At 41.7% G+C, this 576,716-nt stretch overlaps 5 protein-coding genes across 13 annotated transcripts; 3 read left to right on the forward strand and 2 right to left on the reverse strand.

The window, feature by feature from the left end:
• Positions 1–853: 853 nt before the first annotated feature.
• Positions 854–7,850, forward strand: SRP19 (signal recognition particle 19). Its single transcript, XM_072140663.1, has 6 exons — positions 854–963; positions 2,377–2,453; positions 2,664–2,739; positions 3,335–3,406; positions 3,483–3,594; positions 4,738–7,850. Exons 2-6 carry the CDS (start codon positions 2,416–2,418, stop codon positions 4,866–4,868), a joined length of 429 nt encoding a protein of 142 aa, XP_071996764.1. The 5' UTR covers positions 854–963; positions 2,377–2,415; the 3' UTR covers positions 4,869–7,850.
• A 3,600-nt stretch (positions 7,851–11,450) lies between these two features.
• REEP5 (receptor accessory protein 5) lies at positions 11,451–28,375 on the reverse strand. 2 transcript variants are annotated; one of them, XM_072140677.1, is made up of 5 exons: positions 28,084–28,375; positions 23,705–23,798; positions 14,893–15,031; positions 13,987–14,155; positions 11,451–11,865 (listed from the first exon to the last, which is right to left on the reverse strand). In XM_072140677.1, exons 1-5 carry the CDS (start codon positions 28,199–28,201, stop codon positions 11,816–11,818), a joined length of 570 nt encoding a protein of 189 aa, XP_071996778.1. In that variant the 5' UTR covers positions 28,202–28,375; the 3' UTR covers positions 11,451–11,815. The 2 variants fall into 2 exon arrangements, with proteins under 2 accessions (XP_071996778.1, XP_071996787.1); XM_072140686.1 differs by lacking the exon at positions 28,084–28,375 and adding an exon at positions 24,036–24,095.
• A 32,068-nt stretch (positions 28,376–60,443) lies between these two features.
• On the forward strand, positions 60,444–84,245 carry DCP2 (decapping mRNA 2). Its single transcript, XM_072140697.1, has 11 exons — positions 60,444–60,727; positions 68,678–68,829; positions 69,187–69,314; positions 69,782–69,880; positions 70,709–70,861; positions 71,186–71,298; positions 71,842–71,949; positions 73,193–73,259; positions 76,429–76,548; positions 76,733–76,784; positions 77,200–84,245. Exons 1-11 carry the CDS (start codon positions 60,675–60,677, stop codon positions 77,331–77,333), a joined length of 1,179 nt encoding a protein of 392 aa, XP_071996798.1. The 5' UTR covers positions 60,444–60,674; the 3' UTR covers positions 77,334–84,245.
• A 4,588-nt stretch (positions 84,246–88,833) lies between these two features.
• On the reverse strand, positions 88,834–307,456 carry MCC (MCC regulator of WNT signaling pathway). 4 transcript variants are annotated; one of them, XM_072140768.1, is made up of 19 exons: positions 307,377–307,456; positions 240,691–240,929; positions 239,405–239,613; positions 163,033–163,146; positions 154,763–154,905; positions 152,196–152,338; positions 141,230–141,393; positions 140,158–140,364; positions 124,535–124,681; positions 124,203–124,292; positions 123,971–124,119; positions 115,507–115,647; positions 113,407–113,507; positions 110,460–110,643; positions 101,450–101,684; positions 96,856–97,062; positions 96,455–96,546; positions 90,431–90,553; positions 88,834–90,045 (listed from the first exon to the last, which is right to left on the reverse strand). In XM_072140768.1, exons 2-19 carry the CDS (start codon positions 240,914–240,916, stop codon positions 89,865–89,867), a joined length of 2,856 nt encoding a protein of 951 aa, XP_071996869.1. In that variant the 5' UTR covers positions 240,917–240,929; positions 307,377–307,456; the 3' UTR covers positions 88,834–89,864. The 4 variants fall into 4 exon arrangements, with proteins under 4 accessions (XP_071996869.1, XP_071996859.1, XP_071996878.1 ...); XM_072140758.1 differs by lacking the exon at positions 307,377–307,456 and adding an exon at positions 265,911–266,228; XM_072140777.1 differs by lacking the exons at positions 239,405–239,613; positions 240,691–240,929; positions 307,377–307,456 and adding an exon at positions 222,619–222,912.
• YTHDC2 (YTH N6-methyladenosine RNA binding protein C2) lies at positions 298,247–348,467 on the forward strand. 5 transcript variants are annotated; one of them, XM_072140719.1, is made up of 32 exons: positions 298,249–298,328; positions 299,709–299,797; positions 301,629–301,796; positions 302,899–302,989; positions 304,648–304,844; positions 307,063–307,262; positions 307,383–307,549; positions 308,280–308,382; positions 315,389–315,545; positions 316,089–316,196; positions 317,485–317,630; positions 317,722–317,857; positions 318,262–318,388; positions 320,182–320,247; positions 322,260–322,438; positions 323,486–323,582; positions 323,904–323,991; positions 326,482–326,562; positions 328,757–328,839; positions 332,960–333,065; positions 334,068–334,187; positions 335,532–335,804; positions 335,934–336,060; positions 337,605–337,810; positions 338,288–338,483; positions 339,781–339,890; positions 340,007–340,299; positions 340,399–340,576; positions 342,068–342,271; positions 342,360–342,542; positions 342,876–342,990; positions 346,213–348,467. In XM_072140719.1, exons 3-31 carry the CDS (start codon positions 301,634–301,636, stop codon positions 342,954–342,956), a joined length of 4,266 nt encoding a protein of 1,421 aa, XP_071996820.1. In that variant the 5' UTR covers positions 298,249–298,328; positions 299,709–299,797; positions 301,629–301,633; the 3' UTR covers positions 342,957–342,990; positions 346,213–348,467. The 5 variants fall into 5 exon arrangements, with proteins under 5 accessions (XP_071996812.1, XP_071996845.1, XP_071996820.1 ...); XM_072140711.1 differs by lacking the exon at positions 299,709–299,797 and having other exon boundaries at positions 298,247–298,328; XM_072140744.1 differs by lacking the exon at positions 299,709–299,797 and having other exon boundaries at positions 298,247–298,328; positions 340,402–340,576.
• The last annotated feature ends 228,249 nt before the right edge of the window (positions 348,468–576,716 follow it).

The raw sequence follows: 576,716 nt of genomic DNA on the forward strand, positions 1-576,716 counted from the left end.
ATGTGTTTCGAAAAAACGGATGCGCTTTCGAAAACGCTTGCGTTTTTTAACGGACTGCTTAAAACGGCCTAAAAACTAGTTCAAAAAGCCACATGTGCCACCACCCTAAGGATCTGTCTCATCGTAATGCGACGCTAGGATTCATAACGCACAGAGGGCGGGGCTCGGGCTGATTGCATATGCGATTCCCGGGAAACGCATGCGATTGATAACCTGATCGCATGCGTTTCTCTACAGTCATTGCTGTAATTATAATCATCACATTTTGGAGTATCAATGTTTTTTGTTGATGGCAGTGTTGTGCATATGATGGCAGTGTTCTAGTGGCACCTGCACCCCTTACAAAAAATCCACCAAATGTCGATCAATGGAGATTACATTCTGAATAAATCATGTGATCCTACATTGTTCTCTCAGTCTGATCTCCGGTGTATGTGCTACTCAATCCAAACACTGCGCACAGAGACTGATTCGTCTCGTACAGAACCGCTGAGGCTGCATTCACAGGCTCCAGTTGAATTGCATGTAGAAACGCAATTCAACCGCATATGCGATGAGGACTAGCTATATCTGTTCCAATTAAATTGCGTTAAAAAAAGGGATTTCAACCGGAACGTGAATGCAGCCTTATGCATACGACGGTCACCTGTGGCAGCAAAGTGAGAGAGAGGAATATACAGAGGTAGAGAGGGACAATGCGGAGGGGAAACATAGAAGGGGGGGCATTCAAATTGAGACGTGAGCAGCGAGTTCCATAATGGATAGTATCGTCGCTAGGACCCAGCGACCAGTTTCCGAAAAGGCCACGCCCACCAAGTACCTGAGAATATCCAATCCACGGCGAAGGTTTACTCTTTAGCCATATCGAGGCGTGAGACGCAGGCGGCCAATCATCGGTATGTGATGTATTTCCGCTTCCTGTCTAGATCCCCGGAAGCGCCAGTCAGCAGCTGCGGAGGAGAGGTATGGCTGAGTGTACTGGGGGAGATTGCGGGTTACTGCTTCTAGGAGAAAAGCGCAGCCGCCTGCTCCTGTTCACACTGGTCCAACAGCCGCATTAGCTTCTCCTTACTGTACTCATATGACTGCAGGAGCCAGACCAATAGACAGCGGCTAGTGTGATACTACAGCTCCCAGCATGCCCTGCACCTAAATGTTGTCGTGTAGTAACAGCTGGAGAGCGCTGATTAATTAGAGAACATAAGGGGACAAGCTAGTTCCATCACTCTTCTGCCTTCCATTGCCTCTGCAGAACCGCAAACTGGTTATGTACTGCAAGTAACTTGTTCCTGGTGTTAACTACTTGCTGCACACCCGGCAGAGTACATGCACACCCGGCAGTGTACATGAGCCATAGGATACATGGCAGATGTTTGTACTGTGTACAGAAATCTCTCTAATTGTTTTATCTTCACCAACTTTTATAACAAATCTGCATGTGACAAGCGTCTTGAGCAGAATGTGATCTGGACAAGGTGTTCAGCCTTGGAGCACAGATCTGTACAGCAGTATTGATGCACATAGCAGAGCTCTGCTTTTATGTAATGAAGTGTAATGTTGGCCACTAAATTGACCTGTGTACCACATCTGTAGCTTCTCTAAGACGCTGGCTGTGTTCTCTATTGAACGCATGCCACAAACATGGATGGTAGAGACATTACAGGCATCCTGTATCTGTGCGGTAAGTTTTAATAGCCCCCAAAAGCCATACACATTTTTTTTTTAAATCCTGGACAACCCCTTTAATATGGAAGCTATGCTAGCTTCCATATTAAAGGGGTTGTCCAGGATTTAAAAAAAAATGTGTATGGCTTTTGGGGGCTATTAAAACAATAAACATCTTATACTCCCCTCCTACAGTGTTTACCCCACCACTGCAGTCTGCCTGCTACAGCATTCATTTTAGAGATGGGCATTCTGGCTCTTCTCAGTGAATGTATAAAAAGGGACTGGTCAGGGGGAGATGCAGAGAGATGGGAGATTCCTGGTCCAACCCTCTTTACTGTAATCTGACGGAAACGGCTGACTGGATCAGCTCCCAGGTGGAAGGTGGCTCCCATCATTCACTGAAAAGAGTCGCCAACGACCCATCAGTAATTTGTCTGTTTGTAGCCAGTGGCCGGCAGTGGTTGAGAGGCACTGCAAGGTTGTGTAAACAGAGACATGACGAATGACGATGCGAGTAAACGAGAGCGCCGGAGGAGGTACAAATAAGTTTGTTGTTTTTATACCCCCATCTCATATATATATTTTTGTATGTATTGTTTTGTTTTTTAATCTCAGACAACCCACTCTGAAATGGGTTCTTGGCTTATGATAGTACTTCTGTGTCCATATACCAGACAACACCCATGATTTGATACGGTTTCATTGCAGGTTTGTTACTGTAATATGCAACTGTGACAAGACTCGGCCATGGCAGACCTGAAGAAGCTACATACAGATCCTTCTAGGTAACTTGGTGTAAAGGATATTTATTAGGTTATACTCAGACACTTATGTAATAATGTTGCAATTGCTAAGCTGTCTTATACTACCAAACACTGCCTGGTCCATAGTAGATCCCTGAATGTAGCAGGCAGGCTATTGCCTCTACTTTGAGTGTTTGGTTACAGCAGTGATGAAAACCACCAACATACTCACCTGTTTCTTTTCCTCTCCAGATTCATCTGCATTTACCCTGCTTATATCAATTGTAAGAAGTCTATTGCTGATGGAAGGAGGATACCTGTTGAAAAGGTCGGTATGCCCACAGTACCATGCGGGGATATTTTAATAAGAGTCTATAACAATAGTTTGTGGGTATATAATTAATTGTATAACAACAAACGCTAATAGGCAAATATCTGAGTAACTTACTGGGTGTCATTTTCCAGTACTGGGTAGGACCTTCTTACATAAATTTTTTATACCCCATTTTCTAGCAGGAACAATTCCTGGGTTGTGATGTTTTGATTATCATGTTAATGAAGTCTTTTTTTGTAAAACATGGAAAACATTTCTTATACCCACCCCAATACTCATATTATGATCAACTCCAGTCTTGTACTGCTGTGCTGTGGTTGGTCTGTGGGAAGGCAGACTACGCTCTTTCCTTTCTCTTTGTCGAAGATTTCTCTGTTACAAATCATTTTCTTCCTTTTTTCTGTGGCCAGTCATCAGATGTGGTCAACTGCACCTCGTCCCTACATCTGCAGGGTTTCTGTGTTTTCAATTATTGGTTACTTGAATCTTGTTATAAAATGTTGATGTATCGCTAGGCTATCTGACCCCTTTCACTCATATTTTCTTGAGGGCAAATGTGTAAACCATTATTAAACCTTTGTGATTTTAGGCTGTACAGAATCCTACATGTGTGGAAATTGCAGAAGTTTGTCGAGCCCACAAGCTAAATGCCATTATCGAGGTGATGCATTGTTTTGTGGTTTGTTTTTGTTTTGAGAAGGAATCTTTCTTGGTTACAAATACATTTCTGTACTTAGGGGGATAAGATGTACACACGTGAATGGAACCGGGATATACAGTACAGGGGACGAGTACGCGTGCAGCTGAAGAACGAAGACGGGTCGCCCTGCGTGGATAAACTCTCATCAAGTAATAAGAAGTTTTTGTACCTGAAAGGTCCCTAACAATAGCAGACATATTACACGAGCATTTTCCAAGCATGCGTCTGACGTGCGGTCCTTGCATTGGACACTCTCCTATTGTATTCAATGGATTTTATACTCCAGTGCAGTGTATTTTTCAATGATCCATCAAAAACGCAACAGAATCTGTGAGGAAACATATTAAGCTCGCAGAGAAAAACATCAGATTGAACAGTTTCTTCTATGCTCTTGTTTAAGGGCCCATAATCTGATCCATCCTTTTTATCTCCAAGGGCTTGTGCCAAGCCAATTCAGATTAATAATCAAATTCAGATAGAAACCGACACTGAAATTTGTGCAGCAAATCCACTGTGTGAGAATTCACCCTTATGGCTGCTGGAACCTATTGCTGGTTTGACCAGGGAAATTTGTTGCGGTGTCAATATTTTATATTTAACTACAACTGGTTTATATTCTAGAGCAGTGTTCCCCAAACATCGGTCCGCAGCCCAATACCGGGCCGCGGAACACCTGGTACTGGGCTGCAGCAGACCTCTGTAAAAAAAAAAAAAAAAAAAATACTCCCCTTCCTCAATCCCTGCAGCAGTCTTCTCTTCCTTTACTTAATTTCCACGTTAATGCACTGCTCTGTTGACGGTGAGTGTCATGATGTCATCACATCCTATCTACCGACAATAGAGTTCGGCTGGGACAGGCGATAATAAAAGCAGAGGGTGGGGGTAGCTAAAGGAAAGGGGACATGGGTGGAAAACATGATGCAGGAAAGGAGACATGGGAGTGGGCATGCTGCAGGAAAGTGGATTTTGGAGGGGGCATGCTACAGGAACGGGGACAATATTAGTGGGGGTGCTTCTTCAGGAAATATAAGCTAGACACACAGGGAGTTATGTTGGGGCATGCAGACATACATTTTTGGCCATGAAACTGACACCAGACTGCATCATTCCCCCCCCCCCCCCCCCCCCCGCCGCCCACTGGTCCCTGGAGAAAATCTATCTTTACAGCCGGTCCCTGGGCAAAAAGGTTGGGGACCACTGTTCTAGGGAAATGGGGAGAAGTACAGAATGTGAATTGGGCGGCTGTATCAGTACGTAATGTCACAGCCCTTTTTTCTTTCTATTTATATAAGGGAAAGCAGTGATGCTTCGTGTCGCAGAAGATATTCCCAAACTAAAAACTAGGACACAGAAATCCGGAGGTGGAGACCAAACTGTACAGGTCGGAGAAGGAAGTAAGAAAAGCAAGAAAAAGAAGAAGTGAAGGACTTGATTGAACATGAAGCAGAGATCTGGACCATGAAGCTCAATAACCAGAACCCTTTAGTCGTAAAAAGAATTATCTCCAGACTTGTCCCCTCAGTGAAGTTCTTGTTTAGTTCTGAGTAAGAAGATACTTAGTATTTCATCATTAACTCCAATGTAACAGGTAACTTCTGAAAGATTCGTAGGGAGGTGGAGGTCAAAATATTTTATTTAATTCCCTGTAACAGAAGGGCATGTACAGGGGAATTTAGTTGTCCCAAAATATCAGAAACCCCAGCACTGTATCATAAAGAATAGATACATGGATTTATTTTTTTTGTGGCCAACCTTGTGGGTTCAAAGCCTTTAGTGAGTCTTGTGTTGGGTGCTGGGGCTTTGTTGTGCCATTATCATGACATCACATGGTTTGTTTGAATAAAATAAGTTAACTGTATCTAAATGTTGTCTTATTCACATCTGTGCTAATGCTGTGCCCTTATGTTATTTTCTAATAGCAAATGTGGTACAGTAACACCCATACATGGAACCAGAACAGGAGACTTTCCATTCACCTTTTATATTCGGTTTCTGTTCTGCTTTTCCGTAATGGCAGAAAATGACTGAATCCTGTAGCACAGATTTGAACAAAGCCTAGTGATCCAACTCTGTTGTGAGGTTTTTATTTATTAATTTTTAACAAGTGACACATAAATAGATCTAAAATATGGCAGATACTTTAACCCCTTCATGGCCAGGCCATGTGAACATACAGTAGCTTTCAGCGTGACGGTTTGCAGAGCAGCTGTATATTTGTCTTTCTTACTCCAGTGATCCTCAGGATCCAAAATCTTAACCCCTTGGCACATTAGGAAATGCAGTCTGTTGCAGCATCCCGATGAACATGTGCATCTCGGTGATCCCCCGGGCTCAGTAGCAGAGCCCGTGTGATCGCTGCGGGAGCTTGGCTGTATGTGAAAAACTGGGTTCCCGCAGTAACAGCTGGGGTCACGTACTCACGGCACGTTGGGTACTTTCTGCATGATCTAACAAAGTGCAAAGCAGAATGCATAGGCTGACTAAGGTAATATACTGCAATACACCGGTATTGCAGTATATTACATTGAACAAATGATCAAATGGGACAAAGTAGAACAGTAAAAAGAAAGTTAAAAAAAACAAGTGTAAATAAATGAATAAAGATCCCCTAGCCTATTGCCTCATCACATATAAAAATTACATTCTACAATAACAGAGGTCCATTGCTGACGAGCTCTGTGACAGGCAGTTTTACACAGACCCATCTGTCACAGCAATGTAATAGGCAATGTGCCGACTGGCTATCATTTTGATTGGGTTAGTTCCGATCCACTAACCACAATGAAGTCACAGGTGGGCGTTACATCTGTGCTGACAGGCTATGATCTCTCTGTTGGATGAGAGAAGTTGGAGTGGTCGGAGCCTGTTATTCTACTGTCTGCCACTCATATTGAAATACTCCTCAAATTCCCTGATAACTCCCCTTTGTTTCATCAAATCCTGACCCCTTCATCTCCCATTTTATAAGGGAGAGTTTTTCTTTTAGATTTTGGAAAAACAAAATCCAATTAATGGTCAAGCAAACCAACATGTGGAATGTGGGTCTTTTGGCCAATCTAAAAAATATACTGCTGGCGAAAACAGAGCATTGCAAAATGAGGGTCTGCTTTGCGCTTGAAGTTTAAAGACAAAAAAGAGGAGAGGATGTTGACAATAATCCATGACGCCAACTGTACTGTCACCCTGTGTGGCACCTCCACTCCCATCCATAAGACTGTATGTATACATGATTATGATAAATTTGAGGAAGTTAATTTAAATCTACCACACAGCCCGGAAGTGTAAATTATTGAAAAATCCCAACCTTCATTCTGATATTTGTCCATTTTTTTATCACCTAACAAAAAAAAATAATAATAATAATAATTATACCCCCAGATAAATACATAATAATTTTAATATCTGCACATTTATCGATGCCAGTGGTGCCATAAAATGAATTATGGGGGGTTCTAATGTATATGCCTTTAAAAAAAAAAAAAAAAACTTTACAAATGTAGTGGTCCCAAACTTTTAAGCCTTCTCAGATCCTAAAAAAAAAAAAAAAAGAGGAACACTAACGAAATGACACAAAGATAAATCAGACACATGGTAAATGTTGCATATAAATGTGTTTGGGAAATAAAATGATTTATCTGAAAGGTAGAACATTTAAAATTTTGAGAATTGTTACTTTTTAAAAAAAATGTTGCCAACTTTTAGCTTTTTTTTTTAATCAAAAAAATAGAACACATATTGGCAGATATATTGTCCTTCATGTTAGTGGAATGTATCACTAAAAAAAAATCCCCAAATCACCTAGATAGTAGAAAATATTAACAGAGATAGGAAAGCACAGATCTGGTTAGGAGATTTTCCTAATTGAATACAGTGATATATGTGCGCTCACCTCTCATCGTGTCACAACCTACTTATCTTGCACGATCCTTTGGTTCATCCACAGGGAAGCCCTTGGGGACCCGATCCCTATATATACGGAGGGTCAATAGGAGTATCCAAAATTTGTTTGGGCATATAGCCCATAAAAAATATTTAGTGCCCGACCGTGGGTTTAACTATTTATTTCCATTAAAAAATTAATGAATAAAATATCACTTAAAATGATAAAAATCAATGTGGAGACATGTTTCAAACCCAGTCCATAAAAATCACCTAGAAAAGTTACTGTAAGTGTTCCAAATGTATTGTCCTTCTAATTCATGTGGTTCACTGGAAGATGTAATCCATGTACTTGCTTGTTCATAAAGTCACCTTCTTGAGATTGTGATACCTTTTAATGGCTGACTGAAATGTGTTACAAGCAAGCTTTTGGGACGTCTATGGTCCCTTCATCAGGCATGGTATGACAGGCTTTCTGAAGCGACACAGACCTTAGCCAACACAGTGATCAGCTGCACTATACTGCCGGTCAAAAAAGTCAACCTTTCTCAGACGTTCCTAAAAGCAACGAGGAATTACTTAATTGCATCTATAGAGGAGATGATTGACTGCTATAGTAGAATGGAGTCTGTCACATCTGTAACTACAACCCTACACAGGACCGATTTATAATAGAGCTTTTGAAGCTGAAGAGATTACTATGATGCCCTCTAGTGGCAGGTAAAAGAGTTACATATTTACATACTCAATTCACACTGTAAAGCTTGTGGAACTACTTCTCAAAATCACTGGTGGTTCCAGCAGGAACAAACCAAACACTTATCTCCTTTACAGTTGCAGATATTGGGGGAAAGGAAGATTTTACTAATGGAATTCAAATCAGCAGATTTATCTCTTACAGAAATAAGTGTGCCTGGAAAGTGCTTAAAAAAAAAAAAAAAAAACACATCGCCTGCCCCAGTAGTCATTAGTTATATCTGAACTACCAGAGTACAGAGGAAGGAGTATTTTTTAACCCATTCTGCTCCTAAAATAAGTACAATGATGTATACCTTTAAATACAAATAACCTGCTCAACCTTCGCTTATTCCTCCATATTTAAAATGGAACTTGCAGTTGATTCTGTGTTTAGATTCCTAATTGCTTCGGCTTCCACTCTATTATTTATAAGTGCTATTAAATATTTACAAGTCTCAGAAACGTCATGTGCGGTTTATCTCAGACCTGGAGTTTACCAGATGCAAAGTTCAACTAAAATGGGAACTGTAGGGCCGGTGGCACACGTGGCATTTTGAGCCCGTTTTTGGGCCGTTTTTTAAGCAGTCTGTTGAAAACGCATCTGTATTTGACCAGTTTTACCAATTATCTTAATTAAAAGGGGTCAAAAACGGATGCGTTAAAAACGGCCCAAAAGCAGGTTTAAAACGCCACATGTGCCGCCGGCCTAAGAGCTTGTCAAGTTCCATTACAAAACTGCTTAAGGGTCATAACAAATGACCAAGTTTAGGTCAGCAGACACATGACTAAAACATACCACTGTGTGCTAGCTGTATTTCAAAGACTAAACTCCAAGCATCATAGAACAGATACAAAGAGCCACCACAAAACCTCCAGACAACAGCGCCATACTGTTACAATTAGGGTGCTGTCACATGGTGCATTCTTGTACAGTACTTAAACCCATGCGTTGGGCTGGTTTTAATCCATTTCGCAGCTGCTTACACTTTCAAAAATGAAGAAAAACAGATTCAAACCAGTCAAACGCATGGTAACCATACAAAAATGTTTAAAAACGGTCCAAAAACCCACTATGTGTTCACTGCTGGAAGGAAGGGTTTAAATCCCCAGTACTGTGTTTGGTCTGTGACTTACAGACTGCACAGGGATGTACGTTTTAGAGTTCAGAACATATTTTGGACTGATTTACCATCCCAAACCCAGCATAAGCAGCATTTGTGTTGCGTTATGGAGGGGCTTGCCTTAAGGCAGATGTGTTATCACTGAAACGCTTGTGATAGGGAACAAGATAAGCAAAATATCTGGCACTCACTACCAATCACAAGCGTTTCGGTAGTATCTTGTGATCAGGTCCCTCTTTTCCAGTCTTTGCATTGAATAGTGCAACCCAGATGCTACATGTGTAATACCACCTGCCTAAAGGTCAGCTCCTGCTTCATAGGAGTTTCAGGTTAGGTCACCATTGTAGCCCATCGCATTTCTCTGTGGAGATCTCTGCATCCTAATTGACCATGGCACCTATAAGGGGGCAGTAAAGATTATGTTTTTTTTTTTGTTTTTTTTTCAGCCCGACACAAAGTTGGAACTTTGTGTTAAAATGGTTCATAAAATGACCTATTTATGGATCCCATACCTGCCCTTGTTTACAGGTCAGTCTAAATGGAGCAGCCGTGACGTGGTTGTGATCAGAGCTGTGGAGTCGGTAAGCCAAACCTCCAACTCAGACTCATTCGGTCTCCAGCTCCACAAAAATGGTCTCTGCCTCCACAGTCCTGTTTTCCTAGTTACTCTAGCACTGCTTAAGATAAATGTGACCATTCCTTCCAAGTGTCTTATTCCTCCAATGTATAGCAGAGGAGCTTCACCACTGAGCAGGTACATAAAGTGCAGCACACACTCCTCAACTTAAAGGGGTGCACAGGCTGCACCATTAGGCCATATGAAGCCTGTCAAGCAAGGAGTAGCGGTCCACACCCTGCTGACAGTCCAGAATCCAATGAACACTTCCATTACTAATGTAGCACAACTAATGAAACCGTTCAGTGGTGCAGGAGACTGGGTAGCAGTGAGTGCAGCGTTGAAGTTCTCATTACTACTGGAAGTAATGTACGATTATTACCCAGGAGTGGTAAGTACTAGTCAGCTGTACCGTACTGCACCCGAGTCTTCTTCTGCTCCTAGTGCAGTTCTGCTCTGGGTCCAGATGCCAGCACATACAACCAGAACGGGACACAGCAGAGCAGCACATGGAGGAGAGAAGTGTGTGGTGCAGGGAGGAGAGGAGCCAGGAAAGGAGAGGATTTATTTTAGTCTGCACTGGGGGTCTCTAGTATAATTGTCTGCTCTGGGGGTCTCGAGTATTACGGTAGTAGTTTTATGCTCTGGGAGTCTCCAGTATTTTAAGCCTGCTATGTGGTCTCCAGTACTGTTATGGTCTGCTCTGAATGCAGTATTTGGTTTCTGAGTGGTATTTATAAATCCCACAGTCCATCAATAATTTGTGGGGTGGTATTTTGTACTATACTTTTTGGTGCATCTAGGGTGCTGGTTACTGATGTAGCCCCTCAAAGTTGAGCCAATAAATGTTGCTCACCCCTGCCCTACATCCTTAGGTTAGCTGGAGTCCTCACGAGTACAAAAGAAAAAAAAAAAAGTGTTTTTGTGATGCACACTATTCCCTATAGGAGCTGCCAAACAGTCACAGATGGATCCCACATCTAGCAATTAGTAAAAAATAAAACAGTCTGACCGGAGCTCCTTGTGTGTCCTTTTATATATCCTTTGATAAATCACTCCTTTCCAAACTATGTTCCAAATTCTTCAGTACACTTCCACACAAACGGTATTTGGATGGGAATAGATCGCTATTCAGACAGTTTTAAGCTGCGTTTTCTTGCATCCTGTAGCCAAATAGTGTACAGCTACTATAGAAGAGATTAAGCAGCAGATAGGGTAGTATGTTCAAATATATGGAATTTATTTTATTAAAACATACTCACAAAATAGAATAAAATCATGCGCATATAAAATCCACCATGTGGACGCCAGACTCGCTAGTTCGCCCGACCCAGGGTTTCGCTACCACGGCTTCTTCCGGGGCCCCGGAATTTTACATGCGCATGATTTTATTCTATTTTGTGAGTATGTTTTAATAAAATGGAGTCCTCACTAGCTGTTCTATTCCTGATCTTAAAAGTTTACACACGTTCATAAATTTGTGTGCATCAACAATCTGATGCCTTCAGAGAATTTTTCATTATATAACAGAACATATTCTTTAGCATCTGTGATTGAAAGGAGTTATCCAAATGCACATTGTGAGAGCTTCCCAACACACTAGAACCTATAGTCATCATAAACAGATCAATAACAACATGACAATAGGGGGTTCAGCATGGTGACTGTTTATTCGGGTCCATTAAATGCAGGACATAGTACATGTAAAGCCTTTCCACACTGACTGTATAGAAGCTTTGGACACTTGATGGCTTTTAAATAAAAACGCTGACCTCCTCTACAGACAACAGCAAAATAGTACAACTACTTCAACACATTCTTGTCTTCATATCAAAAAAACAGGTTTCCAAGGCAACAATATTAATGCCCCTCAGCACCAGTGATGTCTGAAACACAGAGCCCCCCCAGTCTTGGGTCAGACAAGTGTTCCAGGCCCCCCTGGTGTAAGGAGAAGTACAAATTATACCACTGTCCCGTGTAACACAGGTGCCCAGAGGGACGACTCCTTATACACGATTATGAGCTCTTCTTCTCATCACCAAGCAAATTCACTGCGGCCCGTTTAGCTAGAAGAGAGAAGAAATAATTGGAGACTGTGACCTGAATTTTCCACAGCAAGACATCTTTATACCATGTGACCCAATCCTATATAAATGCAATATGTAAAATGAAAACACGGACCTGGTGCATAGGACATATCAGCATTGATACGCGCTACGGAATTTAATGGCGCTATATAAATATTATTATTGTGCCAAGAGAACCATTGCAGGTCTGTTTACTTGACAATTAGTTACCACTTTGTGTTACATACAAGTCATTTAACCTTTATACATTTACTTATACATTTTTCTGTTTTCTATGTACATTTGCAAACTATAAAGCCCCCTTTAATAACCCACTTGCACCATATGATCACATGGGGGATCATAGATGCCTCCTCTGTCCACCAGGATGAAGGGCAGTATGAGAAATGAGCCCGAAGGGCTCCAGCCTCCATAGGGGTTAATGGAGCTTGGATACCCTCCAGCTCATTTGCATACAGTCTTTCATCCTGGTGGTAGATGTCCTTAAAGAGAACCCGTCAGGCAAAATAACCCCCTAAACTAAATATATTTTCACAAACTGCCATTAGAGAGCATTGCCTCTATCCCTTCATTGTCTCTCTACATGCCTGTAAACCTAAGCAATGAGGTCCTAGAGCTGTATGCAAATGACCTGTGAAATGTCCAATGAAGCATTAGCATATTCAAGCTGTCCACCTTATTCATGAGTGGGAGGTACAGCCACACCCCCAGTGCTTGACTGACAGCCTGTATAATGATGTGCTTCCTTGTGCTGGCGCCCCCTGCAGCCTGTGTGTGTGTATAGGAGAGATACAACAGCTCCAGGCTGCAGCCATGTTATAGCAGAACATTTCAGGTGTATTAGGAGGATACAGCATGTCAGCAGATGCAGCACACACACTAGCAATGCTTTACTATACATTACACACAGATATGAGCAGGGGGAGGAGAGGAAAGGGGAGTGAACAGGGGTGACATCACTGCCTCTGACCATGTGACTAGCCTCATTTACATAATAAAGAATAGATTATTTTATAATGATTAATGTATGAAATAACTAGATAAAGGCTGGGATGGATCCTTGTGAGCTGCTCCAACAGGTAGTAGTGACAGGACAAGTGAACCAGACCTGATGACAGGTGTCCTTTAATGTGCTGTGATCACTGATCCCCAGATATTTAACCTCTTAAAGCAAGGGCATAACTAGGAAATAAAGGGCTCAGCCTGCTACCACTGTAGTTAGAGGCTCTAGTCTCTGACTAGAGCCTCTATCTCAGTAGCAGTTAGCCAACCCTGTATTGCACCTCTTAAAGAGGACCTCCACCACCTTTACACACCACCAGCTCTGTGCTTCCTTTAACAGGCATTGTTTCACAGATTTTCTTTCTCTGTAGTCCTGAGTCCCAACTCGATCAATGTCTTCACTTTTGGTTCTGTGAAATGGGCAGTATCAGAATGTCAGCTCCAACCCAGGACCACCCATATGACCATAGAGCGTAAACAGCATAGTTGTAGAACCCAATATGCTATTTAGACTAGTGTTCAGGCCTGACAAAGCCCATACGACCATTACGTTAAAAAAGGAATGATACTGATCACTCTGGAATTAGAAAGAACATTTTATCTGCAGTACACTTGTGCTTATTGAAGGATGTTGGAGTTGATGAAGGTGGTGAAAGGTCCTCCTTAGATATACAGCTGCGCTGTTACCTTATATACTCGAGTATAAGCCTAGTTTTTCAGCACAAAAAATTAGCTGAAAAACCCAAACTCGGCTTATACTCGAGTCAAAAAAATAAATCTCTAAACTCATCTTTCCTGCGACCCCTGTATATCTTCTGTGCGATCTGTCCGTCAGCGGCGGCAGGCTATATACACTGGGGCAGGGTCTGGCAGGCTATATACTGGGGAGGCTGTGACCAATGCATTTCCCACCCTCGGCTTATACTCGAGTCAATAGGTTTTCTCAGTATTTTGTGGTAAAATTAGGGGCCTCGGCTTATACTCGAGTATATACGGTATCATTATCAGCAGCAGACAGGTTATTTGAGAACAGCATTATATTGGAGATTTAGAAGATATAGCACAATCTGCAGGAAAACAGAGCATACAAATGAATACCTTCTTTTCCAATGGAGTCCGCAGTCTCTGAAGCTTTGTCTTTAATGTCCTTCACCAGGTGATCCATCTGTTTCTCGTGTTTCAGAAAGAAGGGACGAATAATTTTCTTGTAGAGCAGCTCCGCACCATTGGAAGGGCTGGGGGCCATACACCACAAGAGGAATCCACACTACAAGAAATAACAAGAGATCATACACTGCAGCAAAGAGTATACAGTGTGGGGTAAGTGCTGACTTCTGATGTCTTTCTTGAAACTGCATTAGAAACCCTCAGAAGCTGAACAAGATGATCCATGCGCTCACTGCTGCAGTGACAGAAACTAACAAAAACCACAACTACTACAAGCCTAACCGATGCTTCAGCCCAGTACAGCGTAACAAGGCTTTCATCTCCTGTTCTCCAGCACAAAACGACAAGTAGGAGTTAATTAGTTGTAATTTAAAAGGAGTTTTGCTACAAACTATCTCCACATGATGTTTTAATATACAGGCAGTCCCCGGGTTACATACAAGATAGGGTCCGGAGGTTTTTTTATTTAAGTCGAAACTGTATATTTTATAATTGTAGATCCAGACTAAAAAATTTTTGGCCCCAGTGACAATTGGAGTTTAAACATTTTGTTTGCTGTAACGGGACCAAAAATTATCAATAAAGCTTCATTACAGACACTTGTGATTATTGCAATCTGGGACTATAGTAAAGCATCCAGAGAGCTTCACCAGACCTAACTTGCCTTTGTGGGAAAACCCCATTGTACCGTTTGGAGAGCAAAACATGCCCATTGTCATTCCATGCCGATATACATAAAATATAAATAGAATGATACAGGCAGTGTGCACTCACAATAGTAGATACATTACAGCCACAGCAGTCATCCCATAAGGGTCATAATATGCCTCCACCCACCTTGATCATGTAGTAGAAGGGAAACCAGGACAAAAAGATATCAGAGAAAAACTCAATGATGCTGAACACTCCATACACCACCCAGTAGGTCAGCCACTGGGTGTCATCGTCCTTGTTGGGACTTTCAATTGCCTTAATTCTGTCAGGAAGAAAAAAAAAAAAAAAGATTTTTAGAATTCCTAAAACACAATCCAATAGAGAAAGGGAGTTTCTCCATTATGAAAAAGGACACCAAAATTGCATTTCTAGGTGCAAGGGTTCAGGAGAAATAACCAACCCCATTACTTATTTACAATTTTACTTAGTTTTATTGCTGTTTTGGCTCCTATAGCTCAGTGTTGGTCAGTGTAATATTCCAGAGTGTGGGCGGGGACTCTCTAAGCAGACACTTCATGATTCCTCTGTACTATGAGATGCAGTGGGCTGACAATGTGCTTAGATTATCATGGTACAGGTTTATCTACAACTTTATTTAGCTTTTGAACATTCACTAGTATGTGACACATAGAAAAAGTGATGAGAGATGATAAGACTGCCATTATGTTTTATATCATACTGTAGCTACGTCTCAGCTATAACACTTGGTCAGCTCTGCTACGCCTCCTTCCCCTGCTATAAAGATCTTATTTGTAGTTTGTAGAGCAAGTCTCTGCACGCTGCTTGCCGGCAGGAAGTGTCTGTGTGCGAGCTGATCTTGTAATGCAGGGGGTGGGGCAGGAGGCAGAGAGACACTGCAGTGTGCAGACAAGAGAAGATATTCAAGATAAGAATCTGTCCGTTTTATGGTCGGATCCCAGGACTGATAAAGACAGGTTGGAATTATATCTGTGAAATCCTGTATTTTCGTTAAAAACAGTGAATTAGAGAATTTGTGAATCTTGTCTTTGTATGAATACCCCTTTGTCGAGGACCACCTGTTTTTATAAAATATTTTTGTAAAAATTTCTTAACATTTTACGGCTTATTAAAATGGGGAAAAATTACAAAGTATATTTTTTTTGCTTTAGGTTTTCTGCTAATTATATTAGAATAATTTTAGAACTTTTTTTAAATCATGTTTTAGTCTCACATGTCATGAAAAAAAGCGAAGTAAAAGAACAGAACTGCAAAAATTGACCTGGACATTCAGCAGCAATCCTTGGTCACAAATGGTTTAAACATAAAATGTTTTATTAATGATAATAAAATTAACAAGCTTACTTCTTTTTCCATTCCCCTGGCAACCAGGGCTACACTTCTAATGAAGAATCATGCTTTTCAGTACCCGGCCTCATGAAGCATAAACTGAGCAGATTTCTAACTTTCTAATACATATCCAGTCATTATGAGATCAAAGCTCCCGCGTGGCTGTTGTGTAGCCTACAGATCAAACAGCAATGGGGCCATTATAACAAATTGTTACTACAAATAATCTAACAGCAGCACTGCCCTGAGCCATCATATTTGAATTGTGCGTGTGTCCCATAAACCAGACACGCACACACACATCTAATTTTTGACGAAACCAACCTTATTCTGGGTCTGACTGGCCACCGGTGGGCCCTGACACCTGCCTCTTTGGCAGGGGCCTCCAGCGACAGACTTTTCCCTGCTTGCGTTGTACTTTGACCTGAAAAGCGCGGGTGCATGATGATATAATGGGACTGCTGCGCTTTCTGTTAGTCCCGACAGCTGAAGAAGCCAGAATAGAGGAAGCAGGAGCATGCATAGTCAAGTGCAGGGTTTTTTCCCAACATCCCCACCAATGCCCTGACATATGGTCACCTCTGCAGCCACTATATATAAACCAAGAGCCCTGGAAGAGAGGGGAGGAGAACGTGATCCTTTATTTCACTGCTTCTCCATCAGTGCCTAGAAATTCCCTCATCTCAGATTCCTGCAATATAGGGAAAATTTCTATGTACCAGTAGTGTGGGCCCCCAAAATCAATTTCACTATTGAGCCCCAGGGATCCCAGTCCCGCGTGGAGCCTATCCAATTGTTATTCCAGTTACCAAGGAACAGGCAATAGAAACACCCTATAACAGTGGTGGCAAACCTATGGCACGGGTGCCAGAGGCGGCACTCAGAGCCCTTTCTGTGGGCACCCAGGCCATCACCCCAGCACACCGGACAGGACTCAAATAAACTTCTTGCAGTTCCAAGCAACTTAAAAGATGCTGCTTTCAGTCATATATTTAAGTGATACTTCACTACTTGGGTTTGTAGGAAGAGGGAGAATGAGTAGACAGGGATGAATTATCTTTTGAGGATCCCCTGCAGGCCCCACAATTCTCTGTGTACAGAGGGACACTGGAAATAAGCTAAAATGAAGCAAATTTTCCATCTTGTCCTTAGGAGTCCAATATGATTGAACCTTATTGAAGAACAGGGAGCAATAAGTTACTGCTTTAATTTTTGGTTGGCACCTCACAATAAATAAGGGGGGTTTTAGGTTGCATTTTGGGCACTCGGCCGCTAAAAGGTTCGCCATCACTGCTCTATAACCTGCACCATAGTGGCATGGTCCATTATATCACTCAGCCTGGAATTTGGCACAGTGATCTGTGAATAGCCATAGCTCGGGACGGAGGAGAAGGAGGCGGGATCATCCCATGCTACCTACTCATAGCTTGCCCTGCCCTGGGCTGAGCCCTCTCCACAGCCAGTAAGCGTTATTACAGCCTCAAAAAGATGGCGGTGCCGCCATCTTGCCTATGATCGTCGCTCCCCGTGACGTCATCGAGGAGCGGTGATCCGTCTCCATGGTAGCCTCGGGTCTTCCAAGGACCCGAGGCTATTTTGTTTTAACCCCTTCATTACAATGTGCTGATAGCACATTGTAATGAATGAGGAGGAAAATGCCCATATACTGCCATACTGTAGTATGGCAGTATATGATAGGATCGATCAGACAACCTAGGGTTAAAGTACCCTAGGGAGTCCGAAAAATAGTAAGAAGAAAAATAAGTTTAAAAAAAAATTATAATTAAAAAAACCCCTAAAAATTCAAATCCCCCCTCTTTCCCTAGAACTGACATAAATATAAATAAACAGTAAAAATCATAAACAGATTAGGTATCAACGCGTCCTAAAATGCCCGATCAAATTATGATAACGCTTTTTCAATGCGTTTAACCCTGTAACGGAAAATAGCGCCCAAAGTCGATAATGGCACTTTTTTGCCATTTTGAAAAACATAAAAAAAAAAAAAAAAAAAATCTATAAAAAGTGATCAAAAGGTCGTACAGTCCTAAAAATGATATCATTGAAAATATTATCAAATGTCGCGAAAAATTACACCACCCACAGCTCCGTACAACAAAGTATAAAAAAGTTATAAGCGCCAGAAGATGTCAAAATAAAAAATAAATTTTGTACAGGAGGTTTTAATTTTTGTAAATGTATGAAAACATTATAAAACCTCTATAAATTTAGTATCCCCGTAACCGTACCGACCCAGAGAATAAAGTAGACAAGTCATTTGGGGCGCACAGTAAAAGCCGTAATATCCAAGCCCACAAGAAAACGGCGGAAATGTGTTTTCTCACCATTTTCACTGCATTTGGAATTTTTTTCCCGCTTCCCAGTACACGGCATGGAATATGCAATACCATCACTATGAAGTGCAATTTGTTACGCAGAAAACAAGCCGTCACACAGCTCTTTACGTGTAAAAATAAAAAAAAGTTCTAGATTTTTGAAGGTGGGGAGTGAAAAATGGAAATGAAAAACCAGGAAAGGGCCCGGTCCTTAACCGGTTAATACTGTGAGACAGGGGGGAGGCTGGAGGACAAGGGGCTAAAGGAGGAGGCCACAATATGAGGGAGCTAGAGAACAGGGTTCATCCATTTGCGGAGGGGTGGTGGTACGAGTAGAGATAGTATGTATAAGTTTGGGGAGCTAAATAAAAAGTGAAAAGCTAAATGTGAAGGAAAAAATACATTTAAAAGAGGGATTTTTTGCAGACTTGCATTAAGGTGTATTATACAGGTCCATAGGGGGTTGGCTGCAGTAAGGGGGCCTTATACTATGTGGGGGCCTTCAAGGTTGATATTATAGTATGTTTGTGGTTGGGTCAATAGGCGTGGTTAAGAAAAAAGGCAACCAAAAGTTGGGAAGTATGAAATAGTAAAGATAAAAGATGGTGCAAGGTTCTGGCATGTGGACTGAATACATTTTTGTCTATGCAATAGTGATTATATATAAAGTGATTTTTGTGAAACCCATGAAGACTGTATGCAAATTAGCCTGAGGGGCTTCAGGCTCCATAGGTGTTAATGGAGCCTGGAGCCCCTCGGGCTCATTTGCATACAGTCCATACTCCTGGGGGGGGGTGGGGAGGGGGAAGAGGCCCTCTTAGGACCTCTTCATGCTCCGTGCACCTCTCTGCTAGTCCTAGAATGACTCCATACAAAACTGAGCCACATGCAGTGTGCACAAGACCTTATGGTTTACAAATCAAACATCTTCTGGTTGAAAAACTGGTTTAGTAGTTGCAAAATACATATTCGCCTCAGAATAATCAACACACCTAAAAACTGCTGTAACCTTATGACAGGTTTGTTGTTCCTGACTAACATCGGCCTAGTCTATTGTTCCAGCTGTGTGATGTACATGTGGCCACAGACTGAGGAGGAGGAGAAATGTCCTATACTACAATCACAGAAGTCTTTCTGGCTGGGGTTCTCTCTCCGCTGTAACTTGTAAATGGGTTGTCATTTCCTCAGATTAAAAAGCATGACTCAGCATTTCAGAATGTAAAATCCATTGTATGCGCGCCCCTTGTGTAACACCAATCGCATGACCGAGCATCAGCCCCATGTAGAGAACAAAAAGAAAATGCAAACTAAAAGCAACTTAACTATTCAGATACCACACACAGAGGTGGCAGGTACCAGTCTTTAGATGATATAAGAAAAGGTCTGTCTCTAGCCTCTTTGTAGTCAAATTGTTAAAAATTCACACCAAGTTCATATGAGGTTATTAATGACAGACTAAAACTTCACCAGAGTAGTTGTAGGGGAGTTCTGTCATGGGATAATACCTAACTGTATAGTTCCATGTTTGGGCTGAGTGGTGTCCACCATGAGAATAGATGTGACACGAGCTTTAGGATGGCGCCACAGCCTGATAAATGTAACCTTGCATTTGTAACCCTGTATAGCAGAGCGGTGCCTGGGAGCCCTAACCTTGTACTGTCCGGGGTCTCTGATTTCTGTGGGCCGTGTACAAGAAACTGAAAACCCTAGTGTGGTAATTTCAGGAAGTTCCTCAGATCTTGTGCCAGTTTCCTGTGGTCATATTGTCATATGGCACGTATTATACACTAGGTTATATATCCAGCAAACACAGGGTGACTGCAGTAAACTAGAAACCATTTCTTTTAAGTACAAGTAATGATTTTAATATGGTTTTGCATTATCACTTTAGCCATTGACCAAGCAGAGACGAGCCTAGTTAGCACGCTCATCACTAGTAGTATTACTAGTATTGTACTCGTGCACATACCTAGCACTACATTTACAAGTTACCCCTGATCCCGGGGGGCTTTTACCACTACTCTGTATCAGCTGGATGGAAGTAGGGCAGGGTCTATATGGATGTATAGAGATCCATAGAGTGTAAATGTAAAGATAACCATATATAATGGAGATGCAGAAGAACATTTCAGAAGATTGTAAATGTTATTGTGTATTGTTGTCCAATGTGAAAAAGGGTTCATTCATGCCCTATATTAAAGCTTAGGGAACTCTATAGGGCAATGGTGGCAAACCTATGGCACGGGTGCCAGAGGTGGCACTCAGAGCCCTTTCTGTGGGCACTCAGGCCATCACCACAGGACAGAGTTCACCAAACAGGACCGAATCCACCAAATCTTCCCAGGCAACTTAAGAGATGCTGCACTCAGCACTATTTTAAAGTGACACTTCATTGGCTGATTGGAACTGCAATATCTTTGTAGGTCATCCTGCTGGACCCAACATTCTTCCTGTACTGAGAGACCCTGCAGAGAAGCTATCTTACTTTCAACTGTATTGGTAGCCTTAGGAGGAAGAACATGTAGCAATAAGTTACTGCTTAAAATGCCATGTCGGCACTTCATGGTAAATAAGTCGATTTTGGTTGTAGTTTGGGTACTCAGTCTCTAAAAGGTTCACCATCACTGCTATAGGGGGTCTCCTGCTCTGTTCTTTTAGTCCTTTTCCCATCACAAACATGAAATGATCTTGTGCTTTAGGTGCCATGTTATATTATTTTATTTTCCCCTGCAGCAGTACAGTTACACAATGGGAATCCCACATTTTATTAGAAGCCATAAATGCAGGAAGACACAGGTGATTCCTTTTTATGACACTTGTGTATGACACATCCTCATTTAAGGGTGCAGTCACACATTGAGCTTTTCCAGATGCAGTTTTTTAAAGTCAAAAGCAGGTGTGGATGATAATGATCAAGAAGATATCACAGATAGAAGCTTCACTTCTGGTTTGGACATAAAAAAAAATGCATCTAAAAAACTGACAGTGTGAACACTCCTTTAAGCAAGCGACGAGGCAGTGGAGGGATTTGCCTGTTCTATATAATCCCTTCATTGCATCATTAATGCTAAGGGGTTATTCATGAACACAAATAATTAAAATACATGTGTGCCTACGGGTACACAAATCCATCACATGTAATAGTAAAACAGTAAAATGGAAGGTATAGTACAGATATTCATATATTTGATATTCGTCTCGTACGTGATGCAAAGTAACTGATGTAGACCATTGTGAATGATAACATTAGCAGAAGTTGATGAGATGAGAACAGAAAATCCCTATTCATGGAAGTCAGATAGAACAGACACAGCATTGTTCTCTATGCAAAGAGGCGACCTGGAGAGTCCTAGACCGTCACCTCGCCTAGGGAAATGTTCTTAGATACTGGGACACATATACAACTTCATTATGAAAGCCGAACAGAGGAGGCGGGTGACTAGAGCTTATTTTTAGCTCCTTAAAGGGTGTTGTAAAGTTGGTGATATGGATGTACAATAAGAAAGGTCATCAATATAAGAAAAGTGGGGGTGCAACACTGGAACCCCCCCCCCCCCTTCCCCCAGTACTAGAACAAGAAAAAAAAACAGAGCTGGAAGTAAAGCTCCGCTCCCTGTGCAGTGATCTCTCCGGGGAACTGCAACTATTTAGGCAACAATTTCATCTTACAGATAACCCCAACCTGGTAACAACCCCCCCCCCCCCCCCGTGTTGTTGACTTATTTATTTGGAGAGGGAGGTTAGATGTGCAACTTTACTCAGAAGATCCATGTGACTGCAGTTAACCCCTGTTCACACAGTTAATATAATAAGACAGATGTATTCATCACAATACAGTAAGCCAAGTTTCTGCAAGACGTCAAAACACGCTATATAAGGGTTTAAGCCCAACTAGGACATGATAGCGCAAAATAAATAGATACACTTCAATTGCTGGTACACCAATAAGCACCTGTCTCATGCAGGGCCTAATAGTCACACAAAAGGCATCTTTAGGGCCCCTGGCTACCATGAAAACCTATAGGCATCCTGTGACTGCTTTGCAGAAAGCCAAGAATCTCATATCTATTAGACGTATAAAGGAATTATTTACTCTGTGGAGGTACCATTAGTTGCCCTGGTTAGAGCCATAACCCTATTGATGATCGCTGATGATTAGGTCTTTCATATATTGAGGAGTATATATACCGTATATACTCGTGTATAAGCCAATTTTATCAGCACAAAAAAAAAAAATGTGCTGAAAAACCTAACCTCGGCTTATACACGAGTCAATAAAAAAATAATAATAATTTATATACTCTCCCTCTGGCGGGCCTAATGCTCAGCGCGGCTCCCCTTCTTCCGGAGGGTGAGTATATAAGGTTTTTTTTTTTCTTTTTAAAGTGCTGGGCAGGCAGGCTGCATACTACAGGGGGCTGGGCAGGCAGGCTGCATACTACAGGGGGCTGGGCAGGCAGCATACTCGGTTCAGCTTATGCTTGAGTATATATGGTATTTAAAAGTTAGAAAAAAATGTATTCAATTTCATCCTGCTATGGGGGTAGATTAGTATGTGGAGTAATATCTGATGTGTTTTAACAGTTTCGCAAATATACTTATAGATTATACATTTTGAGCATATTAAAAAAGTGTTGCATCATTAATAATATTATACCTATACAAAACAAACAAATATACCTATATCGGTAGACTTGCTATCTATACATATACAGCAGCAACCATAGTCTCACGTGACCTCTACGAGTTGCACAACAGGAGAATCAAGTTCTGTCCATTTCTCAATCACTGGATCTCACTAATACAGTGACCGTTATGAATTCCTATTGCTATATGATATGTCTAGACATCAATGTGTGTCAGCACTCTCTGCTGTCCTGTAAACAGCTATACTGTGAAATACAATGAACTGAGATGCAAAATGTAACAATTGAAGAAAATAAATAAACCACTAGCTATAATATCTAGTATCCAGTGGTACTCATAGTAAGGCTCTGTTCACACAATGTGCTTGAATTGCACATCAGGAGCAAATCCTCCACAAACCCACATGCGTTTAGACCTCAATACTTGCGACACAGCAAGTAACACATGATATGTCCTTTAAGAAGACAAAATATTTGTTGCCATTTAACAAACGACACTATATCTGAAAGTGGATAGGATTTTTTTCTACCTCTGTAATAACGTATAAGAGATAGATCAGATATTCTGAATTGATATATAATGAAATCCGAGTAGAAGAGCTTCATATGAAACAATCTGCAGTTATTATACTAATAGACACTTACGAGATGTATGCCGGATAGCCAAATCCAATCAAGTTGCACAGCAGCGATGCCCCATAACCGAACACCAAATACACTCCCAGGAAGCCAATGACCGCTGTGCAGGAAAGAAGAAGAAAGCCATCCAATTAATTGGTATATACAGAGCAGAATAGAAATCTCATTTCCTCAAGATGTGTGTGCGCTGTATGGAAACAATCTGGAAAGTGTAGTCATAGTCAAACTTTGAGCGTTTCGGATTAAAACTATAGGCAGAGTCTCACTTACAGCAGATGAATGTGCAATGATCAGAGCTTCTGCAGACATATGGAAGCCTTACAGTTCGTCCGCTTACCTGCCGCAAGGAACCGAATCATCTTCTTAGTGTTTGGCTGCAGCTTCCTACAGTGCACGTCAACGCCACGACTGCCAAGTCTACCTCCTCTCTCCCCTCCTACACATGCAAATGACATTCATTCCCATACCCACCGCTTCAGCTGTCACTGAGTGATTACTACACGGTCTACTCTCATTTTACACCGACAACAGCTTTTTATACCACCACATATTGAAGGAGCAACTGCTATGGGGTATGCATTGTATTATATAACTACTACTGGGACAACACATTTACATTTTACAGAACAGATGCATAGTGACTTTTCTATTCAATGGCTATATACACACACACACACACACACACACGGGGTGCCCACTACATATTATATATACACACACACACACACACACGTGTACCCACTACATACATACATACACATATATATACACACATATATATACACACACACACACATGTATACTCCTCAGTATTGAAGTTCTGGGTTTAAACTTAACCAAGAAAAATATCAATACCCTCATTGATGCCCTATATTGCTGACTCTTGGATTTTCCTGGACCTGTAAACTGAGCCAGAAGTGTCATAGAAGTCACTGGTACTTTGGTACTGGTATTCAAAGTTTCACCCTTAGCCCCACAGATCGGTATGAAACTTCTGGCTCAACATACAGGACGAGGAAATGCTGGAAGTCAGCAATACTGGACATCAAAGAGAGACTTGGGGGTCACCTGTTCTGCCCACTTTGAGGGGAGAAGGGGGGGGGGGGAGCGCACAGTTGGTCCTCCTGTAAGCAGAAACTAAATGCAATACATGTTTTAATTGAGAAATCTCATTGAAAGCAGCAGATACTGCATCTTTATGGTTACAAACTGGTGAAGTACTGTATTTTATGGATGTACGAATCAGTCTGCAAGTTTAAGTGGTAACTTTGAGCTGCAGAACTTGTAGATATCTGTAGGCAAATCAGGTCCGCCCCTAGTGCACCTACAGACCGATTTGCACAAATACTCATGCAGTCTATTACCATATGGATTTTTAATCCATTCTATTACCAACTTTGAAAATACAGCTAAAAATTATCTTTAATTCAGCAGAACTTCCTTAATTTTTTCAGTTTTTTGATAGTTAACCAAATTTTTATTACAAATCAAATCCAAGCTGTGAAAAAAAAATGCAGCACAAAATGATTTACGCTGCAGGTATAAAATCTGCTGCAGCTCAATTACTGCTGCAGAACTTAACCTTGGCTAAGGTTGAAATCTGCTGCAGCATTTTTATAAACTTTATTGTGAGAAAACTCAAAACTAGCAGCACAATATGTCCGGACATATAGTTACAAGTCGCCAGGTAGCCAGTGACTGATTCAAGCAAATGTTCATGGTCCTCATGAATTGATAATTTACAGTATATATGAGTGTGATGCTGAACACACATCTATCTATAGATATACACGTGTGAGAAAGACAATTATATCCTTCAATGAAATGCAATAAAAAAACACAGTAATAATTAACAAGACCAGATGTGAGAAATTCCATTTCCAGTGTTTTTATCATCTCATGACTCGGCACGGATGAGGTTTGTCATGCAGATCACATGCCCAGTCTACATTACATTAAAGAATTATTAAGATCCTGTGCCCTAAAGTTCTCTCCACCGGGATTTGTTATTCAAATTTTGCGCGATGCCGGACTTAGAGTCAACATTAAAATAGAAGGGTAATTTGCATAATATGGAGCATCAGAAGACGCCCGACTAGTCATCTTCTACAGGGGAATATTATCTTTATGCAACATAAAGTTGTAGATATTCCCAAACTCAGTTTTTCACGGATGGAATGAGGATAGCCTCGGATACTTTTCAAATGTAGCTGTTCTACACCATTTCTCCCCATGGAGCTGAACCGCACTTATGGAAATGGAATGGCTCACATGGAGGGGGAATTGATCATTAAGGAGGATTCACTTCCCAGTTCTTTGAGACAATCTTGGGAGCTTGTTGTACGTTAGATTTATCATAGGGCTTGGTAAATGTTATATTTGAGGTATTGATGCCTGCTCACTAGGGGCTTATTCAAACAGGCGTGCCCACTGTGTGTCCGCAAAAAACGCGCATGTGTGATGTCCGTATTGTATCCACATCCATGGATGTTTCTAATCTACTTTTTGCCACAGTTGGTTGCCTAGCAACCGTTGAAAAATAACAGATGTCATGCGTGTGCCATTTTTTTTGTGGATCCATTGACTTCTATGGAGGTCTGTGGATCTGCACATCCGTGAAAAAAAGAAAACGATGTGTGAACGGACCCATAGGAATCAATGGATCATTAAGCAAACCGCAAAAAAATATGGATAACTTGCAGACCTCAAAAACACTCATCTGAATGAGACCTAAGGCTTTGTTGTTTTTCTTGCAACTTTTTCCAGGAGCAGTGGAAAATTTGTGCTTTTGTTGCGCCTAAGCCATCCTCCCTTCAAAGTTCACCTTGGTTGTGCTTTCTGCAGCGTTTCCTTAAGGTAGTTTAGAGGACATCACCACCAGGATGAAAGACTATATACAAATAAGCCTTAGGGGCATTAACACTGCATACAGTCCTTCATCCTGGTGGTAAACGCCCTTTAAGGTAGTGGCGGCAGATTATGCACACATTTTCTCCTCTACCATGCGGTGTGTGAACTTTGAAGATTTTGTAAGGCCTTATACACATAGTCTTATATGTGGCCGCACAAGTTGTGGATGGCTCAAAGTCCCAATGGCCTGGTCATGTGCGGTGAGCACGCCACGTCTCACTACTCCAGAGCCCAAATGCTCAGCTCAAATGGAGAAAGAAGGGGTGAGCAGTACAACCCCCCCCCAAAATGTTCTGCAAACTTTCCCTGTTTGTGGCCCATTCAGGATGTGGTCTTACTGTAATAGAAGGGGAATAAGATGTACAAACACACCAACAATATTTTTATCTGTGTGCTGTTCTTTGACGTATTTCTATGGGCTCATACACACAGCTGTGGTTTCCATGGCCCCGTGTATGAGCTGCCTACTCAGAGCAGGTCCTATTCTTGCTGGGGCAGTCTTCTCTACTGTCCTCAGGGCGTAAGTGGACCTCACACACAGAAGAAACACTACAGTGTACAAACAATGGACCACAAATCCTTTGTTTGCGGCCAGAGAATACACACATTTGTGTGCAGGTAGAGTAACAGGATTTCCTTCCTATCACAGAGATCAGAGGTCTTCTTTTGTAAAATGCAAACATATTGTTGGTATCTGTATTATAAATCTGACTTGTTTGGTCCTTATATGTATAAAGATCTTTTCATAACAAACAATGGATTCCAGACGGTAAGCAGAGACCATCACAACTTGTAGAATACCAGCGGATGTAATAAGGCACTGCTTTCTATCCACTAGGTCCTTTATAATAGGATTGTTTCATTAATAAAATCCTTGCCCAACATTATAAAGTGTATGTCAGACATAAGAGAGCGCTCCCACACCTGAGGGCCATTCATTACACGGCGGGAGCTGCCCCTGCCATATGTTACCGGCAGCTCATGTACCACATGGAGTAGCAGCAGGTGTTACAGGTTACTCCATAGTCAGGGGAACAGCAGCACCTGGAGTAGTCACCGCCACATCTTACACACAATGTAACGTCATGATCACGATAGTCAGACACAATTGCATACAATGTAACGCCATGATCGTGATAGTCACATATTACACACACAATGTAACATCATGATGATGATAGTCAGACATATTACACAATAGAGCAGACATATCATGTATAGAGAGGGCCTATCTGTAACATAAGATGTCTGACACTATACAAGGAGAGATCTGACAGGTTTGTATCATTCATGTAACATAAAGGACAAATCCTAAATTGTGCCCTCATACAGAACACTCCCCATCACTGGCAGCCGCTATACTGTGTGCCCCTGTGTGTATGGGGGGTACAAAGAGGCTGATAACAGAGAGCACAGGCATCAGCTGATCTGGCAGAGGTGGCAGCACAGGGCAGGGCAGGCTATGCTCGGCTCACCCAGGGCTATGTAGCGCCGGTTCACTCCGGTCTTGGCCTCTATCTTCTCCAGGAGGTCGGTGGCGACATTTTTATGGCTGAGGAACTTGTCAAAGCCGTCCTTGAGTGCTGCAGCCATGCTGTGCCGTGTCAGAGCTCCGTGTGATGGCTGATGTGTGACACACGCAGCACTGATGAGGAGGAGGAGGAGGAGGATGGGAGGGAGGAGCCAGCATTCAGGCCAAGTGAGGGAGACACGACCCGGCGGCTGGCAGCCGGCCCGGCCCTGCTCCTTTCTCCATTTCCAGCACTGCAACCACACCCAGAGCTCAGTGCACTGACTGCAGAGCTCAACCCGGGTGTCACTAGTCACCCTGCCCCTTATAACCAATCATATGGCAGATTACTTCTGTTACCCGCTGCTAGAACAATAAAAGTCGGGATAGGATTGAATGATATGTTCACACGAATGTGGACGGGGTGACCCTCTGCCATTTGCTCCATAGAACCAAGAGAGAATGTGACATCTCCCCACTAGTCAATTGAATATTAACTGATTTCAATAATATATATGATTGAAATAATTCATTGTGTAGAAATCATCAATCTGGTAACAATGTCCCTGTAAAGGGAACCTGTCAGCAGAATTTTAGCTAATAAACCACTATCGGTTTGTTGTCAAGCAGCCGAACACTTCCCAGATAATTGTTCTTTCATGGTCCAGGGTGATGACATTATCCAGAAACTTTACTTTGAAGTGAGATGTAAATTGGTTGTATAAAGTAAAGGATTCAGAGATTTTTACACTGGAATCAGGCTTTCTCTTCCTTAGAAAGCCCCTTCACTGTAATTGAAGGTCCTACATCTAGAGGCCTCACTAACCACATCTCCTGAAGTCCAATGCATGACCTCAGTCACAGAGGAGGAGACGCTCAGGGCTCCCACCTTGACTTCAGTGTTAAACTCTCCACCTCCTTGACTTTGTAAAACTAATTTACAGCTAATTTCAAAGTTGTTTTTCTGGATAATGCCACCAAACAGGAACATGAAAGAAACAAAAACTAGAAGGTGTTTCACTCCTTGACAATATTCTGGTAATGGTTTATTAGGTCAATTGCTGATGACAGGTTCCCTTTAAAGTAGATGCTCCACTTCTCCCCAACTTTAGGGCTCTTTCACATTTTTCATATTGTATTGTATTTTCATCTTTTTCAGGGGTGCGTATCACATAAGGCAATAGAAGTCTATGGGTCCGCAAATTTTTTTTTCTTCTCACTGATAAGGCTGAAAAACCATGTGTGATGTTTTCAAAGCAATGTTATACCTTATATTGTTTTGCACACAGAGACAAAACAGATGCATCACAGAGATAAAACGGAGACAAAACACAATGGAGACAAAATACCACAGATGCACAACTGAATCTGAACATCAACACCAATGGGAAAGAAAGTTAAATGTCCCATCCTGATAAACCACGGACACTTACTCAGGCACTGTCACTGTGATAATCTTCTTATATTTGTTATCCATGGCCTTCTTCCTTCTAAAATCAACTTTAAAATGATGCTAATGAGCAGGGGCGGACTGGCCATTGTACCCACCGGGAATTTTCTCGGTGGGCCGGTAGGTCCTGGGCCGGTCCGGAGCTGGTGCGGGGCTGGTCCGCACTACCTAAAACTTTTAACATAATCTATAGTACCTGCATCGTACGATGCAGGTACTATTGATTATTACAGAGACGCAGCGCAGCACCGCTGCTTCTGCGTCTGTGTATACACTCAGCTACACAGGTCGCGCAACTGACGTCATTGCGCGACCTGTGTAGCGTAGAGGAGGCTGGCACCTACCAGCTGTCAGATGTCCGGCCTCCTGTATCTCCGCGCCTCCACACCAAGCCGCGGAGCAGTGACATCACTATCCCGCGCCTCTACACCAAGCTGCTGAAGACCGAGGACAGGAAGACACCTGCGCCAAAGAGGTGAGTATTATGTTTTTGTTTTTTTTTAATTACAGAATGGGGGACATTAATTATATATCTGGGAATGGCAGGGGTCATTAATTATATGTCTGGGGTGGGGGTGGATTATTGTATATATGGTGCTGGCAGGGGGCATAAATTATATGTCTTGGGGTGGGGGGGCATTATTCCATATCTGGGAATGGCAGGGGGCATAAATTATATGTTTGGGTTGGGGGGGGGGGATTATAGTATATTAGTATATATGGGGCTGGCAGTGGGCATAAATTATATGTCTGGGGGGGCATTATTCTATATCTGGGAATGGCAGGGGACATTAATTATATGTCTGGGGTGGGGGGGGCATTATTCTATATCTGGGAATGGCAGGGGGCATAAATTATATGTCTGGGGGGGGGGGGGGGCATTATTCTATACCTGGGAATGGCAGGGAGCATTAATTATATGTCTGGGGTGGGGGGTGGATTATTGTATATATGGGGCTGGCAGGGGGCATAAATTATATGTCTTGGGGGGGGGCATTATTCTATATCTGGGAATGGCAGGGGGCATTAATTATATGTCTGGGGGGGGGGGGCATTATTCTATACCTGGGAAAGGCAGGGAGCATTAATTATATGTCTGGTGTGGGGGGGGGGGGGCATTATTCTATATCTGGGAATGGCAGGGGGCATTAATTATATGTCTGGGGTGGGGGGTGGATTATTGTATATATGGTGCTGGCAGGGGGCATAAATTATATGTCTTGGGGGGGGCATTATTCTATATCTGGGAATGGCAGGGGGCATTAATTATATGTCTGGGGTGGGGGGGGGGCATTATTCCATATCTGGCAATGGCAGGGGGCATAAATTATATGTCTGGGATGGGGGGGGGGATTATAGTATATTAGTATATATGGGGCTGGCAGTGGGCATAAATTATACGTCTGGGGGGGCATTATTCTATATCTGGGAATGGCAGGGGGCATTAATTATATGCCTGGGGTGGGGGGTAAATTATTGTATATATGGGGCTGGCAGGGGCATAAATTATATGTCTTGGGGGGGGGGCATTATTCTATATCTGGGAATGGCAGGGGGCATTAAGTATCTGTCTGGGGTGGGGGGGGCATTATTCTATATCTGGGAATGGCAGGGGGCATAAATTATATGTCTGGGGTGGGGGGGGATTATAGTATATTAGTATATATGGGGCTGGCAGTGGGCATAAATTATATGTCTGGGGGGGCATTATTCTATATCTGGGAATGGCAGGGGACATTAATTATATGTCTGGGGTGGGAGGGGGGCATTATTGTATATATGGGGCAGGCAGGGGGCATTAATTATATGTCTGGGGCGGGCTGGGCACATTATTCTATGTCTAGGGCAGGCAGGGGGCATTTATTATATGTCTGGGGTAGGCTGGTGCCATTATTTTTATGCCTGGGTCATAGTAGGAGCTCTATCCATACTGGGGTGGCGTGGTGGGGCGGTTAAGGGGGTTAAAGGAGATAAAGAAGAAATAAATTATCCTTACCATTACAGTGTGTTACATTATGGGGCACTATTTGTGTGGTACTAATATTTCAGGGGGCTCTATTACAGTATTTGGGGCACAGTATTGGTGGTAGCAGAAGAAGGGACAATGGGAAAGTGCAGAACATAAGACGTCTGTGTGGTAAACTCTGCAGGAAAGCTGTGTACCTGGAGGAAGAGACAAGGTGATGGTGGAACTAATGGAGAAGATGAGGAACGAGTACAATCCGAGGAGACGTCACCTGAGGTCACTGGATGCAAAAGGTGAGGATCTCATGTGTTTTCTGTAGTTGTATATGGTAAATACTGATTTTTTTTCATGTTCGCTTCTGTGTATATATGTTGTATTATAGTAGTTATATTCCTGTACATAGGGGGCAGTATTATAGTAGTTATATTCTTGTACATAGGGGGCAGTATTATAGTAGTTATAGTCTTGTACATAGGGGGCAGTATTACAGTAGTTATATTCCTGTACATAGGGGGCGGTATTGTAGTAGTTATATTCTTGTACATAGGGGGCAGTATTATAGGAGTTATATTCTTGTACATAGGGGCAGTATTATAGTAGTTATATTCCTGTACATAGGGGGCAGTATTATAGTAGTTATATTCCTGTACATAGGGGACAGTATTATAGTAGTTATATTCTTGTACATAGGGGGCGGTATTGTAGTAGTTATATTCTTGTACATAGGGGCAGTATTATAGTGGTTATATTCCTGTACATAGGGGGCAGTATTATAGTAGTTATATTCCTGTACATAGGGGGCAGTATTATAGTAGTTATATTCCTATACATAGGGGACAGTATTATAGTAGTTATATTCTTGTACATAGGGGGCAGTATTATAGTAGTTATATTCTTGTACATAGGGGGCAGTATTACAGTAGTTATATTCCTGTACATAGGGGGCGGTATTGTAGTAGTTATATTCTTGTACATAGGGGGCAGTATTATAGGAGTTATATTCTTGTACATAGAGGGCAGTATTAAAGTAGTTATATTCTTGTACATAGGGGCAGTATTATAGTAGTTATATTCCTGTACATAGGGGGCAGTATTATAGTAGTTATATTCCTGTACATAGGGGGCAGTATTAAAGTAGTTGGCTTGTATATGGGAGAAGTTATTGTAGTAGTTTTATTTTGTATATAGAAGGCAGGATTGAATGTATTATTCTAAATGTGTTATTGCAGCATTATTCCTGTACATAGGAGGCAGTATCAATATATTCTTTCTTTGAATATATAAGGCTTACCGGGTCGTGTGTTTGCATCATTTACTGATCGACTAGTCACATTCTTTGCACATTAGATTCACTTACTAGCAAAAGGTGTTCTTGTTTTGCATTAAGGCCATCTACCAACAATTTGTCAGTTATAACCCCACCCACATTGTCTGACCACACCCACTTGTTTTGACTCTGCCCATAAAATGGGGCCACTTTTATATTTTTTTCCAGGGCCATTTTAAATTCCCAGTCCGCCCCTGCTAATGAGCCAAAAGTGCTCTGTTGGACATTACGAGAGTCCCTCCATTCTCTGGAGGCTGTTTCACCCCACCACCCTCCTCCCTCTGCCTGAAATAATCTTATTGCAGTAGAAGAAGGTGGGTGGGGAAGTGCTCCTGCACAGTGTAACAGCCTGTGAAGCTACAGCACAGAAGGGCTCTTGTAACACCCACAGGACCCTTTCTGGCTCATTGGAATAATTTTAAAAGTTGATTTTAGAAGAAAGGAGGGCATGGAGATGAAAATATAAGAAGATTACCACAGTCACAGTGCTGATATTTTTCAATCAATTTATTTGTATATTGCCAGGATGAATAACAAAGGAGTGGCACAAGACACAGTTCGAAGAAAACCATCCCATTTCTCTTGGATGCCAACAGTGCTTCTCTCAGGATTATATTGTATGTGCCATCCTCCCTCTATGTCCACAGAGCTGACTATATCTACATATAACAGATGCTTAGTCTATATATCAGTACCTCCTGCTTTGTTCTATGTCACTTTCATAGCACATAAAGGGTTTCTCTGCTGCAGCCGTGCCACATCATAGCTTGACATAGAGACAGGACATAAAACATTTTTGAAGTATTCACTTTCTATGTGTAGACCGAGTTCTTTTACACTGTTAGTGCTTGGCATAAACGTGGTGTGGGTGGGCGGCACAGTAGAAAAAGGGTTCAACCCAGTGGGTGCAAGCTACAGCGAGTCCGATCCTAGACCGCTATATACAGCATATAACAAAGGAAGTAGCAGCACTCCGTTCCAGTTCAAGGTAGTTTATTCACCAAGTGAGGGTATAGCGACGTTTCAGCTAACTCATTGTAGCCATTTTCAAGCAGTGGTACAGGTGTTACATGGCGGGTTTAAATCCCCCGCAGGATGTGACGTCAGCAATGACGTATAACCACAATGCCTGTTGTTGCATTCTCACCGAGGGTATTCGGAATGTCCGTGACAGCCTTATGAGTACCAAGGCATCCGCCCGATAGGTGTCGTGCTGGAGGTGTTCAACCCTGATGGACATTGGGAGCTTGTTTCACCAACCAAACTATCGACCCTGGAGCGGTTATGTCCTTGAGACACTTGTTCCTTTGGTCCCACTGGCAGTATATCAAAGGGACATACTTACCTGGTCCCCTCAATGTATGCACATCAGGTGGAGTCCCTGTCACTCTGTTCCCTCTTCCAAGATGGCCGGTACCATACCGCAGCGATATCCTCGCGAGAGGTGAGACTCTGTATGTGGACGCGAATCTGCCAACGGACACGAGCAATCGCCAAATCCTGACAGTCGCGTCCGGAGCAACTCCTCGCCGGCAGGTACAAAGACGGTCATTCTTCTGGGGGCAAATAAACTGAGTGCATAAGGTTGAAGACTCCGAGGCGCCTCACATTTTCCTTTCTCCATGCTAAGCTTGGGAGGTTACCAAGCAACGCTTAGACACGCGCAGACCACCTATTGAGGTCACGGGAGCTGGAACGCCGTGGTGTTGAGTGTCATTGTTTATCACAAATTGTACACATTAGCATCAGTTCACCATATTTATTGTCACAATTATATATTATATTTTGCGATATTGCACAATTCTATATGCATATGTATTTGTATATTGTTATACGTCATTGCTGACGTCACATCCTGCAGGGGATTTAAACCCGCCATGTAACACCTGTACCACTGCTTGAAAATGGCTACAATGAGTTAGCTGAAACGTCGCTATACCCTCACTTGGTGTTGGTGAATAAACTACCTTGAACTGGAACGGAGTGCTGCTACTTCCTTTGTTAGTGCTTGGCAGATGTTGTACGGTGTATCTGAGGGACTATTTATAATACATGCTATTGTTCTTGTAATATTTCACAATGAAATAATCCTGAAAAACCCATTTAATTTCAGAATAATTAACGGCTGTAAAAAAGTCTAATAAACTTTACTCTGTGTTTCAGCTTGTCAGAATTAACAAGATCTTGACTGACGTTATATGACAACATTCATGTTTACTAGGAACTGACAACCTGTCTTTATCTAAGCTGAGGAGAATGAATGGCACTCACCTGCCCTTGTCTTCTTCATTCTTCTTTTATTAAGACATGGACATGGCGTCAATACCGTCTGAGTGCCATTCATTCTCCGCAGCTTACCGTACTTATTATTGGACACTTTTACCATACAGATAGAGCACAACCCTTCAGTCTCAAGGACCACTGTTCTGAACGTTACATTGCTGCCTCCACAGCAATTAGCAGCAATTTGCCACCTTATTCCTTCTTGATTTGTCTTCCTCTAGGGCTTTATTTAGACCTAAAACACTCAGTTCTATAGATGGGGCATTTCAGTAAGATATTTTATTACTGCCATTCAAATTAATACACCCGAGGAAATACTTAATTAAAAATTATGTTTAAAAAGCATTGCCCTTATCCCTAAATTGTTGCTTTCCATGGCTACAATGTATCAGTTTGTAAACTTATATGCAACTCACAACTCACAGTCCAATTATATTAAAGGGGTATTTCCACAAAAACAAGTTTCTTAAATGTATTTAGGATAACAAAATAACACATTGGGGGTCATTTACTAAGGGCCCGAATCAAGTTTTTCCATCGCCGTACCCGAATATTTCCTATTTGCGCCAATTTTCCCTGAATTGCCCCCGGATTTTGCCGCACGCGATTGGATTGTGGCGCATCTGTGCCGGCATGCACGCGACGTTTATCGGGGGCGTGGCCGGAAGAAAACCCGACGGATTCGGAAAAACCGCCGTATAAAAAAAAAAGTGTCGCTTGACACGCGCTTACCTGCACCCAGGGTAGGACGGTGAACTTCAGTGAACTCCACTGGAATTCAGTGCAGCAGCGACACCTGGTGGACATCGGGTGCACTACCTTAGTGAATCGCCGGAAGACCCGAATCCTGCACAGAGAACGTGCCACTGGATCACGACAGGACCGGGTAAGTAAATCTGCCCCACTCTCTAATTCACTCTTATTAACAAAAATACAGCATTTCACAGATATAATTCCAACCTGTCTCTATCAGTCCTGGTGTACACAATTTTGGTTGCCCGGTTGTACGTTCGCCGCAATGGAGAGGAGGAGTGATGACCCCTCCCCTCTTCATAGCGATGCATGCACATGGTGCCGTAACACAGGGAAAGATAGAACATTTCCTATCTTTTCTACGTGTACGGAGCGGTACATTGCTGCACCATATTGCTCTGTTAGCCCATCGCCAGCCTATGGGGGACGTATGTACGGCCACAAGCTTGATACTGTATATACGTCCCCCAATGGTCGTGTGAATGTAGCCTGACACTGACTTCCTGCTTGCGGCTCGTGAGGAGAGTAAAGCTACAGAAAGATAAGATCTTCATCCAAGGGAGGCACAACAGATATGTGTTATAGGTTAGATACAGTAGAGCTGTGTATGTTGGCTGCTACAGGGCCTGCAAGGTCCAGGGGCCCGTGGTGCGTGGGCAAATCATGATGTACCCTGGGCTTTGGTGCAAATTCTTTACATTGCTGCTGCTCGGCAGAGAGTAGGAGGCGCCCAGGCCCTGCACCAGTCCCGTTGAATAGCAGGCCTGGCAGTTCTTCCCTTGGAGAGGAGGAGGGAGCATTGTAGTGGGGCTGCCGCAGTGACGACCTAGTTTCGCAGCGCATCAATTCATTGTTCGTTTTCCTCAGCGCCCTGTCTGCCTGCCGTCTGGTCATGTGTCAGCTATGACACGTGGAGCGCTGCGCAGATGAAGAGCGCCAACGAAGAGCCAGAGAGGATGCACGTTCTGGTAAGTTATGGTGTATCTGTGTCTGCATGTGCTGTTTATATATTGTATGTGTGTATTTATGTATGTACTGTATATGTGTAAATGATGGTGTGTATATACGATATGTATGTGTGTATAAGATGTATGTGGGTGTTTATGTATATGCTATGTGTGTATATGATGTATGTACACTCACCGGCCACTTTATTAGGTACACCATGCTAGTAACGGGTTGGACCCCCTTTTGCCTTCAGAACTGCCTCAATTCTTCGTGGCATAGATTCAACAAGGTGCTGGAAGCATTCCTCAGAGATTTTGGTCCATATTGACATGATGGCATCACACAGTTGCCGCAGATTTGTCGGCTGCACATCCATGATGCGAATCTCCCTTTCCACCACAGCCCAAAGATGCTCTATTGGATTGAGATCTGGTGACTGTGGAGGCCATTTGAGTACAGTGAACTCATTGTCATGTTCAAGAAACCAGCTTTATGACATGGCGCATTATCCTGCTGAAAGTAGCCATCAGGTGTTGGGTACATTGTGGTCATAAAGGGATGGGCATGGTCAGCAACAATACTCAGGTAGGCTGTGGCGTTGCAACGACGCTCAATTGGTACCAAGGGGCCCAAAGAGTGCCAAGAAAATATTCCCCACACCATGACACCACCACCACCACCAGCCTGAACCGTTGATACAAGGCAGGATGGATCCATGCTTTCATGTTGTTGACGCCAAATTCTGACCCTACCATCCGAATGTCGCAGCAGAAATCGAGACTCATCAGACCAGGCAACGTTTTTCCAATCTTCTACTGTCCAATTTAGATGAGCTTGTGCAAATTGTAGCCTCAGTTTCCTGTTCTTAGCTGAAAGCAGTGGCACCCGGTGTGGTCTTCTGCTGCTGTAGCCCATCTGCCTCAAAGTTCGAAGTACTGTGCGTTCAGAGATGCTCTTCTGCCTACCTTGGTTGTAACGGCTGGCAATTTGAGTCACTGTTGCCTTTCTATCAACTCGATCCAGTCTGCCCATTCTCTTCTGACCTCTGGCATCAACAAGGCATTTCCGCCCACAGAACTGCCGCTCACTGGATGTTTTTTCTTTTTCGGACCATTCTCTGTAAACCCTAGAGATGGTTGTGCGTGAAAATCCCAGTAGATCAGCAGTTTTTGAAATACTCAGACCAGCCCTTCTGGCACCAACAACCATGCCACGTTCAAAGGCACTCAAATCACCTTTCTTCCCCATAATGATGTCTATATACTATATGTATATGTGTATATTCTGTATGTATTTCTATAGGATGTGCTGCTCACCACTCCCCTCTCCATAGAGCAACACAGCAAAACATGTCCTCTATTAGGCTGTGAACGGTCACAGTGATTTAAAACATCAGTGGGGACTGGCTGCAGATTGCATCACTACTGTGTAGAGTGCGCCGGATTATTGAAGGCGCACCCTGAATGCGCTTAAATTGTGTGCACCAACTTTTGTCAGACTTTTGACATAAATGTGGCGCCTGTTGCAAATTGGCTCCGGAACGCCCCTTTACGTGCACAGTTTTGTTTTGTGGCAAGCAATGTGCGCGTGTATTTCTGTGTAAACTACACCTGAAAACCTCTCGCAGCCAGTTTAACTCGAGTATAACCCGAGACCCCTAATTTTACCACCAAAACTGGAAAAACCTGTTGACTCGAGTATAAGCCGAGGGTGGGAAATGCGTTGGTCACAGCACAGCAGTATATAGTCAGACAGCTCCCATGTAGTATACAGCCAGCCAGCCCCTAGTAGTATGAAGCCAGCCTGCCCCCTGTAGTATCCAGCCAGCCTGCTCCCTGTAGTAAACAGCCAGCCTGCCCCCTGTAGTATAAAGCAGCCCAGCCTGCCCCCTGTAGTATACAGCCAGCGCAGCCTGCCCACTCTGTAGTATACAGCCAGCGCAACCTGCCCACTCTGTAGTATACAGCCAGCGCAGCCTGCCCACTCTGTAGTATACAGCCAGCTAAGCCTACCCACTCTGTAGTATACAGCCAGCCCAGCCTGCTCCCTGTAGTTTTCAGCCAGCCCAGCCTGCCCCCTGTAGTATACAGCGGCCATGTTATCTTCCTGGCTGGAGCATACTGTGACTTCATCAGTGTCCACATCTTCAGGGCCGCTGGAGGGTAAGTATATAAGTTTTTTTTTTTAATTGACTCGTGTAAAAGCCGAGGTGAGGTTTTTCAGTACATTTTTTTGTGCTGAAAAACTTGGCTTATACATGAGTATATACTGTACATAAATGTGTGTGTATGAGTTTATACAGGAGCGCGGATCAGACGGACCGTAGAGTGGGACACTTTAATAAAAAAAAAAAAAAGCCCAGAGCCAAAAGGCTATGGGAACCTGTCATTATGTGAACATCTGAAACCCAGATGACAGGTTCCTTTTAAATATAGAAATCAAAACAAGACAATACAGTAAATAATAGTTACTGTCAATTGGTGCACACATTATTTATAATGAAACTTGGTCAGAGGAATTTGATTATGAGTGTCCATTGCATATCTGATTCTATGAAGCGAGCCTGCTCAGAATAATCTCTGCTTATAAAACACTTTGAAGTCATATTGTTTTGTCAGGCACCCCACCATGTGTAAATGTTGGCCTCTGCCCAGTGGCAATATCCGCATTTCTATGCCTTTGTTCACAGGTTACATAGATTTCACTCCTAGTATTACCTGTATCACATGTCTTGGCTGCAGATCTTCAGATCTTCTCATTCAAATGTACATCTTTAACATATAACTTTTAATCAGGACTTTATTACATCAATTTTTTTTCTAAATGTATTATTTACCCCCTTGATGGCTGATTCGCTGTATTCTTCTGCACTCTCCTCTGCTTGGCACTGCCCAGTAGCAAGTGCAGAAAAAAGGCCGCCATCTCCCATAAACTAAAAAGCCTTTGTTTTCTATACATAAAATACATTGGCCCACATATATTAAGCAATCTTTGGCAGAATTATGGCGTAGATTGCACATAAATACATGTTGGGATAAGCTAGTGACATCATTTGCCGTTTTTCTGGGTGTTTTTGGAACTGCAAAAATGGATGAAATACGAAGGACTGTTTTTGCAGACATATGACTCAAACATATCACACGCTGACCACAAAAGCTGACCACAGATAGGTTTGTGGCTTGAACCCCTTACTTCCAGGCTTGGATTCTCCTGTGGCATGCATTTCCATGTAGATTAAATCCTAATATGCTGGTCAAGACAATGGGATGAAAGTTTTATCAAGGCTGGACACAACTCCAGTCAGTCTTTTTATGTTTCCTGTTACAACCACTCCTGGCACTCAAATACATCATTGGACAGAACTGTAAAAAGCAGCTGACAAATAGTGATAAAATCTGTAGAGGTGCAGGGACTGTATATAAACAATTGCAGACACTATTATACACATAGAAAATAGCTACATATTACCCAGAGGCGTAACTACAGCGGTAGCAGCAATAGCAGCTACTATGGGGCCCACAATATCATGGGGGCCCCGGCATCTGGGGTATTTGGTGTGCATATGTTGTATGTGTGTATTTGTGATATGTATATGCTATATGTCTGTGTATATGGTGTGTATACACTGTATGTATATTTTTGCAAGGTATGGGGGCCCCATTCATAAGTTTGCGATGGGACCCTACCTCTCCTAGTTACACCACTGATATTACCTCATAGTATAAGATAGTTGTAATTATATTTTCTATACCTTTGTTTCCAAACATTCTGCACTGTCTCAATATTGTATATTATTAATTATAGCACATCATTCATTTGTTAATAAATCGAGTGTTACTGATATAATTATAACCCTACATTGCATCTCTTCATATTGTCAGCCACACCATAGCGAGTGCCATGTCATATCCAGTGTCACAGAGATCAAACTTCAGTCTGATTTCCCGTCATCAACTGGATGATGTATCAGAAGGGGGCCGCTAAAGCTTCCAGTTTAAATGTCAATTCGTATTTGAATTTTCAATCCCCGATGACAAGATGATGTATGGAGGAAGTGGCACTTTGGAATAGGGGCTTTACTTTTTATTTGTGGCAATATATTTGGCAGAAGCTGAGGTAGTAACAAAAGTATCTTATAACCTATAAAAGTATCCCAGTGGTTCCCAAGTTGTAGTTCCCATCACATTATCATATGGAAGCCAGACAGATCAAGTGAATCAAAGGGAAAATGAAAATGCACAATTCACATTTCTCTTAATGAATGTTTATATCAATGGTTAAAGGACCTATCACCTATAAAAAGGCACTAGGAGCTGCTTTTACAGCTCCCTAGCCCTACCTCAGTAATAGCAGCGTTAAACCGGTATCTTTATCAGAACATACCGATAAGCTTGCAAACACTGGATCACATAGACTGCTTACAGCAATCTGGCGTATTCATGAGGGGGGCGGTCTGAGGCGCTTCCCTCTCCTTAGTTTCTCCCCGGGACCACCCCTCCCACACCATATGCCAGACTTCATGCTACAGTCACCGCCTCCTCGGACCGCCCCCTCATGAATACTTCGGGCTGCTGTAAGCTTGGTCCGGCGTTTGGAGGGCTATGTAGTGCGGTTCAACGCGGTTATAACTGGGAAAGGGCTAGGGAGCTGCTCAATTTAGTAAGCAACTCCTTGCGTTATTATTTCGGGTGACACGTCCTCTTTAAAATTCACATTGAAAATTTGTAAGAAAGAAAACATTGGCCCAAATTTACTAAAAACAGCGGAAACTGTGTAGTCTGCAGGGGGTACCAGATTCAGGATTTCTAGAGCCCATCTCTATGAATCTGGCACTCTCTGCGCTGCTCCAACAGAGTGCACCTTTAGCATGGGCTGTGCGACACACTTCTGTCAGCCTTTGCATGATAAATCTGGCGCACAGTCCGACTGAGCACCAGAACGCCCTTTTCAGTGCATAAATTTGTGTTGCATGAAAAATACACTTCTTAAATACATGTGCAAGCAGTTCGTACCTAAAAGTCATGGAGCTTCACTTGTCATCGTACTAAGTACATTTCTTAATCTTTTAAGAAATGACTATTTAAATAGACTTTTTAGAATTTAAAAGGGTTTTTACATCTGGGATGTGCATGGCCTTTGTACAGGACATGTCCAGTTGATGTAGATTCCACCTCTGAGGTCCACAATAATGTTTTCTCTTAATAATATGTTGTCGTGGCATCTGAGACTCCTAAAATATGTTTGGTATTTTTAATGCAATCCATGCATAACTTCAAGTTAACATGACATTAAAAAGCAAACATTTACATAGTGTGTCCTTATGATCTAGATTCAGAAATAATAAGTAACTGTTATATTTAGTACAGGACAGACAGTCAGCAATTCTGCCGCAGCATTATAACTAATTGGCGGGAGCCATGCCAGCTAAGTAAGGCTAATGTAGAAACATTGCAGCAGCTGTTGTGTGGCAAATGGCATCGGTAAATTCACATACATTGGAAAATCAAAAACATATCAGTACACAATTAAAATTGTGTATTTTCTTTTAAATTTGTAACCAGGAGTTGATCCAAAAAGATAATACCATTATGTGTCCTGTATGCTAATGCTGTCATTATACTCTTTATGATAAACTTATCATAAAAACTGCCTCAAACAACTGAACCTGTTTGAAATCTGCAGATGTACACGCAGCAAAATAATACATTTTACGAGACACCACAAGAAACACCACAGGAAAGCCCTAGTCCTGCTGCCCAGGAGTCACATGATCCGTGGCTTCCAAATTCCAAAGCAATTTCACCTCTTTCTTATGAGTTTTTACTTTTCAGTCATAAAAAGCCTTTATTCTTTGTGTAAATGACTTCAGCTCATCTGCGGACACAGCGCATCACTAGTCTCTCGCAAGGCTCTGCTGGGATTTAGGTCCACTCTTCTTTCAGTCTCTTCAGAAAAATAAGACTCAGAGAATATTTCCATGACAGAGACTCTCCTCACAGCACTGATTTGGAGACAGGACAGTTCAACAGCAACCCAACAAAAAGATCTACCTGGACCCCCAAATTTGGAACCAACTCAACACTGAATACATACACTCACCGGCCACTTTATTAGGTACACTTGTCCAACTGCTCGCTAACACTTAATTTCTAATCAGCCAATCACATGGCGGCAACTCAGTGCATTTAGGCATGTAGACATGGTCAAGACAATCTCCTGCAGTTCAAACCGAGCATCAGTATGGGGAAGAAAGGTGATTTGAGTGCCTTTGAACGTGGCACGGTTGTTGGTGCCAGAAGGGCTGGTCTGAGTATTTCAGAAACTGCTGATCTACTGAGATTTTCACGAACAACCATCTCTAGGGTTTACAGAGAATGGTCCGAAAAAGAAAGGGGTGGTGGTGTCATGGTGTGGGGAATATTTTCTTGGCACTCTTTGGGCCCCTTGGTACCAATTGAGCATCGTTGCAACGCCACAGCCTACCTGAGTATTGTTGCTGACCATGTCCATCCCTTTATGGCCACAATGTACCCAACATCTGATGGCTACTTTCAGCAGGATAATGCGCCATGTCATAAAGCTGGAATCATCTCAGACTGGTTTCTTGAACATGACAATGAGTTCACTGTACTCAAATGGCCTCCACAGTCACCAAATCTCTATCCAATAGAGCATCTTTGGGATGTGGTTGAACGGGAGATTCGCATCATGGATGTGCAGCCGACAAATCTGCGGCAACTGTGTGATGCCATCATGTCAATATGGACCAAAATCTCTGAGGAATGCTTCCAGCACCTTGTTGAATCTATGCCACGAAGAATTGAGGCAGTTCTGAAGGCAAAAGGGGGTCCAACCCGTTACTAGCATGGTGTACCTAATAAAGTGGCCGGTGAGTGTACATTGACCACTTCAGATAAAAGTTAAAACTAAAATCCTGGGGAAAAGAAAGAAACAAGTCAAAAACCTATCCCTGCAGGAACAAAGGGCTATTATATTATTGAAAGCAAACCCAGATATCATCATAAAACCTGCAGACAAAGGGGGTGCAATAGTCATAATGAATACTTCTGACTATATCAAGGAAGCAAACAGACAGCTGTCCAACCCCATTTATTATAGCAAACTTTAAAGTGACCCCCACAGAGGCCTATAAGAAGCAACTAATTCATATGACCAAGAAGTTTTCAACTGAGATGCCACACAAGGTCCACCTTCTCATCCCAGAGGATCCCAGGCCAGGCTGCTTCTATATGCTCCCCAAGATACACAAAGATGGTAATCCAGGAAAGCCTATTATTTCTGGCATTGGCACCTTGACGGAAAGTATCTCAGGTTGGGTGGAAAATCTCCTTAAACCCCTGGTCAGAAGTTCCTCTAGCTACATCCAGGACACTACTGACCTTTTAAATAAACTCAAGACTGTAGGCCCACTTCCTGATTGTATGATTCTGGCCACAATGGATGTGAAATCTCTATACACTAACATCCCCCATAAAGATGGAATAGCAGCATGCCGAGCACACATGGTGAAGCATTAACTGGTCTCAGAACTCATACAATTTGTGCTCAAGCACAACTATTTCTTATTTGGAGAGGATCTGTACCTACAGTGTATGGGAACATCAATGGGCTAAAGGTGTGCACCACAGTATGCCAATCTTTTTATGGCTGAACTGGAAGGTGGTTACTTATCCACATGCACCACAAAACCCATGATCTACCTCCGTTATATTGATGATATTCTGATCATCTGGACTGCAGGTGAGGAGGCCCTAATTCAATTCCATGAGGGCTACAAGAACTTTCACCCCACCATCAATATGAAACCAAGCTATTCAGACAAGGAGTTACACTTTCTGGATACCACCATACAGATTAAAGACAGCCGCTTAACCACAACAATATTCAATAAACCTACAGACAGAACGGTCTACCTGAGAAATAACCACTTTCACCCCAAACATACCAGACAGTCTATAATATACAGCCAGGCCATATGCTACAACCATATCTGTTCAGACAAAAAAGACCTGGAAAAACACCTCCTGGAGCTCAGGTCTGAATTTCTCCAGTTGGGCTACAGACTAAAAGTGACTGATAACCAAATAAGTAAAGCAGCAGCCATCAACAGAAATGATTTACTCACATATAAGGAGAACCAACAGGATGCCAGGGTACCCCTAGTCACTTACAGCCCACAATCCTACGTCACATTGCCAAGGAACTCCAAATGATTCTACATAAAGACACAAGACTAAAAGAAATATTCCCAGTCCCTCCTCTCCTGTCATTCTGGCAACCACTAAACCTGAGTGTCCGGAGTGCCCTGAGACCCCCATCAGAAAATGGTACCTCACCCTGCCTGCAAAGCAGGTGTAAAACGTGCCAGCACATTCGCACGGGTGACCAGGAACCTGTACCTCAATCAAAGCAGGTACATCAGATCAGGGTGACCTTTTCCTGCAGGTCCTCTAATGTGGTCTACCTTATTATGTGTCAGCAGTGTCCAACCACAGGCCTTTATGTTGGGGAAACATGCCAGAGACTCCATCAGCCCATGAACTCGCACCAATCGGTTATTAAAAATGAAAGGAAAGATCTCCCAGTGGCTGCACATTTCTCCAGAGTGACCACATCATGGAAGATTTGCAGATTACTATTTTAATGGGACATTTTAAGACACAGAGGGAAAGGAAAGAATGGGAGTATAAATTAATGAGGAGATTCAACACCTTACAAAGTGGTCTTAACATTCATGCCAGCTACATGACCTCCTACCTCTGACCTGGAGGCCACAAGCAGATAAGAGCCAGTGCTCTTGTGTCTCGCCTCACAGGTTTTTAATGTTTTTATTGCCCTCCCGTTGTAAATAAGATATCCCTGTATTTATCAATCTGTTGTTTTAGAGGTATTTTTAAAAAATATCCTTTGATGATCACTGTTTAGTGTGTATAAAATGCTGTGAATGTTCTGCTTCATGCATAACATCATGTCTGATGAAGAGAACTAGTATTCCAGAAAGCTCACCATCAAATATACTCAGTTAGCCTCAAAAAGGTATCGCTTAATTTCTTCACTCTTCTTCTTTCAGTCTCTTCCACAGTTTTGTGACTGTTATGGGTTTCTTGGCCATAACTTTGTCAGCAAGGATTTTCCAGAGGATTTCTATTGGGTTTAGATCAGGACTCTTGGCTGGTCATTTCATTGTTTCAGTGTTTTCGGTTTCAATTAACTGCATTACTGCTTTTTGCAGTGTCACAGGGGGCATTGTCCTGCATGAAAATTTCTGGCTGATTTAGTGATGAGCGCAAGGAAGGAACCACTTGTTGTTGTTGAAGGTTCTGATACTCACTATGCGAAGTAGCAGATTGAGAGGTCCAACTCCTGCTCCAGAAAATGTTAACCAGTTTGTGAAAGACACCAAAAGAGAACCAAATAAAAGAAACTTGCTTTAATTACTGAAATGAACTGTGGGCCACTTCTCATCTGCCTATACATCAAAGGTGAGTCTAGCCTTTTGATTCTTTCTGCTAATGACAGGTTTGGTCACTGCAGTGTGGTCCTTCAGTCCAAATGCTCCTAAATGTGTAGACACTGTACAAAGAGACAGATCCTTGCCCTGATCAGTGCTGAACTGGTAATAAATCCCAGCTGCTATGTTGAAATGATTACCCATGGAGATTCTCTGTATTATCCTGTCCTCTCCTTATTCTTCTTGGGTGACATGCATGAGTTTGTGGTGTTGTAAGATGCAATATTCTAGAAATCAAAGACTTGGAATGACCAACTTCTGATGTGGTCACCGCTTTGGCCTTCATCTGGACAACCTGCTGCAAGGGGATTTCTGTCACTTTGGAACGGCACAGCATTTTTGCAAAGTCAGTCAAAACTGGAAAGTTTGGGTGCATTCACACATTACAGTTAAAACTGCATTGCCATCAATTTTGAAGTGGTTGTAGGTGCAGTTTTGTTAATTTAAGATTTGAATAACATGAACAGAACAGGGAGTTTCATGTTAATGCGAAATCTGTTCAATAAATGTAATTTACCTGTTCAGTTCATGTCTTTCACCTTTTAAAATATGAACATGCACCTAAAACCACTTCAAAACTGATTATGATGCAGTTTTAACTGCAACGTGTGAACGCACCCTTAGGCTGCCATTTAAATAGGGTTTACCAGATAATTAAGGAAATTAGCATCAGGTGCCAGACTAACACCAATAACTTGCAGGTATCTGAAAGTGTTCTTTTATTTTGACCAGTGTTCTTTTACAATTATCTCATTTACATTTGTATTCTGCGCTTTATAATATATACACTATATGAAATAAGCTTAAAATACTGTTATTTAATGCAAGTTAGAATATGTGCATATAGGACTACACAATGGCCTACATTTACTAAAAACAGTGCAAACTGTACTATGTACGCCAGATTCATGAGGTTCTTGTGGTGCCCGTTCCTTATGATGCTGGTGTCCTCTGCACTGCTTCGGCAAAGTGCGCTACCTTTTTTGGTGTGCCTTTAACATGGGGCGTGAAACACATTTCTGTCGGACTTTGCATGATAAATGTGGCACACGGTCCGACTGAGCACCGAAACGCCCTTTTCAGAAATTTGTGTTGCATGAAGAATAGTGCATCCGCGCCACAAAAGGGTTGTGTGGGTAGGCGCATGACCCTTAGGCCCCTTTCACACTCGCGTTTTTCACGCTCGTTTTCTGTGCATGCTTTTGACGTGCAGAACTTGCATTGCACTCTGACCCATTGTAATCAATGGGTCTTTTCAGACTTGCATTTTTTTTCACGCACACACGCACGTTTTTTTAACGTGCGTTTAAATCTCGACATGCTCTACTTTTGCAAGTCACGCGCGTGAAAAACGCACCATACAAGTCTGTGGAGATGCATCAAAAACGCATTGCACTCTGAGACACTTGCAAGTGCAATGCAAGTGCAATGCGTTTTTCACGCATCAATTGCCATAGAAAAGATAGAGCTCGGTCCTGAGTCCATTTCACACGCATTTTCTGCGCGTGAAAAACGCATTGAAATTGCATTGAAACCGCACGTGAAAAACTGAGACACTGAACAAACTCTAACCAAAAACTGATTGAACTCTGATGCAAAATGTCAGTTTTTCACTGACCAAACCCTGATCGCACCCTGATCAAACTCTGACGTGAAATGCAACGCAAGTGTAGAAGGGGCCTTAGTAAATGTGGGCCAATCACTACACAATGACCTTGACATTAAAGAAATTGTGTGTTGTTCTCTAATTTTGATCTCCAGTGTATGATCATAGCAAATATTGATGTTTTAATTTATACCATTTTGGAGGACTCTATAATGATTTTTTACACTTTTTATTCAAATGATGATATGGGTGGCAAAATGGAGAAAAAACTGTTTGTACATTTAAATTTTGTACATGGTTTATGATATTTGTTATATATTTTGAGAGACTCATTTTGGCAATACCTAACATGTTTATGGTTTGTTTATTTAAATATATGTTCTAGAGAATGAGGGTGATTTGAAATTAAAATTTTCAAATATTTTAACCGTTTTTTAACTTATTTATTTTACTACTTGCTCTTACAATATATAGTTATTGTATACAGCAGTTTAACAGTTAACCTGTGGTAGGTTGTAATAGCAAATGCCAAATGACATAGCTCTCTGATTGGTGCCCCCTATGACTTTATCAGTCATTATCCACATGGTCCTTGCTATGGTAAGGTGCATTTTGCTGTAATTTGCATTAGTGTCCCTCCTGAAATGACATACAATATCACTGATCATATTATAGAAGGAAATGTATATAATATAAACTGTTATTTCTTCTATTTTAATCTCTTTGCTTTCCTACCTAAATTCATCAGTCACAGTATAACTTGATTAGATTACACAATAAACATTTCCTCTCTACTTGGTAACACAAGTGTTGATGGCTCTTGGAGATTAACACATCCCACACATACAATACTTTTTAGAATGCCTGAAGGTTACAGCTGGTACAGACAATCCCTGCGAGGGCTAGTGTAGTGAGAAAGACACATTATATCTATCAAGATTTATATGTGTGGTTTACTCACATCTATTTAATTTATCCCTTCTTATGTTATCAAATTTAAATAACCATGGAATACTTTAGAAGAAGAATGACATACAACTGGGCATATGGAAGGGTCATACAAGGTAAAACAGTAAAGGCATTGAGTATAGTCTGGTTATACCAGCAGCATTTTACCAATGTATAACAACATCCTGGATCATGGATAGGTGTCAGCCTACTGCAAATTTAGGAAGCAATAAGTATCAAGCTATTTAGATTTTATAAGGCCTGGTCCTTTTGGAGATGCACTATTTGTCTTTATTAAACCTCAGTATATTGCACCCAATACGGCTCTTAAAATGTAAAAAGGACCTTTCTTCACCTGTACGCCCTCCCTCCTATTATTCCATATGACTGTTTGTTCTGTGTAATGTAATATTATATCTGTATATGTCCCCCATGATTTGTAAAGCGCTACGGAATTTGATGGCGCTATATAAATAAAGATTTGCAACATCCCCCACCGGGGCCTAGCCTTCTCTTGGGGCCTGGGGACAGCCGGGGCCCAGAATACCGGAGTGGCTGGCGGTTGCGGCCTAGGCACGCTAGTGTCACGGTGCTTGGTATGGGGACCGGAGGGCTGTACTACAGCCTGGTAGGTCTCCAGCAGGTGGTGTTGGCAAGAAATGATATAGAGGGAGAGGCTGATGTACTGGTTCTCCCTGGTGCAGCCTGTAGTATGTGTCCCTGGTAGATAGATGGGGCGCCCTTGATGGTGATACAGCCGTAGCAGGGACCAAGTGGAGGCAATGTTGTGCATAAAAGTAACTTACAGTTCTTTATTCGAACCAACGGAAACAACACGCCAAACGCTTCTGTACAAGTGCAGTACTGGAGTGATCTTGGAGAAGAACCTCAGGAGTTGTGTCACCAGCCTGGATGCAGGGGCAGGCTGGGATGTAGCTGTGTCCAATGGTGAAAGCTGCAGCTTTGTCCTGTGTCACTCTGTGTGTAGTAGCTGAGCTGAGGCATAGCAGGCCTGTGAGCAGAGCATGTGCTCTGAGCTCCTCCTGTGGTGAGAGCTGGGCCTGAGAGAACTAACTCCTCCCCGAAGGGTTTAGTTACTCCCTAGTCAGGTGGTCTCCTCCTCCAATCACACTCCAGTTACAATAGTGGAACATCATTGGATGATAACATTAACATTCCTTCCTTACTGGGTAGTAAAAGGGCTTATTCGCAACTACTCCTCTGCCATGCGCATTGGCAGGGACGTTGCAGGAACCATAACTGATTTAATGAGCCATTCGCAGTTTCACCGTAAAGAACAGTCAGTACTTAGACATGCATGGCTTAATCTTTAAAACAAGCATATGCTACTGGATAGATTCTAGTCTAGTTTTGAAATTTTTCTGTGTACAGAGCAGTATGAGGCCTTTTTTCAGAATAATAAATTGTACTTCCTAGTGACGATATTTAAGAATCCATGCTGTGTCATGGGAAGTTGGAAAAAAAATATCAAATGTGGTGAAATGGACGAAAAAATGTATATGTGACATGTTCTGTTGGGCACTGTTTTAGGTCCATCGCTGCGCGCTCCAAATGACTCCGCAGTTTGGGTTGGAACAATCCCAGAGATGCCAAACTTATATAGGTTTTAGTAGTTTTAAAAAAATGTAAATCTTTTGTGCAAAAAAGTCTTGGTTTTGCCATCTTCTGACACCACTAAATTTTACACACCTCGGTGTACGGACCATATTTTGAGAGACGACATGACAAAAAAGTAGCAGCACTATTTTGCATTACAAGGTTCAGTCCTGGTAATAACCTTTTTTATATTTTGGTAGATGTGCAGTGCTTACAAACAAAGCGGTTATATTACAAAAAGGGTATCCAGCTGCAACAGATGCATAGTGGCGCTATCATATGATAAATAATCCCCTATATGTCTATAAGTATATATAATTAGATTTATTATATATTTATTATATTACTGTCAAGGCTCGGGGTCAGTGAACCCTCTGAACCAACGCGGACGATGACACAAGCCTACACCTGGGACCGGAATCTAAGAGTCACCCTGTTTTCACCAGAGCCCACCGCAAAGCAGGTTGGTCTTGCTGCGGCGTGGTACCACCAGGTCGTTCCACAAGCGTGACTTGACTGCGGTGGCGGCCAAGGTCGAGCAGGCAGGCAATCTCATGGTCGGGGACAGGCAGCAGAGGTTCAAGGTCAGAGATGAAGCAAGCCTTGGCCCTTTAATAAATGTTCTTTTGCTCCACTTGCTGTGTGGGATTTTAAAAAAAAAATGCCCAAAAAAAGTCTCAAAATGCATAAAAGGTCCCATCACATACGCCAGCAGGGACTGTGGTAACTTTGCAACTTTTCATGGGACATTTTGCAAAAGTCCCAAGTCATGAATGTTTAACAATGATAATAAACATCTCATCTCCTCCTACTCGAGGAGAAATGATAAGTTAAAGCGATTAACTTTTTATCAGGAAAAATGAGCCTCATGTAAATGCTTGGTTTTATAGTAGTACTAACAGCTCAATGGGAGCAATACAGGAGACCAACTAGAGATAACACTTGTTGTAAGACAATATGATTATTATACAAACTGAGTGGGGCTTAGGGGGGTTGGAATGAAGGGGTGGGAGGGGAAGGGTTTGGGGGGGTGCAAGACAGTCAGCGACAGTTGACCAGGGATCAACCCCTCTGGGGGCGGGTCGTCTTCTCAATGAAAGTTGGAGAGGTCGGGGGAGCGATGAAAGTCAAGCCATGGCCCCCAGATCTGGAGATGTTTTTCAACTGGGGAATGTAAGTCAGCAGTGAACTCCTCCATCCTCTGGAGGGACAGTATCTCTTGCAAGAGATCCATAGCGGAGGGGGTCCTCCTAGTCTTCCATAGTCTTGGGACCAGGGCCCGTGCTGCAATGAGAAAGAAGCCCAGCAATGGGCACTTAGTAGTGGGAGACCTGGTGGGTATCATGGAGAAGAGTAGGCAGGACGGGTCATTTTGCAAACTGACACCCATAAGGATCAGTCTAACCATCTGCCAGAAGGGCTGGAGTATCGGGCATTCCCACCATATATGTGTCATAGTGCCAGGTGCCTGCCTGCATCTCCAGCACTCAGCTGGACAGGATTGGTAGATTGCGTGGAGTCGGGTCAGGACCCAATACCATCTTGAAATAATTTTATAATTAGTATCTTGGGCCCTGTTGGAGATGGAGAGTTTGTGACATAGCTCAAAAGATTTATCCTAATCTTCTGTACTATAGGTCGTGTTTAGTTCCCTATGCCAGGCTTCCGCATATGGTGGCATGTTCTCTGCCCATTTTTCTAAGTATAAGGCATAGATTGCAAAGATTGGCCTTGGTGTTGGGGCAACGCACATCTGCTCAAAGGGAGTGGCCTCTCTATGGAGTTTCATGTCTGATTTAATGGTCTGATAAAAGTGCAGCAGTTGTGTATATTCCCATCGGGAGCGACTTGACAATTGTTGGAGTGGTAGCAAGTGGTAGAGAGATCCACGTCTCGTAGTATAGTTTTAAAGATAAGTGCGTTGTCCTTTCTTAAAAGGTCAAGGAAGGCAGTGGCCTCCCCTGGAGGATAATCTGGGTTGTCAGTGATTGGTGTAAGTGGGCCGTTGCAGTCAAAGAGACGGTAATCTTTGGGGGTTTTACGCAAGGTTCTTAAGATTTGTTCTGTGACGAATGGTAGTTTAATAAGGTGGTGTTCGTGGGTGATGTAGGTGTTTGTCCAGGGGAGGGATTGTAGAGGGGACAGCAATTGGGCTGCCTCTAACCCTATCCAGAGCTCGCCTGTCTTGTGATGGTACAAGTCGAGGATACAAGCTAAGACTGATGCATAGTAATACCCCTTACAATCGGGGAGACCTAGACCACCTTGTTATTTCCTTTGAAATAGCGTGCTCTTTGCTATTCTTGGGGGAGAGGCAGACCAGAGAAAGCGGCTCAAGATACTAGACAGGTTGCTAAAGAAAGATGACTTGAGTGTCAGGGGAATAGTTTGAAAAAGATATAACAGCCCGGGGAGGACAGTTATCTTTATACAGTTTGACCTGCCTATCCAGGAGATTTCTTTGGTTTTCCATTTAGAAAGGTCTGCCTGAAGAGTGCGAAGGAACTTGCCATAGTTAAGGGGGAAAATTTGTCTGCCGGATGTAAGTGCCCAGATAGGTAATGGCCTCGGTTTGCCAGGTGAACGGAAAGCGGTCCCTGATTGATTTGACTAGAGCCGGTTGTAGACTTATACTCTGTATAGACTGTAGGTTTAGACTAGGTTATAGACTATTGCTACTGACTTTGACATGTTAAATTTCATGATTGCTAAAATGTCTGAAGGTTGAGAGAGAGGTCATGATGTGGGGAATAGAGGAGGACGGGTCTTTGACGTATAGTAAGACATCATCAGGGAAAGCTGAGCACTTGTGATGTCTTCCCCCAATTTGAATGCCCTTTATACCCGTATTGGTCCTGATCGCTATAAGGAGGTGTTCGATAACTAGTGCATAAAAGAGCGGGTAGAGATGGCACCTCTGCCTTGTTCCATTATTGATAGTGAATTGTGGGGATAGAGTACCATTCACTCTAACCTGGGCCTGTGGGTGATCATATAGAGCTTTGATTTGTGTTAACATTAAGGGGCCCAATCCTAGTTGTGATAAGGTGGCTTCGAGAAACCCCCAGTCCACCCGGTCAAAAGCCTTCTGCGCATCCAGAGAAAGTAGCAATGTGGGGATATTGGCTTTTTTAGCATAGTTTATGAGGGAGAAGTTCTTCAGTGTATTATCCCTGGCCTCTCTGGAGGGGATGAACCCCACCTGATCTGGGTGAACAAAGGGTCCCAAGAGTGGCGCCAGGTGATAGATCTTTGCATCTATGTTAGACTGTAGCTAGGGCAGAGTTGGGGATCCTTCCCCTCCTTGGGTATAACTGTGATGTGGGCTCTAAGTAAAGGGGGAGGAAAAGAAATGCTGTCGGATATCGAGTTAAACGCTTTAAGACGACAAGACAAGACGACCCGTCAGGTCCCGGGCTCTTGCCCGAGGGAAGTTTTTTAATGACATGTGCTAACTCTTCTGCTGTGAATGGGGCTTCTAGGGCTGTGCTATCTGAGGAGGATAGGGACGGTAGCGCAGTTGCTTTGATATATTTAGTTAGTGATTGTGGGGGGGTGGGAGCTGGGAATCCGGTAGTAAGAGGTGAAAGCGTCCGCAATGTCTTCCGTTATATGAACCTGTTCCCCCGCTGAGTTTTTGATCGCAGCTATGTACAACGATGCCTTCTTATCCAATGCGACTTTGTTTAGACAGTTTTATGCCAAAAAAAAACAATGATAAATAACCCCCACATAAATGTATATAATGTATATGTACTACATGTACTGTAATTGTGCAAATTTGATGTGTATATACTATGTGTTTTTATGACTTATATATATTGTATGTGTGTATAAATGTATGGAATTGTACATACTGTGTACAAATATGTCTATATTTTTTTAAGGGGAAGGGAGGCCCATGGAGAAATCTGCTATGGGGCCCAGCCTCTCCTAGTTAAGCCCCTGGGCCTTTGATACAGTAAGAGCATAGACCTGGATGGAGTTATTAAAAGTATGTGGCTGAAATATGAATTATTCCGCATATTTCTTAGATGTGTATTGCCAGATGAGGGTTTCGAAATGTGACACCGGATATATAGGACATCACCTTTTGCTTACTTCTAATGGAGGTTGAGAGAATCATCTGGCCATTAATATTTATAAAAAGATCTGGATCTTGGATATACTGGTTTTATTGCCCAAGTATCCTGGCCTGTTTTTTTAAATAGAGGATTTTACTTTAATAATTACTTACTCATAATTTTACTTTCCCTACTTTTATCACAACACTATCTTCGGGCTGTCTTCTTGAGTCAAGGACCACTCTAGTGACAATAGCGAGACTCAATAACATTGGTATCAAAACTAATAGTGATAATTGCTTGAGAACATAAAAAAACAACTGCTCTGGAATCAGTGGGAAAGCCCTTATTAAAGGATGCAAGCACCAGCTCAGGGTATGGCCAAAGCTGCTTCGGCGCACCAAGCGCGCGACCTTGCGCGCGGCTCTGCTTCACTTCCTATGTAGATGCGCGCATGGTCACGTGTTTGGTGCGCCTAAACAGCTCCGGCCATAAAGATTAAAAAGTGTTTTAAACCACGATGCAGCGGTTTGGGACACTAACAAAAGTAAACTCTGGCACCAGCTCACCCTGAGCTGGTGCTCGGTATTTCCATCTTACACCTTCCATATCATGTGGTAGGTTTCCTTTAAAGAGAAAAAAGCAGGACAGATTCCTGAGGAACCCCAATGGCAAGATGAATGAGGAGACTGGTTACATAATAAGTAAACCAAGATATAGCAGTGATCCTAAAGCCAAAAAAGTGTGGCGTCCTCAGGAGGATGGGATTCAGGGTGAAATGCTGCAGAGAGATCCTAGAGAAGGAGAATAGTTATCAGTAGATGTATCTGTCAGGAAAGCTTCTGATACTTGATGGCAGATACTAGATAAGATATCAAGGAATCCGTTTGCTGCCTGGGTTACACAACTGAGGTCATAGTTGTCTGCAGTTTAGGACACAAAGGTTGTAGAAATCTAAAAAATGTTTTAGATGATTGAATATGAGAAGTAAAATCGGTTTGTTTGGTGCGGGAAAGGGATTCTCCTGATGCTGATCTCAGGGCCAGTTTATCTCTGTGTTTTTAAAGGTGATATAAAGGTTTTTTTTCTAAATTTTAAGGCATTTTTGATTTAAGTTTTGGAAAATATAAAAAATTTTAAAATATTTTTTATATTTACCATTGCTGGCCACTAGATGGAGCAACATTTATGTATCATTGCACCATACAGAGTTTTAATGTCATCATTGAGGAGAGAATCCTGCCTTTATTCTCCTGAAAGTGGGAGAACATGTCACTTGATAGCATTAACCCCTTCATGACTGCCATACGGCTACATACGTCCTATCTGCACATGCTTCCTGCAGAAAGGATGTTTATACAATAAAATACAACTTTATTGATCCCCTAAGGGGAACATTTTGTACATAGTGTTCAGGCAATTGTTACACAGTAAGACACGGGTTTAACGATACAAATAAATACTTTGAGAGGCGCATTCTTACATGTTGCTAGTTCCTTGGTTGTATAAAAACAGTTACAGGACATTGCACAACAGAGCACAATACAGGTTACATGACATATGGGGACATATGGGGAAGCAATTACGGTACAAAAATATACCAGTCACAATAACACAGACACAGACTAGACAGACATGTGTAGGGGATGATTTTATAAACATCATGACAGTGGCCAAGTTCAAACAGCTACATCTCCTGAACCCTGGCACCTAGAAACACAATTTTGGTGTTATATTACTGTATATACTCGAGTATAAGCCGAGACCCCTAATTTTACCATAGAAAACTGGGAAAACCTATTGACTCGAGTATAAGCCGGGGGTGTAGTATACAGCCAGCCAGCCCCCATGTAGGATACAGCCAGCCAGCCCCCATGTAGGATACAGCCAGCCCCCGTGTAGTAGTATACAGCCAGCCAGCCCCACGTAGTATACAGCCAGCCCTCATGTAGTATACAGCCAGCCCAAAGTAGTATACAGCCTGCCCCTTGCAGTATACAGCCTGCCCCCATGTAGCATACAGCCTGCCCCCATGTAGCCTACAGCCTGCCCCCATGTTGTATACAGCCTGCCCGCAGTAGCATACAGCCTGCCCCCATGTAGCATAATGCCTGCCCCATGTAGTATACAGCCTGCCCCCATGCAGTATACAGCCTGCCCCCATGCAGTATACAGCCTGCCCCCATGCAGTATACAGCCTGCCCCCATGCAGTATACAGCCTGCCCCCATGCAGTATACAGCCTGCCCCCATGCAGTATACAGCCTGCCCCCGTGTAGCATACAGCATGCCCCCGTGTAGCATACAGCCTGCCCCCGTGTAGCATACAGCCTGCCCCCATGTAACATACAGCCTGCCCCGTGTAGGATACAGCCTGCCCCGTGTAGGATACAGCCTGCCCCCGTGTAGCATACAGCCTGCCCCCCGTGTAGCATACAGCCTACCTCCATGTAGCATACAGCCTGCCCCCATGTAGCATACAGCCTGCCCCCATGTAGCATACAGCCTGCCCCCATGTAGCATACAGCCTGCCCCCATGCAGTATACAGCCTGGCCCCATGCAGTATACAGCCTGCCCCCATGCAGTATACAGCCTGCCCCCATGCAGTTTACAGCCTGCCCCTTGCAGCATACAGCCTGCCCCTTTGCAGCATACAGCCTGCCCCGTGTAGCATACAGCCTCCCCCCTTGTAGCATACAGCCTGCCCCCATGTAGCATGCAGCCTGACCCCATGTAGCATGCAGCCTGCCCCCATGTAGTATACAGCCTGCCCCCATGTAGCATACAGCCTGCCCCATGTAGTATACAACCTGCCCCCATGCAGTATACAGCCTTCCCCATGTAGTATACAGCCTGCCCCCTGCAGTATACAGCCTGCCCCATGTAGTATACAGCCTGCCCCCATGCAGTATACAGCCTGCCCCTTGCAGCATACAGCCTGCCCCCGTGTAGGATACAGCCTGCCTTCGTGTAGCATACAAATAAAAAAAATAAACTTCATACTCTGGTCGTAGTGTGCGACAGCCGGCAGATCGCATGGACGCGACTCTGCCGGCTAGAGAAGATAGAAGACAGAAGAGGAAACACAGGGAGCCGCCGGGAGCCGCCAGGTGCCGCGAGGAACATTGGGGACACCGGAGGGTGAGTATTAAATTTTTTTTTATCATTGACTCGTGTATAAGCCGAGGTGAGGTTTTTCAGCACATTTTTTGTGCTGAAAAACTCGGCTTATACACAAGTATATACGGTAAACAGAATCTCCCCAATAAAGATATCAGGGTTGTGTATGGATGCTTTACGCAGCCAGGGATATTTACTAGATTTGTAGTAAAAATATTTTATTTTATATACAGCTTTCTATTTCCATTTATAACTTTAAGGCTACATTCACACTGCTGTATGGCGGACATATGTACGGCCTATATACGTCCACACTAGACGGCAATGGGTGCAAGGGGTCCTACGGGAGTGGTACGGCGCTCCGCACCCTGTGAAAAGATAGGACATGTCCTACCTTCTCTGGGCATACAGCGCCGAGTGCCATAGTCGTCTATATAGAGGGAGGCGGCATGTGCCCACCGTAGTACGGGACAGCAGGCAACGGCAGTGTGAATGTAGCCTAAGAGTAGATATCTCCAGTTCTGTGAAGCATCCATACACAATCCATATATCATTTTACTGGGGAGATTCTCCTGTTTAATATGACACCAGAATTTCTAGGTGCCAGGATTCGGGAGATATAGGCGTTTGAAGTGCCCTCCTCCTGCCTGTCAGCTGAAGGGAGAATGTAGAAGCAGCTGCAGGAAAGACTTAACTTACAGTTTGCAGAAGTTAATGCACCCGCTGCATCTATATCTGAACTTGGGGAAAGGGTGATGGAATGATATATAGCATATTTTGGTCAAAGTTTATTCAATATTACGAATTTAAAAAACTTTAATCGAAAAAATTTGAAAAAAACAACTTTTTTTCACATTTGCAGTCATTTATTGGCTAATTTTATAAAGAAAAAAAATATGTAATTTATAAAACTATCCCGTCAAGTAAGAGTCTCACAAAGTAAAAAATGTTTTGATATTTAAAGCGTTTCCAAAGATATAGTCATTTAACTCTTTAAGGACCGGGCCCTTTTTTGTTTTTTCATTTCCATTTTTCACTCCCCACAATCAAAAATCTATAACTTTTTTTGTATACGTAAAGAGCTCTGTGACGGCTTGTTTTCTGCGTAACAAATTGCACTTCATAGTGAAGGTACCTCTTCCATGCCATGTACTGTGAATTGGGGAAAAAATTGGTGAAAAAACGCATTTGCACCGTTTTCTGTTGGGCCTGGATTTTACAGCTTTCACTGTGCGCCACAAATGACATGCCTACTGTATTCTTTGGGTTGGTATGATCATGGGGATAACAAATTTGTATAGGTTTTATAATGTTATCATACAGTTACAAAAATTAAAACCTCCTGTACAAATTTTTTTTTTTTAGATTTTGCCATCTTCTGACGCTAATAACTTTTTCATACTTTGGTGTAGGAGGTGTGGATGGTGTCATTTTTTGCGACTTTTGATAAAGTTTTCAATGCTACCATTTTTAGGACTGTGCGACGTTCTGATCACTTTTTATAGAATTTTTTATATTTTTCAAGATGGCAAAAAAGTGCCATTTTCAAATTCGGACGCTATTTTCCATTACTGGGTTAAACTCACTGAAAAAGTGACATTATTTTTTGATAAGTCGGGCATTTTTGGACGCGGCGATACCTAATGTGTTTATGATTTTTACAGTTTATTTATATTTATATAAGTTCTAGGGTAAGGGGGGTGATTTGAATTTTTAGTTTTTTTTAATTATAATTTTTTTAAAACTTTTTTTTGGTTTTACTATTTTTCACACTCCCTAGGTTACTTTAACCCTTGGTTGTCTGATTGATGCTATAATATAATGCCATACTACAATATGGCAGTATAAGGAGATTTTCCTCCTCATTCATTACAATGTGCAATTAGCACATAGTAATGAATGGGTTAAATCCAGACAGCCCCTTTGGAAGACTCCACCGGCAGCTTTAACGGCAGCGATGTGCGGGTGTTACCAGTATGTCTTTGCTGCGATAATCTTCTAATATTTGTTATCCATGGCCTCCCTCCTTCTAACATCAACTAAAATTATGCTTAGTCTTAGGGGCTGTGGTGGGTAATGAAGTATCACAGGCTGTAACAATGAGCAGAGCAGGCTATCCATCAGCCTGTATAATCTAGCAGCAAGACAGACAGGGGTAAGTGAGACATGTTCTGCTCATTGCAACAGCCTTTGAAAAGCCATTACTGAGGGGCTCCGGATGCACCCACTAGAGCCTTTCAGACTCATTAGCATTATGTTAAAAGTTACTGTATAACCTGTGTGCACTATATAAATTAAGGAATGAATTATTACTGTTAAAAGTTTATTTTTTAGAAGGAACGAGGCCACCACGGCTCCGGGTTTATTTTGATGGGAGAATTAATTTTTTCCCAGTCATTGAGGACGTCCAGGTCTCAATAGAAATGACTCAGTTTTGTGTCTCTTGCAGGCAGTATATGCTCCTCAGTTCGGACTTGCCTTCCATGACGTTTTCTGTGGCAGTGCGGAGCCGCAGCCCGAGTCTGAACATGAGCCGCAACTTAGAGAGCGAGTACCTCTGAGGGAGGTGTGGTGATATTTATAGTGTAACCTTCTGCGGCCACACCTCCAACAAGCCCGTTGTCCAATCGGTTTTCTCCTTGTTGCCAGGGGCAGCGATGGGTTTTACTGGATGCTGATTTGTTATTGGTAGTCAATTTCCTTCACGTCACCGCTGGTTGTTTCGTTGATTGGTGGAGCTGCTTCCCGCTGACTTGTGACGCGCTGCGCAGCCTATCCCCGCGCGGCTGGCGGCGGAGGTGACGCACTGTGTGGACTGATGCTGGAGAGCGGCTCCTGTTGTTATTGTTGTTGTTTCGTTTCCTCCGGTGGCCCCGCCCCGTGTCTCCCGCTGCTCGCAGGCTCCCGGGTCCCGCTGTCTCCGGGATGTGCCTGTGCCCAACATGGAAAGTAAGCGCGTGGAGGTTCCCCATGGAGTCCTGGACGACCTGTGCAGGTAACGGCGCTCCTCCTGCCCTGTCCCTGCGGTTGTCGCTGTGTGTATAGGCTGCAGCTACCTTTTCCATTGCCAGTTTTTTTTTTCTGAAAATTGTGCAAATTATTTTGCGGAATTGTAAGAAAAAGTTCTGACACAAGTGCTGGGCATAGAGGTACAGAGACCTGGTGCTGATCTATTGCAGTGCTTGGTAAGGTCCTGACCTGGTGCTGATCTATTGCAGTGCATGGTAAGGTCCTGACCTGGTGCTGATCTATTGCAGTGCATGGTAAGGTCCTGACCTGGTGCTGATCTATTGCAGTGCATGGTAAGGTCCTGACCTGGTGCTGATCCATTGCAGTGCATGGTAAGGTCCTGACCTGGTGCTGATCTATTGCAGTGCATGGTAGGGTCCTGACCTGGTGCTGATCTATTGCAGTGCATGGTAAGGTCCTGACCTGGTGCTAATCTATTGCAGTTCTTGGTAAGGTCCTGACCTGGTGCTGATCTATTGCAGTTCTTGGTAAGGTCCTGACCTGGTGCTGATCTATTGCAGTTCTTGGTAAGGTCCTGACCTGGTGCTGATCTATTGCAGTTCTTGGTAAGATCCTGACCTGGTGCTGATCTATTGCAGTGCATGGTAAGGTCCTGACCTTGTCCCAGATGATGTCAGATGAGAGGGGCAGGTAGGACTAGACCTGTCTATACACCGGCATATGCCCAGAAATATATGGAAAGTAGAAATGAGGAGGTTTGGTTCCCCCTGGCCAATCCGCAATGGATGGCAGGTTGCCGGGGGCGTCTGAACCCAAACATGAGCGCTTCTGCCAGGGTCATTTGGACGCTCTGCAGGGCGTGTCATCCGTATTTGCAAATCCACAAAAATAAAAATGCAGTTACTTGTCCCAACCACAGGAAGGGTCATATGACTGTGTTACCTGTAAACTGATCCACAAATACAGACAGCACGTGGATGACGCACACGTGGCCTCCGTATCGTTCACATTTCCACAGACGTCTATGAGAAGGGCCGGAGCTGCCAGCGATGACATGAATAGGATCCGCTCTGAGTTTTCTACAGTCTTCACATGGATTACTGCAAAACATATGCATGGGCCCATTGGAATGAATGTGTCAGTGTGCTGGCCGCAAACAGCAAAAAGGACAGCACAAGACGTAAACTACACTGATGTATTCCTCTGGTGAACTGATGTGAACAAGACTAGAAGGGAACCTGTCATCAGCAATTTGCCTAATAAACCACTACCAGAATATTGTTAAAGGGGTTGTCCACTTTCAACAAATATTTGATATGATTTGTGTAAGGAAAAGTTATACTATTTTCCAATATACTTTCTGTATCAATTCCTCACAGTTTTCTAGATCTCTGCTTGCTGTCCTGCTATAAAAGCTTCTATTTTTACTTTGGATATAATCTGTCCATGTGGTGTGATGGAGTTACACGAGCTGTTATTATCACACATCTCCTATTACTCTCTGATAATAATGGTTTGTGCGCATGCATGTCCATCACATCACGGGGACAGATTTTTATCCACTTAAGATAAACAAAGAAGCTTTCTATAGAATGACAGCAAGCAGAGATCTCGTTTACTGTAAGGAATTGATACAAAAAGTATATTGGAAAATTGTATACCTTTTCCGAATACAAACCATATCAAATATTTGCTGAAAGTGGACAACCCCTTTAAGTGGCATAACACGTCTTGTGACATCATCCAGAAAATCATCTTTGAAATAAGCTGTAAATTGGTTGTATAAAGTCAAGGAGGAAGAGAGTTTAAAGGGAACCTGTCACGTCCGATCAGCTAAATAAACCCCGTACAGTACCTTAGAGCAGTGATTTTCAACCTGTGTGCCGCGGCACACTAGTGTGCCGCGACACAAGGTTGAGTGTGCCGCAGGGGAAAGTTGCCCGAACTAGGCTGCCCCGGTTTTCTGCCCCATACTTACCTCCAAGTCCCACGTCGGCGATCCGCCCGTCTTCTGTAGCTCCTGTACCGCGCGGCCCATGTCACGTGACTGACGTGACCTGACGTCAGGTCGCGTAAGTCACGTGACCAGAGGCGCGCGGTGCAGAAGCTACAGAAGGTGAGCGGATCGCCATTAGGAGTGAAGGTACGCGGAAGAAGACATCAAGGGTAAGTATATAGGGTTATTATTTGTATAAGGAAGGTAGCTAGGGTTTTTTTTTTTATTAGTAAAGGTAGGCTGGGGCTTTTTATTTGTTAAGGGGGGCCTCTAGGGCCTTTTAATTAGTAAAGGGGGGCCTCTAGGGCCTTTTAATTAGTAAAGGGGGGCCTCTAGGGCCTTTTAATTAGTAAAGGGGGGGCCTCTAGGGCCTTTTAATTAGTAAAGGGGGGGGCTCTAGGGCCTTTTAATTAGTAAAGGGGGGCTCTAGGGCCTTTTAAATAGTAAAGGGAGGCCGCTACGGGCTCTTAATTTGTAATGGGAGACCGCTAGGGGCATTTTATTAGTAAAGGGAGGCAGCTAGGGCCTTTTTATTAGTAAAGGGAGGCCGCTAGGGGCTCTTGATTAGTAAAGGGAGGCCGCCAGGGGCTTTTTATTAGTAAAGGGAGGCAGCTAGGGGCTTTTTATTAGTAAAGGGAGGCCGCCAGGGGCTTTTTATTAGTAAAGGGAGGCAGCTAGGGCCTTTTTATTAGTAAAGGGAGGCTGCTAGGGCCTTTTTATTAGTAAAGGGAGGCTGCTAGGGGCTTTTTATTAGTAAAGGGAGGCCGCTAGGGCCTTTTTATTAGTAAAGGGAGGCAGCCAGGGGCTTTTTATTAGTAAAGGGAGGCCGCTAGGGGCTTTTTATTAGTAAAGGGGGGCATCTAGGGGCTTTTTATTAGTAAAGGGAGGCATCTAGGGGCTTTTTATTAGTAAAGGGAGGCAGCTAGGGGCTTTTTATTAGTAAAGGGAGGCAGCTAGGGGCTTTTTATTAGTAAAGGGAGGCAGCCAGGGGCTTTTTATTAGTAAAGGGAGGCAGCCAGGGGCTTTTTATTAGTAAAGGGAGGCAGCTAGGGCCTTTTTATTAGTAAAGGGAGGCAGCCAGGGGCTTTTTATTAGTAAAGGGAGGCAGCCAGGGGCTTTTTATTAGTAAAGGGAGGCAGCCAGGGGCTTTTTATTAGTAAAGGGAGGCAGCCAGGGGCTTTTTATTAGTAAAGGGAGGCAGCCAGGGGCTTTTTATTAGTAAAGGGAGGCAGCCAGGGGCTTTTTATTAGTAAAGGGAGGCAGCTAGGGCCTTTTTATTAGTAAAGGGAGGCAGCCAGGGGCTTTTTATTAGTAAATGGAGGCCGCCAGGGGCTTTTTATTAGTAAATGGAGGCAGCTAGGGCCTTTTTATTAGTAAAGGGAGGCAGCTAGGGCCTTTTTATTAGTAAAGGGAGGCAGCTAGGGCCTTTTTATTAGTAAAGGGAGGCAGCTAGGGCCTTTTTATTAGTAAAGGGAGGCAGCTAGGGCCTTTTTATTAGTAAAGGGAGGCAGCTAGGGCCTTTTTATTAGTAAAGGGAGGCAGCTAGGGCCTTTTTATTAGTAAAGGGAGGCAGCTAGGGGCATTTTATTAGTAAAGGGAGGCAGCTAGGGCCTTTTTATTAGTAAAGGGAGGCCGCTAGGGGCTCTTGATTAGTAAAGGGAGGCCGCCAGGGGCTTTTTATTAGTAAAGGGAGGCAGCTAGGGGCTTTTTATTAGTAAAGGGAGGCCGCCAGGGGCTTTTTATTAGTAAAGGGAGGCAGCTAGGGCCTTTTTATTAGTAAAGGGAGGCTGCTAGGGCCTTTTTATTAGTAAAGGGAGGCAGCTAGGGGCTTTTTATTAGTAAAGGGAGGCCGCTAGGGCCTTTTTATTAGTAAAGGGAGGCAGCCAGGGGCTTTTTATTAGTAAAGGGAGGCCGCTAGGGGCTTTTTATTAGTAAAGGGGGGCATCTAGGGGCTTTTTATTAGTAAAGGGAGGCATCTAGGGGCTTTTTATTAGTAAAGGGAGGCATCTAGGGGCTTTTTATTAGTAAAGGGAGGCAGCTAGGGGCTTTTTATTAGTAAAGGGAGGCAGCTAGGGGCTTTTTATTAGTAAAGGGAGGCAGCCAGGGGCTTTTTATTAGTAAAGGGAGGCAGCCAGGGGCTTTTTATTAGTAAAGGGAGGCTGCTAGGGCCTTTTTATTAGTAAAGGGAGGCCGCTAGGGCCTTTTTATTAGTAAAGGGAGGCCGCCAGGGCCTTTTTATTAGTAAAGGGAGGCAGCCAGGGGCTTTTTATTAGTAAAGGGAGGCCGCTAGGGGCTTTTTATTAGTAAAGGGGGGCATCTAGGGGCTTTTTATTAGTAAAGGGAGGCATCTAGGGGCTTTTTATTAGTAAAGGGAGGCAGCTAGGGGCTTTTTATTAGTAAAGGGAGGCAGCTAGGGGCTTTTTATTAGTAAAGGGAGGCAGCCAGGGGCTTTTTATTAGTAAAGGGAGGCAGCTAGGGCCTTTTTATTAGTAAAGGGAGGCAGCCAGGGGCTTTTTATTAGTAAAGGGAGGCAGCCAGGGGCTTTTTATTAGTAAAGGGAGGCAGCCAGGGGCTTTTTATTAGTAAAGGGAGGCAGCCAGGGGCTTTTTATTAGTAAAGGGAGGCAGCCAGGGGCTTTTTATTAGTAAAGGGAGGCAGCCAGGGGCTTTTTATTAGTAAAGGGAGGCAGCTAGGGCCTTTTTATTAGTAAAGGGAGGCAGCCAGGGGCTTTTTATTAGTAAATGGAGGCCGCCAGGGCCTTTTTATTAGTAAAGGGAGGCAGCCAGGGCCTTTTTATTAGTAAAGGGAGGCAGCTAGGGCCTTTTTATTAGTAAAGGGAGGCAGCTAGGGCCTTTTTATTAGTAAAGGGAGGCAGCTAGGGCCTTTTTATTAGTAAAGGGAGGCAGCTAGGGCCTTTTTATTAGTAAAGGGAGGCAGCTAGGGCCTTTTTATTAGTAAAGGGAGGCAGCTAGGGCCTTTTTATTAGTAAAGGGAGGCAGCTAGGGCCTTTTTATTAGTAAAGGGAGGCCGCCAGGGGCTTTTTATTAGTAAAGGGAGGCCGCCAGGGGCTTTTTATTAGTAAAGGGAGGCCGCCAGGGGCTTTTTATTAGTAAAGGGAGGCCGCCAGGGGCTTTTTATTAGTAAAGGGAGGCCGCCAGGGGCTTTTTATTAGTAAAGGGAGGCCGCCAGGGGCTTTTTATTAGTAAAGGGAGGCCGCCAGGGGCTTTTTATTAGTAAAGGGAGGCCGCCAGGGGCTTTTTATTAGTAAAGGGAGGCCGCCAGGGGCTTTTTATTAGTAAAGGGAGGCCGCCAGGGGCTTTTTATTAGTAAAGGGAGGCCGCCAGGGGCTTTTTATTAGTAAAGGGAGGCCGCCAGGGGCTTTTTATTAGTAAAGGGAGGCCGCCAGGGGCTTTTTATTAGTAAAGGGAGGCCGCCAGGGGCTTTTTATTAGTAAAGGGAGGCCGCCAGGGGCTTTTTATTAGTAAAGGGAGGCCGCCAGGGGCTTTTTATTAGTAAAGGGAGGCCGCCAGGGGCTTTTTATTAGTAAAGGGAGGCCGCCAGGGGCTTTTTATTAGTAAAGGGAGGCCGCCAGGGGCTTTTTATTAGTAAAGGGAGGCCGCCAGGGGCTTTTTATTAGTAAAGGGAGGCCGCCAGGGGCTTTTTATTAGTAAAGGGAGGCCGCCAGGGGCTTTTTATTAGTAAAGGGAGGCCGCCAGGGGCTTTTTATTAGTAAAGGGAGGCCGCCAGGGGCTTTTTATTAGTAAAGGGAGGCCGCCAGGGGCTTTTTATTAGTAAAGGGAGGCCGCCAGGGGCTTTTTATTAGTAAAGGGAGGCCGCCAGGGGCTTTTTATTAGTAAAGGGAGGCCGCCAGGGGCTTTTTATTAGTAAAGGGAGGCAGCCAGGGGCTTTTTATTAGTAAAGGGAGGCAGCCAGGGCCTTTTTATTAGTAAAGGGAGGCCTTTTATGACTGTTTTAGTGTCATTTTGTGCTATTTTGGTTGGTGGTGTGCCCCAGGATTTTCTAAGTATAAAAAGTGTGCCGCAGCTCAAAAAAGGTTGAAAATCACTGCCTTAGAGCACACTGTAGAGTCATCGCAAGAATCCTGTTACTCTGCGTTGCTGTTGTGTGATAAAAACAACTTTTATTTTTCTTGTTTATTTCGGCAGTCAAGGAGGCGGGACAGCTTTCCAGGGCACTCGAGCTCTGCCCGCCTCCTCAGGACTGCTCTCGCTTGAACCACGAATAAAAACACTGCCCCCAGCACTACCTCACTACACTCGGTTTCCAACTTCCTCGCGTTCTCAGTCAGCTTGTTAGCCTGGCATCTGCTGGCTAGCTCTCAATCACACCAGCGCCATGCACATCACAGACGCATGCGTGGTGCGCCTATGCCAGACTAACAGGCGGACTGTGCATGCAGGGATGTTTGAAACCGAATGTAGTGACTTACAAGCGGGGGCAGTGTTTTGATTTGTGAGTTCAAGCGAGAGCAGCCATGAGGAGGCCGGCAGTGGCTCGGAAAGCTGTCCCACAGAAATGTACAAGAAGAATAAAAGTTGTTTTTATCACACAACAGCAACGCAGAGTAACAGGATTAGGATCATTGCGATGACTCTACAGTGTGCTGATCGGAGGTGACAGGTTCCCTTTAAAGGGAAGCTGTCATCAAAACCTGGTCTAAAAAACTACTACTAGTATGTAGTAGCAGCTTTTCACCTTACAGAACATGTTTCTTTCATAGCCCAGCATTGTTCCAACAACCAGAAAATCAACTTTGAAGTCAAATGTAAACTGGTAGTATAAAGTCAAGGAGGCTGAGAGTTTAACAGTGAAGTCAATGTCTCCCTGCCTCAGAACACCTCCTCCCATGACTTACATCATGCACCAGACTTCAGGAGATCTGGTTAGTGATTTCTCTGGGTGCAGGACCATCAGTTACAGTGAAGGGGGCTTTCTGAGACCGGGTTAAACTCTCCTCCTCCTTGACTTTATACAAAAAAATTACATTCACTTCAAAGTTGATTTTCTGGATGATACCACAACCCTGGGCCATGAAAGAAACATGGATCTGGAAGGTGTTCAGCTGCTTCACAACATACTGGTTCATTAGGTATGTTTCTGCTGACAGATTCCCTTTAATGTTGATTGCATTTAGTGGATGAATAAGATAACCAAAACTGAATCAGCAAAAGCCAAAAATACCAAAAGAAAGAGGTGACAAGGTATCAATAATAAATAAAAAAAATCCTTTATTGCAATTCTACACAAATTATGCACATATATGTCCCATAAATTGGAAAATCAAATCCATAGGGGAAACAAGTAGCCCCAGATGGAAATAGGGCATCCACAGATGGTCACTGACAAAGCATCAGTGCGAAACACGCGTCGGGGTGTACTATTTGGCCTCCCTTTGGCTGTCCTGTGTCTGCCCTTCACCATACTTTTGGGTAAGTGTGCTATAGATATATGGAATTTTTAACTCCGGAAGGTACCTCCGGTTCATCTTATTTTTTGTCTCATTGTACTATTGCCACTTTACCCCTATTGGTCTTACTGTTGGACCGAATATTTTCTTAAATTTTGGGCATATTTTCACTCTGGGGCATATAGAAGGGGGGGTTATACGTACTCTGTAGATGCCCTATTTCCATCTGGGGCTACCTGTTTCCCCTATGTATTTGATTTTCCTGTTTATGGGACATATATGTGCATACATTTGAGTAGAATTTCAATAAAGGATATATATATATATATTTATTGATAACTTTGCGGCTCTTTCTTTTGGTATTATTGGATGAATAGGAGTCTGAATCTCCACCTCAGTCATCAGGGTCCTCCAGAACCAGGCACATTGTCTAGTGGGAAAGGTAGTTGATATGAAACTTGTGGAAAGTCCCTGTAATGTAATGTGATTGGCTCTTTGAATATGCTCTTTACTCCTCTGTGTTAATACTAACAATGTGTTTCTTTTGACAGCCGATTTATCCTACACATTCCCAGTGAGGAAAGAGATAACGCCATCCGAGTCTGCTTCCAGATCGAGCTGGCCCACTGGTTTTACTTGGACTTCTGCATGCAGAACTTTCCAGGCCTGCCTCAGTGTGGGATAAGGGACTTTGCTAAAGCAGATATCCTTTTTTTAAAAGGGTTATTCATCTGTGTATTGTTATAAGTTGCAGGATTTTATTAGTAGGAAATGTGCACCAGACATATATGGATGTGATTTGCATCTTTATTCACTTACTGCAACTTGGGACTGATGCAAACTTGTACCTTCTAGTTTTGGAATGGACGGCCCACTGCTGCAGTATATGTAATGGATCAGCGCACTGGGGTGTCAGTTTAAGGGACCATGTGACGATCTGTTAGAACATGTCCCAGTCCTGCTTCAAAATCTTTTATGTGAACATACCCAGATTCTAGTTTAGCTGCCACGGTTTTCCATAGTTTTATCTTTTTTATATTTTCCTTTACAATCCGTGTACTTTTCCAGCATTGCCCATTTTTACTTCCCAATGGTGAAGATGTTCAAAGGGTCTTGGATGAATGGAAGGAATATAAGATGGGAGTACCCACCTATGGTGCCATTATTCTGGATGAGACACTTGAAAATGTGAGTCGTCTTGGAAGAGGTAGAAGCTGGGCGCATTGTGTGCCCCCTTCCTCCTGTGTGACGTATCTGATAGTGATATGTCATGGATCACTATGATAACACAGGAACAATTTATGACTATGAAAACGAAAACCCGTAAAGCTATGGTCAGCTATTTTCCAAGGGATTTTCATTTATGCATTAGCACACTGCTACTGGCGTTTGTTTTATTCTTTCATTTCAGTCAACATTATTCAGGGTGCTTGCCCTATGTCAGGGCTGATAGGGTTAGGGGTGAGCATCCTGCAGCAGTGCTCTCTACAGATGGCACATGGGTGTCTCTGGTTTTGCAGGTGTAAGATCACCAGTATAATTTTTGCATATAGCATTACATAAAAAAAACTTGATCCACTGCTTTGTGACTATATGATTCCACTTAATATATGTTGCTAACGTAGTCTGAGCCTAACTCTACCACTTCTTTCCAGGTGCTACTTGTCCAAGGTTATTTAGCAAAGTCTGGATGGGGTTTTCCAAAAGGAAAAGTGAATAAAGAAGAAGCCCCTCATGATTGTGCAGCAAGAGAGGTGAAGCAATGTTTCTCATTTACTTTATTAGCTAGGTATAAGGATCTGATGGGTTTGGACAATGTCCTACAATGAGGTACATTTTACATATAGTATGCCAATGCATAACCTACCACTACCAGTATTCATTTGCCATGACCCCAGCATTGTACCTTCAAGGTGCATGACATAAAGGAGACAATTCACTTCTCTATAAGCTTTATATAAATGAAGTGAATTTACCAAACTTTTTTACATTTTTTTTCCGCTAGTCGGTCCAATACGGGTTGCTAGATCACTGAGAAGGGAGGGGGAAGATGAATAAAGGGCTGAGTTGGCGAAAGGCCAAAAGTCACTTTTAATCTCAATGAAGTGCTATAGTCATATCAGTTCTGGTGAACTCTCCTCTGTAATCTGTGGTGCTCATATATGGTTGGGTGGGGTTAAGGAGTAGAATTTCGTTATACAGTATATGGGAGACATTGTAGAAGCTAGTCTTCAACCAGTAGCGCAAGGAAAACTTAGAGATAGGACTTCTGCACACATGTTGTTTTTTTTCTTATTTTGTGTACAAGCTGTTGTTTCCATGGTTAGCACAAGTCCCCATGTATTTCTATGTGACCATGCACACTGCCCTCTATGTGACGTCTGCTTGAGCCCTAAAACCCACAGCAGCTTCAATTTCAATCTGTGTCTGTGGCTCGAGCAATCTTTCTACTGTCATCAGTGCCCACAACCTCAGCTCCTTCTGCTCTGTAACATGTTGTATGTGGATTACACTCCATTGTCACAGAGACAGGGTTCTGTGGGTGTATGTATGTATATATAAATATAAATGTTAACTTTCAGGTGCTTGAAGAGACCGGCTTCGATATTAAGGATCGTATGTGCAATAATGATTACATTGAGCTGAGGATCAATGACCAGTTAGCTCGTCTTTACATTATTCCTGGAGTTCCAAAAGACACAAAATTTAATCCAAAAACCCGAAAAGAAATCCGAGTAAGTATACTCTGCTCATGTGAACATATATTTTCTGTGCCACCTCAAAGGGAGAGCACACCTTCATAAATCTCATGTCTTTTTGTTCTTTTCTTAGTTATACTTGTGGGATATTCACACTCCCATTTTGGATTTTTTTTTTTTTTTAAATGTAAAACATTTGGAAAAGGATGTTCTCTGCACCTCGTTTTCCATGGATACACTGGACTTTGAATGATCTCTGACAAAACAGAAAAAACTAGTACATGCCTTAGTTGTTTTATGTGAACATACAGACATAAACACATAATAAACTAATGTTGGCTTTTTCTTCTCTTTTATTAGAACATTGAGTGGTTTCCAATTGAAAAGCTGCCCTGCCATAAAAATGATATGACTCCAAAGTCAAAGCTAGGATTGGCTCCAAACAAGTTTTTCATGGTCATACCTTTTATAAGGTAAGTACATTGAGAAGTCAGTAAGTGTTTGTAAGGACAGTTTTTCACTGCAGTGGCTGTTCTGTGAACTATGGACTGTGCATGGTCTTTTTCATTATGTGCATCATTATGATATATAATGTACAGATTCCCTGCTTCCCTACTAGTTATTTTGATAACAGCTGGGAAGAAGGCACTCCATCATATATCACTATGAGTCCCATGCACTGCCGTAATTCATTGGTAAAGAAGGTTGAGTGAACTGTAGTCTAACCCCCCACAGATCTTCTGAAACTAGTGTCCTGCTTTCTGAGGAGTGGTGGCGGTGCATGTCATCAATGATGTTAGTGGTCTCTGCTGATAATACATTGTTTATAGGGAATATTCGGCTGCCAACTTCTGATACCTGGGGTAAAATTAGTCAAGTTGCAATTTCCCCACTGACAGTAAACACATACGTTCGGGACAGTGCAACTAAGGAAAAGTCTATTTAATTTCCTCTCGGTAACATTTTTTCTGATGGTGATGTCAAGTGTTTCATCTGTCTCCCCCTCTTGTCATCAGGCCATTACGGGATTGGCTGCAAAAGAAGCTGGGCGACTCATCGGATAGTGATAATGGAGTGCTCTCTACTGGAACTACACCATCAAAACCCGTTGTGGAGAAAATCAAGTAAGAGGATTGAGTATGTAAGAGATGCCTACATGTCTGTCGCTATTGGTTCCTATGGGGACATGAACACCAGCCTCCTCACAACTCAGTTCCTAATGGAGGACATAACGTCTTCTACAATTAATACAGTGGGGGAGATTCATGAATCTCTCCAGTGTATCCTCCTAATGTGGTGGTCCTTTGGAGAGGTTTCTTTATATATGATTGGGGCACTAGTGGTCTTTCTTTCCATAATTAAATAGGAATCTCTTCATAGATATTGTGAGATATTGACGTGAAAACTAATAAAAAATGTAAATATTATGTTTCAGCATCTGTATATATATATATGGGCTTACTGTTGCCCAAAATTCAGTATTGTAGTGCAAGTAAAGTATAAAAACTAACTGCACTAAGCAAAGATCAGCAATTTTCTTATTAACTCTAAGGCCCCTTCCACACTTGCGTTGCAGATCACGTCAGAGTTTGATCAGGGTGCGATCAGTTTTTGGTCAGTGAAAAACGCACATTTTGCATCAGAGTGCAATCAGTTTTCAGTCAGAGTTTGTTCAGTGTCTCAGTTTTTCACGCACGTTTTTGATGCAATTTCAATGCAATTTCAATGCGTTTTTCACGCGCAAAAAATGCGTGTGAAAAACGCAAGTGTGAAAGGGGCCTAAGTATCTATCTGCAGGTGTTTAGCTACTAGCAGAGGCTTTACCTTGTTCCCCCAGGCTACTCTACAAGCTACAATTTTCCATGCTTTCTGGTCACCATGGGAAACCGTATAGGACAGCTAGAGACGAGGGGAGGGGCTGTAGTGGAGGATTGCAAGAAAATAGGACCTTGGGTGATGTCACAAGCATGTGACTCATCACGAGCTTCAGCTTATCCACTTACAAACATGCTGTCCTGATTCATATGAATGTCCTGAATGCTCGGGCTTCAGTACCCTCAGTTGATGTCAGAACCAGGAAGTGCCGCCCACTTCAGGAGAACCTGAAAGGATTTTAACAGCCTCATATATCCAATAGCCCTATATCTCAGGCTAGGAAGAAGCCAGCAGCATGATACTCACCAGCTGTGCTAAAACAATTTTTTTGGTCAGTAAGTTTACAGTTACGCTATAAGTAGTCTTTTACTAAATCTGATTGAGTTGTGGAGTAGTGGATGTCCTGTTTGAATCTCTGATGCCTCAGCTTCTTTAGTCTGTGTGTGTAAAAGAGTGTAAGTTAATATTAATTATTATAACAATTCCTCATAGGTCCAGAATGCGCTGTATGCCTCAGTTTTCTGAGCTTTCTCCAGGAGAACAGTGGCCAAAGCCTAAGGTACTGTAAAATCATCTACATAGTCAGTCGTGCTGATTAGTTAATGTTAGGATAGGAGGCTCATATATTTTAATACAGATGGCCTGTATGTGCAATATTTTACCTATGGGAAGTGGATACAGTGAGAAAAGGTGGCTGAGCTTATAGATCAGCGGCACACTACAGTGCTTGTTCCATGGAGAGAGCACTGCGCAGGTATTGGTCTCCTAAGAGAAAGCGTGAACCTTCCCTTTATTCATTTCTGCTAAGGATACAGTATGATATTATTAACCGGTAATCTGCCATTACATTATTAGGAATAGTGATTTTTGTTCTTTAGTTACCGTATATACTCGAGTATAAGCCGACCCGAGTATAAGCCGAGACCCCTAATTTTACCACCAAAAACTGGAAAAACCTATTGACTCGAGTATAAGCCGAGGGTGTAGTATACAGCCAGCCTGCCCCCTGTAGTATACAGCCAGCCTGCCCCCTGTAGTAAACAGCCAGCCTGCCCCCTGTAGTAAACAGCCAGCCTGCCCCCTGTAGTAAACAGCCAGCCTGCCCCCTGTAGTAAACAGCCAGCCTGCCCCCTGTAGTAAACAGCCAGCCTGCCCCCTGTAGTATACAGCCAGCCTGCCCCCTGTAGTATACAGCCAGCCTGCCCCCTGTAGTATACAGCCAGCCTGCCCCCTGTAGTATACAGCCAGCCTGCCCCCTGTAGTATACAGCCAGCCTGCCCCCTGTAGTATACAGCCAGCCTGCCCCCTGTAGTATACAGCCAGCCTGCCCCCTGTAGTATACAGCCAGCCTGCCCCCTGTAGTATACAGCCAGCCTGCCCCCTGTAGTATACAGCCAGCCTGCCCCCTGTAGTATACAGCCAGCCTGCCCCCTGTAGTATACAGCCAGCCTGCCCCCTGTAGTATACAGCCAGCCTGCCCCCTGTAGTATACAGCCAGCCTGCCCCCTGTAGTATACAGCCAGCCTGCCCCCTGTAGTATACAGCCAGCCTGCCCCCTGTAGTACCTAGCCTGCCCCCTGTAGTATACAGCCAGCCTGTTCCAATAGTAGTATACAGCCAGCCTGTTCCAATAGTAGTATACAGCCAGCCTGCCCCAATAGTAGTATACAGCCAGCCTGCCCCAATAGTAGTATACAGCCAGCCTGCCCCAATAGTAGTATACAGCCAGCCTGCCCCAATAGTAGTATACAGCCAGCCTGCCCCAATAGTAGTATACAGCCAGCCTGCCCCAATAGTAGTATACAGCCAGCCTGCCCCAATAGTAGTATACAGCCAGCCTGCCCCAATAGTAGTATACAGCCTGCCCCCAGTATGCCAAGTGAATAAAAAAACAAACTTAATACTCACCCTCCGACGATACTCACCTTTGATGCTCGGCACGGCTCCCGGTCCTCGGCGGTGGCTCCCGGTCCTGGCAGCGGCTTCCGAACCTCGGTGGCAGCTCCTCTCTTCTTTCTTCACCGGCGGCTCCCGGTCTCTTTGCTTACTTCACTAGCCGGCAGTCGCGTCCATGCGATCTGCGGCCGGGCGCACACTATGATGCGGCAGTGTCGCCGCCGATGATGTCATCAGCGGCGACAGCGCCGCATCTTAGTGTGCGCCCGTCGGCAGATCGCATGGACGCAACTGCCGGCTAGCGACGTAAGCAAAGAGCCAGGGAGCCGCCAGTGAAGAAAGAAGAGAGGAGCTGAGCCGCTGCCGAGAATCGGGAGCTGCCGCCGAGGATCCAGACACCGGAGGGTGAATATTATTATTATTTTTTTCTTAGTTGACTCGTGTATAAGCCGAGGTGAGGTTTTTCAGCACATTTTTTGTGCTGAAAATCTCGGCATATATACATGAGTATATACGGTATGTTATCCTGTATTGGATTTGCGTTATTCCCTGACATCTTCATCATTTTTAGATTGAAATATTATGGGGTCTTTATGTTTTCATTAATTATTAAAATGTTTTTTTTCCTTGATGCAAAAAAGAATGAATGAATGAATGGATGATTGATTGGTATCACTAGTGCCATAATTAAAATATTATTTTAGTCATCACATATTGTAAAATGCCAACAAAAGAATTAAAAAAATGATCAAGTTGTATCTATGATCCGCACATAGTAACAGCTGCTGGGAAATTTTTACATTGTCACTTTTATTGCTGAGTCAATTTCTTAATTTTTTTGTTTATCAGAAGTGTCTGGCTGCCATAAGCAACTAGTTTTGCTCTCAATCAGAGCTCAGCGTTCATTTTCCAACAGCAGTTTTATAAAATGGAAGCTGGGCTCTGATAGGTTACCATGAGAAACGAGAACAATTCCTCTCTCAAACACTTCTGATAATTTGCCCCCATAGTATTGAAGCGAAGCTAACTAAAAACATTAAAAGGGTTGGCCACTCTATTACATAAGTTGCCCATGTGCCTTTATTGCCTTAAAGGGGTATTCCCACAAAGACAAGTTTCTTTAAAACACTCAGGATAAGAAATTCTCTAATTCAGTGTTATTAACAAAAATACAGCATTTCACAGATATAAAAATAACACTCCTCACACAAAATACAAGGTCTAATATAATTACAATAAAAAAAAAAGTTTTCTGTAGAAATGGAAATTGGGAAAGAAAAAATGCCTGGACGTGTTGGGTCCTTAGGCCGGCGGCACACGTGATGTTTTGAACCTGTTTTTGGGCCTTTTTTAAGCAGTCCGTTAAAAACCGCATGCGTTTTTGAGTGGCTTTACCAATTATCTTCCAAAAATGCATGCATTTTAACGGACTGCTTAAAAAACGGTCCAAAAACGGGTTCAGAGCACCACGTGTGCCGCCGGCCTTAAGGGAAATCAGCTCTCAAAATCCATTATGATAAACTAGAGACCTTTACCTAAAGATCCAGACACTGTAACTTCTAAAATTCTGTGCTATGGGGGCGTTATATTGCCCCTCTGCTGTAGCCTGTCTCGCCCCGCCTCTGCTCCCTAGGCACTTCCAGGAGGGCTGCTTCCATCTTATTCATTTTGGATCTACAAGTTAGTGCTCCTGGTTTATCCTGCATGTTTTTGATGGTAGATTTCCCATAAGATGTGATGTGATCAAGAAACCATATGTGTTCTGAACATTGCTGCAGTGTAGCCGACTTATATTAAAGCGTGAGTGTTTTTTTTTTTTTTCTGGGCGTTAGAATCAAAATCTTAAGAGCAATGGTAAGAAGCAACATCAAGATCCTCCGAACCAAAATCAGAAGAAGAAAGCAAACGGAGTCCACAATGCACAAGTAAAGCAGCAGCAGATCAGTATTCTGGTAAGGACCCCCTAAGGAATTAGAAACACAGGGTCTCTTTTGGGTGCACATGATATAAAATTGTGTATATTGTATAGATAATAAATAAACACATTTTATAAATAATTATAATGAAGGGTAACACTAGTCTGTAAGGCAACGATGTGCAGTGACTTTGCTAAGGTTTTTTTTTACTTCTTTATAGAAACCCGAGAAGAAGCTTACCCCCAGGAGGCTCACTGACACTTTTGATGTGGGTTCGTATCTTTCCTAAATCTTGTATTTGATTATAGTTGTTTATTAAAGGGGTTGTCCGGGCTTTATAATCTCCTTTCTCTGGAGCAGCTTCTTGCGACCCATCAGTACCAGTCTCTGTATGTCTACAAAGGCTCAGTGGGGATGTCATGCCAATAGCTGAGCGCGCACCACAACCTGCAGCTTTTTATACACCTCATCTGCTGCAGAACCTCTTTATGACTAGTGAACACTTGAGTGACCATTTAGATGGCACTCATTCCCAGTACATGTGATCTGGGAGGGAGCAGAGATACATGTGGTTGTAGAATTCTCTCTGCACTACATTGACTTGTATTCTCTATAGCAAATCCTGTGTAGCTTCTGTTTACTTGTGGCATCAAACATTCAGCTTTTTGTTGTGTTTCTATTCCCCAGACTCTGAAGGACAGCAGAATGACCACGCAGGTGATGAAGCTTGCAATGGGACCCTAGAGTGCTCCTTCTCTTCCAAAGCCTTCCTGGGATTCCGATTTGACATGGATGCCATCATGAAATCCTTGGATTTCTGATCCACCAGCAACTGCACAAGGATCATGTATGCTGCGGTGCTGCAGCCAAGAACTTGTGAAATCAAGCCTTACCTTCCTCAGGTTCTTACAAGGATGTGCAGGGATTTACTGGGGGGCAGGAGAAGGTCTGTCCTGTGGACAGGACGTGGTTCTGTTCATTCTATATAATTATGGTGGGGGAGGGTCTTTCTTTCTTGCACTGTTTTTGCAATATCATTTTTTTTACACACAAGTACCTTTTCAGTGTTGAGCTCTCCTGTCAGCGGGCATTGCCTGGATGTAGTTTGTCCTTTAGTCCCTGAGATAGATGTGACACTTGGTTTACTATTTAGCTCTTACATGGTGTAGCTTGAATGTACTCTGGATGCAATGTCGCTGGTGACTTCAGCCTTGTTGCACACCACTTGTTGGGGATCTGTATTTTTTGTTGCCTTGTATTATATGCACTGCACATTACCCCAAATGAACCCTTTCATGGCTGGAGTGGGCTCATGATATCTGCATTATGTGCCCATCGATGTCTGTCATTGTGAATACCACCTACTGTAGCCTGTCTGTAGGTATACAAACCCAGTGACTGGGGAGGACAGAAGTTATATTCACGCTAATGTGAAAAGACATGAGCTTTCCTCCAGCCTCTATCATTCATTTATAGGGTGAATAAGATTTTCTTAGGAATGTATTTCTGGGGGATCATATACCTGCTGCTGGCTTCATGTCATTTGTTTTGGTGTTGCTTACTGTATTATCATGTAGTCTTTACCTCCCCCCTGGCACCTCAATGTTTGCTTTGTGTAATATTTTCAGCCATTGTTACAGTTGTGCCACTGTCCTGCTGTTGTGTCGCTCCGTCAGATGAAGGGCAGAAAAGGTCACATATCTTTGGGATGGCAATGCCACTTTTCCAGCAATCAGATTACAGTCATGATAGGTATTGCATATCAATGCCCAGGGATCACATCAGCTGGGGCCTTCAACTGTGCACACAATGTTTTATACCTACCCCTACCTGGTACTCTGCAAAGCTATTCCTCCACTGTAGTGATGCCCATGCTGTGTAGATTGTATGATTGTATCTTCCAAGCGCTAGGACACAGTGCAGGTATACATGACATATCCCTTGGAAGCAGGACTCAATAGAGCATGTGCGAGATTTCTGCAAAAATTGTTGATTCAAGACCTGAAGGCTCCATGGACATGACTGGGTGCTTCACTGATCCATAACCCGGGCTGAAGCACATAGACTGGGTGAAGATGGGAGTAGCAAGTGCTCCTCACCCCTCCCCTCTCCATAGACAGCCAGGAGGCTGCGCTGCAGTACGGACAGGAATGCTCTGTTTTGTGAAGTGCAGTCTCCAGGCTCGGTCACAGTGGTGACGTTTTATTCACAAATCTGCATATGGTGCCTAATATTAATGAAATATGCAAAACCAATCCAGTTGCTGTAGGTGCATGGCCTGGATGGAGATGTAGGAACAGGTGACCCATTTCCTAGGTAAAATATTAAATGGCCTCTACAAAGATTCTGGTTCAGTATCATGTATGGCCTGAGCAGAGGGCGATTCTAGGGAGAGGGGCATCTAAGCTGTGCTCATTGTACAGTTTTATTTCTGGGTTCTAATCTTTTATATAGATGAAATGAAAAGGCACCTTGTAATTTTAGCCTAATGTCTATTGTGTTTTCCTGGATTATTGGTGGCAATTAAGAGGTTTTCATTCTGGTTGCCGCGCTTATGTATATATGGACTGTTGAGAGCTCGGTTAATATTGGTATATATGTGAGCGCAGATTAGAAAGCAGGACTTGCTGATGGGGCACTGAACTTTCCATATATATTTTATATACTCCCATTGATGCCTCTCATAAAAGCTTCATAGAGGTGAGTCTGTATGAGGCACATTTCATACGTTTAGAGTACACAATAATAGGATTGTGTGAGCGTTGGCGCTGTTGCTTAGTTTCCCATAGCAGCCACGTGGCTTACATGTCATATTCTGGTCTTGGGAAATAAAAGGTGCAATTGTATTGTAGATTACAATGTCTAAGGTTATGACCAGGCAGAGCCTAAATGTACAAACCCTGTGGTGTTTCTTTGTGGGGCTTTGTATCCAGACTTTACATGAAAAACCTCAGTATATGATTTCTTTTCTGAGCACTGAAATGTGAGTTATGTTACTATGGCTAATGGGACACATGGGTCTTTATAAAACCTGCATTCTTATAGTGGCAGGAGAAAGAAAGGAAATATATATATTTTTTCCTGTTTATCACGACTCTTTGCTTAGTTTTGTTGTATTTACGTGCAGCATATATGCACGTGTGTGAACTATTGGGAGAACAAGCACAATTGTGTAATACTTCAATACTGAGGGAATCTTCTCTTGCTAATGACTTGTTTTGGGTGTTTTTATTTTACTGTCTCCCCCATTCCCACCCCTCCCCCAATAGTGAAAGGTTCATTTTAAGGTTTTTGAGGATCAGAATAATGGGGCACATTTACTTACCTGCTCGCTGGAATTCACAGAAAGTGCATTGTCCGACCATAATGCACTGTGCCGCGATTCACTAAGATCGTGCGTCCGATATCCTGCATGTGTCGCTTTCCACGCTCGGGTTTACCGGAGTTCACCATCTTTTTAGTGGTGCATGTAAGTGCATTGTCTTGCAACGCAATTGAAAAGTTAAATCCCGCTCTCAGTCCAAATCAGTCAGAGCATTGGACGGCACATGCTCTAGATCGTGTCGCATGGAAACCAGCACACCCACTACTCAACATTGAAGATAGGGCAGAGTCCGAAAAAAGTGTGCTGCAAAGCCCTTAATAAATGTGCCCCAATGCCATGGTATTCAGATGCTATCAGCTTTATGCGGGGAGGGTGAGGGGGGGTAGTATGGACAACTCAAAAAATGTATTGATTTTGATGGCCTTTGAAAAAGAGAACGCCCTTTTCTTTTCGATCTTGCCATAATCTTTTTATTCTACCTCGGTTTATACAGTTGAATTGCGTTTCAAAACGCCACGTGTGACTGCAGAACATTCTGTGACACTGATATCAGCACATGAAATAAAATGGGGTAAACTGCAGCTTGAGAGGTAATAGACGCTGCGGATTACTTGCAGACTTGGGCTTCCCACGCACTTCCACATGAGTAGCCATGAGCTGCACGTTGGCTGCAGAAGGAGGTGGGGAGCGCTCCTCACCCCTCCCCTCTTCATAGTGGACTGAGCAACCGCACCACAAATTGGGCACAATGAGGACCCGCCCTGTCTCATCTGCATTGCTGAGCGATCTGACGTTTTTGTGGCTGCCTCACAGCCGCCATGTGCATGGAGCCTTAGTCGCTTAAAAATTTTCAGAATAATTCAGTAACATTAAAGTGAATGTGATTTGATAAAAGTAATGTAAACAATGCATTTTATTTCTCCACCAAAATTATTGCTCAATGCGGAAAGTAAAATAATGATGGTGCCACTTTTTGCACACATTTTTTTCTTATGCACATAGATGCTAGATGCAGCTTTTAGGCGTGACAATCCGCGGTGTATGCAGAGAGCCTAAACATGAAGGTAATGGATTAATGTGGGATTTGTTATGGGGGAGGGAGGGGGTTCTTCTTAAGTGACCCTGTTATGTTGTGAATGGGATCACATTGACAAATCTTTCTCCCTCCATAGTTACTACTTTTATTTGATATATGTAGATTTCCTGTTTCCATTCAGGGACCTGGAAGCAGTTTGTGGAGTTCTGGCTTCTATCCTTGGAACCCATGTAAGTCTATAGTAAGAGACTAATGATGTGCAGCTCAGATTTCTTTAGGGTTAGGACCAGATCCCACCTGCATCAGGGGTTTCTATTACAATCTCCGTTGTAGAAGAGAGTAACAGAAACTGTGAGCAGAAGGTCTTCCGTTTCTCATAGACATCAATGTACTGAAAGTTTCCATCTGTTATTTGTAGTGGAAACAGGTTTTTTTTTTTTATTATTCCTTTTTATAGTAAGTACAGTGTGAACCCGACCTTAGTGGAAGTCCAGTAACCTTTCCACCTACTTCTAGTGGTTCGGTACCATAGGGTTTCTGCTGTGGAATTGCGGGTGGGAAATTTGCACTGATGTAAGATTTAACATATCAACATAATATGGGGAAAAGCTCTTCTTATAGTATTTCCTGTACTGCATGACGATTTGGCATGTGGGATCACTTTGTTGCACTGTATATCTGTACTCATGTGGTGAGCATCCTCCTCCATTTCCCAGTTACCTGATACGAGGTTTCTCCTGGTATTATGGGCCCAGGCCGCCTCTGGCTGGAGGATGTTAGGAGTCAGGCTTGTGGCATACACTTACACTGAGTGCTAGCTCCTGTGACGCTGAATGTTCACTTGCAGGGCAGCTGGAATGATCAGCAGAAGGAACTGCTATTGGAGCCAGTTGTTGTCCCCTTACTATAGGTTTTCTACATACAATAAAATGCAGCATTACCTTTCAGAGATGTGATCTGTACAGTTTGTTCTGGCAGCTGTAGGTATCTTGAGTGTTTCTCTATAAATACTTTTACGTAGCGATACTGTGAAATACCTTTACCCCATGTACTGAACCCCCTCTATACATTTCTGTATAAATACTTCTATGTGAAGCTGCTCTGCACAGAAAGCAGCAGATAATCCCAAGTGTGGCCTTCAGTTTACTGCGGAGGAAACCTGTCAGGCACTTCAAGCCCCTCAAACTGAGGGTCTTACCTTATTTTCTGTAACGAGTCCTTCTGCATGATGTGGATTATATTATTACACATACACACTGCATTGTGAGTCAGACAGGTGTAATACCCCCTTCCTCCCCTGTCCCTGCACAAGCCATCACACCCTTTCTGTGCTGCATCTCAGCAGGAGGAAGGGTCTGGAGCCTGAATCGGGAAAGCTCAAACAGACCAACACACTACTATACATGAGGTAGGACCTTTACTATGGGAAACTAGATGTGTTGGACAGGTTCTCTGACAGAGGTTTTACAGGCTAAACATATCTATAGACAAGCCCTTAAAGGAAACCCTGCCATTGGGTTTTTACCATAAACCTAATGACAGGTTCCCACAGAAGTCTTCATACTGTATATGTTTACCTGTATTTATACTGTATGTGTTTAATGTATAAATCGGATCTAGTGTGATGGGGCTCAGCTTCCTTTGGAATTCTCTTCAGCAAGTCACACACAGCCGATGGTGGAGGGAGGGGGGTGAAGGAGCTGAGCCCAGTGACTCGGCTGAAGAGAAAACACACCCAGGCAAGGTGTCAGCTACTTTTTTGTTTTAAGAGTGATTTTAGCTGCTCTATGGATTTCAATACAAAAAAAAAATTCATGGGGCACAATATGAAGACTGATGTGGGAACCTGTCATTTAGTTTAATGGAGAAAACCTGATGACAGTTTCTGTTTTAGGTCCAACGCCCAGCACCCCCTCAGCAGCTGATACAGAGAATGGAACAGACAGAAGTGTAGTGGCTGAAGGGAGTTACTGCAGTGTAACGCACCACTGCTTCTTGTTCCATCTCTTGTGTATTATCTGCTGGATACAGCTGGTCAGCGCTGGGGGATGTGGAGAGGGGCTGGAGAGGTCATGAAAACTGAAAGCCTGAGAAAAACCCTTAGGCCATTACATTACATTAAATTGATGTTACTGTGAAATCTTCACAAAAAATCCTACATAAAGTCATATTGATATGTAAAGCGCTACGGAATTTGATGGCGCTATATAATAAAGATTATTATTATATTGGCCCAAATCTATTATTCTGGCTGCACAAGAGTTTCATTGGACTTTGCACTGAAAAGAACGTCTTGCACGTGTGTATATATAAAGTGTCACACACTTAATACAAAGACTCAACAGAATTGTGTTGCATGCTCTTTGTTGCATACTTCCGAGCAGTGCAGCTTGCGCCAGTATTCAATAATCTGGCGCACCCTACACATGGGTGTATTCCTCACTTTTGATAAATCTGGGCCACTGACTTGCGATCTGGAAATAAAACTCTGCAGGACATCACATTTCTGCAGCGTGAAAGTCTATTGACAAATGAAAGATCTACATCAAACTATTTATGCAAGTAACATTAAATTTGTGACAAAAATACATGTGAAGATAGCCTTAAAGGAAATCTACCATTTGATTTCATGCATTATGAACCAAACATACCTTCAGAATGCTCTTGAGTGGTTTTGCTGAAAAAACTATTATGACATTCAGGACCTTGGGAAAGCTGTATTGCATGCTTCTTACAGTACATAAACACATTTAAACAAGCTGTCTGCACTGTCTATACAAGACTTATCAACCTCAGCTGGATGACTCAAACACAGCAGCTGTGAGATGGTGCAGTGATTGATTACTTCTGCCTGTCAGTGATTACATCATTCTCCTGAGCAGTGAAAGAGGAGAAGAGCTGAGCCAAGCAAAGGAGTGACATGCAGATGCATTATCCTGAATTTTATAGTTGTTTTTTCAGCAAAACCGCTCCGGGATAAAACAAGATATGTTTCTGCATTCATGTAGCTACAGCATTTTCAAGGTATGTTTGGTTCATAATGCATGAAATCGAATGGTAGATTTCCTTTAAAGTTTCTGAGTTTATGTTTGGTTTATGAACAGTAAGGCATAAAAATAGCAAGTAGCACTTGATCTATTAATCTGAACTAAGCCTTACAATGGGTTGATTCGAGGCAAATGAAAGCAATGTGGATTTTCTATTGTGTTTTAGTTTGACTCACGCAGTGACCCTCTTCTATGCCTCTTTATTGTATTTGTCTTGTTGTAAGCTTTATACATGTGGCATTGGCCTTCTGAGGTTTTATTGCTATTGATTTGTCTCCTTGTATACGGTCTGTCTAGGAATAACACATTACTAAACAGCAATAAACCAAACTTGTAAAAATAGTCTCCGACTTGTGCCTTTTTATCTAATAGTGGATTGTGACAGAGCATTATAGATGTCTGGTATCTATATCAGTGTCTGGACTCCAAATGCCTTACTTCACACACAAATGGCAGCAAAACCAAAATTGCCCTCTACGGGAGGAGCCTATTTCTGGCAGCTGTATATTCTGCTATTCAGTACAGCATAATACAGCAGCTGTAGTATGCTATGGTTACTAGCAGGGTAAGTACAAACAGCCTCAAACAAACACAAAACAGATTCCCCCATTTTAACAAAAAAATTAAATGTAAATGTCAGAAACCAAGAACTGCTTAAAGCAGGTATTTACCGCTAATCATATGCGTTAGATTGATCATCAGCTAGTATGACCACCCCTATTAAAAGCTGAAGTTTAGTATATGTTTCTTGTGTTGTGCCAAGGAGGAAAGACAGCAACAGTGGGAAAACACACACAATTGTTTTTCAGATATTGTCACTTAATATGGAATATACTTGGCCTCACCTGGAATATGCTGTCCAGTTCTGTGCACCGGTCCATAAAAAGGATGCTCTGGAGCTGGATAGGGTTCAACATAGAGCCACAAAAATGATAAGAGGTATGGAGGGTCTCACGTATGCGGAAAGATTAAAACAACTAGATTTATTTAGTCTGGAAAAAGAGACGACTATGAGGGGACATGATTAATTTATATAAATATATGAATGGTCCATACAAAAAATATGGTGGTAAATTGTTTCAGATAAAATCAAATCAAAAGACGAGGGGGCACTGTCTACATCTGGAGAAATCAAGGTTTAATCACCAGAGGCGACAGGGCTTTTTTACTATGAGAACGGTCAATCTGTGGAATAGCCTGCCTCAGGCACTGGTCACAGCAGGGACAGCAGAGAGCTTCAAGAAGGGTCTAGATGCCTTTTTACACCTTAACAACATTGATGGTTATGTTATATAGAATTGTTTCCCCTTAATCCCTTCCTCATCCAATCCCTTCCCTTCCTTGGTTGAACTTGGTTGGACAAGTGTCTTTTTTCATCCGTATAAACTATGATACTATGAATTTGGCAAACTTTGCATAAATTAACAGCATTAATTAGCAGTTGAAAGCAAAACAAATCAAAACAGACTATGATGCAATTGAGTTGTAGTTCTATGTGCAGTTTCTTAATTTGAAGGAGGGGGGGGGGCAGTTCCAAGACTGCAGAATTCAAGAGAAAATAAAACTTTTCAAAAATATTTAAATGAAACAGAGGCGCCCAGACTTGCTTCACCTGAGCACCTCATGGCTCCACCATTCACTAATTATGCCCGCCCCCCACCACTTATTATTCACCCCTCTGCCCCCCCTCCACTCCGTAGACAGCTGGTGATATCTGCAAATCTCACCGGTGTTGCCGGTGGATGTTTGCTGCAATATGCAGAAACACTCAGCGTGTATGGAGAGAGCTAAGCCTGTGCCTCCAAACACCTGCAGCTGTCGTGTGACGTAGTAATAAGTCACACGTCGTGACACGCTGCTATCTTTCTGTCATGCTTCCGGGTAACCTTAGGAATCCTCACTGTTGATGGCAGGAAAAAAAACCAAAATAGGACCTTGAGTGATGTCACAAGCATGTCGTCCAATTACAAATATGCTGTCCTGATTCGTTTGAATACCCTCAGTCCTCTGGCCTCAGTGCCCTGAGCTGATTTCACAACCAGGAAGTGCCACCCACTTCAGGAGAAGCTGAATATGATTTTATAAGAAGGGCTGATTAAAATATGAAAGTTAGTGACAAAAAATAGTTTAGCACAGCTGGAGAGAGCCTTTGACAACAACTCCAACCATACCCATATCATGCTGCTGGTTTCTCTTAGGGCTGATAGATATATGAGGCTGTAAGCTATCTGTAAAATCCTTTCAGCTTCTCAAGTGGGTGGGACTTGCTGGTTGGACATCAGCTCAAGGCAGTAAGGCCAGAGCCCTGAGGGCATCCACATAAACCTGCAGGAACAGCCCAGCCAATCAGGGACACACAATCAGTGTTATTGCTTGTACAGAGATCTAGTGCAAGGGAAGACACAGAGCTGACAGCGCAGAGCACTGGAGCTCTGCATCATGGTAAGAAATGAACATACTGTAATCTTCTACACCACAAAGAAAAAGATATATTCAACATGTCCAACTACACTATGAAACACCAATAAAAACATGAACACATGGCAATATCACTGTATATATACAGTGGGTACAGAAACTATTCAGAGCCCTTTAACTTTTTCTGTGGCACTTTCTCTGCCACAAAATTTGTTGCCAGGGCCTACTTAATCATCCTGGAGCTGACCCTGCATATATACACACACATAGTGAAACCACGTGTCTGAGAAGACCACAACCCAAAAGGTTTTTTTAATTCAATGTCTGATTTCTTTGCCATGTTACTCTATGGAAGATGCTTATTACAAAAAATCACACTCTCCAGCACTTGCTACATCTGACACACACACACCTCCCTCCCCAAGAACTTATCTGCTTGTAGCTCTCCTCTTGCTGCTGCTGATGTTTGCTGGCAGGAAGTCAGTGTGCTCTCATCCTGGAATGCAGGGGGGGAGGGGTCTCGAGGCAGAGAATATCTCAGCTCCACAGCGCAGACAGAAAAGCAAGATGTCTGCCGACATTAAAGTCAGAAGATACAGGGTTGGAAACCAGAGGCAACTGAAATCATCTACCATCAGGGAATCAGATGGTAGATGTCCTTTAAAGAGATGGTTGTTTCATGGATAATAGACACTTACCGTCGCTATAGAGACTGAAGCTGCAAAAATTATGTTTCCTATTCAAATAATGTTGGGAAATTTCATAAATCTTGTACAGTCTAATAACATTCCAGTAATAAGAATATCGCCCGCTTTCTTTTAAAAAAGGAAACTGCAATTTTTTGGTGTTGAATAAACAAAGAATTCAGAGGGTTTTTTTCCACATATGAAGTATTTATTCTGAATATAAGAACATTTGTAAAATAAACGTATTATAAATTGCTCTGTATAAATAAATGAAGTTTATTTTTATTATCTTTTTTTTTTACATTTTTCTTATCAAATTAAAATAAAATGTCAGGATCTGACAGAAGCAGGAGTTTTCTGGGAAGGTAATGAGACCATGGTGGGGAGTAGACAAGACTGGTTACAAAAAACACGCAAAATGTGACTGTCGGAGGATACATTCTCACACTCAATGGAGTGGAAAACTGGTAGAAAAATAGCACATTACAGAAGTCATTGTAAGCAGAAATCCATGCAGTTCCCCGTAGTAGAAAAAGTTGACTGGCCCAGAATTCATGTAGAGAAGCAGAGAAAACATTGACATCTCTTAGATGTACCATGGACAGAAAAGCCATTTCAGGACAAGGTCAGGAAAACTATAGTGACAGGGCATTAATGTAGAGGGCAGGTGGTGGTGCCAGAGTGACAGCCGGCACACTGGGGCAGATTTACTAATACAGTCTAAATATGCACCAAATGTTTCACATTGCATTATGCTGGAAGAAACAAACTGATGGCACACTTGGTGCCAAAATCTTTAGCCCCACTTTTTGCCCCTCAATTGACATCAAAGACCAACAACGAGTATAAAACGTGTGAATCCCGGGCTGTGTGGATTTTATGGGCTAAACACTGCTGAGGACAGGACTCCAAGCATCATAGTTATACAAGATGGATTCCCCGCTTCACTGCGGAACACAAGCTACAAACTGAGAATATGATTAGTGGCACTGTACTGACAATACGTTTACCGTACAGCACTGTACTGACAATACGATTACCGTACGGCGTTGTACTGACAATACGTTTACCGCGCGGTACTGACAATACATTTACCGCGCTGTACTGACAATACGATAACCGTACGGCACTGTACTGACAATACGATAACCGTACGGCGCTGTACTGACAATACGATAACCGTACGGCGCTGTACTGACAATACGATAACCGTACGGCGCTGTACTGACAATACGATAACCGTACGGCGCTGTACTGACAATACGATAACCGTACGGCGCTGTACTGACAATGTGATTACTGTACGGCGCTGTACTGACAATGCGATTACAGCACGGTGCTGTACTGACAATATTACTGTACGGTGCTGTACTGACAATATTACTGTACGGCGCTGTACTGACAATATGATTACTGTCCACCGTTGATGTCTAGAGGTTTTGTGGAGGCTCAATGCATTTTATATCATGGTGGGTGCTATCACAGTATTCTGTACGTGAAATCCGTCCATCAAACGATCTTGGATTAGCATATTTATGTGTTTTTAGTTATATGTGAGGCAGAGCGTGTACATTTTTTGACACAAATTAAGCTGACTTTAGTGCATTTTGCTTTGTAAATGTTTCTCAGTATTCCCATTAAAGTTACAGCTGGAAAGGTCTGCACCTGGAAATATCACTTTACTGAATCTATTAAGACTGGTGATTATTTTGCTTCCAGTTACTTGTTTCCCAGCAAATGACATACCGAGACATAAAAATGTCATATGTCCTGAGATATTCTTATCCACACAGACTGACCAGTAACTTCATCTCCCATAAAAGCACTGCCCTCTTACTACACACTGGCTTAGGACAGGGTCACCTATGGGTGCAGTTATTCCCCACTGTAGTTACACCTATGACGCTATACAGTTCCGGAGTGGAGTCAATGGCTTAGGGACGGAATGTGCAGTTTACGCATTGATCATAAACATTATTCTGCATCTGTAAAACTTACTAAAACAAGGACCTTGACAAATAACTTTTAAAGTGCATCTTAATTTTACAGATGAGCGCTCCTCCACACAGAACAGGTCTCCCATTTCCACACAACTCCCAACCCATAATAAGCAACTAACAAGAAGAGAAAAAGTAAAACACTGAACGCTGTGGTCCGCACTAACCTTGACACAACGGTGGACAATGTATATATACGAGTTCTTAGCAGAAGATATCCCCAAACAACGTCCTCCTGTTCCACCTCTGACCTCTAGTAAGGGTTGCCTGCATTTGCTTTTTAGAGCAGACTATGATTATAATGTAAGTGGTTGACTTACACTTCGGCCGGCACAATATTCTGAATATATTAAAAAGCAACACATAGAAAAATAGGCTATGAATCTATTTTGACAGCTCCAGGAAGAAAGAAATCAAAGCACTTTGACTCACAGTGTACTAAGAAAATCAGCCTCAGCGTCAGTCTATATGAATGTATTAAAGCTGTAGGGTGAGCACCCGTGTGGCTGAGCCGATGCAGCGTTTCAATGTATTGGTTGAAGACACTGGAGAATCTTCTCCCCAGTAACTGAATGTTATAGTTTTTGCTGGTAGGGACTGCACCAAGTCCACAAGAGTAACAGAAAAGTTTTCATACTCCTTATGTGAAGAAGCAAAGGTGCACTTCTGCTCAGGAGGGGTCAATTCTTTTTGCATCCCACGCGTCTCCTCTTATGGCAGTGCACATGCGTTTGGCACACACCAATGTCTTACAAACAGAAGAGATGTGAGCCGTCACCAGGAGGACGCCCATGTCCAGCAGTAGTTGTATAGTCCCCCCCAGCTGAATGTATTGCGGGCCGATCACAGTGATGTCTCATTGGTGTGAGGTCTGGAGTTTTCCTCCTCTAGTAAAGCTATCCGCTGCTTCAGCATCCGCACCTGCGTCTCGTGTCTCTCCACCATCGCCATCATCTGGGACTCCAGCTTCTTCAGTTTATTCTGATGTTTCTTCTTTGCCTTTTCATAAGCTGCCACCAGGTTGCTGCTCAGGAAAACACACGATAAATATTATAGGATGTTACAGGTAATACCAGGAAACTAGGGAGGTTTTGTTATTTATGGTCATGCAGCATCTGTCATAATGAACGTATACTCTGATTTGCATGTGTCGTGTATTGGATGAGGAGGAGCTGAGCAAACTGATATCTAGATTAACATATAGATTCAATAGAACTTGTCATTTAAATCACAGATCCCTCTGGACTATGGAGTCCAGTGGGCGGTCCTAATCAGAGGCTGACTGCTATCTATACACATGCTTATACATTGAACCCTGCCCTTTATCAAGTGTCACCGCCCACTGGAAAGAACAAGCAGAGATCTCAACCCATTTTATGGATGAGATGTTAACAGCAGTTGTTACTCACCTATTCGCTCTCTTCAGGTCGTTGACAAACTCCGCCGACTGCTGATGCCGGATCTCACTGCTCTTTGTGAGCCTTTCTAGGGCGCTCACCAGCTCTTGTGCCCGAGACTTCAGCTTCTTTTCCCTACAGGAAACATAACATTTGTGAGAGGTCCTGTGCACCATCCGATGATAATGTCCTGTTGGCATTGACATATTATATACATGACGTGACTGAGCTGTGTGATCATACCTACAGCAGGGGCTAGACCAGACAAATATACGCAGCACTGAGGGCACATGGTTTTAGAATCATGTTTTGTAGAAGTAAATCTATGTCATATACAATATGGCCAGTAGATGTCGCTGTTTGCTGCCTAATAATCTCAGTATAAGCTGTGAGATGGTCCTAGTGTGAATGTCCAGATCATAAAATATCATCAAACTTCATTAAGTTTTAAAATAAAATAGTAATAATCTCACCTTATTGATTCTGGCCCTTCCCACATTAACATTAGCCTATAACACCTTCGGATTAAGGTGATCCGGCAGTCACCAGAGTCAGAAGAGGAGGCAGAATTAATAAGGATAGTATATGGTGAAGACTGGCCACTATTCTAATTTAATAATACAAGGACAGACAACCATTGGTGTGAATCTGCAATATATCCAGACACACAGAAGCCTCCGACATAAGTGACAATCCTCCTGCAATAACCCAGGGGGGATCCCACAGTTTATGGGGTAATCAGATTCCCTTCGATTCCCTCAGACTAAGGGTCAGAGCATGGTGAACCTGTCTGGCCTTCTGACCGTCTGCAAGGACATTAGAGATCTGTATATAAAGATCTGTGCACTGCAGCTTCAAGCTCTAGGTATAATGTAATATAAACATCGTAGTAATAAAAAACTAAAAGCCGTATCCAGCACGTCTCTACAATTCCTATAAATAACTAAAATTAAAACTTGGTTGAAAGGATCTATCTTGTCTGCTGCAGCCCCAGTATTCAGGACGTGAAAGTGTTTACATTATTCCATCCCGATGATGGTTATTTCATGATACCTCAGAATGTTATTAGCCTATAATAAAATATGCCAATAACATATTAGGTTTTATAGGCCTGGGAGACCACAGGCTGTGACCCGGGAGGTGAGGCCCCGTGCCATCATCATAGCAGATGTGTAGAGGGCACAGCATGCAGACACTGGCATCATATTAATCACATACATTATGGCGGCAGCATGTGGGAGAGTTCATTACATTTATAGACACCATTTATTGTGTTCCACTACAAGACACATAAACAGCATTTGCTCAATGCAGACGGCTGCTGTGGTGATGCGTGAGCTGACAGATGCACTGTTATCATTGCTCCAGATCATGATAGGAGGTAGAAGAGACAATTAAGTTCATGTTTCAGTGTGTAAATCCCCCCAGTAGAGGCACAGCATGTAATGAGATCAGGATCGCACTATATAAGAGCCCCCAATTACCGTCATTCTTCCAATAATTTACATATAGTGTTAGTATGTTCCACACCCCTATATACAGAAGATATTCTACATAGGGTGCGGTGTCCTCAGCATCATTTCACTGGCTTCACTATATGTAGACAGCCTAAGTATGTCATTGGGGAAGATAATAAAATGTAGCCCTGCTCCCATACTACTACAGTACAGATACATCATACATCAGGGGTGCATAGCTGCATTCTGTGTCTTGCAAGTTTGTGTCTTGGGGCTGTCAGAGTCAGGTGTTCATGGGTGCAGCGACAGGTGATCATCATTGTAGTTCATGGGACCACAGGCTATAGATAATGCTGCCCCTACAAGCGAGTGATCCTAAATCTACAAAGTGTCTACTCCTATGAGCTGTTCTGTCCCAATATGCATATATATGGCCGGTAAATATATCCATAGTACACATATGGGGTAATAAGTATCCTTAACGTCTTCTTACATATTTTGGGGGAACAGCTTGAGATGCTATAAGAATCAGACATAAAATAGTCAGCAATGCAAGATGTGAATGAAGGTGTAAAGACATTATCATATGTTAGACTGCCAGCACAAGCCAGTAATGTCATCTTCTATTCATTCAAGAGGAAGAACATTCAGTGATGGAGAAAAATACAAATTACATTGCCTTCAGAGAACATGAAATAGTATTTTCAGTCTCCAAAGTGCAAAAGCTTCAAATCTATAACAGTATTTGTCAGTATAACACCACCGGAGCAGAGGAAAAGGGGGAGACATACCCTGCACATAAACTACTGCTATGTAGACACTGGTGACAATTAAAAAAAATAGATTTTCAAAAATTGGACAAGAATTGGTCACAGAAGACAATGATAATATTTTATTTTTTGGTTTGGGTGGATGAACACCGGAACACAGAAGTTCCAGAAGTAGAACATCAGAGGAAGATTCCAGTCATCTTAATGTATGTGGCATCATATAGGCGAATATATAGGTATACAAATGCTGCCTAAATCCACAGGTGGCCTTAACCTCTTCCTAGTAACACTACATGGGACACGCTTTTATTAAAGAATCATGTCTGGGACTTATCAGCATGTGAAGCATTTTATACATAACCATAATTATTAATCATAAGCATTTGTCAAACCTTTTGCTCTGTTAGAGAAGCAGCGCCTCTCTGTTACATTATGGAAGCAGAGGCACTCCATGAACCCACTGGATGGCCAAATTTACTCTGTGACTATTAATGTACTGTTGATGGCCATTCTAATGTTATTATTTTATCCATGTCCATCTATCAGGACATATGTGACCTTTGCTTCCTATGGTTTATTTTGTACCTAACTACATTTGGGATTGCAGACCTTTCTTGCGTTAATGGTCACAAACTTTTCACCAGATTTTGCATAAATCAGGAGCACAAGAGACATGTAAAAGATGTGTAATATATCTTATATATTTCACAGTAGAGCCGAGATTACGAACACTGCATGTGGATCTGAGGGTGCAAGGCTTTCACACACAGTCTTCAAGTATCCACAGAAAAGTCCGTAGGCACAGCACCATGAGTGCTGCTTCTACTGACTATAGTTCCTCTTACATTGACTATCATTTTCAATCCTTTTCTTGCCAATATGCTTTGGACTATTTCTGGGGATGCTAGACAGAACATCCCTGAAAAGTCATATTACATGGAATCTCTATGGAGAGGAGAGGGGGAGCAGTGAGCCACAGGGGCAGTGTCCCTTCCCAGCTGCTTAAAGTGCAAAGCAAACTCATAGACAGACATTGCTAGCAGTGATTATAGTTGCTAAAGCTCCCAGACTATTTCTAGGGGGATTGAATAAGATAGTGGATTTGCCATGCTTCGTCACTCAGAGACTTGAGGTTCTCTATTTAAATTTTTTTTAAATATGAAAATCCATTTAAGCATTTTACTCCTGGTTTGACTATAAAAGCGTAAATTTATTGCCTTCACATTGAAGTGTTGTTTGCAGACTTTTGCAATAATTCTTACCACCAGTCCACGGTCATTTAAGCAGAAACAGATGTGACTGTGGGTAGATTTCATGATGGTACAGGGGCCAGAAAAGCAACAACCCAGCGCTAGGCTCAGCTAGGATTCAGCTTTCGACAATGATGGACTATAAATAAACTAAGGACACTGTAGAAATACACATGTAGCTACGAGCTCTGCCTATAGTCATGAATTATGACACTTCACTCACACGATTTGATAAAAAGCCAGGATTTTCAATGTGGCAAATCCTCGCAGCGTGTAGCAGACATCATAAAGCCGTGACATAGAAGACAAGTGTAAACATCTCTATATGACTTGCCAGCTCCTCGCAGAGCAGAACGGCAGAAGCAGATGTTGCGCTTCCACTGGAGACTCTTGTCATCTCGCTGTTCATTGCATTACCTCACACGTGTAATAGACAATGCAGAGGTAGATGCGATATGATTAAAGGCTCTGTCCCATGTAATACAACTGCTGTCAGCACTGGCCAATCTCTCTGATGTGTCCACATAATAACCATAAATGCAACAGCAAATCCATGAGATAAAGCGCCAGCACAGAACATGTGCATTACTAGTTATAAGTTATGATGAGCAACACAGATTTCATGAAATCTGATTCCCTGTTTCATATGCAACCACAGTTCTTCATGATCCTGCCGTCCATACTCCTCAATAAGCCTGAAGGTCTTAGGAAACATGGTATAAGGACTGCAGATCAGTGGCTGAGCCTCGTGGTGGATCTGACAGCAATGTTAGTATAGGACTATGATCACATGATGAGCCTTAAGATGAGCTTTATCAGATATTTTAACTAATGCGAGAACTCAACACGTATTCTCGTATGTATTGCAGGTGTATACACGTATACTCAAATGTATTGCAGGTGCACCAAATCCGCACAGGATCTGCACAAATGATCCGACAAATACCCACAGGCCAATGTATAGTAATGTACCAGATTAGGAGCATTTCCAGAGTATAGTATTTTTGTAATGTGGACAATAGGAATATGTATGTTGTGTTGCCCAGGACGTCTAATGTCACCTTCAAGGTATTTTCAAATTTAGCTGAAAAAGACTGTCTAGCCGGAATTTATTTTAAAGATATCTACCATCAAAATTAAGCATGATAAACCAGAGGCAGTTACTCCTAGATCCAGACACTGTGACTCTGACAGTCTTACATATGTTATCCATGGCCTCCTTCCTTCTAAAATGAACTGTTATACATATGCTAATGAGTCTGAAGGACTCTATAGGTCAGCGATGGTAAACCTTTTACAGACCGAGTGCCCAAACTACAACCAAAATCCAATTATTTACCGTGAAGTGCCAACATGGCATTTTATACAGTAACTTATTGCTACCCGTTCTTCCACATCTTTCAATTGTATCGGCCATCTGAGGCCACCAATACAGTTGACTGTAGCCTCCCTCCAGGGTCTCTCTGTACAAGAATACTGGTGGTTCTAGAAGGAGGACTTCCAAAGATAAAGCACTTCTGTCAACACCTTCATACTTTCCCTGCAGTGCCAAACAGCTAATAAAGTGTTGCTTTAAATCAGCGCTGGGACTGCAGGAAGTTTCAGTGTTTGGTGATCTCTGTCCTTGGACGATGGCCTGAGTGCCCAAAGAAAAGGCTCTGGGTGCCACCTCTGGCACCCGTGCCATAGGTTCGCCAACACTGCTATAGGTGTTACCGGATCCGCACCATGTTGCAGATTCACATGCTGTTATATTGTGCAGGGGCACTTTCCCCTCCCATTGTGTGCTGAAAACTCCTCTGTAGAAGTGAGATTACATCATGCAGAGGAAGGGGGAGTGCTGAGGGAGCAGGGCAAGATAGTGTGACAGCCTGTGAAGCTGCAGCTCCTCTATCACCCCCTGTAGCACTCATTAGCATAATTTTAAACGTTGATTTTAGAAGGAAGGAGGCCATGGATAACAAATTATAAGAAGATTAGTAAGATGATGATTTATCATGCTTGATTTTGTTAATATTTCCTTTTAAAAGCGCTCATGATGGGTTAAAAATGCAGAGTAGGTAACACCAAACTCCTCCTCAATCGCCACACTTCGGGCGCCTTTTTCCTAATCCCACTGGAGATAGAAAATTACTATTCAGAGGACCACTGAATCTGTGTATTGCAAAGGAGGAAAGTAAAGACCAGTGAGGCGCATAAAGCACTGCAATGGTAATATTGGAGATGAAAAAGTTAAAAGGGTTACTCCCTGTCCATAGGGTAGAGGATATCCACCGTGCCCCAAATGAATAGAGAAGCAAACACAGGTGCAACCAGCTGCTCTTTATTGGGGTATAACAGACCCCCATTCTCTTTTCTTTAGGGGGCCCACTACTGCAACCCTTACCAATCAGCATGTTATTCCCTCCTGAAACTCCCCTCTAAGTAACCCCCAAATAAACTATTCTAAATCCCTTCACCAGACAGACAACCCATTCAACATTTACTTCCTGCACAACTGAAATACTTCAATAGCAGACACATCCACAACTAGTCTAGTATAACTATGCCGGCTCTTACCTTTTCAGTGCACTTGTGAGCTCTGTTGCTAGTTCAGCATCATTATATGTTCTCAGATCAGACAGTGACAAAGATGTTCCATCTATGGAGTCCTAAGGGATAAATATGGAACAGCGTTTCCGTTTACATTGATCCCTATTTAGGTACTACAATCAAATCATGACATTTCTAGAGCTTACATGTATGAAATAACATATGTGATAGTACTGTAGTGCATTGGTCTCATGTAAAACATTATACACCGCAGTATTCTATAGATCCTGGAGATGTATACCAGTATCGAGCTGTAGTGTCCATTGTGTTGTGCCAGTCTTATCATGTATTTATGTACATTTGTGGTTAATTAAGATAAAAATTTCCTTTTTCTTGGAAATATCCTAAAAGTTAAGCTGATGCCCCACCTTTGCCATCTTGTCCTTGCCACTGCTGCTGGTAGAGCTGAGTGAGCGCATTCTCTGCTCCTTCTGCTCTTCCACTTCAGACTTGAGGTGCTCGATGTGCACAAGGTAGGCCTGTTCCTGGGCATCTCGAGTGCTCAGTTTAAGCTCCATGGCTTTCTTCTCTTTCTCCAGAAGGTATAACTGCGCTTTCAGCTCAGCCATTTCTTCCTGACAACAAAAGACAAGCACAAGGTGATCGCATGGGTCACAGCAATAAGTGAACAATCTGTACATTGATGGAAGGAGTTTAGTAATCTGCCATATGAGTTACAGTGAGACAAGGGCTTGCCACTCCATTTGTCACATGTAATAGCAGGAGAATCTGAATCTGCAATGTCTTCTTGCACTTTACGTGCATGTCATTCAATCTCTGTCGTCAGACATGTGCAGCGTCAATGAGCATCATTACAGACATACAAATCCATAGAGTAAATGTACGCTTCAGTAACCTACCATGGAAAGGTTAATAGGGAGCTTAGTCATGATCTGCTAGAAGGGCCCCCTGCCATAAAATAAAATAACTCTCTCTTGGCTCCACAAATTTCCATTGAAACGAGGAATAGTTCTAGGGTTACACGGCTAACCTTACTAAATGGTGCCACAGTATACACAAATCTGTGCAGTCTGTGGATACGGACACGTATGTTGGGCCCAAGAACGGCACACGTTACAGAGGGCGGAAGTCATTGCGTTACGTTAAAACACAATACAAGGACAGGCTGCAGTGCCGACACTGTACCAGCGATGCAGTCCGGCTGTAAGATGAGAAGTTCTTGTATATTATTTTGATATAATGCAAGGAATTCTGTCCGCTGCACAGTGTGTGGACCGTAGATACAGGTCCATGTGTCTGCCGGGCCCCACGTTCCTGTACATGAGCATATTTAAGCTTAAGACTTACTATACACAAGGTTAACATATACCCATTATATTATGACTCAACCTAATGCTCCTCTTCTATCTATTATGATGGACCATGTTAACTAAATGTATCCTTGAAGAATCGAGGTCTCCGTGAATGGATGCATTTGTGTAAAGCTTCTTTTTAGTAGTAGACATGACATATTAATTAATAAGGAAGCCGCAGGCCTACCTATATATAAAGTGCTATATCTGAAGTGCCTCTATTTATGTCTCTCTATTCATTCTTCTTCCATCTATCTGGTGAGCGAGAGCCTCTTTCTCCATTTGTCAGGGCTCCAAGTGCTTTCATTATAATCCCCGGGGAGCAAGGAGATCACAGGCTGCTCCTTAGCCATTGTCACACTGTCGCTTAGTGGATATTTTTTTCCAGGCCTTAGAGGTAAAGTAATGACACTTGGCCTACCTGCTACTATGGCCGTCCCTTCCCCCTCATTTTAGGCAGCGCTACTATATACACTTTACACTATATACATTTCCCAGCTATGATCTTCATTGCACTAATGAAGAAGGACTCAAACAATGTGTGAGTGGCGTATGTTCTACATCTATCGCTAAATTACAATCTGTCCTCAGAAGACGACGCGTGGACATTTATTAAATGCTATTGAATAAACATCACTTCCACGATGCGCTCATAATGAAGACTCTATTAGATAGGGGAGGTTTCTACAACAAATGCGCTCAGGAAGTATCACAGCTGCTGTAAATATTCAATTCATGTTAGAGAGGAGGAAGGAATCCCCGAGATGCATTGTACGTTTTACATTGTATTATACCACCGTCGTATATGGACAATGGATTATATACCACAGGTGCAGTGACAATAAATAGTTGATTATATTTACTATTGCATTTCCTTTTCCATTTATGTGTTAGTAATTTAGTATCTTATTTGTATTCTTTCCTAAGCACACCGTGACCCGGAGCTCCTCTGTCCATATTTATATGGCATGAATTCAGTTTGTCAAGTTTGATTATATTCTTTATACTATTACATATAATTATGATCGCATACTGCATAGTGGGTCTTGTGTGTGGAGCCACAGAAAAGGGCTCAGATTTCTGATGGCAGCATGTGCTATAATTCAGCACCGTTTACGAGAAATCCACAATCTCTTCCAACCCCATCTGCTGCTCTACTAATATAACAGTCATGATACCCTGCCAGATAAGAAGCCAGAACCATCTAAACCTCCTCACAGCCACAATAGAAATCCCACTGGACCTTGGCGGAAAGGTGTAAAATAAACAGCTACATAAAAGTATTGTTTTGTCCCAGTTTACGGTATATTAATTTGACTAAATGGGCATCATTACGTTTTTGTTTATATCTGTACTATCCCTGCTCAGATTTTAGGATCTATAGTACCTACAAATGTGTGCTTGGCATCACATAAAAGAAAAGAATTGCATCTTTCACATCAAATCAGGCTTCTGGTTCTGAAACATATATGACCAGAGATACAGCCAGTTAAATACATAATTGGGATCTGTATCTCCCATTCTGTAGCTCTCAGAACCACAAGCCTGATGCGAATAAAAAGTTGAGATTATTAACTTTAATATGATACCTGTAACACATTTCTAGGTACTATAGACCCCAAGACAGGGAATGCTGAAGTGATACTGCCCTCCCGCCTCTAAAAGTGAACCATTGCAGGACATAAATGACTCTTTTCTGCTCATTTACATATAGCTATGGAGGAGCTATAAACGGCAAGATTTAACATAGAAGGATTTCTGGAAATATCATACCCTACCTGAGGGCGCTGCTAGTTTAGTGATGTAAAAGCAGGTGACACATCGTCTTTAAAGAATCAGTCAGCTCATAGCGGTTCTTCCTTTAATGGTTATTAGTTATTACTGTCATTAGTATTCAAAGCACAATATACAGAATCTAATCATACTATGTGTAAACCATATCCTCAATGCTTTCATAGCATTGCAGGAAGAAGTTTTGTGCACACTTTATCAATCGAAATGCGTAGAGAAAACATGACATTCCCCTGCATTCCTAAAATAAAGTACCGAACGGCCCCATATTGTTGGTATTCTGGAAAGGCTTTGTCTGCAAACATTAAGACAGTCAAGCACTGAATAAAACTGATCACTGCATCACTGACAAATGCAGACATCACCAGCTGCCATTCAGGAGAGATACTGGTGAGTAATACCGCGTCTTTACAGCTTCTATAGCAGTGTCAGACCTGATGGATCAAAAACTGTGGGCTTTATAAAGAGCCGACAGGAACATTATCAATCTGACGGAACAGCTACATTGGGGACTAATACAGGTGATGCACTTCACATTATAATGAACTAGATACCACTGGTTTTCCTGCCGTTATTCATAGAAGACGTGTTGGAAAGGTCAGCGGCAACTCAGATATACCTGCTATATACACGTCCCAGCAAAGATCTCTAGCCAATATATCACCTTCATTTGTGTTTCAACCTGTTAGGCTCTGCAAGCAATGGGCATGTCCAGTCTACAGGTTCCTATGGCTGCAACAAACTCATTTATTAATCAAGAAAAACAGAAATATCACATGGTCATAAGTATTCAGTCCCAACTGGTGGACGGCTGCAGTGATAGGCGACTTTCTCCCATCTCCCTACTGCATCTCTGGAGCTGAGCCACAGTGATATTGGGGTTCTTCTTTACCTCTTTCACCAATGCTCTTTTCTCATGATTACTTAGTTTGGCTGCATGGTCAGGTCGAGGAGGAGTTGTGGTTGCCCTAAACGTCTTCCATTTCAGGATTATGATGGCAACTGTGCTCTTAGGAACCATGAGTGCTGCAGAAATTATTTTGTAAACTTGGCCAGATCTGTGCCTTGTCACAATTCTGTCTCTGAGCTCCTTGGGCAATTCCTTAGACCTCATGATTGTCATTGTTCTGCCATGCACCGTGAGGTCTTATATAGACAGGTGTTTACCTTTCCTAAATCAAGTCCAATCAGTTGGACTGGACTTGATCCAACAGCTGGACTCCATTGAAGTCCATACTGCAAAAGGAGGATCAGAAGGAAGTGGACAACATGAGTGTGTCACAGTACAGCAATGGGTCTGAATACTTCTGACCAATTGATTTTAACAAATTAGCAAAGGACGCCCCATGCCCGGAAGAAAGATAGAATGTGTCCTATCTTTCCCAGTAATATGGCGCTATGGGCCATACATCACTATGGAGTGGGGCGGGGTGAACAGTGTCTGGGCACAATGTCATGTGAATGTAGCCTTACATAGTCATGTACAGAAAATCTAAAAGCAGATAATAAAATAAACTGTTTGTAAATAGCCAAAATGTAGGAAATAATTTCCCTTAAGCTGTGGCTGATCATCTACTTATGTCCATAGGATTCCCCCACGGTCCCCCATTTTTTATCTACTGTTCTCAACAAGCAAATCCTTATGAAAAATGTATAATTCTTGTATAAAGATTAATGTGATTGTGATTACTATTAACGCAATGGCCCTACAAATAGTCTCACAATAGTCTCAAATGATATAAAGTTACTAGAAGAGTGCACAGTGCCAGTCACCAGGAAAGCAGATGTTGGTTGTGTTAGTGATAATGCTCTTAAATGATAGGGACAGTATATAAGAATACATAGATCTTCACATTACCTTCATGGCCATCAGCTCTTGCATCAAGACTGCGTTCTCCAAATCCAGTCTCTGGCTGTCTCCCCGTGGCTTTACATCGTAACTCAGAGGATCAATATGGATGCTTTCCAGTTCCAGCATCGTAAGTTTAACTGCTGCCCGATCATTCTTCAGCTGCTGAATGTAATCCTTCAACCTCTGCTCGTCCTCCTTTGTAAACTCTGTGTCACAGCTACTGGCCGTAGAACTTGTGGTGCTGAAAAGACGAAATATAAAACAGGAAAGTGTAAGGGACCCTCAACTGTAACTCCTATACCATAAATGCTTGGTGGCTAAATCCTAGGTGGTGATGCAACAACACAGTCTATTATCACTTAAAGGACATCTGCCACCAGTCTATGGCGGTAGAGTGTCCTATTTAGACTGCTTGTTCAATCTAGGGATGGGGGTCCATTTTTAGAGGTTATCGGGCACCTTTATTAACGATCTATGAACTTGTAAAGCAGCTTTCATTTCATAATTCAAATTTCATTATTCATTAAAATAAAGTTGCCCGGAAACATGATAAAACGGTCCCCTATCCCCAGACTGAACGAGCAGTCTAAATAGGACGTTCTACCACCAATAAAGTGGTGGCAGATTTTCTTTAAACATGCGGCTCCATATTGTTCTATAAAGTTGAATTCATGTAGATTTATGGAGATGTATTCACTTGTACTCTCATACAACATATTTCATTTGGAAACGTCTGTACACAGAACAGAAATATTCTTACACCCTCTGTATACTGTGGTAAAGGCTCTGGCTAGTATATAGGGACTTTTTCAGGTATTGCACATCAAAGCGTAAAGTGTACCTTAACCTTTAAAGTGTTTTTTTTTTTCATTTAAGAAATGAATAGCGCAGATGCTACCTTATATTTTGTAATATACTTCATTAAGTAAAGCAGCTTTCCTAAACCTTTCGCCGTCAGTAAACCAGAGTATCTAAAAGCATTCAGAGCTCTGTCCATCTCAAACAGAATTGGACTTTCCAGGGAAAACTTAAACCTAACCTCCAGTCAGGCCCGGCGCAGCACCCGGCCGACCTGGGAAAGTGCCAGGGCCCCGGGGAGCTGGAGGGGCCCACTTGAGCGCCTGGATCAATTGTACCAGTGTTGCTATAAGACACTGGTACAAATAATCACCATCCGGATCAATTACTTTTCGGGTGCGTGGCGTTTGGTTAGTGTGTCCGCAGGGGGGTCACTGTGTCCTCAGAGGGAGGGGGGCAGCGTGTCCGCAGGGGGAGGGGGATAGAGTGGCCACTGGAGGGCGGCCCACGAATGGGCCCACTAAAACTCTGTAGCTCAGGGGCCCACTAGAACCTGAAGCCGGCTCTGCCACCAGCGCTCCTTTTCGCCCCGTGGCTCCGGCTTCTTCTGTCCTCTGCTTCCTGGCAGTGCGGGCAGAGGCATGTCTCTCTGCCCGCACTGATGGAAAGCTGAGGAAGCTTCCCTCTGCTTCATATGAAAGACTCGGTTCGACTCATACTCTAGTATTATATATATATATATATGTGTGTCACAAAGTTGCATGATGGTGGTACAGGCTGTCAACTGTTAATTAAGGCAAATGCAATCACCAGATTGTCTTCTTTCAAAATGTATGGGTTTTAGGTGGGTCTTTGCTATACTTTGCATGTTGTGATAAAATTTCTAGCTGAAAAGTTTTCAGTTGATTTTCAGTTGAATTGATTTTACAATGATTTATATAAATCACCATATGGCTATGAGGCATCTATTAACTTTATGCATGTTTATCCTATTACATTTAGGAAATGAGAAGCAAATTACTTTTAGTTTGAGGCATATTTTTTATTTCAAAGTAAGTTTTTATGCATTTTTATACAACTTTACAATTTGAATCAAGATTGCATGAAGGTGCCTATGTCAATAAACTCCTTAATGCAATTTAGAAAATGGGACAAGTGTCTGATTTAAGAAAATATATGGGTTTATGGGTTGAGGAAACTTCTTAATTCTGCAATTCCGGTTTAATTTGTACGAGTAAAAATTGCTCTGGCCAATAATGCGACAAAGTTAAAACATGGCTGGGAGGGAAAGAGTTAATAAAAAATAAAGTCATATGCAAATCAGAAAACAAGTACTGACAATAATATACAGATGGAAAGAAGAAAATATATCAAATATATCACCTGGCAATGATATACTACACATCCCTTGCCTTACCACATGTACCCTGGGCACTTCTGCATTAGCAGAACGGTCAATATAAACTTTTGCTGACTAAAATCCATAAAACTGCAGAAAATTTCAGATGTGCTGGAATGCTAGACAGCCTGGCCATCCCTCAGAAAGAGAACTGCAGATGTGTCGCTGTAAAACACCGAGCCCTGTCAGCGTTTCCTCTAAAGGAGAAAACCAAATGACAAAGCAGAAGGACCTGTAGATAAGATTCATACACAAAGTAGTTCCCGGGTTACGTAGGTTTGTTCTTAAGTTGAATTTGTATGCAAGTCGGAACTATATATTTTATAAGGCTAGATTCACACTACCGTTGCCTGCCGTAACGTACCACGGTGGGCACACAGCAGCGCGTGGGGAGAGGAGGAGGAGGGGGAGAGCGCTGCTCACCCCCGCCCCTCTCCCTAGGAGGCAAACGACGCCGTATACCGTGAAAAGATAGGACATTTTCACAGCATATGGAGCAGTATGGTGCCGCACCGTACTGCTCTCGAAGTGCACCGTGCGCCCATTGCCATCTATGTCGGCCGTATATATGTCCCCCATGCGGCAGTGTGAATGAGGCCCAACTCCAGACAAATTTTTTTTGGTCTCTGTGACAATTGGAGTTTAAAAATGTTGGGTTCTCATAAGAACCAGGATTACCACTAAAGCTTCATTACAGACACCTGTGATAACTGTTACAGCTGTTTATTTAGCCCAAGGCTAAACTACGGTAAATGAGCAACATCTAGGCTTCCGTTTGTTACCAGGGGTCGTCTGTAAGTTGGGTGTTCGGGGAGCGCTTGTATCCTCATCACAATCTTTACAATAATGAGAGCTCCAACCTGGTTTCACCCTTAAAATTAAGGTGAAATTTTCTTCCACATCTCATAACATGCTTCTTATTCTGCAATACTTTTACACTTCTTCACCCCAAATTGTGCAGCTTCAATAAGTCTTTAATCTGTAATACTCCCATTGCTCCAGTCTTTCCTTACCCGACCACACTGTTCTGTAACCTTCTCACTTTGGGATATCACTTTACCTGGATACATTGTTATCTATCTACTGCACCTTTTCTCCGCATGCTAATCCAGGACATATTCCACACGTGATCCATAAACCCATTAATTCTAATCTATGCATTACCTTTATTTTGTGAAGAACAACAAAAACAGGATTATAGAAAGAAGAAGCCTTCTAGTCCACTGCCCAATAATATAAATGCTTGGACAGACTAATGTTCGCTTTGGAATTAGAACTCCTTAATAATAATTTCATTTTACATTTTGGAAATTGTTCCCTGCCCTAATTATTAAAGTGTTCACATCCACCCTCCCCTCCCCCACAGATGCCAGTAAAGCCCCTGACACAAGGCTGGAGAAAAAGCAACTTCTGCTCAGCTCCGAGCTAGGCCAATGGCTGTCAATCTGTCAGCAAAGAGAGCCGAGAAGCATGCGGAGAATAGAATTAACAAAGCCCAGAATCACAGGGAGAATCTAACACTGCGACATGCAGACCTCTGATGTCTAACCCCTTCACTGCTGGGTATGCCATACCTTGCCAAGCCGCAGGCCTCTGGAGCACATATCAGCAGAATGGTTTTATACCCTGCGGGATAGCAGCTTTGTCTGCTACATGTTCCCTCTGACTGCAGTTATTCTACTTAAATACTCATCCAGAATGGAACGCTCTGCTCCAGATCTTAATCTTCTAGCTGTGTCCGACTGGTACTGAGCCCAGCTAAAAATAGGGTTTTGTCACAAATTAGTTACAAATTGTCTACGTGAATGGCTGTTTGTAGAGCGGTGCTCTGACAATACTTCATTCTAGGTTTACCATATATACCAGAGTATAAGCCAAAATTTTCAGAACAAAAATGTGCGGAAAAAAAACAAGAAAAACTTATACTCAAGTTAAAAAAAAAAGAAAGTCAAGTACTCCCCTTTCCAATGACCTCGCAGGTCTTCTCTCCTTCCATCCAGCAGGGGCAGGCCCGTGTGACTTTGCGGCGGCACACACAAAATGATGGCAGCAGCGGCTGACATCAGAGCCTGAACGCTGCAACATAGCACAGACCTGCTACAGAAGAAGAGAAGACCTTGGGGGAGGGGGGGGGGGCCATCAGAATGGTGACTTATTTTGTATGTTAGGCATACTGGGGCTGTCTATATACTGGGGGGCAGGCTGGCTCGCTATATACTGGGGGGGGGCAGGCTAGTTATATACTAGAGGTTGGCAGGCTATATACTATGGGGCTGATTGTCTGGCTATATACTGGGGGAAGGCTGGCTATATACTTGGGGGATGTGGCTGGTTATATACTAGGAGCTGGCAGGCTATATACTATGGAATGGTTGGCTGACTACATACTGGGGGAACATACTGGCTCGCTATTTACTGGGGGGCAGGATGGCTCGCTATATACTGAGGTTTTGCTATATACTTGGGGCAGGGGCTTGCTGGCTATATACTGGGGGGCAGCCTGGCTATATACTTGAGGTAGGGGGCTGGTTATATACTAGAAGCTGGCAGGCTATATACTATAGGGCTGGTTGGCTGGCTATATACTGGGGGAGGGGGCTGTCAGGGCTGGTAATATACTAGGAGCTGGCAGGTTATATACTATGAGGCTGGTTGGCTGGCTATATACTGGGGGGGGGGGGCTGGCCTGCTATATACTGGGGGCAGGCTGGCTATATACTAGGAGCTGGCAGGCTATATACTATGAGGCTGGTTGGCTGGCTTTATACTGGAGGCAGGGGTCTGAATGGCTTCATACTGGGGGGAGGCTATGACCAATGGGTTTCCCATTTTAGGCTTATACTTGAGTCAATAGGTTTTCCCAGTATTTTTGTGGTAAAATTAGGAGCCCCGGCTTATATTCAGGCCAGCTTATACTCAAGTATATGTGGTACTCATAAAATTAGGTTTAGAAATTCTGGCTACTACAGATTTTACATAGAACTCCATACAACTATCCCCCGAGAATGATCCCTTCCTCATGTGGGGCACCTTTAATTGCTCTCATCTGTTGCTGTATTATATTACATGGAGCCAGGATTGTTTGGACCATTACCTCTCTTTAATACAGATATTATAAACTACTCCCATCCTAGCATTCTTACTGAATGCTATCCAACATATAAAATTCCATATACTTTATCCAAAGGGACTGTGAAATGCTTGGTTAAGAGCTCATGCACACTAAAGTGTGCCCACACAGCCGTAGCCATATGGGCACACGTCGGGCGCGTTGGAGAGGAGAAGCGTGCACTGCTCGCATCTCCTCTCTCCATAGAGAATAGAGCCGCATAGAGCAGGCTCTATCTTTTTTGCGGCCACGGCACGGTATGATGAGCACATGCTGTACTCACAGTACCAAGCCCGGACGCCATAGACAACTATGGGGAACGTATAAGCGGCCGTATGTACGGCCCCTATACGTTAGGGTGCATAGAAAGGGAATGCTCCTTAATGTTATATATAACCATATAGGTTTTGTTTGTCTGCTTTGAAAATTTTACATGGGTAAGGTGCTATCTCCACTGATTGATATCTTCCTTTAGTCACATGCACTTTTTTCCCCACAATAACAGAGACTTCTAGGTTTCCATAGCTACCCTAAATCCTCATCAAAATGCATTGTATTTTCATAAACAAGAAGTCCTGATAAAGTAGCTAGACCAAATAAAAAAAAATAAAAGCAATTCCAAAATACTGATCTATGAACGGGGATTTCTCAAGGTAACCTTTGCTTATTGAACTAGGAAATTAGATAGTCGTCACTGACAGAAGAGCGCACCAAGAATAACAATCTATTATCAATATTTCCATTGTATAAACTGTGAATGAATGAAGCTCATAGAATGACTTTTATATATTCTGGGAGGACCAATCGTCATCAGTAAGTAGGTAATATGTGTGCTGTATATCAGTTACCCCAAGAAGTAAGACACAATACTATGATGTTAACAGATACAAAGCATATTGTATTGTGGCCTTAAGAAGAATTTGGAGGACTATGCTGGTTGAGAAAGGGTTACAACAACAGCCTATATTTCTCTATATGCATTGCATTAGAAACCAGCTTCATGGATCTCAGGAGGACGGCTAATCATCTGCCGGTTGAGGGTTAGGTCATCCATTAACATGTCTGCCTGGAATGTTGAATGATCTCAGTTATCAGCCAGGGAATAACATCCCATCATGTCTTGTATTAAGTTGCACTGTTACTCCAGCATTAATCAGCAACCCCTGAGCTATTAACAAGAGGACTGTCTAATGCTTCCATTTGGCATGAAGTTGGTATTATAATATATAGATAATGAATGTTTTCCAACTGAAGTTTGTAGAAATTGGATACAGAAGGTATTTCAGGACACACTCTCTGTAACTCACATAAGACTGCACCTTCTTCTATTAAGTGCCGTATATACTTGAGTAGAAGTTGACCCAGGGATAATCCAAAGTCCCTACTTTTGCCACAAATAACTGGAAAAAAAATGCCCCACGCAGCCAGCCTCCCCCAATGATGATGAAATGCCCCATGCAGCCGCTTCCCCCTCCCCCCGTTACCGATGAAATGCCCTGCAGCCCCTTGGCGTATAAACTTACATAATCACCTCCTGACACTCCCTGTTGCTCCTCTTCTTTCTTTTCTTTGCATGTAATAGCAGGCAGAGACGCGTCCATGATTTTGACGTCATCAGTGGCGACAGCACCGCATCATAGGGTGAGCCCTTCATAGGGTGACCACCTGGACGCGCCATTGCCTGCTGTTACACGCAAAGAGAAGAAAGAAGAGGAACCGCGCGGTGCATCGGGAAGGACCCACAAGGTGAGTATGTAAGTTTATTTTTTATACACTGGCGTATTAGGAGATTTGGGGTTTTTCAGCACATTTTTTGTGCTGAAAAACTTGGCATATACACAAGTATATACTGTAATTAAATAATATTCCTGAATATCCCTGAATGTTCTGTTGTATTTCTGTATCTGGCTATATCGGTTATATCAATTTTAATGAATATATATAACATAATACAGGAAAAAACATAAAATCAACTTATTAGAATAATTTGGTCTATGTTTTTCAGTGAATGCTGAAAATGTTCCCAAATTAACCGGAAGTCATCCATAAAGCACAAAACACTATACCTATAGACCACAATGTAATAGACAGAAAACATAAGATTCTCATTAACTAATTATCTCACTGATAATGCACTACAGAGATTGGATCTGTGACTATGAAGGCAATAAAAATGGTATTGTGATTTATTCCAGAAATAGAACTTTATTGAGTTTTCTGTTAAATACACAATTTCTTCATTACTTGTTTAAATGTAAAGATCTTTGGCCACCTGAAGAGGTACAGCAGTCAGACACACAAAGCCATGAGGGCATTTCCTTGCCTCAACCTTTAATAGGTTCATATTTTAACTGTTCTCTCTTGAATTGATTTTTGCTGGGATATTCTGGTTCTCACAACTTCATATAGTGCAGTGAAGAACATAGCTCCGTCCATAGTATATTGGCCGTCCAGTAGCGATGCAGAGGTAACTTTCTTTGATCTATGACTGTAGTGTATAAAAGCTGTGGATAGGTACACCATAGTTTAAGGGGGTTGGAAATACCCTCTAACCGTTTATGTGGGGAATACAGCAATACGGCGTTTGCAGTCCAACACCAGTGACCTCAGCTACTGGTGACCTATCCTATTGATCGGTCATTGATAGAATAGAAGGGAGCTGGAAAAGTTATCCCAAAAAGAAAAAGCCCCATTAAAGATTAATACAAGTTAAAAAATGGTTATGTAAGCGAAAATGAAAAAGATAACATGGTCATTAAAGCACAAAACTGTCCGAGTAGTAAGAGGATATTTATGTGTTGTTGACCTGTTATATGGAGCAGATTTTTATGGTAGGACATGCATGGTGCCTGGCTTATCAGGAGAAATAGCTATTTCTGGACTTGGACTGTGCATTAGATAAGAGGTAAGATTTATCAGCCTTTGTAGACCAAGTGAACAAGGGGGCTATGCCCATGGGTGGAATGGACCAAAAACTGGTGCAGGTTATAGCACAATTCTACACCAGACAGAACCAGTCATAAAACTGTCCCACCACATGCTGACCATGCATCAGGGCATGTTAAATCCACCCCATCGCACCTCTATTTTTGGCATGGAAAAATTCACTCTTCGTAAATGCATAATTTTTTTTTGTACTGTAAACAGATTCTTTGAAGCACCAACCAGACTTTTTCAGAAAGAAACTCTGCTTAAAGGACATCTACCACCAGGATGAAGGATTGTAAACCAAGCACACTACTAGTGTGCGCCCCCTCTGGCAGGATCTGCTCTTCATTTAGCTTCTTATGTCCTAGTTTTTGTTTTTTTTTTATAGAAAAAAAGGCTTTTAAAATTATGCAAATAAGCCTGAGGGGCTCCAGGCTTCCTCATGCTCATTTGCATAATTTTTAAAACCCCCTTTTCTTAACAACAAGGGCATAAGAAGCTAAAAGAGCAGCAGATCCTGCCAGTGGACGTACCAGTAAGTCTGTATGTTTGGTTTACAATCCTTGATCTGGTGATAGATTTCCTTTGGGAAGAAAGCCAGCCGCCTTGAAGAATTCTTTTAAAACTCCAGAGGAGAATTATGGCTGAGGTATCAGTCAGCTGAAATGTTGAAATATTCTATTTTCCCCAAGTGCAAATTGAAAAGTTATTCACTCACAAACACATCATTTAGATTAACTAGAAAAAATGTGTACATTAAGACTAATTAACCTTTACATTACCTTGTATGGCTATTTGAGGACAGACTTTCCCATGGTTGGACACTACACCCAGTGACCGCAAAGGCACCCCCGCAGCTGCCGTCCAGCTTCATCAGGAGAGCTTTTGCAGCGTTCTCAGCAGTTTTCCTGCAATCGTGTGCTCTCTTCAGCATCTGTGTGATGTTCTCATCCCCGCTCTGTTCAGCTTCATCATAAAATCAGATATAATCGTTAGATAAATCACCCGATGGCCATCCATAGATGATCATATTACATTGTATGAAAGATCCTTTTATTGCAGAACTAACGGAAACTGGCAGGCAATAAAACTAGATAATCTATGATTCACTAGTACATTACATTTACCTGGTTTTTCTTTATGGTGAAAAGAAAAAAAGCAAATACAATTTGCTCCTAAAATGTGTTCAGTATTTAGGCGCAGGATATTTTACGGTGGATGAATATAATTGTATTGTGAATGCATCACTAGTGAAATGCCACTTCAATTTGCATTTTACAAAGACGATCAAAAGGAAAATAATTCAGATACATTATTGTTACAGAGATAAGTTTGGGATTAAGAAATGACATGGTTGGTATCTTATAATGTTTGCTGCAGGCTTTGTTCTCTGTAGTCACCAATTCAAGGTCTTAAACTACATTCCCACAGGGAGTTTTGCTTCTGATGCCAAATTCCCATTGATAATGTGTGGGAAATATTTCTGGACACAACTAAACTATTTATTACAGTCATTTATGTCATTTTTGTCAATAGATATGGCAGATGGGCAAGTAATGATTTATCAGTAATATTGAGGCCACCATGAATGCTGGTTTAAATCCTGAAATTTGACAAATCTCTCACGCAAATCTTTATAACAAAAGTTTGCTCTGCTTAGTACAGTAAAATTGAACATGTCACCAGATTTTATATAACTAAACTCTTAGCCCCCTAATAGTTTACTTATTTAAAAAATCTCCATAGTCATGCGAAAATGAGAGAAGAGTCATTTATTGCTTGAGATGAGTCATTTTAGAAGCTGTATGGGTAGTATCAGTATAGGTGCCCCCCTCTTCAGTACAATAGTACCTAGAGATACATGCTAGAACCAGAGATACAGGCAGTAGCTACACTGGGGATCAAAATTAGAGACCACACAATTTCCTAATTTTTTATTTATATGCAAATTTATTTGGATCCGATGGGAAACATCATGTTACTTAATAAACCCAAAGTGTGTGGAAGATAGTGGATGAGGTGTCATGGTTTAGGGAACGTTTTCTGCAGCAGACTGGACCTCTCATACAGATACATGGCAGAGTGAATGCAAGTGTGTATCAGAACCTTCTTCAACAACATGTGGTTCCTTCCTTGCATTCTTCACTCAATCAGTCCAGAGTCCTGATCTAAACCCAACAGAAAACCTCTAGAAAATCCTTGTTGACAAAGTTATGGGCAAAAAGCCCACAACAGTCACAGAACTGTGGAAGAGACTGGAAGAAGAGTGGTCCAGGATCTGACCAGAGCAGTGTGATATGCAAATTAGCCTGTGGTGCTCTCCACCGTATTATCAATTATGCTCGCACCGGGACCTTGCCTGCCGCGCTCTGAGTGCCGGGGAGATTTGAAAAGAGCCGATGACATCACCAGCTCTCAGTATACGGCTGACATCATATTACAGTGGAGAGCATTATATTACAGTGCAGAGCACCACAGGCTAATTTGCATATCTTATAAACTTTTTACAGAAATGCGGCCATGCAAAGATGAATGTTGGGACTCATGGGGACGGGATATGGAGGTATGCAATAGTCATCTAGCATCAGGTAATCTTCTGGTAGATGTCCTTTAATTTTGTAAAACACTGTTGAAGTGGCATGGTGGACCCCTTACAAAAAAAAAAAAATCCATCAAATGTTGATCAATGGTGATTACATTATTTCTGAAGAAAATCAAGTGATCATACATTGCTCTCTAATTTTGATCTCCAGTGTAGATCTACACCTGCCTCTATTTCTGGTAGTGTAGCTCACAGAACCACAAGCTGCAATCTGGAAGATGAGATTATTATATTTAACATGACAGCCTGGTTCTAGGTACTATACAACTGAAGGGGCATCTGAAGAGACCTTTCTACTCCACTTATCTTAGGCAATAAATGACTCTTCATCTAGTTTGCAGACTTGGAAAGTGATTTTTTTTTATAGGTAAATGGACGAGATTTCACATAAACGAGGCAATGCTAGAAATTATATTTCATACTCTTTCCAAGTGGGCTGGTAGCTGGGTGGGGTAAAAGCTTGTGACAGTCTCCCATTACTGGAATCTCTAACTAGGTTTATACTGCCCCATTTAAAGGCACCAAAAATTGTAACAAATATCCCAAGTACAGTAATGGGTAACTTTTATAATTCATTGATTACATTTCAGAAAGTCAAAATTAATGTTCTGCAAAGGAAACCCTGTTTGGAGTTCCCTCTATTCTGCGTTTGCTTTCTGAGTGCTTGTTTTCATGACCTGTTGGCTTCTCATACAGTTGCTGATTGACAGCTTTCTCCCCAAGCATAATGTGGAAAGAAAGCTGTCAATCATCTGCGGAAGGACCCAGCAAAACCTGAATGCCAGCGATTTGCTTCTACTACTTCAAATAAAGTCTGATTTTATGAGCTGCATAAAAAAGTGATCAGGTCACTACTTTATGTTGCATAACAAAGGTAGTAAACTGGAGACAGATATCCTTTAAATAAGGCATCATGAAAAACAGTGTAAGACCAACTGTACATAAAAAGTGCACACAATATTTATAGATCTGGATATGGCTATAAAACCTAACAGATGTATATGGAAATCAATTTACAACCAAGCAGAAGCTGTACAATTGACCATAAATTTCATTGCATGCAGGGGCATATTTAGATGTGTTATTTGACATAGGTTATGATATTTGTGAGCGAGAATTATACTTACCTACAGTTCCGACTCCAGCAGCTCTGAACTGTCCCAGAATGAGAGACTGTTCACTCTCTGCGAGCGCCAGCAGTAATTCATATGCCTCGATACACTGCTCACTAAACCATAGGAAGAAGGGAAATACCAAATCAATAGTTTATATCAGCTACTGTACATCATATTAGGACAAGCAAGGAAGGGCTTGACATCTCTAAAAGGTAGCTCTTAAGTCTCTGACCCATTGCTGACCTTAAATCTCAGCTGCATTGTAAAAGCTGATGGGCATTACACGCAATCTGTGATTAAACTTGAGAATAAAGCGGATATAGAAGGAAAAAATACCTATAAAGGAAAGGATTAGCTTGTCTACAACGTCCGGGAAAATAAACTGCAAAATCCCTGTGATACAGGCCACTAACTTTAAGTATCAGCAAACATGACTTTTAGATACCAGCTGTGGCATCATTTTGTTCTTGGATTATTATACACTCTAAAGGCAAATGGAAATATTCGGGGACCATGACGATTTATTATAGGAGAAAAAGCAAATAAAATATATAAAAAGACAAGTTCAATTAAAAGATTTAAAATTCAGTTAATAGCATCTCAGCTCTTAATCCAAAGCTTCCCGAATAGAGGTTATAGAGTTTGTGGGTACAGATCCATGGAAGACAATGAGACTTCTACGAGAGCGTAATAGCTACTAACAGGGGTAATGTCATATTACCATCAACAATGTGACACTGTACTTAAAATATATATTTAAAAAAAACCCTACTAAATAACTAAAGTTACCGTACATACAAGAGATCAACTAAAATCTAAGTTTGTGAACGAGTTCTTGTTGTTTAATTAGGAGCTATCAGACCTTTACAAAACACTGTCAAATTTACAGGAACGCTACCATTAGAATTCACCATAATAAACCGGCAGCTTGCTTCTTCTGGGCAACCTGCTGCAGACGCTGTGATGATTTTTTTTATGGCCTTCCTTAATTTTTTTTTACTTTTTTTTTTTAGCTCTGCCTTCTCCTGCCACAGTCACCGTCCGGCTTCTTTCAAATACATGCACAGTCTACCAGTATCCTGCTCTGCTGATCCCCCTGCTATTTAGTGTGTGGTGGTGCAATAGATTAGGAGAAGCCGCCAGATCTACAGATAGACTGCACCGGGGCAGGAGGAAAGAGCCGAGCAGTGATGCAAACAGGAGGTGGCAGAGTGGATCAAGTGGGGTGTGTAAGGAGTGCTCTGGAAGGGGGTTTAACAGCCTGTGATGCCATGGCGACACCCCCGAGGCACTTCTAGCTCATTAGCATATTTGTAAAAGTTAATTTAAGGAGACCATCAAGAAGCAAAATAAACAAAGAGGCTACATCATGGTGCCCACCGGATAAGGTTGTGGAACTGGTTTATCTTGGAAAATTTTTTTTTTTTTAAATAAAATGAAATTTAAAAAAAAATATATATATAAAAAAAATAGAAAAAACAGTACTGACCAATCCAATCCCCCACAATCCGTAACGGATACTCTAGTGGTACTCTGCATTTAATTCACAAGCGTCCGTAGAGTGACTGCTGTAATCAATCAATGGTCATGTGCCAAACTAATGACCTCATGGCTCCTCATTGCCGAATGATGAGGTCAGTTCAATGGCACTTAAATAAAGAGGCCACTATTTTTTGTAACACACATAGAAAAAAAATATATTGCATTTCCTAGGTGTGAGAAGATTACAGTGGTGTTTCTAACTTTTCTAGCAGTTGTTAATTCTCCACAGACTTTATAATCCTGTTAAACTACATATTATTCCCAATAACAACCATTCTGAATTCCTAACAGGTACAAAGTTACTGCAGCTTACATCTGATTTGCATACTAAATGTTATAAGGATATATTAACATAAAGTAGATTTTTGCTGAGACTAAAAGCAGCTCTAATCAGATCTAGACAAGGTTATTTTTCTGTTAAAACGATTTCTAGGGGGAAAAAAGGCATAAAAGAGCTGTATAATCCGCCACTTGTGCATATACTTGTGATGCGCATTACAGGCCAAGACAACCCACTGTGTACTCTGGATTATTGTGCAGGGATTTGGGAAGAGCGCCCCTGGTCCTCACCTGTACTGTAGCGCCAGCCTCAGGGCGGTTGCGTTCGATTCATACTTCCCCACCAGCATGCTCATTCGTTCGGCATTGCTCTTGCACTCTTCCAGCGTTATTGTCAACAAATCATTCTGGGATTTTAAGTGCTCAATTCGGCTGCAGAGAAAAGATCAATATTTTTACCCTGCCATGTAAATCACAGCTTGTTTTTCTACTTTTCCAGAAGACCGCATTGTAGTGAAAGCAATAAATACAGCAGCGTATGCTGAACTTCAGATCAATAAGCACTTAGGTGCAATAATCATAATTATACTGGCCGATTTTTTGGGGGAGCACGGTTCCGCATAACCTCTGGAAAACGACTGTATTCCTATTGTGGATTTTCTCCTTTCCTATAGTACTGGCATCAGTTTAACAATGTGCTATGATTAATAATGAATGATTTAGTTTGTATTCTTTAGTATCACTGCTACAGGACTTTGGAATGACCCATCTACAAACAATAAGGACCGAATAATATGCAGTACAATAGTTCTTACATTCCATCTACAGACATCCAGGCAGATGGTTAAAAATAAATCTGTTTTCACAAGTACACTGACCCCAAATCTAATGTGGATCTAACAGATAATGTTTTAAAGGGTTATTCAGCAAGCATGATAATAAAATAAAGGATTGTACAATTTGGCACATAGAGCATACAATAAATTATTGTGTGGGTATACAAAAGAATACACTTTAATTCGCATAAACAGAACCCTCCAGTGTCATCTACAGCAATCACTTTTTCTAAGCGTCAGATACTAGTGAATGTCCACTAGCTAAATAAAAGTGCAGTTAAACCCTGTACCCTGTTAATTTAAGCACATTTTCAGCACACAGCATCTTACAGTACTTACAGGGATCATAATGTGTCTACTTAGAGAGTCCCTGCCCACACTCTAGTATATTACCATCATTGACTTATAAGAGCTAAAACAGCAATAAAACTGAGTACAATTGTAGAGTAAGGGGGTTCATAATTATCTTTATTGTGTAAAAATTACTAGGGGATTACAATTTGAGAACTTTCTTTCATGGAACCCCTTTAAGCAATAGGTAATTTTCTGATGACACACAGACTTTAATTTTCATCTTATAAGCAACAAGATTGCACTTTTTATTTGTAGCTTTTCCTACAACATTGTATAAACTGAAGCTGCCATCGACAATAGCAGACGGCAAACAGAAAGGAACATGATGCCATTATCGAAGCAAAGTCCATACCTGCCAACATTACATTCTCTTGTATAACTGGCATAGGTTGGAGCATGCCTTAATTTGTCCCAATGTTCCAAATAAGAAATCTGGCATATTCCTCCAATCAGGAGTATGTGCCTGAGCTGCTTTTGTACATCAGCACAACTCTGTATGTATTGACCCACAAATAATGCAATGGCGACACACACAAAGAGAGTCATTAGCTCTCTTCTGAGGATAAGCCTCTAAATCTTCTCATTTCTTCTCACCTGTAACCCAGATGGTAGGAGTGATATGGTTCTCGCTCACAGATTAAGAGCAGATTTATTGCTGCTCAAGAGAGCTTTTCGGATGTTCTCTACCTGTATATTACTGATTGCCAGACATAATAGCTTGTTGCAAGCAGTTCCATCTGGAATGCGTGCAAAGGATTCCAAAGAAGCAGCTCTCTGGGAATAAAGGCACAATGTTTTCTCCCCTTTACAGTTTCATGTTCTTTCTAGTAAATGTAAGTGATATTACTCCTAATACAGAAGGCAACAATCCTACCCGGCAATCACTGATCGTATATCTTCAGCATAAGGCGAGATCTGCGCTTACTAAATGTCACTTGAGAGTTATTTTTTCAAACAAACACAATTCTGCCTGACATGCTTTCCAATATCTGCAATTTATTAAAATGCATTTGCCAGACTAGAAATAATGAAGAATTTCTTTCTCTCAAGGAAGTAATTGGCAACAGGTTGGGGAAATTTATTCAGGCAATTTCTCCAGTGTACTGCCGACCTTCTTGAGGCTTCCTGCCACTTATTATGGCACCAATGCTAGTTGTTGTTCTTGTCAGGCAAAGATATGCAGCTTTTAAACCAAAGTAAGTGTTCTTGATAAAATGTGGCAGTGGTCCCTAGTAGGTCTTTTTGGAGATCACATGGTCTTGTTTGATTCCTTATACATTAAATAATAGATATTGTTCCCAATTGTACTATACACATAAGCCCTTAGCTGAGCATGCATGTCCGCTAAACAGAGATTGAGTAATGAGCCTCTGCTGTCTTACCTCCTCGATTACAGGATTATGCACATTATATAGGCACAGTCAGGATGGATTAACATCCACTGCAGCCAATATCAGCTAAACATATGGCCATCTCAGCACATCATGTATAAAACACTCAGACCCCTTTTATACCAAAAGTTTTTGCTGTCTGTTTTTTGATACCTGTATTTGCAGGTAACTTAGGTTTCCACTTTGTGTTATGGATTCATATTCATTGACATTTTTTTTCCTAGTGCTGTGCTTACGTGGCTGTAATCTTGGTGTGTCTAGTGCCTTTCCATTGAAGTTTAGGTTTCTCACATTTTTCTGGACTGCATTAAAGGGGCTTTCCACGAAACAAGTTAGGCCCTGTCCACAGGATAAGGCCTAACAACTTGCTGATCGATGGGGGTCTCAGTGATGGAACCCCGACAGATCACTATAACGAGGGGTTTGATAGGTACCCAGGTACCTCCGTCAGACACCTCATCGCACCCTGAGACTAATGGAGCAAAAGGCCGCACATGACCGTTCTGCTCCATTCATCTAACGGAGATTGCAGAGCGCCGCCTATGAGGAAGGATAAAACAAACTAAAATGGGTGAAAAACAGTGTAAAAACAGACCTAAAAGCCCTTGTTTGCAGAGGAGGCCCATTTGCCTGGTCAGAGAATCACAAGATTTCTGAAAAATTCCATCAGAAGTGAACAGGAGTTTCAGAAATGCCATACTATAGAATACAGAGATAAAATGGATGTTACAGAAACAATGTATGTGCAACACCCTCGCCGATGCAATGGCGAGGTAGTGCTTGCGAATACGTCCCACCTGTAGGTAACACCACATTACACTACATGGTCCTTATAGGATCGAGGGGAAATTGCAGTGGTTAATCCTGCCTGGCAAGGCAGATGTTAATATGTGATGTAATTTCTATTATCCAATGATATGTGTTGCATCCTGTCTCTGTGCACTGAGAGGTAATTGGAGGAGCAGCCACCACCTGACCAAGGGAAGGTAATAAAACCTCTGGCCAGGAATGTTCTAGAGAAGTCTCTCCCCAGAGAGAGAAGAGAGCAGTCTCTCCCAGAAGGGAGAAGAGACCGGTCCTAGTCAGGCCCTCTGGGTCTGTAGGACAAAAGCAGAGAGTAGTTAGCTGAGCAGCAGCTCAGAGTCTCTAGCATACCAGACCAGTGCAGGAAGAGCCTAGCCCCTGCCTGAAGTGGAAGATTAGACTAGAGCTGGTGTAGTGAGGAAAGGGGTATCATCCTACCTTCAAGGGTGATACCTGAAGAGATCCAGGACCGAGCTGAAGCATCCTCTAGGACACAGCTGCCTCCCAGCCTGCCCTCCACATCCAGGCTGGTGAACTACATCCTGTGGCTCCCTCCAAATACCTCTCCAGTACTCCACCTGTTAAAGACACGTTTTCTGCAGTTCCTGCCGGTTGCAATAAACGAACTGTAAGTTGTTTTCTTCAACCTCTGTCTCCGTCTGGTCCCTGCTACTACAACTACCCTCATCACCGGCACCCTGTCCATCACCCAGAGACTCACACTCGGGACATTAAGGGGTTGCCCCAGGGAGACCCGCTCTAGCAGCCTCTCCCTCATCTTTTCTTGCCAACACCACCCTGCTGGAGACCTGCCAGGCTGTAGGACAGCCCTCCGGATCCCCCGTACCAAGCACCGTGACAATAGCGTGCTTAGGCCGCAACCGCCAGCCACTCCGGTACCGCGGGCCCCGGCTGTCACCAGGCCGCACCTCAAAGGGCTAGGCCCCGGTGGGGGATGTTGCAAGTGGCGTCACGAACAGGATTGATACTTCTGTGCCTTATTACGGCATTAAAGACTTTCCTTTATTAAAAAAAAAACAAAAAAAACTGTGCTGCCTAACCCTGCTGCCATCCGGGTTTAGGCCCAAGACTTTGTGTGTTTCTGGACTGAACTGTGTTAATGCTGCCACGTGCTGTCGAGCACCGCTCCAGCACTCGAGAGGTTAATCCTTGCAAGAACTGTGTCAGCTCTGCTACATCCGGCGCTGCCGCGCCTAAAGATTTTTACCTCAGAAACTGTGGCGCAGCAAATAATTCCAGCCCGCCAAAACCTTCACTGGCGGGAAACCCAGATGACGCATCAAGCTCCACCCACGCGCGAAGGGCGCGAACCCCGCCTCCTGTGGCGCAGGAAAAATTAGAGCCCGCCACAGCTCTTGGCGGGAAGGACTTGGACTCCTCCCACTGGCTCGAGGCGGACTTCCTGCCCTGCCTCAGAGAAGCGCCAGAACTGGAGTGGACTTTGGACAGCGAGGACAACGCCATGTGGGGTCCTCCGCCTTTCCCTCCTGTGGAGCGTCCGGAGTTTTACGAGGTCCTAGAGACTATGGTGGTGGTCTCTGCGCAGCCTGTCCGAAGACCCTCCGCTAGACATCGGCTGCACCGAGGATTGACTCGGGCCTTCGTCACCAGGACATGTTACCAAACGGTGACGCAGTACCAAATCCCACCCGGGCGGTTCCTCGTCCCTATCCCGGCTACCATCCCGGTACCGCGGGTCCACGTGGAGGCGCCACGTGGGGAGGCCCCGACTCCTGCTGAGCCAACGCCTGGGCCTGGTGTTGTCGCTCCACCTACTCCTGCTGCGCGGCCTGCTAGCCCCGCTGTGGTGGTTCCTGACCCTCCGGTGGTTCCTGTTCCGGCACCTACCTGTCGCCCAAGGAGATCCGAGCCTGAACCGGAGCCACGAGCCCCAGCACCGAAACCTCCGCAGCCTCAAGGCCGAGGTGAGGCCGCCCGCCGGCGACTCCGAGACGCTGTCTCGGACCAGCGACGCCGAGAGAAGGAGGCCCAGCGGTATATGGCCGGCCGATCTACAGCTGGAGCTTGGGTCGAGAAGAATCGCACCACCGGCATGGTCCGGTTCTTCGACAAGCGGAAGGGCTATGGCTTCGCCACCCAGGACTACACCGGACGGGAAGTATTTATACCCCGCCGGTCTGTCAAGAGGCCTGATCTGCCAGAGAGCCTGCACAACCTGAAGCCGGGAGAGTGTATCGAGTTCTCCTTGCAGGAAGGACCTCGAGGACCCTGGGCGGCTGGTGTGATGCGGATCCCCGACTCCGATGAGGACCGTTACTTCCCGCAGGATGACTGGTATGAGGACGACGAGTGGCCGGAGTCTCCGAACACCTCTTCTTCCTCGGCTGCAAGTCCCCGGGCGGTGACCCACGTGAATGCCCCATCCACAGTAATTGTGAGTACGGGTCCCATTGCCATCCATGGGCCGGGCATGATACAGGGCGCCACCCCCACCGGTTCCCCTGCCGGGAGCATTGCCAGGTCCCGCGGCTCTTCTGTGGGAGAAGACATCCCGGCTAGCGAACCTTGTCCGGAGGTTCCATCTAGGCCCACATCTCCCCTGACTGGTTACCAATGGGGTGATGACCCGGCCCCGGAAGAACCGGAGCTGGAAGGGGCTGCGGCGCTGCCGCAGGGCCCTGTTTATTTCTTCCTGGACCCCTCCGTGGTCCCTGGCTCAGTTGAGCCCCCGGCTGGAACAGCCGACACCCCGGGCGACAGCGCTCCTCTCCCTGAAGGTCCAGAGGATGTTGCTGCACCTGCAGTACCCACTACTGCCACTGGGTGTCCCCAGCCGGCACCTACTCCCGCTGAGGATGGACAGGATTCCCTGCAGGAGCTGGATCCTGTCTTTGCTGAACCCAGCGATACTGACTAATCCCTGAAGGGCTGTCGCCCTCTCCAGGTACTATGTACATATTGTATATTTATCTCCATTTACCCCAAAGAGCCAGAGACTTTCCTGAGACTCTTACCCTTATTTATCTCAGTCAAGAGATCATGTGCTATGATAGCACCCTTCCTCTGCCACAGCAGAGATTCTTTCTTCAAAGGACTCTGTCCCTCTACACAAAGAGGAGACCCTTTGCTTCTTTCATTGCACTTTTCCCCACCTCAAGGGCTGTACCCAGAAGATGGACTTTGTCAGTAGAGACCTTCTGTGAGACTTTTGCCAGATACTCCAGGGAAAAGTTGCTATTGCTATTGACTACTATTTTGCACTTAATGCCTTCCTTTTAGGTATGGACATTCTGCTTGCACTTTTTATGCCTTTCCTTTGCAGGAAAAGAGACATTTGCTACCGTGCTACTCTGAGTAGCCTATCTATCTGTAACGTTATGTTATAAGATGTGTACCCATTGGGCTGCTAAGCCAATGTGATTTTGCTAACCTGTTGCACACTGTCATATCTGCCAGTAGTCTGCATTAACCCTTTCATAGGCTTTTCAGGTTGTAGTGTGGCTGTGTCGGACCGTCTTTCTATGTAAAACACTGACCGCTACCTGATCCCTCAAACTGAGGTTTGCACATGGGGGTAGTCCGTAAACTGCGGGTCTTTAGGGGACCGGGGGTGTTACACAGTTAGCACCTGGATGCCACTCATACATGGGTAAGGTTGTCAGTCAGGAGGTACTCGTGTCGCATATGCTCATGCAATGCAGATAGACACCATATAATTGCCGCCAGGGAAGAAGTGTTGATAAAACAAATATACAGGCCTTGGTGCAAGGAGTGGATTACAGGACATGACACCACACCTTTCCTACTGTACAGTTCGGTTTAATGGCGTCAGCGACCAACTGTCATACAGCTATATTTTTGTCTTAGTCCGACACCAACCCAGGTGCCTGTCTCCAGGACCATGGGCGGTTTGTCCCTACACCTCACATAGCCTGCACTTCCTAGAAGTGCCCTTGGCCCCCTCTGTGCCCCAAAACATCTATAGTCGAGCCGAGGGCGGCTCTTTCAATTGCCCCCGGGGTATGCAACACCCTCGCCGATGCAATGGCGAGGTAGTGCTTGCGAATACGTCCCACCTGTAGGTAACACCACATTACACTACATGGTCCTTATAGGATCGAGGGGAAATTGCAGTGGTTAATCCTGCCTGGCAAGGCAGATGTTAATATGTGATGTAATTTCTATTATCCAATGATATGTGTTGCATCCTGTCTCTGTGCACTGAGAGGTAATTGGAGGAGCAGCCACCACCTGACCAAGGGAAGGTAATAAAACCTCTGGCCAGGAATGTTCTAGAGAAGTCTCTCCCCAGAGAGAGAAGAGAGCAGTCTCTCCCAGAAGGGAGAAGAGACCGGTCCTAGTCAGGCCCTCTGGGTCTGTAGGACAAAAGCAGAGAGTAGTTAGCTGAGCAGCAGCTCAGAGTCTCTAGCATACCAGACCAGTGCAGGAAGAGCCTAGCCCCTGCCTGAAGTGGAAGATTAGACTAGAGCTAGTGTAGTGAGGAAAGGGGTATCATCCTACCTTCAAGGGTGATACCTGAAGAGATCCAGGACCGAGCTGAAGCATCCTCTAGGACACAGCTGCCTCCCAGCCTGCCCTCCACATCCAGGCTGGTGAACTACATCCTGTGGCTCCCTCCAAATACCTCTCCAGTACTCCACCTGTTAAAGACACGTTTTCTGCAGTTCCTGCCGGTTGCAATAAACGAACTGTAAGTTGTTTTCTTCAACCTCTGTCTCCGTCTGGTCCCTGCTACTACAACTACCCTCATCACCGGCACCCTGTCCATCACCCAGAGACTCACACTCGGGACATTAAGGGGTTGCCCCAGGGAGACCCGCTCTAGCAGCCTCTCCCTCATCTTTTCTTGCCAACACCACCCTGCTGGAGACCTGCCAGGCTGTAGGACAGCCCTCCGGATCCCCCGTACCAAGCACCGTGACAATAGCGTGCTTAGGCCGCAACCGCCAGCCACTCCGGTACCGCGGGCCCCGGCTGTCACCAGGCCGCACCTCAAAGGGCTAGGCCCCGGTGGGGGATGTTGCATATGTCTGTGATAAATAGCGCAAAAGTACAGAACCTCTCAATCTAGAGCATAAGGATGGCTATTTCCAGTAGAGCCATAAAGGGCTAAAAAGGAATTGCCCCTGTAAGCTTATGTCACAAATGTAAATGTAAATTGCCACACAGTAATATTTCTATTAGAATACCAAGACCAAGGCAGCAGTCCACTCCACTTTTAAGTATTGTGTTTTTATGCTCATTATGTTATTTTCTCATGCAGAAGTCTTAATATAAAAGTAAATTATATATGTATGTATTACATAACCTTTTGGGTCCCCAAATTTCCAGCTATGATTGATTTTACTTATAAATGGATGCTCTTACCTATTTAATCTTTCAGTCTCGACTTCAAACTCTCTGATTTTGCTCTCGGATATTGCAGAACCATGGGAGTAAAGTGTCTGGAAGATCTCTTGGATATTAGAGCAATCTTGTAAGGAATGTGCCAGGTGTTCAGCCACGCTACTTGATACCTATAACATATAGCAAGGTTTCATAGAATGAAGTGTCCCATTCAAATGACCATCTTTACAGCACATGGTCGCTATATACTCACCCCAATACTGCTGATTTCTGAACCAAGCACAGGCCTTTCTGATGAGGAAGACTCTGACCTGGTCTTTGACAATTTTACACGCTCCGCAATCTACAATAAACATGTATTCAGAAGTTATAAATATTATGCTAAGGTATGGTTATGGTATTTCTTTCAAATAAGACTAAATGTAACTAATAATGTGAAGCATTTTTTTATTTTTGAAATTATTAGTGCATGTGACAATAGTAAACTTTTTATTATCTGTGTGATCACAAGGGAGTTTTTAAAAGTTAAAGTGAAAACATTATATTAAGTACATAGTTCAGACATTTTTCTGGTATTATTCTCACCTTAGCTATGGGAATGTCATTACTGCTGCTGCTTGTGCTCAGCTCCCCGGTGCTTGGGTTCACTGGTCTACTTGCTGAAGTGAGCCGACCAGGACTGGACGGACCTGTCGCCTGTACACTTTGTAGTCGTGTCTGTAGCTCCCGCACCTAAGATACAAAATTATATTTAATCATAATACATTCGCAAGATGTCCCTTATTCCTAATGTAGCACAGCAGAGTCTTCCCACCAGTTATTTCTATTTTTAGGACAGCACTTGGAGCTACGTAACAAATAATAATCATCTCTCTATTGCTTTCCATCAACAAGGTCTAGTAACTTGATGGAAGAACAAAAAAGCTGAAAATAGTGCTGAAAGGAAAATATTTCTCATGGGCACTGGAGTAAATAACCGTACTTCAGATACATCAATAAATTCAATAAATATATTCATATGAAGCTACAGCGATTCTAAACAAATGGAAGAAGTTTCAGTGTGCCAGTTTCGCACTTTACAGCATGTATCCCACTTTCACCACTTATAAAGTACAAAAAGTTCATGAAAAGTGGGTGTGTGGGTGGATAGAATGATCCATAAAATTTAATTCACCTGTAGAGGTAAGAAAAGAAGTCCAAATTGGTGAATAACAATGTTAAAGTTTTAATAGAATTATATGTAAAAAAGGGAAGGGATATGAAAAATATCGGTATATTGATATGGATAAAGTCATAGGATTACCATCCGTCTATGTGGATACTGTAACCCTGCAGGTCATAGTTGGGTATAGGGAAAACACTTATGCTAGTAAGGGAAAAACAACAGTAGTGGAAGGGACAGTGGATAGTAGGGTTCAAACTATCCAAAACTGTACTTCAGGTTTGCACCATGAAATCACCTATGGCAACCTGGCCAGAAAATGTAGAATTTTGGAGTCATAAAATAAAACAGTTTAGAAAAGAATTTTGAGCTTGTGTGTGTCAACACACAAGCAAAAAAATATTGCAAGGACTTGAATGTACTGACCACTATTGTGTGATAGACACTATTTTATAGAGACGGCTACAGCTCTGAAGATGCACCATGCACAGGGTATATGCTAAATCCCAGGATCCATAAAACCCAATTTCTAGAGAAATATATATTATAAAGAATCATTTTAAAACTGTATCATCTTTCTGCCATCTCAATGGAAGTTCTGCGTTCCATTTTCCATTACTTCCTATGTATATTTACAGTCGATACACCCAACAACTAATATATCACCATCATCTCTTAAAGGACATCTACCATCAGGATCAAGGATTGTAAACCTAGCACACTGACTAAGCATACTGGTGTGTGCCCTCTATGGCAAGATCTGCTCTTCCTTAAGCTTCGTGTGCCCTTGTTTTTAAGAAAAAAAAAGTCTGAAAAATGTATGCAAATGAGTCTGAGTGGCTCCAAGCTCCATTAACACCTATGGAGCTTGGAGTCCATCAGGCTCATTTGCATAATTTTAAAAGCATTTTTTGTATACACCATGGAATAAGAAGCTAAAAGAAGAGCGGATCCTGCCAGAGTGGGGAACACACCAGTATGCTTAGTCAGTGTGCGTGGTTTACAACCCTTGATCCTGGGGGGTAGAGGTCCTTTAATATTTGTTATACTGTAGTCTCACCTTTTTCATTCTGTATTTCTATAGAAATGATGCGCTTGAACATGTGTCTAGCGTGGCTGTCTACAAGTGTGGCTCTGGAGGGTTATGTAAGGATAGTATAATAGACACTTCTGTTGTGATAGGGTTTCTCATTACATTTTATATATTCCCCATATTTTGCTTTCGGTATAACTCCCAGTGTAGCACTATCTATAACAATAAAACTGCTTTATATATTATGTATAGATTTGTCTGCTTGTCTTTGCCCATTAATATTATTTTATTTTTCCAGACCCCAGCAGACACTATATTTACTGTGCAAACCAATGAATAATTAAGAGATGGAACATAATAAGGGAATATGATTGCATTTGTAAGCACGTGTTTACCGAGGACAGAAAAGCAGAATCCACTCTGAATGACTGTGTTGCAGATACCCACTGACACAATACAGATAAGAAGATAGAAACAAAAGACTGACAAAGTCCCCCCCCCCCCCCCCCCAAGCTATTAGCCAGGCCTCAGCCTCGGATTAGAATTACAGCCCCTAACTTTGCACTTGTGTGTACCTTCACCTCTCATCAGTCACATGAGCCCCTGTGATAAGAGACTGGCAGGCAACCAGAAATCCCAGCCCGAGGAGCTGTGATTGATGACAAGCTGAATTTACTCTAATCTCATAAGTGATGGATCACAGCCAAGAAACAGAAAAGGGAGTCTTAAAAAGATGCCAATAGACAGGTGGAATAAACCCTGGTCTTCTAGTAGTTCAAAGCCAAAATATAAAAGCGTGCAACCAATATCCTTAATTATCATCCCTGCTTAATACATTTTATATAAGATGTATTGATTGATCCTACAAGGATATGTGAACCATTGCAATATTTGTTTTTATCTCTGTTGTGCTATTTGGTGTTTTTTTTGTTGTCTGTTTGTTAATCTATCCTCCCATTTAAAAGACTTCACCCCCAGTAGCGTATGTGTGAATAAGCTCATACAAACCAACATTTAAATATCTTCCATTTAAACTTCCAAACTTATTTTTTGAATAAATAAATGAATAAAAAATAACCAGCAAAGACTCCCTCACTGAATTGATCAGGGGCGTAATCTTATATTTAAATTTAATCTTAATTTTATATCTGTTGTTGTAAACTATAGCTCTGCTCACAACTGGGATGTGGTTTTTAGTAATTGGAATCTCTGATGAAATTCTGGATACATTACAAGTCAGACACCAACTGTTTCTGTTGGACCTAAGTGACCCATATATTTACGAGGAGAAAAGTGATGTTTGCTTTGAAAGATAGAAACAGAATATTTAGCTGCGGTGGTCTCGGTCACCCCTCCCCTCTCCATAGACCGTTACGTTACGGGACCTCTGTAAATGGCAGCCTCTCAGTTTAGTGGAGGTAGAAAAGAGCCAGATAAGTGAAGGAATTTTTTCTTTCATAACATACAAAATAGTTTCCTATAAATCAAACAATAAACTTCAGTGTGCAGCAAGCAAGGACAGTCCACTCTAGAAGCGCATCTTCCCGAAGTCAAAACGTTCTTTTTTTTTTTTTTTTGTTACAAAAGGTAAATAAAAGGTGTATAAAAACAACGCGTTCTGGCATTGGTCTAATGCCTTCATCAGGTTAAAAACCAATAGAAATACAAGTGTTTTGATCAAGCACTTCCTCGAGAAGAAGACACCATCTATTATATGCTTATATAACTTACATCAGAAGGTGAGCATGTTACTATCTCATTTCCACTATTTATCACCTGCACTTGAGTCTCCTGTACTTTGTGTTGCCCTATATCCTCTAGTCCGTTTTTTCTACTATAAATCACTTGTATTAATGATGCCAACTTTGTTGAAAAATAAGTGATCATTTAAGAAAACCACAATTTTAGAAAGAAAAAAATAAGGAAAACAGAATAAAATGTTGACTTTACAAAATGTAATAAAATTATGTTGTTACATACATAAACCAAAGAAATCAAGACGGCCAAAAGTCAAGTGACTGTTGGCATACTAATGCAAATATTCTTGACATATTTATTTACATGGAAATGTATTAACTTTCAGTCCTCTATAAGTTACATGAATGTTCTACTCATTTGTTCTATTTCTGCTGCCTTATTACTCTGATTCTAGACATCAATTAAATATATATTATTGCATGATCCTTCAGCAAAACTTCTTCAAAGATATTCTTGAGTCCAATTACTGCCGAAACCTTCTTTTAGGTGGCCCCAATGATCAATTAAAGAAGTTTTCTTGGTATCCTGCTAATGTTATGTGCAGATTGATAAATTCCTTATAACATCTGGCTCCCAGGTTTGCAACTCTGATGTAATATTGTCTTCTTATCTGTGCTCCTATTCCCCCATCTAAACTTATAACAATGTAAAAGAACAAGAATGCATCCTTTCTTTAAAATGTCTGGGGTGGTTCTTGCCAAGGTTGGCTTCATTAGATAGTCCGTTACATACAATTTAGACTATACACATGTGTCTGGATGAACTACTCACAATGCCAATCTTAATTGCCTGATCCTTGCTTCCCCTTCTTTGGCACCACCAAAAAAGGTCAGCTACTCATAGTTTTGGCCAATTTTAATGAGCATTGATACTTTAAGCTTCATTATTGGGGTCCACACTGATGTCAGTTATACAACTGATTTGGTCCTTCCTTATTTTTCTAACAAAAACAATGCAGACATGAAGAATTACAGCATGTACTAGTACATTTGTACCTTTTTCTAGGTATTCTTTTTAGTAAAAGTTATCTGCATAAATGTGAATTTAGCCCATCATTTGTTTGGCATATACCCTCACAGTGAGTCCAAGAAGAAAAACTCAAAGTGATAACTTCTTATTACAGAACAGTTGAAATAGTTTGGTTTAGATAAGATTTTAATAATTTCTTCCTTACTGTACAAGTCAATCATTACATACATATTTCATACCAATTGAGAACCAGTCTTTCTATCACATAATCCTGCAGAGGGTTCTGCATTCATGAAAAAGCAATCAGCCTCTCCGTATAGCATTTAATTATTCTTGCAGGCAGTGCTGCAGGTTTTGTCCTGGCTGGAGGATCACATTTCTTTAAACTGTGACCAAGTGTTTCTGTCAGCTGTATTTCATTAAAGTATCTGCCCAATTCTTTCCTACCTTCAAGTGTCTCTTGCCTCAGGACGTGTTCACACGGGAGACTCTCTCCATAAAGCAGATGTTTAAAATCTTGCATTGTAGGTGATCGCGACTTGACCCCATAGTTTCAATGTAAAACCTTATAAAACAGGCATCTATCGTTCTATTTGTTATTAAAGGAAACCTACCACTTGAAGTGGCAGGTTTCAGAAGAAAACACCGAGCACCAGCTCAGGCTGAGCTGGTGCCAGAGCTTATTTTTGTTAGTGTTTTAAACCGCGGTATCGCGGTTTAAAACACTTTTTAAACTGTATAGCCGGCGCAGGGAGGTACGCACTTGGCGCTTACCATGCGCACAACCGTGCACGCGGCTACATAGGAAGTGAAGGAGAGCCGCGCACATGGTAAGCGCCGAGCGCGTACCTCCCTGCGCCGGCTATACAGATTAAAAAGTGTTTTAAACCGCGGTTTAAAACACTAACAAAAATAAGCTCCGGCAGCTGGTGCTCGGTGTTTTCTTCTGAAACCTGCCACTTCAAGTGGTAGGTTTCCTTTAAAATTTATAAAATCTTGAAGTACAAAAGTTTGATATTTCGAAACATTCCACTTACGTACAAAAACCATAAATATATTGAGGGAGGGTGAAAACTCTGGTGATACTTACAATAAAGCAGCTCCCTATGTGGCATGATGTAGTAAATTGCTAACACACTTAGTCTCTTCTAAAAGGAATAGACTCCCAACTATTGACAACTCTGTTTCGGGAATCATTGTCTGTCATCGGTAAAGTGTGAACTGTTTGGGCTAGATGCAGTAGGGGCATGTGATGTCAGAAGGTTTCCTAAAAGTCAAGCATTGATGAACAGGCAGATTCCTAACTCAACATAGCACTAGTAGCATAGGGTTCCTTTTTCCAATTCTGGAAAACTTACATCCAAATTCCTAACCCAAAATCCTTACTGGAGTATGCATAGCCTTTGAGATTCTGGATGCCCATAAAGATTATTTGCAAAGGCAAAGTCTCAAGTTTGCATTCTGTGCTTTTTCAATAAATTTTGGTCCAACTCTTGAAGTTACTTATTTAGTGAGTAGAAAGTGTCTCTTAGGCCCATACACAAGGAGGCGCACAGAGTCATTGGGGACGATTAATCACAATTACTAGAGAAACAACAATAATTGCAATCATTTCCCGCTTTACAACACCTCCACAAGAAGTGGGCATGGAGGGGTATGAAGGGGGCATGGACAGCGTAGTGGGGCATCGTGGGATGTTCCCTTCATAAGTGAAAATTTGCAAGCTGTGGCGCAACTCTACGCCAAGCGAGAGCATTCGGATGTATCCGGTGGTGCCGAAGGGTGGAGGCTTCATCAGCGCTGGTGCATGATAAATGTGTCCTGTTGCGACTATTGGGTGTCATATACCGCTACTTATAAAATCCAAAGGCCAATAGAGTACAGTAAGCACAAATATACTTCTACAAACTCTGCAGGGTTGTATGAAACCCAATACAGCAACATTCAAGAGAGATTTTTATGATTTGTATTTTTATTTCTATTTAAGACACATATTTAATAGTATTAATCAGTTCTGTAACCGCAACAAAAGATGACCCAAAGAATGAAAAGATGAACTAGAATAAAAGTGCTGGACTGTATATTTAAATGGAGGCTGGTTTCACCTGTTGCAACAGTGGTACTGCGTGAAGCCGGCCTCATAATCTGAAAATACTCTTGTGTGGTTCCTATCCATGGCTGCAATGTTGCAAATTCAGTTTGTAAACTTATATACAACTCAACTGATGCAAGTCCATCACACTAAATGAGTCTAATGAAGCCTTGCATATTTAGTGGTTACTTGTATTGCCCTGCCTCCTTGTTCCTGATTGGAAGGTCTCATTGCTACAGAACATGCTGCTTTGTGGAGCTGTGAGAGATCTGTTACATCATTGGCCACTTCATGTTATGTGATGTCATCATAGTGATGTCATCTAACGTCCAGTTACATTTGCACATGGGGTAAACGTTGCAAACGTAAATGGGTTAAGGACCTAAGATGACATAACTTTGGCCACATGACATGCTGAGAAGAGCCATAGGACATGGGGGGGGGGGGGTGATGGGAGTGGCTGACCAAGCAGGACACAATCCCCTCTGATGTTAGTAATATAAGATAAGGTTGATTTATGCAGATAAGCTGCAAACAATTGTTGGGGCTCTATGAGAACCTGCCACTAGCTGTATTTGTGAATATGTGGTGAAAGGTTCCTATTAAGTCCACATCATGTCAATTACTGATTTACTATACTGATTACTGAATTCTTTAGTGGGGAAATTTATTATAATAGTAACAATTGATAAATGTATGAAGTACAACAGTATACCCTTAAAGAGGTTTTCCCATTGTAGCAAGTTAGGTCCTATCCGCAGGATATTGCCTTACTTGCTGATCAGTGGTGGTCTCAGTGATGGGACCCCAAAGGATCACAAGAGCAGGGGTCCAATGAACTCTGGCGCATCCCAAGATGACTGGAGCAGCTGGTTGCACATTTGCATGCTGCCCCCTTCATCTCTATGGAGCTGATGGAGATCAACGATTATGGTGCGCGGTTATCTCCATCACCTCCATAGAGATGGACAGGGAAGCCCGCACACATGCGACCAGTTGCTCCAGTAATTTTGGGGTGTGAGGAAGGTACATTGGCCACTGTTCTAGTGATCCATGATGGTTCCATCACTGAGACCCCAATGAACAGCAAGTTAGTCCTTACCCACAGAATAGTGCCTAAATTGCTATTATGGGACAACCCCTTTAACACTGTTCAAAATCTATGGAAGAAACCAAGGGTTATAGTTCCCCATCTCAAGACCTTTAAACCAGGAGACTAGTGGGAATGCCAGCTAGAATGTAAGAAGGAACATGAATATTGTTTTGGAGCATGGGTTAGCCATGGAAGACACGGTCGTGTGTTTGTAGCCTAAACACTTGACTCCTCTGTCACATACATTTGGATTATTAGATGCTCACATTTCCTGCCTGACAAACTGTGTATTTAGAAGCTGAAAAGACATGTCAAGATATGTCCCTATGTCCCTCTCCTTTGAGCCTTTTGAAAATACTATTGAGATTTACACTAATATTTGCAGAGATAATACATAAGATATTACACAAAACATTTTAGAAGGTTAATATGAATGCGCAAACTATAATTATTAAAAGGAAACTCAAAAAGCCTACGTGTTCATTTATTTTCTAGTGCCAGCAGGTGACGTACTAGCGAAAATGTGTCACTCTCAACATTGTAATATTCTTAATTTAACATCAAATGGCTTCAAAATATGCATAAGTCATTTATTCACCATCCACAACATGGTGACAGTGATGAAGGTGTGCAATAGGAAATGAACTTTAGTCAATTAGGAGACTCCTCAGGGTGTTAAACATTACTGGATGTGTCAGCATATCCCAATGCCACCTTACCTGCAGCCTGTATGAAGGAAAGCGGCTGTCACTAAATCACTGTCTCCGTGAATCACCGCTCCCACTGAGGAGGCCGACTGGCACAGAAAATATATGCAGCTAAAAATGGCTAATTAACAAAACTCCCATGTTTCCAAAATGTTCTAGTTTGGTGGATTTGAACATCAAAGAGAAAAGCGCCCGCATGAGAAAAGCACTTAATGAGAACAGTTATATTCTCATTCATATCAAAGATCTTAATCATAATCTTTCCACCATCGCACTGTGCCGATCATTATTCATATAGGCAATGCACCATCATCAAGTAGTTACACTTATAATTCTATGTCCTAATGCAGCCAGAAAACACAAGCACAAGAAATCCTCATTATGGAGTCTTATGTCTGCACAAAAGAAAGTGCAGTCAGGAAAAAGAGTGTGAAGTCTACGTGTAATAATAATCAGCCCAGTACTCAAGTGTTAGGACTGTGAGACATGTAGTCTGTGAAGGCTCTGCATGTCTTGAATATTTCTCCTGTATTTCTTATGGTAGGAGTCTGCTATGTGGCTTAATAAATAAGGCTACATTCATTTTGTGTTCAGTGTTTACATTATGTTAACATTCAGTTTATACAGCCTACATGTAAATAGCAGGTCAATACAATGCATAACATACTGTGAACAATGCATAGCACTTAGTGTTCTTCACATGGATTTCTGTTTCAACACATAGGAGATCAGGACAGGCCCCTCCATGTTCCTATTAAATTGTGATTCAAAACTAAACGCGTGAATAAAGCTCAAGGCTGCGGTCACACGTTGCGTTTTATTTGTGTTTAAAGCACAAAAAAACACACGTTTTTAAACAGCTGAAGAGGGTTTATTTAACATAATTTTTTTTAAAAAGTACCGGTATTCTGAAAACTTATATTTTTGTAACTTTCTTCATACACTAAAAAACTAAGACGACTTGTGGAGAATCTTTCATGCTGAACAACTCTTTTTATTCTAACAAACAAATCCTTGTAGATTGCTGGGGATTCACAGGAAATGATTACCTCTGTTACTAATGAGCCGTGAGAAACCCAGAATCAGTATCATGCACATGGCTTCTTAGCCACTGCTCCTAATACCATCGCAATCTGTTAACGGAATACATTAAACACCTAATTTAATTACATCTGCAAGAATAGAAGAACCTACTGAGAGCACTTTGTATGATTACAAACACAAGTGAAGGGAACAGGTCTATTGATCCGAACAGCTCCCAATTTACTACCGCACTGCTGATGGATGGAGCCTTAAAGGGATTGTCTGACTAGATGGAAAAACAAGGTAGAGGTAACATATGGTACAAGCTGAAAACAAATAAACCTTTACTAACCTTTCAGATGTGTCCCGTCCAGATGCTAAATAATTTTGGTTAGTATTCAGGTCACTGCTGCAGAAGTCATCTGTACGTAAACGCCACATCAATGACTGGTCCCCTCAGTGACGTCCTATTTATTTATAGGTCACTGCTGGTGAATCTCCGGACTGTCTATTCTGATTTTATATCACCTCTTAGGGGGATTAGTGTATGACAAGAAAATTAGAGCATATTGCCACATCTCTCTCCTATAAAGAAATGTCTCCAACAAATAGTAAATGTGGCACACAACAAGTATACCGGCTTTATAGATTAAACTATACCACAATTTCATTACTAAGTACCCCAGAATTTCTTAAAAGGGAATCTGACCATCAAAATCAAGCATGGGACAACCTACTCACTGTGACTATGGTAATCTACATATATTTGTTATCCATGGTCTCCTTCCTTCTAAAATCAACTTTTAAAATTATATTAATGAGCCATAAGTGCTATTTAGAGGTGTGGAGTGGGGGGAGGTTGTACCTGGGCTCCTCCATGTTGTAGCATGATGGGCTCTGTGAGGAGAATGTCTCTCCATGTGTACGCTAAAGACCATGTAGATGCATACAAATATTAGCATAGCTTTCACACCAACTAATTTGACAAGATAGTCTTATACTACACAAAATTTATCACTTTTGATCCAGCAACCCCTGTGTTTTCACATACCAAGTACTCATTTACTTTTTAATGAAAAGGAAATCTAGCCCCAGGATCAATGACTGTAAACCAAGCACACTTATGTACTGGTGTGTGCCCCCACCCCCCAGTGGAAGGATCTGCTCTTCTTTTAGCTTTGATTTCTTTTTACAAAAAAGGTTTAGAAATTATGCAAATTTGTCTGAGTTGCTCCAGGCTCAATTAACAACTATGAAGCACAGAGCCCCTCAGCTCATTTGCATAAATGTTAAAGCTTTTTTTTTATTGTAAATACAAGGGTATAAGAACCTAAAACCAACATGTAAGTGTCCTTGGTTTACAATCCTGGATCCAGGTGTTAGATGTTATTTAAAGGGAACCTGTCACCAGGGACCTCATTTTCACTAAAGACAGATCGTAAAAGCTTGTCACATCTGCAGTGCAAATATCCCTCTCTGCCTTTTCTAAGCATTTGCATTACAATATAATTGTATGTTATAACTTATAACTCTTCCATCCTGACAAAATCCTGGGGTAGTCACAGGGGCTGGGCTTTGGTTTGGATGCATTTCAAAAAAACAACATGTGACTTGTCTAAGCTGCAGGCTGCCTCCATCGTTGTGCTCCTGTACAGCTTGCCCCCCCCCCCCCGCTGACGTCAGGCTAACCAGGCTGTGACCTCTGAGAAGGAGCAGGAGGTGGACCTGTACAGGAGCACAAAGGTGGGGGCTAAGATCTGTGGAGTGAGTAACACAGACAAGCCACATGTTTTTTGAAATTTATCCAAGCCCTACCCTTGTGACTACCCCAGGATTTAGTCAGGGTGCAAGAGTAAGTAATAACACAAAATTATATTGTAATGGAAATGCTTAGAGAAGGCAGAAAGGCATATTTGCACTACAGGTGTAATAAGCTTCTGCAACCTGTCTTTAGTGAAAATGAGGTCCCTGGTGACAGGTTCCCTTTAAGGTTCAGAGCTTATATAATACTAATTATAACTAACACCACACCATGCCCATCTCATAACACTGACATCCCAGACTATATTGCTCCTCGGCATCTTATTTTATCCTACAGTCAAGACAAACACATAAAGATCCCACTATATACATATTTTATGTATCCAATAAATAAATCAAACTAAAACCGAACTACTGGGCAAAAGTAATCCACTAGATTCTACCTGAGAGAAGTCAGGAAGGATAAAAAGCAATCTCAGTTGTAGGAGTGAGCGGGATATAAGGAATTGTCTAATATCATTAGAAATGCATGGTTATAAAGCATTCAATATTTAGTATTTTAATATGAATGTACAATTAGACTTCCTAGACTTTTGGGAGACATACCGTATTCTCAAAAGCCATTGGTCAGAGTTTTTAATCTTTTGGTTTAGTGCCTCTTCATCCTAGCAGATTGAGAGGTCTCACCAAGGGAGAGGATATCACATTTTCTAATAAGCTTATGGTCTACTAATAAAAGTGGGTAATAATCGCTTTCATGAGAAAGGATAAAAATTGAACTTATCTAATGTGAATCCTAATATTTAGGAGGAATTGATAAAACTGATCTAGAGCAGTGGCGAAAGACCTATGCCAAGGATGCCAGAGGTGGCACTCGGAGCACAAAGTTCTCCAGACAGGGCTCATGGTCTCCTCCCTGGCAGTAACATATACAGGTCTGCCAATGGTGTCACTGGACAAGGTAGAGGTGGTGTGGAGCGGGTAGGATTATCATTGGAGAGCCTGCTAGGCAATCTTCCCGTGCAACTGGACCCTAGAGACATTATAGAACGATAATATGAATTTCTACTCCTCCTTTCAATGGTATATGCGTTTTTTGGGGACGCCACTACGATTGTGAGCTGTGGCGGAGCACGGAGCAATAAGTTACTGCTTGAATTGTGATGTAGGCAATTTGTGATAATTAAAAGGGTTTTGGGAGAAGTTTGGCCACTTGGTTCCCATAGCTGCTCTAGTGGATATTCAACTGGCAACTTTTCAATAAATGTTCACTTTTATATTATAGGGGTAATCCGAGATTAGCAATAAATTAGTGACAAGCTACGGCGGGATTTAAAAAAAAAAAAATTAACGCATGGGATCAGCCGACTACCTTTGCCAGCCGGAAGCTCCCCGAGCGCAGCTTCTGTGCCCCTGTAAACAAACACAGACACGGATCCGACTGACATTGGCGTGGGACATCAGCAGCACCGGAGAAGGTGCGTACTCGTCTATGGTTTTTAAAAAGCCCGCCCCAGTACAGCCCTAAATTATTGCTAATCTCAGATAACCTCTAAAATTTGAATAGTATTTCACATAAGGATCCATTACTAAAATTTAAGTTTCTGCCACAAATCTGGATGGAGAGAAGCCCCATTGTCATACAAGATTGCTGAATAGTTTAACTAAAGCACAAGACTAGTTGTAGTAATAGTTTACCTTAAATCAGAATAATACTTAAAATACACAAATATTAAAAATCAAAAATTGCACAAATATAAAAAATGTAACATGACATTTAATAAATAGCCGTTTGTCCAATACATTTCCCGTGCCAGCCATATGAGCAAATAACCTAGGTAGTTTTTATAGTGGAACCTAAATAAGGATGTATAAATCCGGACTAACTGGTTCTTATGGCAAACATTCCTACTTTTCCTTTCTCCTGGTTTTCATTAATAATCCCTACTGCGTTATCCCATAGTGGCGAATCTCCTAACGCCGTCTGACACCCTTAATGAGATGCTTGAGGAAGAGGATGAGGTGTTAAGATGGAGAGAATATCTCAGAGGAAAGTGAACCATAAAGAAGGAGAGGGCGATAGGCTGGAACAAGCATCGCTGCCAAGGTATAAATGACCTGATGTAATACAGACAACCACAAGAGTCTGTCTGCTGCAGAGCACCAATCACACCTACTGTAGCACAATGCAATGAAGCGTTCTGCATTCAGGCAGCAAATTAAGTGATGGCAGCCAAGGGGCAATCAATATCCTGAGCAGGGACAGAGCCTGTTACCAGAGCTGGCAGCCCATGTTACAAGCAGCTGGAGAATTGGACAATTTTCTGATCACTTGTACAAGCAAACTCATGAGCCATATATTTAAGCATCAAAGTGAAAATTGTTGCTTTTCTCATTTATTGATGTAACATAGCAGGCTGTGGTATGACTGGGAAGAGGATATGCCCACAGCGGATGTGTCTATGACTTGGACTCCTGCTACAGATCCACATGCACATTAGTCCCATCATAATTCTGATCTTGTATGAATGGTAACAGCACGGAATACACCGCTAAATATAAGTGCAAATTACTCTGAAAGAGCATAACTTCAAGACATGAATAAATCTAACCTGTATCTTCATGGAGATTACGAGTCTCTAAGTTAATTATCCCATTCAACTACCAGCCCCATACAGGGTATCAAAAAGTCTTTTCTAGAACTCCTACTTTTATGTGAAATGTTGCCCGCTTTCCTAAAAAAAACAAACAAACCCTTCCAAGTCAAGTTAAAATGAAGTGAGAAAAGTCATATTTTGCCTCAGATGAGTCAAGTTTAGAGGCTGCGAAGGGAGTGTCACTTCAGACGCACATATCCTTGTTACTATAGTACCTAGAAACATGCTTTTGTGTCATATTAAAGAAAAGAATTTAATCTTTCAGACTGCATCCAAATTGTAGCTCTGTGATCTACAGAACCAGAGATACATTAAAGAAATAGGCAGGAGCTGGGTTTTTAGCTGCAGCTTGTATTAACAACTATGTTCTCTATTCTCTATCTCTAGTGCAATTCTAGGTGCTACAGAAACAGAGATAAGGGAGTCTGAAGTGACACTGTCACTTCAGAAGCAAAAAGTGACTAATCTCAGGCAAAACTATGACTTTTCTCTTCTCATTTTCATATCACTTTGGAATTATTAATTTTTTTGTAAACAAGTGCGATTTCACATATTTCATACCGTACCTAGGGGTGCTTGTGCTACAATTGGGTAAAATCTTTAACATTTTTCTTGTGCAGTGGGATAAAAAAATAATTGCTCCGGGGCTCAAAACCCATTTTAGCCGGTCATACAAGTAAATGACAGACTTTTTAAAACACACTGGTGAAGGAAAAGTTGTTAAAGGGGTTGTACACTATCAGCAAATATTTGATATGGTTTGTGTAAGGAAAAGCTATCCAATTTTCCAATAAACTTTCAGTATCAATTTCTTATATGTTTTCTAGATCTCTGCTTGCTGTCCTGCTATAGAAAGCTTCTTTGTTTACTTCCATTGGATAGAAATCTGTCCATGTGATGTGATGGACATGAATGTGCACAAGCTGTTATTATCACAGAGAGTAATAGGAGCTGTTTGATAATAATGGCTCCTGGACCTACCTTTCTATCCACTGGAAGTAAAAATAGAAGCTTTCTATAGCAGGACAGCAAGCAGAGATCTAGAAAAAACAGTGAGGAATTGATACAGAAAGCATATTGGAAAATTGTATAACTTTTCCTTACACAAACAATATCAATTATTTGTTGAAAGTGGACAACCCCTTTAATTGTTTTGCATTTGTGTTTCTAGAAATCGGGACTCTCGCTTTGCTAATTATTCAGAAATCCGGTTCAAAATCTTAACCTATATAACCCCCTCTATGTAATCTACTCTCCAGCAATAATGCCATGGTGAATATTTGAATCAGAGACCATGTGGTGTCCCGAGTCACGGACCAACCACAGTGTCCAGGACAGGGCTCCCTGCATCATAGAGATATATGATACAAAGAGTCCAGTTCTTCCCCTGGTCCGTGGGGAAGCAGGGACTCTTGTATCATACTTCCCTATTAAAGCCATCTATAAAATAAAAAGGAAAAAAAAGGAAAAAATAAAGAAAAAACAGTATTTAAGCCTCATCATGTAAATATACATTTACAAAGATACCTCAGTACCCCAGGCTTTCGTCACTGTACTGTACAATAGTATAGAAATGTGCATGACGACAAAGAGGTCACAAAAACTACATTTTACTGCACGTGTATATACTTTTTGGCATGTTTCTGAAAACACAATGAATGTTATTTTAATAAATTGTGAGCTATTGTTTCTGACTTTTGTTGACTTGGATTCAAAAAGTTGAAATTAAACCAAACAAAATCTTAAAAAAAAAATATAAAAGAGAAATTAACATGGGAATATGATTCCATTATGTAACAGCATGTGGCAATAATTTTACGATCCACTTGACAGAAACCACAACCCCATATAGGACAGCAGGATGAATCGCGAGTATCTGACACTACGGAAATGTGGCTTCTATTAAGATTCTGTAAATCTGTAGATGGCAAGTTCATCTTTAAGCAGTCTTACCCTTCGACGTAGTCTATCCCTTTCTTCACGGATGGCGTTCATAGTAGACTTGGTCCTATTGAGATCTTCCTCTTTGCTACAGAGCATAGCAGTGAGACTTTCATTCTCTTCCCGCAGGCCAGCCAGCTCTTTCTCCCACCGCGACCTTTCTTCTGCCAAATTAGGGTATAATTCCCGACCAAGGACACCTTCTATTTCTTCTACAGTCTGCCATAAAAAACAATTGTTCTAGGAGGTTATATAATGTACATATACTGTACCCATCTACACATTTTAAAGGGAACCCATCACCAGGTTTTACCCCATTAAACTACTAGCCTACTAGTAGGGTATGAAATGACTTTCTAAATTCCTGCTTTTATGCAAAATCTGACACGTTTCACGTGAGATGAGTGAAGTTTGTTTAGCAGTTACAGCGGGTAGCTTCACTGAAGAAGCCACAATATTTGGTTTTATAGTATATTAAAAAAAAAAGCTTTTTGACTCATATTAAAGATGAGAATTTTCTTTCAGATCCCATCAAAGTTACCATTCTCAAAACTACAGAACCAAGAAACAGTTAAAAAATAGATGGGAACTGGATCTTTATCTGCAACTTGAATTTTCAACTATGGTTCTTTATATCACAGAACCAAAAGCCTGGTGTGATCTGAAACACGAGACCCTTATCTTGAATATGACACATTATAGGGTAATATCCACAGACCTAATTTGATGAGGACCCCACAGATCACGAGAAGGAGGGCTCCTATGGGGTCCCAGGTACCTTAGTCGGACCCCTCGTCAATTCTGCAGATTAATGGAGGAGACGGCTGCGCATGACGGTTCTGCTCCATTCATCTCCATGGAGGAAATTTTTTTTTTATATGTAAACTATTTCACATAAAAATTATGGAATTCTAGAAAGGACATTTCGAACTGTAGTAAAGGGTGCAAGTAGTTTAGTGGGGTAAAACCTGGTGACAAGTTATTTTTAAGGGTAAACATTGGCCCCTGATAAAAGAACACATTTACTGTAAGACACTAGAACATATTATAGCAGTGCAACAAATAATAAATATATAAATATTACCTTGATGGCCAGGTCACAGTGCTCGCTGGCTGATGTGAGTTGCTCGATGTGTCTATCAACTTCTGCCACCGACAAATTGCAGCTGCTCTTTTTTCTCCCACAGACAACATTTTCCAGGCCCGTCAGTACTCTCTGCAGCTCGGAGTTCAGGTCACTGCAAGTCTCTACATCAAGACCAAAAAAATAAATAATAAATAGAACAGAAGAAACCAAACCATGCAAAGCCAAATGCAACTGCGACTTGGAGCTATAGAGAACGAGTCTTAAAAATATTGAATTAACTCAATAGTGCAGGTGGTAGGGAACTAAACAGTGGGGCAAAAAAGGATTTAGTCAGCCACCAAACTCCACTGTGATGAAGACCAAAGAGCTGTTGAAGGATACCTGCTTGTTGTCAAGAAATCACCTGGGAGCAATAATTAGAAAATTAGAAGACGTACAAAACCTCTGATAATCTCCATCGATCAGAGGCTCTACACAAGATTTCACCCTGTGGGGTCAAAATGATCAAAAGAACGGCGAGCAAAAATCCCAGGACCACACAGGGCCCTAGTGAATGACCTGCAGAAAGCTGGGACCAACGTAACCGAGGCTACTGTAAGTAACACGCCACACCAACAGGAACTCAGATCTTGCAGTGCCGTCCGCTTTACAGTGTGACCGCGCGAAATGAAGATACAGTGCGCATGCGCCAGTGCTTTCAAGAGTGATGTCACCGGCTCTCTGGAGCGAGGAGAAGGTTCAAGCACGCAAGGCGCATGCATAGTTGTGCTAGTGATCAAGCGCCTAGTGTCAGGGGAACAAGAGCGCTGAATGGGTCATTTGCCTATTGTATAAATCTATTTTTGGACGAAACTGACAATCTCCAGTTTCAGCTTACCTAGCCCTCAGGTATGTTTGTGTCAGAATGACCATTTTCAAATTGTAGATTTCCTTTAACCCCTTAAAAATGGAAACACAAAGAGAAAGGGCTCGTTGTGTGTGTAACAAATTGGACTCCATGCTGTGTACTGGGAAAAAAATTCAAATGCCGTCAAATTGGCAGAAGAACGCATTTGCGTCATTTTCATGTTGGCATGCTTCTTTATGGTTTTCACTGTACACTTTAAATGACATGTTTCCTTTATTCCTTACACCATTAACGACCTTGTGTAGACACACATGTAAAATAATGACTTCTCTCAAACACCTTACTGATCCCCCTCCGCTCCTATTCCAATACCTCCCCAGTACCCTGCCAGACTGAACTGTGTGGGTTTGTTTCGGCTCAAAAAAAAAAGAAATCTACCTTTCATCAGACAACCCCTAGGCATAGTAAAGGGTACTCAGAGTATGTCTTTAATAAATGGGACTGGATACCATTGAGAGATGTAGTGCTGGGCCGTGTTATTAATTCAATCTCACTTTAAAAGTATGAAATAATTCCCGATGGCGTCACAAATGAAAACATCAATGTAATGTTATTCTTCAGCGTCCTCCTGCCGCTTGCTGAATTCCAATGTTCCATTTCACAGAATGGATTTCTGTAACATTTCTCTTAGGACAATGCTTTTTACATAGTAGGTCTTTAGCCAATACATGACATTCACATAGAAGGTAGAGGTCTTACTTTGTAAGAGATCATTGAAAATGCTGAGTGCGTTCATCTATCCCAGAAGGGACACCGGATCCTGATTTATTACATCAAACTCCACTTTCTGACTTTAGTGGTAAAGGAGGCTCCAATTCAAGGTGTTTTATCTCTGAACCAATGTGATGAGTACAAATAAAACACAACAATAAAAAGTCTGGTCTGCTAAAACAGAACAAAAGGTACTTGTCGAAAATACAATAGTAATAATCGATGAGCCTAACAAACACTATATGACATTATTATTGGTGGTTAAAGGAATTTGAGATTGATAGGTCCAACAACCTCTGTCCAGCTGGGCATCACTTCTCCATTGCCAGAGATGTCATGTACATAACAAGTGAATGGGGCTGAGCTGCAATACAAGGTACATCCACTATACTATGGATGGCAGTGTCCTTGGTAGAAAATTGTACCCCTCACCTGAACACTGCGGTCTCTTTCAATGGAACTCCTTAAATATATGTATTTGAGCTTTTCATAAATGGGGGAAACACAGTAAAACAAATGATTTGGAAATTCAACGCCTCCAGTCCACTGCGAAAATAACTACACAGGTTATCAAATGCACGAAAGTCCATAGCAAGCAGAGGTGGAACGCTTTGTGTGTAATTTAAACAAAAGATGATGATCAAAATAGCATGCCTGTAGAAGAATATAAATATTCATACACATGCAAGTGTTTTCTGGCCCAAATATCTGATAAAATTATGCAGAAACAGGCCAAGCCCTTTATGACTGCACAAGTCAGTCATAACACTTTACTGGGATTCACTAATTTTTAGTTATCCACCCAAAATGACATATTATCAGCAACTACCCAAAAAATAATTAGCTTCTTTTAATGCAGAAAGGTTGTGGCGTAGAGTAAAAGTTGGGATCAGCAGAAAAGTATAGACTCCACCTACAGCCTCAAAATATAAGATACAGGCAGTCCCCGGGTTATGTACAAGGTTTGTTCTTAAGTTAAATTTTTATGTAAGTTGGAACTGTATATTTTATCATTGTAACTCCAGCCAAATTTTTTTGGTCTCTGTGACAATTGAATTTTAAAAATGTTGGCTTGTCATTAGAACCAGGATTAACAATAAAGCTTAATTGCAGACACCTGTTATAACTGTTATAGCTGTTTATTGTAGCCTAGGTTTAAAGTCCAGTAAATTACCAATTACCTGAGGTCCGTTTGTAACTAGGGGTCATCGGTAAGTCGGGTGTTCTTAAGTAGGGGACCGTCTGTACTTCATATTATTGATAATTTAAAGCTATTGTATTAAATGGATATCTTGTAGTGACTTACTTTTAGGAACTTATTAAGGAGTCTTATATTAAGTTTTAGTTGTAATATGGAAGTCATCTTTAACCCCTTAAGGAGGGAGGAAAAAAAAAGAAAAATCCATAACTTTTTCATTTTTCTATGTACAGAGCTGTGTGAGGGCTTATTTTCTGCATAACAAATTTTACTTCTCAGTGACGTTATTTATTATGCCATGTACTGGGAAGCTGGAAAAAAAAAATTCTGAATGTGGTGAAATTGGTCAGCGTCACATTCTTGTGGGCTCAATTTTAAGACTTTCACTGTGCGCTCCAAATGATATGTCTACTTTATTCGTTGGTTCAGTATGAACGCGGTGGTACCAAATCAATACAAAAATTAAGCAAATGTCTATGAAAAAAAAAAATGTTTCGCCATCTTCTGAGCCAGTCATTTTTTCATACTTTAAGTGTACCGGTACGTTTTCATTGCTACCATTTTGAGTACTGTGTGAAATTTTGATCACTTTATTATATTTTTTGTGTGATGTAAAATGGTGTAAAAAAAGAGTTTCGGACATTTGGGTGCAATTTTCCATTATGGGGTTCAATAACCGTCAATAGGCTGTTTTACATTTTGACAACAAAGATGGCGTCGGCAATGTGCCGCGGTCTTTTAAATGCCGAAGGCGACATCGGAAGGGTTAATACCTGCAATCGGTGCTAGCGCCGATTGCAGGTATTAGCAGTGGGTGTTTGCTGCAGTATGTTAGAAGGACAGTAACATCCTAAGAGAATCAACCTGATCATTGCCCCAGCAGGGAATGTGAGAAACCGGTGGGTTGAGTAACAGCAAGTTATATGGGACTATTCTAAGCTTTGGATAAAAGAAAAGCAATCTTTTAAAGCAAATATAAACTGGACCTTAACATAATATATAATATCACTACTGCTTACTTAAAACAAAAGTAATCTTCAATGCTGGCCGTCATTTTAATTAAAATTTCCAAAACCAACATTTGAAAGATGAAGTTGACATTGTTTTCAACCCAATGAATAACTTTTGATGTATTGTGTCATTGTTACAGAAGTAGATTCCACTCACAGTTTATGAACTAGAAAAGAACAAAAGGTAATAAAGCTCTTTAAGAAAATTCCCACTGCAGATATCCTGGCCATGAGAGCGAGCCGAGCTGTTAAACTGACCTTGAAGCGCTTAGACGCTTACAAGCAAACGTTACAATTTACTACAGTACAAGTCTTCACCCAAAAGATGCCTCTAGGGAAGAAGAGAATCACTCACAATACGCCAGCACAGAGGATAACGCGGCTCCTGTGGAATATTTTCCCTGCCTTTTTAATATCATCCCAGTAATAAATTAGCGCATGTAACGCTTCAGAATGCTTGTCTGCCATTTGGCGTTGCACATTGTGTTACAAAAAGTCACAAAAGAGTAAAATAGTTACATACATAACTAATTCATGATGTATGCATTGCCCTATAAACAGCAAGGATTATTTATCACCCTGAAAAATACTATGCTAAGGACACAAAAGGCAAGATCTGTGTAATAAACGTCAGCAAAACGGATGGGTAGTATGGGCTGCACATGGTAAGTGCTAAGAGTTCAGGGGAATATAGTAAAATACTGTGCAGCTGTTTTACTTATAATTCCCTGAGCACCTTTTTTTGTAGCTTTATAGCTTTTCCATATGGTACCATAAAACAAAGAGGCGAATTGTAAACAGGAATTAGACATTATGATTAGGAGATGCGTAAAACGAGCTAAGGCCATGGACACGTACTGGATCTGTGCCGATAAACATATAAAAGACGAGGTTTTCTTTTTATTATTATACAAACTATAAAAATCATCTGAAAAATTGTTGATCTGGATTCCAACTGCACTTTGCCCGTCATGTATGTTCAGCTCAGAAAACTCGTCTGCTACAAGTTCACATAATACATCAGAGTAAATGAACTGTATGTAAATAAAATAAAAATGTACTGATAACATGAGTGCTTGTAATAATGGATACACATCAGCAACACTATCTGCAATTTTATTCCCATGAACACAATGTAACAAAGTATCAACTGTGATAAATATTTCAACATTCTGTTTTGGAATAATTGCTCTTTATTGCAAGCTAAACCAAAGTGGGTAACTTAATGCAAACCTATGTTTTCTCTTACCCTTCTCAAATTCCCACCACGACAAGACAGACATCTGTGCTGTCTCTTGTGCCCTTTGCATTCCTGCTGTACTATGCACGATACTACTAAGCCTTCCCTACGCAACATGTATAATGCAAAGCCCTGCACACAGCATCAGCCGGGCTGTCATCACTCTCTTCCATCTGCTCCACTTTCATCTGAAGCCGGGTGGCCCAAACCAACATCATAACCTCACACGTACTCGACCCATAGCATGACAGGACTTGTGTTCTAGCTAATTATACATTTACCTTTCACTGACAAGAAAGAACAGATCAAAGTTGAAGATGTTCCTGACAAGGAATGCCAGGTGAAGAGGCAACCAACCAGAAGAGTAGACAAGGCATGGATAATGTATATGTTGTGCTAATCGCTTATAACTAATAACCATAGATCATGATAATATAAATCTTTGTTTACATGAATGCTTAGGCTTCACTGGGTGCCCTCACCTTATAATGTATAAAAACCTATGGTCTTCAGTAGGGCATGATCAGACCACGCTTACAGTCAAACAACAAGTTTAAAGGGAAAATAATTGGCAGAAAATAATAATGCGACACGGCTTGTCAATCTTTTACATCAAGGGGATTCACAAGCCATGGTATGGTGACACTTGCTGGGTCATTGCCCTTGACAGACACAAATTGACATGAATTTAACTTAAAGGAGGTCTCCTGAACTCAAAACATTCAGGTTACATTCACATGATATGCATGACAGATTAGGGGATGCTGACACCAGTCCCCTACAATGTTCAGAAACAGAAAAAGTGGCTGAAATTGTAAGAGAGTCTAAAATCACCCCCACCACTATGTAACCACTGATACAAAGCCCCTCATACAGATTCTTAACATACCATGCATGTACAAGACTTCCTGCAGGTCATGGCAGTAGGTTCTTCATGGTTGTATAGACACTATATATAAATTCTGATGGCAGATTTATTTTATTATATTTTCTGTACTTCATTGTTGGGGGCAACAAGGCTGTATGGACCTTAGCAATGTCTTGGAGATGTTCAATGACGTTTACAGGAGAGGTTTTGAGACAAGCTCTATGACCTACACAGAGCTCAAATAATAGGCGATTTTCCGGTTACAAAAAAAATATTTTTTGTTATACATTACATAAAAAAGCCAGGGAGAAAACATATTCCAAAAAGTCTTTTGTGAAAAATGCCTTCACCTATTATTGTATTTCTTTTACTTGTTTTACATATCTTTTTATTGTTATATATTTATTTATAACAAGGCAAGTATGGGACACAATGTGGTGAATTTATCAAGAATGGTGCTTGAAACACTAGTCTTAACCCCCCCCCCCCAATGCTCCAGCACCGGTATCTACAAAGGGGCCCTGATCGTGAAGGGAATCAAAGATCTACAGGGAGATTGTGCGTTGGTTGTTGGGAAGATCGCATGAAGATAGGGGATTTTGGGAGAAGAGTGGGTATGGAGAGGGGAAAGGGGGGTCCTAGGTGCACTTCAGCCCAAATTTGCATAATTGATAGACAGATTTGTGAGCCTTCTTCTGTTAAAATAAAGGTATGCCAGCACGAATTATAAGTGGCTCTACCTGACCATTTCGTTCATATGATGGGGATACAGCAGCTGACAGATTCCCTTTAAGAGTTTGTCCTCCGCACTACAGGTCTATTTCCACTTTGCTGCTAATGTAAATGGAGCAGATTTTCTGCCAATAATTTCATGGTGAAATAATATATACTTGTTCTAATCTGTGAGGTCTTTGTAGACAGCACTGCCCCTTCATAGAAATCTAAAGACGAGCCACGACTACATCCACCCCTGAACAGCAATAGTTGATGGCCTCCATGAGTGTGTACGTGGGGACTGATTTATAAGGGAGGTTTGGAAGCAAGGTCATGGTGGTTTGGGCACCAATACTAGGGACATTTAGCACAAGTAATGGGAATGCCGATTTTGTCATCATCTAGCTGATGGCTTGATGAACGGTTTAGGTAAGCCAGCTGCTGAGGTTTATAGCGCACAGCCAGCCATTCCCCAAAGGACTGAGGCTTTAATGCGAGAGGCTTCAAGATTTTGATGATGGTTTAAATAAATTGTAATGTATCAGGTTTTGCTTGGTGGTTGCAAAATGAAGAAAAGCTGCAGCGTGACTTTCATCCTTCAGAAAGCACAGCATATATTTGATATGGGCTTGAGGTTTTTGGGCATATACTGTGAAGTAGACGCTCATAGCACAGTGAGGTTTAGGAGATTTAACTGAATAAATATTACGAGAACTTTTGGTGATGCAATTTTTGCTAAATCGTCAGCTAAGCAGTTAAAACAAATCTTAATTTATGACGACTTTATGATAAAGAAATAAGAACTATACTTTAAAATCTGCTAAAGAATCACTGCTTTCATTGTCCAATCACGAGCCAAAAGATTTTTTTTTCGACCACTTGGGGCTTGTAATTTACTACATTCTTTCTACACTACAACCAAAATATGCAGCAAATAACCTTGACCCCATAACCACTCAAATCATTGCAGTCTCATCTCAATGAGAACTCATGTTTGGTCACGTAATCCTCAGGAGTTGCTATATATCTAGAGGAAACAGGATAGTAATGTGGTATAATTCTGCGACTGCTTACACATGAGCAGCGGCTACAAGACTTCACACATTTCAGCACTCTCAGATACTCCCACAACTACGACTGAGGCCTTGTATGTGTTGTCCCTGTGCTAGCCACACAAGCTAATACGCACTATGTCTCCGTCTCCCACTATATGTCAATGTAGCTTTCCTAAAGTATACACTGAGGTACACAAAATATGTGATGTGACTAACATGATGTTATTTCCACAGTAGTGGAAACCAGTCAAATGAATGTGGTTTCTGTAGCAATTATAATCTGGGTTTTATTTGGATTGACTATGTTCAGTGCAGAGTCACTCATAGCCATGGCTAGTTGTTAACGAAATCTACCATTTGATTTCATGCATAATGAACCAAACATACCTTGAGAATGCTGTAGCTACACTGATGCAGAAATATATCTTGTTTAATCTCAGAGCTGAGTGGTTTTGCTGAAAAATCTATTATAACATACAGGACCTTGGGAAAGCTGGGTTGGATTCAACCTGTGGTTCATAAACACATTACACATAGCTTCCTGAACTGTCTAGATAGCATTAATTAGCCTGAGCTGGATCACTCATACACAGCAGCAGGGGATGGTGCAGCGATTGATTACTTCTGCCTATCAGGCACAACATTGTGATTATGTAATTCTCTGAAGCAGTGCATACTAATTGTGAGAGGAGAAGCACCGAGCCCCAGCACAGAAGCAACAGAGCTTCATTATCATAATTTTATAATAGTTTTTTCAGCAAAACCATTCAGTTCAGGGATTAAATAAGATCAGTGTATCTGCAGCATTCTGAAGGTATGCTCATAATACATTAAATGGTAGATTTCCATTAGGAGCGTTAATGTGCAATATGTCCTGGTCGGGAGGAACACGCCTGAATCTACACTTTGGATCCGCTCACCTCTAGTTGTAAGGCCAGGCATTTTGGCCAGTTTCTCCAGAGATTTAGCTTCCCATATTTTCAAAAGCATGGTTTTCTTGAAAGGTTTGTCAATGGCAATTAAAATATTCCTAAAGTGGATTATGGAAGATTGTGATCCCAGAGAGACAAGTAAGGTTTTAGTATGTTAAGGTAACATGTTATATGAGTGGTAGGATCCAGAATGACAAGTGTGATTTGAAACAATAAGATTCATTTTTACTAAAAGAAAAAAAATTACACATATTTGTTTATTAAAGCATCACGTAATAATAGTACAATGTGACAAATAGTTCAATATGTGACAGTAATATAAAACTTCTGCACATATGCTCAGCATACTTCTATTAGACAAAAGCAGAAACTTACTTTCCACAATGGAAAGAGAAGATGTTTTGCAAAGAATAGCAATCTTCTTATTAGCAATGATGGATGACAATGGTACTTTATATACGGTATTTAGCTGTTCCATATGTCATTCAAGGGCAAGAAGAGATTGTTTTAGGAATATTCATCCTGCACATTTGTGAAGTCTAGCAGTGCCTTTGTATTGTGCTGGAAGTAAACCCTACACTCTTTAAGGTATGACCTTACTCTTCTGGTACAAATGGAAGGAAGTGTCAATGGATATAATCAAGTGTAAATGTTGCCTGGGATTGTACCATTGCTCACCTGAGGAAGGGAGATCTGCTGCAGTGTAAGTGAATGAGCTGCAGACTTAACATTTGCGCCACAAGTTGAGTTTTGTGCAGATTCTGCATATGACATTTGTAAAACCGCATATTTTTCTGCTGCTATATACATCAGGTACAAGTCTTCTAAGTGCATATCCTTTCTATGGACAATCATGCTTGCAAATCACCAGCATACAGGATCAAATACAGACAGCGTGTGTTCTGCTTTAATTCCTTAATTTCACTTTTACTGACCAAGTCCCAGGGACTGCAGTCTCCTAGTGCGGGGGAGACTCTAAACTATTAAGGCTACATTCACTCCTCTTTTCTTTGATACTCCCAGTGTATACATGCACTGAAAGTATACGTAGACATATCCTTTTTGCCTCTGCCTGCACAGTATACATGGCATACTTTGGAAATTCTGGGTAGATAGACACAGTAACCTGTGTCTTTTTATCCTGTCCCCTCCTAACGAGCAACGTATTTGCTCAGCGGCCTTAACAGCCTATGGGGGACAGATGCCACAGTTTACATCCATTCCTGGCCTCCACTGAGCTTATGTCCAGGGAGTTTTCCAGTGATATAACCGTCCATATAAAGACAGTGACATCGCTGGTGGAAACACCTGAACATCAGCAGACATCAGGAGACATACGCCCGATGCATCATTCCACCGGAGGGCTTAAACCCCTATATGAACATAGCCCAACTAGGAAACACGTTACTTTGGGTTCAGCAGTGAATACACTGTCATCTCTGCCAACTTGGCTCAATATCATAAATAGCATATTGATTTTTCAATTATGGTAACCTACTGCAGGATGAATAGGTTTCCTGCCGTTAAAAATGATTGCTCCTCAGAATTAATTCTTCCTGGGTATTTGGCTTGGAAGAAATTACTTATATATTTTTCTGTATGAAAAAAGCTTGGCAATTTGACAAAATGTTTCTTTCTGAATGTCTAAACCATCAAACATGTCCTACACCTGTTCTTCTAAGTATGCAGAATTCCCTCGTAATCTGATCAAGGTCATTAGAATGCAGGGAAGCGTAAAATTAAAAAAAAAATCCCCTTAGCAGTATTTTGACCGTGGGACTGTAGCTCATAGATAAAAGCCTAGAGGGCTGGGTGCAGCTTGGAATCTCTTCCTCCGATGCCAAATACTTTGCCTTGTAATGATTAATATTCATCAGAAGGTCTGAAGGAAGCGCTAAACTTCAACCCCAGAAAATGTCCCAACTAAAAATACACGGATAGTAGGATCATACTAGTATAGCTTTATTACAATTATAGGTTAGCTGAGGTGCCTTAAAGCAATGCTACCTAAAGCATTGAATTCTGGCTACAGGAAATAATTCTACTTTATCATCTGGTGAGAAGGGAATGCTGGGAGATCTCAGTTCAGTATCAGGCAGAAATGTGAACACAACCATGTATGCCACGGAGTTTTAACACTAGAGTTGTAATTGTAGAAATTGTTATACTTAATTTGTAATAGACATTTAAAGGAAATCAAGCATCACATCCAGAAATATTTCCAATATCACTAAATAACACACTCTGCATATTACCTTCTGCAATCCCTACTTTCTCAGTTGACATATCTTTGTCTATATAATTTATCCTAAAATACCTATTACTCACCCATATCCACTGTGACCATTGTGGACTGATTCTCCTGCACGGATACAGAGTTCTGGTCCTGGTCCATGCTGCGAGTGTCATCATTGGCTTCTAGCTGGCTGTGACTGTGTTCTGACCGCAGTTCTGAATATTCATCTTCTTCCCTGTAAAAAAAGAAAAAGAGAGAGCAAAAAAGACAATATTTAAAGAGTAACTGTAAAGGTTTTTTTCCCCACAAATCATTAGCTCTTAGGATATAAAACAACTTGGCCAATAATCTTTGTTACAAACATGCAGCAGTTTCTTTGCTATAGCCCTCAGATCATCTCATTGCTGCAGGAGCTGCTTCCTCTGCCTGTGCCGACAAGCCCTAGAGTTTGTAGAATAAACAAAAGCTACAGACTCCTGGGAGTGGCTGCTGCTCCCTGCTCAGAGAGGAGGTGGTCATGTGGGGACCATGTGAGCTCTGATGTGTGTATGTGGCATAGCTTGATGTGTGCTAGAAATGGGAATTATGGCTCTTCTTAGTGAGCTGGCTCATTAGGCTATTACAAGGGAGCCGCAATCCAGCCAGTCAACCCCCTCCACACCACTTTTAACCCAATTGCATTGGTGGATTTACTTGTGGGAAAGTAAATGGATTTAGTGTTAAATTACTTTGATAAAGAACACAAGACATCATGGGATCTGTGGGCAAGCTAACTGGTCTCAGCTTGAGGGCATAGACTGACAGACATTAGTCTCCGCCCACGTCACCTATGGTGAGAAAGATTTTTGTCAAACACTTTTAGAACAGAAAATGCCATGACTTTGTAAAGAAAAGGACAAGCAGCACAAAGTAAACAATGTTCTGTTTGTTTTTAAAGGGGGAATAACATATAACAATTTGGTAAAATCATTGTAACTTTACAGTTACCCTTTAATGGGGAATACCTTCTTCAAGGCGAGCCATTGATTGTCAAGGATACAATTGAGATTGAATGTATTATTTGCAATTACAAAACATGTGGAGTAGATGGGTTATAGATGAAAATTTTACAAAAATCACAATAATTTTTTGTTTCATTTACTTTCATAAATAGATTAAATTACATTATCATTTGTTTTTCAAATGATAGAACTCCACAGGATCCAGCACAGTAGTCATTTGTCAGTCCAATAGGTTTATAAAATACACGTTTTGGGCTACTTCAAGCTTTTAGTTGTAGTGTTTGCATTTACCTTCTATTTTTGTATTGGTTATTGTCTTGTTAAGTGTGTAACAGAAATGCCTGATGTGGCGTATAAATATTTTTTCAACGTGGCAGGTTGATCAGTGTGATAGATACACGGACAGGTAATACAACTGATAACAATGTGTCATCCTTGTATGAGATGTTACACCCTTCCTTTTAATATCTACATATAAATATTAAACGGGAAGCATTGAGCAGGTTTGACCATGGTAAATATATATATACGCACCACAGTCGGCACCACTGCCGCTGAGATAATATAATATTACACCAGTTGTACAAAAAAAAAAAACTGATTTTTTAATACCATCAGCTTAGTTTTAGTGATACAAGTAAAATTTCCCCTGCACTTCTGCTTTTATTTCACATTAGCTGCTGCACAACCTCTTAAATCATATCAGTTGAATATTTAAAAGTCATATTTTAGTATTTATATAATTGGAGTCTCATTACGCCCACCACATAGAATGATAGGAAATCGAGCAGTTAATTACACACTTGAGGTTTGTATAGGGAGTGGTCGATGCTTATTATACTTGGGCACAGACAAATTATCATATCTAATTTTGTGCATTTCCTTTCCCACATTATCAGAGAGGAGTTGCCATGTCATACACCCGGGTTTCTGTATAGATAAGCAGACAATTGGTGTGTCTGTCCGCCTCAGTTTATGTTATGGATGAAGTTTTACACTCCCTCTATTTTGCTCTTGAGTTTTGTAGTAACTACAAATTAGGAATGATAAAAATAACATTTGAAAGAAATGTAAACAATCGGACAAGTAACACCGGAGTAAACTCCCTAAAAATTACCTTCATGCTTAGAAGCCTTTCTTACTTGTACAATCCCTGCACTATAAACAATGGCGCTCTATAGAGCACAGTAATGATATACATTGCACTGTTAGTCATACTGGGAATGCTTAGAAAATAGGACATGCCCTGCTGCTACCTGTGCACAAACAACTTCTACTGTACTAAGTTACTTCATACCAAATTAAAATTTGGTAGAGAGGATGATCGATGTGGTCAGACCACTTATACACATGGACATTTAGCTAAGCCAAGCAGGCAAGTGTAAACTTATGTCAAACACCACTGACCACGGCTTATGGTTGATGATAACAAAGGAAAGGGCGGATGACAATACTTCCTTTCTTGATGGACCACCGATGGCTCCATGTACACAACCATTGTTTTCTGCCGTGTGCTAGCCATTATTTATGGTTAGCACATAACAATTTTAAAAATAAGTAGGGAATATTAATAAATTTAAATCCAAGGCAGTTCTATAGAATTTATAATGGGACGATTCTTCAACACTAAACAAAAAGAACGGGTACATGAAAAATACCTTATTGTTGTCCCTTGTAGGCGGTCGATCTTCTTGTTCAACTCTGCAATAATGCTGTGCAGCTCCGTGATTCTCTCCTCATATCGTAACGTCGTCCTCTCTTGTACATCCTCATGTTCCCTCATCAGATGGGACTGTTCACACTAGTAAAAGGAAGCACAAAGTTAACACAGTAAGACACACAGGGGTCGAGTCATCAGTATTGTAATATATACTTGACATTACTTTTCAATATTTTTTTTCCTGATGCAAAACAAATCATTCAGAAAAAGGATTATTAGTAGCTTAAAGGTTTTTCAGAAATGAAACATTAATGGACTAATATCAGAAAAACTCATCAAAAGTCAGACTTTTGTGAGCGTGGGGATTGGGAAATGGCACACAGATTAGATTATTGGCAAAAAAGCCAAAAACTACTGTATGAATGGGTAGTAGCCAAAAGCCGGGGATACTACAGGAATAAATAAAAGCCATCAATGTTTAATGACAATCCCTTTGAAGATTTCTATTAATACAGACGGCACAATAACAGAAACCATGACAGGAAATCTGGCAGCAGTTTTGACCAAACTAAGCCGTAGACAGTGTTAGCTTTTGGTGCAGGACACCTGTGTAAATCAAACATTTGTGTGTGTTGTTAGTAGCAACAGGACTGTGAAAAATGCATTCAAATTGTAGGATTGCAACTGGACTTGGGAGTACTGGGCTGCACGGATGTGCGATATCTCTTCACTGTACAGTTCAGGGAAAAGATACCACATATCAATGCACCAGAATGCTCCCAGTCCAGCTACAATCCTGGAAAGTAAATGTATTTATGTATTTTTCACAGTCCTGCTGTTATCACATATTGTTACATAGCTCTCCAAGGCTGCTACCAAACACCAATCAGTTTTACATGGCCAAAAACACTGACCGGTTCCCTTCAAAGAGTTTATAGAAGACTAGAAGCAATGGAATTGTTGCAGGTTTTGCTCCAGGTATTTCCAGAAAATAGCTAATCCTGCCAGGGGATGTCACTGCCAGTTATTGCCATTATCACACAGCAAATTCCTGTATAAATAGCTGTATATGTAATAAATGGATAGCTTTTGTCCATGTAATCCTCACCCACTGCCTTGGCTCATACAAAGTGGGTAGCACTATCTAAGAAGTCCAGATGCCTCAAGAAGGTATATGGTTAAGAGTAACCTTCAGAAAACATTTCCTTTAAAACCCTCTATTCAGACATTAAACCTAAAAGCGCGGCTAAGAACTTACAAAGTCTCAGCATGCGTTAAAAAGATGTGCTGTAGTCTGGAGTCTGACAGATCTCTTCACAACAGGGTTATATCTTATGCAAAGATAAATGAAAGTGACAGGTTTGCAAAATGCTGCCTTAATATTTCCTTGCTGTAAAACGTCTGGTAAGATTTCATCAGCGTCTACAGAAGATAATGCGCTTGTTTATTAAGTAAGCGGTATTAACGCTGTCTAATACAACTAGGTACTACGTCCATGCTTACAGATGGGCAGCCATTAATAATTCATCGATCCCCACAGTCACTAATTGTTTCAATGGAGGAACCAATATTCCCATTAGGAATTCTAAACCGCGTCTCTCCATTAGTTAAATAGAAGTAGTTCAGGAAAAATAACATGACAAAATACCCTGCTGTGTCACAGAGGCTGAGCCCGAATCCTCTACCTGTATGACCTGACCATATGAGTCATAAAGGCTTCCCCTGGAATTAAACGCCCTTAGGCTGCATTCACACTACTATATGAGGGACGTATGTATGGCCGCATTCATTTAACTTCCTGTAGATTTGCACTTTTTAAACGGATTTATATGATTGTTATACGTGTTTTGTCCTATGTCACATCTAATAAAGCATGATGCATGGCCACTTTAGTGATCACGGAATAATGTGTGTTGGTGATTTAGTCACATATGGCTCTGTGTAGATCCCTTTGTGGTTGATGTACGTTCTTGTGACCGAGAAGGAACACCATAGTTGGAAGGAGGGGGGTGATTTATTTTGGCTCTACTGGGGCACAAGCGTTCATACAGTCTCAATTCTTGGCGCAATACGGTGGCAATGCCAGGTACAAAGCTACCTTCATACTTCCAAGCCTGATGTCATCCTTATAGCAAACACCAACAAAACCAATCAAACTGGAACGCAGGAAGCAGAAATGTAGCAAAAACAATTAAAACTTCTTTATTATGCTGAAAGAATAAAGCAAACAAAAACAAACACGGGATAAAGATATGCAAGGTCTGTACAAAAACATCTCCAGGGGCTTCTCAAGAAATAACGTGAACTTAATGATTCATTTGTACAAAGTAAATTAGTTTTTCAGAAACTCATAAAAACAAAGACAATTACACTTCCAGTTTATATCACTTTAAGGAAAAATCAACAGATGTTAAAAACATAAACCATTGTAAAATAAGGTTTCTGGAAATTAGTATAACAATCTAAGTCATAGAAATGAAGTGTTAATGCACATGGCAGTGCCATATAGCCACACAGTGGCACACTGACCATACTACAGATAGGAAGAACACACCATGTACCACTAGCAGGTACCATATTATTTTCTATTAGCTCCCAGCCTATAGACCTTGTATTTAGGACCCATGTAATACAAATACTAAAATTGACTGTATACATGAAAACAATAAGCCAGGCCAAGTAGTTTTACTGATTTTTGAATTTTTTTTTATGAAGACTAAGATTTACTGTTATTTTTATATTACAAAAGAATACTTTTAACTTTTTCATTGCCAGTGACCGCTACACAAGGTTTTCCCATTAGTGGTTGTATTACCACAGACAAAATAATAATAATAATAATAATAATAATGTTGTGCGTTACATGTATTATGTAAAACACAATGCACAATGAATTTCTACAACATTTCAATTGGATTCCCCTCTGTGGGTGAAAGTTCCAGACAAGTCAAGTCCTCCTATGTCTGCTTATTACTATACAAAGAACACTCAAAGAAGAATGGTGACCTAAAGATTAATAGAGACAAGACATCCTTTGACTTCACAAGTGGCAGTAAAAACCCAACTTGCTGCAGGTCGTGTTTCTGTAATAATTTATAGCGATGTGGCTTGACAGCTCCAGAAGATGAATGTTGCACTTTTTCTGCTATGGCCTTGTACACCTTATAAAAACTCAACTTATCGGCCATTATTAAACCTCAGCAGTCAGTCTCTTTCTGTCGGAGAAGAGATTTATCACTGTATACACCCACACATGTGATGATTGCAATTGGAAACAGCAGGTATTCTATCCTAACACCGAGCTGTACATAAACATCCATAGCAATAATTTCCCTGTTACAGGAAATTGAAGCTTGGGGAAGTAAATACGTGCACCAGCAGCCAAACACTAATCTGAAGTCAGGAGGATAAATATTTTTATACTCAAGACACAGGAAAAGTTTACAGTACAACCGATTTAACAAAAAATTTGGCAAATTTTAGAAGACCATCAGGTCCTAGAATTACACAAAACAACAGAAAGACCCTAAAAATTTTTTAAAAAAAATACAGAGTTAAGTGTCAAAAACTTTCAAACACAAATATTTTAATCTGGAACAGAAAGCTGGGTAGACTACGTGCTAGTTACCTGCCCCTAGACCAAACATCTGAATCTCAGAATAGGAGCAGACAGAAATAATGGGTTCCCTATGGTAATAAAATTAGTAAAAAATAAAATACATAGTTTTACGTTGCTTCTACATTAGATGAGAAAGAACAACATCCATATTCTTCTTTGCAACTTCACAACATAGTTTCTGGCAGTAGTTGCAGCTCATAGAAGTTTATGAGGATCTGTGTGTAGTCACGTAGTGAATACTAAGCAGGGCTGTGACTGGCAGACACAAAAGGATGATGAACAGAAATAAAACAAGGAGATGTGAATAAATATAGTGCCCAGTAAGGCAGGGGTACAAATCACTTGGCTATGGAATTAATCATTTTTGGGCTTCAAAAAAACAACAAAAATATCCTCAACACAGCTCACCTGCTCCTTGTATCTGATAAATCTTCCAGATGGCCACAAACAATCCCACTATGCAAAGGGAAGAAAGCCAGTCTGGATTGCAGTGAAATACTCCTTGGAATGAAATTGCCCAATGTTTTTTTTTTTTTTTTTTATCAGTCATCAAGATTTGTTAGCTCACAAAATAAAGATTTAACCACAGTATCGGGAATCTTTAGTTCCATGGAATTTGGTTTTCCTGTCCACAATGGTTGAGGGTGTTTTCATACTGTAAACCGCTGGTTAAAATAAACCTGTCCGCTTTCTCTCTCACCAATTCTCATATCACTAGTTTTGGAGCAGCTCACAAGGATTCCATACCTGCCTTTATTTTGATAATCCTTATATTAATTAACTCAAACAAACAAATTAACTCAAATTAGCTTTGACTAATGTGTTCCTTTAAATCACTTTTTGTTGATTATGGAAATGAGCCTCAGCACTGAGGTGAGGAAGTTTGGCCAGGCAAAGACTGTTCCCTGTTACCCCTCCAATCTCATCCACACTGCTCATTTCTCAGCTTCGGGGAGGACACTGATTGGACTTACATCAGGTCATGTGCATACAGCTTTATGAACTTTTTGCTCAAGTTCACAGGCATGACAAGGGACACATACGGAATACTTTCTAATGGCAGTTTATGAAAATAAATTTAGCTTAGGGGGTTAATTTGACTGACAGGTAGCTTTTAAATTTGTGCAAAAAGAGTATTTATGAAAAGGGTCTAAATACTGGCCAAGAGGCAAGGATTTAATGTAATGTCTTGGTTTAGCCTGTTTGACTGTAAGGCACATTCTTGATTTTTAATTGAACAAAACTTCGCTCAAACTAATGTAATGTCTTGGGACACTACAGCCTACCGCCAAATACAAGGAGGTTTTGATGGGACAATCAAGAATAGAAGGCGGCTAAAAAAACTTCAGATCCTACCCTCATTTGGGCACAAGACAAACAGATAACACCACATAATTGTCTATTAGTTAAAGGAAACCTACCACTTAGTTCGAAGACACATATACATGGCACCAGTTCAGGGTGAGCTTTTGCCGGAGCATATTTTCATTAGTAGAATAAACCGCTGTATCACTAAGTTATATTAACAGTTATCTCTGTGCACTGCACTAGGGCACGGCGCACCATGCGCGCACCCGTGTGTCCGCCGGATTCTGAAGTGCTAGACAGCCGGTGACGTCACCGAGCTCTTCGGCACACGTACGCCTGCGCAACTTAGCACGGCCTGTTTCCCCATACGAAGTTGCGCAGGCGCACGTGTGCCGGAGAGCTCCGTTACGCCTGCGACTCTCCAGCACTTCAGAATATGGTGCACGCATGGGCGCGCACATGGTGCGCCGTGTCCTGGTGCGGTGCGCCAAGATAAATGTTGATATAACTTACACCATGTGTGTAAGAACTACCACTTTTAAGTGGTAGGTTTCCTTTAAGAATGTAAAGAGTGTGTATACCTACGGAGGTTATGGATATTATTCAGACCCCTTTGCTCATTAATGTTCTGCACCCCATCTTGACAAAATAACGTAGATATTTTTGATAATTTATTAAACAAAAAAAAAACTGAAATATCACAGTCATACGTAGTCAGACCCTTTGCTATGACACTCATATTAAACTCACATGCTGTCCATTCTGCTGATCCTCCTTGAGATGGTTCCTTAATTGTAGTCCAGCTGTGTTTAATTAAATTGATTATACTTGATTAGGAAAGGAACACAACTGTCTATATTAGACCTCACAGCTCACTGTGCATGTCAGAGCACATGAGAATCATGAGGTCTAAGGAACTGCTCAAAGAGCAGAGACAGAATTGTGGCAAGGCACATATTCAACAGAATTTCTGCAGCAGTCTAGGTTCCTCAAAGCACAGTGGCCTCCATAATGCCTTCTGTTTTTTTTCTGTCAGGATGGGGTGTACATTGATGACCAAAAAATATATATTTTTTTATCTTATCAATTGGCTGCAATGAAACAAAGAGTGAAAATTTTTAAAGAAGTCCGAATGCTTTCCATACCCAAAGTACGTATCAATAGTCGGAAATGATAATCCCTGTTCCCATCATGACATTTCACAATGTTGCTAAAGTAAAAGGTTTGTAAAAAAAACAGCAGCACCCATGTCCAGAATAAAATTCAATACATTTTTATTGCACCACTACATGTTTTGACTCATTTTAGTTACTATATTACTACAGGTCACCTGAATTTTGTTCTGGAGACAAGACCTGAACTTTTGGAGTCTTGTATGAAAGTAATTTTTATCATGAGATTTGAAAGATTCACAACAAAGATGCTTCCAAGTTCTCTTATCTCTATACCAGTGTTGGCGAACCTTTTAGAGATCAAGTGCCCAAAATGAGACCCAAAAAAACCTAGCTTTTCACAAAGTGCCAACATGGCAATTTAGGCAGTAACAAACTTATTTCTACCAAAAATTTTGGGGCTTCAATCCGACCGTGTCCACACCTTTTCACTCTCTTCGGACAGGACCAATCAGCACAGGATGGGTCACTTTCAAATAGCAGGGCACTACTCGGACTGCCTGAGACTGCAGGAAGATGCCATGTCTGGCAAACTCCGTATCTGGGAGACAGCCCGTGTGCCCACAGAGAGGCCTCCGAATGCCATCTCTGGCACTAGTGCCATAGGTTCGCCACCACTGCTCTATACAATGTGATTACATGGGGTGCGAGAAAGTAAGATCTACACAAGATGTGCAAGTAGACTTGCTATTTCAAGATTGCAATAATTCTTGGGCAGGGATGAATAATCTGAATGTGTTGTAATGCCAGCATATCAGACACAATGGGAGGCTTTAAGTAACCTTTTATACAGGACACACCTTCCTGCTTAGAAACTATTTCGCAAACCAATCTTACAAGATTTTCCTTAGAATGACAAATCTTACAAAACTCCATAGGATGGAGACTGCGGTAACATCTGCAGCCTATTAACTCTTTATAATTGACACTTACCAATGGGGCTACACCCATTACTGGAGAATAACTTACAATACCACAGAGATAACAACACTGATCATCCGATTCTCAGTCAGCTTCCCATAGAGTGCAGCCAATGGGCAATTTTTACATTGCTGTTCCCTAGTTGTTATATATATGTTGTAGCACTGAACAAAGTAGTCACAAAAATATAACAAATTTGAATAAAACAGGAGACTGGCGAATATGACATGTCTAAATATAGCATGTGAAAGACTTGTCACACTTTGCACACAAGGCTTCCCACATAAATTTTTTTTTTTTTACTTTGGTCAAAAGATTTATGCTGCCTGCCACTGCTAAAACTAGTATCTCTACAAAGTGTCTAAAACACAATAGTAGTCTGTTGTACTGTAGAGTGCAGCAAGTTTTAGCTTTCCTACTGTATCCTATTAGGAAGCTTGCCGTATAACTCCTCTTTAGTCCCAGTGGAATCACGTTTGGGTTGAAAACATAATCCATAACACACAGAGGGACATTTATATAAGGTGTCCTTACCTCCCCTGGTTAGGTTTTCGACTAGGTATCTGAAATGAGGTACATATTTAATATTTCGGTTCCTGGGGCAATTTTATATCCCGATTGCCAGTTTCTATTCCGCTATTGGTAGAAAAATCCATCTCACCTTTCCTCCTGTACCATGCGTGCCCAACAAGGCACAGGCAACCTTTCTGCTAAGGTATGAAAATCCAACAAAATGTAATCGCGCTCCAGCCAGATTTCAGACATGGTGCAAACTTTATTCTGGTGACATTACCAATAAAATTCCATATGAAGGCACCAAAAAGTCAACATATTTCAAGTGGAGTACCCGCTCTTAATCATGACTGCAAGTCATTTCAGTCAATTTCGTTCCATTCTGCAAGACAATTTTTCTTTTGGTCTACTTTCTGTCAATTTTTAGCTCCCAAAAATGGGAAAGGACAGATATGAATGGAGGTTCCACACCATAGAAAACAACGCCCCTTTTTGGAGCAGAGACAAATGATGCGGAAAATCACATTTTTTCTGGTGCCGACCACTAATAAATGGGAAAGGAGAAAAGGTGGTGGGAGCGTCACAAGAAAAGCTGAAATCCCACAGTAAATGTACCCCACTATAAATCTGGTGGTGAATATTTTCTTTTTTTTTTTTTTTTTTTTTTTAATATAAATACTTTCTATAAAACCCACAGATCCCATTATAACATGATGGATTCTTAATACAACGTACCTGAGATTTGGCAAGCTTTTTCTCTAAAAGGTCCCTCTCCCGCTCCGTCTGCTGAAGGCGCTTATTTAGCTCCACTATGTCTCCTTTTAAGGAAGCCAGGGCTGCTAGATGGAGCTGCAAAACCAAAGAAACAAGGGTTTTGAGAAACCAGCAAACAAGTTACATTCTTCAATTTTTCTAATGCACAATACATTTTATTGCATAAACCTAAAGGAAATGTGCAATGAGAAAAACACTTTATGTGTAGACTACATTTTTTAAAACAATTTTTAATGATTTGTTATTTTAATTTTATTTTCATGTCAGCATTTATATACTGTACATAAAACAATTCTGACATATTCATAACAGCTACCCTGCTTCAGTACAGGCTAAAAATTCTTGTTCTGTTGAGATCACTTCTCAGGAATAAAATGAAAAAAAAAAAACTACAATACAAATCTGCTATGATAACAGGCAAGGAATAAAATTAGAAACCCCCCCTTTCCACTTTCTCCACAACAGGTTAACTTTCCAAAGCTAACAAACTGGCTGCAAAACACGCATTGGAGAGCACAGTGTGACCTAGAACTCTCCTTTTCAACATGGCCAATGGTCAGTATGAGCGATTCCTTATTGGATTGCAGTGTTGCCTCTAGGTGCTACCCGGATAATGGTAATCCCGGTAATTTATACTGCTGCATAAAAATTGGAGTGTAGTATAAATCTCTCAATACCAATATTCTAGTTTCTCAAGTTTTGTACATTGTATAACAGGTTCACTTTAACCTCCCCCCTACAGCCCCACCCAAACAGGTCATGATGCATTTCCTAAACACATAAATAGAATAATAATATGTTTATTTAAAAATATCACTTTTATTGATTCGCAATAAAAAAATAAACAAGAATGGACACTAAAGTTTAGGGGGGTACATTTACAAAGCCGTATGCCCGCCACATACCGCTGTGCGCTGGAGAGAACAGCGGTGCACAGGGGAGAGATTGAGCATGCCGTCCGGCGGCCATTGCAGTCTATGGTGGATGTATATGCTGCCGTCAGAACGTGCCATTAGAATAACGTATATATGAGGATCTGACCTCAGGTTTTTCTTTGCAAATTAATTAAAAAAAATAGCTTTTTTCCAGCACTCTAAGCCAGTATGAATGCTAAGTTTTTTTTCTGAAAATAAGCTTCAGGGTTTTCCATGATACACGCGTTAATGTAAATGCGGATTGTACAACCTTTCACTGTTTAACTTAAGGACAAAAACTCACAGATGCAGAAAAGAAGCACAAAAGTAGAGATTTCATATTCAGTTTATGGCTGTTCTATTCTAGGACACTCCTCGCAGCTGATAAACTAGTAATAGCAATATCACTGTGGGTGACCGATTTTGGAAGCTTCCCAATATCAAAAAGCCACTTAAGATGCTTGGCAGAGTTTTGAGTGTGTGAATGGCAAAGATGCCACCAGCTATGTTACAGGGCTGTGAACCAGGAAATTTGATGTTTGCTGGCCGGCTAAGAGTCACCTTGAGATTTTGCCAATATGTTACAGTATAGCATTTACATATTCACATTAATGATCTAAGTTCTAGTACAAAGTCATATCTTCTTATGTATTATAATATCTATCAAAGAAATCACAATTCTTTGCCATTTTGCAGGAGTGTTTACATGATTTATAAAACAGAGTAGTGGATGTTTTCTGGCTGGTTTATAGTTGCCATTCTGTATGAGTAGCGAGGCGGACTCCACGTACCCCTCGCTTAAATCATGCTAAAGCACTAAGTGATCAGAATCAATCAATGTAACAGCATCCCTCGAAATGCAATCCCATTCCGCTTTTACATCCAATATTGTTACTGTATTACCCAGGGATCTGAATAAGGCATTGCAGGTTATACATACAACAGTGATTTGTCTTCACATAAATCACTGCACAGAATGAAGCTTTGATCTCCAGTCTATTTAATACTCCTGATGTATTTCACAAAATTCCACCCCCACCCCCCAACCTCTAAAACCAAAAATAGAATAATGAATCTATATCAATCAACTTTTTTCTTTGGTATCTTGGGCAAAGTATATTAAAGTAAAAACTAAACTTGTAATAATTACATTTATAAGCCAAAAGATAAAATACATCTATGTCCTAAAATAATTAAGCTTTCTAATTAATTTTATTAGATTGTTGCACTTTCTATCCAAATACAGCAGTCATAGTAGGGTACAGATAATAATTTTCTATTCCTAAAGGAAGTCTCCTAAGAGAAATCAAAGAAAATAAAACAGATATATGGCATGTACAGCATACAAGAGGAGTGCAAACAGAAGATATATCACAGCATTTTACAGCAAGGTGGAAAGCAATCAGTGCATTTTTATGACACTGAGGAGACAAAGACATTATAGAAGTCCCTTCCACTCAAATGGAGTCTACCACCTTCACAAAGTGTTATAATCTGCTGGCAGCATGTTGTAGAAAATGTCCCATTTCCAACATATATTTATTATTTTGATCCATGATGCCATTTCCAAAATATTTCTAGATATGCAGCAGGTGCACTAGGGGTGTGCCCTCAGCAACCACAGCAGTGCTATACCTACCTAATCTACTTCCTCCCCTTCTATTATCGCCCCTTCCCTCTCACAAGACAAAGCTCCTGCTTATTTAAAGGAGAGGCCATCTCCAGGTGCTCGGAAAAAAACCTTGATGCACCACCTACCTTATTAGCATACGGACTGGGGAGGTGATCGACTCCGTTTGAAGTGGGATGAAGTGATTGAGATTAATTGGTAATGATTTTATAAGTGCTCATCTCTCCCCACCAGGTGGTTTCTGAGAATCTGAATTTTCGTAATAATACTTCATTCATCCCAAATCAGAAGATGAATATTGCACATACAACTCCAGATTAATACAACAATAAATTAACCAGAACATTAACAGACAAGACATCATTCATATATCACTTAAAATTCATAGAACATTTATCTACTAAAAGTTCTTTCACAATAATTTACCTAATCATACCATAATTCGTAAACCTAATTTTTTAAGTGTTTACCCTTTGTTGTTGCCATTTTATTTCGGTGAGACATCTATACTTGCGTTAAAGTACTATAATTACATTAAAGCTGGGGTCCACAGAATAGTGGATAATAAACCAATTGGTGAGGGTCCGACTGCTGGGACCACAACCAAGCATGAGAATGGGTCTCCGAGAAATCCAGCAAACGGTGGCCTCATTCAATTGTAAGGGAGTTTCGGAGATAGTTGACTCCGACAGCACCAACAATTTCATGGAGCAGCATGACGCATGCTCAACCAGTCACTCCATCAAGTAGTTACAAGGAGACCCCCATTATACAGGATCGCTGGGAGTCCTGTTCTTGTGATTGGTGCAAGTCAGTCTTTAAGTAGATGAATTCCAAAAGGGTCCTATTTTGGAATTGTAAATTTCCATACTTTTCAAGGGGTAAATACAGAAAAGTTATACAGCAGATTCTGTTGCATATGTTTTTATGTTTCGGAAGCTTTGTTTTTATGATTTACCACCAAACATAAACGGATTTCTATACAGTTTTCCATTAGCCAGTTTCTTTATGTGTGTATGAATCAGTAATGGGGCCAGCTGCAAAAGTCCTCATTTCTATGATAGTTCCAGCTTTCCGCTTCCTATACTTGGATTCCATCCACTATTTAACTGGCCCTGTGCAAATTAGGTTTGCAGTTGTCTTATTGCCCGGTTGGAGGTGAAGGGGTTGATTGAACAGAAAAATCCTGTCCTGCTGCAGGAATAAATCCCACTTATTCTGATTGCAGGAGCTTCTTCCTTCGGGAACAACAAGATTATCAAAATAAATGTCTTTTCTGATTGCTTCGCATGGCCATTATAAGATAAGTGTCTTGTACGCGGGACCAGCGCTGGTCATCTTAGCTATTCAAGTTCAACTTGATAGATTATACAATGAATTTATATAGAGGTAAGAGAAAAATCCTTAGTTCTCAAGTCACAGTGGGAATTCACAGATGAATTCTATCAGCTGAGATTCTACCTAAAGGCCACCACTTGGAGAGCACACCTGCCATCACACCGGATGATTTATAGGACCTTCTCATGATCAGTGTAGTGTTAAATAATCCTACGTGTGCACCAAATAGGGTGAAATGAAATTGTTTTCTATTAAAGTGTCTGCAGGAAGTAAACTGCTGCAAACTTACATATGACAGATCTGTGGTGCTTATAGGTTTCCCTTAGGGCACATTCACACATGGTTTGTATGGTGCAGATTTCAAAGGGAGCCTGTCACCAGGGACCTCATTTTCACTAAAGACTGATTGCAAAAGACCATTACACCTGCAATGCAAATATGTATTTCTGCTTTCTCCAAGCATTTGCAATACAATATATTTGTGGTGTAACTCACCCTGCAATCAGACAGAATCCTCTGTGTAGTCCCAGGGGTTGGGCTTTGGTTTAGCTTTATTTAAAAAAACAACATGTGGACTTGTCTGTGCTGCAGACTGCTCAGCTCTCTTCCCCACCACCTTTGTGCCCCTGTACAGCCCCCTCCCTCCCCACTGGTGTCACCAAGCAGTGACCTCTCTGAAGGAGCAGGAGGGAGGAGTTGTACAGGAGCACAGAGGTTAGGGACACAAGCTGAGCAGTCTGCAGCACAGACAAGTCACATGGTTTTTTTAAATTCATCCAAACCAAAGCCCAACCCCTGGGACTACACAGAAGATTCTGTCAGGGTGCATGGTAAGTTATAACACCCAATTATACAGTAATGAAAATGCTTAGAGAAGGCAGAAAGGCATATGTTCAATGCAGATGTACTGGGCTTCTGTAACCTGTCTTTATTGGAAATGAAGTCCCTGGTGACAATTTGCATGAAGTCTGTTGAGTTTTTAATGACAATATATCATAAAACCACCTGAAGTACAGCTCTGAGTGTCTCCCTATGATGGCACCATATCCAATGGATGTTATGACATAGAAGAAATGCAGTCAGGCATAATTAAATTCTTCAAGGGCTTTATACAATCTTTTCACTTTCCACAGGTGAGAAATGTCTGATCGGTAGAAGTATGACCTCCTCATACTTCGAGGACAGGATTCGAGTCACCCCCACTTGAATAGAGTAGTGGTCAAGCATCACAGCTCTATTCATCTCTATGGGACTGCTAAAGAAAAGCCAAGCATAGCCTTCCTGTAAATACATCAGTCTACACAAATGATGGGAGGCAGGGTTGGATTCCCCACTTACCAAACTCTTATGCCTATATTATAGATAGCCAATAAGAGAAATTCTGGGGCAAGAACAAGTTTTATAGCCTGGGATGGTAAAGGTGTAGAGTTACTTGGCTGCGATAACACGGCCCAGCCATGACACCAGCAGGATGCTTGGTCCAGCAATCTTCTTGTCATGCAGTGCCGTAGAAAGACGTCACGTCAGAATAAGATCGATGTGGTAGTCATTAAAGGGTTAAAGTAACAAAGCCTTTGAAGCATTTTTCATTTCCTAAATGAATAGAACAGGTGATAATCATCAACTCTGTAATAAACTTTATTAAGTAGCTTCTCTGTGCCTTGTTTCTGCTTTTTCTCCTGTAGTGAGCGGTCTATCTGAAAGACTTCTGTCTGTCCACTTCAGGCAGATAAAACTAAAGACAACTCTTTCCATAAATAGAGAATATTTCCCTTGATGATCCAGCTCAGTAAGGAGATTAGAATATACATGGACCTCCTGTAAAACAGGTTTCTTTATCTCTAAGCGGTCAGTGGATACAGGACAGAAAGCCGATTCAGACAAACTGCTCAAATAAGGAAGGCACTGGAAAAAGGACACAGGAACTTATTTATTTACTAAATTATATTACACAGTTTACTGTTATCATCAGCACTACTAATTTATAGAATTTAGTTTAGTTACAGTTTAATGGTTTTATTTCCAAACCATACTTCCAATCTGGGATATCTGTAAGCTTCTATGAAGGGAACAATAACATCATGAGGAGCTGCTTGATGTGACTGAACAGAACATAATCTGCAGTTATCCTGTATTCATGTTTGATAACAGATTCCAGACAATTTCTAGAATGGTCATTTCTGCCATTTAGTCTACTGAAGATTGCTTTGAGTTAATACAGAACACAGTGCGATGTCTTGGTTTATAGTATAGTCAAAGTGATAACATCCAGCGCTGGTAATGATTAAAACCATATTGATTCCTCCATTAAGTGACATGTTTGCATTCTCTGACATCCTAATGTTTTATTGTGGGTCACTGTGTTGTGAAAATATAAAAGAGAAGGTGATTTTATAATGCAGTCGGTGAAATGAGGCGTCTCTGGCCATTTCCCTGACAGCAGCGGAAACAATAACTTGAAATTGCAGTCATCTAGACTGTAAATTGCTTGAGAAAAGAAGACGACGTGAAGAGAGTAGGGACCATTCTTTTGGATTGTGCTAAGAGTTTAAGAATAGGAACCTGTCAAAATTGAGTCCTCCTCAATTCAATTAGCCACATGTTATAGATATAAGGTGATGAAGAGATCACTGTTCAGATCAGATTATCCACACAAGCACCCGTCCAGGCAGGGTGCAGTTAGCATTGAAATAATAATTCCTTTATTTATATAGCGCACACAGATTACGCAGTGCTACACAGTGCTTTCCAAATCAGTCCCTGTGCCCAATGGGGATCATAATCTAATCAACCTACCAGCATGTTTTGGAGTGTGGGAGGAAACCGGAGGAAACCCACGCAAACACGAAGAGAACATACAGATGTTGATCCTGGGACATTAACCCAGGTCCCCAGCGCTACAAGGCTGTAATGCTAACCACTAAGCCACATAGAGAAATGTTACTCCACAACATGGCACGGTAGTTCAATAGCATAAAAATCTTGCCATCCTGGATTGCATAGGGCAGTGATGGTGAACCTTTTAGAAACCGAGTGCTCAAACTATAACCAAAATCCACTTATTTACCATGAAGTGCCAACATTGCATTTTAAGCAGTAACTTATTGCTACCTGCTCTTCAACATCTATCAATCGTATCGGCCCCTTGATGCCACTCATACAGTTAAAAGAAGGAGGGCAAATTCAGACTCTCATTGTAGCTTCTCACCAGGGTCTCTCTGTACAGGAAGAATGTAGGGTCCAGTTGGATGACCTACAAAGATACTGCAGTTCTATCAATACTTTCTCACTTTTACCACAGTTCCAAACAGGCAATGAAGTGTCGTTTTAAAATAGCACTGAGAGCAACATCTCTTAAATTGCCTGGGACCGCAGGAAGATTTGGTGAATTTGACCCCAAGACAAAGCTCACCAAACAGGACCAAAGGCCTGAGTGCCCACAGAAATGGCTCCGAGTGCCACCTCTGGCACCCGTGCCATAGGTTCGCCACCACTGGCATAGGGTAACCAGACACCTATGCAGCATGCATATACACACACTGGACAAGCTTTAATACATACTGATCTACAGGGTGAGTCAAAAGGCCAAGGTCCGCGAAAGGGAAACAACCTATCTTAATACCCCAGCTAATAAGGTAGGGGGGCGGGTGTTTCATGTAGGCAATATCCAAAACATCCCCACCATCTTCAAAGCTGCCACATTTGATCAAAGATGAAGTTTTTCCAATGGGAAGGTGGTCATGTACCATATCAAGTATCATGGTCTCAGAAATAAAATTTTTAACCCACAGATCCAGCGAGTTCATTAAGATTGTATCCAATGATCTGTGTCCCATGGAAAACACATTGAACACATCAAACAGCTTTGTATTACAGGGGACTTTATGGTTGTTTTTGTCCCTTTCTGTGTTGAGAACTTCTGAATCAAAATTGTAAATCTGATTGTGGGAATCAATTTCTGACACAATTCTGGCTACTTTGATATGACAAAATTACCATTGGAAAAACTTTATAGAAAAAGCCCACATGCTGGACCTAAACAATAGGCTCCCTACCCATCACTTGCTGGGGTAGTCCAGTAATCACTGTCCCTTCAACTTCTAAAATGAAAGGGTTTTCTGAGACATTGGACCGATCCTGTATTTATGCCTATTTATGTTTATTTGATAAGATGTCCATAGACAGTAACCGATGCTCAGAGACCATGTAGCATCTTCCAGCTTTGTACAGTTTTTTGTTTATAACACTATCCCCTCTTTACAGTAGACTGAATACAACTGTGTCACACAAACTGCTCCTTGTGCACTGGTTCAACATGGGGGGTCTCCTGCAATGACTTCTGACCTTCACACTAAAATAGGATCAGAGTCACTGCTGCTGCCCTATAGGTCAATGGGGGCAATCTATTTAGTATTACACTTTCTACATGAAACCTCAGGACACCAGGGCTACCATTTCCCTCAGTGTTACAGATAATACACAAGGCTTCATGTATTGTAATTTCCCCTCTAGCAAAATATGTATTTTTTAACCAACCAGTGAATGAAACAAGAGCTCCGTCCGGAAATCAATTTCATCTATTTGATTCCATTAAAAGCGGCAACTATTGATTTCATGTCTGCAGTTTATCCGCTAAATGTATTAATAGCACAAGTGGAAGAACAAATAGACTTAAAGTAATTACATCTCTTTAGTCAAACTGATTTCTTTAATTACATTTTGTTTCCTCTCTTTTTCTTATTCTGGGACTCAGCAAAACATTTAAATCACAAAGAGTGAGCAAACAACTGGACATTATTTATAATACAGGTAGCAGCCATACATTACACTGAATGAGTACAGTGGCCCAGGGGGCACATCCCGAACATACTGCATTGTATCAGCAGTTTTTGGCTACAAATTATGTTTGTCTGTTCCTATTTTACATTCCTTTGCTGCATTTTTGGACCTTAAAGGGGTTGGACACTTTCCCTCAAGTTTTTCTGTAATGTGTGTCTAAGTGTGGGGGGCAGGATATTAGGTATCAGCCAGACATTCCTGTCCATAAAATGACCGCATGTGGTCTCTATCTGTCCGGGAACAATCAACCTTCAAGGACCCTATGATAGTTTTCATGATTAGAAGATTAAGATCCTGGCAGGGCGATTGTTCATGGACAGTTCGAGATCACATGACCATCCACATGCTACTATTTTATGCTCAGAAAAGTCTGGCTGATGAGGTAAAAGATAGGAGGCTTCACTTTTCATATCAATAAAGTGGATCAGAACTTTCAATATATGCAAATTACCCAATATCCCCCCATACATACATACTTACACCACATTACATAAGACATGAGGTAAAGATTCCAACCCCATTAAAGATTACATTTAAGTGTTCTGGACAGCCTCTGACCTTAATAAATGATGCAGATGAGGCTTACTGATGCTTGTGTAATATAACTTAGAAGGCCTTGGTCAAAGTTAGGCTTAGTTCACACATGTGTCAGGACTTTCCGTTACACTTTCTGTTTTAGGAGAGTGTAGGGGATACAAATGGTGGAAGGTTTCCTATAGTTTGATGAACCTCCAGTTACACGTCCTTTAACGGAAGCTGCTAAACGCAGGTGTGAAGTAAGACCTATTCATTTCTGTCTGCGGATGTGACTATCCTGACTCCATGGATCCATTATTCTTCCCACACTAAGGCAAACTCTGCCAGTTTTCAGAGCTATGTCCATAAAGGGATGAAGATTAGCAAAATACATTTTGTAGGTTCTATGGGTCACTCCAACTTTCTAATGATTATCACTTTACAAACATAATTTTAGGTGAGAGGCTGTGGTGGTTGCCCAAAATTATTGAAAAGTACAGACCTTTCTAAGATGCAGGCCTCCTCTTGGCTTCAAAAACTGCATCACCTGCATCTTTGCCATTATTTGGACTATTCCCATCTCCAGGCACATTATTACATTCTCAGACTACATCCCCTCGTGTCTACAGATAAATGACTGCCACAGAAAATGAAAGTTTCCCTCCAGAATTCACCAGAAGGGGGTAGATGCCAGTTTGTCTTCTATACTTTCTTATGAAAATGGAATCAGTAGAAAGTAAAATACATCCTTGAGAATTGAGGAATTAATCAAGGCTCTGATTAGCTGTCAGGAGGAGAACGTGTGAGTGCTGAGCACAGGCCATCATGTCCTGCTAGGGTTATTACTCATTTCCCTGCAGATTTTCATCAACATATAAATAACCCTTATTTTCATCTAGCGGGAAATCTTTCATATGGGTCTGTGTTAAACGGCAATGTATTATAGGTGAGAGGAAAACCTGTTTTATCAAGTGTAACATATTGGTAACGGTTTCACCTTACACCCAAATTTTGTAAACTCATTAATTTAAAATGCATTTCATGATCTCAAAATGAGAGGAAAGCAACAAACCTAAAAGAAATTTACCTTCAAAATCCATCATGATAAACCAGGGACACTTACTGATAGATCCATGTCTGCGGTGATCTTCTTCTATAAGATGGAACTAACAGGGCTCGTTCAGACGGCCGTTTTTAACATCAGTATGCTTTAACGGTTTTTTTGCAGATAGTATACTGACCCATTTATTTCTATGGGTGTCTTCACATGTCATTATTTTCACAGAATTCGGACCTCCATAGAAGTCAATGGATCCGAAAAGAAAACGGACTGCACATGGATCACATTCCTATGCAGTCCATTTTTTCTCAAAAGTTGCTAAGCAACCAGCTGGGCAGAAAATACATTTGAAAACCATCCTTTTTTTTGTGGTTGTGAAAAAACAAAACAAAAAACAGATGACATACACAGATGAAAAAATTGGATTCTGATACAATATGGACTGAACACAGATATCATATGTCTATGTTTTTTGCAGACTCGCCCTTATACAGTCTCACCCTTCCTCCTGCTCCCATAACACTTGTGCAGTGATCAGGAAGATATGAGGGGGAAGAGGAGGACGACACAGTGTAACAGCCTGTAAAGCCAGATCAGAGCGGGGCTAGGGCAGTGGTGGCGAACCTATGGCACAGGTGCCAGAGGTGGCACTCTGAGCCATTTCTGTGGGCACTCAGACCATCACCCCAGGACAGAGTTCACCAAATAGGACCAAATCCACCGAGTCCCAGGCAACTTAAGAGATTCTGCTCTCAGCGCTATTTTAAAGTGACATTTCATTGGCTGTTAGGAACTGCGGGAAAAGTGAGAAGGTGTTGACAGAACGGCAATATCTTTGGAGGTCCTCCTGCTGGACCCAACATTCTTCCTGTTCAAAGAGACCCTGGAGAGAAACTGAATTTGCCCTCCGTATTTCAACTGTATTGGTTGCCTCAGGTGGCCGATACAATTGAAAGATGTGGAAGAACAGGTAGCAATAAGTTACTGTATAAAATGCCTTGTTGGCACTTCACGGTAAATAAGTGGATTTTGGTTGTAGTTTGGGCACTCTGTCTCCAAAACGTTTGCCATCACTGGGCTAGGGTAACAACCCAGGTTCATGAGCAGAATTATAAAAGTGGATTTTAGAAGGAAGGAAGCCATGGATAAATATAAGAAGATTATCACAGTCACGGATTTGTAAGTAGTAAGTGTCCCTGGTTTATCATGCTTGATTTTTTTTAATGAAACCGTAAAAAGGCATATTCTAATGTAAAAACAACATGCTACTATCCAGAAGGCCAAACCACTGGTGGCCAGGAGCTTGGACTAACACAAATGTGTGGGACCATGGGGTTGAGTGTGCTGCATCAAATCCTTTATGGCACAAAGATACAACATACCGTATTAAGAGGGTCAGTTGATGTGAATGCCCATTTTTATTAATTGCAGAACTGAAGCAATACAGTTCTCTACTTGTATGAAAACAGTTTTTAAACTGTGCCAGCAGGTGCACGTTTACCATATGTGCCGGGATATCTCAGGTACATATGTTATTTGGCCCCCGTTTTACCATTGGAGGCTAAGAATGTGGTTTTAGCCTCCATCTGCTCTTTTGGCCTATTTAGAAAGGGACAGAACAAATAACTCTCTAAAACATATGTTTACATGTATTTTTAAGCAAGCAACATTTACACAATTTAAAGCAACATAGAATGTGTTTTGGATATATTCTTTGAAGAAGAAAAAAAAGTTGTTATATTCTTTCAATTTGCGGACCACCAATCACTGTCTCATTCTAAAATTACATATTCCCCTTTTACCATAACATTCACTTAAGTATCCCACAGAAAACAAACAAAACTTGAAAGGTTTTTCCATATCTAAATCTGACCTAAAGGAACAATAAACACCATATATTCACGAGGGGAAAAAAAACAGGATTCTTTCCCTTTATCTTCTCTTGCTCCTTTTTGGCTCATGTAATAATTAAAATGTTGACACTTATGAAGAAATCTGCTTTTTGTGCCCGAGAAGCTCAGCCTTACTCCCTGTTTCTCATAGTCATGTGACAGGTTGTAAGATAACCGTCAGGAGTGTCCCCTCGACCTGAAACTGATCATCAACAAATTAACTGTCCGGGTACAGCATCACAAGCCACCAATGGGTGGTACAGTCCAATCTGACCCTTCTCCACCCTCCAGATTTCTTATAGGTCATTTCAATAAAGCGTTCAAGGTTTGTAACATATACCAGTTTTGTGAAACATATGCGAGACAAAGCGGAAAACTCACTGGTCTGTATAAGCCCCAAGACACATTAGTCCTATACTATCTTTACCCCATACTCATGGGTAGTGTTAGAAGATGCGCTAATAATAAAGAAAAAAAGAAAAGGGTTGAGAGGCTAACACCTCCAAAACCATGACCACAAGGCAAGTTTCGCATCAATATTTGCACAAGCAAGAGATTTCAGGTCAGGTTATTACTACGTCACAATGATGTACTTACCATTTCTGGTAGTAAGATGCTCTACAATGTCTCATCTTATGTTATTTTCCACAGATGCAGGGGTTGTATATATTTACAAAGAGCTTTGGATGGCTTGGCCTCAACATTATGACTGCTCTTCTGCTGGCTGTATAATTGTGGTATTAAATAATAAAGATCTTCTTACTTGTAGTTCTGAGAATGCCAGAGGGTCACGTTTCACAAGCAAACAGAATCGAGTCGGCATTCATCCTGCGGTAAGACCACAGTAGAAGTGCGGAGCAAGAAAAGGGAACAGCTCAGATAAACAATTTATTACTTTCATCCAAAGGAAATCTGCACTCATTGAATTGAGCTACTGATGTTTTCTGCTCCAAACACAAATCTTATCAAAGAGACAGCACTCATTTTTCTGCTTCTCATTTATGTCTCCATTTAGGGAAATGCAGCTAATATCTGCACTGTTCTACCTAGAGATTTGTGCAATGCCGAACACACTACTGTGGGTAGATGACATTAAGGGTAGACCAGGCGTTAGCACCATTGGTGAAGAACGAAGATATGGGGTGCTCTTACCCCTGGTGTACTGAGAAACTAATCTACATGAGGCTCAAAACTGATTTTATGTATAAAATAACATTGACGGAAGCTTAGAAAGTGCTCCAAAATGCAAATTTTTGGAGCTGGAATACCAGTGGATGAAATGCTGAGTATTTGTCCGCAGCAGACATTCCAACTGCAGCAGAAACCATCTGCTGGACTCTGGATTGCACTGAAGATTTTCAGCAATTTTCCTGCGGTAGGGGGCAGAGCTCAAGCTTTGCAAAGGTAAAATTCCAAGCCCAGAATCCACAGCAGAAATAGTTTTCCACTTCAGGTTTTTTCAAAGTACGTAGATGGGATTTTATTCATAAAAACCATCCACTACGCTGTTAATGTTATTCGCAGCAGGTTCACCACTGGAAAATTCAAACATTTTTAAAGCAGAGAAAATGCCATAAGTTAACAAAGAACCAACATTCCTCTATCCCACTGTCTTGACCTTTGCTACTTCGGTGGTACCTGCTGGTGTCCATAAGACCAACCATTGTCCAAAGTCTTATACGCTTGAAAAGGCAGAAGACACGCCTTTGCTTCTATTTCCATGTCAAAACATCACTTTCAAATATGCAAATTAGGTTCAAGTGCTTTTGGGGGCATAAGCAGAGCACCTCAGTGCTCCAGCTCCACCGAAATAACAATGCCCCCTGCTACACTACACTCACCTTCTCATTTCCTAATAATAATAATAATTTTATCTATATAGAAGTATCAGTACTTTACATCTCATAGGGTACATATATAATATTACATTACAGAGCATAAACATTCATATGGAACAATAGGAACCTTCTCCCTTTACGTCAATCCTGGGTCCAGCAAGATGCAAAACAATGAAGCCACAATTGAAGAATTTTAAAATGAAGTTTCGACATAGAAGGAGCCGCTGGACAATATAATTTTCCAATATACTTTCTGTATCAATTCCCCACTGTTTTCTATATATCTGCATGCTGTCATTCAACAGGTAGCTTAATTGAATACTTCCTGTGGATAGAAATCAGTCCGTGGTCATGTGATGTCACAGGTGCAAAACTCGTTATATCACAAGGCTCTGATTACTCTATGGGATACCAACGAATCCTGCACCTGTGTGACCTCACCTCACCACGGACAGATTTCTATCCTCTGGAAACAACTAGGCTTCGTAGAGGATGACAGCAAGCAGAGGTGTAGAGATTTTCTATCAGAAAAAAGTAAATTGTGTATTTTTCATTATACAAACTATCAATTAATTACAGAAAATGGACAACCACTTTCAGTCTTATGTGACCAAATAATATGTGTTGAATAAAGAGCACAGAGGGTTAGGTCAATGTCCAGGAAATATTTTACTGTAAAGAAAACTTTCTGAACAACTGCTATTTGATTCCATCCTTCATCTGCAATCAGTTCTATATGATCTCAGCAATTCTTAGCCCTGAAGCCTCAGGTATTATAATAAGGATGACTTAAATTTTTTATATTTTGCACTCTTAACCTTCTGCCAAGCACCCTGTTGGCTAGAAATCCAGTTGCTGTGTCCCATAGCCTGCAGCAACAAACCTCACATTAACATTAAAGCTGCTGAGGACTTATTAAGATAAAGTGATGAAGGAAAACCATGCTGGGAATGCTTGCCTCAATTTGGAGGCCCTGCGGCAAAAACACAGGGGGAACCATCAAGTCAGGACCCATCTGGTAAATGGCGAAGAAGTGCCAAACAAAGTCATAGGGACAGTAGTGGGAATACAGAAGCCATTTTTTCATAGCCAAGTCTTTACAGCCTAAAGTAATGGACTACCCAATTTACATGGCCTAGTCCCATCCAGTCCCAGTTGGCAGCAGTACACATGGGTTTTCATGACCTGACTATGGTTCCCGAGGCACAACTAAGGAGATACTTTAATATATTTCCACACATGTGAAAATGCAGAATACTAATATCTCTAGTAATGCTGCTAAATGATTCTTCACCATTTTAATACAGTTACTTGCTAAATTAGGACAATCGGATGCATCAAATGTTTCCTTCAAGAGAAACTTATTTGTAAATATTAATCACAAGCATATTTATAACTAGGTTCAGAGCCATACCGCTGAGGTTTTAATGGGTAATTGAGGTGCTGCAAGTAATGATACATCTTGCACGGCCAAGAATTCTGAACGCTAGTGCAATGGTGTTGAGCCCCAAAGTGGCTGCAACCATAACAATCAACCCAAACTTGATCGATTTCTAGTCACCCCACCTTGTGGGTCACTTCTCTTTGGTCAAGAGTCTAAAGTCACCATAGAGAACTTGTCTACAGCTTCTTAAATCAATGTCAGCCCTAAGGAGGTATATAGTAGGGAACGGCACACTGAGGGGAATTACAAGGAGGACACAACCACTTGATGATGTCCAAATGCCATAATGGGGCAAGTTCTTGCATCAGGATATTTTACCATTATTGGAGTCAAATCAATTATTATTGTTTATAGTCTCATGATATAAGCTTATCATTTTTTGTGCACACATTGTACTTGTGTCAACGTAGGGTTAACTACAAGGTACTCGCTTTGTGTATAATGCATATAATGCACAGTCACAGATAGGATCAGATACATTGCATGACTTGTGTACACAATCTTTCCCCCGCATAGTCAGCTGCTGAATTTGATATTCAAGAAATTATCAGCACCACATGTTGCCTTCCCATTGCTGTTCTAATTTCAGACATGAACAGAATGTGATGAGCGCAATCTAAATAATTGCATACATTTTCCGTATAGTAATAAGTAAACATGGCCTGTTATATAGCGAGACATAATCTGATGCCATATAATGGTTTCACAGGCTTTCAGAGAAGCATGACGCATAAAATGTCTAATACACAAGATTGCAGATGTTAATTATTTATGCTGTACCATCGTCTTTATGCCAAGTTCTCTAGCTCAGCATAGGAGAGGTTACATCTGGCATTATCTTCTGAATATTCCTCTGAATGGGACATCATGCATGGGGCAACTTGGTCCTAATGTCTCGACCATAACACTATAGTTCATGGTATACGGCAATGCTCTCTATACTTATCACATTTTATGACATTTTCTTTGAATATGTCATAAGTATTTTCGAAGGGGCCCCCCTGAAGTCCCATCTTGTGACTTTTGTGAATACAGAGTTGGCCACACATGTGCCTCTCATACCAGGTCACTGGCCTAGTTTCCGAGTTTTCTTCTAGATCATGTCACACCTAACCATAGGCAGTGTTCGGGATTGTTTTCTTGGATCTACTGAAGCGTGAGGAAATAAAATAGCAAACATAACTCAACAGCGTGCGGTACAGTTTTTTGGAAGAATGTTCAATTGGTTATATTTGCAATGTTCCGTCTGGATCCACTGACAATACTAAACTTATTAGGGATGAATGATGTTCCTCTGTGGTCAAAGGATCTTATATTTTAATACTCTATGAAGAACAAGTTGTATGTCTAATATTGTTCTCCCTGAACGTATCACAAGTGAAAGTCTACAGGAGCGCTGCTCAGACGCTGGTCTATAGGTACCCCAAAATATGGGAGAAAGGAAGTAATCTTTTATGGTAACCCTGTATATTTAATAAAACTACATTTCACCAAGAATACATTTAGAGGACTATTGTGATGAAAGACCATTAGAATAGATCAATTGCACCTAAAGACAACAAGCGCCTCCTTAATTACTCACGAAAATGGAGTAGGGGATTCCTAGTTTTAGAATCATGCCTAAAAATGTCTGTGTGATATGACTTTCACCAATGATGGCTATGCTAGGAGATCTGTGATCGGCTCCTAGTCAATGTCCACGGATCCAGGATATTACCTTACCAATCCCAATAGAGGCTTTGATGTGAGGTCTTCTATTATATGCTAGTTCATCCTGAGCACATTTATCACTAGATCTTTATATGCCTCCAATTTTCTCCAATGAACAATGTAAAGAATATTTCTTCTTATTTCAGTTTACTCTTGTGAGAGCTTTTAATGCATATTAAATAAACAAATTGGCTATAAATTATTACAGGTCCAGAGAGGAATATGAAACACTGAGGCATAAATCATACTAGAGTTCCTCTATCCCATCATTAGATGAAACACTGCCAACCAGCCAAATTAATTCTCCATAAAATATATCCTATTTATAGAGATCGGCTAGGACATCGTGCCCCCAGCCACAAAGCAAATGTAAATAACACAAAGGGATCGCATGGAGAAATTAATTGCATGAAACACATTAGGATAATCTTCTTAGCTACTGGAACTTCTGTGGGACAAGGACAAACGGAGAAGGTTGGGTACACATAGGCCAGAGATCATCTGGAGACAGCAGCGCATCCTCATTTCTGCAGCACAGATACACATTTAGTAAATACAAAAGGTTATCGCCACCTGGATGAGTAGACAAATATAAAAAGAAACAAAAAAGACAGAAGTGATGAGGAGCACAGCACAAATATCATATGACACTCTGTCCTTTTCTCCTCAAAGTAAAAAATTGATGATGAGACGCATGATGTTAAAAATAATGTACATATAATAATGCAACACATAATGTACATATACAAATATGTGATACTCTAGTGCGGGTAATTCTGGTTGCCATAGCTAGTCTCAGCATCTCTATAATCAAGGCTCTTGCTAAAATTCAGTGCTATATTGGTACCACACAAGCACTACCATGAAACACAAGCATGTTCAATCAGGCCCATGTACTCATAAATCCAGGCACCAAGACTTTGGTAATATTCTTGGTAATTATTTGTGATGCAAGGATTGCTTTTCTTTTAAAATTATTCAAATGGATGGCTTCACAGGCTGTTACAATGTCTCACCCTCCTCTCTGCTCCATCAGTACTTCACCCTTCCCTCTGCCTAATGTAATCTATCAGCAGCAGAGGATGTTTCAGGCTTATAATGCTTGATTTTCATGGTAGATTATTAAAGAAATCTGTTGGCGTGAGCTTTTTCAACTTATTTAAACAGTTTAGATAAAGGACTTGATAATGTGTCTAATGACATAACTCTGGGCTGAATAATTCACAAATGAAACATTCTCTCGGTATAAGTTAAGCATTGGCATCCTGTCCATATCCATCTGCTCTGTACATAACTTGAGATCCACTGCTCACTGCAGGAGGAAGAAGGAGCAGAAAATAGGCAAATAGAAGATGCTTGACATAATGAAGTATATTGCAAAGTTTAACATAAATCACCTAGTTATTAATTTCTGATATGAAAAAAATGTTTCAAATGTTTATTTATACTCTAATACTAAAGCAATGTATATAACACAGCAAGATCCCTTTCACAATTCAGGAGAAAAAAAAATTATTGGGAGAAAGTCTATCTATGATGCCATCCTCTCCAAAAAAAGAAAATAAATTTACATAAAACACTCCAAATTAAGAAAGGCATAGCTCTGTGAACTCTCCAGAAAATCAGCAGTGGAGTCACCCTGTATGGACTTAGCCTTAAATGTACTCAGGATAACAAAATAACACAGTCTCTAATTCAATGTCGTTAACAAAAATACAGCATTTCACAAATATTAATTCCAACCCGTCTCTATCAGTTCTGGTGTACACAATTGCAGTTGCCCCTGGTTTCCAACGCGGTATCTTCTCTAGGGTAGGCATCTTGCCTGATGCTTCACCCTCTGCTTCTCTGCCTCTAGTCCCCCCTTCCCTGCATTCCAGGATGAGCTCACACACACTGACATCCTGCCGGCAAACACATCACATCATGTGGATAACTACAAGCTACAGGCAGATAAGTTCTAACTGTAAAATTGTAAAGTGATGGGTTAAAAATGATCTTTATTGTGTAAACATCACTAGTGGGTTGAAACTTGAGAATTTTCTTTCGTGGGCAAACCCCTTTAAAATGTTCTAAAAGAAATTAAACTAAATACATTAACAAAATGTACATTTTTTCATATGAACCTAAACCATCTTCCATCCATTCTTCACTTCATTTAGTTTTCAATCAACACTTAAAGGACATGGAATTCCTATTGTTTCATCTTATGTTATAACCCTGTACTGTCTTACTTTGTCTGTATATGTACCCAAGATACGTGAAGAGGCACAGAATATTATGGTTCTATACACATATATATATAATTATTATTTCCATATTATATTATTTCCTTAACCGTACATAGAAGATGACGCCAGGCACACGTATAGACCTGTTTTTCACTGTTCTGCCATCTAGTAATTATTTCAGTCAATGTAGTGAATAAGCGTTGAACATCTGGGTGTAAACAAGTTACCAACATTTTGTCTCTACTTTGAATTCACCAGATTCGACTTGTGGCCACAGGGCATTGATTACTAGTAATAAAGACCGTATTAAAAGCTCGGCCAGCCACTAAATCTCTGGCACACATAACGCCAGGATACAGTCCCTGCACCTCGTCTCTGTAGTGATATCACAGCATTCAGCTCGTCCCCCTAGAAGGTAATTTGTAATTAATATGGGTGGCAGGAGAGTCACTACCCAAACTAAAAATGGAAATGAGAATCAAGAACAGTAACACCGTTTAAAGCTACATAGCAACACATTTTTGCATAATGTTCAAAGTGGGAAATGCAGACACCAATTTTTTTTTTTTTTAAAGATTGGATGAAACCTATATATTTATCATGGAAACTAATACATTTGTGTAATCATCTTTTTCTTTAGACTGTGGTCTGATAATTTCTAGTCTGAGGATAGAAACTGCCCAGACTCTAGCCATACGTCTATGTAAAAGTCATAGAATATCAAATCAATCAGTCTGTAATTAGTCATGTGTAAAAAATGGCTACTGCGTCCATTACATTAGATTTTCAGGCCAATTTTCAGGAACATTCCCAGTATCCCAGCATTCCTAAATGATATGTTCTCGCCCATTATGATCCATGCCTGCTTTTGGCTTGAAAAATCTGAACGAGTGAACACGGCCTGTGGAATCGTAAGGGATTCACAATAGTTCCCATTTAACCCCTTCAGACTGCCATGTGGCCGTATATGTACTAAAAGCACAGGTCAGATGGCTATATCTTTTGTACCGTGATACCTAGCAATACATATAATATCACACCAGGATTGGCGTTTCAAGGGGCCACAGAACCGGAGGTATAAACTGGCAAAGTAACAGTAAGCTGAAGTTAGACTAGAGAAGGAACTGCAGGAAAAGTATATGCATCCTCTTAATATGTAGCTAAACCTGGTGCAGGGTCATGGATTGACACTGAACATTTATTTTTGAGGGAAAACATTTTTTTTTAAAACCTATATTTTTCTCAAATTTATTAAATCGGTCTAATAATTCAATAAACAAAAACACAATTAAACTATCCTATCAAATCTCATACGTCATGTGTAAAACAGAGTAATGTTGTGATATGTAAAGGTAATCCTAATATATCATCATTTAACCCCTTAAGGACGCAGGGTTTTTCGGCCGATTTCTCGCTCTCCAACTTCAAAAATCCATAACTTTTTCATTTTTACGTGTACAGACCTGTGTGAGGGCTTATTTTGTGCGTAACAAATTTTACTTTCCCGTGATGTTATTTATTTTAACATGCCGTGTACTGCGTAGCTGAAAAAAAATTCCAAATGTGGAAAAATTGAAAAAAAACGTCACGTGCGTCACGTTCTTGTGGGCTCAGTTTTTACGACTTTCACTCTTCGCTCCAAATAACACGCCTACTTTATTCTTTGGTTCGGTGCGATCGCGGTGATACCAAATTTATATAGGTTTTATTGTGTTTTAATACATTTTCAAAAATTAAACGAATGTGTACAAAAAAGAAAAAAAAAATTTTGCCATCTTCTGACGCTAATAACTTTTTCATACTTTGGCGCACGGAGATGTGTGAGGTGTCATTTTTTGCGAAATGAGGCGACGTTTTCATTGCTTCCATTTTGAGGTCTGTGCGATATTTTGATCATTTTTTATTTCATTTTTTATGTTATGTAAAAAGGTGTAAAAGTCGCATTTTGGACATTTGGGCGCCATTTCCCGCCTCGGAGGTCACCGCCGGCCGTAACCGTTTTTATATTTTGATAGATCGGGCATTTTGGGACGCGGCGATACCTAATATGTCTGTGATTTTTACTGTTTGTTATGTTTTATATCCATTCTAGGGAAAGGGGGGTGATTTGAACTTTTAATATTTTATTAATTTTTTTTATTTTTTAAACTTTTTTTTTTCACTATCTTTTAGACCATCTAGGGTACATTAACCCTAGATGGTCAGATCGCTGCTACCATATACTGCAATACTTCTGTATTGCAATATATGGCATTTTTGCAGCACATTCATTACAATGAGCCACTGGCTCATTGTAACGAATCTGCAGCTGCCAGATAGCCTCGTGTCAAAAGAAGACACGAGGCTACCATGGCAACTGATCGCCGCCCCCCGATGACGTTCGGGGGCGTGGCGATCGAAAAAAAGATGGCGGCGCCCGCGCGCCGCCGTCTTTTAAATGCCGCCGGCGACTTTGCCGGCGGCAACGGGGGGGTTAATAGCCGCGACCGCGGTTATTAGCGGTGGGGGTTTTATGCATTTTGCAAAAACCCCCACCTTTGTATGAAAAGGACTCAGCTCGTGAGCCCTCTTCATACATCCCTTATACCTCTGCGCCGTAGAGCTACGGCGCAGAGCGTTAAGGGGTTAAAGAACAGCACATGTTGACCTGGACCCTTGGTCTATAATGGGTTAAGTATGAACTAAGAGAGGTCAATGACTAAGCAAGCGCCCCCCCCCCCCCCAACACCAACTAGGCATTTTTTCTGTAAAGACTACTGCAAATAATATATTTTTTACTGCACAAAAGCAAGCAAAGAAAATAAATAGGAAGTTTAAAGAGAACCTGTCATCAGGACCCATTTTTAAAACCCCCAGTCCCCACAGAGCATAGTACATAAACTGCCAAGAGTTTTTGTACTAAAATTTGGTTTTACAGAAAAAAAGATATGTAATATAGTAGTTTTCATTGCCATGTCCCCTGGGAGTGGCTATAGAGGAGCAGTCCCCCCTCCCACCCTTGGGAAACCGCTCCTCCATGTGTCTTTTTCAAATATATGAATAACTCCCAACACTCGGGATTGGCTGTAGAGGAGCAGGGGGCGTCGCTAAGCCAAGTGATGGGCATTTTCATATATTTGAAAAGGACACAAGGAGGAGGCCATAGGCTTCTGCAGTTCCTATACCGACCAATCAATGCAAGAGATAAAGTAAAGTTTACACTTGTGTTACTCTTAAAACAGAAGGTGAATGGACAATGTACAATAAATTACCTTCTGGCCTCTTACACACTGACACAGTGGACACATTGCGCTTGCAGTGTGTGCTAGCTGGAGCATCAGGAACTGTACTCAGCATATCCATTCAGTGCCAGTTTGTAGCATTCAGGCAGAACGTTCCAGTAAGCACACACTGCGAGCACGATGAGTGTTGGACAAATCACGCTCACTCGTGTGAATAGGGCCTAATAGTGGGGAAGCCCAGATTTGTCCCTCTGGCTTTACACTATAGCAATCTATCAGCACAGGTTGTCTTAGAATGTGTGATAATAACGTGTATGCCTGCGTTTTACATAATGATTTATCAGGGAGTAAAAACACAAGCACATTATTTAATACTCATTTCCAATTTAACCTAAAAGGTAACCGGTCATCAGCAATTGGCCCAATAAACCAGCACCATTATATTGTCAAACAACGCAGCACCTTCTAGTTTTTGTTTCTTTCATGTCCCAGGGTGGTGACATCATCCAGAAAATCAATTTTGAAGTGAAATGTAAGTGGGTGGTATAAAGTCAAAGAGGAGGAGAGTTTAACACTGAAATCAAGTTGGGAAGCTCTGATCGCCTCCTCCTCTGTGATTGACATCATGGAACGGACTCCAGGAGATCTGTTAGTGATGTCTCTGGATGCAGGACCTTCAATTACAGTGAAAGGGGCTTTCTGAGGAAGTGAGAGCATTAACCTAGACTTTATACAACCAGTTTACATCTCACTTTAAAATAAATTTTCTGGATGATGCCACCACACTGGGTCATGAAAGATACACAATCTGCTTGGCAACATACTGGTAGCGGTTTATTAGGTCAATAACTGCGGACAGGTTCCCGTTAAAGCGTCACCTTCTTTTGAAGTAATTTTTATATTGCGTTGGGGGAGGGACGTGGTAAACATTTTCTTACTATACTTAATTTACAAAATCCTTCCTCCCATAGAGATTTGTATTCCTGCCAGTACAGTGTGTGTCTATGGAGGCGCCATTAGCACACATCTAATCTCCCTGTGTTTGGTTAAACAGCTCTAAGAAGGGAGGATCAACCCCTTCACTTTCAGCTTGATCTTTGAAAATACTGCTTATAGCATACTACAGCCAGGGAGAGAGCAGAAAGGGTCAACCCTCACTCAGAGCTGTGTAACAAACAGGGGAGGAGAGAGGGAGACTTCTTTTCAATCTGGTAGCCAGGTTTGCCACAGCAAAGTAAAAGTAACATTGTAACCAAGGGGCACATTGCAGTTTCTTTACAAACTAAAGAGAATTTCTTAATGAAGTAGTAGTCTTTTTAGTTTAGGAACATATTTAAAAAAAAAAAAAAGTTAAGCAACAGACGAAAGCAAATGGCACTTGAATAAGCACAAGCATCAGAGATATTTTATATGATCCTCCACAAAGCGTTTATATATGCAGCGGCGCTCCCCGCTTGTCATGTAGTTTCGGCTGCTAGTCATTTTTCAGCTCCTGTTGTTTTACTTCTAGAGATTCGTTTGCCCGTAGGCAGAGAAAACCTTCTGGTAATAAACTCCAGTCGTTTGTTCAAAATCCCAGAAGATCACATTTGATATGAAGACAGAAAAACTAAAGAAAAAAACCCTGTATGCAACATAGGGCGTCTGCTGAACTGAATGAACCTGGTGAATATCATTACCTGCTCAGGAAAAAAACAGCACAAAATGACATGGCACATAAAGAGAAAAACAACTATAGAAAAGCCACTCCACACTTCACTCCTGACTCTCAGCAGGGGGATCAGTTCTCCTATTATTACTCTTAATATCGGTTATTATAGAACCAGTGATAACATCACATCACGCCAAGGTTTATTATGCTCCAGGGGTAACATCCTTTTAGCAGAGGCAGAAATGCTTTGGGGCAGAAACATTTGGGGTTTATGACTTCTAATTTTATGCTATTAGACAACAAAAACATATCATAGACAGAGGGACAGGTTGACCCTCTTATTTATATGGGGTGTCTCAGCCCTCCCCTCGCCACAGATGTCAGGAGGTAGAACAGTTTTACATGTTATATTTCAACAGATCCGTCCCATTGCTTTTAAGAGTAGCTAAGATGCCACCAGCCGGGTCAAGAAGAACTAAGGTGACTATACACACAACACAAACTCTGGTGCAACCCAACATCTAATCCATATTGAGGTGTCACAACTCTTCCTAAAGTTGCCTTGACCTAAGAGGCCAAAATCATTGGCCTCCTACTTACACCCCTGCTAACAAGCCTAACTTGCTGATCGGTTGGGGTCACAGTGATGAGACCCCCATAGATTATGAGTATGGGGGTCCAATGGGGTCTGAGGTACCTAGTCTGCGCGGCCATCTGCTTTACTGATCTCAGGAAGCGACAAGGGGTCCGACGGAGGTACTAAGTACCTCATCAGATCCCCCATGTTCTCAGACCTTGAATGTATTCGATTACCAGAACCCTTTTTGCTATAGCCTCATGGGCTGTTACACTGTCTCACCCTTCCCCTGCTCCATGTAATCTCACACCATGGGAGTGGGAAGTGCTCCTCCCCCCCAGTGTAAGCCTATGAAGACAGAGTATGGAGGGGCTTTGGTAACACCCCCCAGAACCCTTTTGGCTCATTAGCAGAATTTGAAGCGAAAGTAGATTTTAGAAGGAAGCAGTCCATGGATAACAAACAAAAGAAGATTACTACAGTCACGGTGCCTGGATCTATGAGTAAGTGCTGCTCGTTTATCATGCTTGATGCTAGATTTGCTTTATATCTTATCTAGCTCCCCTCCAGAATATTCTCAAGCAATATATAACAGGAGCCATAATAAGGTTGATACACTGGTATAACGACAACGGTTTCTTTCCATACGTTTGACTTTTGTTGGAAATAGCTCAACTTATATCTTCCCCACATCTCATTCAGACTGTGTAACTAGCCCAGGGAGACAGAACTGATAAGAAAACATCCCTTCCAATCACCCATAGGAGTTATAACAAAGCTTTGCTGTGGCTTCCATGACCTGAACATGCCCGTTTCTTTGTCATGTCATCTTCTTATCAGGATAAATTGCTTGGTGTGGGTTCCCATGGAAGAACAGAAGCTTATTAAAACGTACAACCTGACAGCGGTTCATGTGCACTGCAGAGCGGTGTGTAGTCTCTACGGTGGATTATTTCCAGACAACATTATATGAAAATGAAATATCCTAAGAAAATCCATTCTCGAAGAGCGGACATGAAGAATTGTAGGGAAAGGATTATGACGACAGGTCATAGTTTTGGACTAAATCTCTAGATCTGACCTTCTATAACCCATTCACATTACCCATTTATTACAAACACGTCACACAACAAACAGATGACATGTTGAGGATGCACAAGAGCTCAAGGATCTGCACATGGGAGACACTTATGGACTTCTGTGCAGCGGTCTCAACACTTTGCTCGCTGAAGCTGGAATAAAGCTCAACGCATTAACCAACAAACAATCTGGTAGACAATCTTTACTGTACAAAACACAAACTTCTTAAAGGGTGCATTTAGACAGTCACCCGGACTTTATCCCGGATGAGCACATGGCCGGGAGGAGTGAGCACTCTTCATTATTGGATGCAAGCTAGCGCTTACACGCACATGTAAAATATATAGTTATGGGCCCAATTCCATAAGCATTGCAGAAATCCCAAAAGTTTTCCCACAGATCACCTAAGGCCACAACGTGTGTAGTTATATGAGATGTAAATAACAGTCCCATGGACAGTTGTCTACATCGGTGTGTCATCCGCAGGTGAGATAAAATGACTGCCAGGGAAGCAAAAACAAGCAAGAATAGGAACGAGGGGGGAGGGTAACCTGTAAACTTTATTTTCCTACTTGATCTTATGTGCTAGAAACTATATGTGCTGATAATTTTTAGATAGGGCTCTACAGTATTTTTACAGAGCTCAAGCAAGCACAAGCGCTTACATTTAGTAGAAGGTATGTTTTGCCAATAATCAGGAATCAAGCAAATATCTTCATGTATAAAATACATTTGGAATGTCTCCGCTACTTGACTAAAGACAAGTCACAGTTGGTGACATTCGTTCTCCACACAATGACTGATTCTGCTGCCTGTTACAAAAGAAAATTGACCAAAATAGGTTGATCTTTACATTGGACAGGCCCTGACCCTCCGCTTATTCCCATCACACGTGTTATACGTCATTCAGTTAGCAAAGGGATCAATTATCTCTATGTTAAGCCCTTTCCTTCTATCACCATATGGTGCATGTAACAGGTCAAATAGGGACAAACAAGTGTGCGCCTCACCTAATGGCTGGATACAGTGCAGAATGAACGCACTTGTTACTCTGTAGCATTTAAAGTAAGATACCCAGTTTCCCCGAAAAAAAAAAAAAAAAAATCTTTTAATAACTTTTGCTCCCAAAACACACTAGGTCTTATTTTCAGGGGGTGTTCTATTTTTTCCATGAAGAAAAATTTATATTTATTGTTGAACAAAAAAATTTACATTATTAACTCACTGTAGTCGTGTCATCACAAACATCAACGTAACCAGCCGATCAAGAATTTCTCGAGACTCTTTTACCATGTACAATAATCTCATTATTGTGCGACCGCATTATTTATGAACTAAAAGCAATATTTTTAATTTAAAGACCATCATATCATCAACTTTTATAACATCCTTATAACTCTCCAAACTCTGAATTCCATCAAGAATTTATGAAAAAAAGTAACATTTATTCTGTGACAGTCATATCATCATCTTATGGAATGTCCTTATAACTCTCCAAATCACAAATTTCATGTGGAATTTCTTGTGACTCAATTTCCATTACAATCATTGGCCATAATCTCTCATGTGCTAACACTTTCTTGCAATGAGCCCTACTTGTCCAGATATCCTGTTCACAGCGAATTTGCAACACAACAGTCTGTGCTTTTATCTCTTGAATTCTTTGCTCATGTCACAATCTTTTGCAGTATCTGAATGATCTAATGCTAAAGTATGGTGTGCTGGGAGCTGTAGCAATAACTACAACTAAGTCTTATTTTAAGTGGGGGGTCTTATATTTCTAAGGGTACATTTAGACAGCCGTCTGTGGGCAGCCCGGTGGCAGTACGGTGCATGCTCTATCTTTCCGTGTGTGTGCGGGCCGTGCAACTTTTTCCGCTATGGAGGGGGGAGGGGTCACCTCCTCCTCCTTGCCAACGCACAATGGCATGCCCACCCGGCTGCGGACTGTGTGTATGTTACCTTAGCTTGAGTAAAATTTCACAAGATCTTATTTTCATGGGGGTGGGTGTCTTATCGAGGGAAACAGGGTATCATCAGAATCAAGCATGATAAAGAAGGGGCCTCCTTTCTTCTAAAATCAACTTTTACATACAGGCTGTTACTCTGTAAGGAGCATATCCCTCTCCCACTGTGTGCTGAAACTTCCTCTGCTGCTTTGAGATTACATCAGCCAAAGGGAGGGGAGGTATTGAGAGAGCAGGGGACAAGAGGAGACTGTGTACAGGGACCTAACTACAGCAGTAGCAGCCACTTTGGGGCCCATTGTATTAGGGGGCCCTGACATTCTGCCTTGCAGCGCTAGAGTCCTGGGTTTGCGTCCCATCCAGGTCAACATCTACAAAGAGTTTGTATGTTCTCTCCGTGTTTGTGTGGGTTTTCTCCGGGTCCTCCAGTTTCCTCCTACACTCCAAAAACATACTGGTAGAATATGAGCCCCATGGGGACAGGGACCAATTTGGCATGCTTTGTGCAGCAGTGCTGCGTAATCTGTGTGCGCTATATAAAGAATTATTTTTATCCGACCCGACACTTTAAAGAATGGAGAATGTGTACCATTTTATACATATTACGCTTCACATTGTACTGTATAATACGTACATGTCAGAGAACATAATCCACAGTATACAGCTACAGACAGCGGTAGATCTGTTTAAGTGTATAAATGTATATATCAGTACATAAATGTGTGCACATCAGTGTATAAATGTGTAAGCATACAAATATGTATATTTTCTGAGGGGTTAGGGGAGCTCCATTGAGAGTTCTGCCATGGGGCCCTGCCTCTTATACCACTGACAGTGTAACAGCCTGTGATCCTGACTATCAGGATTGGTTTTATAAGTGGTGCTGGTTTACCATCCTTGATTTTGATAGCAAACTTTTCACAAATCAATAGTATTAGCAAATATAAAAAACTCAGGAAAATTCAGGAACGAGTCATTGGTTGCTAGATTAAAACTAGTAGTTTGTTTTTTTTTCACAAAAGAACCTCAATGCTAAATGCATTGTCTAATAAATATGATGTATATTGCAAGCCTTATCTTATGCTGCAGATCAGTGGGGATGTCAATAATAAAGTTTCTCTTTTTTTTTAGCGATTACGATAATTTATATGCCGAGTTACTGACATGATCCTGTCACAACAAAAAAACACATCAAAATTAACCCCTTGTTTTCATTAGTACCAAGATCCCGCTACCATCTCCAAGGCCCCATTAGAACATGGAACAGAGGAATCGCATCCTACCAGACTGCACAGAGCTCAGAGATACAGACGCCTTTAGTCCGGCGGTACATCACTGTGGTTGGTTTGTTAAAAACAGACCGTGCACTGGCCAGATTTCAAGAACCCATCACAGCACTAAGGTCGTGATATACAATGACATTTTGGCGCTGCTGTTCAACAGGGAATCCGTGCATCGTAAAACTCTATGATGCTCAGAGTCCTTTTCCAGAAACTGTCGTCGGTCTGTGAAATCTAGGTAGCGCACGGTCTAATTTTCTAAGAAATAACACAATGGTGGGTCGCCAACAATTATAGTATTTGCATTGCTTCAATAAGATTCTTACATAGCAACTCAGTAGGTTCAATAACGGAAAACCATTCCAAATAATAATTACTTTAAAATACCTTATCAATTACCAAATACACATATATTACAATATAATAAAACATGTATAAAAAATTCATTAATAAAATATTGCAAAAAAACAGATCATTAAAAGTCCATTACCATCTGAAAAACATGTTTTTATTAGGGGAATTTCTAAAAATATATATTTGCAAATGGAAGCAATGAAATCATTTTAATGAGGCCTAGGACGCTTCACTTATTTCAGGTCCGTTGTTGTTCCAGGTAAATTCAATACCATTACTTTTACAAGACAATAAATTGCACCTACTCAAAGTACCAGAGCTACATGACATGACAGTAAATGACACATAAAATCTGAACCTTTGCATGTCATTATGAAGATTGCTCCCAGATTATAGGATAATAAACATATGGTGACGGAAAATACCATTCCCTAATAAACTAAACCGAAAAGGTCATTTCCAGGAGGCGAAACCTCAGGCGTGTAATAAACCTGCAAATTACTGACATAACTCCATTCCTGTGTATAGATACACAACAAAACTATCATTCTATACTAACAGCCTAATGACCAATAACATAGTATTTACATACAGTCCAGTGAGTATCTGAAATATACATGCCCAAATCATCTCTAGTTACTGTATATACTCAAGAATAAGCAGACCAGAGTATAAGCAGAGGTAACCAATTTTAAAACACAAAAAACTGGGAAAACCTTTTGACTCAAGTATAAGCCTAGGGTGGGAAATGCATTGGTCACAGCCTTCAGCCAGTATATAGCTCACCAGCTCCTTGTCCCCCAAAATGATTATTCTATTTTTACTCGAGTATAACCAGAGTTTTGTTTTTCCAGCATATCTTTTGGAGAGATGGAGGGAAGAAGGAAGGATGGCTAGATGGATAGATAGGAAATAGATCAATAGAGAAAAAGCTAAATTGAACTTCTTCAAGATGCAGTGATACATCCTCAAATGAGCCCCCGCATTGAGAAGACAAGCCCCTTATCCAGATAAGATTCTGGATTACACTTTTGCGGGACAATTCATAACAGGCAGAAGATACAATTCTCTATGAACCATGCTCATGAAGAAATCACAAACAAAATTCTAAACCACAGGAAGACAAAATCTTACAAATCCTACAACATCTTGTAGATAATATAACAACCAGTGAGGTCCCAATGACCCAATCACCCAACGGGCAGTGGGTAACGCTAGAACATCCTCTATAAATGTACGTGTTCTGATAAAGGTATACTGGCGACTATATAATGTCTCAGGCACAGCAGTCACATGTGTCTGCAGTAGGGGTGTTGTACATCACTCACCGCAATATTTTATACAAAAGTAATTAAACATAAAAAGTTAATTTAAAACATGTGCAATACTTAATAAACTAGAAATTGAGCCAGAATTTTCCACTGTATTTTTTATTTAAACAGAAACCCACTAAAAAGCTATAAAAAAACTAGATAATTAAACACACACATATCCTATTTTCTTACATTGCTGCTGACACTCTGCTCTCTACTACAGAGGTTCTGGTCATGGTAACTTTCCATGGCTGTGACTATATATGAATATACCTGATATTTAACACTTACCTTGGGCTTCATGTAGGTCTGAATTAATCCTTATATTCAAAAACTGTTTCCCCAAGATCATAAACACAATGTTTTCCCAAATATTGTGCAGCTCTCCAGCCGGAGCGAGAAGACGCTGACAGAACTTTCTCCCTGTGCTTTGCTCCTCTGTACACTTCTAGTCTGGGTGACGCTGAATGAAGCAATCCGTTTTTAACACAGACACCCAACAGCCAACTTCCTAAAAGGAAATCTGAGAAGTCCCACCCTGAATCTTAATAATGGCAGCCTAACCTTACATACTGTCAACAGCATATATAGTCTGTGCTGCGGGAAACCAGTGCATCTGAGTCACTGCCTCCTTTCTGTCCTAGTAAAAGAGGGTGACAGCTGCTCCCGGGGATGGAATCACTGCGCTTACTGGTAAGTATATACACAATACAAACAAAAGGGAAAGCAGTGAAAGTCAGGTTCACAATAATTGTCTAATACCTGGAGATAAACTATCCTCTCTTCAGTTGACCACCAATAATAAGCCTGTGAGCCCTCTCCATACATTGGGAGCCGACGTGTGACGTACCATTGGTAAGGGGTTAAGTAATGCAAGGAAAATACAGCAAAGATTGTAGTGTTCATTCAAGGCCATTCTAATAATCTCGCTGCTTTTATAGGTCTATTGTCGGCTCACTCTGCCATAAAGTCCTGACTGCTGGAGGCTGCAGTGATAGTTGACTTTGTGGGACTTTCTCCCATCTCCCTACTGCACCTCTGGAGCTCAGCCACAGTGATCTTGAGGTTCCTCTTTACCTCACCAAGGCTCTACTCCCATGGTTGTTTAGTTTGGTTGGACTGCCAAGTCGAGTAAGAGTTGTGATCATCCCAAACTTCTTCCATTTAGGGATTATGGAGGCCACTGTGGTCCTAGAGCCTAGACTGCTGCAGAAATTATTTTGTAATCTTTGCAAGATCTGTGCCTTGCCACAATTCTCTCATTCTCTTGAGTTCCTTGGGCAGTTCCTTAGACCTATTGTTTCTCATGTGCTCTGACATGCACTGTCTGCATGCAGGTCTGATATAGACTTTACTAATCAAGTCCAATCAGTTTAATTAAACACAAGTGGACTCCAATGATGGAGTAGAACCATCACAAAGAGGATCAGAAGGAAATAGACAGCATGTAAGTTAAATATAATTGTCACAGCAAAGGGTCTGAATACTTATGACCATGTGATATTATCTTGTTTACCGTATTTTCTGCCCTATAGGGCGCACCGGACTATAAGGCGCATTAGTCCGATGCGCCTTATATATGTAATAATTACATATATAAGGCGCATCGGACTATAAGGCGCGGGGTCCGGCGGCCGGGGGCGTGGCGGAGGTCCGGGGGCGTGGCGGAGACCCGACGTGACGCGGCGACGTGACGCGGCGACGAGACGCGACGCCGAACGCGGGAAAGGTGAGCGGAGAAGGTGAGGGGGAGGCGGAGAAGGTGAGGGGGAGGTGGAGGAGGGCAGCGGACCATACTTACATAGGTCCCCGCTACCGGAGACAGCAGATCTCCCGCTGGAGATCTCCGGTAGCGGGGACCTATGTAAGTATGGTCCGCTGCCCTGTGCCCAGCGCCATACATAGGGCGCACCGGACTATAAGGCGCACTTTGGATTTCCACGGAAATCCAATGCTTTTAAGTGCGCCTTATAGTCCGGAAAATACGGTAATATGTTAGCAAAAATATCTACATTTACCTTTTCTTTTCTGTCAAGAGGGTATAAAGAGACAACATTAATGATCAAAAAATAACTTTTTAGAACCCTCCAATTGGCTGCAATAAACAAAGAATGAAAAAGTAAAGTTCATGCTCCTCGGCTAACAATACTCCCTTCTGCAAAAAATGTTAGTGTGACCTCTGGTTTCACCACAACGCTGGCCATACTGGATGTATGACATATTTTACTGGAGTACCACATACCTGCGGCTGATAAATCCCCCCTACAAAAGTATGACCTGCAGTGTGCAGATTTTATTTTTCTCCTCCTCTCCATGAGCTGACCCATCAGCACGGATATCTGAGGCTTTTCTGCTTTTTAATGGCTCTGCTCCTAATGTTAATAGGCCCTGTCCCCTCCCGTAACATCACACCCACCACAAGTAAACAACTTCAGCCAAAACATTGTGATAATCACATCACCTGCCCAGGCAGTTGTGTTGTGGACATGTGACCAGCAGCCATCTTCATTCATGTGCCTACTACACTGGGACAAAGTTGCAGGAGTGATTATAAGGCAGTAGCAATTAAATTTTTCATTATCGTTTTTGTCCACAACATTTTTCTGCTAAAATGAGCAAAATTTTAGATAACCCATTACATTTTAGCTTATATCTTGAAAACCCATTTGAATATTAATTATACCCCTTTAAAAGGGAACCTGCCATCAGGTATGTAATTTTTACATGATGAGCTGACGTAAGCAGAGGAGGGGGAGGGGGCGAGGCTGTGATAAATGAGTGAGGATAAGAGGAGGAGTATTAAGTAGAAGACAGAAAGTCTCTGGTTGGTAGAATCTCATTACAGAACAGAAGTAAGAGTTAATCATTAGACTCATGTCCTTTTCTCCAAGTTGTGTACAGGACTTCAGATACACTGCTCACCAAAGGAGAAAGCAGGAGCAGAAAAATGGGCAGAGAAGCTGCTTTCCTTAAAGGGATATTCCCATGAAGACAACTTTCTTATATTTCTGTCTCTTTGCTCTGTGCCTGTAGCCATGCCCCCTGCACGGAGCTCATAGTGTGACAGTGTTAGGGCGCAGTCACATGGTTTGTTTTAGTTGTGTTTTGAAACGCAATACAAAAGCTGAAGAGGGGCGATTCATCCAATTATATTACTGTTAACATTTGTGTTTACAAAACGCTGTGTAAATGTGATGTTAACACATGTGCTAACAATGCATTTACAAAACGCAAATGTAAATAAATTGTTAATGCATGTGTTATCACATTTACATTGCGGATTGTAAACAAACATGTTAACAGCAATGTAATTAAGCAAATCACCTCTCCTCAGCTGTTGTAATGCATTTCAAAATGCAATGAAAACGCAACCAAAATGCACCATGTGACTGCGCACTAAAAGTCTGACAGCCTCTGTATAATCTTAAGCATCTCATCTCTGATCTGTCTTATCTCTCCTTCTATGTGTCAGTGTGTTAAGTACAATGTCAGTAGCCAGATAAAAGTTCATATATACCTGTACCCTGGTAATCTAACCACATTGTCACCCCACAGAACTAGCTGGATTGTAATGTGTCTGCATAGAGAGTCCACACTCTGGGATTTTGTACTGAGCAGCCCATGAAGTGATAGGAGCTAAAACAGCAATAAAACTGAGTAACACTGTAAAGTAAAAGGTTAAAATGATCTTTATTGTGTTAACATCACTAGGAGATTGAGATGTTAGAATTGTCTTTTGTAGGAAAACCCCTTTAATGATGTGTATCATCATCCGGCTCTATTCATTTCTGAAATAAAATCAATTTGCTTTAAATCTTTAGTTATATATTAAGACAAACGAGCCACGGGCCCTTTCCAATGACCACAATAGTTTGTTTCCCTGTATATGGAGTAGGTTTAGCAGGAGAGCTCCTACTACTATTTACATTGTGGACAGCAGAGCACGAGGCTGAGGTCAGGACATAACAGCAGAATCTGGCCACAAGTCAATAATCCAGAGGAAAGAAAAAAAATTGTGACAATAGTAACTCCGGACAAAGAAGTATGTCTGGCATTTCCCAGTTTACTTCCCTCTTCCTTAGCACTAAAGAAAAATGTCAGGGAGGAAAAAGCATTTTAGTATCAGATTCATATGGAAGGCAACGTGAGCTCAATCCAATCCCTCTCATCACACAGAGACATCACAGAGTTACAGCTCAGTCCATTAGTCCATAGTTATAAGCATACAGTAAAATGTAGCAGTGTAAGAACAGGATAACACACGGGTCCCTACTCCTTTGTAAGATGTCTTTATTTCGTTATTTGTAGTGTTATATTCATAAATACATGAAAATTTGCCTCCTGACTCCAGAAATTGATATACCGTAAAAAAAAAATTAAAATTCCCTAAACTCTAATTTAGTGCTCAGACATAATATGGAATCATTTAGCATCTTCCTCATCAGGGGAACTAGTGTACAGGCGTTCCATGACTTAAGGAGACTCAATTTACAGATGACCCCTAGTTACAGACGGACGTCTCTGCCCACTATGACCTCTGGATGCTTTCTTTCAGGCCCAGGCTGCAATGATCAGCCGTAAGGGTTCTGGAATTACAATTTATTGATAATCTTTGTTTCCATGACCGCACAGAATTTTGAAAATCCAATTGTCAGACCCCTCGTTTTTGTTATCTGTGGGGGTCTCATCACGAGACCCCACTGATCAGCAAATTAGGCCCTATCCTGTTGATATGGCCTAACTTTTGTTTGTAGTAGAACCCCTTTAAGACAAATAGAAAACTACATAAAATTTGGAACAAGTGGGAGGAGTACCCGGACGGTTAGAAGAAACGCTCTAATACGTTTTCTCAACGCATCAGCAATGCAAGTTACTAAACATTGCCTGCACTGCGCCTGCATTACCAGCATTTCTGGCAGAATGATATAATACATTATAGTGAAAATGGCTTTTGCTGACACCAGTAATTCCTGAAATCGTCCATTAGCCTGGCAGTATATTGGCCAAGGGCTGGTTTCATGTTCATGATCACACGAGCTGCATATTACAGGAACTGCAAGACATTGACCACTCCTGTAAGTGTGACCTGTATCAATTTCGATAATTCTGACAGATACTATTACATGTAAGAAAAGTACAATGATATTATTGCATCCAATAATTTATACACATCACAGGAAAGTACAAAAGACATCTCCAAGCACAATGTCATTGATCGAGTTATCGCTCGTTTGCTACATAATCTGATGATGCTAAAGGATTCTCTTAATCCTTAGATAAATACCAGAAATACCTAAAACACAATAAGCCAATTTTTATGCAAATTGGCTTATTGGTGCATCATAGGCGGGCCCGTGTCTGCTGGTGCACCTGTTTAACTCATCGCATTCTGCCCAGTCCCACCCAGCAGTAGCCCCTACTGTGCCTTTACACAATGGATAACATACTCAGAAGATAAAACATGTATAGACAAGTATATTGAGGACATCTGCAGCCATAATTCTTCTCCTGGTACCCCAGGAAGATAATTTACATAAAGTTAAAAGAAGATTTTTTTTCTAAAACAAACAAAACACCCAAAAAACACAAACTATAAACAGGAAGGGTACCTCATTACAAGTTCTAGTGTCAAAAGTACCTGGAGAAAAAGTTTATTAGCTGGAACTGATATAGAGATATATATATATACACACACATATACATACATTACACAAAAAGGCACACCCCAACATCCCTGTGACTTGTGTCTAAAAAGAGTGAGGAGGGAAGAGACGTTGAAGGTGCTGTCAGAGACACAAGCCAGGACATTCAGCCGCAGACCATCAATTCCTCAATGGCTGAATCATACAGATAGCTGGTGGAATCAGCGCTGCTTGGCACCATTAATCTTCTGGAAATTAACTACGCTTGCAGCCGTTCTGACAGCAATATTAAGGTTTTCTTCTTCTGGATGCTTTATAACAAATCAATTAATCAATTCTAGGTGGCGCCAAGGACACAGGGGAACACAATCATTTACTGGGTAAATGCGGTGGGACAACAATGACCCCGTCCTCTGTACACAACATAAAACAAATCCCCGGGTAATGCATCCAGATGCGTCTGCCACATTCAATGTTAGATTTCCTTCAATAGATGTTGTTGCATAGACTTTGTATGTATTTAATATAAAGTACAGTATAACTAAACTGTGGGGGAGCGTTATCAGTGCATCGTATGCTGGAGCATGATGAAACACCACCCCTCCGGGGCTGCCGGATGAGTCTGGATGTTTTCACTTTCTTTGTGGTCCCCTGGTACAAGAAGGACATTCATTAGCAGAAGTGGGTCTCATGCACCCCCTGGAAATTTTACGTTAAAAGGCCTGAGAAAGTGCTTGTTAGCACAAAATGGCCCATGGCCTCAGCGTTCTACCCCAATGTGCTGATAAAGGATAAAAGACAACTCTAGTAAGTGCCGCTTCTTCTCTGCATCGATATCCACAGTATGCAGTATGTCTGATGAGCACCACCACCACCTCCCAAAAGTACCACCCATGTTTAACCAATCTAAGGTCTGGCCAGTGCAATTCTCTTCGTGCTTGTTCCCTTGTAGGCCCTCGGCTGAGGTTGGTGCCCTGTCCATCACAAAACTAGCACTGGCACAAAGAAACAAAATAACAGAAATAACAATACAGATGTGAAACTAACCCAATATAATAGAGAATGTAAATGCTGTATTTCCACTGAATGCAATCTGCGATGAGATGTTCATGACCAATTGATTTTAAAAAAGGGGTCAATGTTGGATCATTGGCAAGGTTCTCCTATTCAGACCCAGCATCTAATAAGAAAGTTCTGACAAGTTGTTGGTCAACTCTGCACACATTTACAGAATCAGCTCTCTGAGCAAACATCAGATGATGTATCATTTCTGGACATGATCAGGTCCCATCAGATCACCCTTCAGCTATTTTTGTACATTATCTTCATCAAGCACTAATGGTATAATCTGAACAAGAAAGTAGCGATTCCTTTAAGAGAACATCTGCAATTATTACCAAATTGGACCTTGAAGATCCTGCTCTCAATGATCAGAAAGATCAGGAAAAACTCACTGCAGACAAAAAAATCACAAAAAAAAAAAAAAAAATTCTGTAAACTGTTGTGAAGTACGTTTTCTTTGGGTTACATTTACATATATACATGTGAATGCAGTTTACCGAAAGATTTAAAGTAAACCTGTCATGAGGAGTCTATCAGAAGTAGATGTAATGGTAGATCCCTCCTGCCTGCCTCTGCCCTAATTTGCTATTTAATAAACCTGGAACATAACCCAACTTGTTAAAAACTTTATTTTAGTAATGTGTAAATTAACCGCAGAGCCTCTGCAATTAATTTACATATTAGTTTTTAACACATTGGGTTATGTTCCAGGATTATTAAATTACAGATTAGGGACGAGGCAGCAGGAGTAATCCACTATCAGATCTACTTCTGATAGTAGATTCCGCAGGGTAGGTTTCCTTTAATCAAAACCTCTGTTGCATTAATAACTTTTAAGAGAAACTGCCGTTTAAATGAATTTTGGTTAGATAATTACAGATGCAGAAACATATATCTTGTTGCAGAAACAATTATAAAATTCAGGACCTTGGGGAAGTTGGGTGCCTACATAAACACGTTACACGCGGCGGCGTGCGACAGAGGACAGGAGCGACAGAGCCTCATTATCATAATTTAATAATTGTTTCTTCAGCAAAACAACCCAGATTAAACAAGGTATGTTTCTGCATCAGCATACCTATAGCATTCTCAAGGTACTTTTGGTTTATAATGCATAAAGGCAAATTGTGTCTATTAGCTCACATCTAATCTCCCTGTGTTTGGTGAAACTGCTCTGAGAAAGGAGGATTAACCCCTTTACTTTTAGCTTGATCTTTAAAAAAAAAAAAACTTCTAATAGCATACTACAGCCAGGATAGGAGAATGAGACTAGTCTTCAATCTGGTAGACAGGTTTGCCATAGCAATGTAGAAGTAACATTGTAACTGAGGGGCCCCTTGCAGTCTGTTTCTTTAAAAACTAAGCAGAATTTCTTAATGAAGTATATTGGAAAATATCAGAAGGAGAGGACACTTTTTTTTTCTTTTAGGTTAGGTGTTCTTCTGGGAGGGGCTGTATACTGGGGGGGGGGGGGGTAGGGGGCTGCCGGACACATACTGGGTGGAGGCTGGGACCAATACATTTCCCACCCTAGGCTTATAGTTGAGTCAATAGGTTTTTCAAGTTTTTTGTGTTAAAACTAGATACCTCAGCTTATACTTGGGTCGGCTTATACTCGATTATATATATATATATATATATATATATATATATATATATATATATATATATATATATATATAGTTATATATATACTCGAGTATAGTATATACTCGAGTATACAATTACATAGTACAATGGCACACACAAGCCATTTTGGTGGCCGGATTCTTTACATGCCATCATGTGACCCCCTTCACTGCATTACGTTGGTCATTATCTTGTTAGGCCTCATTTACAGTACTTCACAAGGGGCTTTTTACAGCAGAATTATGTTATGTGTAAATTTAGGAGGCATTTCTAAATAAATCCCAATAATGGTTAGTACATCTCACTAACATACAAATTATTAAATATATAAAAAGTACAAACAAAGACAAAAAAAAAACAAAAAAAAGTTAAAATGCACGACAAACTATGCAAAATTAAGAACTGTAATAAGCAGCTCGGTCATCACAGATATTGCTGGAGCACCTCGTATAGCCCTGGTCAAGGTGCAGGGAAGTAGATTAGAAAGTGGTGAAAACCTGAAAGCGGTGCTGGCTCCGGCATGGATCTGCTGAGTGAGGGGATAAAACATGTGAGCTCCCAGGCAATGAAATGAATTAAAAGCTGTGAGGGCTTAACATCGATGCTGTGGTGCCATCAGCTTGACCATTCATATGTCAGATAAACATTGTTAGGAAATAAATCTAGAGGACAGCAGATATTGGTCAGCAGATTCCTCCCGTTGTCCTATCCTAACCACACACTGGACCCCATTTACTTCTGCATTCATATTCCTAAGGAAACGAAAAAACTCATTTCCATATACATATTCTGTTTCCTTCACCCTTCTAGATTGGAAATAAAGAAATCTTCTTATTAGTTTCCCATCTTGTCTTACAGACTTTACCCGTGAACCCATGATAAATTGTACAAATATTCATACACCTGATTTCTTATTACCCTGTATGAAAAATTTTCCAACGAAAAATAAGCAAACGCTTGACGCAGGTATATAAACATTTGTCAGTAGCAAATCTTCCTATGCAAACAGCGGATGTGCTGCTGGTAAATACAGACTGTACATGGGATGAATGACTATTACTGATAGTTTGTCTTCTTAGTAAAAATCTAAATAAGAAAATTCGTTTATAAGAAACCTTTCCATCGTAGAGCGATGCTTTTTATAGACTGGAAATCTGAAGGAGTAAAGGATATAATTTTATAGCAAAAATCCAGTTTACGTTATATTATTTCTACTCAGCTACTTGGCATATCCTTTAGGACACACGTGTATCCTGTATAGAGGATAACATTCTCAGGGCTGTGGAGTCGGAGACAATTTTGGTGGAGTCGGAGTCGTGATAAAATGGACCAACTTCATAAGCATATAATAAATTACAAAATTCCTTCAAATGTCTGTTCTATTCCTGATCTAAGGATTTCAGCCAGAGGTGAACATCATTTATTGGGCCATATTGTTATACTACTCAGGAGGCACATCAGTAACCAGTATCCTAGATGCGTCAACAACCACAGTATAGCACAAAATGCCAACCCAATTATAAATGACATATTACAGCAATAAATACCACCCCAGGAACCAAATACTGCATTCAGACCAATAATAGTCGATACTCCAGAGCAGATAAGAATAGTACTGGAGACCTCAAAGCAGGCTTAATATACTGGAGACCACCAAAGGAGACAAATACTGGAGAGCCCCATAGCAGATAATATTGGAGATCAAATAGAAGACAATACTGGAGACCCCTAGAGCATAAAACTGATTATATTGGAGACCCAGAGCAGGCAATAAATCCTCTGCTTTGCTAGCTCTTCTTCTATCAGTATAGTACAGTTCTCAAGTACTTACCAATCCTGGGACCACTCCTGCAAGTGCTCTACTCTGGGTCCTGACCTTGACAAATATAACCAGTGTCTGAAGTTTGGACACAGAGTGAAGCGGCAGGACATGAACCGGGAGCAGTGAGAACTTCTCAGCTGCACTCACCGCTACACAGCACCAATGAAAGCTTCCACCAGTTATGTTACATCAGTTATGGAAGGGGCATGACAAGGGCTGCATGTGGCCTTTCGGTGCGGCTTGTGCACTCCGATCCCCTTTTAGTTGAGATGAATGTGGCTGCACTCTAGGTATCTGCTCAGGAGTGAAGCTCCTCTGTTAAAGATAGGAGAATTGAGGCACTGGGAAGGAATGGCTGCATTTATTCAGCACTGCTAGAATTACCAGGAAAATGGGACTGTGGAGTCATGGGAGTCGGTGACCACAATGGTGGAGCTGGAGTACAGGAAATTGAGAATTGAAAATAAAGGTGCTACCGGCACGTTGCATATAGCACTTTGTTTCCTTGCTTGTCTCTTAAGTCTGGTGAAAGTCTCCATCTCCTGAAACTGTGATGATTCATGGGGAAGAAGAAATCAGCACACACAGTACTGCCTAGTGCACTGGAAGCCTGTGGAGGAGCTCAGTGAAGCCTAACACCGATGTGCTGTTGGACTTCACTTCAGTCCTGCTCAGCTCTGCCAGTTTGCCCTGTAGTCGGAGCAGTAAGTGTGGGACAATACTGGAGCCCACAGCTGTGTAGCAAGCATAGAAACCTGGAAAGACTGCATACTGTAAAGTAAGGCATAGCAGCCTCTTCTGTACCGATGGACAAACACAGGGGTTCTCCTAATCAACTGAAACTGTGTTGACTACCTGCTGTCCCGGCCCTGAGTGTCAGGATGAAGAGGAAGGGGACACAGAATGGCACAAAGGAAACAAGGTTAAAACCCGGACTGTTTACTGTCTTTATCGGTTGGACTGATGCAAGGAGGCAATGGTGGAGCATCTGCTTATGGTTTCATGTCAGGTGTCATAAGGTCCCCGAGACGTGAGGACTGATCCATTGTTCCAGTGTCTGCTGCAGCCAGTCATTTCCGATGCTTTACTTTTGCTATGAACTTCCATGGCTGAGCCGTATTGATTTTAAATCATTGTCACATAGACAAATGAATCCCTTGATATCAAATTAGCTTTCTTATTTTATGGAACATGCAGAGAGACGGAGTAAAGATACCTATATCTATTTTATTTTTTTTAGAGACAAAATAACATGAAAGAATTTAACATTACTGCTCTGACGTCTATGGGAATGCCATGAGGGAGAGAGGCCTGAATACACTGCATGTAGATGAATCACTGACTGCAGGCCATCCTTACCTCTCGCTAGTCTGATGTCATGTGCTGCTCCAATGAACACGATTATTCATGGAAATAGCTTAATTAGACATCAAAATACAAAGAAAAGAAGAAGAGTTTTGCAACAGAACAAAGACGCTCACCCGGCACCCTGTCAGGTCACTTCCAGCTATGTTAGTTAAAAGAAAATCAGAATATGGAACAACTGCTCCAAATGCAAACGGCACATGCTTTAGATTACAGGAGTCTGGCTTCACTTATGAAATTGCTGTAAAGATCCTATTTTTACATGTGCATTATGAAACCATTATGTGTATTCTTACAGAGATGAGCTCTCTAAATCCTTGAGTGACTGTCCAGGCTTTTCCAGCCTCCCCTTCTGTTGGCATATAAAGCAATGGTTTGGGAAGAGGTAGAGACAGATGATTTGAACATGCTTTTCTCTCCTGACTACAGAATGGAGAAGTAGTCCGGCGGTGATCTATTACATCATTAGCTGTTCCCGCCCACTCCTATAAATTCCACCATGCGGATACCGAATTACAGGCATCACCTCTGTGGTTTATGGTAATTGAAGTAACTTTACATAGACATTGTACCCGCACCAGCCATCTGTTATTTAATGTACATTATAGATTTGCCCACATTCTCAATTTGTATGAAAAAAATATCCTACATTTCATCTTGATATGTTCCTATATGGGAAATATAATCATTGAAATGAGCCATTGGCCAACATTCGTACACCTGTTTGGTCCTTGCTGACTTGTCCTTTGAGATTATGAGGTCCAGACCCTGAGCTTGGTCAGGAAAACTTGCAGCTGGAGGGGATCCAGGGTTCCTAACTGAATAAGCGCAAAGGAAGGGAAGGAAACTTGGATGTCTTCCAAATGAGCAAACCAGATTTCATAAAATGTAGGCTGTCCACAAAGAAGGATGTAATTTTCCTTAAAGAAGCTCAGCTGGGGTACTAATACTAAGCTTTCCAGTTGGATTTGACAGTCTTATGAACTCACATTTCATCTCCTATACATTAGGCCTCATGGATATGGACCTTATTTTGGGAAGCGTTTTATCCACGGTTTCCAAATCTGAGCATGGCCTATTCCTGCCAAATTTGTGGCCTATGAATACGCAGGTAGCAATAAGCGGAAGATTTCCAAATCGGAATCTATTCATATGTTTTGTTCTACACACTTTTTAAAGTATTTTTGTAAACCCCTTTTATTTCCAATTTTATGTGCAAACAACCTATATTTTTTTTAAGTTCCCACAGGCTCAACGATAAATGCTGCAGGACATGACCCTTCAACAAGCCATATGATACTATGGTGGGAAAACACCTTTGAGGCATTCTCATATGTTCCTTTCAAGAAAATTTGTAACAATTCTGTTTTTATTTTCATACAGGTACGTATTATAAGACACAGAGGACAGAACAGACATACTTCTATTAAAGCTATTAAATTGAAAGCTACATTTTCACTTAGGAAGATCAGAATGAGATACGTTTTATATGTAATCAACTTTCACTGGAAAGACACTGGAGAACATAGGAACAGGATGCAAGTAACACGATAATGGAATACATGCAATATCTACATAAACACCTGATAAATGGAAATGCTCTATAGTGAACACACACTTTATCAAGTAATGAGCAAAAAATATGCCAAGACCTTACAGTTTTACACCTAGTAATGTCAGTGAAGTTTTACACATGGGCAGATCTATATAGTAGCGCCTGTGATTGATGGGTCAGTTTTGCTGTTCTCATCGATCATGGCCCCTTAGCCGACCTGGTTTTATATAGAACTGGATTATTGGTCATTACATTCATTCCCTTGAAACGAAGGGGAAAAAAAAAAAGAAATCAATGGTATTTAAAGTGTTCAGATAAGGTACAGAAATCACACGTTTGTGCGCTGACAATAAAGGGCCACACGCCAATACTGCTGGGTGTAAGTAAAACTAATAGTGTGTCCTTATCTGTGCAGGTTATTCCAGAATCTGCTGGTTATCTGTGAGCAAAGCAAACAAAGGAAACAAAAGCTTAGCCAGAATTCTACAAACTTCAAACACTCAGAGAGCAGAGGCCCTGGGACCCTCGGAGTGAGGGAACGCTTAGAGTACAGCGAGGGGGGGTTGTCCAGATGTTAAAATTACTCTAAACATCCAGGAATAATAGCTGGAAGTGCAGACCCTTCTGAAACCTTGAATAGTACCCAAACAGCACATTTACTTTGCTCTACATTTTCGCTAACAAATGAATCACTACGAGAACCTACACTGACGGCCGTCATCAGCCCAGAGCCCATGTGTTAAGGGCATTTACACTGTGCTAAAAATCAATAGCATTCTCCAGGAGTCAGGATCAGCGCTATGCTCCATGGTCAGCCTTCTCATGGTCTACATCATCTCATCAGAAGGTCATTTTTCTGATATGATTACCTGGGAAAGAGAAGCTCCCGAGCGACCAGAAAAAGAAATACTTCAACTAGATGTAGATTAAGTAGAAAAGGTTATTTATATGATAATAAGATTCAGTACTGTGTGCCAAAAGGCCTTAATATATTTAATCATTGCAAGTTATTCTTCTGTATCGCCAGGTGTGAGAGAAGAACTGACAGATGTAAACCTCAGCAGATACGGAGCAGCGTGGGAATGTCATTCCTAGAAATTCACAACGCACACCTGGTCTTCTGATGTCTATGAACACATCAATGATCTCTAGGTTATTCTTACCCTCTTCAAGTAGCACAGATGCAATACATACAGGATAATTGGTGTATTGGTGGGGACAAGGCAAACCTACCACCTTCAACTTTACGGATGCTCGGGTGCCATGGCCGTTCCCGAAATTTCTTTATGAGAAGGCCAATCCTAGACGGAAGAGACGCTGGTTGGATTAACGCCCGTTATGGTGATATTATTTCTGTACTACGTATAAAAATATGTTGAAAAAAATCTTACCAATGTAGCACTCATACTACTATGGGTCCTGACCATATTTTAGACAATCATCTACCTGTAGGGATCACTGTAGGTTATTGGCCAATTATTATATCACCCCAAACCTTGCAATAAAGGAGATAAAAGGTGAGTACAATGAGACAAAGTTAAAAAAAAAATATATATATATATATATATATATATATATACACATATATTTTTCTTTTCAACTTTGCCTCATAATTATATACCATATATATAGGTTATTTTTAGATCTCCTGGTTCCCATATTTATATAAACCTTGTCCTGGAAAAAAACTTTAACCCAACATATAACTAAATATAAAATTAAAGATAGTATATGCGAATGCACTGCGCAAAAAATTGAATCCAACACAAATATAATCTGTAAAATATACAGTAAAAGTTATGCGTAAACAGATAAAAATAATACACACAATGTTTCTGTACGCTTGAACAATATTCAGCTATGTTACTGCTTGCACGGTCATTGTTACTTGGTCTATTTAATTCCGATGTCACTGGCCAATCAGAACTATTGCAAAATACCCCTCAGACCTACCTGGAATATTAACTATTACTTGAACTTTATAATTCATAATAATTTCAACTATGACCTGTATGTGAATGATGCTACATAAATGCACAAATGACACATAGTATTCTGAGCCATCACCTTTAGAATAATGAGCTTATAGTAGTGATACAAGAAGGAAGCTACATATAAGAGGAGGCTGTTGTAGCATCTTAGTCACTGTCAAATCATGTGCAATCTTAATAAAGTAATTACGATATGAGCTTCAACATGTCTCAGGGGTGTGGCCGATCGAGTTTTGTAAAACTTCTTAAAAGGCAGCTCAACTGAAAGATGGAGATGTGCGAGGGTAAATGATAGGGAACATTGTAAATCTGACACAAAGCCAGACTTTTTCTTTGTGCTAAAGTTTCTCAATCACTGATTGGTGAGAGTGGGATTTCTGAGGCCCGTGCCACAATATGTACAATAAAATATCATCTCTATTCCCTTTTCAAGTCTCAAAGGTTGAAGGCACAGAAGAAACCAGCTTTGTGCTGCAGAAAACACAAAAACTTCCGTTACCCTACACCCCGACCAATTCCAAGCATATGACAAGCGTCATGTTTAGTGTAACATCTGGAAGCAATATGTCAGATACATGCAAGGCCAAAAAGCATTCATGCAAATGAAATAATTGTAACAGAAGCAAGCCTTAGAGCTATGTAGATCTAGCATAGTAGATAGTGAAGTAACGTACTAATATCCAGCAAATAAGGTCCAGTTCACACCTCTATTACCTTCCATCACTAAGGAGATAGTAACGGAAGTGTAACGGATTTGTTAAAATGTCCATCTATTTCAATGGTTTTTCAATGGCTTCCATTAGTGTCCGTTTACACTTCCATTAGGCTCCAGTAACTTGTAACAGAAAAAGAATGCTGCAGCTTCGACCCGTTATTATAGATTTAGTGACAGAACATAATATCAGGGTCTACATATGGAAAGATCCAGATGCTACCACTACAATAGATAGACTAGTATAGTTTATAATAGCTGCTGCTCTACAGTATATTGACAACTTATGGGAATCATACTAAGAATAAGAAATACACATTTTTATGCCCCCTTTGCTACAGTGGTAATACAAGCCACTTGTTTGTACTTCCATTTATTTATTTTTTTAATGTATATTATATTTAATTAATTTTTGAATTTATATTGGTTGGTCACTTACATTTAACTTTAACAAGGTAAATATAAAGATCCTAATAGTATCCCCCATATTATACTTACCCTGTTAAGGTTTGCCAGGAGCAGCAGGACTCTGGACTTCCTGTGATCTCACATGTCCTGCAGACTTCTGGTGGATGAAGAGGGCTGTACGATCATTACTGTCTGCGTTGCCCCCCCCCCCACCCCACCCCATAACCAGCCCCACATAAGACACCAATTTTATACTCTTTCAAAAGACATTTGACAGACTTTGAAATGTATATGTTCATAGACTAGGTGTCTGCACCTCCTGGCCCAAATATAAACATTAAGAACCTTCTTCTGTTTTAAGCTTAGAAGAGGCAAAATCCATGTTACATGTCAACATAACTATCCATAGAACACCATTGTACCACTCCAATTTTCCCTCTTAGAAGTATATATTAGTAAATTGCCATATAGGCGTTTTCTTCCCCCTCATAAATGTTCCTTGTTCCTACATACTGTGACAATGTTAAAATTAAGACTGGCAATTCTATAACCAAAGGGGAATCTGCTCCGTTTACCATGCAGTGTAAACGGTGGTCTACAACTGAAGCCTCTCAATCTTCAACATTCACTAAGATTTATATCAATAAATGAGACCATCCAATGAATATTTGAAAAAAAACTTCATTTGTCTTCATGTATACAAACAAGAACGCAATAAAATAAATCGGTACATCCTGAATCTTTATTTAGTGGAAAGGATAGACGTAGGATAGGTGTGGCGTTTCGGAGGAATTACAGTGGAATAGAACAATGCCATTTGTTCAGAATCCTTGTATGGAATGCCAGTATCATATTTTCTAAAAGAAACACATACAAGTCAAGGGGGAGATTTATTAGAAGACTAAAACTGTTCTAGTTACCCATGGCCACCAATCAGAGCTCTGCTTCCATTTTCCCACAGCCATTTAGGAAACTAAAGCTGAGCTCTGATTGGTTTCCATGGGCAACTAGAACAATTTTACCTTTAATCTGATTAAATCTCCATAATTCTTCAAATGTTATTATCCCAAACACTTCATTGTAAATCCTCACTATTCTCTACCAATATTACAAGTTATATGCACAGGATCAGCATAATAATTTGCACAATATACATGGAGACATACGGCTACACTGTAGAAAATATTTACCAGTGATGAGCCAGTTCAGGAATGCTATGAAATCCAATGCTCTCTTCACACAAGTGTTCATTGCTGGTGGCTCCACAAATTCCAGGATCAAAGGCGATCAATATTTGCTTGACACAAGGGCTGCAGCATGAAATAATGTTAAAGACTGGGGCATGAAGTGTGTGTGAAGAGATCCTTCAAACAGCCACTGCGAGAGCACACAAGAATCGCACTACAGTAACAGAGCCACCGAAAATAACACACAAGACACAAATCTTAGATATTATCTGGATGTAAACAACATTTCCTCCAAAACTCTCTAACACAATCTCTGCGGTTCTTGCCAAAACCAGGGGGATCTTCAAACAACTTAAAATAGTCTCCCCCCCTCAATTCACCAAAAACTAAATATAGTAATGACTAGAGCACTTCAAAACTTAACAGTCTTACTTTTCCTGTATCCAAATGTTTCATCATTTTAGAAGAAATTCTGTTTTTTTTTTCTTTGCAAATGAGCTTCTCCGTGCACCAGGGGCAGGACCATGGTTGTGGGGGCACCCATTTTATTCTTTCAACGCTTCCCAGCACTATCCATCCCCACATCTTTGAACAAAGACAAACTTATTTTGCAGTAAGAAGGTGAAGTAAGAAAGCAAACAAGTGCACAAAGGTCACTCCGCTTGTGCAGCAAGAAGTTCTTCTCCATGAAGATATCTACAGAGTAGACTGCAGGGAAACAAGCAATGAGAAGCCTCCACAGTACCACACACAAAGCTGGTTGAGTCGGGAGGTGATAGACTCCCTTCAATGTGCACAAGCGAAGCTCACAATAGTCCACTAAAGACAAATGCTGTTTGTCGGCTTGATGCTAATACAGTATTTCACTGCATAGAACAAAAAGCAAAGTGGTGTGCCACTGTAGAATTGTTACAAAAACATGAATTTTATTAGAACACACAACCGATACACAGACAATACCATAGAAACTATTAAAAATAGTACCAAATTACATACAATGTAATATCGTGTTATTAGTACAATAACAAACCCCTCCTGAATGGGTAGCGTAAACCAAGACCAACCCAATAGCAATGTAAACAAATTCAAAGTGCAAGTGCATATGACCAGCTGTCATAAAAATACTGAGCAAGTAAACTGGTGCCTGGATCAATTGTTCCCCAAAAAAATGGTACAAAAGGTGTGAGGCAAATCCCCAGCATACATTACAAGTTATCTGGCATTAAGCCAGGCAGCATGGTAGCAGCGTCAGAGATGCGGGTTGGTGCAGAGATCACGCATACACGTGCATCTGCTGGCCCGGCCAGGAACCCAAACTAACTTTATTTCTGTAAGGGGCCTTTGCTGTGGACATTACCTTTAGGGGGACACTCTGCTGTAGACATTACGCCAAGGGGTGCACTCTGCTGCGGACATTATACTAACTAGAGGGGCCGCTGTGAACATTTTATTAGAGAGTATTGGCTGCATTTCCCACCCTAGTCTTATGATCGAGTCAATAGGTTTTCCCACTTTTATGTGATAAAATTAGGTATCTCTGCCTTATACTCGGGTTGGTTTATATCCGAGTATATATGGTAATACTTTGTGAGATCAACCATATTGGTTGCCAGCAAGTTTTCCAGAAAACTCTATATAATTATACCCCAAGATAATACGCCATTACCAAGCATGTAATTTAGACTTTTACCATGAAGCCGAAACTAGAGGAAGACATGATAGTGAAGAATTAGATAAGTTATTCTAGCACTTAATGAGAATAATGAGAACAGCTGCAATTTTGAACCTCTAAAAGTACCTTTTTCTAGCGAAGAGAGTGTATGAGGTGAGGATTGCTTACACAAAACCTCCACGTAGAGGGGAGGAAAATAAAGCAGAACTAAAAGAAGGACTTACACAATGGGGCACATTTATCAATAGTGAGGCAAGGTGCACCAGATTATTAAATACTGGAGCACAGTCTTCAATTATCAGGCACACCCTGCACTCCTGGGGAATAGAGCACCATCTTTTTAAGATGCACCTATAACAGGGGTCCCCAAACTTTTTACATAGGGGGCCGATCACTGTCCCTCTCAGACCGTTGGAGGGCCGGACTGAAGTTTAAAAATAAAAAAAATATTAATTAATTATTTCCTATACTGCCCCTCATAATTAATTATTTCCTATACTGCCCCTCATAATTAATTATTTCCTATGCTGCCCCTCATAATTAATTATTTCCTATGCTGCCCCTCATAATTAATTATTTCCTATGCTGCCCCTCATAATTAATTATTTCCTATGCTGCCCCTCATAATTAATTATTTCCTATGCTGCCCCTCATAATTAATTATTTCCTATGCTGCCCCTCATAATTTATTATTTCCTATGCTGCCCCTCATAATTAATTATTTCCTATGCTGCCCCTCATAATTAATTATTTCCTATGGTACCCCTTATGAGGAAATAATTAATTATGAGGGTCAGAATAGGAAATAATTAATTATGAGGAGCAGGATAGGAAATAATTAATTATGAGGGGCAGCATAGGAAATAATTAATTATTCCCTATGCTGCCCCCTCATAATTAATTATTTCCTATCCTGCTCCTCATAACTATTCCCTATGCTGCCCCTCCATTATTATTTTCTATAATTGCCCCATAATCCATAATTTCATATATTAGGGCAGCCACAATGTTTCTACTGCTGTTTTAAAAAAAATAATAAAAGCCCTGTACTTACCTCTGGCTCCTGCATCTTCTTTCTTCGGGCTGCTGCCGGACAGGAAGCGGTGCGCGGCCGCGTGATGACGTAATCACGCGGCCGCGCATCCAGGTTCAAGGAGCGATGTGCGCCGGGGTTGTCTTCCGGCCACATCGCTCCACCTGCAGTAATAGTGCTCGAGCGGCCGTTTCCGGCCGCATCGAGCACTATTCAGTGACGGGCAGGAGCTTCCTGTCCGGATGGACGGAGGCCCCTGCCTGACTGCCGTACTGGAGCGCCAGCCCGGGGGCCCCGAAATAACAAATCCGGATCCCGGGGCTCGGCGCTGGATGGGACGGGGGCCGGATAGAAACGGTCCGCGGGCCGTAGTTTGGGGACCCCTGACCTATAACATACAGCGTGCAACACAATTCTGTAGTAAAAGTGTCACAAACTGATTAAGCAGTAACACGACCCCTTTAGGTGCACATTATTTTTGGCTTGTCGCACACAGTGCAGCCGCGATAAAAAACTGGTGCAGACACTTTATAAGGATCCATAAATGTTCTTTCCAGTGCTACGAGGCAGGACACTGGTGCAGCCAGAATAATAGATCTGGTCCAAAAAGGTTTTTTTTTTTTTGCATATATCGGTGTATCAAAAACAGCAAATTCTGTGGAAGTTCCTTGCATTTTCTTTTTAATAAAGCCAAAAGGTCAACTCCATGGTTAGAAATGACCTTTGGGTTACATAGAACAAAATATAATGTGCCTATGCAACTTCCTTTACTTGAAAAAGGGGTTGTCAGGGGCTGCCTAGGTCCTAGTCTCTCTCAACAAAAAGGAAATAGCAGCTCAGCCAATCAATGGCCACAGCTATGACCCATCTTAGTAACTGATTGGCTTATATTCATTTCCAGCTGAAAATGGAACGCTGCGGATCAGTAAAGGGGTCATTGCTATTTTTGGGTTAATAATCCATTCTTATGCCCAGTTCGCACCTGTATCTGGGCTGTTAGATTCTATCCTTTTAAGCTCTTCTATACCCTTTGATTTTAATGGACTTTCCGTCATCTTCCATTTTGCATCCATTATTAATAGCAGGAAGAAAAAAAATGGAATGGAATGGGGTGCTGCAACATTTTTCCCACTTTTACTAACCAAATGTGCAACAGAACCTGCACAATGAAGGTGTGAACTTAGCCTTAGACAGATGTTAAAAATGTACCCCAACTGGCCAACAAAAAGGAGCGCACTCAATGTAAAATACTGAAAGCTGCTTTTACACTGCTGTTTCACCTTTATTTTAACCCCCTGGGATTCCAGCATTACAGATCCTTATGTAGACATTCTGTCTCTGTGATTGTGATCTGCATTTTGAAAACCCAGCAACATAGAGTGAATGGCAAAATCTCTGTCCTCCGGGGCGTCCAGGTTTCTAAATACATCACCCTTTAGAAGAACATCACATTATCCTCATTTTCAAATGCTATCGATTTTACAAGATAAAACTCAATTTTTAGAGTCATTTGTAGAAGCCAAGGCACCAGGAGGCTTTTCCTTATCTCAGCGGCAATGTATTCATACACACACACAGTGTCTCTTACTTACACATAAGACACTGTAAATGTGCAGAGGAGTCGCCTGATACAAGATATACCTGATCTGAATTGCTGAATTAGAAGTCTGGCTCATCCACCATGCATTTCTTACATAAGCTAATCATAGGGTTTTACCAGAATATTCAATTCCACTGCAGATAGATAAAATGTGGTATGTGTATATAGCCCGAGGGAGTACATAAGAACCATACATGTGCAGTGTTCCACGAAATGCCCAAAATGTATAGCGTAGAGCCAAATATTTCCTACCTATGGCAGAGCCAGAACAAATCCAAAGCGGATGGACTTTGCACCCAAACTTGCTTTACAAAAATATATTATACATGTGTGTGTTCTTAAAGGGGGTTGTCTGACAGTTATTAAACTTGTGGAGCTAAGCTGGGGACGGCTTTGTACTCACCTCCTCCGTCCCTCCCGGTATCCCCCACCGCCGTCTCTCCGGCCCGTGCCCCTGTTTGTTTACAGCGGCACAAAGCTGGGCTGAGGTGGCCGTCCACACCCATCTGTCCCCATATCTCAGCGCCTGATACAGGGGCACAGACCGGCAAGACGGTGGTGCGGGACACCAGGAGGTGGTTAGTATGACTTTTTTTTTTTTTTTTTTTAAAAACCTTCCCCAGCCCGCCATCACAATTTTAAAAACGGTCGGGGAACCCCTTTAAATGGGACAGCTTCTTAAAAGACGACCAGTAAGAATAATATATGGTGGAAGTTAAAGTCTGTTGGAAGGTCTACAGGAAAGGTTTTACTCTGCTGGGTTCCAGATTTATAGTATGAAATAAAGATTAAATAAACCACAACAAATCCATCACATCCAATACATCAACGTAGCAGAACCAAAACACATACAGGATAAATTAAAATATTCTAAATCATTCCAAAATCTGCAGTAACATAACCCTGCTGAGTATATGACCCCCGAGTAGATTCTTGTGTAAACAGTGTCACCGATTATCTCAGTCAAAAGCCCTGAAGAAGGCAAATATTTGCAGCAAACAGAAAGCAGTTACAGAGATATCAAATCAATGGAGAAATCTGTAAACATTTGTTTAAAAAAACAAGTTTCTGGCAAAACTTCTGAGGAATTTTAGAGTTGCAAGTGTACCACAAAGTCAGAAGAAGGAATCCATGTTGTATGCACGCTGTATCCATACAAACTGCAGTATGAAGCACTAGCAAAAAGCTTAAAGGGATTGTACCAAATCTGAATGTATACACAGGATAGAGAATAACATTGTGATCAAAGGGGGTCTGACTACTAGGATTAGAATGGGGTCATAGTCCACCAATATAATTCTGCGGCAATTATCAAGCGGAGGGATAAGTTATCTGCTGAACACCATTTCTCTGTCTATGAGTGTTGTAGATAGCCGGCTATACCATAATACTCCCAAGGACAACATGGGGTCTCATTCTCACTCAATGATGGAATGGCATTGTCCTGCCGGTGTGTCCTGCCGCTGCATCATTTATTGGTGGGACAGTCACTGATCAAATGCTGGCACCATAACAATTAATGGGATTGTCTGAAATCTATTAATACAAAGAGACCAGGAGTGATGCGGCAACTTAGGTAAGAGAATGGCCAACCCCTTTAAGTTTGGCTTTGTGCTACTGCATTTCTTTTTCTGCACGTCAGACGTGTCTGAAATGTTTAAAGGACACCTGTCATCAGGTCTGGGTCACTAGTCCTGTCATTACTACCTGTTGGAGCAGCTCACAAGGATCCCATCCCAGCCTTTATCTAGTTATTTCATACATTAATCATTGTAAAATCATCTATTCTTTATCATGTAAATGAGGCTGGTCACATGGTCAGAGGCAGTGATGTCACCGCTGTTACCCCTCCCCTCTCCTCCCCCTGCTCATGTCTGTGTGTAATGTATAGTAAAGCATGGCTAGTGTGAGTGCTGTGAGTGGCTAGTGTGGCTAGTGTGAGTGCTGCTGACATGCTGCATCCTCCTAATATACAGGTGAGAGACACAGACATCAGCTACACATGAATCTGACATGTTCTGCTGTAACATGGCTGCCTGGAGCTGCTGTATCTCTCCTATACACACACACACAGGCTGCAGGGGGCGCCAGCACCAGGAAGCACATCATTATACAGCCTCACATCATTATACAGGCTGTCAGTCATGCACTGGGGGTGTGGCTGTGCCTCCCACTCATGAATAGAGTGGACAGCTTGAATATGCTAATGCTTCATTGGACATTTCACAGGTCGTTTGCATACAGCTTTAGGACCTCATTGCTTAGGTTTACAGGCATGTAGAGGGACAATGAAGGGATAGAGGCAATGCTCTCTAATGGCAGTTTATGAAAATATATTTAGTTTAGGGGGTTATTTTGCATGACGGGTTCTCTTTAATACATAAAAGTTACGTTTTTTAGTGAATTTGCTACTTTGTGAACAAAAGTTGCTAAAAAATACCTAAAACTTGCAAACAGCTCTAAACTATTTCCTACTCTGGCCAAGAGCAGGTCAGGATTTGCGCAATAAAAATAATTGTGGAACATCTGTGGAAGTGGAGAAAAAAAAAGTCACAAAAGTGCACATGTGCCACAAAACAAAAAAGAGGAAAAAGGAAAGCCAAAACAAAAAGTACAAATTACGTGGCAATACTGAAGTAACATCTCAAGAAATCTAATGGACAACGACCTGTACATACTGCCAAACTGGTAACAAAGTGGATTAGCGATAACTAAGTCAATGCTTTGGAGTGGCCATCACAAAGCCCAGATCTCTCTTTATATGCAACACATCGCAAAGAGAACCTTGCCTGAATCTGTTGACTCTTCAAATATTATAAATGACAATGAAAAGTGAAAACGTTTGCTCTCCTATAGAGATTATCATGCTGCAAGCCAATTCAGTAATAACCACAAATGTGCCAACTAATGCTCAGCAAATGACTGGCTCTACAAATATGAATTCATTGTTAAATTTACCTTCCTGCAAGAATCACAAGTCATAGGTTACAGATTTTGCTCCGTATGTGTTCTACAAATACCAGAAAAGTCATATAAATTTACTTCATACAGATGTACTGATGTAACAAGTGTAGTGCCCATCCCTACTATTGCCCAACCCTAGCAAAAGGTCATCTGCATGTATGTCTATGGGTGCATTTTTCTGGCAGCGCATTCATGTTTCACTCTATAAAACAGCCTCTCCCAATACTTTACCTGTAAATGAGCAGCAATGCGAACCCCGAGTCATTCCCAAGGTGACCTGATCAGAAATTCACCAATATCTATAACAAAATAAAATTAACTTGCATTCAACTTCTAATTTCCTGCTTCCATGTTATTCATCCAAGTAAATCTTTTTGCAAGCTTCTATCTCTTTTCCTAATCTGTCCCCCTCCATGCTTTCACTGCAGCTCTACCTTCAGATTGGTTGTCATCTACATGTGTAGCACAAGCTCCAAAAAAAAGCAAACCAATAACAGAATGAACATAAGCCAACTGCAGCACATCATTGTAAGACTCAAAAAGTCAGATTTATTATAACTCAATTAACCCGGCCATACAATGTGAAATATGGTAAAACCTTAAGTATAACCTAATTAAAGGGATTATACCACACATTAAATCCATTATTATACCGCGCATAGTGTATATATTCTGTATATTTCCAGTCTATGTCCGATTCCAAGGCTGTTCAAGCAAAAGCACCTACAAGTCCTGACCATAAGAGAGGGACTTGAGCCCCATTTTTGTAATTTGTGGGTTACCAACAATAGGAAATCCACCAGTATATGTGTACAGGAAACATGTAAGCAGAAATTAATCTAAGAACCTCCACCAGTATATGTGTACAGGAAACATGTAAGCAGAAATTAATCTAAGAACCTCCTACCAATAACATATTAAGCAGATTGAAACTTTCTGGTTTATGTCCATTTTATGGCTCAGATTAGTGGCATCAAATTAATTTAATGTAATATACTAATTAGTTGTATATGAGGCTTGGAAGGCTTAGTGAGGAACTTACCATATATACATTTAAAAGTAACCTTTCAAAATTGTCAAAATACGGTAATTAAATTTAAGTGGCTAACCACCCCAAGCACACTGTGCCTATGCCCAACCATATCAATAAACAAAGGGATCTTGTGGATGTGATATTACAGATGTACATCAGATACTTGTAGAAGGATACACTGAGCACCACCAGATGCTGCTTCTTTTTTTTTTTTTTTTAACTTTTACTTGAAATTGCTACAAAGTATAATATACACAATTATATACAATGTCTTGAAAGTCTCAAAAGTAGGGAATTTACTACATTCCTAGCACTTGCACAAGTTCAGCAGGACTATTCCTCCTATAATATACAAAAAGAGTCTGCAATATTTCAACTAGTAGTAATTCCGAGGGACTCTGCGTTGCACTTAAGACACATAACCCACCACTTCTTTTAACCCTTTTCTGCCACTCATTCATCTGAAGATGTCCCACAGAGTCTAGGAACAGGGCCCCGCCGGTCATGGTCAAAATTAGCCAAATTTGGTCCCTTGAAGGAATGTGGATATAAATCCTGCCACTCCATTCATTCTCTATGGGACTTACACAGACAGCAGAGAGCTGTACTTGGTACTGGCAATACCATAGATCACCTAGAAAAGAAACGTATAATTAGCATCACGTGGCGCAGGGACAAGATGTCCGGCACTCTGGGTTGCCATTTATACACGTCCCTGCACCTCCCTCTCCCATGATCGGAACATGGGAAAGGGTGGTGACGTTACATGAGAGCCGTGAATTCACACCTACTGCATGATAGATGTCTCCTTCTCCCATGTTGGAGAGAAAGGTGACGTCTTGAAGGGAGCGTGCATGCCTACTTAGCAGCCCGGAGTGCTGGACATGTTGTCCCTGCGCTCCGTGCTAATAATTATAAGCCCCTTTCCTAGGTGATCCCAGAGTGTTAAGACTAGCGACGGACAGCGACGGGATCAAGATGAAGAGGAGCGTAGGCAAGTATTTTTGAATGATGCTATATCTGCATGCACTGTCTCCAAAGGCAGAGTTCTGCACATGCACTAACTCTGGCTTCAGAGATGAGACCAAGTCAATGTAGCTGCGTGTGTAGCACTCCAACTTCGCAGTGTAAGCTGCGCACTAAAGACATGAGGATAGGATGGATAAAAAGAGACTACTGGGCCGTGGAGTAGCCATAGCTCCTGCTCCACGGCGCAACTACTCCACACCCCAGTGGACTCCCGATAAAATTTGCATATATATCATCAGGTATCAGAAATATGCAAATACATTCTCCTGGATGGGATAAGGAAAACATTGCCTCTTTTGGCTACCTTGTAAGGCAACCCCCTTAACATCAAGCAAGACTTTCAAGAAGCCTAATAACATGATCCAGGATTAAACCTGTATATCTATTCCAAAAGGAACTGATTCCCAACTATATACACAGCACTGTTTCTATTGCATCTCATCAGCACAGTAAAGGGAATTGGTTTAGCTAAATGAGAGGCTTTTGACTAGTGTCAGGAAGCAAGAGTTCTCCTTATGGAAACTTTGCCTTACAAGGCAGCTAAAAAAGAGGCAATGTTTTCCTTATCCCATCCAGATAAATGTATTTGTATATTTCCCAGTATGTCAATGGCTGTAAGTCTCCACACACCTGCAAGGTCGGCCTTGATTGGCAAACTCTCCTACACACCTTTCTCCTACACCGATCATCTTATTTCAGCACTCTCTGACACTAGAACAACAGATAGAAATCAGTCAAGAGTACGGCTCCATTTTCTGTTTAATGGGGCAGATGGGTCAGACAACAGAGATGGACTTTCAGCTCCATGCACTGTTGAAGTTGTGTTTTTTTTTTTTAAAAAAAACAATGTTTTTCACAACAATTCACAAGTTTCACCTATTTGAAAAACTACTGTATCCTGCATTAGTCACTATGGGCACCAAAACTTGCAATGAAGAAATTCTGCCAATCGGACAAACATTTGGGGCAGGTGAGTATCAGCGGTCACTTGCACTAAGACACCATGTCAAGGACTCCAGTGCAGTCTCTGATGTGATAGTAGGCATTTCTCTCTACGTGACCTTGAGCTAATGACACTTAAGAGGAGCAGCAAGTATACATTAAATTATATGCATTCAGCAAGTTATGTGAAGCACTTGGGGTCCAGTCCCGGTGCACCGGATAAGAACATGGTGTTAGAGCGCTGTCGCTTGCTGAACGTGACTGTCAAGGTTATCCTGTGATTTGCCAGACAGAAGACAGTGGTAGGATCAGAGCCCTGATATAATGAGCAGAGCTTCCCTGCTGTCACCCAAACTAAGCACAGCTGACCTAGAATTATTTTACCTCTTCCAGGAACTTTACTACAGTAATGGCTAACAATCCCCATAATGAACTCCTAGAAATACAGAGAAGACAATCTCCATATTCCGCACACGTCTAGTCTAGGAGTAACGAGGACCCTGAGCTACGTGGAGCCACATGGGTGCACTGTGTACATCTACAATCACCTCGCTACATCTCATTCATCACATTTCCAGAGTAACCATATCCGAAGAGTGAGCAAACCCCAGAGAGAGACGGCCTCAACCAGAGCCAAGTGAATTAAGAGCAGCCACAAGATAAAGCTGCAGAGGAACACAAGAAAGGAGAAACTTCCCCAAGGCATCAACTTCCTTTCCCCTTCCCCCATAAAGATAACACTATCCACCATGGTCAGATGCCAGGGACCCATATACATGATATGATGTACACATCTGTCATGTGCAGAGCTCAGCTACAACATGTATATAGTGACATGTCCTGGAGATAATGCAGCTCCTGCAATGTGAGATTCAGGGTCAGGAAGCAAATACATGGGAGATGCTGTGATACTAATAGGGTGACCCCGGAGACCTTCCCTAGAGAGGGGCATCACCGGAGCACTTAGTGTAATGAAAGTCATACTCTGCACCAGGCACAAGCCCTGCTACAACTGTATAGTAATAATGTATCTCTCCAGGACTTACCTCCCCGATGTCCACCTCCGGGTCCTCCCCATAGGTAAGTCCTGCGTTCATGGCTGCAGCCTGTGCTTGGTGTCTGTATGGCACACACATGGAGGGGAGGACGAGCCCCGCACATCCCCTGCTCCCGCACTACTGTCAGCAGTCAGCAGGGACAGCACGGGGCGGGCTCCGGGCGCGGGGTGAGGAGCCCGGGTACAGCCATGGCAGGAGGCGCCGGGGGAAACTTTCACATGGCAGCCCCGTGTATGTGTGTGAGGAGAGGCAGCTGTCTGCTGCACAGTGTGATGAGGGGCGGCGCTGGAGGAGGGGGCTGTCAGCTCAGGGGTCCTCCAAATCTACGTACACTACTACCCCTCCTAGTCACATCTGGCCCTGGGAAAGCTGGGTGACCGGTGCTATATGGCCACCCCCTAGCATACAGCATGTCACTCTTTTTCTACAGCCACTCCCCAGCAGTACAACTCCTGTCACTGCTCCCCCCTTAGCTTTTCTAAAAACAAATCTCACTCATACACAGAGATTTGTGGAGCAGATCTGCAGAAAACCACAGCACAACACATGAGAAATGGAAAAATAGGATGGAGACTTTCATCTCCACTACAGAATATTGTGCCAATGCCACAGATTTCATTCCTAGGTTGTACAGACAAAAATTACCTCCCCCCAGAATTCTACTGCTAGGTCAGGACAATTTTATTATAAGTGGTGGAATCCATCGGCGCAATTTACCTACCTGCTATGTTACATACGGTTTTTATTTTCCAGCTGCTACTTCCTTGCCAAAAAAATTACTTGTAATTTATAACTATGTAAATTAAAGGGGTATTCCCATGAAGACAAAATCCTTGAATATACCCAGGATAGTAAAATAACACATTAACAAAAATACAGTATTTCACAGATATAATTCCAACCTGTCTCTACCAGTCCTGGTGTTTAGAATTTTGGTGGTCTCTGCATAGGATGGTAAATCTTCTGACTATGGGCAGATTCTTCTCATGAATAGCTTCTCTTGTCTGCACACTGCTGTGCTCTCTGCCTCCTGCCCCTCCCCCTACATTAAGAGACCAGCTCAGACACCGGCATTTCCTGCTGGCAGACAACAGTGTGCAAAAACCTACTCTACTTGCTACAGGCAAGATAAGGTCTTTATCCAGGAGGGAGGCATTGCAGAGCTGGCTGTGTGTGTTATACGCGAGTTAACAAAGTGGAAAGTGTCATTGTGTTTTATATCCATCTCTCTTCTGTCTTTTTTTCTCTGTGCTAGTAGGATGTTAAGAAGCTAAATGAAATTGTAGATAAACCTTGCATCCTGATAATCTAAGCACATTGTCAGTACGCAGCATCTCATAGCACAGAGGGATCATGAAGTGTCTGCTTAGAAAGTCCACACCCACACTCTGGTATATTACACTGACCAACACTGAGATTAGGAGCTAAAACAGCAATAAAACTTGGTAACATTGTAAAGTAAGGGGTTTCAAAATTAACTTTGGTGTGTAAACATCACTAGGGGCTTAAGGGGCTTTGAGAACTTTCTTTCATGGGCAACCCCTTTAAGTTGAAATGGGGAGTGTTAGAGAACCTTTGGGCTCAAACTCCACTATAATAACAACAAGACCCCCCCCCCCCCCCACTATACTTCCACTGATCAGCGCCTTTCCTTATCCCTTCTCCCTACATCACTCTGTGGTCCAGCAAGACATGGAGCCAGATATCTGAGGTGCTATGCCAAAGCATTTCAACCTCATTTTTATATTGAGAAGGAGCAGCTGGAAAAAGAAAAGTATGGTTGGCATGTGTGAGCATGGCCCTACATGACACAGCAGTTAGACCAGGTAGGTAAATTGTAGTGATGGATTCCCATTAAATGAACTAATCTTTCCAGGGATCCTGGGGAAAAAAAAAAAAAAAAAAGGAAAAAGTCCTCTCGGCTCTAGTACTTTGGTGGTGTTCAAGCAGGGGTCCCAGGATTTACTTCATCCAACCATTGGCGTAAGAGGCACCTGGAGACATCACTTAACAATGTATAAGCCAGAATTTCCAAAGACGGGGAAACTGCTGTAATGCTGGAGTCGTAGTAGGGCAAGTGCACTGTTTTTGGAGGGACTACCTCAGCCCCAGCCACCAGAGGGCTGCCAGGCAGTCTGCTGGGAGTTCTAGGTATAAAACTATAAAATCTAAATAATCTTTGAAGTTGGTAGAGGATGAATAGTCTACTTTACTGGAATGGAAACTAGATATTAAAGGGAACCTGTCACCGATGTTCCAAAAAAAATGAAACTAAGACAGGTACCCATAGAGCCCTTTAGTCCTAAGGGCACCCATTTATCAACTAACACCGGCGATGCATAGAAAAGCAAAAAATCTCGTTTTATTCTGTACCTGGTAACCAGGGAGAACCCAGCGAGTCCACGTGGGAGGATCACCGCGGCTCGAGTCCTCGCCCTCCTCTGTGCACATCAGCCAGCGCACGCCCCCTGTATGATTTTTCCTACATCGCACAGCCGAGTTCCGCGCACGCGCACTGGCTGCTCTCAGATGTGTCACTGCTGATCAGCGAGCAGGAAGCCAGGGAGCCGCGTGACGTAGGAAAGATGGAGGCGTTCGCTGGCTTATGTGCACAGAGGAGGGCGAGGACTCGAGCCGCGGTGATCCTCCCACGTGGACTCGCTGGGTTCTCCCTGGTTACCAGGTACAGAATAAAATGTGATTTTTTTTGCTTTTCTATGCATCGCCAGTGTTAGTTGATAAAGGAGAGCCCTTAGGACTAAAGGGCTCTATGGGACCCTGTCTTAGTTTCATTTTTTTTGGAACAGCGGTGACAGGTTCCCTTTAATGACCTATTCAATGTGGTGGCTTTCAGGTAATAACATTCAACTGCTCAGAAAATGGAAAGTAAAGGGTCCCTTTAAATACATTTTCTTACTACTTAACCCATGGGTCTAGCAGATTAATTTTATAAATTTTTCATTACAGTACACTGAAGGCTTTCCTGGATAAAATCCAGCTCTTGGATCTCCACAGCCAAGCATCTGTTCCAGCTCTGGCTCCATCGTAGCTGTGAAAATCACCTAATAGGCCAACAAGGGGCCGATGGCTTATCTACTCTGCAGCACACAGATACATGATCCCACTTGCTGTATGTTACATTAAACCAAAACACCTGATGCTGTTTATATTTAAAGGGGTTGTCCATTTCTACTTAAATTCAACGGAGTAGTAATGTGTTCCCCAGTAATCCCCTTACAGTACTGTTGTGTAGGGTGAACCTCCGGAGAGCAGGACTCCAACCCTCAGATGGTGTGTGACTAAACTACAGAAGCCCTGGACCTGCAGAAGCGATTACTAGGGGACCTGCGCTACAACAGATATTTAGGTTATGTCTTTTTATATTTATTCAAAATCATGACTGCAAAGCAACAAAAGTGTGAGAGTTGAACAATCCCTTCAAGGACGCAGGGCTCTTTTACTATACAGCATGCATATAACGTGCATCAAGTATAAACACAGCCATAAAAAGTAAAATTTGCTCAAAGCATTCAGCAGTCACAAAAAAACATTCCAGCAACAGAGGTTTTCCAATAACCATTCTGTCGGACAATAACTATCCTTATGGCGGTGTATATCACACAGACAGGATTCCTATTCACCTCTGCTATATAGAAGATTGTTGCATAAAAACCTGTGCAAATATTAGTATTGTTTGGAGCACATTAAAAATCTAGTTTTTTTCCCCCCAAAAATATGCAGATTGTTTAATTTTTGGTTTACCCTTTTGAAGTCCTAACCATGGCCATCTGCTGCCAGTGTATTATTAAAGTGCATCATATTCCCAAGGAAGCAGGACCAGGCTTCCTATGGATCAGCTATGTAAACTCAGTCACCAGAGATTTACTCTTGTGATCTGTCTTTCAGCCTGAAAAAACATTATGGCTGTTAATAAGATATAAATAAAGAGAGAAAAATAAATTCCTTTCTAAATATTTACCTCGGCCCCTAATGGGTGCAATAATATTTTCATCCCTTGTGTTTGTGCGGGGTAAGGCTGTCCATTTTATCGCTTAGGCGTGATGTATACAGCCATATATCTGTTCTCTGAAATAAAGCTGTTTAGTCAGAGAACAAGTCATCATCAGGTCAAATCTTTGGCTCTCAATCAATGTATAAGCCCTAAGGTGTGAGACTATAGAGATAGCAGGTCATGTGCTCAATGCCATTGCACTCATTTTGTAAAACAAGGCAATTTTGACCACTTTACAGTAATATTAAATGAGGGTGAATCTGAATTTCCACAAGCAAAAAGGGTTCAGTTGTTAATTATGGGGATGTGACAGTGTAACTATTAGCTGGTCAAATTTTTGTTGCTTATTTCCCATTGCTGGATTTTCCCTGGGGGAACAGGTACAGTGTCATCCCTGTTAATGATAAACCAGGGACACTTACTCATACATCCAGGCACTGTGACTGTGGTAATCTTCTAATATTTGTTATCCATGGCCTCCTTCCTAGTAAAATTAACTTGCTGAATTATGCTAATGAGACTAGAGGGCTCTGGTGGGTGATTCTAGAGCCCCTCATTGCTGTGGCTTCACAGGATGTTACAATAAGCAAAGCAGGTCTCACCTACCCCTCTTCCTGCTGCTAGATTACACAGGAAGAGGGCAGAAGGAGAGACAGGCTCTGCTCATTATAACAGCTTGTAAATGTGCAGCACTAAGGGTCTCTGGTAACATCCCAAGAGTCCTTCAGGCTCATGAGCATAATTTTAAAAGTTGCTTTTAGAAGGAATCAAAGCAGGCAATAGATAAATTACTACAATCAAAGTGCCAGGGTCTATGTGTAAGTATCTCGGGTTTATCTTGCTAGATTTGGATGATAGATTTTCTTTAAGGTGAAGCACTAATTATTTAAGTTATCACCTATCTTATGGATAGGGGATAACAAGCTGGTCGGAGAGGGTAAACCCTTTATCACTAATAGGTGGACCCATGCTTCAACTACATCCTGCAACTACAAATACAATTGTAAACTGGTGTCAAAAATTGCCAAGCACAGCGCTAAGCTATCTCTGACACTCCCATAGACAGTAAATCGAAGTGCCAAAGATAGCTGAGCGCTGTGAGCAGCATTTTCAGACACTACCATACTATTGAATAAAGCGGAAGGACACATGCTTGAGCTGCTGCTCGCTCCACCAACAAGGGAGAATCAAACTGGTCTCTGGGTTGCTGGGGGTCCAGTTCTTGTGATCGGTACCAGAAGTTGGACACAAACCAATCAGCTTGTTTTACCCCTATCCTATGGCACTCAAACCTTTAGGTGAAATCAATTTCATCTCTTTAAAGCCCTATGCGTTCTGGAACCCTGAAGAGGATATGAGTAAATTATTATGCAGCAGTTTTATTGCAGCTATGGACATGCAACATATTTGGATTTATAAAAAATAATCTCCCTCTGGTAAATGTACCCAAAATTGTTCACCCTATCTCCATACCTTTTGATTCAAAGGTTCATTCTGTAAAAAAGCGACAATCCCTGTAAATATCCCTCCACATAGTAAAAATACTTTTACTCAAACTCGTGCTTGCTGAGCGAAATCAAGTAATAGGTCAGAACGTCCATGGTGCCTCGAAGTAACGCTCAGAAAAACAAAAAGAAGTACAAGACGAAAAAAGAAAACCTCAACCTCCTGATTAGTTCTCAACGGGGAATGCTCATTAAGACTGGAGTAAATATTCAAACAAATCTGTTAAGCTAAAAGTACAAGAGAAATCTCCATAACAGCGTGACTTAATGGCTGCAATCTGTTAACAATCCTCCCTAGTGTGGTGGGATTCTCTGATAGTCGTCACATCTACTGAATACTCAGTATTTTTATCCATTAATTTAAGAAAATGAAATTTAAAAAAAAAATTTACCTAAAAACTGTATGAAAAAAAAAACTGTATATTTTTTTTCATACGCTTGTATGACAAAAGATGCGTTGGCTTCTTTGAAAGGAACACAACCTTAGATACACCAACATTTTGGCAATGCACCAATGTTAAACCGATTAACCTCATTGTTGACATCGTTGTTGATGTTAATGCCACAAGGCAGGGGAGGGAGCACATTTCAGATCTGCTTAGAAAGTGTTTATGTCCCATAAGCACCTCAATTGTCAACTGCACCAAGACAAAGTGCTTGAACATGTCTTTGCTTCATGCTGAGGCCCAATTCCTTACAGTAGCATTTCGATTTAGATGATAAGAGGTTCTTTAATACTTGGGGCCACCATCGCACCATCCTATGGGATTCTATCTGGTGCTCAGGATTTACAGCTTACCCCTACCATTTGAACTGGTAGGTTTCCTTTAACTTCCTGTTACTATATTTCTCAATGACGATGAAGGGTTGATGTAAAGTTACCCGATATGGAGCCAGATAAAGAATTATAAGAAGCAGATGCCATCTAGAAGTGAACAGCACTAATAATCGACATACACCACTTAGCATCTTTAATTTTCACTAAGAAGTGCATCTCCTGAGAGGTTTGTAAGTGGATCAGTGTAAGTACACTAACTTTCCCTTCCTACATGCATGGATTATAAAGCCGTTCACATTTATAAGCACGCACATGCCATGTTTGCATGAACTGAGTAAGCATTTTTTGTGATGGGCAGGCTTAAATATTTATAAGACACGACTGTCTCTGATATGGTTGGAGACTTGATGAAGCATCCAGAGATCTGTGTGGTGGGACTATTAAACTGTGACGGAGAATACATTTACTTAAGAAAAATGCGCTTACCGCAAGTCTGCTCTAAATTACCATCCATTTACTGAATGAATACACAAGTGCCAGGAACCTCAAAATTTTTGCATGAAGCTCTCATGTCAGTCCATCTTTTAATCATTTATGCACAAAGCAGACTACTAAAGATGTAACACATTTACTAGGGGTTAGGTTTACTTCCCTTGATGTAGACCATTTAGCATTGTTGACACCTCAGTATTTTCTTGTTAAAGCTTAATGTAACCTAGAAAATAAATCTTCTGATATTAAGAATGTCTGCAAAAAAACATCTTGACACCACCCTAACTGTTCATAGGTTCTGTCTCTATTTGCATTGTGGCTCTCCATAACGGTTGCGATTGTATTTGAGGGCAACAGAGAAGCAACATAAAAAGTATCAGTATACACATGGACAAAATTGTTGGTACCCCTTGTTTAATGTAAGAAAAACCCACATTTGTCAGATTTATTTTTGTGACCAAAGTAAAAAATAATTTACATTTCTATGAAAATGAACAGATGAAAAGGCTGTGATTGCTTTTCTACCATGAAAAGGACAGAAATGATGGTTCCCTTAACTTAATATTTTGTTGCACAACCTTTTGAGGCAATCGCTGCAATCAATTTCTTCAACTGTCAATGAAACTTCTCCAGTTGTCTGGGGTGTGATGCTGCCTTTTCCAGACAGAATATTTCAGCTCCTTCCAAAATGCAACAGGATTTAGGTCATGGCTCATAGAAGGACCCTTCAGAATAGTCCAATGATTTCCTCTTTGGTGTTTTTAGTTCCGCGTTTGGGTCATTATCCTCTTGCAAGACCTCTGACCTGTGACTGAGACCAAGCTTTCTGACACTTGGCAGCACATTTCTCTCTAGAATCCCTTGATGGTCTTAAAATTTCATTGTAATCTGCAAAGATTCAAAACACCCTGTGCCGGATGCAGCAAAGCAGCCCCAAAACATAACAGAGTCTCCTCCATGTTTCACAGTAGGGATAGTGTTCTTTTCAAGATATGCTTCATTTTTCCACGTGTGAACATAGAGCTGATGTGCCTTGCCAAAAAGTTTGATTTTAGTCTCATCTGTCCATGGGATATTTTCCCAGAAGCTTTGCAACTTGTCAACATGTAGTTTTGCAAATTTCAGTCTTTCTTTTTTATGATTTGTTTTCAGTAATGGTGTCCTCCGTGGTCTTCTTCCATTATGTCCACTTTGGCTCAAACAACAACAGATGGTGTGATCTGACACCAATGTTCCTTGAGCTTGAAGTCCACTTTTTATATCTTTAGAGATGGGCTCTTTTGTTGCCATTCGTATTACTTGTCTCTTTGATTTGTCATGATTTTTTCTCCTGCGGCCATGTCCAGGGAGGTTGGCTACAGTCCCATAGATCTTACATTTTTGAATAATATGTGCAACTGTAGTCACAAGAACATCAAGCTACTTGGAGAAGGTCTTATTACCTTTAGCTTTAACATGCTTTTCTATCATTTTTAAGCTCTTTAGACAACTCTTTCCTTTGCTTCCTCAAGTCCATGTTGAGTGTGGTACACACCAGACACCACAGTGACTATATACCACTGACTATATACAGGCCACTGACTGATTACAAGAATGTGGACACCTATGATGCTAATTAGTGGACACCGCAATTTTACATGTTCCTTTGCTCACATTTTTTTCAGAGGAACCATCATTTCTGTCCAGGCTTGTTTTTTGAGTTTTTGTTTTTTTTTTAAAGCATGGTTGAAAATCAATGTCTGCCTTTCATTTGTTCATTTCCATAGAAATTTAATTTATTTTTTACTTTTGCTGAGATTCAGGTTATTTATTTGACCACTGTGTGGTACCAACAATTCTGTCGACTTGTGTCTACAATGTATACAGTCTATAGGATCGACTGAATTGTGTCAATACACAGTATATCGTATATATTCTTTGAAAGATCAATGTTTATAATCATGTAAGTGCTATATCTCATTAGTAGGTGAAAACATCTAATATATAGTATAATCCTCCTACTGTATAGAACATTTCAGCTGAATAAGGCTGTTTTAAGGAGTTAAGCACATTAGAGTAAATGCACCCTTGCATCATTCTTCATCAAAATTTTATTAAATAACCAAGCCCTTCCCATCATGATAAGCTGGTCTATCCCATGAGGTCATATACTATTATGCTATTATTAGCAGCTTGGCAGTGATAGCGTCAGTAGCCCCAACATATAAGTCTATGGCAACGTCAGATAGACCTTTAGCTTGTTGTCTATGTATTTTTTCCTGGAGTGATATACCCTATGTGGGCTGACACATTGCACATTAGCACTGCTTCTCCAGTTCTTCCCATTTTGTTGATGTTAAAATATATTATATAATATATATATATATATATATATATATATATATATATATATATATATATATATATATATATTTTTTTTTTTTTTTTTTACACACACATTAGTATATATTTATTATTTCTTAGAAACTTATGCTTTATTGAGTAGTCAATGGAGGTGATCCCATCAGAAATTGACAGATTCCCCTCTAGTATGCATACAGACAGCGGTCTGAACTACCTTCATGTCTCAGCAAAAACAGATAATTTGATTAAAAAATGTTACAAATTATACTGAATCTCCTACTGCTCCACAATATACTGCCTGAAGATAGGACAGTGTATACAATTTTCCTCTCCTATTCTATAACATGCAACCTGCAGATAGTATGCTGTACACAATCTGCTCCTCCAATCTGATTCCTGCAGAATGCTGTCTGCAGATAGAATGCTATGTACTATCTGCTTCTCTATTCTGGATCCACAACATGTCGTTTACAAATCGGAAACCGTATACCAGTGATTTTCAACCTTTTTTGAACTGCGGCACACTTTTTATACTTAGAAAATCCTGGGGCACACCACCAACCAAAATAGCACAATGACACTAAAACAGTCATATTGTACATATAGTTAATAATATACATTCTAAATTAATTTTTCTCACTCAGTGTGAAACCTGGGCCTGTTTCGATGAACACAAAAGGGATATCCTGGCAGGAATGGTGGAAAGACACACACAATATACTGCAAAATAAAGGGGTACAATGAGAAGTACTATGGCCATGAGGCCAGAGTACAAGTGCCAGCTCATATACTCAGCATATGAGCTGGTACTTGTAGTACTCCAGCCTCATGACTATAGTATTCCTCATTTTACATTTCTCTGGGAAACAAAACACAGGTGGCACCATAGTTTGGGGAACTTTCCCCGCGGCACACCCGACCATGTGTCGCGGCACACTAGTGTGCCACGGCACACTGGTTGAAAATCACTGCCGTATACAACCTGGTCAGAAGGGGAAGAAGATGGACTTTTTGCCTTTCCGCTACACAGTTTATTTGGCGTCGATTTCTTAAAACGCTGAATTTCTAATCAAATGGGTAAATTCTCAAGTAGCCAGTTTATGTACAAAATGCTTCGCTACTCCCGCTCTGACCCATCTACTCAATTCTCTGTCTATGAGACTGGTCCCTGAAAGCCAGCACAAATTTCCAATTATTCCTCTACAACAATTGCCACTGCAACCCTTGGTGAGAGTGGGATCCTCATACTCTGGACAACAGGGGGTCCCAGCAGTTGGACCCTCATTGATCAGCTATGCCCTAATCTATGGATAGGGAATAACAAATACTCGACAGAACCCCTTTAATAGAAAAAAATATCACCCCAATTTCAGTATATAGGTCATCATATGGATGTATAAGTGGAAATGCTCTTCAACATTTTTCAATTTGAGAAAATATCTTTCTGTTTTCAAGACAGAAGGTGTGCGCTTATGTTTACCAGCCATAAAATTAGAGACTTACTTTATATGCTAAACAGCTAAACATGTGTTTTGCATAGCACTCACCAAGATGGAGCCGGATGATGAAATTGGCCATTCCCATCACTCGGTGTATGGACAGTTTAACAGCAATGTAATTTATTTCCCACATGGTATAGACAGATGCTCGCTTTCCAAGTGTAAACAGACGAGAAACATTCAGCATTTATGTTACAAATTAACATAAAACAAACCTTTAACGTACAGTGTCGTAAAATCCATGAATATAAAAAAAGTGCCATAACAAAATACATAGTACAACAACTTACACCCTAAAGACAGTATGCAGCACCTATGCCGTCTGTCCAGTTTCATTGCAACTTTTTCCATTCACTACAGATCCTCTTTTCATTGACCCGGTCTACATTAGTCCATTTGGCACTGATTTCTTATAACGCTGCATTTCTAATCATATGGGTAAATTCCCAAGTATTCAGTATAGTGTCTAACACATTAAAATCCAGAGCCCAGTTATAAAACATTTCTGTATGTAAGGACAATTCACGTCACATTTTACTACACAAATAATTCCTGAAGTGCTACTTGGCAGCAGAGTGTTGTATCATCATACGGGAAGTGTGTCTCTAGTGTATAGTGACTTTGGCACCAGGTCTTCAGACTGCCGACAGAGAGAAGACTGAAGGCGGCTGTGCTGGAGGAAGACTGGCCCATTAATCTGTCTGAGAACTCCCCCTCATGACCGCTCATGGAAACGCAAAGGGAAAGACATCAGCTCCCTATGCAAATACACAGGGAAGAAAATGACTGCTGTATTTTTCCAGCACAAACTCTGCTGTCCATGAACACTGGAAATACTGGAACATAGCATAAAATCCATTAAATGTTCTACAGTCCCCTGCAATATCTATTGGACCACCAGGAGAGGTGTTAATCCGTTGTCACATCAAGTTGTCATAATAAACAGATTCCTTATTATATCGGTTTCTAGGAAAGCTGGGTGGACCGCGGCAGATGTGTTAAATGATGCATGAATACATCCCCTTTTCTATAGCAAACTTCATACCAGATCATCCAAAGTCTATCTAAATCCAGAAGATATTCCCATTCACTATAGACTTTCGCCTGAAATCTGCTCTGGACTCTCCTAAGAATTTCTCTTTGAGGAAGGAGGAATCTGTGGCAAAAAACTGACACAGATTTTAAATCCCACAACTAAATGTCTATTCCCATGCAGAATGCCTGCACAGTAGCATTGTAACCTTATGGATGTACTATATGCACTACAAAATACAGTGGATATTCCGAATAAAACTTTACATAGTGCAGAACAAATTTGCACTATAATATTTTGCACTACAATATTTTGTAAAGCAAACCTGATGTGCGTTTGGTGGCATCATTGCTCCCTACCCTGCTTGCTCAATGCACATGACAGGAAGTGAGGAGGAAGTTGGATGAGTGAGGAGGTGAGGATACTGAGACACAGGCACACAGGCTGCTGCAGCTGCCTTCTTGCCCAGCGCAGCACACACCAGATGCTGCTGGCAGGAAGCCAGGTAATGTGAAATAAAGTTTTATAAAGCACTGAAATTACATTGGCATTTTTAAAATTAGCAAAGCATAGGCTATTGACATATCTGGTTACAGGTGCACGTTAACCATTTGCCAAACACTTGTTTCACTGACACCTAGTCCACCCAACTGTCCAAAACCCACACATGCTCATTCAGCTAAATGTCTAATTTTCAAATAGAAAAAGTGGTGCAAGTCACTGCTAGAGTACAAGTCACTGACAGGTATCACTTTCAACAGTGAAAGTGATTATACTTATTTTTCCCCAGACGTCACCATTTGGAAAAAATCACCACACACCCGAACACACAAATAGTCCCTGGGCTTGAGTGACTTTTCACCTATGATTTTTGGATCATACTTGGCATTTTATACTCTTACAGCATGCTTCAGGCTGATTTATTACTAGATGTACTCTGGGAAAGCGTTATTTGGCGAAATCTGAGCCAATTGTATCTTAATGGTACACTGTCCTTTAAGAATGTGAAGTACAATACAAAACTAAAAAATTACCCATAAAATGGGACAAAGTTTCCTCTGCTGTGCCAAAGTGTGTAAAAATATTGTACAAAACGTTGCAAAGGTGAAGGTGCATTTGCAACAATGTTATGCGACACTTGACAGCCACGTCTTGATAAATGCTGGGAAACTACATGCACCACACAAAACTAGCCTACACAGTGGATAAAGAGTGAAGAGGACTGTGCAATTGCCATGCCAAGTTGCATCAACTCAGTTACTTATTGAATGGCATTTGAGCTGCAGTATAAAGAGCCACTACCCTGTCTGCTGCTGGCTCTACCCTGTCTAAGCCCTCATTCACACAGCCGTTGGGGAACGTATATACAATATGGCCCCCCCATATGGAGCGGTACAAGGCAGCACGTAGGACATGTCTGATCTTTCCCCAGAATACAGGGCCGTGCCCCATGTTTCTCTATGGAGAGGGGCAAGGGTGAGCAGCACTCATCCCCCTCCTCTTCTCCCCGATGCTACAGTACGACGGGCACACATCGTGTGAATGTAGCCTAACACTAGATGCACAAGGCCGCAAACAAAGGAACCACAACCCGTTTTTTGCAGGTCTTGTGTCATAGGTGTTAGGCCTATTCACATGCCAGTGACATTAGAAAATGCTGTCTGGGCAGGGATAGGACCTGCTGTAATATTGCAGCTCAGGCAGAGGCACATCTGTGTGTATGACCCCATAGAAATTAATTTGGCCGTGTGATATTTGGCGACTTAATGAATAGCACATACTACGTTCCCAGGTAACCCAAGTTTAAGTCATTGCGATTCGCAATAACCAATCAGGTTAACCAATCAGGTTATAGGCTACCAAGTCTTAGCCCTCACAATCTGATATTGATGGCCTTTTCTACGGATAGGTCATCAATATCTTAATCCTAGAAAGACCCTTTAATCTACACAACTCTAGAAGTCAATAGGGAAGAGAAAATGTATCCTTGAGAACTCGTCTTGAACCTTCGGCCGCAGACATCTGAATAGATTTTGTTATTTTTAATAACTCGGCCTGGCTGAATAAGGTAAATGAGGTTTGTAAAGGATATTTCCTCATCAAACAAAGGCAAAGCTTTCCCCACCCCTTTCAGAGCATAATATTACTGCAAAAGGAAATTGGATATTGGATAACACTAGAAGTGTCTTATTAATATTGGTACAGGGCACGGTTCCAAAGTCAGCTGCATTGCAGTAGGATATATATTTTACCCTCTACAACCATCCAAATATTGATACCTCGCACATGTGGCTAACTGTGCCACCCAATGCAATATTAATCAGTCTGGTAATTAACGGAGAGATTTTTATGATTTGCAGATCCATAGCAAGGTTTACAAGCCATAAAAACAGAAAAGCTCCTCAGGTTATTTTATGCTAACAAGCTGGATAGGATGGCAACTTATTTTAATTAAAACTATATTTTCTGCAAGTCTTTAAAAGTCTCGACAGCAAACAGGTTGCTCCACACAAAATGATAATTTTCCATTGAAATAAATTGGTAGTCAAAGACATTGCTCATACTTTGCACTAGGGGTAAAAGGGAAAGCCTAGTAAATATTAATAATCCTCCATGTATGCACTGGCACAATGCTTTTTTGTAATGTGTGTTTACCGTTTCCCATATATAACTAAAGGCCAAACCAGAGGATGAAAAAAAAAAAAAAAAAAAAGAAAAAGAAAAGATGGCTACAAAATAATACTAATGCAAAGCAAGGTATCCATTTTTTTTTTTTACAACAGATTGGTTAAAGGCATATTAAAAGCATTTAAATTACATTACATATTTAAAACACCTTAAATGGTAAAACATAAGCCTGAACGCAGTTGTGAACTGGCCCTTACGGTGCATTACAACAGCTAAGAGGAGATTTGCCTAATTACAATGCTGTCAACATTGAATTTACAAAAACACATGTGTTAACAGCGATAACACATGCATTAACATAGCATGCATTTTGTAAACGCAATGTTGTCAGTAATGTAATTCGGCAAATCTCCTCTTCTCAGTTGTTGTGACGCGTTTCCAAATGCATACGTTAACGCCACATGTGACTGCACCGTTACTGTTCAACTTGCTCTGCAGCGCTGTATAGAAGCCACTATCTGAGCATCTTGCCTTGTAATAGTTTTGTATTGTCTCATTTCCTAAACAAAATATGCTTTAAAAATATGCTAATAAGCTGCAAGTGCTCCAGGGGAGTGTTATTGCCTGTGCAGCCTCCCAGTCCAGGACATTTGAAGCTCATTAGCAGCTTCTTAACATCTGTATTTTAGATAAAGGAGACTTCATTACAGACACTGTAAAATGCAAAATATATTTCAATTTTGAGGATACCTTATATGGTATAAAGAAACAAATTTCCTAAATACTGTGATTCCTTTTTGGCTGTCAATGTGCAGAAATATAAAAATATGAGAGGTATACACTATAACCTAAATATGCAACTTTTTTGACTGCCCTGTGTGTCTACAACATGACTAACAAGAAAGCCTTTAAGAAAAATAAAAAGTAAATTCAGATCATATTTGGGCACATGCTGTTCATGTTCACAATACAGTCTTATGTTTTCCAATGAATCAAAACTACACTTTTAAAAAGTTTCATGGAAAGTCACTTAAATCCCATGTTTTACGACAAAGTATAACACTCTATATATGCAGGAAACGGATCCTGCCCCTTCCCAGAACACTGGAGTGTGTGGAAATCCATCATAATGTGTGTAATGGGGTCATGCTAGAGATCGCTGGATGATAGGACAGACATTAATACTGAAAGAAAGATGAAAAGGAAAATTTACAGCACCACATACGTTTTGCCTTCTTGACTTCAGTCTGGCAATTACTATCTGTTCTTTGTTAATTAGACTGCTGGCACATATAATTTAAGGCTCCAATCCTCAGGGAATCACTGATGAATTTTTACTCAAGTACCAAAAATAAAAAGAGAGACGTGTCAAGCTCCATGTTATTTAGAATTTAAAGGGTTTTTACAGTTTTTTTTACAGGGATTTTGCAACGCCATTGCAAGAATGAAATAAAAATGACACCTACCCTTTCCAGCAGCTCCCGTTTTATTTGGTTACAATCTTGCAGGACCAGAGATGCTGCAGGAAATCACTGGCCTCAATGGTCACATTGGCCATCATAGTACTATTCAGGGGTCTGATCACCATTCTTGATCATGTAACCAGTATGACCGTCATTGCTACCAGTGCAACTACATTCTCTATCCACAATACTGGCAACACTTGCGACCCACATTGATCGGCTGATTCTTCAAGACTCCAGCACCAAAATCAACAAGGAGAATAGAACTGAAAGAACAGCTGTATTCTAGCTCCATTCTATATAGTGATTTGGCACAGTAGGTTTTTGTAATGAGCTAATTCACGAGATTCCATAATAGCGGGCATCACCAATTTGATATGGATTACACACCCTGCAGATATGTCAACATTACTAACCTGGAAACCATAACTAACCATAAAAACATACCAACCAAGTTAAATGTAGAATGTTTTTTCAGCTATTATTGCACGTTTTTAATATAATTCATGGCACATTAATACAAAAAATGATCTAGTTAAGATGACGTACGTGTATATTTACTTTGTCTTTAAAAGGTTCAGCCTCAATGCTTTATGATGTGATAACATCAAAGTGCTCAAAAGGCAACCCAAAAGCCACTTATTACAAATTGCCAACACAGCAATTTCAGCTGTGCTTTTGGTTGTTCGTGTTCTCCATATCATATTGACCCAATAGTACTGCAGTACTGTTACGAAACAAATTTACTACAGAAAAAAAAAACATTTCAAATACCACTAAACAGTCCCCCTCATGTAGATGAAAGCTGTATAAAATGCTCCTACTGCAGTCCCTAGCGCCCACTTTAAAATAGAACAGAGAGAGTCACGTTGTGGGCTGTCCGGCACTGCAGGAGGATGCAGAGCATCTCCCAATGAACCAGCATAAATGCCATACCCAAGTACCTTCAGAAGGTTCTGTACATAAGCAAAAGCAGTACATACAAGAAATATACTATGAAATCACAGCACACATAACTTACAGTGTTCGCAAGCTCCAAGTAGCTTCCCCCTACATTGTTGGCAAGACACAAGTTTTGAGAAAGAAGTCTCTGCAGGGCGGATTGAGTGGTGGCTTTTCCCCCAAACTCCAAAAATTTCTGCATAACGGAATGGTTTTGGGGATCCGGGCTCTGTAGATCTCGTGCTCCAGAATCATATTCCCAGCTTTCCCGAGCTCCAGATAAGGCACCTTTAAGAAAATTAAAAATGTCCTTTATTGGTGCGGTGTACACGCATAAATTATCCTGTGTATGAAAATTACTTCATTTAGTCTAACAAGTCTGAAAAGATGGCAGAGGCAGGGATGGCCACAGTTAACAGTGCCCACAACATGTGGGCATCAACAGGAATAATTATTTACGTTCCCCTCAGAGGTCACATTAATGCCTCACCACGCGTCATAGACACAGATTGCTCTCGGAATCAGTGGGAGGGGATAAGCAGAGGAAATTATGGAAAGTAGGAGCGCCAAACGTCTTTGCTTTGAGTGCCTTGAACGTCAGATGTCAATAAGCATAAAGTCAAAACTAAGTTTTCACAGCAATAATAAAGTTTTATGCCTAATGAAAAGAATATTCTGCAGATACGTTAAAAAACTCAGTGTCCGTGACTTCGGCTAAACACTGGAAAGGGCAAGTGGTTGATTTCCTTTAAATTTCATGATTTTTTTTTGCAAGTAATCCTTAAAAAAAAAAGCAACAAAAAAGGGGCTTACTCCATATGTCGAGGACAATTTATTATGCCTTTCAGGTCAGGTGTTTCGCATTCTGCGTCCCTGATTGGTGAACCAGATATATTATTAGTTTAGAGATAACTTGGCACATGAATAACATCAGTCCCAAAGTGTATGATTTCTCTACTTGCACTCCAGTCTAGTTTCTAAAAATTTAGAAAGGTCAAGGAATTTGAATTCCTGTTCATACAACAATTCTCTAACAAAAAAAAAAAAAAGGTAATTACTTATGACCACAAACTTCATTGCTGCAAAATATTATATATATATTTCCCAAACTTCAACTCTGTAGAGAAGTTATTTAACCCTGAAAACCTACGTCCTTAAAATGAGATCAATGGAAGCAGAAAACCGGACACCTTCACGAATCAGTAGCGGAGACCAGGAATCGTTGTGAACAGAACATGATCAGCAGTTCCCTGATCTGACCATTGTTCTATACTCCGTCTTCTTGTTGTTCTATATGCTATTATTTTAAAGCTTTAGTAACAAATGCCAACTACCCCCAAAACATCTGTGCAGTACGAGTCTTACCTAGACTGTGGTCACTTCCAGTAGGCCAAGAGGTTATTCTGTCTCGCAGCTTTTTGTTCTTACACGAGTCATCAGACAAATCCACCTCCTCTTTCCTGATCTCTCTCACAAGTTGCATACGGCATTTAGTGAAATCATGAAATGAGATTTTCCCGCTCTCATCGGCCCCAAGTTGATGCATGATTTCTGCCACAGAGTCCTCCATGTTCAGCTGTCGACAAACCATCAATAAATCATTCCTGAAAAGGAATATATGCAGTGTTACACATGCCCGTCATTTAATTAGTGAGAATGGGACCCCCATTCTTGTGAACTGCTGAGTCCACCCTCCATAGCGGTTACTAAGAGACATCAAAGTTGTGATCCAATGTAAACTTTGTGCACTAGCTGTACCCCTCCCTAATATGTCTCACTCATACCAAGTGCCTTTCATCTCAAGCATCCCCAAGCAGCAGAGAAGCAGCGTTCATGCATTTTGCCATGTGAACACCAGTCCAGGAAGACATGTGTAAGAGGAATAAAGGGGGGGATTTTTAACACACATTTGACAATGACAAGTAAACCTTTTATCTTTACAGTCACACTTCAGACCATCCAGTTGAATGAGTAGAACATGCCGCCACTACCTTGTACAGTGCATTAACACTTCAGTGCCAAATGGCTTACAGCAACTTAATAGAGGTATTTAAGGCAGCTTCCCTACAGGGAACCCCACCAGCCTACTCAATCCTCAGGATATAATAGATGTAATGATGCAAACATTTACAAATTCCTCAACACAAAGGCGCATGGAATGCTGAAATCTGAGCAAGCAGAAGAATTAATAGTTTTCATTGGTGCTGACTGTACAGAACAAGTGAGTGAGAGTGAAGGTTCCCTTAAATATGGTCCAGGTCCTCAGACCCAAACTAGCTGGGACAGTTCTGCTCCTGGAATAAGGTTGAAATTCTGAGACCACAACAAATGATTAAACTTCAGACACTATAAAATGTCAACATATATTCCTAATATCACTGCATTACTAAAGTGAAATGAGACTGAAGCTTTCCTATAAAAGTCCCATGTAATCCTATAACATTGGGGAAAATTCATCAAAACTGGAACAAAGAAAAGATACGCAGTTGTCCATATCAATCTATTAGATTACAGTTATAATGCTTCCGAGAAAGTTATGAAAAGATTACTAAATGGACCCTTAAAGGACATTACCACCAAATTTACTGGTGGTAGGCTGTCACCAACGTAATGCTTGTTACTTTAGGGATTAACTGGAACAGTTTTTCTTATGTTTTTGAATGTCATTTTCACCGCAAAAACAACTTTAATAAAAAAAAAATATATACTAATAAGCTGGAGGTGCTCAGGCCTACGTCACCCGAGCGCCTACTGTATCCTTCTGCTAATAAATTATGCGCGCCCCCTTTAAAGAACATCTTTCTTTGTATCATCCAAGATTTCATATCCTATTTTCAGATGACTTCCAAGTGCTGTTTGCTTTTTTACATCACTTGTTGACGTAGTGCATGCACCAATTAGTGTAGTCAGAGCAGTTCATCCTGCAATTTTCTCAGACAATATCAATGGACTGTGCAAAACCAAGGATGTGTGAATAGCACAAAGGACAATGGGGCAGAGCCAGGTTTCAGTACTGCTCGGGGTCAGAGAGAACTCATACAAGAAAATGGGCAAGGAACCTTAAACGCAGCTGTCAGCATAAAACTCCTACAGCATACTGCCCATGAAAATAAGGGGACAACGACAAGTGCAATTATAGACCTTATGCTCTTTTTAGACTGTAGAGCAACTTTAAAGAGGACCTGTCAACCAAATTTTAGGCACTAGGAGCTGCTTATTAAAGGGGGGGCGTGTTTGGGGCGGTGACTGCCGCCTGGCAGTCACTGCCGGCCTATGGAGCAAGCGGGGCGTTCCGGAGAAGAGGCAGCGCCTGGGACCACCCCCACATGAAGACATCGGACCGTGTAATCATCGGAGCGGTCCGATGATTACACTGTACCCCGCCGCAGTGTTTGATAGTGTTACCGGAGGTTTCCAGTAACGCTATCACTCTAACATGCCGGCGTTTGTTCAAGCACTAGGAGCTGCTTACTTTAGCTGCTTACCATAGAAAACAGCAGCGCACGGCCGCACACTCGCCGAAAGATAGAGCGGTGTGCGACCTGGATCGTGCCACACATGTGTGGCGCCGTATCCCCGGCGTGCCGCTATTGCCGTCTATGGGAACATACACTACGTCCCCACAGATGGCCATGTGAATTTACCCTAACACTGCGCTCCATTGGAGTGGATATTTTCACCCCAGTGACAATTGGAGTTTCAAAATTTTTTACTGAAATTGGATAAAGGATTGTCAATAAATCTTCATTACAGACACCTTACAGCTGATCATTGCAGCCTGGGACTATAGTAAAGCATCCAGAGAGCTTCACCAGAGGGCACAGTGGGCAGAAGAGTCCGTCTTTAACTATGGGTCGTCAGTAAGTCGGGTGTCCTTAAAAGGGGAACTGCCTGCATCCCTTTACTAGTGAATGGTTAACCAGCTATGATTTTGCTTTGAGCTTTTAGAACCTCCATTGTCACATTGCAAATACCATACCTTGTATTTTGTCTACATCAACATTGACGTCTCAGGGCTTTTTATCTGGGTTTTCTTAATATTAAGGTGTCGCACATCAGCTGTTTGATTAGTTACAGTCTGATGGTGATTTGGAAGGGATAAATCTGAAGTAAAATACACAAAATAACTTAAAAGATTTGGTTAAAGAGTTTGTCTTTGAAAAACAGTCGCTTTCTTCTATGGACCAACTCGGCAAGATCTGTGCAGCGCTGCATAATCTGTGTGCGCTATATAAATAAAGGAATTTTATTATGAAAAGCTCTACATCTGATTAAGAGTAGCGCAGAGTACTGCAACTCCGCTACATACCGCTGATATGCAATACCAGCACAACCCATGGTCAGGTGTAGCACAGCCATATTTTTCAATCCCCCAACAGACCAATGTCTATTGAAAGACTAACAGGTTCCCAAATATTTATTTTAATAATACCGTACAAGTTTCTGTTCTCTTGTTTGCTTCCCTAGACCTTGTGAAGTGAATCATCCCACCACAGTCGTCTTCATGGCTTCCTTATAATTACTCTACATACAGAAAATAGTAAAATTACTATTTTGGAAAAGTTACTATAAATAAAAGAACAGAGGAGAGAACAATTCTGAGTCATTCCTGGAGTTATAGGAGTTGCCAATGTGAATGGGAATGATACACAGCACTGTAAATACAATGGTTTTTCATTTGATACGTAGTACTTTTGAAAACTTATTTTTCAAATTAAATATGGAAAAAAACTAAAAAAGGAACCAAAGGAATAAATAATAGATAGATGCAGGCATACTAAGTGACTTGGTGTGTCCAAAAGCCTTGCCGTGGACCTTTCTGTGCTCATCATATATGTCTCAGCTACGGTACATGTGTTATTGCACACATGAAGCCACCTTCTCCGAGGATCCTTACCACCATGGGAATATATAAGATAAAAAAAAAAAAAAAAAAAACACCTGTAGAAACATTGACTGAATGGAGTATTTAAATTCTATGGAAATTTGAAATTATACTATTCATAACATTACTAACACAACATTAAAATCTGTTCTAATCTTTAAACAAAAGTTGTTTTACACAAAGGAAATCCTTCCTATCTTCATCGGTGCAGGCATCATGTAGCAGTAGGTGTTGTAGGGAATTATTTTAATGAAGTGAGTAATGAAAAAAATCAGGGCACTAGGGTGAAAGGATGTAAAATGTTCACAGAGGAACATGCCTTTCTAAAAGTCTCATATGAGACAAGCAATTTACAGTGGCAGTGTGCAAGGGATCAAGGATGATATGCCTTCTGGTTAGCTTACGGCTAATGTACCCAAGAAAGTTCCCCTTATGGAGAGTTTGCCAATTATGGTCGTATAGGCGTGTGGAGACTTAAAGCCATAGATTCTCCACTAGAACAAGTGAGCGAGAGTAAAGGTTCCCTTTAATATGGTCCAGGTCCTCAGACCCAAACTAGCTGGGACAGTTCTGCTCCTTGGGAATTTTGGGAAGAATGCAAATATGTTTTCCAAGGTGTTAAATGGAAAACAATGCCTTCTTTTGCTACCTTGAAAAGCAGCCCCCTTAACACCCTAGAAGTCTATTAACATACTGGTGTGGCTTAATCCTACATCATATCTATTCCAGAAGGAACAGAACAGGAACTGTAGACAGCATGTTCTTCTCATATAGAAGCCATAGATATTTGCAACATTACTAGTCTGCAGTGGTGCCCAGAACTACTTATGTTAAGGCGAGCTGGACACATCATGCTGGATTATCCGTGCCATTAGGTAAATTTCTACAGCCATTCCCCTACATGTGAAAATAGCCGAAAGCGGTACTCCTAGCCAAGTGAAGAGGGTTTATTGATTTTGTCTGCAATCCTAGAGGCCTTAGCGAAGACATTGGGGCTGATGTATCTTTTTAATTGTTTTTTTCCCCGCCTTTTCCCTCTTTTTGCGGCTTCTCTAAAACCCATGGCGCACAGATATTTCTGCTTTGTGCCAAATTCATCTTTGAACTGCACCTGCCGGTAAATATTGACACCTGATTTAGCACTGATTTGCACCCAAAAAAAGTGCAAATAGTAAGAACCTGTTTAGTATAGGTTGTGCCAAAAATTGTGCAAATATTTGTGCAAAAAAATGCACCCAAGCTAGCTGAAGAAATACTGCCCATAGAGAACTCAAAGAGCAGAACTGCTCAAAGAAAAAAATACATGCAAGCGCAAATTGCATAACTAAGATACATTTGTCCCATTAACTTTTTTCAAAGCATCTACAAAAGTCAGTGGGGCTCATGTGGCTGGCTTCCCCAGTCCTTTTCCTATAAATGTTTACCTTCCCTAAAAAAATAGGAAAGTGTGTTCCAACACATGCCAAGCTTAGGTTATTCAAAAAGATACAATTTTGGCATTTGGGCCACGGCACATGGGGTCAGTCAGTGAAAAAAAAAATTGACATTGCGTCGGTTTGATTTCACAGACCGATTACATGCATCATAATGATATAGAATACAAGCAGTTTCATTTTGCTGCAGAACAGCAACACCGTATTCATGAATAGATTTGGCTCTGTGGGGAAGAAGGGACACTCTTTATATGTCCCTGTGGTTGATCTGTGAAATTAAATCAGTATACAGTCAGTTTTTGAAGGCCTATGCCAGTGATGGCGAACCTTTTAGAGACCGAGTGCCCAAACTATAAACCAAAATCCACTTATTTACCATGAAGTGCCAACATTGCATTTTAAGCAGTAACTTATTGCTACCTGCTCTTCAACATCTATCAATCGTATCGGCCCCTTGAGGCCACTAATACAGTTGAAAGAAGGAGGGCAAATTCAGACCATCATTGTAGTTTCTCACCAGGGTCTCTCTGTACAGTAAGAATGTAGGGTCCAGTAGGATGACCTAGAAAGATACTGCAGTTCTATCAACAACTTCTCACTTTTACCACAGTTCCAAATAGCCAATTGAGTGTCATTTTAAAATAGCGCTGATTGCAGCATGTCTTAAATTGCCTGCGTCTGCAGGAAGATTTGGTGACTTTGGTCCTGTTTGGTGACCTCTGTTTTGGGGTCAATGGCCTGAGTGCCCACAGAAAGGGCTCTGAGTGCCACCTCTGGCACCCGTGCCAAAGGTTCGCCACCACTGGCCCATGCATTGTTTCACATGCGTTTTGTTTCGCATTGCCTCTCTGTTTTGTCTCTGCTTCCACAAAAAAAAAAAAAGGTGTTTAATTTTGCTTTGAAAACACCTGGTTTCTCAGCCACATCAGAGAAAAAAAAAAATTACATTTTTTTTGTGGACCTCATATAGACACCGCATCTGTGAAAATCCACGGGCATGTTTAAAAATTTTTTCGACAGACAACAGATCAGTGAGAAACTAAGCCAAAGAGAAAACAATGGCTTTGTGAGGCAATGTGACAGCGCTCTTATTGGATGCATGGAGGCCAAATTGAATGACCAACTAGGATTCATACATCAATAAGAAGTAAAAACTTCCTAAAATTATTAGATGCACAACAGCAAAATGTTTTATACACAGAATGATGTTCTATTCTAGGGCAGGTTGTGATTTTATACAGCCAAAGGGTGACATATGGCACATTGCTTATTCATTCAATTAAAGATGTATTTAGTATTCTTCAAGAAAGAACATAAAGCATCAATCTCAGAGATACTAAGCTCAAGATTACAGTTAATATTAATGATTTCCCTGGTGCTCTAAATTAGAACAGTGTCTGCACTAAACAGATAAAGTGTTAGATTATCTATCTGTTGCACCAAATCTGACAAATGACCCTATGCAATGGCTGGATGGAAGCTGGGATAAGAGTCAATTCACAAATGTGTCAATGAAGGTGGTGACAAGAGATTTACCTTGAACAAGGACAATGTGTCATATATCACATTCACCTCCAAAGACTACATATATATAGTACTTCTCATCAGCTTATACATATACATAGAAATATATGTGCCTAAAAATATAAAAAAGGAGGGGGGGGGGTTAAAGGAAATCTACCTTTGTATCATGCTTACTAAAGCAGCTCGGATAGTAGATTCCTCAGGCCACCCTGATGCAGGATATCTGTCCATCTTGAATTTCGATTTTGTCTTTTAAAAATATGCAAATGAATCTCAAGTGCTCTAGGGAGTCACAAAAGCCCCTCCGGGCAATGGCCGCACTGGCAGTTACCCGATCCCGGAGCACTGAATACTCTTCCTGGCAGCATTCTAACTTCCTCCTAATGGCTACTTTACAGGCTGGCTGGTCTAAGTGGGTACAACTCCATATAAACCCTGTCATATAGAGAGATAACATTTAGTTTGTCTTTTCTAAATGAAAAAATATATAATTTAAAAAAAACTGAATCATCTATTAAACCAGAGGCTGGTGGAAATTTTAGGGCAAACCTAGCCAGTTCATGGATGGAGTACTCTTAGATGAGCGGACAGACAAAAGTAAAGCATAAATTGAGAGCGTTTAGCTTGATGTTTGTAACTCTGGTCTCAATGAATTCCACCGCAATGAGCATAGGATAAAAAATACTTTGTTCTGTAAAACAGATTTCATGTGTCATTGTGCAGAAGAGGAATCACAGAATTACACGGTACCTGCAGAACCAATGTATAATAATGTGAAGGCGGCATCTAGAAGCACACATCCCATTTATTCTGACAGGTAAAATATTGTATGATAAAGGAAACCACAGGATAGGAATCACCAGTGTCACACCACGGTGAAGTGGCTTCCGTTAGTATCCACATAATGGAATGTTCCCGAGTCACTGTCACACAGCAGTATTCTTGTCAGTATTTTGCATCAGTTCTTGCAAGACAAAATCATAAAATTGTGTGCATTATTCCATTGCACTTAATTTGTAGGAAACACTTCTGTTTTAGGTTTACAAATACTGATGCCCTATATTGACCAGAAAACACCAGTAAACCGTATGTAAAATAGTTTATACAGGCCCTACTCAAGGACACCAGACTTACAGACAACCCCTAGTTACAAACAGACCTCTGGATGTTGGTAATTTATCAAAGTTATTAAAGGAGACCAAGTTGTCACGGAGACCAAATAAAATTCGGCTGAGGTTATAAACCTATACAGTTCCGACTTGCATACAGATTCAACAAACCTACAGAACTTATCTTGTATGAAGCCAGGGGACTGCCTGTATATGACTTAACCTCACCGTTGTATCCATATTCAGTAGGTAATGAATTAGCATTTGTAAAATGATCCCTAAAATTAACACAATGCTTAGTGTCCTCATTAACCCATAATTAAATGGATATGATGTTTTAATAGACATGACCTTTCTTGTTAGTAAGCCGTATCCTCGGAGGACATCTTCTGCTGTCTCTGTCTTAGCAGCGCAGCCTGGAAAATCCCTGTGGTATAATCACTAGACGCTTATATGAGGCAGCGACGCATCCACACAACGCACTTTAGAAATGTGAAAGACACCTTTATGTCATCTCCAGACTCCTGCTAATTTTCAGTAAAGTGAAGTAATGATTCACGATCTTCTAAAAGTTTACAAAATTCAGTTTCCATCTGTCGTATAACATCATATGGGCATCAGGGGGCCCCATAAGTCACCATAAGCGTCACCCTTTAATCCCCTTAGAAAGATAAGACAAGTTTGCACCAGTAAAATAACAATGACTGTATTAGGATTTCTGCAAATAATACGGATCACGTGCCCATTTTCCACATGATATTTCCCAATGGAAAATAAGCTGCACAACACATTAGCTGCAATAAGATTATATGAACCATATGTATAAAACATTTAGACTTTGTATGTATGGAATAAACCACTGGTATAAAACGCAGCATAAAAAAAGTCACAGCTGTTGGGGAGCACTGAAGTTTTGTGAATCCTATACAAATGTGCACAGGGTATGTTCATATGATGGGCTTTGTATCCAAATCTGCTTTTGGACTTCTTCACACAGATCTGGATTGACATGCTGCCCACAATACAGGGCATGTTGCCTCCCATTGACTTCAGTGGGAGAGGGACTGCCTAACAATGTGCCCTCCGCAAGCACTTGGTGTCCAATATTTAGGGTGCAGTCACACGTTGCAGTTAAAACTGCATCGCAATCAGTTTTGAGGTGGTTTTAGGTGCAGTTTTGTCAATTTCACAGGTGAAAGACATGAACTGAATGGGTGAATATGATTTTGAAGGAGAAAGCTGTTCCACAAATTTCATTCACCTGTTGATTTGATGTCTATTACTTGCTAAAATAAGTAATGCCACCTAAAACCACCCAAAACTAATTGCGATGCAGTTTTAACTGCAACGTGTGACCGCACCCTTAGTTCCGGATGTGCTTTCCTCCTGGTCATCCCCGTTTAGGTCAGGTCTGATTTTGCAGAGATTTCATATAGTCTGTGCTGGTTTTCCGACAGACTATAATAAATACAGCGGGCCTGGCCCCACTTCAGCCCAATTCCCAGTCACACGGTTCAAAAAAGCCTTTAAAACAAGGGTTTTCCCCACAAAACAAGTTCACGAGAACGGGGGATACGATGGGTTCCGAAGTACTTCCATCGTACCCTTTGTTGCCGAGATGAATGGAGCATAAAGCCACACATGTCCGTTCTGCTCCATTCAACTCTATGGAGCCGACAAGATTGCCGAGCATGGTGCTGAGCAATCTAAGTAAGCTCCAGAGAACAGAACGGACATGCACGGTCGACTGCTCCACTCAGCTGGGGGAGCAACGAGGGGTCCGACAGGGGTACCTCGGCCCCCCCGTTCTCGTGATCTGTGGAGGTCTCATCACGGAGACCCCACCCTAATCAGCAATTTCATGGGAAAACCCCTTCAACAGTGGTTTCACAAGAAAAACTGATTTTTTTCTGTGCCTTACACTTGGATTTTCTATGCTAAAAATCTACACTAGTAATTATGTGAATGGGGAATAAAGAGATTGGCTACATTACACACATATTACAAAAAACATGAGGCAAGTGTGGAGGCAGGATATTAGGTACCCGTGTACATTTGAGTATAAGACAACGTACCATATTTAAGGCGGGCATACATTGGCACTGCGGAGGAGTAGGGGAAGAGCGCACCTCAGCCCCGCCCCTTTCCATAGGCATATACAGCGCACAGCGCCGTATCACGTAGAAAGATAGGACAGGGTGCCGTGGGACAGGGTGCCGTGATAGGACAGGGCGCCGTGAGCCCATAGGAGTGTATGGGGGACGTATATCGTCCATTTATACGTCGGCTGTAGAAACATCCCCGATACATGTGTGTGAATGTAGCCTAACACAAAAACTGGGAAAACCTATTGACTCGTGTATAAGCCTAGGGTGGGAAATTCATTGGAAACAGCCCCCCAATACACAGCCAGCCAGCCCCTTCTGCCCCCCCCCGGTACACAGCCAGCCAGCCCCTTCTGCCCCCCCCCCGGTACACAGCCAGCCAGCCCCTTCTGCCCCCCCCCCCGCTACACAGCCAGCCCCTTCTGCCCCCCCCCCCCCGCTACACAGCCAGCCAGCCCCTTCTGCCCCCCCCCCCGCTACACAGCCAGCCAGCCCCTTCTGCCCCCCCCCCGGTACACAGCCCCCCCACAGTATACAGCCAGCTAGCTTCTGCCCCCCCCCACAGTATACAGCCAGCTTCTGCCCCCCCCACAGTATACAGCCAGCCTCTGCCCCCCCCACAGTATACAGCCAGCCTCTGCCCCCCCCACAGTATACAGCCAGCCTCTGCCCCCCCCCCACAGTATACAGCCAGCCTCTGCCCCCCCCACAGTATACAGCCAGCCTCTGCCCCCCCACAGTATACAGCCAACCTCTTCCCCCCCCACAGTATACAGCCAGCCAGCCTCTGCCCCCCACAGTGTACAGCCAGCCAGCCTCTGCCCCCTCCCACAGTGTACAGCCAGCCAGCCTCTGCCCCCCCCACAGTGTACAGCCAGCCAGCCTCTGCCCCCCCCACAGTGTACAGCCAGCCAGCCTCTGCCCCCCCCCACAGTGTACAGCCAGCCAGCCTCTGCCCCCCACCCACAGTGTACAGCCAGCCAGCCTCTGCCCCCCACCCACAGTATACAGCCCGCCAGCCTCTGCCCCCCCCACAGTGTACAGCCAGCCAGCCTCTGCCCCCCCCACAGTGTACAGCCAGCCAGCCTCTGCCCCCCCCCACAGTGTACAGCCAGCCAGCCTCTGCCCCCCCCACAGTGTACAGCCAGCCAGCCTCTGCCCCCCCCACAGTGTACAGCCAGCCAGCCTCTGCCCCCCCCCCACAGTGTACAGCCAGCCAGCCTCTGCCCCCCCCCCACAGTGTACAGCCAGCCAGCCTCTGCCCCCCCCCACAGTGTACAGCCAGCCAGCCTCTGCCCCCCCACAGTGTACAGCCAGCCAGCCTCTGCCCCCCCCCACAGTGTACAGCCAGCCAGCCTCTGCCCCCCCCACAGTGTACAGCCAGCCAGCCTCTGCCCCCCCCCCCACAGTGTACAGCCAGCCAGCCTCTGCCCCCCACCCACAGTATGCAGCCAGCCAGCCTCTGCCCCCCCGCAGTATACAGCCAGCCAGCCCGTGCCCCCCCACAGTATACAGCCAGCCAGCCTGTGCCCCCCCCACAGTATACAGCCAGCCAGCCTCTGCCCCCCCCAGTATATGGTCTGCCAGCCCCTGACCCCCCAGTATATAGCCTGCAAGCCCCTGACCCCTCAGTATATAGCCTGCAAGCCCCTGACCCCCCAGTATATAGCCTGCAAGCCCCTGACCCCCCAGTATATAGCCTGCAAGCCCCTGACCTCCCAGAATATAGCCTGCAAGCCCCTGACCTCCCAGTATATAGCCTGCAAGCCCCTGACCCCCCAGTATATAACAAACCCATCCCCTCCCTCGAGCATGCGAAGTCTGTAAATAAATAATAATAATAATCAACACTATGTATTTACCTTTAATGCCCCCTGCATGTCCTCTTCTAGTTTCGGGTGCTCCAGTTTTTCAGGCGAATTTTTGTACTAAAAAAACTTGGCTTATACTGAAGTATATACAGTAATTTACCAAAAATACACCTATTAAAAGTTCTGCACTGTCTTTTACCTCATCAGACAGACATTCCTGTCCATAAAATGGCCGCAGAGGGAGGGTCATGTGATCTCTATCTGTCCATGAACAATCGCTCTGCCAGGACCTTCAGCTATATTCATGAATACTCCAATAAGTTCCGGGCAGGGTGATTGTTCATGGACAGTTAGGATCACATGACCCTCCATCTGCTGCCATTTTATCGTCAGGAACGTCTGGCTGATGAGCTAAAAGACAGGAGGCTTCACTTTAGTGGTGCAGAACTATTAATGGATATATAGTGGTAACTTACCTTATATCCTGCCACTTACACACACACATTACAAAAAGCATGAGGTAAAGTTTCCTTTGACTAAATCCCATCCACCACCAAACAGCACGACACTTGTTTGCTGTGGATTCTGGTGCTGAATAGAACCTTTCCAAAGCAAAGTTTGAGCACCCCCACACTGTCACAGCATAAGACCACAGCTAGTTTATGTAGCTTGCGGAATGGCTACAGTAAATTCCAATATAGTTATGGTCCCATACTTGCACTGTCCTGCTGAACTGTATAGACTGTATAGAATGAAAAGCACAACTAGTCCACAGCTAAATCTGCAAGAAACTTAACATATGAATACTTTGCCGCAGATTTTTATGTGACAAAATCTGAAGTGGGAAATTGGTTTATGTGAAAATACCATAAAAAAGTGGTATTCAGTGTACATTAGTCAAGTCTGGTATGATGGGTTGAAGGGAGAAAGAAACCATTAGATGTTCCCCACCACTGGTTTCAATCTCTTCTACAGCTAAAAATTGCATTTTTTTAAAATGACATATTTGCAAATTACTTATTTTTCTTAAACAAAAATCGAAGGTTTATACTATCTGAAGAAAACCTGTGATCCAATAGCAGAAATGGTTTATTTGATTACACAGTCCACTGCACATCTAAACACAGGCCATAATAACAAGCACTTGAAATCCAGAGAACCATCAAACCCGTCACAGAATGTGCCATGTGCGGAGCACATGAAAGCAAGTCGTATCACACCTCATCACACCCGATGAAAAGAACCAAGTGAGAACAGGCACACCACAAAGAAAACTATGCCACCAGAAAATAAAATATAATAATTCAATTCTGACTCAACCTCCAGCGCTGTAAATTTTCTTCTTGCACGGCAATAGCCTTCTGAGCCTGCAATTCTCCTTCAATAAAAGAAAACCAATTCTAACTCAAATTACACAAAAAAAAAGAAAGAAAGAAAGAAAGAAAGAAAGAAAGAAAGAAAGAAAGAAAGAAAGTTGATGTTCTATTAACTTCTTTCATCTTCCACAACACAACAGAGGCAAAGTTTTGAGTCATAAGTAACCCTTTCCTGATCAGACAAGCGCCTGATCCACCTACAATACAAAAAAGCTAGTCAAATTCTTGATAACATGCCTCTATATTAGGGTGCGTTCATACCTTCTGTTTTTCAGATGCAGTTTCCGATGTCCAAAACAGAAGTACAGCCAAAAATAAGAGAGGGTACCACTCAATGATAGGTTCTCACCCATTATAATCCATGCCTGCTTCTGGCTGTGAAAACTGCATCTAAAAAACTGAGCATGTGAACGCACCCTTAGGGTACATTCACATGGACGGTCGTAGCTGTGCTGGAGAGGTAGAACTATGAGCGCTGCTCACCCCCCTTCCCTCTCCATAGTGCAGCACAGGGCAGCCGCCGTGATATGGCAAAACGTAGGACATGTCCAATACTTCGCTGTGCACTTTCATGGTGTGGTGGGACACTGCGATCCAAGAGCCATTGACATAAATTGCATTTGTGTGAATGAGCAACAGATCAGATAGTGTCCCCAGGACATAAGATCACAATATCAGGCTACTACATCACCACTGATACTAGAGAATAGAATCAGAATAATTTGCAGCGTTTGTTGAGCAGCCACATGTAGTCTATTATTTAAAAGGGGTATTCCCGTATGCGTACAGTGAGCTGCACATCCATTTACTTGAAGGGATCTGACCTGCTACCAGGCTCATGTACACACAGTGGGATACGTCGTACTGTTCCTCCCCCTGAAAGTAATTGAAATTCAGAAAGTTTTACCAGTGAGGTCAGTTTCTTTTATGGACAGTGACATACTGAACATACATACCTCCCTGAACATAAGCTCAGCAGAGGCTGGGAATGGATTCAATACTTAGCATCCACCCCCATAAGTCATTATGGTCTCTGCTGAGCATATACAGTACACCACTCAGTAGGAAGGAGTACTATACAAAAGTTTAAATTGTGCACACCAGAGTTGAAAAAAAAGAATTAGTAGGGTATGTGAATCCCCAGAAAGACATGAACAGGGGTCTACAAATATGCCGGTATTTATTGATAAATATCATATACAGTACACACTAAAAATCAATGTAGTAGAACATTGACCTTAATGGCCCTCACATAGTAAAATTTCCCATCCTTTGGCCAACCCCCCTATGGACCCATATAATACCCCATTATGAAACTCAGACACATAGAATACGATCTCTTTCATTTTATTTCTTCCCTCTACATTTGATCCCAAATTTTTTCATCTCCCTAAACGTATAATACCCAAGCTTTCTGTACTCCTGCCCCAACTCCCCTCTCCTCTCCTCCCCTCTCCTCATCCTCACATTGCAGCCTCCCGTCTTCCATCATCCTCCTCCTCCTATTGCGGCCTCCTGTCCTCCTGTCATCGGTTATCCAGCAAACAACAGACATATAACAAGCTCCAGGAGTCACTGCAGTCCCAATAACTTATAAGATGGCGACAGAGGGTTGGTTCAGGCATCAGCATTTTTATTTATGGAATTATTCTATTTGGTTACCTGATAAAAAGAATGGCTGGATCATTATACAAACTCTTATACCTCCTGTGTCACCCCCTTCATCCTCATAGACTCAGAGCCCTCACTCCTAGCATTCCATATGGCTGATTGTATTCTGTAATATATTTTATTTCTTTATGTCCCCTATGATTTGTAAAGCTCTACGGAATATGGTGGCGCTATATAAATAAAGATTATATTTTATATTATATATCTATCACAAGTGTTTCAGTAGAAATGCATTTGTGGTATTTCAAAACACAATTTAAACAATGTATGTGAACGCAGACATAGCCCTAAGGCTCGTACCACAGTGGTTTTAATCACTAGGGGTCAGCTATTGCTAATCAGCAGTGCACATCCATTGTATTTTTCGCTTTGGTTAGCACGTGATATAACTTTTAGCTCTTTGTGGCCCCTTTAACTTGTCTCACCTCTATTGCTCCATGTGGTTTCATACCACAATTGCATTGCTTACACTATTACACTTCACTTGCATTTTTTAAAAGCGGAATAATTTCTACTTCTCTGGCAAAAGTAGACCCCATCTTATCTGTCAACAGAGTGCCTTACACAGTGTCGGGCTGGAACTCGCCATTTAAAGAGGACTTTTCATCACCTCCATCATTTCCAACTTTGTGTTTTTAACTCCTTCCAGCTTAGTGGTCTTATTTTTAGACCTCCACTGTTAGAATGATCAAGTTTCTGAATGTTCTCTGAAACTATGGTAGATGTCAGATGGGTACCATCACTGAGCATTCCCGGGCACGTGCCAGGGCCCAGAGCCTCTGGGGGGTAGGGTGGGGGGTTCTGACATAAGGCTGTACATAAGGAATCCATGGGGATGCATTGCGGTTGGTGATTGGTGTGAAAGAGCCACATTAACTCCCCTCTACAGCCCCAACCATACAAGATGCCATAGGTCTTCGCGCCCAGTTATGCTTTGGGACCAGTAAACACAAGCTAAGCTCATAGCACACATTTCAAGTCCCTTGACCAGTTGCTAAGCTTGTATTTGGGTCCTCACTCGCCATCACGCTGTGGCCAGAACCATTACTATACAAAAAATAAAAGTGAATTTAAGTACCGTATTAATAACAACAATCTAAACACAAGAAATGGCAACAGGCCTCCCAAATCTTTACAGGACGTCCAGCAAATTCTCCACTTCTCTCTCCATAGTATAATAACTGGACTAAAATCTGAAAATTCCCATTATGAGTGTGTGGAGTCCTACAGAATTTGTAGGTCTGAAATCATCAGACTCTGCTCTCTCCAGACTGTCCATCACTATAATGGGGCAATGTAAAATTTCATCAGGTTCTTCCTATATACTGCAAAGTCTTCATGTAATATTGAGAGAATGAGAGAAACTGGTATATGAATGACCCAATTTATTGTACTATAAAACTGCCCATGTACATGTAAACATATAGACGCAGATTAATGGGCAGATCTCATAAATCCCATCATCATTAGGCACAATACAGGAGAAGGAAAGAGTATGAGGAAAATATCCTCAGGCGATCATTTCTGCTAAACCATAGAATATGACTTCAAACATCAAAAAGCTGAGTAATAAAAGTGACCCATATACAGATATCTTACATAATCCTTCAGCGGGGAATTGGAGACGTTTACTTTAATTACATTTCCAGGCAGTTTGTCGCTTCATACACTTTCATATTGTAATTTACATTTCAGTTTTCACATTTATTAAAATATTCACTCATACAGGTACATGCAATTCTAGTCATACCCTTAAACCATATATAACAAAAACTCCAATACACACAGGAATAGTGTGAACAGTATGGGTGCAACATACGGCACCCTCACCTCACCATCAGCTTTGTGACACTACAGACAGAGCGGGAAGCAGAAAACTTTGTCCCCAGTGTCCTTAATGTAGCAACAGTGCCGACTCATCAACAGGACCGTACCTATTGAATGCGGGTATGACACCCAGGACTTCCACCAATACTGTATTGGATAGGTCAATAAAGGGAATCTGTCAGCAGTTTTAAATTTGAGGGTCCGTACGGGCACACGTCGGGCGCACTGGAGAGGAGGAGAAGCGAGTGCTGTTCGCCCCTCCACAGAGAATAGTGCTGTATGGCCGTTCTTACGGCCAAAGATAGAGCACACTATCTTTTTTGCTACCAGGATACGGTATGTATACGATACGTTGTGCTCACCATACTGAGCGCGGGCACCATAAACGTCACCCATACGTTTGCGTGCATGGGCCCTTAGGGTAGATGCAACCAACAGTGAAAACCATCCGTGTACCGTCTATAGCTACCTATGGCTACCTGCCAACAAACATGGGCAAAATCGGCTGTGTAAAAAAAAGATAGATCTATGAGTGATGTGGACGAATCATGCTCTCCTTTTTAAAGACTGGTTGCAAGGTTGTGGAGACTGATCCCCTAATAAGTTTAGCATCTAATACAGCAATGTGCCATCCGTTGGAACAGTGAATTGTTGTGTGCATCTACCATCAGATCGGGAAATGCAAATTTACCTTAACCAGCCAGGTACTTTATGCCGCATCACGTCCTAAAAGGCATGGCGACATATCCTTCGTTGTCTAATGTCAGGCCGATGCCTGACAAAGCAGCGAGACAAGTATCAAAAAGTGACAAATTCCCAGTCTGGCCGTTAGCAGAATACAAGATAATGTTGCAGCCTGCATTATACAGATACTTCTGACAAAGTAGCCCATATTCTGGCATAAAATATCCCATAGCGATTGTGGTGATGATAACTGACCGCATTCCTATTAGTGGTACTATAAGACATCACTTGTTTCAGTCTTGCCAACATCCTTCCAGAACTAATTTCAGACTTCAAAAGACTCATGTAGATTAGTTCCATGCACAGTCACAACAGTAAAACATCCAGATCGCTTTCATTACTATATATTTTATAATATAATTTATTGACTATTGCCTTTTGTGTTCCAAAACCATGACCTCAGACTGACAATAGACGTTAAACTGCTCAGCATGAAAGTTTCTATAAAAAGAATAAAATATACCCAGGAGGGTAGTAAACATGGCTCTTCGCATTATGAGTGCCAATAACAATATTTCATGAAACAATATAAGGGATGGTATTTTCTATTGTTGGTGAGAAGAATCTAGGGGAACACTGATCATAATAATAGCCATGAGCCATCACAGGCTTTGTCCCACAAGAACAAATTATACCTGAGGCCTCACTAATGGAAAATTGACCAAAACTGTGGAGGACCCCAAGTTACTGTCCCTGCAATCTGAGGTGGCTTCAGCAGTTGGAACCCCAGCAAAAAAGACCCCTCTCTCCTCTTGTGGGTGTGGGATGATGCCTTGTTGGACTTTTTGCCTAAAAAAAGAGATATTTAGCACTAGAGATATGTGCACCCGTTGAAATTCGGATTCAGCCAATCTCGGTAGAACCCAAAACTCAAAATTCGAGCCCGCACAAGTAACAACAATTAGGGGCCTTAACTCTTTAAATGCCACCAGTAAAGCCACCAGCAAATGGTGATGATGTTACAGGAAGCAACGATTCTGGGCAATCGGTACCAGCACCGGTGTTAAATGGGAGGGGAGGTTTATAGTCTCAAACCCGCAATGTTCAGCACAGACCCAGACATTGCAGGTTATTTTCATTGGGCTTTAACACTTACATTTTTTTCACTTATCAGTTGTTGAACAAAAAAAAAAAAAAAAAAAAACACGTTTAAACTCACCACTGATCAGTAAAAAAAAAAAAAAAAAAAACACTGAAGAACAACAATTGAAAAAAAATGGTTTAGTAAGGAATCAATGAAAAAAAAAAAAAAAAAAAAAAAAAAAAAAATCACTGAAGCCAGGAAGAGAAAACCAATCTGTTGCATCCATAAGCCATGGATGAGTTCAGTTAAAAAAATCACTGATGTGAAAAAAAAGTGAAAACACCCTAAGCCACAATGATAAATCTGACCCAATGAACCTGAACAGAGTAAAACATGTTATATGATCCGTGGAGTACACTTCTGCCATCAATGATCCCTATAGGACCATTCACACACGTTTGTGATATGCAGGACTCAATAATAATAATAATTATTGTTATTTAGGCTTGCTCTTGAGATGAATTTGTATGCCAGTCGGAACAGGTGTATTTTGTCAATATAACTACAGTTACAATTATTTTTTGTACATGTGACAATTGGATTTTCAACATTTTTGGTCATCTTACTAACATGGACTAACACTAAAGCTTCATTGTTGACAACTTTGAGAGCTCATACAGTAGATCACTGCAGCCTGGGGCTAAAGTTTAGCGGTCCTTCTGTAACTAGGAGTATTTGTAAGTCGGGTGTCCTGTGTATATATATTTATACTTTCCATTCTTATATTGCCACTAGGCACATGAGCACATGATCGCTGGATTTCTGATTTACAAGGTCGACTGACATTATTATGTATGACCACCAGTGCCACTGATGTCAGGTTCTTATGGTGCCTCCATGCCAGGTCTATCAGGAGACTTTGGCCACCTCATAGATCCCAGTGTGCTGCTGCGCCAGGGGAGGCACTTCTAGGTCTGACCCGGCACAGAATTGCACCCTAGCCTGCACAGCTCGGCACAGCCCTCTCTCTGCCCAACTGGCATAGAGGGCAGAAAAGTTGCAATTCGTGTCTCTGCAGACATACAAGCGATGATAAAACCACTTTGGATATAGAATGTAGAATGTCAGTGAGTTGTATGCATCATGTGGTGTGATTTATCACATGGTGAAAAAGAGTGCTAGTATTTCAGATGAGGGATCAATTGTCATTGATGTGAGAAGAACATGTCGAGCGACAAAGATTGCTGAGCAGTGATGGCAAACCTTTTACAGATCTAGTGCCCAAACTACAACAAAACCCCACTTACTGTATATACTCGTGTATAAGCCGAGTTATTCAGCACAAAAAATGTGCTTAAAATCCTCAACTCGGCTTATACACGAGTCAATAGGCAGCCCAGCACTTAAAAAATAAAAAAAAAACTTATATACTCAGCCTCCGGTGGCCCCGATACACAGCGCTGCTCCCCCGATGTCCGCACAGGTCCTCTTCTGTCTTCTATCTTCCTCTGTCTTCTGTCTTCTGCAGGGCGCCGCCATGTTCTTCTCCGGCCGTCGCATAGTATGACGTCAGCAGCGGCCGCGTCATACTATGCGCCTGCCGGCCGGGAAAAACATAGCGGCGCCCTGCGAAAGACAGAAGACAGAGGAAGATGGAAGACAGAAGAGGACCCGTGCGGACATCGGGGGAGCAGCGCTGTGTATCGGGGCCACCGGAGGGTGAGTATATAAGTTTTGGTTTTTTTGTTAGTGCTGGGCAGGCTGTATACTACTGGGGGCAGGCTGGGCAGGCTGTATACTACTGGGGGCAGGCTGGGCAGGCTGTATACTACTGGGGGCAGGCTGGGCTGGCTGTATACTACTGGGGGCAGGCTGGGCTGGCTGTATACTACTGGGGGCAGGCTGGGCTGGCTGTATACTACTGGGGGCAGGCTGGGCTGGCTGTATACTACTGGGGGCAGGCTGGGCTGGCTGTATACTACTGGGGGCAGGCTGGGCTGGCTGTATACTACTGGGGGCAGGCTGGGCTGGCTGTATACTACTGGGGGCAGGCTGGGCTGGCTGTATACTACTGGGGGCAGGCTGGGCTGGCTGTATACTACTGGGGGCAGGCTGGGCTGGCTGTATACTACTGGGGGCAGGCTGGGCTGGCTGTATACTACTGGGGGCAGGCTGGGCTGGCTGTATACTACTGGGGGCAGGCTGGGCTGGCTGTATACTACTGGGGGCAGGCTGGGCTGGCTGTATACTACTGGGGGCAGGCTGGGCTGGCTGTATACTACTGGGGGCAGGCTGGGCTGGCTGTATACTACTGGGGGCAGGCTGGGCTGGCTGTATACTACTGGGGGCAGGCTGGGCTGGCTGTATACTACTGGGGGCAGGCTGGGCTGGCTGTATACTACTGGGGGCAGGCTGGGCTGGCTGTATACTACTGGGGGCAGGCTGGGCTGGCTGTATACTACTGGGGGCAGGCTGGGCTGGCTGTATACTACTGGGGGCAGGCTGGGCTGGCTGTATACTACTGGGGGCAGGCTGGGCTGGCTGTATACTACTGGGGGCAGGCTGGGCTGGCTGTATACTACTGGGGGCAGGCTGGGCTGGCTGTATACTACTGGGGGCAGGCTGGGCTGGCTGTATACTACTGGGGGCAGGCTGGGCTGGCTGTATACTACTGGGGGCAGGCTGGGCTGGCTGTATACTACTGGGGGCAGGCTGGGCTGGCTGTATACTACTGGGGGCAGGCTGGGCTGGCTGTATACTACTGGGGGCAGGCTGGGCTGGCTGTATACTACTGGGGGCAGGCTGGGCTGGCTGTATACTACTGGGGGCAGGCTGGGCTGGCTGTATACTACTGGGGGCAGGCTGGGCTGGCTGTATACTACTGGGGGCAGGCTGGGCTGGCTGTATACTACTGGGGGCAGGCTGGGCTGGCTGTATACTACTGGGGGCAGGCTGGGCTGGCTGTATACTACTGGGGGCAGGCTGGGCTGGCTGTATACTACTGGGGGCAGGCTGGGCTGGCTGTATACTACTGGGGGCAGGCTGGGCTGGCTGTATACTACTGGGGGCAGGCTGGGCTGGCTGTATACTACTGGGGGCAGGCTGGGCTGGCTGTATACTACTGGGGGCAGGCTGGGCTGGCTGTATACTACTGGGGGCAGGCTGGGCTGGCTGTATACTACTGGGGGCAGGCTGGGCTGGCTGTATACTACTGGGGGCAGGCTGGGCTGGCTGTATACTACTGGGGGCAGGCTGGGCTGGCTGTATACTACTGGGGGCAGGCTGGGCTGGCTGTATACTACTGGGGGCAGGCTGGGCTGGCTGTATACTACTGGGGGCAGGCTGGGCTGGCTGTATACTACTGGGGGCAGGCTGGGCTGGCTGTATACTACTGGGGGCAGGCTGGGCTGGCTGTATACTACTGGGGGCAGGCTGGGCTGGCTGTATACTACTGGGGGCAGGCTGGGCTGGCTGTATACTACTGGGTGCAGGCTGGGCTGGCTGTATACTACTGGGTGCAGGCTGGGCTGGCTGTATACTACTGGGGGCAGGCTGGGCTGGCTGTATACTTAAGGGGGCAGGCTGTATACTTAAGGGGGCAGGCTGTATACTTAAGGGGGCAGGCTGTATACTTAAGGGGGCAGGCTGTATACTTAAGGGGGCAGGCTGTATACTTAAGGGGGCAGGCTGTATACTTAAGGGGGCAGGCTGTGACCAATGCATTTCCCACCCTCGGCTTATACTTGAGTCAATAGGTTTTCCCAGTTTTTGGCGGTTAAATTAGGGGTCTCGGCTTATACTCGTGTCGGCTTATACTCGAGTATATACGGTATTTATCGCAAAGTGCCAACATGGCAATTTAAGTAGTAACTTATTGCTCCCTGCTTTGTCACAGCATTCAATTACATTGACGTTGTGAGGACAGCAATACAGTAGAAAGGAGGAGAATTTTGGTTTATTATAGTGTAGGGCGCCCTTAACAGGAAGGATTGTGGGGCTCAGGGGAGGAGATCCAAAGCTCCGTCCACACCTTCTTGCTATATCTGCAGTCCCAGGCAGCTACAAATGTGTCATTTTAACCGGTTAAGGACCGGGCTCCGTTTTTTCATGTCCATTTTTCACTGCCCACCTTCAAAAATCTATAACTTTTTTATTTTTACACGTAAAGAGCTGTGTGACGGCTTGTTTTCTGCGTAACAAATTGTACTTCATAATGCTGGTATTAAATATTCCATGCCATGTACTCGGAAGCGGGAAAAAAATTCCAAATGCAATGAAAATGGTGAAAAAACGCATTTGCGCCATTTTCTTGTGGGCTTGGATATTACGTCTTTCACTGAGCGCCCCAAATGACATGTCTACTTTATTCTTTGGGTCGGTACGATTAAGGGGATACCAAATTTGTATAGGTTTTATAATGTTTTCATACATTTACAAAAATTTAAACCTGTACAAAAATAATTTATTTTTTTTTATGATTTTGCCAACTTCTGGCGCTAATAACTTTTTTATACTTTGGTGTACGGAGCTGTGGGTGGTGTCATTTTTTGCAAAATTTGATAATATTTTCAATGATATCATTTTTAGGACTGTACGACCTTTTGATCACTTTTTATAGATTTTTTTAGATTTTTCAAAATGGCAAAAAAGTGCCATTTTTGACTTTGGGCGCTATTTTCCGTTACGGGGTTAAACGCATTGAAAAACCGTTATCATATTTTGATAGATCGGGCATTTTCGGACGCGTCGATACCTGATGTGTTTATGATTTTTACTGTTTATTTATATTTATGTCAGTTCTAGGGAAAGGGGGGTGTTTTGAAATTTTAGGGTTTTTTATTATAATTTTTTTTTTTTAACTTTTTTTTATTTTTATTTATACTATTTTTCAGACTCCCTAGGGTACTTTAACCCTAGGTTGTCTGATCGATCCTATCATATACTGCCATACTATAGTATGGCAGTATATGGGGATTTTCTTCCTCATTCATTACAATGTGCTATCAGCACATTGTAATGAAGGGGTTAAATGAAATAGCCTCGGGTCTTCGTAAGACCTGAGGCTACCATGGAGATGGATCGCCGCCCCCCGATCGAGCGGCGATCCCAGGTAAGATGGAGGCGCCCATGCGCCGCTATCTGTTTGAGGCTGCCGGCAGCCCACGCTGTAAAAACACCCGCGATCGGTGCTACCGGTAAGCCTTTGCTGCAATATGCAGCAGAGACTTACTGGCTATGGAGAGGGCTCAGCCCGTGAGCCCTCTCCATGCAGCCCTCTCCATGAATACACGGTGGGCGGTCGCGAACCGGTTAAAATAGCCCTGAGCATGGCACATCCTGCGTGGCCACAGACTGCAGGAGGTCTTGAGTCTTGTTAGGTGAACTCTGTGCTGGTATGTTCTCTCAGTGTTTGTGTGGGTTTCCTCCAGTTCCTCCAAATTCCTCCCACAATCCAAAACATACTGGTAGGTTGTTTAGATTGTGAGCCCCATTGGGGACAGGGACTGATCTGACAAGCTCTGTGCAGCGCTGCGTAATCTGTGTGCGCTATATAAATAAAGGAATTATCATTATTATAGCGTCCACAGAGAGTGCTCAGAGCACCACCTCTTGCATTCATGCCATAGGTTCACTACCTCTGACTTAGAGCATGACAAGATAGGCGACCAAAGTGACCTTACTGTGATCGGAGGTGAGCTCCCACGAACAGACTGACGTTGGCAGGACAGGGGTGAAAGTTTAGGACATCTAGATACCATAGCCAGATGTGCAGTAGCTGGTGGCAGCAGTATGGTATGGAAATTATTTCCATCCTTGCTGATCAAGTACATTAAAGGGTGAAGGACTGTATGCAAATGAATCTGAGGGGCTGCAGGTTCCATAGGTGTTAATGGAGCCTGGAGCCCCTCAGGCTCATTTGCATTCAGTCTTTCATCCTGGTGGTAGATGTCCTATAATAAATGTTGACTGTCTTTCTTGTCCGGCCAATGAGATCTTCGGAGAGGACGATACAACAGAACCGTTCACACGTGGTTAGAAGAGCATGGCCAAGGCTCCCAGCTACTGGGAGCTCCCTGTAAAATGGTCATCAGCTGAAATATCAAGCACAACCACTGTAAAATGTATGGCGCTGTGCCTGACAAGAAGAGATTGGGGTGTAGCACTCCTCACATGGCAATATCCTGGACACCCCTTTTACCACCAATGGTTGACAGCAGCGTCACACAAGTGTCACTAGTCAGAGATGCCGTCACACTGGCCTTGTGCTGTGCACTTACAGAGCCAAGCCTGGGGGGATGTATTGTATGAAGTGACAAAGATGTAATTCTAGGGAGTGTGAGCCCTGAAGAAATGGATGCACAGTAGGAAAGGACACTTACGGTATTAAAAAAAACAACTAAAATTTATGGGATCGTTGGCATAATAAATGGATAAAAATAAATCTATAAGCAGGGAATGTAACATATAAAAGGTTTAATCCATCTAATCCCGGATCGCTCTGGTTTTCTCAGTATCTCCATTTACGCAGTTGTGTCATCCCCACGTACGATCAGCCAATCACTAGCCACAAATGTGATACTTGCATGCTCGGCATATGACCACATTAGGTAAATAGAGAACTAGAGTAGACAGGGATTTCACGATTAGATATTTTCTGCTGTAAGAAATAGGGTAAAATAATAAGACAATCCCGCTGCCCATGTGCTGCCCACTATCTCATAGTAAAGGGGGTCCCTGGTGCCGACTTGGGCAGCCCTGGTGTTACATATAAGACAGGGTGAGCAGAAGTTAGAATGAGAGGGGTGAGCACAAGAACAGTAAAGGGGTCATTAAAAGTTTCCATCTTTAGATAGCGCCAGGTCAGTGTAGTGTGAACAGCATCTTATAACATTCCCACAATCCAATGCCCTGCAGCAGCTGTCAGCGAGTGCCCCCTCACCCCCAGGAATGTGACCACCCTAGACCCAGGAGCAGTGGGCAGGGCAGGCTGTGGCCCCGGGGCCCGGAGTGCATGGCCCCCTGCAGCCAAGTGTTGAGCAGTTGTTGGAAAGTTGCAGCAGCTCCGCCGCCCATACCTGCTGATGTAGCCGTCGCCGTCCCCGTCACAGGTCTGGAAGAGGCGCCTCATCCTCTCCTCCTCGCCGGTGCTGGACGTGTCGCTGCTCCCGCTGCAGCTGCTGCTCCCGGTGACTTCCACAGCAGCCGCCATAGTGGCCGGCGGGGCGGCCAGAGACTGCCCACTGCTGGATGTGGAGGAGCCCGGAGCCAGCGGCGGACACAGCCACCGGTTCCCCGCCCAGCGCCGCTCTCCCTCTCTCTGGAGCTGTTCCCTCCCCGCTCCCCTCCCACAGCCTCCTCTCATTCCCTCTCCCGCCGGGGTGATGTGTGCGGAGGGGGAGAAGTTCACAGCGAGGACTGGAGGTCAGGCTGTCCCCACAGACCTATCCGAGGTGTAGCATGCTCCTGAGCAGGAGGAGCAGTCACACACACATGCTCGGCTCCATACCTGATCCACTCCTGCTAAGGATGGCTCCAAGACAAGATCTTAATCCATTCCTACGAGCTCTATATGTCTTTTGCACATCAGATTTATTGTATTGGCTTAGTTTGATAAATGTGGCACAGGGGTTGTTAAAGGGGCTGTGGGTTATAGCAGTGGTCCTCATCCTTTTTATATCGGGGGACTGGCTGTTCTCAAATTTCTTTTCCATGGATCAGATCAGGTAACCCCATTACCATGGACAATGGGAAAAAAATAGTCTCAGCCTTTACTAATGAAATGTCCGCAGCAGATCCCTCCTTTAATGAAACGTCCACAGTAGATCCCCCCCCCCATTAATGAAATGTCCACAGAAGAGCCCCCTTGCAGAGTTATTCATATATTTGAAAAGCTCACATGGAGTAGCTGTTTCCCAAGGGGTGGGGGGGACTGCTCCTTTCCAGCCACTCCCAGTGAACGAGTGCCTAGTCACACAGCAGATGCTAATAAGAGGTACAATATAACATATCTTTTTTTTCTGTAAAACCAATTTTTTATACAAAAACAGTTTGGCAGTGTATGTACTATGCTCTGTGGGGATTGCGGGAGTGCAAAAAATGGGTCTCCTGGTGACAGGTTCCCTTTAATGAAATATCTATAGCAGAGCCCCCCCTCACTAATAAAATATCCACATTAGAGCTCCCCCCGTTAATGAGCCCCCTTAAAAAAATGCAATGCTTACCTCCGGCTTCTTCTCCCAGTGGCTCTGTCTTCTTCTCTATCTGGGAAAATGGGTAGAGGCATGTCTGTGTGCGCTGTCAGTGCGTAGACACTATGCCGCAACAGTGTGACATCATAGTCAGGGCCCTTTCTTGGCCTGCAGCCCCACAGGCGACTGAGTTATAGGAACCTTTAACCTAACAGACCTAACAGGGTCATCCATATTATGCTTACATTGTTAAAGTTTCCTGGTTGCCGCAAGTCACAAGACCTGCCTGCATAAGGACTTTGGACTTTTAGTGGCACCCAGTGCCCTGCTGGCTTCTGGAGGATGGAGCGGGACATACAGTCACTGCTGTGTTAATACATGCAGAGTAATGACTGTATGGTCTCCTCCATCCGAATGCGCGGCCCACACTGGATATCACAGGAAGACCTGAGTCACATGATACGCTGGAAACTTGATCAGGGTAAGAATAATATGAGTGACCCTATTTTGGCTTCATACTTATCCTGTTAAAGTCTCCAATAAGTGGCCAATCCCTTTGATGTCGTGAATTTGTCACAACCGGTTCCTAAGTTTTCCCTACACCACTAGTGCAATATAGTGGCCTAAATTTTTGAGTTTTGAAAAAGCTGCACATCATAAAGCTGTCTTGTACATCTTGATTCACTTGATAAATATGGATTAAAAGCCACATATTTGGCACCAGCAGATGTGACAGGTGTGAGACATTTGTATGCCAGGTAAGTGACGTAAGACAATGATAAATTTCCCCCTTTTGAAGAAATAAAACTAATTTCCCCCGGTGACTTTTATGTGACTTATTTGTCTCAGTACATCTACCGGGGGGTGAGGAACAATATTTGCAGCATTTTACAGTAGAAACAAATTCAAGTAATATCTTCAGCAGAAGATTTGCGGTACTGAAATTAGCATCCTGTGAATTTATGTTGTAGGTTTTTGACTTTTTCACCCATTGCAATGCTTAGGGTGAAACCTGCAGCATTAGACACTATCAATACCTTGTGAATTTTGCAGCTGGATATTTTCGAAGGCAAAAAAAAAATTTCAGCATTTCAGAATTGTGTAGGCATACCTAAAGCAGTGGCCTACTTACCTACCACTCAGGCAGAGCACACAACTGTTATAGGGTCTATGGACCAGGGATGATCTGATCATGTAATTGCTGCCTTTTCCTAGCTGGATGCAGTGATATTTTTCCAGCGTTAGTAGAGGTCAATGTTGGCTGTATTAATGATTACGTATTGAGCTCCCCCTAATGGTGGCAGCAGGTTGCCATTTTTATTATTCAGAGCTGTATAGGGAAGATCTATATGTTGTGAGAGATTTGGCCCAGTAGAGACCGTGGTAGCGGGGTGCTGTGATGCAGTTCAAGACAGTGACACCAAGGTTTAGTCCAAACAGGTCTCGCCTGCGTTTATTGTAGCAGCAAAATAAAACAGCCTTTACATTCAGGCATTAAATAAACAAAAATCCTACCCGTCAGGGTGCTAACTATACAGGTGTTCACTAACTCACCACTATACAAAATCACTTGGCTGCTCCAGGCACAGAGGTCAGGGCTGTGTGCTCTCCAGCCTCCTTCCAGAGAGAGACAACAACTTCAGCTCTGCTGAGCAGTTTTAAAAAAAAAAACTGATTGGGCTGCTCCCATCACCTGTGTCCAAGGTGCTGGACACCCAGGGTGCTGTCACACGTCGCGTTTACTGCATGCGTTTAAAAACGCATTGCTACAGCTGAAGGGATATTTACCTAATTAAACAGCTGTTAACGCTTGCGTTTACAAAACGCATGCGTTAACATCTTGGTTAACGCATGCGTTAACAACCGCATGCGTTAACCGCGATGTTAACGCATGCGTTTTGTAAACGCAAGCGTTAACAGCTGTTTAATTAGGGAAATACCCCTTCAGCTGTACTAATGCGTTTTTAAACGCATGCAGTAAACGCGACGTGTGACAGCACCCCCAACCTCAGCACTAAGGCCTTGCATAATAGCAAAACCTAGGGGAAACATACCGCCCATCCACAGTTAACCCCTTCAGTGTCTCACAGTGTATTAACCCCCTCCATTATGGCAAAAAACTCCAATTATCACTGGGGCAAAAAAAATTTTGTCTGGATCTACAATTATAAAATATACAGTTCCGACTTACATACAAATTCAACTTAAGAACAAACCGATGGAACCTATCTTGTATGTAACCCTGGGACTGCCTGTACTGGTCTGAGTCTTGTGTTCATTATCAGGATGTTGGTATTTTCTTTATGTTGTGGTGATGCTGTGGATTGCAGTTTGGAGGGATTATTTGGAAATTGTAGCGCTATTGTTTGGAATATTGGTCTTATGGTATTTTTAATTGCGGTATCAGCATTTGGGAATATTATGGTGATAGTATTTTATGGTTTGTCATGGACCAAAATTGAAATTGGTTTAGTAACCAATAGGTAGGAATTTATGAACCAATCTAAAACTAAAGATACCATTGTTTCTAATATCTTTAGAGCTTGGGATGATATTTGAAACAGTATAACTATGTAGTATCCGTTTACATATATTGTTGTAGGAGGGGGTCCCGCATCAGCTGCCGAGCTTGGGGGGGGGGGGCGCATACTGCTGCGACCCTTAATCTGGCCATGTTTGGCTCAATGTAAAGTTGCAAAACAGCATTTGTATCACAACTGCACTAAAACAACGCCACACAGACAAAAACCCAATGATAAATCACCCCCACTGAGACAGAATTCAGTCCCAATGTTGTTTGAGAAAAGCATCCATACCAGAATAATAATAATAATAATTCTTTATTTATATAGCACACACAGATTATGCAGCGGAACACAAAGCATGCCAAATTGGTCCCTGTCCTCATGGGGCTCACAATCTAAACAACCTAACACTATGTTTTGGAGTGTTGGAGGAAACCATAGAAAACCCATGCAAACACGGAGAGAACATACAAACTCTTTGCAGATGTTGACCTGGGTGGGAATTGAACCCAGGACCTCAGTGCTGCAAGGCTGTAGTGCTACTCACTCAGCCACCGTGCTGCCCATTAGAATGTGGTTTGTGGGCAAGTGAGCTTAGTCACATATATCTGTGACTTTTATACTGACGAAGCCCGCGAGCCGGGCGATACGCGTGGGGCACCAGCTCTCCCCATTCAAGACCTTTCCATATGGTAATATCACCTTGTATCTTCTTATGTATTAATATATTGTATTTTTTGAACATTACTTATATGTATATTCACTTGTATGTACTCGTTGATCTACTTTTTTGGGAGTTTTTTGTATACGTACCCAGTTTGGGTTTTTAATTGGTTTTAGATTTTGTTTCAAATAAAATTTGTCAATTTTGTATCCATACACATCTATCTGTGTTCTTTGTATTGATAATATCTTTTTGGTGTGTAATACACCCATACTGTTACCCCATTCCCTATAAGTTTATTGACTTTTATACTGTTTTGCTTTTTTTTTTTTAAATCATGTTTAAATGGAACCTGTCACCAGGTTTTATCCCACTAAACTACTTGTCCCTGTCAAGCTTAGAGGTTGTGGATCCTCTGAACCACTGCGGACGATGGCACAAGCCACTACCTGGGACCGGAGTCTAAGTGGCAACCCGGTTTTCACCAGAGCCCGCCGCAAAGCGGGTTGGACTTGCTGCGGCGTGGTACCACCAGGTCGTTCCACAGGCGTGACTTGTCCGCAGTGGCAGCCAAGGTCGAGGTACAGAATCGGCAGGCAATCTCGTAGTCGGGGTCAGGCAGGAGGTCAGGACGGGCAGCACAGGTTCGTAGTCAGAGTCGTAGCAACAGGTCAGGACAGGCGGCAAAGGAGCGTAGTCAGAAACGGAACTGGGGTCACAACAGGAAATCTCAAGAACAGCACAAGGCATCAAAATACAGCTTTCTCTAGGGCGCAAGGCACAAAGATCCGGCAAGGGTAACAGGAAGAGGCAGGGTTAAATAATTAAAGGGAAAAGGCCAGCGCCAATTAGTGGCGCGCTGGCCCTTTAAATTTACAGAACTTGCCGCGCGCGCGCCCTAGCTGTCGGGGACGCGCGCGCACAGCCGAATGGGACGAGGAAGCTGCGGACGGAGCCGACGCCGGAGGGGCAGGAGCCGGAACCCGTGAGTAGCGCTTGCGGTGCGCTGGCGGGGGACCGACGGCACGGGTGAGCCCGCGATCCGTGACGGGGATCGCGGGACCACCCGTGACAGTACCCCCCCCTTTCGGCCTCCCCCTCTTTCTGGGCTGGAGGAATCTCTGCAGGAGATCCTGGTCCAGGATATTGTCCTCGGGCTCCCAGGATCTCTCCTCAGGCCCGAACCCCTTCCAGTCAACCAAGAAGAACCGCTTACCTCTTACAGTCTTAGCATCAAGGATCTCCTTTACCTCATAGATGTCAGAGGAGTCGGCCACTGGAGCAGGAGGAGACAGCTGTCGGGAGAAGCGGTTCAAGATGACAGGCTTGAGCAGGGATACATGGAAGGAGTTCGGGATGCGCATGGTAGGAGGAAGGCGCAGCTTATATGAGACTGGATTGATGCGATGCATCACCTCGAAGGGACCCAGGAAACGAGGACCGAGCTTGTAGCCAGGAATTTTAAGCCGGACGTATTTGGAGGACAGCCAAACCTTGTCACCAGGAGAGAAGACGGGGGAAGGTCTGCGTCTTTTATCGGCTTGAATCTTAGTCTGCGTCGAAGCCTGTAATAAGGAAAGGCGGGTCTGCTCCCAGATGGTTTTTAAGTCCTGTACCAACTCCTCAACTGCAGGAACATCAGAAGCCACGGGTAGAGGTAGAGGCGGGCGAGGATGGAGTCCATAGTTGACAAAAAATGGAGCAGAACCCGCTGATGCAGAGTCCAAGGAGTTATAGGAAAACTCCGCCCAAGGCAACAATTGGGACCAATCGTCCTGACGGGCAGAAACAAAGTGGCGTAGATAGCAGCCCAAAGTCTGGTTAACTCTCTCCACCTGCCCGTTCGACTGGGGATGATAGGCAGAAGAGAAGTCCAACTTCACCTGTAGTTGGTTACAGAGAGAACGCCAAAATTTCGAGACAAACTGTACTCCACGGTCAGAGACTATGTGTCGTGGAAGTCCATGGAGTCGGAAGATGTGGTGAAAGAACTGTTCGGCAAGACATGGAGCAGCTGGCAAACCTGGTAGAGGAATAAAATGGGCCATCTTAGAGAACCGGTCAGTCACCACCCAGATGACAGTATTGCCTGAAGAAGATGGTAAATCCGTGATGAAATCCATAGCAATATGAGTCCATGGACAGCTGGGTATTGGCAACGGCAGAAGAAGACCAGCAGGCTTAAGACGTGAAGGCTTATTCCGGGCACAGGAAGTACAGGCACCCACAAAATCCCGGACATCTCTGGCCAGGTCTGGCCACCAGTAGAATCGGGTAATGAGGGCGATAGAACGCTGCACCCCAGGATGCCCAGCCACACGGGAGCAATGTCCCCAAGACAGAATTCTCCTCCGTAGCGCAGGTCGTACGTATGTCTTGCCAGGAGGTAATAGACGAAGATCCACTGGCGCGGCCAGTACAAGTCGGTCAGGAGAGATAACATGACGAGGAACCGGTTCTTCCCCAACAACATCCGAAGCACGAGAAAGGGCGTCTGCCTTGATGTTCCTCTCGGCCGGACGAAAATGAATGAGAAAATCGAACCGGGCGAAGAAGAGTGACCAACGAGCTTGGCGTGGGTTGAGTCGCTGAGCAGTCTGGAGATAGAGGAGGTTTTTGTGGTCTGTATAGATGCTGACCGGAAACCGAGCTCCCTCCAGGAGATAACGCCACTCTTCTAGGGCAAGCTTGATCGCCAATAATTCTCGATCTCCTATCCCGTAATTCCTCTCCGCGGAGGAAAAAGACTTGGAGAAGAATCCACAGGTGACTGTGCGGCCTTTGGGACCCTTCTGCGTGAGCACTGCTCCGGCCCCTACAGAGGAGGCATCCACTTCCAGATGAAAAGGCTTTTCAACGTCGGGACGCACCAGGACTGGAGCCGAAGCAAACAAAGATTTTAAGTTCTTAAAGGCCTCCTCAGCTGCCGAAGGCCAGAGTCGGGGATTGGCACCCTTCTTGGTAAGTGCCACAATTGGAGACACCAGAGAGGAAAAACGTGGAATGAACTGGCGGTAATAATTCGCAAAGCCCAGAAATCGCTGTATAGCGCGCAGTCCCACTGGGCGAGGCCACTGAAGAACCGCCGACAGCTTGGCAGGATCCATACGAAGGCCTTTGTCCGAGATGACATAGCCGAGAAATGGAATACTCTGCTGATGGAACAGACACTTTTCCAGCTTGGCATAGAGACGATTGGTCCTTAATCGACTGAGTACTTGCCGTACTTGGACTTGGTGGGTCTCAAGGTCCGGAGAAAACACTAGGATATCGTCCAGATAGACCACCACACAGACATAAAGCAAGTCTCTAAAGATGTCATTCACGAACTCCTGAAAGACGGCTGGTGCATTACAGAGTCCGAACGGCATCACCAGATATTCGAAGTGTCCATCTCGGGTATTAAAAGCGGTCTTCCATTCATCCCCTTGGCGGATACGAATGAGGTTGTAAGCCCCACGAAGATCCAACTTGGAGAAGATCTTGGCTCCACGAAGGCGGTCAAACAACTCAGTGACCAATGGCAATGGATAACGGTTCTTAACCGTGATTTTGTTAAGACCGCGATAGTCTATGCATGGTCGGAGTGACCCGTCCTTTTTGGTCACAAAGAAAAAACCTGCACCGGCCGGGGAGGAAGACTTGCGTATAAATCCCCTCTGCAGATTTTCTCGGATATAGTCCGACATGGCTGAGGTTTCTGGTACAGAAAGCGGATACACACGACCCCGTGGGGGAGAAGTGCCCGGCAAGAGATCCACAGGACAATCGTAGGGACGGTGAGGTGGCAACGTCTCAGCTTGCTTCTTTGAGAAGACATCACGAAAGTCCTTATAACATGCCGGAAGACCCTCCAGGGCCTTAAGGGACACAGAAGAGACCAGAACTGGCACTGGACGAGGCACATCCACACAACGAGATTGGCAGTCGGATCCCCACCGAAGGATCTCCCCCGTCTTCCAGTCAAGAACGGGTGCGTGGAACTGCAACCATGGTAGACCCAACAGGATGGAGGATGTGGAACGTGGAAGCACATAAAAGGACAGGTTCTCCCTGTGCAGCACACCGACTTGCATAGACAGTGGCTTGGTGCGGTAGTGGACCGGGTCAGAAAGGATTTGTCCACTGACGGAGGAGATGACCAACGGCCTTTCAAGACGGACCACAGGAAGGTGATGCCGGGAGACCAAGGCGGCATCCACGAAGTTCCCCGCGGAGCCTGAGTCCAAGAAGGCAGAGACCTGGATCTGGGTGCCGGTGCCCACGCTGAGAAGCACCGGTATCATCAAACGTGGAGAAGCTTTGCTCACACCTAGGGACGCTTCTCCCAAGAACCCTAGGTGCTGGCGTTTCCCGAAGGTTGGGGACGGATTGGGCAAGACCCCAGGAAGTGTCCAGGACTGGCACAGTAGAAGCAGAGGTTTCCCTGACGCCTTCTGATACGCTCCTGGGGAGAGAGTCTGAGCCTGTCCACCTCCATAGGCTCCTCCACGGGTGGTACATCAGGGGGCTGGAGCGGTCTTTGAAAAGCTGGAGCCAGGCGAGGAAATCGTCGTGGGCGAACTTGCGGTTGCTCTAGGCGTAATTCCTCAGCACGTTCTCTAAATCGCACATCAATCCGGGTGGCTAAGGTGATAAGACCACCCAGGGTAGACGGCAGATCTCGAGCGGCCAGAGCGTCTTTAATATGAGGGGCAAGTCCCTTCTTAAAGGTTGCGGACAGGGCCGCATCGTTCCAGGAAAGTTCCGTGGCCAAGGTACGGAACTGGACCGCATATTCTCCCACGGATGAGCCCCCCTGGCGGAGATTCAACAGCGCAGTCTCGGCAGAAGAGGCCCGTGCAGGTTCCTCAAAAACGGACCGGAACTCCGCCAGAAATGCAGTGAGATTGTCTGTGACGGGGTCGTCTCTGTCCCAGAGAGGAGTAGCCCAGGCCAGGGCCTTACCAGAGAGAAGGCTGACGATGAAGGCCACCTTGGATCGTTCCGTGGAGAATTGAGACGGCATCAACTCAAAATGCAGGGAGCACTGGGTTATGAAGCCCCTGCAAGACTTGGGATCACCATCATACTTCCCGGGCATAGACAGCCGTAGCCTCGGTTCAGCGGCGGGAAGAGAAGCCGGGATAGCGGGAGCCACAGGAGCGGCCTCAGGAACCTGTTGTTGCTGCTGGGTGGCCAGCAGCTGCTGCAGCATGGCGGTAACCTGTTCCAGCTGTTGGCGTTGAGCGACAATCTCTCGGGATTGTTGACCCACGATGGCAGCCAGAGTCGGCCGAGTAGGAAGCGGCACCTCAGCGGGATCCATGGCCGGATCTTACTGTCAAGCTTAGAGGTTGTGGATCCTCTGAACCACTGCGGACGATGGCACAAGCCACTACCTGGGACCGGAGTCTAAGTGGCAACCCGGTTTTCACCAGAGCCCGCCGCAAAGCGGGTTGGACTTGCTGCGGCGTGGTACCACCAGGTCGTTCCACAGGCGTGACTTGTCCGCAGTGGCAGCCAAGGTCGAGGTACAGAATCGGCAGGCAATCTCGTAGTCGGGGTCAGGCAGGAGGTCAGGACGGGCAGCACAGGTTCGTAGTCAGAGTCGTAGCAACAGGTCAGGACAGGCGGCAAAGGAGCGTAGTCAGAAACGGAACTGGGGTCACAACAGGAAATCTCAAGAACAGCACAAGGCATCAAAATACAGCTTTCTCTAGGGCGCAAGGCACAAAGATCCGGCAAGGGTAACAGGAAGAGGCAGGGTTAAATAATTAAAGGGAAAAGGCCAGCGCCAATTAGTGGCGCGCTGGCCCTTTAAATTTACAGAACTTGCCGCGCGCGCGCCCTAGCTGTCGGGGACGCGCGCGCACAGCCGAATGGGACGAGGAAGCTGCGGACGGAGCCGACGCCGGAGGGGCAGGAGCCGGAACCCGTGAGCCCGCGATCCGTGACGGGGATCGCGGGACCACCCGTGACAGTCCCCTCATGTACAGTAGGGTATTCCCTCTTTTGCGTGAAATTTCAAATGTTTGCCTACATGAAATTTCCCCCAAAATTAGGCAAATTTGAGAATGCTGAAGCTACACTGATACAGAATCATATCTTGATCAATCCCTGAGCAAAGTGGTTTTGCTGAAATGTTCTTAAATAAAATTATGATAATGAAGCTCTCTTGCTTCTGTGCCTCCAGCGCTTTTCCTTGTACGATAGTTTTGCACTGCATCAGAGAATGATGTTATCACTGTTCTCCCTGCCAGGTAGAATAATCAATTGCTGCACCATCCACCGACTGCTGTGTATGAGTGATCCAGCTCAGGTTTGATCAATCAAAACCTGTGACCACACCCTTAACATCATGTGTGACCACAGCCTCATATGTCATCATCTCCCTGGAGTGTGACTACAGTGCTTAACGATGCAGGACACAGCCTCAAATCCTAAATTTACAGTAGTGTCCACTCCTGTATATATCCCCTCACATGACTTGTGTGTTCTCCTTTATATAACCCCCTCACATGGCTTGTGTCCACTCCTGAATATAACCCCCTCACATGGCTTGTGTCCACTCCTGTATATATCCCCTCACATGAGTTGTGTGCTCTCCTGCATATAACCCCCTCACATGGCTTGTGTCCACTCCTGAATATAACCCCCTCACATGGCTTGTGTCCTCTCCTGTATATAACCCCCTCACGTGGCTTGTGTCCTCTCCTGTATATAACCCCCTCACATGACTTGTGTCCACTCCTGTATATAACCCCCTCACATGGCTTGTGTCCTCTCCTGAATATAACCCCCTCATATGGCTTGTGTCCTCTCCTGAATATAACCCCCTCACATGGCTTGTGTCCTCTCCTGTATATAACCCCCTCACGTGGCTTGTGTCCTCTCCTGTATATAACCCCCTCACATGGCTTGTGTCCTCACCTGCATATAACCCCCTCACATGGCTTGTGTCCACTCCTGAATATAACCCCCTCACATGGCTTGTGTCCTCTCCTGAATATAACCCCCTCACATGGCTTGTGTCCTCTCCAGAATATAACCCCCTCACATGGCTTGTGTCCTCTCCTGAATATAACCCCCTCACATGGCTTGTGTCCTCTCCTGAATATAACCCCCTCACATGGCTTGTGTCCTCTCCTGAATATAACCCCCTCACATGGCTTGTGTCCTCTCCTGAATATAACCCCCTCACATGGCTTGTGTCCTCTCCTGAATATAACCCCCTCACATGGCTTGTGTCCTCTCCTGAATATAACCCCCTCACATGGCTTGTGTCCTCTCCTGAATATAACCCCCTCACATGGCTTGTGTCCTCTCCTGAATATAACCCCCTCACATGGCTTGTGTCCTCTCCTGAATATAACCCCCTCACATGGCTTGTGTCCTCTCCTGAATATAACCCCCTCACATGGCTTGTGTCCTCTCCTGCATATAACCCCCTCACATGGCTTGTGTCCATATGGATTTGAGACATTTGCAACAAAAATTCTTAAAAGAAGCCAAAATTTATGCCTGCCAGGATAGGCAAAACTGAACATGTATCACAAAAAAAGACAGGATCATACATAAGGCGCAAAAAAGAGCTGCCAAATGTTTAAAAAATTCTCAACAGAAAGAAAATACTATGATACATGTCCCCCAGTGTATAAAGATATGCTGTATAATTAATAGTTGTTAGAAATGTAAAAACATTTTTTAAAATAAAATGCTTAGCAATATGGCTGGGTACATGACACTTGAGTGATCCCAAATGTCCAGTTATTCTGACCTATACATTTTCCTCGGTGGGAACCCTAACTGAGGAAATCTGGTAGTAAGTGTATAATTTTGATGCAGTGCAATAACACCTTCAGCATTGTATTAGTGGGTTGTCTTTGTACTGCAGGACAACTGTTGCCAATAGGATTTTTGCTTACTGTAACATTTGTGGCAGACTCATCTCTGGCACACATTACAATTGTCCATTCTGCACCATATTACATACAAAGCCCCCTAGCATAAAAAATCCATTAGGGTTTCGTACCAATATCATTAACCTAACCAGAAGAAATATCAAAGGATCTTTGGGCAGATCTGTGACAAAACTCCATAAGATGCTCCTCAGTCACATGAGAACATAACCTCACATCAGGGCTACATGTCTGGTGCAGCAAGCTCGGCAGCTATCCTTCATTCCCGGACAGAGCTCACACTGATACACACTGATTTCCTGCCAGCTGTCACTGTCGGGCTTGCGGGATGTGGATCCTCTGGACCACTGCAGTGGTTGACACAAGCCACTACCTGGGACCGGAGTCTAAGTGGTACCCGGTTTTCACCAGAGCCCGCCGCAAGGCGGGTTAGACAAGCTGCGATGTGGTACCACCAGGTCGTTCCTCAGGCGTGACTTGTCTGCAGTGGCGCCCAAGGTAGAGGAGCAGAGGCGGCAGACAATCTCGTGGTCAAAGTCCAAGCACAGGGTCAGCGCAGGCGGCAGAGATGCAACGTCAGAGTCCAAATCCAGAGTCGGCAACAGGGAGGTCCAAATAGATGGGTATAGGAACACGGCACACAGAACAGCAGCATGGAGGAACACTGGTACATAGGAACACGAAGGAGCACAGGTAACACAGGTATACGGAGGGACTCAGGAACGCCAGTAAATCGCAGTAAAGATTTCTCTCAGGCTGTGAGGCACAAAGATCCGGCAAGAGACACAGGAAGAGGCAGGTTTAAAAAATTTAGCTGAAAATGGCCAGCGCCAATTAATGGCGCGCTGGCCCTTTAAATTTACTAAAGGTAATACGCGCGTGCCCAAGGAGGCGGGGATGCGCGCACTGTGCTGCTGGAGTTGATGTGGGACAAGATGAGTTAGAAGCCGGGGAACCGGGGCAGCAGAGAAGCAAGGCACGGGTGCACTTGCGACCCGGGAGAGAGGTCGCAGAAGCACCCGTGACACCAGCAAACAACAGCAGCAGCAAGAGGGGAGCTACAAGCTACATAAGTTATTTACCCGGGGTAGGGGAGGGAGGCACATCAGATGTGATAGTTTGTGTGTGTGTAGCTGAGCTGAGTGTATAATTGTGTGTTATATACATCTCATGAATCTCATCACCTCATCTCTGATCTGCCTCATCTCTCTTTCTGTGGGTCAGATACTAAGATAGAAGCTAAATGAAAGTCTATATAAACCTGGGCCCTGATAATCTAAGCACATTGTCAGCGGAAAAGCATCTCATAGCACATAGGAATCTTGAAGTGTCTGCTTAGAGAGTTTCAGCCCCCACTCTGGTATATTACACTGACCATCACTGAGTGATAGGAGCTAATAAAACTGAATAAAATTGTAAAGTAAGGGGTTAAAATTAACTTTATTGTGTAAACATTACTAGGGGATTAAAATTTGGGAATTCCATGGTCAAACCCCTTTTACTTCAAAAAGAATTGTAAAAATATCTTTACAATGAGCTCCCTCTAGTGTTGGGTTCAGGAAAATACTCTGGAAGAATTGCTTTTTTCTATTGCTTCCAAAAGCAATCAGTTCCATTATACTTGGCACCCAACATGCTAATTAGGTTATCTACTGTTAGGTTGCCTGTAATACCTATTTTATACAGGTGTAAAAGGTTCTGCTCAGATACCTATATTAGAACAGTTACCTCCTATCTGCACAGTGGAATCAGCTGTGTAATTCTATGCACTAATAGAATAGTGACATGTGATCCCTGGCATTAAATAATTGTGTTACATACATGTATATGATTGGCACACAGGACACATGCACGGGACAATTAATATGAATAATGGAAACAAATGTCCTATCTTTCTACGGGCTATGAAATGGTACCTATACCCGCTCCTGTATGGCACCACAAGGACATTGAAGTGTATGGGGGACGTATATATGTCATATATATGTTGCCTGTATATACGCAGGGGCGCACCTGGCATGAGGCGAGTTGAGCATCTCGCCAAAGGCGGAGCACCTCCTGCTCAATGAGGGGGGGAGGAGGGCGGCACCGTGCTCCCACTTCCCACAGGCCAGCACACCGGACGGGACATGCATTTTATACTACATAGCGGTACACTGTATGCATTTTATATTACATGGTGGTATTCTGTATGCATGGCTCGCCTCAGTCAGCATACAGGCTTGGTTCACCCCTGTATATACGTCCCCATACTTTCTTGTGAATGTAGCCTAGGCTTCACATAAATTGATAATATCACGTTATAAAGTTAAATATAAAAAAAATAAATAACCGTGATAATTACAGGAGGTAGGACTTTTGGTCCCCCTTGTTCAATTATTTTACTTTAAAGTCACCCTATTTTATTAATTTATATCCTAATGTCTAATTATGTCTTAATCATGTTTTCTAATTGTATGGATTTCTAATTTATTAAGTAACCCAAGTTTCTACATCTCGCTTGTTTCTTCATATTAACCCATAGTCACCCAAGGTTCTACAAATAATACAAATAATTCCTATATTAATACAGTGCATACAGATTCCACAGGACTATACAGAGCTTGCTAGTTAACAAGTGACCAAACTTCAGTTATCTTTCTCTACAGTCCCCCAGGCTTTTCCATATAGGAATAGGAAGTAGCTTCACCGCACCATGGTACGCGCTTAGTGCAACCTGCGCGCGACCACTTCCTATTCAAACACACGCATGTTGCTCTAGCGCGTACCACGGTGCGGTGAAGCTACTTCCTATATAAAGATTAATAAAGCGTTTAAGCGGTTTACATCTGTTTAAGAACATAAGGAATATAAGCGCCGGCACCAGCTCACCCTGAGCTGGTGCACGGTATTTGCGACTTAGAAGCACAATTGGAAGTGGTAGGTTTCCTTTAAAAAATTGCATAAAAAAACTCTTGTGTTGCCATATTCGGATACCCATAACTATTTTATAATATGTTATTCAGAGCTGGTTAAAGTATAATTTTATTGTGGGATGTGTTGTCGTTTTTAATGATACCTTTGGACCACTGTTTAACTTTTTGATCATTTTTAATAAAAATTTTAATGGGAGGCAAAATGGTGGAAAAGTGTTAATTTGTACATTCAGATGCTTTTTTGGGTGGTGAATAATCTTTTTTTTAATCTTTTTTTATATTTTACACAAACCCCTTCACCATTAACTCAGTATTCCTTCATAAGCTAAATGTATGATTGTTCAGTCCAAGATATACCTCACTCTTCACAATGCTCTTCCTGTCAAGATAAAAAAGTTCTCTGAGGGGTCATTGGAAATTCTTAAGTGTAATGTGAAGCTTAATGGGAGAGAGTCCAAAAGAATAAGCAAGAGTCAAACCCCAGGATACATTTGATAATGATAGAGGAATTTCAATTTCATGCTTTAAAATGCAGCAGAAGTTCCTTATATACTTCACTTCATCTAAGAACTGCAGACAAAGACATGTGAGTGGATACATAGTGACTTGTAAATGTTTGCTGTAAGATTACAATGTCACATTACCACTTAGTCTTATGGCGACTCTGCACCCAAATCATTACTATACAGAAGAGATAAAAAACCCTTATTGTATTGCCTGCTTGGCTCCTTATATAAATTACATATTATGGGTGTAAAGTAAATCAAAGGCTGAATCTCCCACATTCTATACATTTAAATGGGTTTCCTGGTGGGGGAAGTAAAATTCCATTCTCTGACTCCCCTTTTTACTGCCTTGTGATCACCACCAACCTGACCAGCAGCCAAGTAACCTATGCTGCCAATTCATTGTGTCGAGGGAGAACTGTGGTATTCAACAGTGACTTCAGGGTTCTACCTTCTGTGAGCCGGAGAATGTGGAGCCAAAGAGAGGTTATTGCACTTTATCTACCCTGGAAAATCCCATTTATGTTGGACCATAGCAGCCAGTTATAACATATGTGTAGGATAGGTTATAGCTTGACAATTGGTTGAGGCCAGGTCAACGGGCCCATCCACAGAATTGCATCCCGGATCAATGTAGTGTGTCTTTGTATGACCTGCACACAATTTCTTTGTGGATAACAGGTTCCAATTATCAGGATCAGAGTCAAGAAACAAGTTATCTTGTCCCCACCTTGGTACTTTAAAAGAATGCATCCCGTTTTTTTTAAAATTTTACCTAAAATAAAAGAATATTAGAAAAAATGTAGCCCCCCCCCCCCCATTTAGATTTTAAGTCATTGCCTATCCGATTCCATACTTGGCTAAAATTTATTTACACTTTTTTAAATATAATTTCCACTACAAACTATTTATTATTGCTATACAGTTCAGTTGGAGAAGAAAATCAATGCTTTTAAAAATTCATAGAAATACATCATAATAAGTCAAAGCTGCCTCAGTGCATTGGAACCCGGCCTTAACATTAGTTTTGAATTAATGGTTGTTTTCAACATTTCTCATTATATTTAAAATATGAGCATAATAGATGACTTCCCTGTGTTTATTTTACCCTACACTTACCCTGACATGACCTGCATAATGAGAAGGAATTTCTGAAATGCACCAGCTCAAGCTCCACCAAAATGTTGGCAACAAAGATTCAAGAGTGTTTCAGGTCCCGCAGAACTATAAAAACAGATGAGCTGGACTGGGGATAAGCTCATTTTTAATCATTTGGAAGCAACAGTTTTTCAAAACGTATTTGATTTCCACATAGTGGAGAACTTGCATATTAAATATGCTCAAATATGCAACTGTAGTGCATCACCCACTCTCTATGCATTATATTCAAGACTGCTTTGAGCTTTACATAGGTTTACACCATCCATGAAGCAAGGTGAGCCTCTTGCCTCAGGTGCAGTTTGAGGACTTAAAGGAAACCAACCAAATAAACAACATAGAGAGGGAGGTGAGGTCACGCGAGAGTCATGAATGGGGGAGGGGGTGGTGAGTGCGTGCATAATTAGCATCTTGTCTCCACGCTCCGTGCTGCTAATTGTAACTTTCTTTTTTAGGTGATCCCGGCGGGTCAAGATTAGCGACGGACAGCGCCAGGATCAAAGGGAAGAGGAGCTGAGGGAAATATTTATAGGTTTTTTAGGTGGTGGGGGTGAGGGGAATATCAAGCCTGTTTGTATATAGAGAGACAGGCAGCCCTGAACCAGAACGCCAGAGAAGGGTGAGAATAATAAATTTGTCCATAGCAGCTGTGGTTCACGGCTTCCTGTGGTGTCCAGTGTCCTGCATACTTATGGTGGATTAAGGTGGCCTGCACACCACACCCATGTCTGTGATTGGAGGGGTGTGCCAACGACATGCACCCACATGTGGATGTCCTTTGCACACCCATCCAACCATTGACATGGGAGTGGTTTCACAGAGGGGAGTGCATGCAGTAATGAGAATACAGTCCTCATTCATCATCCAGAAGTATGTAGGTCACTGGACATCACAGAACTTACATGTTGCTGGCAGTCACATGACCCATAGCTGCTCTGACACCTATGCGGTAAGCTTGGTTCTGTTACCATATCTATAAAGTAAGCCTACTTCTGTATAGATACTAGCAAGCATTTAGCCAGCAGCTTTCTAACGTGTGTGTGATAAGATCCCAGCATCTTTAACCTTTGCTGGAACCTCTTTTTACAACTGGTTGCATTCCATTACCCTTCTCAAGAGCTCTGTGAAGTTACTGGATCTTGGGAATGGTAGGATGTGTGTACTAATGCACGCTGGAGGCATACATAATTAGAAGAGGAAAGCGCCTAACGTTCTGTGTGACATACACAGGAGCGCCGGAGACAAATTTTCATCATTTTAAAACATATTTTCTGGTTAAATGACTTGCTTTTAGGGCTAAAGTAGTTATGATTCTGCCTCAGAGGTATAAACAGTAGTTTTAAGTGTTAGATTTCCATTAAGAGTTGGATCACCTGAAAAATCTACTTTAACTAATAAAAAAAATTCCACACATGAGAAATTCCATATGACCATCTGATTTTCTGTCATTATGTTGCCTTTGATGAATAATTTCCTTTCCGCTAGACTTTATAGCAGAGGCTCATTACACAGAACTTGGACGTTGGTTTCAGTAATGTGTTATCAGTGAGATGAAGGTAGAAAGAGAAAAGGTCTTTGCCATAATTATTGTACTTATTTGTTCCCTGAGAACATCTGTCTAAGTGTTTTGAGGATTGTACATGAGTAAGCTCCGTGTAAAGCTTTGAAACAATAGTCATAAAAAACCCTTCTGTTCAGGCAATTATGTTACAACCATCCTGATGCTTTTGTCTTTATCATTCCTAGCAAAATAGAAAATTGTAGGTAGTCTCCAGAAACACTGGTAGAAGGACAGCTGCATTAGTGTAGAGAATTTACAAATCTAATATAAGGATGGGAAACATCAGTAACTGGGGTTAGCCTTACAAGTTTTGGTACAAAGTGATAACATTTTGTACCTATGGTATTTAAAATGACTTTGTGAAGTCCACGAGTGCAGGAGCTTATAAGTCACAGGAAAATATTAATTTTTACTATGCGTTGATCAATTTACCATTGTGTCCGAAACATTTATTATTCCTCTGCGCTAGTTTTTTAGACTCCTCAGCCAACTGGGTTTTTTTAATAAATAAGTGCTGGCGCCAATGTACATTGATTGCGATGTAGTTGTAACTGCAACGTGTGACCGCACCCTGAGGGTGATGCAACACATGGCGTTTTGAATGCGTTTTTGATACGTTTTTAAGCAGTTTTGACCAATTATCTTAATTCAAAGTGGTCAAAAACGCATGCGTTTTTTGACGGACTGCTTAAAAACAGGCCTAAAACGCGTTCAAAACGCCATGTGTGGCATCACCCCGAGGATGCCTCCACACGTTGCAGTGACAACTACGTCGCGATCAGTTTTTAGGTGATTTTAGGTGCTTTTTTATTAGTTAAAAGGTGAAAGGCATTAACTGAATCAGTGAATTGGATTTTAATGGGGAAACCTGTTCAACAAATGTCAATCACCTGTTCAGTTTATATCTTTTGCCTGTGCAAAAGTTAGTTATCGCATGTGTTTGTTACCATACTGTTAACACAGTATTGCTGCATTTTGTAAGCACATGTTAACAGCAATTTAATTAGGCTATAGTATGTATTCAGCAGTTGCATATTATGTGAAACACATGCAATAAATGTCACATTGTGGGGCACATTTACTTACCTGGTCACACAGAACAGGTGCACACGTCCACCACAGCGCACACACTTCTTAAATACCTGTGCAAGCTGTTTTAACCCCAAAAACGGTGCACAGTTTGACAAAAGTGCAAGCGCGACCCTCAGTAAAGGAGCGTCTGTTTGTGAGAGTTCGCTTTTTCAGATGCAGTTTTTAAAGCCAAAAGCAGGTGTGAACGATAATGGGTACAAATTTAGCATAGAGAAGAGTTTGTTGTCCTACTTTTTTAACTTCACTCTTAGCTTGGAAATAAAAAAAAAAAGCAACTGAAAAAGCAAAACATTTGAACACCCTGAGGCCGTGTTCACACGTAGCGGTTTTTGTTGAATTTTCCATGCATTTGGAAAATGTCTCCATTTCCTCTTTCATTTCAATAAAATTCTGCTGTGTTGGTGTTCTGGAATAAAGGAGCTGTTAGTTGGTGTTTCACATCCCTTCTCTTAGTATGATCCCTAGAAGCCGCATAACATCAAGGGCGTTCCCTCAACCATCTACCCGGTGGGCCTTGCACATACATATATGGAGAGTGCCCCAAGGAGAACTGTTTCCATCTACCCTGTTCCACCTGTACTAAGCGACCGTGACCCACACAAGCGCTAGGCCACGCTCAAGCCAGCCACTCAGATACCATGGAAATCCGGCTGCCCCCAAAACAAATGGTCAGGCCCGGTGGGTGGGGGTGTCGCATGAGATCTAAGACTGAGAACACATAGGTTGGAACCATTGAGGGTGCGGTCACATGTGTCGTTTGTGATGCCTTTTTAAAGGCATTGCAGAAATGCATTTGTTTTAAAACACATGCATGTTACCGTGCGTTTGGCTGGCTTGAATTTTCTTCATTGCTGGAAGTGTAAGCTTACACTTCCAGCAATGAAGTAAAACACTTTAAAACTAGCTAAATGCATTTCTGCAATGTGTCTAACCATTGGCAATTTGCAATCACTAAGCCAGTCATGAAGGAATTACAGCTTTCAGACATGGAGAAAACCATCAATTTCTGACCTAGTGTCTGCCACCACCAGCTCTGCTTTGGATTTTACCAGTGGAACAAACCCAATGTTCCCATGCTAATGGTGCTGCCAAAGGTAGCGCTTTGACTTAGTTTAGAAGCAGAATCAAAACGCACAAGGGTGTGCCACAACCGATCGCATACGCATTTCTATGGAAACGCATTCCATTGGAAACCAGCATCCAGTGTCTGCATTTATATAACACATGATTTTTCATAGAAACACATGTGTGATCAGGGCGTGGAACACCCCAATGCACTTTGCTTCAGTTTCTAAACTGTGTCAAAGCACTGTGTGTGACAGCAACCTAAGATGTTGATGCACCAGGGCGTAGACTTTCTTCGGTGGCTGTAGACAGCTGGGGCCCAGAATACCGGAGTGGCTGGCTCATGCGGCCTTGGGCAAGCTATGGCCACAGGGCTTGCTATTGGGACTGGAGGACGGGCCTACAGCCTGGCAGGTCACCAAGAAAAAAATGGAGGGAGAGGCTGATGTAATCTCCCTGGGGCAACCCCTGAGGTGTATATAGGAATCCCAGGGTGATGGAGGATGGGGAGCATGTGTTGGTGAAGCAGCCTGATCCAGGGATCACACAGAGTCATGTTTTGCAAATCAACTTACAGTTCTTTATTTGAACGTCAACAGCAGGCAAAGGCCTAATATCAGCAGCAGGTTCAGCAGGCTGGAAAGATTGTAGGAGATAGCTGGTCCGCAGGAAGGTTTGCTCACAGGCTGGTTATAACTTCAGGCTGGGCTGGGTAAGATAGAGCCGAGTCCGGACAGTGAACCTCTGCTCTAGCCTAGTCTCCTGACTGGCTACAGGTGTCAGGCAGCAGACCTGAGACACCTCTGCTTCCTGGTAGTGTGACACTGACTTCTGCAGCACAGGCAGGTGCTGCACACTTCTCTGCTTCTGCTTAGACTGACTGTATCCAACTCTGAGTCTCTGACTCCGACCATGTGCTCCCGCCCACAAGGGGTTTTTATGCTCCCCTAATGAAGTGGCAGCACTCTCCATTCAGCTTACAGCTTGCTTTACACAGAACACAGCATATCATTGGTTATAGACAATAGATATATTAACTGTTGCCCTCCCAGGCAGTTGTCCAAGCTGCAATTACAAAGTTCCCCACTTTTGTAAACCTCCTAGCGAGGTGATCAGTCTCCCTGGACAGCTCCTAATATGGAGAGGACACTATTCGCAACAACTACTTACCCTTTGCATCGGCAGGGTTGTTGCATTGAGACATTGCTAAGGCTACAAAACAGTTTGTATGTTTATTGATGACACAGAATTTTTCTAAAAATATTTAGGTAACCATGAGGCAGAATTTATTCATAGCCTTTAACTCATTAGAAGATAAAGGGGGCATTTATCAGCCATGTATGCTCTTATCCTCATTTACAATGTCGAAAAGAACACAATTAGAAGACCCTTATCTTGGAGTTCAAGAACAGACACAAGGCAGGTTTGGAGGCATGCCAAGTGAGCAGCGCATTGTACAGGAGAAAAACTATAGGAACATGATATCATTCATCCGCTCTGCACAGGCATAGCTATAATACAAACACTGAAACTAGACATGCTAACAGAAGACATTAATTTACAGATAAAGCTTGATGATAGTAAACTCTTCCTTAAAGGGAACAAGTCACTAAATTTTACCCCATTACACTACTAGTACCCACTGGGGGTGTGTGAAATATCCTTTCTAGAGTTCCCTGTTTTATGTTAAATCTCACCCTTACCTAATAAAAATCTCTTCCAAAGTCATGTGAGCTAAGAAGTGTCAAATTTACCTGAGAAAAGTCAAATTTAGAGCCCCGTAGAGGCAGTGTCACTTCGGATGCCCCCCTTTGCTTATCTGCAGCTCCCATTTCCAACTATGTATTTAACTCCCTTTATGTAGCTCACAGGACCACAAGCAATCTGAAAGATGAGATTCTTATCCTTATGTACACCAAAATAAGCATGTTGCTAGGTAATATAGAGTGGGAGATGACTTGACTCATCTAAGGAAAATATGACTCTTCTCAGTTGATTCTTACCTTTCTGTGGAACTCCGATCCAGCATTTAGAGGCTTACAGAGGCTTTAGTAGGTGTATTGTTACCAAGAATTTAGAGGAGATTTTTTTTTATATAGGTATAGGAGATTTCACATAAAAGAGGGATATCAAGAAAGGACTTTTCATACCCTACCTCAAGGCGCTATTAATTTATTGGTCTAAAATCTAGTGCAAGGTTCCCTTTAAACATAGTAAGGTTTCACAGAGCGATCAAAGATTATCTGTTAAAAAATAAAAAGTTGCATCTGGTTTTATTAGGATGTGGCCAGTTTATAGCTTAAGGCTCAGCCCCATTTTTGTAATCTGACATGTTTAGCTTTATATGGTTATAACTTTTAAACACTTTAACTCATCAAAGTGATTTGAAACAGTTTTTTTCATCTTAGGTTGTACGTCATGTTAAATTAAATAATGATGAATTTAAAAAAAAAATTCTCCATTTTCAAAATTCTCCATTTTCTAATTTTCAGACAGATAGTTTTACCATTCAAAGTAGTTACTAAATAAGATTTTCCATATATCTCCTTTATGTTTTCATAATTTTTAAAATATCTGGATATTTTATTTTGATGTCACGCACCAATTGAACATTTGTTTTTCTGTATTTTTAAGGAGACTTTAGATTTTTGCCTTTTTTTGGGATCATTATTGTTTTTAATGAGATTTGAAATATAAAATATTAGAAACTCCCTATATATCACTCCATTTTCAAAAACAGGCAGTCTCCGGGTTACGTACAGGATAGGTTCTGTAGGTTTGTTCTTAAAGGAAACCTACCACTTGTAGTGGCAGGTTTCTGATGGAAATACCGGGCACCAGCTCAGGGTGAGCTGGTGCCGGAGCTTATTTTAGTTAGTGTTTTAAACCGCGGTATCGCGGTTTAAAACACTTTTTAAACTTTATAGCCGGCGCAGGCAGGTACGCGCTCGGCGCTTACAATGCGCGCGGCTACATAGGAAGTGAAGGAGAGCCGCGCGCATGGTAAGCGCCGAGCGCGTACCTGCCTGCGCCGGCTCTAAAGTTTAAAAAGTGTTTTAAACCGCGATGCCGCGGTTTAAAACACTAACAAAAATAAGCTCCGGCACCAGCTCACCCTGAGCTGGTGCCTGGTATTTCCATCTGAAACCTGCCACTTCAAGTGGTAGGTTTCCTTTAAGTTAAATTTGTATGTAAGTCGAAACTGTATATTTTATAATTGTAACCCCAGACAATTTTTTTTTGGTCTCTGTGACAATTGGAGTTTAAAATTGTTGGATTATCGTAAGAGCCCAGATTAACAAAAAAAACTTAATTGCAGTACACCTAAAGTACAGTAAATTATCAACAGCTGGAGGTCCGTTTGTAACTACGGGTTGTCTGTAAGTCAGGTGTTCTTAAGTAGGGGACCGCCTGTATATGCCCCACAATCTATCACAACTTTTAGGAAGATTGTTAACCCTTTGAGATCTTCATAGTAATTTAAAAAAAAAGAAAATTAGAAATGTAAAACAAAACTAAATTTAGAATGGTCTGATTTTTTTAAGATAAAAAGAAATAAAAACATCTTTAAATTTGTTATGCAAATTCTCCTGAATATGGAGACACCCCACCTATGGACATTATTTGTTGTGTGGACGTACAGCGAGGCACAGAAGAGAAGGAGGGTCATTCATTAGCCAGTTTACCCTTCAGAATTTAGTTGTTTTTAGTTGCTTCATGGGCACATTTTTGTGAGTTATAAAATATTTGTTTTTCCAGAAATGTTGTCATTTAACGGCTTACTTTTGCGGGACGAGATGTGTTTTTCAGTGGTACTGTGTTCGGGTGCCTATGTCCTATTGATGAAAATGTATAAACGTTTTGTTGTGTGGGGGGGTGTCTTATAATAATAATAACTCTTTATTTAATGTTATTGAATTTTGACCTTTTTTGTATTAATAATAATGATAATATCACTGTGTACCCTAAGTAACAAATTAGATTTATTCCAGGGGTCAGTACAATTATCAAATTATTTTATTCATATTTTTTCTTGTGTTTTACTCATTTTGTATAGTAAAACCTATTGTGGGGAAAAATAATCTATAATGTTTTCATCTGCATTTTCCAAGTGTTATAACTCTTCTAATTAATGGTCTATATAGCTGGTTGAGAGATTATTTTTTTGCAAGACATGTTGTACTTTACATCAGTACCATTTCTTTATTGACGCATATTTTTGATCACTTTTTATTGCATTTTATGTGGGACAAGATAGGCAAAAATCATAAACAGGTCATAAGAGATGTAGAGATACATTAATTCTGGGGTTTGTTTGGTGATTTTCCCATTTATACGTTTTATATGCAACGGGGCTTTGGGGGCATGATATTAGAACTGTCAGCCTATGCTGATGTCACAAAACCCAAACTTACAGGCATTTACTATGGCCAGTGCTGGGGTCTTAGCTCAGACCCTAGGGTTTTCATAGCTCCAATCAGAACCCCCGTAAATGCCATGACCACAGGTGTTATATGGGGATGATGATGAAGATTACCGTGTTTCCCGATGCCAATTCAGCTGCTAAGAAAAGCTAAACCGGCATCGGCTCCACAAACGCTATTAGCCCGATTCCACTAAATAATAGTATGGCGTGGAGCACATGTACTGACACTGTCTCACACACTAGTACAGTGATGCCGAACCTTTTAGAGGCCGAGTGCCCAAACTGCAACCCAAAACCCTTGGTTATTTATCGCTTGGTGCCAACCAAAAATTAAAGCAGTATCTTACTGCATCCTGTTCAACAACTTTCAATCATATTGGTCTCCTGAGGACAGCATCACAGTATAAAGATGGAAAATTTTCAACATTTTAGCTTCTTTCCAGTTTCCCTCTGGCGCCAGCAGGAGGTCCTCCAAAAATATTTTGGCCCTGTCTAATTCTCCCTTTTCCTACAGTCCCAAGTAGCAAAGTAAGTATCAAAATATGACTGAAAGTAGCATCTTTTAAGTTGCTTGGAACTGCAGGAAGATTCTTTGAGTCTTGCCTGGTGTGCTGGGGCAATGGTCCGGGTGCCCACAGAAAGGGCTCTGAGTGCCGCCTCTGGCACCCGTGCCATAAGTTCGCCACCACTGCACTAGTAGTTAATAAGTGACACAGACATTAGTGTTGTCTAGTATCAGGAAAAGGACTTCATTATGATTTCTCCTGGCTATCACAATCACTGACTGTTGAATTTACCCGTAAAGTTCCGTGCAGCATCTCCACACTGTGCCTGTAAAATTACAACAGTCAATTACAGTATAATGTCACCTAGATAACAAGTAGTATGTATCCCAAATAGTAGTATATATAGTATATATCCCAAATTACACAATTTAATACACAGCCCCCTAATAATTTAATATAGTGCCACCCTAATAAATGAATATATAAAACACCACCCTAATGAACTTATAATCAAATTATATACAGTACCACATAACGGCCCTCCCCATAAATGCCCCCCTTTAAATAAAGATCCTACCCTCTTATACAATCCTCTCATTTAAGTTATATACAGTAGCCCATTAAGCCACCCCCCAGTTCAATTAATATGCATCCTCTATATAAAAAAGCCCTCCAGACCCAGTTTAGTTGTGTAGTAATTTTTTATTAATTATATGGCTAGTTTAAAAATAATAATAAAACTTTTACTTACCTCTTCTTATGCTGAGAAGCAGCGCTTCCTTGCATGGATGCAGGTGGCGTGACGTCATCAAACTCATCCTGCAAAGCCATATAGCAGCGGAGACTGAGCTGCGCTGTACCGCTCACCTCTGTGTCTGTAAGACTTGTTGGAAAGTGATGGTAATTGGGCAGTATGGACTTGTCAGCGGTAAGCTCGTACTGCTGGTGGGTGATTCAGGTAAGTACCTGAATCGCCCACAGCCGTTTTGCCACTCTCTTCAGGGCTCTGCATCTGCCGCCTGAGGCGGAATATTCATCCTGCCTCAGGCAGATGTTGCCCTGAAAAGGGCCCAACTGTAAGGGTTACACTAGGATGACTATTTTACAGGAAACTTAAAGGGGAAGTATTAAAAAAATAGAAGAATATTATATGATAATAGAATTAATAAATGACCCTAGACCAGTGGTTCTCAACCTTTCTAATGCTGTGACCCCACAATACAGTTCCTCATGCTGTGGTGACCCCAAACCATGCAACTCGCAGTAAAAACACATTAAAATTGCGTCTCCGATGGCTTTAGGCGACCCCCGGTTTTGGTTGTTCGACCCCCGCTGGGGTCCCGACCCACAGGTTGAGAACCACTGGCCTAGACCCTTGCTGCCTGGCAAACAGCTGGTACCACTAAACATACTACTCTTTGTAGTATGAGTGCATCAATGTTATCAGTCGCATGTCACAGCTTATTCAGTAGCAAACAGCTGGAAAACGGCTGCAGCAGCTGTGCAGCCCTAACATCAGAAGAAACTTCTTCTTGACATTGCATATGGTAGTTAAGGGGTGCCCTCTAGTGGTGAATTGTTAAAATAAAAGTGACAATAGTTTTTTTTAGCCTAAATTAAGTACATAGAGATGTTTCATGAAATCTAGAAAAAAAGACACCTAGAAACACTTCCCACAGCTACAGCTAATAATGTACAGGAAAAGTTACCAGATTGCTGGATGATATTAATTCCACGCCATTAAAGGGAATGTCCATCTTAAACTAAAAAAAGTAACTATAATGTCTCAAAGTGTTAAATGAAATTAAATAAAAACATAGCTCACCCCTTCATTTTAGTGCTAGCGGACTTCCTGTGCTGTTGTTCTCCACAGTGACAGTGACAGTGACTGGCTGCAGTGCAACCTGTCCATGAAGAACGCCACCAAAGCTGCAGCAATGTAGACTGGGCAGCTGTGCCTGATCGTAATGGGGGAGGATTTTTTTTTTTCATTTTATTAAACCTGATAGTGAGAACATGCAATCTATCCTTAGGTCAGACACCCAGCACCCCTGACAATCAGTTATTTGATACATCTCTTTAACCCTGTCACACGGTGCATTCTTGGACTGTTCTTGGTGCATTTTTAAACACACTGAAACCACACACGTTTTTGCATGGTTACCATGCGTATGACTGGTTTGAATCTGTTATTCTACATTTATGGAAGTGTAAGCAGCTGTGAAACAGATTTCAACCAGCCAAATGCATGGCAAACATGCAAAAACTTGCAGTTAAAACCACACCAAGAACGGTCCAAGAACGCACCGTGCGACAGCACCCTAGTCTGCATTGACATGTGGAGTTTACTTTGAAATTTAAACCCAATACAACAGCTGAGGAGAAAAGATTTGCCTAATTACATTGCTGTTAACATTCATGTTTACAAAATGGAGCGTTAAAAAAAAAATGAAAAGGCTCAATCTTCATGGAGTAATGGGGTTTGCTGCATATTGCAGCAAACACCCACTGCTAGCACCTTCTTCACTGGTGGCATTTAAAAGACGGAAGTGCGTAGGCACCACCATCTTTTTTGATCCTCGCTCCGTGTGATGTTATTGGGGAGCGGCGATCCACATCATCTGATACAATGTGAAAATCACACATCTGCTGAAACGAGACAGCATGACATTTGTATGACATTGTAACAGATGAGGTTGAAAATCCACATATATTGCCATACTATAGTATGGAGGTATATGGTAGGATCAATCAGACAACCTGGGGACAAAGTACCCTAGGTCAGTGATGGCGAACCTTTAAGAGACCGAGTGCCCAAAGTGCAAACCAAAGCCGACGTTTCTATCGCAAGGTGCCAACACAGCAATTTAGCCCAATAGCGCCACAATACCACTATACAAGAGACAAATAACACTTTGACATCATGAGGCCACCATTACAACCACATAAATAGCAGAATTCTGGTTATAAAGACTATAGAAAGGCCAACATTACCAATAATAACACTATACTAGAAGCTAATATAGTGATGAATAGTGTATTACTGCCTGCGGCTGTAGCACCCTGTATGGCTGTGTACTGCGGCTGTAGCTCCATGTATGGCTGTGTACTGCGGCTGTAGCTCCATGTATGGCTCTGTACTGCGGCTGTAGCTCCATGTATGGCTGTGTACTGCTGCTGTAGCTCCATGTATGGCTGTATACTGTGGCTGTAGCTCTATGTATGGCTGTGTACTGTGGCTATATCTCCATGTATGGCTGTGTACTGTGGCTATATCTCCATGTATGGCTGTGTACTGCGGCTGTAGCTCCATGTATGGCTGTGTACTGTGGCTGTAGCTCCATGCATGGCTGTGTACTGCTGCTGTAGCTCCATGTATGGCTGTGTACTGTGGCTGTAGCTCCATGCATGGCTGTGTACTGCTGCTGTAGCTCCATGCATGGCTGTGTACTGCGGCTGTAGCTCCATGTATGGCTGTGTACTGCAGCTGTAGCTCCATGTATGGCTGTGTACTGCAGCAGTAGCTCCATGTATGGCTGTGTACTGCGGCTGTAGCTCCATGTATGGCTGTGTACTGCGGCTGTAGCTCCATGTATGGCTGTGTACTGCGGCTGTAGCTCCATGTATGGCTGTGTACTGCGGCTGTAGCTCCATGTATAGCTGTGTACTGCGGCTGTAGCTCCATGTTTAGCTGTGTACTGCGGCTGTAGCTCCATGTATGGCTGTGTACTGCGGCTGTAGCTCCATGTATGGCTGTGTACTGCGGCTGTAGCTCCATGTATGGCTGTGTACTGCGGCTGTAGCTCCGTGTATGGCTGTGTACTGCGGCTGTAGCTCCATGTATGGCTGTGAACTGTGACTGTAGCTCCATGTATGGCTGTGTACTGCAGCTGTAGCTCTGTGTATGGCTGTGTACTGCGGCTGTAGCTCCGTGTATGGCTGTGTACTGCGGCTGTAGCTCTGTGTATGGCTGTGTACTGCGGCTGTCGCTCTTTAAGTAAAAGTTTTATTTTCTCAGAAAATAACATACACAACACAGGAGAAATGCTGCAGCATTGTGAGTTTAGGGGTAATACCCAGTCCCTCCAGTAGCCAGTATAGAGACAGGGCCTCACCCCCACCCCACTATAGAAACAGGGCCCCCCACCTCAGTATAGACACAGGGCCTCACCCCCCACCCCAGGATAGAAATAGGGCCTCATCCCCCACCCCAGGATAGAAATAGGGCCTCATCCCCCACCCCAGGGTAGAAATAGGGCCTCATCCCCCACCCCAGGGTAGAAATAGGGCCTCATCCCCCATCCCAGGGTAGAAATAGGGCCTCATCCCCCACCCCAGGGTAGAAATAGGGCCTCATCCCCCACCCCAGGGTAGAAATAGGGCCTCATCCCCCACCCCAGGGTAGAAATAGGGCCTCATCCCCCACCCCAGGGTAGAAATAAGGCCTCATTCCCAACCCCAGGATAGAAATAGGGCCTCATCCACCCCCACCCCAGTATAGACAGACACACACACACAGAGGGCCTTACCAAGTGCAGCAGCCGAAACGCGCCATCTCAAGTGCCAGCGAGGATGCAGTGACGTCACCACCGGAGCACAGGAGCCAGACAGCAGGCATCGGGCGCTGGGACCCCGCAGGCAGCGGGACGCCAGGGCCGCGCAGACGACGACGCGCCATCAACAAGCAGGAAGCAGAGCGCTGGGGGCCGCGCAGGAAGTGGAGTGCCGGGGCCGCGCAGGAAGTGGAGTGCCGGGGCCGCGCAGGAAGTGGAGTGCCGGGGCCGCGCAGGAAGCGGAGTGCCGGGGCCGCGCAGGAAGCGGAGTGCCGGGGCCGCGCAGGAAGCGAAGCGCCGGGGCCGCGCAGGCATCAGAGCGCCGGAGACAAGCAGGTATCAGAGCGTAGAGACCCAGCAGGCGTCGGGGCCCACTTTCATGAGACTTGGGAGATGGTACGCGTGCCTGCAGAGAGGGCTCTGCGTGCCCTCTCTGGCACGCGTGCCATAGGTTCGCCATCACTGCCCTAGGTGATCAGAAAAATAGTAAAAAAAAAAGTTACAAAATAAAATAATAAAACCTAAAAGTTCAAAACACCCCCTTCCCCTAGAACTGATATAAAAATAAAGTAAAATCATAAACATGTTGGGTATCCCCATGTCCTAAAATTTCCAGCATATCAAAATATAATATTATGAATAAAATAATTCTCGGCATTGAATTCCATAACGAAAAATAGTGCCCAAATGTCTGAACCGCCACTTTTTCGCCATTTTGCTATATATAACATATTTAACAAAATTGATCAAAAGGCCATACAGTCCTCTTTTTTAAAATCTTTTAAAATGTATTAAAACACAATAAAACCTATATAAGCTTAGTATACTTGTGATCGTACCGAACCAAAGAATAAAGTATGGGTGTTATTTGGGGCGCACAGTGAAAGTCGTAAAAACTGAGCCCACAAGAAAATGTTTTTTCATTGCATTTGGAATTTTTTTTCCACTTCCCAGTACAAGGGATACATAGGGATATATGGCGCACAGTGCTGTACTCTGTGAAAAGATAGGACAAGATGTGGCACCTTACAGCTCCCAATAGGCGCCGTGCGCCCACTGCATCGACTGTATATACGTCCCCCATGTGGCAGTGTGAATGTAGCCTTGAGGGGAGTGGGCTAGCGCAGAGGGTGCGGGGCTCGGGCCGATCCCATATGTGTTTCCCAAGAAACGCATGCGATTGATAACTCGATGGCATGCGTTCGCCCCGGGCCCCGCCCCCTGTGCGCTAGCGTCGTGTTATGAACATGTCGTTAGCGGAACGTGTGACCACCCTAAGGGTGAAGACACACATGGCGTTTTTGGGCCGTTTTTACTAAGTGCGTTTTCAGATCGTTAAAAACGCATGTGTTAAAAAACGCATCCGTTTTTAAAAACGCATGCTTTTTTGTCCGTTTTCCGAAATTGCGCAATGAAAAACGGACAAAAACGCATGCGTTTTCAAAAAACGCATGCGTTTTTAAAAAACGGATGCGTTTTTTAACGCATGCGCTTTTAACGATCTGAAAACGCATGGGTGCAGGAACATGCACGGCTATGACTCCGTTCAGTGGGACTTAAAGGAAACCTACCACTTGTAGTGGCAGGTTTCCGATGGCAATACCGAGCACCAGCTCAGGGTGAGCTGGTGCCGGAGCTTATTTTAGTTAGTGTTTTAAACCGCGGTATCGCGGTTTAAAACACTTTTTAAACTTTATAGCCGGCGCAGGCAGGTACGCGCTCGGCGCTTATCGTGCACGCGGCTACATAGGAAGCGAATGAGAGCCGCGCGCATGGTAAGCGCCGAGCGCGTACCTCCATGCGCCGGCTATAAAGTTTAAAAAATACCGCGGTTTAAAACACTAACTAAAATAAGCTCCGGCACCAGCTCACCCTGAGCTGGTGCTCGGTATTTCCATCAGAAACCTGCCACTACAAGTGGTAGGTTTCCTTTAATTCTATTTCTAAGTGTTACGTGTGACCACAGCCTCAGCTGTTGTATTGTGTTTTAAAACACAATGTAAACGCCACGTGTGAATGCAGCCCAAATGCCACAGCCATATTCCATTTTGTGTTTCCATTTTTTTATTCCCCACTTTCAAAACCGCATAACTTTAATGTACAGCGCTATATGATGAATGTGTAATAGATTGTACCTCCTGCATCAGTATTTATTATCCTAGAAACAAATTCCAAATGCGGTGAAATTGACCTATAAATGCCCGTGAACCATTTTCTAGTGACAGAGGGACAGTGGCCGCCTATAAGCCGGGAGCACAGGGGCGACCCCCTAATAACAATAACCCCTGGCTCCCCTGCGCAGCGCCGTGCACCGTCAGGTCGCTCGGGCTGCCGTACCATGTGACCTGCCGCACCATGTGACCTGCCGCGTCACGTGCTGCCCTGACGTCACCAGGTCGTCTGTGAGAAAAGAAACTAGCGGCTGCCCCGGAGGTGAGCGCGGGAGGTGGGGGTTGTGTGCAGCCCCTGTAACCGGGGAGCCCGGGTGCTGCTCACAGGGCACAGGCTGAGGTGCTGAGGAGAGTTCAGGCTGTGCCACCATTGTGGGGTGATAAATGCCTGGCGCACAGTGTGGTGGGGTATGTGTGTGTGAGGCTGTCACTGTTATGGAAGGGCATGTGTCATGTCACACTGCTGTAGGGGTATTATTGAGGGTATTTATGTCAGGCACAAACTGGAGGCCTGGCCCACACTGGTATGAGGTATGGGGAGTGAGTTATGTGGTTTGAAGGGACCAGGGACACCGAAATCTGCTATGGCTGACGGGCACACGCTTCCATGGAGTGAAGGTGTGAGACACTGGCTGGCTGATTTATGGGTGCCGGGCACACACTGTCATGGGTGCTGCACTCAGTGTCAGGTGAAATGGGGGCACGCTATCAGGGTAAAGGTGCAGGGTAGTATAGAGGTGCAGTTGGTGTGGAGGGCCGGGGCACACATCATCAGTGGGCGCTGTTATGGGGGTAGGGGACACAGTTTCAGGGGGTAAAGGTGCAGGGCACAGGCTGTCAGGGATAAAGTCGTCAGACATACACTGTTATCGGGGCCAGGGGCCGCACCGCCAGTGGGTATAGAGGGCCGGGCATGCGCCGTCAATGGGTGAGGAGGGCCTGGGCCTTAGCAGGGTATAGAGCCTTAGCAGATGCACATTATCATTGGTTACCTACAGCAAGCATATCATTTGTATAGCAATTCCTACCCCTTGATTTCTTTTGGCCATACTACAGTGAAGGTCTGGATCATTATTTATGTCACCTCCGCATATTTCACATGTGCTGCAGATGATTTGTGAATTGATATTTGCCTTTTGGCAGCTATCACACCATAAAGTTACAGTAATCATTCCAAACAAATCCCATGACCTGAATGGCCCCTCCCCCCCCCCCCCCCCAAGGGTATGTTCCATTACTTGGGATCATGAGGATTTGCCATATGTAAACATCTCTTCAAATGGATGTTGAAAAAAAAATGTTGAAAAAAAGTGAAATTTCTCATAAATGTAGCCATGTTGTCCCTTAGAAACGAGATAGCTTCCTTGGATACGACCACCTCACATTTTGGCAGCGATGGCCAGACATGTACTACTAAGCCTTGCCTAACCACCTGGCTTCAGCGTTCACAGATGTGGCACATGTAGTAACCCCTGGACATTTCATATACAAAAACCTTTTGTTTCTTCAATCAATCCCTCCAGCAGAGTTGGCCGTATCCAAGGGCACAGTCTGGTTTCGAAGAGACCATATGACTAAATTTATGAGAAATTACCTTCACACAGGAACATTTTTTAATTGAAGAAATGTTTATATATGGCAGATTAATGAAACTGAATGCGAATGCCCAGACGAGAATACCCCTTTAAACAAGATATATGCCTGCATTAGTGTAACTACAGCATTCTCAAGGTATGGTTGGTTCAAAATGCATGAAATCAAATGGAAGATTTCCTTTATAGGAAATTCAGGAAATTAATAACAATGTAGACTACTTGCTCCTATAAACATCTGTTACTAGCTCACCTCGACCTTTTGTAGGGTCACATGATTGTGTTACCTATAAACTGATCCACAGCATACACGATAGTTGTGTGGCATTAGTAATTTTCACATTTCCATAGACTTTTATGGAAGGCAAACACGGGCAGGAAGGGCACCTGTGGATTTTTCTACGACCTCCGTATGTGTCAGTGTGCCACCAGTTGGATGAATCAAAATTAGTCCTAGACCAGAGTTAAAGTACAACTGTAAAGTATAAAAACCTTTGCCTAACTCTGCACTAAGCAAAAATAAGCAATTCTCTAATTTACTATAATTTGCTATCTGCGGGTGTTTAGGAACTAGTAGATGTTTTACCTTGTCCCCCCTGGCTAATCTCCATTTGCCATGCTTTCTGCTGGCCATAGGAAACTGTATAGTTCAGCTGGAGAAGAGAGGAGGCTTGTTGAGAAGGGCTGTAGTGATGTCACAAACACTTATCACATGCTTCAGGTCGGCCAATGACAAACGAGCTATCCTTCATCATTTGAAAGTTCTTAAAGGGGTTGTCTGAATTCTGAAAAAAAACGAAGGGAGGCCGGGACGGCGCTGCTTAAAAAAATAAAGTCCTACTTACCTTCCGGTGCCCTCCGGTATCCAGTGCTGCTGTTGCTCCGGGCGCCATGTAAACAAACATGGCCGCCGGAGCAGTGCTGGACTCCGCTTCCGGACGGACCCGACAACCTTCCGGCCCCCATACACAATGCTGTCAATGGGGACGGGTAGGCGTGGCCGGCCGGAAGCTGAATGCAGCAGCGCTGAATACCGGAGGGCACCGAAAGGTAGGTAGGACTTTATTTTTTTTAAGCAGCGCCCTTCCGGACTCCCTTTTTTTTTTTTCAGAACTCGGACAACCCCTTTAATGTAATGGCGTTGGACCTTTAGTGATGTTACAAGCATGTGACTCATCACATGCTTCAGATCGGCCAATTACATACATGCTGTCTCCATTTAGCTTCATTTCCCGGAGCTGATGTCACAACCTGGAAGTGGCCACCCACATCAGGAATAGCTGAATCTGGTTTAATAAGAAATTATGGGCTAGGAAGAAGCCAGCAGCATGATACAGATATTGTTGGAGTTGTTGTCAAAGGCTGTCTCCAGCTGTGCTAACACAATTTTTTGCCATTAAATTTTCAGTTACGCTGTAAGTAACACTTAGTTTACCCCTCTTAGTTATTTGCAGTTTTGTTTGCTGCTATTATACAATCATGAGAAACAGAAAGCACATCCTCTTTCAATTCCATTATCTTTCTGTCAGGACATCATAAAAAAAATAGCGTGATCAATTTTAAGACCTGCTGAAAAACAATAAACAGAGGAACAACAACAGCACGTGGCATATTACAGTGTTATCATTATGTTGTATGTACACGCGATGTCCACAGCGATTCAGACTACAAGCAGGTTTTAGAGTCCTTAGCAGTAATTGATCTGCTGCAAATTCTAAGTCCAATTGATCAATTGGACATCAATTTACCTGCAAGGTTTTTTTCTGCAGCATTTGGTGGGATTTATATAAATCTGAAATACTGTGTATAAATCCCATATATAAATTATATAAATCCCATTCACTCCCGTGCTAATGTAAATTACTGTGGGTTCGCTGTTACTAGTTCTGCTGTGGATAACTAGCAGTCATTATGCCCTGTGTGTCCCCAGCCAATTTCTGTTAATTTTATAACACCTTTTTTTTGTGCAGTAAAAATGTCACATCCTAGCAGGAGGTCACCAGGCCCTAGCAAAGTTATGAAGCCGGGGACTTCTAAGTCTGGAAAAGCGAAGGGGTTGAAGGATATTCGTATAGATGAAGAGGTGAAGATCGCTGTTAATATTGCACTGGACAGATTTCGATACAGTGACCAAAAAGGTATAACCGTAACTTTATTTTGGTCAAACTCCTTGTGATTTTTAGTGTAAACAGTCAATGTTACCTGCATTGGTAAACACGCATGCAATGTAAACTGAAATGCAAATGCTATGTAAACATAAGTGCAAACGAGACATCAACGCATACACCACATAAGCGTAACGCGATGCAAAGAAGACATAAATGCAAATGGCATGTAAGTATAAGGCAACCGTGATGGCACGGAAGTTTAAATGTGCCGTAAACGCAAGCAACGTTTACATAATCAATATGTCGTAAATGCAAATGCTATGTAAGCATAAAGGCAAATACCACATAAGCTTAAACACGACGCAAATTCAATATAAACGATAAATCTGCAAATGCGTAAACACACCTCAAACGCTGCATACATGTAAACGCGCCACAAATGGTGCGTACACATAAACGCAAACATAAATGTGCGACAAACAGCACATAGGCGGAAGTGTAAACTTGATGCAAATGCAGTGTAAGCCTAACCATGATGCAAACGGCACGTAAGAATAACCATAATGCAAACACTGTGTAAACGTTAAAGTGACGCAAAACGCTGTGTAAGTGCAAATGGCGCGTAAACGTGAAGCAAACGCCTTGTAACCATAAACGCAACGCAAAAGCCTCGGAAGCACAAACGAGACGCAAACACGCATAAGTGTAAACATAAGACAAACACTGCGTAAGCATAAATGTGACACAAAAGCCTTGTAAGCATAAACGAGAGGCACACGCTGCGTAAGCATAAACGTGAACCAAAAGCCTCGTGAACGTGAGGCAAACGCTGCGTAACACAGATTACAATGGTCAGAAACTGGGAATGATATCTATCTCCACATGTGTGAGGTGGTGAAAGGTCCTCTTTAAGTCGGGGATCACCTGTAAATACATCACTGTATAGCACAAAAGATTCATACTGTGTATATTTTACATTCTCTACTCTTTGCACCCATTTTGGTAAATCTGTTGTATTTTTAGCTGTGGATTATTATATTTGAACAATTCTGGTAACACATGCTTTAGCACAGCTAAACATTACATAACAATTTTCAATAGAGAAAAACTTTGTTTTTTTTACATGTTAAAGAGATGGAATTCCCTTCGTCTTTGACCAGCACTGAGAGAGCTTTTATACACCGTCTTGCCCAGTCACTTGGGCTTATATCTAAGAGCAAAGGGTAAGTCACTATGTCCATGTTACACAGTATTGTGATGTAAAGAGGTCATACAGCCTCCAAATTTACAACAATGAAGGGGTTTTCACAATAGGGACAATCCCTTCAGAATGTGAACCCTGCAGCAAAGTCTTTTATTTTATTGTGGCCATTTGGAAGGTTAGCATACCATGTTATTCATGTTCTTATTTTTAATTTTATCTAAATTCCACGTTTCTCCAAAATTAAGACTTGAAGGGGTATTCTGGGAATAGGAACATCTGATACAAAAACCCATAATGCTATAAATAAATAAATGAATGTAACAAAACTCAATGTCATTAGTCACAAAATGGAGCTTAAATAGTTTGATTTTATGATTCACAAAATGTTATGGACTTTCTTATGCCCTGCCCCCAGTGATGATGAAACCGAATGTTCTGCACCGTTACCATAGTAATGATCAGTGTAACTGCTATCACTGCACATTACATCACTGAGATGATGTCTCAACACAACACTGGCCATGCTGGATGCACTGCAACCAACTGACTACAGCCAAATATAGTGGTGATCACATGACCTTCCCAGGCAGGTGCAGGACATGTGATGTAGTCATGTGACCAGCGGCCATCTTCTGTCCTGTGTCTGCTCCGCGTGGAGGAAATAAATGGACTGATTAAAGGGCCAGTACCATTTTAATTCTTCATTACAGTGCATGTCACAGCATTTTTATGCTAAGGGGAGAACAATTTTAAATAACAACTAATTACATATTAGCTTATATTTTAAGGACCCATTTGTATATGAATTATGTTTATTCCTGGAATACCCCTTTAAGGGTCTTGAGGTAATGTCCACATGTATGCTTTAAAAAATTCACATTTATTCAAATATAAACATGTGCTCATCTTCATAACTCACCAAACCCGGAATACCATTGGAAATTTCTTGTTACTTTATTGCCTTCAGGATTTTTGGCCCTAATTTCTATTATGAAGCAATGGCACTTTCCTTAAATGAGACCCTCCTGCCCATGTAGCTGCTTGTAGCCCATTGCATCTGTCAACTCCCTCTTCCCTGCAGCTCTGTCCTTCTCCATTCTGCCTTCTGCTAACAAGCTGGAGGGGGACACATGACAAACAGCTATAACTTCTGTACAGTCAGGAGTGGGAGCTGTAAATGAAATGGCACTCCTGGCTGTAGCACACCTAGTGCACTGGCTTATAGAAGTGTCCACGCCCCACCTTCCCCCCCGCCTCCCAGGTCTCTTGATGAAATCGTCGGGTGGCACAGCCCAGGTCTGACCTGACATAGTTTTGCAGAAAAACCTGCAAAACTAAAGTTCACAGGTTTTTGAAAAGTACAAAAACACTGGACGGGAGTGCCCATTTCGCCAGCGGCCACGCCCCACTACGCCCCCAGGCCCACATGATGTGGAGGTGGAGTAGTCGCATAATAATCGGAAATTCTTGCAGTGCACAAAAAAATTTGTGTTAACTTCATGGATACTTCGCCAGAAAGCTGGCGTAGAAGCAGTGATAGATTTCCCCACAAGCCTTAAGCAGTCTTAAAGGGGAGATTCTCCTCTTTAAAGTTACATCTGAGCTTTTTATTTTCAGAGAAGCTGGTAAATTGGATTGTTGAAAATATTGCTTCTCCTTTTTCTGCTCTGTTTTCAGGAAAGGATTTAGTAGATATTTAACCATAAGCAAGAAGGATGGCTCTGATTCCTGTAGAACTCGGATGACCTGCTGCCTTATACACAGCACAAAGCAAGCCATGAGGAGCCTCATCCAGCGCTTCCCTGTCACCAATAAGGAAAGGATGGAACTGCTTCCGAAGACAGAGCGAGGAAATGTCTTAGCAGTGGAAGCTGGTGAGCTTTTCAGTTTTAAAGAAGTAATTTTAGCTTCAGAAACTGGAATAAAAATAATGGATTTTGGCTTTTATTCTTTTTTAATACAATTACACTGATCATAAATTGTATTATATATTATAATTTATAAATGCAATCATTGACAAAGAAACCCCAACAAGAAGTTTTCAGAATCAAATTTAACTTTATGTGTGAGACTGTGTTCACACAATGGGGAGATTTATTAAATTGTCTACACCAAAATTCTGGAATAATTTGCACCTGAAATGGCTTGTGCCACATTTATTAAAGGAAATCCACCAGATTTGACGCCCAAATGCTAGTTACCATATGGGTGAAGTGCCAGTGTTTCTGTCATGTTCCTCCACGTCTGCTACACCGAATTAAAAAAAAAAAAAAAGATTGCAAATAAGCCGGAGGTGCTCTGGCCTCTGGTAGTTGTGCGCCTTATGGCTCCATCTGATAAAAAAAAATTTCACCTATATTCACTCCACTGGCCAGCCGCAGGGGCTGCCGACAGCCGGTGACGTTGCCCAGCTGTCTGCAAATCTCGTGTAAGCGCTTCACCTTGCGCAGCCGCACTGGGCTCTGGCGGCTGAGCAAAGTGTATTCAGGTGGAAACTAGCTGGTATAAAGCAGATTCTACTGTCATAGACTAGTGCAGATAAATCATCCAGCATTATTTATCTGGTGCTGGATATGACTGTGTAGTCTAACTCTGCACTGGTCTATTCACCATCTCTGCCATTGGGTTTGGAAATGCTGTGGAAGAAATGCACAACATTGAACGCAAGGCAAAACACATGTTGCGTACTTACCAAGTGCCTGCATTTTGGTCAAAACCCATGGGTGTTTGGTGAACCTTTTCTCCTCATGTGTTTGCAGTGTATTTTAAGTCTGAATGTTATTAGGATGTAGTGATGGTTTTACATATAATAGGACGCCAGACACACCAAAGGATAATGCTCAAAAAGTGACCTATCACTGGCTTTCGTGTAACGTTTCGACCATGTCCCAGTCTTTATCAAACACTGAACGCTGCTGGAGGAGAAAATAGAGCAGAGAGGTGGAGTGAGTAGGAGCTAGCATGTGCGTGCCAACGGTTGCACTTTTGGGACTGGGTTTTTTCACATTCGCCTGGGGGGAGTAGAATTGCAGCTTTTTAAAAATCCTATTTTCTATATCTATATCCAAATCCATATTTCCAGCCTTGCTCTAGCCGATACAATAATACATTTTTCGGTTTATGAATATGAATAATAAAAAATAACATAGAAGCATGTTTCATGTGGTCACACTGGTGCACAATGACGTTTGTGGGATTCAAGGAGTTGCCCTGACTTCTTTCATTCAAGCATGAGTCTGGAATACATTTGTCTTAAATCGCTGTTAAACTTTTAACATAATTGCATAAGTCAATGGTGCTGATGATAATAGTAGCCTTTGTAATATACTTTTAAAAGAAAAATTTATTTTTCTTTCTCGCTCACAACTGTTGAGCTTTTATTGCAAAAAGCAATAAATGTTGATCCCCTAATATAGGATACTAGGGATCAACAATATAGAACTATTGGATAAATTTGATGGACCTTTTTTAATCTTAGTATAAAAGACACTTGAATTTCTAATCTCTAAAGTATGAATATACCCTAAGTATGTATCACCTTATAACATTTGGTACCTTAAAATGGCTTTTTGATGGGGCACCTGACAGCTCTGCTTTAAGGGGTTGCACCAAGTTTGATTTTTATCCAATATCCACAGGACAGGATAACAATCCGACTGCTGAGACCCCCACTGATCATAAGAACAGACCCCTTACAATCACAAGAATGTTGAGAATGCGCCCCACTGCTCCATTCAGTGCTATAGGAGCATTGGAAATCTCTGGCAAGTAGACTGTGAATCTGCTGAACTCTATAATCCGTAATTTCCGATGTTCCCATAGATTTGAATGGAGCAGCAAGCTTCATGCCACCCCATCAATAGGACTCCCCAGTCTGGTGATCGTGGGGGTTTCAGGAGTCGGACCCCGCCACGTATCGGATTTTTAAAAAGAAACGGCTATAAAACTTGCTACACTACAATACAAGGAAACCTGCTATGACCTTCCCATCACTCATTTTAAGAAGGTTTCTAATAGACGTGTGTGTTTTCATCACAACTATTGGAAGTTTGCGTGATTTATGTAATCTTACCGTTTTTTTTTTTTTCGTAGAGAGCCGTGAGATGAACAAAACCAGCGGACGGCTGAGCAATGGCATCCCCCAAGTCCCAGTGAAAAGAGGGGAATCTGACTTTGATTCCTTTCGTCAGTCTTTACCAGTATATGAAAAGCAAGAGGAAATTGTTCAGATTATTAAGGACAATAAAGTTGTTCTGATTGTTGGTGAAACAGGATCAGGGAAAACCACCCAGGTAATTCCATAGGGCATCACTGAAAAATTCAAAAGAAATTGATAATCTTGTATCCATGTATCAGGAAATAATCCAAAACTTTCACCATTTATTAATATTGCAAATGTTTTTTACCTCAAGATTCCCCAGTTTCTTCTTGATGACTGCTACAAGAATGGAAACACTTGTCGAATTTTCTGCACCCAACCAAGGCGCTTGGCTGCAATTGCCGTTGCTGAAAGGGTTGCTGCTGAAAGAGGAGAGAAAACCGGTCAAACTATTGGTTACCAAATTCGACTTGAAAGCCGGTTTGTGTTACGCATATACATGTAGTGTAGTTTTGGATTCTCTCTGTCATACAACCTTACATTATATATGCAGTTACTGACCTTCTCTGGGTTAACTTGTGTAGAGTAAGTTAGTGTTCTGTTCGCACAAGAAAAAATATCTCCACTACATGCACACATAGACATCTCTTCTATATAACAGCTCTGTTACATGCCACACATAAAGCCCTGTTACATGCAGGACCCCTCCCCCCAAACACCATAAGCTTTTAACCCCTTATAACGACTGCCCGCCCCACCCTCCCGTACCCTGAGGATGCGTCTCGCACCTTCAATAGTATTTTTTTCTCCCTGTACTGTCCTGCAATCATTGAAGCTTGCCTGAGTTTGTTTCACGTCAGATTGATGTGCAAGGGCAGCCCATCATTTTGTTCTTCCGTATGTGAGTTTGGAAGAAGCTGAAATACATGTGTTATTGGGGAAGTGAATGTCACCCATGATGATGGTTAAGATGGCAATTGGTAGGAATTGAGGAACCCAGGTAGTGAAGTTGATAAAGACAGCAGTGACGCCTAAAGGTTCAGTACATTACTACATCTTCATATGCAAATGTGCAAAAATGTGGCTTCTTATTTGTTTAAATCCGGATGGAAACATCTTATCAATAAAATGACACATTGTTAATGTTATTCAAATGCGTTAAATGCTCTTGTGCATTTAAGCTTTTTTTTTTTTAAACTGTGTTTAATAGGGTTTCTCCAAAGACTCTCCTCACCTTTTGCACTAATGGGGTCTTGTTGCGTACTCTGATGGCCGGAGATTCAGCACTTTCAGCTGTAACTCACGTCATTGTGGTAAGTAATGCTGAGTATACACATTTACATGTGTTTTTCATGCATAACAATTTGTAATGAGTGCAATTGGCTTAACAGAGCCCAAAAGGTTCAGTGGACCACATTGCAGTTTGTTAGTTCTGTTTCATGATGTCCAAGTAAATTTTTAACTTTAACGTGATAGAATAATTGTTTTCATGACATTTTGTATAGAATTAGCAGACACATAACTTAAAATGTAAAATAAGAAATATACTTTTTTAATATTTTACCTGTACTTTTTAATAAGAAGTATAAATCTTTGTCAAAATAGGTTATAAATATGTGCAGTGCAAATCCATCAGCATGTTCAGAGGCGGAGGGTACATGTACTTTTGCAAAGTGGCTTCTTTAGCACTTCCTGCATTCTGCTTTCAGCTGACAGACTGGAGGGGTTCACTTCAAATGATGGTTATATCTCCTGAACTGTGGCACCAAGAATCTCCCCTTTAATATCATATCAGGAGTGTGTTTCTTTGTGACACAGAACCAGAGAAAACCACTGTTACATTTACAGACTGAATTAAAGAAATTGGAGATTCTCGTCTTTAATATGTCACCAGAATTTTGTTTCTAGGTGCCACAGGGGGTATGTTTGTTTGAATTGGGACACTATCATGAAGTGTATATACGTGGTTTCTGCATGGGGCATGTGCAGATAGAACATATACACCCTTATGGCATTTGTGAAGGCGTTAAGTAGTGAGATGGTAGCAATGGATAGATTACTCCATAACGTTCCCTATTCTGCCATTCAGCAGCCTGGAAAAGTTTTGTGACAAAGGCGTGACCTGTGATAGAACTAAGGCTAGGTTCGCACTTTTAACACATCCAGCATGTATGTCAGTAAAGCTCTGAATGTACACAAGAGTCTCTATAGTCATTCACTGTTAGGTGGAGGCTAAAAACGTATCCTTTTGGCCTCCATCTTTTCAGTGTACGTCAGTATGGAGTAATGTAGTGGACTACCATATTTCATCACGCTGGTTGCAGTAGGAAATTATATCCATTTAACAGAGGTCATAATAGCCTATGGGAGATGGGTGTCACTGTATGGCACCTGACCATCACTAGTCATGGTAAGACAGAGACCACAGTGGTGGTGAACCTATGGCACGGTTGCCAGAGGAGGCACTCGGAGAGCTTTCTGTGGGCACCCAGGCTGTCCCCCAGCATTACTTCGTTGCAGAAACAGTCAGAAGGTGCGGACATGCCCTATTTATATTTGAAGGTTCTCCTGCTGACCTCTTATTTTTTGCAAAGCGTCTCAAGTGGGATTTGGGTTGCAGTGTGGGCACTCGGTACTTAAAAGGTTCGCCATTACTGCTATAGAGTGATGTAATCCACCCTGAACATCAGTGGATGCAAATCACTGCTTGCTGTCATTGTGCACTCCTCCTGTTACTGCGGAGAAAGAAGATGTATCTCATTGTATCCCAGCCGTATAGGTAAGGAATCCTCCATAACATATGCAGTGCATAAAGGAAACCTGTCAACAGGTCTGTGTCACTAGTCCTGTCACTACTACCTGTTGGAGCAGCTCACAAGGATCCCATCCTAAACTTAAACTAGACAATTCATACATTAATCATCATAAAATCATCTATTCTTTATTATGTAAATGAGGCTGGTCACATGGTCAGAGACAGTGATGTTACCCCTCCCCTCTCTTCCCCCTGCCCATGTCTGTGTGTAATGTATAGTAAAGCATTGCTGGTGTGTGTGCTGCATCTGCTGACACGCTCTCACTCCTAATACACAGAGACACAGACATCAGCTACACAAGTACCTGACATGTTCTGCTATAACATGACTGCCTGGAGCTGTTGTATCTTTCCTATACAGGCGGTCCCCTACTTAAGAACACCTGACTTGCATACGACCCCTAGTTACAAACGGACCTCTGGATTTTGGTAATTTACTTTTCTTTAGCCCAAGGCTACAATAAACAGTTGTAAGTTATCAGAGGTGTCTGTAATTAAGATTTATTGTTAATCCTGGTACAAACGGACCTCCAGCTGTTGATAATTTACTGTACTTTAGGTGTACTGCAATTAAGTTTTTTTGTTAATCTGGGCTCTTATGACAATCCAACATTTTTAAAATCCAATTGTCACAGAGACCAAAAAAATTTTGACTGGGGTTACAATAATAAAGTATATAGTTCCGACTTGCATACAAACTCAACTTAAGAACAAACCTACAGAACCTATCTTGTATGTAACCCGGGGACTGCCTGTACACACAGGCTGCGGGGGCGCCAGCACCAGGAAGCACATCATTATACAGTCAAGCACTGGGGGTGTGGCTGTACCTCCCACTCATGAATAGAGTGTACAGCTTGAATATGCTAATGCTTCATTGGACATTTCACAGGTCATTTGCATACAGCTTTAGACCCTCATTGCTTAGGTTTACAGACATGTAGAGAGACAATGAAGGGATAGAGACAATGCTCTCTAATGGAAGTTTATGAAAATATATTTAGTTTAGGGTTAGTTTGCCTGACAGGTTCTCTTTAAAACCAAGTGTGAACCCTGCCTTTATTTATAATGTATGTTCCACACTTAAAAACTAGCGGCCGTACTGTGTCACCTGGAAATGTCTGTATACTGCAGGTTGGTCGCGCTCTGCTGTTTGTTTTGGATCTTCACCCCACAAATCCCTGCGTGCATCTTACTTCAGTTGCTTTGTAAATAGTAAAACCTTATGAACCTCTAAGCAGCAGGGTAGTTCTTAACTTTTCTCATTATTTAAACAGAAAAAAAAAGGTTAGAAATAAAACACCCATTTACAACCGTAATTAACTTTAAGGCCGGTGGTCCGCAGAACTGCTGTAGCCTGAAACGATGCTCTTGTAAATGATGAACGGACATGGCAGGGAGCGTGTAATGTATGGCGGATGAAAGCTAAGGGCACCTTCAGCTTTATATTTGTTTGTTTCATGAAGTGATGACTGATGTTCCTGTCACAGTACAATCGATCGCCATTGATCTAATAATTAAAATGTCGCCTTCTAGTGTCACGTGACAGCTTTTATCAGCGTTGTTTATAGCTCTCATTTTACACTGTAAATCCAGGTATATGGCGACTACATGTTTGCTTGTTAGGGCAGTAGTAATTCATGTAGGTCGACTATAATGTACTTCCCAGTTAATGCAGTTCATTGCCTTTTCAGTTAACACATGTTCCATGTTATTCAGCCACATTTAGATAATTTATGCATAATTCTGAATCCAATAATTATGGGTGGGTTCATCGGTGCAACCATAGGTTTGACATGGCAGCTGCATTTATCATAGTTCAGAGTTACTGAAAGTTGTTACGGGGAAACAAAAGGCTCAAAAAGTAAGTTAAACTAAAATAAAACCGCTAGTGGAGCAATTTACATATAAGCCACATGACTTGGCATTAAAACTGCATGATAGAAAGGCAAAGCTAATATGAAGCTAACATGGACATAGTTTCCAATCTGCAAATAATTGAATATAAAAAATTCTGGAATGATTTCAGAAAAAAACTTAAACATAAAAATTATGAAGATTTTTAATATCTCCCCATCTATAGTAAATTATCAAAGGATTTAGAGATCCTGGCTGCTGAACTGGTCTGTATACACAGTCCAGACCTTTCACCATTTAAAATAAATGGCATATGTGATCCATCATAAGAATTAGCTCCTGCACCATACTGGGACACACAAGTGAAACTAAAAGCTGTATTTACAAATCCTCAGTAAAGAGGAACAAAACAGGACCAAGCGATAAGTAGATAAATCGTGGCTTAGGTTTTGTGCCATTTTTGTATGTAAAGGGGTTGACCTTTAGGATGAAAACTTGGCAGCTTCTCTACAGAAACAGAGCCACGCCTCACCATGGGTTGTGCCAGTATTACACCTCAGCTGTATAGAGATGAATGGAGCTTAGTTGCAATACCACACGTGATCCATGGTCACTATATAAGCTGTTTTTGGAAGAAAGCAACCATTTTTACAACCGCCACATAATCTCTTTTAACTCCTTAACGCTCTGCGCCGTAGCTCTACGGCGCAGAGGTATAAGGAGTGTATGAAGAGGGCTCACGGGCTGAGTCCTCTTCATACAAAGGTGGGGGTTTTTGCAAAATGCATAAAACCCCCACCGCTAATAACCGCGGTCGGTGCTTGCACCGATCGCGGCTATTAACCCCCTAAACGCCGCCTGCAAAGTCGCAGGCGGCGTTTAAAAGACGGCGGCGCGTGGGCGCCGCCATCTTTTTTTTGATCGCCACGCCCCCGAACGTCATCGGGGGGTGGCGATCAGTTGCCATGGTAGCCTCGTGTCTTCTCTTGACACGAGGCTATCTGGCAGCTGCATATTCGTTACAATGAGCCAGTGGCTCATTGTAATGAATGTGCTGCAAAAATGCCATATATTGCAATACAGAAGTATTGCAGTATATGGTAGCAGCGATCTGACCATCTAGGGTTAATGTACCCTAGATGGTCTAAAAGATAGTGAAAAAAAAAAGAAAAAAAAAAGTTTAAAAAATAAAAAAAATTAATAAAATATTAAAAGTTCAAATCACCCCCCTTTCCCTAGAACGGATATAAAACATAACAAACAGTAAAAATCACAGACATATTAGGTATCGCCGCGTCCCAAAATGCCCGATCTATCAAAATATAAAAACGGTTACGGCCGGCGGTGACCTCCGAGGCGGGAAATGGCGCCCAAATGTCCGAAATGCGACTTTTACACCTTTTTACATAACATAAAAAATGAAATAAAAAATGATCAAAATGTCGCACAGACCTCAAAACGGTAGCAATGAAAACGTCGCCTCATTTCGCAAAAAATGACCCCTCACACATTTCCGTGCGCCAAAGTATGAAAAAGTTATTAGCGTCAGAAGATGGCAAAAAATTTTTTTTCTTTTTTGTACACATTCGTTTAATTTTTGAAAATGTATTAAAACACAATAAAACCTGTATAAATTTGGTATCACCGCGATCGCACCGAACCAAAGAATAAAGTAGGCGTGTTATTTGGAGCGAAGAGTGAAAGTCGTAAAAACTGAGCCCACAAGAACGTGACGCACGTGCGTTTTTTTTTCAATTTTTCCACATTTGGAATTTTTTTTCAGCTTCGCAGTACACGGCATGTTAAAATAAATAACATTACGGGAAAGTAAAATTTGTTACGCACAAAATAAGCCCTCACACAGGTCTGTACACGGAAAAATGAAAAAGTTATGGATTTTTGAAGTTGGAGAGCGAGAAATGAGGCGAAAAACCCTGCGTCCTTAAGGGGTTAATGTAACAAATTCTATTGTTGGCCATCTTTTAAAATGGGTATAGCCCTTTAAGTAGGGCAGGTATTTGACATTTATAAATAGAGTTTTTATGATCTCCACCTTGTAAAGAAATATACTTGTTATAAACTTTTCCAACGGCATCTTACTTTTGGATTCTACACTGGTCTTCCTCCTTACTACTACTACTTTTCTGTGTATGCATACTATGAATTATAAAGTGCTATGATGTACACTCACCGGCCACTTTATTAGGTACACCTGTCCAACTGCTCGTTAACACTTAATTTCTAATCAGCCAAACACATGGCGGCAACTCATTGCATTTAGGCATGTAGACATGGTCAAGACAATCTCCTGCAGTTCAAACCGAGCATCAGTATGGGGAAGAAAGGTGATTTGAGTGCCTTTGAACGTGGCATGGTTGTTGGTGCCAGAAGGGCTGGTCTGAGTATTTCAGAAACTGCTGATCTACTGGGATTTTCACGCACAACCATCTCTAGGGTTTACAGAGAATGGTCCGAAAAAGAAAAAACATCCAGTGAGCGGCAATTCTGTGGGCGGAAATGCCTTGTTGATGCCGGAGGTCAGAGGAGAATGGGCAGACTTGTTCGAGCTGATAGAAAGGCAACAGCGACTCAAATCGCCACCCGTTACAACCAAGGTAGGCAGAAGAGCATCTCTGAACGCACAGTACGTCGAACTTTGAGGCAGATGGGCTACAGCAGCAGAAGACCACACCAGGTGCACTCCTTTCAGCTAAGAACAGGAAACTGAGGCTACAATTTGCACAAGCTCATCGAAATTGGACTGTAGAAGATTGGAAAAATGTTGCCTGGTCTGATGAGTCTCGATTTCTGCTGCGACATTCGGATGGTAGGGTCAGAATTTGGCGTCAACAACATGAAAGCATGGATCCATCCTGCCTTGTATCAACGGTTCAGGCTGGTGGTGGTGGTGTCATGGTGTGGGGAATATTTTCTTGGCACTCTTTGGGCCCATTGGTACCAATTGAGCATCGTTGTAACGCCACAGCCTACCTGAGTATTGTTGCTGACCATGTCTGACCATGTTTATGACCACAATGTACCAAACATCTGATGGCTACTTTCAGCAGGATAATGCGCCATGTCATAAAGCTGGAATCATCTCAGACTGGTTTCTTGAACATGACAATGAGTTCACTGTACCCAAATGGCCTCCACAGTCACCAGATCTCAATCCAATAGAGCATCTTTGGGATGTGGTGGAACGGGAGATTCGCATCATGGATGTGCAGCCGACAAATCTGCGGCAACTGTGTAATGCCATCATGTCAATATGGGCCAAAATCTCTGAGGAATGCTTCCAGCACCTTGTTGAATCTATGCCACGAAGAATTGAGGCAGTTCTGAAGGCAAAAGGGGGTCCAACCCGTTACTAGCATGGTGTACCTAATAAAGTGGCCGGTGAGTGTAGTGTTGTAACAACAACTATTATTATTTGATAACTTGTATTTTTATAAAGGGCCTTATTCCCTTTCTTAAATCAAACCTGGCAGAACTGCTACAAAAGCTCCAGCTATGGAGGAATATACACTTTACTCAGCATTAGCTACAATAAAGATGGTTAATAGCACATTACCAAATGTTGACAATATTATGGTTACTTGCCTATAACCTATTGATGCTGAACTGTGTTCCATTAACATTTATAGGATGAAGTTCATGAACGTGATCGATTCAGCGACTTCCTACTAACCAAACTCCGAGACTTGATACAGAGGCATTCAACTCTGAAACTGATTCTCTCCAGTGCTGCATTGGATGTAAACTTGTTTTTGAAATACTTTGGAGGGTGCCCTGTCTTGTACAGTAAGTATGATTTCAAACACATCATCACATCCCTTTAATTCAGCATTTCTAATAATCTTTGTTCCTACCTTTGAAATGCATTTGAGATCTGGGAATGCTTTCACTGTATCAAGGAATTTAGAGATAATTGAGAGGATGCCGATGCTCAGGTTCCTTCCTACTAGACATGGCATCTTCCTACAGTCCAGGTAGTGCCCTGCTTTTTAAAAGTGACCCTGGTCCTGGTCCTGTATGAAGAGCGAGAAGGTGTGGACAGGGTCGCCTCACTGAGTCTTCATGTTCAGGCGCCCTACCTTCTTTCAACGGTACTAGGATCCTCAGGATGCTGATACCACTACAATCTACCTCACAATTGTCGTACTGGCAAAGGGAAAGTTAGTGGGTTTTTGGTTTCATTTTGGGCATTCAATTTCTAAAAGTTCTGCCATCATTGCCCTAGATCCTGGAAAACATCTGATCCTCGATATCCCCTTTAATGAAGGATTACATTTAAAATGTTTATTTTGATAGCTCTAATGCTTCTTTCTTGTTAATCTTGTTCAGTACAAGGTCGACCCTTTGAAGTAAAAGAAATGTTTTTAGAAGATGTTTTGAGAACGATGGGCTACACAAATAAGGACATGCTGAAATATAAGAATGAAAAACAGTGTGGTAAGTAGAGTAACTTAAACTTGATAAAGTGTACAAAAAACGAGTCTATATAGGACAGTGTTCACACTATCCAAAGAATGCGTCGGCACTACCGGACCTGTGCGCTATAGCAAGTAGGCAATGACACTTGTAACCGTAACGGCTCGACAAAGCGCAGGAGTGCGCGAAACGGCCCGTTGCAGTGATATGTCCTGCTAAGACCTCCCTGTCTTATGAAATGTAAATAAAACGAAGAATACCTGGGTGAGTGCCGCTTGTTTTTTCTATCTTAAACTTGAGTTGCTACTAATTTGTGTTATATTCACATATTCACAATTGCTGGTATGATTTTTGTATACAATCTGTGCTCTAAATCCCCACTGGACAAGCTGCGAAAAAAGAAGAATAGATGGAGGAGATTACAGAATAGAAAGCAGTAATCTCATGAATGAGTGTTTGCTCTGCCCCCAAGATTGCGGTTCAGTAAGGAAGCTTCTTGGACAGTGTTACAATCCTGCCTTTGCCATAGAACAATGGACAGGAGGACCCTGACTTAAGAACACCCGACTTACAGACGACCCCTAGTTACAAAGGGACCTTTGGATGTTGGTAATTTACTCTATTTTAGTCCTAGGCTACAATGATCAGCTGTAACAGTTATCAGTGGTGTCTGCAATTAAGATTTATTGTTACTCCTGATTCTTATGACAAACAAAGTTTTAAAATCCAATTGTCACAGAGAGCAAAAAACTTTTGTCTGAGGTTACAATTATAAATTTACATTTCCGACTTGCATACAAATTCAACTTAAGGACAAACCGACAGAACCTATCTTGTACATAACTCAGGGAATGCCTATACTTCCCCAGTTCTGGGGAGCCATATCATACAACAGTCCGTCACTCCTGGTTGTGAAATTAGGGACATTAAAAGGTCTATATGCAACACCCCCAAGTTTGCAGGATTTGCAGGCCCTACTGCAACCTCTGTGGGTAATTGTGGCCCAGGATATCATATGGAACCTGTCAGTCTCCATATCTAACCAACAGAGTACTAGAGCATATTTGGTTGTTTTTACATATTATAATTGTAATTACACAGCAAAGGAAGATTAAATGGAGATGCTGAGGATTTACTGTGGACCTTGTAGTGAAGTTTGAAGCAAAGCCTTTATGTTTAAACATTGATGATTGTTGATTAACATTTATCTATGACTAGATATGGTAAATATATACCAAATTGCATTGGATGTCACGGTTAAGTTGCGATTACAATATTTTCTTTCCCATTGTGTTTTCTATTTTGCCAGAGGAGAAGCAAAAGACGACCCTGTCTGAATGGCATTCGGCAAAAGAGAACAGCAAAAAAAGCAACACCCAGAGGCAAAGAAGCATTACTAACATCACTGAGGAGTATGATGTGCTGGACGATGGAGGGGACGTATTCAATCAGCTGGTATGATTTAAAGATCTTCTTTCTCAGGCAAGAGACCCACATCTACCAGTTTTCTAACTTTGACTTATGTTTTCTATGTCTATATATTAAGACTGAGAAGGATGTGAATTGTCTGGAGCCCTGGCTGATAAAGGAAATGGACTCTTGTCTCTCTGATATTTGGCTTCACAGAGATGTAGGCGCTTTTGCTCAACTTTTTCAGTTAATTCTGATGGAAAATGTTAGCGGTAGGTTTCCTGTTTTTTTTACTCATATACTTTTAATTTAGTTACTCTACATTATTGTTCGCCATTTGCTCACAAGAAGGTCACTGTGTTTGATGGAATAAGACATGACTTTCAAATTTTATTACTTATAAAAATTACAAATGCTAATAGTTTTCCCAATTTATTGATGGAATACATTTTTTGTTCCTTTATGTGGCATCATGGACACTTTTTAGTCGGTGACCTAGTGTATTAGTGTTTTTCTGTTCAGTGGTGGATACAGTATATCTGTTGTATATCTTTTAATGTTTAGTCTGCAGCTTTTAACGCCATAAACTCCATGGATTATACTGAAAGCACTAACAAACCGTTTACTTCCAATTATTTGATAGTATGCTTTCTTTTATTTATTGTATTTTGCTTAGTTGATTACAGGCACAGTGAAACCAGTGCATCCCCATTAATGGTGGCCGCTGGCCGAGGATTTTTGAGCCAGGTAGAGCAGCTTATTGGCATGGGAGCCAATGTCCATAGCAAAGCGTCAAACGGATGGTAATTACCCTTTCACTTATAATATATTGTTCAAGTTAATAACTTAACAGTTTGTTTTAATACCAAAACTGTTGCAGAGTAATTTCTTAGACCACTTATCCATTTAAGCAACGTTAAATGTGGTTGCAGAACATGCAGCACATTGATGCAATAATTATTTCTTTCACAATGATTCAGCCCCCTCAGTCACAGCAGCTTGTCCTGAGATGCCAAACAGCACATCTCTCTACACTCATGTAGTTTGGTAACTGTAGTGACTGAGGGGTTGTAAATCTTCAATGCATCAACTTCAATCCAGTCCCCAGTTACCTAGTCTAATGACATGCCTGCTCAGGGGTAGAGAAAGCCCCCTCGACCTTGAATTGGCGTGTCTTTACATATTAGTAAAAATGCACTCATATAACCCTTACATTAGAGTTCTTCTTAAAATATTGGAGAAATTACAAAGCAAGACAAAACCTTAAAAACAGTATTGATTGTTATAGTTTTTCCCCCCACTTCTTTATAATAGCGTAATAGCCACTATTACGCCACTATAAATAGCACTACCTACTTATTCTGACAGATTGCGACTGCTGTAAAGGTGCTGGGGCAAACGAGTATTTGTATATGACTGCTTAATATTTCCTAAAAAAAATTTTTTGGTCTCTCAAATACAAAAATACATTTCCTCTTATATACCTGTTATATTTGAGAAAACAAAAAGTCAAGTGAGAGTAGAAGAAACCTATCATATACCTAAGTGAAGTTGGCCCCCCCACCTTGTTCAAATCAAACAAAATTGGTGTCAAACGTTTGTGCTACGTTTGTGCTGGTTTGTGCAGCAGAAATTTTCGTTTGTGCCGCTATCGTTTTTAAGATTTTAATGAAAGTTTCCAGAGGTCATCAGAGGTCAACCAGCCCCCCCACATTGCCCAAATCAAACAAAACTGGTTCCAAATAATTCTGCTACGTTTGTGCTGGTTTGTGCTGCGCAAATTTTTGTTTGTGCTGCTTTTGTTTTGAATTTATGAACAAAAAATGAAAGTTCAAAAGTTCAAGCAGCCCCCCCACATTAACGGAATCAAACAAAACTGGTGTCAAACGTTAGTGCTACGTTTGTGCTGGTTTGTGCAGCAAAAATTTTCGTTTGTGCCGCTATCATTTTTAATATATTCATACTTTTTTGCAGAGGTCATCAGAGTTCATTTCTTCCAAAGTACAATGTGTTTGCTAGCTCCCCCTGGTGATCAAACCAGGGAAGTGTCACTAGGTTTGTTTTTTACCAGTTCATCCAAAACACCTCAAACACCTGAACATACCTTAAAAATTATAACGGCACAAACAAAAATTTTTGCTGCACAAACCAGCACAAACGTAGCACTAACGTTTGACACCAGTTTTGTTTGATTCCGTTAATGTGGGGGGGCTGCTTGAACTTTTGAACTTTCATTTTTTGTTCATATATTCAAAACAAAAGCAGCACAAACAAAAATTTGCGCAGCACAAACCAGCACAAACGTAGCAGAATTGTTCGGCACCAGTTTTGTTTGATTTGGGCAATGTGGGGGGGCTGGTTGACCTCTGATGACCTCTGGAAACTTTCATTAAAATCTTAAAAACGATAGCGGCACAAACGAAAATTTCTGCTGCACAAACTAGCACAAACGTTTGACACCAATTTTGTTTGATTTGAACAAGGTGGGGGGGCCAACTTCACTCAGGTCTATCATATGCACAATACCTATTTCAATGTTTAGTCAGCATAAAGCATATTATACTCATAAATGGAGATTTGTTTTTTAATGTTATAGGACAGCACTGGACTGGGCAAGGCATTTTCAACAAACTGAAGTTGTTGACCTACTGGAGTCCTACAGGTAAATCACATTTAGCAGATCCATATTTTCCACTCTCACCCTCCCCTCTTAAAGCTTTACTAAACTTTTCAATACATTTCTGAAATGAATAGAGCAGTTGATAAGCAGTATATAAAATGTTTACTATTAAGGAAATTGGCTTCTGTGCCCTTTTTCTGCTTCTTCCTCCTGTATGGGACACTACTAAGGAGGCTAATGATTGACTTTTTCTTCAGCTACAGAATATTTCACTTGCTGATTCCGCTATGTAAGGAAATTAGACTATCCAGGGACTGTCTGTAACGAGTTAAGTCATTAAACACTTTATAGGGTATAGTTATCTCTTGCTGTTTACACAGACTACTTAACCCTGTCACTACCGGCCAACATAAAGGTACACAGGCAGGTCATGAGAATTGAATCAGCCAGGTGTTCCTGAGCTGATTTGGGCTGAAACACCCCCGTCCTCCTCTGTCCTTTGATAAACACGCGCCCTGCACATATCATTTATACTCTATTCTGTGCAGCAGCTTAGCAGGAGGTGTGTGCAGGAGTCATGCAGGGGCTAGTTTACAGGAGGAAGGGGGACATCGGGAGCACCCAGCTGACTCATTTCACAGGGTTACAATGCAAAGTGGAGGGGGAGTTTGTTCTATAATTCATAGAAGCCACTGACTCATTTCAATAGCATCATGCAGAGCAACTCACTACAGTTAACGAAGTAGGACCTTTGGTTTGAAGGGCTAGATGTACCTGACGGGTTCCCTTAAAACGGTGTCACTTGAAAGTACAATTTGTCTTGCAGATAAAATACCCCCCATATAGCTTTGTCAATGAAAAAAAGCAAAAATATATAGCTGGTAGAAGGAGCAGAGGGAAAAAAAATAAAATTGGACTTGAAAGGGTTAAATGGCTGAGAAAAAAGGACTTATTTAATGAAGTATAATTAAACAAAGTATTTTTTTTCTTTATGCAATGTCTCCTCATATTGTGTATGTTCAGTAATACATTTTTCAAGCAATTTAATGTTTGGATATGAGAAAGAAAGTTACAAACTAAAAATTGCTAAAGATGCCACATGATCAGATTACTGTATATACTCGTGTATAAGCTGAGTTTTTCAGCACAAAAAATGTGCTGGAAAACGTCCCTTCGGCTTATACACGAGTCAAGAGTAAAAAATAATAAACGTACATACTCACCCTCCGGTGGCCCCGATATGCAGCACTGCTCCCCCGATGTCCGCGCAGCTTGTCTTCAGGCTTCCGCGCCCGTCTTCTTTCTTCTGCTGGGCGCCGCCATGTCTTACCCCCGGCGGTGCCTACTATGACCGCTGGGGGCAGTGCTGCAGACCGCTGGGGGCAGTGCTGCAGACCGCTGGGGGCAGTGCTGCAGACCGCTGGGGGCAGTGCTGCAGACCGCTGGGGGCAGTGCTGCAGACCGCTGGGGGCAGTGCTGCAGACCGCTGGGGGCAGTGCTGCAGACCGCTGGGGGCAGTGCTGCAGACCGCTGGGGGCAGTGCTGCAGACCGCTGGGGGCAGTGCTGCAGACCGCTGGGGGCAGTGCTGCGCTGGCTGTATACTATAGGGGGGTCTGTGACCAATGCATTTCCCACCCTCGGCTCATTTCCCAGTTTTTGGTGGTAAAATTAGGGGTCTCGGCTTATACTCGAGTATATATACGGTAAGTTTCATGGCTCTGCTCGTGGCTCAGGTTTTTTTCCTCATTAACTGCTCCTATGATTTTACATTTGCATTAAATCATTGCAAATCATCAATAATCTGATATGTATTTGGGACAGCCTGAGAGTTCTTTGGTGTCCACCGTCTGTTTGAAAGAAGGATCCAGTGTTCCCGGGTAAGTAAGTGGGGGACATAGGTGTAGTGACGTTCTCCCTACTCCTTTGGTTATATGGTTGTTAACATGCATATTTGTACATAGTTTATTTATCAGCTGAATGAGAGCTATAGACCCCTTTAGCTTTAGGTGTTATTAGTTTTTCATATTATCTTGTTCTTTTGCTCTTTGTGCAGTGCTTCCTTGGAGCCCAGCAATCTGGATGAAAGTTCCCTGGTGCAGGCTGAAAGCAGCAGCCTGAGTGTGGAGGAACAGGAGCTTCTCAAAGCTTACCACTACAGTTTTGATGATGAAAAAGTGGACCTTGATCTAATAATGCACATTCTACATAATATCTGCCAAAATTCTGACTCAGGTACATAATTTGTATTGTATATGATGACTTTAGAAATGGTCAATATGTACATTGCATGTGCATCAAGAGACCAATGTGCACGTCTAATCAGAATAAATATTTTCTCGATTTTATCTAGAATAAAGTTTTTTCTATAGTTTAATGGTAGCATTAATCAGAAAGCATCCAATACATTTTGTAAGTTGATTGTTAATCATAAAAGCATATCTACTCTCTTACTGACAGCTGACTGCAGAACCAAACTACATAGGGTTTGTTTTTAGTCTTATAAGATGTATATACATAGGCCGTTTTATTGTTCCCCTGATGAATTATTGGTATAAGAGATCACATCTTTTTCTTTGGATTACATCTTCCTTAACAGATGAAAGATTCTGTAAGCTTTGTTTATGCACCTTTTTCATGGATCACAAGTTTTTATTAAAATGAGTTCTCTCAGCAGCCCCATATAACTATAGGTGTCATAGCACTGGAGATAGTATTGGTCAGAGATGTGTCCTAATAGAATTACACTGTAGTATGTAAGCACAGACAATGCGATATATTGGAAAAAAGGAAGCTATTGTTCTGGTCTACTTTGTAGATGTGATGTCTATTTGTTTTTATCATAAAACTCAATATAAATTAAGAACACCCAACATACAGACAACCTCTAGTTACAAACAGACCACAGACTAAAGGTGTTACAAAAAACTGGCCCTTGCATAGCTAAATTGACATGCCTCCTGGCAATGCAAAAAGTATATACTATTTGTTGTGTTAAAAAACAAGACCCCATATAGCTATAGTGACAGAAATAGGTTTATGGCTTGTTTAAGGTTTTGACAACATAGCAGACATAGCTTGGCCATTAAGGCGCACAACTGGTGCGGTAGTAAGGATTTAAAACCAGGGTACCTTTGCAGTCACTGACCAAAAGTATGGGTGAATGATACTGGTGTTAGAGTAATTTTGTAATATGCTGCATTTTCTTATTCATTTAATGTAGATTGGGTTACTATAAGGAAATAAACATTGTTTGGATAATGAGATTTGTCTTTCTCTTAGGGGCCATACTGATATTTCTCCCTGGGTATGATGAAATCGTGGGCTTAAGAGATCGCATCTTATATGATGACAAGAGGTTTGCTGAAAATTCTTACAGGTAAATATCACATTCAGCTTTTTTTAATGTAAAGACAGTAATAACCTGACTTCCTAGTACATAGGGTCACGTAAATGAGATACAGAAGAAATGTAAGGTATAAGGTTTGTGGGTCATTGCACACCAGTTAGATTTAGTACAGAATCCCTCTAGTTGGGAAGGTATATTTTTACTAGATTAATTTTATTTTCCTATCAGCTTTATTACTATTATAAACTTGTATTCTTGGGTATACATCACCACAATTTGTAATCTGTGTTTTTAATTCAAATACTTTTTACGTTCAATCTTTTGTTCTTTACATTTTTTTCATTTTTGTAGGTATCAAATATTCATGCTGCATTCAAACATGCAGACTACTGATCAGAGAAAGGTCCTGAAGACCCCCCCAGCTGGTATTCGCAAAATTGTAGGTAGAACATTTTTAATCTACAGTGGAAAATCCATCTTGTCAGGAAAGGGGGACTGGAACAAAAGATTATTTCTGTCCTATAGAATGGTGGTTGTTGTGATGGTTGGGTGTTATTGACCCCTTCATGCCTGCCATACAGCTATATAAATCCTATTTGCACATGCAGAAAGGACTTTATAAACATCATGACAGTGGCCAACGTCTAAAGCCTATAGCTCCTGAACCCTGGCATCTAGAAATTCTGGTGGCACATTAAACAGGAGAATCTCCCCTGTAATATGATATCTGTTTTGTGTATGGATGCGTCACAGAACCAGAAATATCCACCTTTAAGTTTGTAGTAAAAAAATTTAGATTTTTATATACAGCTTTCAATTTCCGATATTTCCAATTGTAGCTCTAAGAGTGGATATCTCAGTTTCTGAAGCATTCATACACAATCCATATATTAAAGAAATTATCCTGTTTAATATGACCCCAGCATTGTGTTTCTAGGTTCCAGGGTTCAGGAGATATAGGCGTTTAAAGTGCCCCCTCCAGTCTAGCAGCTGAAGCAGACTGTAGAAGCAGCTGCAGGAAAGACTTAAAGTGTAACCGTCATTCTGAACAAAAAAAAACCTTAAATACATAATTCTCCTCCAGGTGTCCCTGGGAATCATTCCTCAAAGTATTTTCCCTCTCGGTCCTCTTTTAGTACCTTTTTTGGCCCATAGCAACCAGGGTTTCCAGCTCTCAAAAAACCTACAATCAGCAAGATGGAGGGGCGGAGCCTGCCCCCTGTCACTTCATCACAAGCTCCTGCTGCTGACCAGTGACACCAGAGCTATCTATGTAATATCTATCTATCTAACACTCCAGCACAGCACATGAGGGGAGGGGCAGCTTGGAGAGTGTCTCTGGCCTCTTCCTTGTGTGAGGTGCTGGGGGGAGGGGGGGCTGCAGTTTGTGTCTGTGTGGATTATTTGTTATACACAAGTGTAGGGAAAGCTGATGAGTTCAGGTGTTTGGTCACTTCATTAGTGAGGGCTTCTCCCTGCACATGGCTGAATGCTGGAGCAGTGACCCATGAGGTAATCAGCTGTGTGCTGGGAGACATGAGGTGATAAGCTGTGTGCAGAGAGGGGTATGGGGGGCGTGTCTCCTGCCCGTAGTCTTCTTTCTGAAGATGGAATGTCCATAGTAACAGACATATGAGAGATCACTGCCATCTAGGGGAAGTCTGCAGAATACAAGAAAAAGGAGCAAGATTCTGATAACTAATCCAATTGCAAAAGGGCTTAAAATTACCTGCCCTACAACATATCAAAAGTTTTTTGAAATGACGGTTACACTTTAACTTACAGTTTGCAGAAGTTAATGCACCCTCTGCATCTATAGCTGAACTTGGGGAAAGGGTGATGAAATGATGGCGATATTTTTGTTAATGTTTATTCAGTTTTACTACTTATTGAAAAAAAAAAACTGTAAAGAGGACCTGTCACCCCAAAAATGGCCCCTTTCTCCCCAGACAGTTTAAAAAAAAAAAAAAAAAAAATGTATTTGTGTTAAATTGCTTTAAAGCAATCCTAACTCTTACTAAATAGGAGGTCGGATTCTCCTATCTTGAGCCCGGGCAGTCGGCCTTATTCATTAGGGGGCCGGCCGACACCCCCCCACCACGCCTCCTGTCTGCGGAGACCTGTAGGAGAAGCCTACAGCATCACATGTATTGCGTAATTGCTGCCGACTCTCTAAGATGTGGCCTCGGGCTTTCCCCTATACATTGCCAGGGCGCCAGGCTTACATACATCGCCGCATCTCTGAGAGCCAGGTCCTCTTTAATAGAAAAAATGACAAAAACGCTTATTTTTTTCACATGTTTAGTCATTTATCGACTTATTTTACAAAGAAAAAAAAATCTGTAATTAATAAAACCATGCTCGTTAAGGTCTCGGTGTGCAGCTACAGGTCCAGTTTTTCAGATGCAGTATATGAAGCCAAAAGCAGGTTTGGATCATAATGGTTGATGAGAAGTGCTCCTCCTCCACTATTTCCACTCCAGTCCTGGTTTGGGCATCAAAAACTGCATATGAAGAACTGAACGTGTGGATGCACCCTCACATGTCATGAAAAAAGAAAGTAAAGTTTTTCATATTTAAAGCTTTTCCAAAGATATCGTCACTTAAAGAAGCGCAGAACTGCAAAAATTTACCTGGATATTGAGGCATCAGTGATCATCAGTCACAAAATGATTAATGTCTGCGGTCACAAGGTCATAGCTGAGAACACAAAGATATTAAAAAGTGACGTGACCAATCTCTTTCCTGTGTCCACTGACACTTCTGAGGCCCCTTAGAACAACAGCACAGGAAATAATATGTATCTTTTCCTGTTCCCCCTCTTCTGGTTATACAGAGGGCTTTTTTTAACATATCTGGAGATAATTCTTTTAACAGAATTATAACTTTTGATTTCTCAAATATTAAAACCCAGTTGTATGTTTTGTAGATACTTTCGACAAATATTGCAGAGACCAGTATCACAGTAAATGATGTTGTTTTTGTGATCGATTCTGGCAAAGTGAAAGAGGTAAGCAAATCATTGCTAAAGGTGTAAACCGGTACCTATTCAAACATATATAGTATTGTATTGTTTTAACATTTTTGCTTTTTTGTTTTTTAGTACACTAAGAAAATTATCCATAAAGCAACATTTTTCTTTATTTTCACTCTTCTCATTCCTGAGCTGTTTATGGGGAAATACAGATCAATATTAACTGGTTAGCGAATACACGGCAGGCGCCGGGTCCCGCTGCAAGGAGAGGGCTCACAGGCTGAGCCCTCTCCATAGCCAGTAAGTCTTTGCTGCATATTGCAGCAAAGACTTACCGGTAACACCCGCGATCGGTGCTGGCAAAGTGTTATTACAGCGGCAAAGCAGCCGGCAGCTTCAAAGAGATGGTGCCGCATGGGCGACGCCATCTTGTCTAGGATCGTCGCTCCCCATGACGTCATCGGGGAGCGGGGATCCGTCGCCATGACAGCCTTGGATCTTCCGAAGACCCAAGGCTGTTTCATTTTAACCCCTTCATTACAATGTGCTTATCAGCACATTGTAATAAATGAGGAGGATAATCCCCATATGCTGCCATACTGTAGTATAGCAGTATATGATAGGATCGATCAGACAACCTAGGGTTAAAGTACCCTAGGGAGTCTGAAAAATAGTAAAAATAAAAATAAAAAAAGTTTAAAAAAATTAAAATTAAAAAAACCTAAACGGAAAATAGCGTCCAAAGTCGAAAATGGCTCTTTTTTTGCCATTTTGAAAAATATTTTAAAAAATCTATAAAAAGTGATCAAAAGGGCGCACAGTCCTAAAAATGATATTTTTGTAAATGTATGAAATTATTATAAAACCTATACAAATTTATTATCCCCGTAATCGTACCGACCCAAAGAATAAAGTAGACATGTCATTTGGGGCACACAGTGAAAGCCGTAATATCCAAGCCCACAAGAAAACTGTGCAATGCGTTTTTTCACCATTTTCACTGCATTTGAAATTTTCTTCCCGCTTCCCAGTACACGGCAGGGAATATTCAATGCCACCATAATGAAGTGCAATTTGTTACACAGAAAACAAGCCATCACAGAGCTCTTTATGTGTAAAAATAAAAAAGTTATAGATTTTTGAAGGTGGGAAGTGAAAAATGGAAATGAAAAAACAGGACAGGGCGGGTTAAAGGAAATCTAACATCAAAATCAAGAATGATAAATCAGGGACACTTACTAATAGATCCAGGTTCTTTGACTGTAGTTGTGTTCTCGTATGTGTTATACATGGCCCCCTTCCTTCTAAAATCAACTTTCACAATTATGCTAATGACCCTGGGGTGTGCTGTAGTTTTACAGACTGTTACAATGTGCAGGAGCTCTCCCTCCCCCCACTTTGTGAGGTTGCAGCCGGCAGAGGAAAAGGGGAAGTACTCCTCTAAAGTGTAACAGCACTGAAGCTACAGCATGGAGGTGCTCTGCTAACACCCAGGAGCTCTTCAGGCTTATTAGCATCATTTTAAAAGTTGACTTTAGAAGGAAGGAGGCCATGGATAATAAATATAAGAAGATAACCATAGTCACTGTACCTGGATTTAAGAGTAAGGGTCCCTGGTAGAGTCTTGATTTTGATGGTAGATTTCCTTAAAATATAAAATATTGTAACAATTTCCTCAATTTTTTTTGGAGTTTAGTTATCTAAGGTTTATTATAGAAATAAACTAAACTCTATTGAAAAAATGTCTTAATTAAAAAATTAACATAAAAAAGGATCACTCAACAAATATGTGGCTGCAGTGTTGCCCATTTGGCTGAGCATCATTTACTGTGTGTCAAGAGGGAACAAAATTTAGAGATTTAAGGGAATTGTGGGGGATACAGGTATAATGGTATACTGGTTTTAATGTCCTACAACTTTAACTTTAACAGGATGATTCTCTTGCTGTTGCTATTGTTGCTGTACATGCTGAGCGCTTGCTGTTCTGCACTTTTATTACAAGATAATAAATTGCCTGCAACCTGCAGACATTCTACCGCTGACTCGAGTGCCCCAGGCCAAATTATTTAAATTCAGATCAATTTTTCTATTCGAATTAAAATCCATATCTCTCAAACATATTTGACACATTTGAGGAATAATAAATATGTAATTCCAAATAGTTATGTAAGGGTCTTATGTAACTAATGAGAAATACCATGGCTCTAGATTATTGTCTTTTGTTTTTCAGAAATCTTATGATGCCCTGAACCATGTGACAATGCTTAAAATGGTTTGGATTTCTAAAGCCAGTGCTATTCAAAGAAAAGGAAGGTATTGTGTTTTTTATTGTTCTGGATTGTGTTCTACCTCCTTTAACATATGTATTTATTGAACAATAAGTAAGTGTTAAAAAGGGACCTTTCAACATAACCAGGGATAACTCTGCTCCACTACAGTCATTCTCCACTATTTCTGTAAGGCTACAGTAACACTACTTTTATTTTTGGACCTGTGCTATTTGGTTTTTTCAACCAACTTTTTCTTTCTATTGTCTCGCACACGGCCGTAGTTTCTATGGCCCCACATGGGCCGACTGTTCAGATGCAAGTTATGGAACACAGGTCCTATTCTTGCTAGAGTTTGCGATACTAGCAGTCCTCTTCTATTGTTATTGGCACTTCAGCAGAGCTCAACCACTAATATCATTAGAGTCCCAAACATCAGACCATGGGGCACTTGTGCACATAATATATTGAAAAGAGAGAGAGAATATAAGGGGCACAGCTTATTAGGTTTTATCTTGTAGCAGTAATGAATGGGGTGTATATGACCCTTTCAGCCAAATTCTTCTTTTGGAAAGTTTCGCGTATAGGTGAATGCAAGTGGTGGTGCTCAAAATTCTGACTGACACAGGACAGAGCGTTTAAACTTCAAAGGGAAGAAAGAGAAAAATTTGGCACTCGCCACGTGGTAAAATACATCTTCTTTATTTCTTACATCGTAGACAGGTAACACATTAACGGGGAGAGAAAATAAAGAAATAAAGAAGATGTATTTTACCACGTGGTGAGTGCCAAATTTTTCTTTCTTCCCTTTGAAATTTGTGCACATAACCTTCGTTTTAGTACCGAATTGGCTTATTAGGTGCTCGATTGACAGGTGAGTGATCAACCCACGACCGTCCACTTGGCTAAGGGCCCAAGGGCATGAGTTTTTTTTCCTGCTTCCTGCCCTACTTCAGTTTTTTTCCAAACAGATGTCTGATCCATTGTCCATGGAAAAATTTTATTACCTACCCTATTTTTCTTGCTGTCGACAATAGAAGTCTATTGGTTAGCAAAAGAAAACCAAAACCCCCCTAAAAAATCCTGATGGCATTTGTGTGAAGTAATTTTTTTCCAATGACATTTCTGGGAACCAGGTGTTTTAACTTCTAATCAATGTAAACCATCAGTTTTTTTGGACATGAAGAAAAACTTTCACATTATGTGGATGTCTGGCTGCTAACATTCACTTCTATGTGAAATTGATGACATCAGGCTGCACTATGGAAGAAGACAATACTGCAGAGGCACCGTGATTCTTCAGGCAATGTTCTGCTTGGAAACTTTGGATGGAATTTATAATGCCCTAGCGCATGGTGCACAAGCATATGATGTCCCCTCCGCCATGCAGGATACAGCAGGAGGCTCCTCCTCTTTACATTCCTGGTTGTTCCCCAGGAATTTTGGAATGAGGAGGTGTGAGTGCCGATAGCATCCGCATTTAAACTAAAATGCATGCGTTTGGTAATATGTAGCATGTGTTTTGTATATAAACATTGCACAAGCCCTTCTCGGTTTGTTGCATTACTCTTCAAAATGCAATACGAGCGGAACGTATGACCGCACCTTTAGGCGTTCCAACCTCTGAATTTCCCAGAACTCAATCCATCTATGGGTTTTGGAGAGCAAAGAATTCTGATTTATGGAGGCCCCAATTTACTGAACTTAAAGTATCTGCTGTAAACTTTGTAGTGCTAGATACCACAGGACACCATTAGAGTTCTAGTAGGGTATACTTCTGTATCTAGAGCTGTCCTGGTAGCATAATGCACAACTTAAAAGGAATCTGTCACCAGATTTTCACTAATAAGCTTAAAAACAAGTTCGCATAGCACTATACTAACTTGCGCACATACTGTTTTTAGCTAAAAAAAAAATCATAGTTCCTATCCCCAGAAAATGAATTTTTTTAATTTTTTTTAAAAAGATTTTATTTTTATGATAATTAACATTAACATTGACAGCAAGGGTTACAAAACATTATAAAATATTATATCCACATTTATCAAAAGCACACGGAGAAAATACAGGAATTGTAACCCGAGTAAATACTATAATAGCCCCAGCATCCACCCTCCCACCCCGCCAACCCAACCCCTCTGCCGTGAGGAAAGAAGAAGAAAAAACAAAACACACAAACAAAAACAGGAACCTTTAATAAAACTAATACACGACATTTTGCAGATTTTAGTAATAGTAATGCACAGAATTTTACTCTACTTCATCCGTCATTCTCCGACTCTATACACCAAATCTTTTTCCACTTCTCAAGATATCCTCCCTTGACCGCCATCCATTTCTCATACTTTTTACACTTCTCCACCTCTCCCTGGAATTCTTCCGGGGGCGGGGCAGTCGGACACCCCCACTTCCGTGCAATAACCAGTCTTGTCAACAAGAGAACCTTGTTAACCACTGACTTTTTTCCCCTTTCCCCATTACTAAATTGATGACAACTAAGCAGGGCAACCTGAATAGTGTGGGGCATCTTTACTTTAAATGTTTCTTCCAAATATAGAAAGGCCCTAGACCAGAAAAACTTAACTTTACTACAGGCGAATGCCACATGTACGAAATCCGCATTCTCCAGGCTACACCGCAGACACTTGGAATTGTCTTTAAGCTTCATTCTAAATAAACTGTAAGGGGAATAATACAATTGGTGGACAAAATTAAATTGCACCATTCTATGATTCCAAGAGAGGGAGGACAGCCCAATGCCCCTATAACATTTTTCCCAATCTGCCTCAGACAGAGGCCCCACTTGATCATGCCATTTTCTTTTGGAAGGATGAGTGATTCCCTTTGAAAATCCATAGATCAAATATCTATAAACATGTGCTACCACCTTGTTCGGGGTGGAGGATCCCAATAGGAATTCTACCCCTGCGTCCGTGCATAAATTAAACCTAGTTTTATCCTCTACCGAGTTATATGCATGCTGCAATTGAAACAGTCTAAAGAAACATGTGTCAGAGCTTCTATTTTGGGTAATAAAATCTGAAAAATCCCGTGAATGGTGAGAACTAATTACTTGTGAAAAATGTACCCCCTTTTTTTATCCAATATCTACAATCCGGAATGGATCTAAACTCCTCAAAGTCATAGTTCCCCCAAATTGGAGAGAAACAAAAAATCCCTTGAATACCTCTAATTTTCTTGTAAGCAATCCAACTCTTATTCAATAACCTCCCTATATGAGTACCTCTATATCTTTTGTAATCTTACCTGGCACCCTGCCTAAAGGAGCAGGGTGTCCCAAGGGTGTGTGCTATTCATGCAAGGGAGTGTGTCTCTCATCTAATGTCTGCTCTTCCCCCTCCCTCCCTCTGTGGAGAGCTGAGGATGGAGGGAGGGAAAGGAGGGACTTCCCTGCACATATTAGTTGATAGCCTCACTTACTTGTATGAATAGCATACACCTTTGGGACACCCTGCAACTTTAGGCAGGGTGCCAGGTAGATTTACAAACTTCATTTTCTGGGGATAGGAACTGTTCATTTTTTAAAATCTAAAAACCGTGCACAAGTTAGTATAGTGCTATGGGAACTTGTTATTAGGCTTCTTAGTGGATCTGGTGATAGGTTCCCTTTAATGTAATGTCTTTGCTTTCAATCCTGTACCTGAGTGCTTATATAGAAATGCATCAGGCCTACTACAAAATATTTCTCTGACAGAAGGACTAAACCTGCCTGATAAACAAAACAATTACCTTATACTATAGTCTGCGATTGTTACAGTGGAAAAACCTCACGTCATTTGGTATTTCTTTTATTATGATACAATCTGAATGACTATTGTTAGTTGGGGTAATTGGTTATATAGATTAGGGACCATTGTATATGATCACATGTGCCTGACTCCCTGCTGTTATACATGGAAGCTAATCATACTTCTCAGAATGGATAGCAATCATCCAACACTTTTCTACCCCAGGGAGACATGAAGTGTTCTGAATGTCAGGCAGCGCTATCAGATTATAGATTTTGCCTGTAATATATAGCACTAGAATCAGTCGTGTGCTGTCGCTTTCTGTATTGATTACATTTTGATTGTGCTGTACATCATCATTCACCTTTGAAAAATGAGATTTCTAGCACTCGTCAGTTTTGTGATTCTGTTTTTCAGGGCTGGTCGCTGCCAACCTGGTGTCTGTTTCCGCCTGTTCAGCAGACTTCGCTTTCAGAATATGCTGGAGTTCCAGACTCCTGAACTACTGCGAATGCCTCTTCATGTAAGAGTTATCCTCTGTACACAAGATAAAGTGGCCTCCGGTTCTGTAATATAAAAGTAAAAGAGTACTAAACTGTCTCTGGTACAACACTGTGCCACCCGTCACTGCCTTTTCAACAAACTTTGTGGAATAATTACACACTTACTGGACACTGTTTAATGTGTGGTATTTGTTTTTTCCCTCGTTAGTCTGTATATATAGTTTACAGCAATTTTCCCTCCAACCTATTGAGGCTTAGAATTGTGAATGAAGCTCTGGGTAATAACAGGTTGTAACTATGTAAATGTGAGATATTTCAGTACATGTACAGGCAGTTCCCACGTTATGTACAAGATACGTTCTGTAGGTTTGTTCTTAAAGGACATCTACCATTAGTTTATCTGATAGTAGTTGACTATTTTGTAACTCCCCTTCCCGTCCCCGATTGTCCCAAGCTTAACTTCTTATATCTTTGCATGGTCACATTTCCGTAAAAACTACGTTTATAAGATACCGTATGTAAATTAGCCTGTGGTGCTCCAACAGGCTCCACTGCAATATAATTTATGATCTCCCCGGGGCCCTGCAGCTGCATTCTGAGAGTTGGTGAGATTTGAAAAGAGCCAATCCTATTGCTCTGCAATTTGGATATCTAAGAAATGATGTTTGGGACACATGGACGGGACTGGAAGGTTAACATCAGGTAATCTGATGGTAGATGTCCGTTAAGTTGAATATCTATGTAAGTTGGACCAGGTTTATTTTTTATACCTGAATATCTGAACAGGCAGGGTTTTTTTGGCTGCTGTGACAATTTGATTTAGAAAAATTTGGGTTGACAAGAGAACAAGGATAAACAATAAAACTTTATTGCAGTAGGGGTCGTCTGTAAGTCTTCCTAAGTCAGGGATTGCATGTATTTATTTAGATATATATTACGGGAATTTATCAAAAGTATGTCCATATAATGTAAATGATATGTTTTCAGGTCATTTATACCATGTAAATGTTTTATATTTAAAGGAGCTTTGTCTGCATACAAAACTGCTGGCCCCACTAAACTGTCCAGTTGCTGATTTCTTAATGAAAGCTCCAGAACCTCCACCAGCTTTAATTGTTCGCAACGCAGTTCAGATGCTAAAAGTGAGTGAATTTTTAAGAAATTATAGTAAAAAAATCTCTATGCTCACTGTGATGTACATGTTACTGATATACACTTAACACATGATTGTATTTATTTATTTTATTTTTTTTTTTCTATCTGTAATATTGATTCAGTTTTGGGTAGGATGGTTTGAGGAAAGTGTTCGTCTTTATGTGATATTAAACCAGAAATGGTCTGGTTACAAAAAATAGAAATTTAAAGGGGATGTCCACATTCAGCAAATAATTGATATTGTTTGTGTACTGAAAAGTTATTCAGTTTTCCAATATACTTTCTGTATCAATTTCTCACAGTTTTCTAGATCTCTGCTGGCTGTCAGTGTATGGGAACCTTACAATTTTTTTTTTTACAGTGGACAAAAATCAGCTCTGATTACTCTCTGTGATACTAATGAGCCGTGCACCTATGTGATATCACATGACCATGGACAGATTTATGTCCACTGGAAAAAAAATTGTCAATCTTCCCATAGAATGACAGCAAGCAGAGATCTAGAAAACAATAAGCAATTCATAAAGAAAGTATATTGGAAAATTGTGTAACATTTCATTTTAAAAACATTATAAATTATTTGCTGAAAGTGGACAATCCCTTTAACATAGCCATTTGTCGTTTAAGGCTACTTTAGACTGAAGAGACATGTTGCAGAATGGATGGTGACAAGGCTGGTGCTGCATTATGTGCCAAATTTAAAGTTTTTCGGTTTGTACATAGTATTGACATATACCTGTATTGGTCATGTTTGGAAACCGAGCAACTTCTACTGTTTGCTGCAGCCTCCAAACACTATTCCTAACTATTGATGTGTGAAACTGATTTAGGATGGTGTACTGTAAGCTGTGCGTCCAGATGTACTTTTTCATTTACAAACCAGAGTGGAGTGATGAAAACAGATGAGTAAGCGCCTCTTTATTATATGTTTTCACCCATTATGGTCCACACCTGCTCCTGGCTTTAAATCCTCAAGCTGCCAGTTATAAATCTTACTGTAATACATTACTGTACTGGTCTGACATCTGTTGGAATAGGGAGGCCCTTAACTTTCATGCTTTCAAGGACCAAACATTACTCTAAGGGACCAGTATACAAGCATCACATGTATATATGATGCAAGGAGCCCCTTCATCTGCCTGGGACATCAGGAGTCCCTTCCAGAAGTAGTATACGGTCAGTGCAACAAGACTCACTGCTTTTGACCTTTTCAGTTCACATTAATATAGTGTTTGGTGTCAGAAGGTGGCGCTTTGTCCATCTTAAGAATAAAGTTAAATTCATAAGTAGCCTTTAATGTGTTTACTATTTGAATGTATTTGTCTTCACAGACTATTGATGCTATGGACACTTGGGAAGATCTGACTGAACTTGGTCATCACTTAGCTGACTTACCAGTGGAACCTCATCTTGGTAAAATGGTGCTGTGTGCAGTTGTACTCAAGTGCTTGGACCCCATACTGACTATAGCCTGCACTTTAGCATATCGAGATCCATTTGTCTTGCCAACTCAGGCTTCTCAAAAACGTGCATCCATGCTGTGCAGGAAGCGCTTTACAGCAGGGACATTTAGCGATCACATGGCTCTGCTCAGGGCTTTTCAGGTATAGAATTATTTCCATTCTTTGGTATTGATTGTTTTGTTTTGTCACTTTGTTATATTACATTGTAGACCCTTTAAGATGCTTTGTTTTCATATATCAAGCAAACTTAGTAATGAAATTGTTTTGCAGGCTTGGCAGAAGGCCCGAAGTGATGGGTGGGAAAGAGCTTTTTGTGAGAAGAATTTTCTGTCTCAGGCTACAATGGAAATTATTATAGGCTTAAGAACTCAGCTTCTTGGGCAGCTCCGGGCTTCAGGTACTTTTTTATTTTTAACCAGATTTTATTGAATTAAAAGCATAACAGTGCCTTACAATAGGTCATGGCATAACATATGCCCTTCACAGGGGGATCTCGTAGAAGTGATTTTAGAGTGATGCATAATCAGCAACTGTATTAAACAAACTGAACAAGTGAATGGGGAAGGAGGGTTGGATTAATTTAAGAATGGAGTTTGTACATGATCAGTATAGGGGGTCGCTAAAGGTGGGAGTGGTAAAGTCAGAGCCCTCTCAAAGGTAGGTGAACCCTGTGCAGTGATCCATGGGTTCCAAATACCTTCAAATACAGGTAGTGTGTCTGTCCGGGTCACCTCTATCCTCAAACAACATCAATAGGTTTACTATGTTTTTTACCGCAGTAAATGGCATTCATTAAAAATGGCGTCATTTTGCTGCTATATGGATTCTACTTGCCAACACTATAAACTGAGCCAACATGAGGAGAGAAAAAGAACTGGACCGCATATACACACATCATACAATGATCTACTGCCGCTAGGCTAATTATATAACGAACTCGAGGTTCTTAGTTACATTTTGATCAAATTGTATAAGCCCACTAACCACTTCACGGTGACCTGTTTTTGGTGGGTCCCTACGCTATTATGTGTGGCATCACATGGCGTCCACCACCGCTGCAGCACAGCAACGGCAGGGAGCAAGACCTGGTTGCCCCCCAGCACCCGTACTGGCAGGCATAGCCCACATGGCATATAAACTGAGTCAGTCAATGTGCTTTATTTTTGACCCTTGCTGGTTCATCACCTAGAAGGAGTACAGATGACCGGACGGACGGGAACGTAATAAACTCTATGTAGTAATATAAGAGAGGTCTCAGTCAATGATACCTGCCCTGCTCCAGAGGGGAGCAGCAATGTCTCCATTTTGCCAAGCAAAGTTCACAGCCTAAATCTGATTCCCACTTATACGTAAATCGTAACTAGATGTCTGGGGAAGGGGCGTTCAAGATTGAGTATAGGAGGGAAATTAACCAAATGGGTTATTCAGGCAAATGCTTTCAAATGCTGTTCGGGAGTCTGTGGCGGTGCCTCGGGGTATGGATCATACAAAGTGTAGTAATTGATTAAGGCGAAAGTGTTCGGAAAGGGGGAATCTCAAATTTAGTAATAATTTCATTGCTAGTTAGAATTTTTCCTCCAGACATCAGGTGTTCAGGTAGTCAAGGAGATTTATAGCATTATGCAGTTGATGGCCATCAAAATCGGCATCAATATTTAATCTGTCTTCAATATTAGCATATTGGGGACAGACCCATCAAATGATAACCAGCATCATTCAGCTGATTAAGGACTACAGCAGTCAAGTACATTTTATGCTGCTCACAACCCTGTCTGGTTCGTGGCGATTGTACCCTGTACAGAGAGCCCATAGATTCTGGGAGTCAGACCCACGGCTGATATTGAATTGATTTTGAATACAGACTGTGCATCAATTTTATAGTCCCAGAAAACCCCTTAAAAAAATGTGCATGTGACAGTGCATCTTATTGTTTCTTCCTAGGGTTCGTTAGGGCTCGTGGAGGTGGGGACATAAGAGATGTAAATACAAACTCTGAGAATTGGGCTGTAGTTAAAGCTGCCCTTGTTGCTGGGATGTATCCAAACCTCATCCATGTTGACAGAGAGAACATGCTGCTAACCAGCCATAGAGAAAAGCGAGTACGCCTCCATCCTACTTCAGTTTTAAGCCAACCACAGTATAAAAAGGTAAGATGTAAACTAAAGTATTTTATCATGTGTATGTAAGTTACATTTTCAGTTGCATGGATTGTCCTATCTTAAAGCATTGGGTAGTACTAGTTTAGTTTTCCAAACTAAAATATGTAATTATGTACCTTTATATATAGTTATATCATATATCCACTATTAGCATGTCTCAGTTTACATGTATTTTTTTTTTAGATAAAAGGGGTTATACTAACATTCTGCCAACTTCTGGGATTTTCATCGATTTTGAGAATGGGGATCCATGCCCCTCTTTTGCTCTACCCAGCTCTTGTATACTGGAGTTCTCAACTACAGATGTCCTGTAGTATTGAATTTTCCCTACTGATTAGTCACTTGTCCACTATCCTGTGTAAAGGAAATGATGGTTGTATATAGCACAGTACAACCATTTTACTGGCCCTTTACAATGCAGTTATTTAATGCATAAATGTTTACATTTCACCTTTGCTCAAACAGATACCACCTGAAAATGGTCAGGCCGCTGCTATCCAAGTTTTGCCTTCAGACTGGCTGATCTATGATGAGATGACCCGAGCTCACAGAATTTCTAATATTAGATGCTGCACTGTGGTGACACCTGCTGCTGTGGCAATCTTCTCAGGATCTGCCAGACTGCCGAGTAATGCTTTGCAAGAGCCCTCTGCATGCCGAGGTGAGAAATGTATAATTTATATTATATTTATTTATATATAGTTAGTCTGAAAATTTGGACTGATGAATCACCCAGGATATGTTAATGTTCATCATGAATTTTAGAAGCTGTGAGTGAAATTTATCAAGAATTGCTTTATGTGATGCCAGTCGAGCCAGATTCACTAAGAGGCTTCAGCCTCTTGGTGTATCTGTGCCTAGATTAAGTCTATGCCAGGTCTTTTTGATGTAGATTTGCGCTATGGCTATAGTTAATGTGCCAGGCTGGCAAATTCACTTTCCGCTCTCTTTGCTCACTTGGCGAGAGTGTGGTTTAGGTGGGAGTCACAATTCCTTCAACTTTTCTGTGCCTTGTATGCATTGTTGTAACTATTGTTGTAATATATTTTAAAATAATTTTAAAAAACATATTGCATATATGCTTAAAGTCAGTGATTTACAATTACAGTTCCCCTTGCAGGATCACGCCATCAGCATTATGAATAATTGTATTACATTTTTATTGTCATAGACTTAATGTAAATATTATTTTCTCTGCATAGGATAAAAAATTACATTTTGATTGGTAGAAGCTGGAGCACAGGACCTGCACCAACCATGAGAACAGAGGTCCTGTGCCTCCAGATTGGGGGTGGGGGAATCGCAGTTACATGAGTCCAGATGCTCATAAAGGCAACCTGTCTGCAGAAATTGACCTAATAAACCACTTCTAGTATGTTATCACTCAGTCGTCCATGTTTCTATCATGACCGATGAAGTGAGATGTAAATTTATTGTTTAAAGTCAAGAAGGTGGAGATTTAACCCTGAAGTCATGCTCTCTCTTCCTCAGAAAGGCCCCTTCACCATAATTGATGGCTCTTCATCAAGAGACATCACTAACCAGATCTCCTGACGTCTGATGCATGTTTTTTAATTACACTGGACAGGACCATGAAAGAAACAATAACTAGATGGTGTTATGCTGCTTGACAATACTCTGGTAGTGATTTATTAGGTCAATTAGTTCCCTTTAATGTCTATAGGTTTTCTGAAAATTTCCAACCACAGCTTTCTTTGAATGCAAAACATGTGTTGCTTGTTGTCCATTGCAATTGTTTTAGTGGAAACACATCTGTGATCACTCCCTACACCCTTTCAAAACTGCATGTAAATGCAGCCTAGAAGATCTTGTTCTAAGTGAGCAACTCATTTACTGCCTGTTCTTTTTGATTTCTCGTATCAAGTGTTGATTGGTATTTGTGACCTTTTATTTTGACAATATTAAGTTTGTTTTTTCTCTCCAATTCTGTATTTTAGTTGCACTTGATGGTAATGAGAGCAGTGACAGTGAGATGGAGGACAGAAGCACAGATATGTTGGCAACATTGAAGCTGGATGAGTGGTTACATTTCAGGCTGGATATGGAGGTAATACTGTAGTTCCATTTGCAAAGAGATTTGCTGACATCTTCTGGTGAAACAGAGTAGCATTTAGTCCATATAAAATTATTCCAAAAACCAATCAAATCAATTTTTTCTTTTAGTCTGCCAGTTTGTTGTTACAATTAAGACAGAAGTGGTACAGTTTATTTTTAAGACGCATGAAGGCGCCCTCAAAACCTTGGTCTCAAGTAGATGAAGCCACCATCCGGTCAGTCATCACCGTGTTGACTACTGAAGAGCAGTCAGCAGGTTTACAGCAGCCCTCTGGAATTGGGCAGAGACCAAGACCAATGTCTTCTGAAGAGCTTCCTGCTTCATCTTCTTGGAAATCCAATCAAAGTCGTAAGAGTTCAGCAGAAACAGACTTTGTTGATGATTTATGTACTTTCGACAGGTAATTTCCCCCCAACTGCTTCTAACTTATTGTCAGGTTTTGGAAATATGATCATGTAAGACATTTGAGATAACTTCATTATTCCTTTTGTTTTTATAGCAGCAGAACTATAAAATCTCCTTCATTCAGTTTTCCTCAACAACCTAAACATAAAGAAAGGATTTTACAACATCCAAGACTGCATGAAGAGAAAACAGAACAGCTGTCTGTAAGATATCCTGAAGGCAGTAACTACACTAGTCCCTGCGCAAGCCCTTCTCCACCGGCCTCTATTAAGGTAACACCTAGGAGGGCGGGATGGAAACTTCTGCCTTATACTATGGACATACAGGTCATTTTTGCAGCAGAATGTCTCCCACAGAAATGACTGCCACCTACCTTTCAAAAACATGCAGGTTTGTCTGCAGTTAAAGGTTGCCAAAACTTTCAGCAAAAATGGCATGCAGGAGGTTTGAAGGTAATCTGTATTCCCTAAGTTGTATGAACCCTAAGGGTGTCTGATCATTCATTCAATGTACTTCTAATGACACACGTGGCTCTCAAAATGGCAGACTGTTCTATGAGCTGACTGGCCAAACCACAAATTTTGGAGCAGTGCCTATTCTTGTCTGTTTGTGGCTGTAAGCCATATCCATGCAAACCTTAACAATGCCTTGAAGTACTATTGCGTAATGGGTCATTTAAAGGTTAAATGGGTGTAGTTCTCAAACTGCACAAACTGACCTGTGTAACCACTTCACATGAGCAAGAGCACTCCCCCCGCCCCCCCCCCCCCTTTGTTTTTAAACTTCTTATGCTACAGTGAGATTAAATCAAGCAGAGGGCAGGAGGAAGGGGGCAGCTTGTGAACCTGCAGCACGGAGGGGCTCCGGTAACAGCCCCGGGAGCCCATCAGTCTCATTAGCATAGTTTTAAAACTGGATTTTTGAATTAAGGAGACCATGTATAACAAATATAATATTACCACAGTCACGGCGCCTGGATCTATGACTGGATTATTATGCATGATGTTGATGGACGATTTCCTTTAAAAGAGATCTATTACCAGATCAAGAATTGTAAATCAAACATACAGACATACTGGTATGTTCCCTTCTGACAGGATCTGTTGTTCTTTTAGCTACTTATGCACTTGTTTTTAAGAAAAAAGGGCTTTAAAATCATGCAAATCAGTCTGAGGGACTCCAGGCTTCATTAACTTCTATGGAGCCTGGAGCCCCTCAGGCTCATTTGTATAATGTTAAAAGCCTTTTTTTGCAAACACCAGGGCTTAAGAAGCTAAAAGAAGAGCAGATCCTGCCAGTGGGGGCACACACCAGTATGTCGGTGTGCTTGGTTTACAATCCTTGATCTGGTGATGGATGTCCTCTAAAGAACAGAACTGCAAAAATTGACCTGGACATTCAGGTACAAATGACCCTGGGTCATAAAGGGGTTAAATAAAATAATCTGATATTTTTCGTAGATGGGTAGAAATAGTTTTATATATAGAATTGACAGTATGTAGTAAACAGTCCTCCTGTATCATGTGATTTAATGTTTTGGAAGGCTGCGTGAACTGGATTGTAAAAATGCCAATGTGAACAGGATGCCCTGGTGGACGGCTTTCAGTGACCGCAGATGACACATTACAAGACATAAGCACTATAGTTCATTTTGGTCACGCAGTTGATAACCAACTAAATTTTGAAAACCCTGTTTACCCTCTTATTGTAGCTGAAGAGAATAAGACAATGTTGTATGACGCATACTTATTTTTCACTTGTAGAGCTCTACATCTCCATCATCACGATCAAATCTACCCGTGAGATATTTTATCTTAAAAAGTAGCAATTTAAGAAACCTGGAAATTTCTCAGCAAAAAGGTATCTGGTCTACGACCCCAAGTAATGAGCGCAAGCTGAATAGAGCGTTCTGTGAGAGCAACGCCGTCTACCTGGTATTTTCTGTTCAGGGATCCGGACATTTTCAGGTAGAAATTCAACCTTTTGAAATCAAGTTAAAAAAACAACTAAGGTATAAAGGGCAAATAAACTTTGTTTTTTTCTGTGGTTTTTAAGGGCTTTGCTAGAATGTGTTCAGAAATTGGGCAAGAGAAATGTCAAGATTGGGGATCCATCAGTCTCGGAGGAGTGTTCAAGGTAGAATGGATACGGAGAGAAAGTCTCCCTTTTCAGCTTGCACACAATTTACTGAACCCATGGAATGACAACAAGAAGGTCCAGATTAGTCGTGACGGACAGGTAACCTTCCTAAGAGTTTGTTGGGCTTATCTATTGCTAGAATGTCATAGAGCAGGAGATGCTGAACACATCTATAAGTCTGTGGAAAAAGATTGATTATCCTGTCATGGAAATGAGCCTGATCTATCTTTACCACTATAGTCGTAGGCCCAACCCTTTGAGGTTTTATAATGAAAGTGCAGAGATAAATATTGATAAATTACACTTTATACTGAGTTAGCATAGGATTTTTTGATGTCTGTTGGCTTGGAAAGAAGCTTGTTGACTTATTCTACAATGTTTGTTCCAGTGTCATTTTATTCATGTCTGATTTGTGTAAATGTGTGTTTTTAGGAACTGGAGCCTCAGGTTGGTGAACAGCTGCTGCTGCTTTGGGAGCGAATTCTGCTGGGAGATAGAAGTGTGTCTCACTGATTAGGAGCCTAATCCAAGGTGCCATCTTATTTCAGTGAGTATGTTCACTTTGCTTTCCACCAGGATCAGATGATCATGGGGGTATTTTTTCTCCTAACAGTCCACCTGTGGTGTTTTGCTAGGCCAAGCAAAAGTGTTATGATAATTGTCTGCAGGCAGTGTGTTATGCAGGAGGAGCCGAGCAGATTGCACATGGAGTCCTATCTGCAGGGAGAATGTTATAGAGCAGGAGCTGAGCAGATTGTTTAAAGTGTTTGAACTGCAGCAGCATGTTATAGAGAAGTTTAGCAGACTTTATATTGTGTCCTATGTAAAGGCAGTATTTCATCAGTGATGCCTCTGTCTAATATATGTGCTCAGCAGGGGTGCATACAGTAGATAGTGCTGCATCCATCCCCATAGACTTCAATAGCCTCGCTGAGCATACACGCTCTTAGAACAAGGCTTTCTTGGAGTATACGCTCAGTGTTGTGTACCTAGCGTTACATACAGATTTTAATCCAATAATATCTCTCTTGAATTTATCCATTTTTGGTACTGTTTACTGTATGTATTTTATTATATAGGTACGGAAAGTATTCAGACCCCTTTTTAAGTTTTTACTCTTTGTGTCATTGCAGCCAATTAGTAAGATAAAAAAAGGGTTGTTTTTTTGCGCATTAATGTACACTCTGCTCCCCATCCTGACAGAAGAAAAACTGAATGTAGATATTTTTGCTGATTCATTAAACAAGAAAAACTGAAATATCACATGGTCATAAGTATTCAGCCCCTCTGCTCAGTAGTGAGGAGAAGCAGCTTTTGGGCTAGTACAGCCATGAGTCTTCTTGGAAATGATGCAACAAGTTCCTCACACCTGGATTTGGGGATCCTCTGCCTTTTCCTTGGAGATCATCTCCCGTTCCCCTCAGGTTGGATGGTGAACATTGGTGGAGGCCGTTTTCAACTTTCTCCAGGGATTCTCAATGGGTTTAGATCAGGGCTTTGGATGAGCAAGTCAAGAATGGTCACAAAGTTTTCATCCACAATATCTCTGTACTATGTATCTATGTGCCGCATTAATCTTCCTTCAATTGCAATAATAATAATAATAAATCTTTTATTTATATAGCACACACAGATTACGCAGCGATACAAAGAGCTTGCCAAAATTGCAACCAGTTGTCCTGTCCCTGCAGCTGAAAAACATAGCATGATGCTGCCACCACCATGTTTTACTGTTGGGATTGTATTTGGCAGGTGATCAGCAGCGCTGGGTTTTCCCTACACATACCACCTCGAATTAACACCAAAAAGTTCAATCCTTATCTCATCAGATCAGAAAATCTTATTTAACATAGTCTGGGAGTCCCTTCATGTGTTTTTTTTTTTTTTAACTGTATACAGCTTTCATATGTTCTGCACTGAGGAGAGGTTGCTGTCAGCGCACTCTGCCATAAAGCTGCGGCTGGTGGAGGCTGCAGTGATAGTTGAATTTGTGGAACTTTCTCCCATCTCCCTGCTGCATCTCTGGAGTTCAGCCACAGTGATATTGGGGTTGTTCTTTTCCAATCTCACGAAGGCATTTTTACCACGATTGCTTAGTTTGGCTGGACGGCCAGGCCGAGGAAGAGTTGTGGTTGTCCCAAACTTCTTCCATTTAAGGATTATGGAAGCCACTGTGCTTTTATGAACATTGAGTGCTGCAGAAACTCTTTCACAATTCTGTCTCTGAGTCCCTTGGGCAGTTCCTTAGACCTCATGATTCTCATGTGCTCTGACATGCACTGTGAGCCATGAGGTCTTATATAGACAGGTGTGTGCCTTCCCTAATCAAGTCCAATCAGTTTAATTAAACATAGCTGGACTTCTATGAAGGAATAGAACCATTTCAAGGAGGATCAGAAGGAAATGGACAGCACGCGAGTTAAATATGAGTTTCACAGTAAAGGATCTGAATACTTATGACCATGTGATATTTCAGTTTTTCTTGTTTAATATATTACCAAAAATACTTGGAATACTTTCCATACCCACTGTACATATATGTACATGTATGTTCTTGGCTATGTCCATCACTCTCATAACACTGAATGGGAGTGGGCCTACACAACCAATGCTCCATTAGAACTGAACTCCTCAAGAACATAAACTTTGTTTTCTCATTCTAGTATTTGGAGGTGTTCTAGTGGTTGTGCTCAGCAGTCATACATTTATCACAATTTCTATGGATTTGTAATTAATGTTTTCATGGGATGACCCATAATAAGGGGGCATGAAGTCTTGTATTTGGGTCACACAGAGCTCTCATTATTTATCTGAGAGCTATAATTTTTAATACAGATAATAGATCCTTCTGGTTGCCCCTCTACCCAGGATCTGGCAGGACACTATTGGCACAATGTTTACAGGTTCTCATCTAGTAATTAAAACAGGAACACGACTCTTGTTATTAGTATTGACAGATCAATCTACAACCCAGATAGAAGCTTTATTCCTCAATTATAGCATCCATTGACAGCTGAAATGACAGCAACAGCATTCTCATGGGGGAATGAACAGATTTTCCTCCAGTCTGTTCACAGTAATGATCTTCCTCCATGTCCCATGGCATTTATAGGTGCGTGGAATCAATAGGTGCAGATGAGAGGCTACTGTTGTGCCTTTAACCCCTTTATGGATAGACTTCTAGGATTCTGTAGGCACCGAAATGTTTTCACGCTTGTAAAAACTTGCACATCTTAAAAGAAAAGTGTGAATATATTTCACTTTTTTTCTCTATTTACTAGAAAAAAATACTGTGCCTAATGTAGTCATCTATTCTCACATCTCACACAGTCTACATAATCTCCATATTTATTACATTGTCTGGCGCTAGATGGTTGCCTGTATTTTATGGTGGATGACAGAAATGATGAGTGTATTTAGTAGATAGGATTTTCCCTTATCAGATTATATTCCCTTTATTATAATTCTTGAAGCGTCCCTTTGTTAATGCTTGTGAAATAACTATTTAGTCTTGACCATGGCCGTGTATTGGGGGTATATCTGAGCAGTATTGATGATAACTAATAGGTTAGCTGAAGAATTATGTACCAGTAGTAACATTTACTTGCTGAAAAATGAAGATTCAGGGAAACTTTGCGGTTGGATGGGACAAATGCAATGAAACAGAAAAATTCACTAGAGACCTTGGGAAAGTGGATATGTTTTGTACTGAGAGCTGTAAATCTTCTCTTATTGTAAGTAACACATATTCCTTTTCTCTTTTAAACAGGTTTCCATACCCTGAAATGGCTGTGATTATTCTGGACAACACTATTTTTCTAAATATTTTGTTATGATCTTTCTGTGGTTTTTCTGTTAATTGCACGTATTTGTTTACAAGTGACTTGTTCAGATAGTAGACTCTACTATAAATGCACTAGATCTGGATGGGCACAACATGGATTACATTTACTGTTGGCTAGGTCTAATCATACATGTAGTTCAGCCCTAGTTAGGGAAGCTTTGCCCATCAAATGTTTCTAAATGAAATTCACTGTAACGCTCCTTAATTTTCTAGAGCCAATTGCACTGTTGTGAATGTTTAATGTGTTTAATAACTGTACAAGAAGGGAATCTGGTTTTATTCACCTTGCTTTAAAATGTAGAAGCATGAAAGGGATTTGTTACACTATAATCATCCGACCAGTAACGTACCATGTCAGTACTGTGTATGTGTCTATAACACTGTGCACAGGGGATGTCTTCTGAGCTGTAGATGTTTTTAAAAGAGAATATGTGAGATTATGTAAATACAACCCACCACATATAAGATCCTGCAGCTATGGCCATCCCTGTACTCACATGAGGTTATTAGCAGTGCAAGCACGGGAAAGCAGACAATCCGGTGCTCTGTCACTATATAGGTACTCAAATGTACCTATTGATATCTGTTGCTGGCATAGTGTAGGTACATTCAAGTCATGTAGTGACTTATGGAAACAATTAAAAAAAAATGACGTATTAAAATGAAAAATAAAATAGAACTTGTCAGTGAAAGTATGAGTTATTACCAAGAATACACATTCTAACTTGATATTTTAATGTTTTATTGTGTACAAGCGCAAGTTTTAGTCATTTTTTGAAACACTAAGGCAACATACAATACATCAATAATGTCTCCAGACATTAGTAAACAGTGAAACTTTGAGACCACCATCCGGTGTGATGTCTAAAGGGTCTTCTCAAAATAAAGTAGGAAACAGTGTAAGGGGAATTCTAGCTAGTATAAACTAGTACTCCTATTAAAGGGAGCCTGTCATGAGGATTAGGGCCAAAAAAACAATGGATTGTTATTTAGGACAATTACAGGATCATAAAGATATCCTTATATATACCGGGAGATTGAGCTTTACACAAAAAAATACTTTGAACGCTGCATACAAATGACCTGTAAGGAGTCAGAGGGGTGGAGAGGAGCCTTGCTTGGATGTGCCCAGGCCAGGTCCACTCCTAATGGTAGCTACTGAAAATTACACACGATGAAGTATTTGTCATTTGGGATCTAAAACAAGCCATACTGTGACTAATAACTATTAATACCTACCATATTGTGATTAATCATCGATGACTAGTATCTACCACTTGTGACATTTTGTTCTTTTTCTGTGTAATTCTGAACCTCTCAAAATATAGAAATACATTGATGTGATCCTGTCTTTGTCCTATATAACAGGTTAGTGATAGCTTATGGCCTAAATTCTTCTGACGGGTTCCCTTCAAACATGTTGTGGTGTAAAGAGGTTTCACTGTATATAAATGTACATATATTGTTTGCACTTCAGCTTGTTGTGTTACCAAGTGTCCTATAAATTTAGGAGCCAAGACTGTCAGGGATACACATTTCACATGTATCTTTTAGATTTTTTTTTAAACTATTTTGTTTTACAGTTTACGAACTGTGTTCAACTATGAAGAGATTAATGTGTAATGAGGATTCTCCTCCCGCTTTAAACTTGCATCCTATAGCAGTGTATAGTTGACTAGTGGACTTCTGAATAGAGACCATGTAATATGTCCTAGTTCAGCAGTCAGAAGTATCTTTGTAAATCCGCCGCTTAGAAATCCATTCAATACTATTGTTATGTTTTGGAAACTAATTTGTTTTAATGTTAAAAGATAAGCAGACTGAGTAAACATCAGTTGCCTAATACTTTATGCACTATATAGCTCCTTGTTAGTTGTAGCATGTTACTTCTAAAGGGTAGCATCTAACATGTTCTGCCTTAGGTTACTGCCTTTTGGCATATACAGCCTTAATTTCGATGTACAATGTGTTTAAAAACCTAAACAAAATCTGAAACAAAGATCCAAAAAAGGTAAATACTTAAAAGATCCACCAAATCCTGAATGTTGGTGAACTTTATTTATGTAGGTATGTTTAGTAGACAACTTTTGAGGAAAGTAAAGTATCACTTTCTATGTCTGCAGTATCTGGTCATCAGCTGCACATGTTTACAACATCAATAAAGTTTAATTTTCACAGTTTATTGTCTTCAATATTTTTTCTGTTTATAGTTCATTAATGTTAGTTGCATTGGGCCTCCTGTATCACAGCTCCCCAAAGTAGAACTGTATTAGGCAGCCTTAGCTTTATAGCCCTCCAGTGATTAAAGTTTTGACTAGTAGAATAAAGAACAATAGTAGTAAAAAAAAAAAGTCTGATTTTTGCCAGTGTTGTATCAGGGAAGTGGTACTGTGGCCAGGGGCATAATGCCTGCACTAACAAAATGTGATTCATCAATTGTATCAGTGTCTTAAAGATTACATATTTAAAGCAGACTCTCCCCTTCTTCTTGCCTAAACCTTTCTTCACTACTGTTAGATGTATTCTACTTCACTATGTGTGGAAAGTGTCTAGCCATAGAATAGCATATTCTACTTTGATTAAACACAAGTAATTAAGAAGGGTAGGTTTCCCGTACGTTTACACTTTTTACAAAGCCATCCAGTTCAGCATAATGGTAGGCTGATATAAAAATCACTCATCCAGCTTTACATTCCAATTGAGGAACTGCTGATCAAATCCTCTCTTGCACAACTCGCTCTCCAAACATACAAGAACTTTCAGAAATTCTGGTCTTTACTAAAGCCCCATTGACACTTTGGCACTCACCCCCCTCCCCCCCCCCCCCCCATGTAAATTCCTGGTGGTCTCCTCCATCACCTATCACTAGGCTGGGAGACCTCCTGGGTATGAAATCCCCCTAACTTCTACCTAACATGCATTTTCAGTCCTCTCTGAACTGCAAAACACTAAGTGATGTGAAATGCGATGGCGCTTTCCCTCATCTTCTCCTTGTGTCCAGCTGTAATCTAACTTTCAAGAGCTAATTCGGCAAGGAGATATGACTATGGAATTAGCTTGGTTAGAGAATTGTCATCTCATTTCCTGGCTAATAAGTTGATCTCCATTCTATAGAAGCATCTGGCCCCCTCCTGATTTTATCTCTGCATGGGAAAGAAAGTTGTTCTCGGCTTCTCGAATTGTAAATGATAAGCTCATCTTCCACAATGGTCCATCTAGGTGTATTACTTTGCAGGAGATATCTTACAAGCTACTGATTCAATCCCTGAAGTTTGCTGGAGATGTCTAAAGTGTAAATGTACCTACTTCCACATTTGTTCGGAGGGAACAAAATTAGCCCTTTTTGGGATTCCATATCTCCCACTATCTCTAATCTATGCCCAGTGCCCCCCACCCTAAGTCTGTCTTCACACAAACGTATGAGAGATGTACAGTGGTGGCCAAAAGTATTGGCACCCCTACAATTCTGTCAGATAATACTAATTTTTTTTCCAAAAAATGATTGCAATCAGAAATTATTTGGTATTATTATCTTCATTTAATTTTGTCTTCAATGGAAAAACACAAAAAGAATTGTCAAAAAGCCAAATTGGATATAATTCCACACCAAACATAAAAAGGGGGTGGACAAAAGTTTTGGCACTGTTTGAAAAATCATGTTACGCTTCTCTAATTTGTGTAATTAACAGCACCAGTAACCTACCTGTGGCACCTAACAGGTGGTGGCAATAACTAAATCACAATTGCAGCCAGTTGAAATGGATTAAAGTTGACTCAACCTCTGTCCTGTGTCCTTGTGTGCACCACATTGAGCATGGAGAAAATAAACAAGACCAAAGAACTGTCTGAGGACTTGCAAATCAAAATTGTGAGGAAGCCTGAGCAATCTCAAGGCTACAAGTCCATCTCCAAAGACCTGAATGTTCCTGTGTCTACCGTGCAGGGTCATGAAGAAGTGTAAAGCCCCTGGCACTGAGGCACCTCCCTAGATGTGGACAGAAAAGAAAATTGTCCAGAGATTTCAACACAAGATTGTGCGGATGGTGGAAAAAGAACCTTGACTAACATCCAAACTGCATTCAAGCTGCCCTGCAGTCCGAGGGTACAACAGTGTCAACCCGTACTATCCGTCAGTGTCTGAATGAAAAGGGACTGTATGGTAGGATACCCAGGAAGACCCCCACTTCTTACACAGAAACGTAAATAAGCCAGGCTGGAGTTTGCCAAAACCTACCTAAGAATGCCTAAAACGTTTTGGGAGAATGTTCTCTGGTCACATGAAACAAAAGTAGAGCTTTTTGCTATGGCGCCTGGGCTCGGTACTTTGAGCATGATGAGTGTGGCAGGAAAAAAAAAAGAGCATGCTATCTTTGGCCGTAAGAACGGCTGTGTGGCTCTATTTCCTATGAAGAGAGGAGGGGTAAGTAGCAACTACTATTAGCCACAAAGACGCTCATCCCACTACACTGGAGGTCGTCCTTGTCACCAACCCCTAATCACTGGGTGCATAAAGTTTCTTAGCTATGACGACTAGAAGAGATTTGTGCCGTTCAAAACCGATTACATTCAAAATTTTAGAAAACTTGGTCCCATGGTTGGAAATGCTTAGATCCCCATCTGGCCTAACATCTTCTATTCTTCATTGTTCACAGACCGGAGCATACCCAATACTACATCTGCCTTCTCCTCTTCCCTCCAGTAAACCTTTCCATTGGCGATAATGGTTCTTGACCTCTCTCCTCTTCTCTCCCCCTCCCTCCACTAAACATTTCTCAATCCAAGTTCAATGTATGGTTATTATGTCATTGAGTTCATTCTTGTTTGTCGACTTGGCACCTACATTCTGGTGTTGTGTCCAGTAACAGGTCCTTTTGTTTTTCTATGGAGCCACTGGTTCCTGCTATTAAGTTTCTGAAAATAACAATCAAAAGAGATTGAAAAAAAAAAAAGATACAGCTACATTTGATTGCAACGCTGGCGCAACAGAGCTTAATAGCTCTCTGACAACAATGATGTCATTGCGCAGTTGTCATCTTCAACAGAAAGAAGGTAAGTTGTTCTTATTTTTACTTGGGACCCCATTCTCTTAATTCATTAACCTTGTGCTTTGAAGGCAATGCAAACACATCAGAAAGAGCGCATTACCAAATGTGGTTTGGAACATTATTAATGCAAGACATATGTTGCTACTTTCAAAATGCATGTGTTCTGGTCAAATTACATCTGTGTTTGCTTTCACCAGTCGCATGATGTGATTGGAGCCTTTGGCTGGCTGCACACAGACGTGCCCTGTCACTGGAAGTGGGAGTGTGTGCTGGTCAGATCCCACGGATGTAGCACAGAGCAGTGGCTGCAAGGAGTCTGCAACATCCCTGGAGGTAGCCGGGGCTCATGATACTGGAGTGGCTGGCGCTTGCGGCCTAGGCAGGCTAGTGTCACTGTGCTTGGTATGGGGACCGGAGGGCTGTCCCACAGTCTGGCAGGTCTCCAGCGGGTGGTGTGTACAAGAAATTAGATGAGGGAGAGGCTGATGTACTTGTTCTTCCTGGGGCAACCACTTAGTGTCTGTAGTATGAGTCCCTGGATGATAGATGGGGTGCCCTTGATGGTGATACAGCCGTAGCAGGGACCAGACAGAGGCAACGTTGTGCAAAAATAACTTACAGTTCTTTATTCGAACCAACAGCAGCAACAGGCCAAACGATTCTGTACAGAGGCAGATTACTGGGAGTGATCTTGGAGAGTGAACCTCAGGAGTTTGGTCACCAGCCTGGTTGCAGATGCAGGCTGGGATGTAGCTGTGTCCAATGCTGGAAGTTGCAGCTCTGTCCTGGGTGTTCTGGGTGAGCTCACTAGAGGTGTGAGGCACACGCTGTCTCTAATCACTCAGTGTGGAGTTGCTATGCTCCTCTGCCAGGAGCTGGGTTACAAGAGCTGCTCTTGAGGTGAGAGCTCAGCACTAACTCGTCTGTCAGCACTAACTCCTCTGACTGTACTGACTATTGGCACTCCCCAACCGTCACTTCTCCTCAGCTCCTGGTCAGGTGGTCTCACTCTCCAATCACACTCCAGTTACAAAGGTGAAACCTCATTGGATGACATCAGTAAACAGGTTAACCCTTGCCTATCCAGGCAACCAGGTATAATATAGAGATCTCTCTTGATTGCCAATATAGTACAATCAAGAGAATACAGAGACCATTGTGACATTATCACAACAGAACACAGCTATGTAGTAAAGAGAAAATGAATTGTGCCTATTTGTAACGTGAGGTCAAACTGAAAGAATAAATGCATACACACATTACCATGAAATCAGCCTTTACACAGGGAGACCCTATATTACATCACAATTGAATCTACCACTTACCTTAGTTTTTTATGAAATCACATTGACATGACAGAAGCATGATCCTGAAATACAGTGAAAATCGGCGTTACAAATTGCACTTCATAGTGATGGTATTTAATTTTCCATTTTTCCATGTCGTGTACTGGGAAGCAGGAAAAAAAAAAATCCAAATACAGTGAAAATGGTGAAAAAACACATTTGCACCATTTTCTTGTAAGCTTGGATTTATGGCTTTCACTGTACGCCCAAAATGACATGTCTAATTTATTATTTGGGTCGGTGCAATCATGGGGATAACAAATTTGTATAGGTTTTATAATGTTTTCATACATTTACAAAAATTAAAACCTCCAGTACAATTTTTTTTCTTTTTATTTCTGGCACTAATAACTTTTTCATACTTTGGTGTATGGAGCTGTGGGTGGTGTCATTTTTTGTGACTTTTGATGACGTTTTCATTGCTATCATTTTTAGGACTGTACGACCTTTTGATCACTTTTTATTGATTTCTTTTTATACTTTTCAAAATGGCGCAAAAGTGCCATTTTTGACTTTGGGCGCTATTTTCCATTATGGGATTAAACGCAGAGAAAAAAACATATTTTGTTAGAGCGGGCATAAACACGCAGCGATACCTAATGTGTTTATGATTTTTACTGTTTATTGATATATATTTATATCAGTTCTAGGGAAAGGTGGGTGATTTGAATTTTTAGGTTTTTTTATTATAATTTTTTTTTTTTTAACTTTTTTTAATTTTTACTATTTTTCAGACTCCCTAGAGTACTTTAACCCTAGGTTGTCTGATCGATCCTAACATATATTGCCATACTACAGTATGGCAGTATATGGGGATTTTCCTCCTCGTTCATTACAATGTATTGATTGCACATTGTAATAATAGGGTTAATACAAGTCCTGAAGACCCGAGGCTGTCATGGCGATGGGGAGCGACGACCCTCGGCAAGATGCCGGCGGCGAACCTCAGGAAGGGGTTAAAGAAGAAACCTGCTGTAACTATAAGGCCTGTTACACACGAACATGTGCAGGCTATATACATGCTATATGGTGGCCTGATCTCACAGGCTGCACACAGGGCAGTGGACGGGAGTCTGTGCATTATATAGATATATAATGCATGGATGTTCCCTCTACCAACCCTTTAGGTAATACAGTTCCAGTCCTACTGTTCTGCCAGCAGAGGCCAGCCATCCTTGCATTATCTAATATATAATGCTGAGAGTATGTATGTATGTATGTATGTATGTATGTATGTATGTGTATGTGTATGTATTTATGTCCGCTAAAGGAATCTGCACAGTTGCATTTACAATTACAAACTTTTTCTCAGCCACTCTGTGACTCACTGAACGTCACAGACTCTGTTTTGACCCCGTGCTTTCCAAAATCCACTTAGTAACCACCATATACAGGAGTCATTGTCTGTTGCTGCTGTGGCAGTTGAAAGTTGAGCCGTGATTGGTTGCTGTTCTGCCACAGGTCATTAATATGAGCTGTGAGCTTTGATTGGTTACTATAGGCAAGGAGTATAAGATGCTTATGTGTGAGGTAAGATGTATAGGGATACAGAGAGGGGGAGATCAGAAATGTCTGAGGTAAAATTGCTCCAGTTGCTCATGGAAACCAATCACAGATCAGCTGTAATTTTATAAACAACTGAGGGAAAATAAAAGTTTAGCTCTGATTGGTTGAAATGGGCAACTAGAACAGTTCTGCTCTCAGACACTTCTGATAAATCTCCCCATAGACAAAGTAACCATCAGAGACAAAGACAGTCAGAGAAAGTCAAAGACCGAGACAAATACAGAGACAGTCGGTGAAAACCGGAGACGGTCAGAGACGGAGATAGTCACAGACTAGCACTGACAGAGACAATCAGTCAGAGAGAGAGATGGATACAAATAAAATAATTTTTGGTAACCCATTCTATTTTCTTATAGCTAAGATCAATTATTTACTATCATGGGCAACGCTGGGAGCTACAGCTAGTTTTTCTGTATAATGCAGGGGGTCCTGTGTGGCCCATATGATTGAGCCACATATGGCACCTTTACAAGGGCTGCACACTTTCATGTGTAACCAGCTTAAGATTTGATCACGATAGATTAACCCCAGGGAATAAGTAGAAACGCAGGGGGAGATTTATCAGAAATGTCTGAGGTTAAACTGTTCTAGTTGTCCATGGAAACCAATCAGAGTTCAGCTGTAATTTTATAAACATCTGTTGGGAAATGAAGGCTGCGCTCTGATTGGTTGCCATAGGCAGCTAGAACAGTTCTGCTCTCAAACATTTCTGATAAATCTTCCCCTACAGTGTTCCTATTATCACATTGGAACAGAGCTAAAGAGTAAGGACAAATTCTGTTGTGACATTCAACATAATGAAACGTTTGCAAAGAATAAAATAAACAACTATTGTAATGCAATTACAATGAAAGTTAGATTTGAAGACAATCACAAATATTATTTCAGTGGTTGCTAAGCGAACCTTCTACATTGCTTATATCAGGGGCAACGAGTCATGTGATGGAAAATTACTGAATGACTAAATTTTCAGGTTTTGCCATTGTTTTTGATCTCGTATCAGGGCAGCGTTGGTTTCATACTCAATAACTGAATCTGTACTTCTGTACTGTATAGATGTCTTGTATCTACCTGTTACCTATATGTAGAGTTATACAGTGTATTGTATTAGATCTTATATAAATACACAGTGTGTTATTACCTTTATCTCCATTTCTGGACAAGTTGAATATTTGGAATAATAAAACCTAGTTCCCTACATAATATTGAAGTGTATGAGCCACACTGTTATGAGAATCACAATAATTAACCTTCTCCCTGACATGAGAAGTGTGAAAAAAGTCAGGGAAATAATTACTGTAATCTGGAATGACTGTAGGGGCTTTTCACTTGGCAGAATGATGGATCAATGAAACATGGAACAATGCTAAAATTATAGGATATTGTATCTTGTGCCTACAAGACTATTTAATCATGGTGGTAACGTAGCACGAGCCTCAGAAATACTTGATATAAATATTCCCAATGAAATCTCTCTCTATGGGGCACCTAAACAAAAGCCAATACTGCGCCTCAGTTTAGTTTGTTCTGGCTTATGTCTTAATTCAGACATATATTGTTTTTGCAGGAATTGGCGCTTGTAACCCTTTATTTACTAAGTTTTCACATCCCATGTTTTGACTTGCATTAAAAATATCTCAATATTCTTTTTTTTCTGCAAATATTTCCCACAGGAGAAATGAGGGAAGGAGTCAAACTTAACTGGTGGCGTAACTTGGAGAGCCAGGGACCCATAGCGGACTTTTGAATGGGGCCCCCCTGCACCCTCAAAAATATACATATTTCTATACTCGCACATTTATACATTTATGTGCTGATAAATATGCTGTCAATTCGCAGCATAATGTATATAATGGTGCACATTCTCCATTCTTTAGTGTGTCAGGTTGGAGGCCCAGGCCCCCTGACACTGCAGGTCCCATAACGACTGCTATGGCTGCTACCACTGTAGTTACCCCTGAACTTAACCATGCTGCAACTTCCCACGCTATAGGAAGTTCATTTCTCTAGTTGAAGTTTCTGCCAGCAGCCCCCCAGCAACCTTGATCTTGCCCTGCATCTAAGTGCTGTTCTGTCTGGGTTTAAAAGGTTGTGTACTTTCTATTTTACTTATTGCCATTCCCATTATTTGGTTTAGTATAATTTGTCCTTGTGGTAGAAAGTCGCTATTTGAAAAAAATTAGCGTTCAGAATGTAACAAGGCTGCAATGCATAGGTTTGCTGCTAGATGGCAGAGTTGTTGTTTTTTTATACTCTCATATTTTTTCGTTTTCCTTGATATATTAATATCTTCGAAATAAAGAAATATGCAATCGGCCTTGTACTTCAACAATAATTCAGTAGAGGAAGAGAGAAATATGCAATTGACCTTGTTCTTCAACAATAATTCAGTAGAGGAAGAGAAAAATTATGAAACATAAATAATAATGAGGTCAGACTAAGTTTGTCAATGAGCAGGTGTCCTGTTTTAAGTTTTACCTTCATAGTAATAAATGTTGTAATATCGTCAACTTCCAAAGTTTCCTGAGGCCGTGTTCACACACTGCATTTTTTTTAATGCATTGGAAAATGCAACTGGAAAGGGCTTCGGCAGAATGTATATGCATTTCCACTGAAAGCATGCATTCTGAAATGAGCACTAGGTGTTTTTCATGTAAATAATGCAAACACAGCTGCTCATTCCAGAACACGTGTCAGTGGAAATCCATATTGGATGGGGTTTTAGAGAGTTAGCTAGGAGACCACAGAAGAATGTTGAGTAGTCCAAGTGGGAGATTTTAAGGACATGGACAAGTAATTTTGTAGACTCCCGATTGCGGAAGGGTTGGATGTGAAATATGTTCTTGAGATGGAGGTGGAAGGTTGTAGTAAGGACCTGTATGTGAGGCAGAGTACAATATGACTCCAAGGCAGCGGACTTTAGGGACCTGGGAGAGTGTGGAGCCATGAATTGTGTGTTAGGTGGAGGAAAGATTATGAGTTCTGTTTTGTACATGTTAAGTTTTATAAAATGGGAAGAGAAAATGGAGGATATGGCTGATAGACACTCTGGTATTCTGGTTAGAAGAGAGATATCTGGACCAGAAATATACATATGTGTGTCGTCTGCCTAAGAATGGTATTGGAAGCCATGAGACTTCTCAGGGCAGAGGTGTAAAAGGTGAATATCTGGAGTCTCAGGGCAGAGCATTGAGGGACGGGGCTGAGGTGAAGAAGTTGTGTGAGAGTGATAGATAGTTGGAGAGATATGAGGAGATCCAGTAGAGGGCTTGACCAAGTGAACATAGTGTCTGCAGCAGGAGAGAATGGTCAACTGTGTCAAAGGCAGAGGTCAGATCAAGGCGGAGGAGAACGGAGTAGTGATGTTTTGCCTTGGCTGACAGTAGGTCATCAGAAACTTTGGTCAGGGCAGTCTCACTGGAGTGATTGGGTCAAAAAACAGATTGTAGTTTGTCAAGGCGAAAGTTGGAAGCGAGGTAGGAAGATAGTTCTAGATGGAAATGTTGTTCCAGGAGTTTTGAAGCAAATGAAAGTAATGAAATAGGACGATAGTTCATCGGAATGGATGGGTCCAGAGATGGTTTCTTCAGGATGGGTGTGACAGTTGCATGTTTAAAGGAAGATGGGACTATACCAGTGGATATAGAAAGGTTAAAGAGATGAGTTAGAGCTTAGGGAGCACAATGGTGAGGCTGGGGATAAGATGTGATGGAATTGGGTCAAGCACACAAGTAATTAGATGTGAGCTTGACAGCATGATAGAAACTTTCTTGTGAGTAAGTGAAGAGAAGTTAGTTAACAGGGACGGGGAATGGATATCCTGGGTGGGTTGACGGTTGAAACTTTACATGATGCTGTCTGAGATGAAATGAGAGGTTGGGGAGGGTGCCGGAGGATGTTGAAGGAATAGTTTTCTGGGGCTGTGAGATAAAGAAGATATAAGATTGTATGAAATCGGTAACAAGCAACGTTTCACATTTTTATTGTGTTTCAAAATGCAATGTAAACGCCCCTTGTGACCGAGTCATGGCTATGTGCTGTCTTAGTGTAAAGCATTAACAAGAGACTGCACACAATTGAAAAAGTCTATGTTTATTGTAAGAAGTGTCTGTGCTTTTGGAAAACTGCATTGGACCCCCACTTTTACTTATCTTAAAATATAAAGATATAAATTCAGATTTAAAAAATGTTTCTGTACCCTCTGCACCCCCGCGAGTTACACCCCTGGCAATGGCTTATCCCTAAAGTTATGTAAAACATTCACTTTTGCTCAAAGCACATTGCATTGCTTCCTGAGGTGCAACAGGTCATGACTGATGCCATCGGTGTTTGTATGATTAAAAACCTGCCCCTCTGGCACTGCTGGATACATCCGGAGGCTCCTGATGTATCTCCCGGTTGTGCTGCACAATGTATATATTTCTACGCCAATATATATAGAAATATATGCAGCAAGTAAACTTTCCCGCACCGGCCGTAACCCTCTCAGCGCAATGGAATAAAATCATAACTAGGTGGTTTGCTACCATTTGCGATTATTTAATGTTTCTACACTGTTCTGGTATAGAGGCCCTGATAAATGTCTCCTTTCGTGTCTATGTAGCAGTTACATTTGTGTCCTTTATTATCACATATCCATAAAGAAAACATACCTTGCTATAGTAAATGTAGCTCTAAGAGTTGCACATATTTAGTGTATAAAGTGAAATATCACCCAATAACTACAGAACAAAAATAATGTAGCCTTTGGATGTTACACGAGTACATTAGCACATCTCAGGTCTATAGCTGATGTTTACTGCATAAATTCACAGGATACAGTACTACGTGGTAAGCCTTGGTAATAAAAAGTGACAATTAAATTCTGTTTATGAACATGAGCAATGGTAAAAATGAGCAATGGTGAAATATTTGTAATCTGTTATGGCGATACAGCTAAGAACCATTCCTTGTCATAGGGTAACCAAATAGGGGTCTAATCTGCAAAATATATCATTGATAATGTTGTTAGCTGTGGAATCAAGACTGAACATCATGCCATACCTCTTGTGTGCCTGACACACAGGTGCATTAACATTCAGAGAACTAGGCCAGGCAGGAATTAGTGTCTGAAAGTATCCCATTAGTTCTGATGGTGCAGGGTTCACATTGTGTAATGTAACTGCTTAAATGAAAGCTTCCTTTCTTGTAATGAGTCATAAACAATATGCAGCACTGACCTGCTGACAACGGGATATGGAAAATTGCATTCTGTAAGCAAGTAGCAATAATAGCAAATCCCGTCCTCTAACAAGATCCCCAAAGTACAATAAAGCGTGTAAAATAGACACAGTGAAGTTCTAAGTAAAAGAAAATATTACAGACTTGAAGCAAGTTGTCTGGCAACTCGAGTGAAACAATAGAAGATCCTTGTATTCATTTTGTCATTTGATGACACGTTCCACTTATTAGACATATATACTGGTGATATCAAAAGGCGTTACAAGTTACCAAAGGGCCCCATTGTAAAATTTAGAATGGATTCCCACTTCACCATCAGCTGGTCCAACAGCAAGTTCAGGACATAAAATACTTATTTTGGTGTTAATTTACAGAGGTATTACTGAGGTTTGATATTTACACAAAGATGGCATAGTGCAGATATGATCATAATTATTCAATGATGTCACATTACATGGATAAGACACATCATGATATCATAGTAGAGCTATTAAAGGTCACGATAAACACTGTACCACTGCACAAGAACATAAAACATGATGTCACCATGCAGGTATTATGTGAACACACAATGCCAGGGATAATGTGGTGATGTCACAGCCTTTTATGGCCTCAACATTTGACGTTTCGAAGCAATCCCATAGTGACAGGATAGGGGATAAAATAGTCAGTCAGGGTCCATCAGATGGGACCCTGACCAATCACGAGACTGGGACCGTCAGTTGGACTCTCAATAATCAACTTGTTATAACCTTTACTGTGGATACCTTCCAAACTTGGAACATCCCCTGTAAGTGTTGGGCTCAATAGTAGCTACTGCCATGGTAATTACTGTATGTATCTAGTTGTAAATGATTTTTTAAAGTAGAGATTAAACTAATTTCTAACCCCACAGGAGCCACAGGTCACATGACCTTCCTGTGATGTCCTGTGTCCTGCAGATTTCTATTGGGTAAGGGGTCCCGCGCTCATTACTAAATGCCAAGGACATTGGTGCACACCTCCAAGCAGTGATATGATATGATGTTCACCAAGGAAGTGTAGCTACAGTACTGAGCACACAGCCCCTGACCTGCCAAAAATCATCACAGGAAGTCCCAAAAGTGGCTGGAGCAGGTCATGTGACCTGAAACTCCTCCAGCCGAAGGCAAATGCTTAACAGGGTAAGTACAATAGGGTCACTTACCCGGGTTAATGTTTTTATTTGTGGCCAACTCCTTTAAAGGGAACCTTTTACCAGGAATGTGATTTTTAAATGGTGACAGGTTCCATGCTTCCGAAACGCGTTGTCACTGTGATTTTGAATTAAATATGCAATATTGAGCAGCGCGGTTCCAGCCTGTTTTTTTCCTTCTATAAATCCTCCGCCATCATCCGCTACAGTTACTAGTACTGGATGTCAGGTTTACTGCAGCAGCTCTATTGTCTGAATGGGATATACCTATCACTGATGTGATTTATGCTAGGCATATGTTGCCAATTCCTGTTTTTCATCATATGACTAATTTTGTTTTTCCTAGACAAATTGCTACATATCTTGCGCTGTGTTTAATCCTTTTTCTCCTATATATATCACCCGTGATCCTAAGGGGGCTGCCTTACAAGATAGTAAAAGAGGCATGGTCTTCCTTGTCCCATCCTAGAAAACTTATTTGCATATTGTCAAATGCCTCTTAATTGACAACAAAGTTTTGTGGATTCACTGGTACTAACTAATAAAAAGTTAGTTAACATGTGAGTTTAAGGTTTTTTCATGTTCTAGTCTATTTTATGCTACAAATGTGCAACACCCCTGCCGATGCAAGTCAGAGGGGTTGTTGCGAATACGTCCTACCATGTAGCTTGCAGGCTGTGTAGGGTCTGATGAACCCCACAGCATGTGACTACATAAAACAGTGGAACACTACAGAGGTAGAGTCTGCCTGGTAAGGCAGGAGTTAAGTATTAAATGTGATGTAATATGTGTCAGCCAATCACATGTGTTCATACCTTGTATCTGTAAGCTGGTATGCAATTGGAGGAGTAGCCACCACCTGACCAGTGGGAGTAATAAAACCCCTGGTCAGGAAAGTTCTAGAGTCCAGTGTGAGGAGAGAGTTCACTCTCAAATCAGAGTTAGCTGAGGAAGAGCTCAGTCAGACTCAGAGGAGTCAGTGCAGCCAGCACACCAGACCAGAGCAGGAGAGCTCAGCTCCCTCCCTGAAGAGTGTAGTGAGTTAGTTAGTGAGAGGAAAGGGGTATCATCCTATCTTCAAGGGTGATATCTGAAGCAACCCAGGACAAGCTGAAGCATCCTACTAGGACACAGCTACCTCCCATCCTGCCCTTTGCATCCAGGCTGGCGATCTACTCCTGTGGCTCCCTCCAACTGCATCTCCAGCATTCTACCATTTGTCAAGGCACGTTGCTACTGTTCCTGTCGGTTCCAATAAAGAACTGTAAGTTATTTTTGTTCAACGTCTGCCTCCGTCTGGTCCCTGCTACTACGGCTGTCACCATCACGGGCACCCTATCCACCACACAGAGACTCATACTCCAGACACCAAATGGTTGCCCCAGGGAGAACCGCTATAGCAGCCTCTCCCTCATCATTTCTTGCCAACACCACCCTGCTGGAGACCTGCCAGGCTGTAGGACAGCCCTACGGTTCCCCATACCAAGCACCCTGACACTAGCGTGCCTAGGCTGTTGCAAATGATTGCAGAAATAATAACTTTCAAAATAATATTAATAACAACAAGGGGAAGGCGATTCTACCATCACGATAGACAGGGATTCTTAACTGTAAGAGCAGTGAGACTGTGGATCTCTTTGCCGCAGGAGGTTGTTATGGCGGAATCTATGTACATGTTCAAGAGAGGCCTGGATGACTTTCTGGAGAGAAAAAATATCACATCCTATGGGAATCAAACTTTTTGTATGTAATTTATTTTAATCCAGGGAGTTATTCTGTCCAGCATATTAGGGGTTGGGAAGGAATTTGTCCCTGCTTTGCGCCAATTGGCATCAGCCTTGCAGAGTTTTTGCCTTCTTCTTGATCAATGCAGTATTATGTATAGCTTGGACTTGATGGACTGATGTCTTTTTTTACTATAATATTGTGAATAATAATCATAATAATAATTATTATAATACTAATAATCACGGTAATAGTAATAATGATCATGCTAATAATAATAATGATAATTGGCAGTGAAGACTTGCCATTTCCATGTAAATCCACTAGATGGCAGAATGTAACTGGAGGAGAGTGATGTAGGTTTGTATAGTCTATGCATTGGTAAAAAGTAAAAATAGCCTCTTTTTGACCACTGGTCTCATATGAAGTAATAATTGAATCAGTGTATAGATTTCAGTCTGTGGTACTTAGAAGTAGCAAGTTGTGACCCCTCTCTATAAAGCAGACCCATACAATCAGCACACATATTATTATCTTTGAGACCTAAAGATCATAAATACAAATTGTACTAAAAGCATGGTATGCCTGTGATGGTAATTAATTTGATGCCCCAATTTGACCTATGTCTTGGTTAATTAATAAACAACGGACTTGGTGCTATTTTTAAAATTCTAATGCTGCCAAGTACAAAGGGTCAGATAGATCCATGAAACATAAAATGTCTCAGAAAAACTAGTTCTAAATCCTAAATATTTGCTTAATCCCCCACCCCACATTTTACTTAGTCAAATGATAAGCTTTACATAGAGAGTATCTATGATTTGGAGATACATTTTAAGAGCAATACAATAAGATATAAAACGTATGCACTTGACTGTGACCATGAGTTAGATGCACAAATTGCGGATAGCTCACCGGTGCCATTAATTTCTATTATTCATTGTTACAGTGTTGTGTGGCCACCATGTTTGCCACCATGGTTTTCCAGCAAGAAGCCTGAAACCTGATCCATCAGTACAATTTGCGAGTTCTGACAGAAGTATTGTTTATACAGATGTGGTGATAGAGATTATCAGAAAAAGTAGGTGCACTTCTCTTGAACTAACTTGTTCCTAAACCAGGCCAGGATCCTTGTGTCCCAAAATGGTCCAATGATGGTATTATTGCAACCTCTATTACAGATGTCAGTATATGGTGATGTCCTATACAACTGAGATCACATTTTGGCCACATGCTTTTCCCTAATAACTCCATCCACGTCTCTGCAGTTACTGTATCAAAGGCCACTAAATGGCACCACAGCAACAGGAAGCAGTTAAAAAATTCCCAAAATATTAATATTGCTACCATCATGATTAGTATGTATGAGTGTGGGACATTATAAGGGAAAAGATGGAAGTACGTTCCGAGTTCCTAGGATGCCCGCATGGCAAGATATCATCACATAAAAATATTGAGGCATAAAGATGTGGTAAGCATACACCAAACCTTCCTCATGTCATCACAGAAAAGAGGGCTATGGAGTGGAATTGGAATTTAACTGAGGTGGAAGTTTCCATATAGAAATGGTCATTCTTTGGGGATCCCTAGCAGATCGATCAATTATTTCTTCTTTCCCAGGCACAAGACTTATAATGCCACATAATGTAGTAACTGTTTTTTATCACTTAAATTTTATCAAACTGTTGATTTTTACGTTGTAACTACTGTATATGTTTGTTTTTTATATTGTCTTGTTGTATGGTAACCCCTTTGTATGTAAGTGCTTGTATTCTTGTATTCTGAGGATTCCATACACTAAGAAGAGATGTTACCTGAATTATTTGCTTAATTAGTGAGTATATTATTGTGTCTGGGCATTATCTAAAGCCAGGTGTCTGCTCAACCTTATATGGGACAAGGGGTTCCAGCTAAAATAGCTTAGGTTTTGAGGGCAGAGAGCTGTCAGAGGACGGTCCAAGCTCCTTTCCTGAACATGTGATCCTGACAGAGCCCATCCAAAGTTGAGGACAAAGTGCATGCGTGCTGGAAAAATGACAGGTGCTAAAATGAATACATGTTGGAACCCATTATTGTCAACAGAGGTCCCTTGGGATCTGATCTGTCTTTACAATTCTGTCATCTGTCTAGTAACCCTTTCTGTCTTAAATAGTATTTGAAGAGATATCTGCGGCTGGGGCGAATAATTTTCTTTGCACTGATCTGCATTGTATAAGGGGAATTAGTTCTGAGCTATAGTGTGTTGGTAATTTTTCACTATTGCCTACTGTGAGGTAGGCATCATAACTATTGGCTACTGTGGAAAAGGCACTGTGACTATTTGCTACTGTGGAGTAGGTGGTATCACTATTGGCTACTGTAGGGCAGGCATTGGGGCTATTGACTATTATGTTAGGCAATGGGACTACTGTAGTAGTCTATTTCCTGTAGTTCTTGGACTGGGCACCAGATACGAGTAACACTGGTGCTGGCAGCTGTGTAAAGCCTGGGCAAAACAGCCACTGCTTTATACTATATCTTCTGCAGCAATTGTACATTGGCGGTGACAATGTTTTATTGTTAGGAATGACTAGTATCTAAAGTGAGCACTGTACTGCTTCCATGAACTTTACTACTGTTATTAATTGGAGATACTCTTTAAAGAGCATCTGGCATATTTTTATGAATTAGAATCAATGTTATTTCATTAAATATACTCTCATGAAATTATTCAATGAAATGCTGTTCCCTTTTCAGCCTCCCATACTGCTAAGAATATTATTAATTTGTTTGGAAAAAGTTGAAGGGGTTTGGCAGCTTAAACCCGATCCATGAGGACTTGTTCATAGCTGGCTTTAATTAATGATATTGTTAGGGAGCAATACAAGAAAAACACCCTCATAGGATAGTCTTAATGTATTTCACAAATCACCATGGCTGGTGATGGTTATATGATTGGTTTCAATAAAAATTATTTTACAGATAATTATTTTATCATATTATTTAAAGTGAACCTGCCAGCACATTATTTCACAAACACATCTAGTGACAGGTTCCAATAGAGCCCTGTTAACTAGATGACATCTTCTTTTAGCAATTTTCCCCCCCATAGAATCAACTTTATTACTTTACCTGACATACCCTTAGATCTAGCAGTGAGTTGGAGGAGGCACTTCAGCACTTCATGTGCTGTCATGTCTGTGATGTCATTTCAGGTCCTTTACCCATTAATATTTGCAAAATCTGCCCCTTGTATGTATCTGATCACATGAAATCTTTTCCCTATGACTCCATAGAGGCATGCTGTGATTTCATGTGATCAGATACACACATAGAATATATTTTACAAATGTTGGTGGGTAAAGGACCTTAGATGACTGTATGCCAGGTAAGATAACAAAGTTTAAAGTTGACAAGTACCACCTAATAAGATAAGAGAGTACCTACAGGTCTTCTATGGACATATGCTCTAGGATGTAAAAAATATAGTTTTGTGTATTTTCAACAAAACCTGAAGCTAGATGAAAGTGTATTTATTTGCCAAACCCTTCCCTATCTCCAGAGGGTGTCCTAGTTTTCTAGGATTCCCGGAAAACCCGTTTACATGGTCGCTAACTTTTCAGACAACTTGTGATCCATTTATATGCCATTGCATGTTCATCACAATTGTCATTTACACTTTATTTTTAAGGACTATAACCCTTCAGATGAATACAAGGGGTACTGGTGGTTGGTTCTCCTGCTTGCTCCCATCACCTAAGTTTTATGTATCCTCTTCTAAGCTTTGTAGAGAGCGCCTGATTGTATCACTCTCCTCTATTGCATGCTGCTGGATGCCTCACACATCAGATTTACTGCTGTTTACCTACTGTCTTTAGACAGTGAGGCTTCACTAGCCAAAAGCAAGTAAACTACTACAGCCTCAGCCTCTTGTTATCTTTTCTTTTTTTTTTTACGGTTCAGGAGATGCTCTTTAGGGATGAAGTTATGGAAGCTTATATGCTCATATCCATGCTTGGTTCACAGTGCAGCAGATATAAATGTGATAACAGACAAAAACAAAAAATAAGAAAATGTACTAGCAAGAAAATGTCTATTATGTGTCAAACATAGTAAACTGCAATAGCAGCATCACTGTATAGTATCTGTCAATGCCTTGTGCCTGTTGTGTCATAGCTGGCTCAAACTAATTTGGGGGGAATTGGAGTATTGGACTAGACTATATGTATTTAACCTTCTGTGTTCCACTAAAATGTTTAATTGCTGCTGTGATATTTATGATGTGCTACCAGGACCTTGTTATACATTTGATATATGATAACTCCCAGTCCAGATATTATCACACTGTCTGTTGATTTTTTTTTATGTGTATCTCTTCTAATGGGGTGTTTCTAAATACTTTTTTTCTGGTCATTGTGTATGACTGATGTGATTAATACTTATTCAGTGCTATTGAGGTTTTTTTTGTTTAAATATTTCTTGAGTGGTCCTCTATTTAGCCTCTTACTATTTGTATTATCAATTTCTTGTAGTTGATATATTTTTGGTGACATCTTTATTTTTTTACGCGGCCCCCTCCCGGGCCACCTTTTGTTTTTTTTAATTAGTCTTAGACAACCCCTTGTATTACTCCTCAAAAATGTTTGTAAAATGCATTAATTTTTATCACATTCTTTTTTTTAAGTAACCAAAAAAAAAACATATATGCGAAGGAAGCCTAAGGCCTCTTTCACACTTGCGTTGCAGATTACATCAGAGTCTGATCAGAGAGCAATCAGTGTTTGGTCAGTGAAAAACCAACGTTATTCATCAGAGTTCAATCAGTTAAAAGTCAGAGTTTGTTCAGTGTTTCAGTTTTTCAAGTGTGTTTTTTGTGTGCTTTCAATGCTTTTTTCACGCACAGACAACACACATGAAAAAGACTCATGTCTGTGGCCTATCTTTTCTATGGCAATTGATCAGTTAAAAAAGCGTTGCACTTGTATGTGTCTCACAGTGCTGAGATTTTAAAGCATGTTATAAAAAACTAAGGTAGTGCGCCCGATGTCCACTAAGGTAGTGCGCCCGATGTCCACCAGGCGTCGCTGCTTCGCTGATGTCCGCCGAAGTTCACCAAGCTAGGCTGGGTGCAGGTAAGCGCGTGTCAAACGACACATAAAAAAAAAAAAAAAACTGAGATTTTTCAGAATCCGTCCGCTTTTCCCATGGCCACGCCCCCCCCAATCTCAGTCGCGTGCATGCTGGCGCCGATGCGCCACAATCCGATCATGTGCGCCAAAAACCCGGGGCAATTCAGGGAAAAAACTGTAATATTCGGGAAATACATAGGAAAAACACAATTTGGGTCCTTAGTAAATGACCCCCAATATGTCAGAGTGCAATGCAATTTCTGTGTGAAAGTGGCCTTGGGAGGTTTGCAGAGAATTACAAGGGGTTAGCCGATGAAAATTGCCCGGGAAAGCAGATTTAAATGCTTTGCGTTAGTTAAGGGGATTTTGAATACAGATTGGGGCACATTTACTTACAAGGTCACTCGAGTTCACTAAAAGTGTATTGTCCATCTATAATGCTGCGTGTGGCGATTCACTAACATTGTGCGCCTGCAAGCCATTTTAGCCAAGAAGAACGTGTACAGTTGACTAAAGTGGAGTGTATTCTATCCTCTGCAATCCAAAAATTGAAGGGTGGACCAGCTGCATCACAATTGTGGTCATCCAGGGTGTCCATGGCTGTATGATATTTAACTCTTTTCTCCAAGTGCACAGTATTAAAGAGAACCCGTCATGCAAAATAACCCCCCTAAACTAAATATATTTTCATAAACTGCCATTAGAGAGCATTGTCTCTATCCCTTCATTGTCCCTCTACATGCCTGTAAACCTAAGCAATGAGGTCCTAAAGCTGTATGCAAATGACCTGTGAAATGTCCAATGAAGCATTAGCATATTCAAGCTGTCCACTCTATTCATGAGTGGGAGGCACAGCCACACCCCCAGTGCTTGACTGACAGCCTGTATAATGATGTGAGGCTGTATAATGATGTGCTTGCTGGTGGCCACGCCCCCTGCAGCCTGTGTGTGCATGTGTGTGTGTTTAGGAGAGATACAGCAGCTCCAGGCAGCCATGTTACAGCAGAACATGTCAGATTCATGTGTAGCTGATGTCTGTGTATTAGGAGGATGCAGCATGTCAGCAGGTACAGCACTCACACTAGCCATGCTTTACTATACATTACACACAGACATGAGCAGGGGGAGGAGAAGGGAGGGGGAACAGGGGTGACATCACTGCCTCTGACCATGTGACCAGCCTCATTTATATGATAAAGAATAGATGATTTTACAATGATTAATGTATGAAATGACTATATAAAGGCTGGGATGGGATCCTTGTGAGCTGCTCCAACAGGTAGTAGTGACAGGACAAGTGACACAGACCTGATGACAGGTGTCCTTTAAGGGGCCACTTCATGTGGCTACAATGTGGAGCACTGCCCACTGATAGAATACAATAAGGAGCTGTCAATATACTTTACATTCAGCTGAACATGTAAATGCGTAATTTAATCAAACAGCATCAGTACAGAGTTATAAAACACGGTCACTTCTGAGATGAGAGCTGGAGGCTCAGCTTCTGTTGCTGGCATTTTCAGACATTTCCATGGTTTAAATAATTAGAATAACATTTGGGTTTGGGTAACCTAGTTTATGTTTTTCAATGTATTTCACTGAGTTTTGCAATATGTCGCATCTTGTAATGACCCAATTTCTAGTTTGACTTTGCTCTGATACAATCCCTCGTAGAAATAGCGTTTACATGTTTGTTCAGGTCACAAACAGGAAATGTTTTGCCATGCGTGTTCTCTTTTCTGATTATATATAGAAACAGAGAAACCTTCATCAAAGAGACAAGTAGGAATCCAGCAGATAAGGTTTGAGTGTTATTTTTCAGTTCTGAAGCATACAGGGATAAAGACAGTATGCACCAAAAGAGCACAAAACTGCAATTACAAATAAACAAGATTTAGAAAAGGTCACATACATACTGTACACGTAGCTCATACATGGATAGGTACTTACGGCTCCCTAAGGCCAGGGTAGATAATTATTTGTAGTCTATATCTTTTTGGCTGTATTCAATTTTGGTGTTGTTTTTCACCCACAGCTCTCTTGACAAAAACTCACAGCATCAACGAAATCTATAATTTTGCGGATTCCAGTCCCACTGTCTACCTAGGAGACCAGTTTTCAAGCAGGATCTTACATCATCTTAGATCTTTTTGATGCCATGAATTAAGGTTAAAGGAAACCTACCCTCATAAATCTACCTATTAGGGTAGATCTGATGGTAGGTTGCTAGTAACATGCTTTGCCCTAATCTATTTTTACCTATTACTAAAATACTTTATAAACTAAACTACTCTTTATCATCAAAGCCTACTGGGGCCTGGAACCTATGCAGCAGTGGCCCTGGCAATCCCACCTACCCACAATGTCACACTTCTGTAGTAGTTCGGGCCCTTTGGAGCTCTGTCGGAGCTACCGAGCATGCGTAGAGCATAGCATCCTACCATCAGATGTACCTTAATAGGTAGATTTACAAAGGTAGGTTTTCTTTAATAAAGTCATGGTTCATTTAGTAAATGTAAAATCTGTAGTTATCGGAGCGCCGCAACATTTCAACATAAGCAAGAAGCGCTCTTTGTTGTTCTACAATATCAAAATCATTGCATAAACCAGTGTTGAACATTTACTTTATCTTGCATAGTATTTGGGATGTATAAGGACGATTAAGCGATAAAGTTCCTGAAATTTTTAAATGTGCATGAAAATTAAAAGAGAACCCTGGTGAACACATAAGAGGTCCCCATGCCATGAGTGTCATTTCCATGAGGGTTTCCTCTGCTTCAAAGGACATTGACATAAGTTTCATTCTTAAAAAAAATCTTGTCGCAGCTCAGTTCTATTCAAGCGAAAGGGGCTGAGTTGCAATACAGAGGCTGTATGTTGTGGTGCTTGGTAAGAAGATGAGATTCCATAGTATTTCGGTCTCTTCACTGTAGAGATGCTACTCGGGGCGTCTAAAATACATGTTTAAAACCAAGAGAATCAGGTTTTATAATTAAACCATGTGCAATTGCTATTTCTGGCTGAAACTTACATTTCTTGGCTAAAAATATTCTTAACCTATGCTAAGAAACTTACCAGAAGGGTTGGGTCCAACGCCTTGAACCTCCAGATCACCTTAACCTAGTCTGTGGTTTGCTGTGTGTTGGACATCCATCAATCTTAGCCTAGAAAAGTTCCTTTAAAGAAGACCTGTCACCAGAATTTTACCACCCTGACTAACAATGCCTGCTGATAAATGATTACAAGTCATCCGCATATCACCTAAAATTAGCTGCCAGTGAGGCACTGTGTCTTAATGACAGACAGTTTTCTAATATGCAAATTAGCCTTTCTGACTCATGTCGGCTGACTGTGACTCTTCTCTGTCCCAGGCAGTGAACCAAGTCGTCATTTTATCTGTTTGGTTCGGACTACGGGTCCACAATAAATTTGAGAAGCTTTTAATCATCCGGATGCAGCACGCTGGATTATTTCTTTTGTTTCCAAGTGAACCACACCCCCTTATTTTGACTGACATCTCTTCATTCATTTGTCTCTTCAAATCACTGCTCTGCCCCCTTGTACTTAGGGACTGTCTGCTAATATTCAACTACACACATATAAAGCTGTATGTACAGATGGGAAATAGTGTGTCAATTTTTTTACATGTTGCCCTAAGTTACATTCATGTCATTCATGTAACCTGAGTGACATCATCACAGGTCCTTTAGCCTTCTAACACCAGCAAACTGCACACCATGTATGTGATCACATGAAATCACTGTGACTTTCATGTGGTCAGATGCAGTACAGTAGGGGTATAGTTTGCTATTTTTAAGAGGCTAAAGGAACTGAGATGATGTCATCCTTGTCTCATGACATGAACTACTGAATAGTAAGGAGGCAAAGGGCATGGGGAGGAGTAGATGGGCGGAGCAGGGCAAGGGGACACGCCTCCCCCCCAGTTATATAAGATAACAGGTGATTTATGGGGATGTAAGGGAAACAATTTTTAGCAAAAAGATGGGTGTTAATAGGAACCTGTCACTAGCTGTATATGTGCAAATGAAAAAACCTGTTTTTTCAGAATGTAAAAATAAACTATTATATATCTAGGTTTAAGTCCATTTTCCATGAATATTTGTTCCATGTATCCTTATCATCTGTGTTTATGCGTTATTTGCCTTCACAAAAAAGCAAGAAGTTTCTATAGTTCTTTCCCAGCTGTAGGAAAGTAGATAGCAAAGGGAACTTTACTGCAATGACCTTATTTCATTTTACTTCACAAACCCTGGGGATGATTGGGAAGACTGTGGCTCCACGGGCTCATGTCTTACTTGGCACTTCTAGACGCGTATTGTTTTTCCCTTCTACAAAGTGGCTATTTTTCAGCCCATTTCATCCTTTACATTTAATGTGATGCATTTAGTATAATCAATGAGTACTTTTACAGAGGAACAATTTCATGTGTCAAACAAAAGCCACATATATAAAATTAGCAAATACTTGTTTCTTTGACAGTTTTGTGGAATTAATAGGTGGTTGGAGTTTTGTTGGCAATATTTATATCAAATACTGCAGCTCGCCTTTTTAGCTTCCATTGAACCTTCCATGCAGAATATAAAATACATGGTAATAAACCAGGAAGTCTATATTATCTCCATTAATGTGTGACTTATGGAGACCTCAGGGGCAGCTCTCTAGATGACTGTAGAAGAGAGTGGTTACATGGGAACGCTTTCAGCCATGCACTTCAGTTTACCCCAGCTCCAAGGTTATTTATATGTAAATGAGATAGCTGCCAGAGTGACTGAGATGTGTGGCACTTTGACGATTTCCCAATGTATTGAGTCTGTCATTAGGTAATAATTCTCACTTTATTATTTTCTTAATGCAGAGACTGTTTATATATGTAAATATCATCCAGATACTTCAGGAATCCTTGAGAATAATTCAGAAATGACCTGAAAGCATTCCCAAAGCTTCGTTACAGAGTGCAGAGTGCAGCGATTTACTCCAAAATCAATTGAGTTCAGTAACGATTTTATGCAATTGTAAGATCTTTACAGCAATGTAAATAACATTGGTCACTGGACTAGAACAGTGGGGTTTAGACAGATCAGGTATTGAGGTTATTTAACATTGGGGACTCTAGTCTTCAGGTGTCAAGGTCACCTGCGAAGGAGCAGTAAATAATATAACTGATGTGAGCAAGGGTCACTTTTCTATGTTCCCAATGCATCCCAAAACTACAGGGAAATAAAATCAGGTCATAATTATTATAATTTATTTATAGAAAATCAGTAATTTTATGGTGCTGTACAATCAGTAAGGGGTTCACATACATTACATTAAGACCAGAACAAATGCAATTACAAATACAAAACTACATTGATCAGAAGACAAGTGGAAGGAGGACCCTGCCCATGAGGGCTCAGAATCTATATGTGAGGGGAGATGGAGACACGAGGTGACGAAGCAGAGCAGTGCAGTTATTGTGTGCTGAGGTGATTCTGAACTGGTGGGTTTTCAGATTTCATTTGTAGGTTTGGAAAGTTGGGAACATTCTGAAACATTTTGGAAGAGAGTTCCGAAGTATGGGAGATGCATGGGAGAAGTCCTGGATTTGGTTGTGAAAAGAGCTGAAGAAGCAAGGCGAAACACATTTCGGGTGCAGTCCACGTTTGGTCTGTATATACCTATATATATGTTCCTTGTCCTCTGTTATTCCTCTGGGTAATGAGCAATACATTTGTAATCAAATACCTTGACTAGTTCTGAGGGCTATACCTTTATACAAGTTTATTTGTTATGTATATTTAGTTATTTTGACCATTGGTGGACCTTTTCTGTGTATGTTGTGATTTTTAACCCCCCCCCTACCCCTTTCATTTTTGCGTTTCCATTTTTCACTCCCCACCTTCAAAAATCTATAATTTTTTTTATTTTTCCCTGCAAAGAGCGTTGTGAGTGCTTGTTTTCTGTATAACAAATTGCACTTCATAGTATTTAATGTATTAAATGGTATGTACCGGGAAGTGGGAAAAAAATTCCAAATGCTGTGAAATTGGTGACAATACGCATTTGCGAAGTGGGGCTTGGATTTTACGGCTTTCACTGTGCACCCCAAATGACAAGTCTCCTTTATTCCTTAGGTCAGTGTGATCAAGGGGTTACCACATTTGTATAGGTTTTATAATGTTTTCATTAAAACCTCCTGCACAAAAAAAAACATTATTTTGCCATCTACTGGCGCTAATTACTTTTTCATACTTTGGTGTATGGAGCCGTGGTTGGTGTCATTTTTGTGACTTTTGATGATGCTTCAATACTTTTAATTTTAGGACTGTATGGTTTTTTGATCACTTTTTATTTATTTTTTTTATGTTTTTCAAAATGGCAAAAAAGTGCCATTTTCAAATTTGGGCGCTATTATCTGTTACGGGATTAAACGCAGTGAAATACCATTATTATATTTTGATAGATCAGGCATTTTGGGACGTGGGGATATCTAACTTATTTATGATTTTTACTGTTTATTTATATTTATATGACTTCTAGGGAAAGGTTGGTGATTTGAATTTTTAGGTTTTTCTAATATAGTTTTTTTAAAACCTTTTTTTACCTTTTTTTTTTTTACTATTTTTCAGACCCCCAATGGTACTTTACAGTATGGCAGTATATGTGGATTTTCCTCCTTATTCATTACAATGCGCAAATCATGGCACTTGATCGCTGCCCCCTGATGACGTAATGGGGAGCGACAATCTTCACCAAGCATGGGCGCCGCCATAATTTTGAAGCCACTACACTAATTCTGTGCAATTTCAGGCTTATGTAACTCCTTCGGGGAAAACCAAACTGGTTCATCAACCAGCCATATACATATAAACTGTGGCAACATGTAAACCTAACAGAGATATTATGTCCCCTCACTTATAACCCCAGTAATGTTGAAATGCTGGTTGAATTGGAGGCCAGTAGCACGCCTTGGAGAATCTACTAAAGTGCTAGTACAGAGCCAGTAGTGAAAATTCCCTACACTTGCATTTCCCTGCTAATGGTAGGCACAGCAGTTCATCAGAGGTGTGAAGTTCATAATACGGGAGCATAGCGGCCAAACTAGAGCCGGCGTCCTGTCTAGCTAGTTAGCGAGTGTAATATGTAAAACATGTATGAGCCAGTTAGGGTGTAAATGTATACAGCATCCTGGTTCTGAACTGATGCACTGACTTGTTCACGCCGCTAACCTAGACAACATGGCGCATTGATAATACATAACATGGGTCATAGCTTCACGGGTGCGATAAGGCACGCTGCCGATCACGTTGGTGATTAAGCATGTGCAGTGGCTCTGGCTTCACAACCAAGTTCTCGCAGCCGCCGGCGCTGCATAGAGAGTCTATACAGAGCACGGACAAGTGCGGGCAGCTACCAGGAGCTGCGCGCTGAAGATCTTGTAGTAGGAGGATCCAAAGAGGCTACTCGGTGTGGAGTAGCCGAAACATCTAGCTTCAGCTCTGGCTACTCCGCGCTGTACTAGGCTCTTTCAGATATTTGCATATTAGGTGATTTAGATTTAGAGTTTTGAAGTTACAGGCCACTCAAGGATTAGCCCTAAAAAGGGCTCCCATGTCATTCATTACTTGAACCTGCCACCAGATCTACCTGAATACGTAGATCAGAGATGGTAGGTTTCCTTTAATAGTTTTCATTGCTTCATTTGATGAAATATGACTAGTAACCATTTATGTGCTGACCGGTGCTGTGATGGTCAGAATATATTTCTTGTCATACATTCTGTTAATGTATTAGTACAGTATATAATGTCATAGATAATTATTGAAGAGATGACACCATATTTCACAAGGGACCTAACACAGAAAACAATACACCTCTCTTGGCTTGTTGCAACAGATTTCTATAGGCTTAATTGATCGCAGGTGTCATTGCTTGTTCCTGGGGAAAATGCTGGTCCTTGATCTGAACTCTCCTTGGGGACAGAAAGTATAGCATTGGTCTGTGCAAAACTCTGGGATTAACAATTCAGATCTCCATTCAGGCTGCCATCACACGTGGTGTTTACAATGTATTCAACAGCCGTGGAGAAGAGATTTTTTTCTAAATCCACTGTGTTAACATTGCGTTATTACTGCATTTATGTAAACAGTGTTAACACAAAGTAAATGCATTGGGTTCACACCACTTTAAAATTGTGTTTTGTAAATGCAATGTTAACGTATTGCAATAAGGCAAATTTGTTGACTGTTTTGAAACACAATGTAAGATCTACATGTGACTGCACCCTAAAATGGTGTAGAAACTTGAATTTAAAGGGGTATTCCCATGAAGATAGGATTTTTAAATATACTCAGGATAACAAAATATCACAGTCTCTAATTCACTGTTATTAACAAAAATACAGGATTTGACAGATATAATTCCAATCTGTCTCTATCAGTCTTGGTATACACAATTTTGCCTCCCCCCCCTACATTACAATACAAGTTTAAACACAGGCAGCACCTGCAGAGTTTACTCTACAAACTACAGATAAGGGCATTACAGGAGGGGAGGGAGGCATAGCAAAGCTGACTGTGTGTGTGTTATAGGTGAGATAGTAGAGCTGAGTGTTTCATTGTGTCTTATATCCATCTCATGACACTGATCTGTCTCATCTCTATGTAGACTGTACAGAAGCTAAATAAAAATGTAGATAAACCGTATACCCTGATAATCTAAGCACATTGTCAGCACAGAGCATCCCACAGCACAGAGGAATCATGAACTGAGCAATATTGTAAAGTATGGAGGTTAAAATGATCTTTAAACATTTAAACATTAAAATTTGAGAACTTTCTTTAATGGGCAAACCCCTTTAAATGATCATTTCCCTTGCAATATTATCAAAGAAAACAATTTAATTTGACTGAAGGGTTATTTTTGTGATGTACGATACGGACAAGCAGGTTCCTCCAGTGCATGAGGCAGCATGTTATAGGACAGAAAGAGTAGAGCAAATTGTCGATAGTGTCCAATCTGCAGATAGCATGTAGTAGAGTAGGAGAAGCTGAGCAGATTGTTTATAGTGTCCTTTCTGTAGGTATTAGTAAAAAGAATAAAAAAATAAAAAACAAAAGGCTGGTTCAATTGTGAAAAATTATTATTGGCGGTTTGGGAAATTTGTATTTAATGGATGCAGCAAAAAGCTCCCCTGTGTTCCAGCATTTTAACTATTTTCTTTCTATCTGTTGGTAGCATGTTATAGAGCCGGAGACGATGATCAGATTTTACATACAGTTCTATTTGCATACAGCATGTTATATAGCAGGAGATGCTGAGATGCTGTAAATAGTATCCAGTGTCAGACAGGATACCCACCAGAGAAAATATTTTTTGGGGCCCACATTTCGTGTAATAGACAGAATGCATCGCCTACTAGTAAAACACATGTACAGCACACTAATAACGTTGCATAATATTAATCACATTGGGTGAGACTTATCAAAAGCGTCTGATGTACCAGTCTTCTGCTGCACCAAGTGTTTGAGGATGGATGATAAATCTAACTGTACAAGATTGTCTAGTCTAACATTGCACCTCCTATAAGTTGGTTTAGTTTATGCTAGAAAATATGACTGATTTGTAAGCACTTGTGATGCAACTTAGGCAAAGTCCTTTTAGTCATACTGAATCGCGCTCACTATATAACACGACAGCACCCGAGCCAAATAAATAAATATAGCACGAGAACCAAGCTCACTATACAAATCTAGCACCAGAACAAAACTTAGTACATAGCTGCAGCTCAAAAATCAAGATTAGTACAAAAGAGTAGCAGAACCACGCTCAATACACATAGTATAAACATAAATACATTGAAATAAGCTTAGTTGGAACAACAAAAGGTGACATCATTATACTGCACATCCCTGGTAGGCTACATTTGTATATTTTACTAAAATGAGAGGCAAACCCAAGAACAAAAATCTTGAAGGGGCTTTGGCATACAGATACAAGGTCTACACAGGGCTCTGAAGAGTATTATTACCCTGTAAACTATACATGCAGCCCTGATCAGATGTAGTCTCAGTTAAAACTTGTCTTAGCATTTCTCCTGTCACTGGTGTAAATGCACTAAGACAGTGTCCAATCATAACTGGGGACATATCTTATTTGCATGATGTGGGCTACACAGATACTGATTTATCATAAATTATTAAAGAGGACCTGTCACTCATAAAAACTAAAAAAAAATGAGAATGTCAGAAAAGCACCAATATTGTGTCACTGACAGTACATAAATAAGGCGTCACGGGTGCAGCAAGGGACAGTTTTCCGTTTGGAAGTCGATAATAAATGCCCCCCCCCCAGTGTCTGCAGATTACACCGCCTTTTCATGGTGGCAGGCCTGTTTTTTTCTTGTGGTATTATAGAAATGTAATCATACACGATAACACAGTCCAACAAAAGCTCATAATCCGGAAATGACACAGATATTACAGATAGTTTAAGAGCAGTGGTATTGAAGCAGCAATATTGGACATATGTTGTCTATGTTTTTCTCGGGCCACTTTTGCCCTGATTTCCATTGCAGACAAAAGTTTGTTTTTTAATTGATCAGCTGACAAAAGATCATGTGAAACCCAATTGTGTATCTATGTAGAATACACTAAAAAATAAAGATGTTCAATTCTTCTCCTGTTTTTATGGCAAGACAAGACTAAATGTCATTTCTAGTGACCGGCTATAAATGTTCCTGAATGGTGATTGGCATTGCCCCCAGGCACAATACCTGAGCACAATGGCGCGGATTCTCTGCTGCTAGAACTCCGTGTGCTGTGCTAAGTAGATCCTTAGAGCTGAATTTTTCAGACTTAGCAATGTAACATAAAGCTCTGTAGCCTCGGGGGAAGCCTTTACCACAAAAAGTGAAGTCTCTGCTTTTCTAAAGCTCTTTTTCTTTTTTTTTTTTGCAGGAGAATTCCAACTGATTGCAGATCTCTAAAACCTTTTGCTATTATTACTGCCAATTTGTTCTTCTTGCATGTTACATAAGTGCATTAGGGCACATAAGCATCTAATACCATAGGAACTAGGTTACCAGGGAAACATTTGTACCTGCAGATGTTTTCCTTCCCACATGTTGGCTGGAATTAAAAGAAATGCCTTTCTCTGAATTCTTCAGTAACGAGAAAATGCTAAATATCAGGGAGTCCCTTTATGGTAGCAGCATGTTATAGCTTAAGCCTTTACAAAAGGTCATGCAGCTAAAAAGATACACACAGCTCTCCATGGATAGCCGGGGTAAATAGAAGAGGATAGATCTGCTTTATATGCTGCAACACTGCTCAATATTCCCCGTGTGTAAGAGGAAAACCCTGCACTTCCCAGGGGAGCACTCAGCTTTTTCTGACAAGGCTGAGTAGATTATTCTTTCAGCTTCAATAATTCACAGACTGTCTTGCAGAGGGTTTTTCCGAGAGCTCAGAATACACACTGCTGATGGGAGATGTTCTGAGCAATTTCCTTGCTACTAGAAGGAACGTTTATTATTTTATCTTAGTATTATTCAGGGTCGGATCAAGGTCCCAGGATAAATACTTAGTTTTTTTTTACAATAAAGGTTAGTAATAATAGAGCTATATAAAACATCCAATGATAATATTATGTAATACATGTAAGGCTTACCTATCACAGACATACCAGGGTATCCGTCATCATAATTTTTCCACCTGAATTAAATGCTATGTTATCTACCTCCAACAGATACCTTTGTTTTTATTTTGAAACTACCCCTTCCATGCCAAAAGTTTAGAAAAAGACTAAAGTGCTTTGGGGAGCATTTGCAGAGCATCTCTGGGTGCTCCAGCTCTGCAGCAATAACAATGCCCTCTGCTTCATATCCACCGCCCAGCACCTTCTCTCTTCCCCAATGTTACGCCTAGGTTCAGTGAGATGTGGAGCCAGAGTCCTGAGATGCTCTGCCAAAGCACTTCAGATTCATTTGCATATTTATAAAGTGAAGTTTAGGAAGGGAAGGAGCAGTTGGACAATAAAATCAAAGGTGTGGGTGACATGTGTGGGCACAGCCCATCATAGCAGCTACCTTGGGTAAGTGAATTGTGGTGACAAATTCCCCTCCACTAATAACATACCTAGCAATGTGCTATCTTCTGGCCAATGTCGGACTAAGAGTATTGACATCACTGTCATTGTTCATGTGACCACTGAGCCAATTGCCTCAGCTGCAATGTGACAATTATTTACTAATGACAGTTGAGGTCAGTGATGGGTTTGGTGCTCATGAGCACAATGAAGGTGATATCATCACTTTTGGTTCAATAGGGACTTGGACTATTTTTATTTTTACATTGATTGCCTGCTACCTTTTTGAGCTCTGGATTGAGTGACGAGCTGCAGTTTGAGAGTTGGTGCTGTTACCTGGCTGGGCACTGCACCACAGCCTTACTCACGGACTTGTCTCAGGTGGATATGAGGGCTTCCACTGGAACTGACTACTCTTTGGTGTGCTTCCCTGTAATCTCTCACTCTCCCGGGGGCCACTGTAGAGGTTTTAGGGGGGCTGCACCAATGTTTGTTACGGTCATCAGTGTGGACCTGTAGTCCAACCCCTGCTGTCCAGCAAGATGGCTCTTGATGATAGTGAGGTGCAGGTGGCCGGATAACATGGAGACAAGGAGGAGGTGGTGTAACAATAACTAATATACTGCTACTTCAAGAAACTTGCACAGTTCAGTTAAATATAAATATTAACACTGGTGGCCTTGAAAAAGTTACTCTGCTGGTTTATCACTACGAGTAGGAGGCTGGAGGAGGTGCAATAAGTTATCGCTTAAATTGCTGTATTGGCACTTTGCAATAAATAAGTGGGTTTTGGTTGTAGTTTGGCCTCTCGGTCTCTTAAAGGTCACCATCACTGTTATAAGGTATCAGAATAAATAGATAAAATAAATAAAGATAAGATAATCCTTTATTAGTCCCACAGTGGGGAAATTCACAGCATTACAGCAGCAGAGAGGGTACAGAGAGTGAAGCACAAACTATGACAACAATAACATTAGGGATATGAACAAAAAGAAAAGGGGGATAAAAAGACAAAAAAAGAGACAAGCAATCATCGGCAGTTTGATGTTCAGTCTGTGGATGGGACCTGCAGGGACTGGTTAGGTGGGGGGCGCAGGTTACTTCTGTTTGGGCCTTGTTTAAATGAATAAATAGATAAAATAAATAAATAAATTAAACAAATAAATGCTTCTTTATCATCAGGCACTATCTTATATAGTGCAGTCGTCCAAGGTTAATAGGACTGCAGAGTATACTTGATATCTAGTAATGCAGGATAACAGATAGGAGGAGTACATGTTGAGTATTAATTAGTTAGTAGCATAAGTGCAATATACTCTTTAATAGGTTGAAAACCTTAAAGGGGTTTTCCCACGTAGCCACGTTCGGTCCTATCCGTTGGACCCCTTATCGCTCCATGAGAGTAGTGGAGCAGAAGGCCGTGCATGACCGTTCTACTCCATTAATCTCTATGGAGCTGACGGAAATTTCTGAGCGCTGCGTGGATAGGGCCTAACTGTAGTTTGTGGGAAAACCCCTTTAAGTTTGGACAGTAGTATTACCCATTATTACAGGTTGCACTCTTTTGATATTTTTTTACTATTATTTCCGGCTCTCTGCTGATCTATAATGTTGTACCTCCAGCCTTCTGCTTATCATAACTGGTCAAGCCTTATGACAGGCCTTGGAGTCTCTCTGAGATTCCAGGCTACCATGATAACCAATCATCGCCCTTTAATGCTCACGGACTAAAGAAATCAATCTGTACTTGTAGGTTGCATGTCTTTTGGAGGTTAAGGTTGGAATTTCCTCATTGAATTTGCTAATGTAATATAAATGTCACTATAACAACTTTTAGAAGAAATCTAAGATATCATAAGTCACACTGCTCATAAGTTAATAATATGATTCTGTTATAACGAATCATTAGAAAGGCATTAATTACTTGAGACCTCATAAATTCAATTGTAATTAAACTCACAGTAATACCTAAAATTAACCTGTGCTCTAATTGATATTTAACAGAAGAATGCCAAAAAAGAAACCCAGAAGTCACCAATCATGATGAAATGTGTTCTCTTTTCAATCCCGAGCACAAAATATTACTGACTTAGAAAATGTGAGCTCCTTGTGAGGACCTAAATGAGATCATGACGGACAGCATCTGACAGCACCTAAATTGTTCTACGTGGCATCTGTATACTGATAAGAAACAGACTGCCTGAAAGGAATAGGGGCACATTTACTTACTCATCCAGTTGCAAGTTCATTGCATCACACTCGCGAGTATAGAAGGGGCCTTACACACGTGATGTGTGTCCCCTGAAACAGGATACGTTCTTCTTCAAAATTGTCTTTTGAATCTATGCTAATGAATCACAGGGGCTCCTGTCTACATCACAGAAGCCACTTCTGGCTATAATGACTGCTAATTATGACATCACTGGCTCTTTAGCTGGGAAGGAAGAAAGTTGAAATAATTAGAGCCGGAATTGGCTTCAGTGATGTAGAAAAGAACACTTGAAGTTCATTTGCATAATTGTAAAAGAATTGCTCCAAATCTAGGTTGTTAAAAGATAAAGAAAATGGGGCTTATTTAGTAAAGGTCGACGCGCGCACTTTCGTCAGTATTTGCACGGCTTGGACAAGTATTTAACAGGTGTCAGCCTGGGATTGTGTTGCACACGATCGGATTTTGGCGCAGGTGTGCTGGCTTTAATGCGACAGAAATTCGGGGGCGCGCCCTCGGGCGATCTGACTGATTTGGACTGAGCGGGGAAGCGACACATGCAGGATATCGGCATCAAGAATCAAGGCAGAGTGCATTATCGTCGGATAATTCACTTTTGGTAAACTCTAGTGACCTGGTAAGTAAATGTGCCCAATATATCCTGTTTTAGGGGACATACACCCGTGTTTAGGTGTACATGTGGTAGATTTCCTAGATATGAATGGGTCCTGCTAAATTATAATATTAAATAATATAATATAGTGCTCCCACCATGAATTATGTACACATACACTTGTTCAGTATATAAATACAGCACTAGAACAAATATACACACATATATACATACATACATATATTTATTTATATGTATACACAATACCAGAACCAAGCTCAGGGCAGACATACAGCTCCAGAAACAAGGTCTATAAAGAAATACAGCACCAGAACAGGCTCCATACAGAAATATGGCAGTAAAACCATGTTCAGTACATAAATAAAAAAATTCTATGAAATACTATGTTAAAATCTTTTCAAGTCTGTTAAGGTTTTATAGGGGTATAACATTACAACTGGAAGCCATAGCAAATGGCCTCTTGTCTATTTTGTTTGAAACTAGAGGAACAAGTAGAAGCCAGTAGACTACACATAGCCATTTTATATCTGTATGATTTTTATGTTGATAATTTATTATTATGGATTAAACGGTGGATAAAGTACATTTCTGCAGAAATAAAACTTGTCTTATAGTGAAGGAATCTGCATAATAATGTTCCCATTGTGTGGAAATATTGTTCCTCACTGCATGTAATCAAATGGTCTATTATGTAAAGAAATATTAAATGTGACACATGTGATATTCACATAGCGTAATGTATGCCTGTTTTCCAATTTACAATCTTTTCAAATGGCAAATCTGTTTTAAAGGAAACCTACCACTTCCAAATGCTCATTCTGACCTAAACATACCTTTACCTTGGGGTATGTAAGCTGATGCTGGAGGTGGTCTTGTTAAGGCACATAAACCTGCAGTTTTGCCAGAAAATGTATTGTTCCTGTCTAATTGTCCAGCCTACCCTAAGTAGTAGGTGACAACTGGTCACCATTCCCTTCCTGCGCCAAAGTGCAAAGAACGTACATAGAAACATCAAAATGATCCAAAAAGCCTCCAGGGTGGGAATGGCCTCTTCTAGTCTCTGACCATCTTTTTCAGTAAGATAGTCTCTATGGCTGTTATGGACATGGCTCCCACTCACTAAAGGTAGAGGAGGGGGTAACTCATGCTATGTACTTACCAATGCCTACCTTTAGTTTGCCGTACATCTGATATATATGGTTATAGTCCATACAACAATTAATATGCCCAACAAGGGTACTGTTACAGCTCCAGATATCCTGTTCTTTTACCACAGATTGAAGAGAAGTAGTATAACACATCCCTCTGGTGGTTTAACCAGGGTATACAGTAATCTGGTGAATTGGTGCGTTGCTGTGTGGAAATTAAGAAACTCGCTATTTTAAAATCTTAAAGAGAAAAATTTTTATGCAAAATTGGTAAATATTTGTTTGTTCATACATCATTGGGTACAAACATCGTTCCTACCATACACTGCTGTACTGCAGTACTTACTAATGATCTGTTGGCTGCTCTCTCCCTCTGGGCTGAGCTGCTCTTTCCCTCTGCTCCCTGTAGTGGCCCCTCCCCCTTGCATTCCAGGAGGAGATCACACTGATACACACTGACTTCATGCCGCAAACAACAGCAGCGAGAGGAGAGTTACAAGCTACGGGCAGATAAGTTCTTTATCCGGGGAGGGGGTTGGGAGGCACATCAAATCTGACTGTGTCAGAGCAGAGATGTAGCAGATCTGACTGTGCCATTGTGTTTTATATCCATCTCATGTATCTCATCATCTCTTCTCTCTGATCTGTCACATCTCTCTTTCTATGTGTCAGATACTAGTGAATGTTCAGAAGGTAAATGAAAGTGTATATAAACCTTGTACGCTGATAACCACATTGTCAGCACACTGCATATCACAGCACTACAAATGATCATAATGTGGCACATTTACTAAGGGTCCAAACAGCACATTTTCGCAGGGTTTAGCCTTTTTTCCCGTTTTCCACTGAATTGCCCCGGGTTTTTGGTGCATGCGATTGGATTGTGGCGCATCGGTGCCGACTTGCATGCAACACAAATCGGGGGGCGTCGCCGTTGGACAACCCAACTGATTCAGACAAACCGCGGAATTTAAAAAGCAAATTGTGTTGCAAGATCAGCACCGGCAAGAAGAAGGTGAACTCCAGCGGACCTCAGAGTGGGAAGCGACACATGCAGGAAATTGGAAGCACGATCTTAGTGAAGCGTGGAAAAACTAAATCCTGAGATTGAAATTTGAGAAATTTCTTTTGTGGGCAAACCCCTTTAAGCCTGGAGCCACACGACTATGCTCGGCCCATGAAATCCAGACCATTTGCTGGCTGGTATACATGCACTGGGCACATTGCCAAAGACAATGTTCCTTGTATCACATTTCACTATGATTTAAAGGGATTGGCCACTTTACCTTTTTTTTGTAATTTTTGTGTCAGGGTGTATAGAAAGGAAAAGGCTACCGCATCCGATGTAATGAAAAAGGTGTGAAAAGTACTTCCAATACTCTTCATCACCCCAATTTGACATCAGAGGAGGCATTGGCTCTTGGCAGACTGGCTGGTGCCCATGACCTTACGATCAAGCTGGCCCATAAGGGCAGTGCGATCGGGGTCATGGTCACCACCCAGTATGTCAAGGAAGCCTTGAGACAACTAAATGATGATAATGTATATAGAAAATCAGATAAAAAATTACACAATTTTCTATTAATGCAACATCCTATTACTCCGGTTTTATATCTGTTACAAAGATTCATAAAAACCATTCGTACCCGCCCAGAAGACCCATTGTGGCGGGCACGGATTCTATTCTTTCCCCTTTATCTATATTTTTAGACAAAATTTTGAGAACAGCAGCCACAAATTCAAAGTCATATGTACAGGATACCATGGATTTCATTAATAGATTGTCGACATTGGATGTGCATGAAGGTGATCTTCTGGTATCCTTCGATATAGTTAGCTTGTATACAAGCATTGAACACGAGAGAGGTATAGGAGCTACAGTGGAAGTTATCCGAGTTTGGGATATGGAAGATAGATGCAAGGAATTTATCATTTCCCTTCTTGAGATTGTTTTACAATGCAACTACTTTCTCTTCCAATCTGACTTCTATATACAAAAACAAGGAGTCGCTATGGGCTCAAACGTAGCGCCAACATATGCCAATATTTTTATGGCGTGGTTTGAGGATGCGTTTTTGTACCCATCCAGCCATTTTCACAATGTGATTGGCTGGATGAGGTACATAGACGATATCATCTTTATATGGAGAGGCAGCCTTGAGGAGTTACTACAATTTACACAAGAAATCAACTCACATATATTGGAGTTACAGTTTACGAGGGTTGATTCTAGAGAGAGGCATTACAATTTTTGGATACTAAGGTCAATATCCACAATGGCAGGTTAGTCACCGACTTACAAATAAAGGACAAAGATAAGAATTCTCCATTTCAGCACTAATCATCCAAAGTATATGCTAGATTCCCCCCCCCCCTTTATCCAACTATTGAGAGTGAGGAGAATTGTTGCTGTAGAAGAAAAAGCGGATTCCCAGCTAGATAGTATGTGTCAAAAATTCTTACAAAAAACTACTTGCACGCATTAACTATGAGGTAAAGGACTACAATAGAAAAACCCTCTTACAACCTAGGAGGGTTAAAGAAAAAAACAGGAGAATACATTTCGTATCTACCTTTTGCCCAATTAGTGCCAAAATTGCTAAGATTCTTAAAGAACCTTGGTCTATTCTTACAGACTCCTTCCCTGAAATTCCATAATTTCAAAAACTGCCCATGATGGCACATAGAAGGGCCAAGAATTTACGTGATTGCTTGGTCCATGCTGATATACAACCAAAGAAAAAATGACAGTAAATAAACTGGGTTGTTATCCCTGTTTTTGCTGCTGCAATTGCAGAAATATGATTAAGGGTGAAACATGTACATCAGATTATGTAATATACTTGATTCAGTGACCTTGTGGCTATTTATATATAGGGAAAACAACACAGGAGTGTCGAACATGCATTAATCAACATAAGTCTACGATCAGGACCAATAAAACTGATTTACCTCTTCCAGACCATTTTGTGAAAGCAGGTCACCGCATTTCCCAACTCCGTTTTAGAATTATTGATGGAGTACAGAGGCATAGAAGGGGTGGTGATAGAGAGAAAGCATTGAAAAAGTCTGAACTTAAAGGAATCCATAAACTTGATACCCTAGAAGCGAAGGGACTTAATAGGGACTTCAGAATGGCAGGAGTAATCTAGGTGGATTGTCAGGCCCTCTCTGCTTGTCGTGTATATGTTTAGTTTTTCGTTTTTAAAAAACATATTATCTTTAAAATTTCTACCAAGTAATTATAGTATTACTGTGATTCTAATAGTATTATTTTATGTTCAATGAAAATTCTCTCACACTTATCACTTATATCACAGTGGTCTTCTCTACTTGATGTAATTACTGGAAGCATTGCTCCATTTGTGGCAGTTCTAGACTGGCAGGTATTTTAATCTCTATACCTTTTTGGACTACAGGGGTAATTGTATAAAGAACGACACTGCCACATAATGTGGAGTGCCTTGCAACAATGCATAGATGTATGAATTGCTATATTCTCCAACAAATACGTGTAACCATCCTTTGTGCAACGCAGTGTCCCTGTTGAGACTTAACCGTAAGAAACAATTGGTCATTAAGCACGTTCAGTTGGTTTCCCCCAATGTAGTGCGATTTGAGAACATGGTAATATTCGTCCCGGTCATTTTGTGATCTGGGAGGTGTGCTATCTTTTTTCTCTAAGCACTAAGGGAGGTTTAGTATGCATGATAGTTTGCTTGGTTCCCCTCAATAAGTCATTATTTATTTATAAAATATTTTTTTCTTCATATTTTTATACCTGCAGCCCAATCTGCCTCAAGGGAGCGTTGTTACAGCTCCATCCTTAATTAATTTTTAAATTGTTTTTATGTGTCCCGTGATCTCATACCTATATTTATCTAGTATTACCTTTGAGCCTTGTGAAAGAATCGTAGTAGTGATGACCGCAACCGGTATTAGTGGTCACATGAGTAAATCAATAGACAAGTGATTGGACTTCTGTTACCAAGGTAACGGGAATAACGATTCATGCTCACCTAACAACTTGGAGAAGACACTGTCTAGATTGACACAAATACAGAGAACACATGATTGGATAATGAAAGAAGCAGTTCATGCGCGTCTGAACGATCAGAAGAAAAGGAAGCTACTTTGGTGGCAATGGTAACAAGGACTTTAGGTATGCGCAGTGACTGCACACATGGATACGGGACCTGACGATATATATGATCAACTCAAGGATGGACTATTTTTCTTTTGTAGAGCTGTTGGGATTATTTTTTTTATAGTTTTTTCACTATATCGCATTAATTTGTATGTAATCCATGAATACTGTTATATATTATGTAAATTTGATAAAGATATTCATTAACTAAAGTTAAAACAGGAAATTATGTCACCAGGTAGCGGATGTACATGTGCATGTGCACAATTGTTTGTATGTTTGACAAAGATTCATGGAGAATCGAAATGTTGCCTGTGTGAATAAAGGTTCATCATCTTTTTCATTACCGTATTTTTTGCCCTATAGGGCGCACCGGACTATAAGGCGCATTAGTCCGATGCGCCTTATATATGTAATAATTCCATATATAAGGCGCATCGGACTATAAGGCGCGGGGTCCGGGGGCGTGGCGGAGGTCCGGGGGTGGAGCGGAGACCCGACGGGACGCGACGGGACGCGACGCCGAGACGCGACGGGGAAGGTGAGCGGGGAAGGTGAGCGGGGAAGGTGAGGGGGAGGTGGAGGAGGGCAGCGGACCATACTTACATAGGTCCCCGCTACCGGAGACAGCAGATCTCCAGCGGGAACTGCAGACCACGCGGCAGAAGTTGTTCGTGCCGCGTGGTCTGCAGTTCCCGCTGGAGATCTGCTGTCTCCGGTCTCCGGTAGCGGGGACCTATGTAAGTATGGTCCGCCGCCCAGCGCCATACATAGGGCGCACCGGACTATAAGGCGCACTTTGGATTTCCACGGAAATCCAAGGCTTTTAAGTGCGCCTTATAGTCCGGAAAATACGGTACATCGGATGCTGTGGCCTTTTCCTTTCTATATTGGACCTCGGATCCTACACACCAGGACCCTGGGCTGCGTAAATCACCTTATCTAATGATTGGTAACTTTTTGGTTGCTGTCTCTTTTCATTTTTTTATGTGTCAGGGTGTAGTCACACTTTGCAGTTAGGTGGTTTTAGGTGCAGTTTTGTTAATTGAACAGGTGAAAGACATTTGTGAGGTTGTCAGGTTTCCCCTTCAAAATCAAACTCGTCCATTTAGTTCATGTCTTTCACCTGTTAAATTAACAAAACTGCACCTAAAACCACCTCAATGCTGATTGCGATGCAGTTGTAACTGCAAGGTGTGACCGCACCTTAAGCATGAGGGGTGGCAGGATATTGGGTTTGGGTTTGCCTGGTGTTCCTGTACCTCGACTTTGGCTGCCACCACGGACAAGTCGCACCTGTGGAACAACCTGGTGGCACGATACCAAAGCAAGACCATCCTACTCTGGTGAAGACTGGGTGCCACTTAGACCCCTGTCCCAGGTGTCGCTTGTGTCATTTTTCCCCAGTGGAACCCTGACAACACCTTAGATAACTCCATACTCCAAACTATGAAAAAATTATTGGAGTTAGAATTTGGGTACAAAAAGTACACCTAAAAAATACCTATTAAATCTTATATAAATATAAAGACTTTATATAATATTTAAATATGTGTCGACACCCACTGGTTGTCATGTGAGATGCAGACTGTCTATGGCTTTGCTAACAAGTTGCCTTTATGATGTAAAGCAGATCTGGAAATGGACAGGTGACACAGACAGTGACAGTGAGCCCTGACAATAAACCCCCTTTTTAGCTATCTCTGATTGATTGCCTTTCCTACCCTCATTAATCCCTTAGTGACCACCCATATGGATTTCTCCGTCGGTCACTAAGGGGCCTTATAAATGTTACTTAATAACTAATTAATTAGGAAGGCTTTCAAATTAGAAGTTTGAAAATAGCTAATTTTTTCAAAATGTTTACCAAATTCACTTTTTTTTATAAATAAATTCAAAATATATCAACCAAAATGTCCCCCTAACTTGAAGTACAAAATATGACGGAAAAACAAACTCAAAAACAATTGTTAAAGCCTTCTTAAGTTATTACCAGATAAAGTGAAAATATTAAAAAATAGGTCACTAATAGTTCTGCACTGCTTTCTTGATATGTAAAGTGAAGCCTCCTGTCTTTTACCTCATCAGCCAGAGATTCATATCCATAAAATGGCCACAGATGGATGCTTCACTTTACATATCAAGAAAAGTTATAATTGATGTATTTTGATGTATTATCCTGCCCCCACACGTATCCTCCCGTTTTTTGTTATGTGTGTGTAAGTGGCCAACACCTTTAAGGTTTTCCCTCTCAGGCACTGTGCTCAGTCCGTGGAAAGGTTTTTCATGTACTGATCATAGTCGTGTGACACAGCCTAAGAAGAGCTCTAATATTTATGTGCTGAGTTGTTGGAGACTTTTTTGATGGCTGGAAAGTGAATATTCATTGAAATTTATTTTAATACTGTTTTACTGATGTCACTTTTAAAATGGGATCTGTCTCATGGCAGGTGAACTAGTCATCAGAATTCATGATAAACCTGCCATATTACTATGCCTTTAGAAATCCAGGGAAAACCCTTCATAGAAATAGAGTAAAATGAGCACAGGCGGTCCCCTACTTAACCCTTTCACGACCCGTGACGTAATAGCACGTCACGGGTCGGCCGCGGGTGCATGGAGAAGGCTCACGCGCTGAGCCCTCTCCATAGCCGGTAAGTCTTTGCTGCATATTGCAATGCTGCCGGCGGCTTCAAAAGGATGGCGGCGCATGGACGCCGCCATCTTTTCGAGGATCGCCACTCCCCGTGACGTCATCGGGGAGCGGCGATCCGTCGCCATGGTAACCTCGGGTCTCGCGAAGACCCGAGGCTACTTCGGGTTAACCCATGCATTACAATGTGCTATTAGCACATTGTAATGTATGAGTAGTAAAATCCCCATATACTGCCATACTGTAGTATGGCAGTATATGATAGGATCGTGCAGACCCCCTAGGGTTAAAGTACCCTAGGGAGTCTGAAAAGTACTAAAAATAAAAATAAAAAAAAGTTAAAAAAAAAAAAATTATAATAAAAAACCCTAAAAACTCAAATCACCCCCCTTTCCCTAGAACTGATATAAATATAAATAAACAGTAAAAATCCTAAACACATTAGGTATCGCCGCGTCCGAAAAGGCCCGATCTATCAAAATATGATAACGGTTTTTCACTGCGTTTGATCCCGTAACGGAAAATCGCGCCCAAAGTCGAAAATGGCACTTTTTTTGTCATTTAAAATTAAAAAATTCTATAAAAAGTGATCACAAGGTCGAACAGTCCTAAAATTGATAACATTGTAAACGTCATCAAAATCCGCAAAAAACGACACCACCCACAGCTCAGTACACCAAAGTATAAAAAAGTTATTAGCGCCAGAAGATGGCAAAATCCCAAAAAAAATTTTGTACAGGAGGTTTTAATTTTTTTAAATGTATGAAAACATTATAAAACCTATACAAATTTGGTATCCCCGTAATCGTACCGACCCAAAGAATAAAGTAGACATGTCATTTGGGGCGCACAGTGAAATCCGTAAGATCCAAGCCCACAAGAAGGCGGCACAAATGCGTTTTTTTTACCAATTTCACTGCATTTGGATTTTTTTTCCCGCTTCCTAGTGCACGGCATGGAATATTCAATACCATCTCTATGAAGTGCAATTTGTTACGCAGAAAATAAGCCGTATGTACTGAAGAAATGGGGTATAAGATTATATACTACATCTGAAGTTAAGTAATTTCAGATTAAAGAAAAAGAGCAGATGTAATTTTCTCAAGTTACGTATGAATTTTATTAGAATTAACAATACATGAATAAAAACATTTAAAAACCCACAAAACGGGTCAAGACTCAGGTCCCCCAGGTATACATTCAGGTATCACCAAAATTCAGAGTTTCACAATAAATATTGGTCATGCTAAAGCCTATTTTGTACAGGAAAGTGCATAAGTCATGTAAAATATCGCATAATAGTTAAAGTGCAAAGTAGATTGATTAGGCAGCTCAAGTGCAAAATAGACAATAAAGTGCAATAGCAAAAAAGTGTTGCAGAGAGATATTACCAGTAATCTAGGTCCTGGGGGAAGAGGTACCTGCATTCCTACCTATTCCCCCAGGACCTAGATTACTGGTAATATCTCTCTGCAACACTTTTTTGCTATTGCACTTTATTGTCTATTTTGCACTTGAGCTGCCTAATCAATCTACTTTGCACTTTAACTATTATGCGATATTTTACATGACTTATGCACTTTCCTGTACAAAATAGGCTTTAGCATGACCAATATTTATTGTGAAACTCTGAATTTTGGTGATACCTGAATGTATACCTGGGGGACCTGAGTCTTGACCCGTTTTGTGGGTTTTTAAATGTTTTTATTCATGTATTGTTAATTCTAATAAAATTCATACGTAACTTGAGAAAATTACATCTGCTCTTTTTCTTTAAGCAGAAAATAAGCCGTCACACAGCTCTGTACATGGAAAAATAAAAAAGTTATGGATTTTTGATCATGGGGAGTAAAAAATGAAAATGAAAAAACAAAAAAGGGCCAGGTCCTGAAAGGGTTAAGGACACCCGACTTACAGACTACCCATAGTTAAAGACAGACCCCTCTGCCCACTGTGACCTCTGGTGAAGCTCTCTGGATGCTTTACTATAGTCCCAGACTGCAATGATCAGCTGTAAGGTGTCTGTAATGAAGATTTATTTATAATCCTTGGTCCCATTACAGCAAACAATTTTGAAACTCCAATTGTCACAGGGGCAAACATTTTTTTTTGTCTGGATCTACCATTATACAATATACAGTTTCGACTTACATACAAATTCAACTTAAGAACAAACCTACGGACCCTCTCTTGTATGTAACCTGGGAACTGCCTGTATATGGCAACCAAATGACAGCACAACCTTCATTAGTGATATTTGTGACTACAGGCGGTCCCCTACTTAAGAACACTCGACTTACATACGACCCCTAGTTACAAACGGACCACTGGATATTGGTAATTTATTCTACTTTAGTCCTAGGCTACAATAAACAGCTATAACAGCAGTCACATGTGTCTGTAATGAAGCTTTATTATTAATCCTGGTTCTTATGACAACCCAACATTTTTAAAATCCAATTGTCACAGAGACCAAAAAAGTTGTGTCTGGGATTACAATGATAAAATATACAGTTCTGACTTACATACAAATTCAACTTAAGAACAAACCTCCAGCCCCTATCTTGTATGTAACCCGGGGACTGCCTGTATTAGGATTCTACAAAGGGATTTTAGATGGACAATCTGCTCACAGCATTGTATGTTCCCGGCAGAACATGGCAGTAATAAGCTTTTCTGTCAGACACGGTGTGGGCTTTATAATATGCATTAATTGTGCATATTGTGTCAGTTCTGCAGTGCAGTACACTCTGTTCTTTCAGGTTTGGAATGTATTTCATGATCTTGATGTAGTTTCAAAGAAATATATTTCTAATTCATATTTCAGATCAATCTGTTAATATGTGTTTTGTTCCTGCCTGAAACCTTGATGGTGTGTCAAAAGAAATTGTTCTCTGTTAAGGCATGAAAGTTATTGTTGATGCTGTCATTGAACTCTGTAGAGAAAGATGGCGCATGTTGATCCTGCTGTCTGAGCGTGAATGTGGGACTTCTGAGGCCCGTTTCACATTATTCCCTGATCAATCAGTGATCATGGCCATGAAGGGTGCTGTGACACAGACGGATCACTATGCAGGTGATTGTAGATTTGTCAAAATGGCATCAATAAAAGTATCAGAGCATCCTGCAAATAATTACACCTCATTCAGCTTTATCCACAGAAGTATAAAAGAGTTAGGGGTGTCAAAATATTGCAATGCAGAACTACTTTTTGCCAAGATTTATAATTTTTGTTTAATGGTATTAAGACACAACAAAACAATTTACATTTGGTATCTTTGTGATCGGACTGACCTAAAGAATAAACATGACGAGGCACATTTACTTACCCGGCCATTGTGCAAAGTGCGTTGTCCGACGATCATGCACAGTGCCGCGATTTATTAAGATCATGCGTCTGATATCCTGCATGTGCCACTTCCCTGCTCAGGTCCGACGGAGTTCACCTTCTTCTTCCTGGTGTATGTAAGTGCATTGTCTTGCGACAAATTCCGCGCTCAGCCCGAATTCGTTGGATCACCGACGGCCCTTCCCCTGATTTCTGTTGCATGAAAGCCAGCGTCTGCTAAATACCTGTCAAAGCTGCGCTAATCCCGAACACCATGAACAGTCCGATGAAAGTGCGATGCGCAGACCCTTAGTAAATTAGCCCCGATGTGTCATTTGCAATGCACAGTGATAGCTGTAAAAAAACAAAGCACATGAGAAAATAACAAGCCCTAAAACGTTCTGTATACTGAAAAGCTGAAGATATTAAAAACGTATTCCTGAAGGGGGTACGCATTAATCATGGAAGAAAGCTAGTTAGTTCATAGTTCAGAAATTTTAATACTCGACTACAACTTCCAGCAATCCTTGTCTGTCAAATTATCGAAAAGGATAGCCTCATTGTCCAATATGCTATAAATTGGAATAAACACATCAGAAATCCATTTGACAACTGGTTAATGATCTTAAATATTAAACCAATATACAGGCGGTCCCCCTACTTAAGAACACCCAACTTACAGACGACCCCTAGTTGCAAACGGACCTCTGGATGCAGGTAATTTACTGTACTTTAGCCTTAGGCTACAATGATTAGCTGAAGCAGTTATTAAAGGTGTCTGCAATTAAGATTTATTGTTAATCCTGGTTCTTATGACAACCCAACATTTTTAAAATCCAATTGTCACAGAAACCAAAAAAATTTGTCTGGGATTACAATGATAAAATATACAGTTCCGACTTACATACAAATTCAACTTAAGAACAAACCTACAAAACCTATCTTGTACAGCACCTACAGTTTCTATCAATGTACAGTAGGACAGAAGGTTCTGTCAATGTGATTGAATGCCAGGGAGAGGGTTGGCAGGGTTACTATGTAACACAGAAATTAGCCCCATGAGAGCCAAAGGAATGTCAATGTGAGTTTTTAAATTAGTACTTACTGCCCCAGATACTGCAATGAAGAAGAGTTTAGAGCCAAAATAAATATTTTACATCGTAGAGAAAGCTGATGAATCTATTGCATAGATAATTCACAAAGTATAATAGAAAATCTATGGTAATATGTCAAATATGTAACTTTTTTTTATATTAGACTGTTCAAGGAAAATGAAGATTTCTTCTGTGCTACACTTTAATAGAACTTCTCCACGGAAATAACGTGGGTTGGTTATGTATTAGTATGAGATCAATAGCTGAAGATATTAATTGTGTTCTTATTTTCCTACCTATTAGGACAGGTTGCAGTCAGGGTTGGCAAGTCCCACCTGATCCTACTATTGGCATGTAATAAACAGGTCCCGGGGTGTAACTAGAAGTAGCAGACTTCTGAAAGGGGCCCCCTTCCCACTTAAAATTATACATACTACACTCATATACACGCACATTTACATACTTATATACATAAACTTTACTCATATACACTGATTTATACACACACTTGCACACACATATAGAGCATATACACATCACATATACACAAATATTGTGCCCCATACAGATGTACAACATACACACACAAACAGTATATACACACACCATACACCATATACACATACAACATATACACACACATATACAGCATATAAAGATCACATATATATTTTATATTTTATATATATTATATCATGGTGCACATTCTCCATTCCTTAGTGTTGGGTTGGATGACGGGATCCCCCTACACTTCGGGCCTCACAGTGGCTGCTATGGCTGCTACCACTGTAATAACGCCCTGAACAGGACCTCAATGGCATGGATATTTTGTAAGTTCTAGGATCAACAGAATACAAAACAATATGACCATTTAACAGGCATTCAGACCTTTAAATATATTTATTGGGTTGATGGGGATTTTTAAAATCATGGGCCCCATGTTAGCACATCATTGCTATAAACTGCAGCTTATTTATTTCATTTAAGTTTTTTTGGTCAGACCAAGGCAATGATCCTATGGGTGCAGGTCGCACCCAACACTGGACTTCTTTTGCTGGACTTTTTAGCCTGGGACCCTGACTACAATGCCCCCTGTACTGTTATGATGACAGTCTTGTGTGTGTAGATCATGCCAACTGCTTCAGATAATATGGTGATTAACCTCTTAACGCTCAGCGTCCGATATATCGGACGCTGAGCTCAGTGGCTTAACGCTCAGCGTCCGATATATCGGACGCTGAGCAGATGCCGGTTCAGCTCAAGATTTGAGCCGAACCGGCATCGGGAAACACGGGGTGCCGGCTCTGACTGATAGCCGGCACCCCAGTGTAACACCCGCGATCAGAGTTGTCTCTGATCGCGGGTGATTAACCCGTTAAATGCCGCGGTCATCGCGACCGCGGCATCTAACTTGCATCTGGGGTGTCTTTCCCCCACGATCGGCCCCCCCGAATCATTTTCGGGGGGCACCGATCGTTGCTATGGTAACACTGGGGTCCGATCTGGACCCCAGTGTTACCTGCAGGAACTGCCGGTAAGATGGCGTCTGTGACGTCATCTTACTGGCAGAGTGCCACCCTATGCAAGTGCATAGGCTGACACTGATAATGCCCTGCAATACATAAGTATTGCAGGGTATTATTATGAACAAGCAATCAGATGATTGCTTGTTCATTTCCCATGGTGGAAAAAGTGAAAAAGTAAAAAAAAAAATTATTCAATAAAAAAATAAAGTAATAAATCACCAAAAATGCCCAAAAGCCCCAAAACATATAAAGAGACATATAACTAAAAAAAAAGTCTAAATCATAACACAAACCCCACATATATAGTATCACCGCGTCCGTAACAACCCGTAGAATAAAAATAAATAATTATTGAACCCGCACGATGAACGCCGTAAAAGAAATCTGTTATAAACCCTCCAAAAATTATGATTTTTACCTATTCAATCCCACAAAAAATGCTATAAAAAGTGATCAAAAAAATATATGTACTCTAGAATGATACTGGTGCAAAGTACAACATGTCCCGCAAAAAACAAGCCATCAACCAGCTCCGTAGCCAAAAAAGTAACAATGTTATGCCACTTGGAAGATGGCAATACAAAAATGATAGATTTTTCCCCACAATAGGGTTTTATTTTACAAATTTAGTAAAACGCAAGAAAATATATTCGTGTCTGGTATCCCCGTTATCGTATCGACCCATAGAATGAAGATAATATGATTATTAGTCTATACGGTGAACACCACAAAAAAAAAAGTAAAAAAACCAGTAGAGAATTGATGCTTTTCTACTCCTGCCCTCAAAAAGAAGTTCCTAAATTTTCAACAATAGGTGATACCAACCCCAAAATGGTAACAATGGAAAAAGCATCTCATCCCGCAAAAAAAATGCCGTCACATGACCCTAATAGCGCAAAAGCGAAAATTTTACAGCCTTCAAAAGAGGCCAATGAGGAAAGTAAAATCCTGGCAGCTGCAGGGTGCTCCTTCCCTTCTGCGCCTCACTGTGTGCCCATAACACAAGTCACGGCCACATGTGGGGGGTCGCTGCACTCGGGAGAAATTGTAGAACAAATTGTATGGTGGGTTTTGTATTTTTATCTTTTGGAAATGTGTAAATTTTAGGGCTAAATGAACGTATAACCGGCACAATTTGACTATTCTAAATTTCGCCTCCAATTTGATGTAATTACTATGAAGATCTCAAGGGGTTAACATTCTTCGTAAAATCTGTTTCTGATAGCTTGAGGGGTGCAGATTTGAAATTGGGTTGGTTATATGGGGGGTTTTGATGCTAAATATGTAAATTTTCATTCAAAACTGTATTTATCCCCAAAATAGTCAATTCTGAAAATCCGGAAAAGCGCTATTCGATTTGTAAGCCGCGTGACATCAAAATAAATTATACAGACATTTCAAAAATGGTGAAAATGTAAAGTAGACATATGGGAAATGTTATTCAGCAATTTATTTAGGTGGTACATCTATCTGCCTGAAAACGCAATGATTTCAAATTTCAAAAATGGCAAATTTTTCAGAAAATTCATCATATTTTCTTTTTTTTGTAAATAAACGCAAAACTTATCAGCCAAAATTTACCACTAAAATGAAGTACAACATGTGGGGAAAAAACAATCTCAGAATCGTTTTGATAAGTAACAGTGTTCAAAAGTTATAACCATATAAAGCGACGCAAGTCAGAATCCAAAAAATCGGGCTGAGCCTTAAGCTGTAAAATGGCTGCGTCCTTAAGGGGTTAATTGTATTTTCATCTATTTCCAATCTGGAGCTTCTTTGTATGTAAACGTTGTGGATTGTTATAAAGTATTGCACATGTATTATAACATTCATGTCTGCAAGTGTGCCCTTATTTTGTGCGGAGTTTCTTTTCAAGTCTGCCCACATTATCAAAATAGCCATGCACCCAAGTAATTGATTTATGATAATATTTAATAAGACCATGGAACATGGAATAAGACCAAGAACATACCTCCCAACTTTTGGGCAAGAGAAAGAGGGACACAAAGCCCCTCCCCCTTTTTCTAAACCACGCCCACTGTCCCACCCACAGGCATAGTATAATATCTACCTTGATGGTGCCCCCATGGTACAACACCCCTTAATTTGCCCCCATGGTACAACACCCCTTAATTTGCCCCCCCCCCTTCCCGTGGACCAATATAATATCCCCTAATGCAACTCTGCAACATGTAAACCATATAAGACCCCTCTTTAATTTTATTCTGCCTTTACATTTGGTTTTGCACTTTTATTTATCTCCCCAAACTTACACATAATACTATCTGAACTCCTACACCTACCCCTTCTCACATGGTGTAGTCCCAGTTCTCTATCCTCCTCATTTTGTTCCCTTCTGTCCTCCATCCTCCTCCTGTAGCCCCCTTCCCTATATCCTTCTCCTGTTCTCTATCCTCCTCATTCTGTGGCCTCCTGTCCTCCAGCCTCCTCCTGTAGCCTCCTGTCCTCCAGCCTCCTCCTGTAGTCTCCTGGCCTCTATCCTCCTCCTGTAGCCTCCTGTCCTCCAGCCTCCTCCTGTAACTCCTGTCCTCCATCCTCCTCCTGTAACCTCCTGTCCTCCATCCTCCTCCTGTAGCTCCTGTCCTCCATCCTAATCCTGTAGCCTCCTGTCCTCTACCCTTCTCCTGTAGCCTCCTGTCCTCTACCCTTCTCCTGTAGCCTCCTGTCCTCTATCCTCCTCCTGTAGCCTCCTGTCCTCTATCCTCCTCCTGTAGCCTCCTGTCCTCTATCCTCCTCCTGTAGCCTCCTGTCCTCCATCCTCCTCCTGTAGCCTTCTGTCCTCTATCCTCTTCCTGTAGCTCCTGTCCTCTATCCTCCTCCTGTAGCTCCTGTCCTCCATCCTCCTCCTGTAACTCCTGTCCTCCATCCTCCTCCTGTAACCTCCTGTCCTCCATCCTCCTCCTGTAGCTCCTGTCCTCCATCCTCCTCCTGTAGCTCCTGTCCTCTACCCTCATCCTGTAGCCTCCTGTCCTCTATCCTCCTCCTGTCCTCTATCCTCCTCCTGTAGCCTCCTGTCCCCCAGCCTCCTCTAGCATCATCCTGTCCTCCAGCCTCCTGTCCCCCAACCTCCTCTAGCTTCATCCTGTCCTCCAGCCTCCTGTCCCCCAGCCTCCTCCAGCATCATCCTGTCCCCCAGCCTCCTCCTCCTGTACCCCAGCCTCCTCTAGCATCATCCTGTCCTCCAGCCTCCTGTCCCCCAGCCTCCTCTAGCATCATCCTGTCCTCCAGCCTCCTGTCCCCCAGCCTCCTCCAGCATCATCCTGTCCTCCAGCCTCCTGTCCCCCAGCCTCCTCCTCCTGTACCCCAGCCTCCTCTAGCATCATCCTGTCCTCCAGCCTCCTCTAGCATCATCCTGTCATCCAGCCTCCTGTCCCCCAGCCTCCTCTAGCATCATCCTGTCCTCCAGCCTCCTCCTCCTGTACCCCAGCCTCCTTCAGCATCATCCTGTCCTCCAGCCTCCTCCTCCTGTACCCCAGCCTCCTCTAGCATCATCCTGTCCTCCAGCCTCCTGTCCCCCAGCCTCCTCTAGCATCATCCTGTCCTCCAGCCTCCTGTCCCCCAGCCTCCTCTAGCATCATCCTGTCCTCCAGCCTCCTCCTCCTGTACCCCAGCCTCCTTCAGCATCATCCTGTCCTCCAGCCTCCTCCTCCTGTACCCCAGCCTCCTCTAGCACCATCCTGTCCTCCAGCCTCCTGTCCCCCAGCCTCCTCCAGCATCATCCTGTCCTCCATCCTCCTGTCCCCCAGCCTTCTCCTCCTGTCCCCCAGCCTCTTCCAGCATCATCGTGTCCCCCCAGCCTCCTTTCCCCCAGCCTCCTCCTCCTGTCCCCCAGCCTCTTCCAGCATCATCGTGTCCCCCCAGCCTCCTCCTCCTGTCCCCCACCCTCCTCCAGCATCATCCTGTCCCCCAGCCTCCTCCTCCTGTACCACAGCATCCATCATCCTGTCCTCCAGCCCCCTGTCCCCCAGCCTTCTCCTCCTGTCCCCCAGCCTCCTCCAGCATCATCGTGTCCCCCCAGCCTCCTTTCCCCCAGCCTTCTCCTCCTGTACCCCAGCCTCCTCCAGTTTCCTTCTCCTGTCCCCAAGGATACCAAAATTATAGGTTTTATAATGATTTTATACTTTTACAAAAATTAAAACCTCCTCTTCATATTGCCATCTTCTGATGCTAAGTTGTTCTTTTTAGTGGTCTTGTTTTAGAGTGCAGAACATTTTTTATATCACTTTTTAGAGCATTTTTTTAAAAGGTATTAATTAAAAATCTTTTTTTGGAAAGTTTTTTTGCGTTTTTTTCTCCGGCGTTTACCGTGCAGGTCCAGTAACGATTCTTTTTTACAGATTGTTACATACCAAAATACCGTATATATTCCGGCGTATAAGACGACTTTTGAAGACAGAAAAATCTTCTGTCTTGTCTGGGGTCGTCTTATACGCCGGTAATCCCGACCGCCCGCCGTGTATTCACGGGCTGAGCCCTCACCATAGCCGGTAAGTCTTTGCTGCATATTGCAGCGAAAACACCGGTTTTCACAGCGATGGTTGCCGGCAGCCTCAAAAATCTGCCGGCAGCCTCAAAAAGACATCGGGGCGCATACTCGCCCTCCGGTGGCCCCGATGTCTGCGCGGCTCGTCTTCAGCCTACCGCGCCGTCTTCTTTCTTCTGCCAGGCGCCGCCATGTTTTTCCCCGGGGCAGCGCCTAGTATGACGTCAGCAGCGGCGCATCATACTAGGCGCCTGCCGGGGAAGATCAATGGCGGCGCCCGGCAGAAGAAAGAAGACGGCGCGGAAGACTGAAGATGAGCCGTGCGGACATCAGGGGAGCAGCGCTGCACATTGGGGCCACCGGAGGGTGAGTATATAAGTTTTTTTTTTAATGCTGGGCTGTGCTGTATACTACTGGGGGCTGTGCTGTATACTACTGGGGGCTGTGCTGTATACTACTGGGGGCAAGCTGTATACTACTGGGGGCAGTGCTGTATACTACTGGGGGCAGTGCTGTATACTACTGGGGGCTGTGCTGTATACTACTAGGGGCAGTGCTGTATACTACTGGGGGCTGTGCTGTATACTAATGGGGGCAGTGCTGTATACTACTGGGGGCAGTGCTGTATACTACTGGGGGCTGTGCTGTATACTACTGGGGGCTGTGCTGTATACTACTAGGGGCAGTGCTGTATACTACTGGGGGCTGTGCTGTATACTACTGGGGGCTGTGCTGTATACTACTAGGGGCAGTGCTGTATACTACTGGGGGCTGTGCTGTATACTAATGGGGGCAGTGCTGTATACTACTGGGGGCAGTGCTGTATACTACTGGGGGCTGTGCTGTATACTACTGGGGGCAGGCTGTATACTACTGGGGGCTGTATACTACTGGGGGCTGTATACTACTGGGGGCTGTGCTGTATACTACTGGGGGCTGTATACTACTGGGGGCTGTGCTGTATACTACTGGGGGCAAGCTGCATACTACTGGGGGAAGTGCTGTATACTACTGGGGGCAGTGCTGTATACTACTGGGGGCTGTGCTGTATACTACTGGGGGCTGTGCTGTATACTACTGGGGGCAAGCTGTATACTACTGGGGGCAGTGCTGTATACTACTGGGGGCAGTGCTGTATACTACTGGGGGCTGTGCTGTATACTACTGGGGGCAGTGCTGTATACTACTGGGGGCTGTGCTGTATACTACTGGGGGCTGTGCTGTATACTACTGGGGGCTGTGCTGTATACTACTGGGGGCAGGCTGTATACTACTGGGGGCTGTGCTGTATACTACTGGGGGCTGTGCTGTATACTACTGGGGGCAGTGCTGTATACTACTGGGGGCTATGCTGTATACTACTGGGGGCAGTGCTGTATACTACTGGGGGCTGTGCTGTAATGTTGTTGTTGTATGCCTTATGTTTATGAGCGACAGTTTTCCTGCTATATACCTGCATGTCATAAGAATTTACATTAAAAAAGGACCATGTTAAATTCAAATCAGTTTTTTTTAAAATTTTTATCTGTGTTTTGTATGCGTTGGAAAAGGGGTAGTCTTATACGGCGAATATATCTTAAACTCTATATTTTAAACAGGAAAGTAGGGGATCGTCTTATACGCCGGAATATACGGTATATGTATGTGTGTGGGGGTTGTGTTTTTGTGTGTTTTATACTTTATTAAGTGTTTTTATGGGAAAGTGACATTTTAGGGGCTTATAATTTCATGTATTTATTTTTTATTCAAGTCCAATACACTGCTCTACAATACTTCTTCATTGTAGAGCAGTGTAAACTGTCTTCCAGGGAGATTGTGCAGCCCCAGGGCACTTGGCAGTCCTCGGGGCTGCCCAGAAGAGGAACAGCCTTACACGCCGTGATCATGCATGACCGCGGCGTGTAAGGGGTTAACACCCGCGATCGGAGTCAGCTCCGATCGCGGGTGTTACAGCGCGGTGTCAGCTGTGATAGACAGCTGCCAGCCGCGGCTTCTGGTGCCGGCTCTGTTCGTGAGCCGGTGCCAGAAGCGGGACGCTATACTACGTCCCGGTGCGCTAAGTATCTAGCCACAGGGACGTGGTATAACGTCCAGGTGCGCCTAGGGGTTAATAGCTCACTGATGGCTATATCCCCCTTGGTGTGGAGAAGGGAAAAATAATCGCAATGTCTGGCGGTTCACAAGACATTGCGATTATTTCAGGGCTTGTATGTCACAAAGCTGCCATACAAGCCCTGATAGATGTGTCCTGTCACACAGCACACACAGCTACAGGTCAGTGTGGGGGTCAGGCTGTGTCCTACCTCATCCCTGCTGTGCAGATTCTCCTAATGGATGTCTGTAGCCTCTGGAGGGGGGCACATCACACAGGCTGCCCCCTCCACCTCCACAGCTTCATGAGCAGAGGGTCTCCGGGTCACACAGCAGCAGGCCCTCCTGAAGATTCATCCTCAGAGATCGCGGCAGCACACACAGGGGGGGAGGAGGAGGAGGGGCCGTGCTGTGCCATGTTCTGTGCTGGGAGCTCACGATCTCCAGGTGACACCCCCCCTCCCCCCTGTTGATTCCTCCTTAGACATCCCGCGGCAGCTCACACAGGGGGAGGGGGGCGGCCCGGGGGAGGAGAAGGAGGGGCCGTGCACTGCTGTGAGCTCTGCCTTCACAGCCTCCGCGCTGCCTCCTCTGTCTCTGCAGCCGGTGTGTCCCGGGACCAGGAGACGGGACAAAGTCTCTTGGCCCGGGACAATGCAGAGGAAAGCGTGATAACCTCTTAACCTCCCGGGGCGGCGGGACACAGCTGAAAAACCGTGAAAGTCCCGCCGAAACCGGGACGGTTGGGAGGTATGCCAAGAACATGGAAATGCATATAAAAAGTGTTTAATTTGAATAATAATTATGGCATTTATAAATCACAGCGACAAGAATTTTTGATGTTTTTGTGGATTTTACGCAGAGCCTGGTAAAGCTTTCTTTTAAGCATGTCAGATCATGTTGACCAGTATCAAACTCATCAATTTCCAGCCATTAAATCCATCATCCTTCCAGTTAAACGGCACTTAACTTGCCTAAGTGTCAGAACGACATGAAACTGGCTCGCCTCACTTCTACTTCTGTCAATCTGTATTGTAAGATGGCGCGGCTCTAATCAGTTGGTATTGCCAATGCCATCATTTTACGGATGGATGAGATAGGAACAAATTGTGTTGTATGCAGCCATCTTGAAATAACCTTGCAGATAATGGAATACAAAATGAATGACTCACATTATAAGTAATACCAGGACAGTGACAGGCTTGCTCCCCACAAAGCTTCAATTTGGAATATTTATGTAGATAAAGATACAGAGCTGTGCCATTTGTCTGATTGAATCAGGCCACTGCTAAATCAAAACCCAGATAAATGACAGGCCGTTCCCAGCTAACAAAATCTTTTGCAATTCTGTAGCTGCATTATAAACCTTTGTGGTTCTATTGTACGGTGACAAAATACTAAGACGCCCAGAGACCTGACAGAGCAGTTCTGCTGCCGTGATCCTACCTGTTCCATATGTTTCCACTTAATAGTGGTCCTACAACCCGTGCTGTTTTATTAGGGAACAGACAGTACTGTGTTTTTCAATAACTGCTATGCCGTTATACTTCTTTGTGGAAATAATGCCAAATTTTGAAGCAAGGAAGCATAAAAAGGTTATTTTATCATTTTTGAAAAATTCTGCATACATAGTCTGATTTGGCTACTTATACATGCAGAATGTGTAAATGACTTATTTGGTGAATTTGTATAAAAATTCATTTTACAGGTGCATTCATTTGCATAAGAATATTTCTACTGTGAATCTCATCGCAAATCTGGTGATTCCAAAATTTAATTGTGTTGAGGTTTTTTTCTACAAATATGTTGTCGATTTTTTTCCCTATATATTGTAGGGTTGATATCAGTGGTAAAAATGAACTGCTAGAAAATTGCATAGTACAGATTTTCAAACATTCTATTTACTTTACTTACAACATTTGCTGAATGAAGAGGTTTAAGCTTCCTATTCCCTATGCAAACTTTGAAAAAGCACTTTTCTATACCTGTGGACTTCAATCAGCCTTCATACCTGTAGCAGATGCTATTACTGCAGTAGCGTGAATTCAACTTAACTTAATCTTTTTGCCATTTATTTATAATGAATTGTTTTTGCTTGTAAAGAACTCAATTGTGTTCAAAGGGCAATGACATAGGCCATTCTCTGATACTTCACTGTAAGGGAATCTGTCAGCAGTTTTGGCCACGGAAAACCACAGACAATGTAAGATAACAGCCATGGAAATCTGTGTAACCATACCTTTATGTGAGATTTTAGTGGAAGCAGGACTGTTTAGATACATTTTTCACAGTCCTGCTGCTTCTAAAAACATACACAAATGTATGGTTACTGTTATGCAGTAAGGGAACAGCAAGGATGGACAGGAAGGACAGACAAAGACAGTGAGCCCTAAAGGCTCTTTCACATTAGTGTTGTTTTTCACGTCCGTGGTTCAGTGATTTCCTCATATGTCACACAAAGCTATTTATTAATATGGATGTTTCCACATTGACATGTATTTTCGCTGATCCGTTGTCCCTGGAAAAAAGTATGAAATGTGTCCTATTTTTTTTTTTATGGATGTTGATCACTGAAGGCTATAGAAGGCTATGGGTCCGCAAAAAAAACAGATTAAACCTTTTTTTTCACTGATGAGGCTGAAAACCAGGTGTGATGTTTTCAAAGCAATGCTATCCCTTCAAAATTGAAGAAAAAGGGAGACACAATGGAGACAAAACACAACTGATGCTCTACTGAAGCTGATCATCAACGCCAATGTGAAAGAGCCCAAAGGCTAAATCCCCTTTGCAGCTGTCAACCAATAAATGTGATGGTTGGGTCCCTATAAAAGTGATGTTTATGTAACAAACAAAAAATAATCATAAGCACCATCACCTGTCAGGGTCAGTGGAGGTGAGCACACTGAACCACCGTGAGCGATGACGTAAGCCGATACTTGGGAGCAGATTCTAAGTGGCATCCTGTATTTACCAGAACCCTCCGCAAAGTGAGTTGGACTTGCTACAGCGAGATGCCCCCAGGTTTCTTCACAGGAACAACTTTGCTTGTGGTGTTGGTCAAGACGATGTACAGAAATGGCAAGCAGAATCAGAGTCGTAGTCAGGCAGGAGGTCAGGACAGGCGGCACAGGATCCAAGTTGGGGGCAAAGCAGAAGGTCAACAATAGAAATATAAACCTTCATCAAGATTGATGGACGTGTGCTGTTAGATGGCACATTGATTCATTATGTAACACAGTGGGATTAGACATTTCTCATCTAGTAATTACTGACTATTGACTGTCAGAACCAGTCAATCATAAGAAGATTTGTTGATCGACTGAAGCAACAAAAGCAGTTATACAATTTAGCCAACTAAGCATTATTATCATATCAAGCACATAAAATATCATATAAGTGGAAACCAACAAAGCTGTTGGTATCTATACCTGTACTAAATACTGGGTCCTGAATTTGTAATGGACTAATAAACATATGTATTTGCAAATACAGTAATCATGCAAATAATCATACACAGTATACAAGGGTATGCCCATGAAAGAAAGTTCTAAAATTTTAATCCCCTAGTGATGTTTACACAATAAAGATAGTTTTTAACCCCTTACCTTACAATTTTACTCAGTTTTATTGCTGTTTAGCTCCTATCACCCAGTGAAGGTCAGTGTAATATTCCAGGGTGTGGAATGCACACTCTCTATGCAGACACTTCATGATTCCTCTGTGCTGTGTGATGAGAATGTGCTTAGATTATCATGGTTTAGGGTATACCTACACTTTTATTTAGCTTCTGCACATTCTGACACATAAAAATTGACACTCTCAGCTCTGCTAAATTACGTAATCAAAAAAATACAGAGTCAGCTCTGCTGTTAAGACCTTATCTGTCGGTAGCTTGTAGAGTAAGCTTCTGCATGCTGCTTGCCTACAGGAAGTTGTGCATTGCGCAGAGAAGAATTGAAGATTTACGGTCCTATCCAGGGACAATCAAAACTGTATACACCAAGACTGATAGAGACAGGTTGTGAAATGTTGTATTTTTGTTAATAACAGTGAATTAGTGAATGCATTATTTTGTTATCCTGAGTATATTGAAGAATCTTGTCTCCATGGGAATACCCTTTTAAAAGCATACAGTTATTATGGAAACAATGTATTCGTAGTTCTTTTGGCTACAGACTTTGTATTCCTAAAGAGAACTTTCAGAAGTATATAGGCATGAATGCTCCTATAACAGTGATGGCGAACCTATGGCACTAGTGCCAGAGGTGGCACTCAGAGCCCTTTCTGTGGGCACTCAGGCCATCAGCCTAAGGCAGAGTTCACCAAACAGGACCAAATCCATTAGAGCTTCCTGCAGTCCTGGGCAATTTATGAGATGCTGCGCTCAGCGCTATTTTACAGCGACACTTCATTGACTGTTTGGAACTGCTTGAAAAGTAAGAAGGTGAGGAAAGGGCTGCATTATCTTTGGAGGTTCTCATGCTGGACCCACCATTCTTCCTAATCAAAGAGACCCTGGAGAGAAGCTACAATGAGAGTCTGAATTTCCCCTCTTTCTTTCAGCTGTATTGGTGGCCTCAGGCGGCCGATACAATTAAAGAAGTGGAAGAACAGGTAGCGATAAGTTACTGCTTAAAATGGCATATTGGCACATCAGGGTAAATGAGTGGGTTTTGGTTGTAGTTTGGGCACTCGGTCTATAAAAGGTTCGCCATCACTGTCCTATAACATTTATGTGACATGATGCCTATTGAGTTGAACAAGCTATCTCGGTGCTTCAGAGACCCTTTTAATATAGTAAGTTTGGGCATATGAAAAGTTGGCAGATAACAGTTTAAGTATGAAACCCCCGAAATTCCTTAACTATAGGACACTAAAAGGGCAACCCATATTATACTTACACTGATAAATATTCCAGTTCATTGCAGGGAGCCTCAGCTAACATGACTTCTGAGCTGCAGCACTTGAGCCTTCCATGTAAATTGAAATTATTTCACATGCTTTAAATGTTTAAAATTTTGCACAGTAACCTGTTTTTTGAAAATTCTGAAATTTTTACATTTACATTTTTAAAAATGTATTGGTTACTTCTAATGGTGAGGTCACACGTTTTTTTTAATTGCGCTTTAATTGCATTTTGAAACCTATTACAACAGCTGAGGAGAGGCGATTTGCCCAATTACATTACTGTTAACATTTGGGTTTACAAAACCCAATATAAACGCAACAATAACGCATGTGTTAACATCGCTTTTACTATGCGTTTTGTCAATGCAATTGACAACAGTTAGGTAATTAGGCAAATCACCTCTCCCCAGCTGTTGTAATAGGTTTCAAAACGCAATCAAAACGCAACTTGTGACCGCACGTGAGTGCTTAAAAATGTAGAACACAGCCTCAAATCCCAAATTAACAGTAGTGTCCATGCCTGCATATAATTTCCTTACATGACTTGTGTCCATGTGGATTTGAGACATTTGCAACAAAAAGTCTCAAAAAGAAGCCCAAATTTGCACCTGCTAGGATAGGAAAAACTGAACATGTATCACAAGTAAAGACATTGGGGGTCATTTACTAAGGGCCCGATTCGCGTTTTCCCGACGTGTTACCCGAATATTTCCGATTTGCGCCGATTGTACCTGAATTGCCCTGGGATTTTGGCGCACACGATTGGATTGTGGCGCATCGGCTCCGGCATGCGCGCGACGGAAATCGGGGGGTGGGCGGGGGGGCCTGGCCGAACAAAAACCCAACGTATTCGGAAAAAACGCTGCATTTAAAAATGGAAAATGTGTCGCTCGGGACGCGCTTACTTGTACTCAGCCGGCCTCGGTGAATTCCGACGCGTTCAGATGCTTTTCAGCACAGCAGCGCCACCTGGTGGACGGCGGAGGAACTACCTTATTAAATCCCGGCCGGACCCGAATCCAGCACAGAGAACGCGACGCTGGATCGCGAATGGACCGGGTAAGTAAATCTGCCCCATTATCTTACATAAGGCGCAAAAAAGAGCTGCCAAATGTCTCAAAGTGGCTTAGTGGCCAACCCTCTAATTAGCCCCTTCTCAATGGTAGAAGTCAATTAATAAGTTGGGGAATAAGCCCATTTTCAGCATCCCATCATGTTATATGGTGCGAACTCTGATCAAATAAAATAAACAAATGTGTCAAAAAATGTGTAAAAAAAAGTTTAAACATCTCTGATAACAAAATAATTATTCTAGGCATTCTGTATGATAGGATAGTTTTATAAGTAGGTATTTTCAGGGTCTGAGGTAGTGGACCCAGTGAACCACCGTGAGCTATGATGTAAGCTGCCACCTGGGAGCGGAGCCTAAATGGCACCCGATATTCACCAGAGCCCGCCGCAAAGCGGGTTGGACTTGCTGTAGTGGGATACCACCAGATCGCTCCACAGGTGCGACTTTGCTCGCGGTGGTGGCCAAGGCAAAGTACAAAATTGGGGGGACAAAACAGAGTCATGGTCACTTCAAACGCACAAAGTATAGCTTTCTTAAAGGCACAAGGCACAAAGATCTGGCAAGGGACACATGAAGGTGCCAGCTATTTATAAGCAATCATTGGCATGATGGTCCTTTAAATCTTACAGAGCCGCACCGTGCTTCCCCACCTCCTAGCATGCCGTAGCATGGGGACTACCGCTGGAGCGAGGGAAGGTGAGAGCGGGCTCCAGCGGAACACAGAGGCACACAGGTGCACCTGCGACCCGGGACACGGGTTGTAGGAGCACCCGTGACAGGCATCAGATGTCAAGGCCCATGAAAGCCCTCTCCCTGCACAGAGTCACCCATACTCTGACCACTTCTTAAATGGAAAATGGAAACTTAAAAAATACATCCTGAACCCTTTGTGTATGTGATAATATCTTGATAAGGAGATAACAGATTTTTTTTCATACAAGACATTCACAAGCAGTGAAAGTCTGACCAGGGGCGTAACTACAGCAGTAGCAGCCACAGCAGCTGCTATAGGGCACGCAGTGTCAGGGGGCCCCAGCATTTGACCTGACACACAAAAGAATGCAGGGTGTGGACCATTATATACATATTATGCTGCACTTTGTAAAACATAATGTGTATATAACAGTGCACATTTTCCACAGTGTACAGTATAATATGTATATAACAGTGCACATCTTCCACAGTAAACAGCATAATATGTATAAAACAGTGCACATCTTCCACAGTGTACAGCGTAATATGTGTATAACAGTGCATACCTTCCACAGTGTACAGTATAATATGTATAAAACAGTGCATATATTTTACATTGTACAGCATAATACGTATATAACAGTGCACATCTTTCACAGTACACAGCATGAATCAGCAGCCCAGATAAGAAATGGGAGGGGAGAGGGAGGGGACAGCAGAATGACAGGACTAGGCATCTTTCATCTCTAATTCCTGACATCAGGTTTGTGTAAGTGAATATATCAGTGCACAAACATACAAATGAGGTAAAGTCGTCTATTAGTATTGGAGTTGAGCGTTTTCCCTTTAGTAGCATTGCCATCTGTGCCATAATCCGTGACCTGATACCTGCTAACTGGATCTTAAATACTTGCTTGAAAATCTGGCTCATTCCATTCATCTTAATGTCTTTGCCTTGGGTTGCAGCCATCTGTGACACTGGTGTCTGTTTGAAGAGAATGCCAAGATACCCATCCAAGAATTTGTACTATAAATTGCTTTTCCCTGCAGGCATGTAAAGGTCAGCGTGACCTTGGCAACTGCTGTGGTATAGCCTCTTACCAAGGCATTGAAATACTGGAGGTCAAGTATGAAAATGTCATCAATTACAGAACGAGAAATAGGCTTTCTGGTATTTAGGACAATTCAGTGACATGTCTAGATGCAGTAATCTGTATCATAGAAATATTAAACTACAGGTAGAACGCTTAAAGAGGACCTGTCATTCATAAAAAAAATGGAATAAAAGAAATGGAAAATGGAAAAAGTCTATAGGCAGCAAGGATTTAACTGCACTATGCTGTAAATTCACGTTAGTTGGGGAAGAACCAGTTAAAACAACAATTAAAGTGGATACTACAACAACAATATAGAATGTTTTTATATGGAATTCGACAGATCAGATAAAAAATCTGTATAAGGTCAAAGGCAATGGAATTACGGTCGGAACCATCGAATTTGAGAGATAGAAATGGCCATGTTCACTGATGGTATATGTGGTTGAATTGGATTGAAGCAGTTATGCACCATTTTTTATGCTCTTGTTATCTTGTAAATTATTGCACATCCAACATCAACATATTCCAGGTCAAATGACGAAACTTATTTTTCATCTTTCCTTTAATGACATGGTGCTGGTTTTGAAGGTAACACTTTAATCTCTGGAAAGTACTGAGAACCTTAATAATTGCTGTCACACATTGCTGTATTTGACATACGTCTCCCCGTGTAGTTTCCCACTTGACATCTCTTTTTAAGAAGCAGTCAATGTTTACCTACCATGAAAAGACAATCAGATAGACTTAAATTAATTTCCCTTGTCAACCTGCAAACCATTTGAACGTTAAAACTCTGAACGATTGCTTAGTGATAAAAAAAGATTGCTTTACACCGGAGCCTTCAGGGACAGAAAATATAGAATTTATATAAAGGGAATCCCTGTTTGAATTATATCTCATTAAGAGAAATGCTGAATAATTGAACAGGAGATCTGTTTGGGAGAGCTGCCTACTATGATATAAGAAAAATGTGGCATTAAACTTATGCCTCCAGTTTTATATTTATAGAAGAGAATAAAGCTACTAGGATCAATTCTCAAAGGGTTTTCTACACTAAAAATAGTGATTATGCCTCTCAAGGATATGTAACAATATCAAGTTGGTTTGGGGTCCAACACCCAGAAACCCCATAAATCAGGACCCACAGAAAACAGAACACGAAACCAATAGCATTCAAATATATTGAAGCGGATTTGCAGGAAATGGGTCTGACAACTACATGATGAACAGTGTTTTCTTCCTATCTCATTATCATTATGGGTGTTTGACTGCATTGACCAATTTGGAGCAAAGCAGGTCAGCAATCTGGCTCCCACCCCTAGCTTGCTGCAGTGAAGCAGGGAGCTTTAAGCTACTGGGGACATCACTGTGACTGCTGGCTACTGGGCATATTTTTGTCGCTACTATGGGCATCACTGTGACTACTGGCTACTGTGGGGCATCACTGTGACTACTGGTTACTGGGTGCATTATTGTGGTTACTAGGGGCATCAATATGACTGCTGGCTACTGGGGGTTTCACTGTAACTACTGGCTACCGGGGTCATCACTGTGACTTCTGGCATCACTGTGACTAATGGCTACTAGGGGCATTATTGCGGCTACTGTGGGCATCATTGTTGCTACTGGGGGGTGGCACTGTGATCCGCTGGAGTTCGCTGGAGTTCACCGTCCTATCTTGTGTGCAGGTAAGCGCATGTCAAGCCACACATTTAAAAAAAAAAATTCTGCTGTTTTTCCAAATCCGTTGGGTTTTCCGATTGGCCGCGCCCCCGATTTCCATCGCGTGCATGCCTGCGCCGATGTGCCACAATCTGATCGCGTGCGCCAAAAACCCAGGGCAATTCGGTGCAAATCGGTAATTTTCGGGAAACCCGACGAAAAATAGTAATTTGGGCCCTTAGTAAATGACCCCCAGTGTTCCATTTTTCTTAAATGATCATAGATTATCTTTAATTTTATTATTATTATTATTTTTTATTTTGAACCTTGACACTCTTGACCTTAAAACCATCTGAGCCATAGTATAGCACTCATAATGTGGCACTTTGTAAATAATACCCTGGAAAGGCGGTATTTATGTGCGGCATTTATGCAAGCTTGGGAAAAATAGCACAGAATGAATGGATTTAATTGGACCTGTTAAACATCAATACAGCGCAGAATGCTGGCGTCAGCAAAGTGAAATTCAATCTGTAACTTCATGAGAAGTTTGAATGAAGACAAATCAATTAATCTTTTCTTCAAAGATGACGAGGAATTCTAAAGAATGGTCATTATTTGTAAGTAGAGCAAGGTTAACGTTACTAAATGCGTGTCTATGTGTATTTGGATTGAGGTGGGACTAAAAATATCTGTACACGGTCTATAAGACAGCTTGAATAACACAGCTACCTGTCTGTAGTGTTGAGTTTAGGTGTGTAAACCATACGGCTAAAATTTTAATTTAAAAAAGAAATGGACTTTATAGGCAGACGTCAGTTCTAATACCAGGGTCTGACTAACAAAGCAAGCAAATAGATGTTGTTTAGTTTCTCATGCATAACATTTCTACACTATAAGGTGAATCTGACATCTTCCTTAAAATGCTGCTATTGTGTACAGAGCCATTTGCTAGTGACCCTCATAATATAAGCACATTTCCGGAAGGGTTTTTACATGTGGTTCTTGCACATGTTACAATGTCTACATGGGAAATAGCCAGGTTGTTGTGAAAAACTTAGGTTGTTGTTTAATGGGAGGATATTCTGTATGGTTGGTGCAACTAAGTTCCCCACATTTTTGGCTTTTCTAAAGATGAATCTAGGCCTTTTTGAAAGCTAGAAAGATATTGCCCAATAACTTTATCTTGGGATAAAATGTTCTAGTGACTATAAACAATACGTTTCATAATTTCACAACTTTGCGTATATTGGGTTATGATTGGAATTTCTCTAATGCTATCAGATTCCTGTTTAGAATTAATAACCATTTCTTCTTTATCCTTTAGTTATTACATTGCAACATGTGCAAGAAAACTACAGTGAAAACATCACCAATAACTTTTGTACCACCTACCCATGTGGATAAATATCACATAAATTGCCGAACTAAGGGAGTCATATATATCGGACGTACTAAAAGAACATAGAAAGGTTGTATAAACAAACACATGAGCAAAGTCAAACAAGTTATGGGCCCCCGTAACATTACAAAGTATTCCATAAAAGAAAATTTGAAGGCTCACATGCTTTGCTATAGAAAAAAATCATCGTAACTGGAGAGGGGGAGTTATATTTCCCAAATTTTGAGAACAGATAGTTGGTGGATTTTCCGACTAAATATCCTGCCCCTATGGGTCTTATTAATGAAATTAAACTATTTGCACTCATGTAGCATATGGAAAATGTATTATATGCTCACATGGAAAGTATAAAACTAATAAATGAATATTATAGTTCTACTAAGTTGATAATTTTGATATTTTTAGTCTTTTAATTACATGTGTTTTCTATATTTTTAATATTCATTACACACACCAATTATTTATATTGCTTATTTTAATGGGCATTTAATAAAGTATATAAAAAAAACTTTTAATACTAACATATACGTGTATATATATATATAAGTATGTATTAAATATGTGCCCGAGACACTGAAGTATATTAAAGGGGTTATCCGGTTATAAAAAATGACTTAGGGCCGGGCTGGGTCGGCCATTTAAAAATAATAAATGTGTACTTACCTCCTCCGGCACCGCCGATATCTCGCGCCGCAGTCCGTTTGGTCCGTGCCCCTGTTTGTTTACAGGGGCACAGATGCCGAGCACAGGGAGCTTCCATCTGGTGATGTGGCGAGCTCCTCCCATCCGTCCCTATCTCTCAGCGTTCTAAGCGCTGGTAGATGGTGTCCGATGGGAGCTTCCGGCCAGCAGGAAACCGGCACACAGATGAGACAGACCGTGGCGCGGGACATCTGCAGCGCTGGACGAGGTAAGTTCACGTTTATTGTTTTTTAAATAGCCCACCCCAGCCCGGCCCTAAGTAAATTTTTCGACCCGGATAACCCCTTTATTATAAGTACTCCGAGAATAGATCCAGAAATAAGCTCACAGTCTATATAAAGAACATCATATCCACTGAGACATGATTCCATGATAAAGAAGGCATCATCTGTCTTAAAAACATTTGGAAGATTGTCCTTGTAGACCTACCATATTTTGGTGATGTCAACGCACAGAACTCACTTGGATTGTGTGCAGAGCGCTAGCTTCGCTCTACATGAAAGACGGCATTTTGGCTTGGTCTAACAATCTCGCTGGAGCTTCCAAGTTGGATTGTTTAACCATATACTTTGGATCTTCAGAAGAATATTCTTGGACTTGGGGAACTAAACTTCATGCTGAACAAAAAGTGTGATTGAGCAACCATCCAGGTACTCCTTCATATCCCGTAAGCTCAATACATAAATTCAGGTCTAAAACATAAACACAGCAGCATATTGTTAATAGGATTATTAATTTATAATAGGATAGTATAATTTATAATATTAATGTCTTCCGAGAATCGGAGCTGCTGTGAATACTCACTTTGCACCTCCTATAGTTAAGCCATGAACGTAGTTTTATGGAACACATGAACTGTATATGAAGTGTTTCACAATGAAGAATGTCCTCCAGTGAAGCTGCAAGTTTCTAAGCTAAATATTTATTGCTTTTCCTGCTTCTTCATTACGGAGCTGTCAAAGATCTAAATGAGATGAGCATATAAAATCAACACATTTTTCCCTCTCAAAGAAATGGAGTATATACAATGCAGTTATTCATAAAGTCCTATGGATGTTGTCGGCTGATTGCCTCTTGCTAGTTGATGCTATTTTATTACACACAATCTACACAATTGTAATATTTGCCATATGCTTTGAGGGTCTATATTTGCTCAGCAAATGTGCAATAAAACAGCAGAAATCAATATCACAACGAGGGGTAACGTTTAGCAATAAATGGTGAGATGTAATTTGGGGTTGCTTAGAAATTTCCTTATTTTCTTTCAATGAATCATAAATATACTCTATACATTGTTAATGTGATAAATGACTATTCTAGCTGCAAATGTCTGGTTTTGAATGCAAAATCTACATAGGTGTATATAGGCCCATTTCTAACATCACTCCAGTGGTTTAATGGTACATTGGGGAACATTTATCAAGAACTATGTGAAGTTTGCTACACGTGTGCAGAGGGTGCCAGATTCATGATTTGTGGCACCCATTCTTATTGAATCTGGTACCCTCTGAACCTCTCAGACAGAGTGCACCTATTTTTTTTTTGTGCACCTGTAAAATAGGGCGTGCAACGTATTTCTGTCAGACTTGGGGTGATTAATGTGGAAAGTGGTCCGACTGAACATCGGAACACCACTTTCAGTTAGGAAATTTGTGTTGTGTGAAGAATGTTGCAGTCAGGAACATAAAAGGGTCACATACAACACATCTTAAATACACGTGCAAGCAGTTTGCACTTATGAGAATGTGCAAAGTCTGGTGCAAGGTTCATAGTAAATGTGCCCCATAGTGTTTGATTACTGTTTAAGAAGGCTAATGGATGTTTATAAAACAATGAAAACCCTTTTCAAGTATGCTAGCACAGCTGAAAACAGTTTGGCTGATTACAGAAGCTATAAAACTGACCTTCCTGAGCTGGTTGAGAATCTTGAACATAACCTTTGTTTGTTCTATGAAACGCTCACAATGGCCAGAAAAAAAGAACTTTCATGTGAAACTTGACAGTCGATTCTTGTTCTTAGAAATAAGGACCATTTAATGGAACAAATTACCAAGAAACTGAAGATTTTCTACAAAGTTGTGTGCTACTGTCTTGGAGATGAGCACAAACTGGCTCTAACCAAAGTAGAAAGTGAAGTGGGAGGCCCCGCTACACAACTAATCAAGACAAGTACATTAGAGTTTCTAGCTTGAGTCCTCAACTGGCAGCTTCCTTAAATAGTACCCGTCAAATACCAGTGTCAACCTCGACAGGGAAGAGGCGAATCCAGGATGCTGGCCTATAGGGCAGAGTGGCAAAGAAAAAGCCATATCTAAGACTGGCTAATAAAATGAAAATATTAATATGGGCAAAATTTGTGAAGCAAGAGATACCACACTCACTGTAATATTGGTGGTGCTCAGGTAGGATTCTCATTCCAGGTAGTATTTATCAAAGAGCATGTCACACACCAATGGAAAGTCTTTTCTTCTTTTGTTAGTGAAAAAATATAATATAATAAAATTAATATAATAAGAATACAGACAGTCCCCTTCTTAAGGACACCCGACTTACAGATGACCCATTGTTAAAGACGGACCCCTCTGTCCACTGTGACCTCTGGTGAAGCTCTCTGGATGCTTTAATATGGTCCCAGACTGCAATAATCAGCTGTAAGTGTCTGTAATGAAGCTTTATTGATAATGGTCTGAGGTTGCTTAAGTGCTGGTGAAGTGTGGGATTTGTACAAGGTCATAGGGATTTTGAATAAGGAAGACTATCGCTCCATTTTGCAATGCCATGCTATACACTGTGGCTAGCGCTTGATTGGAGCCAATTTCAGCCTACAACAGGAAAATGACCCAAAGCACCTCCAAATTATGCATGAACTATTTAGAGAAGAAGCAGGCAGCTGGTATTCTATCTGCAATGGAGGGGCCACCCCAGTCACCAAATCTCAACCCCATTGAGCTGTTGTGGGAGCAGCTTGACCGTATGGTATGCAACAAGTGTCCATTAATCTAATCTTACTTGTGGGAGGGGCTTCTGGAAGCATGGGGTGAAATTTATTAGCTCCAGGAGCACTATTCGATAAAAGTAAAGTTTGAAGGAGAAAATTATTATTTCAAATGAAAAAAAAAAATTTTCAAAACTTGTCAATGTCTTATATGTTTTATTCATTTTGCAACTCATTTGAAAAATAAAAGTATGAGCACAAAATCATCTGGGTGACCCCAAACTTTTGAGCAGTAATGTATATTACTACTCAGTAGCGTGATGACTTTTCAAGAGATTTGTTAAAAACTATAAAGATTTTGATTTACATTATATTTTGTCATTAATAGAAGAATGTCCACCTTTTGGTGTTCTTAGTAGTGGTCCATAATTTGTACTTCTCAGTGGTGCATATAACATTATGTATTGCAGATGGTTCAAATTACTCATCTCCCCTTTACTGTTTGGCTCAGTATGATCATGGAGATACAAAACTAAAATAGCATTTTTAGGTTTTGTTAACTTTAACCCCTTAAGGACTCATTTTCACCCATGGGACTCAGCCTGATTTTTTCAAATCTGCCTGTGTCACGATATGTAGATATAAGTTTGGAACACTTTATCTTACCAAGTTTATTTTCAGAATGTTTTCTTATGACATGTTGTACTTCACATTAATGCTATATATATTTTAGTTGAAATATATTGCACTTATTTGTAAGAAAAAATGGGGATTTGGTGAAAATTTTAAACATTTTCCTATTTTTCTGATTTCTAAATCTTATACTCATCACACAGTTAGTCTAACTGCCCAAATTGGTTGCTAACTAACATTAACCATATGTCTGCTTTATGATGACTTCATTTTTTTATATGTTAATTTATTTTATTTGGACATTAGGAGGCTTATAGTTCGATCACCGATTTTCCAAATTTTCAAGTAAATTTCAGATTCAATATTTTTACAGGACAACTCATCTTAGTAAGGGTTTGAAAAGTTCTATTTATTAGAAACTCCCCACAAATCGCCCCAGAAAGTTTTTAAATTGGCTTGTGTAAGTAAAAATCTTTTTCCATAAAACCTTGCTTTGGCCCCTAATTTTTTTTTTTTTAGCAGGGGTTAAAGAAGTAAATGCACCCCATAGTTTGTTACCCAGTTTCTCCTGAATGCAGTAATATCCAACATATGATCTGCTGTATAGACGCAGAATGCGGCTCGGAAGGGAATGAGCGGCTATTTTGCTGGACCAGATTTCAGGCACTATTTCGCATTGGCTGAGCCCTCAATATAGCAGGGCAGTTAAAAACTCAAAAAACTAGACCCCTCAAAGATTGCAATAACACAATATTTGGGGGCCCAAAACCCCGTTGTTTAACCTTTATTACTTTTTTTGGGGTGGCGTCGCAGAAAAATAAATTCAGAAATTTATTTTTACTGGGGATTTTTGTGTTTTATACACCAAATAGCATAGATAACAGCTGCTTATGTTCTATGGGTCAATATGGAAACATCCCTTGTTTTTGCATTGCCATCTACAGCATAACATTTTTATTATGTTGTTAATTGAGCTGTTTTAGGGCTTATTTTTTGTGGGACAGGTTGTACTTTTTATTGGCATCATGCAGACCTAAATGTGATTTTTTGAACACTTTTTATGGTTTTTTTTTTGTTTGGTTCGATGTGCAAAAACCATCATTTTTGCTTAGTTTTTTTTAAGGACTTCACCATATGTGTTCAGTAATTATTTTATTTTATTGTCTGGGTTTTTACGGATGTGACAATATGTGCTGTTTGTGTGGTGATTTTCACGTTTTATTGTGTTTTGGAATGTTAGACTATATGGGGTATTTAGGGGACTTTTATTTTGTATAAAAAACCTTTATTTGTTCCTCTGGGACTGGAACAAGTAAGCATCTGATCACAAATTAATACACTGCCATAAATGCGTAGGCTGACAGCTGCACTGCTGGGTCCGACCCAGCAGGCAGTCATGTAAGGCATCCCTGGGGCTTCTGAACCTGTGTGATCCACATGACTTTGGGGAATGTCATGGTGGCACAAATAGTTCACCACGACGTTCCCCAATGTCCTGGTGGCTTAAGGGGTTAAAAAAAAGAAATATTTTGGAAAAGAAACAATCCAAAAAAAAATCACTTTCTGATGTCCCTAATTTTCACTTGGTTTTATAAGGTAAGGAATATTTTAACATGAGTTTAGCTGACATTTTCCTTACTCTGTTAGCATTCAGCATCCGAGCTCAGTGACTTAGCGCTCAGCGTCCGATAACTGGCATCGGGAAACACGGGGTGCCGGATATAACTAATAGCTGACACCCCAGTGGGCTCTGATCGCGGGTGTTTAACCCATTAAATGCTGCGGTCAGCGCGACAGCGGCATTTAACATGCCTTTGCGGGGTCTTTACCCCTCGATCGGCCCACCGAGCCGTTTTCGAGGGGCGCTGATCGTTGGCAACCGGACCCCAATCCGGACCCCAGAGCTGCCTGTAGGCACTGCCTGAAAGGTGGCGTCTGTGATGTCCTCTTAAAGGCACAGTGTCAGCCTATGCATGTGCATAGGCTGACACTGCTAATACCCTGCAATACATCAATGTTGCAGAGTATTATCAAGAACAAGCAATCAGATGATTGCTTGTTGATGTCCAGTGGTGGAAATTGTCAAAAAGTAAAAAAAAAGGTTATTCAATAAAAAATAAAGTAATAAATCAATAAAAATGCCCGTAATCCCCATAACATATAAAGAGACATATAACACTAAAAAAAGTCTAAATCATAGCACAAATCCCACATATATAGTATCAACGTGTCCATAAAAACCCATAGAATAAAAGTAAATAATTATTGAACCCGCAAGATGAACACCATTAAAGACTGTTAAAAACCAGCCAAAAATTATGATTTCTACCTATTGAATCCCACAAAAAATGCAATAAAAAAAGTGATAAAAAAAACATGTACTCCAAAATGATACTGTTGCAAAGTACAACATGTCCTGCAAAAGACAAGCCATCAACCAGCTCCGTAGCCAAAAAAGTAAAAATGTTATGTCACATTAGGTTTTATTTGGTAAATTTAGTAAAATGTAAGAAAAAATATTCATGTATGGTATTCCCGTAATCATACTAACCCATAGAATAAAGATAACACAGTGAACACAGGGGAAAAAAAAGTAAAAAATCTACAACAATAGGGGATACCAACCCCAAAATGGTAACACTGGAAAAAGTATCTCATCCCGCAAAAAAAAATGCCGTCACTTGGCCCCAGTAACGAAAAAAATGAAAATTTTATAGCCTGCAAAAGTGGCCAATGAGGAAACTAAATTCCTGGCAGCTGTAGGCACCTTCTTCCCTTCTGTGCCTCGCTGTGCGACCATAAAACAAGTCACGGCCACATGTGGGAGGTCTCTGTACTCGGGAGAAATTGCATAAGAAATTGTAAGATGAGTTTTCTCTTTTTATCTTTTGAAAATATGTACATTTTAGGGCTAATTGAACGTATAACCGACACAATTTGACCATTCTAAATTTCACCTCCATTTTGATGTAATTATTATGAAGATATGAAGGGGTTAACAATCTTCCTAAAAGCTGTTTCTGAGTTTGAGGGGTGCAGATTTGAAAATGGGTTGGTTATATAGGGGGTTTTGATGTCAAATATGTAAAATTTCATTCAAAACTGTATTTATCCCCAAAATAGTCAATTCTGAAAATCCGGAAAAGCGATATTCAATTTGTAAGCCGCGTGACATCAAAATAAATTATCCAGACATTTCAAAAATTATGAAAATGTAAAGTAGACAAATGGGAAATGTTATTCAGCAACTTATTTAGGTGATAAATCTATCTGCCTGAAAACACAATGATTTTGAATTTAGAAAAATGGCAAATTTTTTCAAAAATCATAATTTTTTCTTTTTAAATAAACGCAAAACTCATCAGCCAAAATTTACCACTAAAATGAAGTACAACATGTGAGTAAAAAACAATCTCAGAATCACTTTGATAAGTAAGTGTTCAAAAGTTACAAACATATAAAGCAACGCAAGTCAGAAACCAAAAAAATGGGACTGAGCCTTAAGATGTAAAATGTCTGCGTCCTTAACCCCTTACGGATGCAGGGTTTTTCCGCTCATTTCTCGCTCTCCAACTTCAAAAATCCATAACTTTTTCATTTTTACGTGTACAGACCTGTGTGAGGGCTTATTTTGTGCGTAACAAATTTTACTTTCCCATAATATTATTTATTTTAACATGCCGTGTACTGCAAAGCTGCACGTTCTTGTGGGCTCAGTTTTTTCAACTTTGAATGTGCACTCAAAATAACACCTCAGCTTTATTCTTTGGTTCGGTGTGATTGCGGTGATACCAAATTTATATAGGTTTTATTGTGTTTTAATACATTTTCAAAAATTAAACGAATGTGTACAAAAAAGAAAAACATTTTTTTGCCATCTTCTGACGCTAATAACTTTTTTATACTTTAGTGCACGGAGATGTGTGATGTGTAATTTTTTGCGAAATGAGGCGACGTTTTCATTGCTATCATTTTTAGGTCTGTGCGACATTTTGATAATTTTTTATTTCATTTTTTATGGGATGTAAAAAGGTGTAAAAGTCGCATTTCGGACATTTGGGTGCCATTTCCCGCCTCGGAGGTCACCGCCGGCCGTAACCGTTTTAAGATTTTGATAGATCGGGCATTTTGGGTCGCGGCGATACCTAATATGTTTGTGATTTTTACTGTTTATTATGTTTTATATCAGTTCTAGGGATAGGGGGGTGATTTGAATTTTTAATATTTTATTAATTTTTATTATTTTTTAAACTTTTTTTTTTCTTTTTTTTCCCCACTATTTCTTAGACCATCTAGGGTATATTAACCCTAGATGGTCAGATCGCTCCTACCATATACTGCAATACTTCTGTATTGCAATATATGGTATTTTTGCAGGTCATACATTACAATGAGCCACTGGCTCATTGTAACAAATCTCCAGAAGCCATGTTAAAAACAAAGCTAAAGAGAAAAACATCAGCAATCATTTTAGAGATGGAATAGTTGTTGCCCACGTATCTGGGAAGGGTTATAAGGCATGTTACAAACAATTGCAAGTTCATCATTCTTCAGTGGCAAAGATTATTCACAAGTGGAAAACAATCAAATCATTTGACAATCCTACCAGGAGTAAATATGTCAGCAATTCCCACCAAGATCAAACCATTCAATGCTCAGGGATTATGCAAAAAATACAAAAGTACATCTCAGACTCTCTAATGGCCTTAGTAATCAATTCCAATTTCATGGCAGTACAATACAGGCGATCCCCTACTTAAGAACACTCGACTTACATACGACCCCTAGTTACAAACGGACCTCTGGATATTGGTAATTTATTGTACTTTAGTCCTAGGCTACAATGATCAGCTATAACAGTTATCACAGGCGTCTGTAATGAAGCTTTAGTGTTAATCCTGGTTCTTATGACAACCCAACATTTTTAAAATCCAATTGTCACAAAGACCAAAAAAGTTCTGGCTGGGATTACAATGATAAAATATACAGTTCCGACTTACATACAAATTCAACTTAAGAACAAACCTACAGACCCTATCTTGTATGTAACCCGGGGACTGCCTGTACATAAAAAACAGAACATTTATGGCTTAATTTTAGGGTTTGTTGAGGAAAAAGATTACATTGCCAAACTTCAGGTTGCAACTGCAAAAGCAAATACAGGCAGTCCCCGGGTTACATACAAGATAGGGTCTGGAGGTTTGTTCTTAAGTTGAATTTGTATGTAAGTCGAAACTGTATATTTTATAATGGAAGTTCTAGACATTTTTTTTTCTTTTGCCCCAGTGACAATTGGAGTTTCAAAATTTTTGGTGTAATTGGACCAAGAATTATCAATAAACCTTCATTACAGACATCTTACAGCTGATCATTGCAGTCTGGGACTATAGTAAAGCATCCAGAGAGCTTCACCAGAGATCACATGGGGCAGAGGGGTCCGTCTGTAACTATGGGTTGTCTGTAAGTCGGGTGTCCTTAAGTAGGGGACCGCCTGTACAATGTTAGGATATATAAAAAGAGAGATAAAAATCAGTTTTTAAATCCCTGTGAAGGCCACAACCTGAGAATGGGTGTTTTTATGTTTTATAATTAAAACTTGGAAAAAACATCTGATGTGATCTATGTGTACAGACATTTGTGTAGTCAGTACCAAGACAAAGAAGATAAGGAACCTCGCACGACAAAATGACGTCACCTAGGCAGGCACATCATCCTGAGAGACTCTCGCATTTGCCCACCGCCAAGGTAATGCCCACCAATAATGCTGACTATATGAGCTTTTGCCTGAGTATATGAACTGTTGGCAGAATACTCAGCATATGCGCTGGTACTTTTAGTACTCCAGCAGTATACTGCATATAACAATGAGAAATGTAAAATGAGAAATACTATAGTCATGAGGCTGGAGTACTACAAGTACCAGCTCATATGCTGAGTATATGAGCTGGCTCTTGTACTCTGGCCTCATAGTACTTCTCATTGTACCCCTTTATTTTGCAGTATATGAGCCACATAATAATCAGCACCATATACTAAAAACAGGGAGAAACTGAGAACTGTTGAGGAAGAGCTTTGTGTTTGGGTTGGACTTGCTGCAGCAGGATACCACAAGGTCATTCCACAGGTACAACTAGCTCGCGGTGGCAGCCAAGGTCGAGGTACCTTAACGGAAGACAGTCTCGTGGTCAGATCCAGGTGCAGAGTCAAGGCAGGCAGCAGAGTTGAAGGGTCAAGTCCAATCTGGGGTCAGCAACAGGAGGTCCAGGCAGATGGGAACGGGAACACAGGAACACAGGGTGCCTCCAGCCTCAAGTAACACTGTGACCGTATCTTCCCACTTTTTGACTCGGTAACCTCTATTGACTTGCATATCCAGGATGTTGTCTATATTCATGGGTTAACCCTATTAGTTGTTAGCTTCCCATTCTTAGGGACCTTTTGGTTACCGATATAGGGACTACTGCAGGAGTCCATTTTCATCCAGGACATTTATGCATTGGTTATTTTGATTTGTGGGAATTGATTGTGTATCCTTCAAACATTTGTGGCTGAATATGGATCGACCTACACTGTCTTGGTCCACTTGTTGTTTTCTCATGTGTGTTCTCACACTTTTTAATTGTTTTTAAAGTATTTTTTGATGCATGGTATTTGCTAAAAAACTTTTCAATAAATAAAATTTATATGTACTTTATGCCTATGCATACTGGCTCTTCTTTCTTGTTGAACACAGGGAACACAGGAACACAGCAACACGGAGGAACTCTGGTAACTCGGCAACACAGGACTCAGGAGCAGGAACACACAGGAACGCAGGAATACACAGGAACACAGGAATACACAGGAATGCAGGAATACTCGCTTTCTCTGAGGCTGTGCGGCAAGGGTCACAGGAAGGGGCAGGAACTTATGGCAGGCCAGTGCCAATTATTATTATCTTTGTGAGCCGGCGCAGGCGCGCACTAGGAGGCGGGGATGCACGGAGCCAGAGAGGCCGCCGCTGGAGCCAGGGGAAGTAAGTTCTGCTGGGGACTTGGGGCACACGCTGGGACACGGGTGCGCCCGCGATCCGAGAAAGGGATCGTGGGAGCATAGGTAAAATGAAAGCTGAGCTGTAATTGGTTGCCACAGGCAAATAAGTACATTCTTACTCTTAGACAGCCTGATAAATCCCCCCCTTACACAGTTAGAGTAGTTAAAATATGGAATGCCCCACTATTGCAGCATTTAAGAATGGGCTAGTGGGAATTGATAGCCATAATTTATTTATGCTATGCAAATTGGATTTATAAGGGAAAATGTTAATCCAGATATTGTTTTGATTGCTACATGTTAAATATGGAAGGATTTTTTCCCCTTAGGAAATGTCCTGTAGGAGTTTTTGCCTTCCTTTGAATCCACAGCATTAAAATAAAAGGTTGCATTTTTCAACTTTCTAACTATTTAGATGTATTTATGAGCTCTGTAGTCTCTTTTGAAACACCTGTTGGGATTTCTCTCAATTAAAGGAAATCAACCGCTTGAAAAGAACACAAAAGCACCTAGAAATACCTACGCTCCTCTTCATCTTGATCCCGGTGGTGTTCTTTGCCGGACCGCGGGGGCAAGTTATGGGACTTCTGGCTGCTAATTACTAGGCACGCTCTCGCCACCGATTCTGGGAGAGGGAGGTGACGTCACATGGTGGTGAGGGCATGCATATTATATGTTTCTTTTCTAGGTGATCCTGGCATGTCAAGACTAGTGAAGACTAAGTGTCAAGACTAAGTATGACTGGCAACTTGACTCATGCTTTTCTCAGCACAACCCTCTACCAGTTTACTAACTAGCCTGCAGGGATGTGTGGGGAGGCGAGGGATCAGCTGGATTGCTACACAGTGGCTTAGTGGTTAGCATTACCACCTTGTAGCACTGGGGACCTGAGCATAAGTCCTATGGTCAACATCTGCAAAGAGTTTGTATGTTTTCTCCATGTTTACGTAGGTTTCCTCCGGGTCCTCCAGTTTCCTCCCACACTCCAAAACATACTGGTAGGTTGATTAGATTGTGGGACCCATCGGGGACAGGTACCAATTTGGCAAAGCTCTGTGCAGCCCTGCGTAATCTGTGTGCGCTATATCAGGTACATGAGGCAGAGAAGCCTGAATCTGGATGTTAATGTTTGCTATTCCTAGCATCTACTGATCCATCCCTCATTCTGCAGTGATAATAGGGTCCACACTACACATGAAGATGACTTCTTGAACCCCTCCCTACCATACTATTCCTTTGGAAGTATGTGTAGCGCACTCAGGCGGTAAACACATACAAGTAGTTTAGTTTCATTAAACCTTTAAAGAGTAATTCATCCTGATCCAGTATGAGATCACCCACAATATCTGCAAAGCTCTTGATAGAAAGTATAAAGCACTCAATCTGAGTATAAAAGGCCAGTTGTTGAGCGACTGTTTTCTGCTCCAGGCTGATAGGTAATCAATAGACTACGTTCCTGTTTAGCTTTCGATGGCTGGCAGGTGAAGTCAAGCCATACAAAGCTTGTAATCCTTACTTTTAGTAGACTTTTCCTTTAGAACTCGTCTGCCTGAGCCTTTAGAAGGTGACAGGCTGCCAGAATGCAGAACAGTAGCGCAAGCAACCAAACTGTGAGCCGATTCCCAGGGCAGCAATTTTATAGAATTGGCTGATGTTCACAACCTGCAAGATATATGTCTACTCAGAATACACTGGCTCCGTTGTGCCTTGTTAAGCAACAAAAATGCTCACTGCCAAAGTCATGATGTTCACACATACACGTTTATATGCATAAGAACAAATCCTGCTATCACCACTTCATCTTCATGTTATTCACAAGTTGCGCTTCATGTTGTCCCAACTTGTTTAAGTTCATACGTATGTATGTGTATATATATATATATATATATATATATACACACACTACTGCTTAGACACTTATGCGTTTTCCATGAATCATCATAGTTTTGTTTTTCAAATGATTTGCAAAATGAATAGAAAATATAGTCCAGACATTGACATGGTTTGAAATATTTAGTTTTCATTTGATATAATAATCTTCTTTCTCCGTTACTTTTATCAAAGAATCCTCCCTGCAAAGCTGTAATTACAGACCTTTGGTATTCTAGCTGTTAATTTGCTGAGGTAATACATTTCACCCCATGCTTCCAGAAGCCCCTCCCACAAGTTGGATTGGCTTGAGGGGCACTTTTTGCATACCTTGCTGTCGAGGTCAATGGGGTTGAGATTTGGTGACTGGGCTGGCCACTCCATTACAGATGGAATACCAGCTGCCTGCTCCTCCATAAATAGTTCATACATAATTAGGAGGTGTGTTTTGGGTCATTGGCTCAAATCCAGTGCTGTCCACAGGATATGGAATGGCGTATTAAAAATCCCTTAGATCTTGTACAAATCTCCCACTTTACCAGCAGCAAAGCCACTCCAGACCATAACATTACCTCCACCATACTTGACAGGTGCCATCTGGCATCTTCCAGCATCTTTTCAGTTGTTCTGCATCTCACATATGTTCTTTTTTTGTGATATAAACACCTGAAACTTAGATCTGTCTGTCCATGACACTGTTTCCCAATCTTCCTCTGTCCAATGTCTGTGTTCTTTTGCCCATATTACTCTTTTCTTTTTATTAGCCACTCTCAGTTATGGCTCTTTCTTTACCACTGTGCCCTGAAGGCCAGCATCCTGGTGTTTGGTGGGTACTATTTAATGAAGCTGCCAGTTGAGGACCTGTGAAGCATCAATTTCTCAAACTAGAAACTCTAATTGTCTTGTTGCTTAGTTGTGCATCGGGGCTCCCAATTCTCTTTCTTCTCTTGTTACAGCCTGTTTGTGCTTTCCTCGGAAGGGACTAGTGCACACCGTACACAAATCTTCAGTTTCTTGGCAATTTGTCAAATAGAATAGCCTTCATCGTTAAGAATAAGAATAGACTGTTGAGTTTCACATGAAAGTTCTTTTTCTGAGCATTGTGAGAGTTTCATAGAACAAACAAATGTGATGCTCAACCAGCTCAAAGGAAGGTCAGTTTTATAGCTTCTCTCATCATCCAAAGTGTTTGTAGCTGTGCCTTCAAGCTTGAAGAAGGGTTTTTTTTAAACATCCAATAGCCTTCTTACACAGTTAGAATGGGACTTATTTACTAAGGGTCTGCGGACGCACTTTCGTCTGACTTTCCAACATTTTTGGTTTTTGCACGGCTGTGACAGGTATTTAACAGGGCATCGCGACGCACACGACAGAAATCGATGGTCGGTCCATTGCATGAGCCGACTGATTCGGACTGAGGGCAGGATTTTAACTTTCAAATTGTGTCACAAGTCTAAGCACTTCCATGCACCAGGAAGAAGAAGGTGAACTCCGTCGGACCTGAGCGGGGAAGCGACACATGCAGGATATTGGGCACACAATCTTAGTGAATTGCGGCCCAGTGCATTATCGTCTGACAATGCACTTTGTGTTAACTCCTCCTGGATGGGTAAGTAAATTTGCCTCAATGTAGCATTAAATCACCGGAGTGGTGGTTGTTGGAAATGGGCCTATATACACCTATGTAGATATTGCATTAAAAACCAGACATTTGCAGGTAGAATCGTCATTTACCAGATTAACAATGTATAGAGTGTGTTTATGATTCATTTAATGTTTGCTTCTTTGACAGAAAATCTGCTTTTCATTAAAAAATAAGGACATTTCTAAGTGACCCCAAACGTTTGAGCGGTAGTATATTTATAGTTTATATATAACTAAAAATATACAGTTGAAAACATAAGTTTATATGTACTATATAAGAAGACACACATTACTCACCAGAAACACCAGATAAAAAAAAAATCGGAATAAACCTTTTCTGGAGGTATTTCTATAACTTTCAGCAAAGTCCAAAGTTTACATTTCATTAGTATTTGGTACAATTACCCTAAGACTCACCTTCCACTGATAAAGTCACCTTGAGTGACGGAACATGTGGGGTGTGCATCACCCTTGCTCTCATCGGCCCCTGGATAGTAGTGTATAACTGTAGTATTGTGTGATCTGTATTAGTTTAGTGAGAATCTGCTATAACCAAGACATTTTCATACAGATTACTAAAACCAAGATATTTATTGTGCACTGCTCATTTATATGGACAAGTGACAGGTGCCGCATTTGCTGTATTTGGTTGCAAGTGCAAGTTTAAAATGTAAATTCTGTACCTTTTATTTGTTTAATAAAATGTATTACTTACATCTTTAATTCACTCTGTTTTTTGCTGAATTATAAACTTTATAGCGTGTCTGGACATATTTATTATCATGCGGACACATACAGACGCTCGCCTGGGCTACAGCGTCCAGCCGGGTGTAAGAGAGAGGAGGGGTGAGCGCTCTCCACCCCTTCCCTCTCCCCTTTCCATAGTAAGACTAGCATCCGGAGCCATAATACAACAAAATATAGGACATGTCACCAGGTGCCATAGATGTCTGTGGGGATACAATTGGGGCCAGAGCATGATCCCCATAACGTTTGTGTGCATGAAGCCTTAAACTGTATGACTTGGGTTAAATGTTGTGGATGTTCTTTCACAAGCTTCTCACAACAGTTAGTAGGGATTTGGGCCCATTAAGCCTGACAGAACTGTTGTAACTGAGCCAAGTTTGTCTTGCAGCACAAATATGGTGCAGACACTTCTTAAATACACGTGCAAGCAGTTTGCACCAAAAAGAACGTGCAAAGTCCGACAGAAATCTGGCGCAGGTTACTTAGTAAATGTGCCCCAATGTTCTTTCCTCATGATACCATCTATTTTTTAAAGTGCACCAGTGCCTCCTGTACAACCCCAAAACATGATGCTTCCCCCCCGTGTTTCACAGTTGTATGGTATTCTCAGGCTTGCAGGTTTCTCCCTTTTTCCTCCAAACATAATGAAGGTAAAATACTTGTTTCATCAGGCCACAGGACATATCTCTGTGTATTTGAAAACATTAAACTGCCTTTTTAATGTTTCTTTTGTAGTAATGATTTCTTCCTGGCCGAATAGCTTTTTAGCCCATGTAAATACAGTACTTGTTTCACTGTCGATAATGACACACCCTTACCAGCTTCAGCCAGCATCTTCACAAGGTCTTTTGCTTTTTTTTTTTGCAACACATTTTATTTGCTTTTCAAAAACAACACTACAAAGAAGGTAACAATTACAATGTACATGCTTTCATGACAGTTCAGAAATTGTGACAAAGATATACTCCACCACAATATTTTTTTTCATTTTTTTTTAAATAAAATGTTCTGAGTCAACAATACTTTGAAAGGTGTAATTTACAAACATTGCTATGGCAGGTACCTCTACTGGAATGTTTAGCATTTCAAGCCAGGAAGGGGAGTCAGTGGGCAGGTCCTGTGAGATTACAATTGTTGCCCTTTAAGAATGCATTATTGTACCATTGAGTCAGATGGTACCAGTTTTACTATTTATGCTCAGTGCATATGTGATGTGATATATGTACCCCATTTGCGAAAGAAGGTCTTAGCCTGTTTTTCTTTGTGGCGTAGCATTTCCAGCCGGTCTTTTGCTTCTGTTCTTGGGTTTATGTGCCCATTTCAAACAAAAGCAAAAAAGCACAGAACCCATCTCTTTCTATGATGGCTACGAATTCCCATCTTTCTTCTACTTGCGCATAATTAATTGTACTGGTGAAGAAGGCATCTTCGGGTTTATGTAAATTGCTTTGTTACACAAAGAATCAGTGTTTGAGGTGAACCTTAAAATACATCCAGTGGTGTGTCTCTAATAAACTCAGAAGATTCCAAAGACATGACATCATGATATGGGCAGTCTCAAATTAATGTTATTAATTATTAGTTATGTCCACACTGACATCAGTGCTCCGGTTCCTGAAGGAACAAAACACATACTCCAAATAAACAAACATTACTCAAACAAGCTACTGTGTGTACCCTAATAACATTTGTTACTATCCCTTACCTCAGTTCCAGTTTACTGGTACTCTCAACATTGAACTAACTGGGTGTGTTTCGGCTGAGCACACACTGCTGACTGTTGGGCAGCGACTCCAAGGGATAATTTTATGGGCTTTGGCACAGGAATTTCTAAGGCAAACCCACACCCATGGTACGGTGATGGTAAAAAGCATCATTTTCTGGTCTACCTTAGAGGTTACTGTCTCGCTTTATTTTTCCCCTATTGAAATTGTTAAAAGGCATAGAAATCTTAGTCTATGCAAACTTTTGACAGAAATTAATAAAAATTCCTTAAAAATTATCTATCTTTCATTTTTGGAAAATATAAATGTCATGGTGTGAAGGATGTGAACCCTCTGTGCCATGAGACCAACCTCCTCAGAGGGCAATATGTGAACCCCTTGTTTTTCACAGAGCTCCTGATGTTGGAGATGGCTGAGCCAATGGGATACCAGATGCACCTCCAGGACCGGAGCAAAGTTTAGGAAGCACCTGGCCATCTGGTCAGCACTACTACCTGCGCTGCAAAGCAACTTGGCCGGAGATAACCAACTGCAACTGCCATTACAATAAATAATTTATTTCTTTCAAATCAGAAATTGATAAAAACATGCATGTGCTTCTTTTTATGTAAACTTCTGGATTTAACTGTAATATCACTCAACACTCAACGACAACTTTATTAGGTACACCTGTCCAATTGCTCGTTAACACTCAATTTCTAATCAGCCAATCACATGGCGGCAACTCAGTGCATTTAGGCATGTAGACATGGTCAAGACAATCTCCTGCAGTTCAAACCGAGCATCAGTATGTGGAAGAAAGGTGATTTGAGTGCCTTTGAACGTGGCATGGTTGAACGTGGCAAGGGCTGGTCTGAGTATTTCAAAAACTGCTGATCTACTGGGATTTTCACGCACAACCATCTCTAGGGTTTACAGAGAATGGTCCGAAAAAGAAAAAACATCCAGTTCTGTGGGCGGAAATGCCTTGTTGATGCCAGAGGTCAGAGGAGAATGGGCAGACTGGTTTGAGCTGACTCAAATCACTACCCGTTACAACCAAAGTAGGCAGAAGAGCATCTCTGAACGCACAGTACGTCAAACTTTGAGGCAGATGGGCTACAGCAGCAGCCACTCCTTTCAGCTAAGAACAGGAAACTGAGGCTACAATTTGCACACGCTCATCGAAATTGGACAGTAGAAGATTGGAAAAACGCTGCCTGGTCTGATGAGTCTCGATTTCTGCTGCGACATTTGGATGGTAGGGTCAGAATTTGGCGTCAACAACATGAAAGCATGGATCCAACCTGCCTTGTATCAACGGTTCAGGCTGGTGGTGGTGTCATGGTGTGGGGAATATTTTCTTGGCACTCTTTGGGCCCCTTGGTACCAATTGAGCATCGTTGCAAAGCCACAGCCTACCTGAGTATTGTTGCTGACCATGTCCATCCCTTTATGACCACAATGTACCCAACATCTGATGGCTACTTTCAGCAGGATAATGCGCCATGTCATAAAGCTGGAATCATCTCAGACTGGTTTCTTGAACATGACAATGAGTTCACTGTACTCAAATGGCCTCCACAGTTACCAGATCTCAATCCAATAGAGCATCTTTGGGTTGTGGTGGAGATTCGCATCACGGATGTGCAGCCGACAAATCTGCGGCAACTGTGTGATGCCATTATGTCAATAAGGACCAAAATCTCTGAGGAATGCTTCCAGCCCCTTGTTGAATTTATGCCACGAAGAATTGAGGCAGTTCTGAAGGCAAAAGGGGGTCCAACCCGTTACTAGCATGGTGTACCTAATAAAGTGGCCGGTGAGTGTATATATATATATATATATATATATATATATGTCTGTGTGTGTATTGCCAAGAGCATTTATGAAGTAGTATGTTCACAGATAGCTGACCAAGAGTGGAAGCTAAAACTTTCATAGACATTGCTCCTTATAGACCTGAATAGTAATTCACTTATGAATTTATCTCTCAAATAGATTCTGCTATGTATATGAATACTGTCCAGGACTGTATTTAAGTTAAAGCATAACTGTACATTTATAAGGATTTTACCAAATTATTATATGTGATTCTCCCTTTGAAAACAAACAGAATGATGCCCACTTTGTGCTGCTCACCCTTTTCTTTCCAAAGTTACAGCATTTTCTTTTCTGAAAGTGTTTGACAAAAATCTCTCTCATCAGAGATGAAGTGGGCGGAGACTAATATCTGTCAGTCTATGCCCTCATGCTGAGGCCAGCTAGCTTGCCCACAAATCCCATGATGCAATGTGTTCTCTCTCAAAGTAATGTAGCATTAAATCCATTTAGGTTCCCACAAATGAATCCACTGAACACCGCACAGTGTACAAACAGGATGTATATGGTGAATAGCTGGCAGCTTCCATCAAATGGTGGAAAAGAGAACATGTAATAAGTGAAAGTAATAATAAGTAAACAAGTTACATGAAGTCTGTAGCCTGTGCTGTTTGAGCAATAAGGGTTAATAGCTTATCTGCCGATGACAAGGTGGGGGAGGGGAGCAGCATGGGGTGCAGACAGAGACAGATAAACTTCTGTAAAATCACAGACTGGGATGGAGGGACTGATGAGGAACAGGGGAGATCTTGTACCTCAATATTCTGTGCAGGAAACATCTGTATCCACAGTTTTGAACACATCAAGCTCTGTTACATACACAGAGAGAGCTCTGTCACATGACCTCCTCCTCTGTGAGCAGCAGCCCTTCCCCTCCGATGAAACCATCAGGTAAACAAATCTATGGACTCCAGGGCTTATCAGCACAGACAAAAGAAGGGGTATAGCAAAGAAACTGCTGCATATAGGTAACAAATATAAAAGGCTGTTGTTTTACATCCCCAGAGCTATTGATTTGTGGGGAAAAAAAACTTTATAGTTACTCTTTAAGCTTGTATGAATATAACCTAAACTTTTAGCAAAGTCCCTGATAAAGTTATAGGCCTATTTTGATAATACTATAAAAGTATTAATACATTATATGGAGAAAATCGAGGGATTAAGTTCTGGCACAACATAACATGCTAGTCCCAATTATTATGACATGGATACATTAAAAAGGCCAATTCAAAATAGGCAGTTACCTAAGGAATCTGGGAAACCTACAATACCTGCTGTTTATATTCACCCCTGAATCAAATGAAAATAAATAATTAAGTTGTTTTTGTTCAAGATTTGTATCATCATAAGAAAAATATGACTTTATAAAATGAATATACAATTCATGTATAAATCGTAGCTTAAATACTCCAGCAATTACCTTTTGGATGCTTTATCGGTAAATGTTCTATACAGCAATAGCAAAGGCAGGATAAGACACATATTTTTTACATTGTAGAGAGCTGACTAACAATGAAGTTGTAAAGATACAATTTAGAGCTTAGTTTTTAGACTTTAGGAATGAGCCATTGCAAGCACTGATCACCGAATACACAAGGACATTCAATTAGTGCCACCTGACTGGGGCTCATGTTGGAGCCTCCTTTGATGGTGTCGTGACGAGTTAATGTCATGCGGAAGGTCACTATAGAACAGCTCAACTGAGGACAGAAGTGGATAAATTTAATGCAGGCTGATAGATTGGATGTCACCCGCTATCGGATTTTGATTACATTTTAGTACTTGGACATATTTTCTCAATAGACCTGAAGGGGGAGCCCTATTAATAAATTCGAAAGTACTATACAAAGGTTCTGGTGTTAGAAATTTGCCTATTTTTTATTTACATTTTCTATAGTTTTATGAAGATTGTGACATTAAAATAATTATTTGAATTAAGACATTAGCCAACAGTTTACTAGTTGAGTGTGCTGAGTGTGCCAGATTAATCAAAAGTGGACCCCGGTCTTTATCACTCTGGCGCCCTCCACTGGAAGTGTTTTGGTGCACATTTTTCATGCTGCAGAATTCTGGCGCAGACAGAATTCTGGCGCACGTCAGTAATAAACTCCTACTAAGGACTTACACGCCCCTTTGGGTGCACATTTTTTCTGTGTTGTCGGAGACACTTTATAAATACATGTGTAATCACTTTGCATGTTCTTTTCAGTGGAGCACTTTAATAAATCTGGGCCATTGTGGGCATTTTACTAAAATATGTCATTTTGTCTGATCAATAATGGATAAACATGCCATGCCACTGGTATCTAGTACTGGAAGGTATGTATTGTGCTGCAATAGCATCCAGCGGCTGATATACTGTAGCAATAAATGATGATCAATGATCAGACATGGTGGAATATCCTTTATACTTCCTATTTAAAATATTACCAATTGCACCATGGCAATCCCACTTCTGTTGAAACTGCCGTTCCAGTCATTTTGCCAAGTATTTGGTTTAATTTTATGGTATATTTTAATTTATACATTTAAAATAGGAAATAAATAAAAAAAAATGTAAATAGTTTTTTGAGCCTGAAAACCAATTAAAAGAATATTGTCCTGCCAAAATGACATTTGTGTGACACGAACACCCAGGACCTAATACAAAAGGATGGAACAGGAAGCAGACAGCTCCGTTCTACGTTAAGCGGTCAGATTTGGTCCCTGCAAATGAGCACATATTAATGAGCTGCTTGAGAATAAATCTAAAACTAAGAAGTTAGTGGTGTAACCAGGAGAAGCAGGGTCCCGTACCAGATTTGGAACCCTTTCCTCCTTTAAGATATATAAATATTTGTATCCCACATGTTACAATTACACACATTTATATAGTCATACATACACAAACCATTTATATACTTATTTACATACAACATAAACATACAGTATGTACAAACCATATATATATACATATAACATATACACAGATGCATACAGTACCATATACACCCATGCAGCATCTATACATCACATATACACACATACATACAGTGCCATATACAGACATACAGCATATACACATGCAATACACACCCAATTCCCCAGATACAAGGTTCCCTGACACTGTGGGCCCATAGCACTGTAGTTATGGCCATGAGTTCTGTGTTAGGTTTTCAGTATTTCTATCCTGGAAATCCCCTTTAGAGCTGTGCTGACAATTTATAGCACTTTAGCTCTGAGGGGATAGCCATAGAGTTTATCTGCTTTGGGCTTAATAGATCGAGGCACCCTGGTCACTTCAAATTGGTGAGATAAACACTAAAAGTCATTCTGAAAATGGAAATGTGAGGATATTTGAAAATTCCTTTGGAAATTTATGCGCATAAACCTTGCTTTGCCGTCTCTTAGAGAACGATCAGGTACAATCTGCTATAATTGGATATATTCTGTTCTATGCATTTCAGTCTATTATTACAACGTTGGTCTTCTCTTTTGTTAACACTGACCCAAACCATCAGGTCTACATTTCACTCGCTTCACAAGTAATAGCTTTTATTTTCAACTGCAGCCAGTCATAAAATTGACTTTTCAATGTGCTCGGTGGAGCATGTTTAATTGCACCTTCTCAGTATAAAAATAACAATAAAATACAGTAAATGGAGAGTAAACTGTCCTCAGAAAAATATTATCTCATCTGAAAGCAAAAGTACTGGAACTGTGTCTGCATAACATAACATCACAGACATGTCATTGACACAACACAACCTGACAAATAAACTGTTATTATGTTCCCAGACTTCTAAGGTGAAATGAAGCAAATAAAACTTACTGCACCAGTAGATCAAACATGAAGCAAGAACCTTATTGAAATGTTCTGGATCATTACAGAAATGTAAGATCTCTATTGCAATATAGTATAGATGTTAGTTGACTTTTTTAAGGCTATAGACAAACAGTGAAACAACTGCATCCACCCCATGACCAACAATTTCTGGATTTCGCATAAATTACTCAGCCTGGATGTCACAGTATGAAAAGTCAGTCTAAGGCCCAATGTACATGACCGTCAGAGGGACGTATATCGGATATGCGTCCCCATAGACAGTTATGGCACCTGGGCTCACTGTTCGGTGCTGTGCCACAGAAAAATAGAGGCTGCTCTTTGGCCGTAAGAATGGCCTTGTGTCACTATTTCCTATGGAGAGGGGAGGGGTGAGCAGTGCTCATCCCTCCTCCTCTCCAGGGCGTGTCCCGTATGCTCGCCCAGCTACTGCCGGGCATGCATATGTCATTGTGCATGAACCTAAGTCCCTTTTCACACAAACATATTCATTTCAATGGGAAATTATATGTAGGATTTTGTATAGTTGCAGTCCTAGTGGAATGGGCAATATGATCATTCATTTATATGACTGTATAGTCCACCGTACTATGAGACGTAAAAATAAAAAAAAATAGAGAATGTCCTATTTTCTCTAGTATTTCTGTTCCGTATCCCCCATAGAAGTCTATGGGAATGTTTAATATATGTGTTGAACCATGGGTATCCTAAGTGTGGAGGGAGCTACAGGAAGGAAGTGGATTTTAAAGGGGGACATTTTACATTGGGGCTACAGAAATGATAAAAAATGTATTTGGCCACAATAAAATGCCAACGTCTGGCTACAATAGAGAGGTCAGATGGTGCCATAACACAGTTAGTTGGGAATGGATTAAGGAATTTTACACTGGGGGTCTTAGATGATCAAGCATGAGGGTACTGGAAGTGGTCATTATACAATGTGGGTGGCACACAACAACAGGGTCATTATACAGGATGGTGATCAGACCATTATACCAGACTTTAGCGGGTATTATACTGTGTTGGCACTTTAGGGGTGGAGTTATGGGTAAGGAGTAAGGGGCTTGTCTTAGGCCCCTTAGACACTTGCGAGTGTGATTCTGGAATGTCTGACCTGAACACAGACGACTGGAACTGAACTAACTTGCTGAGTTCAGGCCAAACCTTCCAACCAAAACACGCTGTGAATGTGGTGCAAGTTGGAACTATCACACTCGTAAGTGTGTAACGAACCCTAGAAAGTGTGAATTTTTCACAGCACACGATACATATCACAACTTTTGCCTCTATTTTCACATTCTAAAAATTAGGAGGTATGGGCAGTAATACTGGGAAACAGGCTTCCAGGTTCCTGGTACCATCTACATTAAACTACCAGGCACTCTGCACTATAGTATCTCTCTCTTTCTAGTTTGGAGCAGATTGCAGCACAGACATTTCACCATGCAGTTAGCTTGCTCTGGTGGATAATAAAATGAGTTAGAGACAGGTTTTTCACCATAATTATAACAAGAAATTATATAATGAATGAGACTTTTTGCCAATGATGGCTGGCTTTTTGCAGGATAGGGCTCATTCAGATGGCCGTCCGTGGGGATGTAGATGCGGCCGCAAATTTGTGGCCGCATGTACGTCCCTATAGACGGCAATGGAAGCCCAGCATGCTCTATCTTTTCCCTAGTGTGCGGGCGTGCAGCCGCTGTTTCCTATGGAGAGGGGAGGGACCAACTCCTCCTGTCCAGCGCACGGCGGTATGCTGTGAATGTAGCCTAAGTATTTATCAGTTGCAGAATTGCGGGACAGCTATTATTTATTATATATTTAGTTTTTCATGACAGAGTTAGGAAAAAAAATTGCAATCCTATCATTTCTTTGTGCAATTGATTAGACAGTTCCACTTCCACTGATCAGACGGCTTTAATGTACACACATTACATCGTGTGGTGAAAAGTTAGGTACCCTTCCAAAAAGTCACACTAAAGAAATATAAGTGATACGTCAAAGACAGGATGAAAATTTCACCAAATAGTTTGAAACATATTGTAAACTAATTTGATATACAATGTCAGAATTTATTCTAATTTGGAAACAGGAACCTCTAGCAAGACCTATTCCTGATCTTTAGGCGCCAAGCATCTTTGTGTCACATAAAGCAGGCAAGTAAATTGATGGGTTCACGACCCACATAAATAGATAAGGCCATTCTGAAATTACATTACTGCTGACGATAAAGATAGACTCCATGAATCTAGCGAGGATGTTCCAACTTGATACGCTTTACTATGTCAGTAATTCAGCCTTTATGGGCATATCATGACATTTTAGATTGACTTCATCTTTTATAGGGTTTAATCTGCGTATGCTCTTATCAAACCATTTTGCACATCACATTCGAACTAATTGCAAAGTTGATGATAAAGTGTCATAATGCATATTTTATTGCAGGGAGAGATAAAGCAAGGACTGGATACGTAAAGCTGGATGAGAAATGAGATTACATTTGCACTTAAGGATGAGTTTCTACATATCAAGTGGCTACTGCAAGCATAAGTAGAAATCTTTCTGATTCTGTGTTTACATTAATATTAATTTGTATTATACCCTTCATAGAGTAATCTTCAGGGAAACACAGTAAGGGTTCTTTTTGTAGTATTTAATATTCGGCCTCCCATCCCATTTGTATAATGAATACATTTTAAAAGATATTTAAGCACTTAAAAACCAACTACAAGAATGAATACAGATATTTAATACTTCAGTCCTGCGGTACCTCCCAATGAATTGGTATAAAAAGGAACACAGTCTTCCCAGGTAAATGCAAGTACCAGGCATTTAATGCATTTGACAAATGTTTACCACAATTAACTGTATTAACCTACAGATGTGTCCATCCTTACCCTTTAACCTGAACACATCTGTTTTTTTTCTACTTTTTTTGAAAATGCAAAAAAAGAAACGCACCAATGTCTAAAGATAAATGACCCCCCTTGACTCCTTGTCACGTTCCTTCAACTACTCCTGAACAACTTTAACAAGGGGGGAACACTGGGGCACTTGTATCTTAAATCTGGCTTTGTGTATCTGCTTTGCTTTTTTTTTAACTTTTTTGCTTGTCAGATGTTTTAATACATTTGATGTTTGAGGAGTTAGGGTCTTTAGTGAATGTGAAACTTTTTAAACAACTTACAAAAAGTAGCCTAAAAGTCACAAACAGCTCCAAGATATTTCCTAGATCTGGTAGGGGCAAACGTAGTTTTGCGCCAAAAGTTTCACATCTGGAATCGCATGATAAGTGAGGGACACTGCAGAACACTCGACCATGACGTGCTTTAAAGGGAGATTTACATAGGTGCAAAAAAAGTTGCAAAAGTCCACATGGGCCAAATAAAGAAAAAAAACCCAATCCAAAATTAAGATACATATGCCCCACTTTTTCCAAGAGGAAGTATATTTTATTTTTTGCCACACTAGTTAGATAGGTGGTGTGTGCTAATAAAGTCCACATGAAAGACAGAACCCAAGGTTTCTAGTATGAGAATTGCCCATGTAAATAATTGTGTTATATCTGCTCATATGTATGGTGGCTTTCAGTGTGTGATGGTGCATTAAAGCAGGAAAGTCGGATTCATCTCATAACCAATGCAAAGGTGCTCTTCTGGTGGAGGCAAAAGGGGTAGGAGCAAACTTAATAAATAGGAAGTGTCTAACACTGCATGGAGCATAAAGGGTACAGGAACTGTACTTTTATAACAGACAGTCTACCACAAGAATATAAGGGCATATAAAAAACGCAAAAATGCTCTCAATGGGGCACATTTACTTACCCGGTCCAGTCGCGATCCCGCGGCGCGTTGTCCGGCGCTGATTCGGGTCTGCCGGGATTGACTAAGGATCAGAGAAGTAATTCCTAATATCCCAGGAGAATATTTCAGTCTGTCGCAATATTCAAAGAATAAAAACTAAATTAGCTTAAAGTGTTAGGAAAATTTTAACTACCGTATATACTCGAGTATAAGCCGACCCAAGTATAAGCCGAGGCCCCTAATTTTACCACAAAAACCTGGTAAAACCTATATTTTGTTTACTCGAGTATAAGCCGAGTTTGGGTTTTCAGCACATATTTTTGTGCTGAAAAACTAGGCTTATACTCGAGTATATAAGGTACCTTTGTTGTCCTAAAGAGTTATGGGACTTCTGATTTATATTTTTTTTAAGTTATTGAAATAAAAGTTATGTTTTACTATGCATTTTAAAAGGTGTTCTCCAGTGTCAACATGTTAGTCCCTCTGATCGGTGGGAGCCTCAACGATCGGACTTCATGAATCATCAGAATGGGAGTCCATTGTAACCATGTTTTACCTCAGATGATCAGAACAGCCAGTCAAGCTTGTGGTGCCTGCTCTATTCATCCACATTGTGGATAGGGGCTAACTTGTTGTCACCAGGGAACCCCTTTACATAAAAAATTCCTGTGAAGTACATAGACATTGGGGAACATTTACTTACCAGGTCACTCAAGTTCATTGTCCATTTATAATGTAGCGTGCAGTGCGTTTGTTCGCCATAAATCATCAATGTTTCTCTTCCCCACTCAGGTCCGACAGAGTTCACCATCTTTTTTGTGGTGCATCTATAACATAGGGCGTGCGACACAATTTGAAAGTTAAATACAGCGCTAGGTCCGAATCAGTTGGACAGTGTGACGGCACCCCCCCTAATTTCTGTCACATGGAAGCTAGTACAGCTGCACCACAAGGGTGGCATGTGACACAATGGCAGTGCACACACTTCTAAAATACCTGTGCAAGCCGTTTTAGTGATGAAGAAAGTGCACAGTCCAACTAAAGTGTGAAACCACATACTGAAAGCAAGCAGAAGGGACGTATGCTCCATTCACCAAGAAGCTTGATTTTAGTACCATATGTAGGAAGTACATTCCAGATTTGTAGGGGTTATAATATTCATACATACTTTGCTAAAAATATGGACCTACAGTATATATGTCTCTGCAAAAAGTTTTATTTTATGATCCTCTCGTGTCCATGACATTATAATCTGCAGCAATCACTCATGTTACTGTACTCTGTTCCATCCGTGTCACTGTAATTAATGCAAAATGATTTAGACAAGGAAAGAAAATCATTATTTCATTATCTCAGCTGTCTTGTGCCTGAAAAAAATACAGACATTCCACATTTACTGTGCCTCCTGGTTAGGGAAAAGATGTACCCGAGATCCACTCTCCATCATAGTCCATTAAAATTAACAACTTCATGACTCTCCCTGCTTTATAATTCAGCAAGTTCTTGTGGTATGTGTAGCAAGATGGATGTCTGGGAGTCTGAGGCTTTGTGTCAGATAAATATTTTACTGGTCACAACACGCTTTTACAGAATACATTCAGAATGCCATCCAACGGTTCAATTATTTAGCTTTTATTTTCTAAGAAACAATATTACAATCTTGAAGCAATTTACTAGAATACGGCTTGGTGCTCAGTGCCAAGCCCAAACAACTAGGCGGTAGCCGGGTGTTGTCCCCCTAACAAATCTGACATTTTTAAATATACATACATAGATCAAAAGAACTATAGAGGACCTAAAGGGGTATTGCAGGAATATGAATGTCTGATACAAAAACCCATAATGGTATATATATAAATGAATATAACAAAACTCAATATCATTAGTCACAAAATAGAGCTTTAATAGAGAGAGAGAGATAAAGTAGATTATCACCAAGATGGCCGCCACTGGAAACTACAAGTCCCATGATCCTTTAGTTCTTAGTAACTCCTCCTCCGTCTTATGCTCTGCTCCCAGTGATGATGTAACAGACTGTCCCGCTCTGTTACTATAGTAATAATGTGTAAATGCCATTTCTGTGTCTCACTATAACACTGGCCATACAGGATGTACTGCAACCAACCGACTACAGCCAAACATAGTGATGATCACATGACCTGCCTAGGCAGGTGCAGGACATGTGATGTGGACCAGCGGCCATTTTCTGCTCTGCACTGAGAAAATCACCTGACTGATTAAAGGGCTAGTAGCATTTAAATTTTAATGAGTTCAAACGAAAATTGTCAACATGTTCCCTTTAAGAAATTAGCAATAGAATAAAGCATGCATAAAATGCAAGCTGTTATCAATGTCTATATTTTGTTTATGAGTCAGCATTGTATCATCGCATCATAGAACTGGTTGAAAAAGACATCGGTTCATCTCGTCCTACCTGCATCAAGTCCTCTGCATTATATAGAGTTGGGCAAAAAAAATCCTGCAACGCTGATGCCAATTGGACCAAAGTAAAAAAAAAATTCCTTCCTGACCCCTAATCAGCAGAAAGTATTTCAAAAATATTTTGTGCCCATAATATGAGATATTTTTTCTCCCTAGACCCCTTTTAATCATGTTAAAATTATAATCTCTTACAGTAAAGCACCCCCATCTATGGCGATGGAAGAACCGCCTCTCCTCAAGGCTCAGAGGATGCCCCTTAAAGATCTCTTTATTGTTTATTCAGAAATCTGTTCATTGTCATAAGATTTCTCCATTGTAATCTTTTTTCTAAGCTTAATAATCCTCAATTTTGCAATCTGTCATTGTATTCTAGTCCCCCTATTCCCCTAATAATCTTGGTTGTTCTCCTCTGCACCCATTCCAGTTTTACTATGTCCATTTTATACACTGGAGCCCAAAACTGTACCCAATAATCTATGTGTGGTCTGACCAGAGATTTATAAAAGGCAAGGAGACTTATCACCCAATGATGTATTTGATTCGGTCAACAATTCTAGAATTATGCCACAGCTTGCACACTTTCACGACTGAAATTTGCTGGCTGTAGCAGGTGCTCAGGGACGGGACATTCCTGCCCACTCTGCCACCGGCCTCCCCCCTTGATGCACCTCCATGTGTGGCGTAAAGAGGGAATATATCGCAATTACTACCACTGCGCCAGTAATTGCGATTATTTCAGGGTTTGTATGCCAGAAAACTGACCTACAAGCCCTGATAGATGCCCCTATGTCCCTATCATGAGACTCTATGCTTGTCTTGATACATCCCAAAAATGTATTTGCCTTAGCAAATGTCACTGGTCACTGGCTCTGGTCACTAAAATTATGTTTACCATCCACCAAAACCCCCACGTCTTTTTATTTTTGACTTAAGTATTATGAAAAAATTCCCCATTGTGATCTGTGAATTGTTAATCTGAGGGCTACCTAATACAATTTTGTGGGATAACCCTTTCCTTATTCCGATATTTTATATGCAGTATGAAAAACAATAGGAATGTGAATATGAACGTTGCAGTGAATTAAAGATTAGTATCTCTCAACTGTATTTCCTTTTATTAAGTCTTACATATCTTAATATAATCTGTCACTTGATTTTCCATTCAGTTGCTTTTTTATGTTTCAGGCAAAACCATTTTAAGAAAAAAATATTTATTTATTATTTGTTAGTGTTCATTCGATATTCAAAGTGGCTGTTGTAAATAGGAATACTGCCCCAATGTCTTAGCCAGGGGCAGATCATACATTTACAATCAGAGCATTGTCCCTTTTTTTTCTTCTTTTTTTCAGTTATTACATAGCTTGTAACATTACATCCTCACTCCATGTGGAATGTCTTGACATTTTTCTGTAAATTAAAATCAGATACTGTCCCCTATTCTATTTTGTGTTCTTATTAGATGATTGCATTGTATTGTCTATTTCTATTTTAGTTTTTCTTTGCTTATTTTATTATTATAGAAACAGGCAATATACCCATTTTATTTGTATATGTCTCACATTATTTGTAAAGCGCTGTGGAATATGATAGCGCTATATCAATAAAGATTATTATTACCCGATGCTATTTCAGTTCAGAGATACACTATGCTGACAAGGGGAAATTATTCAGAAACTGCACTTTTAGTTTGGTGGCTTTTCATTTTGGCATAGACCTACTGGTTTTTAATATTACAAGGCTTCCTGAAAAGTAGGGAACTGCTTTATTTTAAGTAGCACAGGAGTTGTAATTTTCTTTTTCACATTATTTGCATATTATTTACCCAGAATAGTCACAAAGAAAAGGCCTGCAATGTCAAGCTCCGTTAGAAGTTTAAATCCATTCCTGACCCTTGTCTATGACCTATCACCTAACCAGCTCCTTATATTCTATAATGCTGCCTACATTTGGGTATCTGTTCCATTTGGAGAGACTTAGGCCGCATACACACGACTGTAGGATCCATTTCAATGGATCATCCCTTCTCCTCTCCATTGCGGCGGACATATGCTGACATACGTCAGTGTACATGCGGCATTTCTAGGTTTGCTATTTTTCATGTTTCCTTAAAGTAAGGCATTTGTGTAGAGCTGCCTTACCTGACCAGCAGTGAAATATTCCTTTTACCTGGAAAAAGGTAAATTTTTTCCTGAAAAAATTATTGACCCAGTCCCTACCCACATGTACAGTAGCCATGGAGATAGATAACTTCTGGCTAGAGCACTCTGAACAAGGAAGATTACTGTGCAGGGGGCAGGAGGAAGTGAGCTATGTACATCACCTTTGGTGAACCTTATGATCCTGTGTTATATTTGTCTTGTTTTGTTATGATAATGTGATGTCTGCTAAAAATACATTTTATTTTCAGAACAGAAAGTTTTGGTGTAGTCTTAGGCTCAATGGTCAGAAAGAAAACTGCAACATCTGTTTAGGATATCATAAAAATAATAAAATATGTTTAACCTTTCATTCAAGCAGCAAATGTTATTTCCAAAACTCCCATAAAAGTATTTGCCTTAGCAGCAGCTGCCCAGCACTGATATCTAAAATTGTAGGGAATCTACCACTTATTGAGTGGTGGATTAACCTTTTACGCTGATGGGTAGATCTTGGAATGTGATCACTCAAAACTTATTTTAAAAAAGTTATATTGACTGTCCAAGTCCAGTAAAACATAAGAAAAAACTATACATATTTGTTACAAATACGTATATTAATATTATAATTCTGTTCCACAGAAAATAGATTTTATATGTATTAAAATTTCCGTTTCCGTATCTTTGCCAGAAAGGGTGAAGAAATGGCTATACAATTTATCCATAACTGATCCATCAGATTCACTGGGGAAAAAATGTTATGAAATTCAGAAATAATACAAGTTATGTTTTAGAAAAGGCTTTATTCTGTCACTGTATCATATATACTCGAGTATAAGCCAATACAAATATAAGCCGAGGCCCCTAATTTTAGCACAAAAAACTGGGAAAACCTATTGACCATAAGCAACGGGTGGGAAATGCATTAGTCACAGCCTCCCAGTATTTAGCCAGCCTCCTACCCCCCAGTATATAGCCAGCCCTCTGACCCAGTATATAGCCAGCCAGCCCTCTGCCCCAATATATAGCCAGCCAGCCCTCTGCCCCAGTATATAACCAGATGGCCCTTGACCTCTAGTATTTAGCCTGACAGCCCCTCCCCCAGTATACAGCCAGCAGCCTCTGCCCCAGTATATGGTCAGCCCCTTGCCCCAGTATATATCCAGGCCCCTGCCCCAGTATATATCCAGCAGCCCCTGCACCCTGCTATATAGCCAGCAGCCCCTGCCCCTTTTTACAGCCAGACCTTAACCCTTTTTTACAGCCAGCCCCCAGCCCTGTTTTACAGCCGGCCACCTGCACCGTTTTAGAGCTGGCCCCCTGGCCCATTTTACAGCCGCCCCCCTGGCCCATTTTACAGCTTGCTTAGTTTGCCCAATTCATAAAAAAAATTAAGTAAAAACTCACCTTTACGACACCCCGCCAGGCCTTCTGGGTCCATCCGGCACTGTCAGGTCCATGCGGTCCACAGCTCTGACGTCGACCACTGCTGACATCAGGGTGTGTGCCAGCTGCCGGAACACACAATACTATCGCGGCTGACGTCAGAGCCTGTGACCTAGCACATACCCGCCGCTATTGGATGGATTGCACAGTAGACCTGCTGTGGGTGCCGTAAAGGTGATACAAAACTAAATAAATTTTCGGTTTTATGGGGCCAAAACTGGCTTTGTCAGTAAGGAACTAAGCAGTAAGACTAAGGCTCCAGGCGTGCTGGAGAGGAGTAGGGATGAGCACTGCTCACCCCTCTCCACTCCATAGAAAATAAAGCCGCATGGCCTATCTTATGGCTATCTTATGGTCATGCTCTATCTTTTTTGCGGGCACAGCATGGAACGGTGAACACACGTTGTGCTCATCATACTGAGCTCGGATGCCATACCTGTCTATGTTGACACATTTAGCCTTCAAATTTGCAGTCGGAAAGACATCCCTCATGTGCATGGGCCTAAGAAATTAAACTTAGTTCTATTTGTGGCGTGATTATACTCTGATGAGAGCCAGCACTAGTTTAGCTGGAGGGCAGTAAGTCCTTGAGAGGAGATGTCTGTGAGCACCCAGGGCACCCTAAAAAAACACTTTGCACTAGGACACCACAACAAAATATAATTGCTACCTAATTAACATATACTCCAGGTTTACACCTTTACTACAGCCAAAATGGAATAAAATATTAACACCAATTCTATATCCCAATGTTAAGTTTGTAACAAGGTAATCACCATCCGGTCATAAAATTTGATTTAGAATGAAATATGTTTTCCTCTTTTCTGCTGATTTAATGTTCAGCATTGTAAACTTGTAGTGACGGAGTCCTGGATTCAAATCTAACAAGGAAAATCCTGACAATGTGTATGTCAGCCTATCTATCGGAGTGGAGGATGCGCTGTGTGAGTGGCAGCAGGCTACAGCATCCGTGTGCTTGTCGATCATATCCTGTTCTGCTGTGTTTGTTTGTGCTTGTTGATCCATAATTTCCCCTTGTTCATTTTATTGTATTGTATATTTCCTATGGATACTCTGCTTCCCCTAACAAAAAATATAAAAAATATTGTTATGCAGAATTAGGGAATGGCATTAATGGGCAAGAAAGACAAACAAGGACAATGAATACTAAGACTAAAGTCCCTTTCCCAGCTGTCCCTGCCTAATTGCCCAGATGTTCGTTCCTGCACCAAAGTGCAAACATGGAGTAAACAGTAAAGCAAACAGTGTACTGCAATCTTCATGCTGTACTTTCAGCCAGGTGTGTCTAATATAAAAAATAGCATATTTCCCACATTCCGATTTACACTACTCATATTTTCAATTATATGAATATGATCTAAATAAAGTTGTTTCTCAAAAACTTTTCAAGGCTCTGAAAAACCTGCACAGACCATAGATCTAAGCAAACTTTGTAAATATGAAATGACACAGAGCAGTCATTTATATTCATGCACATATCCTTTCTGGGAGCTTTCTCAAAGAAATGTATCACGGCTGAAATTTATTAGAGCATAATAAATTGCTGTTACAGTTGTACAGAGGTTTTGGTAAATGGAGCATATTTGCAAGGGAAACTGGTCTAAGTCTTTTATGTGTAAGTAATAGAGAAGTCTTTTGTTCCTCCTGGGTATTCATAATTTCTGTTTGTATTCCAATATGCCAACTTCTGCACACATCATGCCATTTGTACCACGCTGTCAATATTGATATGCAATGGACTTCTATGAACCAGAATAAGAATGTGACAAACAGAAGACGATATTTGTACATTCTATACTTCAAGTAGTGACTTACTTTCAGATCCTATGAGTTGAGGAGCTTCTGTGAGTTCATTATTGAGTATTTCGTTCAAATTGCAAAGCTTTTTGGTCATATATGAGTCAAGGATTTTATTTGCGATGGATTTTTAGCGGACCTGTATTTATTTTTATAGACATATGATCTACAGCATCCTGTACATGAGTGGCAGAAAAACAATGTCAAAAGCACAGTAGCTGAAAGAGCAAGCGTGTAAGCTTAAAAGTGTGTTTTGTCCTAGGTTTGTGAGTTGAGGTTAAGTGAAGGCACATTTACGAAATCCCTGCTTGTTACTGACTCAATCTAACATTTTATACCAAGTTCTAGATGTCTACCCTTTAGAAGACAATTATATTCTCCTAGATGGAACCAATTCTCAATTCTTTCTTAAAACAACACCTACTTCAATGATCTAGGGAGAAAAATGATACTTGCCTGTAATGGCAGGACACAAACAAGGACAGTGAGCCCTGACACTGAGACCCCCAATCTGTCCTTACCTACTTATTGGGTCCCCCCTAAACGGAGGCCAATAACTGGGCGGCGTTCCCTCCCTGGGTAAGGTGTGAACACGTAACAAAACAGACAAACAAACACAATAAGGCGAGGTAAACAATCCGAGTCGGCAACAGCGGGGAATAACAATAACCAAATCACAATCCAAATAGACTAGTCAATAAACAGGCAAGAAATCAGAAATACAAGAGAGCTAGTGAACACAGCAAGATAGCAGTTTGACCAGCAAGGAGTCAAAGCAACACTGGAGACTTAGGCCCCTTCCACACTAGCGAGTGTGATGCGATGAACTCGCATCACACTCGCAACGCAAGCTGCCGGGAACGCACGGCCCGAACGCTGCACCGCGGGAGTGAGCTGACATGCTGAGTTCACTCCCGCGGTGCAGCGTTCGGGCCGTGCGTTCCCGGCAGCTTGCGTTGCGAGTGTGATGCGAGTTCATCGCATCACACTCGCTAGTGTGGAAGGGGCCTTATAGGGAACTTAGCCCTGCCACAGGTAGAAGGAGCAATTAATTACAGATCACAGTGTTAACTCTTGCAAGACAGACTCAATGAGGGGAGTGGCAGACATCATGTCAGACAGCATAAGACCTAGTTCACACTGCAGGAAGATGATAAATTCAGTTTTTCCTAATCCTACCAGCATGGTTAGAGGAGACAGCAGGCGCAGACGTGACATTGCCCATATTTTTGGTAAAGAAATCAAGCCATAGATGTCCATAAGTTAAATGTAATGCTTTGTACAAATCCTTTGTTGATGATGACAGCTGCATAGAGAAATTAGCCGCATGAGTTGCTGTGGTGGGATTTTGACCCATTCTTCCACACAAAGACTCTTGAAATCCTGAAGGTTCCACTGGTTCTTTCTCTGAACTCCGAGTTTGAGTTTCTTCCACAGTTTATCTATTGGATTTAGGTCAGCTGATTTGCAGGGCCATTCTAGCAGTTTTTTTTCTTTCTCTGAAACCAACTGAAAGTGTTGGTTGTGTTTTAGTATCATTGGGAGGAATTTATAATAGTCCGCCACTCTGTACACTAGTGTATGATGAAGGCCTCCCCCAAATACATCAGGAGGTTCTGGCATCCTGATATATCTGGTAGGTGGCCTGTGCTGGTATACAATTCTGCATCAGGCCCAGTCCTCAACTGTTGCAGGCTATTGCTGGTGCAGGAGCACCATGCACCCACTCTACTGCCACCAGCCACTCTCTCTTCATGCCACTCCATGCCCACTTGGAGGTGAAGGTGGCATAAAGCAAGAAATTATCACAATTATAAGCTGTTCACAAGTAATTACAATTATTTCACGGCTGTGAAAACTGGTGTACAAGTCCTGATAAACATCCTCCATTACCCCACTTTTTGAAATTTCCAACCCCTTATTTCATCTTCATCATCCTGCTAGATGGCATCAACCTTTTTTCAATAATGTGAAGTTTTCCAGTGCTGTTTGCTGAAAAACAACACTATACCTGAGGTTGCCACCTCCAAACTTTACTGCTGGTATAGTGTTTTAGTATATACAGTTGCTTCCAAAGATCTCATCTAAATGCTTTAAACATGCCTGAAACCGAAATGGAGTCTTGCAGGGTGAGCATGCTTACAGTCTATGGGGGATGAGTGTATTACTTATGCTTTTCTTTACAACAATTGTATCTGCTTATTCCAGGTCCTTCTGTTGTTCTCTTGGACAATTAATTAATTAATAATGTTCTTTCCACTTCCTGACAATGTTCACTGGAACCTTCAGTAGTTTAGATCTTCTGTAACCAATGCAAGTAGTATGGTTTGCAACAATAAGGTTGCCAAGGTCTTTAGACTACTGACTGTTTCCCCCATCATCAGTTGTTTCTTGTGTGACAGAATTGCTTTCTAATTATTGATAGAATTTAGATGGTATCATGAATTTCCAAGGCTTTTTGCACCTCTCTTTTATAATGTGTTAAAAAAAAATAAACCTTTAAAACGTTGTCATATTCTGCAGTGCTTTACAATTCATGGGGTACATATACAAAGAAAAAAAAACATTACAGAGTAATAACATTTCAATTCACCTTGATTTATTTACCAGAAATGTTAAGTGTTTAGTCTGATAAGTGTTTGTTTTCAGTTCTTGTTGAACTCAGTAAACTTTATTTTGGTTGAAGGTTGAAAGTAATGATGAGCTTCACTTGGTGAAGGGTAGTAAGGCTGTGTTAGGGGAAAACAGTTGAAAGATTTGAGCAGTATCTAAACTAGATACTGGTAGAGAAGGCAATTACACAATAGGAAGATGAGATAATTTAATTAGTGATTTGGGACGCACTCATGAAATTGGGGATGGATTAGAGCAGTGATGGCAAACCTTTTAGCAGTCGAGTGCCCAAACTGAACCCAAAATCCCCTTTATTTATCGCGAGGTGCCAACCAAAAATTAAAGCTGTAACTTATTGCTCCCTGTTCAACAACTTCATATTTACCTCCTGAGGACAGCAACACCGTAGAAAGATGGAAAATTATCATTTTAGCTGCTTTTCAGTGTCCCTGTACTTGTACTTGTACTTGTCTCAGAGACATTAAGAGGGATATTCCCATGTTAGTCATGGTGGAGACAGAGCTATTCTCATCAAAGCTGTCAATGGCTGAAATGGTAAAAACCCTTAAAGGGGTTTTCCGTCTGGAAAACCCCAATTCCCCAAAATCACAAACATATTAGGTATCGCCGCGTCCCAAAATGCCCGATCTATCAAAATATAAAAACGGTTACGGGCGGCGGTGACCTCCGAGGCGGGAAATGGCGCCCAAATGTCCGAAATGCGACTTTTACACCTTTTTACATAATATAAAAAATGAAATAAAAAATGATCAAAATGTCGCACAGACCTCAAAATGGTAGCAATGAAAACGTCGCTTCATTTCGCAAAAAAATGACCCCTCACACATCTCCTTGCGCCAAAGTATGAAAACGTTATTAGCGTCAGAAGATGGCAATTTTTTTTTTTCTTTTTTGTACACATTCGTTTAATTTTTGAAAATGTATTGAAACATAATAAAACCTATATAAATTTGGTATCACCGCGATTGCACCGAAACAAAAAATAAAGTAGGCGTGTTATTTGGAGCGAAGAGTGAAAGTCGTAAAACTGAGCCCACAAGAACGTGACGCACGTGCAGTTTTTTTTCAATTTTTCCACATTTGGAATTTTTTTTCGGCTTCGCAGTACACGGCATGTTAAAATAAATAACATTACGGGAAAGTAAAATTTGTTACGCACAAAATAAGCCCTCACACAGGTCTGTACACATAAAAATGAAAAAGTTATGGATTTTTGAAGTTGGAGAGCGAGAAATGAGCCGAAAAACCCTGCGTCCTTAAGGGGTTAAAGGAGCACAGGTCTGTATGTTGCCACAGTTACTTTTATACAAGCATCAGTACTTCACTTCAACCATGGCTTCATTTTACACGGACAGCCTCAAGGAAAGTTGCTAGAGGACAATGTTGCCAAAATTTCGTAATTGATCTTCACAACCTGAAACCATTTTCATTATAACCTTAGATGGAGTAAGAATGTCTTACATTTTCCTTTATAACTCTCAGTACATTTTCAGACCCCATTATACATTAGCATCTATTTTCCATTTTATCCATCAGTAATTATTTCTGCAAATTTCCTTCGTTATAGAGGCATACTATTATATCATTCATATGTATTTAAATGGCCAATTAATTATTACATGTGTCCATATATAATTAAGAAATTTACATATTTCACACAGAAAAGAAGAAAGGTAAGATGTGACTGCTGCAGCTAATGGTTGCTCGTGTAGAATCCTGTGGTGTATAATTGGTGGATGTCTTATGGAGATGATTAGATATTTGTGTACTCAAGTGGTAAATATATTGGATTTCTATATTCTTTCTAACAACTATAAGCCAAATGAAGTTAATGCAAGAGAAATACACTTTATGTGTGGACTGAAGATTGATTTTATGGAACACCTAACGCTTTGTGATCTATCTGGTACTTTTCCTGACCACAGTTTATGACTAAACTTTGACAAGTCTTCCTCTGTCTTCTCTTCTTGCTGTCATGGCACAGCTTGTTAAGAACACCTGCTGTCTACATGTCAGCCCTTGCTAACAATGAGGCGACATTGCGGTTACCTTGTGGACTTAAGCATGTGACTATAGGTTCTCACTGGTCTCACTACGACACTGACCTGACTCTATGAACACATTGGCCCTTATTTATCAAAAACAAGTGAAGTGCGTAGTGTGCAGGTTGTGCCAAATCCATGACTTGTGGCGCATGTTTTTATGAATGTGTCTCCATCTGCACAGCTCCGACGGAGTGCACCAACTTTTTTTGGGTGTACCTTTAACATCTCTCGGACACTGCATGAAAAATGTGTTGCATGGTCCAACTGTGTACCAGAACGCCCCTTTCATTGCAGACATTTTTGTTGCATCGGGAATAGTGCAGCCATGACACATACGTGTTGTGGATGCTTCTTAAATACACGTGCAAGCAGTTTTCAGTATTTTAGTATTTATTTAAATCTCTTACCTCACACTTATTTTAAAATAAACAAGCCAACCCCTTGACAAAATTATTCTTTAGCTCTTCTATTAAAACATGTGGCAGGCACTTTCTGACAGGTTGTGACCATGAACATTGCTTCCAGTTTAGTAGCTGAGACACTGCAAATAACAATTACAGAAATTTTCTGTTCATCTGTGTGGGCGTCCCTGCTGGCTGGAGATTTTTAATTTCCTGATATGAAGGATTTCCCTTGCTATCTGGAATGACGGAATAACAGATGGTTGTTCCTGAGCGCAGAAGGTACACAGAAGGGAAAATACCTTTTGTCTTGGAAAATGCCCTTCAATGCAAGCGAGAAAATGTCAGAGAGTAGAGCGTCTTCTTGACAAGGGATGCATCCATTCTACATTTGTTTTGTTCTTATTCCCTGCTGTACACTGTCCAGGAGCGCTGTCATCTATGAAGTGGTAGAATTCTAGAAAAATGCGAAATGAAATGTATCTCATTTACTGATATTTTCCCTCTTAACAGCCGCTCTGCTCCGGAGGAAACCCTAACTCTATCACAGGTTCATGCTGTCATTTTCCCTGCCTCAGGATATTTATCCGGCCTCAGATATATTTGTGGCAGTGTAATTTGGCAATCATTGCAGTCAGATTAAATCATGAGACAGAGATTAGACTCAAAGATACAAATTCAGCATAGTATTGTGAATTCAGGGAAATGGTTCAATAACTCTATTATAAGCTAGGTCATTTAGGTTAGAAAAGACAAATATGCTGTGTAATACTGAAGGTGGGTAGGATTGTCACAAATGATGTCTGAGGGTGGCTCCGGGCTATCTGAGTCTAATCCCGACAGCATCTGTTATCATTAGAAACTGAAAAATTTACAATTTCTAAGAGAATCTGTTGTATAATCCTAAAGGAGATAAAATAGCTACTTATAAACAATGTTAATCTTCCTGGAACTGTATTCACAGATACAGATTTTATTATATATAAAGAAAAATAAAAAAGATGTTACTCAACCTGAGTTACCAGAGATTGCAAGAGATATGTCCGTATGATTGTGTCATTAAATTGAGATTCTCAGCGCTTTTTACTGGTGGTAGAGTGTCCTAATTAGGTTGCTCAACTTAAAGCAGTGATGGCTAACCTATGGCACTGGTGCCCGAGGTGGCACTCAGAGCACTTTCTGTGGGCACCCAGGCCATCACCAGAGATGACTCCAGGTATCTTCCTGCATTCCCGGACAGCCCAGGACTTGCTGTGTACAGAGCTATTTTAAAGTGACAGCTCTACCTGGGACTATTTTCTGCTTTATTGGGGTCCTCAGGGGCTGGTATCAATGAAAACTGTGACAGAGAATGGAGTATAAATCACAAATTAAATTTCTGTGTTGGCACTTTGCGATAAATAAGCGGGTCTATGTTGTAGTTTGCGCACTCAGTCTCTAAAACGTTTGCCATCACTGACTTAGGGGATGGAGGCCAATTTTTAACAGGTTTTCTGGTGTATCATAGTATATAAGGCTGGAAGGAGACGCAAGTCCATCAAGTCCAACCTTCAAGAATTAAATAAATGTTTTATCCCCATAACCCGTGATATTTTTTCTCTCCAGAAAGACATCCAGGCCTCTCTTGAACATGTACATAGAGTCGGCCATAACAACCTCCTGCGGCAGAGAGTTCCATAGTCTCACTGCTCTTACAGTAAAGAAACTTTGTCTATGTTGATGGTAGAATCGCCTCTCCTCTAGGCGTAGAGGATGCCCCCTTGTCCTGGTCACAGGCCTAGGTATAAAAAGATCTTTGGAGAGATCCTTGTACTGTCCGTTCAGGTATTTGTACATTGTAATGAGGTCTCCCCTCAGTCGTCTTTTTTCTAAACTGAATAATCCCAAATTTTGTAATCTGTCAGTGTACTCTAATCCCCCCATTCCCCTAATAATCCTGGTTGCTCTCCTCTGCACCCGTTCCAGCTCTATTATATCCTTTTTATACACTGGTGCCCAAAACTGTACACAATATTCCATGTGTGGTCTGACCAGGGATTTGTATAGGGGAAAACTATGTCTTTATCATGAGAATCTATTCCTCTCTTGATACATCCCATTATTTTATTTGCTTTAGCAGCAGCCGCCTGGCTCTGGTCACTAAAATTAAGTTTACCATCCACCAATACGCCCAAGTCCTTTTCAGCTTCAGTTTTACTAAGTAATTGACCGTTTAGAACATAATTATACTTTTTGTTTCCATGGCCCAAGTGCATAACTTTACATTTATCTACATTAAACCTCATCAACCATTTCTCTGCCCATCCCTCAAGCTTCCACAAATCCCTCTGTAATGCTAAACTATCGACCTCAGTATTTATTACTTTACACAGCTTAGTATCATCTGCAAATATTGAAACTTGACTGTGTAAACCCACTACAAGGTCATTAATAAAAATATTAAAAAGAAGTGGCCCCAATACTGACCCCTGTGGCACTCCACTGGTAACATCAACCCAATCTGAGAATGTGCCATTAATGACCACCCTCTGTTTTCTATCACTAAGCCAATTACTTACCCAGATACACAGATTTTCTCCTATTCCCAGCAGTCTCATTTTATATACCAACCTTTTATGTGGCACGGTGTCAAATGCCTTTGAGAAGTCCAGATATACAACATCCACAGCGTCCCCCAGATCCAGTCTTGAACTTACCTCCTCGTAGAAACCAATCAGATTAGTCTGACAGGACCGATCTCTCATAAACCCATGCTGACGCTGGGTTATAAGGTTGTGCACAGTGAGATACTCCAGGATAGCATCTCTAATAAACCCCTCAAATATTTTCCCCACCACAGCAGTTAGACTTACGGGTCTGTAGTTTCCAGGATTGCTATTTGATCCTTTTTTGTATATTGGTACCACATTTGCTATGCGCCAGTCCTGTGGAACATAACCAGTCCTCAGTGAATCTTCAAATATTAAAAATAACGGTCTGTCCATCACGGTACATAATTCATGCAGAACCCGGGGGTGTATGCCATCTGGCCCAGGTGATTTATCTATCTTAGTGGTTGCAAGGTGGCGCCGTACCTCTTCCTGGGTTAAACTGTTGACATTATAAAAAGAATTTACATTAATCCTCATTGTGTCTTCCATCAGGGGATTTTCCTGGGTAAAGACAGTTGAGAAGGCGACATTCAGTAGATTGGCCCTTTCCTCATCTCCTTCCACCATGACCCCCATGTTATTTCTAAGGGGACCCACGCTCTCTGTTTTTAGTTTCTTATCATTTATATACTTGAAAAATAATTTGGGATTATTTTTGCTCTCCCTGGCAATATTTCTCTCAGTCTCTATTTTTGCGGCCTTTATCTGCTTTTTACAGGATTTATTTTTCTCTCTATAATCCTGTAATGCCTCATCGCTACCTTCACGTTTTAGCACCTTAAACCCTTTATCTTTATCTTTCTCGCTTATTGCTTTCCTTACAAGACTAGATAGCCACATAGGGGTTTTTCTTGTTCCTTTTATGCTTTTTCCCATAAGGTATGTGTTTCTCACAGGACTTTTTCAGAATATATGAGAAAAAGTCCCATTTTTGGGGGGGGGGCTTTTGTCCTTGAGAGCATTATCCCAGTCTATGCCTTTAAGGTCTTCCCTTAGTTGATGAAAATTTGCCCTCCTGAAGTTTAGAGTGTTGGTTGCCCCTTCACTAACATGCTTAGTAAAGCGTAATACAAAATCAATGATATTATGATCACTATTCCCCAGGTTCCAAATAATGACTTTATAAAACTGCTGGAGGCGCACAGGCTGACCCCTAAATTTTTATTTATGCACGCCCCCGCTGCAAACATCCTCCTGCTGCTGGACGGGGACCTAGGAGATAGCACAGCCCCGCTCTCTCCACGCCCCGTCTCTGATGTCATCAGCCGGTTCGTAATTCAGACTAGGACCAGGAGGAGGCTAACAGCAGGGGCGGGCATAAATTAAAATCTGGGGAAGCCGAAAAGCGATTAGCCTGGTCAGCCTGAGTGTCTCCAGGTTTTTTCAAATTCTGAGGCCAAAACTTTTGCACACTTTAGTGTACGGACCTATGTAAGTTTTTTGCGGTACGTGCTAATGTTTGAATTTTTAATTTATGTAAAAGTGGCGAAAAAGTTGGACATTTGGGTGGACATTTATCATATTATATATATATATATATATATATATATATATATATATATATATATATATATATATATATAGAAAAAGGAGAGTCCGAAGCAGCACAGATAAGCAAGGGTGCAGCAGCCGTAGGTCCCTTGGCCAGGGTCCGTCTAGTTAACTGTAGGAAAGAGGCAGCACTCCGAGGTACGTAGAAAAGGGTGAAGCTTTATTCCATTTGCAACGTTTCGGCGTTAAAACACGCCTTTTTCAAGCATAAAGTGCAATGTGCATGTCCAAGCATTTAAGGACCAAGCAAGTAGCTGATTGGTCGAGATACAAAGTGACAGTGAACAAGATACATGGTAAAAATCGATATATATTTAAAGTGCTACATTGGGTATTGATATATGCATAGGTGAGTATAACATTAGTGTTATTATTTGTGCAAACAACAGTGTAAACAAGCATAGTAAAAGTACTAAAATACAGTCCTCCCACCGGTATCTCAACCCCGCCCACGTCTCCTCCTCTTCATTCACATATATTCCGTGGCTCATCTCCATCCACCTGTTTGTGGGCGCCGTTCCAGCGCTACCCGGAAGTGACGTGCACGACCTCAGGTGCGGACCGGAAGTGACGTCAATTGGGAGCGCGCATGCGCTCTGGCAGTGGAGAGATGCGGCGGCCATTTTGGGTCTGGGCAGACCTATTCCAAAAATTCTCGGAGTGCAGAAGATGCATGTAGGTGTGCGTATAGCAGGAGAGAAAATTGTAAGGATGTCAGCGGTACCTGTGGTGAGTTCCTATAGTGGTTAATGCTCACTCTATATTCTACCACCCATCGGGGGCGGAGCTAATCGAAATGACCAGCCCGTTACCTTTGGGGATTCCGGTAGTGGTACCCAGGTCCTAGAATGCAAGGGAGTGACAATCCCACCTCGATGCAAAAAATTAATAATAGTGGTGGATGGAGAGAGTGAACCGATCATCTGATGGAGACGTGGAAGAGAGGTCGTCAGTCGGATGGGGGTGATGGTATGAAAAAATATCTAGTATAAGAGAGAAACAAAAGACATATTAAATTGGATATAAGGGTATCTCTCAGAGGTAGTTTACATTTCTGATTATGAAAAGTTAAGACATGCGGTATACAATTAATACAGGACCATATGTGAACTAATTGTTACTCAAATGACACTTGCAAGGTTGCACTCAATGTTAAGACCATGTGGTTGTAAAGTATTGAGTCGATGAATCCACATGAGTTCGCGTTTTCTTAATAGCAAACTTCTGTCCCCTCCTCTTCTCAGGGGAGGGATATGGTCAATAAGTGTGAAGCGGAGTTGAGAATCGAGGTGTCCAGCCTCACAGAAATGTCGGCTGACGGGTAAATCCCGTTTGCCCTTTCTGATAGTGTACTTGTGATGTGTTATTCTCACCTTGAATTCATTGGTGGTTTCCCCAATGTATTTTAAACCACAGGGACAGCTCAGCATGTATATGACAAACTCGCTATTACATGTCAAATAATGGAGTATTTTGTAGGTACGTCCAGAATGGGAAAAAGTTTCCCCTTTTATCATTAGGGGACAGTTTATGCAAGACCTGCATGGAAAGCTACCTGTGCGGACGTTACCTAGTAGCCCCTAGTAGAACCGGGGTTCTTAGTGGTCCAATGTCAGATTTGACGATACGGTCACCAATGTTTCTGGCGCGGCGGTAAGATAATAATGGGGGATTTCTGTATTCGGGGACCCCAGATGGCTCTCTAGATAGTATACCCCAGTGTTTTTTTATGATTGATGCGACCCGAAATGAATGCGATTCTATTTGGACCCTGCGTCTTATTTTTAGGTGATAGAAGGTCCTCCCTGTCACGGTTTCCGGCTAGACTCATGTTTTTGTGGATGATTTTTTTGGGGTAACCCCTCTATAAGAATTTGTCAGTCATTTTCTTAGCATTGTTAATATATTTTTCCTCCGTGTTGGAAATCCTCTTAACTCTGAGGAACTGGCTCAGGGGTAAGGAGTTCATCATCGGACGTGGATGTGCACTGTCATAACGGAGTAGAGTGTTTTTGTCCGTAGGTTTCGTGAAGAGGTCAGTAGACAGTGTGTGGCCCTCACGTGTAGCTGAGACATCTAGGAACTGGATGTTCGTGTCTGAGTGTACAACAGTAAATTTGATGTCATTATCAATAGAGTTTAAGAACGAATGAAAAGATAAAAGGTCCTCTAGCGTCCCTGTCCATAGGAGGAAGACATCGTCTATGTATCTCCACCACCTCAGAACGCGCTGGAAGTGGTGGGACACATAGACGAAGTCCTCCTCAAATGACATCATCATAATATTTGCGTATGATGGGGCCATGTTCGCCCCCATGGCTACTCCCCGTAATTGAGTATAAAACTCATTTCCGAAAAGAAAATAATTATGATGTAGAATCAAATGAAGTAACTCTAGTATGAGTGAAATTGTCTTGGGTGGATATCTGGTATTAGAGAGGCAACCCTCTGGTATGATCAATGGAAGTGTAGAGTGATACTACATCAAATGAAACCAGTAACAAACTGTCATATCCTGTAATGTCAACTGCTTGTAGTTTATATAAAAAAATCAGCGGAATCGCGTATATATGACCTACTGTGTGTCACGAAGTCTCTCAGAATCTCATCGAGGAGGATGGCGATATGAGAAAAAATGGAATCACTCCCGGACACAATCGGTCGTCCGGGGGGGTTGGAAAGCGATTTATGTATCTTGGGGAGAACATATAGGACCGGGGTGATGGGGTGTATAATCGTCAAATATTTACGCATACTTTCAGTGATGACGCCATCTGTCAAAGCTGTATCAAGACAAAGTTTTATCTTACATGCAATTTCGAATTTGGGATCACCAGAAATACGTTTATAAACATTAACATCATCAATTTGGCGGCGGATCTCTGCCAAGTAGGTCGCGGTGTCCATGATGACGACAGCCCCGCCTTTGTCGGGGCGTTTGATGGCCCCGCTGCTGCTACAGCCTCTTGATGTATCTGACGGGGGTCCTGCACAGCGTTTATTTCTATGCCAGACCCTGCCTGACATAGAAATAAGCACAGTTGGCAAATTTTCATATATAAAAAATTAGCCGGCTGCAGTGAGTTGGGACAGTAACTTCCCGCACTGGCCCACTCCCTGTCAGCCACACCCCCCTTCACGAGGTATCTCCAAGGTCCTCCTCCTTCTTGGGCCGACTGTGCAAGGCTGCTCACATGCATGTGCGAAGTTAGCAGACAGCTGGGTGACATTACCGGCAGTCTACAGTGCTTGCGGCTGGCCTTTCTGAGAAGAATATCAATGAGGGGGCGTGAATAAATTGTCTTCCAACTGAGCCAGGAGGCGGTCGGCTAATGGAGCTTTGAGCGCCTCTGACTCATTTCCATAAAGTTATAAAGTGGATATTTTGGGTTAGCAGATGTACCGGAAAGTGCCAGGAGGACTCCCTATTAACCCCTGAGGTAGCATGCATTTGGTGACAGTCTATCACTCCTAAATGTGGTGATAGATGTCCTTTAAGAAAGTGCTGAATACTTTGAATGATCAAGAGAGGTCATGGGAATTTTTTTTCTTATTCATGCAGTGTTTCTGCTGCCCTGTAGATGTGTGCATAAATATGTTTCCTTGAGGCTACTGAGTAATAGTTTCCTTATCAAATGTATAGGATGCCCCAAGAATTTACACAAAAAACACTTGGTGTAGCCAACAAAACTATTCACAGCATTTGTCCCACCACCAACACCTGCTTCACAGCTTTACACTACACTGTTCTACACTATAAAGCCGGCACTTTTTCTGTCATATTTCTGTGGTTTTTTGTTTAGTTTTTCCACAAATTACAGTGGACCCTTCAAGTGGTGGCTAACCAAAGAAGAGATCCCTTTAGGACTCACCACACTTTTGGGGCGTGAGCTAGCCTGACAGATTGTGGCTAGCTCCCTTCCCCAATAGATTTTTATTGTGCGCGGTCACGCACAATTTCACCACACAGTGACTATGCCAGGCACTTTTAATGGACATTGGTTCACCCATCATTGCCAAATGGGTATTTCAAACTTGTTGCCATCCAGCGAACAGGACAATCTGAATCCGATTTTTCAAAGATAAAACTTGTGAATCAGCAACGCATTTCAAACACACTATGCATCATTCCTCATGGCTCAAACGCATAGTGCGTTTGAAACGCGTTGCAGATTCACGTTTTTTTTAAGCTGTTATATGTGGGAACTGGAAATTTGTGACTATGGTCCTGAAATAAAAGCATGAAGTTTTATCTTTGAAATATCGGTGTTAGGATTGGTACACAAAAGACAGGGGATAGTGTGCCCTGAGCTTGCCCCAACCTCTGTCCCTTCCTATAGCCCCCCCACGCTAAACCGTGGGGCGACTACTTGAAGACTCGAAATATTCTGGGTAAGTGTGGGAAGGGGAACACAAACAGACTGACAAACATAAAACATAAAAGAATCGTAAACAAGCCGGAGTCACAACTAGAGGGTACGTCAAAAGCAGAATCAGTAAGCAAGAGTCAAAGTCCAAAACTAGCCGAGTTAGCAACAATATAGATACAGATAAGGAGCAATACAAACTAGCAGCAACCAGGTGGAGAAAGGGATTTTCAAACACTGGCACTGGTGACTAGTGAAGCTGCAATTTATGCAGCCAGAACTCCACCTCCAGAACCTGATAGGTGCTGGACAGCATCTGGGAATTAACCCCTCATGGTGCAGAAACAACCAGGCACCAAGCAGAGGTTCAAAGTCCCAGCCACTCCTAGACAGCGCGAGATCTTAGCAGCCGCTGCCCAGGACGAGAGGTGGAGTTTGCGCGGATACGCGCCGGGGTTCGGAGAACGCTGCTGGTACCACCAGAAGAACCAGAAGTCCCAGCAATCTCCCTAGCGAACCTGACAGTACCCCCCCCCCCTGACGGGGGGCCTTCGGACCCCTAGATCTTAAAGATGGCTTCTGAGGGTAGGTCTGATGAAATAACCTGAGTAACCGTGGAGCATGAACATCTCTAGCCGGAACCCAAGACCTATCCTCAGGACCAAAACCTTTCCAATGGACCAGGTACTGCAGGGAGTTACCTACCCATCTGGAATTCACCACCTTTTCCACCTCAAATTCCAGATTCCCCTCCACAATAGATGGAGAAGGAGGGTCAGAAAGAGGCAAAACAGGCTCAACATAGCGCTTCAGAAGACTCTTATGGAAGGTGTTATGGACCCGCCACCCTGCTGGAAGTGTAATCTTGAAGGAAACCGGGTTAACAATATGAGTAACAACAAACGGACCCACAAACCTGGGCGCAAACTTCAAAGAGGGGACCTTCAATTTAAGGTTTTTTGTTGATAACCACACTTTATCCCCCACCACAAACATATCAGATTTAGTGCGCCTTCTTTCAGTTTGTTGGACCATAGAATTTTGTGCCCTCTGAATATTCTCCCGAACTTGTGACCAGAGCGAGCGCAACTTGGATGTAATGGCTTCCGCTCGAGGAATATTAGAGACAGGCACAGATGAAAAAGAGAAACGTGGATGAAAACCATAATTGCAGAAAAACGGAGATACCTGTGTGGACGAACTACAGTGGTTATTAATAGCAAATTCTGCCAACGGAAGGAATTTCACCCACTGGTCCTGACTGTCCGAGACAAAGAGTCGCAGATATTGAATCATCTCCTGATTCATTCTCTCGGACTGACCATTAGACTCAGGATGAAACGCTGAGGAGAACGACAGATTAACTTCCAGTCTAGAACAAAATGCTCGCCAAAATTTGGAAACAAATTGTACGCCCCTATCAGACACAATATCATCTGGTATACCATGGAGGCGTACAATGTTCTGTATAAACAAATCAGCCAATTCTTCAGCTGAAGGTAACTTTTTTAATGGAACAAAGTGTCCCATCTTGGAGAAACGGTCCACTACCACCCAAATCACTGTATAGCCTTGAGATGCTGGCAGATCAGTGACAAAATCCATTGACACTTTAGACCATGGCCTGGTGGGAACTGGAAGCGGAAGAAGAGGCCCCTCAGGACGTCTCCTGGGAGTCTTTCCTCGCGCACAGACCTGACAGGCTTGGACAAATGCGTGCACATCATTAGTCATGTGAGGCCACCAGTAACTTCTCTTTAAGAGATCCAAGGTACTCCGCATTCCCGGATGACCTGCCAATACTGAGCAATGCGTCTCCTCCAACACTCTCAAACGACAAGAAAGAGGAACAAATAATTTGCCTTCCGGAAGGTCTTTGGGTGCAGATTTTTGTCCTGCTAAAATTTGAGAGGAGAGGTGGGAGGAGACAGCTGCCAACACAACACCTGGAGACAAAATATTACTGTCCGTAGTCGCTGGAAGCTCAGGAGTCCCGAAGCTACGGGACAAGGCATCAGCCTTCACATTTTTTGACCCAGGTCGGTAGGTGACCACAAAATTAAAGCGAGAGAAAAACAAGGCCCACCTAGCCTGACGTGAGTTCAAACGCTTAGCAGTATCCAAATATACTAAGTTCTTATGATCTGTGAGCACAGTTATCGGATGAAGAGCTCCTTCCAAAAAGTGTCGCCAGACTTCAAATGCCCACTTAATGGCAAGGAGCTCTCGATTACCAATATCATAATTCCTCTCACAAGAGGAAAACTTTCTAGAGAAATATGCACAGGGCCTAAGTCTGGTGAGAGTGGAGGACCCCTGAGAGAACACTGCACCTACTCCTACCTCGGAGGCATCAACCTCCACAACAAACGGTAGAGAGAGGTCAGGTTGAACCAAAACTGGGGCTGACGAGAATGCCGCTTTTAAAGTTTCAAACGCTGAGCAAGCGGCAGGGGACCAGTTGTTTGGATCAGCACCCTTACGGGTTAGATCCGTGAGGGGTTTGGCGATCACAGAAAAGTTCTTTATAAAGTTCCGATAATAGTTAGCGAAACCTAAAAATCGTTGTAGGGCCTTAAGATTGGTAGGCCGAACCCAGTCCGTGAGCGCCTGAACCTTACTCGGATCCATCTGTACATCAGAGGGAGTCACAACATAACCTAAGAAGGAAACCTTCTGGACGCAAAAAACACACTTTTCCAGCTTAGCGAAGAGGTGGTTTTTGCGCAACCTGGTAAGTACTTGGCGGAGATGTTGCTGATGAGAAACCATATCAGGAGAAAAAATCAAAATATCGTCTAGATACACCACCATAAACACACCGATGTAATCATGAAAAATGGAGTTCATAAAGCCTTGAAAAACCGCTGGGGCATTACTCAAACCAAAGGGCATAACCAGGTATTCAAAGTGCCCCAAAGGTGTATTAAATGCGGTTTTCCACTCATCCCCTTCTCGGACCCGAATCAGGTTATAAGCCCCTCTGAGATCTAATTTAGAAAAAACTTGGGCCCCAGAAACCTGATTTAAGAGATCCGGGATCAAGGGGAGAGGACCTGAGTTTTTTACCGTTATCTTATTTAATTCTCGATAGTCAATACACGGCCGTAAACCACCATCTTTTTTCTCAACAAAAAAGAACCCGGCCCCAGTGGGCGACTCAGAGGGACGAATATGTCCGATTGCCAAACTCTCATCAATATAACTCTTCAGTGCCTCCCGTTCTGGTACCGACAAGTTATATATACGACCCTTTGGCAATCTAGCATCAGGAAGAAGGTCAATTTTACAATCAAACTCCCTGTGAGGAGGAAGGACTTGGGACAAGGGTTTTGAAAACACATCTGAGTAGTCCGAGAGAAAACCTGGAAGACCCTGATCTTCCGTCACTACTGTACATAGTGAAACTCTGGTCAGGTGCTCCTTACAGAGAGGACCCCAATGAACCAGCTCCAGAGTTTCCCAATTAATTACCGGATTATGGATCCGGAGCCAGGGTAGACCAAGAATGACATTTTCAGACAGGTTTTCCATAACTAGAAAAGAACACCATTCTTCATGCATAGCTCCTACCATAAGCTTTATCTGCGGGGTTCGGAATTTGATCAACCCTGCCTGTAGAGGGGTCAAATCCGCACCCGACATCTGGATAGGAGTGGACAATGGAATCAATGACATGCAAAACTGAGAGACAAAATTATAATCGATTAAATTAGTCGCAGCACCTGAATCCAAAAAGGCGCGACCAGTGCAGGAAACAGACTGAAACTTAACCGTACAAGGTAAATACATTCTAGACACAATAGGGAGTACCTGAGCTCCTAAGCAGTCCCCCCGACTACTGCTTAGGAGCGGAAGTTTTCCTGCTGCTGCCTCTTGGAACAGGTGTTGATCTGATGATCAGGACTTCCACAGTAGAAACAAAGATGGCGTCTTATTCGATGTTGCTTCCGCTGTGCAGGAGAGATGCTATCCAGCTCCATGGATTCCAATTCTGGACTACCTGGAGACGGACTGGCCGCTGGCTGACAGTCCGAGGACACCCGAGGTGATCGCCTGGATCTTAGGCGACGATCAACTCGGATGACCAGAGTCATAGCATCATCTAATGTCTGAGGCTCAGCATAAGCTAAGACTAAGTCCTGTACTCGGTCTGACAGTCCGGACATAAATTGGTCTTTTAGGGCGCAGTCATTCCATTGAGAGTCAGTCACATACTGTCTGAACTGGGCACAATAATCTTCTGCTGTCCGTTTTCCCTGACACAGAGATCTAAGGTGGGAAACTGCAAGTGCTCGGCGGTCAGGTTCGTCATAAATCTGGCCTAAAGCAGAAAAAAAAGCGTCAAGAGAAGAACGGGATGGAGAGTCAGGTGGGAGAGAAAAAGCCCAATTTTGCGGATCCCCACGCAACAGGGAAATTACCACGCCCACCCTTTGAATCTCTGTGCCCAATGAACGAGGGCGTAAAGAAAAGTAAAGTTTACAGCCCTCCCGAAATGAAAAAAATTTCTTACGGTCACCAAAAAACACGTCAGGGAGAGGAACCTTAGGTTCAGGCGTGGGTGGCAGTGGATCCTGCGGTGATGTCTGCCGTGGAACCTGCATAGATTCCTGAATTTGGAGACGGGAAGCTAGATCCTGAACAAGCTGAGTTAGGGTCTGGACCTGAGCGACCACAGCTGACAAAGGCTCCATGGAAGGAGAGAATGTAGCAGGTCGGATACAGGATGCAGACCTATGTGTGGCCAGTGTTTCTGTTAGGATTGGTACACAAAAGACAGGGGATAGTGTGCCCTGAGCTTGCCCCAACCTCTGTCCCTTCCTATAGCCCCCCCACGCTAAACCGTGGGGCGACTACTTGAAGACTCGAAATATTCTGGGTAAGTGTGGGAAGGGGAACACAAACAGACTGACAAACATAAAACATAAAAGAATCGTAAACAAGCCGGAGTCACAACTAGAGGGTACGTCAAAAGCAGAATCAGTAAGCAAGAGTCAAAGTCCAAAACTAGCCGAGTTAGCAACAATATAGATACAGATAAGGAGCAATACAAACTAGCAGCAACCAGGTGGAGAAAGGGATTTTCAAACACTGGCACTGGTGACTAGTGAAGCTGCAATTTATGCAGCCAGAACTCCACCTCCAGAACCTGATAGGTGCTGGACAGCATCTGGGAATTAACCCCTCATGGTGCAGAAACAACCAGGCACCAAGCAGAGGTTCAAAGTCCCAGCCACTCCTAGACAGCGCGAGATCTTAGCAGCCGCTGCCCAGGACGAGAGGTGGAGTTTGCGCGGATACGCGCCGGGGTTCGGAGAACGCTGCTGGTACCACCAGAAGAACCAGAAGTCCCAGCAATCTCCCTAGCGAACCTGACAATCGGGTTCAGAGTGTCCTGTTTGCTGGATCGCAAGTTTGAAATTTGTGTCTGGTTTGTTTCCAGTCCAGGAGGGATCTACAGCACCGACCAACCTGCATGCTACAGATCGGTGAGCTGACCCTATATATGTGACTATATTGTCAAATGGGACACAAAGAGCAGCATAGAGCCATTGTTTGTGGCCATAATGCACACACAGTCGTGTGCTTGAGGCCTTAAAGGATGTGTCCTCCCTTTTATAAGTTTGCATTTCTTTTTATTGACTTCAGATTCTCATGAAGTCTTGATGAGTACAAAATTAGGACATTCTAACAGAGGCCTTGACGGATGTCATACAGAACACAACCAATGGGTGGGCACACGTAGAGAATAGACTTGGTATGGAAACCCCCCTCATTGAGAGTGTTTGTGGTATTTGTCATGCCTCTAATGATACCAATAAGTAAGTATTGATTAGGTTGTTAGTCCCAATCAAATAGCATTAACAGGAATTAAAGACAGACACAGGTAATGTTTTGGTCGTCTGATCATTGTTTTAGTCAACAATAGTCAAGCCATTGGTAGAGCAAAGCAGCCTGATGATATCAAATAGATGCATTTTTCTTTATTTTGATTATTTTATTTTGACAACATTTATTTAGCTGCACTAGTTATGAAACAGTTGCTGGAGGTAAACGTTAAATGTTGTAGACTTTCTGGGTTTTAAGACACATTACCCCTAAAAAACGAATTAATACCAAGATAAATTCTTTAGTTAATATTGAAAATGTCATCTTTATGTCTCTCTTCATGGACAGAAACTAGATTAAACAAAAATTCTGAAGAAATGCCAGAATATTTTTCTCATAGAAATACAAATGGGGAATCGAATTTCATGCTTTAATTTATTTAAGTTATGGCAACATGTCCATATTTTACCCTAAGTACAGTATGTACTTTCATAATGAATTGGCATCTTCCATCCTGAACTTCAGCCAAGCCACTTTAAGTTAACTTTTGATCTTTTGTTCTGTAACAGCTGTAGCACAAAATATGTATTACTTGAACTGTGGCATTTGAGATATATTAATAAAGAATTCTGAATACAAGATCTAATTACTTTATTTCACCTCCTTTAAAAACCTAACATAAGAACGCAGCCAATGTCTGCACTATGTAATATCTGAGCTGCAATCTGAAGCTAAGGTGGAACAGGTTATTCATTAAGAGTCAGGAAACTTTGATTGATAATGTTGATGGGACAGATGATGTCAGGATATCACTCCGTGCTTCATTTTTTTGTCATTACAGTCTATTATGGCCTTCATTTTATAAATCTGACAAGTTGGGCAGCAAAAAATAATATAAATGATCAACTCTGGATTTCGGAGGTAGAGGTTACATTGGCGTGCTTAAGAAATAATTAGCTGTGTTTTGGCATTTTCTGTGAAAGTATTCCAGCTTGTGTAAAGCTGAATTATAGCTCTGTCAGACCACTGAGTTACATAGAGCAGTAATAAAGTTCACATAGACATATATAGGGCTCTTGTAGATGTATGGAACAGCACACCCCACCCATCTAACATATACTGCTTATGTCATTAGGCTTCATGAAAGTCATGCTTGATTTGGTTTAGTTATTTGATTGTTATTTGTTTCTGTGTATGTTGTCTTTTTGATGGATTTGTTTCAAATTGATAATAAGTATTATTGTATGCTTAATTTATTTTAGACATCGTTTACCTTTATTTGGTGTGAAGTTGGCTAAGACATTGTTTTCCTTGTCCCATCCTAGAAAATGTATTTTCATATTCACCTAGATCCCTTAGTGGAGCATCAATGGCTATAAGTCACCACAAACCTGCAAGGCTGCCATAATTGACAAAGTCTCTGTAAAGGACAGCTCTTCCCAACCTACCCTAATCAAAAGCCTCTCACTCAGCTAAACCAGTTCTCTATACTGTACTGAGGCAATGCGGAGACATCAAAATAGTGCTGTCTACAGTTGGGAATCTGTGTCTATTGGCTTTCATCCGGCATCATGTCATTAGGCTTCCTGAAAGTGATTCTCGATGATAAGGGGGCTGCCTTGCAAGGCAGCTAAGAAACATTGCTTTGCTTGTGCCATCCTTGAAAATGTATTTGCATATTTCCCAGTTTGCTCAATGGAGCATCAATGGCTGTATGTCTCCACACACATGCAAGGCAGCCTTAATTGAAAAAAGTCTCCATAAGGGCACATTAACGTGATATGTTTTTTGCTGCATTTTCGACAAATTCCAAAGGCTTGACTGATGTGCACATGCTGGGGTTACATTTGGCTTTAGCAAATGCAGTGAAAACGCAAGATATGTGATCAAGGCTGAAGCCTTTGGAATGTATCAAAAACCCAGCAAAAAATGCAATGCATCATGTGAACGCGGCCTCAGAAGATCTGTTACTTCCCAACCCACCCATCTAACATAGCCAGCACCTCTATATCCCCCACCTCCTTACACAAACTACACCCCAGGTTCCTTACGTACAGAGTCTGCAGGAATGCTTATACATTACGCACACAAAATCAGTCATACACATCATTACTCATCCTGCAGCCCGGCATAATAAGAACACTGCAATTTGTCTATGGCTATAAAGGGATTAATAGGAACATCTCTGGTGGTCAAGAGGTGAGTAGGAGGATGTCTGTATGAACACTTTCTGGGTTCAGAGTGCATTGACAGCTTCACAGTTTCCACATGCTATATGTCCAGTGCTCAATAAATAGAGGGTTAATGCATTATAATGATTAGGTACTGTAAACCAAAGACTGTAGCTTTAGTTATTGAACAGCAACATGAAAATTCTTAGGACACAGGTGAGAAAACAGCATTGAAACAATTGCAGAGTGAATTAATAGACTAGAAAACTATTATTTTTTTTTATTATTTATATTTTTATTAATCATCTTTGACGTTTAGATTTCTTTTAAAATAAGTATAAGATCACTTTAAAGCCATGCAAAATGCACTTAATGTCAAGAGCAGGAAAAAGCTATAATGATAAGTGAAGGTCAAAGCATACAAGGATTGTGAGAATCATGTGTCAACTGCACTTTCACTTATAGCAATTTGACATTATTGTCCTGGTGACTTGACCATTGATGAAATGTAAACCTTTAGCCTGTGACATTTACTGCACGAAAACAAGCATAGAGAATACATAGCATTTAGCTGTGATGGACGGACTGTGCAGGATACACTCTGACTTGTCTTCCAACATCTCAAGGCTAGTTAATGAAAGTCGTTGTAGTATATTAAACCATTTGTCAACCTGTATCCAACTATGTCAAGTGTCTCTTTGTACTGGTAGTTAGAAATAGAGAGGATTAAATAATTCAGATAACTGTCCATTAGTTTACAACACTTAAAGGGAAAGTGTCACCAGAAAAAAGTCTTTTTTGTAACCAACTTTTTATGTTGTTTTTTTTTTAACATTTTTTTTTTAACATTTTTTTTAAGGAAATTTGGAATTCTAAAAATTGTTACATGTCTCAAGTTTAAGGAAATCAATAATTTGCATACTACGGTTTTGAGTTGAGCTCACTTATCGGTCAGTGTTTTCACACTGATACATGCTGTCATTTTATATTTCGATTAAACAATTGCTGAGAAAAAAACATTTATAAAAATATTCAAATTAGGTTCTGGCACTCCAGAGTGTCTCTGTATAGCCACTTGGCGCTCCCACATAATTATGCTGCCTCTTCAGTGCATAATCCCTCCCCTTTTAGTCCGTGAATCCGCTTCCGATTGAAGCCGCAACCATATATGAGCTAGACTTGGGGAGAGCCGCCTCACGTTGCTGACTCTTGTCAAGGGGAAGAGGAAGGAGGAGGAGGGAATTATGTACACAAGAGCCGTGCATAATTATGTGCAGAGGGCGTGTCCAAAAGCTAACTAGAGACACCCTGGAGCACCAGAGCCTAATTTAATATTTTTATAATTCGTTTTTCCTCAGCTATTTTTCACACTGTTTGATGGAAACAGAAAATAACAGCCTTTATCAGGATAGAAACACTGACTTGTAAGTGAGCTCAGATCAAAACAGTGATATGCAAGTGGTGGATTTCCTTCAAGAAAAAGTACTATACTGGCAATTTTCAATCTGGCCACTTGCTGACACTTGCTAATTCTGTAAGGTTTTTCTTTACAGCAGTCACTTCATTTACATCAAAGACAGAATAACAACACAAGATAAAACCTTTATAGAAAACATCATTAAAGTTTATGGATTTATGGAGTAAAGATTAATTAAGGTGATTATGGTAAAACTGACCTTACTATGTATATTACTAGGAGAATAGGAACATGTTGAGGAAAAGGGATGTCAGGAAATCTAATTATATATTATAAAACAACCATCAATGATATTTTGCTGTAGGCAACTATGTCCATTTATAAAGCTCTCTGTTGTGACCAACTCCGATGGCAGGCAAACCCACAAATTCACAGGGCGAGATTTATCACTGTTTCTGACAGTTTTCTGCCGCAGAAGCACTGAAATAATTGCTGCTGTGTTCTCGAAAAATCTGAGAACATTCACAGCTGCATGTTTGCAATTTTTTAAGCAAAACTATGCCAGTACGGATCTGGCACAGTTTTGAATGCCTCAAGGTCTAAGCCTCCTGATGTGCCATGGCATAGTGGGGCTTTATCATATGCTGGCACATTGAACACCTGAGTATGATAAATCTCCCCCATAGTTCTTATATAGTAATCAGGGCTTCCATCGCCAACAAATTTTGAGGTCCCCTGTATAGTAATGATGTCCAGTATAGTAATGATGACAAAACAGTCGCCAACATAGGAGTACTGTTCCTATTGTAGCCAATATAGTCACAATGCCTGCATAGTAGCCACAATTGTACCAATGCCCACACAGTAGTAAATATAGTAACAGGCAATATAGTCACAGGGGCAATGTAGTAGCTAATATAGTCATAGCACCACACACTGTAGTCATTAGTCACATTACCCTACAGAGAAGCCATCCCACAGTTGCCTCCTGAGTAGCCAAACCACTTTGCTCCCCCACGGCACAGTGGCTCCTCATAGTAGTCAAGCCACAGTGTCCTCCCACATAAGCAAGCCAAGTCACTGTGTTCCCGCCCCTAGTAACCAAGTCATAGACTCCCATAGTAGCCAAGTGTCAGCCCCCCATAATAACCAAGTCAGAGCAAAAGCCCACCACTTATAGTGGCCAAATCAATCCTCCTCTTGCTGCCTTCCTCCGGCCATAGGCCTTAGAGCACCCAAATAATTTGAAAGTCCCTTACTCATACATTATATTCATGAAATACTGTTCTTTCCATGTAATATATCATGAGCAGTATTTCCCAATTGACCCCAAAAATGATGTTCTTTTAATGTATCAAAATTTCTTTCAGTAGGATCATAACTAAAGAGATTTGGGGCAATCAATCAAACATGATTTACAGCCATTTTAATTTCATAGTGAAGCGTGATTTATTCTGCTGGTGTGTACTAAAAGAAAACATACTACAGCAACGTGATTGATTAGAAATGATTGATAGCGTGTAGGCCATATGCCACAACGCAGCAAACAGTAAGAGCATTTCTACTTAATAAAATAACACGCTCAACCCAAATTTAGGCTGGAATTGATATATAAAATATAGCAGACACAATATATTTGTAGAAAATAGAATCTATCAAAGAGGCAACCAAACATTTTCTCTGCAAAATGCAAGTAAACAAGGGCTTCATACATTTACAATGCTCTCCGAGGCTATACCGCAGGCAACAAGGGGACTTGAAAAACACATAATTTAAAATAGATGGATCACAGTAGCAAGACTGCATGTGTTTACTTAAAACCTAATATAAACCTTAGGCGCGTGTTGTGTATTTGTGTTCCTAAAAATGAAAGGACTTTTTAAATAGACAATATAATCTTATGCCTGGGTGGTTTTGTCATAAAAGCTGGTTTTTGTTTCTTCCATTTCAATATTCACAATTTCAATGCTCCAGTATTATACATTGAAATGGAAACCTATGATGCCAAGAAATGGGTAAATCAAACAATATATATAAATTATTATTGTGGGAATGATTATCATGTATCAACAAGGGTTATATTTTCCATGTTCCTTGGAATTGAGTTTTTGTGAGCTTCTGTCCAACTGGCTTGCAAGATAGAATTCAGCTGAAGTTTTATAGTGAAAATCAGATTAGAAAGAAAGGAGGGAGGATGATGTGAGCCAAAGTGAGAAAGGAAAAGACTCCTCTGGTATGATACATAACAATGTTTCTTGTGTAAAATTGATTTATACAAAGTTTGTTGAAAGTGATAGTGACTATTTCATTTAGCTACCACTTCCAAAACAACTTTTCAATTCTTAAAGGGAACCTATCATCAGAAATTGACCTAATAAACCACTACCAGCATGTTTGTCATGCAGCTGAACACCTTCCAAATTATGTTTCTTTCATGACCCAGCACAGTGGCATCATCCAGAAAATCAACTTTTAAGTAAAATGTAAATTGGTTTTATAAAGTCAATGAGGCTGAAGTCAAGCTCTCTCTTCCTCAAAAATCCCCTGTCACTGTAATTGATGGTTCTGCATCCAAACACATCACTAAACAGATCTGCTGAAGCACGGTGTATGATAGTAATCACAGAGTGTTAAAGTCTCCGCCTCCTTACCTTTATACAACCCATTCACATCTCACTTCAAAGTTGATTTTCTGGATGATGACACCACCATTGGCCATTAACCCCTACGGGACACAGCATCTTTTGGCCTAAAGGACGCGGACCCATTTTTCAAATCTGCCCTGTGTCACTATAAGTGGTTATAGCGTGGGAACGCTATGAGAAATCCAGGGGATTTTGAGATTGTTTTCTCGTGACACATTGTACTTTAAATTAGTTTAAAAATTTGGATGAAATCTTTTGCGTTTAGTTATGAAAAAAAACAAAATTTGGCAAAAAATTGGAAAAATTCTATATTTTCAACGTTCTAAATTCTCTACTTTTGATGCAGATAGTCATAGCACCCAAATAAATTCATAACTTACATTTCCCAAATGTCTGCTTTATGTTGGCATGGTTTTTTTAAGATTCCACATATTTTACTAGAATGTTCTGAGGCTCAGAATTTAGGTATCATTTTTCACATTTTTTGTAAAATCACCAAAACCCGTATTTAGATGGACCTGCTCAACTTCTAATTGACACTGAGAGGCCTAAATAATAGCTAGACTCATAAATTACCCCATTGTGGAAACTACACCCCTCAACGTATGAAAAACCACTTTTAAGAAGTTTGTTAACCCTTTAGGTGTTTTATAGGGGTTAAAACAAAACGGAGGTGCAGTCTGCAAATTGTAATATTTTTTCACAATACACTCATTTTGGGTGGAAAATTAAACATTTACAATGGATTAAATGAAAAAAGGCTCCACAAAGTTTGATACGCAATTTCTCCCGAGTACACCGATACCCCATATGTGGTGGTAACCTGCTGTATGGGCGCACGGCTGGGCATAGGAGGGAAGGAGGCGCCATCCAGATCCGATTTGCTATGTCACATTGTACAGGCTATAATTTTTTTCTTTTTTTTAATGAGGACCTATAGGGGCTTATTTCTTTTGCCACATGAGATGCACTTTTCTGGTACATAATTTTGGGGCATCTATAGCTAATTGGTGAGATTTAATTAAAGCTTTGTTGGTCGAGGAAATGAAAATCGTCAATTTTTAGGAACATTTTTATGTGTTTTTTTTTGGGCCGTTAACCATACCATAAAAATAGTATATTATTTTTATTCTATGGGTCGCCACGATTACAAAAATACTTCATTTATATATATTTTTTATTTTTTCCCATTTTTACTGAATAAAAAGTAATTTGGCAAAATTGTTGTTAATTTTAGCATCACCGTCTTTCATATGCATAACTTTTTTATTTTTCACCTCACAAATCTGTTTAAGGGCTTATTTTTTGCGAGAAGGATTGTTCTTTTTAGTGGTCTTATTTTAGATTGCGTAACTTTTTTAAATCACTTTTTAGAGCATTTTTAAAGGGCATTAATAAAAAATCATCTTTTTTTCAGAGAGAGTTTTTTGAGGTTGTTTTTTACGGGGTTCACTTTGCGGATCTAATAATGATTCTGTTTTATTATGCAGATTGTTACGGACGCAGGGATACCAAATATGTGGGGGTTTTGTGTATTTTATTCAATTGTACTGAATAAAAACTAATTTGGAGAAAATCTTATTCATTTTAGCATCACCATCTATTCATATGCATAACTTTTTTATTTTTTGGCTGACAAATCTGGTTAGGGGCTTATTTTTTGCGAGAACAGTTGTTCTTTTTAGTGGGCTTATTTTAGAGTGCATAAAATTTTTTAAATCACTTTTTAGAGCATTTTTTATAGGGTATTAATTAAAAATTATCTTTTTTTCGGAACGTTTTTTGCGTTTTTTCCTCCGGCGTTTACCGTGCGGGTCCAGTAATGATTCGGTTTTATTATGCAGATTGTTACGGACGCGGCAATACCAAACATGCGGGGGTTTTTTGTGTTTTTATGTTTTTTATACTTTATTAAGTGTTTTTATGGGAAAGTGACATTTTAGGGGCTTATATTTTTATGTATTTATTTTTTATTTATTATAATGTGTAGTGTTAAGTGTTTTTGCATAATTTTACTTCTACATACTTGAACTTAAACCAGTGATACTCTGATCACTGGTTTAAGTTCAATACACTGCTCTACAATACTATTTTATTGTAGAGCAGTGTAAACTGTCTAAGCATGCTTGCGCATGCTCAGACAGTTTGCAGTCAGACCCGGAAGGGTTCTGGCTGCCATGGAAACCGGGCAGCTCCGGGGCACATGCCAGTCCTCGGAGCTGCCCAGGAGAGGATCGGATCCCCCTGTAAGCGGCACGGGGGATCCGATCCATAGGGGGAAGACCCTTACACGCCGCGGTCATGCTTGACCGCGGCGTGTAAGGGGTTAACACCAGCGATCGGAGTCGGCTCCGATCGCGGGTGTTAGCGCAGGCTGTCAGCTGTACTAGACAGCTGACAGCCGCTGCTTCTGGTACCGGCTCCGTTCGTGAGCCGGTGCCAGAAGCAGGACGTTATAGTGCGTCCTGGTGCGCTAAGTATCTAGCCACCGGGACGTACTATAACGTCCTGGTGCGCCTAGGGGTTAAAGAAACAAAAACTAGAAGGTGTTATGCTGCTTGACACTATACTGGTAGTGGTTTATTATTATTTATTATTATTCCCTTTAAGTGAATGGAGTGAATTTTGTAAAATGTCATAGTGAGTGAGCAAAAATTTGTACATTTTTTAAGTGGGAACTCTGTAGTGCGGTTCTTGATAAATTTAACCCACCATATCTTGATACTAGAACACAGAATATAAGATATAGTTATATTTGAGCTGAAAAAGAGAAACCATGACAAGCCTTCTGGGCAGTTGTCCAGGTGATCGCTGTGTTCTTTGTATTTTGTCTTCTAAGATATTGAACATATTACTTTAAAACTCCAGAATGGGATCACCCAATTTACTCCGATGACTCACAGACAGAAATGCTTTTTTACTCTTGTAATTGAATTCATATCATGTGTTTACTCTATTAGAAAATGTCATTATCATTTTGTCTGAAAAAGCAGTTCTAAATTGAACAGTTCTCTCTTGGTGTAAAAAATAATAAGAAAACACATAAATAACAGCAAAAGCAAATGCAAAAACTGTGATAAATTACTATAAAAAAATGCAAAAGTAAAGAATTTATGATAGCAAGGATACAAGCATTTAAGATGGCATATAGTATATCACCAGTTGGGGAAAAAATATATATACAGACTGTAATGTATTTAAATTGCTAAAAAAACATAATGTATATTATCACATACATACTGTATGTATTATATTAGTTAGAATATGTACTATATTTAGGGGGGGGGGGCGGTGTTGTTGGCCTGATTGGTTTGGTTGGTGGCCCACCAAAGTATGTATCTGGCAATGCTATTGGTAATTGATAATCATCTGTATCTGTGTCTTTAATCACATGGATGTCATCAACCACATTGATTTACCGTATTTTCCGGACTATAAGGCGCACTTAAAAGCCTTGGATTTCCGTGGAAATCCAAAGTGCGCCTTATAGTCCGGTGCGCCCTATGTATAGCGCTGGGCAGCGGACCATACTTACATAGGTCCCCGCTACCGGAGACCGGAGACAGCAGATCTCCAGCGGGAACTGCAGACCACGCGGCACGAACAACTTCTGCCGCGTGGTCTGCAGTTCCCGCTGGAGATCTGCTGTCTCCGGTAGCGGGGACCTATGTAAGTATGGTCCGCTGCCCTCCTCCACCTCCCCCTCACCTTCCCCGCGTTCCCCGTCGCGTCTCGGCATCGCGTCGCATCGCGTCTCGGCGTCGCGTCGCGTCCCGTCGGGTCTCCGCTCCGCCCCCGGACCTCCGCCACGCCCCCGGACCCTGCACCTTATAGTCCGATGCGCCTTATATATGGAATTATTACATATATAAGGCGCATCGGACTAATGCGCCTTATAGTCCGGTGGGCCGTATAGGGCGGAAAATACGGTAGTCTTTTTTTAGCCCAAGCATACTTACATGCTGGAGTGTGCATCCATTTAGATGTTAATAGCTTAATTTTGTGAAAAGAGACTTTTAAAAACATACAAATTAGCCTCAGGGGCTCCCATATATGTCACAGAAGCCCTTTCTGTCTCTGTTGGCCTCTAATTACTCACACCTTCCTTCTGAGTTTTTGTCTGCCTCCTTCCTGTCAGAGAGCCAGTGACAGCCAATGGAGCCTGAAGGGGCTTCTGTGACATTTATAAGAGCCCCGGTGGCTCATTTGCATATTTTTAAAGTACTTTTGCAGAAAATAAGCCATTAACAGCTAAATGAAGAATAGATCCTGTTTCAGGGTGCACATGCCAGTTTGCAAGTATACTTGGGTTAAAACCACTAATTCCCTGTGGTTGATTTCCTTTGAGAAGGAGATACAATTGATTGGGGAGCAGGCTTAGAGAGAGGCTCCCGGCTGTCATAGCAATAAATAGCCGTCCTTTTCGATGACACTTTTGGCATGGTGGCAATCCAAGCCAATATGGCTGGGGGCATATGCCACTGGCATTAAGGTAGCTTCATCTGTGGCACTTAAATAACAAACATCCAGCATCGATTGCCCTGTATGGAGAAGGCTCACCATGAGTGGTGTTAAAAAATACCAAACTACAGATCTTACTATAAAGGTTACAACATTTTTGTGGATCTAATTGAAAAGACAGGGAAAAGTGAAGTAGACTGTTAGTCATAATTTTCTGTACTGTGGCCATTTTTATGGTTCTGTAGGGCATCTACCCTATGTAGAATTGGTCTATGTTTATTTATTTAATCTGTATAAATTTGTATTCAGTATCTGAATAGTGTTATTCAGTCATAATGTAGTGTCATGGAAGTGGTCATGGTCAGGCAGTATTTAATGGGCCTTTAGCAACTGTAATACTCGTAATTTTGTTAAAATTGTTGTTAAAATTATTCTCCACTTTTGCTTTGGGACTCCAATATTTCTAAAAATACCTCTATGTTTATCACTACCACTGATCTACAGTTACCTTTCATGAGAATATCAAACATACAAAATCACTTTTAAAATTTCTAAATTTCTAATTCTAAAAAAAAAGTCAAAAGAAAAAAAGATAAAGAACATTTTGTTTTGCCAGAATGCATGAAACAATTACTATTAAACCACAAGTCAACTGTAAGTCATTAAAGGATGCAAAGAATATGTAACATCCATCCTAGTCTTGTTCCTCTGGCCGCAGAATACAGTTAAGGATGTGTGAGCATAATTTTAAGCCCACTACATCTTGAGTTCCATCCAGCTCCAAATTAGAATAGAAGTAGCGGGCAACGGCAGCGCACGGGGAGAGGAGGAGGAGGTGAGCGCAGCTCACCCCCGCCCCTCTCCATAGGAAGATACGGCGCACAGCGCTGTACTATGGAGAAAGATAGGACATGTGGTGGTATCACTTAGGGCACCTAATGAAACAAAAAAGAAAAAAAAAGTGGAGCAATTGACACTATTATCTGGGCAAAAGTTATCCCAGGTAGACCAAACAGCTTCAAACTTATCCATCTGGTTAGTCACTTGTGCGGTTAGATGTTCCATCAATCGCATATCTTTAATTTGGGTGTACAAATCTAAAGTGGAAGGCAAAGTAGACTTCTTCCAGAATAGAGAGATTAGGCACTTGGCGGCGGTAAGAGCATGAAGGAGCAGCCCGGCACTTGCTCCCCTCCTGGTTGCAGGTAGTAAATTGAGTAAATGGACTGCAGGGTCCAGAGGGATATCTATTCCTAGCAAATCAGTGACTAATTGCCTGACTGAGTTCCTGTCGGGTTGAATGATAGGGCAATCCCAAAAAATATGCATCAAGGAACCCATGTATGGGCCACAGCACCAGCATACATCAGTGATGTCAGCATTAAATTTGTGGAGCAACTCTGGGCTGTGGTACCCATGGCAACATATTCTGCTGCTTCTGGTCAGCGCCTGGGGGAGTGCACCGAGTCCCTCTGAGGCAGGGGTAGTGGAGACTGAGCATCAGCCGCAGACCCTGCATGCACATGCGGCAGTAGGCCAACAGGGCCCGAGGGGGGGGCGGGTCTATAAGTAATGGCTGGTGGGGTGATGAAGCCCTGCTGCTGAGCTTGGCTGGCTCCATGGGGCAGGGTGTGGGTTCTGGCTGATAGGACATTCTCCCTGCTAGGCACTTGGCAGCACAGGGGTGGAGGTGGTGGTGAAGGCCACGGTACGGCCTCGTGATAAGGCCTGCCTTCCCCCACTGTAAGCCAGTACCGGGGCGGGTTGTAGCTGAGGTCTCGGGGTGCTGGTCCGGTGGGAGGGCTGTAGTAGTGTGCACAGTGGTGGAGAATGCTGGCCGCGAGTGAGAGGAAGTCCTTTGTGTGCAGCACTGCTCCACATGGCGGCACCATCTTGGTGGTGGATTCCCGCATCACGCGGGTGAAGAAATCCACCAGTGTGGGAGCTTGCGGCACCCTGTATTGGTCTGGAGAGGTAGTGGGGAGCTTGGCCCCTATCTTATTGCCCCACGCCTCAGAGGTAGGCTGCTGGAAGTCGGCTAGTGGGACCTTCAGGAGATGGAGCCAAGCTAACACGCGGCTTCTCCTCTCAGCATCTGGACACGCCCCCGGTGAGTTTGAAACTTGTAACTTTTTAGTAAATTTTTCTCCCAGTGAAATATATTGCAAGGTAAATGTTATTTATGTCCCGTAGTATAGTGAGAAATGCAGTAATCTGTCTTTGCCCTCTTTAAAGCTATCAGTTGTTAAATTGTACATTGAATATTACTTATAATGTTGATGACCCATTAGCCTTAATGATCCCTGCCATCTCTGTAATAGACTTAAATATTCCTTTGACTGTAAATTGACACATTAAGCATATCAGCACAATGCAAAGAATGGCCGCAGGGATCAGAGCCTTTGACTTCTTTTTTATAGAAGGAAATGCAATTGCAAATCACAATGCATAACGATTAACTGTCTGAGCTGTTCTTGTGTTGCTTATAAAGAAGAAAAATAGAAAGTTAATACAGCTAACACAGAATAATAACAAACTCATTGATGCAGTCATTGGATTTGCAAGAGCTGCGGTCATTGAATGATTACAAGCTCTTGAATGTCCACATTTGTCACATGAAACATCAATTGGTCCAGAAAGGGGAGTATAATAAGTACATAAAATTATATTAAACAAAAATGTACAGTTTTCTGTGCTTTAAGGCACAATTATGGACTGTTTTGTAGATCTGGCTCACAAAAATGACATACAATAGATTTCAATGAGGAAAATTTTGATCTATTTGGAGCATTAGCATTAGTGGATTTCCATTACTTTTTTTTCTTTACATTTGTAAAATTTGCTAATTACATAGAAAAATACTGAATGTTTTGCTCTGTTTAACAGGCTGAATATGTAGCATTGAAGAGGTATTCCCATCTTAACAATTTATGCATCTGTGCACAGACACTCATGACTCCGTGGCCCTTATTGGGAGGACACTAATTCTTGGCCACATAATAACACTTTCACAGTAGTTGATTTCCCACTATTTGAATCTTTCTGTAACTCCTACAGACGTTATTATTGATTCATTGATTTCTATGGGATTGATGTATGAAGGGTCCATGTGCAAAAGGCCTAAACTGCAACACAAGGGGGGTCATTTATCTTATCTCTGTTTGTTTTGGCCTGTCTTTTTTCTGTCTGCTTCTTTGGTAATATATCAATCTCACCTTTTCATTGTAATACTTGTTTGTAACCAAATACCTTGACTTGTTCTAAGGTCTATACCTTCCATACCTCTATACAGAATATTGTGATCTAATTATCATGTATATTTATCTATTTCACCATTGGTGGACTTTTTCTGTGTTGTCTTTTTAAATTGATTTGTTTTAATTGATCTAATAAAGTGTTGTTATTATGCTTTCTTCATTTTGGTTATTGTTTCCTTTATTTTTGTGTAGCTATATATACATGTGCTGCTGAATATTATATAATTGTCTTACCAAGAAACATTGTACTGTATTATAGAGGTGCCATATTACTACCTTGGTGCCATAGGTACTATCATAAGCATGTATGGGTGAGCCCTAAAGAATATTGGGGCACATTTACTAAGAGTAGTGCAAACTGCAAATGTGTTTGCCTGTGACACAGTAATTCGTCAAGGTAATAAGACTAAACAGTGACAGGGAAAGCAGGAATACACTGGAAGATACACAACACTGAGAGACAAACAGATACAGACAGACAAGCGTTGTAAGACAGAACCGGGTTAAAACCAGGCAGACCCAGGGCTTCCATTGGAGCTAAAGATCCCTCTGGTAAGTGCTGTGGGTGGGGTCAGTAATAGGATAGAAGCCCCTTGCATGTCGTGGTCATGATATCTGAACCATGAATAAGTTGATTAATGTGTCCTACATTGCTGAGCCCTTCAGTTATATATGATTCCCAGTAAGTGGTCAAAGACCCAACAGTGCCATCATAGGAGATCAATAGGACTGTCCAAGTAAGACCCAGTTCACATCTCCATTAGGTCTTCAGTTATTTCTTTCAGTTATTATGAGCTAAACCAGATGAGGTTGAAGACCCAGACCTGATGCAAGTCTTTCCAGGGACAATGGAAATATTTGTATCCGTTCCGTCTTTTCGAACACGCCTGGTTTTGGCTTGTAATAACTGATACAAATAACTGAATACTTAACAGACCCTAACTCACCAATTTTCTGTCAAAAGAAGAATGGCTTTTTATAGCTTCTTTTCATCTCTAGCTTATAGATTTGGGTCCTGAAAGATCTGAAAGACCTTAGAATTATAGAACAGTGTATATTAGAAATCTGACAAGCCCTTTAAATTTTAGCCATAGACATGGTCAAATTATTATTTCCAATAAGTCCATTTTAGTTTTTTTTGTCTATGCCCATTGTGCTACTGTATATTGCATAGTAGTTGATTAATTTTGACATGTGCCCATAACAGGATGACTATAGCTGTAAACATCAGGAGCCATGAATCCCTATCATGTGAAGATGAATGACAGTAGTTTATGAACACAGGGTTGTTCTAATAATTCATTGTAAAAAATACCTGAATTGGGCAAAACTGAAGTCTCATAAAAAAGATGCAGAATGGAATTACTGTTTTATAGTCATCATAGCGGCAAGATCCATCTTTTTCTTATGACTTTTATTGTCACTACAGGGTCCTTATTGTATGTTTTTTAATAAAAGAAGAAGGGAAAACCTCTATTAAAATGGTTTATAGTGCGTAAAAACATTGGCGCACTGAAGCATTGCTGTAGGTAATCTTTAAACCATAGACAGTCCTTTAGTTATTTTCATCTTGTTTTATTAAGCTTAAGTCAAATAAGACATTCATCTTTCTTTGAACTCACTGCAGCTTTCACTTGTTTGCCCTTTATATGTTGGAACAATCAGTGGCTCAACAAGGAGAAGCAGGGCCTCATAGCAGGCTTCTGAATGAGGCCCCCTTTCCCCCTTAAAAAAATAAAAAAATATTGTATACTCACACATGTGAATCACAATCATTCACATTTATAAGTTCATATATACCATTTATATACTTGTATATATACACATATGTCATAAACATATGTACAGTATACAAACACCATATATTCATACATACAACATATACACAAATGCATACAGTACCATACTGTACTGTACACCCATGGAGCATATACTCATCACATAAACACACATAAATACAGCACCATATACAGACCTGCAGCCTGTACACATACATACACACATACAGCATTTACACACCAAATACCCAAGATGCAAGGGCATCCTGACACTGCGGGCCACATAGCATCTGCTATGGTTGCTACTTCTGTAGTTACACCCCTAGGAACAACATAAAATAGTAAAATAAAACTGAAATGTATTGTTTTAATTTTTTTTTCTTTTACAGTTTTATATTAATGATATTTCTGTGACCTTTACCAATCAATACAATATCAAAGTGAACTGCAGAATCAACAAGCTTTACATAGGTACCGTGCTATGCCAAATGCTGTGTAACCAATAAAGAAGAAGCTTTGCCGACAGGAGTGATGCTGCCTACTTGTTGTGCAGATTGGTGGCATCTTGGAACCTGAACCTACACCAATGAAACACTAATGTCTTATACGGTCTGGTCATCAACATTGAAGTCCTGGAGAACCTTGGTTATGGTACTGTACATTGCATCAAATCCTCAATTGCTTTTTGATCCTTCACCTTAAGCAAAGGGTCATGCTGGAAAAGGGTCTCCACCAAAGTTGATTATTTGCAATTGTCTAGATTAATGCTATAGATCCAGCTCCCCTCATATTAGACAGAGCAGCTCTTTTTGACAATTACCTCATATCACACAAACAACGCTAAGACTTGGGTTCCCTTTTGCTGCATGCAACACAGGATGCAACAAGCAGATGGTCAATCAATTTGTGGAAACTACAGATGCACTGAATAAACGTAATACTATATCACTAAGAACAGTGACATGCTAACGCATGAGTGGACACTAGCAGAAGTTGATTATAATATAAGCTGTTTGGGTGGTAGCCTGGGTCAAGCCTTCTGAGGGCCTATGGCCACCCAAACCACCCACCAAATTTTATACTGAGAAGGACATGCACCCATGAAGGTCCTCCAAAGGTCCTGAAACTGCAGATTGAAAGCAGGCAGAAGGGACACATCCTACATTCCCCAAGATGCTTGTAGGTGCTAAAATATTCATACAGCACAGGGCCGTCATAATCTGCCTCTGACTATCAATCAAAGTCTATAGAAAATATCCAAACAACAGAGAAAGGTTGGTGTTTAGTATAATAGTGGGTGATTCCACAAGTGTGACCTTACAGTAGAAACAGCAGGATATCTGTAAATGTGTGGCATATCCACCTAATATACTCTAAATATGTACAGTATAGTGAGATATGAGAAATATTTTACTACTATTTTACTATCTGCTGTCCAGTTTACAAATACCGCTCTGTGTCACATCATGTTCTCTATGACTCACATACATAAGAAAAGTCAGTTGCCCACCACTTGGGGTGTTTTGCTAGTTGGTGATGGCTTTGGTAGCACAATGTTTAGATATATATACATATGTTCTTACAAAGTCTTTAAGGGCCTTTACATAAGAATAAGAAAAGAAAAAATGAAAGGAGAAGAATGGATAGAAAGTATATTGAAATGTTCACTATAAGTATTTACTGAAATAAAAAAAATGCTTCAGGTTTAGTTTTCCGTCAAAAAAGCCTAAACAGTGTGTGTAAAAAGTACAGCATTACTACTCCCATTAGAATTAAAAGCATAAATAGCAGCCTACCCTTGGTTCATTGATCATCAGCAAGTGTAACCACTTCTATCAAAGGAGAACTTCGGGCAGTTTACTTGTCTGGAGTATGCAGCAACAGTGCCAAGGAAAGACATTAGCAATGATCTTAGAGAAACATGGAAAAGTTTTAGTTCTTAATAGAAAAAAAATCTAGGGAAATATGGTATTTTGGAAGGGGTTCCAGGAGAAAGATACATCTTAAACACAACATATAGAGAATATACACATCACATATACACCCACATATAGTCATACAGCATATGTACACACCATACACACAGCACATATATATCACATATATGTTATATACATATTATGCTGTACAATGTCCAGCAAAATATGTATATAATGGTGCACATCCTCCATTCTTTACTGTAAGGTTGGATCCTATGGCTGCTACCACTGTTATGCCCCTATTGTACATCTTAAAATATTTAGTCCTCCCCTCTCTCCATAGAGACTCTATGTAATCTGTTACCTCAGTGAACTTCTGTCCACCTTACAAGCAAATGGGAATTCAGCAGATATTTCAGAATTCAACCCAGATTAAGAGGAAGGAGTAGATTATAACTGACAAAGTAAGTGGAGAAAGAAGCTCCTAACTGTGATAAAATATATACCAAAGCTTCATGTGTTCACTTGCACTATAAGGTGAGCTGTGCATAAATGCATTCTCATTTACCTTAATAAAACTGCTAAGCAGCTGAGGGTGGGTCTAAAAGCTTCTACTACTGCAATTAAAAGGTTAATGATGTCTTCCAGGAGAAGGGGCACTAATAAATAAATCTTTTTCGCTATGAAGGATTTACAATACTTACACTGCCAGACATAGAAAAAAATCAAAGAATTGTAAAAAGGGTTAACAGGCCTGGTCAATGCCCCTATATCTATGCCATTATGTAAATTGGATAAGGCCAAATACTTGGTCATCAGTCCTAGCAATAGACTGTAATTGTAATCCTTACATGTGATTTTGTTATTCTCATGGATTTTGATATTATATTATTTTAGTACTGTCTATCTAGCCTGGAAAGGAACACAGATCCTATCTGCATCAGCAGGAAATACATTATGGACGGTATTGATGCTTCCATAAAGTACATTTTACTTTAAATCAACAAATACTATAATGAAAACCAACAGACCGGTTACTATGAGAAAATCATTATTATTTTTAAGTGCAACCATACAACATGAAAAAGGGCTTTCTGTCAATATATAATATTGTTTGGATTCAGTTCATGTCCCTTCCAATATTTTGATGAGAGTTAATGAACAGACAGATTAAGTACTGCCCACCGTCATACATTAGACTGCTGTCATAAACACCAGTAATGAAATTCTCAATGAAATACAATTCCCTGTCATGTCTCCATGTTATGTTTTCATCTTGATAAACAGAGTTAATTAAATTTGATCTTAATAACATTTCTGATACAATTCCCATGCAATCAGCCCGTGGGACTTGTCTGGTTAGTTCTTAACCCTTTCAGGACTATGCCGTTTTAGGGCTACAGGACCAAGCCCAATTTTTCCAATCTGCCCCATGTCACTACAAGTGATTATACCTTTGTAACACTTTAACATATCCAGGGGATTTCAAGACTGTTTTCTTGGGACACATGGTACTTCATGTTATTTGAAAAATTTGGATGATATCTTTTGCATGGAGGTGAAACCCTGGGTCGGGTAATACTAGGTAGCACGTGCATGCAGAAGTTTTTATGTACGTTTTTATGATCGAAATGTGAGTACAATGAAATAAATAATTTTTATTTGGTTCCCCACAAGCTACACTATGTGCAGCTATTCTTTGCTAGAGAGCGGATGTTGACAATATTTGGTATAGGTCGAATAAGGTGAAAAGGAAGGAAAAATGCAGAGTGGAATGGTCTGAAGGGTGACTTTCTTATTTTGCGGTTTACTGTAACAATTCTTATTTGAGGTCCATGGTCTTCAGAAAGGAGCATATCTCAACACCAGGTGTAGAACAACAGTTGAAAAAAGAGAGTGGATCCAGCTCAATGGAGAAATTCAATGCCTTTATTTCAAATTAACGTGGCATCCATAACATATTTACAAGTTATAGGGCAGGTAATCAACGCGTTGCAAGCACCGGCTGTGCTCTTACTCATGATTATTTTAATATCTGCCCTATGACTTGTAAATATGTTATGGGTGCCACATTAATTTGAAATAAAGTCATTGCATTTCTCCATTGAGCTGGATCCGCTCTCTTTCTTCACGCCCTGGAGATTAAAGGGCTTTAACTTATGGGGGTAAGCTGGACTCTTCCCTTCTTGGGTAGAACAACAGTTACCTCAGACATGGTTGGTGTGAATGATGTGGGTTTAGCTATAAATAAAATGGAAATTTAGGAAACATTTTAAAAAATTCTGAGCTTTTCATATAGGTAGGCATATTGCCCAAATAACTGCATGATTAACATTTCTTGAATGTCTGATTTATATTGGCATAATTTTTAAGCATCCTCTTATTTTTTTAAGAATGTTATGAGGATTAGAACGTTGGGTGTGATTTTTAACATTTGTATGAATATCGCCACAACCTATATTAAGAGGGACCTACCTAGCTCTCAAGTGACCTTGAGAGGCTTAAATAATAGTAAAACCCCATAAATTACCCCATTAATGAAACTACACCTTTCAACATATGAAAAACCACTTTTAAGAAATTTTTTAACCCATTACAGGTTATAAGAAAGAAACTGATTAAGGAACTGTAGGTTTTTTAAGGCAATAAATTCATTTTGGCCCAAAAGGGTTAATTAGTCGAGTTTTAAGACTACTGTAATCCCAGCTTTTACTGTGGGAATGAATAAGAACCAGCTGATTCGATACGTGTAGGTCTAGTCCCATGTGACCATGACACCTGTACATCTTTTAAACTACTATTACAATAAAGATTTGATGTTTTATAGAAGTGTTGCAGCTCCTGCAACATGTTTTCTATGTCTTGGATAAGAATCAGCCAGCTGCTTGTGCACCCTGCTCCAATTGGAAGCATGTGTTCTTCAGATGCAAGCAAGTAGCATTTGTTTAGACTTTGGATGTTACTGCGGGAACCCAGCTGTCAAAACGCACGGGTTCAGCTTTGGAGTTATGGAATAATAATTGGTTAGACCAACACAAGAAAATATTTAAGGTTACTGTAACGTCATGACCCGATTCACCCATTTTAGAAAAAATATTTTTATGGTCATGTGAGGTTACGGGTAAGTGAACCCCGGTACTAATTCCATCTAACTGTCCTGCAGAATTTTGGCTTTCATGGCCTTTTTTCAGAGAATATGAATAATAACACAAAAACTATTTTTCCACTCATGGTTTGTGGTTGGGTGAGGCCATTTGTTTTCAAACTACTGTGTTTCCTTTTTTTAAATCATTATCAGAAATACACAATGCACCTGCGGTGTCCTAGTAATATAAATTATTACTTGAAAATAGCTACATAGAGATAGCTGAAACGTATCTTTTCCACTGGTGAAATAAATATCACTATTCAATTTGGAGAGCTGCTTCCCTGTTGTTGGATTCCTGAACAAAAAGGGTTTTTGAGCCAGATTCCCTGAAGCTTGCACTCACACGGATCCTAATCCAGATTATCACAGTGCCACTCCTTCAACTTTTTGGAGCTTGAAGTATTTTGTAAAAGTTGTGGATGAGGCTGTAAATTCCTGGGCTGTCTTGCATGAACTGCATGTTGGAGATCTCCCCAGAGTGGCTCAATGATATTGAGGTCAGGATACTGAAATGGCCTTTCCAAAACCTTCACTTTGTTCTACTATAGCCAAAGACAGATTGACTTAACCTTGTGTTTTGGAGTTTTGTCAGATTGAAATGTCCAAGTACGTCCTATACATAGCTTCATGGCTGATGAGTGCCTCCAGTATTTGCTCATAACATGCTGCATTCATCTTCCCTTCAACTTTGACCGTTTCCTGCACCTTTGTAGCTCACACATCCCCACATCATCAGCGATCCACCTTTACAGTAGGAACAGTGTAACATTTATAGGCCTTGTTGATATTGAATCAAATATTTTTATTGACATTTTTTATACAAGAAAAAGACAACAATTCTTCCCTGAACTTTACCTCCCTCTCGCTACCCCCTTCCACCAGCATTGTTGACACATTTTCAAATGTAACGTTTACAGTTGTGGCCAAAAGTCTGATTTTGTTCTTATCACTCCAAATTACCTTGTTCCAGAAGCTTTGATCCTTGTCTTTGTGCTGTTTGGCGTATTGTAGACAAAATACTTTGTGGCATTTGCACAGTAATGGTTTTCCTCTGGCGACTCCACCATGCTGCCATTTTTCTTCAGGTGTCTCCTTATTGTGCATCTTGAAATAGCCACACCACTACAGATAGTTCTGTATTTCAGCAGATTCTATTTGTAGGGTTTTTTTTGCATCCCAGACAATTTTCCTGCCAGCTGTGGCCGAAATTATGGTTGTTCTCCCTGACCGTGGTTTGGTTTTTACAGAACCCATGATTTTCCATTTATTAATCACAGGTTGATCACTGCTGACTGGCATAATAAATTCTTTGGATATCTTTTTGTATCACTTTCCTGCTTCATACAGTTCAACTACCTTTTTCCGTAGATCTGTTGACAATTTATTTTCTTTTCCTTATGATTTACAATCCAGAAACTTCAGATTTTGGATGAAAGATCCCTGCACACACACTGATTACAAACAGGTCAAAGGTGAGGATGTTACTGAACCTTTAATAGCCATTCAATCCCATTTGAGGGTCATTTGAATGTTTTTGGTCGTCATTATGATTTAGAAAGAACACAAACTTTTCCAACAGCTATTGAAGATGTAAATCCAGCTTAAGACAGTAGTAAAGAACCTTTAATAACTAGGTCTAATCTCTGTGGTTTGGTCTAAATACTATGAGAATATGTTACAATATAGAACAAGCAAAATATCAGGCCTAAGAAGTAAAAGGCATATTGACAATGCAGCAAAGGAAATCAAATTTATGAAGTCTAAAAGAAACCTCCTTCACATTGAGATGGAAAATATTCTCACACGTCAATTTAGCTCTAGAGTAGCTAATGGAAAATCTCAGCAGGCTCAGCTTTCTGTCTGGAAATTAAATGATATTCACTAATGAATGCTGTCAGAAATATTGTTTTGCCTCTGCAGTTTCTGCGTGTGCAATAGACTCTACATACAGAATTGAGAATTACTTTTGTGCAAGAATTATAGTGACAGCTGATCGATTGCTGGTTTCTTGTATCCGGCCACTAAGAGAATGAATAAAACAAGATTTCTGTAAGTCAAACTGAATTGAGACTGTATTTAGGTCAACGGATGATCAAATATGTGAGTGAATGCTGACTATAGACATTATGCATAATATGAGGCAAGTCAACATTTTGATTGAATAGTATAACTAAATAGTTTTTCAAATAAACCAAGTTATTCACTAGGTGCAACCACTTTCAGATATAATGAACTTAGGAGAAGTGTGGCTTAAAGGCAATCAGTTCAATTTACAGGACGCTTAATTTGCTTCATGCCGGTTAAACAGCAAGATCAGTACAGGCCGTCCCCTACTTAAGGACACCCGACTTACAGACCATCCATAGTTACAGACAGACCCCATAGTTCCAGATTTCAATGATCAGCTGTAAGGTGTCTGTAATTAAGCTTTATTGATAATCATTGGTCCCATTAAAGCAAAAAATGTTTAAACTCCGATTTTCACTGAAAATTATTTTTTGTCTGGATCTACAATTACAAAATATACAGTTTCGACTTACATACAAATTCAACTTAAGAACAAACCTCCGAACCCTATCTTGTACGTAACCCGGGGACTGCCTGTATTGTGTTAAAGGAGGAGGTATAATGTGTAACTTATGGATTGGAATCACTATGAATAGGAGTCCAGTTGGCAGTACTAATCAGTGACAGCTATGACTGCCAATATTCTTGTATAGAAGACTGGCAAGTTATCCTTAAAAAATACATGTGAGTAAACATATTCACAAAATTAAAAATGTGATCCTGTATAGGATTTAGGGTTAACTTAGACTAGACATTCTTTCACATCTTAAAGGAAACCTACCATAAGAATTCTACTATCAGAAATAGATATGATGGTAGGTTCCTCCTGCCTGCCTCTGCCCTAATCTATAATTTAATAAAACTGAACCGGACCTAACTTGTTAAAAAATTTAAATTTTATAATATGTAAATTAACTGTAGAGGCTACTGGGGCGTGTACTAGCCTGGCCGGGCACTGAGAGCTAAGGCTAGTACACATCCCAGTAGCCTCGGCAGTTAAATTACATATTACTAAAATAAAGTTTTATAACAAGTTAGGTTAGGTTCGGAAGATGCTGTCATAGGTGAAACCTGGGTCGGGCAATGCGTGTTTGGTGTGGAGTGGATCTTTGGTCGAGTGAATTTTAAATTATGCACATAATTTTATTCTGGAATGTGAGTAGATATTATAAAAGTATATTATAAGAGTTATGGAATGGTCTGTACTATGTTCCACTGCATCTATTCATAGTATTCACCTGATGATTTTCAAGCCTCTAATGGATTTTCGCTGGAGGAATACAGCGTGAGTAGTTTACAGGAGATTCAACTGTGTGATTCAACTGCCCACAATCGGAAACTGTGCGGAGATGTTTTCCTTTTATTATTGAGTGTACTACCTCTGTGTCGAACTTGGAAGTGGTGAGATCCAGTGGTAAAATCCCTTGATTATTAATAGGAATTAAGCGACTTTTTGTTTTTAGACTTGGATATATGTATCCAACTCTCCTGTTATAAAAAGTCGGCTCCTCCAGAACTTTTTTCCCTTTTTAGCGTAAAATATGTGAGGACAAAATGTAATTTATATGATTGATTACTTCTGCCTGTCTGGGACTACAAATTGAATACAGCGTTCTCTGAAGGAGTGCATAATTAGGGTAAGAGGAAAGCCAGGACAGACACATGAGTGATAAAGACTCATTATCATAATTTTATAGTAGCTTTTTCAGCAAAACCCCTCAATTCAAGGATTAAACAAGATATGTTTCTGCATCAGTCTAGCTACATCATTCTCAAGGTATTTTGGTTCACAATGCACAATCACAATGCACAAGCAAATGGTAAATTTCCTTTAAACTAAGTCAAATTAATTCAATTTATTTTATGCAGCATCATTTTTTGGGAAGTCACAGTTCCAAATATTTAAATTTGGTGGTCAAAACAGCTGTGAAACACTTCGAGCCAACCTTCAACCAGTTGAGTCATGTGTGATAAGGAGCTTTGTTTGTGGAGGTAGGTGTGGTTGAAAAGTTTTTGCAACCAAAAATTCTGAAAGTTATGTTTAGTAGAACCGCTTCGATGTGTTAAAACCCTTAAAAGCTTAGGTTTTTAATTGATACTTTTTAATTGTTCTGTTGTACTGTTTTGTTAAATTTACTTCTTGGGCTGTATATTTTTAATGGCAAGAGAGAGTTGTCTTGCAGCCAAAACATTCATTTGTGGACTATTAAATGTCAAACATTAAAAAAAAAAAATCTTATTTGACGGTTTGTGCTATAAAGAAAGATCAATATCCTATTAGTTCAGTCACATTTTATAATAAACTACATTGTGTGAAAGAGTAGAACTATGGAGTGGGAACAATTATTGTAGAATATACTAAATAAAGAAATAGCTTGTTTAACTACATGGCAATCGGTGTTGTAATAGTATAAAGCAGACAGGAAACCTCGGAGGACCTGTGCCATACTACTACAGCGCTCTTACTACACATCCCTACCACATGATCAGGAGCAGGACCTTGCTCATATCAGTTATTAAAAGGCTTCGTTGTTTGGTTGAAAAGAGATTGTGGCATACAAGAAGGAATCAGGTGGGATACAGAAATATTTTATTTAAAAAAATAAACCTGCTTTTCTTTTTTATAAGTTGATTTAAATTAAAGTTTTTTCCACTTTTTTTCAGCAATCTAAATTAGACATTCAGACACAATATTTGTCTAGTAAGCAAGCACCATCAGCAAAATCCTAAGAGGAAACCAGATATGCTCAATGGAAGGAAAATTAGCCTAAGACTCATTTTACTGAAAGAGAATTTAATTACTGAAACAACACAAAATCAATAAACACATAAAAGCAGGTAGGAGGGTTATGCTGCTCAGGTTAAAGATTGATGACTGTGTCCACTTACTGTAGTTAGTGGATGCTATTGTATATTATTATAACAAAGCAGCTGTTAGAATATTTTATGATCTAAGGGTACATTGATATTGCAATATTGATATTGTACAAATAGATTGGTCAGCTAAAACTGGAGTGTTTTACTATATGCAAATATATGTTGATCTATTTCCAAAATAGCTAAATCAGCTGTAAAACAGTAAAGCTGAAATAACACACCTAAAAATGTAAAATGTATGAAATATTGCTGGTTGGAGTGCCTTGTGCTTTGACTTGTTTATTGGAAATGCCTGAGTCTTATTTGCAGCTCCGTGGCCCGTAAGACCCTTCCAACCATGTTGCAGACACAAATCTTCCTGCCATAGTTATGTAACTATGAGACTGCAATTTATACTTCTGTCCACTCCGTCTGCATCTTTGGTAATTTATCAATTTCACTTTTTCCTTGTGTTAAATGTTTTTTTTTTTTTCAGATCTCTTTTTGAGACCTTTGTTACAAATGTCTCAAAAGTGTCGCACAATTGTCTCAAGTCACTTCTTTCCATTTTCTAAGTTTTCCTTAAGTATGGTTTTGTCTGGAGTTTTTTGCTGCAAAAAATGTTGCAAATTTCAACATTGAGCATATCTGGAATGGATGTGACGTCTCATCAGTCTCGCAGTACGGACTGAAGAAGACAATGACACAGATGTAACAACATGAATAAATTCCCATAAACCCCTTTTGCACTTCTCTCTTTTGCTTTTTACTTATGGTGTATTGCTTCTTTCAACATGTAAATTGGTAGTAGAATTAATTGCTGACATATAAATGTGCATGTTCTTTAATATACATGGTTGTATATTATAATATGATGGAAAGATTCCACAATGGAAAGATCTGACATTGATATTATTACAATTCTCCAAGGATAAAGGTATAAGTATAACATATGCACATAAACATGAAATTAAGCAGTAACAGGGGAATATGGGTCATTGTGTTTTAAACTATAACCTTATAATTTGTACACAAATTATAAAACCCCAGACGCTTTTGAATATGTTTTTCTAATGCTCGAAATTTACAGCATCGGCACTTTTGAGGCATCTGTCATAGAGAAACGTAATGAGTGCTGAGGTGATGGAATACTTTAAAATATATCATCTGATCAGTCACCATTAGTCTGAATATATGGAGAAACACTCAACTGAGGCAGAACAATCCATCATTACTATAGATGGTTGAATATGTAGATATTCAACTAACAAATTGAATTATAAATCTTAAATAGATCCATAAATTTTTCCCATAAATCCACAGAGAAACACAATCTCAACAATATACCTGCAGCTTGTGTTGATAATTGGCATTGCTCTGAATAAATGGAAAGTCTGAGGCATATAATTGGATACAGCATCTCCATACCTCCAATTCGATGTGGTTTTCTATTGAAACAATGACAATTTGTAGGACTGATCTTCAATCAATGCATGTCTTCTCTCAATGGAGCAGCTATTTGTCTCCAGCGATGAGTGAGGTGGACACAACACAATTTGTTATTTAGTGCTGAAAATACAGTATAATACTGTTGTATCAGCACCGGTACTTATCTAACATTTTACTGGTTATTATGAGAAATATATTCTATAGAGTCTTTTCTTGGTTCTATGGTCTTTACTATACTTGCTGAAATTTGAAATTGAGGTAAACTTAGTCTTTATCCAACACAATGTTGGAAAAAAAATTGGAAAATGCTCCATTTGATAAAATGTTAAATACTGGCGTAGAAGCATCCTTTGTGAATCATCAATTGTTATCCTAATTTCCATGTAACTCTTCTATTATTAAAGCAGAGCTCAAAAACATGTGCAGTTTCCAGGTGTATTTTAGCGGTGTCAACCTTTCTTGGCTGCAGTGATTGGCTGAAGCATCTCCAATAATGGGTGTAACTTAAAGCTGATGGACCCCAGTGCAAAGGCCCCCTGACTATAATATAAGGTTCATGTTATTAGTCTGTTCATATGAAAAAATGACACCTCCTGATCACACCCTCAGCACCCCCTCAAGTTATGTCTCTTGTGAAAAAATTATGCAACTGCAGCAATATTTTAGTGCATTTTCTAAGTAAGTAAGCCAACCATTCACCATTGGACACTGATAAATATGACAAAGGCTGCCTTTAGACTTTTGATAAATGTGCCCAATGCAGCAGATGTATCAAAGTTTTACAAAAAAACCTGTGAATTCATGGGAAAAAAATCAATGGTGGAAATGTATTCATTTTTGATGCCAATCCTGTTTTCTCACGCACGACCAAAGTATGTTTTTTTTAAGATTTTAAATTCGGGTGCAGCCCAAATTAAAAAACTGAGGGTGTGTAATTACTTTATATGTCCCGCATGAGGTCATAAAAGATCCATGGGGACATTATCACAGTTTTTTTTACAAGTTTCCCCTTGTAACTGGGTAATCTATAAGAGCAGGAATAAACCACTCCTCCTTTCTCCATAGAGTCTCTGGACGTCTCCGGCTAGGCAGATGTGAGAAACTTTATTTGCAATACAAAGGATTATACATAACTTTTAGTAACGCAGGACCTGGGCTTGGTTAGGTAAAGATAAGAAGTAGTATCCATAGTTCATTGGTTAGTAAATTATCCCATGGGCATCCCACAAACAAAAGCTCTGTTCTTCTTAGAGTGGGTGGTATTGTAAATCAGCCAAAGCCCACATTCTTTCGCTGCACAGGAGTGTGTTATCAATCTTTATCCATAGTCTGGCATCATCTTAGTTTCAGAATTTAGCAAGTATATAAAATAAAAATAATTTTCATTAAAAATATAATAATACTTCACAGTTAGGGTCAGGGCTGTCTGTCATTTGCGATTTTTTTTAAAAGTCCCACATCTAACTTTAGTCTAAACAACTGGATATGTAAGATAAGTACAATGAATCTATTGAAAAACAGTGAACCATGAGATGTGGTGCAAATGTGGAAAAGCTGCAAAAAATTTTGCATATAATTCTCTGCGCTGTTATGCAGAAAGTGTGAAGAGGTGACCAATCCAAGTGGAGAGACACAGTGAAAAACTGCTGTGGAGACTACTCACCATCTATTTCTTATAACACTTATTGACCAGCAATTATACCGTAAATAAATCATCATAATTAATAATGGTAATATACAGCTAAAAATACATATAAAAAGCCCCTAAAACAAATTGTGACATAGAACAAAGTTACTACCATAGAGGATTACAATCTCTATAGACACATGCTGAAAGATCAAAAGACTTGGAGCTCATTCATGAGGTTGTATTACAAGAATATGTAAACTGGTTGAAGAGAAAGACAGCATATTGTTAATGTTGTATTTATTAATATATAAGCCGGCTACAAAGGCAATAATGTGCAGTGGTGTGAACAAAAGGCCCATTTAATGACATAGCCCAGTAAACTATCAGGGCAATATACAGACTATAGAACCTAGAAGTACAGTATTTTTCAGACTATAAGGCGCACCAGAGTATAAGGTGCACCATCAATAAATGCCTGCTAAAATGTCTAGGTTCATATATAAGGCACACCGGATTATAAGACGCACCTGATTATAACGATGGCAGACCTGTGCACACTTCAATGCAGCTGTTGTCTGTAAGTGCGGTTCATATATATGGTGCACTGGACTATAAGGCTCACCTTTGATTTTTTTGTGTGCGCCTTGTAGTCCGAAAATATGGTGATAAAAAACGGATATATATTTGAAAAAATAAAAACAAAGTACATTAAAAACAAAAGAATCTGAATGGAGGAAGGAAAGGAAGAGCATCAAATGCACACTAAAGAATAGATTCACAAAAAGGAAGAGAAACCAAAGTTCTCATTTAGTCCCAGCAGAAGAACAGAGTCCATATCCAATGGGACTGTAACTGAAGCAATTTTTTCTTTAAAGCTCCACCTCTCATATGAAGATTTACATGATTGATTCCAGGGATCTTCAAGCGGTTCCCATTGCATACATGATATATGATAACCATACATAAATGATGCCCCTATTGTGCATGTACCCTTACATTCTGTGGCATGAATAGTAAATTATTTAGGTGGCAATAGATTTTCAATAACTGATGAATATCAGTCGGAAACCCATGCCTTTTGTTTTATTAAATACAGTAGCACTGGAAAGGTGGGTATAATCTGACACTGATCGATTGGTAAAGTAGTGTAGGAAAGAAGGGGGTAGTTGCCCTCCACTATTCCCACAAGAATGAACTTTTTCCCATGATAAGTTCCCTTTCCTAACTATTAAAAGTGTTTCCGGTATCTCAAAAATATAATTGGTGATTAATTGCAATCTTGAAAGTAATTAATCTTCCTCCAATATTAATGAAATATATGGATGATTAAGTCATCTGTTTTAATTTTACATTAAGAAGTTGGAAATGGAATTGATAGATCTTTAAAAATAGACATAAGTTAATTATAAAACAAAGACAAATTATTGTAATTAGACATCGGGACTCAATATTTTAGAGTCTCAAGCCCAGACTTACTGAACAAGAACTAATATAAGTAAGGATAATATGCTAAACACTGGTAAAATATAAAATGTGAAAGAGATTACAAGTAAAGTCCAGCCAATAGGAACAGAATAGCAAAATGGCCTTTATGGAAAAAAGTTTCTGAAGCCAGAATTTCCATAAAGAAATACTTAGTCTATTCCTCTTTCATTTACATTTTATACAGGTATCACAAACTTTAAAGCAATTAAATAATTATTTTTATCAAATTGACATATTGTGGCGTTCACTCTTTTCCTGTGTTATAGTGTTATAGTATTTTTCTGTTCTGAAGCTCCTGTTTGCCTTGAAGCCAAATTTAGGATGCCTACAATTCCCAAGATGCCGTGTGTTTTCCCCTTTAAGTAATTCAATTGTAAATGCAGAGAGTCCTACAAGTAAATCCTGGTGTGGCGTTTGTGTTTAAAGGGGTTGTATGGTCAGAGACATTGCCAAGCACCTTTTAGATAATCCCTCCATTCACTGATTTAAAGTTTTTAACAATTCTAGGGAGTTTTAGAGATAATGTAATATAAAGTTAGAAGGTCACTAGGTAATGACCCAAAAAGGAGAGCCACAAGAATCGTCAAAAGTAAAATAAATAATGAATTTTATTCTGGAAATAATACACAATATACAAAAAGAAATTCTATCACATAATAGGGAAAGACAATAAGGGGGAACAAGTGGCCCCTGATGGAAAATGGGGCAGCCACGGAAAACATAAGCCCCTGCAGACACCCCAAAACCTATAAGTAATTAGTGGTATGAAGACAGAAATGTCTAATAAGTAATGGTAAATGATGCAAACGGGAATATGGGTAAAGAAATATCCCCTTAATTGGATCCTATGTACGATAGGGGCCGGAGGTACCTTCCGGCTCCCACTTTGCACACAATCAAATAGAGTCCTTACCCGTAAGCATGATGACAGGTGTAATGGGGGTCTACAGGAGGCCAATGAACTACACCCCTAGGTACTCTGGACACCCAACTCCAGAGAAACGACAAGTTCAAAGTTCCCAGCACTAGCCGCACATGAGTGGTAAGCAGTCTGCGATCCACCACCACTTGCAGTCTTCACCCTTCTGTGTGCGCGCACATATGCTGCACACAGTGTAATTCTCCTTACAGCCTACTTCCTTGTATCGACAGTGCCTGCCTCTGCCTCCTCTATGATACAAGCCCACATCCCTTTTGTCAAGCTAATCGTAGGAAAGCCAGAAAACTCTCAAAAGTCTAAAATCCTTTATAAATGTGGTACAGACTGTTGTTTGTTGTAGTGGATACAACAAAATAATTCTGTTGTGGATAGATTAATGATCCCCCCCCCCCCTCAATGTATGAACACAGCATCTAAATGAGCACAGAGAGATCACACACTGTGTGCCACTGATTGGACAGTATGGGAGAATAACACATGCCTCCAGCCCCAGCTCCTCCTCCCTTACAAAACCGAGATTAGAATGGTCTGATACTGGGACTGATATCTCTGCAACCGTGTGGCTAGAAAGAAAGTTTTTCATCGGGTAATGTTGGTTTTTTCAGGAGGTTATTTCGGCGCCAAATACTCACAAGTATTATATGATAAACTTAGAGTTCCTTTATTGGGTAAGACGCGTTTCGAGCCAGAACCGGGCTCTTCTTCAGTTTACCTTCAGTATACCTTTTGTAACTGAAGAAGAGCCCGGTTCGGGCTCGAAACGCGTCTTACCCAATAAAGGAACTCTAAGTTTATCATATAATACTTGTGAGTATTTGGCGCCGAAATAACCTCCTGAAAAAACCAACATTACCCGATGATGCATGCTCCATAGACGCCTACTGCTACGGAGACCAGGAAGGCTGCCAGACTCCTATTTATATTTCATAACGTCTTCTAACGTGTTGTACCGGACGTACAACCAAAAAAGGTGAGTGAAACTAATCTTGCTATAAAAACTCACACACCGAAAACAGATCTCACACATGTGGTGCCTGCATTGTCCTTCTTCTTTTTCCTGAACCCGTAGAAAGAAAGTTTAAAGTTCCCATAAATCTGTATAGAAGCCCCTACAGAATTATGTGCCAAACTCCACATGTGTGAAAAGTCCTCTTTAAGTACAAGATAGGTTTTTTTAGGTTTATTCTTAAAGGGGTATTCCCATGAAGACAAGTTTCTTATATGTACCCAGGATAACAAAATAACATATTCTCTAATTCACTGTCCAACCTGTCTCTATCAGTCATGGTGTACACAAGTTTCCCTTAGACACGACCCTGTAACAGAGATTGTGAACATGAGATTTCTGTCTGTCTATGCTGTGTGGCTGTAGCCACACCCCCTGCACGGGGCTCACAGACACCCACTTATTCACAGCTCTTGTAGATTTATATCTGGGGCTCAAACCCCTAATCATTGTAAGGTGACTTTCAAATTAAATGAGTCTGTGTCCAGCGCTGGAATTTGACTAACTTGAATGAAAAGACAAGACCTGTCCTTGCAGGAAGTTAGCAACAAGACTGCTACTTTATTGTGGGACTGACACATTTATAGAAAACCATAAGGTACTTTACATAAGGCGTGTAAGTAGGAAAGCAACAACTATAATTGGGTGTTCTCACCCAGGAAATGTAACACTATTGGATGTAAGCACACAAAGGAGTCTAATACTATTGGCTACATGCAAATACTGAAACTTCACATAAACCAAATGTCCAGATGTGCACCTGGATACCTTCCACTAGGTGGTGCTAGTGAGCACTAAGTCTTTGTTTGAAGAGGGAAACACCCAAACTTAGTTATCACTACACAAAGTTATGTGAAATAATGCTGAATCTTTAAAATGTCCGACAGTACGTAAGATGGCGTCTGAGTCCAGTAGAATATCTTTAACACAGCGTGTCAGCACATCCTGAGCAGAGGAGAGAGGCTGCAAACTACAAGCTACAAGTAGATAAGTGATCCAGGAGCGGGGGGAGGCAGGCACATATCTGTGAGATGTGGTAGAGCCCAGAGTGTAACAGTGTAATGGTCTATTAGCCTCTGTGTAATCATCTCATGCATCTCTGATCTGTCTCATCTCTCCTTCTATGTGTCAGAGTGTTGGTACAATGTCAGAAGCCAGATGAAAGTGTATATACACCTGTACCCTGATTATCTAACCACATTGTCACCCCACAGAACTAGATGGATAATTATGTGTCTGATTAGGATTAGTATTAGGACCCTGGGATTTTGCACTGAGAGCAGCCTAGAGACTGATAGGAGCTAAAACAGCAATAAAACTGAGTAAATTCCAAAGTAAGGGGTTAAAATCTCTAGGGGATTTAAATGTCCGAATTTTCTTTCATAGGAAAACCCCTTTAAGTTGAATTTATATCTAAGGGTAATGCCACACATGGTGTTTTTGGTCCGTTGTAGAGCATGCGTTTTAAATAGAGATGAGCGAGCACTAAAATGCTCGGGTACTCGTTATTCGAGACAAACTTTTCCCGATGCTCGAGTGCTCGTTTCGAGTAACAAGCCCCATTGAAGTCAATGGGGGACTCGAGCATTTTTCAAGGGGACCAAGGCTCTGCACAGGGAAGCTTGGCCAAACACCTGGGAACCTCAGAAAAGGATGGAAACAGCAGGGGCAGCATGCATGGATGCCTCTGAGGCTGCTTAATCGCACCATTATGCCAAAATTATGGGCAACAGCATGGCCATGACAGAGTGACCGAATGAGGCTAGATAGCATCTAAAACATCCAATAATTGACCCTGACACTATAGGGGACGGCATGCAGAGGCAGCGGCAGTGGCAGCAGCGGCAGGCTAGAGAGTGTCATGGCAACATACCCTAAATGGACTCAGGCTTCAAACCAATGGGTGGCAGAGAGGAACCAAAGGAGGTGAGCAAGAAGCGCTCAAATAATATCGGTACATGATAAAAGTTTGCCAGTATATTTTGTGGATTACACAGCAGGGTGGCGACAAAGTTAACATGGAAGCCATGAAAACAATCCAAAATTCTGCCTGACACAGCTCGTTTGATAAGGGGACCATGTATGGAGGCAGTGAACTAGTAGTAGATTAAAGGTGCTGCAGTTAAAACTATGTTAGTTGGATCTTGGCATGGAGCTGGCGCTCCGCTGCCAGGCGAGCTTTCGCCAATCCAAGCCCCTGTCTCTAGGCTACTCCCCAAACAGCACTTCTAAGAACCTTTTGTATAAGATCAAGTGTAGTAGCGTTCTTATAAGTTTGGGATATGGCGGGTGAGGGGAATATAAACCGATGCGCAAGAAGCGCTGAAATAATATCCGTAAATGAAAAAAAGTTTTCCAGTATATTTTGTGGCTTACACAGCACGGTGGCGACAAAGTTAACAAGTTTGATGTGGAATGCCCTGTAATAGCACTTGGGCGGTGTGCCTTTTATCACCTAGGCTTAGCAGTTTGAGCACCGGCTGCTGTCGCTTAGCGACAGCACTGCTGCTGTGCCTAGAGCTACCGACTGATGGCGCCATGCCCACGGATGGTAATTCGGAGGAGGAGGAGGTGGAGGAGGGGTGGGAGGAGGAGGAGGCATAGTAGGCCTGAAACACCTGGACCGAGGTAGGCCCCGCAATCCTCTGTGTCGGCAGTATATGACCAGCCCCAGGGTCAGACTCGGTCCCAGCCTACACCAAGTTAAGTGTAGTAGCGTTCTTATAAGTTTGGAATATGGCGGGTGAGGGGAATGTAAACAGATGTGCAAGAAGCGCTGAAATAATATCCGTAAATGGTAAAAGTTTGCCAGTATATTTTGAGGATTACACAGCAGGGTGGCGACAAAGTTAACAAGTTTGTTGTGGAAGCCATGAAAACAACCCAAAATTCTGCCTGACACAGCACGTTTGATAAGGCGGCCATGTATGGAGGCAGTGAACTAGTAGTAGATTAAAGGTGCTGCAGTTAAAACTATGTTAGTTGGTTCTTGGCATGGAGCTGGCGCTCCGCTGCCAGGCGAGCTTTCGCCAATCCAAGCCCCTGTCTCTAGGCTACTCCCCAAACAGCACTTCTAAGAACCTTTTGTATAAGATCAAGTGTAGTAGCGTTCTTATAAGTTTAGGATATGGCGGGTGAGGGGAATGTAAACAGATGCGCAAGAAGCGCTGAAATAATATCCGTAAATGGTAAAAGTTTGCCAGTGTATTTTGTGGATAACACAGCAGGGTGGCGACAAAGTTAACAACTTTGATGTGGAATCCATGAAAACAACCCAAATTTCGGCCTGACACACCACGTTTGATAAAGGGACGATGTATGGAGGCAGCTATATGGACGACTTTTGGAGGTAGCAATGGAGACAACGTGTGGAGGCTGCTATGGAGACAATTCAATTTGGATAGTGCCTGTATGTGGCAGTCCAAAAAAGTTTTCAAACCAGAGGAGCAGGTAGGTGGCCCTCCATAAAAATGGAATAGATTGAGTGCCTGTATGTGGCAGCCCAAAAAAGTTTTCAAACCAGAGGAGCAGGTAGGTGGCCCTCCAGAAAAATGGAATAGATTGAGTGCCTGTATGTGGCAGTCCAAAAAAGTTTTCAAACCAGAGGAGCAGGTAGGTGGCCCTCCAGAAAAATTGAATAGATTGAGTGCCTGTATGTGGCAGTCCAAAAAAGTTTTCAAACCAGAGGAGCAGGTAGGTGGCCCTCCAGAAAAATTGAATAGATTGAGTGCCTGTATGTGGCACTCCCAAAAATTGTTTAAAACAGAGGACCGGGTCGGTGGCCCTCCATAAAAATTAAATGCATAAAGCTAGAGCCAGTGGGCCCTGTCAAAAAAATAGCCAGTTTCCTCTGCCTTACTGTACAAAGAGGAGGAGAAGGAGGAAAATGAGGAGGAGGAGGAGTGGATAAATTATTCAGGTTGAGCTTCCTTCACCTGGTGGAGATTGGAAATTAGGAGAAATCCAGGCTTTATTCATCTTGATAAGCGTCAGCCTGGCAGTCGACAGGCGTGTACGCTTATCGGTGATGATGCCACCAGCTGCACTGAAAACCCGCTCGGACAAGACGCTAGCGGCAGGGCAGGCAAGAACCTCCAAGGCGTACAGCGCCAGTTCGTGCCACATGTCCAGCTTTGAAACCCAGTAGTTGTAGGGAGCTGTGTGATCATTTAGGACGATGGTATGGTCAGCTACGTACTCCCTCACCATCTTTCTGTAAAGATCAGCCCTACTCTGCCGAGACTGGGGACAGGTGACAGTGTCTTGCTGGGGTGACATAAAGCTGGCAAAAGCCTTGTAAAGCGTACCCTTGCCAGTGCTGGACAAGCTGCCTGCTCGCCTACTCTCCCTCGCTACTTGTCCCGCAGAACTACGCACTCTGCCGCTAGCGCTGTCAGAAGGGAAATACTGTTTCAGCTTGTGCACCAGGGCCTGCTGGTATTCATGCATTCTCACACTCCTTTCCTCTCCAGGGATGAGAGTGGAAAGATTTTGCTTGTACCGTGGGTCCAGGAGAGTGAACACCCAGTAATCGGTGCTGGAATAAATTCTTTGAACGCGAGGGTCACGGGATAGGCAGCCTAGCATGAAATCTGCCATATGCGCCAGAGTACCAACGCGTAAGAATTCACTCCCCTCACTGGCCTGACTGTCCATTTCCTCCTCCTCCAACTCCTCCAACTCCTCTTCTTCTGCCCATACACGCTCAACAGTGAAGGACTCAACAATGGTCCCCTCTTGTGTCTCGCCAACATTCTCCTCCTCTTCCTCCTCATCCTCCTCCACCTCCACCTCCTCCGATATGCGCTGAGAAACAGACCTAAGGGTGCTTTGGCTATCAACAAGGGAATCTTCTTCCCCCGTCTCTTGTGAGGAGCGCAAAGCTTCCGACTTCATGCTGACCAGAGAGTTTTTCAACAGGCCAAGCAGCGGGATGGTGAGGCTGATGATGGCGGCATCGCCACTGACCATCTGTGTTGACTCCTCAAAGTTACTCAGCACCTGACAGATATCAGACATCCACGTCCACTCCTCATTGTAGACTTGAGGAAGCTGACTGACCTGACTACCAGTTCTGGTGGAAGTTGACATCTGGCAGTCTACAATCGCTCGGCGCTGCTGGTAAACTCTGGATAACATGGTCAGTGTTGAATTCCACCTCGTGGGCACGTCGCACAACAGTCGGTGAGCGGGCAGTTGGTGGCGGCGCTGCGCTGCCCTGAGAGTGGCAGCATCTGTGCTGGACTTCCTGCAATGCGCACAGATGCGGCGCACCTTCGTGAGCAAATCAGACAGATTGGGGTATGTCTTGAGGAAACGCTGAACTATCAGATTTAACACATGGGCCAGGCATGGCACACGTGTCAGTCTGCCGAGTTGCAGAGCCGCCACCAGGTTACGGCCGTTGTCACACACAACCATGCCTGGCTTCAGGTTCAGCGGTGCCAGCCACGGATCAGTCTGTGCCGTGATGCCCTGTAATAGTTCTTGGGCGGTGTGCCTTTTATCGCCTAGGCTCAGCAGTTTGAGCACCGCCTGCTGTCGCTTAGCGACGGCACTGCTGCTGTGCCTAGAGCTACCGACTGATGGCGCCATGCCCACGGATGGTCGTTCGGAGGAGGAGGTGGAGGAGGGGTGGGAGGAGGAGGAGGCATAGTAGGCCTGAAACACCTGGACCGAGGTAGGCCCCTCAATCCTCGGCGTCGGCAGTATATGACCAGCCTCAGGGTCAGACTCGGTCCCAGCCTCCACCAAGTTAACCCAATGTGCCGTCAGCGATATATAGTGGCCCTGCCCGGCAGCACTCGTCCACGTGTCCGTGGTCAGGTGGACCTTGTCAGAAACGGCGTTGGTCAGGGCACGGATTATGTTGTCTGACACGTGCTGGTGCAGGGCTGGGACGGCACATCGGGAAAAGTAGTGGCGGCTGGGGACCGAATACCGAGGGGCGGCCGCCGCCATGAGGCTGCGAAAGGCCTCGGTCTCTACTAGCCTATAGGGCAGCATCTCCATGCTTAGCAATCTGGAGATGTGCACATTAAGGGCTTGGGCGTGCGGGTGGGTTGCACTATATTTGCGTTTCCGCTCCAGCGTCTGGGGTATGGAGAGCTGAACGCTGGTGGATGCTGTGGAGGATCGTGGAGGCGACGATGGGGTTTTTGTGGCAGGGTCCTGGGCAGGGGGCTGACTATCAGCTGACACAGGGGAAGGAGCAGTGGTGTGCACGGCCGGAGGTGAACGCGCTTGTTGCCACTGAGTGGGGTGTTTAGCATTCATATGCCTGCGCATACTGGTGGTAGTTAAGCTATTAGTGGTGGAACCCCTGCTGATCCTGGTTTGGCAAATGTGGCACACCACAGTCCGTCGGTCATCCGGTGTTTCCTTAAAGAACCTCCAGACTTCTGAAAATCTAGCCCTCGCCGCAGGAGCCCTCGCCACGGGAGCTTCACTAGTTGACACATTTGGCGCTGATGCACCAGCTCTGGCCCTGCCTCTCCGTCTGGCCCCACCACTGCCTCTTCCAACCTGTTCTGGTCGAGGACTCTCCTCCGTCTCAGAAGCACTGTGTTCACCCGGCCTCTCAACCCAGCTTGGGTCTGTAACCTCATCATCCTCCAATCCCTCAGTCTGCTCCCCCCTCGGACTTTCTGCCCTGACAACAACTTCCCCACTGTCTGACAACCGTGTCTCCTCATCGCCGGACACCTCTTTACACACTTCTTCCAGTACGTCAACAAGGTCATCATCACCCACAGACTGCGACTGGTGGAAAACCTGGGCATCGGAAAATTGCTCATCAGCAACCGGACAAGTGGTTTGTGACTGTGGGAAGGGTCCAGAAAACAGTTCCTCAGAGTATGCCGGTTCAAATGGCAAATTTTGCTGGGAGGGGGCAGACTGGGGGGGAGGAGGCTGAGGTGCAGGAGCTGGAGGAGTGCCGATTTCGGTGACATGGGTGGACTGCGTGGAAGACTGACTGGTGGACAAATTGCTCGAAGCATTGTCGGCAATCCACGACATCACCTGTTCGCACTGTTCTGGCCTCAACAGTGCTCTACCACGAGTCCCAGTAACTTCAGACATGAACCTAGGGAGTGTAGCTCTGCGGCGTTCCCCTGCTCCCTCATAAGCAGGTGGTGTCTCACCCCGCCCAGAACCACGGCCTCTGACCCCTGCAGTAGTTGGACGCCCACGTCCCCGCCCTCGTCCTCTACCCCTAGCCCTCGGGTTAAACATTTTGAAAATGAGAGTTATAACTTAAATTTTTTTTTTAACTTTTTTTTGTGTTTTGTTTTTTTTTGTGGGTTTTTTAGTTTTTAAAACCAAACGATGCTATCCTATTGCTATGGCTATTTTCTAGCCAAGTATGAAAGCACACTGCTATGCCAGATGAGATGACACTGAGTTATTAAAAAAATAAACGTAAAATAAAAAAGGAAATGGCAGACTGTGCCTAATTGAAATCCAACCCCGGGCCCTAATAAATTTTCCCACTTCGGTCTTTGCGATGGATATGTGCGTCACTAAGCGCAAAACACAGTGGTCGCAAGTCTCACTCCAAATTGCTCACAATTTGCTAGTAGATGCACTGCAGCAACTACAGCCACCAGCAGATCAACCAGAAATCAAATATATATAACGCTACTGTAGGCGTAAGTAAGCCGTTTGGATTCTCCTATGGCTATTTTCTAGCCAAGTATTAAAGCACACTACTATGCCAGATGAGATGACGCTGAGTTATGAAAAAAATAAACGTAAAATAAAAAAGGAAATGGCAGACTGTGCCTAATTGAAATCCAACCCCGGGCCCTAATAAATTTTCCCACTTTGGTCTTTGCGATGGATATGTGCGTCACTAAGCGCAAAACACAGTGGTCGCAAGTCTCACTCCAAATTGCTCACAATTTGCTAGTAGATGCACTGCAGCAACTACAGCCACCAGCAGATCAACCAGAAATCAAATATATATAACGCTACTGTAGGCGTGAGTAAGCCGTTTGGATTCTCCTATGGCTATTTTCTAGCTAAGTATTAAAGCACACTGCTATGCCAGATGAGATGACGCTGAGTTATTAAAAAAATAAACGTAAAATAAAAAGAAACTGGCAGACTGTGCCTAATTGAAATCAAACCCCTAATAAATTTTCCCACTTTGGTGTTTGAGGTGGATATGTGTGTCACTAAGAGCTAAACACAACGGTAGCAAGTCCCCCTGCTAATTCCTCACAATATGGTACTAGCTGCACTACTAGTGCCAGCAAGCCCAGCCACAAGCAAATAAAAAAAAAAAGTATAACGTTATTGTAGCCCTAAGAAGGGCTGTTGGGTTGTTGTACAATCACTCCTGCCTAACAGTAAGCTAATAGAACACCCTAACGCTTTCCCTGACCAGCAGCAGCTCTCTCCCTAGCGGCATCCAGACAGAGAATGATCCGAGCAGCAGGGGCAGCGGCTAGTCTATCCCAGGGTCACCTGATCTGGCCAGCCAACCACTGCTATCGACGTGTAAGGGTACCACGTCATGCTGGGTGGAGTGCAGAGTCTCCTGGCTTGTGATTGGCTCTGTTTCTGGCCGCCAAAAAGCAAAACGGCGGGAGCTGCCATTTTCTCGAGCGGGCGAAATACTCGTCCGAGCAACGAGCAGTTACGAGTACGCTAATGCTCGATCGAGCATCAAGCTCGGACGAGTATGTTCGCTCATCTCTAGTTTTAAACCTTTTTTGACCATTTACCATGCGTTTGGCTACTCAGAACCTGTTTATCTATTAAGAAATCAGGAAAAATGGTCAAAAACTGATGCGTTTTAGAAACGCATGGAGTTTTAAATGGACTGAAAATGCATGCTTAAAAACGGACCAAAAACGGACCGCCATGTGTGGCATTAGCCTGAGTCAGACCAGATATATTTTATAATTTTCACCCCAGACACATTTTTGTCCCAGTCACAATTGGACATCATTACAGACACCTTACAGCTGATCATTGCAGCCTTGGACTAAAATAAAGCATCCAGAGAGCTTCAGCTAGAGGTCACAGAGAGAAGAGAGGTTCGTCTGTAACCTAGGGCAATCTGTAATTCGGGTGATCTTAAGTCGAGGACCGCCTGTATAGCGTTCAAAGACTATTTTAGGATAATTTATTGTAGGTTTACTTATTCAGTGAATGTACATGCAATGTCAAATGCCTGTCATTTCTCCCTATGTGTATTGAGAAATCCCTATTTTATTAATTCCATATCTACGGTAATGAATACTGGGTAAAATGACAACAAGTCTCTTCTTACCATAAAAAAACTACGGAAAAAATACCTTAATCTTATTATATAGTAAATCAATGGTGGGCATTCTTCCAAGAGGGCCTTTGAATTACATTTTCCTCCAGAATAAATGTCTGCAATATGAGAAGACATCTGAAATGACAACTGAAAAGATGGGTACACATAGATACCTCACTATACAGGAACAGGAGATGCAGCTTGAAATTTCCTTATCCTGGTGGTTTAATATATAGCGCACAATACATACGTCACCAGTAAGACATTTACGGTAATAGCAAATAAATATAAATTTCCTGGGTTGAAAGGCAGTGAACAATGTTGCTGTAAAATGACGATACCGTAAAACCACCTCCATGAGCCTGTGACACATGAATGCTTAGATTATACATAAGATACATGATAAGACATAGGGGCACATTTAGGTTAGGCTTCCCTTTATGTCATCATTAATTAGTATAACTTTCAGGAAGGCCATATACTATGAACCTGGACACATACCCTTTATACATGGGAGTAACAGGACTAGCTGAACAGGCTTACTGCTTCCTTCGCCCTCCGGTATTACAGGGTGATGTATACACAGGGTCCTGCTCCGAATCAGATACTCTAACAAGTAAGACAGAATCTCGGTAGCAATATCTGCAAAATGAAATGACAGCCATTGAATTAATACACTCTGATCCAGCTGACCTTTCAAAAGGTCGTCAGGCTTTCCTTCTTCTTCTTTAAAGTGTTGTAGATGATATTTTCTTTTCATGATCTGCTAAAAAGACATGGATATTTTTGATCTTAGTAGCTTACAGGGTGACTTTTAAAGAAACTGTATGGAGTAGGGTCCCATTATTGATTAATCTAGGATGATCTAAAATAACCATACGTTAGAAATAACAAAAAAAATATCTAACAATAGAAATCTGTCACTTCTGATCTCATTTCTTCTGTGATCCCAGGGAAAAAAATAAACTTGCTTTTCATTCAAATTGGATTTGCACACCACATTATATCTTCATGTTGGAAACTTATGTCATAGGGGCGTGCATGTGTATAGACAAACACATGCCAATCTATTCACTTGTTTGTAGATTCAATATCGATCTGGCATTTGTAAAACACTGAATCAAATCTGAATATTTTATGATAGGACGAATCTTCCAAAATGGCGGCTAGCTAATTTTGTCATTCATCCCAGAGCTTAGAAAGGGGGCACGGGAGAGGGAAAATAACGTAAGTTCTATAAACCCTTAACGCCAAAGCCACTTTTCACCCTTCTGACTCGGACCATTTTTTAAAAAAAATCTGGCGTGTGTCACTATAAGTGTTTATAACTTGAAATTGTTTTCTCGTGACACTTTGTACTTCATTTTGTTGAAAAAATTTGGTGGTATGTTTTGTGTTTATGAAAAAAACAATATTTGGTGAAAATTTGGAAAAATTCTTGATATTCAAAATTTTCTACTTTTTCCTTACATAGCCATTACAGCAAAAAAAAAAAAACCCTAATAACTAACATTACCGGAATGTCTCGTTTATGTTGACATGTTATGCATCCTCTCATTTTTGTGAGTGGCGACAAAAATATATTATAGCCAACACCCGGTGCTTCTGGCACCGGCACCGTTCGGCAGCCGGTGCCAGAAGCTGGATATGTAACTACGTCATGATGCGGCAAGTCCTTGTCAGGAATTTCTTTTTTTTCCCCTCTTATATTTGCAACTTTGAGGCTTTTCCACTTTTTCACTTGCCTAGCAAAGTAAGACATGCCTGAGATTTCTTTAACCCCTTCCCGCCGCGGCCCTTTTTCGATTTTGTGTTTTCATTTTTCACTACCCACATTCAAAAATCTGTAACTTTTTTAGTTTTCCATGTACAAAGCTGTGCGGGGGCTTATTTTCTGCGTAACAAATTACACTTCAAAATGGTGGTATTTAATATTCCATGCCGTGTACTGGGAAGCAGGAAAAAAATTCCAAATGCAGTGAAATTGGCAAAAAACATTTGTGCCGTATTCTTGTGGGCTTGGATTTTACGGATTTCACTGTGCACCCCAAATGACATGTCTACTTTATTCTTTGGGTCGGTATGATTAAGGGGATACCAAATTTATATAGGTTTTATAATGTTTTCATACATTTAAAAAAAATTAAAACCTCCTGTACAAAATTTTTTTTTGATTTTGCCATCTTCTGGCGCTAATAACTTTTTCATACTTTGGTGTACAGAGCTGTGGGTGATGTCATTTTTTGCGGATTTTGATGACGTTTACAATGTTATCATTTTTAGGACTATCCGACCTTTTGATCACTTTTTATAGAATTTTTTATTTTTTTTAAATGGCAAAAAAGTGCCATTTTCGACTTTGGGTGCGATTTTCAGTTACGGGGTTAAACGCAGTAAAAAAACCCATTATCATATTTTGATAGATCGGGCATTTTCGGACGCGGCAATAGCTAATGTGTTTATGATTTTTACTGTTTATTTATATTTATATCAATTCTAGGGAAAGGGGGGTGATTTGAATTTTTAGGTTTTTTTATTATAATTTTTTTATTTTAACTTTTTTTTATTTTTATTTTTACTATTTTTCAGACTCCCTAGGGTACTTTAACCCTAGGGTGTCTGTACGATCCTATCATATACTGCCATACTATAGTATGGCAGTATATGGGGATTTTACTACTCATACATTACAATGTCCTGACAGCACATTGTAATGAATGGGTTAACCCAAAGTAGCTTCGGGTCTTCGTGAGACCAGAAGCTACCATGGCGACGGATCGCTGCTCCCCGATGGCGTCACGGGGAGGGACGATCCACAGAAAGATGTTGGCGCCCGCGCGCCACCGTCTTTTTGAAGCCGCCGGCACCTTTGCCGGCGGCGATCAGCGGTAAAACACCCGCGATCGGTGCCGGCACCGATCGCGGGTGTTACCTGTAAGCCTTTGCTGCAATATGCCAGCGAGCCCTCTCCATGTACTGGGACCTGACATGTGACGTACTATTAAGTTACATGTCGGTAAGGGGTTAAAATCCAGATTTAGATGCAGATTTTTTTCATAAATAAATGTCAACCAAATTTTTCAACTAATATGAACTAAAATGTGTAATTAGAAAACAATCTTAAAAATCACCTTATATATTCGAATATAAGCCGAGTTTATGAGCACAAAAAATGTGCTGAAAACCCCTACCTCGGCTTATACTCAAGTCAAGAGAAAAAACAAAAAGTGTACTAACCTTCTGATGCTCCCCTGGCAGGTCCTCTTCTATCCATCACGGCCCTGGCATCAGCTCCGTGTCCCCGTATGTCGCAGGCATCATGACGTCAGCCACACACTGACATTCTACTATGTGCACCGGCATCAGCGCACACTATGATGTCATCGAGTGGCTGACGTAATGGTGCCTGCGACGAACCACACGGGGACATGGAGCCGAGAACACTTCTTTTTTTACTACAGGCATAATATTGGGGACAGGGGCTGCAGGATACATACTACAGGGGACTGGCTGTCTATATACTGGGGGGGGGCTGGCAGGCTATATACTACAGGGGACTGACTGTCTATATACTGGGGGGCTGGCAGGCTATATACTACAGGGCAAGGCAGGCTATATACTACAGGGGGCTGGCAGGCTATATACTACAGGCCTGGAAGGCTATATACTACAGGGGCTGGTGGGCTATATACTATAGGGGGCTGGCTGGCAGGCTATATAGTGAGGGGGCTGGCAGGTTATATACTACAGGGGGTTGGCAGGCTATATACTAAAGGGGCTGGCAGGCTATATACTAAAGGATCTGGCAGGTTATATACTAGAGGGGCTGGCTGGCTATATACTAGGGGGGCTGTGACCAATGCATTTCCCACCCTCGGGTTATACTTGAGTCAATATGTTTTTCTAGTTTTTTTGTGTTAAAATTAGGGGTCTTGGCTTATACTCGGATTGGCTTTTACTCCAGTATATACGGTAATAACCACTCCTAGTGACACATGTCAGATTTGAAAAAATGGGCCATGTCAGAAAGGTGAAAAGTGCCTTTGGCATCAAGTGGTTAAGATTTCCAATTCTACTATTTTGGCTTTTTTTTACTATCACATTGGTTTTTTTATTGACCTTGTGTGTATAGAAGCTGTGTTGTCTTTGTTTTCTGACAAAAAAAGCCTGGCCCAAAACCATCTATTGCCAGAACCAGGTGCCAACTCTGAGACAACTCCTACCCTCCTATAGTTAGTGTTTAAAAATAAGACTGATGCCACTTGAAAGTGGACGAGTAAAGTGGTAGATTGAAAAGTCATAAGAATATTAAATATGCTAGTAGATGATTTGCTGATCATTCATGATATATTTTGATGCACTGGAAGAATTATTATAGAGAAATTGAGAAAATTATGTGGGCTCATGTGATTCTACACCAGCTGTCAGTGTTTGTGAAATTTCACTCTTTGAGCTCTTCCTACAGTCTGTTTTACTGGATTGTTGCATGTGATTGCAGAGAGGAGGATTTAATGAAACTAGGGTTGTAACAGTAAAATCATTATGGATTCCTGCCAGGGAATAAAACTACTTGCAATATGGTTTGGGATGTTCAGAAAATCTGAAAATTAAAATTCCTCATGAATACTGTAATTAAACTTTCATAATGTAAGAGTCATTTTCCATTATAAATCACACTCGCCAATTAGAACAATTTTAGCATGTATGTAATGGTCAAATCTATTTATCCGTATTACCTATAACTTACAAGTAGACACATTGGTGGCATCAAAATATCTTTGTTTTATAGGTCAATGTTTTAAAAATTATGGATACAATTTTGTTATGGGTGAAATCATGAGTGCTGATGTTATAGTATATTGTATGCTGTTACCAATTACCATATTCAATAATTTGTACAATGAGACCCATAACTTGACTGAATTCAGCATTCACATCAGGAGAGGCCGGGCCCCATACCAGATTTTTTAAAGGGGCCTCCCCCTTCCCGTTAATAATATACATATTTTGAAATTACACACATTTATACCCTCAGATATACACACATTTATATTTGTACACACAGTTCTATACTCACACACACATTAATACACTCTTACACACGTATAAACTCATACTCACACATTTTTGTACTGACACATATATTATATGAAAACTTATAAAGTATATACAAACACAGTATGTACACATTCAATATATATAAATCATATACATATTTACAAACAATATTTAGACTTCATATACATATATATTATAAACACATAATATACACACATTCTGTTTAGTTCATATACATTATAAGCACACATAGTATATATACATAATGTACTTATATTATATATTTTATTATTATATATACACATACACAAAGTATAAACCACCATATACATAAATATAGCATAGACACACCTACACACAGTATGTAGACATCATACATAAATACAGTATATACATACCATATATCATATGCACACATACAGAACTTACACACAAACATAAAGTATATAGACATTATAAACATATACATATAGTATATACACACCATACATCATATATGCATCATATATGCACTTATATTGCATATACATAGACACACACATACAACATAAACACATAGATAGATAGATAGATAGACAGACAGACAGATAGATAGATAGATACAAAAAGTAGAGTTCAAGTCCGCACAGCTTTATGGAACCCCTAAGGGGGGGGGCGGGGTGCAGAGCCCACCAAGGACCTGGCTTGGTCCAAACGCAGATACAAATTGGAAAAAGCGAGCAGCACTCCAAAGGTAGAATTCAAAAGTTGGTTAACTTTATTGAGGCAAGTGGCAACATTTCGGTGTTGGACACCTTTTTCAAGCAACTTGACAAGTGAACCACACAGGGTATATAAAGGAAACATGATGTGCAATGCATATAAGGGGGTGTGTCCTTAAAGTGCAAGTGCAGTTGAGATCATGAACATGCATTGTTATTAGAGATAAGCGAGCACTAAAATGCTCGGGTACTCGTTATTCGAGACGAACTTTTCCCGATGCTCGAGTGCTCGTCTCGGATAACGAGCCCCATTGAAGTCAATGGGAGACTCGAGCATTTTTCAAGGGGACCAAGGCTCTGCACAGGGAAGCTTGGCCAAACACCTGGGAACCTCAGAAAAGGATGGAAACACCACGGAAATGGACAGGAAACAGCAGGGGCAGCATGCATGGATGCCTCTGAGGCTACTTAATCACACCATTATGCCAAAATTATGGGCAACAGCATGGCCATGACAGAGTGACAGAATGAAGCAAGATAGCATCTAAAACATCCAATAATTGACCCTGACACTATAGGGGACGGCATGGAGAGGCAGCGGCAGCAGCTGCAGGCTAGAGAGTGGCATGGCGACATACCCTAAATGGACTCAGGCTTCAAACCAATGGGTGGCAGAGAGGAACCAAAGGAGGTGAGCAAGAAGCGCTCAAATAATATCGGTACATGATAAAAGTTTGCCAGTATATTTTGTGGATTACACAGCAGGGTGGCGACAAAGTTAACATGGAAGCCATGAAAACAACCCAAAATTCTGCCTGACACAGCTCGTTTGATAAGGGGACCATGTATGGAGGCAGTGAACTAGTAGTAGATTAAAGGTGCTGCAGTTAAAACTATGTTAGTTGGATCTTGGCATGGAGCTGGCGCTCCGCTGCCAGGCGAGCTTTCGCCAATCCAAGCCCCTGTCTCTAGGCTACTCCCCAAACAGCACTTCTAAGAACCTTTTGTATAAGATCAAGTGTAGTAGCGTTCTTATAAGTTTGGGATATGGCGGGTGAGGGGAATGTAAACAGATGCGCAAGAAGCGCTGAAATAATATCGGTAAATGATAAAAGTTTGCCAGTATATTTTGTGGATTACACAGCACGGTGGCGACAAAGTTAACAAGTTTGATGTGGAATGCCCTGTAATAGCTCTTGGGCGGTGTGCCTTTTATCGCCTAGGCTCAGCAGTTTGAGCACCGCCTGCTGTCGCTTAGCGACGGCACTGCTGCTGTGCCTAGAGCTACCAACTGATGGCGCCATGGCCACGGATGGTAATTCGGAGGAGGAGGAGGTGGAGGAGGGGTGGGAGGAGGAGGAGGTATACTAGGCCTTTGAGACCTGGACCGAGGTAGGCCCCGCAATCCTCTGCGTCGGCAGTATATGACCAGCCCCAGGGTCAGACTCGGTCCCAGCCTGCACCAAGTTAAGTGTAGTAGCGTTCTTATAAGTTTGGGATATGGCGGGTGAGGGGAATGTAAACAGATGCGCAAGAAGCGCATGATGCGCATGGAGCTGGCGCTCCGCTGCCAGGCGAGCTTTCGCCAATCCAAGCCCCTGCCTCTAGGCTACTCCCCAAACAGCACTTCTAAGAGAACCTTTTGTATAAGATCAAGTGTAGTAGCGTTCTTATAAGTTTAGGATATGGCGGGTGAGGGGAATGTAAACAGATGCGCAAGAAGCGCTGAAATAATATTGGTAAATGATAAAAGTTTGCCAGTATATTTTGTGGATAACACAGCAGGGTGGCGACAAAGTTAACAACTTTGATGTGGAATCCATGAAAACAACCCAAATTTCTGCCTGACACACCTCGTTTGATAAGGGGACGATGTATGGAGGCAGCTATATGGACGACATTTGGAGGTAGCAATGGAGACAACGTGTGGAGGCTGCTATGGAGACAATTTAATTTGGATAGTGCCTGTAAGTGGCAGTCCAAAAAAGTTTTCAAACCAGAGGAGCAGGTAGGTGGCCCTCCAGAAAAATGAAATAGATTGAGTGCCTGTATGTGGCAGTCCAAAAAAGTTTTCAAACCAGAGGAGCAGGTAGGTGGCCCTCCAGAAAAATGAAATAGATTGAGTGCCTGTATGTGGCAGTCCAAAAAAGTTTTCAAACCAGAGGAGCAGGTAGGTGGCCCTCCAGAAAAATGAAATAGATTGAGTGCCTGTATGTGGCAGTCCAAAAAAGTTTTCAAACCAGAGGAGCAGGTAGGTGGCCCTCCAGAAAAATGAAATAGATTGAGTGCCTGTATGTGGCAGTCCAAAAAAGTTTTTAAACCAGAGGAGCAGGTAGGTGGCCCTCCAGAAAAATTGAATAGATTGAGTGCCTGTATGTGGCACTCCCAAAAATTGTTTAAAACAGAGGACCGGGTAGGTGGCCCTCCAGAAAAATTAAATGCATAAAGTACTATAGCTAGAGCCAGTGGGCCCTGTCAAAAAATAGCCAGTTTCCTCTGCTTTAGTGTACAAAGAGGAGGAGAAGGAGGAAAATGAGGAGGAGGAGGAGTGGATAAATTATTCAGGTTGAGCTTCCTTCACCTGGTGGAGATTGGAAATTATGAGAAATCCAGGCTTTATTCATCTTAATAAGCGTCAGCCTGTCAGCGCTGTCAGTCGACATGCGTGTACGCTTATCGGTGATGATGCCACCAGCTGCACTGAAAACCCGCTCGGACAAGACGCTAGCGGCAGGGCAGGCAAGAACCTCCAAGGCGTACAGCGCCAGTTCGTGCCACATGTCCAGCTTTGAAACCCAGTAGTTGTAGGGAGCTGTGTGATCATTTAGGACGATGGTATGGTCAGCTACGTACTCCCTCACCATCTTTCTGTAAAGATCAGCCCTACTCTGCCGAGACTGGGGACAGGTGACAGTGTCTTGCTGGGGTGACATAAAGCTGGCAAAAGCCTTGTAAAGCGTACCCTTGCCAGTGCTGGACAAGCTGCCTGCTCGCCTACTCTCCCTCGCTACTTGTCCCGCAGAACTACGCACTCTGCCGCTAGCGCTGTCAGAAGGGAAATACTGTTTCAGCTTGTGCACCAGGGCCTGCTGGTATTCATGCATTCTCACACTCCTTTCCTCTCCAGGGATGAGAGTGGAAAGATTTTGCTTGTACCGTGGGTCCAGGAGAGTGAATACCCAGTAATCGGTGCTGGTATAAATTCTTTGAACGCGAGGGTCACGGGATAGGCAGCCTAGCATGAAATCTGCCATATGCGCCAGAGTACCAACGCGTATGAATTCACTCCCCTCCCTCGCCTGACTGTCCATTTCCTCCTCCTCCAACTCTTCCAACTCCTCTTCTTCTGCCCATACACGCTGAACAGTGGAGGACTCAACAATGGTCCCCTCTTGTGTCTCGCCAACATTCTCCTCCTCTTCCTCCTCATCCTCCTCCACCTCCACCTCCTCCGATATGCGCTGAGAAACAGACAAGCGCTGAGAAACAGACAAGGGAATCTTCTTCCCCCGTCTCTTGTGACGAGCGCAAAGCTTCCGACTTCATGCTGATCAGAGAGTTTTTCAACAGGCCAAGCAGCGGGATGGTGAGGCTGATGATGGCGGCATCGCCACTGACCATCTGTGTTGACTCCTCGAAGTTACTCAGCACCTGACATATATCAGACATCCACGTCCACTCCTCATTGTAGACTTGAGGAAGCTGACTGACCTGACTACCAGTTCTGGTGGAAGTTGACATCTGGCAGTCTACAATCGCTCTGCGCTGCTGGTAAACTCTGGATAACATGGTTAATGTTGAATTCCACCTCGTGGGAACGTCGCACAACAGTCGGTGAGTGGGCAGTTGGAGGCGGCGCTGCGCTGCCCTGAGAGTGGCAGCATCTGTGCTGGACTTCCTGAAATGCGCACAGATGCGGCGCACCTTCATGAGCAAATCAGACAGATTGGGGTATGTCTTGAGGAAACGCTGAACTATGAGATTTAACACATGGGCCAGGCATGGCACATGTGTCAGTCTGCCGAGTTGCAGAGCCGCCACCAGGTTACGGCCGTTGTCACACACAACCATGCCTGGCTTCAGGTTCAGCGGTGCCAGCCACAGATCAGTCTGCGCCGTGATGCCCTGTAATAGCTCTTGGGTGGTGTGCCTTTTATCGCCTAGGCTCAGCAGTTTGAGCACCGCCTGCTGTCGCTTAGCGACGGCACTGCTGCTGTGCCTAGAGCTACCGACTGATGGCGGCATGCCCACGGATGGTAGTTCGGAGGAGGAGGAGGGGTGGGAGGAGGAGGAGGCATAGTAGGCCTTTGAGACCTGGACCAAGGTAGGCCCCGCAATCCTCGGCGTCGGCAGTATATGACCAGCCGCAGGGTCAGACTCGGTCCCAGCCTCCACCAAGTTAACCCAATGTGCTGTCAGCGATATATAGTGGCCCTGCCCGGCAGCACTCGTCCACGTGTCTGTGGTCAGGTGGACCTTGTCAGAAACGGCGTTTGTCAGGGCACGGATTATGTTGTCTGACACGTGCTGGTGCAGGGCTGGGACGGCACATCAGGAAAAGTAGTGGCGGCTGGGGACCGAATACCGAGGGGCGGCCGCCGCCATGAGGCTGCGAAAGGCCTCGGTCTCTACTAGCCTATAGGGCAGCTTCTCCAGGCTAATCAATCTGGAGATGTGGACATTAAGGGCTTGGGCGTGCGGGTGGGTTGCACTATATTTCCGTTTCCGCTCCAGCGTCTGGGGTATGGAGAGCTGAACGCTGGTGGATGCTGTGGAGGATCGTGGAGGCGACGATGGGGTTTTTGTGCCAGGGTCCTGGGCAGGGGGCTGACTATCAGCTGAAACAGGGGAAGGAGCAGTGGTGTGCACGGCCGGAGGTGAACGGCTTGGTGCCACTGAGTGGGTTGTTTAGCATTCATATGCCTGCGCATACTGGTGGTAGTTAAGCTAGTAGTGGTGGAACCCCTGCTGATCCTGGTTTGGCAAAGGTTGCACACCACAGTCCGTCGGTCATCCGGTGTTTCCTTAAAGAACCTCCAGACTTCTGAAAATCTAGCCCTCGCCGCGGGAGCCCTCGCCACGGGAGCTTCACTACGTGACACATTTGGCGCTGATGCACCTGCTCTGGCCCTGCCTCTCCGTCTGGCCCCACCACTGCCTCTTCCAACCTGTTCTGGTCGAGGACTCTCCTCCGTCTCAGAAGCACTGTGTTCATCCGACCTCTCAACCCAGCTTGGGTCTGTCACCTCATCATCCTCCGATCCCTCAGTCTGCTCCCCCCTCGGACTTCCTGCCCTGACAACAACTTCACCACTGTCTGACAACCGTGTCTCCTCATCGTTGGACACCTCTTTACACACTTCTTCCACTACGTCAAGAAGGTCATCATCACCCACAGACTGCGACTGGTGGAAAACCTGGGCATTGGAAAATTGCTCAGCAGCAACCGAACAAGTGGTTTGTGACTGTGGGAAGGGTCCAGAAAACAGTTCCTCAGAGTATGCCAGTTCAAATGCCAAATTTTCCTGGGAGGGGGCAGACTGGGGGGGGAGGAGGCTGAGGTGCAGGAGCTGGAGGAGTGCCGATTTCGGTGACATGGGTGGACTGCGTGGAAGACTGACTGGTGGACAAATTGCTCAAAGCATTGTCGGCAATCCACGACATCACCTTTTCGCACTGTTCTGGCCTCAACAGTGCTCTACCACGAGTCCCAGTAACTTCAGACATGAACCTAGGGAGTGTATCTCTGCGGCGTTCCCCTGCTCCCTCATCAGCAGGTGGTGTCTCACCCCGCCCAGGACCACGGCCTCTGACCCCTGCAGTAGTTGGACGCCCACGTCCCCGCCCTCGTCCTCTACCCCTAGCCCTCGGGTTAAACATTTTGAAAATGAAAGTTATAACTTTAATTTTTTTTTAACTTTTTTTTGTGTTTTTTTGTGTTTTTTAGTTTTTTTTGTGTTTTTTAGTTTTTAAAGCCAAACAATGCTATCCTATTGCTATGGCTATTTTCTAGCCAAGTATGAAAGCACACTGCTATGCCAGATGAGATGACGCTGAGTTATGAAAAAATAAACGTAAAATAAAAAGGAAATGGCAGACTGTGCCTAATTGAAATCCAACCCCTAATAAATTTTCCCACTTCGGTCTTTGCGATGGATATGTGCGTCACTAAGCGCTAAACACAGCGGTCGCAAGTCTCACTCCAAATTCCTGACAATTGGCTAGTATATGCACTGCAGCAAGGACAGCCACCAGCAGATCAACCAGAAATAAAATATATATAACGCTATTGTAGGCGTAAGTAAGCCGTTTGGATTCTCCTTTGGCTATTTTCTAGCCAAGTAGGAAAGCACACTGATGAGATGACGCTGAGTTATGAAAAAATAAACGTAAAATAAAAAGAAACTGCCAGACTGTGCCTAATTGAAATCCAACCCCTAATAAATTTTCCCACTTTGGTGTTTGAGGTGGATATGTGTGTCACTAAGAGCTAAACACAACGGTAGCAAGTCCCCCTGCAAATTCCTCACAATATGGTACTAGCTGCACTACTAGTGCCAGCAAGCCCAGCCACAAGCAAACAAAAAAAAAAAAAGTATAACGTTATTGTAGCCCTAAGAAGGGCTGTTGGGTTCTTGTTGAATCACTCCTGCCTAACACTATCCTAATAGAACACCCTAACGCTTTCCCTGACCAGCAGCAGCTCTCTCCCTAGCGGCATCCAGACACAGAATGATCCGAGCAGCGCGGGCAACGGCTAGTCTATTCCAGGGTCACCTGATCTGGCCAGCCAACCACTGCTATCGACGTTTAAGGGTACCACGTCATGCTGGGTGGAGTGCAGAGTCTCCTGGCTTGTGATTGGCTCTGTTTCTGGCCGCCAAAAAGCAAAACGGCGGGAGCTGCCATTTTCTCGAGCAACGAGCAGTTTCGAGTACGCTAATGCTCGAACGAGCATCAAGCTCGGACGAGTATGTTCGCTCATCTCTAATTGTTATTTCATCATAAAATTCATATACAATAAAGTGCATAAGTAATAAACATGTATATAAACATCCCCATATGTTATACATACAATAATAATTAGATAGATAGATAGATAGATAGATAGATAGATAGATAGATAGATAGATAGATAGATAGAAGAGGCAGCTGCAGACTTACCAGTAGATGTATCCTCCCTGTGTTGGGGTTCTGCACCTCTCTACTCCAAAATAGCAAATGCCACTTCTAAACTGAGGGCCACTTCTAACTGAGGGTTTGTGACAGTTGCATCCCACCTGCCATGGTGTGTAAAAGGTTAATCATTGCACACTGATTAACCTTTACTTTACATGATCTCTGCTTGCTGTCAGGCCACTGTCCTGAGGAGGGGGAGTTTAATTAATTGACAACAAGCAGAGGTCTGTTAAAAATCTGAAGAGAATCTCCTGGCTGATCGTTGCTCTCCTCGGGTTATCAATCGCATGCGTTTCTCAAGAAACGCATATGCGACCGGCCTGAGCCCCGCCCCGTGTGAGCTAGCATCGCGTTATGAACGTAACGCTAGCGGAACGTATGAATGCGCCCTCATATTGCGTTTTGTAAATGCAAATGTTAACAGTAATTAAATAAGGAAAATCACCTCTCCTCAGCTGTTGTAATTGGTTTCAAAATGCATTAAAAACGCAATTAAACCACTACATGTGACCCAACCCTTCGAAGTAACCAATAAATTTAAAAATAAATGTAAATGCTAAAAATTCAAAATTTTGGCAAAAGAGGTCACACTGCATGATTTTAAACATTTAAAGCATGTGAAATAATTCAAATTTTCATGTTAAAATAGGGTCCTTAAAAAAAACCTTCCTTTGCACCTGCCCTGGACCAGGTGCAGATTTGTGCCAAAAAAATGGAAAAATGGCGCAAAAACAGCAAAAGTCGCTAAAATTAGCCTAGCTGAAATAATGATACATGTCCTCCAATGAGTAAATATCCAAAGTACTACACACCTCTGTGATAATAATAATTCCTTTATTTATATGGCGCACACAGATTACGCAGTGCTGCACAGAGCTTGCCAAATCAGTCCCTGTCCCCATGGGGCTCACAAACCTACCAGTATGTTTTGGAGTGTGGGAGGAAACTGGGGGACCCATGGGAAATCCACAAAAACATGGAGAGATCATACAAACTCTTTGCAGTTTTTGTCCCTGACCCCAACGTTGCAAAGCTGTAGTGCTCACCACTGACTTACTGTGACCTCTGTGATAATGGAAGTGTGGGATTCACTTGAGAATTCTCAAAACTTAGGTAAAGACCTATTATCCAAAGGCACACAAAGCCTGGTTACTGGAAAATCTGATCTATTGAAAGACTGGTTAGAGTAAACTTTGCCTTATAGATGACCTTAGTATGAGCTTTCTGCAGCTTTCCTCCTAAAAACACCATTCTTATTCAGTGTTTTGATAATAGTAGACACATGAATCCAATTTTTCTCCAGTTTTCAGTCTTCAGCAAGTCTATACAAAAACAATTTAAAGGGGTATCCCAGGAATCAGCATAATTCATATACAAATGGGTCCTTAAAATATAAGCTAATATGTAATTAGATGTTATTTAAAATGTTGCTCCCCTTAACAGAAAAATGCTGCTGACATAAACTGTAATGGAGAATTAAACTGCTACTGGCCCTGTTATCAGTCCATTAATTTCCTCCATGCGGAGAAGACACAGGACAGAAGATGGCTGCCTGTCACATGACCACATCACATGTCCTGCTCCTGCCTGGGCAGGTCATGTGATCACCACTATAATTGGCTGTAGTGAGTTGGTTGCAGTGCATCCGGTATGGCCAGTGTTGTGGTGGGACACATCTCCGTGAGGTAATGTACAGTGATGGCAGTTACACATCATTACTATGGTAACAAAGCAAGACAGTCTGTTACCTTATCGCTGAGCATAAGATGGAGGAGGAGTTACTGAGAACTAAAGGTTCATGGGACTTGTAGTTTCCAGTGGCGGCCATCTTGGTGATAAGTCCACCTACTTCAGAAAGCCCATAACATCTAGTAAATCCTAAAATCAAACTATTTAAGCTCCATTTTGTGACTAATGACATTGAGTTTTGTTATATTGATTTATTTATAGCATTATGGGTTTTTGTATCAGACATTCATACTCCTGGAATATCCCTTTAATGCCCAACTGAATCTAGTATAAAAAAATCATATAGAAACATAATTCCAGAAATACAATTATAAGAAATAACTTACAACATATACTTAATATACAGTCATAGCCATAAGTTTTGAGAATGATACAAATGTTAATTTTTACAAAGTCTACTGCGTCTGGTGTTATAATGGCAATTTGCATTTACTCCAGAATGTTATAAAGAATGATCAGCTTAACAGCAATTAATTGCAAAGTCAATATTTGCCTAGAAAATAAACTTTTTCCCCCAAAACACATTTCAACTTCATTGCAGGCCTGCCTTAAAAGGAGCAGATAACATCATTTCAGTGATTGCTCCATTAACACAAGTGTTGGTGTTGATGAGGACAAGCCTGGAGATCAATCTGTCATGATTAAGTAAGAATCACACCACTGGACACTCTAAAAGGAGGCTGGTGCTTGGCATCATTGTTTCTCTTCTGTTAACCATGGTTATCTCTAAACAGGTGCAGTCATCATTGCACTGCACAAAACTGGCCTAACAGGGAAGAGTATCAAAGCTAGAAAAATGGCACCTCAGTCAACAATCTATTGCATCATCAAGGAATTCAAGGAGAAAAGTTCCCAAGAAGGACCAGCAAACGCCAGGACCGTCTCTTAAAAGTGTTTCAGCTTCGGGATCGGGCTACCAGCAGTGCAGAGCTTGCTCAGAAATGGCAGCAGGCAGGTGTGAGTGCATCTGCACGCACTGTAAGTCGGAGACTGTTGGAGCAAGGCCTGGTGTCAAGGAGGCAGCAAAGAAGTCACTTCTCTCCAGAAAAAACATCAGGGACAGACTGATATTCTGCAAAAGGTACAGGGAGTGGACTGCTGAGGACTGGGGTAAAGTCATTTTCTCTGATGAATCCCCTTTCCGATGTTTTTCCTGTTTGGAACATCTGGAAAACAGCTTGTTCGGAGAAGACAAGGTGAGCGATACCACCAGACTTGTCTCATGCCAACTGTAAAGCATCCTGCAATCATTCATGTGTGGGGTTGCTTCTCAGCCAAGGGAATGGGCTCTCTCACAGTCTTGCCTAAAAACACATCCATGAATAAAGAATAGTACCAGAATGTCCACCAAGAGCAACTTCTCCCAACCGTCCAAGAGCAGTTTGGTGATCAACAATGCCTTTTCCAGCATGATGGAGCACCTTGCCATTGATTGTGCAAGAATGGACTGTTATTAGAGATGAGCGAGCACTAAAATGCTCGGGTACTCGTTATTCGAGACGAACTTTTCCCGATGCTCGAGTGCTCGTCTCGAATAACGAGCCCCATTGAAGTCAATGGGAGACTCGAGCATTTTTCAAGGGGACCAAGGGTCTGCACAGGGAAGCTTGGCCAAACACCTGGGAACCTCAGAAAAGGATGGAAACACCACGGAAATGGACAGGAAACAGCAGGGGCAGCATGCATGGATGCCTCTGAGGCTGCTTAATCGCACCATTATGCCAAAATTTTGGGCAACAGCATGGCCATGACAGAGTGACCGAATGAGGCTAGATAGCATCTAAAACATGCAATAATTGACCCTGACACTATAACGGGACGGCATGCAGAGGCAGCGGCAGCAGTGGCAGGCTACAGAGTGTCATGGCGACATACCCTAAATGGACTCAGGTTTCACCAAAGGAGGTGAAATGATTTCCTATGTGAACAAAAGGTTGACGGTATATTTAGTCGATAACACAGCATGGTGGCGACATAGTGACCAAGTTCCATAACGTATCTGGTGAAACACCCGAAAAATGAGCCTGACACAGCTCTTTTGATAAGGGGACGACATGTGGAGGCAGCCATGGAGACGACTTCCATGATTAAGAGCGACAGTATGGGGCATTCATATTGCGCTGCTATGATTGCAACTTCAGGTCTCCAGCATGGCGGCGACAGATGGGCCGAGTTCCACTATGTATCTGGTGAAACACCTGAAAATTCTGCCTGACACAGCTCGTTTGATAAGGGGATGATGTGCTACATATCCTCTCGTGCTCCCGCGTCTGGGGTATAGAGAGTTGAAATGAGACATTGGTGGACGCTGTGGAGGATCGTGGAGGCAAAATGGACAGGAAACAGCAGGGGCAGCATGCATGGATGCCTCTGAGGCTGCCTAATCTTGGGATGGAGCTGGCGGTCCACTGCCAGGCGAGATTTCGCCTGTCCAAGCCCCTGTCTCTCGGCTCCTCCCCACCCAAAATGGGCCTGGGGGCCAGAAGCGTTTACTTTGAAAAAATTATAATTTTCAAACCAGGCCGGGTCGTTTGAATATTTCACCAAGGAATAATGGAATAGCATAGTGGTTCTATTTTTAATTGTTTTTACGGAAATGGTTCCATGATTAAGAGCGAAAGTATGGGGCATCCATATTGCGCTGCTATGATTGCAACTTCAGGTCTCCAGCATGGCGGCGACAGATGGGCCGAGTTCCACTATGTATCTGGTGAAACACCTGAAAATTCTGCCTGACACAGCTCGTTTGATAAGGGGACCATGTATGGAGGCAGTGAACTAGTAGTAGATTAAAGGTGCTGCAGTTAAAACTATGTTAGTTGGATCTTGAGATGGAGCTGGCGCTCCGCTGCCAGGCGAGATTTCGCCAATCCAAGCCCCTGTCTCTAGGCTACTCCCCAAACAGCACTTCTAAGAACCTTTTGTATAAGATCAAGTGTAGTAGCGTTCTTATAAGTTTAGGATATGGCGGGTGAGGGGAATGTAAACAGATGCGCAAGAAGCGCTGAAATAATATCGGTAAATGATAAAAGTTTGCCAGTATATTTTGTGGATTACACAGCAGGGTGGAGACAAAGTTAACAAGTTTGATGTGGAAGCCATGAAAACAACCCAAAATTCTGCCAGACACAGCTCGTTTGATAAGGGGACCATGTATGGAGGCAGTGAACTAGTAGTAGATTAAAGGTGCTGCAGTTAAAACTATGTTAGTTGGATCTTGAGATGGAGCTGGCGCTCCGCTGCCAGGCGAGCTTTCGCCAATCCAAGCCCCCGTCTCCAGGCTACTCCCCAAACAGCACTTCTAAGAACCTTTTGTATAAGATCAAGTGTAGTAGCGTTCTTATAAGTTTGGGATATGGCGGGTGAGGGGAATGTAAACAGATGCGCAAGAAGCGCTGAAATAATATCGGTAAATGATAAAAGTTTGCCAGTATATTTTGTGGATTAAACAGCAGGGTGGCGACAAAGTTAACAAGTTTGATGTGGAAGCCATGAAAACAACCCAAAATTCTGCCTGACACAGTTCGTTTGATAAGGAGACCATGTATGGAGGCAGCTATATGGACGACTTTTGGAGGCAGCTATGGCGATGACGTGTGGAGGTAGCAATGGAGACAACGTGTGGAGCCAGCTAAAAAGACGACATGTGGAGGCTGCTATGGAGACAATTTAATTTGGATAGTGCCTGTATGTGGCAGTCCAAAAAAGTTTTCAAACCAGAGGAGCAGGTAGGTGGTCCTCCAGAAAAATTAAATAGCCAGTTTCCTATGCTTTAGTGTACAAAGAGGAGGAGAAGGAGGACAATGAGGAGGAGGAGTGCATACATTATTCAGGTTGAGCTTCTTTCACCTGGTGGAGAATGAAAATCCGGAGAAATCCAGGCTTTATTCATCTTGATAAGCGTCAGCCTGTCAGCGCTGTCAGTCGACAGGCGTGTACGCTTATCGGTGATGATGCCACCAGCTGCACTGAAAACCCGCTCGGACAACACGCTAGCGCCAGGGCAGGCAAAAACCTCCAAGGCGTACAGCGCCAGTTCGTGCCACATGTCCAGCTTTGAAACCCAGTAGTTGTAGGGAGCTGTGTGATCATTTAGGACGATGGTATGGTCAGCTACGTACTCCCTCACCATCTTTCTGTAAAGATCAGTCCTACTCTGCCGAGACTGGGGACAGGTGACAGTGTCTTGCTGGGGTGACATAAAACTGGCAAAGGCCTTGTAAAGCGTACCCCTGCCAGTTCTGGACAAGCTGCCTGCTCGTCTACTCTCCCTCGCTACTTGTCCTGCAGAAGTACGCCCTCTGCCGCTAGCGCTGTCAGAAGGGAAATACTGTTTCAGCTTGTGCACCAGGGCCTGCTGGTATTCATGCATTCTCACACTCCTTTCCTCTCCAGGGATGAGAGTGGAAAGATTTTGCTTGTACCGTGGGTCCAGGAGAGTGAATACCCAGTAATCGGTGCTGGAATAAATGCTTTGAACACGAGGGTCACGGGATAGGCAGCCTAGCATGAAATCTGCCACATGCGCCAGAGTCCCAACGCGCAAGAATTCACTCCCCTCACCGGCCTGACTGCCCATTTCCTCCTCCTCCAACTCCTCCAACTCCTCTTCTTCTGCCCATACACGCTGAACAGTGAATGACTTAACAATGGTCCCCTCTTCTGTCTCGCCAACATTCTCCTCCTCTTCCTCCTCATCCTCCTCCACCTTCTCCGATATGCGCTGAGAAACAGACCTAAGGGTGCTTTGGCTATTAGCAAGGGAATCTTCTTCCCCCGTCTCTTGTGACGAGCGCAAAGCTTCCGACTTCATGCTGACCAGAGAGTTTTTCAACAGGCCAAGCAGCAGGATGGTGAGGCTGATGATGGCGGCATCGACACTGACCATCTGTGTTGACTCCTCAAAGTTACTCAGCACCTGACAGATACCCTGTTTCCCCGAAAATAAGACAGTGTCTTATATTAATTTTTGCTCCTAAAGAGGCACTAGGTCTTATTTTCAGGGGATTCTTATTTTTCCATGAACAAGAATTTACATTTATTGGTGAACAAAAAATTCTACTTCTCTAACATCCTATAAATCTCCAAACTCTGAATTTCATGCTGAATTTCTTGTGACTCCATTTCTATTAGAATCATTGGCCCCAATCTCTCATGTTTAGTAAAAGCACTTTCCATAAATGACCCTTCTTATCCTGGTAGCTGCTGGTATCACATTTGCAGCACAACAACCAGTGATTTACTTCCATGAATTCTTCTCCATGTCACAACCTTCTGCAGCATCTAAAAGATTTCCTAATACTAATGTATGGCGTGGGGGGAGCTGTTGCAATGACTGCCGCTAGGTCTTATTTTCAGGGGAGGCCTTATATTTCTAAGCCTGAACAAAATTGTACTAGGTCTTATTTTCGGGGGATGTCTTATTTTAGGGGAAACAGGGTATCAGACATCCACGTCCACTCCTCATTGTAGACTTGAGGAAGCTGACTGACCTGACTACCAGTTCTGGTGGAAGTTGACATCTGGCAGTCTACAATCGCTCTGCGCTGCTGGTAAACTCTGGATAACATGGTTAGTGTTGAATTCCACCTCGTGGGCACGTTGCACAACAGTCGGTGAGCGGGCAGTTGGAGGCGGCGCTGCGCTGCCCTGAGAGTGGCAGCATCTGTGCTGGACTTCCTGAAATGCGCACAGATGCGGCGCACCTTCGTGAGCAAATCAGACAGATTGGGGTATGTCTTGAGGAAACGCTGAACTATAAGATTTAACACATGGGACAGGCATGGCACATGTGTCAGTCTGTGTCAGGACTACAAGCTGTTCAATTTTATTTGAGCACTCGAGGCAACCAGTGCAATGCACATAACAACTTGGTCATCCAATTATTAGAATTCTCGCTCACACATAACTATTTTTTATTCGACGGGACTGTGTACCACCAGCTCAGGGGCACGGCTATGGGGAGCTCATGCGCCCCCACCTATGCCAACTTGTTCCTGGGCTGGTGGGAACACTGCCTTGTCTTCTGTGAAGGTCCTGCCCCCCGACACATTGATATGGCGAGCCTATGGGCTCGCTATATTGACGATATCTTTATCACCTGGGAAGGATCAGTCTGCCAATTTAAGACCCTCCTAAATGACCTCAATGTCAATTCCTTAGGGCTTAGATTTACATATGAGATACATGACTCCAGTATACCATTCTTAGATATCAAGATCAAAAAAAGACACAACGGAGAGATAGACACGACTTTATACAGAAAACCCACCTCGACCAATTCCCTCCTACGTTGGGAATCCTACCATCCTCCGGCATTGAAAAGAGGTATACCTTACGGACAGTACCTTAGAATCCGCCGTAACTGTTCCTCCCTGGATGAGTTTAAACTCCAAGCAAAGGACCTCAAACTACGATTTTTAGCCCGGGGGTACCCAGAGGAAACTCTTAAATCAGCCTACCAGAGAGCACTAAGAACCAACAGGACGGACCTACTCACCCCACGCACTAACTCACCCTCTACATCGGTTATTAGACTGATAGGCACTTTTGATGAGGGATCACAACAAGTTCGTAAAATTTTATCCAAATTTTGGCATATACTCAAAATGGATCCAGATATCTCCCCGGTCCTACATGATTACCCCACAATCACATTCAGAAAAGGACGCAACCTAAGAGACAGACTTGTCCACAGCCATTTTACTAGACCTGAACCCACTAGGACTTGGTTACGTCCCGACATTAAGGGCTGTTTTCGGTGCAGTGGATGTATTGCATGCAAGGTAGTACAGAGCTGTAAAACTTTCCACTGCTCCGTCACCAACAAAAACTATAGCATTCTTTACTACATCAACTGTAAAACAAAAGGGGTCATCTACCTGGCCACTTGTGAGTGTGGTCTCCAATACGTAGGCAAGACATACCGCGAATTTCGGCGGAGAATAGGAGAACACCTAGGGGACATTAGGCACAACCGAGACAAACCCCTCGCCAGGCACATACAAGAAAAACACAGAGGGAGCACCAAAGGACTTACATTTGTGGGTATTGACCTTGTTAAACCCCCGGATAGAGGAGGAGACTGGGACCGGACTTTGAGACAAAAAGAGTCTCAATGGATCTTCAGACTTAAGACTGAGTCCCCGTTAGGACTCAATGAACAGCAGAGCTTTGCCTGCTTCCTATGACCCAATAGCACCTATTCTAGACGCTATATATGGTTTTCTTCTCCTATTATCATTTTTTGCATACTTACCATCCGATTCCTCACCGGCTGTGATACCTCATGTGGGTATCTTGGCCCCTTTTCCAAATCCCTTCTTTCTATATAGGCACATGGGATTAATTGCAATCTTATAAACATGCTCGTTCTTTCTGTATTCCCATATGCTTTTATGGGTCTCTAAGCGCATCACATCACAACCTTTCACACTTTACTTACCAGGTACTTAGTCCCCAGAGACGTCCACTATTTGTCCGGTGTGGGCATTGTCTGCCCTCCCCGTTTTGACCTCAGGGAACGTCTCTGCGCATGCGCCGCCGGCTCGCCCGGGAGACCTCGTGAGCAATGTCTTTTGACATGCGCGCTTGGTCCTCTGGGCGGGCCACTGCGGGAGGGCGCCGTTTCCCTGCCCTCTCCGCTCTTTTCTGGCGCATGCGCACACCGCGCGCCCGCTACCGGCCGCACCGCTCCACCAATGAGGGTGGCGGTCGAGCAGACGCCGAGTGATAGGGGGCGGTACCAACACCACATGTGAAGCGCATAAATTGCAAGCCGCACGCCAGATCAGTTAGTGCCCACTGGTCATCCGCTGCGTACGGGACTTTGCGCACAGGCACCCCCGCAGCACCTGTCCACTGCCTCAGCTATCTCCCTCAGGTAAGACTTTCATCTAGTGGGGTCAGTACACATTTGTACCCATATGCCCACATCTCCCTGATAATTGTTTTTGCTGCAGATTCACTTTCCTTATCACCTCTTCCTCACTAGGATGGTCACGGTTATATGTACACACTATGCCTAGTGAGTAAGGGAGCCAGCATTACCCCAGCACCATTTATCTAAGTAGTGCAAGGTAAGAGCACATTGCTTACACTCTATGTCTATAGACACATTAGAGACCTTTTATATGTCACTTGAGGTATCAAATTATACCCTGTGGTTTTTTCTCTATTAGGGTTTTTCCACACGCGGACCGCATTATCCCCTGATGAGCCCTAAAGGGTGAAACAGGCCCTGTCGGGATTTGGTTACGCAATTACCCTTATGACACACTTTGTATTACTCGTCCTTAGAGACGCTTTATTGACTGGGACGTTATCTCTAAGACTAGGTCCATTTACAGGGCCAGTTATCTAGGGTAAGGTTCCGGTCGGGGCTCGTGGTCAATTAGGGCCACAACCCCGAGGTTAGGTTTACAGGGTGTTCTAGATCTCTACCTAGGGCATTAACAGGGAGAGCTATAGCTATTTTTTGACCTATATCTCCTATGCCTGGAGTCACAACACCTTGTTCCTTCCTCCTTCTTTTTCTACACTCTGACCTAGGGTGCACATATACATTCCACTGACCCTCTTGGTTCCCTCCATTGAGGAACAACTTAATATCTGAGTGTATACCCGGAACTGTTTTTCGCTTTTCAAGATGTGCAGCCCACAGAGGTGAGCTTCCTTTATATATTTTTTTGCTATATGTAAAATTGCATCACTAGCTCTGAACCGTAAGGAGACCACCAGGCTCACACTTGCTTCGCTTTCTGTGTTTTCTTCTCAGATGGGCACCGTGCGTCCAAGTAACTTCTTTGAAGATAGATTACTGTATGTTCACTTTTAAACGATTCCAGTAAAAGCTATATTTTAACCACTATTTTGTATTCTTCTTGATTAATTATAGTGAGTCCACTATATTTCTTCTACACAGTCTTTCTAGTTGAAATATTTATTGGATACATACAGTCTGCCGAGTTGCAGAGCCGCCACCAGGTTACGGCCGTTGTCACACACAACCATGCCTGGCTTCAGGTTCAGCGGTGCCAGCCACAGATCAGTCTGCGCCGTGATGCCCTGTAATAGCTCTTGGGCGGTGTGCCTTTTATCGCCTAGGCTTAGCAGTTTGAGCACCGCCTGCTGTCGCTTAGCGACGGCACTGCTGCTGTGCCTAGAGCTACCGACTGATGGCGCCATGCCCACGGATGGTAATTCGGAGGAGGAGGTGGAGGAGGGGTGGGAGGGGGAGGAGGCATAGTAGGCCTTTGAAACCTGGACCGAGGTAGGCCCCGCAATCCTCGGCGTCGGCAGTATATGAGCAGCCCCAGGGTCAGACTCGGTCCCAGCCTCCACCAAGTTAACCCAATGTGCCGTCAGCAATATATAGTGGCCCTGCCCAGCAGCACTCGTCCACGTGTCCGTGGTCAGGTGGACCTTGTCAGAAACGGCGTTGGTCAGGGCACGGATGATGTTCTCTGACACCTATAGGGCAGCATCTCCAGGCTAAGCAACTTGGAGATGTGGACGTTGAGGGCTTGGGCGTGTGGGTGGGTTGCGCTATACTTCCTTTTGCGCTCCAGCGTCTGGGGTATGGAGAGCTGAACGCTGGTGGATGCTGTGGACGATCGTGGAGGCGAAGATGGGGTTTTCGCACGGGAGGTGTTTGGGCCGTGGTCCTGGGCAGGGGGCTGACTAGCAGATGACACAGGGGAAGGAGCAGTGGTGTGCCCGGCCGGAGGTGAACGGGCTTGGTGCCACTGAGTGGGGTGTTTAGCATTCATATGCCTGCGCATACTGGTGGTAGTTAAGCTAGTAGTGGTGGAACCCCTGCTGATCCTGGTTTGGCAAAGGTTGCACACCACAGTCCGTCGGTCATCCGGTGTTTCTTTAAAGAACCTCCAGACTTCTGAAAATCTAGCCCTCGCTACGGGAGCTTGACTACGGGCAACATTTGGCGCTGATGCACCAGCTCTGGCCCTGCCTCTCCGTCTGGCCCCACCACTGCCTCTTCCAACCTGTTCTGCTATAGGACTCGCCTCCGTCTCAGAAGCACTGTGTTCACCCGGCCTATCAACCCAGCTTGGGTCTGTCACCTCATCATTCTCCAATTCCTCAGTCTGCTCCCCCCTCGGACTTCCTGCCCTGACAACAACTTCACCACTGTCTGACAACCGTGTCTCCTCATCGTCCGACACCTCTTTACACACTTCTTCCACTACGTCAATAATGTCATCATCACCCACAGACTGCGACCGGTGGAAAACCTGGGCATCGGAAAATTGCTCAGCAGCAACCGGACAAGTGGTTTGTGACTGTGGGAAGGGTCCAGAAAACAGTTCCTCAGAGTATGCCGGTTCAAATGCCAAATTTTGCTGGGAGGGGGCAGACTGGGGGAAAGGAGGCTGAGGTGGAGGAGCTGGAGGAGTGCTGATTTCGGTGACATGGGTGGACTGCGTGGAAGACTGACTGGTGGACAAATGGCTAGAAGCATTGTCCGCAATCCACGACATCACCTCTTTGCACTGTTCTGGCCTCAACAGTGCTCTACCACGAGTCCCAGTAACTTGAGACATGATGAACCTAGGGAGTGTAGCTCTGCGTCGTTCCCCTGCTCCCTCATCAGCAGGTGGTGTCTCACCCCGCCCAGGACCACGGCCTCTGACCCCTGCAGTAGTTGGATGCCCACGTCCACGCCCTCGTCCTCTACCCCTAGCCCTCGGGTTAAACATTTTCCAAATTAAAGTGTAAACTTTAAAAAAAAAAATTTGTGTGCTTTTTATTTATTTTTTTTAAACAAAACGATGCTATCCCATTGCTATGGCTAGTTTCTACACTGACAGCACACAACTGGATTTTGTGCTGTGCCTGATGACTTTGAGCTATAAAAAGAAATAAAGGTAAAAAAAAATAAATCAGCAGACTCTGCCTAATTCTAATCAAACCCCTAATAAACTGTCCCACTTCGGTGTTTGAGGTGGATATGCGTGTCACTAAGAGCTAAACACAACGGTAGCAAGTCTCCCTGCAAATTCCTCACAATATGGTACTAGCTGCACTACTAATGCCAGCAAGCCCAGCCACAAGCAAACAAAAGAAAGGAAAATATAACGCTATTGTAGGCCTAAGTAAGCCGTTGGGGTTCTCCTATGGCTATTTTCTAGCCTACAGTGAAAGCACACTGCTTTGCAATATGACTTTGAGCTATAAAAAGAAATAAAGGTAAAAAAAAATAAATCAGCAGACTCTGCCTAATTCTAATCAAACCCCTAATAAATTGTCCCACTTCGGTGTTTGAGGTGGATATGCGTGTCACTAAGAGCTAAACACAACGGTAGCAAGTCTCCCTGCAAATTCCTCACAATATGGTAGTAGCTGCACTACTAATGCCAGCAAGTCCAGCCACAAGCAAACAAAAGAAAGGAAAATATAACGCTATTGTAGGCCTAAGTAAGCCGTTGGGGTTCTCCTATGGCTATTTTCTAGCCTACAGTGAAAGCACACTGCTTTGAAATATGACTTTGAGCTATAAAAAGAAATAAAGGTAAAAAAAAATAAATCAGCAGACTCTGCCTAATTCTAATCAAACCCCTAATAAATTGTCCCACTTCGGTGTTTGAGGTGGATATGTGTGTCACTAAGAGCTAAACACAACGGTCGCAGGTCTCCCTGCAAATTCCTCACAATATGGTACTAGCTGCACTACTAATGCCAGCAAGCCCAGCCACAAGCAAACAAAAAAAGTAAAATAAAACGTTATTGTAGCCCTAAGAAGGGCTGTTGGGTTCTTGTAGAATCACTCCTGCCTAACACTATTCTAATAGAACAGCCTAACGCTTTCCCTGACCAGCAGCAGCTCTCTCCCTAGCGGCATCCAGACAGAGAATGATCCGAGCAGCGCGGGCAGCGGCTAGTCTATCCCAGGGTCACCTGATCTGGCCAGCCAACCACTGCTATCGACGTGTAAGGGTACCACGTCATGCTGGGTGGAGTGCAGAGTCTCCTGGCTTGTGATTGGCTCTGTTTCTGGCCGCCAAAAAGCAAAACGGCGGGAGATGCCATTTTCTCGAGCGGGCGAAATATTCGTCCGAGCAACGAGCAGTTTCGAGTACGCTAATGCTCGAACGAGCATCAAGCTCGGTCGAGTATGTTCGCTCATCTCTAACTGTTATCAGTCAGGATTTGGTCCAGAAGTTGATTGAGAGCTGCCAGGGAGAATTGCAGAGGTCCTGAAGAAGAAGATGGGTCAACACTGCTAATATTGACTTGCTGCATTAACTCATTCTAACTGTCAATAAAAGCTTTTGTTACTCATAATATGATTGCACTTGTATTTCTGTATGTGATAAAAACATCTGACAAACACACATAAATACCAGAGGGCAACAGATCATGTGAAAATATAATATTTGTGTCATTCTCAAAACTTATGACCATGACTGTACACTTAATATACTTAACGGAATACTCTATTGTTGTTTATTTGTCTCATTCAGTTGCACGATATACTTTAATTCATTTCAATATTTGTCTCCAGGTTAAGGGCAAATATACTTGCAGCTCATGCAACTTTCCCAGGCCCCCTAAGATTGACTTAAGGCCCCCATCCTGGCAATCATAGGTAATCAGTTCAAATCCCACAATCAGACATTTTATCTGGAAAAATTTTAGTTATCAGAAAACTCCCTTAATCAAACTCATTACTGTGTAATATCAGTAACTTGTCTTGTGTACATACACTATAAGTGGCAACTGGAAATTAACATCCTAAGGCAGAAGAAATAAGAAGAACACTGAGCATTTGCAAAAAAAAATTGAGAGATTGGTTATACAACCAGAAAAACTCAGGATCCCATCAGCAAATCAAAACTGTGTGCAGGGAAACTGAAATAATAAACATTTGTGTAACTGCATTCACTTCTGGGATAAGACCAAATCCCAATACAAAGATATGCACTCAGACCTCTATGACTCAGATTTCTGTAACTCATAATTCTCAGATAGAGGCAAGTAGTTATTTTATTGTACATGAGGGGCAGTATTATAGTAGTTACACTCTTGTAAATAGGAAGTAGTAGATATATTCTTGTAAATAGGAGGCAGTATTATTGTAATTATATTCTAGTACATACAGTAAGTGTAGTATTATAGCAGTAAATGTGTAAATGTATCACGTAGCCATTGCTAAGGCTAGTTACCAAGATTTTGTTTGCAAAAAGGCTAGAAATAGCCCTGTGCAGCAGATACTAAGTATGAATAACTGTCTAGTTATTCAACATTATTACCTGCTGCGCTGACTTTTCAGGAACGCTGCTTTCTCCTGAGCAGTACTGAGGCTGCAGAGCACGCTGACAGCCCAGCCAACAACACTGAAGTGCAAAGGTTCCCCCTCCCTACAGAGACCTGTACTGTAGTCAGAGAAGTCGGAAAGAGCAGCCAGGCATGGAAATCGGCAGGACAGGGACGTTAAAATAGCCTGCTCTGGGGGTCTACATCATTACAAACATTTGCCCAGGCGTCTCCATTATTATACATTTGTTTTGGGGCCTCCTGGTTTATAAGTGCTGGCTCTAGGTGGGTTTCCATTTTTATTATTTACTTTGGAACATTTCTATCATTATTATTGTTTGATTTGTGCACTGTATTGTAGTCTGCTCTGGGGTCTGTATTAGTCATTGTACAAAAGCAGTATTTGGTTTCTGGGGTGGCATTTGTGCTGTAGTTTGGTTTTTGGTACATCTAGGTTTCTGGCAGTTTGACAATGTGGGCCTCAGATTGATTAAGGTTGTGCACTCCTGCTCTAATGTGATTTGGGTACGAAATAGGACACTAGAGCAGCAGAGGTGTTGCTAGGGTCATAAAAGATCTGGGGCACTGGCCCCAATGCAGATCTATTGAATGGTCAGTAGTGTCCATTTGTGTACCCTCAAATGAGCTTACAAAGCCAACTGAAAACACAGGAGAAATCCCTACCTATTCCATCCAGTAGCTGTAGGTGACGTGTCTTTGGACTATAGTTGTTCTCTATCTGGTCCATTAGGTCATGTATTACCTTGTCTCCACTTCAGACACCTGTCCTCACTGTGGAGTTCACCACACAGACATCATGGGGCAGATTTATCAAGCAGTCTGAAAGTCAGAATATTTCCAGTTTCCCATGGCAACCAATCACAGCTCCCCTTTAAAATATTCATGAGCACTGGTGAAATGAAAGCTGAGCTGTGATTGGTTGCCATGGGCAACTGGAAATATTCTGACTTTCAGACTGCTTGATAAATCTGCCCCATATGTTCTTCATTATTCCTACATTGTGGTCCTCCAACACTGTCCACCAAATACTGTAATACGACTAAACAGAAAATCCCTAAATGTTCCCTAAACGTGGCCTAACATGTAATAATGCACTTAATACCTGTGGTCTCTTCTAATGCCCCTTTAATGTGACCCTACACTAAATAATGCCCCCTCAATGCTCCTACATTTAAAGATTTGATGCATTATGAACCAAACACACCTTGAGAATGGTGTAGCTACACTGATGCAGAAAGATATCTTGTTTAATCCCTGAGCTGAGTGATTTTGCTGAAAAAACAATTATAAAAAAATATTATTAAATTATTATTAAAATTATTACATTTAGGATAATGAGTCTCTGTCGCTCCTTTGCTTGGCTCAGCGCTTCCCATCTTACGCTGCTCAGCAGAATGAGGTAATCATTGACAGGGAGAAGTAATCAATCGCTGCAGCATCCCCCAGCTGCAGTGTAAAAGTGATCCAGCTTAGGATGATTAGTCCTGTCTGGAAAGTACAGGACGTGTGCAATGTGTTTTTTTCAACAAAGCCACTCAACTCATGGATTAAACAAGATATGTTTCTCCATCAGTGTAGCTAAAGCATTCTCAAGGGTTGTCTGGTTCATAATGCAACAAATCAAATACTTTAATGACTCATGAGTGTGGCCCCTTTGTAATCATGTGCAGTGAAAGGAGCCATATGATTCCAACACTAAATAATACCCCCTCTACTGAATAATTCTTCTATACACTGGTTTGGTTTTGATCTTGCATAGGTAGCTAAAAGAGTCGGGTTTTCCTTATCCAATCCTGGAAAACTTTGCATTTTTTTCCTACATCAGTAAGTGATGTTCCCACAGACCCCAGTATATAATGTCCCCAACAGCCCTTAGTAATGCCCTCCGTAGCCTTCAGTATATAATGTCCCCCACAGCCCCCATTATATTATGTCGCCACAGCCTCCAGTATATAATGTCCCCAACAGCCCTTAGTAATGCCCTCCGTAGCCTTCAGTATATAATGTCTCCCACGGCCCCCATTATATTATGTCACCACAGCCTCCAGTACATAATGTACCCCACAGCCTCCAGTATATAATGTCCCCCACAGTCCACAGTATATAATGTATATAATAAAGTCTCACTGATGGTAGATGTGTAGTACTTACGTGCACGTTTCTTTATACGGTAAATGGAACTGTTTTAACTGCATAAAGAAACGGCACAGTTACAAAGAAAAAGCATTCTACAAAATATGTAAATTAACTGGAGGTGCTCAGGCTGCCTTTACCTGAGCGCCTCTAGGCATTGCTATTTTTTTAATTTATCCACCTGAGGAGTTGGAAGAGCTGGAAGAGAGCACACACCTCGCTTTCTCCACGCCTCAGCTCTCTAACATCACCAGTTGACTCCAAGCTCATCAGCCAGGAGCAGGAGTTACAATTATGCCTCCTAAGCCTTCCCCTTTTTAAGTAAGACACAGTCCTCTCTACTAAGCCATACAACTATTTGCTGGATGAGGTGGAAAACAAAATCCTTAAACATATATTTTTGTGATAAAACCTAAATAATATAAAAGAAACAAATAGAATTTACGTCATATATATTTCAAATTTATATAATAGTTTATAATATCATCTTTATAACTATCTTGAGTTTTATTAGGCCCCTTTCACACTTGCATTTTTCACGCACCAGTTCTGTGCACGCTTTTAACTTTCCAAACTCGCATTGTACTCATCAATTGTTTTCAACGGTCTTGTGTTGAATTTGGATTTTTCACGCCCCATTCTAGTTTATAAAGATGCATCAAAAAGGTACTGCACTTGCGAGCATTGCATCCATTGCGTTTTAAATGGATGGGTTGATAGGTGATGTGAAAAAAGGCAGGAAGTGACATGTGGGTACCAATTAACCCCTTACTGATATGTGAAGTACTACTACTTAACATGCCAGCTGCAGGGGTATGGAGAGGGCTCACAGACCTTTAAATCCTGGAAGCGCATAGGCGACGCCATCTAGGTATAGATAGTCACCACCCCATAACGGCATTGGGTGGGGGCGGTGATCTGTTGCCATGACAAATTTATATAATAGGCTGTCTGGTTTTACCCTATGCATTACAATGTGCAATTTGCACATTGTAATGAATGAGGAGGAAAATCCCCATATAATGCCACACTGTAGTATGTCAGTATAAAGTAGGATCAATCAGACAGTCTATGGTTAAAGTACCCTAGGGGGTCTGAAAAATAGTAAAAATTTTTTTTAAAAGAATTATTAAATAAAAAACTAAATATTCAAATCACCCCCCTTTCCCTAGAAGTCATATAAATATAAATAAACGTGTTAGGTTTCCCCACGTCCCAAAACGTCCAATCTTTCAAATTATAATTTTTTCACGCCGCCCAAAGTCTAAAATACCACTTTTTTGCCATTTTGAAAAATATAAAAAATTCAATAAAAGGTGATACAGGCCTTAAAAATGGCAGCATTGAAAATATCATCAAAAGTCACAAAAAATGACACCTCCCACATTTTGTGCCAGAAGATTGCAAAATATATATTTTTTGTACAGGAGGTTTTAATTTTTGTAAATGTATGAAAACAATATAAAACCTATATAAATTTGGTATCCCCGTGATCGCACCGACCCAAAGAATAAAGTAGACATGTCATTTGGGGAGCACAGTGAAAGCAGTATGGACTGGTACCCATCTGCCACCAGTCCATGTACAAACCCCCTCCCCCTTGACCATTGGTGTAGGCTATATCCCTTAATTCAATGGTTGTTATTTTTGTTCCTTTACTCTTTATTTTCTTGAGCCTACCTGTTTCAATGAAATGCATGGCTCAGAAAAAAGCAGGACAAATACATTTATGTAAACTACATCAACCCTCACAAAACCCGAGAGAGAGACTGGATGATAGGAAAAGTCCATCTGACTCAGGTAAAACATCAAACAAATCTTGGGAATATTTATGTGGACTTTATTTCAGAACAAACTCCTGTGCAAATTCAATAGCAACTTAATTAAACTGTATAATGTCTTATGCCTGATAAAAAAAATGGTGCTTTCTGCCGGAGCAGTGAAGGGGTCACCAGATTTAAGAAGAACGTGCGCCAGTTTTGATTAATTTGGCGCACATAGTGCAGTTTGCACTAGTTTTGATAAATGTCGCTCAATGTATGTCGGTGAAGCAGAATGAAATCATTAATATTATATGCAAAATCATACTAATTTAGAGATAATATTGACTAGTTTTGTCATTTCTGTGTTTGCTATTAATAAAGATTCTTTTCACGGTCAGGCCAATATGGCAACTTCTAAAAGCAAATCTGATGAGATATCAGAGGGACGGAAAAGGGGACGGAAAAAGCCGAACCTCAGCGACACTGGCTAATTTACAAGATGTTAATTTAAGTTACTAAAAGAATTTACACAGGAAGGACATCACACGAGGAGGATAAAGCCAAAAATGACGGATATCATTTACAAAATAATTATTATTTTGGAAAGAAAAATCATTATTTTATAGTCTTATAAATGGTGCTAAGAAAACCTCTATAACCTGTAATAAGAAATCATTCTTTTACACAATATATTAGAAATCCAAGTGGTGGCAGCACAGTTCCATCTCAATGTAGAGAATGGTGACTGAATGGTTTGTGGCTGCTGCAGACTCCTTAAGATACTGACATTGTCCTTAAGCTGCAGAAAAAAACAAAGTTCACAAAGCTATGGTCAGTGGTTAATATAAAAGGCACAAAATAACCTCATGGATAGAGAAACTTAAATGTTGACATCTGAAAAAGAAAAGTCACCTTCCATTTTATTTACATCCTGCTCTGCACATTTCCCAGGCTTCGCTCGCTACTGATTCTGTCACGCTGACTTTTGTTCAAGCAGATGCTCCTGCTGTCTGTGTACCAAAAAGCTGTTATATGCAGTTAAAATTCATTCTGTTTATGTGACCGTCTTACCAAGCATTATGTCGCTTTGCTGGAAGGGGAAAAACATTTCCTTTAATTTGGCACCATTTATCTTAGCAGGAAGGAGTGAAGCAATTCCTCTGAGTTCAATTCTCCCCAGATGCTCAGTGCGAATAAATGAAACAATATCGCTGAAGTATTACATAACATCAGTTAGATGGGGTTAGAGTAATGAGAAGATTATAGAGATGGAATGGGCATTAGAGCACATTCTGCAGCCTACTTAATGTAAAATGTCACAGATACAACCATTCGTTTCAGTGAAAAGATTTGACAATGATATATCTTATTGGCAAAGCAAGTGAACCAAATGTTTCTGTAACTGTCTGCCCACCTATTCTGCATAAATCCATATTTCTGGGAATACATTGTAACCCCCACTCTTGCACAGTGACATGATGACAGTACAGACCAATGACAGATGTCGGTAATAATTAGTATTTTTAAAGATACATCTTCATATGATAACATCAAAGTCATATGTCCTTTTAGAGACACCATATTGTTCTCAGTTTTCTCCTTTCTTTCTTATCTTTATAAGAAACCTATCAGGTAGTTTTCCATGTGAAACAATCTCCAGCATGTGCAGCATCTGAAAAGTTCCCTCTGAAATAGTAATATTAAAAAATATGAACAAATGGCAACTTGGTGATATTAAAGGGATCCTGCCCTTTTCTGGCTCCCATAGAGAATAGTGTACACATTGCACATTGTTTTTATAGTAAAACTGCCTGTTTCCAAAAAAAAAAAGATAAGTTAGATGAAAGTTTATCTTTCTGTATGCAGAGCTGTGTCCCCAGTCCCATGGGAGTAGACACCCACCCACAGCAAACCACTCCCTTGTCCCCCATATTTACGACCCCCATCACTTCCCACCTCAGGACATCATACATGTCTGCCCTACGTCTGCCCCACTTCTCACTGGCCACCAGGGACACAGTTCTGTATTCAGAAAGGTAAACTTTCATCTAACTTATGTTTACACTATTCTCTATGGGGACATGTGGGAGCAAGCAAAAGGGCTCCTTATGGCAGGTTCCCGTTAATGGGGAAGGTTTTCAACAAGCATGTAATTATCTTAACACATTTCAGGCAATGCAATGCCTTTAGTCGTAACTCCTCTGTTATTCCTGAATTCTTCCTGAAGTCCAAGCGGTTTACTGTTCCATTACATTAAGAACCGGTAGAAAGGATTGGATGAGGTGTATCAAACCCTTTTTCTCTCTCTCTTTGAGTGTATTAATCCAGAGTTAAAGACATTTTGTTTGTTTGTTGTTAAAGACATGACCTTGTTTTCAGCTTTTTAATTGTTTTTAACCCATGTAATATTTTTTTCCATTGTTCAATAAAGTATTTGTACTCTACATCTTGTGTTTATTCTTTAAGGTTATACTTTTCTTTCCCCTCTCTCTTTATATATACAGTGTTACAGATATGTTACCATATAGACCCCCATATTAAATCCCCGCAGTATTATTTTTTTGCCACTTCCCTCTGTTTGTTATTTTGTAATGTTTCATTTTTTAGAGCATTTGCTGACAATTATCTACTGTGCTTTATGAACAGTATTGTATAATACAGGTTGTGTGAATTCAGGCTAGTAACTGTGTAATATGAAATTTTTTTCCCCCTAATCCACCTCCACCTAAATACTGTTGGTAACTGCATGTGACAACACATATCCACCATATTCTTCATATGTCTGGGCCGTGGGGAAAGGTGACATCCAAGCCTGTGATCTCACACGGGTGCATGGCTCATTATAGCACATGGTTCTGATTACTCTCTGTGATACTAATGAGCAGTGCACTTGTGTGACATCACATGATCTTTTGTTTAACCACAGGAAGTACATAATGGAGCTTCCTGTTGGATGACAGCAGGCAGAGATCTAGAGAACAGTGAGGAATTGATTCAGAAAGTATATTGGTATATTGGAAAATTGGATAACTTTTCATTACACAAACAATATCAATTTGCTGTTTTAATGATCGCCCAATGAATTAATGAGAAATGTATTCCCTCATAATTGCAGCTCTGGTTCTCATGATGCAGCTACCTCCTTTGTGCAGTAGTTGTTGTGGCTGATATCTCTAAAATGTGCAAGCCCCTCTTTCTCTTCACACTAGTATTCTACTGCTTGACAGGACCTCTTATCAAATTAAAGTGGTAGAAACAGTGGTCAGTGCTGCTGTATAGTTGCTGCTGTATTTTTTTCCATCAGCTTTGGTATATCAACTTCCACTAGGGAAGTGTTATGCAACATATGTTCCAGGTTCAGCACCGTTCTGTTTGTAAAGTACTGCAGAGGATGTGCTGTGGACTATGATTTTGTACTTATTTTGCATTATGTCTTGCAGTAGTCTGAACACTGCCCTGGCTGTCTTTATTGAATTCAACCACAACTGTCCATTGTTCTGCTGATTTTGTTCTGGGTTGCAGACAGTTAAGTTAGTTGTGATGGCCAAATGATTTCTCCATTCACATTACTGTCCCGCCCTTCTGGCCTGTTTTCTTTTTGTGTTAGACTTCTTAACCTTTACCTTTTCTGAGAAGCCCTTATTGTTTTCACTCATATTGGCACAACATTACTCCTGTGTTATTCAGTTTTTGTCTTTGTGTTTCACTTTGGTGCAGGAAGTGAACATTGCCCAGTTGTCACTTACCTTCTAGGAGCGGCTAGTGGGTAGGGATAAATAGGTGGGTTTACTATTAGGGCTGACTATCTGTGTCTTCACTTACTTTTTCTCCTGGTTGTACGTCCTCTATGAGCAGCATCACTTAATAATTGTCATGAAATACTTTTTTCTTCTAATCTGAAACTTAGTTGCACCTTCTTATTTAGTGCATCGTATACAGTACTTTATTTTATTATGTTTACAGTGCTTGTATTTTTTTTTGGTTTTAGAGAAAATGTAGTGTGCAGACCTCCATATTATATAACCATTGGCAACAGCTCCGGTCCTAATTGTCATACAATTATTTTGCAATTTTTTGTAATTTGTAGGTTTTATATTACAATATATTATAGTAAATTAAAGTATAATTTTGCAACATTTACATTTTTTTTATATAAATGTAATATAATACTAATGTGTTTTAGATTTTCAAATATTCTATACTTATGTAAGATTGCTGGTCTAAAATGAGTATCAATTCTGAGTTCCAAAAATATAATAATGAATCATTTGTGCTCAGTATAATCTTCAATGTTCATGCTCTAATTTCACTCATCATAATCCTATAGTATGGCAACTAAACAGTAGCACCAACTCAACTCAAAGGGGCACATTTACTTACCCGGTCCAGTCGCGATCCAGCGGCGGGTTCTCCGACTCTGATTCGGGTTCTGCTGGGATTCACTAAGGTCCGTGCGCCGATATTCACCAGGTGTCGCTGCTGCGCCGAGGTCCGCTGGAGTTCACCTGCTTTTTTCTGGTGTATGTGAGTGCTTGATCTTGCGACACAAATGGCTTTTTAAATTCTGCGGTTTTTCCGAATCCTTCGAGTTGTCCGGTGGCCACGCCCCTCGATTTCTGTCGCGCGAAAGTCAGCGCGATTGCGCCAAAAATCGATCGCGTGCGCCACAATCCCGTGAAATACAGCGCAAAGTGGAAATATTCGGGAAAAACCCGACGGATTCGCGGCTGCGTACCCTTAGTAAATGTGCCCCAAAGTGTTTTATGACATCACCAGAGAAGTCATGGACTGGTTATTTTGCTGTTGTGCATCTTGACCCTCATGGGGTGATAAATGTTTTCATTCTGTTATCTTTGGATTGCAGTTTCCATTGGGAGAGCAGCACAGCACATTCACCCTCTTCAGAAGTATCCAAGGTTAATTGTGTGAATTATAAAGCCATTATAAAAACATCATGGTGATTTAGAAATCCAAATAACAAAGTGTTCATATTGCCCCCTAAGTACCCAGAATATGATTTATAACACAAATATCCTCCATATATCCTTGATGTATAGCAAACTTCAAGCAAATATCAACTATTTACACTTGCTGAAAAAATCAACTGTGACAATTGTAAAAGCTTATCAAATCAGCAGTCCTGTCTCTCTACACTAGACAGTGCTACGGTATACGTTGTTATCCAAAAATGTGGGACAGTAAAATAAAATAAAAGTAGTCTGCAGCTTATAAAGCACTCAGTAAAGATTTATTATAGAACACTCAGTTCTTTGCTTCCCTGGCACTACAGACAGAATGGGCAGGGTGACTGAATGATGTAAGCAGCCTCTGCCTGCCAGCAAGAAGAGACTAATGTCTAGGATTAGGCAAAGTGTTTAGAAATAAGAACACCCCCTAGTGTAGTAGATGAGTTCTTCACCCTTTAGATCTCCTACATCACGGATCATCTTATCACAACTTTCCAAACCTCAGGGTTTTTATATTGTTTCTGTTATGAAGTAATGCAGTATGAGATACTGTACAATACCCGACAGCAGGACTGCCCGGCTGACCCTGTTGGCTTGCAATAAGGTCTCCCAGGCTCTGCTGATCGAAAAATAAAAACCTTGATTTTCCTCATTTCCTAAAAGAAAAACTGTAGCTCTGCCCTACTTGTGAACATAGTTCATAGATTACATAAATACAGTGGAACATCTTTAGAAGACCAGCCCTTTCAGAAAACCTCATCCTTAAAACACCTGTTTTTTCAGCGTGTGTTTTTTTCCCATCATAATGCTCTATGGAAGTAAGCTGCCTTTGAGGAGACTGCCCCTATAAAAGTCCAAAACAGAGAACAGAGCTCTCTGCAGTAACCTAGTGTAACTACTACACAGATAATGGAGCTGTCTGCAATAAACCGATCTAACCACTATACAGAGAACAGTGCTGTCTGCAGTAATCTAGTCTAACCCCTATATAGAGAACAGAGCTGTCTGCAGTAACCTCATCTTACCACTACACAGAAAACAGAGCTGTCTGCAGTAACCTGATCTTACCACTACACAGAAAACAGAGCTGTCTGCAGTAACCTGATCTTACCACTACACAGAGAACACAGTTGTCTGCAGTAACCCGATATTACCACTACACAGAGAACAGAGCTGTCTGCAGTAACCTGGTCTTACCACTACACAGAGAACAGAGCTGTCTGCAGTAACCTGGTCTTACCACTACACAGAGAACAGAGCTATCTGCAGTAACCTGTTCTGACCACTACACAGAGAATGGAGCTATCTGCAGTAACCCGATCTTACCACTACACAGAGAACACAGTTGTCTGCAGTAACCCGATATTACCACTACACAGAGAACAGAGCTGTCTGCAGTAACCTGGTCTTACCACTACACAGAGAACAGAGCTGTCTGCAGTAACCTGGTCTTACCACTACACAGAGAACAGAGCTATCTGCAGTAACCTGTTCTGACCACTACACAGAGAATGGAGCTATCTGCAGTAACCCGATCTTACCACTACACAGAGAACAGAGCTGTCTGCAGTAACCTGGTCTTACCACTACACAGAGAACAGAGCTGTCTGCAGTAACCTGATCTAACCACTACACAGAGAACAGAGCTGTCTGCTGTAACCTGGTCTTACCACTATACAGAGAACAGAGCTGCCTGCAGTAATCTGATCTTACCACTACACAGAGAACAGAGCTGTCTGCAGTAACCCGATATTACCACTACACAGAGAACAGAGCTGTCTGCAGTAACCTGATCTTACCACTACACAGAGAACAGAGCTGTCTGCAGTAACCTGATCTTACCACTACACAGAGAACAGAGCTGTCTGCAGTAACCTGGTCTTACCACTACACAGAGAACAGAGCTGTCTGCAGTAACCTCATCTTACCACTACACAGAGAACAGAGCTGTCTGCAGTAACCTGGTCTTACCACTATACAGAGAACAGAGCTGTCTGCAGTAACCTGATGTAACCACTATACAGAGAACAGAGCTGTCTGCAGTAACCTGATCTTACCACTACACAGAGAACAGAGCTGTCTGCAGTAACCTGATCTAACCACTATACAGAGAACAGAGCTGTCTGCAGTAACCTGATATTACCACTACACAGAGAACAGAGCTATCTGCAGTAACCTGATGTAACCACTATACAGAGAACAGAGCTGTCTGCAGTAACCTGATCTTACCACTACACAGAAAACAGAGCTGTCTGCAGTAACCCGATATTACCACTATACAGAGAACAGAGCTGTCTGCAGTAACCTGATCTTACCACTACACAGAGAACAGAGCTGTCTGCAGCAACCTGATCTCACCACTATACAGAGAACAGAGCTGTCTGCAGTAACCCGATATTACCACTATACAGAGAACAGAGCTGTCTGCAGTAACTTGGTCTTACCACTACACAGAGAACAGAGCTGTCTGCAGTAACCTGGTCTTACCACTACACAGAGAACAGAGCTGTCTGCAGTAACCTGATCTATCCACTATACAGAGAACAGAGCTGTCTGCAGTAACCTGATCTTACCACTACACAGAGAACAGAGCTGTCTGCAGTAACCTGGTCTTACCACTACTCAGAGAACAGAGCTGTCTGCAGTAACCTGGTCTTACCACTACACAGAGAACAGAGTTGTCTGCAGTAACCTGATCTTACCACTACACAGAGAACAGAGCTGTCTGCAGTAACCTGATCTTACCACTACACAGAGAACAGAGCTGTCTACAGTAACCTGGTCTTACCACTACACAGAGAACAGAGCTGCCTGCAGTAACCTGATGTAACCACTATACAGAGAACAGAGCTGTCTGCAGTAACCTGATCTAACCACTACACAGAGAACAGAGCTGTCTGCAGTAACCTGGTCTTACCACTATACAGAGAACAGAGCTGTCTGCAGTAACCTGGTCTTACCACTACACAGAGAACAGAGCTGTCTGCAGCAACCTGGTCTTACCACTACACATAGAACAGAGCTGTCTGCAGTAACCCGATCTTACCACTATACAGAGAACAGAGCTGTCTGCAGTAACCCGATCTATCCACTACACAGAGAACAGAACTGTCTGCAGTAACCTGATCTTACCCCTACACAGAGAACAGAGCTGTCTGCAGTAACCTGGTCTTACCACTACACAGAGAACAAAGCTGTCTGCAGTAACCTGATCGAACCACTATACAGAGAACAGAGCTCTCTGCAGTAACCTGATCTAACCACTACACAGAGAACAGAGCTGTCTGCAGTAACCTGGTCTTACCACTACACAGAGAACAGAGCTGTCTGCAGTAACCTGGTCTTACCACTACACAGAGAACAGAGCTGTCTGCAGTAACCTGATCTTACCACTACACAGAGAACAGAGCTGTCTGCAGTAACCTGATCTTACCACTACACAGAGAACAGAGCTGTCTGCAGTAACCTGATCTTACCACTACACAGAGAACAGAGCTGTCTGCAGTAACCTGATCTTACCACTACACAGAGAACAGAGCTGTCTGCAGTAACCTGATCTTACCACTACACAGAGAACAGAGCTGTCTGCAGTAACCTGATCTTACCACTACACAGAGAACAGAGCTGTCTGCAGCAACCTGGTCTTACCACTACACAGAGAACAGAGCTGTCTGCAGTAACCTGATCTTACCACTACACAGAGAACAGAGCTGTCTGCAGTAACCTGAACTTACCACTACACAGAGAACAGAGCTGTCTGCAGTAACCTGATCTTACCACTACACAGAGAATGGAGCTATCTGCAGTAACCTGATCTTACCACTACACAGAGAACAGAGCTGTCTGCAGTAACCTGATCTTACCACTACACAGAGAACAGAGCTGTCTGCAGTAACCTGGTCTTACCACTACACAGAGAACAGAGCTGTCTGCAGTAACTTGATGCAACCACTACACAGAGAACAGAGCTGTCTGCAGTAACCTGGTCTTACCACTACACAGAGAACAGAGCTGTCTGCAGTAACCTGATCTTACCACTACACAGAGAACAGAGCTGTCTGCAGTAACCTGATGTAACCACTACACAGAGAACAGAGCTGCCCCCATTATGTAGTTACATAATCTCATTATGTGCAGTTGTACATAATCCCATTGAAAAGTGAGGGAGTAGGTAAGATAAGTAAGGACAATGGTCTCATACACTTCACAGAGGTTGTTTAGGGCTGTAACAGCAAGTTATGGTGGGTGTGGGAATAGAATCCACTGGTGACCCACTACAGAAACAACATTGTTTGCTGTAATAGTTTATTTAATAGAAAGCATGCCTTTAAAACAAATTATAAAGTGACGCAATGTCTGACGTGTCTGTTTAGTAAGGCTTTCCATCCAATGGCACTGCATGCTATGATGCTTGGTGACAATCTGGTATAGCAAGCCATAAAACATGCAGTATAGTGTCACTATGATGGGACTGGGACCATTATATTACTGGCTGCAACTACAGTGGTAGCTATGGGGCCCAAAGGGTCAGGGGGCCCAGCATCCGACCTGCCACTAAAGAATGGAGGATGTGTGTTATATGTATATATGTACTGTGTAATATGTATATGACATATATGTGATGGATATGTGCTGTATATGTATGTATCTGTGATGTATATATACTGTATGTGTGTATATATGCTGTTTGTCTGTATATGGCACTTTGTGTGTATAAGTGATGTGTATAGGCTCTATATGTGTGCGTATGTGTGTAACAGTGTACAAATGTGTGTGTATGAGTGAAGTACTGTATGTGTATGTATAAATATAGAAATGTATGTATATATATATATGTATGAAAGTGTTATATGTATATTTTTAGGCATAAAGGGGACACCTGTTTGTAGTGTTCTAACCAGAATTACAGATGGTTTAATGTAGAGCAGTGACAGCAATAAATGCTTTAATAAAAGATGCAATGTGCTGTTGTTGTGGAAACATGCTAATTCTTGAGTTAGGGATCTTAATGTTGCGGTATAATTTGCAGCAAACATTCACACAAGGGGCTTATTTACTAAGGGTCCGTGGATCGCATTTCCGTCTGATTTCCCGTTTTCGTGAATTGCGCTGCTGTGACAGGCATTTAGAAGGGGATTGTGTCGCACGCGATCAGATTTTGGCGCCGGCTTACACGAGACAGAAATGGGCGGGCTGTCGGACGATTTGACTGATTCAGACTGAGCGCGGACACTTTAAAATTGAGTCGCAGGACATGCACTTACATGCACCCTGAAGAAGAAGGTGAACTCCGGCGGACATGAGTGGGGAAGCAACAGATGCAGGATATCGGGCGCACAATCTTAGTGAATAGCGCCACATTGCATTATCGTCGGACCAATGCACTTCGGGTGAACTCCTCGGACAGGTAAGATGTCCTCCTATTTGGTGTTCTTTTAACTGCCTTATTTTTGAAGAATAGTTAAAGAAAATCTAAAATCAAAATGAAGTCTGATAAACCAGGGACAATTACTCATCCAGTCACTGTGACTGTGGTAAGCTTCTTATATTTACTATCTAAGGCCTCCTTCCTTCTGCCATCAACTTATAAAATTATGCTAATGACTCTGAAGGGCTTTGGTGGGTGTTTACAGAGCCTCTCAGTGCTGTGGCTTCACACGCTGTTACAATGAGCTTGGTTTATTATGTGACGTCATCGGGGAGCGGCGATCCGTCACCATGACAGCCTCGGGTCTTGTAAATCCCCATATACTGCCATACAGTAGTATGGTAGTATATGGTAGGTTAAAGTACCTTAGGGAGTCTGAAAAATAGTAAAAGTAAAAATTTAAAAAAGTTAAAAAAAAATTATAATTAAAAAACCCAAAAATTCTAATCAACCCCCTTTTCCTAGAACTGATATAAATATAAATAAACAGTGAAAATCACAAACACGTTAGGTACCGCCGCATCCAAAAATGCCCAATCTATCAAAATATAATGACGGTTATTCACTGCATTTAACCCCGTAAAGGAAAATAGCGCCCAAAGTCGAAAATGGCACTTTTTTGCCATTTTGAAAAATATAAAAAATTCTATAAAAAGTGATCAAACGGTTGTAAAGTCCTAAAAATGGTAGCATTGAAAACTTCATCAGAAGTCGCAAAAAAATGACACCACCCACAGCTCTGTACACCGAAGTATGAAAAAGTTATTAGCGCCAGAATATGGCAAAATAAAAAAATCTACACAAGTTTTTAATTTTTGTTAACGTATGAAAACATTATAAAACCTATACACATTTGGTATCCCTGTGATTGCACTGACCCAAAGAATAAAGTAGACATGTCATTTGGGATGCACAGTGAAAGCCGTAGAATCCAAGCCCACAACAATATGGCGCAAATGCGTTTTTTCACCATTTTCACTGCATTTGGATTTTTTTTCCTGCTTCCCAATACATGGCATGGAATAATAAATAATAATAAATACCATCACTATGAAGTACAATTTGTTACACAGAAAACAAGAAAATAAAAAAAATATAGAGATTTTTTGATTGTGGGGAGTGAAAAATGGAAATGAAAAAACTAAAAAGGGAGAGGTCCTTAAAGGGTTAAGCTTTGAAAACAAAGGAACAAGAAAATACAAATTATTCAAAAATTAATAGTATTCTGAGAGGGTTGTACAGGGCACATGTAAAACATAACAATGGAATATAGCTGTTGTGGTGTTCAGTGTCCCTGCAGCACTAACACAATGAAAATTAAACATCAATGCTTTGTCTGTGGGACTAGGTAACTGTTCTCCACTGATGGTTCTAACCAAAACTTTTGAAATTTTTTTTAAAACTCAAACAACCTATTTGAGCCAACCTGTACATACATACACATAGGACATAAGCCAACGAAATCCTCATTTACTATATGCAAATACAAAGCTATCTATCCTCTTTTGCAAACATACTCTACTTGTCCAAGTATTCATTTTATAGTTTGCGAGAGAAAATATTGAGACTGTTACAATTAGGGGAGAAGAGAATTATAGACATTATATTTTGGACCAATGCCTGGATAACTGGTAAGCAGAGATGGGTTAAAATGAAATTTATTTTGCATCTAAATCCTAAGTTCTGGACCCCTGTTTCAATTTCAGCAAGATTTTTTCAGAGTGGTTTACATATTTTTGCTCTATTATCCCAATAGAGGTAATAGCACAATGTGGACAAGGCGGAAGATGTCCGACTGCAGGGCCAGATTGTAGGGAGGGCTCCAAGGTGCGCACCCTGTGGCCCTCACCACGTTACTCATAAGGGAGCGCACCCTGTGGCCCCCACCAGCTGTGAGCTGTTTCTGGGAGCCAAGTGCTGCACATGCGCATGTTTCCGAGCTGTGACAGTGACTCACTGGTTCTGTTAGTGAGAGTGTGCCTGTCCAGCCCTCCGTACTCAATCTCATTCTACATGCAGTGTGCTTTTCATTAGCTGTGCTGCATGCAGAGTGACACTGGTTGGCTGAACTGCTTCCCAACCAAGTCCTAGCCAATCAGTGTTAGGTTTACTTCCTCACAGATCACTTGGCCTGATCTGTGAGAGGAGGAGAGAGAAACAGTGGTGTGTGGGACTGTTATAGCGGCTGGGACTAGTAGTGCTACTGCCACTGCCCAGGGCTGATTCTAGGGTATTTGCTGCCGGAGGTGAAAAATTAAATTACGCCCCCACCCGAACATTGGTGCATCCCTGCTTATATTATATACAGCCCCCCTTATTATAAAATATGCAGCTCCCATATTCTGTAATATACAACCCCCTTAAATATTATGTAGCCCCCTTAAATATTATGTAGCCCCTGTATCATTATATACAGGCCCACTTATATTTTATTATATACAGGCCCCTTGTATTTTATTATATACAGTCCCCCTTGTCTATTATATACAGACCCCCTTGTCTATTTTATTCAGCCCTCCTTTTTCATCATATACAGCCCCTCCTTCAAAATTATACAGCCCCCATTTCAATATATACAACCCCTATTTCAATATATACAGACCCCCTCTTTTATTATATATAGCCCACCTCTTTCATTTTATACAGCCCCCTTTTTATTATATACAGTCACCTTTTTCATTATATAGCCCCCCTTTGTATAAAATAAGAAATTACTCACCTTTAGTCATGCTCCCCCGCCCCGGCTTGCGTCCTCTGCATTTTCCTGGCTCTTCGACTGCCTTGTGTAGCTCTGTGAAGGGATGCAGGCAGCGTGACATCATCGCACTCTGTCCTCCAGAGCAACAGAGCGGCACGGACAGAAGGATCTGTGCCACTCTGTATATCATTTGCTCCTGTCTCTTAAAGAGAAATGCGTGATTGAGTTTTTATTTTTTTTTCATGTGTGGCCACCCGAATCACCCACATAACGGCCCCAAATTTTGCCGCTTGCCTCAGGACACAGGCATTTGCCGCCTGAGGCGAGATTTTCATCTCGCCTTTATGGCAGATGCGGCCCTGCCACTGTGCCAGCCAGACCAGCAGTTAGGCTAAAATGTAAAAAGGAGAAACTTTAGAATGATAATGATAATTTTGAATATTAATGTCTACCACTGTCTGAGCTACATTCAGTGGGTGGGTGGGTGGGTGGGGGATGTCTCCATATAATCTGGCCCTGTCTGACTGTGTAGTGATAATAGTGGCAGCCATACTGCTTTCTATGAAATCACTATAGTTTCTGTGTTGCATTTTACCAATAAAAAAAAATATCCTACACACTGTATTTTTCCAAAAACTTTAATTGAGTCATTGAATCTAGCAGAAAAAGGGCAGTATAGTGTCCAGAACAGCACTTACTTGTCGATATATTTCTAATCGCTGCCTGATGTAGTGATGATTTATTGAACTAAATATAATGAATGTTTGCCTTGGTGGATTCCCTCTTCATCTTCATCCCTCAGACTCACTGAACCCCTCTACAGCTGTATATCTATGTGTCTCAGATTATCTGCACATAAATGTGTGCTTTTCACAGGCTGCAATCAATAAACCTGTGGTCTGATATTTGCAGCCCATGTATCATCAGCAGGTGATCTCTGAGCCACAAACTATGGTGAATTTATATGAGCCAATAGAGATATTTGTCAGGGAGATATATTAGGAGGTCATTTGATTTACACAACCACTGTGTAAGGGTGTATAGCACGTCCAAAACATCAGCCATGTGCATGTAACCATACAAAGGGATTGTACAAATTAACTGACCTCCTAATGTCTTTCCCTGACAATTTTCTCTGCCTATTTATTGAACAACCTGGTATTATTCAGAGAGACTAATGCCTATTGCACATAGCTGTGTTTGCAGCCTGTTTTTGGTCAGGTAAAGAACAAAGACGTACGTTCTTCATGAATGTCGCGCTTCCTGTACTGCCCCGACCGAGTGCACCAACTTTTTGGGGGAAAATTTGTGTTGCATTAAAAATATTGCAGCTGCGCCCCGAAACATTTGCATGCGACACAAACATAGTGCGGACACTTCTTAAATACATGTGCAATATCCCCCACCGGGGCTTAGCCTTTTCTTGGGGCCTATAGGCAGCCGGGTGCCCAGAATACCGGAGTGGCTGGCAATTGCGGCCTGGGGCATGCTGATGTCACGGTGCTTGCTATGGGGACCGGACGGCTGTACTACAGCCTGGCAGGTCTCCAGCAGGTGGTGTGTGCAAGAAATATGGAAAGAGAGGCTGATGTACTGGTTCTCCCTGGGGCAACCCTTGAATGTCTGTAAGATAGGTCCCTGGATAATAGATGGGGAAGCCCGTGGTGGTAACAACCGTATCCAGGGATCAGACGGAGGCAACTCACGGTTCTTTATTAAACAAATGGTAGCAGGCAACGGCCTAAATGGTCAAACAGCTGATCAGTACTGGATTGGTCGTGGAGAGTGGTCCTCAGGAATAAAGCACCATCCTGGTACTATATACGGTGTGGACTGCTGACAGGCAAAGAAGACTCTGCAGACTGGATGATGTGCTCCCACTGCACAGGGGTTTCATACTCCCCCTTGTCATGTGGTAGCACCTCTCCAATCACACTCCAGTTTACAATACAGCCAACTCATTGGTTAATTACTTACACATAGTTAACTGTTGTCTTTCCAGGCAGAATCTACAGCTGCTATTACATAATGACCAGGTTCTGGCACCTTCATAGAGGGTTCGCGACTCCCCCTAACAGCTCCTGACCTGGAGAGGGTGCTATTCGCAACTACCAGTGTGCCTTTACATGTTGCACATGTACAAGCTGTTTGCACTGAAAAGAACATGTAAAGTCCGACAGAAATCTGGCTTAAGGTCCTAAGAATGCCTGTGCACCATAGGCTTCTACCATGGCCGCAGTTTGTGTTGTGTGCATGAGGCCTTACTGATTTAAGCATCAAACAATGTGCAACAATCCTTTGCCTCAGGTGACCATACTTTATACTATACGATACTATAGATTTATACTGTACTATTATGGGAGATCCTGCTTAGCGATCACTAGTCATGTTATCCTTCCTCTCTAACCTGATATGGCATTGTCCATTTTAGGAATTTCTGATTTATACATTTAATTTGGAATGTTTCAGATTGAATTTCGATTTTTAAGAATCAATATGCTGATCTCTACTGATTCGGGTTAGTTTTATCCAATGTTTGATAACTGTCGTTTCTTTCCTAGCTTCTCATACTCTTTATGAACCAAAAACAGCATTCTGTATTTGTTTTTCTTGGGAAATAAGAATCACTCATTTTTCATTTGTCAAAAATTTTTTTTTTCGAACAAGCTCAATATTTTTTGAATAGTCAATTTGATATAGAAATAAAATATGTCCATATATATTATATATATTGCAAAGATATAATGATTCATAAAAAGTGAAGGCAGAAATATAAAATGACTCTCTAGCGAAGCACTCAGGGGTGCACAGTGATGGACTGCATAAGCTATGGAAAGCATGGCCACAAGGAGACTGAACTAGCCGACAGCAAACAAAGCTAATAACAAAGTATATAATTACACGGGATTGAATTTTGAATTATTTATTGCACTCTTTCTGAAAACTTCTAAGGAGAGCGTGAACACTTCTAACTTTATTCTTTTAAATTTTTGTTTTTACTAAAACCTGAATATTATAACTGCATAAATTTTTAACATAAGACAAAAAACTGGAATTACTAACAGCATTCAGATTTCCAATATGTTGACTTGAAAAGTGAAAGTAATACTAAAAAGAAGAATAGAGCTGCAAAAACAAACATGCAGTTTATGATGTATTTTTCACTATCTCAAAGTTAAATGTGGATGAAGTTGGAAGGAGAATTCCTCTGGTGCAATAACACCAAAAACTAAATGTTTGATTCTAGTCTAAAAAAAGGGGGTCCTAAGGGGAGTGGTTGCTAAAAATTAATATGTATATCAAAATAAAGAGAATGATATAACTAGTTTAGCGAATGCCAAACCCCACCACTACCACCAAACCAAAATCTCTTTTCTATCCATACCTCCCACAAAGCGGTTAAAGATTATAAATAAGTCCTGAATCCTCAATTGATGGAACTATGTAATAAATTGCACTTCATTGCGATGGTATTTAATATTCCGTGCTGTGTAGTGCAAAGCAGGAAAAAAATTCAAAATGCAGTCAAATTGTTGAAAAAATGCATTTGCGCCATTTTCTTGCTGGATTTTACGGATTTCACTGTGCCTCCCCAATGACATGTCTACTTTATTTGTGTGGGTTGGTGCGATCATGGGCATACCAAATTTACGTATGTAGGTTTTATAATGTTTTCATAAATTTAAAATAATTAAAACACTCTTCATTTTGCCATGTTTTTGTGCTAATAACTTTTTCATACATAAGTGTAAGTAGCTGTGTATGGTGTCATTTTTTGTGACTTTTGATAAAGTTTTCAATGCTACTATTTTGAGGACAATACAGCCTTTTGATCATTTTTTAGAGAATTTTGCAATATTTTTTTTAAATGGCAAAAAAAGTCGCATTTGTGACTTTGGAGTGCTATTTTCCATTAAGGGGTTAAATGCTGAGAATAACCATTATTTTATTTTGATTGTTCAGACATTTTAGGAAGCGGCGATACCTAACATGTTTATGATTTTTACTGTTTATTTAAATTTTTGTTTGTATCAGTTGTAGGAAAAGGGGGGTGATTTGAACTGTTTACTTAATTTTTTTAAACTTTTTCAAAAAATATTTTACTACTTTTCAGACCCCATAGTCGCTGGAACCACTCAAATGTATATGAGTGAGATCCATCACACAAATATTGATGAGCGCATGACACAGATATGAAGGGGGTAGTTCAGTGCCTGACACAGATATAAAGGGGGTTACCCACACCTGACACAGATACAAAGGGGGTCGCCCAGTGCCAGAGGATATCACTTTTATATCACTTTTAGAAAATAAAGAATTACATCACATGTAAAGGATCCATATCAGAGTACTGTGGTTTGTGTACATGTATATAAGGCAGTGTATATAGACCCAAGAGAAATTCAGCAAAAACAGCCTGCATTGACACGCACCATGAAATACAGGAAAAAGGTTTGGCTTGAATTCCCCCTATATATGTAGAAACTACATATATTTAGTTTCTACTTTTGATAAAAAATTACGAAAAGTATGAATTGATAAAAAGCAAATCATCAACCATCAGATAAAAAAGTTACAGCTTTACACAAAAAACCATTTAAAATTTCCCTATGTCCTAAAGCAGTGATGGTGCTACAGCCAAGACCCACTTATTTATCCCAAAGTGCCAACACAGAAATGTAATTAGTGATTTATACTCCCTTCTCTGTCACAGCTTTCATTGCTACCAGCACCCAGAGGACACCAATAAAGCAGAAAATAGAAGGAATTTGGATGATCATTGTAGCTTCCCTCCAGGGTCCCATAAACAGGAAGAATTGTCAGGGCCGGAGCAGGAGCTACAATGATAATCCAGATCTGTACACACCTTTCCACTCCTCCAGTAGTCCCAGGTAGAGCTGTCACTTTAAAATAGCTCTGGGACTGCAGGAAGATAACTGGAGTGCAATAGTGATGGTCTGGGTGCCCACAGAAAGGTCTCTGAGTGCCACCTCTGGCACCCGTGCCATAGGTTCGCCACCACTGTCCTAAAGGTATTATATTCTACACACAGTACCATATCAATAATGGAGTGGTGACAGAGTGTTACCAGTTGGAGGTGTACCTTATCAGTACCATGAGTATCATACTATTAGTATCATATCAAGATACCTCATTTGACAATGTAAAATAGTAACACTCATCAAATTTACCTCAGAAATGTATCATCAAATTTCTGAGGTAAAACTGTTCTAGTTGCTAATGGAAACCAATCAGAGCTCAGCTTGAAGTTTATAAACAGCTGTGGGAAAATGAAAGCTGAGCTCCGATTAGTTGACATGGGTAACTAGAACAGTTCTGCTCTAAGAGACTTATGATAAATCTCTGCCATTGTCTTCTTGGAGGAATAACAGAGGAAATGTTCACCAGAACTGCACTCTAGTATTGTTATCTGAAAGGAATAGATGTAGCCATTAAAATAGACATGTCAGGAAAGATGACAGATCCTCTTCACAAGAACACTTTCCCAATCATTCATTATCTTTGGCTACTGTCTATGACATTTTATACAATTTTGTCATTCAAGGTTGCTTGGATCCTGGATTTCTGTATATTAAAACTGCTTAGCTTTTTGTATCACTTTATAGCTATAAGAACTAAGGTGATGTGTCTGCTATGTAAGGGTTAATAAAATTAGATTATGAAAGCATCCCAGAACAAAAGACACAGCATCAATGGAATTAATTAGATTTTGCCAATGAAAAGGGAATCTTGTTTGCTTACAACTTTGTGAATGTCAGTTTTGAAATGAGATGCAACCCCTCAGAAGACTGATATTATAACTTTGTATTGAGGGGTCAGAAGTGATGTAACACAATGTGACATGATGGACACAGGAAAGTGAAACTTGGAAACTGCACAAATGCTGAGCAGAAATTTAACTTGCTAAAAACTCCAGGTACGACAAATCTAATATATAAAGCTGAGCGTATGAATATGTATTTGTGTATGGTGGAAAAAGGAATTCACAAAATTTTTCATGGCTTCCTCCTGTTATTCCATCTCAGTTTGGACTGCATATCTTTACCCCACACTTTTTAAAATATGCTCAGCTTTCACGTCATTAACTGCGGTGGGTAAATGAAAGCTGAGTTCTGATTGGTTGTCAAGAAGTAGAAAAGCTCAGCTTCTATTTTGCTACAAGACCTTAATATTAGCTCAGAGCTCTTATTGGTTGCTATATGCAATAAAGGACATTCTTAGTATAAGACAGCTTATGTTTCAGTTAATATATTATGGTGCTTAGCCATTGTTGTTGTAGAGGCTTTAGATCATCTGTGATACTCCAGTTACATCCAGACTAAAAAACATGTTTATTAATCAATCATCAATATACATAAGTTAGGTCAAGTAAACAAACAAGTCTTTATTAATTTGATGATTATTACAATATATAAGTCACATCCAGTCCTGCAATCATATATGTATCAATAAATCATCTCAGATGACTGCAGCTCTGGATGTGACTGGAGAATCAATCCGACGTTACATCATCTCTTACAGTGGCTTATGAAGGCTATATATTATATTATAATTATAGGACTTTAGGTCACATTGTTGGATGTTCAGAACAATACACTGTTTATACACCTGTTTGAGACCCACAGCCTTTAAATTGGTATAACTTATACTAATGTAATGTGCCGACACCAGATCTCATTTCTCCCAGCCGGATTTCTTCATTACATATTGCATGGACATAGTGCGATTTAGTACTGCTCTAAATGTTGAACAAATCACCACATATCCCTGGTTTCTTAAGGCACCTTCCTGCATTTGAAGGTATTCGAGCATTAGAGTACCAAATTCCAAGTGTCAAATAAATCTGTTTATTATAGTTTGTCCATAATATTTGTGTTTGACCTCCGTTTATCTTTGCTGATTGCCCTGACCTCTTCCTATATTACTATTACACACAGTATGAACACTGCCTTTCCTGACTTTGGCTTATTTCTGCCCATAATAATAATAATTCTTTATTTATATAGCACACACAGATTACGCAGCGCTGCACAAGCATGTCAAATTGGTCCCTGTCCCCATGGGGCTCACAATCTAAACAACCTAACAGTATGTTTTGGAGTGTGGGAGGAAACCGGAGTACCCGGTGGAAACCCACGCAAACACGGAGAGAACATACAAACTCTTTGCAGATGTTGACCTGGGTGGGATTCGAACCAAGGACCCCAGTACTGCAAGGCAGAAGTGCCACCGTGCCGCCCTAATCCATGCCTGTCCCTAAATGGAAACTACTCCAAGAGGTAGCAAACGTGTCTGCAGTGAAAGGTAGATCTTCATACAGGGGTTAAAGTTCAGTAAATACCATGGAACTACATGGACAATACACATAAGAGCAGCCCAAAGTCAAATCCATCCAAGGGCACATTGGGTTCGCTGCTATATTACATTATGGCTAAAGTGTGGTAATAAATTTTGTCTCACGTGAAACCCTAGAAGGAAATGTTTATTAGTCCAGAAGTCTTCAGCGAGATGGGGGTCACAGCTTGTCCAAGTCCTACAAGGGTGTCAACTCTCTCAATGGGCGTGTACCACACCCATGGCTGTTCTTCTTGGAGCTGTGATTGACAGCTTACCTCTGCAGAGTTTAGTTCCCTTGGCTGAGCTGGGTATGTCAGCTGTAGGTTGAGCAATGGATGGTGGAACCAATGAGCTGCTGTGGCGGAAACCAAGCAGTCCAAAAATACCTGCTCTTCCTTTCATCCAGTTACTGATGTCTTGATACATATAGTTCTACAAGCTTGATTGTGCTATTTCTAGTAATGAGATCTTTGCTACAACCTTACAATTCCTTACAATTCTGTACCCTGATTCCATCTTGGTTTTGACCTGGTTATCCTGATTTTGTTTGTATATCAGTCTGTCTGTCTCTAACTATTATTTTGTCATCTTTTTTTGAGTCGTCCAGTTGTCACCTGTGGGTTAGCGCCGTAAAGGCAAGTAGCTAGGGGCAGGGGTTATGGGTTAGCTCAGGGCCTGCACCTCTTTCTATGTCTTGATGGATATAAAGAGAACAATACAACATAAACAGCTTCTAATCTGAGTACTAACGTTAATAAAGCTTTGAATTACAGTATAGCACTACAGCCCATGCCATACAACGTGAATTAATTACCAACCATTTGTGTATTCACATCTTCACCAAGAGACATACATTAAATATTTCCTTGTTTTATTTTGCAGTACAAATTGCATGTTTGAAAAGCAACATTTTGAGGTACAGTAAAAAAACCTTTATTTTCACAAAGGGAAATAAGTTTATGTTCATGGAGGAGTTTACCCACCTCTTATTGAGTTGATGAGGGTGTAAATGAAAATAGCATTTTACAAGAGTTTTAACAATTTAAAAAAAAAGTCAATGCTTTTCAATTTTGTGCCAAAAATTTACTTTTTCAGAGTTTTTCTTTTCATTCTGCATGATAAAAGTATTTCTCTCGATATTGGGCTATTTTCCAACCATTTGCTTTTATGCATTGTTAACCATAACATACCTTGAGAATGTTGTAGCGGCCCTGATGCAGACACATATCTTGTTTAATCCCTGAACTTAGTGGTTTTGCTCAAAAAGCAATTATATAATTCAGAACCTTGGGAAAGCTGGGTGGAGAATGGCTGGTGTACATAGACACACTGGGGCAGATTACTAATCCCGTGCGCCTGAGTTCCTGCATCCGACACTTTTGTACCGAGGTCCGCCGGAGTTCACCTGCTTCTTCCTGGTGCATGTGAGTGCTTGATCTTGCGACACAATTCTTTTTTAAATTCCACAGTTTGTCCGAATCCGTTGGGTTGTCTGACGGCCATGCCCCCCGATTTCTGACGCAGGCAAGCCGGCGCCGATGCGCCACAATCCAATCACGTGTGCCAAAAACCCGGGACAATTTGGCAGACATCAGAAATATTCGCGAAACCCGGCGGAATTGCGGTCCCGTGGACCCTTAGTAAATTACTTCCACATACACAGGAACTGCCTGAACTGTCCAGCAGGGACTAATCAACATGAGCTGGATGACTCATGCAAAGCAGCGAATGATTACTTCTGCCTGTCAGGCACAACACAGTGATGACCTATTCTCAGCTTATTATGGGCAGAACAAGGTCGAAGCAGTCCATAATTAGGGTGCAGAGAGCACTGGGGCAGCCACAGGAGTGGCTGCCACTCAGCATAACCACTCAGTTCAGGTATTAACCAAGATATGTTTCTGCATCTGTGTTGCTACATCATTCTTAAGGTATGTTTGGTTTATAATGCATAAAAACAAATGTAGTTTTTCTTTACATCTTGGATTCCTTGCAATCATTGAGGGAACAATAGATTTAAAAACAAAAGAGGAAGAAGAAGAAGAGAAAGAAGAGGAAGATGAACTTAAATTTGCATTGGGAAACAGTTCACATTTCCTCCTCTCCACGTGCAAATACAGGAAATATTCCATAGGTTATTAAATTAAAGGGGACAACTTTCATGTTATATTTTGTTTGTATTGTATAGCGTAGTTGCCCTTTAAATTTATTATACATTATAAAAATCTAATTTAAAGTTATCAATGACTGTAATTAATGAACTAATTATGAGACTCAGAAAACTGTTATAATCAGTGATATAATGGCAACATTACTAATGTCTTTCATTAATAATAAATCCGTTTTTTAGCCTGCGTGCCACAAAAAATGTTTCTCTCATTAAATCTGGCGATCTGTGAGATAGGCTTAAATGTTACAATTTGAATAAAGTTACCATTCCTGATACAGCACTTTTAAGAATTATAATTTTAGATTATTAGTCAAATGAATAGCCTGGTGAATGTAAATTTCTGCAGTAATTTAGGAAGTGATGTACCTTTTCTGACAGCTTTCTATTTCTACTTCTTTCTTGCCCCCAGATTACCTTAAAGGGAATATATTTTTACTCTCAGGGGTTGGAGCCCAATGATCAAAACACTGACCCTAATTAATGGAAGGAAAAATAAAAACCCCTGAGCACTTTTCACCATTCATTTAATAACTTATAAGTAGTGTTGAGCAGACCCTAACTGCTTAGTCCAGGTTTGGCTAAACCCCCTGCCGGTGGCACCAGGACTTTCATGCCAAAGTGTCTTAATGCAATGTTGTCTGCATGTTAGTGCCGACCCATTTTAATGATTTAAAGTGCCGCTAGCGATACTAGTGCCCATAGCATTTCAAGACCCGCAATCAATGCCAGTACTGGTGCTAATGTTTCTGGTGGGGATTCAGGTCTAGGTCCTGAATATATTTTTCACATTTTAATGGTTTTGCTCATAAGTACTTATAAGCTTGGTCCAACCTGTATACCCATGAAAATACCCATAAGGATTAAATAGGATTTCAGGACAACAATATTTTCTTGTATTACTGTGAGGCATGTTATGTTAGATGGCACAATTTGAGAATGTACAGGATGACTTATCAGTTCTAAAATGTTAGGAATCACTCTTCTTAAACATCTGCAGGAAGCGATGACTGTAGAACATGACATAGATTGCTACCTATCTAGGATGCCACTCTGCAGCCTTATATACTGTAATTGGCAATGGCGCCTTCATCCGATCATTAACAAGAAATAGATATAAAGTCAATACACTATGAATTGCTGTCTAATGGACAAGTAAACGCATTGATAATAAAAGCAGCACGTAACACTGGCAACAGGTTCCGTCCCTGGTCGGGTTCGCCGTTATAAGCTTACCTTCAAGCGCCATGTCCATCCATGCTCCAGCTCCCTTACGGCAGGGGTGGTGGCTCTCTCCTCTTCATGAAGGAGCAGGGCGTATTCCAGTAGTGTGCGCCAACCAATCAGGTTCCAGCAACAACCTTATAGTCTTGCTCCCCGCACCTGAGCAAAGGTTCCTAGTTTGTCTAGTTCCTGCTGTATGGTGCTTGTTTTTATTGACTTCTCGATTTGGACCCCAGCATGTTCTGTGACCTTTGTTTTGATTGGCGCTTCCTGGTATAAGACCCAGGCTTGTTTCTTGAACATGTGCTGCCTGCCACGGGCCTGTGCCCATCTCTAGATTCGGATTGAAAGCTGCCTGCCTTAACTCTGGACTGACATTGACTACCCACTTTGCCTGATCCCTTGCTACCAAGTAGCAGTGTCTCTTTGCCCGCTGGCCCAGCTTCTATCTATACTTTGCCCCCAGTCCCAGCAAGAGGTAGCGGCCTTTCTCCTCAGCGATGTCCAGATCCCTGTATAGTGGTAAAATGATGAATACTGGAGAAGTCCAGGGATAACGCCCTTAGTGTGAGACCCTAAGTCAAACCACTTAGATAGCACAGTTAGTTTCACAACCCGCTGCTTGTTACCCTGCATAGAAGTTGATATGTAATGTGTGTTTACAGCTGGGAGATTATTATTTGATGCAAAAAAGAAAAAAATTAACTTATTGCAGGTACTGTGTCTGAGAATTAAAATTTAAAAAAAAATAAGAAGGAAGCATAATCCAATAGCCAAGCATAAAACAGCCTATCCTATATCTCTGTAATTTGCTAATCATATAGCACTACTTCAGCAGTTTAGACTGGTGGTCATACATTCTGACAAAGAGTAAGGAAGAACAGATGTTAATGTTGGCCCTTAATGAGCTTCTGAAATGCTCACTTGTGACCTTTAATTATCGAAGAAATTTTCCTACTGAAAGTCTCTGAAAGAGCTCAAGTAGTTTAACCCTAGGAAAGCCTTTTTTCAGGCATATATACTGGGTTACAAAAGTATTCACACACCTTGACCATTTCTTCATTTTTAAATAATACAATATTTGGGAACTGTAAAGAAATGATACAATCTTTAGAAAATCTTTGCAGAAGTGCGGCATGAATATATATATATATATATATATATATATATATATATCGAGCTCCCCTGAATCAATATATTATAGGACCACCTTTTGTTGCAATGCGGGTATAAGTCTTTTGGGATATGAATATACCAGCTGTGCACACCTAGAGGCTGGAATTCCTGCCCATTCTACACTACAACATAGCTCCAGCTCAATAAGAGCATGTTGGAGAATATTTGTGAACAGCAATTTCTGGTAAAGCTTGTGGTATGAGGAAAAGGGGTACAACGACTTTTACAACCTATAGTAAATATTTTGTACTGTTTACCTGCACAGTACCTGTATCCAATGTGAAAGATTATGAGATGGAAAGTCCTTTAAATCAACATCTTTAATAAAGAGGGATTCAAATATATTTTAACTGAGGCATAAGCTACATTGTAAAACTGTAGTGGCACTTGCAGGAGGAAATAATTAGAGGTGTCACAGCAATGTCACAATGTTACAGTACTGTGTATAAGTTCTTTAAATTTAACCATTCATTGTGTAGGTTAAAAACTTTTTGAAGTTTCTAGTTTGACCATGTACTACAAGCCTCTTGTTGGGCCTTTTTTGCCCCAAGCTGCCTCCGCCCTAGGGCTCTGTTTGTGCTGTTCAATTCAGTTTTACAAAGATAAAAATGTATATGGTACAGGTTCTCTTACAGCGTGCTATAATTAAATGGCTAAACTCCAGCCCTATAGTAGAGCTTGTGGGGGTTTTCTGACAAATATAAAGTACAGAAAATTTTGCTCATTGTTAATCCAAAATGCAGTTTTAACATTATAATGCATAGCTGTTTCCTTTGGGAGACGATAGCGAGGTCCACTTTATATAGATGACTCTACTATAAAAGATATCAGCGGCTTTGCAAATAGTATGAAAGGGAGTCTACCACCTACACCTAGTGTTATAATCTGATGGCAGCAGGTTGTAGAGAAATGCACTGCGATTCCCAACACATTTTTATTATTTCTGTCCATTGTGCTATTTCCAAGATATTCCCAGTTAAATCTGTATGCTAATTAGACAGTCCTCAGAACCCAGGTCAATACTATTCCTGCCTAAATTACTTCCAGTGTTGTCTCTGCTTCTCACAGGACAAATATCTTGCTTATCTGATGGAGAGGGAGGTGGCCCAGACAGGAATAGGTGCTAAGGGTATTAAGAACATACCCTGAGTGCTTCATTAGCATAAGGATTTGTACGGGGATTTCTCAAAAATGTTAAAATGGACAGACATAATAAAGGTACAGTAGTATACCATATAGGAGGAAGTGGTAGACTCCTCTTGATTTAAAATTTCCTTTCATTTTGTGTGGTCCCTCCTTTCCTAATGCTGTCACAGATACAAGAGGAGATATAAGTTCAAAAGGATATTAAAATATGACTATGCATGACTATGCCCTTTTTGAGCACCTAAGAACTTGTTCCTTTTGGGTGTGCTATGGTCTTGTGCAGACATAAGTTTGTGGTCCAAATGAGAGCACTTATTAAAGGGGTATTCTCATCTGGGCATTCACATTGAGTTTCATTAATCTGCCATATATAAACATTTCTTCAAATGGATGTTTTTTAAAAAAATGTTCATGTGTGAAGAAAATTTCTCATGAATGTAGTCATATGGTCCCTTAGAAACAAGACTGTGTCCTTGGTTACCGACACCTCTGCTGGAGGAATCGCACAAAGAAACAAAAAGCTTCTGAATATTAAATGTCCGGGAGTTACTCCAGGTCCCACAGGCGTCCTGTAATAATGAACGCTGAATCCATGTGGTCAGGCGCATATCTGGCCACCGCTGCCAAAATGTGAGGTGGTCGTATCCGAGGAAGCTATCTCATTTCTTAGGGACAACATCACTACATTTATGAGAAATTATCTTCACACAGGAACATTTTTTTTAATAACATCCAATTGAAGAAATGTTTACATATAGCAAATTAATTTAATTAAATGTGAATGCCTAGATGGGATACCTATGTGTTGCTGATTATGACTTCTCAAGCCCTCATTTTGTTATAACGTCCACCAACCTAACTGCATATGACCCACGTGTCCTCTACAGTCTCCTGTTTTTACTTTTTATCTCAGTAAACTTAACTTTAAACAAGTCTGATTATGAAAGCAGTAGATTTTGAAATCTAGAAAAACCTAAGGTCACCCATATGTTACAATGTGGTAGCCATGGCAGTAAGTCACTGCCTATCCCACCTTTGAACAAGCCGGCTGCTTGTCAAATGTGTCTCCAGCAAGCTAAACATCTCTTTTCTCTACTGAACCCTTTCAGCTACTTCTGCAGGCAGAGAAATATAAAGGTTGCATTTTGTAATGTTTCCTTAGGTTAACATTTCTCTTTCTCATAACTGCTTATTTTTTCGCTCTTTCATTTTTTTTCATCACAAATCTATTTATTACAAAGGATGTTAACCCAACACAGGGCTTTCCTTCCTCCCTCTCCCTTTATTCTTACAGCATAAAGGATCCTTTGAACTGAAAATTACATAAAGCACAATAATGACTGCATAATACAGATGAGATTGAAACCAAACCGCACAGGAGAACATTAGCCCTAAGGACACTGTTACTGTCTGTTGAGTTTTAGCTGACAAACACATCTGTCCCGGAACTGCGGATTGGAACTGAGGAACTGGATACGATGTAAGAATTGAATCTCTCAAACTTTGACCTGGTAAGATTTTTTTTAAAAAACCATAACAATATCCTTAAATTACTGCATAAGAAAAGAATTTTGAGTACATTCAACGCATTTAAGAAATTTGTATTTAGAATTCATGTTCTTGTAGCTTTTGGATAAAGGCAGTGCAGTTGTATTTTAACACTACAACAACAGGTTGGCTATTAGAAATGTTAAAAGTAATAACTATACATGAATTTAAAAAAATTTAGAATGGGTTACACTGGGTTTACTTTAGACCTTTAGATTATGTAATGATAATTATGTGCAAGTTAGAATTACACTAGAGGGAAAACTGAGTATGTACACAAAATTGCTATATTTACTGTAACAGCTTATGTTAAAGGAGTCTTCCCTGATATTTAGAAGAATCTGACTTTAACAGCATAGTTACATGGTGTGTTATGGATGGGACTCCCACATTTTGGTAGAAATGATTCCATTGATTTCCATTCCACCAAGTTAGATGGTTCTAGTTGTCATAGCCTCTGGATTTAGGGGTATAGTAAAGCTTATATATTTGTTCTATAGAACTACTAGTGAGGGATCTGTATTTGCGTTATGATGTTAGAGTCCATATTTACTTAGGAATTGCTCTTGGGTCTGTATTTATTCAGTCATCTATTATGTGATCTGATTTTTTTTTGTTTTGCTTTTGGTTTGGGGCATGTGTTTATTTAGGAGATCTAGAGTCTTATTTTTATTTTTGGGAATGTGATCTGGGGTATGTATTCATTCAGGAGGTCTAATTTGGAATGTCAATATCATTTGATCTTTTATTTAGGTATACAAGTGTAGAGTCTGTAGATACTTATAGGTACTTATTTTAAGTGTTCAAAGTATTTCAGGGTTAATCAGGGGTATTCTATCTTTTTTTTAGGGTCTGGGTCTATATTTGTTTTGGCATGTTATAAAAAATACTTTTATTGTATACAATTGTAATACAGAAGAAGGGCAGTATGTAGGGGAATGTCCTATGTAAACAGGTTTTTAAAAATTGATTATATAACCTACAAAAATGGCAACTGCACACATAACCAGTAAGGTGCCAGGCCTAATATTCTCCAATCACTTCTGTGAAATACTCAAGCTATAAAAGTATATCTGGAAGTGATATTGATATTTATCAATAAAACATACTACAGGCGGTCCCCTACTTAAGGACACCCGACTTACAGACAACCCATAGTTACAGACGGACCCCTCTGCCCCATGTGACCTCTGGTAAAGCTCTCTGGATGCTTTACTATAGTCCCAGACTGCAATGATCAGCTGTAAGGTGTCTGTATGAAGCTTTATTGATAATTCTTGGTCCAATTACACCAAAAATTTTGAAACTCCAATTGTCACTGGGGCAAAAGAAAAAAAATTGTCTAGAACTTCCATTATAAAATATACAGTTTCGACTTACATACAAATTCAACTTAAGAATAAACCTCCAGACCCTATCTTGTATGTAACCCGGGGACTGCCTGTAATGGATATAGGAAAGAGAACCACAGTAAAATACAAAAATCAACAAGTGAAAATGGGGGGTGTTTGAACTTCTGAGCCACCCCTTAAATAGTCGCTATTCCTGGTGCACCTTACACAACCTGAATGCCACCTCCAGCCACGGAGAAGCATGAAGGGGGCTGTTTCCGTCTTACTAGCTCTTGCCTGCACAAGAGTAGGTTATAGTGCAGTGATGGCAAACCTTTTAGAGGCCAAGTGCCCAAACTACAACCAGGACCCACTTATTTATCGCAAAGTGCCAACACAGAAATTTAATTTGTGATTTATACTCCCTTCTCTGTCACAGTTTCCATTCATATCAGCCCCTGAGGACACTAATAAAGCTGAAAATAGTCCCAGGTCGAGCTGTCACTTTAAAATATGTCACAGTCTATGGGGAAATAGTCCCTTAGGACTAAGTAGTGGACTCCCTGGACCACCGCGGGAGATAACAACCTTAGCCGCACCCGGGAGCGGAGTCTAAGTGAACTCCTGGTCTTCACCAGAGCCCGCCACAAAGCGGGATGGACTTGCTGCGGCGGGGAGTCACCAGGTCGCTCCACGGGTGCGACTAGGCCCACGGTGGCAGCCAAGGTAGGGACACGGGGACCATGGGAAGGCAGGCAGGACCACGGGAAGGCAGGCAGGCAGGACCACAGGAAGGCAGGCAGGCAGGACCACGGGAAGGCAGGCAGGCAGGACCACGGGAAGGCAGGCAGGCAGGACCACGGGCAGGCAGGCAGGCAGGACCACGGGAAGGCAGGCAGGCAGGACCACGGGTAGGCAGGCAGGACCACCACGGGAAGGCAGGCAGGCAGGACCACGGGAAGGCAGGCAGGCAGGACCACAGGAAGGCAGGACCACAGGAAGGCAGGACCACGGGAAGGCAGGACCACGGGAAGGCAGGACCACGGGAAGGCAGGACCACGGGAAGGCAGGACCGCCACAGGATTGCAGGACCGCCACAGGATTGCAGGACCGCCACAGGAATGCAGGACCGCCACAGGAATGCAGGACCGCCACAGGAATCTAGGACCGCCACAGGAATCTAGGACCGCCACAGGAATGCAGGACCGCCACAGGAATGCAGGACCGCCACAGGAATGCAGGACCGCCACAGGAATAACAAAGGAAACCAGGAACACGGAAACACCACGGAACACGGAAATCACAGAGGCGTCTGGAAACGCTCGGGAACACAGAGGGCTTTCTCTTCAGTAATAGGACATGAAGATCCGGCAGGGGATGCTGGGAGTCGCCAGGCTATATAGCCGAGCCTGGAATGCCAGAGCCAATAAGGAGGACGCTGGCCCTTTAAGGCTGGAAGAAATCCGCGCGCGCTCCCTCTAGTGGCAGGAGCACGCGACTGCATGGAAGCAGCATGCGGCCTACACGCTGGGAGCAAGAGTGCAGGCCGGAGCCTGGAGAGGTAAGTGAGAGCTGGGGGAGCGGGGACCGCGGCAGCAGGCACGGGAACACCCTCAATCCGTACCGAGGATCGCGGGTGTAACCGTGACAGTACCCCCCCCCTTAGGGCCCCTCTTCTCTTCTTCTTCAGCCCACTGTTCTTTCTTCGCCTCCTCCAATTCTTCTTGGTGATGAGACACCTTAGGAGGAGAGAAGGCACCGGGAAGACTTGGGAAGCAGGCTGGGTCGGCTCTAGGCACACCGGAGCAGCCTCAGGGGAGGTCAGAGCAGCCGTGGCAAGCTGCGGAGTCTCTGGGGCAGCCGTGGCAAGCTGCTGAGACTGGGGCGCCACTGGAGCAGCCGTGGCAAGCTGCAGAGTCTGGGGCGCCACTGGAGCAGCCGTGGCAAGCTGCAGAGTCTGGGGCGCCACTGGAGCAGCCGTGGCAAGCTGCAGAGTCTGGGGCGCCACTGGAGCAGCCGTGGCAAGCTGCAGAGTCTGGGGCGCCACTGGAGCAGCCGTGGCAAGCTGCAGAGTCTGGGGCGCCACTGGAGCAGCCGTGGCAAGCTGCAGAGTCTGGGGCGCCACTGGAGCAGCCGTGGCAAGCTGCAGAGTCTGGGGCGCCACTGGAGCAGCAGTGGCAAGCTGCAGAGACACTGGAGCAGCATTGGCAAGCTGCGGAGGCTGGAGAGTCTCTGGAGCAGCATTGGCAAGCTGCGGAAGCTGGAGAGTCTCTGGAGCAGCATTGGCAAGCTGCGGAAGCTGGAGAGCCACTGGAGCAGCTGCGGGGAGCTGCGGAGGCTGGAGAGCCACTGGAGCAGCTGCGGGGAGCTGCGTCGCCACTGGAGCAGCTGCGGAGAGCTGCGTCGCCACTGGAGCAGCTGCGGAGAGCTGCGTCGCCACTGGAGCAGCTGCGGGGAGCTGCGGAGGCTGGAGAGCCACTGGAGCAGCTGCGGGGAGCTGCGGAGGCTGGAGAGCCACTGGAGCAGCTGCGGGGAGCTGCGGAGGCTGGAGAGCCACTGGAGCAGCTGCGGGGAGCTGCGGAGCCACTGGAGCAGCTGCGGGGAGCTGCGGAGCCACTGGAGCAGCTGCGGGGAGCTGCGGAGCCACTGGAGCAGCTGCGGGGAGCTGCGGAGCCACTGGAGCAGCTGCGGGGAGCTGCGGAGCCACTGGAGCAGCTGCGGGGAGCTGCGGAGCCACTGGAGCAGCTGCGGGGAGCTGCGGAGCCACTGGAGCAGCTCTGGGGAGCTGCGGAGCCACGGGAGCAGCTATGGGGAGCTGCGGAGCCACGGGAGCAGCTCTGGGAAGCTGCGGAGCCACGGGTGCAGCTCTGGGAAGCTGCGGAGCCACGGGTGCAGCTCTGGGAAGCTGCGGAGCCACGGGTGCAGCTCTGGGAAGCTGCGGAGCCACGGGAGCAGCTCTGGGAAGCTGCGGAGCCACGGGAGCAGCTCTGGGAAGCTGCGGAGCCACTGGAGACCCTGGAACCATGCAGGACAGATGAGGTGATCGAACTTGAGGTGGTTCAAATCTGGACTGGATTTTTGCCAGGAACTTGGTATAAGTAACCATGTCCAGGTCACCACTATCCCATAGAGGAGTAGCCCAGTCCAGCGCCTCTCCAGTGAGCAAAGAAAAAACACATGCCAACTTAGTGCGTTCGGGGGTGGACTGGGAGGACGTCAGCTTGATGTATAACGAGCACTGGACGACAAAACTCCTGCAAAAGTTGGGGTTGCCATCAAATTTGTTTGGCATCAAAAATTCTGATCCAGAGTTCGCTGCCGAAAAACATGGCTGTGGGACAGAAACAACAGGAGGAGTCACAGGAGCCTGCTGCTGGGAGGTAATAAACCGCAGGGTGGCAGCGAGTTTGTCCAAGAGTTCTTTTTGCGTAGCAATCTCTTGGGCCTGCTGGGCAATAGTGCTGGGAAGGTCACCCAGAAGTAGATATGGATCCTTGACACTGTCCATGGCTTTGGCAGAGATCATGACCTTGGCGGAGTCCATGGCCGGATCTTACTGTCACAGTCTATGGGGAAATAGTCCCTTAGGACTAAGTAGTGGACTCCCTGGACCACCGCGGGAGATAACAACCTTTGCCGCACCCGGGAGCGGAGTCTAAGTGAACTCCTGGTCTTCACCAGAGCCCGCCGCAAAGCGGGATGGACTTGCTGCGGCGGGGAGTCACCAGGTCGCTCCACGGGTGCGACTAGGCCCACGGTGGCAGCCAAGGTAGGGACACGGGGACCATGGGAAGGCAGGCAGGACCACGGGAAGGCAGGCAGGCAGGACCACGGGAAGGCAGGCAGGCAGGACCACGGGAAGGCAGGCAGGCAGGACCACGGGAAGGCAGGCAGGACCACGGGAAGGCAGGCAGGACCACGGGAAGGCAGGCAGGCAGGACCACGGGAAGGCAGGCAGGCAGGACCATGGGCAGGCAGGCAGGCAGGACCACGGGAAGGCAGGCAGGCAGGACCACGGGTAGGCAGGCAGGACCACCACGGGAAGGCAGGACCACGGGAAGGCAGGCAGGCAGGACCACGGGAAGGCAGGACCACAGGAAGGCAGGACCACGGGAAGGCAGGACCACGGGAAGGCAGGACCACGGGAAGGCAGGACCACGGGAAGGCAGGACCGCCACAGGATTGCAGGACCGCCACAGGATTGCAGGACCGCCACAGGAATGCAGGACCGCCACAGGAATCTAGGACCGCCACAGGAATCTAGGACCGCCACAGGAATCTAGGACCGCCACAGGAATGCAGGACCGCCACAGGAATGCAGGACAGCCACAGGAATAACAAAGGAAACCAGGAACACGGAAACACCACGGAACACGGAAATCACAGAGGCGTCTGGAAACGCTCGGGAACACAGAGGGCTTTCTCTTCAGTAATAGGACATGAAGATCCGGCAGGGGATGCTGGGAGTCGCCAGGCTATATAGCCGAGCCTGGAATGCCAGAGCCAATAAGGAGGACGCTGGCCCTTTAAGGCTGGAAGAAATCCGCGCGCGCTCCCTCTAGTGGCAGGAGCACGCGACTGCATGGAAGCAGCATGCGGCCTACACGCTGGGAGCAAGAGTGCAGGCCGGAGCCTGGAGAGGTAAGTGAGAGCTGGGGGAGCGGGGACCGCGGCAGCAGGCACGGGAACACCCTCAATCCGTACCGAGGATCGCGGGTGTAACCGTGACAAAATAGCTCTGTGCACAGCAAGTCCTGGGCTGTCTGGGACTGCAGGAAGATACCTGGAGTCATCTCTGGTGATGGCCTGAGTGCCCACAGAAAGGGCTCCGAGTGCCACCTCTGGCACCAGTGCCATAGGTTAGCCATCACTGTTATAGTGCAACTTTATGCTAGGCTTGACCTGGTATAGAAAAATCCCAGCGCAGGAGGCCATCCCCCTATATATGTATTTAGAGTAGTAAATATGTCTACAGGGGTTGTAAAAGTGGCAATGCAACAATACAAGTATACATATAAAAGAAGACAAAGGTACAAGATAACAATGATCAGTCTGAATGGTTTAAAACATAAAAAGTGATGCTCATATTAAAGGAAACCTGTGATAGACAGTAGTGAACCCTACCAATATGTGCTTATGGAGAGACCAGTCAGACCAAGTAGGACTGGAAGAGAAGAAAGGAGCCCCCTTACACATTTTACTCTTCATGCCTGGCTCTGTTTGAAAGTATTGATAGGGTCATGCATTTCTTTAGGCGAAAAACCCCTATAAATATACATTACATGGAAAAAGTACACTTTGACATACCAAATAATAGTATCATTTCTATGAGCTTTTGAAAATACTTTGTGCTCTACATTTTATTTATGCTGTTCTCTCTAAAAATATAGTGCCTGGTAATTTAACATCCACGTTGCTAGGATTATTTCCCAATATTTTGTCAAGGTCTGCAATTTTATAAGGCTTATGATGCACTGTATCTGTTTTTTCTGGGTTTTTTTGTGATACTTTTTTTCTTTAAAGAAACTACAGTATAATATATTTATACATTCCTAAGATTAGTATTGCCAGCAGAATTAAATTTACAATATACTTGGGATTCAATTCTCACCCAGTGGTTACGTAGACCTTCCAGCATGCTTCAAGGTTTATCAATTTTAAATAAAAGAACCTGCCATGCAAATTAACACATCCAAAATAAATATTTCATTAAACACTATAATTAAAAGCCATTGCCCTTATCCCTAAATGGTTCCTTTCCATGGCTACAATATTACAAAAATCAGTGTGTAAACTTACATGCAACTCAAATGGAGTCTAACGGCACTGAGGTTGAATGAGGTCCTGCATATTCAGTGGTTACTGCATTGCCCTGCCTCCTTGTTCCTGATTGAAATGTTCTTTTTAACTTTTAAAAATTGATAAACCTTGAAATACGCTGGAAAGTCTACATAACCACTGGTTGAAATTTGAATCCTCACTGCTAGACGACTCACTGTCATGCTGCTGTGTGAAACATTGAGAGAGAACTCTGTTACACCATTGGGCACTTCATGTGACCAGGGTATTGTTATCTAAGGTCCTTTTACATTTGCAATATCTACCCCATGTCAGTGGGGAAAAAAGTATTTAGTCAGTTACCAATTGTGCAAGTTCTTCCACTTAAGAAGATGAGAGAGGCCTGTAATTGACACTATGGGGCAGATTTATCAAGTGTCTGAAAGTCAGAATATTTCCAGTTGCCCATGGCAACCAATCACAGCTCCCCTTTAAAATATTCATGAACACTGGTAAAATGAAAGCTGAGCTGTGATTGGTTGCCATGGGCAACAGGAAATATTCTGACTTTCAGTCACTTGATAAATCTGCCCCTATAGGTAGATTTCAACTTTGAGAGACAAAAATGAGAAAACAAATCCAGATAATCACATTGTCTGAATTTTAAAGAATTTATTTGCAAATTATCGTGG

This window comes from Engystomops pustulosus, chromosome 1 (assembly GCF_040894005.1).
Source record: "Engystomops pustulosus chromosome 1, aEngPut4.maternal, whole genome shotgun sequence".
NCBI lineage: Eukaryota > Metazoa > Chordata > Amphibia > Anura > Leptodactylidae > Engystomops > Engystomops pustulosus.

Bases quoted from the DNA above. Each gene is read 5' to 3' on its own strand.
- MCC (XM_072140758.1), bottom strand. From the start codon at position 266,197: ATGAGAGGAGGCTGTGGGAGGGGAGCGGGGAGGGAACAGCTCCAGAGA. The intron at 163,147-239,404 runs GTAAGTTATGTG...TTGGTTTTGCAG, and splicing joins ACTTGGAGCTTGCGAACACT to CTCCATCTAGCAGCCCTGGC. The intron at 124,120-124,202 runs GTGAGTATATAG...TATATGTTATAG, and splicing joins CAGAAATCAGCAGTATTGGG to GTATCAAGTAGCGTGGCTGA.
- SRP19 (XM_072140663.1), top strand. From the start codon at position 2,416: ATGGCAGACCTGAAGAAGCTACATACAGATCCTTCTAG. The intron at 2,740-3,334 runs GTCGGTATGCCC...TTGTGATTTTAG, and splicing joins GGAGGATACCTGTTGAAAAG to GCTGTACAGAATCCTACATG. The intron at 3,595-4,737 runs GTAATAAGAAGT...TATTTATATAAG, and splicing joins CGTGGATAAACTCTCATCAA to GGAAAGCAGTGATGCTTCGT.
- YTHDC2 (XM_072140711.1), top strand. From the start codon at position 301,634: ATGTCACATCCTAGCAGGAGGTCACCAGGCCCTAGCAAAGTTATGAAG. The intron at 335,805-335,933 runs GTATAGAATTAT...ATTGTTTTGCAG, and splicing joins CTCTGCTCAGGGCTTTTCAG to GCTTGGCAGAAGGCCCGAAG. The intron at 337,811-338,287 runs GTAAGATGTAAA...TTGCTCAAACAG, and splicing joins GCCAACCACAGTATAAAAAG to ATACCACCTGAAAATGGTCA.
- DCP2 (XM_072140697.1), top strand. From the start codon at position 60,675: ATGGAAAGTAAGCGCGTGGAGGTTCCCCATGGAGTCCTGGACGACCTG. The intron at 60,728-68,677 runs GTAACGGCGCTC...TTCTTTTGACAG, and splicing joins GTCCTGGACGACCTGTGCAG to CCGATTTATCCTACACATTC. The intron at 71,950-73,192 runs GTAAGAGGATTG...AATTCCTCATAG, and splicing joins CCCGTTGTGGAGAAAATCAA to GTCCAGAATGCGCTGTATGC.
- REEP5 (XM_072140677.1), bottom strand. From the start codon at position 28,201: ATGGCTGCAGCACTCAAGGACGGCTTTGACAAGTTCCTCAGCCATAAA. The intron at 14,156-14,892 runs GTGGGTGGAGGC...TATTTCTTGTAG, and splicing joins CCTTCTACTACATGATCAAG to TGTGGATTCCTCTTGTGGTG. The intron at 11,866-13,986 runs GTATTCATTTGT...TCTCTCTTCTAG, and splicing joins GGACTCCATTGGAAAAGAAG to CTAAACGGGCCGCAGTGAAT.